Below are 516,169 nucleotides of genomic sequence, written 5' to 3'. Positions count from 1 at the left end.
AATGTTTGATCTGTGGAAACAGTTAGGATAGATCAGAGCGAATCAAATCATTATAAGCTTTGAGACAGTTATCATTACCTTTTCCTTTCATGCGATCTGTTTTATCATGCTGGTTACTTTCGTGCGCTCCTTCTGCAGCGGACACAACAGATAACAATTATTGCGTGTGATTCAATATTAATCGACAATATAAGCGCAGAAGTCGCGAAGAAATTTTGTCTCTCATGTAAAATCGATCTCGATTTTGTGAGTTCATAACGAAAAGGTATGTTGAAATGTATGTAAATTATAATAATTTTTGCAGTATAGTTTTCTAAATCAGTCTAATCAGTAAATAGTTTAATATTATTAAAATAGTTTTGGTTAATCGGATAACTTTTTTTCGGGGTAATTCATGAAATTAAGAGTAAACCTAAAAAACTGAAGATTAAGAGTAAACTTAATTTATGTAGAGGTATTGCATTTATTGCACTGAAAAATTTGTCCATCCACCTGTCGAAGACTGGATTCAATGCAACAAATGTGAAGAATGATACGAAAGCTATGATAAGAGAAAAGGACCATTTACTTGTAATTTGTATGTTAAGTAAACTATTTTTATTTTATATAACAAGTTTATTTCAGAGCTTGTTTAGAAGAATTCAAAGAATTCAAAGATTTCAAAGAATTTATTCATTTTTGTTTTTTTACATGTAAACTGGTGATCCGTTTTGCTCCTTAATTTTGGGGCTAATCGAATAATTGCTTATTTTTTATTTTTGCATTGTAATAAAAAATATTATGTTTATATGTTATTTTATTATAATATATAAAACTGAAGCCAAAGATGTAGAGATTACGAATTTAGTAAAACTTAATAACAGAATTAATTTATTATTATTTTTTTACCTTATTTATAAAAAATTCATCCGATTCGCTCTGGTCTACCCTATGTTGAAAGGTAAATATTATAATATTTACGTTTCATATGACTGCTTTTTCCGACTTCCGTATATTATTGGCTGCGTTCAACAGAACACAACAGTTTTGCAACCGTTTTATGATTATCTGCTGAGATAGGACTATTCTTCTTGATTCAAAAGCATAAAGCAATCAGAATTCGCGAAAATACTTCCAACAGTTGCAAAATAAACGTTCTGCTGAACGCAGCCATTGTCATGATAAGAGTTTTCCATGAATATGAATATCTTCTTTAAACTAAGCATATCTCGTAAATATTTCTCTACTATACATAATTTCTTTATTTTTTTTTTTACAGTACAGTCCCCGACCGTTTTATAGTACGCTACGACCTATCCGTAGAATTCATAAAAGCCCAAAAGTAAAAGCTCTACTGCAATTTCCTCTGAATGTCCTCGACATCTTGAAAAATGTTTTTATAATATTTTTGAGCTTTGGAAACAACATGAAATCCAGATTTTATAAATTAAGTTTAATTAAATTAATTTTATTAATAAAGTGAATAGCTCATATCAACAATCTCTTTTAAAAGATAAAATGCTGATAACGGCGTTTTGCTTCATAATGATATTTTTATGTACAAAGTCATGCAATATTCTTGTAATAAAAATGAGATTATTAACAGATTAGCACTCACTTTAATTATTCTAGCTCTTTCGAATTTCAGGCTATTCTCAAAACTCAAAGATATGAAAGGTAAACATTTTCAAGATGTTAAGGACACGGGGTCCTTTCAGTCAAGGGAAGGGAGCAAAAATTTATCTTTACACAAAACTTATTAAAATTCTTGGCGAACAAACTTTTATGAAAAACTACATAGTTTGAGACAAGATTCTAGAAATTATTAGTTTTTCATAAATATTTGTAGTGGAAAATAATGCGGTGTTTGTTTGAAAAAAACTTAGAAATCCTCCGCTCTCAAATAATATCACTCTACTACGAATATTTACCAAAAACTAAGAATTTCTAAGACCAACAAACCTCTACGTCTCAATATGAATATCTACGAAAAATTAAGAACCTCCAAGATCTTGTCTTAATCTATGTAGTTTTTTGTAAAAATTTTCTGTACTTTTTTGTAAAAATTTTTTTTCCGCCAGAAATATACCTATGTTAAAGCTAGTTACTGAAAATTTTAGCAAACTTTCTTAATGTAACATAATAATTTTTGTTCAGCTTCTTATCGCAAGCATCGTTTATTAGCATGCATAACTATGGTACATTGAGATGATTTTCCAACATTGTTGATCGCAATCAGATTTCCATCTTTCGTAATTACTAAAAGACCTTTCAATGGTGCATGGTTGGCTAAGGAAATATACAAGACAGGTTTTGTTGTCGGGAAGAAAGTTTCGACTTCTTTTAACACCTCTGATAATTCCAATTCTTGTTCTTCTTTTTTAATTTTATTCCTTCAGAATGTTATAGTTTATTATAAAAATTATTCAAATCATAATAATCAGAAAAAACTGTGTTTTTTCTTTTGGAAATCTGTTAATGTTAATGTTAAACTATAATAGTAATGAGGCTCAATAAATTTAAAAAACAGAAAGACAAAGAGCTACGAGCTTAAGATTAATTGTTATAAAATTAAAATTTGAAGCCGTTAATAAATAAACATGTCATTTAGTTAAAATATAAAACTTTAGTTTGTCGGTAACAAATAAAACAAAACCAACATTTCGATCCCTGGATCATTATCAATGTAAATAAAAATAAGTGGAAATATTACATAGATAAGATATAAAAAATTAAAATTCGCTCTCGATCACAGTATTAATTAACAATATCGCTCAATATAAAATAAATGTTATAAGAATGTTGTAATCGATAACCATGTATTCCTTTGAATTGTGTATGTAAGTTATAGACACATACTTGTTTCTTAAAAAGTACAAATATAATGTAATTTTGTAATAGGAATAAATAATCGAATCTAAGAGAAATACAAACTAAGAAACAAGGAATAAAAATAAAAATAAAAAAGTAAAAAAGTAATCTAATATTATGAGAAATGTACATTAGAGTCATTAATACGAATTGAAATTGTGTGATGTACCGTCATAAATTATATATATTCAATTTAGTAACAGCTAAATTAAATGAGAATAAATACTTTCTATTGTGTGTCAATATAATATAAACGTCGTCTATTCTTAGGCAATGCGATGAGATTGAAAATATAGTCAAGAAACATAAGAGGGAGAAAATAAAGTAGAGGGAAGAGAAAATGGGGAGAGGGAAAATAAAAAGAGAAAGAATGCAGAAAGAGATTAAGAAGGAGAAAGAGGTTGAATAATCTGTGAGTAAGTTTCGGGTAATGATTCAGTATCATTCTTTTTATTAAGACCTTGTTTCTATCTTTTGATGTGAATCATTTCAGATACGAATCTCTTGTTATACAAAGATTCGCAATCTAAAATTTTCACTTCGTTCCATTTAAAATTGTGATCAAAATTGATGATCAATTATAACAGTAAGAGAACCAGTATTCTTCTTAATATCATAGATATGTTCGTGTAATCTCGTAATCTCTTAATTTTCTTTTTGTCTGACCAACATAGCTCGCTTCAGGAAATCGTCATGGGAAATCTTATAAATATATATTATACTGGTTAGATAGAAAATCTAACTTATCTTTTTCTCTTTTAATAAGATTTTTTTTAATGTGTTTTGCATAGAAAAGACTAGTTTATGAAACATACTGGAAATAGGAAGGAAACTTTCGGAAATAGATTTGACATAAGGAATCGTAAAATATTTGTCTTTAACTTGTAAATTACGTATAATATGTTTATTATGTATATGGAACTTTAATCTTTGTTCAATTGTAGAGAAGATAAATGAGAGAGAATAACAGTTATTATTTAAGAAAATATGAATAGCATCTATCAAATTTTTTTGTTGGAACCGTGGATGCGATAAAAGGATAATTTTGTCTATAAAGCTGATAATAGTGCCTTTTTTGTGGCAAAGAGGATGATTTGAATGGAAATTAAGAAATCTTCCCAAAAACGTCTTTTCATAATAAATATTAAATATAATTCTCTGATCATCTATAATAAACATCGAGGGGAGGCGCCTCACTAAATTTATCCGAATTAATATCAATTCTTTCCGAGTTAAACTGAATGTTTTGTGAATCATTGGAAACCGTAAGTTGAATATTGTTAGAATTTGTATCATTGGAAACAGAACAAATATAGGATAAGTCTAATTTTAGACTTGGATACATTTTTTATGTCGTAACCAATTTATTTTTTTTTTATTCTATATATTTGTTCGAAAAAGTAAGTATTGTTAATATGATCCAAATATTTAAAGAAATCACAATCTACAAGGGCTGGCAAAATATCAGAGATTGTATTCGAAAGATTGGAAATATTAGTTCTGGTCAAATGTAAATGGCAGTAAGCATCTTTCAACTCTAATCGCATAAATGCCTTTTCAGTTGAATCCTTTCAAGTCTTTTTTGTACGAAGTGTTATTGTAAAGTGAAAAATTATTAGATTTAATAAGTTTATATAAATGTGGAAGAAAATGTGGACCAAACCTAATTTCAAACAAGAATTTATAAGTTTGATGCGGACACTTAATTTAACAAGATTGCATAATTATTTCAGAAAGTTACAAGTGTGAATACCAAATTGTTTTCTAATAAAAGCAAAGATGAACGGAAGATATTTACTTCATCATCCTCTTTGCCATAAAAAAGGCATATAAGTTAAAGACAAATATTTTACGATTCCTTATGTCAAATCTATTTCCTTCCTATTTCCAGTATGTTCCATTGTAAACTAGTCTTTTCTATCCCTAATTAAAAAGTCTTATTAAAAGAGAAAAAGATAAGTTAGATTTTCTGTCTACCCAAAACGTAATTTATTAAGATTTCCTGTGACGATTGTGAGGCGAGCTATGTTAATCAGACAAAAAGAAAATTAATACGAGATTACACAAACATATCTATGATATTAAGAAGAATACTGGTTCTCCTGTTATAATTGATCATCGTATCAATTTTGATCACAATTTTAGATGGAACGAAGTGAAAATTTTAGATTGCGAATCTTCGTATAATAAAAGATTAGTGTCTGAAATGATTCACATCAAAAGACAGAAACAAGGTCTTAATAAAAAGAATGATACTGAATCATTACCTGAAACTTACTCACAGATTATTCAATCTCTTTCTCTTTCTTAACTGTATTCTTTCTCTTTTTACTTTCCCTCTCCCCACTTTCTCTTCTTTCTACTTTATTTTCTCTCTCTTATGTTTCTTGACTATATTTTCAATCTCATCGCATTGCCTAAGAATAGACGACATTTATATTATATTGACACACAATAGAAGGTATTTATTCTCATTTGATTTAGTTGTTACTACATTGAATATATATAATTTATGATGGTATATCATACAATTTCAATTTGTATTAATGACTCTAATGTACATTTCTCATAATATTAGATTACATTTTTACTTTTTTATTTTTATTTTCATTCCTTGCTTCTTAGTTTGTATTTCTCTTATTAGATTTGATTACTTATTCCTATTAAAATTTTACATTATATTTATACTTTTTAACAAAAATAGGTGTGTCTATAATCCACATACACAATCCAGAGGAATACATGGTTATCGATTACAACATTCTTATTACATTTATTTTATATTGAGCGATATTAATACTGCGATCGAGAGCGAATTTTAATTTTTATATATCTTATCTATGTAATATTTCCACTTATTTTTGTTTACATTGATAATGATCCAACAGGGATCGAAACGTTTGATTTTGTTTTGTTTGTTACCGGTAAATTAAAGTTTTATATTTTAACTAAATGACATGTTTATTAACGGCTTCAAATTTTAATTTTATAACGATTAATCTTAGGCTCGTAATCCTTTGTCTTTCTGTCTTTTAATGTGATATCCAACATAAAAGAATATAATGCTAAATAATGAAAAAGCCGATAATAAGTTTTCGTCGGAAAATAGTTGCTTTAGCTATTGAAGAATTTAAGAATCTAAGTAAGGCATTATCAGTAATCTTTTTTTAGATCTTTACCAGATCTAAATATAAACCAATCATATTAAAGAATTTTACAATTGTAATTAAAGTTGCTTTTTCTACTGATTGCAATGAATTTCATAATTTAATTATTCTTGTTTGTCAAACTTTAAGGGAGCACAGGCAAGCATCTTCTTGCGTATATTCCTTCAGTCAAGGACTATTCAGAAGAATATGTGATAAATGCACCAAATAACATTCCAATTATGGATTTTAACAAAAGTTTCGAGATTTTTTGTATCAAAGTTATGTGAAGTATTATATCATGGCGAACTTTGAAAGATAAAATATTATCATTTTGTTATCTGTGATATCTGTGTTTTCTTGTTGTTGTTGTCCGGAAATTTTATCAAACCATGTTACCTATATATAATTATCTATTATCAGTATATATATATATATATATATAAAATTGTCATTTTTTAAACATTATTGAATTAAACTGTTGAATCAAAACAATTGATAAAATGCGATGATGTAATATTGACATAAATGTTGTCTTGTGATAATTTTTAATAATTTTATAAAAATAACTTTATAAAGAAGAACTGCTCTTTGACATTCTTAATTTTGGTAAATCAAATTTTGATATTATATATTATATATAATTGAGCTATTAAAACTTATCACAAGAGAACAGTTGTGTCAATATTGCATTACCGTATTTTATCAATTTAATTCAAGTGTTTCAGTTGTTTCTGAGCAGTTATAGTAGAAGAATTTATTTCGTTTTTACACAAAACATCATAAATCTTATTAATACATCATACATCTTATTAATATTGCAGTGAAAATAAGAAAAAAATATTCTGTATTATTTTTTATCACTAAAAATGTATTATTTGAATTTGTACTTTTTTGGTGAAATGATATATATATATATATAGTTTTTGATATAATTATTTTAAAAATGTAAAAAATGAATGTGGTTATAATTTCAAAAATATATGAAAAGAAAGAGCATAAAGAACCACAGCACAAGATGTAGTTAGTGATATTTAATTATTCTTGCATTACGAATTACAATAAAAACATTAAACGTTTCGGCCACAATCTGGCCATCTTCAGTAAAATTAATAATATTCTTAAGACGCAGAGTTACATCAAGTTGGAATCAAATTCAACTCTCGTGTGTTATAATTGTAAAGATCGTGTTTGCATCAAAGCGACGCTGCTTCATATAATAATGTTAGAACGTCAGAAGTCATGTAGTAAAAAGTGTAGAACGAGAATTTTCAGATTCTAATTTATAATAATTTATTTAATTATTAATATTTTTTAAAACGGAGTATAAAATAAAGGAAACATTACCTGTTTTACAGCAAAATAATCGATGAATTATAAGTATACTCATTTCATAGATAGAAATTTGTCGTGACACTATGTGTTGTTATTGGTCGTATCACATATTTTTTGGCTATTTATATCCATGAGTCAAATAGTTTAGAAAGTTCTAGAATTGTTTATTAAGTGCGAGGGAGATCTTTCTTTAGAAGAGGAAGATAAACATCAGGCAAACCTTCAGTACCACTTTGTTTATTGATCCCACTTATTTGGTTTTTAATGTGTATCATTTCTGAAATTCTTCGTTTCATCAATGATTGTTCTGTATCTAAAATTTTAATGTTATCCCAATCAAAATCATGCATTTCATTCACACGGTGACGTGAAACAACTGATATCTCAGAAGTAGATTTCTTAATATCAGTCTTATGTTCTTTAATAGTTTTTAATTTTCTCTTAGTTTGGCCCACATATGACGATTCGCAATTCAAACAATTAATCTTATAAACTACTCCACAATGGTCATTCTTAAGCAAGGGATCCTTTCCTGTTTTAATAATTGTATTTAATTTATTCATCGGTTTATAGGCTATATTAAACCCACGAATATATGCGAGTTTTTGAATTTTTCAGAAACCTTACTTAAGTATCGTAAAAAATTTTTTTTTTTCTTGTTGGAATCATAATCATTATTATTTACTTCACGATTTTTTTCCGGATTAGTTCTATTTTCCAAAGTTTTTATTCTATTGTTAATCGTCGAAAATAAGAATTTGAGCGGATAGCCATTATTGAGAAGAGTGTGAATTAAATCCGAGATGTTCTTTTCATGAAATTTGGGATGGGACAACATTAAAATTCTGTCAATCTGCCCAATGATTATTCCCTTTTTATGTGCTAATGGATGATTCGAAAAATAATTTAAATATCTCCCCGAATTTGTCGGTTTTTTATACATATCAAAGATGATTTCCTACTTGAATCATTATTTTAACGTCTAAAAAATTGATACCGTTTTCATCGCCAAAATCAAATCGCCGTAAATTTAAGTCGTGGTATTAAATAAATCTAGAACCTCCTCAACCTTTTCCTCATGTACAGCTAACACAATGTCATCGACATATCGCAAATAAAACAGAGAGATAATATTATTAGTAGTGAAAATTTCTTGTTCTAAGTCTTGTAAGACTATATTCGTTAGTATAGGCGATAGAGGAGAGCTCATCGGCATGCCAAAAATTTGCTTAAATATTTTTTTGTCAAATTTAAAAAACGTGGAGTTAATTATGATCATTACTGCTTTAACAAACTCATGCAAAGGAATCGAAGTCTTATTTTCAATCAAGTTCCATCTACATTCAATGCTTTTTAATACTAAGTCCGTAGGTATGTTAGTGTACATGGAGACCACGTCGAATGATGCGATATTAAATTTTTTTTCGATAACCTTTCCATTAAGCTTGTCAACCAAATCATAACTATCCTTAACATAACTAAAATTATTATTCTTATCAATAATTTCTTTTAAAAAGATCGCGAGTGGATAAAAGGCGCTATTAATGCAACTAACAATTATTCTTAGTGGATGACCTTCTTTATGAATTTTTGGCAGTCCGTAAGATCTCGGAAGTTCGCAATCAGAAACATATAATTTTTTGTATATGCTTGGGTCAATGTACCCCTTATTTTTCCAATTTTTTAATAAATTCCTAATTTCTAAATTTATCTTGTTTGTAGGATCTTTATCTATTACCTTATATGTCGTCTGATCGTTAAGAATTTCATACATTTTTTTCCGATAATTTTCACGATTCATGATTACTGTGGTGTTTCCTTTGTCCGCTTTCGTGATTAACATCTCAGGATTCTCTGAGATGAATCGTTTAACCTCTCTTACACCCTCTTTCACAATTTTGTTTTCAGCTGATTCGGTATCACAGTTATTAATAGACTTGAGGATGTAGGATGTCTCATTTCTGACCGATTTGCAAATATTCTCGTCAGCTTTAAACAAATTATGTTCAACGTGTTTAATGAACTCACGTGTAATTCGTTCTTTATTCGTTAAATTATTAGATAAATTAAAATGCTGATCCAATTGTAAAACTATTTTAGCTTTACTTGGAATGTCAACCTCACTCAGATTAATGAGCCATTTCTCGTTGGTATTTGAGATATCAAATTTTGATATCAAATTTTGATATCAAGAATACAATAGAATTAATAGGAAAATAATTAACCTGCGTAATAAAGATTTCCAGAGAATTATCTAACATTAAGAATATTAATTATAACATTATACAACGCTCGGATTATGGGATAAGTGGTGATGCCTCTGATGCACCCTTGATTACAAAAAATGTTTTTGATAAAATGATATCAAATAAAACAGATTCGGTTTACAATATCAAGATCGATCCTGGTAGCTTTAATACAAAATTTGATATCTCAAATACCAACGAGAAATGGCTCATTAATCTGAGTGAGGTTGACATTCCAAGTAAAGCTAAAATAGTTTTACAATTGGATCAGCATTTTAATTTATCTAATAATTTAACGAATAAAGAACGAATTACACGTGAGTTCATTAAACACGTTGAACATAATTTGTTTAAAGCTGACGAGAATATTTGCAAATCGGTCAGAAATGAGACATCCTACATCCTCAAGTCTATTAATAACTGTGATACCGAATCAGCTGAAAACAAAATTGTGAAAGAGGGTGTAAGAGAGGTTAAACGATTCATCTCAGAGAATCCTGAGATGTTAATCACGAAAGCGGACAAAGGAAACACCACAGTAATCATGAATCGTGAAAATTATCGGAAAAAAATGTATGAAATTCTTAACGATCAGACGACATATAAGGTAATAGATAAAGATCCTACAAACAAGATAAATTTAGAAATTAGGAATTTATTAAAAAATTGGAAAAATAAGGGGTACATTGACCCAAGCATATACAAAAAATTATATGTTTCTGATTGCGAACTTCCGAGATCTTACGGACTGCCAAAAATTCATAAAGAAGGTCATCCACTAAGAATAATTGTTAGTTGCATTAATAGCGCCTTTTATCCACTCGCGATCTTTTTAAAAGAAATTATTGATAAGAATAATAATTTTAGTTATGTTAAGGATAGTTATGATTTGGTTGACAAGCTTAATGGAAAGGTTATCGAAAAAAAATTTAATATCACATCATTCGACGTGGTCTCCATGTACACTAACATACCTACGGACTTAGTATTAAAAAGCATTGAATGTAGATGGAATTTGATTGAAAATAAGACTTCGATTCCTTTGCATGAGTTTGTTAAAGCAGTAATGATCATAATTAACTCCACGTTTTTTAAATTTGACAAAAAAATATTTAAGCAAATTTTTGGCATGCCGATGAGCTCTCCTCTATCGCCTATACTAACGAATATAGTCTTACAAGACTTAGAACAAGAAATTTTCACTAGTAATAATATTATCTCTCTGTTTTATTTGCGATATGTCGATGACATTGTGTTAGCTACATGAGGAAAAGGTTGAGGAGGTTCTAGATTTATTTAATTCATACCACGTCTTAAATTTACGGCGATTTGATTTTGGCGATGAAAACAGTATCAATTTTTTAGACGTTAAAATAATGATTCAAGTAGGAAATCATCTTTGATATGTATAAAAAACCGACAAATTCGGGGAGATATTTAAATTATTTTTCGAATCATCCATTAGCACATAAAAAGGGAATAATCATTGGGCAGATTGACAGAATTTTAATGTTGTCCCATCCCAAATTTCACGAAAAGAACATCTCGGATTTAATTCACACTCTTCTCAATAATGGCTATCCGTTCAAATTCTTATTTTCGACGATTAACAATAGAATAAAAACTTTGGAAAATAGAACTAATCCGGAAAAAAATCGTGAAGTAAATAATAATGATTATGATTCCAACAAGAAAAAAAAATTTTTTTACGATACTTAAGTAAGGTTTCTGAAAAATTCAAAAACTCACATATATTCATGGGTTTAATATAGCCTATAAACCGATGAATAAATTAAATACAATTATTAAAACAGGAAAGGATCCCTTGCTTAAGAATGACCATTGTGGAGTAGTTTATAAGATTAATTGTTTGAATTGCGAATCGTCATATGTGGGCCAAACTAAGAGAAAATTAAAAACTCGTATTAAAGAACATAAGACTGATATTAAGAAATCTACTTCTGAGATATCAGTTGTTTCACGTCACCGTGTGAATGAAATGCATGATTTTGATTGAGATAACATTAAAATTTTAGATACAGAACAATCATTGATGAAACGAAGAATTTCAGAAATGATACACATTAAAAACCAAATAAGTGGGATACCACTTATAGATACCAATAAACAAAGTGATACTGAAGGTTTGCCTGATGTTTATCTTCCTCTTCTAAAAAAAGATCTCCCTCGCACTTAATAAACAATTCTAGAACTTTCTAAACTATTTGACTCATGGATATAAATAGCCGAAAAATATGTGATACGACCAATAACAACACATAGTGTCACGACAAATTTCTATCTATGAAATGAGTATACTTATAATTCATCGATTATTTTGCTGTAAAACAGGTAATATTTCCTTTGTTTTATACTCCGTTTTAAAAAATATTAATAATTAAATAAATTATTATAAATTAGAATCTAGAAATTCTCGTTCTACACTTTTTACTACATGACTTCTGACGTTCTAACATTATTATATGAAGCAGCGTCGCTTTGATGCAAACACGATCTTTACAATTATAACACACGAGGGTTGAATTTGATTCCAACTTGATGTAACTCTGCGTCTTAAGAATATTATTAATTTTACTGAAGATGGCCAGATTGTGGCCGACACGTTTAATGTTTTTATTGTAATTCGTAATGCAAGAATAATTAAATATCACTAACTACATCTTGTGCTGTGGTTCTTTATGCTCTTTCTTTTCATATATTTTTGATAATTATTTTATGACATTCTTGTAACAAAAATATTCCTTTGGTTTTATTATTATTTCTTTTTATGACTTTTAATTCTTATTATTTAGAAAAATATTTTTCATTTTCTTATTTTAATATTCAAATTATTTTTCATTATAACGTTCTCCTCGCAAATAAATATTTTCTAAATAAGTAAAAAGGAAAAAGGGCTACGAGCCTAAAACATAAATTGACAAACTGTATAAATAGTTAAAAAAATTGAAATAAAACTAAAAAAAACTGTCATAAAATTAAAAACGTAAAATATAATTTGACAATCAGAAGGTGAACAAAACAAACGTTTCAATCCTAGTTGGATCATTTTCAATGTGACAATAAATTAGTGTGACAAATAAATTAACAACGGTAATTAACAATAGAGTTATAACGTAGATAAAAACATAAAAAATTAAGTAAAGTTCGCATTCGGATGCAAATTAACTATAAAGCTCGCTCCAAATTGAGAGGAAATCAAACAAACGATTATAGTTGACAAAAATGTGCTCCTCGGAACCGTGTGTGTGTATAAGGACGAACATGTTTCTGTTAGCAAGTATAAATTGTAATAATAAATTAACGATAGAAGTGAATAAAAATAATAAGAAAAGTACAAATCGAGTCGCAAACAATAAAAAGAAAAGTACAAAATAAGTCGTAAATAATAAGTCAAAATTAAAAGAAAGAGGCAAAATTTATTTAATATTATAAGACAAGCACATAAGAAAAAAAGAGTAAATTGCCGACATGCATTGTATATGTATGATGAGTTTAGAACAAATAAATTTATAATAAATACCTTATGTGTGTGTCGAAATGATGTATTATCGATTAGGCAATGCAATTGGAATCGAAATTGATCGTCTCTCTAAGAAGCTAAGATATAAAGTACGACATATAAAGACAAGAAGGTTGAAATAGAAAACTAGAAAGGGAAGGGGAAAAAATAATAAGAAGGAAAGAATAAAGTGGAAGGGAGAGAAAGTAGGGAGAGAAGAGAAGGATAGGGGAGGAAAAGCAGTCAAGAAAGAGAGAGATTGAATGATCTGTGAATAAGTATCGGGTAAAGATTCGGTATCATTTTGTCTATTAAGGCCTTGTTTCTGTCTTTTAATATGAATCATTTCAGACACCAATCTCTTATTGTAAGAAGATTTACAGTCCAAAATTTTAAATATTTTCTACATTTAAAATTTATTTTTCATTATTCTTACTTATGTCGTTGTTGTTGAAATATTTTTCAATAAGTTGATTTTCATTTGACTTTAATGCTTCCATTCAAACTTAAATCTTGTTAATTAAACTGTCCCCTTCGATATTATATAACATCCTATAAAAATAGGATTTCGACATTGTTTCGGAAAAATTCATGTGCGTTGATTAAAATGAGACATCCTATACATGTCAGATATAATACAATATACATATATTCTATTTATGAAATATTTTTTTCTTGGTATAAAGATAAACAAATTACATTACTTTAAAATCCGAAGCCACTACGGTCTGAGTATTGAGATGTTGAACTAATATATATATTTTCAAACAAATAAATTAATTTCAGAAATGATAATTACATGCCGATATGGTTGTCGGCATTAAACGCAATTGATCTGAAATATTAATAGTCTCCCCAAATTTCCCAAATTAATCTTAAAAAACTGTAATAAACTTATTGCGAAAAATATTGAATCCGGGTTCGACTCCCGGCCGAGGCAATATTTTTCGCAATAAGTTATATAAGCAAATTAATTTTTATCTTATACGATAATAAGATTAGAAACGATTTTTATCTTATATTATTATCTTATGTTATTATAAAGAATCATTTAAAGATTTCAATTTTATATTAAATAATAATTTATTGTGAAAATAATAAAATTGAATATCTTAACCGGACTCTCACTTCTTAAAATAACACCGAAGGCTAATAAGAGTCAACGCAGGACGACGCAGACTTAGAAATCTGCAGAGTGACTTTCCTTGACGAACTATTGAGTTATATTTGCCTGATATTTGATGAAGAAAGCGATTGTTTACTGAGGAAGACTCAAAAGAGAGTCAAAACGTTTATTGCGAATAAAGAAGACATCACAGAGATATTGGAGTTAAGTCATCATTCCACATTAAGATTACGTATCTCGTCTTGCGTTGACTTATTAGTCTTGAATCAGTATTATTGTTATTATTGTGAAAAATTTTATTAGCTACTTCATACTTTTAAATGATGATACACAAATTTATAATATAAAATTTAAAGTAATCGTGATAAAGTAAATTACATTATCAAAAGAGATTAATTAATTTTGAAATATACATATCACAATCGTATCTGTTGCAGCCGCGGTTTCGGGATCGTAAGGTTCTCAATAATAGTAGACACTTCTTCGTATTTTACACGAACACGCTACTTTATTACAAAAACATTAACAAGAGCATACGGCTCAGATCATCCGTAGTAACAACGGCAGTAAAAAAGGCAAAAGTAAAAAGTTCTATTGGCAGGAACGGACAGCACTCGCTCAGCTTGCGATCCGATTTCATCTTCTTCTATCGTTCACACGCGGCCATTCCGGCATCTTCTTCTAACTCGCTACTCAGCCAGTAACACGCGTCTCGCCTTCTATTAAGAGCGCGCTTCCAACATCTCTCCTACCTTGAGACTTCTTGGTAGGAGCAAATCAACCTATCTAAAAAAATGAAAATAATAATAAAATGACAAACATTTCTAGTATCTGAACCGGTCTGATTTCTTGATACGACTCCTTCGAGTCTTTAAGCTCGTTTCTTCCAATGATTTCCTCTCTAGGGACAGCTACGGACTCCTCAAGGGTGTTAGCTACATTTCCCTTAATAGTCTCTGACATCGTAGTGATAGACCCGATAAAGTTGTCAGCTTCAGGACTGGAGTGTTCAACTTCCAAGGGAATTAGTCTTTGGATGGGTCGAACCAGTTCACCTTTACTCGTTTTCAGTTTTATCACTCGCACGTAACCATCTTTTCCGGGGTAGACTTCTCTAATGACGGCGAGCGGCCAGTCTAATCGCTTTTGTAAATTGTTTTCAATAAGCACGACGTCCTCGGACGTCCAGCCACGGACGCGGAACTATTGCTGGGTTTAGTTCGTCTAGATAACTGAGCCAAGTATTGTATACGGAAACGTTTTCTGAACTCTTCTTTCAATCTTTGACGATAGCGTACCCTCTTTGCAAAGTGGGACTTGTAAACTTGATTCGAGTCTGGAACGCCATTTTCTCGAATGTCACTGATGAACATCGCTGGAGTCAGCGCTATAATTTCAGTATTTTTCTCTGTCAAGTAGGTAAGTGATCTTAAATTCATAGTGGCTTCGCATAGAACAGTGTTCATTTCTTCATAGCTCAACGAAGTTCTCTTTAATGTCCTCTTCAGTAGATCTTTAAGGAGGTGGATAAGTCGCTCCCATCATCCTCCCCACCAGGCAGCTGAAGGTGGATTAAAATGCCATGTTATTTCATTGAGGGTACAATATTGGGAAATTTTCCGCCAATTAATCTTCTGTAGTAGGTTCTTGGCCTCTACAAAATTTTTCCCATTGTCGCTATATATTACAGTAGGTCTTCCTCAATGTGCAATGAATCTTCTAAAGGCCTCCAGGAATTCCTCTGTTGATAGAGATGTAACCAACTCCAAGTGGACTGCACGACAGACTGCACAAATAAACAAACAGATGTAAGCCTTTTGTCCACCGCTCAAAAAAAAGGTCCAGCGTAATCGATATCTATCACTTCAAACGCTGCGGCATCTCTCACTCTGTCTTCAGATAACAATCCAGGTGGTGCTTTCATTGTTTTCGATGCATACCAACGACAAACGATGCACTTTCTTATGACTGAACATACCGTACGACGGCATTGCAAGACCCAAAACTTCTCGCGTAAGCTATTCATCACAATATCAATACCAGCATGATTAAGTTTCAGATGAATATGAAAGATAATTTTCAACGTCAATAAATAAGCTGAGTCTAATATCACGGGACATCTGAAAGAAAAGGTGTCTTGACGATTGGAGATCATTGTTTTTGTGCGTATTAGTCCATTCTCCTCGAAAATATTTAAAGCTTCGTAATCGTGAATCATTGTTTCCCAGGAATGATTCTTTCTGTGCCAGTCTACAGAGAAGCAATTCTGTCTTAATAATTTCTTTGGCATTTAACTCTTGAGTTTTGTTTACTTGGATTCTTCAACAGTTATTCACAAATCTTAATATTCACGCGATGGTATACAGAATTTTGGAATACATCGAAAGTCCCTGTAAATATCAGGAGACTGTCTCTTCACTTGTTCTACGAGGAGATTAGCATAACGATTTCTTCAACAGTAGTCTCGGGGAATATTCTCTCTTTGCATCGTCCGGAAGTCTTGCGTAATTCTAAATTAACTATGTTCTCGTCAATTTTTCCTTCTTCTTTGGGCCACTCTTTGGGAGATAGTTTCAATCACTCCGGTCCCTCTCACCATTTCAGTTCAAGGAATTTCTTAGCATCACAACCTCATGAAGGTAAATCCGTTGGGTTCATCACTCCAGGAGCATATCTCCAAGATTCAACATCCATAAGGCTCCTCGTTTCCAGAACACGATTCCATAAAAAGACTGCCCATTGTCTTGTTTGTCGAATCCATGTTAGAATGATCATCGAGTCGCATCATCCTAGCTCCAATGGAGGCTGCTAGTAATTCAAGGCGAGGTATGATCTTCTTCTCTTTGGGTGCTATTCTAGGTTTGGCTTCTACGAGATATACCTCTCAATCCCTATGCTTGACTTAACTCGTATGAAGATTGCCGCCGCGTATGCGTCTTTACTGGCGTCGACAAAAACATGAAAGGACAGTGAGTCGGGACCTCTTTCCTCTCCAAAAATCCATCGTGGAAACTTCGATATACATAGGAGACTTAGTTGCTGAACCCATTTAAGAAATTCGTACTTAATGTCGTCGTCTATTTCTATGTCCCAATCCACGTTTTTATTCCATAGATCTTGCAATAGTAATTTTGGTTTTAACAGTACGGGACGGACGAATCTGAGAGGGTCGTAACTTTCTGTACTTGTGACAAGATGACTCTCTTCGTTATTTTCTCCGTGATCGTCAGTGCAGGAAACTCCGGTAACATTAAAGTATCCCTTTTGGTGTCATATAAGTCCACCGTTGACTGACTCTCAGAATCCTTGTCAGTATATTTCCAATCTCTTAAATCAAATTTAGCCAAAAGGGTCAAAAAGGAACAGGCTTCTCTGAAAACTTCAAAATCAGAATAAAATCAGAATCGACACTAATGACACAATCCTCGACATAAAAGGATTTTGCCAGTTTCTCAAACTGCTTATAAACTGCTTATATGGCAAAATGGTAGAGTTTAAGGCTCTGTTAATATGCAATTCAATCGCCGCCCCTAAAAGGAATGCTGCTTGTCAGTCCGAAGACAACTTGACGATGTCGATAAATCTCTATTTCTCCATCAACGTTCCACCACAGGAATCTCAAAACATCTCTATCCGACGAAGAGACGTCGATTTGTAAAAAGGCTTTTGCGATATCAGCTGTTACTCTTATCTTCCTCTCTCGAAATCGATGTAGCAATGCTGGAATAAGCTCTAAGATTGGGTCCAGTCTCCAAGCATTGGTTAAGCGAAGGCAATTCTTTGACTTTTGTTGACGCATCGAAAACAGGGCGTATGTTTGTAGTTTCTTCTTTCTTGACTACAGGCTTATGTGGAAGATAGTAGCTCTCTTGGTCGACTTCAAGTACCTTTTCAATAATCGCTTCTTCGAGCCAATTATCAAAGACAGCCTGATAGTCATCAAATAAGTGTTCTTGTCGCAATCTCTTTGTAACGCCTTTTAGTCTTTTCTCGGCTTCTACGTTTCGATTATCTTGTAAAGGTGGATTCTCTTTCCACGGCAGAAGAACTTCGTATCGACCTTCGTTGTCGATTTTTATTGAAATGAGATCTTTATTTCAGCTTAATGTGTCTCTTTAGTAACACTTTCAATAAGATCCGTGATGTCCAAGACATCGAGTTTTCATAAGTCTGATATGTTGGCTTCCTGAGTGAACATTGACATAATCGTCAGCGTATCGGTACCGCTGTCATCGTCTATATTCCTACCTAAGATTGTTTATCCAAGCTTAGTTTCTAGAGCTGTTATTCCTTGATTTATCTGCAGGATTTTTCCTGTGAATATCTTGCCAGCAACATCAGCTCCAATCAACAGTGAAATGGATTCTTGATGTTCACCGGTGTCGCTCAAACGTATGTCTTTTTTCTCAAGTATATCCATCCATGTATCATCGATCTTACAAGGGGCGTCCTGGCAGATAATGTTTTGTCGCAAAGCTACGAAGTCACATTTATATGTTCCATCTAAACCTCGCATCTTGACTTTTAGTAGTAGGCAGGAACATTTTTGTATTCGAAGAGATATTAGCGAGACAACTGTTTCCCTCGTGAAAAACTGATTCTTTCAGTTTCTTCTCATCCGCTTACTTTGTCTCGTCTTTGCTCGACAGGTTCCTACACATCAGCAGGCAATGTCCTTTGCTACACCAAGGGCATTTTATTTTGTTACGGCATCTTTTATAACTGTGCCCTATTTTCAGACAATTAAAACAGCCCTGCTTGTCTTTTACAGCTTGGATTCTCTTCTCTAAATTCATACTTCTGGCCGTTTCACAACTCAAGCTGCCATGATTAGCTCCACAAAATATACACTGCTGCGGCTTTGCTTCTTTCGCCGATGGTAAGCTAGACGCTGTCGCTATCTCTAGATCTCGTTCACTCTTTGATTTCCTTTTATTTTTGTCCTTTGTCATCTGGAAATCATTGCTCTCGAAGCATGTTTTTGCCATTTCCTCACTCTCGACCTCTCTTCCTAGAAAAGTCATTAGACTAGTAAGATGATCTTTTGCAGTAATAACAGACGCATCAGAATGAGGAATTAATTGGGCCCTTGTTCGTTGCCATGTATATAAGATCTCTTCAGACAATGAGGATTCTACTAAAGGAAGCAACATTGCTGCGCCTATTTCTGTTGTCACGCCTAAAGTTTCAAGTGCTCGTATATGCGTCTCTAATTTATTATAAGTGATTGCGAAAGACATGTTTTTATTCCTTATATTATTACTTAAGATTAACTTTAAAAGTTCGCGCACATAATATTCAATCAATAAGTCTTTTTTGCCGAATCGAGACTCGAGGCTGTGTATGGCTTTCTCATAATTGTCGACCGTTAATGGAAAATTATTCACTACTTCAAACGCGCGCGAGTCTTTTACTATAGACTGTACTAAATATTGGAATTTATCTTCCCTCGACAACGTCGCGTCTTGATGAATTTTCTTAAAAGTATTCCAAAACGGAAGCCAATCTTTGATATCACCGCCAAACTTTCTTAATTCAATTTTCAGCAATTTTGCGCGTATACTTTCCTGTGTTGTCGTGATAGTCCATTGCAGCGGAACCGGTGTTGACGTTTCGAATTCATTCTTCCGCTCTAATAGACAGGTTAGCTCGACCTTTGCTTGATGATATTTCGTGGTATACTCATCTGCGTGCTGTGCTTCTCTTCCAATGGCTTCTTCAGGCTCTCCAGCTTCGATCATCAAGGTCTGCAACTTCTGATTTAGCTCACTAAGCTCACTCATTTTGTCTCGTAGCAACGCGAAGTTGACTTGCAACGAGGTTATGTCCGGCGATTCCTTCGACTGCTCAGTCCGGAAGGAAGTGTACACTCTCGTAAAGGCGAATCGTGTTATTCTTAGCGTTATCTTTACTTGTTCCATGTCTACGGATTACTTTCTTACGATCTTTGCTTGCTATAAAACGGCTACAACGAATTATTCAATCCTGTCACGGTCGCCAGAACATTGCAGCCGCGATTTCGGGATCGTAAGGTTCTCAATAATATTAGATACTTCTTCGTATTTTACACGAACACGCTACTTTATTACAAAAACATTAAGAGCATACGGCTCGGATCATCATAGTAACAACGGCAGTAAAAAAGGCAAAAGTAAAAAGTTCTATTGGCGGGAACGGACAGCACTCGCTCAGCTTGCGATTCGATCTCATCTTCTTCTGTCGTCCACACGCGGCCATTCCGGCACCTTCCTCTAACTCGCTGCTCGGCCGGTAACACGCGTCTCGCCCTCTATGTCAATAGTATTGAGAGCGCGCTTCCAACAGTACAATATCTTTGTATAAATTTAATTATTGTTACAAAATACTTATTATTTTTGAATAAATCAAGTTCTGTAAGCATATATTATAAAATAAGTCTATAAAGTTCGAAGTGCATTGAAATAGGATATGAATCAAAATGGCATGTCACAAATTATGATAAAAATTAGGAAAACAACATATTTATTTGCATTGTATATAATAAAGTAAAATGCAATAATATAACACTGTCAAAGCATGAACAACGTTAAATATCTCAATAAGGGATAGAAGAGGTAGAGATACATCAAAGCAAACTTTAAACATGTCGCGCATACGGCGCAATCATATCGCGATATGTTTATTCATGATGAAAATATTTTAATTATTCGTAGAATTCGTACCATTGTTTTAAATCATGGTGCTAGTAAAAATTAACGCAACAGTGCGGAAAATATATTTTATTAATTCTCGTCAATGCCTCAGAGGAATTAGATTTACGATTGATCTCTCAGTACCTAGAAACAAAATTCGTTTCATTTAATGCAATTCAGTTTAATTAAATTAGAAATATTAAATTTTTTTTCAACTATCTCGTTTTTAAATTATTAATAATATCTACATATTGTAAATTATTAATAATATCAAATATAGCGTTAAAATAGAAATAATATATAAAGATTATGCATTTCGCGTTATTCAGGGCGAGGAGCAGCATGATACTGTACGGTATCAGGCTGCTCTTCGCCCTGATAAAGTGGACTGCAAGGTTCACGAAACGTTGGCATTCCAAGAATGGATCTGGAGGAAACCCGCATAATCTTTATATAGGAAGCACCCGTAGAAGTCTCAAGAATATTATAGAAATAATATGTAAAAGAATAAATTTCGTAGGTTAGAATAAAATCGTATTTAAACGACAAATTTTTTTATATTACTAATTAGTAACAAGACACAGTATAGTACAAGTATAATACAGTATAAGCTAGATGCTTAGTACTTAAATAATATTTCTATGTAAATTTATATACATATCTAGTTCTGCGCGCCAAAATCATTTTTAGTCTTGAAACGTAATACCAAAATCGTATACCGAACTGAATATCAATATCACAAATTAAATTAACAAGCAATTTAATAATATTGATATTAATAAATGCATCTTAGAAAATTGTAAATCATTTAATGTTAATATATTAAAAGAAAAGATTGGCTGTAGCAAATTAGGTGATAAAATATGGTATAGCATTTTTAATTGCTTGCAGAAATCAATTAAAAATGTCATATTTTACCATTTAATTTGCTGCAATTAATCTTTTCTTTTTGTGTAGCATTTTAAAAAGCTGTAAATAATAAGATTTACTTCAGATACAGACTCAGTTATGTATTCACATTACGGTCTTAAGAAACTTTGTTTAATTAACTTATTTCTTTTAATTTTATGTTGTATTCATAAAATTTCTTGGATTAGAATCAAATCCACTCGCAAACAGCCTCTTGCACTGCTGCGACCGGCAATTTCATATCCGGTAAAAAATTTTTCATGCGTGAATTAATATGTATAAGTATGTATAAACATACACATAAATACGCATAAATATTTATAAACATGTATAATTATATATGAAATATGTCCATACATGTTCGTACATCCTTTTTTCTTTTGTAATATTACTTTTTAGTGTACTAGAAATAATAATAGTAATGTGGAAACATTAAAAACAATTAATTAAAAAGATAACTTTCTCATTATTTGTTTTAGAAAAAATGAAGTTTGAAGAAATGTAAAAAAATTACGTATAATTATATATAAAATTATGCATAATTATGTATGAGCAACTTTTTTTACATTTTTTCAAACTTGTTCTTTTCTAAAACAAACAATGCAAAAATTATCTCTTTAATTATTTTTTATGTTTTCATTATTATTATTATTTCTATTACACTAAAAAGTAATTTTACAAAAAAAAAGAGGAATGCATGAACATGCCCATACATGTTATTTCATATATAATTATACATGTTCATGAATATTTATGCGTGTTTATGTTTGTTTATACATATTTATACATATTCATGCATGAAAAATTTTTTACCTAGTATTTTTCAGATTCTTCTTCCATATACTTACCTCGATTCTAACTCTTAAGACTCCTGAATAGTCACAGCTATATTAAATCGTGATGTCAGAAGCGAGAAAATGACATTAATTATATTAATTTTTATTATTTTTATTTGTAAATAAAGACAATTTAGATAAAACAAAATAATATGAGATTGCTATTTAAAATAATTGTAAAAATGAACGAAACCTATTCTTATCCTCCATTATTATTCCTATTCAGTAAATAATCATAAAAAGTGATTCATAAAAAGTGATCATTTTTTATAATTATTTACTGACTGTCAAAGGATAAGCATAGTTTCATGTATTTTTACAAATGTTTTAAAGCTCATTATTTTGTTTTATCTAAATTGTGTTTATTTACAAATGATACGTAACAAATACTAACGTATCACTTCTCTCTTTTTACATCACGATTTAATATGATTGTGATTACTCAGGAATCTTAACGACAGTTTGATATCGCATGGCGACACATTTCCGGTAGAAACAAACTGGAATGTCTGGCCTACAGCTCAGACTTGTCGCCATGCAATTTTCATATCTTTAAAGATTTGAAGAAGAATCTCAAATAAGGGAGAAAAATACTGTCGGACGCAGCAATAGACGAATGCTGGAGGAGACTGTTTGCGTTCAATTCCAGTTTAAGGAATTTTATGAACAGAGCATCCGTCGTCTGGTTTCACATGAAAGAAGAGTCTTATCAATTATGATGATTATTAACATGTTAATTCATTTCAATATCTAAATTTTTTATTCGCATTTTATTTGATCCTAATACAAAAATAGAAAAAAAAGAAAAGAAAGGAAGAAGGAAAAAAGTGAACTTATTATAAAACACTTACCGATATGTAAAAGGGTTATAAAATTTATTATAATGTAGGCCTAAAAATCAGAATACATGATCTCTTGCGGTTTCTCGAATTTAATAGGCCGATAGAACGTGAATGATTGATTCCATCCACGAGGCGCTGTATTGTAATTTGTCAGATTGTGAAGATTGGCTAATTTCGGTCCAGTATAATTGTTATTCTCGTACAATTTGTTCTCTGAAAATTAAAACTTTAAATATAAATCTGCAAATATATAAATGAGAACATAATGATGAAAGATTACTAAAATAACTTTAATGAACTTAATTTTTATATATTAAAGACTGCGAAAATGTATCTTATATTAATTATCATGTTCTTATTGTTACAAATAAATACAAGTAATGTTTAAAAATATTGTCAAAAATCATAAAATTATATCGATTTAAATTAAATATATTTTAAGACATTTTAATTAACTTTGTTTAACATTATGATACCCGAAAAGTAATAAAGTTTTTATTAAAAGGCTATATTTTAAATAAAAAGAAAATATTTTTCACACAAATAATTTTGGAAAAATTAAAAAAAATTTATTTTTGTACCTTTATATGATTTTTTATTTTTATATAGTACACAAGAAAATTTCATGTGTTGTATATAATTCAATTGTAATTAATTTTTGTTAATCCATTTATTATTTGGCTACGAGTATGCAAGGATTAAGAATAATGTGCAGTAAAGATTGTTTTGTATATTTAGTATGCGAAAGCAATAATATCGGAACTACAAAAGCACATGCATATTAACTTGCCTAATTCTGGGTTAACGTCAATGAGTTTGCATTCTGGCGTAGTAGTGCCTAAAAGATTATCCAAGACTGGCGTGTTACGCAAATGTTTCTTAGTTTCGAGTATATTTTCCTGTGAAGTGACCATCGAAAGCATTAATGACTTTGCTTCGGGAGGCATTTCAGTCTCGGTATTGACGAATCTCGTGGCCATGTCGTTGGCATAAAGGGCTTCCAACTCCTGTGAGGTAGTCGAATGACGTCGAGTATCCATGTACTCGTCCTCGAATGCGACTGAGTACTCGCTGCTGTCGCAGCAGTTCAATAAAGCAGACGGTGCTGAATTGCCACGATCTATAGACCCCAAGTTCTGATAATCTTCGGAGTCAGTGTCATCCGTGGTATATTCACTCTCGTCAGTGGAAACGTAACCGTTACATCGGGACTGTAGTTTCGTTGATCCTTCGTAGATTTCACGTGCTTTGCATAATTGACTATTGTATTGAGACTGCAGCTTTCTTTCGTAGCTTCCACGTGTGTCATACATTCGGTTATTGCATTGGGATTGCAATGTCGCAGATCCTTCGTAGTTTCCGTGTGAACTATATAATTGATCAAAAAAATGAATTCTCAATTTTATTTCGTTTAACTCTTCACTATTTAAAGATACTATATGCAGTCACTATGTAATTGCAATTAACAAATATATATGTATAAGCGAAAGATAAATTGTAGATTTCATAGAACTTCATTGAGTTATGTACTATTATGAACGACAATATTATAAATAACATCTTGTATTTATTATTTGCGATTAAAATAGCAGATTAAAATATGCATAATTAAAAAATACGTATAACGCGTCATCAAATACGAAATGTAGCGCATCATAAAATCAAGTAAACTTAAATTTTTTTCACGTTTACATCAATAATTAGATATTAATTTGAATAATTCTATGAATCGAAAAACAAAACGTTATCGTTACGAAACAAAATGTTTAAAATAAAATATTAAAAAATTTGTTTGTTATGTTATTTATATTCGAAAAATTCATAAATTCTCACCGTACGTATCTCTCCTCCTCATTATTATACTTGACAGGATTTTTCGTTTCGAAGAAACGTGCTATGCCATTATCCAATGGGCACTGCTGTACGATTGGAATAATCTTTGGACTAATCTGCTTATATTGTAGAACTGGTCTACAAGTTTTCTCGAATTCTTGTATTAGTTGCTTCACTGGCACAGGAGTGTATCCATTTTCCTCGTTGTCATTCTGCATCTGTCTGTCGTTGTGTTGCTTATTCCCGAGCTTATTATCAATCATATTATCGTTGAACTTGTTATCGAAACGCTGAATCCTTGTGTCTTTGCCATTGTAACTTCGCATGTTGCAAACGTCAGATTTTCTCGGCGATTGATAATTGTTGTTAATATATGTATTATTGTTACTTGCGACATACTTATTGGCCATGTTAGTGCGTCGATTGTTAGTAGAATCGAAAACGATACGACGGGATTTTTCGACGATGGGCGATCGACAATAATCAGGAGAAAAATCGGAATCTGTGCCCACCGCAATTTCTCGAAGATAAATCTTTTTTATCTCACTCGAATGGCCGCATCGGTTAGCATTACAGTGTTTGTCTGCAACTCGCAAATTAAAATTGATACAGCATAGCAACTGCAAAAAGCTTTGTTATAGGATTTAGCATAAAATATTTCTTCTCCAGAAATTAGAAGAAGAATAAACTTGAAAAGCTTCAAAATTAATAAAAAAAATAAAATATTAAAATAAAATGTAAAAATAAAACTTGTATTATAAAAAAAACTTACAATTACATTATTCTATAATAAATAAACACTAAAAATCGAATTTATTATATAAAAATTATTTGCATTTGTTGCAAATAATTTTTATAGCAAGTACAAAAAAGATTAAATATTTGTTACATCTGTAAATAATTTGCGATCCCTATATGTGCAAATAAATTTTCCGTCATGGCATAGGATTAGTGTTCATAGCAAATTTTTTTTCTGTGATGCTTCAATGTATTTTCTGATATTAGATATTTACTTTGAAATGCATTTAATCAATTGTTAAAAAATATAATCACTATCAAAAGATATGATTTTTTGTTTGCTTACAATTAGATACATATATCGCAGAGGTGTATATATATCAAGAGATTTTCTGCTATTAAATAATTAACGATAACGTTTGTCGATTATGGCTGTTAAAAATGGCTGAGTTCAGCAGATGATCAAGCAGCTCAGTGAGTGCTTAATTGGATTTTTTATTATAATTGGTTTCTTAAACTAAAGGTAAGAAGCAATCATATATTAAAGAATCATTGAACGCTCATTAATTTAACATTGCTTTGTTTGTTATATGCAATCAATATAAAGAATCGTTCAAGTTGGATTTAACTACTTAACTGGCTCGGTCCAACATTGATCTCTATTTTATGGACGTGTTAAGTATAATACTTCTAAATTCTAAAACATTTTGTTGTTAATGCACGTTTGATAGTAAAAAGAGAATAAAATTTTTCTCAAAATTTTCCTATTTTATTTATAGATAAATTATATCGTATTTTTTCTTTTTTTCTATAATATAATTACTATTACATTATTATTATTACTATTATATTATTACTGTAGCTATTTTTATATTATGTTACTTGATATTATTAATTTTATTTTATATTACACATATTATGTTGATTAAGAAACAATAAAATTAAAAATGAGGTATAAAATGTAAAAATATAAAATGTAAAGTGTCATTAAAACTTTAAGAGTTTTAAAAAAAAGATCAGAAAAAGTGTAATTAAAAAACCCCAAATACACATAATTGTGCAGTATTGGAACATTTCAATGTATTTTTAGCAGTATATAAAATATGTGCGTTTTCGTAAAAATAATGACGTATTATATAAATATATACACAATGTCAAGCGATATCGTATAACACTAATAAATTTCGACCTCGGTTTTCGAAAGACTTGGTGACATTGATGTCCGCTCGTAATTTTAAAACGTCTCGGGGAGGATAGAGAAAACAGACCTCGCCGTTTGCCAACAGAGCTAAATCTGCCAAATGAGATCATCTTGCATTTGGAATTATTCGTGTTCATCATTGAATTGTGTTCATGTTGTACGCACCTGTTATCGGGATATTCGCGGTGTCAAGAGAGATATCCACAGTAAAAGGATTATAAAATGATTTATCAATGCTCGAGACCGGCGTGCGAGGTATCAACAAAGAAGGCGTCATAAATTTTGTGTTACCATTAATTTCCTGAAATAATAATTTTTTTAGTCTTTAATAATGCAAACTGTTATCATTATTTTCTTCAAAATTACAATAAAATTTATCCAATCTTTTATAAAATAAAATAAACTTTCTGTAATTACAATAAAGTTATGTTCAATCTATTAAAGAACAAAGCTCAAAATAAAAAAATAAACAAAAAATTATTTATTTTATTTAGTTCAAATTCTTTTTTAGTGAAATAGTATTATAAAAATTTCAGTTTATAATGTAAAATTAGAAAATTGTTATTCTACGAACAAATAAATAGATCCATAGAAACTTTGCTACTTACTAATTTTTCTGGATACATTGGCGTCTTCGGTGTGACAGGCGTATTGGGTGTCTGTGGCTGTTCTTGGTCTACCACCCACTTTTCGGATCTTTTCCTACGTTTCGCAAATATCTCGGCACCTGTGAATATTTTGGCAACATTATGTTCATATATATATATATATTATATATACAGCAATAATTTTAGTTACATTACATTTCTCACAACAAACAACTTTTTAATGTGTATTATTATATTTAGATATATTAAAAAATAATGTTTAATACATTAATACATGTAATCTTAATATATAATTTTAATATTAGCTGACGTTATTTAAATGCATACTTACCACGTCCTCTTTGATTATTCAAATCACGGACAATATCGAAAAGCTTTTCCGGATTTTTCGGTACCGGCGCAATATTGACTTCTTCACCCAATGCCTGAATGCCGTGAATGTCCAGTACTTTCCCGCACGGATTCATTACGCATTTGAGAGGTAGCTTTTCCTATTAAAAAAAAATTGTATTTCATAGCTTAGATACATTGCAAAAAATCCGACGATGAATGCTATTGTGCATCTTTTACCTTATGAATTGTTGTGGTTGAATCCTCTTCGTCCTCGATACCTGTGAAATACTATCTATTATCACTGTATGCTATACAAAATTTAAAAAACTAGAAAAATAATTCCAATTTAATGATGCAAGTTAAATAATTTTCGTACTGGATTTCTTATAAATATTATTTATAGACGAACAGATATACACATACAAATAAAAAAAAGCGTATAGGAAAACTTAGGAAAACTTTTAACAATTTACTTCACACTATATTTAAAAATTCTTTTTTATTTAGATCATTTTCAACAGTGTAAATAAAGGATGTTCCTCTTTTTTTACTTTTTATGATTATCCTCGATTAACTTTAGCTACAAATTGATCAAATTTTTTAAACAAGAATACAATAAATTTTTACAAACGCGACAGTTTTAATTGTAGAAATAAATTATAAAATAATTTTAATGCGTACCATTGCCATCATGGATCCATTTAACAGATCGCTTTTTTCTATTCACATACATAGTTTGTCCTTTGCTTTTCACGTTTTTCACATCACTGAGAGAATGCGAAATTCGACGTGCAAGCTCAACCTGATCCTCGACTGTAGGATGCGTTGGTGCGTAAAAATACGAGGACGCAAACATTTTTTCTGAAAATAAATTTTCGATATTATCTTATTAATCTCAATGAATGTGAATCCTTTTTTTTCAAAACATCTTCATATATCTCATACAGTATTTAAGTAAATAAATATTTGTCATCTAAAAAATTCTTTAAAGTATATTTTATCATAAAAATTATTTCTGTTATCAATGAAGGCACATACTATTTTTTGATTGCAATAATTCTTGAGAATCTGATGCTGGAGTGAGTAGTTTTTGCAAATTAATCGGGATAGTCTCGCCCCCTTCCTGCAATTAGATAAGAAATCACATACACATCACGCAAACTCATGCTGACAAAACAAAACCAATAGAATTATTCAGAATAAAATTATAGTTTTTCTTTTTCTGTTCTAAAATTTTCTTGTTAATTTATATTCAACCATTATTATTTTGTTAAATGAAAATTAATAATCAATATGAAAATGAGTAATCAATAACTTTGAATTAAAAATAATTAATAATTAATAATTAAAATGATAATAATTAAAGATTTAAGACTTTCATTTAAAAATATATTTTAAATTAATTTTAAGTAAAATTTAATTCAAAAGAAAATTATATGTATATAGTTATTAATTTACTAGTTATAAAAATAAGTATATTTAAATTTATATATATTTTTAAAAAATTAATGGTTTTACACTTTCAATTTACAATATAAATGAAAGAATTGGTATAAGTTTAAAAATGATCTTAGAATTTATCGTATACGTAATAACTTCAAAAATAATGCAGATTCAAATATCTTTAAGACACGTTGAATTTAATGTACTTCTTTTTTTAACGAAAGTTTTACAAGTTGAAAACTTGAACTCACCATGCCGAAGTGCAATATTCTTGAAGTAAGATTCTCGAGAAAGTTCCTTTTAACCGGATCGTGTCTATCGGATGGTTTGTAACCGCGTGAACGTATTACAACATTGTCCGCTGATACGCTACGTTGTAAATAATTCTTTTCTTGTAGATAGCCGCTGTATTTCACACTAGACTTGTATTCCGCATCCTTGGTGAGCCCATACGAGGTGTTACTCAGAATGTTGCGCTTGGTGTTAACGTGTCTACGGACATTTGAAACGTTCGCAACGCGATGCGGATCCTCCATTTACGCAAACTCTACGAGATTTCACGATAACCATACAAACGTAACGGAAATCGTACAAACAAAAAGAAATTCTCGTACCTTCACATGTAGAAGAGTAATGATTTTTAAAAAGATTATTTTAAATAAAAACTTTGCATAAGCATAAACTCTATCTTAAACATTACTTGAAATTTTATTTATAAAAACTTTAAACTATTTTTTCAATTAAAAACCTTATTTCAATTGTATTACATGTACACACAAAAAAATATTTTGCTGCTCCAGCTAGAATTATCGCTATTTTTTATATCTAATAGAAAATTATGTATCATATGCAAAGAATTCATAGCACAAATCTAAACTCTATCTCTGTCATCTACAATATATGATTAGATGCAATACATATCCAATATCGCAGTATTTGCAAGAAATTTATCTATTTTAGCTAATTTTTCGTACTTAGATAATTTTCGCTATAACTGCAAGATCAATTTTTTGAGTGTAGATAATTTATTATAAAATTTCTTATTATATATATACATATATATTGACTAATATCTTTTAAAGAGCAAAAAGAAAATTAAATTCGTTATAATATCAACAAAACTTTGTACTTTACAATTGTGTTATATCTTGCAATAGCTATATCATATTTTTTATTTAAAATAACATCTTTAACAAATTATCGAAAACATATTTTCAAATATCTTTTTATTAATTTCTGTATGAGGAAAGCATTTGAACTAATATATATAAGTATCTATATATGTAAGTATCTATGTAAGTGTCTATAATACTGCATAAATATTATAGACATTTACACATTTGTATTTGCCTATAGAAATCCTAAAAGAAAATATAGGCAAATAAAGCTGAAAGGAAATATTGAAAATAATTTAAATCACCGTTCACTTAATACGAAAAATTTGGCAAATAAATATTTCTTCAAATTATTTTGTGGATATACTTTTTAGATTAATTATCCAACATTTCTTGATAATACATTAATTAACATTTAGTTGATTATTGCCAGCATTAATAATCTATCAGTAGTATTGACAATCAATCTGAAAAAGTGCGGTAACGAGATTTGTAATTACATGATCTCCTTTAAATTAATTTTTTTTTTAATAACGCTGTTTTTTAAACAAAATTTAAGATTTATCAGACAACACACAATATTTGTAAAATATTTACAAATATTTATAAGACTTATTTTAAATATTTCGTAAACATTTTTGTGGTCTTAGATTGCATAGATCATAAACATTTATTATAAATATTAGGTGTTGGAATTAATTCGTAGCGTTTTACAAGTGATGGGAAGTACTTTCATTAATGTATTTTTTAATGCTCATGTGAAATAAATAACATTCTTTCATTAAAAACGCTACGAATTAATTCCAACACCTAATATTAACGAAATATCTATTGTAAATGTTGTAGTAAATGTTATAAAAATACTTAATAAGACACACATTATAATTTAAGTAAAAAATACTTACTAGAAATATTTATTTATATTTATCATAAATATCACATTAAATATTTTATCTATATTTAGTAAAATATTTCGAATAAAGCTTTACATAAAATATGTATAAAACATTTATGTAACATTTCAAAAAATAAATAGTAATAAATATTTATCATAAATATTCTGTGCTGTCTGGAACATTAATCAGAGAAACACGGACTGAAAAATTTCGATTCGGTCTGAGACTAATTGTAAATCCAACTTTTGGTTTTAATTCTTTTACCGTAACGATTACTGATTCCGTTTAGATTTTGGTTCTTTTCGATTTAAATTTTCGGGAATTAACGATCACTATTATTAATAAAAAAAACTGGAATCGACTGAAACCGAAAGTTAAATAGTCTCGAACCATAATCGTAAACAGGCTGAAATTTTTATCCATAATGTAATTTCTTAGTCTCTGATATTAATTAAAATATTTAGTATTATTATCAATTAATTTAAATAATAATATCTTTTAAAATGGCAAGTGTAACAACTTTTAATTTCCATGATATATATTACAAAGAAAATATTTTTATTATAATATATAGAATATATTTTCAAAATTCACTTTTTTTTCTTATTTATTCTAAACGAGAACTAGGAATTATATAAATTCGCTGAAATTGCATAACTTCAATTTTTGATCTTAAGTCTTTGAACATTTTTTTTGTACATTATTTTAGTATTCTGTATGACAGAATACTAAAACAATGACAAAAATATATTTAACGAAATATATATTATATTTATGTAGCAGAAGAAATCTCTCTCCGATCTTGAGTTTTTAATATCGAAATGTGACTAATTGAATAATAGGAGTGAGAGGGAAAGAAAGAGAGAGAGAGAGAGAGAGAGAGAGAGAGAGAGAGAAAGAAAGAGAGAGAGAGAGAAATGTGAAAGTGTTTGTCCCAGCCGGCATGCCATAGAGCTCGACGAAGCTTTTTTAACTACGAGAATTGGTTACCTTCCAAGCAGCCAATTAATTCCGCGTTGCAGTATTGGCAGTACTACAACGAGCTCTGTGTAAAAGAAACGCTAAATTTATCTGTTGTAACGTAATACGCAGTAACAGTTTGAACAGTCGCTCTCGTTGCGTACGCGATCGACACTGTATTCATTTGATATTGCAAAGAATCAGCGATTAATGCACAATGCTACAACATTATTTTTTATAAATAGCTGATCTTATTTTTTTAATCTGGATGTAAATTATTAAAGTTTGCTAATAATTATGTCAACTAAATTGTTTCATTCAGTAACAGTAAAATTTATTTGTACGATATGTATGTACATATATATATATATATATGTATGTATATGTATTTTAATATAATTTAATAAAATTTATATTATGTGCATTTTATTTTGTTAATTTGTGTTCGAAAAAGTAATATAGCGTGACAATTCTAGGTAACAACGCAATCGATACTTCGCTTTAAATAGATTGTTTGGTAGAAGTTTGAGAGTTTCTTCGAAGTCGGTCAAGCTGTTCGCGGCACTTGGTAGAATAAAATTTCGAGAAAGTTTAAACGGATTAAACTTTGAACATCAATCGAGAATATTTAATCAAAAGAGTGATTGGAAAAAAAGAAAAAATACATTAAAATAGTCTTCTACGTATCAGAAGCAGATTATTATAAAATATTTAGAAATTCATGGAATATTTAACAATTAAAAAATTGTTAATTACACTCTTCAAAATAGCACTTTTTTCTTATTTTTTGCAATTATTAAGTCGTTTCCCTATATATAAATTTCATAATTTATAGCATTTTATTTATAGTATTGCAATTAACTTTGATATCAAGTTTATAAACATGAATGTGAAATAACTCAATGAATGTGAAACTGTCAATTGTGATTATGAGGTAATCTATTATATAATTTTGCAAAATACACCCTTTCTATGTACCCATTTAAAAATTGCAATGACGCGTTATTCTCTTTCTGTCTCCTTTCTCCTTCTTCCATTTCACAACAAAGTACTGTCACTAAAATCTCTCAGTACAATTACCACAATTGGAAGACATGTCACGATTAATATATGTAGTATCAATTTATCACGGAAAAATAGCCACGTTTTGATAAACATAACTGACATTTCTCATATCACGCACTCTCTCGGGAAAATCCTCTTTCGCAAACGATAACGATAATGAATTAAAATTAGAAAAAAAGGGAAAGGGGAAAACCATGACTCGGGTAACGCACTTTCTCTCTCCCTCTTTCGTCTCCTAGATGAACAGAGACATTACGAACAGAGATTTTACTTATCAAACGATGCTCTCCTCATCGCGACGTGCATGCACACAGAAAGTGGGTCGTCTCCCTTCTTCGCCTACACTTTGTTTTCCTTCTTTACCCGTGATTTATTTTTCCCACGGCTTTACGTAATGCGCGAGATACCCCGGCCTACACACTTTGCCGGAGGTGGTCAGAGTCCGCCTAAACTCGCCGACGAAAGCTCCCTCGCCGTGGGAGATAAATCTCGCATCTTGCAAAACGCTCTCTGGCACGCATCATCCGTTCAAATACGAGGCAAGACGTACCAGAAGGAGTCACTGCCGCTGCTACCGCGCCACCGCCGCTGCTGCAACGCTCAGCAACCAACTACGGCCGATTCATTGATAGAATAGAAATAAAAAAAAGAGAGTAATGGAGAACGAGAGAGAAAGAGAGAGAGAGAGAAATAAAATTTATTTTTATATCGAACGAACTACCGAGTGAATGTTTGTGGACCTTCAGCAAATCGCAACTGCAGTAGCAAAAAGATTTTTCCCGAAAGAAAAGTCGTTATCCAAATGTGGATTATATATCGGTATCGATCGCTTCTCCTACATACGTGAATGGGTCTCCGGAACGGATCAACCGTGTTGGTGAGAGAAGTGTCACTTCCGTGGCGGCGGAGGCCTCTCGATGGGTTCTCTATAGGTCTATCACTGGTACTATCGAGAGAGTCCACCTCGTGCCCTTCTCTTCACCATGAAGATCCGTCCGAGATCGTCGAGCTTGATCAACCGGATCCGCACTTATATGCGATGAATTACAAACACGGCCGGCACACACGGCTTTATAATAGTGCCCAAACCGTCGTCTATACAGCGCCTGCTTGCCGACTTGCTTGGGACGCCTTTCGTTAAAAATAGACCATCAGAAAGCGACACCTCAAGATTCGAACCGAGCCAACGACGGGTTGTCTGTATAGTACGTCCATATGGCTTGATGTATACAGCAAATGGTAGCTATTGTGCTTATTATTATGCAAACACCTGTGGGGTACTAAACTGCTTTTAAAGTTAATTTCTATGGCTTATTTCATCTTCCTCGTGTTGGAAACAAATTATTTCACATTATTCCATATTATAATTATTACATATTATAAAAATAATGACGAAGATTTACTGTAATTTCAGAATATAAACGAATTGTATAGATACTGTATTGTTCATACATGTACATTAGTTTATAATTTATATACATATTAATCTCGGAATGATTTCGCATCTATTATCTCGAATCATCATTACTTATATGATATTTATATTTTCTCTCAACAAATCATCACAGGATTGTGGGAGCTTTCAATGCTACATTAGCCAGAACTCTAAATATACAAGGGTAGCGCAAAAATTCGCCATTTTTGAAAATCTAATAACTATATTATCTTAAATAATTAATTAATTAATTAACTATATATCTTAAATAATTGATAAAAAAAAATTTATTTACTTATTTATTAGCTTATTTATTATTTATTACTTATTGAACAATAGACCAGCAAGTCAAAAATAGCGATCAAAATAGCCAATAAAAAAGTTATCGGCATTCGGATCAGATTGAAAGATTGTACTATTCTAATTCATTTAAAGCTATTAACTTGATACATCTAACTATTAGTGCGTCCTATGTCTTTGTTTTATATTTAATAAATGATAAAGCTAGAATGATACATTAGTATTGTTGACAATATTTTATGTTTCATGTTTTTCTTCATCTGACTTAATAGGTATAATTAAAAGAAATACTTAATAAAAATATTTTGTTATAGCGTTTTGAAATTATAGCTCTCGAGATAAACTACAAGAATATATAATGAAAAATAAATGTTTTCAATTTTATTGTTTCAGCAATATCACATAGGGCATCTATGTGATATTGCTTTGATCTTGGCGATGTCACCTAAGATCAAACCGTTGTTTTTTCGTCCGGTATCAATCTGTCTGGGTTTGGTTGGTGTTTTTCTATTAGTTGGTTTCTTCTGTTTTCTATTTCTGTTTTATTTATCATGTAGATCGCTTGAAAATCGTACGGAGTTATGTAACACGGTGCTTTTTTTATCTTATTCAGACACCCCGTCACGGTCGTGTACTCTTCGGTGCGGTGGCTAACGGTGCACTGAAATTTTATTATTTTTATTCTCTGATTTATCTGTTCCGTCTCTTTGCAGTCTATGTTTGCTGTGATTGGTGTAGCCGTTGTCATGTATATCGGTAACCGCGTGATCGCTTCTTTGTCTCTGTATTTTTGGTCGGTTTTGGTTGTTTTGTCTTCCAATAATAGTTTCCATGTTCCTACGTTTATTGGCGTTATTATCGGTTCCTCGAATATCACGCTCGCCGCGAATGGAAGTTGATCCAAATGAAATCCGTTGTTGTCTCTTTCTCTCGATGTCTCCTCCGGTTTCAGTGGTCTCACCGTGCAGTCGATTATCATCGATTTACCCGCGTTTGTCGGTCCCTCCAGTACCAGTCCGTTGATTTTTATCAGGTCCATATTCTTTATCGCTATTAACCACGCGTAGAAATCTATTATGTCTATTTTGTTCACTTCGAACAGTTTGTATATCCAGAGTATTGGTTCGGATCTTAACGATAATTTTGTCACCTATCTGTCTTCGCAATCTTTGTTCACTATAGTCTCGTACGATACGTATTTGTACAGACTCGTGTCCGTGTTTCGTTTGTTTCTTATGATATTGTGTGCGTATGTATCGGTTTGTAATCCGAATTCCTTTAATAATTCCTCCTTTGTGTCATAATTGATCTTAAGTTCCCATTCCGCGTACGTCCGTATATCGTTTTCCTCTATGAGACTCGTTATAGCTTCCACCACGTTTTTTCGTTTTTCCGTTCCGCTGCGCGTCGCTCGTTCTTCTCTTCGTTGTTCGATGTATTGAATGCATTCCTCGTAATTTCCATCCTCTTTTGGTTTATGTGTAGCCAGTTCGTTGATCGCCTTGTCGAAGTCCTTCAATTCCGGTCCGATTTTAGTTCCAGAGTAATTGAATGTTCCGACGCCGTACCTGATACAATATAGAACAAAGTTCCGAAGATGTCGAATGCGCTGACACGTGATATTAATTTCCGTGTGTCCTGCAGGAGTCGCACACATGTGCTTAGCGATACGTCCTCTTTGTCGGACGAGGTTGTTGTCCTTTGTTGCTCCGAAGACGATGTGCGTTCCGTGGTCGAAGTATCCAAAGGTGAGTTGTCTTCCTTTTCTGTCGATTCGTCTTTTTCCGTCCTGGTTTTTTTTATGGAGGATGCATGTCCAATGGTAGGTTCTGTAAGAGAGACGTATATTAGTCAATCGTGTTATTGTACTTAATATCCGAGTCCCTTACCTGTTGCTGCTAGGAGAATTTCCTCGTCTCCTTCCAATAGTTCCGTCTCCGTTTGTTTTTGTTTTCTTTTTCTTCTTGCGATGATCGTCGCCCACGCTTTGCTGCCACTCGGTTTCGCTGGTGCTGCGCGCGATACTCTCGCTTCCTCGCTTTCGCTCTCCGGTGGTAATGTTCGTTCCTGGCGACCCTCCGCGAGGTGACCTAGTATAATGTACACTCGGTTCTTCTTCCATCCTATTTGTACGTGTTGTTCCATGCGACTTTCCAATTGTTGGCGAGATTTCGTTATCGCCTCTATCACCTCTGTTGTTGTTATGGTTTTGATGTTTATTGGTGGGTGTGGATATTTTTCCGATGCCGTTTCGATCCATGTCCACGCTGGTGTCCAATTGTTTTCTAAAACTCCCAATATACCGTTCAAGAGATCTTTTCGAATCTTCTGTGAGCTTATATTCGTCAAGATGACGTAGATAGTTTTCCCATTCCCATCCCCCAGGAGTTGGAAACTTGAATCCAACGATCACAGAGGTTCCGGTGCGTAGCTGTAGTTGTGTACTCTTCGAGCTATATTCTTCACGAAGTCTATTTGTTCCGCGTCTATGTATTTTTCCCCCGCTAAACGCGTTAATCGAATTGTGTAACGTCTCGGTGCAATTGAGATCGATGTTCCCCGTTGATTCGTTATCGTTGGCCAGTCCTCCCTCTCCAACACCTGTTGCCACAATTCCGGTGTGTTCGACGGTGTGTCGTTCAAAAGTTGTCTCTGATTCGATGACGTCATAATTTGTATATGCGTATTCGCACTGATGTTCCTGTTTCCAGCAAATGATGCAATTGCACGTTACCTCGTTGTGTTCGCAATTCGAATGAACGATGCAGCTCATGGCGTTCCTCTCTTATTACCTATGTTTATCCCTATTTATATGTATTTTCAGTTATCGTTGTTAATATCCGTGTCTTTATTCCGAATTTATTATCAGAGGTTAAAGATTTCGGAGGATGTTTAATTAATTGTAAAGGATTATAGGTTATCGGAGATTAAGCGACATATTTTATTGGCTATAAATAAATGATTGACGTTTAAAGTTTTTTTTTTCTTAGAAGGTTGAATATATTGAGTGAGTCCGAACCGAATAGCTCGTCGCAGCCTTAGTCCGCCCTCCTTAAAAAAAAAATCTTTACTATTCTCCTTTCCTTATTCTCCTTTCTTTGCATGCTGTTTATTAAACAGCGATTATTAATAATAATCAATGAAAATATAAAATTAGAAAATGTTTTTAAGGTGATTATATCGCATAATGACAACTTTTCTTAAGATTTGTTTGAAGCTTTTATTGTTTGAAGATAATGATATTCTTTATACGTATCATTTTGAGAGGGGATAATCAGGCATGTTCAAAAGATAATTGCATTTGAAGTTAGTACTTTTAACATGTGCTAGACAAGGAGCGATAGTACATTTTCAATTATAGCGCAAAAACGATATTTAGAAATTTGCTAAAAAACCAAAGAACTATTAATAAATGTAATACAAATCTCCTAAACCGAAGAAAATGGGGGTAACTAGGCAAATATTATAAAACCTTAGAAAGTTACTTTACTACTTTACTAATATCCACTTCGCTTATCAATTTATTCTCAAATACCGCACAGTGAGAAAATAAAAATTACTATAGGAAAATAAAAATTACTATTAAAAAATTGCGATTTGCAACAATTTTTTGTCCTCATCACCAAACGATGCCTTTTTGCGCTGACATTTCGGGCGATGGCCCCCCCCCCCCCTTCCTCACACAGATCGTCCCTTTGCGATACAACCACCTTAAATTCTACAATTTTTTTCTGAAAAATTTTTCTAAAAAATGTATGCTTTTCAAGATATTCAACTGTTCCGGAACTTATAATGCTCCTCACTGTATAATTTAGAGGCGTCCAACTTTCTACGCGAAGCAAAGATTGCAATGCATACAACTTTTTACGCGAAAAAAGATTCTATTTGAGTTTGCGATTTTCCATGTAAAACATGATAAATGAGAGTTAAATAAAACACGTTTATATTCAACTTTATTTGTTAATAACGTTTTAATGAATAACGACCGATGCAACTAAAACCTGTCGGAAATCACTCAGCATCACGATCTTGACAATCAATTATATATCAAGGTCAAGGTCATCAGGGCTGGTCTTCCTATATAGTGTAGAATTACCGTTTTTTTCATTCAAAACTAAAATTCGCTACTTTATTTACTTTTCTTTATATTTTGTTATGATTTTTATTTCTTCAATTTCTTCATAGGTACATTGAACTTTTTTTTTCATAAAAAATTGAAGCTTCTGAGACTCATAAACTCGTGGAACAGAATTTACAATAATTAGAGTAAAAGCACTAAATGCGGATCAAGCATTAGTTCCGGATCACATAATTATTATATTTAAATAATTATAGTATTTTCTATAAAATGATGCATATATTATAAGATTCTTTAGCACTTGTTTTATTTTTTTTAAGTAGCGATTGTTTATTATTTATTAGCAACGCAGCGCTGCACATTTTATTAATATCGTTAATTAATACAACGTGAGAGATAAACTAAAGTTATTAAGGTACGTATCTTTAATTCATTCAAAATGCTTTATGGCTTTTACAGAAGATAGTAAATAGATTTCAAAAAAATCAATATCATGCTTAGTTAAAATTAAATCCAAAAAAGATAAACTATTTGATGAATTGATTCGCAATTAATACATAAGGTCTAAATGAGGATAATTGTTACTTAATTCATTTAATTAAATATTTAATAAAATTAAAATATATAAAATGATACTGAAATGAAATAAAATTATTCATAATAATGTAATCTTTATGATTAATTATAATTATTAAATATTTTATTAATTATTCGGTATTTGTGGATAAAAATGAATTTTTTTTAAGAGTGTCCATAATTAATCGCCTATAAACTATTTATTTTTGTTTTATTTTCTTATTTTATAAGATCTATCATATTGTTTAGGTCCATTGTCACAATATTGACATACTTATTGTAATTTTAATATATTTTCTATTTTTCTGAACTACTTACTCTTAAAAGTTGTTTAATTGTTCTGTATTCAGCAAATACTGATATAACTGCTATATAACAAATACGTAAATATCATTTATGATGTAAACATCACTTACATCTATGTAACAGTTAATTGTTTGCTAGGTAGTTGTCGTATTTTTTCAGAATTATTTTTAAATTATTACGTTTTAAATTATACGTTTTTTGAAAGCTCTTTTTTTTAAAAGATATATTGCATAACATAATTATGTACGCATTTAGAAAATATATTTTATAATTTTCATTGTCTATATATTTCAATATAAGTTGGTAAAGAATGTCAATTATACTATTCTTAAAATTATTTTCTACAGTTATATATTATTTTAATGTTTTATAATATATGTAAATAAATAGTATAACTTTTATTATCATTTTATATATATTTTATATATGAGATTAAACTTCAGTATTAAAAAAATTATTAAAATTTAATAATTTGATATATATTTGCATATCCTAAAATTAGATATGTTTTTTTTTAACTCTTCATGGTTACTGGAGATAAGAAACCTCAAAAAAGTGTGAAGCTTTATATTTCTAAAATCTTTTTTCAAAACGAAACTTAAACTGCCATTTGTCCGAAGTTCAAAGTATTCTTTTTGCGCTTTTGGCCGCATATTATTTCTTGCATGTCAGTCTTTGCAATTTTTTTAAATATGTTAAAATTAAAAATTTTTAAAAGTTACTTCATTTCTATATTCTACAATGTTTAAAGTCAGCAATTTTTGTGATTTTAAAGAACAAAAGCTGTAAATACGGCAACCAATTAAAATGAGGTTATTTTATCCTCTATGTGACTGACATAAAATTCTCAGGAAATGTGACCACGAAAGGTTAAAAAAGAATGAAATTATAGATGTTAGTAATAAATTTTAAGTAAAGAATGATTTTTTAAATTGATTCTACTTTCATAGCATATTAAATAAAATGAATTGATATGCCAAAAAAGAAAAACTTTATTCAAACAACAACTTATTTAAACTATCATACGAAACAAATAAAAAATATACAAATTTACTTTAATTAAATCTACAAATATGATTTTTTAATCCTTTTGCATTTTTCCAAATCTTTTAGATTTATTGTTATGATTTTTTTTGCTTACTACAATTTTCGACTCAATTTCCAAAAGTGTTTAAATGCATCAGACAAAAAATTCATAACTATACTAGCGTTATAAAATATAATTTGATAAAATTAAAATTAAATTATTTAAAATTAAAAAATGATTTCTTTAAATAGAAGTTAAACCTCACCTATAATTTCTTTTATTTCTTATCTATTTCGAGATCATATACTGGATGATATTACTTTATCCAAAACCTGTGTAGCACAGAAGCTTGAAACAAGATTGCAACATTTTCAATATCAATACGACATTGCTGAAACGTTGCAACATTACTATAACATTGTTGGAATATTCTATGCTGTGAAACAATTATCATTTTTTCAATAATTTAAAAAATAAATTATTAAAAATTTATCTATTCGTTTTCTGTGTTGTACTGAAAATTTGTATTTTTTTGTACAATTGTTAACAATTATATAGTACAACAAAAGGTAGTATACAAGAAGGGCAAAGAGCCAATAACGTATAAAAGAATTTTAATTTAAATGAGCAGAATTAATACAAAGCAACTATAATAAACAAACGTTTCAACTCCAATCGAGTCATTTTCAATGTAATCTTAAAATAATATAAACATCGTTCTAAATTAAAAATCTGTACATGGTCTTACAATATTATTACATGAAAACTTCAGAGAATACAAGTTAATAATGTGAAAGCAATTTTGCAATTGGAATTGAAGGATTTTTACAGCCACTATTGTATCAGAATGAGCATCTTTGATTATTCCTTTAAAATCCATAATGTTTTGCCAGTCTCCATGGTTTGCGAATTATTTAAATATTTAGACAATATTAACGATTTTAACTTTTTTCAACATACAAGGAAAATAGATAAGAAAATTCTATAGTTAAAGGAAAAAGATTTGAAAAATAAAAGAGCAAATATTAAGCGCAATTTCTTATGTTTGTGCTTCTAATAATGAATTGCTAAATAAAATTATATCTAATAATGTCAGTAATGACAATTCTTTACAGGTTATGGAAAAAATACATATTTCGACTGAATTGTTTGGAGATGCGGCTCCTCTAGATTTTTTAAATAACAAATGGTTCCTCAATTTGAGCAATATTGACATTCCTATAGAAGTCCAGTATCTGCTTCAGTTGGGGGAAGGCTTTGGCCTTCCTATTACTAAACATAATATTGATAGAACATTAATTGAGTTTATTAAGAATATTGAAAATAATATTATTGGTCGGCAGAATAATACAATAAATTCCGTTAGAAATAATACGGTTTCAATTCTGGAAAGTTTTAGAATGATTTTCCTAGGACTGGTTCGAATGATAAATTATTATTTAATTGGTTTAAGACAACAAAAAAATTTGTTAGAAATCATCCTGAAATATTAATTTCTAAAGCAGATAAAGGTAATGTTACTGTTGCTCAGAATAAACTAGATTACATATCCAAGATGGAATTGATACTTTCAGATAATAATACATATGAGATGATAACTAAAGATCCTACAAAAAAACTTACGACTGATTTACGTGCTTAGTAGGTGGAAAGGAAAAGGATTAATAGATGACTTGACGTATCGGAAGTTGCGTACGACTGATGGGATCATTCCTAGAGTATATGGTTTAACGAAGATATATAAATAAAACTATCCTCTGAGAATCATTGTTTCATCTTTAAATAGCCCATTATATAATCTATCATTGTTTTTGCATAGCATCATTACAGATTCTATACCAGAGACTCCTAGTTTTATAAAAAATAGCTTTGACTTAATTAATAAACTTAAGAATGTTAAACTGAAACCAGATTCTATGTTAGTTTCCTTGGATGTGATATCTCTATTTACTAATATACCTATAGATTTAGCATCTGATAGTCTGATTGGAAGGGATGCTATATCCAAGAAAACTAAAATTCCTTTGGACGAATTTTTGATTGCCTTTCGGATGGTTTTAAATTCTACGGTTTTTATCTTTAATAAAAAAATATACAAGCAAATATTTGGGACCCTATGGGTTCACCTTTGTCATCTGTTGCTGCAAATATGGTTATGCAGGACTTTGAAAAAATGGCTATCGGAATGCTGCCTTGTCGACTGCTATTTTATTATCGATAAGTTGATGATATTATCTTAGCTGCTCCGTCTGAGAGTGTTGATATTTGATATTTTGGATATTTTTAATTCCTTGCACACTAGATTGCAGTTCACTATGGAGATTGGCCTTGATGGAAAAATAAGTTTTTTAGGATGTTGATTATTGAAGAACGGAATCTTATTTTTGATATATACTATAAAGCAACCTTTTCCGGTAGATTTCTTAATTTCCATTCACACCGTCCACTTTGTCATAAAAAAGATAATTTATGGAGTTGTGGATAAGATTTTTTGTTTGTGTCATCCAACGAAATAATTTGATTGACGCTATTAAGATTTTTTTACAGAATGGTATCCGTTACGTTTTATTTTTTCGACTATTCATAATAGAATTAAATATCACATTAACAAGATTAATAATTTGAATAAGAATAAGGATGACACTGAGAGATTTTTTACGATTCCATATGTCAATACGATATCCGAAAGATTTATACCTATTGTTAACATGTTTAATTGTAAATTGGCTTTTACCATTCCTAACACATTAAGAAGTTTCATAAAGAGAGGAAAGGATGATTTGGAACACGTTCAGAATCAAAATGTAGTCTACAGAATATCTCGCGAAGATTATGATGTCAGTTATGTATGCCAAACTAAAAGACAATTAAAGACTAGATTGCATGAACATGTTTCTGATAAATATAATTTCAAAATCTCCATCAGTGATTTCCAACCATCGTATTGAGGAGAATCATAACTTTAAATGGGATAAAGTGGATATATTAAATGTAGAGCCTTCATATAATAAAAGATTGATATCTGAAATGGTCCATATTAAAAAACAGAAACATGGAATAAATAGACAAAATAACACGGAGTCTTTGTCAGAATTGTGACATTATACATTCTCTTTCTCCTTCCTAATATCTTCTCTTCTTTTTCCTCCCTATTTTGCCGTTTTTCGTTCTCGATAATGTTTTTCTGTTTGACATTTCGTTATTTGACATCGTGCAAGTCAGTTGCTTGTTACCTTTGCAAATTTGCTTATAATAATTTATTAAATAAAAAGACTATTGTATTGTACAACGAAATGGACTACAGTCTACATGTTTTTTCTCTCGTTGTGTATTATTGGACTCTTAACATATTTATTAAGGTACATTATCATATTACTAATTTTTATGTAATTAATATTAATTCTTTTTGTTCACGGTTACTTTTCCAGAATTTTCTTATGACTTCGTTAATTCTTGATAAAAATGACTCGCAGCATACTACACAGAATGAAAAATTTGATAGGAATTTATTAAGGAATTGTAATAATATTGTAAGACCATGTACAGATTTTTAATTTAGAATGATGTTTATATTATTTTAAGATTACATTAAAAAATGACTCGATTGGAGTTGAAACGTTTGTTTATAATATTTGTTTTATATTAATTCTGCTTATTTAAATTAAAATTCTTTTATACGTTATTGGCTCTTTGCCCTTCTTGTATACTACCTTTTGTTATAAGTACAGAGCCTTTTAAATATATTTTTTAATTATATAATAATCTTCTCTTTTTAGAATTGCCTTCTAATATCTTCTGGTTGAAAATTATTATGTTACTTGGAGTACAGCATTTATCAAAAAATTATCATTTTTATATTTTGACATCCTCGTCTAACATTTTAAAATTTTAATGTAACATTTTATTTAAAATTAAAAGATTTTTTATTTAAAAGATGTACATATAAACAAGTACAAATTTTTTTTTCTTTTCTTACACATTCTTTTTCTTTCTATTCTACTGGAAATTGTTTGTGTTCTACAGAACTCAAATTAATTTGATATAAATTAATTTGATATAATAATTATTATTTGTTTACTATTTTGCATTTGTATAAAAAAATAATAAAACTTGAAATATATACAATTTAAAATATGAATGATATCAGAATATTTTTGATTTATTGATAATTAATTCTTTTTTATTTTCCACATTATTATAATATATTATGTCTTAAAAAGACCTGTCATACAATGTATTATAATAAGAAATATAATATTCTACTTAAAAAAATGAACTTCGCGTTGAAATGTCCCCAATCCGTCCATAAAATAATTATTTTCACTATGTTTTTTTTTATGTTCCTTTGTACTTAATATATTGGTATAAACATTTTTCCGTATGTCTTCGAATTTCGCTAATAATTAAATCAGTCATTTTATACGAATCACACATACACACACACACACACACACACACACACACACACACACACACACACACACACACACACACACACGTGCGCGCGCGCGCACGCGTGTTGAAATATTTTTTTATATCATCAAAAATAAACGAAATTTATATCGATTTAAATAGACTACCCTGTATATATTAATATTATTTATATTACAATTTTTTATATTAGTTATGTTGTTATTGAAATTATTTCTTATTAATTAGTATTTTTTTAAATTATTTAAATTATTTGAAATTACATTTTAATGTACACATATTTTTCCACGACAACAAAAACATTATTAAAATAAATATAAGCGCGCCACATTCTACTGCAAAATATTAAATAAAATTAATTTAGATAAAGAAGGTATATTTAAATTGTTATAAATTTTATCTATGAATTTAAATTATGAGAATTTGCATAAATTTTTGACTGTCAGATTATTAGTTTCAGGCTTTGAAAATTTTCAATTCGGTTTTGCTATTACAAAGTAATAATGTCACTGCCACAATACGCCACTCAGGTAATATGCTTAGCACGTTTATACATTAAAGAGAGAATTGCATGATCAGCATGAATAAATCGGAATCAAGATTCGAAATCAAGATCTTCATTTGTTGTAGAAACTTATTAAGTTTTATTGACAATGTTTGGATAGTGATTACTTTTTATTTAATAAAAAGAATTTAATTCAAATATTTTAAATCTCTATGGAATTTTAAATTATTCAAATTTTTCATATGTGTATCTGAATAATTCAAATTTTAATCTGCAAAATGACTATAAAAAGAATCGAGTGTTGTGTCATTTGAACATGCATGAAAACGGACATTCTGTAAAATCTTTTATCACTAATTGTAAGTATCTTGGAGGGGGAATGCGTTGATCATGCTGTTGTTGACATGAGCTTTTGACATACTTGATGTAGATCTCTTGTGTCTGCGTATCTCGGTATCATAGATCTAGTGAAAAGTGCGTTTCACGACAATTGATTTTGAATGTACATAGGAATACAATAGGAAAATTGACTTGGTGTAATTGTGCGTTCTGTAGTTAAATTCTGTAGTGAATTCTTCTTTAATTATTATTATCTAACAATGCCTCTAATTAAATACATATATACATACTATCAACATGCTATCTACGTGTAGTAATTAATTTGCAGGTAATATACTAATTCAAATAAATTATTATGTTGTTTGAATTGCATAAAATATTATTAAAAAAATAAGTGTTGAAAAATTTATAATTAAATGATCAATGCATTTCTATTAATCATTATTCTACTATTATACATATATATTCAATGCATTTTCTATTTATTATTATTCTTTTACTACATGTCAATAGAGTGCTTTCTCTTTTAATCAAAAAACTCTGTGAATATGTCAAAGCAATCAAAATAAAAACAAACTTCTTTAGACAATTTCGTATTTTTCTAGAATTTCAAATTTTAAAATATATCCTATATCATAATGAACGATTTATTAAGTAAAAGTACTGGCCGAGATACTTGTTTCGATAATTTAAACTTAGGACGTACAATACACGGAATACAAGAAATCCGGATTCGAATCCCGACCGAGATAATATTTTTCGAAATAAATTTATTTAGCGTTTTTCAGTACATTAATGTCTTTCTAATAAAATGCCAGATTCAGCATCAAATTATTAAATTGCTTATCAATTTAATTTGTGATACTACTATAGTAGTTTGATTGTTATAAATTCAAAAAATCATTTTGGCGAAAAATTCGGCAATTCAAATAACTACATATTTAGTTGTCTTTTATGTTAGTATATGAATTCACATAGAAATTATTTAAAAGCATCTAAGATCCAGCTTCGACCGTAATAAGATTAAAATAAAATAGTATTAAAAAAAACTCTTACTTGTAGTATATCTTATATTTGTAAAAAATTTTCACATAATTTATTGTTTTTATTTCTGTATGAGTGTGATATATATATATATATATATATATAATCTTTTAATATCATTTAAAAATAAATATTAATGTATATTTAATAATACATTTTTTTCTAATATCTAAAAAATTATATTTTTTTATATACAAGATAAAATTTTAACAAAGGCAGATGCCACCACAAAAGAAATTTATTATTATTAAATTTTTATAATTAAATATTAACAATTAAATATTTATTTATGTATTCATGTATTTATATATTTATTTATATTATTTATTTATATTATTTTTTTTTAAGTTCAGTTCTTAAAGATATTTTTAATAAAGCTCAATTTTTATATAAAAAATGATTTTATAAAGAATAATTTTTTAAAGATATTTCTTGAAAGTTTATATTTAATATTACCTAATAATTCTAAAAATAATTTTTATTTAATAAGTTTTTGATTAAATTATTTCTACAAAATCAATTAAAGGTCGTTATTAATTTTTGCTTTTCTTTAGATGTATATTTTACATCGACATAAAAACATAAATAATATAAACATAAGTAATATATATTTTTATAAGTAATATATATTTTACATCGATATAAAAACATAAGTAATATAATAATAAAATATGATGTATTATTTTAATCGTTTTATGTTTATAAATCATTGATAAATGAACTTGTGAGTTTGAGCACACCTATTGCGATTACCGATGTTGTCACGTACATTAGCTTAGTACTTATATAAATACATAGCGGAAGGTGAGCGATTAAATCGATGCTGTATATCGTCTGAAACGTTCGCATATTATAAAGATATTCCTGAAAAATTTATAACATTTGCAGTTTAATAATTTGTGCGTATTTGTGAGTGTAAATACAGGATGAACATTATATTAAACTCACTTGCTAAAATCGACTATTTTCCAAAACATATTGGAAGACTTTGGTATTTGGTTAATCCAAAGGAGACGACTTTCGAGTTTCTACATGAAGTGCCGGACTATCAACAACAGGTAATATTTTCCATGAGAAATAAGAAAATTTTGACATAAGAAAAATAAAAATAAAATTTTGAAAATAAGAACATTTCTGCTAAATTTTTTATTAAATTAGGGGCCTATAACTTTTAACAACTATAACGATATCACATTACACTGTCGTTGCGTGGCTTTTTTTACTATATATAAAACCTGCGCAATGTAACGATATTGTTACAGTCGTTAAAAATTACAGAATAAGCCCCTTAAACTACATTCTAGTTTTTATATATTGCATATCATAGAATAAATAATGTTATAAAGCAGATATGTTGAGTACTTACGAATATAAATAATTTAATTTTGGAAATGAAGCTGTTTTCTAAAACAATTATAGGTAAAGAATTGAGACTTTAATTATTTGAAATGTTATTATTTTATTAAACGTATGTTATAATTTAAATTTATAATACAAAAAAGAATTTCAATGTAATTAATTTGTTAATTATGTAATATAATTCTTTTTCTTCTTCTTCTTCTTCTTTTTCTTCTTCTTTTTCTTACGTTAGGCCTCTGACCTGTGTTACACCTCTTTCTTGTGATGCACACGCTGATTATTCAATTGTCACAAGCATATGAAATCTACAGTTTTAATGCCAGTTTCGAATGGCGAAGTTTTTAAAAGATAGTTTCTGTAGGTAAAGCTATTCTCGGGTATTCTCTTTTCCGAAAGAAGACACGAGCATAAATATTTTGATTTCTACTGGGATCAAAGCTGGTACCTTTGGTTAAACCAGTACACTGTCTACCATGTCACGCACATGCTGTATATTATAATATAATTAATTTGTGAAATTATAAATATTTATGATTATTTTTAATTGTAGAAAAATTTAAAAGTAGCACTGTTATGTATTGATTAGAAAAGAATTATATACTGCTTTTTAATTGATCATAAAATAAACATAGATTTAGTAAATTTATAAAGATTATTAATAAAATTTAACAAAGGTGTAGCAGTAAATAATTTACACTAAAGTAAATAAGAAAATTGTTAGAGACGATAATCTAAAGAATATTTTTAATTATGAATAATTTTCTTAAGTTTAATTTTTATTGTTAATTATTAATGTTGCTGTTTTATCTTAATTTTATTTATTTAATAATAATAATAATAATTTAAATTTAAAAAATTCCCTCTAATGTCAGCATGAATTATTTATGCTCTGATTGGCTTCATATTATATATCGATGTGCATTCGGCTCGAATAGAATTTATAAAATTTTTCTTTGAAAAATCTACTTGATACCATTTATGCCAAAGCAGCATAAATGTCAAATGTATTGAGGAAGTCCGATAATTTGAATGCGCAGCTGGCCTGTTATTTGTTACGAACCCAGCAAGCTACATGAATCGTTAACAAGTCATATGTGCGCGCTATTCTTGTCGAGACCTCATTTGAACGTAGCGACTAATACATGCAACTACATGCTACTAATACATGAAAAATTTAACTTTCTGCGTATACAATCTCTGATATATTTATAGATATGGATGCCGTTTTTTCTGCTGCTTATTCTGGAACAATTAATATTAAAAAAAAATTTTCGTTTGAATGATCAAGTGACATCCTTATCTCATTGGATGCTTTACGAAATTACCCGGTAAGAATAATTACAACTTATTCTTTACTACATTTAAAAAAGTAGGAAATATATACACACGTACAGTTTTTTATTATTTTTTCCTGGGAATTATTTGTTTCAGAAATAATCGTTTTAAATAATTTAAGAAATAGTTTCTTGCAATCGTTATTGACATAAATATTTATATACAATATTCTACTTACAAGTTAATTTTTTATTTATTGTGATTTTATTCTGTTCTTATTCCTTTATCTTTACTCTATGCTCGAGAACCTAATAATTCAATTATCTTATTTTATTCAATTACTACCTTCAATTACTAACTTTCTACCTGAAGAAATAGAAAAATCTAATGTAAAAGTAATTGTATAGAGAAGAAGATTTTTGGAAATTTTAGGATTATAAAAAATATAATAAGTATATAATAAAAATAAGATATTTGTAATAATAAGATATAAAAAATGAATAAAGATAATAAATACATGTGTTATTTATTATTCGTGTATTAAATACATATGCTATTTTAATTTATAAATAATATAATATTTAAATACATAAATATGAATATAATATATTAGTCGTATCTTTCTTTATTTGTCAAACTTAGATAAATATTATTATTGGTTTTACAGAATATTTTCTCGCAGTGTCGAATATTATTTATACATTGTTATTTATGAGAGGTTTGGCAGAGAATATACTTTACCCTGGAATTCGCTATACACATGGTATATTACCTTCATTGCCGTAGACTTTTGTTACTATTGGGCTCATCGCAGTAATCACGGTTAATTTCCAAACATTCCTCGTGTTAAGCAATCTCTTTCTTTCTCTTTAATTGAAAATATTAATTGTCTTATTGTTTGTAGAAATTCACTTTTTGTGGGCCCACCATCAAGTGCATCACAGCAGTGAGGAGTTTAATCTCGCGGTTGGTTTACGACAATCCGTTCTGCAACATTGGTGCAACTTTGTAAATACCACTTTTTTAACATTTTTATCCAAATTAACTATATACGAAGAAAAATATTAATAGATAATTTTAATATTTATTACACTATGTTTTATAAATTACAAATTAAAGACTGTTTGTAATTAAAACTAAAAGATTTTAAAATAAAATGCATCTTTATATTTTGATTTAAATATCCTTTGCAGATTATTTATTTACCGCTTGCCTTTTTTATACCTCCATCACATTTTATTGTGCATAATCAACTCAATTTGATATATCAATTGTGGATACATACAACAGTTATTGATGATCTCGGACCATTCGAGTTAATTTTTAATACGCCTAAGCATCATCGTGTTCACCATGGTAAATTAAATAAGTGTATCTAATATTTTTTTCGCAATTTATAATATGTTACATGTGCACTTTTGTATTTGTAGGCTGTAATCTTTATTATTTGGATAAGAATTATGGTGGCGTACTTATAATATGGGATCGATTATTTGGTACATTTCAAGAAGAAGAACGAAATGAAGAGATAGTTTATGGATTAGTAGTTAATGTTGAATCATTTAATGTATTTTATTTGCAGGTAAAATTCATGACAATGAATTATTTTCCTTTTGAATTTTTTATGCACTTAATAGTAAATGATAAAAAAATAAGTTAGTATTTATATATGTAGATATGAATAGTGACGTAATTTAAATTAAAATGTTATTGTATATTATAAATATGTCAATTTCCCAATTTATTGATAAAAAAACTAAAGGAAGCAAAACTAAAAAATATTTAAAAGCTTGTGAATAACAATAATAATAATAAAATAAAAGTAATTTTATACATAAATATGACATTTTGAATTGTTTCTAATTATTATTATCTGTAATATTGCATTGTAGATATTTTACTTGAAGGATTTAATTAAGAAAAGTATAAGTATGAATACATGGGCTGATAAGTTTGCTGCTTTTTGGAAAGGTCCTAGCTGGTTTCCAGGTGGACCACGTTTAGGTTTAGATGAATTCAAAATAAAGGTATAATAAAAAATTTTTAATAAATTGAATAAGATACATATATGTTACTTTAATTTATAAATAATATTTATTTATTATTAAAAATTAAAACAGAAATTCAGTTTATTTTAAATTTAATATAAGATATTGTTCTGTTATCTCTTATAGGTGAAGCCTAGAACTATATACGATCCTTACATATCAAGAATACAAAAAATATATATTAGTGTGCAGTTCCTGATGGTTCTTCTCAATCATTATAAATTATACAAATCACAATATTATGAGGTAGGTTTTAATAATAAATAGGATTCATTTGTTATTAAGATGTGGATATGATACATAATTTTTTATAATTTCATATTTTAAATTGTTGCCTGACAATTCAATTCGTAAATATGTATATTCTTTTTAAGTATTTCTTAAATAGTTTTTTTCCATTATTGGTTTAAATTTTGACATTTCTAATTTTACATTAATTAAAGAATTTTTTGTTTAATTTACAATAAACCAATAATATTTTAAAGCTTTAAGATATAAATATAAGTTGCAAATGTTTAAATGCAAATTGGGAGACAATACTAAGCAAATAATAGCCCAATTCGTAGAATATTATAACGAAAATTATATTATTATATATTTATGTACCAGTCTTGTTACATTCCTTTCAAAGAGATAATTTGCAGTAATGTTCCTAATTTTAATAATGTTTCTAAATTGCACAAAAACTATTATTATTTTTTTTTTTAAATAAGGTTAAATATACGTTATTATTGGTTTGACTTTGAGTCATCAGCGTTACTTTGGATTTTTTAAATGGAATACTCCTTATTTTCCATTACATATTCTAATTTATCTCGAGAGCTTTTCAAAGCTCTATTACAAAATATTTTATTAAATACTTTTCAAGTTATAATGCTTGAAAGTTACAGTACCGCCGGTATTACTCAAAAGTGTACCACGCGAAGGTTATCGTAAAGTTAGCTCCCCAACATTAAAAAGCATAAAGTTTCTATAGTTCAATCGATTGCTCATTGTTTGCACATGTATGTATATTTCGAATTTTGCACACTTTCAGTAAAAAAATAATTTTAGAAAGTTATTTCATACTAACCTCTCCAACTGTGAACAAATTAAATTGAAAAAGGCTTAATCGATAGACTTTTTAGTTTGCACATTCCGAAACAAGTTGATTTTTCGTTTGACACTCGTAGTTAAAAAGTTATTAACAATTAAAGTTCCGAGAACTGTCGTCGATTCAGGTAGATTAGACTCAAATCACAATTGGGGGGGGGGGGGTTAAGTTAGTCTCTCCAAAATTGTTTTTTGAATAACTTTTTTATTGAAAATGTGCAAATGAAAATTCGAAATGTACATATGTATATGTGCAAACAATGAACAATCGAATAAGCTATAAAAATTTTTTTTTTTTTTTTAATGTTGAGGGCTAACTTCACGACGCACGACGGAGCGGAGATCAATCGGTTAGATTTACACTTCTTCTGCATTGTGTGTGTGTGTGTGTGTGTGTGTGCGCGCGCGCGCGCGTACGTTTTTAATTAAATAATGTTTACATTTTTGCTATTATGTTACAGATTGCATTTTAATAAAAATAAAATTCCTTCATTTAATTATATGTTTGAATACATATTTATTGTTGTCAATACATAGTTGGACTCGACGTTGAAAGCTGTCAACGTCGAGTTTGAAAGAAGAACATTTTCCGAAATGTTTCGACAGGCAATGGTTATGCATTCAATCATATTTTGTTTTGTTGTAAGCAAATATGTATTGTAACTTTCAAGCCTTATAAATTGAAAAGTACTTAATAAAAAGATATTTTATTATAGTGCTTTGAAAAGCTCTCGAGATAAGCTACAAGAATATGTAATGAAAAATGAGGAGTTCCATTTAAGAAGTTCAAAATGACTTTGTTTCAACCTTAATAAGTCACCCCAAGGTCAAACCAATAACCATCCAGCAAACAAAAATAACTTGAAATAGATAGAAATGAATTTAATATTTCCGAATTTCGACATTTCCGAATTGTGCTTCTGATTTTTCAAATCAATTTAAATTCACGAATACATCTGATTTCGACATGAGTTATTCGATGAATAACTCATTTCGTATCTTAATTCATTTCATAATAAAAAAATAATAGGTAAAACTGCATGACCTCATGATTTTATGACCGATGACCTCACCGATTTCAATGACGACATATATTGTCAAAGTCATGAGTCATCTCCAATAAATTTTAACTGTCGCTCGTTAAAAAGTTAACAACAAAAATTTTAAAAATAACGTCTATTTTCTGCTATATAAAACAAAAATGTTCTGCTTTAAAATATATTTTACCATTATGTTATAACAGGGAGCATAAACTCTTCCATAACGCATAACACATAATGCATAAGAAAATGTACCAATCAAAGTCCTTCATTTCCTTCCTTTCCATGAAATAAAGACCTCTAATTGGTTGGATTTCTTATGTTCTATGTTATACAGTTATGCTTTATACAAAAGTCTGTGCTCCTCCCTTATCCCTTCCATCATAATATAATTTCCACGCGACTTTTATTCCACTTCTCCCATGCTTCAGGGGCGCACGACTTCCACGCAAAACGACTTATTCTACCCCTTCTGCTTCTGGAGCGCACGACTCACGCGAAGCGACTTTCACCCCACCTTCCCTTTCCTGCCAAGAAACGTTCGACTTTTCATCCGAAGTGAGTGTCACTCCATCTCCTTCTATACCCCACATCGATTTCATCCTAATCTAATTCATCCTTTATCTAATTTCTCCAAGAAAATATATTGCTCCTTTATAGCAGAAATGTAATGTTAATTCTTAAACATTTTTAATAACTATTTAACGAATAACGAGTAACGGTTAAAATTTATTGAAGGTGACTCAGGAAAGTGACTCATGATCTTGATAACATATGTCAAGATCAATGGTGAGATGGTGAGATCGTCGGTAATATGCAATTTTATTTAAATAATATAATACGGACATGAAACATCTAAATTCAATATGATTGAGAATAGCACATTTCATATTTTAATTCATTTCAACTAAAAAATAACATAATACGAACATAAATCATTCAAATTCAACATGAATAGCATATGTCATATTTCTATCCATTGGAGTCTGAAAATACTTATGTTGTAAATAAGTCAGCCATGAATACTTTCAAAATGAATGAGAACAATATCATTTGAATTCACTTCAATTAAAAATAATTTCTTCAAACATAACTAATTTGTAAGCTGTGAATACATCACAGTTCAAAATTATAAAAATACGCATTTTTATTTAAATAAAAAAAGTTATGATGGAAATATTTAAGCTCTGAATTTATATCCGAGTACAGTATTGAATAGGAGTATTCCTGTTTCGATCCAAATAAATATAAAAATACTGTTCAATTTATAAAGAAAAAATTATAAATGTTCACACATGAACAGAAATCCTCAAATATCGATTCATTTCAATTAATTTCAATCCATTTCGTTTACTGGGCATCTTAGCCTCTTCAAAGTCATAAAACTTTTAAGAGAGATATAAGATGATGCTATTAAAATTTTTTGAGACCATCTTTCTCTAAAATGCACTGTTCAAGAGATATTAGAAGTCGTTATTTAAAATGGAACAACTTATATATATCTTAGAAAGTTTCGATTTTACGTTATAATATTGTTATATTTAATTGTGTTTATACTATAATACATTTAATTATAGCGCAAAAGTTTGGAGAAATGCAAATATCTCTATTTTTTTAAAATAATTACTCGCAAAAATTTAATATATATAATTTTATAAACAATAATTAAAGTACAAGAATTAAGAGCACGCTTGCTACTTACCTTGGTTCTGTTTTAGAATTTAGATGATCCTTGGGTAACAATTGCAGTAGCAAACAACTTAATTGCTCTCATCAGCATTGGCTTGTTATTTGATAAGTGTGCGTTTAAATATACGAGCGCTATTGAAATCGTACGCTGTGTTTTTTATGTGTACTTCATGCGTTTGTACAACGCTAACTTAATTGATTATTTCATATATTATGCACATGTGTTTCAATTGGGTTTTGCTTTTTTTTTAATATAAAATTTATGCACACACACACATATATATTGCACCTATTTCTTCACTCGCAGGTATTATCAAAATTAAATTTTAAGAAAAAGGATTGAAAGAAAAATGATTTAGGATTACAATTTTACATACAAAATAGGGTGTATATGCGCGGAGGAAGCCCATCTCGATGATCTTGATATATGTGATCCTTGATATATGTTATCAAAGTCATGACTCTGAATGATCTCCAATAGATTTTAGCTGTCGTTCGTTATTCATTAAAAAGTTACAAACAAAAAAATTTGAAAATAATGTCTCTTTCTATCATATGAAATCAAAATATTCTGGTTTAAAATATTTTACGATTGTCCACGTGAAATGAATTCCACTTCAATTCCCCTCCTATCTAGGGATCCATAATTTTCCATGCAACGCGAATTCCATCTCATCTCCCCCTTGCCTAGAGGTGTTCCAACTTTCCATGAGAAGCAAGATCCATCTATATGAAGAGACGTTATGCCTCTAGGCGGTGGAAAGTCATTACGTACACAAGGGAGAGTATAGTTTTTAATGTTGTAGAGATATGTGACAGAAATAATAATTTTAATAACTTTTTAACTAATAACGAGCGATTGCTAAAATCTATTAGAGATCATTCAGTTATGATCTTGATAACATATGTCATCGGGGCTCTTTCTATCGACATATTTACCCAAAAAAATTTTGTATCAAAATTTATAAATTTATTAAGAAATATTTTATTTTATTATATGTAGCAAACGCTACTCGAATCATAATATATACGATCTATCTAGGTGAGAACATAAAATTATTTTTCTATTGTTACAATGAATAATCCTTGATAATAATAATTGTGTTCCTAATAGATTTAGTATCAAACTTAATATGAAAATTTTATTATATAATATTAAAATATATTCTCATTTTTCTTGATATGTTTTATAAATAGATAATTATAATTTATTAATTATAAATTACAATTTATTTATAAAATGTACAAATTGACAAAATTATGTGTACACCGTCGCGAGAGATCCTCTTAGTGCTTTCAAATATTTTCGTTGTTTGTCGTTCCATAAAACCTATTAACACTCTTAATGTATTTACGATTACACATAGATATATGCATGCGTGCGCACGCACGCGCGTGTGTGTGTGTGTGTGTTATTATGAGTGAATCGATTAAACATTAAATCATTGAAATTTTTCGAAAAGAAGTATATAAGATGTTAATATGTAAGAATATGTATGTAATATTAATATGTATATAATATATATAATTTAATAGTTCAGTGCAATACTGTATATGTATGTATATAATGTATATAATATTAATAGTTAATATGTATATACCATATTCGTATATCATATAAAGACGATCAATAACGAAAATAATAATAATAATCATTATATTACTAATTATTCATTATAAAACAAAGTAAAACAATTTTTTATGAAAATATACTTATATTAAACATTATATGATTTCTTATAGAAAATAAATAAAGAATGTGTTTAGACATTTAATATTACAAAATATGTAAAATTATGTTTTTTGGTAATAAATAAATGAAATGAAAATTCAAAAAACGTTTTATTTTTTTATATTATAATAAACCCATATTAAGGAAAGTTTTGAAAATTTGGCGTTCATTGTTTGTAAAATGTACTTTTTTGCATTGTAGAAGAAATATATATATAATGTGTGCGTGTGTGTGTGTGTGTGTGTATGTGTGTGTAGAGAAAACATTTGTTTCTTATGCTAAACATGACATCGTCGTTACTGACGATAACTAAGGCAACGATGTGCATTAACACAATTTATAGGGAAAATTAAGTGCGCAAGTTTCAGATAATGCACAGATGTATATTTTCATTAAGAAAACAAACTTTTTAAATCACATTATTGTAACTTGCAATAATATACAATACATATATAAACATAATTAATAACATGTACAGTTAACTTTGTATTTAATAAGAGAAACAAATGTAATAAGTTTAAACAAATGTTGTAATTATTTAAATAGAAAAGTTATTCGCTACTTTCCATAATGTGTGTGAGTGTGTATGTGTGTGTGTGTGTGTGTCCTAAATATATATTCGCATATAAAATTTTCTATTTAAGTATTATGTATTTGTCTTCCTTTGTAAATGTACGTTAAGATAGCATTATTGTATTTTTGAGTTTTTCTTCGCAAACGTTGCTTGAAATTATTACATGATACGAAATATGTCAAATATATTATAAAATTTACGAAATCGCATCCACAAAGACATCCTATAATCAAAATGTTTATAAAATACGCTATAATAGTACAATGTCATACGCGTTATAATACAACAGTAGAACATGTAAGTAGCACTTCAAAGTACGTGTTAAAAAATGCAACTTAATGTATATAAAAATTTCAAAAACAGTTAAAATTGTTTGCGTTTTTTTGAACGAATACAGTAATAATTATTAACAAATACGTCTATCCTAATTTAATAAGAGTAAACAAGCAAGCATCCTTTCACTTCCTTGTCCCACGCAACAACATTATATTATAAAGATAGCAACTATCTTACTTAAGCATAATGTAAATGTTATCAGAAGACATTGCATAAAACAAAGACAAAATGTAATAGTATCCACAATGCACAAGTTCTTTAGTACATTATAATTAATATTGTGTTTTACATATAAAGCTTCTTGAGTTAATCGGTAATATGTTTACGAAACCGTGACAAAAATCCTTCCTGGTCCGTTTATCTAAAATTAAAAATAAAATATAATTAATCTTCTAATTATATTTATACATGTAAGAAGAGGTAAGAAAAGGAGAAGAGACAAAAGAGAGACAGAGAGAGAGAGAGAGAGAGAGAGAGAGAGAGAGGAGATTTTTTATTTATTAATTTTAAATTTTTCTTTATTAATTTTACGTATTTTAATATTTTACATAAATATTTTATTGTAGAAATAAGATATATTTATACACAGTGCTCGCCAAAAATTCTGGGCCGACCGAATATTTCGGAAAATATGCATTTTTGAGAAAAATATTTTAGACAAGAATTGTACAATTTAAAAAGATCTATTTAATAATTTTATCAATTTGACCTTGCATCGACGTCGCCAATGTCAAGTCAAGGTCACATCGATTTTTTTAAATTGGACATCCTATTTTTGATTCCGGAATTTAATAGCCAATGTCAAATATTTCTCAAAATGTTACAATATACTTGTTACAATATGATTGTTTCAAAATATTATAATGAACAAAGTTTATTTTCATTGATCTTAACAAATATTATCCAGAGCATGATGCTGAACAACATTCATGAGATCTTATGTCCAATTTCTTCACCTCTAGATAACTTTATCCAAAAAATATTTCTCAAAATACAATGAAGATATCTCCTGGATAAGGAGATAATCTAAGTTATCCGCAACTTATCTAGAAGAAAAGAAATTGGGCGTTAGTCATAGATCGGCATTTTGGGTAACACCAATAATACCGGAACTTATAACTCGAAAAATACTTAATAAAAATGAACTTTATTGTAGCATTTTGAAAAGCTTTTGACATTGGCTATTAAATTCTGGAATAAAAAATAGGATGTCCAATTTTAAAAAAATGTGACCTCAACCTCAATGCCTATGGTCAAACTGAGAGATAAGAATATTAAATAGATCTTTTTAAACCCTATAATTTTAGTGAAACATTTTTCTCAAAAATGCATTTTCTTTAAGATATTCAACCGGCCTGGAACTTTGGGGAGAGGGGCACCGTATATATACAAGTACATATACATGGTTATACACATACGCGCGCGCGCGTATGACACTTTGTATACATATATGTATAATAGGATGTCCCATTTTAATTTTGACACTGAAATATCTCGAAAATTGTAAAAGATAGTAAAGAATGTTTCAGACAAAAATTTTATGGTGGTTTTCAAATGGGGAAAAAGTTGGACCTTAGTTAACTTTGAGAAGATACCTTTAAGGTCAGGTCAAGATTAAAATTTTTTTAATGGAACCTCTCATTTTTTATTACATACTCTTATAATTAACTTCTGTTGATGACCTTTTGAAAACATTATAATAAAATTCATTTTCATTAAGTATGCTCAAAACTTTTGAAATATTGTTCACAATCATGACATTGATAACCTATATACTGTAATTTAATTTGATTCAAGATCAGATTCAAGGTCACTAACAGCTGTTTTTCAAAAGTTTTAAACGTGAGTAATTCTAACATCAACCGAATTGAAAATCTCAAAAAGCATTTGTCTCTTTGACAGCTACAGCTTTTATTAAAAGAAAAAAATCAATTTTCATTTTAAAAAATAGCTATAACAAAAAATCTCAGAAATGATGCCATGTACGATTGAACTGATAACAGCATTCCATCGAAATCGTGAAATTTTTATTTGTAACGTTTTTTCCTATCTCCTTTAGTTTTCAAAAAAATCGACTAAATAATTATCTTGAAAAGTACTTAATGAAAATGAACTTTATTATATGGTAGTGTTCTTAAAAGGTCTTGAGTCAGCTATAAGAATATATAATAAAATAAGAGATTTCATTAAAAAAATTTTTAGATAACATTGACTTAACCTTAAGGATATCTTTTCAAGGTCAACCACGGTCACCAACTTCTTTCCTCCTTGAAACGATAAAACTTTTGTCTGACACATTTTTTCGTATCTTTTATAGTTTTCGAGATATTTCGGTGTCAAAGTTAAAATGTGAGTATATACCTATATATATATATATATATATATATATATTTATTTATTTATTTATCACTTAAAATAATAACAAAATATAATCTTTTTGAAAATGTTTGAAATAATTTTAATGAATTGTTTAAAAAATAAAGCATAATGTTTTTTTGCATTAAAAATCAATCCAAATTAAAATTAAATGGTATATAACTATCTTAATAAATTTTTTATAGACATTTATTTTTTATGATTTATTTTAATATCATTAAATTAATTATATAATTAATTATATTAATATGTAAATTAAAAATTTGTTACGTAGGATCTACTTACCTATGAAAATTATCCTATGTATCACTACTTGGTGATGTTTTCGTTTTACCATTTCTTGTTTTAGTTTCCGTCGAAGGTATTTGTTCAACAGAGTCCGTTTCTTCCTCTATATGACGTCCATTGCTACCGCTGCTTCTCTCGGATGTACTGATATCTTGTTGCTCTAACAAAGGCATTTCAAGAGAATCTGAAGAAATTCGTCTCGCGTTGCCACCATATCGCTCGACGGTTTCTGGAGTTTCCTTTGCGTCTTTTATATTGTTCAACGAATCCGAGCTCAAGGACGGAAAGTCCAGAGTTGTCTTCATCTCTAGAGAATCAGAACTTCGACACAATTGTTGATATTTTTTTTCTGCATTATCTTCCATTTCTAAAGAATCCGTACTAGTCTCCATAATATTGCTCTCTTTTGGTATCACTCGTGCCTCTTCGAGTTCTTCTGTTTCTTCTGGAAGAGTTTCTGGTATTGGTTGAGCGAAAGCTTTCTCAGCATCGGTAATCTCGATTTGCGAAATGTCTTCCGTAGTGTCGTCTTGCCGTTCAAACTTCTCCATGTTAGACTGAGCAATGCGTATTATCTCGTCGATTTCTTTTATCCTCTTTTCGTAGTCATCCGATCCGGAAGTACTAGGATTAAACGAGCCAGCTGCACTAGTCTCTGTTCTCGATCGCGGCAGATTTTCTAATTTATATTTGTTTTCTGGACTTTCATGTTCTAGTAGTTCCTCTTCCTCACGAGCCCGTAGCTCCATCAAATGAGCCTCTCTGCAAGCTTTTTCCAGTCCTTCAAAGTCCTTTAGTGAAGACAATGAAACGTCATCACCATGACCTGAACGACCGGTCATATATCTTCTCGGAAGACTGCCATTATTACTACTGGAATCCTGCGAACCGCATTGTAATTTCCGTGAGTTCTCAGCTGCCACAGTACTCTCTAAGTGTTCAAATTCCTGCAGTGAGGTCAAGGACACAGTGTCATGATCCGTAGGCTTGCTGAAATATTTCTTCCCTAAGATATCGTAATCCGGTGTACTACCAAAGCTACCACGCATACTTCCTACACTGCCTATAGATTCTTTGTGACTGCCTAAACTTCCGAGTCTACTACTTCCGGCTTCAAAATCTGTGATCTCCTCCTCTTTGATGTCCTCTAATGGTCCGCGGTCATATTCTATATCATACACTCGCGCATCCGCATGGAACTGCATTTCTATCCATTTCTTATTCTCGTACTGCTCTTCATCAGAATAGGATTGAGATTGATCGTCGTTTGACGCTTGAGGCGGACTCTCTTCGGACTCGAAGTCAAACAAATCATTATTTCTCGATACTTGACTCGTTGATACCTGCGCGTCCTCTTTGTTCTCCGTAATTAGATTCTCTAGATCGCGATCGTATTGCTTGCTGGTGGTCTGAGGTATTGAGCTAATACGAATGCTCTTACCTTCAGCATCAAACTCCTCTGCTTCACGTCCAACTTCTTCTATCACCACAAAATCATCGATGATATCGGGTTTATCTACTAGCTCGAAAGAATCGCTGTCAGGTGAATGACGCTCGGACTTATCTTTCTCTATGACTGTGTCAAAAGACATGCCCGATGCCGAGGATAGAGACATGCTGGCCTGTTGCATCATCGAGTGGACGGATGTTGACTGTATCGGTTCGAGACCTTCATCTCCAGTTATCTCGTGATCTGATCTCTGTTCCAGACTTTCTATCATTTCCACATCCATCTTCTCCGCATCCTTTTCTATATCTCTTTGTACTTTTAAACCTTCCACTTTTTCTTCTTCGGTATCGCTGGGAATAATAACTCGTGTAGAAATCACCTGTGTGCATACACTTTGAATCCCGTCTTCGGATACCCGTGATGTCATTATGTCTACAGATTGAAGGATCCCGGGCGCATCCATAGAAGCGGAAATGGCTGAATCCACGACTTTAGCCTGATCTTCTTCCAACATTTCATCCATAGATTCCGTTTCCATGCTAACGCTGTCGTCCATAATCTGTTGAAAAATCATCTCGGACGAACGTTTCATGCGACATGGTATGTGACTATCAATTTTGTCCATGGCTTCATCCATCGGTATTTCTTCGCTACCGGAAGAGTCTGATGCTTCGGCCAACTCTTGTTCCGCGTCTAATGCACTTTCCAGGTTCTCGTCTATCTCGTCTGCATCCACGTCCGCTTCCTCCGAGGGTACTAATGTCTCTGACAACTCACTGGTGCTATCGATGCTGCCAAGATGACCCGAGCTGAGAGAATTTAAAGACTTCATAGATTCATGGGAACTCAACGTACTTGCTGCAGTCTGATAGTCTTGTGATGTTGGTAACGTCTTCGATGCCTCGTGTTCAACAGACATCATTGCCGTCTCATATTCCGAAACGGTTCCGGATTGGATGCCACCCGCAGCAGATTGTAATGCCTCAACATCGGACGAACTAGGTCTGCTTCCGCTGCCAATTTCGTAATCACAGGACTGGTAATTGCTGCTTTCGCCAGAACTCGAAACGTCAGCTTCGCTTTCCGAGGTCTTAACTTTTTTTGATATCCTAACCGGTTTTTGGCGTCTTCTAGGTACCGGAAAAGGTGGTGCCAAAGAGTAGCTGTCGTCCCTATTATCCATGTCCGAACCAACGTCAGATGATCTACTGAGAGGAAGCGGGCTGGGACGACCCTCCTCTTCTTCCTCTTGTTGTTCATCAATGGTTATTATGGCTTCTTCTTCTTCTTCGTGTTTCTCGACATCGATTTCAGGTGTTTTAACATCGACTGATCTGTCGTCAATGGTGACAATTTCTTGGATAGATAGTTTGTCATCGATAATATCTTTCACATCTTCTTGCTTTGCTTCATCGAATTTTTGAGTTTCCACAATTGATAAATCGCTTTGCGTAACAACTCCGATTTCGGCTTCCGGTTCGATCTCGACAGGAACATGTTCAATGGACGGTGGTCTGTATAAAAACGGCAAATCGTTTGGGATGGATTCCGGTTGGAGTTTGAACTGAAACTCTGAAGGCGAATCTTTAATTTGAATCATGGTCTGACTGTTCTCACTCAGTTCTTCTATCAAGTCTTGTTTAGCCGCTTCCAAGGACTCTTTCACTTCGGCGATCTCTTTCTTTACCACTTGATCTAGCACTGTTATCGCATATCGCGCGCTTAAATCGACGCTCTGGAGATCGTCTTTCTTTATTTTCAAGGCACAAGTATCAGAAAGAGCAGTCGTTGATTTGCTAGGCTTATCGTGCTTCTCGGTGGTCTTCTCCATGTGTCGTTTGTATTCCTCACTGGGAGGTTTGATTTTTGCTAAATAAGTTTCCGTCCATTCTTTTAGCACATCATCAACTCTCGCACACTTAGGTAGTTCCGATTCTTTCGTGGAATCTTTCGGAATTTCCTTAGTTTCAGTAATCTTTTCTTTTATAGCTTCTGACTCTTTTATTGTTTTATCAGTAACTTCAAGTTTTTCTTCTTTTTGTATTTCTTCAACTATAATATGCTGCATTAAATCTGCTTTTTCTTCCTTTATTGTAGGTACTATATCTGCAGAAATGTCTTGTTGGAAAGTGTCTTTGTCTGTTATCTCTTTAATTTCTGCAATTAAATCTTTTGCTTCCTCCACAGTTAAATCTTTTGCTTCCTCCACAGTTAAATCTTTTGCTTCCTCCACAGTTAAATCTTTTGCTTCCTCCACAATTAAATCTTTTGCTTCCTCCACAGTTAAATCTTTTGCTTCCTCCACAGTTAAATCTTTTGCTTCCTCTTCTTTCATAGGTATCATTTCTGTAACAGCTTCGGTAATACTCGTTTCCCAGTCAAAACCTTCGCATGGTATCGATTGCCGTATACTTGCTGCGTATTCGCCTGTCGGCGTCTTGGCATCGTGTTCTCGTTGCAAAGCGTCGACCAACTCTTGACAAGTAATCTCTAATTTATTTTCTACTATTTCGCTTTCAAAGTCCGGCTCGATCACTGGGATTACAGTAAACTTTGTTACCTTAGTTGTAGTAGTCGTAACAGTTACATTAACATCACTGGCAACCGATTCTTTGACCGATTCAATTACACTGATCTCCTCCGAAGACTTAGTCACGGACTCTTGTTCCAAGTCCACGGATTCATCCTGAGATAAAGTACGACCACGTTGTAATGACGATTCATACTCTTCCAACTCTTGATTGAATACTTGAGAAGGCTGCAACGTTTCTGATATCTCAATCTTCTCATCACCGATCATCCAGTCAACTGGCTTGATTTCTAAATCGCTTACGTGTCTCACTTTTGGCGAAAATAACGGCGGACTTTCGATTTCGAAACTGTCTGCTCTTCGTCTATCCCCTGCATCGTATTCTTTCGGTGGAACAGTTGAGGATAGAACATTTTCATGAACCGGAGGATAGTCTACATTAACATCCTCAGATACTGTGCTAGAACTGACAGTTACATCTTTCTCCTGACCGATCCTCTCCAAAGAGTCTACAGCCACACTTTCATGTAGAGAAGCTACATCTCTACTAGTTTGTTCGGATACTTTGTGCTCATCTAACTCCAAGGACGGCACATCGACTGAGTCTTGTCGACTATCTGCGCCTGGTTCTAAAATTTCTAGCACTCTAGCGCCTGAAATCTCTGATATTATCTTATCTTTTGAGACACTAGTATCACTATATATATCCTTCTGAACTTTCTCAGATTGTGGACTGGATGTAGGCTTAGATATATCTTCTAATTCTCCAGTATCAACGTCGATTGTTTCTTCTAGATCAATTTGCTCAGATATACTGCTGGGACTTATAGTAATGTCTCTGTCCTGGAGACTTTGTCTAGCTTGAGACGATGATTGTAAACTTTCTTCTTGATCATGCAATGATAATTCTTCGTCTTTTATCTCTTCACTAATACTATCTCTGGTGTATCCTTTCTCGAATAATTCTTCTTGTAAGGACTTCTTCGATAGTATTGTTCCTGGATGATCCAATTGCTCATCTTTCTGTATTATACTTTCAAACTTTTTTGTTAAATTATCTGCCAGTTTTTCATAATCAGTATCGCTGCTCTCGGAAATCAATTGATCTAAATATTCTTTACTCAACATCTGTGGTTTCAATCCTGATGTTGATGATCGTTTCTCAATCTCACTCTCAATCGATTGTATTAGATCCTCCGCTATGTTTCTCGCTTCTATTTCTTTGGCGATTAATTGTTCTTTCTTCTCCAAAGATATTAAAGGTTCTTTGCCCGTTTGAAATTGTTCATCTTTTTTAGTCTTTTCAGTTGAATCCATCTTGTCTCTTTGACTAGGTACAAACTGTTCGACTTTAAATTTCTCCAAACTCTCTTTGTAAGATTGTCCTTGCGCGATTGTTTCAACCTTTTCCAAGTCTATTCCTTCGACTTTAGCTGTTTTAGGCAATTCTTTAATGTCTTCTACTTCTTTCGCATCGTCCTTCTTGATTCTAATCGCCACATCCACGTCGCTTTTTCTATCTCTACTAATTCCAGATTTTTCCATCGCAGTTCCCTCACTGTCCTCCAGCAGTTTAAATAATTCTTCCTTTGTACTCTTCGCTTTAGATTCAGAAGCGCTTGCGTCTATCACTTTTTTACCTTCCATCACATTCATCGACATCTTTTGCACAGCAGTTTTATCCATCTCCTCACTCTTGCTCTTCTTTTCCTCTATCATTTCAGCCGGTGACTCCTTAGTCAGCTTAGACTCTGAGGATTTTTTCCGTTCTACTTTTTCCTTTTCCTCATGAGTTATAAATTTATCCGCACCACTAGATATCTCTGATGAAAGCACCTCTTTCTTCTCCACTTTACTAGTAGCCTTGGTATCAATCTTTGAAGTAATTGTATCGAAATCCTTGTCTCTCATTGCACTTATATTCTCAAACATCTTAAACGCGTCCTGCGCGTCGGTGAAGGTTTTGGAAAAAGTTTGCATCTTACTCTTCGTGGTCAAGCGTTCTTCATGCCGCGTAACCTCCTCGCTAGATTTCCTCTCGGTGACAGTAACGGTTTCGCCATCTTTCCGTCCCGGCAAATCTTTTTTTATTCCTTCTTTCTCCTTTACCGTCGCTCCTTCCGTGATACGTTTGGGTATACGAGATTCAAATTCTTTCTTCTTAGTAAATGTTGAGGTATCCTTTTCTTTTTCCGTAGGAGAACTTTTTAGCGATTTTTCCTCATCAAATGTTTTTCCTTTTCCTTCTTTCTGGTTTTTATCCTTCTCAGCCATTGCCGTGGAGATCGGAATGCGAGATTCGAATTCTTTTTTTATCTGTTTGATCTCCGTATCAGCGATGGATTTTCTTTCCTTGTCAAAACTACTGTCAGCCATCGATTTCTTTTCTTCCATTTCCGCCTCTTCTTCGATGATTCGCCTCTCCTCTTCAAGGAATTGCTCGATTTCTGTTTTATCATCTAGAAGAAATGATTTAATTTTAATGTCCATTTGTTCTTTTTCAAATATTTTCGTTTCTTCACTAACTTCTTGAACTTGTGCAACCGGAGTATGTCCCATCTCTATTTCCTCAGCGAGTTCTCTTTCCTTATTTAATAATTCCTTGCAAATCTCCATCACTGGCTGAGCTGTTATCTTTTGAATTTCCTCACGTACTTCTTTATCGCTATCTTTTTCCTTTTCATCTTTAAGGCCTTTCTCTTTCGTCCATTTATCACTTTCAATAGCAGCTTTCAAAATTTTCTCTATCTCTCTTGCTTCTGCTATGTGTTTCTCTTCGATATCAATTTTTTCCTTCGTCATTTCTATTATACTCTTTTCCACGCGACTCTTCTGGTCGTCGATCGATTTATCTTTAAAATTGGATTTGTCTCTTTCAGACTTGGCGGAATCTTGCTGCAGTCTTGGTGTACCCTTAGCCATCTCTTTTTGTATTTGCTCCTCAAAGTAATGCGCCTTCTCCGCCACAGAACATTCTGAGATATCCGGCACATTGATGTCCTCGATGGTCTCCGACCTTATGACGTCTGAGATGCCTTCAGTGGTCCCATCGCCCTCTTCGGATACGACATTCGGTGGACATGTCTCGCTGTCGCTTTCATTAATGGTCAATTGAGAGGTCCTCGAAATCTCAGATTCAGAACGTTGATAATTTTCGCGTTTCCTCGACATATCCTCCCAGAATTTACGCTTCTCCGAATACGTTTGCTTTTCGAGATCAGGCGATAAATCCGGTTCCGACTGATCGGCGCCTACTTTATTGGGATAACTAGCATCTACTGATTCTAGGGGACAAGCCGCTTTTTGTGCAAAGGATTCGTGGATAGCGGCATCTAGAACAACCAAGAATTATGCTCACATTACATTTTATTAAGCATGTCGTTATATAATGACTGCGATACATCGTGTCTATTTTTTCTTTACAATTGTTTTTTTTATTCACAGCGAGATCTGGCGATCGAGAACTTCCGTAGCGCAAATCCGTCATTTTTTTCTCACATTTTCTTTTCTTTTCTATAATCGTGGCAGGTACAAGATATACTAGAGCCAAGATGCGTTAAAGCCACAAAATGCAAAATAGTAGTCCTTTAATTCGAATCTAAAGTTTATGCGTAAATCTATAATCTTACTAATCTTACTAATAGATAATTGTTTTTTTATGTAGATGTAATGTAACTCTTATTAATACATACATATCATCTTTTATACTTTCTTAACTCTCTTAAAAAAATAATAATAATAATTCACATAATAAACGAATGGACTTGTTTTATATTTAACAGCTTTAATTTATTGTAAAATACAATTTATCAAGTTTTGAATGTATGTAACGACTATTTCTATTATATCTTTAAATTTATTATCTGCATGACATAATGCTAATTATAATTGTAATTGTATTCATCAAAAATATAATTCGCAAATAGGAAATAAATTTTTCTATTGTTCTTGCACATACAACGACTTGATCTTAAAAACAATATTATTGCCAAGAAAAGAAAACATTCATTGAGTATTGCTGTATTAATTATCTATGTGTATGTATGTATTTACATATTATATCATATAATTATAATTATATATGTGTATATATGTATGTGTATTTGTTTATATCGAAAAATTTCTTTAGACTGCGGAGACATACTCTTTTGCATTAATATCCCATATGGTTGTCTATGATAATGTTGAGGACGGCATTTCGGTCTGCAAGTATAACAAGTACACAAATATTGCGTTATTATCGGTTCCATAATGAAAATATAAGAATTAATTTGTCGATAATCGTTTCGATAGGCATCGTATTATTATTGAATTTACAAATAAAACGATGTTCGCGGTATTTTTTACTACATCATAGCTGTTATAAGCGGATAAGACTTCCTTGAACTAATGCTATTTCAATATTTTAAACAATTTTTTCTTTCCAGAAATCAATTACAATGCGTAATTTTATTTTGCTTAAATTATTATGTTTATTCCACTGAGAAATTATTAAGTTTTTAAAGGATTTTTAAAACTATGTTTTAAAGGCACGGTGCAAAAAGGAAAACGTATAAGAATTTGTGATAAAGTGCATATGTATAGTGCTCATTGATGTCCAAAAAATAATGTTTATGCATACATATATTTTTTATTTCAAAAGTGATACAACTAAAATAATTAAGTTTTCCAGAAAAGAGAAAAAACTATTTTTTAACAAAAAATTAATAATTATTGACTAATCACATAATTAACAGAAAATTAATAATTAATCAAATAATATCGACACAAAGAATATATATTTAATATGATCAAATATCATTTTTGTCATTTTCATTTCAACTTTTATTAAAAAATCACTTTTCTTGAGTGGTGAAGATTTTGACAATTTTTAGTTATATCACTTTTGAAGTAAAAAAGAGATGTAATATCTAATACGACATATTTATTCTAAGAATATTAAATTAAATTTAATATTCTTAATTTAATTTAAGCACAACAAAAACTCAAATATTCTACATATTTACACGTCCTATTTTTAGGTATTTTTCCTTTATTTTCTTTTATCATTTCTTACCTATATTTAATGAAATAGATATAAGAATTATTTTGTGGACAACTTTTATTAGGAAAGGACAAAGAGAGAAATTTTTTGAAAATTAAATAATTTTTAGTTAAGTATTAATAGTAATAATCATTAAGTATTTGATATAAAGAACCACATTTCGTAAACAATTTGTTAATAAACTTTGCATCATTTAATTATATTTTCATGATTATTTTAGAATATTTTAATATATTAGGTGTTGGAATTAATTCGTAGCGTTTTACAAGTGATGGGAAGTACTTTCATTAATGTATTTTTTAATGCTCATGTGAAATAAATAACATTCTTTCATTAAAAACGCTACGAATTAATTCCAACACCTAATATATTTGCCTGGTATTGTTTAAAGCTCTGATAGAAAGATTCCAAAATTCTACTTATCTCTCAGATAAGATCTTGTAATTGAATCAAGATTTCATATATTTATGTAAGATGTTACGTAATTTGTATTGCATCAATTATAAAAATATCAGATCCCATTAAATAGTGATTTTATCCAATCATGATCGATCGGAAACTCCTTATACTCTTGTTATTCATAATAATGTTATCCTGTTATCCTAGTATTTATAATAATAGTACGGTAATTCTTGTTAAGCATAATCAAAGAGATCATGGAAATTGCTCTTGGTCTTCATTTCAAAAACTGTACTGTTTCGCATGTCTCAAATAATTTTCTTAATTCATCTTTTCTTTCAACTCTTTATTTAATCAACATCCTCGATATCAGTATGGCAATCGCTGATAGTCTCTTCAGCGGCATCCGGAACGTGTAGGGTGTTTTCCATTTTGTTGGTCATAATAATCTGCGATGCGGCCAAGTTATCGAGATTTTCATACACGTGATTGTAAGCAGCTGCCTCATGTATCTTAGATTCATCTTCGGACCCTTCCATGTCTTCGCTATCGGTGTTTGGCATATCCGGTACGTTCTTAGTATCCTCTTTATCGATGGAAACTTCTTCTCGCGATAATCGGTTTCGCACTTCTATAGAAAACGGTCCATCGCCTTCCTTGGTCGTGATCATTTCACCGCCAAACTCGATCAGGATGTCCGATCTCGGAGTAACATAAATTGTCGGTTGAATATCCTCGTCGCCCTCCATGTCTTCTAAATCTGTTTCTCCTTGATCACCGTTATCAATTACGTTTAAGTTGTTAGTAGTATCTTTTTCATCGACCTCGTCGCTATAGATCTCATCGACGTCGGTGAGATTTTCCGCGAAGCTGCTACGGCGTGATCGGGATCTGGCTTCACCATCGGCTATAAGATAATCTAAATCGTCATTGATCTTCATGTCAGGCTCGATGATCTCTGCATTGCTCACAGAGATTAACGGATTCGCTTGTGAAGTTTGCGCGGAGTTAAGTTTGTCGATCTTGCTGGTGATCATCGTCAACTCGCCTTCAGAATCTGTGTCGGAAAAGTGCAACGATGCGTTACTCATCATAGCATTCAAGCGTCTTCTGGCGGATCTGGATTTGCGCTTGACCTTCGTTCCAGAGGAACATTCCTTATCGTTAACTTGACTGTCCTGTTTCATCAAGTGATCGTGCTCATTGATTTTCATTTTCGTCGCCATGTCTACTTAGTTTCTTATGTGTTTAACGTCCTGATCGTAAGTGCAAACTATTAATGAACTTAAAAATATCTGAAACTGAAAATAGTGAGAAAAAAAAATTAACTTTAAAGAAAACACAAAATAAAATTTTAAATAAATTATTCAAAATAATAGGAAAACATAATTAAAAGTGCAAAAATTAAATAAGCTTATAATTAGTAAAAATCTATTTTAAATATTACTTTATATTTAAAACAGATATTATTAGGTGTTGGAATTAATTCGTAGCGTTTTACAAGTGATGGGAAGTACTTTCATTAATGTATTTTTTAATGCTCATGTGAAATAAATAACATTCTTTCATTAAAAAACGCTACGAATTAATTCCAACACCTAATATAATTTATAAATTTATCTCAATTTTGCATCAAACTCTTCGACTTTAGTGAAAACATTAATAAAACAAAAAGAGGAAGTTATTAAAAATGAACAAACTCATAATAAAACTAAAAAGACTCACGTTTTAATAATTGTATATGGATGCTTGAAAGAAAGATAGATACGAAATTTGCACCGTTCTCTTCATCGGTACAGATAGAACTAAAGAAGTCCACCACCGGCACTTTCAAGCATTTGTTGATGCTGTTACGTCTAATTAAGTTAAGGAAGCCTCACTCAACTCTTAAACCGTAAGCCGATTATCTTTCTCCCCTTAAATTATAAAATAGAATGACAATCGAATTTCATCATTTTCAAGTCCAGACGAAACGATATTCGACAAGGACTTTTTCTCGACCTTTCCAAACATTTCCTTTTTTCATGTTGCACTTTGCTTACGAACGACCTACATCGCCAGACCTTTCTTAAGTCATCACTTATCAGTGAATACGAATAGATATAACATATCTTCACGTAATAAAATATTCATCGACAACACTTAATGCTTCATTACGCAAGTTCTCTTTTTGCACCTTGCATTTTTAGTGCTATAGACGAAATCGATTTTGAAATTGAACTTTTTCAATTGGAATAATTTAATATTTGCGATCCATTATTTTGGAATATTTATTCCATTTATATATTCGACTTATATAGGGTGATTTTAACATATTTCGTCATCCATCCATCAGTAGATAGAGTGAATTGAACTGAGTCGAAAAATACTCTACCATTTTGTAATTTTCGCAATAATTAACAAGATATTAATTACTAAAAATTACCAAATATTGGTCTTGAATAATTTTTTATTCAAATACTATCAACTTTATAGAAAAAAAACTGTTGAAAAAAAAGAGAAAAAAATCATTTATTTTCTTCATAAATTTCTTCTGAGAATTTTTTCAGAATTTTTTAATACCGTATTTTCTCATGTTGGTAAAAAAAAATAAGAAAATGCAGTACTAAAAAGTTGATTAAAAATTCTGAAAAAAGTTTTAAAGTTCTATGAGAAGAAAATAAATGATTTTTGTCTCTTGCAGTTTTTCTATAAAGTTGATGGTATTTGAGTAAAAAAATCATTCAAGACCAATATTTGGCAATTTTTAGTAATTAATATCTCGTTAACTAATGCGTAAACTATAAAATGGTAAATGACTTTTCGACTTTCAGTTCGATTCACTCTATCTGCTCAGGAGGAGTGACGAAATATGTTAAAATCACCCTATATATATATACATATGTGTCAAGTATGTTCTATTTTCTACATTTTTTATATCATACCTGTTTGTTCCTTTTGTAATGTATCTGTTATAAATTTCTTTTCTGTTGGTGAGAAAATTTCTTTGGGCTTATCAGTTTTTTCCATTTGTTCCATTTTGTATTTTGATTTATAATAATCTAATTTTTGATTTATGACATTAGAATCTTCGTAACCTGTAATAATAAAGATATTATTAATAATAATTAGACACAATTATTATTAATAATATATGTATAAAGACGTTGCTTATAAATATATAAATCTTTAATTTAATTTTGATTTGAGATCCTTTAATAAATTTTTAATTTTATTTTATTTTCAAAAAATATTTCTTTTATTTTTTAGATTAAAAATTTATATACAATACGCAGACAATAATATTTAATATATTATTTATAATTAATATATTAATATATAATTATAAGATATTTTGTATTTTTTATTATTAATGTCACTTAACTAATTATATATTTAATAAGATAAATTTTCTCTTATTCATTAATTTATTAGAAATCTTTTTACAAAATCCACATAAAATAATTTTATAATTATTAAAATAATTATATTAGAAATTTATAGCATTGTCATTTATAATTTAATCTATTTTATTTATTACGAGAAGAAAATATAAGAATTTCTAGTACGTTTTTTATTTTTTGAATTATAATATTTGATGGACGTACCTTTTAATTTTTTCTGTATATCATGTTTAATTATATTTTCAGGAAGGACAATATTTAACACACAAATAGGCTGCTGAGGTGGTTCTCCTTTAGCAATTTTTGGTTCTCGCATGAATAGCATCCTGGCTACTGGATCCAGTAACGGATCTTTTACTTTAACATGGAATGATAATCGATTCTGTCGGAAAGCTCTAAATGTGAACTTCAATTGCATGCCGGATTTTGTTACCGGTACTAAGTTTCCACTAAATTCAATATAAAGATCTTTCCCGTCAAGTGCCTATTAAACAAATACTTATAAATCATTAAATCTAACCAATTAATATTATATTAATATTTTTCAAATAGTGATTTTATCTTATGTATTCAAAAAATGTGTTATTACTAAAACAAATAAGTATATCAATAAATATATCAAAATATTCCTTTTATTCAATCTAAGAATAAAAAAATAGGTAAAAATGATATAGTAAAAAGATCTAAAAAATATTATATATTCCATAAAGTTATTATTTTTAAAATAATAAAATATTTTCGAGATAGTTTAATATGCATTGCTCTATATTATAAAAGTACCTCAACATCGCGACTTTTAACGATTTCCGTAAATTCTTCCTGTCTTTCTAAAGTGTGCATGCCTTCCTTGCCATCGGTCATGCACAATATTCTCAATGTGGCTTCTAACACATCCATTCTCTTCGAGTATATTATAAAACTATAGAAAGATTTGTTTATCAAAATTATAGAATTGTTGTTATAATGTATGTATAAGAATGATAAAAAAACTGCTCACTTGGTTATATATGGCACATGTAAGGATGCCTCGTATAACTCCGTTGCCATTTTTGGTACTGCACCGATATTTCTGCAATCCATCAACCAGAATCTTGCTGAAACAGTAGTGGTGAACGACACTCTATCGTTCATAAAGGTTAATGGCGTTGATCCGGTAACGTCTTCCCATTGTGACTCGTTCGTCCCACCTAAAGTTAAGTAATTTTCATCATTTCGAAAACATTATTGAATCAAGAAAATATAAGTAAAAACGAAAAAAACAATATTAATTATATAATTAAATTAATTTATAAAAATTAAATATATACAGAGGAGAAGATGGTATTATGGTCAGTGTATATATTGTGGCCTCTCTTAATATCTCCGCTATTATATAGCGAATTCTAATGATTACTTATGGAATTATTTGTTCAGTAGCTTGCCGTTACACCATAACGCTATCATCAATCTACCAATACTCAATAGCCAGCACTTATTACAATGCATTTTTATTTTCATGTATTTCTAAGGTACATTTTAGCATTTAATTACACCAACTTCCTCATTTTTCTGAAACTTGAGCGTATTATTACATGAACATATGTATTTTTGAATGTGTTATTAACATTTTATTTGACTGTATATATTTTGAGTTATGCAAATTTAAACAATAACATGATATTTTGTGGCCCTCTATGAGTATTAATTACTCACGACCTCTTTTTGAGGTTTTCATATCAAAATAATTATTTGATAATCGATTATCAATAGCTCTACTGTTAATCTATAGTTTATATTACGTGTACTATTTTTAGTATTGAGATTTTTAGTACTGAGCAGCTTATATGCAGAAGTTGTGTGAATGTATATAGCATTCATTTGCATATATTTTAAAATGTCTTACTTTAATTTTGTAATCAAATATTATTTTCTAAATAAAACTAATATTTTAAGGCTATTTTTATAAAAAGCTACATTACCATCCATTTTTTCTTTCGAATCATTATGCAATGTCGTCACATTTTTATTAATAGTTTCCTAAGTAATAAATATTTCGCAACTTTGGGCTCAGAATCGATCCAATATTTTAACGAATGCAATTGGCAAGTTTTAAACTTAAATATTGATTGTTAACAAAATTATTGTATAAAATGTAACTGAGATGCCATAATATCACTTTCTTCTATAGTAATAATTACAAAATACGTTTTAAATATTTTTTATTAAACGTAAAGAAAACATCTTTAGATAAAATTTCTGATAATTTTTAAACCATCACACGTACACATATGTAAGCATTGTATACTTCTTGTATATATATTAACAATTTCCTTGTAATAATCTGTCTTTATTAATATTATTTAATATTATCAAATTATTTTCTTATGATACTTATATAATTATTAATAAATTGTAAGATAAACTGTCTGCTTGTCTAAAATTGTAAACTGTTCAATTACCTGCAATGCTACACAAAAGGCGTAACGTAGGTGTCTCTCCTCCATACTGATTGATCATCCCCTTGTTCGCCGCTTGCGGTACGGGGATCGTAAGGGTTATTGGTTTATGGAACTTTCGTCGTCTGGGTTCAATTGTAATCACCGGTGAAACGGCAACGCAATTACCTAGCAATTTGGCCGTGAGTTCAGCCGGAATGACGTGCGCCTATATAAATACAGATGATGATTATTTCATTACAATTTTCCTTTACAATCATATGATTGTCGAATTTAAAATTTATAAATTTATAAATTTAGTTACCTGCAAGCCGACTTTAATTTTTTTTGTTAACGCTCCCGGTGGAAAAACAGCCTGTACATGATTCGCAACGCTGGACAACAAAATGCAACCCTCGGCGCCGATAACATGAACTTCTTGCTTGATTCGGGTTATGATAGCGAAATATTGTGGAAAGTCGGTGGTAATTATACGAGTAATTCTGCCCGAGTGTGCAACGCTCATTTGAGGATCTGAAAAAAGTATAATAGCTTTGTTTAATTATAATAATATTATTGTATCAAAATTAAGATTTACAGACACATGTTAAGACTGTGTATTAATTAATTTAAACATTTAATTTAATTTTAATTTTAATTTTTTATATGTCATATATTATTGACAATTTGTTTAATAAATTATGCGTTACTATGGAAAGATTTAAAAAAACAAAAAATTAAAATTTTGAAAATATGTCCGTAATAAACATTTAAGATAGGAGAAATGAAACTTGGCTTTAACATATTAGTTTTATTAAATTATTATATACCGTAAGGCGTATTGAGAAGAGTATCATCATTATCCACAGAATTATCATGTTCCTTCCACGTTTCTCCATTCTCACTTCGTAGAACAATGATTTCCCGTTCTTTTCCGCGAACAGATGCAAAGTGCGGTATGTCAATTAAGACGGGTCTGAAATCAGTTTATTTCCATACAAACTCAAATATTTAAAAAATCTACATTACTTTATATTACATTAGCATATTTTACATATATATTATATCAATTATGTTGACCAATTAACTGTGTGTTACCCTAAAAATCTCGCGCCCACTGGACCCATCTCGATAATTCGAGTAGCAAGAGCTTCCCCTTCCATCAAAGGGGGTGGATTCGCCACTTTACTTGCTTTTACCAGTCTGCATGTTACGCGAATCGGCATCGTTGCTCTTCGAGGCGGTACAATAAGGCGCACACCACTATGTCTGCATCCCTTCATAGCACCGCCACGTGCATCCACCAGAAAACTAATTAAAAATCTGTAAAGCCAGATCTTTGTAATTCTTTACATTTGATATGTTTTATCCTTACTCAATCTACTTATACTTACGATCTAAAATGCAGCTTCCTACAAAAAAAAAATATATACCGTTAAATTAAATTTAAACAATTTTCTAAATAAATTAAACTTCAAAATGGAAGTTTTCTTAATTATTTTAATTATAAATAAACAATTCTTCTATGTAATTATATAATATATTAAAATTATATAACTGTGTACATATTATTTCATAGAAAAAACATTAATCGAAACTTACCCTAGATTCAATCCGTCGTTATCAAAATTTTCTGCTAAACAATAATTATTGCTTTGTGCAAATTCCTGTTTCTCTTCTTTGGTAACTAAAATGAGAATTATGACATACGCTTTTCAAAAATCAAGTTATTTTATTCTATAAATTGTTTAAAGTATTTTTATATTTTTATTTGAATTAATAATTAAAATATATACTCAAACAAAAAATATCGAAAATATGATTCAAAGAATAAATTATTAGGTTGAAAAAGTTTCAAATATTTATTCTAATAATTTTATATTTTTTGAAAAGATCTATTATAATTTTGAATCAGTTTGTACACATCTATTTCATCAAATTTCATAATGTACATGTATTACAAAATTCACTACATTTTTAAAACAGAATAGGTTGGACAAAATTAAAATTTTTACCTTGTCTGTGCACTGGATCATCCCTAGTAACGTCAATAGGTAACGAATCATCTCTTAAACTCTTCATTAAATCTGCCGTGAGATATCGATAAGGTTGTTCGCTAATTAACGCGTCAGAACCTAGAAAAGAAATTTTTCTTCGCAAAAAATTTCATTATTTTATATTAATATTATTTGTAACTGTGTGTGTACATACCTCCTTCATCTTCCGAATCAGACATAAAACTAGTTTCTTGCAAGCTTTCTGGAGCTATTACCTTGTACTTTTCCTCCCAATTTTTATTATCTGGAGTCATGCTGTCGTAAGGTAACCCTTTTAGAACTTCCATCACGGAGATATATCCTAATTTTTGTGCTATGTTTAATGCAGTTAAGCCATCCTATGACAACGGATTTTATAAATTCATCAAAATCTAATATTATAAATTTTACATATTTATATATTTTTTTTATGATATTTTATTTACCGTATTTCAAAATTCACTGACAGCTGAAAATCTGTTACGTAAACAATAGATTTTCAGTATTGACAGTACATTTTGGAATACAGCTTTTGTTATTTTTAATTTTTTGTTTATTTTCACAAATTTTTATGATTTATATTACGATATTTATATTCTAATCTTATTATTGTTTCTATCATTTAATTGTTTAAGAGAGAAAAAACAAAGGCTTATATAGCTAATAATTAATTATTTTAAAAATATATATAAATTCATAAAATTTTATATTAAAATGAAACTTAAATTGTTTTTATTAATAAATCAATAAAGTATCAAAACATAAATAGATAGATTATAATATTATAAATATTTATACAATTGCATACACATACAGTAATAATATATTGCTTACGTTAGTTTGCGCTTTATGTGAAGCATTTCCTTCCAATAAAGCAGTGACTATATGAGCATGACCTTGTTGAGCGGCCTGGTGAAGCGGAGTGTAATTCTGATTAGTTCTAACGTCGATTGTGGCACTATGTTTCAGCAAAAAGCGTATCATTGATAGATTTCCGAAATGTGCGGCTACATGTATCGGTCTATAACCAGTTTCTGTTTGACTTTCAACATCGGCCCCGTTTTTTACCAAGATAGAGGCCACCCTAATGAAATCTTCTTGCGCGCATAAATGCAACGCCGTGAGTCCGTTCTGATAGATAGTAATAAGAATGTAATATATTACTTATTAATGACTATACACATATTGCACAAATAATGAATATTAACCGAGAATATTTTTTTCGATTATGCCAAAAAATTGATATTAAATATTATTTAAAATATTTAAAATAATTTTTACAGTATATTGCTAGAAATAAGAAATATATGTGAATAATAAAGATAATTTAAGGAATAATGCAAAAAAGAAGTTCAAAAATTCGTAATTATTTACATTGAGAGGACCTCCACCAAAGATCTTGACATTGACATATGTTGTCAAGATCATAACCTTGATCTCCAACAAGTTTTAACCGTTCGTTATTCGTTAAAAAGTTATTATTGAAAAAAATTTGAAAAATAATGTCTCGTTTCTATTACATAAAACAGAAATTTTCTGCTTTAAAATATATTTAATAACTTTCCACAAGAAGTGAGTTCCACCCTACTTTCCTTTCTGCCTAGGAGTGTCATGATCTTGACAACATATGTCAAGATCAAGATCATTAAGGAGGTCCCCTATTATAAATAATTATCCAAGAACTTACAAGACATTCTAATTTTGTGAACGAGGAATAAAATTATGAAATGCTTATAATGACTCTAATTAAACTTGTAGATCTAAAAATTGAAAACTACATGTACATAAAGTATTTGAGGAAAAATTAATTTACCTTAGCTTTGTGATTAGGATTAGCACCATGCTCAATTAACAAATTCGTCATATCATAATGTCCTTTTTGTGAACTCAGATGCAACGGGGTGAAACCTGCTTTGGATTCCGCATTTGCATTCGCTCCTTTCTCTAAGAGAGTAGAAGCTATGTCCATCTAGCAGCATGAAAAAAATAAATTTTTACAAAATAATCAGTGGCAACAATAATAAACATTAGAGAACAACGTAAACATTTATGCATTAGAGAAAATATTTCAGGAGTTATTTAAAAAATTTATAGTTTCGAGATAATTAGTTTACCTGGTTTTTGCGAGCAGCGATATGTAGAGGAGTATGTCCATTTTGCGATGCAAGATGAGGCGATGCTCCTTTTTCTAACAGGAGAGTTGCAACGTTTGGATGGTCATAGTGACATGCCAAGTGCAAAGGCGTAATATCGTTCTGAAACATCAAGCATACATTTTGTAACTCAATGAAACTGCTTGAAAATCCAAAGGTAATTTAAATTTATGCAATATAATATAATTGTATAAAAAAAAGATTTTTAGTTAACATTTAAAAACAATGATTATCTTTAATTTTTTCAGAAATCCATTATCTTAGTTTTTGCTCAAAAAATTTGTTAATAGTTCTAAAAAAAAATAACATTATGCAATTACTAATATAATAAGAAATAATAATAATAAACTAAAATTATACACTATATAAAATAAAGAATATTATGTTTTTTTTTTGCCTAGATGTTTGAGTGTTTTTTACATAACTCGATATACATTACGTAATATACGAACCTTTCCTTGAACATCGAGTTTACTTTCTTTTTGCAAGAGTATATTTGCAACATTCATATTTCCATATTTAGCCGCGATATGTAAAGGTGTAAAGCCATTTTTCGTTGCAGCCTTGAGAGAAGCATTATTTTCCACAAGAATAGCCGCCACCTGTTTGTTAAAAAATTTTTTGTGTTACAAAAATATTTTTTTAAACCTCAGTTTTTAATTATATACTTTTGTAATACGAAACAAAACAGACTTTTCTTGTAATTATTAAAAAAAATTTCTTATTATTTTAAAATATACGGGGTGTCTCGGATCTATAGGATCGCTTCTCGTGAGCAAATAAAGCGAACTAAACTAAATCGAAAAGTCCTATATCATTTTGCACTTTTTGCACTTATTTAAATATTAATTTTTAAAATTCGCTGAATAGCAAGGCGTACCGCCAGATATACAAACGCGCAACAAAGACCATGTTCGTATATTATTGCTAGTTCATATGACTGTTAGTACAGAAAATTTATAGTTCCCGTTACGTATACTATATTGTATTGACAACTGACAGTAATATATAAATACGACCAAGAGAGGACCGCCCATAATGTAAAAAGAAAGTTGTTCCCGGGGATGCGCAGTGGAAGAATGAATTTCTAATCAAAGATTGGCTGTTTCAGTGTACTAAACGCTATTATACGCAGAAAAATATATTTTTAGTCAAATTTAATTAGTTGTTTCTAGTATTGTTATCGCTATTACATACAATGTTATTTTCTTTTTTCATCATGGGACCGTTCATTGTTATAGGTTGCTAGGCATGAAAGAAGTTGTTTACTACGGCGGCTTTGGCAACGCAAAAATAGTGAAAAGAAATCCGCGCTGGACACTCAAAAGTAATGCACATTTAGTCCCCAATAATATCGAGAATCTTCTACTTTTGCTTTTTCAATCGACTCTGTTAGCGGCATCAATTGGTGGAACAAAAGTAGAAGGACAGATTCTCGATGTTGCCGAGGACCAAATTGGCGGCTCACCAAATGTGCATCTATAATGGACAATCGTAACGCGCCGCGTGCTTGTATTTGGTGATAGATTGAATAAATATATGTATAAATATATACGCATTTATTCGGCGATCTTTAGAAATTAATCCGTCAACTATTGTGAAAATTGCAAAATAATAAATAGCTTTTTTACTACCGTTTAGTCCGTTCTACCTGTTCACGAGAGCCTGTAAATCTGGGACACCATGCATAATAAGTAATTTTCTTTTAGTTTTTTTAAAAAGGGATTATATGTTATTCTTATTCATAAGAAATAAGTTTTTTGCTGTATTACATACATATGTATAGAGTTAAAATAATGTTAAATATTGAAATAATATTAAGTATTAAATTTCAAAAATTTAGGTTATCTTCCACAAAAAAGATATCCATTAAAAATGAGGAATTAATTAAAAATCAATATATTTTTTTTCGTGTGTTCGAGCGACATGACATAGTTATGAGAAAATGATTCTATACATTAGAAATATCGGAATTAGACTAATATGTTTGTTTAATGACTTTACATTCACATTTGTATAAACTCTACGAAAGCGTTAGTAAAATATTTATGAGACCCGCACAAATATAAGGGGAACTTAGATATGTATGGTTTGACGCAACGTTTGACAATCAATATCAAACCTTGGAGGAATGAAGTAATTGCCAAATGTCACGGGGTGAAATTGCGTCCAATCTACCTTCGTATTATTTTTTTTTTATAATAAAAATACATGAGGGGGAGGCGAAAGGAGAGAAGCAGCGATAAGATAAACGGAATGAATTTTCAGAACGTAATAATTTAAGAAGTATAAATTAGGTACACGGGTATGTGTAAAAAAAAAATGAAGAAATAAGGTAACATAAAGAATAAACAACGTAACGAAAAAGTTTATTACATAACGAATACAATGATGGATAAATGTAACATAAAATGTATAATCAACGTAAACAAAATTACATTAACAGAAGATGTAAAACAGAATATGTGCGAGATATGAACCAACAATGCGAACAATGTGCATAGGTAATAACGATAACGACAAACGTATCTGCAGCGGCTCTCTCCATCCTAAATGAGGTACTCGCGTTGCCGGGTCCAGAATAGGTAATTTTTATTTTGCGTGGCAACGTAATCCGCTATTTGCACGCACTCATTGTACATTACCTCTTCTTGACCTTCCTTTGCTGCAATATGAAGCGCCGTGTACATATCTTTCGTAGCGGTGTCCACGGCCGCACCGTGCTGCAGCAACAGCATAACAATATCGATATTTCCTAATCGAGATGCTATATGAAGCGGTGTTTGCTGTTCCTATAAAATAACGACGAGATAGTATTAGAAAATATTACGGCTTCGTTTTTCGCGAAGCGATAAGGTGGAAGCATGAAGGTGATTACGATGAGACTCGTGATTGGAAAAATTTCGAGTTACATCATGTGTTTGTATTGTCGTGCCTAAAAGTTTTAAGCGATTGAAAAAGAAAGCGTGAAAAATACAATAGATTTGTCTTACTTGCAATTGGAAGATCACACACTTCAATTACATATATCGCCAGTAAAAAAAGATAAATTTGTACTTCGGTATATATGAGACTGGTTAATGGCTCATGCTTTTGTATAAAGGGGTGCGTATGAGTGATCATTTGTATGTATATGACTTTCTAGATTATAATCCTTAGGATAGGTATTCGCTGTCGTAAAGTTAAACAAGCAGATTCATTGGCTGAAGGTCAAGAAAGCGGCGAAAAGAGGGTCGGAATCAGTTTCGAAATGCAACACGCTCTACTTACCCTTGCACGAGCATCGACTTTGGCACCATTTCTTAGCAAAATTCGAATAATGTCTGTTTGATTAGCTCTGGCTGCCAGATGTAGGGGTGTTTCACCCCTAACAGTTGGCACGTCAGGATTGGCTTCATGCTGCAGTAGGAATATCACGATATTCATACACCCCATAAAACTGGCCACATGTAATGGAGTCAGTCCGGACTGCAAAACACATGTATTGTCTGTTAATATTTTGAATTCTCGATATGACTCCAGAATTAGTTCCATCGATTGTCTTTATCGTTGTCGTTATCGTTCCAGCAATCAATGTCTCGAAAAATGAAGAATAGATACATAAAAATGATCGTAATAAAAGAAGACTACGTCGATCAATTTTGTTAGTTTTATTATTAAACGCACGACCCTTTAACCAGTCTTTGAGATTTATCGATCAATTTTATTTTTACAAGGCACAGAAGAATGGATGAAGATTCTTTTTAACAACGTTAATTACCGTTAAACTGTTGACTTTTTACTCCGAATATATGTTCGCGTATTAAAACGATCATTTCTGTACAAATGCGATCGATATCACAATTTGACTATCATTTGGTAATATTCCATCGTTTCGAACGTTGTCATTGATACTGTGTGAAAACATTTGTGATTTACAGTTGCGAATAGACATTTATGAAAACATGATTGCGAGATGCTTGAGAGTGCGAATAAAGAAATGTGTTGCGTTACCTCCGTGGTCGATTCGATAGATGCACCGTGTTTCAACAGGAGTTCCACCACTTTGATGCGATTTTTCTTGCAAGCGATATGAAGTGGCGTGAAGCCGTTGAGAGCTCGAGCGTTCGGATCGGCTTTACGATCGAGTAGCAATTTAGCGACTCTAACATGACCGCAGTGTGCGGCAACGTGAAGCGAAGTCAAATAGTCGATGGTCACTTCGTCTACTGGCGCTCGATGGTACAACAGCACTCTTGCAGCATCCACATGATCTCCTTGAGACGCCATATGTAACGGTGCAAGCCCATTCTGTAAAAAAAAAATAATTTTTAATTTCAGACAAAATAGCAGATCCTAAAATATACATATATGTACAATTTAAACAGAAAACTTGATCTGTAAATTACAAAAAAAATTAGAATATCTTGGTAAGATTAATTAAAGATTTTTAGATCGCAACTCTGGAGATAAGTGCAATCTTAATCTTAAAATCTTATCTTTTAACTTAAATTTTAATATTCTATTATAATTATTATTATATCTATCGTAAATTATTATTATATCGTAAAAATGTTAAAAATAACAAAGAAGAAATGTGAGAAAAGTCATTTAAAATTTTTTAATTAATCAGTACAAGAGAAAACTTATCAGAGCAAATTTAATAGAGTACTTGTTAGAATATACCTTAGTACGCGCGCTAATTGGTGCTGAATGTTCAAGAAGTGTGCTGATAACCTGTTCATGTCCCGATCGCGCTGCGCAATGTAGTGGAGTTAAACCGTCTCTGGTCTTGGCGTCGATTTGCGCCGAGTTCTCCAACAATATCTTAACCATATTGTTTTTGCCCCACTTTGCCGCCACATGTAGCGGGCTTATATTATGCTGAAGAAAATACATTACGTTCGAAAACTATTAAATTATAATATATTAATTTTAAAATCATTTTAAAAATAACCAAAACTATTACTATTTCTAAGAGAGAGACACAAAATATTATTTATTATTACATGTAACATTGAAAACATATAATGGTATGTTTTAGATTACAATTCTATAATCTTAGAATACATGTTATATCTTTGATTTCAACAATTTGAATCTGAAATTATTTTTAAACTGTGCTATAGAATTATTCTTGCCAAAATAAAAATCGTCACATATACCTTACCTTAGCTAAATAATTTACGTCAGCTCCTCGTTTTATTAATAACCGTGCTATCTCTTCGTTTCCATAATGAGCGGCGATGTGAAGAGGGGTGAAACCACTCTTCGACGTCACATCGGGCTTATGGTCGTTCTGTAACATTCAATCATTTCAGTGATGTAGTATTTCAATTTACTCAATTGTTTTTAATTTAATTATTTTTTAATATCGTTAATTTAATTAATTTATTGTTAATTAATTTTGATTTGATATACGAAAATCCGTTTTAAGCTTACTTGTAAAAGCAAGTCAGCTGCTTTGCAATCGTCTTTCTTCGCAGCGATATGAAGTGCCGGCAGTCTGACTTTGCCTTTCGAATCGTTCTCCAAGAGTACACTGACTACCTTATCGTGGCCTTGCTGCATCGCAACAGCAAGCGGTGTGAATCCATCCTGAAAAACAATTAGTAATAATTGTAATTAATAATAATTTTAATTTTTAATAAAAGGGTCTAACCGAGAGAGAGAGAGAGAGAGAGAGAGAGAGTCTAGTCTAAGATTAATGAATTAATTAAAAATATAATAGTTTTAAAAAGCATGATTTTTTTATGAACAATAAAAATCTTATTGGATCGTACAAAACAACCAATAGGAGATAAAGGCTTATAATTGTTAAAACTGGATCTTTAATGTTTTAATAATTGTATGTGAATTTGTATATACTGTACGTGTACGTACATATACATGTATACTATATTTGTAATCATTTGAACTGCGGATTTTTTAAAATTCAGCAGAACTATTGTAATAATGCTATATGTAGTAATAGTGTAGTAACAATTAAATTTTATGCTCAATAGGCATCTATTAAAGAGGTCTTGATATGCTAGAAATTAGTAAGTAAATGTATTTATTGCAAAAAATATTACCTCGGCTGGAAGTCGAACCCAAATCTCTAACATTCCGTGCGAGCATTCTAAGCCTTTATATAGACTACTTTGATTTAATTTTAATGAATTTAAGTAACCTTTATCGTATATATTAATATTCAAGATTTTAATGATTGTTCTTATTGCGATATATGCCGAAAATTTAGTTATATTTTATTGTTTATTAACATTGAAGATGATCTAATGGTAGGTTGAAACATTTGTTCGTATTTCTGTATTTGAATTAGATAATTTATTAAATATTAGCAGTTAACATTCAACTTTAGCTCACAGTCTTTTCTTTTTTTAAATATTTATCAATAATTTATCAATAACTTATTAAAAATTTGAGACAGCCCAAATTCTCTTCGCTACTATTAGATAAATGAAAATGATTTAAGAATTAAGCTTACTAAAATTACAATAGCAGAAATCTATAATTCAGTAATCTATTTCGAGAATTTAGATCAGGCTTACCTCAGTCGCGAGACTTTGATTCGCTCCATTGCCGAGCAAGAGCTTGACGACCTGATCGTGATTCTCCTGCGCAGCCATGTATAAAGGAGTGAATCCATTTTGCGACTGGATATTAACTGCGGCACCATATTGAATAAGTATATTGACTATTTCGGATTGGCCAGCTGAAAATAGAAAGAACAAAATTATATATAAAACTACTAATTATGATAATAATATATGCGTTCATGTAACGGAAATTATTGTATTTTACCTAACGAAGCTATGTGTAATGCGGTATTTCCTTTCTTTGTTGCCGCATCAACTTTTGCGCCCCTTTTTAATAACTCTGTTACTATTTCAACGTGGCCATCTTTCGAGGCTAAATGCAAGGCATTTAAACCGTTCTGTAATAAAACACAAATTAATTTATCATTATTGTAATAACAAATATTTAGATCAAATTTAATTATTTTATTTAACTAAAAGTTAATTATATAACAAAATTAAAATAAGTATAAATTTAAATTAAATAATGAGCTTTTATTTTATGTATATAAAAATTTCGTTACGTATGTAAAAATTAATAATTTTGCTAAATTTGTTAAATTAAATTAATTTGTTAATTTTGTTAAATTTAATTATTTGAAATAATACTGAAGTTAAATTACACAAAATTGACAATAACTTTAGTAAATAATTTGACATTTTAAATTTAACACTTACCAAGTTGGCTGTATTAATATCTAAATCGGTGTCGAGAAATTCGACCACTTTCTCGAGGTTGCCGGATCGAGCAGCGCGAAGGAATGCTGTCGTGTCATCAGCCTAAATACAAATATTTTATTCTGTAAACAGCTGTAGAGGCAAAACATTTAAAAGTATATGTAGAAAAAATGGCATGAAAGATGGAGGGTCAGATAAAATATAATAAAAGACAAAGATACGTAATATGGTTATTTATATAGATATGTACACGAGTAACCCAGTTTGCGACGGTGATGTAACCCTGTCCTTTTTCTTTTACCCTCACATGTTTAACACTTCGTGCACTTCGTGCACATCGTTATTATCCTTTTTATTAACGTTTATTTAATCAATGTTATAACATATTTATTAGTACACTCCAAATAGGCAATGCACAAACAAGTATATTTACTCTATTTTATGTCAAATATATATACAAAAACTCATTCTTTTCCTGTAAATAGCTTTAAAACTTTCCGAGACTTACATTTAAAAAATATAAGAGTTTAAAAAAATTTAAAGAAAAACTCGTAATATTACGTAGTAATATTACAAGATTAATTAATCTATAGAAAATTAAAGCAAATTTAATTCATGATAATTAATTTACAGAAAATTGGAAAACCAATACAAAGCGTTATCACTAATTTACGGTTTAAAGTTAATCAACTCGTGATTTTCTTTCCAGGAACGGGAGTTTTTTTTTATATCCCGCCCCTCTGTCTGCAATTCACTGTGAATCATCGCAATAAGGAACCATGTCGGCCAGGTGGTCTGCACCGCATCAACGTATTCGCGCGCGCGCGTGCTATACTCCGTCACCCTGACCTTTGAGTAGCTCTTACCGGCTTCTATACCACGTCTTAATATAATACCTACAAATCGCGTGCTTTTGCAGCTTTTTGGTCACAATCGCTGAGGCCTCTTTGATATCGATACGTTCTTATATTCGCTATCGCGCCTGAACGTCTCATCCGATTTATTTCGCGCATCGCCCACCCTCCTTTTACATTCTTTCTGGCTTTCGGAAAAACTGTTGTCCACGTGATATAATACTTATCCTACTGTTATAATAAAATTATAATTGGAAATTGATATAATTTTTGATATAGTTTAACGAATATAAGTTGTTATAATTTCCTGCATGCGAAAATAATTTTTCTGATAATGAAAACGTAATACAGCTATTTTATAAGACATATTTCTCCTCTTTTAAACACGACCTTGTATGTCCTACAGGAATAATAATTTTAGATCTCTCTCCAAAATATTAAATGCATTAACATTCTCCGACCGGCTATTGCGTTTCTGATATAACTACAGAGATAGAGACAGATATTATTTTTTGACGCTTATGAATGGTATCGCGAATTCCCCAAAGAACGGTGGATCTTGCGACAGATTTTAGAGCTGAGAATTAGAAGAAATACTCTCGAAAATTCCACCCTTCATTTCGTCTCCTTCGATCGGTCAATTCGGAATGGACAAGAAAGAGGGTGCGTGCATGAAGGAGAAGGAGAAAGAGAGAAAGAGAGAATGCGAGTGCCGGCTCCGAATCGCTATACCGCTTCTGTTAGACACCGTACCTGACTGGTATTGTCGGTGACCATTGCGACTAATGGCTGGGTGCCTCTCGACTGTTCGGAGCCCAACGTCGACCGTACGCACGCACGCAAGAGACGCTTGTCTCTCCTTTGACACCGATCGCGCACGTTACACCACCATTTGTGCACACATCCCTCGGGGATGCGCACGATAACGCCAGGAAGAGAGCGTCAGGCGGTAGGAGCCGCCCTGCGCGAAACACACAACGGCGCAGAATCGAGCGACAACGATCTCGCATATAGGGGGAACTCGACGGGGGTGGTTTGCACCGGGGGGTGCTTGCCGGTTCACTCGCACCCTCCCTGAGAGGCACATGCGTCGTCCGTCTTCCCGTCACCGATCCCTCTTGTGCGCCCTTTTATGACTCCCGCATTGTTCCCGCTTTCTCTCTTACTCTGCCACACTGCATTGTACCGCTGTTTTAATAACCAAAATATCTATTTTACTTTCCTTTTGTTCCTTTTGTTACTACTTTTCGAACTTTGACAAATCAGCAATTGCTTAACTATATATAATAACGTGTACATAGTTACTTTATATGAATATATTTTAAAAAATATAGTATCTTTCAGTTTCTATATTTTTAAAATATATTTTTTTTCTAAAGATATATTTTCTAACAATGTATAGTTTAAATATTATAATATAAAATATATTAAATAAAGTTTTTTGTAAAAAATAAAAATTTATTTAAGTTATTGAACTGACAAAAAAGTATATTCATAGCATAAAAAGAAGTCGTTCAATTTGTCTGCTTTGTGAAATAAATCGTCCAATCTTTCTTCGGAATAGAAATCGGAATAATAGAATTGATCAATGCATTTTATTTTTTATTCTTTAATCATTTTATTTTAAAATACAATAAGCCTCCTCTTATCCCTTTTCATATTTCTCATTTTATCTTATCGCTGCATCCGACCTTTTCCCCCGATCTGATATATTCGTGTGCGATAGAGGCGTATAAGGGTGCAATATGCGTCTGTTATAGAATCATCATCAAGCTTGAATTACCGACGGGGAAGATGGAAAACAGTTTTTACGAAAGAAACTATACCGGCAATGATAGCGCGCACCCTTGTATGCGCAAGATATAAGGGGTTGCGGAGATTGCAAGTAATGTATTTCATATTTGAGCCGCCACGTGGAAACACTATATCCATGCTCGGAACTATCCTGTTTTCAGTTGGTGAATGTAAAAACATCTAGCTGGATGTGTTTAAGGTGGTTGTATCGCATAGGAGCGGCTTTTGGGGGTGCAATCCGAAGCGTCAGCGCATGAGGACATCGTTCGGTGGTGAAAAAAAATTACTGTTCAAAAATTGCTGCAGATCGCAATTTTTTAACAATAATTTTTATTCTCAACAGTAATTTTTATTCCTCAACAATAATTTTTATTTCCCCATTGTATGTTAGTATTTGAGAATGAGTTGATAAGCGAAGTGGATATTAATGAAGTAGTAAAGCAACTTTCTAAAGTTTTATAATTAATATTTGCCCGGTTACCCCCCCATTTTCTTCGGTTCATAGAAGATTTATATTATATTTTATTTATTTTTTATGTAGCCCTTTAGTTTTTGCGCGAATTTCTAAATAAGGTTTTTGCGCTATAATTGAAATGTACTGTCGCTCCTTGTCTGGCACAGGAAATTCCTTGTCTAGCTCATAAAAGTACTAACTTCAAATGCAATTATCTTTTGAACATGCCTGATTATTCCCTCTCAAAATGATATGCATGTATAGAGAATATCGTTAGCTTCAAATAATAAACGCTTCAAACAAATCTTAAGAAAAATCATTTTGCTATACAACCACCTTAAGATTAAATCAAGAATAAATTGCTATTCAATGCGAAATATCTTCTTAGGAGGAAATTCTAAAGTCGTCCTATCAATTATTTTTTAAATAAGTATTTTTCTAATTGCCTTATATATATATATATATATATATATATATATATATATAGACTTGTATATACAGATATGGAAATCCTATTCCATAATTAATGTAGTGTAAACAATAATGTATAGTCCAAACCGATCAACTTTATGCGTACTTTATGCATACTTCATGCATGCATACTTAATATTATGTATTGATGTAGTGTATAGCGATGTGTCAATGATACATAAATCGTATGTGTATAAATCGGTAAAATACATAATTTTAAGATTTTCTTAAACTCCTATGTTTTGTAATATTTTTTAAAATTTTGTAATCTTTTTGCATGATATGTGCAACAAGATTGATAAAAATCATAAAATGTTTTCAACTATTTAAAACATGATTAATCGACGTTTTTTACATGTTTTATATATGTTTTTTATAATACTATACTATTCAAACTTATTCTACAATACATTTTTCTGGGAAAAAATGTTTTATATATAATTATATAAAATTATTTAAAAATATATTAGGTGTTGGAATTAATTCGTAGCGTTTTTTAATGAAAGAATGTTATTTATTTCACATGAGCATTAAAAAATACATTAATGAAAGTACTTCCCATCACTTGTAAAACGCTACGAATTAATTCCAACACCTAATATATAATTGTATATAATTATATATGAAATTATATATAAAATTATATATATATATATGTATATAACTATATAGAATTATACGTAATTATATATAAAATATGTCCATTTATATACAAATATATAAAATTATATATAAAACATTTTTTCTCCGATTTTGTTTCCTGTATTTTTTGCTACTTTTTACTTCTTTTCACTTCTTACCTGATTTTTTGTTTTTCCTCTGTCGCCCGAGATAAAAATTAATAAACTTTAGAAAAATCAGAAGACATTAACAAGAAATACAATTGTCGCTAAAACGGTCGCAAAAGAGGGAAAAGGCAAGAAATAAGGAGCACATTGTAGACTACTTTAGAGCATGTATAAAGCATCAAAAACATGTTTTGAAAAAACACAATGTTTTGTCATTTAAAAAAAAGAACATTATCTTTTGTCAACTCTGATGTACGATAATATTTCGAGCTGCCAGAACAGAAAACAGGAGTTTAATACATAAAAAATGGAGCCAAGTGTTATAATAATAATTATAATATACCATCAATAAGAGCCTTGCTTTTTTCCTAGTCTTTGCCATTAGGCCTGTTCTTTTTAACTTCTTGGGCAACTTATCTTTTCTCTTTTTCTCTCCAACATGAAGAGAAAAGGAAGAAAGATGAACTATATAAGAACTTTAGCTAAAAAGAACAGACCTCTTGGTTATCATTAATTATCAAGACCGACAACTGTTGGTAGATGTGTACAAATGTAGTTTCTTTTTAGCTATATTAGCTTTTATGTATTAAACTCCTGTTTTCTGTTCTGGCAGCTCGAAATATTATCGTACATCAGAGTTGACAAAAGATAATGTTCTTTTTTTTAACATTTTAAGTCTTTAATTCTTTTTTCAAGTTTTCGTATGTTTTTTTAATCAATATTGAACAATTTTATACTAAAATATTTCTTTATTTATTAAATTAAAATATATTAATAATTTACTATAAATTTCTTGCTATTAATATTTCAAAAATAGCGATTCTATACAGTGTAGCGATTCTATATATTTAAATAATAAATTCAGGAACAACTTTATATTTTGATTGTAAAAATTAATAAATTTTTTAATTACTCTTGATATTTTCTCTTCATTTTCTTTTCTCTTCAATATTTGCAAAAAAGAGCAAAATTATAGTTAATATCTATACAGGATTCCAGAATGAGATCGTCAAATATTTTGTGCGTAGACCGTATTTTCTATACACATAAACAGAGTAGTTTTGACGAAGCACTCGTGTGTAGATAGACTAAACCGAAAAATCCTCCACTATTTTGCAATTTTCGCAATAGTTAACATCTATTAATAACTAAAAATCGCCGAATATTTATATTTAATAATTTTTTTATCCGACTTTGCTATAGAAACTTTACTTTAGAAAAACAGCAAGAGAAATTGCAGAAAAAATTGTTTATTTTCTTCTCTAAGAATTTTTTCAGAATTTTTTATCAACTTTTTAATACTATATTAATTACTTATTGGCAATTATTTTTATTAATATGAGAAAATACGAAATTAAAAAATTCTGAAAAAATTCTCAGAACTTTATGAGAAGAAAATAAATAATTTTTGTCACTTGTTTTTCTGTAAAGTTGATAGTACTTGAGTAAAAAATTATTGAAAATCAATATTCAGCGATTTTTAATAATTAATATCTTGTTAACTATTACGAAATTGCAAAATGGTAAAGGACTTTTCAACTCTGTTTAGTCTCTACCTGCGCACAAAATATTTGGCGGTTATTCTGGGACTCTCCATATTGATTTTAACAATATAGATATAGCCAATTAATATTAATTGGTCAAATAATCTAAAATAATAATTATAATCTTGTTAATCACATTAACGCAAAGTTATAATAATTTTTCGCTGTGTGCTTGCAAAAGATGATGTTGAAAAAATAATTTTAACGTCATTTTGGTAAACGATAACGTCAACGTCCTAAATCTCAAAAGAAATAAGCAGTATGTCGTTGTATATTGCGATCAATAAAATCTTTACAGCCGAGTTTGTGTGGCCGCAAGTAGAAGAATGTTATGTAGGTATGTATGCACGTCACCCCGTCACATAATACATCTCTCGATACAACCTTGCACTCGCGTGACTTTATCCAAGGCCACGACCCCCTGACTCCAGCATGCTGCCACACATCTCGTACCCTTAATTCTCTTGCGTACCAATCGGCTGTGAGATTTCAAGGATACATATAGAGGTTGAGCTCTTATTATCGCGTCCAGAAATTTATTTTCTATACATATACACAAGGTGTCCGGTAAGTTTTGACAAAGCGCTTGTGTATACATAGAATGAACTAAACTATTGTGAGTCAAAAAGTCCTTTACCATTTTGCAATTTTCGCAATAATTAACAAGATATTAATTATTAAAAATCGTAGAATATTGGTTTTCAATCATTTTTTACTCAAATACTATCAACTTTACAGAAAAATAGCGAGAGATAAAAATTGTTTATTTTTTCCTCATATATATATATATATATATATAAAGTTCTGAGAATTTTTTCAAAATTTTTTAATACCGTATTTTCTCATATTGGTAAAAATAAGAAAATGCAGTACTAAAAAATTGATAAAAAATTCTAAAAAGATTCTTAGAATTCTATGAGAAGAAAATAAATGATTTTTGTCTCTTGCAGTTTTTCTATAAAGTTGATAGTATTAAAGTAAAAAATTATTCAAGCACAATATTTAGCAATTTTTAATAATTAATATCTTAATTATTGCAAAAATTGTAAAATGTGTGTGTGTGGTAGAGGACTTTTCGACTCAATTTAGTCCGCTTTATTTACACACGCTTTGTCAAAACTTATTAGACACTCTGTATTATTAACAATAATTCTGAATCAAATTGCTGTCAATTATAAGATTCAAATTATTTTCGTATCACGTGCATATTTATTGCGGGTTTGAGAAAATAGGTATTATAAATTTTATTAACATAAATATATAATATTATTAATATATATTTTATATATATAGATAATAACAAATTTGTTATAGAGCATAATTTTGCTGAGTTGGCAGTTAATTAACTGAACATCATTTATAACTTTAAAAATAATTATTATTACTTACAAAAAAAATAAAAACGTGAAACTACAATAAAACACACTTATTACGTATGTATATACATATAGCCTTTATTTTGAAAACTGTCATGTTATACGATTTGAGAAAGTGAAGCGTGAAACACAAACAACTTTTTCTCTCGAAAAACAGCATTGAAATAAAAGAATAATAAATAATGATTTTATTTTTAAAAAATTCAATGAACTTATAATTGTAAAAATGTTGACATAAGATAAATAATTACTTTTTCAAGCACATATGTAAATAACGTTTCAGAATGCTTTGACAAATTATTTCTAAAAATAATATCGAGCTATCGCTTTCTGGGCAGTATCCAATAATCACCACGAGTGAAGCTTGATAGCGAGATGTCAGCTGATTCGATCATCTGATATTTATTTATTAATTTGATGCTATTGATCCATGTATTTTTCATAAAAATGAAAGTTAATCTTACCTGTTATCAATGTAGTTGTATGGACATATTTGAAAAGAAATCATTTGAAAAATAATCATTTGAAAAATAATTATAACATGTATGTTTATTGTCAGCAACATATGTTTAAAGATCTTAAAACTATAGGGAATTGTTATATAAAATGCTTGATTTAAAAATTTTTCATATACACAACAGGGATTTTGAAAAAAAAAAAAATTAAAAATGGAAGATATTATAAGATCGACAAATATTAGTTAATACACGTCTTTACCTGGAGCCTAATGATCGGTGGGAATGCGTCTTCTCTCGTCATTACTAAATAATAAACTGTATATTCTCTTTGACAAACTACGTATACGCACGCTATGTAAGCACCATGCTGAAGACGTAGACTGCCGGATATTAATAGAGTTCTATATATTATTTTTGTTAAACTCCTATATGTCGTGCCTTTGTTAAGTAATATCGCGTTTTGCATTATCCAAAGCTAGTAAATTAACAATCATGTAAATTTACGAATATGATGTTTAATTTTAACATATCGAGATATACATATAGATGTATTTTTCCTACTTTATAATGCATGCGTGTGTATACAGAATAAGTCTGATAAAAAGTTCATCACATTTTTTTCGAAAACGATTAGGAATAAGGGGATATTTATTATCAAAATTGTAGAATAAGAGGACATATTTTGACTTTGTCATTTTAAATGTCTTTGGGTTTTTTACTATCAATAAAAAAGTTTTTTTTAATCGGAAGAGGTTTTTAGTTATTTCGGTAGTACCCAATCAGCTGAATATTTTTGTATTAAAGTATTTCTTCAATTGAAAATTCAACTGTTTTGAGGATATAAATAATAAAAGAAGTTTACAAGTTCGAAATAAATTTTATTATTGCAAGAAATGTTTAAAATGTTTACTATATTCATTTAAACGTGTTAGTAGTTTTCATAGAAAACTTGCTTGGATTTTTAATTTTTGAATAGTTATTTTGCGACAAATATTTGATTACCGACATTAAGCATTATCCAAAGTGTTCGGCTGACAGCTAAAATCTTTAAATATTGTTTATACTGATGTTAATGATTAATCCAGTAAACGAGAATAGATTGAAATTACATTTTTAGAAGTACGCATTCGCGACATTGAAATAAATCCTTTTCAATGCATTTTTATTCATATTTATTGGACATTTCTATGTCTTTCAATCTAAAAAAATTTTAATTCTTTAAGTGAATACTGTTCAATAAAAAATTTTGAATAGTTTTAATCCAATTGAATCTAAAAAAAAGTGGAAATGGACCGCAAATGCTACTAAAATACGCATTCGGATGAATTCAAATAGATTAAAATTTCATTCCATTTATCGTTTCATTTACTAGGAATGCACTGGTTAATTTATCTAGTCGATATTTTTTTATAACTCAATATAATTTTAAAAAATTGATTTTTTCGAGAATTAATTTTACTAATATTTGTCCCTTCAAACCATAAAACTTTTAACTGAAATATTTTCCGTATCATTCATATTTTCTAAGATATTCCGCCCATTATGTTTAAAATGGGTCACCCTGTATATATCTTTGTTACTTCAAGGATTTTATACATTAAAGCATATACAGGGTTGACCATATTCGACGGAAAGATGTTTTTTTTTTCAATCATGGGAAACGTCGTTACTCGATCTAACATCTCTTTCCCATGATTGAAAAAAAAAACATCTTTCCGTCGAATATGGCCAACCCTGTACATTCTCTAAATTTATTTAAAAAACACAATACACACAATCAACAACTTTCTACACTATTCAAGAATATAAAGAAATAATTTGTAAAAGGTATTGAGTTGATTACATAATACGTGTTGTAATAAAAATTGAATAATTTTAATAACAAAAAGTTTAATTTAATCATTTGTAAATTATTACTCCACAAAATAATATTATACAAAATATTATACAACATTAATTCCACCAGAAACTGATTGAAAAACTCGGAGTAAGAGCGGTTACGTGATGCCACCATTTTGGTGGGATATACAACATTTCTCCGGGTTTTAAGTAAAATGTCATGCCGCTAGCTTTACGAAAATTTGGCCATTTATTATAATCTGGCCTCACAGGATCTACTTGTGCAGTATTGTTAAGTAATTTAGTATCATAAGGATACAAATTATTTGTCTCAGTTGGAGAATATAAAATAACTCTTTTGTAACCGAATACCTAAAAAAATAAAAATAATGACATACTAAGTACAATATTCAAAAAGTATAGTACAGTTAATTTCAAAAATTTTTAATATTTTATTCAATAATTTCATTGTAAATCTCTTTCTATATACCTGAGAAAGTAAATTATTTTTCGGATCAAAGTGCAAAGGCGACACTGTATTAGCAGGTCCAAACCAGGCATTAATATCAACTTCTGATGATTCTGTATCATTTTCCTCATTATCCGAAAAACAGCAATATTCCGGCACTTCGAAATCCTCTTTCAACTCTGGTATCTAATTGAGATTGATTTAAAAATCATTCTTTTATACAAAACATTTTAATCATTTTTATATATATAACATTAAAAATAAGATTTCGTCGCGTGCACTGAATTAATACCTGTTCAAACAATTGATGTTGTGCTAAATAACCAACTTCGCTATTAGTTGCAATAATATGTTTTTGTAAAAATTCAGAAAAATTGATAAGATGTTGTGTCCAATCTTCCTCAGTATAACGAGATCCAACTTCAATTGGTACTGTCCGAGATCCTGCGATCTTATTCAAATAATTAGGATTTTTCCATAATGTTAATGCTTTCCAGTGATTCATACAATCTAGTAAAATGTATAAAATATTTTATTTTTCTTTATAAAGCACAGTAAGACTACTAAATATTTACGTTATTCAGGGTAAATAAAATTCAGAATTTTGTCATTATACAGATCACATTAAAATAGAACCAAGTATTTTGTTATATATGATTTAGAGGCATTTGCTTCACATGTTAATACATACCTGTTAATACAGCCGGTAACTTTGGCATAAAAATTTTATTGTAAAATGTTTGCATCGAAGGTTGTTCAAAATATCTATCCGGATAGTTAGAAATTAAATAGTTAGTCCCTTTATGATCAATTGAAATATCTTTTATATTTATCTCAGATTCTTCTAATAAAATTTGAAAAATATAAAATCAATTTTAATGTAATTCTTAAATAATTTAAAACTATAAATTTATATTTAATATAATATTATAAATTTATTACTGTAATAATTCATTATTATGAGTTAATAATTAAAATATATTTATAAATATTCTTACCAGCACAGTAATTGTTTAGTTTTGTTGCAATAGTTGTCAATAAATTTGGCATACTAAGAAGAGGTGCGCCTAATAGAATGCCTCTATCAATTTGATTAATAATATTTTTTAATGCAATTGTTTTCTTCTCTTTATCAGCATAATTTTCAGCATTTACTTTCCACTGAAGTTCTAATAATACAGCCTATAGATGTATCAAATGCAATTTTAAATAAAATTTATATGTCGATAAAAGCTTGTGAAAAGTAGAACAAATGTTGAATTATATATTATGCAATATTTTATACCTTTACAATAACACATAAAGAATAACAATATCTGTATTCTATTGGAACATCTTTCCAATAGCCTGAATTCAATATCTCCCATGTACGGTCTAAACAAGCTTCCAATCTTATTATTGATGTGTTTATCCATTTTTCTGAAGTTCTTATAGGAAAAACAACTTAAATTAATTATATGTTGCATATTTATATTATAAATATCATGTTATTTGAAATAATAAGTCAATCATAAATAGATATAAATATAATAAACAATCTATGACATTTAGAGCTTACATTTTTACTTTAATAGTAGTATTAATATATAATGTAGTCATATTGTACATTTTAAGTTTTTAAATGCTTTTTTATATTGTCTATTAATTTGACTATAGATAATGTAAGAATACATTAATATCTCAAACCAATTAATTTGACAAAATATATGCATGAAGCTTTTATAGTAAGTATAACAATTTTATAAATATATATGAAATAATATTGTATTAATATAATATAATATTATATTAATATTATAAGTTTTCAATATTTACAATTGTTTGTCGGATGTCCGTAGCACATTAATTACAGATGTCAAGTGCAATTTTATTTCAATAGGTATATTTTCCAATTCTTTTGTTAATAATGCCCAAGGAACTATTATCATAGAATCACTATCAGTCATTCTGTAAATTATATATATATATATATATATATATATATATAATTATTATTTTACACATATAATCATTATTATAAGATATAATTAAAAGTCTTTACTTATAAAAAAATACTTCTGCCATATACAGGTTTACTTAAGTATGTCCATCGCACGATAACATGATCAGCTAAATAATACAAAATCTTTCCCGTTAATGAGAAAGTTTTAACTCTACAAAAACTCTCTATAAATATAATAACATTTTCTGTAATAAACAGAATTTTAAATAAAAATGCTATGACACATAAAGGTATACAGGTGCCAGGACCATTGCATAAAATAAGCTCCGGATTTTCTCTCCATAAAATTGGAAGACAACTTAGTGTGGCAAATATAGTGGTCCAAATTGATGTGAAGTATGACTGCCGAACTTCACGACTTCTATAAATTTCTACAATTTTGTAATCTGTATTGCCATTTTCTAGATCTCTAACTTTTTCTGCACTAAGTTTATCTGTCTGAGCATGAATATATACTCTAGGCGAATAATTCTTAATGTTTAAATATTTAACAATTCGCAACATTTCGGCTGTGTGTCCACCAGATCCTAATATTATCATTGTTTTAATTGAACAAGACTTTTCTTTAGGTTTAGTGTTTTTCATAAATATCAAATAACAAGCTCTAGCAAGTATCAATATACAGGCAAACACAGCAAAGATAAAATATTTCACGTACATCTTCTTGTTTTATTTGCTGAAAAGAATATTATGAAATATAATTGATATATATACAAATTTACAAAGGATTAAATTACATTAATAATAATTCTTACTAACCTCACTACAAATTATGTTTCAGTTCATCAACTGGAAAAATAAATAAGTTATAAATTAAATTATCAGTTAAATTATAGATTTATGTAGAGATTTGCTTTTGTAAATGAGTTTTTTACTTATGCTTTTTTAGTACGAAAAGTCTTCTTTTTCTTTAATTTGTAACACATTTCCATAAAGCCAGTGACACACGATACTTATTTTCCTGTTGGATTGCTAGCCGGATTAAGAAACACAATAGGCACAGGCATTAGGCACAGGCAACAGGAAATAACGAGCCATCTAATCAAAGCTCTGGGATATAATATCGAATTTACACCAGAGCTCTGATTGGACGGTTCGTTATTTGTTGCCTGTACCTATTGTGTTAAAGCCTTTAGAATCTTGCCACCATGTTAGCTACAATACTGTTACAGGGGCCTTATTCTTGAAAAGAAACGTATACAAAAGTCTAGAGAAATGCTACAGTATACGTTACGTATACTATATTATTTCCTTAGACTTTCGTATATAGTTCTTTTCAAAAATAAAACTCCAGGCCTAGTTTCCGAGGGTTAAATCTGGATACTAAAAACCAACAATTGCAGTCGAGTATTCCCCTGTTCCAATCCAATTGGTTGATTCTTACATTCTGATCTAGATTAAATCCTCGGTGGAAACTAAGCCAATTGTAAAATAAACGTTCTGGATATCAACAGAGAGAAATCTGGGAGGGACCATGCCGGCTTTTTTCCTGTTACTTCGAATTCGCCTGTATACCGCCAGTAATGCCAGTATATCCATTTTCAGTTGGGAAGTACATATATTTTTTGACACTATCGATAAAATTGTATCGTCGAAAATAAATGTGGTTCGTGTCTGTGAATATTCATCTTTCCTATGGATAGTCGACATGCTTCTATTTTAAGGATTTAGTACAGATATGAACCACATCTACTTTCGACGATACGATATCGATAGTAATTGTCGATAATGTTAGAGTTCTTTAATTATCGGGCCCTTGGGGCCTTTTTTATACTACAGAAAATTTGCCAAAGATTGACGATCTTTAAGGTCCTGTGCACAATAGAAGAAATAAGAAATTAGGAATATAGAATAAATGATTTCAACCTATCAAAAATCGTGTATTCCAATGTATCCAATTTTTGATAGGTTAAAATCGTTTATTCTTTATTGCTAATTCCTTAATTGCTTTATTCTTTCTATTGTGCGCAGAGCCTAATAGTATATCATTGGTCGTTTAATACAGATTTATTTGTGTAGAAGTTTAATACATGTGTATGAAAGTGCATGAAGGGATATGTAAATATACTTTAAAAGATGAATCACCAATCACCATTCTTGAAATCGTGTACTATGTGTATTTCCATGTTGAGGCGACATTTTTGAAATCAATTGCGGATCTTTAAAGTAAAATCACATGATGCGTCTATGACGCATTCTCTATTCCATAGTCGTTTTCTGCACTGTGTGATTTCACCCTTAGAAATCTAGTGATTTTAGGCGATTTCACGGTAACAAAGAAAAGGTCGGCATGGCCTCTCTCAGATTTCTCTTTAATATCAATCATGAAATCAACACTTTTTTTCAGGATGAAAAGTGAAAAGTGAAAAATTTCTCTATTAATTTCAATGATTAAAATTTTCATTTTTCACTTTCCAATTTAGGGATGAAGTTTCATGATTGATATCCAGCTGAACGCAGCCAATAAGCTTACAGCTCCTAAAATGTTCATTGGTTATCACGTTACATCTTGCATCGAATTTGGCACCACTGCTTCGATGGAAATTGCTGGAAAAACTAGACCACTCTCTACCACGCCATTTTTATTTATATGTGTATGGATATGGATGGAGAATAACGAATTGGATCAGATTGACTTGGTCGTGTAAATTCGTTCAGATCTGTTGGACAAATCCGTAATAGTCGAGAGGTGATTAAAAGATGTGTCGCTTTGCAATATGTGTGTGATGCGAATCATCGGTATATGCAACGGGCGACATTTTCGTGAACCTTTGGCGTGAGGGCTGTTCACGCAAACGCTCGATCGCGGTCCGTGTGGTCTGGAGTAGTGTTAACCGTGAATCGTCTGCAATATTCTTCCCAGTACTTTTCTCAATAAAATGGACCACCGCCAAAAGGTAAGCCAATAAAAGCAGTTTGCATGTGCAACAAACGATGCGTCAGGAAAAACGATCTTTCTCGTTTGTCAATGGATCTTCGGAGAAAATTTAATTTCGATAAGGCATTGATCAAAACCTAAATGTCATACAACAAGATAGAAATTTATTTACCAGCAAGAATTGTAAGAATTATTCGTATATTTTGCGACAACCTGTCTATCCGCGCGTGCTTCTCATGGAGTTGTCAACGCTACAAAAACCTAATGTTATTTTGTATTGTTTCTTTCTTGTTATGATCTACTATTTATAAATCTATCTTTGTAGTTGAATTAGTATAATATACATTTGTACTTAAGATGAAATAAATATACAGGACATATACTAAGTATTAAGGTTCAGTAATTAATTAATAAGATAAATGAAAAGTTAAAAATTTTTAACTTAATTCAGTTAATTGTAAAAAATTGATTTTCAACTTAATTTAGTTACTTTTAAACTTTAATTTATTAACTTTTTTCTTTTTTAGTTAAAGTTTTTTCTATTTTTTTAAATGCTAATGTTATTTTCTATAAGATATTAAACATTAGACAATTTAATTAGAAAAGTTTAATTAGAAAAAACTCAATGATTGTGTGATGGATGCAACTTTTGTAGTATCTAGAGATAATGGATTGGATCTGCATTTAAGAAATACTCAGTGCTATGACATGCCCAACATAAAGAGGAGTACAACATTACTTACATTTTAAAAAATTACATTTAATTTTTTTATAATTATTTAAATATGAAAATATATATGTAAAAATACTAAAAATTAGTATTGTATAAAAAAATCAGAAATAATTTTGTAATATCATGTTTCATATTCATTTACAAATAAAATATTAAATTTATCTGATAATTTATATCGTAACTGTTTTATTATTTAAAGTAATTTGATTTTTAAAAAAATTTTTTAAAATTAATTTTTTATTTATTCGTTTAACTAAATTAATTTTATAATCCACTTTAACTTAATTTGATTTAAAAAAAAACATTAACTTACTCAATCCTATTAAGTATGCTAAAAGATTTTAAGATTTATGGGCTTCTTCTTATATAAATTCAAGATTTGAAAATTTTATATGATCATATATCTGAAACAGCTTAGTTCTTTATTAAAAGAAGGTCTAGCTTATTCTTAATCATCCTTGATAATAAAAAAATAATCCCAAAAGATGTGTGTGAGATAGTATCAGTATAAATGAGATTTTATGTCCTTCAAACATATATAAAATTTCATTGTAATAAATAGTTTTCGAAAATTTGTAAAAATGAAATTTTTTGTAACTTTAAAATCTTTCCTTCAAATATCTTTGAAATTAAACCGTTTTGAATATATGGTCATATGAAGTTTTTGTCTTGAATTTATATTTCTTCCTTTAAAATCTGTTAGTATACATCCTATAAGTTAGTATACATCCTCAAATACATCCTATATATCTAGAGTTTGGTGAAAGCGAGAAAGCGAGATAAATTGGCACAATCATCATTCTATCTTTCTTGACATTGAATGAATAACAAAAATGTTCGACTATTGCGTCGATTTGTGTCATCAAATTAGAGAGTATCAGAAAATTTTAGTTAAGTGCGACAAAGAATAGATCTTATGTCTCATGTCAAGTTTCATAATTATTTTACTTTAGATGATTGTAATTCCTCAACAATCAAAAATCAAAGTCGAGGATGATGATGACGAAGATGTGGAAGCACTGAGATTAGCAGCGCTTAAGTCATTACGAACAAAAAATGTCATGCATAAAAGGCTATCACAGGTGCAGAAAGTGTTACCACAAATAACACAATCATCCCGTTTTCCATATAAAAATCAACGGTCTATGAAAAAAAATTATTACCATAACAGGGTGCAACAAAGGCAAAATGGCGTAAGTTTTCAATTTATATATTTTTAATTTATTAATTGTAACAGTAATTTTACATGTAAATATTAAACATTATCATATTTTATGATGCATTTAAATATATTTGAATAACTTTTTTAAAAAGCTTTTAAAATGTGTTCAAAATTTATATGATAATTTTTAAGTCATTTTTTCTGATTCAACATCTTCAGTTTGTACATTTATGTTTTATATTTGCAGAATGTGTATTATCAGAGCCATCGTAATCCGAACTTGATAGCGATAGTTCCTGTAGATGAACCTTCTCCATTTCAACAAGCCCAATTAGCTTGTCCCCTAGAAAAGACTGAGTCTTGCGTAGAATCGTGTCCTCAAGGTAAGCTTATATTTTTATGTAGAATGAATAATATTAAATATATCAATAATAATGTATTTTTTTTTTAGAATAAAATAATAATGTAATTGTATGTGTAATTTTAGAAGTATCAAAATTCCATCGTTTTAAAGATAGTGGGAGTGCTTCTGAAGAAGAAGATATAAAGGAGCAGAAAAATGTTGCGTCTATAAAGACAGAAATTGTATCAAAAGAGGAATCTGTTGAATTTTCAGTAGAAGTGGAAAGTCAGGAAATTACAGAGAATCTGCAGAAGAATGGTGATGAACAAGAAGAAGATGGTAATGACGATGATGATGATGTACTCTTAATGGCTGATCTTGAAGAAGAAGACAGTTTAGAACGCTTAATGGACGAGATGGAAAGGGAAATGAATGATGAAAATAAGATATCTGAAAAAGGAGAGAAAAAATTGCATAAAGATTGCGAAACTAAAAACACAGTGAAAAATGATGAAGGAAGTAAAAATTTAGATCAGAAGACAAAATCAGACGATAGCTATGGTAAGAAGGAAAGAAATAATGTTATTACTCCATCTTTAACCACAATTATGAAAAATGATAGAAGATCAGTTTCTCCACACGTAATGAATCGAGTTATTCAAAAACGCAGGTCGTTATCTCCAAGATCACGATCACGAAAGAAATCGCCAAGAAGATCTCCTAGAAGATCTCCAATCAGACAACTGAAAAAGTCTCCGAGAGAAGTATTGACAAGGTATAGATCCCCTCCATTATCACGATATTCCCCTAGATCTAGATCACCCAGACTCTCACCACGCAGATCTCCAAACAGAGCAACTATAAAAAAATCTCCTCTTAGAAAATTATCACCAAGAGGCAGATCACCTAAACTTTCGTCGCGCTCCAGATCGCCTCGGCCACACAGATCAAGATCACCGAGACGATCAAAGTCTCCAAGGCCGCGTTCCCCTAAAGTATCACGTTCTAGAACGCCACGATTATCAAGATCAAGTTCGCCAAGATATTCACCGATTAGATCTCCTAGATCCAAATCACCTAGATTATCGCCGAGAAGACTGTCACCACGTCGATTACGGTCCAGGTCTAGATCTCCTGGTTTATCTTCTCCTCGAAGAGGATCGTCTCGCTTGCGATCGCCAAAAGCATCGCCGCATAGAACACCATCTCGTTTGAGATCACCGCGACTTTCGCCACGCAAATCACCGTGGTCATCTCCAAGACATTCACCTCGTCTTTCACCACGACGCAAGCGATCCCCGAAGTGGTCACCTAAAGAATTACCTAGAAAGCACGGTCCACGTTCCATCACTCCAGATAATCGAGACGGATATGTGAGAGAATCGTCTCCAATTTTTAAAAGTACAGAAATGTCCAGAACGAAAGCAAAGCAGAAAGATGAAGTATATGAAAGACCAACAATGATGATGGAAATAGCAAAGGATCCTGTTGATATAATTAGTGATCCTGTACTAGAAGCAAGGAAAAAGAAATTTGAGTCTATGCGGCCTATCGATCCTGTAAATGCTAATAAAAGGATTAAATTATCCAAAAAACACACTACGAATACGAAAGTAGGACATTCAGAAGGAACTGAAATTCAATTGAGTAATGCTAGAAAAGCAAACAAAACTGTGGAGGAATATGATGTTCAAGAGATGGATTTATGTTTGGAAGTAGATTATGAGTTTGAAGAATGTGAAGAAGCAATGGAAAATACATCGCCAAGCGCTTTTACAAGTACTATAAATATAGAGGCGGAACCACAAAAAACAGAAAAAGAAAAATCTAAGAAAAAAAAGAAGCGCGATAAGGAATTATATCAAGTGGGAAAATTGAAGAACGAATTACCACTTTCCGAACGTATTGGAAAAGACAAGAAGTGTAAGAAACGTAAAGATATAGTTGCTGAAGATGTGGACACTATATTTGAAGATATAACCATAGATGAGGAAGGAGATTTACGAGCAGAACTTAGCAGAAGACGTGCAGAAAGATTGAATAGAACAGTACCGATTCAGTCCGCTAGATTGGTGCAGTCAGCTTTTAAAGGCGTTGTTAATGAGTAAGGAAATAATACTGTACACAATATTATTATATTTTTAATTTCTTTTATAAGTTTCACTTATTTTGTTTTACGTTTCTTTGTAGAGCTGTGAAAAATAATGCAAAAGCCAATCAGAGGCATGTCATTAATACTGATGAGAAATGTAAGTATTAATTAAATATATCTATATATTTAATATAATATATCTATATATTTAATTACTTAGCATTAGTCAATTTCTTTCTTTTTTTTTCATATTCAAATAATTTTTAATAATGAATGTTTTTTTTGTAGCTAATCAAAAGGAAGTTAGACGAGTTACTGTACTACATAGATCGTTAGCTGAATTACATGATTCCGAAGGTAATTACAATATCTTTTTAAAATGTATAAAATATTAATAGTATTTATAAATTTTTAATAGTATTTATAAATTACAATACTATTAATTATTTGAAATATTTTTTTATTGAAATGATTATTAGTTATAATGATTATTAGTATTAGTTCTATTACTTTTCTTTATTATTCTATTAGTTTTCTGCGCGCGCGCGTGTGTGCGTGCGTGTAAAAAAAAATAATGTTCTATATGTATAATATAGAACATACAAAACACACACACACACACACACACACACAAGTAACTAAAATAAAAGTATAAACTTCGGGAGTAAGCTCTTCACATGCCAAACATAAAAAAAATTCGATATATATCCACAAACTTGTTATTAGATAAAGCTCAAACAACTGTTTATTAATGCAAAATGAAAACATAATGCTTATTATTATTAAAATGGACACAAAACAAAGAATTAATTAGACAAGGACCGAAAGCAATAGTTCCGTTTGTAAATAGTGAATTGCATTAATAAACATTTGTTTGATTGTAAACTCTCGTATACATATATGGGATGTTCCTTTTAAAGGCTTTGGATACAATTATTTCCTGAACTATTCTTTATATCAAAGAATTTTTTTTAAGTGGATCTTACAATGGGTGATCAAATTATTAGAACCATCTGCATAAATTAACTATTTTACGTTAAAATTGTAATCAATTTTTAGATTAAAATATACGATACTGTGTTATTATTTTATTATTATATATTTTATTATTTTTTTTATGAAATATATTTACAAATCTAAAATATACCCTTGGCACCACTGTAGATAACACTGTCTCTCATTTATTGCCATTATCTCTCATTAACATCCTTTAATTACCCCATTGAGAATCTTTGAGAATTGACAAAATGTAAACTTTCTAAAGAATGTATCATCAACGAACATCAATTAATCGTGCATTTGATTAATGTGTGTTATAGAAAATAAACTGCTTAAAATGTAATAGTAATAGAAAGTATACTCAAATTAATTGATACGATAATTGTAACAAAAGATGGCGTTATCAAGTATTAATTTTATTGTCATTTTTACTTTATGATTCATAATTATACAAGATTTCTCTTTAATATTCATTAAAAATTATTGTATACAAAACTTAATATATTGATTTTATTTCTACACAATCTCGGAAACCACATTTTTCAAATTACGGCTTTAATAATATTATGATCATCTACTTTATTTAAAAATGGACTTTTTTGATGATCACAGATCCTCTCGAGGTGGATATGTCTCCCAAGATTTTAAAGTGATCTTTATTTTTTTTAAATAGAATTATATAGGTTTTTTTACATATAATATAGTTTCTTTACATAATATAATTTCTCTAATTATTCTGTATATAAAAATATTATGGTAGAGATACCTGAGATACCAAAAAATCAATAGTTTATGAGATATTTTATGTTATATTTTGTTTAAGAAAATATGTAAGCAAAATTGATAATTTGTTAAATAAGTAACTGTGTTTTCTTTACACCAATTGATTCATCTCATTATTTTGTTTATAAAAATATTAAGGTATGATTATTAAAAAATTAATATTTTACGAGATATTTAATATTTTATGTCAATATGTGTATCACAATAAAGTTTAAAATATCTCGTAAATTGATTTATTATTGATTTTTTGGCATTTCTACCTTAATATTTTCATATGCGGAATAATTAGAGGAATCATATTATGTAAAAAAAACTACACAATTCCATTATATATATAAAAAAATAAAGGTCACCTTGAAATCTTAGAGGCACGTCTACCTAGAGAGGATCTGTGACCATCAAATATGTGCTCCTCCAAACAAAGTAAGTTCCACTTGAAACATTTTAGCATAGCGAATAGTTTGAAAGAGATAATTGCGTCCGAAGTTTCAAATAGGATATCCTGTATATAAAGAAAAATTAATATAAAATAAAATTTTACAAACTATTATATTCTTATTTTTCGTTTACAGATGAAAGTACTCTTGATTCGAAGGTACCTGTACGTCTCAGATTGGGACTCAATAAGCAAGTGCAAGAGTCCAGGGAATCAAAGGTTACTCGTAAAGCAACCAAAAGACAGGGTCGTAAGGTAAAGCACAAAAATCATTTGTCTCTAAAAGATCCTGAATATATTTTGTAGTGTAAATTATGGCTTTATATCTCTACTCTAGATTTATAAGTAGTGTGATATTTATATTTTGTGATACTATCAAGTTAAGTATATGAACAGAAACATCTTAAAATATTGTTTATATTTTCATTGATAATAATAATAGAATGACGGTAGATTTAAAGATATACAAATAATGAAATTTTCAAATCATTACGTTTTATAATTTATTATAATTTTATGTGAACGATGCAATCTGATGTAAACTGAATAATAATTAACTCTTATAATTGAATTAATGAATTAAATTAACAAATAGAATTTTTTAATGTGCTTACTAATGAAACAGTATCACATTTTAAAAGAAAATACTTTTTATTTATAATGGACGTTATCGTTTTATTAAAAACTATTACCTTTGTGGTATATTGTCACAAAAAATAATTTATCAACCAAGTTACGTGAAATTATCTACAGAACAATATTGTGTGCCTTTCATTAATATAACCAGAGAATAATATAAATGTCGCGAGATAATTTGCGTTATTGAATTTTGTTAAAGGAATAAAGAGCATGTTTTCGTGATGTAGATATAGATTTTGATAAGATTAAATATTAAAAAAAGTAACAATGTAGAATTTTTTCCAAAACGTTTACATTTTATCGCGTAATTCTAAACTCAGTAGAGTTCAGTAGAAAATAAAGATGATCTGTTTTTTGTTTAGGAATAAAATAAATACGCGTTCATCCGATTGCATATTTGTATGAAGAGAGAAAAGCGGTTCAGGTTACCGCTCATTATGTTGTCGGCTCATAGGAAGATGCGCAGATTAACGGCTACGTTATCTCATTTATGAAGCATCTCCTTTTTCTTTTTAAATATAAAGTACAATAACATTTAGTTATTGCACATTTAATTAAAGTAATAATAATATTGAAAATCCAAATTTCGATATCTTACAATTTAGATGTACTCGATTATTTATCATTATACATTGCTTAGGAAAAATTGATTACGTGTGATTATATTAAATCATTTGTTGTGTTGAAGAATATGTACATAATTTACTTTGGTCGCACACTTAATAAACAAGAATCATTAATAATCCCAAAGCTACCTTTTAAAAAACCTAAGCATATTTTACATGAAAATAGTAACGTATAGGTATATTTTAATTGTATATAATGCTTAATACTGAATTAAAAAGAATATGTAGTATAGCTGTAAATTCGATTGCGTGTGGCACCAAATATCTTGTACAAAATATCGCATTAACAAACAAAGAATGCAACTTGTTAAAATTTATTTGCTACGCGACGTATTTTTAATGAAAGCAATCTGTAAATGTTAAGATCTGATCTATGGAATTTTATAAATCGATAATACACTTTATTGTGTACATGTGCTCGTTCTATTAAAAAATTTATTGCGGTAGTAAATTAACGGATAAAATAATCATTTTTTATGTCTATTTTATGCTGAAGTATACTACATTTATATAAATGTAGTGTATTATTCTTCAAAATTGTTTAAAAATTGTATACACTAATTTTATACGTTTGGCGGCAAATTACTGTAAATATTATTATTGTTATACATAAATATATATTTTTATTGTATCCTCTCTCTCAGGAAGGTACAGTTCTATTCAGAAGAAGATACAATTATATATTATACTCAATGTATTTTACATAACTATATTTAATTAATAGCCGCAGAATAATATATAGTATTGCTTTGCATTATATTTCCACATTAATAATTAGAATATAGTATACATCACTATAATATATGTATAGTCCAATATGCGTGAACCTTTTTGGGTTATTGTGCATAAACTCAGTCTATTTCGGAAACGATGTTCATATATCAAGCTAAATACCTCATAGTATCTATGAAGGTGTAAATGCTGCTTTTACGTCAATAAAAAATAATACGACATTTATAAAAATTTTTTTCTCTAAAAATGTTTCTACAAGTAGGATAGGAGGCTTTAATATTAAATTTTTTAAAATTTTATATATATATATATATATATATATATATATATATATATAATATATAGTGTGTATATGTATACACGCATATACACACAGGGTGTCATTTTAAGTGATATATTGAAATATCTTGCAAAACATAAAAGACGGAAAATGTTTTAAACAAAAATTGCTCAGTTCCTAGGAGGAAAAAAATTAATGAAAGACTGATTGTCTTAGAGAAGATGTCCTTAAAGTCAAGGTTACCTAAAATTTTTTAAATGGAAACCCTAATTTTTTATTTCATGTTCATATAGCTGATGTCAAGACCTTTTCAAAATACTATAATAAAATAATTTTTCATTGAATACTTTACAAATTATGGAGTTTAAAAGTTAACAGGTCTGGAAGCGCTTTGTTTGACTACGTTAATATTGATCACCAATTGTTATAACTGGTGTTATTTTAAATGGAAACCCCTACTTTTTTTATTCCAAAAATGAAAAGAGCAGAGAATTTTACGTTTAAATAGGCTATCATGAAGTGCTATCAAATTAAGTGTTGACCTAACTTTCAAGCCTCATAATTTGTAAAGTGAAAAAATGAAAGAATATTTTATATAAAGATTATGCGTTTCACGGATTTTCTCCGTGTCCAGATTCATTCTTGGAATGCCAATCTTTCGTGAACCTTGCAGTCCACTTTATCAGGACGAGGAGCAGCCTGATACTTTCGAAAAAATATTTTATTATAATGTTTTGAAAAGTCTTGATTATATGTAGGGCAGTATTTGAAAGACATTAGATATATTTAAAATATGTATTTAAATACATTTTTGTATTTCGTATTTGACTTTTTTTGAGAGTATTTTGTATTTTGCATTTAAATACTTTTTTTTTAGTATTTTGTATTTTAAATTTGTAAATACTAAATACATTTAAATTATGTAAACAATTTTTTTGATTAAAATTGAATCATTGTTGACTCAATCTAAAATGCGTTCCATTTCATGCATGATGTGAACAATGCGTCATTTATCCTTGTTTACATTTGGTGAACAACAACATCTAGCGTTGTGTCCGAGCCAAGAGTGGGCAGTATTTAAAATACAATATGTATTTAAAATACGTATTTAAATACTTTTTTTATTTTATTGAGAGTATTTTGTATTTTGTATTTTAATACTTTTTTTAGAGTATTTTGTACAATATTTAAATACAATTTTTTGAGTATTTTGTCCACTCCGATTATATGAAATAAAAAAGGGGTTTCCATTAAAAGAATTTTAAGTAACTTTGATCTGACTTAAGAAGACATTTTTTTTTAGGCCAACCAAAGTCATTACTTTCTTTCCTCCTAGTAACTGAGTAACTTTTGTTTAAAATATTTTTCCGCAGTTTTTCGAAATATTTCAATGTATCACTTAAAATGATTTACCCTGTGTATATATACATATATATATACACATATATATAAAAATGATAATATTAATCTTTAATACACATCTTTGGGTCATTCGTGTTCTGCGCATTTCTTTTCTTGGAAATACTAAAAGCCAACTGGTCAAATACTGTCTCTTTTCTATTCCTAAAAAAAGTTTGGCATGTAGAGAACAAGTTTTGTGCGTTGCCGGCCTCAATTCGTGCGTATCCTTTAACTGCTGTATTTCTGAAATTCACCTCTGGGTCACAAATGACTCAACGTGTGTACAGAGTGTACATTTTTTGTAATTAAAAAATTTTTATTTATTTTTTTTTGTTATTTTCAACTAATTCTCGGTTGTATTACGGAAACATTTTGCGAATTATTAAAAAAAAATTTAACCCTAGAACAACCCAATATTAGCCCTTAATAAACACGTCTTTTGGCACTCTTGTGCTAAACGTTGTCAGTAATATTATATATTATGTTGTCTGTAATGTTATAAAGAACATTATTATAAAGAACATTCAAATAAATTATAAGTTTTTTAAACACAGTAGCAATAATAAAATGCATTATTCAATTTCATCAGCCATTCAATAGTCATTCATGCATATTAAAAAAAATATCATTTTCAGGTTACTCAATAATTAAATTTTTTGGACACTCGAACTTTTTTTTTGATAGTTTGGAATGTCAATTTTAAGATATTGAACTATATTTTTCCTTTAATCGTTTTTATTTTAGAATTTCATATTTTTAGCAGTGCATTTATTTCATTTTATTAATTATATTTAGCTATAACAATTTATCTACAATTTGTTATGTATAACTATATAAATACTTTCTAAAGATGTCAAAATATATGTAAAAATCATTTAATAATTTATATATACTTGTAAAAGTAATGAAAATTAAATCCAAGACATGAATGACCGAACATGTGTAGTAAGAGTGCCAAAAACTAAGGTGTGTACTAAGGGTTAATAACATATGCGTGCCTTTATTTATATTTAATTAAAAATATGTAATTGTTTTTTTTTTTAATAGTAAACGTATTAATGCTATAAACACGCTGGCTAAAACGAACATTTTTAGCATCCCATTATATTTACACATCGTATATGTGTAAATCTGTGACATCAACTCTAAGAGTTGTATAATATCTTTATAGCTAGAACTGTAACGAAAGACTGAAATGGAATTATAAGCCTTAACCAGTCCATAAATGTTGTGTGATATTTGAAGGGATTTTTATAGTTTCCCTTATGCGCGTTTCGATTATCTTAGAATAACACAGACAGTTATGCGTAATAATATTTAAAAGATGGATTAAATAATTTTTATTACATTTATGCATGGAGTAATTCTATGTATACAAAAGTTTTTCTTAAATATTTAATTATAGCACATATCAAAAATATTTTATATATGTTACAAATAATCTTGACAAATAATTTATACAAATAAATTTAACAAATAATGATATATAGATGTATTTATTTCAACAGCATATTTTAAGATAACTTGTTTTGCAACCGTTGTCTGCCGCTTAAATTTTTTAACTTAATATGAAATTTAAGAAGAATATTCATTGTTATATATATATGTATGTGTGCGTATATGTATATATATATATATGTATGTATCGCAATTATATTTCATTTCAACTTCTGTGTTATTCTATGATGCAACTGCGATTAAATCACGATTTTAATTGTTAATAATTATTTAATTTATTAAATTAATTTTGTCATAGGTAAATACAGATGGGAGTAATTTGTTGATAATCTTTAACATTATATAATTGGATATTATTATAACTTATTAGTATCACCTATAATTTATTTTAATTTGTTTTTTATTTTTTATATTTCATTATTAATGGTAATTCTAGATCAATGTTATAAAAAATTAAAATCGAGATTTTTACATTTACTTTGTGTCATTCTTTTTATTCAAAACAACATTTACAAGTTTATTTCGTGAACAATTTCTATATTTTAAAAGATTATAGGTTATAAAAGAAATTTTATGCGTTATAATTGTAGAAAAATTTTGTATCTTATATTTATTATCAAAATGTTTAACCATCTGTAATTTACCGCGCGAACGCTTGTACGTATGAATGTATCTATTTATATATCTAAGTATATTTGTACTTATACAAATTTTTTCTACCAAAAGAACAAAAAGATTATCGTATATATACTTCCTACTTAGACGTAGTGACGTTGATATCAAGAACGAAATATCAGTGAGGTGTGTTTCCTACGTCACTTAGACTTAATTGAAAATCTTTTATTTCAGAAAATACAAAATAAAATATTTTTCCAGCTACTTGTCGACTATTTCTTTTTGTACCGAAAAAACCTCAAGTTCCTGGCTATTCAGCTCTCATGTTATCTTTTATCTTGTTATAAATCGTGCTATATTATTTGACATTGAGTGAACGGCATTGCGCTTTATGAATATGTATAAGAATAAGTTCTTTCCGTTCAGTCACGCAAAATAGAAATGTGAAAACTAAAGAATTAAAAGTGTGAGTAACATTTGAAATACAGCGAGCAAACAGTGAAAGTAGTTTCATGTCAATTACAATTATCGATTATGTAATTATATTGTGCATAAGTTGCATCAACTTTAAATTATTGTAAATATAATACAAATGATATATGATTATGCAAAAAAAAAATAAAATTATAATGTTCTATTTGATAATGATAATATTACATGTATTATTTAATAATCATTTTAATAATAATAGAGAACATATAGAAATAGTTTTTATTTAGATCTTTTGTAAGTAAAATTAGAAATTTTCATATTATTATATACATAATTATTACTATTTTTTATATTCCTTTAATTTTAAGAAATGACGGAAGAAGAATAGTTAAAAAATTTATATGCAATTTCATTTCGCGAAACATTAAACCTGCTTATATTTTCAATATAAACAATCACTAATGCTTATTTCCATCTATAAATATAGATTAACTTTAATCTCTATTCGACTTTTTCTATTATAATTTTAAAAATTAAAAAAAAATGAAAAGTAAATTGAACCAAAATTAATCTACATCAGTGGAAACGGGTATAAGAAGTAAGGGATAGAACAATCTCTTCGGTTCAAAAATTGTACGAAAAATTATCCAGAATGATCAACATGCGATTTGATTGAATTATTAAATGATTGAATTATTAAAAGAATTTTTATGTGCCTAGAGTGACCATCTGTACTCTTTTTTTCCGGATATATATTCTTTTTTTTTCGGGCGTTCGGAGGTGTGCGGATGGATTTTCAATGTGTACTTTCTTTTTTTTATACTACTTTTGGGACTTGGGAGCGAGCGAGAGGATCGAAAGTTATTAAATCAATGTGACACTGTCACACATGAAATATATTAACACATAATACAGGATAAGCATGGAATAAGACATTAAGATCACTAAAGCAATGAATATCCAGTATAAAATCATCATATTGATTTACATAAGATGCTGATTAGTCATTATGTTTATTCACGTTGCTCATACTTTTTGTTCTCTCTCAGCATCTTCACTTTTTCTTTTTTCAACGTCCAAATATAATCTATCTCATTTTAAGTTTAGAAATTTTTTTGTAAAATAACGTAAAATTGTAAAAAACGTAAAATTATTTTGTTCGTACTATCTAAATGAATTTAAAAGAAGTTTAAAAGAAATACAAAATAATACAGGTCTCAGATCGACAATGCCCGCTTCTATTTTATTCTTCGTTCCCTTTTTTTTTTCATGATAAATATTCTATTTCACGTGCATTGCATCTGGTCACCCTACTTGTGCCTTGCATTTATTTCCGACTGAGATGGGAGGGTCTGTTTGATCAGTAATTCCAGAACACCCGGTGCGTAGCCACTACGCGGAGTAGATTAGAACGACGCAGACGGGCGAAGTGGTTGCGGATGGTGCAGGCGCAGACGCGAACTGCCTAGTAAACTAACAGAGGCTCTTATGAGACTGGCCTGGCAATCAATGGCATGGCAGAATGCTCGAGACCAAGTTCTCTTTGACCATAGTCCGTGCAGTGCGCGCCAGAGATTACAGTTTCTCACCCTCTCCCTTCAGGGTGTGCGAATACCGCGCGCCGAATACAGCACGTTCTCGCGTGCGTGACATGCGAATCCTCGAAAATGAGATTGCGCGCATGGCTCGTGCGATAAACGCTTCGTAATAAGCTGTGCACTTCTAATAGCGATGAATCGCGCTTTGAGTTAATTAATTAATTACGTCGCGAGCAAGTTATTAAGTAACGTGGCGTTGAGCGAACGAAGTCAGGGAGTATCTCGTTTCTACTCGATCGACACGAGTCTGCGATCTGCACAGCGCGACATGCCGTTGTGACATCGGTCATCCGTGATAAATCGACGAACTAAGCGGTTAGGATCACCGGGTGGACCATGAACCATGGATACGCGGCTCGAGAACGACGCGACTTCGGAAGAGAAACGTAAAGAAGGTACGTTCGATATTCTACACTTCGATTGTCTCTTTGATTTTTCAATTCCGATGAAATCCGGGAATGGGCATGCGGCTTTTTGCGACAATACGGTGTTGTCTTATCGTTATTATTAATTATTACGTTAATGACGAGGTGATTACTTTGTTTACAGCGAAGCAGTAGTGTGGAATCTAAAATAATGCTTACATTACGGTTCTTGAAATGAAACGAAAATTACAAAAGTGATCAAATTTACTTGTTGACCAATGAAGTTATTAATATATCCAATAAATTCGCTCACTTTTATACTTTTTTTTTACCTCGTACAACACTTTTATACCTTAATAAAGTTTTGAAATTCTTACTAAAATTAGTACGTATGTTTATATATATATATAATCATCGAGATTCATATTTCAAAGATGATGATGTTGAATTATTTTCAAAAGGATGATTTTTAATAATTAATTTAACACGCGCGCGCGGAAAAGATTGTTGAAATTTTCAGATTAAATAGAAGGGATTTTGAGTTCCTTTCTATCAAAATATTTGATGATATGTGCGACAATTCCCGGATTAGATGGATTTATTCGCCGAGTGCATGCCTTTATCCGAAATTTGCCTTTTGTAATTTTGCTAATAATCGCTTTCTTAATAATTGCGCTAATAATGATCTCATACTTAATATGCTTATCCTGTCGAGAACTTGCCATTAATTTCTAACACTTGCCGCTAGTTAAAACGCAATTCATTCGCTTCATTTCAGGGCTCAAAACCGGCTTAACTTATTATATACACAAGTATATAAATGTCGTATATATGTAGCCCCAAACATATCGGAATTGATTTCGTCTCAACTAACAAACTTTGCTTTGTCGAGATCAGATATCGAAGCTCGCGGAAGTAGTCTCCGTGTTTATTCGTGCCAAATCGATACACAAAACGAGCGGTGCTTATAACGTTGGATATTTTTTCTTATCTAAATTATATACCCCTCGGCTTCGTATAAACCCTCGTTTCGACTTTGAATATATTACAGCGATAACGTATTGTTCAACGAGCAGAGATCTTTATTGTCGCTGACTTGCTAAATTGTTAGATTATTATAATGAGTATCGAACCAGCGAACGGAAACAAGTCCCGGATATTTATGGGCGTTGTTGCATGTGCGAAGCGACTCTTGTGAACGCTAGAACGTTTACCGCTGATGCACACTTTCAAGCATGTCGGGAGATCAACAAGTACATGCATTCGTAGGGAAGTCGCGATGTGCACCAGGTGCTTCGCATGAATCGGTTTCAAGTTTGCATAGCCCAATGTAACGTATTGCGCGGCTCACGTTAAACGCAAATCTCTCTTTCTAATGACATGTTTCAAAGAACGCGCTTAAGCCATGGGTAGCGGAGGAGTTGGTGAAGTACCAACGATATTTCACCCCCGACGATCGCGTACGTCGAATATAACCTTCGTCGAAGATCAGCAGACCCACGGTCCGTTCATCACTCCCATCCAGATTGCGCTCCACGCTTCAGGTAAATCTGCGCGTTGATGTATAGATTGCCTTGGACCGACCTCTATCCCTCCCCCAAGTATCCTTTCGATCGCAGATACTGAGGGGTGAAGCTAAGGAGAGTGATAGCTTATTGATAACTACTATCGCGAATAATTATTCGAGATTTTGAAACATTGAGGATTAAAGAATTAATGAAGTGTGTGTGTGTGTGTGTGTGTGTGTGTGTGTGTTCAGTAGTTTTAATCTCATCTTTATTTTAATAAAATTTTATGTTAAGATTTTAACGATAAAATAAAAGAGTACTTAAACAATAAAACAAAATTTTGTCATTTTTTTAATTGGATGCCGTCACAAAACAGTTTTCATTTAATTGCAAAATTATATATTGTACTCTGTCGATGTGATGAGAAATAGATGAATAATTTCAAATTTTACCAAATTTTTTCGAAGCAAATTATCGATTTATTTGACATCGAACCTGTGGCTGGAAGAAGATACAATGAATTTAAGATGATATCCTGCATAATTATCACCGACAATTTCGATTTTGATTGGAGAATGCAAAATCTAGCAACGATGGATTTACACAACACACATACACACGCACGCACGCACGCACACTAAAATAGCATAGCATCTATAGTATTTATATCCAAGAGAAGAGAAATTTAGAATAAGAAAGCCTGATGTATCATATAGCTCTTTAGTAATAAGTTTTAGTATTAGTATTTTCGCATATATTATTATTATTAAAGTGCTCGCATGATATACGCATAACATTTCGCCTAGTATTATTCAAATGAAACTGCAAAATTTCAAAACTAGGACACGCTTGTATTAAATTAAAGAAAGTAGCACATAAAAAAATGTCTTCAAAAATTATTTTTTACACATTAATATTACGCGTGCGCACACACTTTACATAGCTTTTTATTCAGACAGAAGAAGAGCCAGATAAAAATAAATTTAATTAAAAATATTAATTTAATTAATTTAATTGCAACATAAATTTAATCCTAACTTTTTTTCATTGTCTAAAATTTATAATCCACAACGATCTATAGATAATTAGGTATCTATGGATATAGTTAGTTAAAATATACGCTGTCTAAAATTCTCTTTACGCATGAATAAATTTAAATAAAAGTATTATAAGACATCTTGAGACGAAGATTCAGAAAGAACGTCAATATTTCAGGATGCGAGCAACAGCAGGGTTGCAGCGTCGTCGACGGATGCGGCGATTCTGCGCCAAGTTGTCGCACCCTAGAGGCTACCGGAAGTGCCGGCAGCGGTGGCGATAGTGGGACCGGCAGTGTGCAAACGACAGGCCAAACTCAATCCTCAACTCATGTGACTTCTGCTCCAATAGTTCAGCAACCGCAACAACCAAGTTCGATTTCGGCCTGCGTCGCCTCCTGTTGCGCGGAAAGCGCGAAGAAGGTCGATTGCATCTTTAATATGAAGTTGAAATTGTGGATAATAGATGAAACAAAATAGAGATTAGATAAAACTCTAATGATTAAATGAAAATCTCAATTTAATACTCAAAATATTACGTTGATAATGTACAATGAATATGTTTATTGAGACTCATAGCGAATTCAATCAAACGTGCGCACTATTTTATATTAAAGCCGTCGTACTCTGATTTAATCTATCTAGAAGTAAAATGCAAATATTTCGAATTATAAAATACAAATTTACTTAACAGCACAACAAAATATGGATTTAATGGTTTAATTCGTTTTTATATTTATATTAAGCACATTTTTATGTTAATTTGTGTACGCTAATTTGTGACGGCTTTAATGTGCACCAGTACGCACTGAGGACATTTAACTTGATAAAATTTTTTTATGCATGAATATATACAAATATATATAAATAACATATAACACATAAACATGTTATAAATATTTATAAACGTATCTATATAATTATATATGAAATATATCTATACATCCTTTTTTCTTTTGTAAATTACTTTTCAATGTATTAAAAATAAAAATAACAATGAGAAAACATAAAAAATAATTAAAAGGATAATTTTCGCATTAATTGTTTTAGAAAAAAATCAAGTTTGGAAAAATGTAAAAAAAATTGCTTATATATATATATATATATATATATATATATAAAATTATACAAATTATGTTTATATGTATGAGCAATTTTTTTACATTTCTCTAAACTTTATTTTTTTCTAAAACAAACAATGTAAAAATTATCTCTTTAATTATTTTTTATATTTTTACATTATTATTATTTTTATTACATTAAAAAGAAATTTTATAAATAAAAAACAATTGTATATTACATGTATGGAAATATTTCATGTATATATATATATATATATACAATATATGTGTATAATTATATATATAATTATAATTATATATATTTATGAATATTTATACATGTTTTATGTATATTTATTACATATATATGTTTATGTATATTATTTATATATATATAGAGTGTCCGGGAAATCATTCGGAAAATATTTCAGGAAATGGTTCGAGACCCAAAAAGAAAGAAAAAGAGCTATATAAATATAGGTCCGGTAATAAGTTGTTTCCGAGTTATAACTACTTTTATGTTAAAAAAACCTGATGATGCTCGATCCGAATGAGGACTCGATTACTACGCTACGATTGCTACGTTACATGTGTGACTGATCATGATAAACTTACCTTATCAGGATCTGATAATGAAATAAGGTCAATCTGATTAGGACCTGCTAAAAATCCTTAGATAAATTTTTAGTCGGAAATCACTTCCCGAAGTATTGCGGGTGATTTTTCGGACACTCTGTACACACACACACACACACACACACACATACACACACACACACACACACACACACATTCATGCATGAAAAATTTTTTACCAGGAATCGAATTTGCTGTTATACCTGCTATTACAATAGCTATCTTATGTATCAGAAATATTTTTTACATTAATTGATATATGTAAAAAAATTGTATATTTGATTGAAGTGGATTCGATTAATAGAATTATGAATATTATTAAGTATTAAGATCCGCTTCGACTAAATTCATAATTCTATTAATAGAATAGATTATTTATATATTGGGTCATTTAAAAAGTATCCGCGGTTTTTTCATTCAAAAATTGAACAAAAAACCGCGAATACTTTTTAAATGACCTAATATATATATAAAACATATTCTATTAATAGGATTATGAATATTATTAAGTATCATGATCCGCTTCGATCAAATATACGATTTTTTTGCATATATTAATTATTTAAAGCAAAAATATTTACATTACAATATTAATAATATATATACAATAATAATAATATTTATAATAATATTCTAAATCAAATACATTTTTCAGTTCTATAAACTGCGCGCCGATTTAAAATTTGTCAAACTTGAAACGTTATCATAAACTAAAATTGGAAATAATATTTTACAAATTATATTATTAAATATTATAAATTACATCTTAGGACGTCCATCCTGGAAAGTCGAGATCCAGATTTAAACTAGCTTAAATGATATTTTTCACAATAAATTCTTTGCAGTGTTTTCAAATATAATTATTAGCATCATTATTAAAATTAATCAATGTTATTTGTAATATTATTTCCAGCTTCAATTTATGATTACGTTTCAAGTCCAATGAATTGCACAGTTTATAAAACTGAAAAATAAATTTGAGAATTTAGATGAATATTATTATATAACCATTAAAAGCTGTTTCGACCAAATTTAGAATTCTTTCTCTTTATTTTTTTCTCTTGTTTTTTCTCTTTATTTGTGTTATTTTATCGATCGGGTTTTATCGAACTTATTATTGACATATGCATTTTGTCCGATTATTTTTATAAGAAGAAGAAAATTTTATTTTATACTTCAGCTATATATACAGAGTGTAAAATTCTGAGAATTTTTTCAGAATTTTTTCAGAATTTTTTAATACCATATTTTCTCATGTTGGTAAAAAAAAAGAAAATGCAGTACTAAAAAGTTGATAAAAAATTCTGAAAAAATTCTTAGGACTTTATGAGAAGAAAATAAATGATTTTTGTCTCTTGCAGCTTTTCTATAAAGTTGATAGTATTTGAATAAAAACTTATTCAAGACCATTTATTTGGCAATTTTTAGTAACTAATATCTTGTTAACTATTGCGAAAATTGCAAAATGGTAGAGGACTTTTCGACTCAATTTAGTCTTCTCTACCTGCCCATGAAATATTTGGCGATTATTTCCAGACACCCTGTATACATATCAAAAAGGGACGAAAATTACTCTTATAATTGCAGATCTATTTCGGCGTGTGCGTGACGATATGTGTAACCGCGAGTTGGGTTGGCGCGACTCATTGTATTAAGTATTTGTACTTTCGTAAATCAGATAAGATCTCGGAGATGTCCGAATCCGTAAATTCCTCTGTGAGCGGACTTCATCATCAACATGTAAGTTTATTTTAATTTCCCTTTATCTTTTTTATTTCTCTCTCTCTCTCTCTCTCTTTCTCTTCTCCTCTTCCTCTATCTCTAACGAGATGATGTTAAGGCAATTATTATCTTCAGATCATTCTTCCATACGATGCGCCCTTCTTTACAACGTGGTTTTGTACCAATTGGGAAATCTTATACTTTCCGGTATACTTCATTTGTTGGGCTACGAGAACCAAGTGCGCCACCCCTTCGGAAATAATAGCTGAGAGTCTTCGCGGTTTCCGTGATAAGGGTTTCACTGGCGGCCGCTTCTTAATTAGATGCAGTCTTTTCTGCAGCTTATGGGTCATCACAAATTATTTATATATACTCTCGCTGAGAATACTACTAGCCACGGACGTGATGGCATTATTTGCAACCAATGTATCATGCGTCTACTTACTCTCGTGGGTCATACTTCATGAACAATTCGTGGGTGTGAGGGTGAGTAGATGTAAGAAAAAAGTCATTCAATTTTTATTTTAAAAATATGTAGTTCCAATTTTGTTGTTAAAATTTTATTTTACTTATGTTAATATATTAATTTACTAAATATGAAAGTTACTTTTATGAAGAATATTGAATCTTTTTATAAATCTAACGTATAAATAATGTTAAAAATTTTTTTAAATGGCATTTTTGTGTATAATATATTGGTACTCTTACGTATCGTTACATATACAAATAGCTGAAATATATTCTGCATGAACTTTGTGTACTTTTATAAGAAAGTTTTAATTTTATTATATTAAACTCAACATAAAGTTTTTCTAATTATTTACAGATAGTCGCGGTGATCCTCTGTAACACTGGTATTGCGCTTTTAGCTTACATGGACGGAATAACTGGAAGTCCAACGTTAGGAGGTGTCGTTTTAGCTACAGCAGCGGCAGCTGGCTCTGCCGTTTACAAAGTAAGCGTAATATCTTGTGAATTATATTGCAGTTGTATCGATATAGTTGTATATGAGATATTAAATTTTTAAGAGTTATTTTGTTCATTCAGGTACTCTTTAAGAAAGTAATTGGAGAAACTACGTTCGGCCAAATGTCTTTATTTTTCTCTCTTATCGGTTTATGTAATGCCGCCTTATTATGGCCAATTTGCCTGGCTCTGTATTTTTCTGGAGTGGAAACCATACACTGGGCAAGATTACCTTGGGCAGCTTTACTCTCTGCCAGCATCCTTCATTTAGGTCTGAACTTACGCTGAACTAGATTACTATTCGATATAACATACATACATTCGTAACGAAATGTACTTTGAATGATTTAATTGTTCACAGTTGCGAATATGCTCGGCAATTTCAGTATCGCGCTCACTTACGACCTGTTCATTACTCTTGGATTAATAACAGCTGTACCTGTATCTGCTGGTAAGTAAAATACACACACATACACACACACACACACACACACACACGCACACAAAACTATTATTTTAAAATAATCGTAAATTAACAAATGACTGTTTTTAATAATATATCAATAATTACACATTAAAAGTAAAGACCTACGTTTATAGAAAGGATGTAGAATTAAAAAAATGTCTGTTTATTTGAAAATATAAACTTTGAATATAATATTAATGAAATTACAAATAAAGAATTATCTCTTCACAAGAATTATAGCTCCAAGAATAAATAATCGAAAAAAAATAAATTGTGATAAATATGTCGATGAAGGGGACTCGTCCCGATAACCATGATCATGGCAAGAAATTATTAACATATCAAGAAAGTTATTAACAAAAAAAATTTGAAAAATGATATCTCTTACTAGATTTAAATAAAAATTTTCCATTTTAAAATATATATTTTACGACTTTTCGCATGAAGCGAGTTCCATATCTCGCATCTTTCCTTCTGTCTAAGACGTTCAATTCATTTTTTACGCGAAACAAGATCTATCTGCAGGAAAAGTCATTACGTCCTTTGGCAGGGAAGATGGGAAATAGGATGAAACCTATTTCGCGTGGAAAGCTATTACGTATACATGGGAAGGTATAGGATTGTTTTTAAATATTGTACGTGGCAAAAATAAGACGTTATTTTTTAAACTTGTTTTATTAATAACTTTTTAACTAGTAATGAGCAGCTAAAACCTGTTGGAGATCACTCAGGGTCATAATCTGAATAACATATATCAAAAGGTCAAAGTCATCGGAGCAGGCTCACTCCATCGGTATATTTACTTAAAATACGCAATACACAAACGTTTCGATCCTTAGTTTGGTTTTTAATACGTTACAGATAAATACTTGTAATGATAAGACAGATATTAAAAAAAAGTTATCTTTTTATTTCATTGTTATTTATAAAATCTGTTGCTTACTAATCGTTAATATAATTGTGCAGCATTGGACGTTATTTTTTATGGAGCGTATTTCATGGGCATGAAATTAGCAGGCATGATCTTCATAGCGGTGGGTTTCTTCCTCGTAATGTTCCCGGATAATTGGCCAGATTACATAACAAGACTTCTTCGGTATGTTTTCTCAGTCTGCATTCTATATACAACGCGTTTCTATGGTATGCACTTTTAATTCGGAGTTCATTTAATTTATCTTTTAGTCTTTAGTTTCTCTAGCAAACTCTTCGTCCGTCCAAGACAATTGTGTCTCTCTCTATACATCTACTTTACTTTTGCAACAATCGAACTGTTGTCTTTTACCTTATTTGGCACCAGAATAGAAGCAGCGCGTAGTCTCACTTAAGTAGGATATGCTTGACTTACTTATCTATATGTATATATAATATATATGTATATATATATATATATATATATATATAATATATAGATTATATATACGTTTATCTATATTGCCTTAGTTTTGGCGATTTTTTTCAAAGCGTAATAAAATACATTTTACAAATCGCTTTGGTAAAGTAACATAGAACGTTTCCTAGAGAACTTTATACGCCCATCTTCAAAAATGTACACGGTTTCGATAAATCCCCCTTTCGTCACGAAACGTATCTGATTAAACGCGCGACGATTACGAAAATATAGGAATCTTTTATAAATTTGTTCTATTATATTATTTGCAATTGTTTTTTGTTTTGGAAATCTTTAAGTTTTCAATATGGATTTTGCGTTTAAACAATTTTCACAATTTGTTTTGCGTCTCACCAGCCTTTACTTCGCAGCTTCGCAGCTAAATACATGCGATGACATTTTCAAATCATACGAGATAGATTTTGTTTTACTGCATAAATATGAACCTAATTATGTCGACTTATGTCGACAAAGCATATTGCAGTTTTCTTTCGCATTTAGAGGCAACTCGAGCACATCGTCACGCTTTACCATAAAAATTAAAAGCTAGCACTGATATTGTTTTACAGGATGGAATATGCAACAGGTTTAAAGAATAATTAAATTAATATATTTGATAGCAACAATATATAAATAATGACAATGTAACCGGCATAAAAAGCTACTTACTACACTTTATATACTTTTTTCTAAACTAATAATACTTTAATATTTAGATGCATCATGAAATACATTAATTAATATAAGCCAAATTTTTAATTTTTCTTATTCAATTTTATTATTTTGAAAGCAATTTTAAAAACACTCTGGTGTGTATTTAAAATAAATTTTGTAATTTTATATTTGCTATTTTTTATAATATTTTATATGATTATGTGAACAGCCCGAGCAGTTCCCCACAGTTTAAACATAACTTTAAGTAAATAATATTTTTTAGTATTATTTTCGTATTTTAATATTTGAACATTCACACACCAAATTTATTTGAATTGATGGAATTCGTTTACAAATAAATTTTTTATTATATAAGAATGTTATACTTAAATATTATTTAAATATTACTTTCTTATTGTTAATAAGAATTATGCAAAAATATATGTGATGATATTTATAAAATTGTTTATTAAAATAATGTAACATATCGGCAGTTAAAGAATTTGAACTGTTTAAAAAAAAAAGGATTAGGAGAATAAATGATTCAATTAGAGCTTAAGTTGCTTGTTGTATTGTCTTTGAAATCGATCATTTCATCACTCGCTTCCCAACAATCAGGATCCATTATATGCTGTTACAGAAACGTAGTCCTCATGAGTCACAGTACAAGGTAAGAAAATACATCCCATATGTCTTGCTCTGGTTTTACTGAGAATTCATCCTTTCTCTCAATAATTACTTTTTCATTTACTATTCAGGTAGTGTAAAATGTAATAAAATTATAATAAAATAAAAAAGAAAGTTTCTAATACATATATAAAATAACGCAAAAATTGAAATATTAAACTCAAATATGACTTTAAAAATACTTAAATTTATATAATAAGAAAGTAATATTAATTCTAGCGTTTTCCGATCATGACGTAGATATTACTAATACAAAGATTCATGTCTGAATCAATAATTAGAATTTGATTCTATTGCATATAACAGAGATAAATTATTATTTATAGAAATAATAAAAGTAATATATGAATACATAGAAGAATAATCATTTTGGAATCATTAATTCACTTGCGATGAATTTTCTGTAAAAGAGCAAACGGTATAAATGTCAATAGGCGCATGATTTATAACATTTTTTCAATTTCTTCTTCATTCTGCATGCATACGTTTAAGCTTGGCATACTTTTCATTGGCTTATTTTTTTAAAACAAATCGGCATGCCTCTTCTTCACGCTTTTTTTCCCTGATATTATTTTTCTTTTAATCATTCAGTTAGCTTTGATGCATTATGTGTCTGTATTAGCCATTTTTATACTAAACCCCTATTCAAAATTGGATTGTAAGGCAGATTAGATTCAGGATTAATTCTGTTATTGCCCTCGAAAATCTTAAGAGATTGCTTGTCTTAACGGTCGTACTCGTAAAGCATCCTGGAACGGTGTATCTATTATTTTACACTCAATATACATATAATTTAGTCACGTGCTCTTGTTTGTTCTTCGTCCATTACCTCATCTGATTAATTATGTAGTAACTTGATCATAGAAATCTTGCGACATTTATTGTAAATTATTCGTATGCAAACCATAATTTTTCTATTTAATATAATCTTATTTTTAAAAATACCAATTAATTTTTCTTTTAGAAAAAAAGGTGAGATAAAAAGATAAATATTTTTAAAAAGATAAAATATTTTTTTAGAAACAAAGAATAATGAATAGAAACCGATAAAAATAAAAATTAGATGTATCGTGTGCATAACTAATTTCCAAAGAAATAAACATTGATTTCCGCTCTAACAGCATCATAAAAAGACTAAAGTACGTATTAGATGTATAATTAATTCAGTGCTTTCACATTTCATGTCTTATAACTCCTTTTAAAATAATTTGTCGCCTTTTTGCGGTTTGTAAGTGTACCTAAGTAATTCTCACTTTAGGTTTGTCGGATCGCATACTTTAATGTTCCTTCTTAAATGTGATATGTATATATTATGTATACATATATGTTACTATAGTATCGAATTATTCAATTATATAATTAATAGCTTATGATGAAAGATTGGAGAATCGCCAGATTTCTACGACACAGATGTCTTCCACCCCAACCTACCCCAAGAGTTAACATGAGCATATGGAGAGAACATATAGATTATAGAGTCTTTAAGTAAGAGGGAAATCCGCGTATCGAGATATTCAAGCAACACGCGACAGTCCCTACCGATTATGTTAAAAAAAAAAATCAACGAGACCGCGCTACGAGACATACAGTCGAGAGGAGCCACCGCAGGTCTACCCTCGTACGAAGATAATCGAGAAATCGATTTATGAGAGTCTCGGACTTGATATATATACGCAGTACCACGGGGGGCGGCCAGCAACGCGGCAGCAGGAATATCCTTAGAGGTCGCAGAACATCCCTTCAGCAACGTCAGCACCGTCTGAGGAGCTACGGCGTTTCTGCCGCGCATGGAGATGGTCAGACGCTGCTGCCGATCAGCAACAACAACAACAATAGCAGCAACAGCAGCAATCAGCCTGCCATTCTTCGACATGTTAACAACAACCCTCAACAATACAGCTCGACCTCTGAAACCCAATCACGCCGTGTCCTTCCTTCTACCTCGACTTCCATCACCTCGACCACCACCGTCGTCAGCAACAGCTATTCGCATGATCCTCGTAATCAACATCAAGGTATGAGAACAATCAGGCTGGTGGCGAAGCCACGCGTGACGCGGTAAGAGAGAAACAGGTAGGAATCAGGTGCAGGAAGTGATCAAGATCAAATCGAACGTGATCGTGATAGTTGGCTGGCGACGAGTAGCACCGTGTAGAGTTTTGTTGTAACGCTCGAGGTAATTGAGCAGGGATTTGTTAGTGAGTGGCAGTCGCAAATCATCTTGAAAGCGCTGAATATTGAGTTGCATAAAATGTTATAATTGCTATTTAAGCTAGCGCCTAAGTGATTAATGTAACGTAGAGTTTAATAAACGCCGAACGCTAATTGCGGGTATATACAGGGTATTTTAAATTAAGAGTACTTATTTATATTTCTTTCTAATTAATTCGAAGTATCTTTTATATATATGTACAATACTTTATTTTTTACAATATTAAATATTTTAATATTTAAATATTTTAATAAGAAATAACAAAATTTAAAATTACGATAAAAACAGAATAGAATTCTAAATAGAATTTAAAATTAAAGAAAATAATAAGATTGTCTTGTCTATTTAAACGTACATTGAAAGTTATTCTCTATTTATCTTATTTTTTTTAATTCAAAAAGTTTAAGTATCGAAGTTTTTATATTTTCACACAGATGTGTGTACAACTTTAAATAAAAAAATATTCAATAAAAAAGTATAAGTCAGTTGTGAGGGGCCCTGTTATATCGATATGAAAGCATATGCGTGCGATGCGTGCAATGAGGAATGCCTTTATAAAATTATAAATTTCTTCGCATCTATTTATCTTAGCTCATAGTGATCGATCTGTTTAGTACCCTGTTCCGTGAATGTTGCAGGTATTCGTAAATGTTACAAGTTATTTTTATTTTTATCGTATACATATATCGTCCGTGTTTCCCACATAAATTTTTGGAATGATGCATAGTGACATGTGTCATGCTGTTCGGTATTCAATGATATAATTACTGTTGTCATTCAGTTTGTTAAATGTGTATTTTGCAAAACGAAACGGGCAATCCCATGTAATCAATTATATATTTGGTTATATGTATATTTTTTATATAAATTCGATTATATATGATCAGAAATTTGCTATATATTAAATAAGACGTGATAAAGTTATATAATATTTCCATATAATATACTGGGATATCCGTGACTTTTTGCGTTGAATATAAATTTGATTTCGCGTGGTGATTTTCTACAAATACTATAATATAATAATAAAAATACATAGTAGACATAACAAATTTTAAATAAAGATAGGAAAGTAATTCAAAATTTTTAATTTATAGACATTGAGAAACATTTTCAAATTAGAAATAATATAATAAATTAGATAATAAATTAAATTTATAGTTTTTTGAAATATATTATAATATACATCAGTGTGATCCGTTTTTATTAATTCACTATAATATCTCAAAATTTTTAAATTTGAGACAAAATGTTTTTAATAAAAGTTGCTTAGTTACAAGAGGGAAAGAAGATGGTGATTGTGGTTGACCTTGAGAAGAGATGTTCTTAAGGTCACACACCACACACACACACACACACACACGCGCGCGCGCGCGCGCGCGCATGCACGCACGCACAGGTCAAGGTTGTCTAAAATTTTTTAATGGAATTATATTTTTTTTATATAAAATGATTTTTCTTTATAATATTATTCTGTATGTGAAAATATTAAGGTAGAGATAATAAGTAAAAATAGTTTATGAGATATTTTATACTTTATTCTGACAAATATTAACATGAAATATTTTTAATATCTCATAACTATGATTGATTTTTTTATTTCTACCTTATAAATTAATATTTTAATTTATATGTAAAATAATTAGTGAAATCATATATAAACAATATACAGGATGTTTGATAAGTAACGAAAAATCTCTCGCATAGGAATAGAATGGACTAAACTAAGTCGAAAAGTTCTCTATTATTTTGCAATTTTTATACAATAATTAACAAGATATCAATTACTGATAAAAATCATCAAATAGAGCTCTAAGAATTTTTTCAGAATTTTCTATCAACTTTTTAGTAGTGCATTTTCTTATATCGGCAACTATTTTTACCAACATGAGAAAATACGGTACTAAAAAAATTCTGAAAAAATTCTTAGAGTTCTATGAGAAGAAAATAAACAATTTTTGATATTTTTCTGTAAAGTTGATAGTACTTGAGTAAAAAATTATTGAAAATCAATATTCGGCAATTTTTAATAATTAATATTTTGTTAACTATTGTGAAAATTGTAAAATGATCGAGGACTTTTCGACTCAGTTTAGTCCACTCTATCCTTATACGAAAGTTTTATCATTACTTATTAAACATCCTGTATATAATTTCATTAAAAAAATTTTAGGTAATATTAATCTGATCTTAAGGATATCTTCTCAAGACAAGATTATCTTGTTTCTCATTTGTAACTAAGTGACTTTTGTCTGAAACATTTTTATCTCAAACTTAAAGATTTTAAGATATTCTATTAGATATTTTATTGGATTGATTAAAATGAACTACTCTGTATGTAAACAAAATATGATAAATAAAATCAAATAAATTTATCTTGTATTGTGTACTACAAATTAAATATGAAAGAGAATAGTTATAATACAGACAAAATAGTATTTGTAGTCTTGTATTCTTTTTTGTGATTGTGCATTGTATTTAACAATGAAGGATATTAATGTTCGAAAGTTTCCACGCCTTTCCTGTCGAATTGGCAATAAAAAAATCGTGTTTTGCATGTTGATTGAGATTTTTAGGTAACGATTGTTAAAATTATCATGAATAACATAATTTTAATTTGCAGGTGGAGCAGGAAACACAGGCACGGCATGTCAGATGGATCGTCGCGCGACGTGATTGATTATCGAACCGGTTACATAAAATCGCACCTACGCTCACCCTCGGGCAGGGTTCGGTGACTAAACACATGGAAAATTAAAGCAATAATTAACGTATTATGGCAGAGCATAAGCCTCATTGGCTCGATGGCCGAAGTTATCAATGAGGTATAAACACAAATTCAGTCAGAAAATAGATTCTATCAGTACTTTTAAATATTCCTTAAAGCTACCTTGAAGTAATTGTGTACCGTTCCATCAACTATATTAGCTACTTGATTAGCCATTTTCTATTTTCCAACTTGTTTCTAATATCAACTCTGGAAACGAACAGAGTTTATATTACGATTAACAAATACAGGTAAAAATAAATCTGTCCATAAATTGAATATTTTTTGATCGAATACTTACTTAAATTTCTTAATTTATTTATAAGATTACTAAGCATCTTAATAAAATATCTGCAGTTGAAATTGTAAAATAAATTATTTTAAAATCTTTGAGAAGCTGAAAAATATCTTGCAGAAATATATATTAACAAAAATAATATAACTGATATCCTCTTATTGTTGATGTTTTTCTACTCTTTTGCTACACGATTATCATTTCCTAAACAGCTATGATCAAAGTATTCATATATTGAATCTAAATGCGTTGGAGATATCTCCGTGATATTATTCAAGTGGTACATTAACGTACATATTATTGATGTATGTATGTGTGATAACTGTAGCTCAATTTAGCATGAAAACAAATTCAGATGATATATAGTCAATCGACTACGTACTTGTCTAGGTGTATCCCATTACAGAGAGGTTCACGAGAGGACTTGCTATATTATGCATTAAAATAAAGATGACACTTGCAATTGTTAAAATATTAATAAATCCATCTTATGGATAATGTGTTATATTATCGGTAAAAAATTCAAACAAGATTTGTCAATTTCAATACGTTTCTAAGTACGTGGAAATATGTTAGAAATAATATTTAGATCAAGACCTCTTAGTTCGGCAGTTTCACAAATATCACAACATACATTGTCGTTAGTGGAAGTTACAAACGATATTGAATAATACATAAAGACAATCAGAAATAATGAATTAACTCTAAAATACCATTTTTCATCTCTGAAAATACTGTTGGTCCTAATATAGACGTTATTTGTAGCAAATGTATCATGATAAAATTAATGATACAATGTTTTATCGCATTTGCAAATTGATGCAAATGATTTATAGTGATATTCTTATTCCACGGAATTAGCGTAATATTAACAGGGTTGATAGTTTTATTTCTATTCTAATAATAAGTCCTCTTCTTATATAATATATTAATATAATATTACAACAGCGTCGAAAGTTGTGATGGCTATAGTCTGTAAAATGAGAGATATTTAATATGTCAGAAATACTGGGTATGTGACAGCTCAATTTATATATATATACATTGTTCCCATGTTATATTATTTCACGAATAAAATTAATGTAGCAAAATTTGAGGATTATTAAGGTTCGTGATCAGCTTAAAATCTGTTTACGATGAAACTATTAAGTCATCAAATCCGACTAACAAGTATATCTACGGAAGTGTCACTCATCGATTTTAATGAAATTTTGCATATTTGTAGAACTTTGAAAAATATTTAACACGTTTTTTTTATCGGCAAAGGCTCATAATTCTGAAGGATGAAAACTACCCCTTAAAGGTAAGAGTAGATTTAACATATATTAAGTGAAATAAGTAGAAAATCTATGTTGACGATTTCGACTACAAATATGCAAAGTTTCATTAAAAGTGAGTGACACTTTCATAGGTTTACTTGTAAGTATCTGTATACTTCTATAAACAATTAAATTAAGTCTTAATTATATTGATGGTAAATATATTTTTATAAGTGTCATATACATTTTCATAGAATTATTTTACACACACCAATTATTACTTTTCATTTATCATATATATTAATAAATAATTATCTTATTTGTATTACTAGATACAATTTTGTGTACATAATTGTGACAGATACCATTTACAAATTTTTCAATTAACTATACTAATTTAAATATACTAACATTTTGTTTAAGAATAAACCGAAATGTATATCAACAGATTTATTTCATTTGTACATATATATTGTCAATTACACAAAAGTTAACAGATAGCAGTTGTAACTGCAGTAATTATAATATTTATCATAAAAATATATTGTAATACAAATTCTGTAGTTTAATATATAAGATACATAAAAAGAGTATTATGGAAATATTGTGCAAATATTGAACGAATGTGTCAATAATAAATCTAGTTTAGTAAAAATTCACTTTTATTATCATTCTTTTTATATTATGCTTAGAAAAACTGCAAATTAATTTACAATAAAAAGCATTTGCAAATGTGCAAAACTATTAGATTTCGTTGCAGAAATCTCTTTCATGCGCTTTTGCGTACCGGATGTATCGGATGATCCATATCGGATACTGGTGGATGTTTCTCAAAATAACTGATTTCTCGCATTCCACTCGCCGCAATTTCCCAAAGATCAGGATGCTTCCGTTTGAAATTGTCGTACCATTTCATTACATAAGGCCAAGCATCCAATTTGAAATCAATGGCTTCCAGACACATTGTCGCGGTTATCAATGGAAAATCGGCGATTGTCAGGCTATCTATTAATAAATATATGTATATACAACAATTTAACAATTAAAAATATTAATTTCTTATATCTTGAAAACTAACGTGGTTCTAATATTGAAACATATAAAAAATAAGAGCATAAAAAACCACAGTACAAGTTATAGTTTGTGATATTTAATTATTATTACATTAATTAAAACATTAAACGTTTCGGCCACAATCTGGCCATCTTCAATAATTCAATAATATTCTTAAAACGCAGAGTTACATCTAGTTGACATTAAATTCAACAGTCGAGAGTTGTAAGGAAAAAGTCGCATGGGGCAAGATCGGGTGAACGCGCAGGCTACCCAACGTCTCCACGTAACGATTTGCGTCGTAATCACAGATTCGTTACTTTTCATAAATGTTTCGATAACGAAGGCACGATACTCGCCCATCCAATTCACGACAACTGAAATGGCAAGGCGCGAGCTACCAACCGACTACGCTAAGCTCCCCCTCTCTTCAGTGGTTCGGGGACAGTGGCGGTGCAAAATGTGGGAGATCATTTACCCTGTATAACTTGTGCTGTGGTTTTTTATGCTCTTATTTTTTATATGTTTCATTAATTTCTTATTTTATAATAAATAAATGAAAATAAATAACGAATTATTTTTTACTATATGTATAATAATTATATACATATACAATAATAATTAATTATATCATATTAATTATACATATATATAGAGGAAAGTCATCGATACCGACATATTAGGTGTTGGAATTAATTCGTAGCGTTTTTAATGAAAGAATGTTATTTATTTCACATGAGCATTAAAAAATACATTAATGAAAGTACTTCCCATCACTTGTAAAACGCTACGAATTAATTCCAACACCTAATATCATTTTGTCTTTAGACAATATTTCTTAAACAAAAGGTAAAAATAAAACTTTAAAAATATAAATACAAACTAAAAAGTGTTTCTTATCAGATAGTATAAGCAGTTTTTATAATACTGTTTGCCAATTTTGCAATAATTAATTTTTTCATAAGGTAAGTAAAAATGAGCGTTTGACAAAATGGATTCCAAAACTGACACATTAAGTAGACAGTAATACTATAATACATATTCCTATTCTTTTTCTTTTATAGGAATTATCTGTATAAAGTACCTACAAGTGAATATATATAAGATATTCTAAAATCTTTTCATTCTTCGTTATAAAACATTTTTATTGAATTATATGCATATTTACTTTATGCTGTTCTGCAAGATGCAAATATGTAACGCGATAGTTTTTTTAAGAGTTTTATTGTATTTGCACGATTGTCTTTAGCTCCAATAGAGCTATTTGACACTATAAAACATTATGTTATAAAGATTAAATTAGTTCACGATCTGTTTTACAGATAGGTGTGATGGTTTACATTGCACCCCAATTTTAAATTTAAAAATCGTATTATGAAAAAATTAAGAGAAAAAAAAATATAAATAAAACTGATTTAGGAAATTACAAGCATTTAAAATGACGTAAAATTATCAATAATATAGTCACTGTTATTTAAACTACGCAATTTGCAAAAGAAAATCATAAGAATTTTATTTTCGCCTTCGTAGAATTCATTTTTAGCTGATTTGGTATAGAAACAAGTCACAAATACACGAATAATGAGTTTATACTTTTTTAATTAAAACTAAATAGATCATGACTTTATTAGTATTAATAAAGTGCAATAGTTAGTTGCTGATAGTGGAACACAACCAAACGAGTATTTGATTTAAATGAGCTTTTAGTATGTTGTTCTATGAACAAAAATAGGTATTTTTTTATAGGTACTGAGTCGCATGTTAAGGGGATCAAATCCTCCCTTGAAAAAAACCGATTTTTTTTCTTTTCAATTGAATATCGAAATTGCACAAATCTATGATTATTTATGATGCTGGCAACTTGCTGTATATTTGTCTTCAACAATTTGGAATATACATTGTAGCAATACGCAGGCAACAATTAAGTATTGCCAGCAGTTTAACAGCAAGATAGCTACATCAATGGCTGCGTTCAGCAGAAAAAGTAGCTTTGCAACTGTTGGAAAATTCTTGATTTGGAATATGATTGGTTTATATATTTAGATCCAAGGAGGAACTAAGGGCAAGTCCAATCATATTAAAGAATTCTATACAATTATAAAGCTATTTTCTGCTGAATGCAGCCAATGTTACTTCCCGTTGTCGGCTATATATAACTGCAGCGTTGTGTTCTGCACATATACGTATTACTATATAGTAACAATACAAATTTTGATGATAATGATTTTAAAGTTGTCGGCAAATGACGGGAAAGTTACTATCCAAAGTTATTGTGGAGATATCAAAGTCGTCGACAAATGCGTCGACTCAGTTGCTGCAATTATAGTAGCGATATACTTACTTAGGCTCAGTTTCACGGTTAACTTTTAACCAAGGTTCAACTTATTTCTTATCTTTTTCCAATTTTAGAATTGAAAAGAGATAATGAATCTTGGTTAAGAGTTAATCATGAGTTATGAAACTGGGCCTTGCATATTTAGTAAGGAACATGCCAACAACAAAACAGACACGTTGCTATCTGGAAATGTAAACGAACGTGTAAATGATGTTTATGTATATATATATATATGTATGTATATATATATATATATATGTATATATATATATATGTATTATACATTCAGCGCAGTTATATCTGCATTTGTTATATATACAGGGTATAACTAAAAAAATATACATGGAGTATATATAAGATACAAGAATACAAGTCAAAAACTCCTTAGCCATTTTTTTTGCCTTAGCCATCTAAGCTTTATGTTCATTGTTATATGAGTCACCATTCATTCCGTGTGTACATTCCTATAGGTCTCCTACACTTTTCCATCATAAGATCTTCTTAAACAAGGTGTAAAGAGAGAGAGAGAGGGGGGAGAGAGAGAGAGAGAGAGAGAGAAATGGACTGGCTAAAAAATTGCAATTCATTTCAATTTATCTGTTTGCGGTTTAGAGCCCAGAGCTAGATTGAAATAAATTTTAATAAATTGATATCTGAGGGCATAAATTCTGTTCTTTCATGAAATGGATAAAAAATAAAACAACGACTTGAAAATAATAATTTCTTTTAAATATTCTTTGATTTTACAATAACATTTATAATTCCTTTTTGATAAATATATGTTTTTATATTCATAATTTCGATCGAAACAGGAATATTCCTATTGAATATTGCATTCAGATATAAATTCAGGACTTATATATATTTCCGTCATAACCGTTTTTATTTAAATAAAAGTATTTTCATAATTTTGAACTCGGATGTATTCATGGCTAATCTATTTACAACATAAGTATTTTTGGACTCAAATGGATAGAAATACGAAATGTGCTATTTATCATATTGAATTTAGATGATTCATGTTCGTATTATATTTTTTGATTGAAATGAATTAAAATACAAAATGAGCCATTTATCATGTTGAATTCAGATGTATTCATGAATTCAAATGGATTTGAAACATCAGAAACGCGAATTCCGAAATGAATTAATTTTTATTTATTTCAATTTATTCTCGTTTACTAGGTTACTTACTAAGTCGTCCCTGTTTTCCCTCTATATACGGACGCTGATTCGCTTTTACTTTAACACCGTATAATAAACATAAAGCTCAAATCATAAAATAATTACGGACTTTTCGACTTGGATTTTTATCCTATATCTCGTGGTATGCTCAGTATATATTTTTATATTAATCCTTTGTATATGTATACAATTATTAATTTTATACATATGTATATAATAATATATATAATTTTATATATATAATAATTATATATACTACATATATACATATATATATATATATATATATATGTGTGTGTATATGTATATATACTCACTGCCTGCTGCATATTCGGAATTTTCACGTTGCAGATACGTGTTAAATATATCCAATGCGATTTTTGTTTTCTTGAGACTCAACGGTGAGCGTTGATAATCATAAAATATCGGCGCCAACTGTGCATAAATATTAATAAATACGCACGTTCGATGAATATGAGAATATGAGAATTCAATCGATAATTGGACTTACAGTATATTCGCTGATGTTACGATAATAAAGTGCTAAATTGAAACACAGACGATGATTGACAATCGCTCGCAACTTCGGTGTCTTTGGATACAATTTATTGCTTATATCATACTGATCGGCTAAATATTGTAGAATTGCGTTACTATAACGTAATGTGGCAAGACATAAATTATATAAAAGTCGAATATAACAATGATATAAATAAAATCTATGTGTATATCCAGTAAACGAAACTAAATTGAAATGGATAAAAATGAATCCATTTCGATATTTCCAAATTAGCGCTTCTGATTTTTCGAATCCATCTGATTTTTCCATTTAAATCCATGAATACATCTGATTTTGATACAATGAATAGAACTCTTTCGTATTTTAATTCACACATTTAAATAAAAAAATATAAAATGGACAAAAATATATCCAAATTCAACACGATGAACAGCTCATTTCGTATTCTATCCGTTTGTTAAAAATACTTTTGTTATAAATATTGTAAGTTAGCCATAAATACATCCCAGTTCAAAATTATAAATAAGAACAGTCTTGTTTCAATTCACTTTAATAAAAAAAATTTCAACATAGCTAATTTGTAAGCTGATTTAAATATATCACAATTCAAAATTATGAAAAAACGCACTTTCGTTTAAAAAAAAAGTTATGACGAAAATATATAAACCCTGAATTTATATTCGAGTATAGTAATAAATAGGAATATTCCTATTTCGGTTGAAATGAACATAAAAATATTGTTCTATAAAGAAAGAATTATAAATGTTCATGAACAGAAACAAATTTATGCCCTCAGATATTAATTCAATCCAGCTCTAAAGTGCGAACTCGGATAAATTAAAATGAATTACAATTTTTAATTCATTTTAATTCATTCTCGTTTACTAGGATATTTCCTTATTTCTGTTTTACAGTGTATCTAGAATGCATTTATAATACGCTTAAGTGCATGCAAAATATTGGGTTAGAGAAGTTCTGCGGAATTCTGTTAGCTCAAAATTATATACAGAATATATTTGTTACGAAATTTTCAACTATTTGACGTGAAAGCTTAAAGTTTTTCCTAAAAGTTCGTTTAAAAAAAAATGTTCCTGATTTTTTGTTACCGAGTTACACGCGGATTAAATAAAAGAGCATTCTGATTGCTTATAACTCCGTTAAAAATCATCATACTGTAATATATATTAATAATTTTATTGTATAAACAGATTCTTAAAGCTGAAACGCATTGCTCTATTAAATGGTGTAATTGCCAATTTTTAAAAAAATAGAATATATGTACATTTGAGTTAAAAATGTAATGTTACTGTCCTTTTTACTATTACAATAATTATAAGAATAGTAATACCTATCACATTTTTAATTCAAATTTCTATACATTTTACATTTAAAAAATTAGCATGATACTATTCGATTCGGCATTCCAGCTTTAAGAATCTGTTTTTTTAAGTAGTATGATAATTTTTAATGGAGTTACGAGCAATCAAAGTTAGAATACTTCTTTTTACTTAACTTGCAAATGATTCAAGAATAAAAAATCGTAGAAACATTTTTTTAAAACGATTTTGTAAGGAAAACTTCAAACTTTTACGATATATAATTTTGAGCTAACAAAATATCGCAGAACTTTTCCTCTAAATTCAATATAATTATCTATAGATGATACTTATATATCGCATGCATGTAATTGTCTATAATGAGAGGAACTTATAGTATTCTTAAATTTACAATATCGAAAAAAAGTGCTATTTAATTTTTGTAATATATGATATAGTGAGTATATATATATATATATTAGGTGTTGGAATTAATTCGTAGCGTTTTTTAATGAAAGAATGTTATTTATTTCACATGAGCATTAAAAAATACATTAATGAAAGTACTTCCCATCACTTGTAAAACGCTACGAATTAATTCCAACACCTAATATATATATATATATATATATATATATATATATATATATATATATATATATATACTTTTAATAAGAGAAGAATGCCACGATTTTAATATACAAGGTGGTCCACTTAAATCGATCATCTGAAATATTTCGCTTATTTTTGATGATATAAAAAAATATTTCAAATAAAAGTGGAACGGTTTCGAGGGAAATATTTTGATCATTTTTTTTTCTAGAGGGAAGCGCTAAAAAGATATGAAAATCACCTCCACTTTTTTAAATGGAATTGTATTTCTTTCTTTACACAATATGATATATATATATATATATATATATATATATATATATATATACATATATATTCCTTTAATTGCTCTACATATAAAAGTATTAAGATAGAGATATTAAAACACCAATAGTTTACGAGATATACTTATTTTGGAGTATATTAATAAAATGTTAAATGACTCGTAAACTAATTAATTTTTTAATAATCGTACCTTAATATTTTTATGAACAGAATAATGATGAGATGAATCAATTGATGGAAGGAAAACACATAGTTGCTTATTTAAAAAAGTTATCCATTTTGTATACATATTTTTTTAAAGCAACTACGTATTTTCTTTCCACCAATTTCATTCCAACAATTGAATATTTCAGATGGTCAATTTAAGTGGACCACTCTGTATAGAGGATTTCTTACCTTTCACCCATTATAAGATCATTGTCGATAAGAGTAGGTATCTCTTTTTGTGGATTTAGCTGCAAGAATCAATATGTTTTATTATTGTTCAATATTTATTCATATTTTTCTTTTGTTTTTAACTATACCTTTTCGTATTCTTCACTCATATGATCACCTTTTCCAAAATTTATATTGACCAATTCGTACTTAATATCTAAAGCCTTCAATAGTTGCTGACATGCAAGAGACGGTGGACCGTCCGAAACACTATATAGTTTCATATTGTATCTGCAAGTATTAAATATACCAGATCATAGGTATATACATTACATACAAATTTGTATTAATTAAATTAAATGTATTAATAAAATAAAAATATATAAAAATCAATATTCAATGTTCAATAAAAAAATCGTAACTTTATGAAACTAAATTTGCAGAAAATTGAAAAAATCTCATTCACATACGGAATTTAATAGCTATTTTTGAAAAAAAAAAACCATTAAGTTATAGCAGACTAGAAACTTTTCAAAAAATGATTGCAAAAATCGTCCGTTTTTGAGTCCTCGATTTTGCGATTAAACTCTATATCTAATGGTACCTTATAATGAGAGACATTATTAATCACAGAGAAGTTTCAAATTGAGGTGACAAAATTGTTTTCAGAGCGGGGAAGGGGGGGGGATGAAATCAAAGGTCATTATCGAATTATCATTATAGATCTGCGAAGTCCAGTATTTTAAAAAGCTAATTAATTCAGCCGATGAAGGCAAAACTGCCCCTCTCCAGCGTAATATAGGGAAAGGAAGACTCATTCTAGTATGTATACAATGCACTTCTGCAATCTTTCGTAAATGACACTTTGAATGTAAAAAAATCGAATTTTCGCATAGACGTATATAATATACGTAATAACACGTGACATTCCTTCCAGCTATGATAACAATTGTGGTCTCTCTCTCTCTCTCTCTCTCTCTCTCGCGCGCGCACCCCCCCCCACACACACACACACACACACGCACGCACGCGCGCACACACGCGCACACACACACACACACACACACACACACACACACACACACACACACACACACGCACGCACGCACGCACGCACGCACACACACACACACATAAACTTCACCTGAAACTTTGTAATTAATATTTTATAATGCAGGATATCATTTAGCACACAATTCAAAATCCAAAAATTGAGGCTCAAAAACAGGTGAAAAAAATCCCTTTTTTGCGGTCACTCTTTTATCAGTTTAAAACATATGCTCCTTTAAACATATGCTTTTATAACATTTATGATTTTCTACATCAAACATCCGATTAAAACGTACTATACAAAAATAAACTGTATTATTAACCGATTAAAATGTATTAAATAAATACACATAAATAAATAAACTAGTATTATGAAATTAATTGTATTATTTGAGCAAATAATATTACTTACATTATTATTTAACAGCAAGAAATAAAAATACGACTGCAAGCTGCTACGACAGAAACGTAAAAGACATCACTCTTGATAAGACTAGTGCCTTTTACTAACTATTCAAGGTTTATAATATCACGTGACTAATGTCACGTGACCTACCTGTGACTATAAATTCTATTGCATAATTGTATGTGATGTATCTGAATGCATTATCTATGCAAAACTTCCGATAAAATTTAATGACTTTATCACTATAGCTGATAAAATTATTTTTCACTCATGGACCTAAATTAATAAATGTTTTCATAAAACAACAGTCATAATTTTTAAATCGTAATCAATAACTCAGATCAATGACAAGAGTAATATATGTAGTTAATGATAAAAAAATATATCATTAAAAAAAGTATGAGAGTAGAACATATTGTATATGATTTTAAAAATTACATGAAACTAGCATACAATATTTTTTAAGAAATAAATATTATATACTTTATTTGGTCTTAGATTATTTTGTTGCACGGGGATACAATTATATTGATGGACAAATGGAAAAATCAATTCTTAATTAACAAGTATATAATAACAATAAGGGGGGGGGAGGGAGGGGGAATTATCATCTAATTATAGTATTCCAATAACTTATGATGTTTTTGTTATCAGGAAGTAGCGACAAAACAAAATATTACAAATAAACTATGTAAGTCACAAAATTCATAGACATATCCATCATCCCAATTTCATAATACTAATTAATTAATAACAATAATAAACTGCGTCTAAACTAATCTAAATCTGCAGCTATAAAACTAAAAACTGTTAAGTCTTAAAAACGCTTTTTTTTTCTTCTATTCAACGAGATACAGAATATATTTACAAATTCTATGTGATACTTTAAAAAAGTTTTTGTCATCTTTTGGGCATCATTGGCGGTTGCATCTCTCGTTACAAAAATGTCGGTTTGTGGAACACAGTTAATATACAAGCTCATATAAACGCATATTTATATGTTAACGCATATTTATGTATTATGCATAATATGCACTCGCATTTTGCATTGTTATATGTTATACAAGTATAATAGCAAATAATTTACATCCGTATCTCAATTATATATAATGCGTTCATACACACAGATATTAGACAAAATTGTAGGAATAGAAAGTCTATATGTTTAGACTTTAAGGAGGGAAATTACACTTACAGTACAATAACAGGAATTTTCTTTTTTTACTAAATGTATACTAAGTTTTTCTTTTTATTTCACATTGCATTTGATATGTTATAATTGCAATGTAATATACATATACTTCATTAGAATTACATAAATGTAAATAATGTAATGTTTAATAAAATCAATCAATTCATATGAGTTAGAAATAAATGTTCAAGGATATACAATTATATATTATATTATTTTATGATATTTTCTTTTATAAATATTTTATATAACCTGGAAAAATGTCTTTCTTAAAGAAAAAAAAATGTAGGGCATGAAGTACTTAGAAATATAAAATATATTATATAACAAGAAATATAAAACATATCTTCTTTTTAAATTTCTTGTAAAAATGTAGAATATAAACATTTTTAACTTTTATTTTTCGACATTCTGTGACACTTTCGTATCGCAGATTTTCTTTGTAAACGTTAATTCGCTGGCGATATAACAATATGTAATTTGAGCATGTCTTTATTAGGACCCACTAAAAAGGGAGATACAACATTTTCCGATACTGAGCCCTGTTGTGGATTGAGTTCTTCAAACGGCAAAAGATCATCTAAATTCAGGACACGATCTTTCTTACTGAATCTATGAATAATCTCGGTAACTCTTGCAATGTGCTCAACACCATCTTGTAAGCCATAAATTAAAACTCCGATTTTCACACGCATGTTACTATTTAATGGCTCCTTACAAGTCAACGACAATCTCACTGATCGCTTGACATGTTCGGGCATCTCCACTGTACCCTGCCATACTATAAGGAAAAATTTCTTGAACCACACACCCTTAGGATAGATATCTACTACCCACTCGCATACTCTATCGCCTGCATATTCCGCTAAACTAGAGTGACTAGAAAATACAAGTGTCCTCATATGATAAGATGGCAAACTGTGAAAGTTCTCTATGGTCAGTAATGAGCTACAGGTGTCAACAGTATACAATCTCGGCTCAAACAATAATGCGCCATCCTTTTCACTCATGCTGACTTCTTTTACTCTGTTGATTTGTCCCGAATGAAAAGACATCCCAATAGACATACGTTCCACAAAGAACTCCTTATACTTTTTTGTTAATGGTGACATTAGCAAATCTGCCAATTGTCGCGGTGACATCATTGGAAATCTAACAGGCGACATCACAGCTATCACCAATTGATACAATGTTGCTTCCACTTCTTCTGGCAATAGCTGTGCTCTCAAACGACTTGCTTGATAATTCAGCCAATGTTCTAGGCACTTGTAAAGTGTCATTTCATCTTTCACAACTAAACTACTTTGATGCAACAAGGACACTAGAATATCCAGATCAAAATTTCCGAAGTCTGCAGTCTTGGCCACAAGCTCCAAATTCCACTTGATGAAATTTTGGCACGCTTGACTAATATCATGATGCCCACAATTCAACGTATATTGCAGCCATGATACCAATGTGCCATGTATAGCAGCCAATGCAACATGATTCCGCATATAGTCAAGGCACAACGATATCAAATCTTTGACGTTGTACTTATCGGCTAGGGACAATATGGGTAAAACAACACTATGATTTATTCTTATCTGACCAGTGTAAAAATAACGCAAAAATTCACTGAATATTGGTGCACACTGTGGCGTTTCTTGGAGAGTTACCCTGCTTTCCTGAGACTCGCTCCATTGTGGACTCATTAGCATTACCTGTAATATAACAATAATGCTGATTATATCATTCTCAGTAATCAATGTTGATTTCTTTTAACAGATTTCTCTATTTACTTGGAAAACATCACTAGAAGCACAGAGTATTAGTCGATGTGCTGGATATTCTACACCATCCACAACAAGACAAATATCATTCATAAGACGTTCTGCATACAGTGTTGCTATCTTTAGCAGGACTGTACGAGAATTGTCTACCTATATAATCAATTATTATAGATTATTGAATAATAAATCAACAAATATACATTTAAATCGCAAAGATGTTTTTGTAACATTTTATACATACCTCTATAGAGTCTGAACTCTCAGACTGTGCAACAGTACTACTAACTGCTCCTGATCTCTTACTGGAATCCATCCTTGAGGTACCTGTCATCCACCCGATAGTAGTCCGTAACATCTGAACATGTTTTCTCGACGTATTTGTAGTTCAATCGTTGCTCAACATTACCAAAAAAGAAATTTGAGGACAATAGACTGTTTCCACAGAACCTTCCATTATTTCAAACTGATAATGAATTCTATAAATAATTAACATAAAGAGATGAATAATTAATTTGTAAGAGTTTATACATGCATTTTTAGCAATATATACAATATATACACATATATCGGTAATATCAATAACACAAATTATTTTTAGGTTATATCTGAAATACTAATTGACCAAAGAAAATGCGAATCTTACCGAACCGAAATGTATTAAAAAACAACGATTGTGATCAACGACTTCAAAATAGAATCCGGAAAATTCAGTAAATTTGTGAAATGGTCGCAGTTCAAATTCAGGATTTTCAATATTTTTACAATGACATTCTTTGTCTTTACTATCTTTGATAGGTGATCTCCGTCAATCGCAATTTATGCTGAAACCAACTGACTCATCCTATAAACTATTAGCAAGTAACATTTCGAAAAAATTGTCTCTTTAAATCTATGTATACAACACGAAACAAGAATTGAAATCGAAGACCGTGGATTGTGGCTATATTACCAGTTGAAATTGTTGGAAATATCCATGGCTACATAGTTCAATATGCACACTTTTTTAATATAGGGGCGCTACATGATAAAAGGGATACAGGTTCGTCTACACTAAAATAGAATATCTATGGGTGCTTTCCAATTGTAATATCCCTAGACACTTTTGTGCACACGGCGACACAAGTTGCGTTCCAAGTGTCCATTATCATCAATACAACACTACGCGGCTCTTGGTACAGTATAAGTACATACAGTATGGACACTAAACTTTTTATGTGGTCTCAATTTTTAGTGCGCATGCGTCGATTTTCAATCAGGAATATGGCTGCCTTCAGTAAATTGAAATTGCAGGTTAGGTTAGGTTAGGTTAGGTTAGGTTAGATTAGCTGGATCTCCTTCCCATAAAATATTAGGTGTAGTAAAAAGAAATCCATTATTTTTCCAATAGATGGCTTTAGTAATCTGTATCTCGTCTACGCGTGAAAAATAATGGATTTTTTTTTACTACCTAATATAATTAACCTTTTCGCTTACGATATTGTGTGAGACTCGTGGTAAAGAAATCGAACCAAACATAAGTATCATGGGTGAGAGCCCGTTCGTACAAAGCTTAATTTTTTTTTTAATTTGTAAGAGAAAAGTAGGGCAAAGGGTTAATAAAATTAAGTTTTACTAAAAAATTAAATAAAATTTTTTCGGAGACGTTATATTGTGTAGACTGTTATATTTGTATACGATAAAGTATTCTCGTAATAAAGCAATGCTCGCAAAGATTTCGGGCCGATTCCAGCGCGCTACCTCCACTGCCACTCGAAGCTCGGCGGCACTGTAAGTATGCATTTGTGTGTGTGTGTGTGTGTGTGTGTGTGTGTTATCCCCTTCAGTTGTAATATAGCCCTCTAATTGGTTCATGATATTTTAAGACTGTACTTAAGACGGTCTTGAATATAAGATCCGACTATGAATACCGGCTAATGGATTCCGGCTTACGTTCCATTATAGCTCTTGTATATCATGCTCTTGTATATATGCATTAATGCTCTTGCATATAAATAATATATGCGTGCACCCAGATAAATTTCCAAATACAATCCAATAATATATATAATTTTTCCAAGTATCGCAACGTCGCAGCAAAAGTTGGGCGAAATTGATTTCATGTACGCAACAAGCAAATGAATCGAGCTGCGCATGGCTACACAAAAAGCAGAATTAATTGAAAAATGTAATCTTGATATCAATCATGAAACTTTATCCCTAGGATGGAAAGTGAAAAATTAAAAATTTCTCCATTAATTTCAATGGTACAATAAAAATATTCACTTTTCACTTTTCATCCTAGAGATAAAGTTTCATGATTGATGATATACTCTCTCTTATATACTATAATCTTGATATACGTAACAAAACATCTTACAACTTCTATTGGAAAAATCATACAATATATATGCTTATTGGACTGTGTTCGAAAATTTATCCGAAATAATGCACTCATGTATTTATCCTCGTTTAACATTCGGTGAACAACAAGGATAAAATGATATATAGATGCACTCGAGGACAACCTGGTTGTCGCGCATCGCGCTGGTATGCAAGAGCCATAATGCATGATCTACAATGGGCAATAACAGTAGTGGATTAAGGAATAGGCGTAGAAATCGACCAATCATAATTGATTATTTTTCTCACATTCAACTATGATTGGTCGATTTCTACGCCTACTTCTTAATCCACTACTGCTGCTGCATTGTATAGACCATGCATTAGAGTATCTATAATAAGAGTACGGCTAACAGAGCGTGAACAAGATAAAACCGGAAACACATTGAAACACGCGCGCATTTTTAAATGTGTAAAACTGAAATTGTACATATAACAAAGGGTGCGTTCAGCAGAACGTAATCGTTTTATGTCTACTGAAATAAGACAATTTTTCTAGATCTAAAAATATGATTTAATCAGCTCAGAAAACTTCCAACAATTGCAAAATAAATATTTTGCTGAATGTACAGGGAAAGAGTCAATAATTTTAGAATTAATAAATTAAAGGATGACAACAGAGGTAAATACAAATAGAATGGAGTGAAATTGGTTTAAAAATAAATAGTATAAAAATGATTGAGCTTAAAAAGCTCTCAGGAATATTAACTACCTCTTTAAGAATATATTTAATTTTTTGTTAGGTAATAAATACTTTATTATAGTAGTATAGTAATACTATATACATACAGTTTGTCAATTTAACTCCAAAACATTATCAATGAGGACAGAGAATTGCATAATAATACAAAATAATAAATCAATATATTGTATAATTAATCACTTCTTCCGCCATGGCGCGGAACCATTTATCCGCATCAGAGCAATCCATGGCCTGACGTATGAGGATCTCCACCGAGAAGGCTTGTTCCATTTCTTCGCTGGCGATGCGAGCTTCATGATACCTTTTGGGGGGGTCTTCCCCTCAGTCCAGTGCGCACTATGGTAGGCCTGCCTCGGCCCCTTTTTGCCTGCGAGTCTCTCTGTGTAACGACGTCCCGCTCATCCGCCGCCGATTGCCTGTCTCCGAAGTTTTCCTCTGTCTCGTCTTCTGGTAGGGTTTCGTTAATTATTGGTGGGGGCGTTAGCTCGACTTCATGTCCACTTCATGTGGCCCGTCTATTGGATCGTCGGCCTGCTTCTCACTGAACGTTCCCGGCGCAGATTCAATACGGGTAGAATCTTTTGCGTTATTCTCCATGAATCTGACATCTCTGGATATCACGACTTTATTTTCCTCCGGTAGCCAGACTCTGTAGGCTCTTGACGTATCAGAGTAGCCGATGAATACTCCTTTCGTAGATCGAGGCTCGAGCTTCCCCTTGCCGGGTGTCCTATCCAGGACATAGACTTCGCATCCGAAGTCTCTGAGATGGCTGATGTTCGGTGTGCGTCATCTCCATTTTTCGTACGGTGTCCTCCCCTTCAGACTACGTGTGGGGCACCGATTTCGCAAATAGTTTGCCATGGCGATGGCCTCGCCCCAAAATGATGTGGCTAATCCAGATTGCGTCAGAAGGCACCTCGCCATCTCCACTAACGTGCGATTTTTCCTTTCCGCCGTTCCATTCTGTTCCGGGTTGTAGGGTGCAGTGAGTCGCCGCTGAATTCCGTTCGCTTTCAGAAATTCATAGAACTCCGTATTCACGTATTCCAGATCGTTGTCCGTTTGAAGATATTTTATCTTCTTTCCGGTAGAATTTTCTGCGAAAGCCTTGAATTCTACGAAGCAATTGAATACGTCGTTCTTCCTTTTGATCATCCTCACGTGACACCACTTCGAATTGTCGTCTATGAAGGTCACGAAGTACCGGGCCCCGCCGTTCGTTTCCACGCGTATGGGCCCATAAACGTCTGAATGAATGAGCTCCAACAATTCCGTTTTTCTATTTGAGTTCTTCGGGAAAGGAAGCCTAGTCATTTTTGCTCGGGTGCAGATTTCACATTCGAGCGGTCCATGGAATTTATCCAAGCGCAGTCCTCGCACTCTATTCTCGCGATCGCACTTCACTAAGTCTTTCAGATTCAGGTGTCCTAGGCACCGATGCCATTTCACGATCTCAGAATCCGTTGATATTCCGATTTGGATTTTGCGGTGCAAAGTCAGTCTACACTCCGGTCGCGCATTTCCCTCGAGATAATAAAGTTCGTCAATACGTTTTGCGACGAATTTCGTATTTCCGCCGCGGTTCGCTACAGTCGCGCCTCGGCGTTTCCCTCGGGAAACTTCGGACGCTGTCGCCGAGTGGCCCCGCTCATGGCGGTCTGCACTCTCCGTCCTCGGCGATCGCTCGGGAAACTTCGCCTTCGGTTATCTCCGCGAGTCTTCGGCGCGTCTCGTGCGCTCGTCCGTTTCGGGTAGCAATGGCTTCGTCGCGAGCGTCGCAAAGAATCCTATATCTTCGGCCGTTTTGGCTAATTGTTTGTCTCGATGCCAGCAGTCGGCCGCCTTGTGCCCAGTTTTTCCGCAACTGTGGCATTTAACCTTAGACTTTTCCTTGTCCACTTCGTTTTTCGGTGCGGCCTTCTTTTTGTTCTTCCAATTTTTGTTTGCGTAAGGCTTGACCGCTATGGCGTTTTGCACAAGAACGTTGTTGTCCTTTTTTCGAGCGTCGCTCTCTTCAATTATTTTAATTCGTAGTGCTTCCGGTGCAGGTAATTCATCGCGCGACTCGATGGCACATCGGAAGTTTTCATATTGCGATGGTAGGCTGTATAATAACAAAATCGTGAGCAGATCGGGATTTATGATCACTTCCATTTCGGTCAGTTTATCCACTGCGTCGAAGAATGTGCGAATGTGTTCGCGCACGTCTTCCCCGTCATGCCATTTTTTGTAATGCGAGGCGCTTCAGCAGCGTTGCCTTTCGGGCAGGATTGATACCTTTGGATTGATATATCTCTTCCAATCTTAACCAAATTTCTCGAGATGATATGCAGCCTTTGATCTGCTTCAATTCGCTCGGGTGAATTGAAAGGATGAGATCCGACATCGCTTTGCTATCGTTGTCGTCCCATTCCGCACGAGCTTGGGCAGATATCCCGTCGTCGTCGGCAACTAGTTCCGTTTTCACGTTCGTTCCATTCACATATTTCCATGCGTTGTTTTTCACCAATATTGCTTGCATCTGCATTTTCCAGGTGTCGTAGTTGTCTTTATTGAGCGTTTCAATGCGGCTCATAGCGGACACGTTCATCGTGAGTGTCGTTTTCTTTTATGCACTTGATCACTGAGAACCTCTCTCGCTTTGTCACTTTAACACGAACACTTATCGCGAATCTTTGCCTGGGCCCATAACCTGTTGAGGAAGGATCGCGACGCAGGGAATGCTTGAACTGTTCCTTGTCGAATCAAGCACGCGGAAGATGAACGTGCCGGTGGTAGAAGCGCCATCTGTGGTCGGCGATAGCGTATTGTTAAAGCGATTTCCCAATAAATATAAATACTAAATATAATTTAATTAAGCACTAAACAATATAAGAACTATACAAACGACGATTAGACTCCGGTCAGTTAAGGGATTCTTTAAACATTTTATCGACAATTGTCATTATCGTTAACAGTCAATGACAGCTGCGCTTTCTTTCAAGATTGTCCTGTCAATAGCTGTCGCTAGTTAACGATAGCGACAATCATCGATAAGATGTTTAAAGAACTCCATTACAGGTCATTATCAATGTTAAATATGTAACAAACAATTGATATAAACATATTTAAATTATAAACAGCTAAAACTTTCATTTCGCAATATCAAGTTGGATAATAAAGATGTTCCATCGCATTTTGCTTCAATTTACAATATATTTTTATATTCTGTTATTTTTTACTTCTAGATATTAACGCGCTTTAAGATTTCCAAAATCGATTATCTCATCATTTTTATCTACTTTGACTTTATGTAATTCTATCAGAAAATAATTACGATACATTAGCAAGCAAATAATCATCATTTTAGCATACACGCAATGACATTATCAGAAAAGAAGCCTTTTGAATTTATTAACGTATTGATTGCAGAATGCGATTTAATATCAACGTGATAACTACATGATGTGATTCAGCTACCAATTTCTATGTCTATTAGAAATCTGTATTTTTTTCTTCTCATTAGTTTTAGCCTTAATCCATTTATAATGTAAATATGTTTATATCAATTGTTTAACATTGATGTTTGAGATCGGTAATTCGAAAGAAAAGCAAGAATTCTTTCAGTCGACCGACAGTAATTGTCACTGAACGCGCATAAAGTGAGCTCGTGATTTCATCTCGAGCATGATCTAAATCCTCGATAAAAATCAGCGATTTGGCATTCTTTGTTCTTTTTAAAAACAATTCGTTACACGCAAACAAGTTGTCGTTACCGGCAACGGACAATCGAAAGTTCTAGAACAATTCAATTCGCGCACGCGAGCGCCGCGCTCCGACGAATACGTCACGCGCTGTCACCAATCCCACGCACGGATTTTCTGTCGCGCATGACTGTTACGTTGAACGTCGTTAGAGAAGAATCCAAAGCGCCAATCAATCTTGTACACCTAATGCCACATAATAATTACGATTGTGGCAAAATTTTATTGGATTTTTTCCCAGGTCGAAAGCAATAAATGCTTCGATCTCGCCGGCCTCCCGTTTTGAGTCCTTAGTTCTTAGAGTCTAAAAGTTCTTAGAGTTCTTAGAGTCATAATCTCGCTTCGTAAAATCGCCGTGCTAACCGCTTAGTGAAACCGCTATAAAACGAATCTTTCGAGAAGTGCTGAGAAAATCGCCGAGATTTTCCATTACCGCGATTCCAAAATATCATTTGGAAAAGGTGACCGCATTTAATATTCTGTTAATCTAATATATAATTAATTATATTTTTTGACTTTGTAACTGAGCATATTAAAGAAAATTCTTTTGTTAAATTACAAAGAAACGGAGTTGTCTTTACTGTCGTGCATCAACCTTGTGCCGTTCTCTCACTCGAATCTTTTCGCGCGGTGCGCTCTCGCACATTTTTTGGTCCTTCGAGCCGGATTCTAGTCGGCATCCGCAGTGTCGAGTGCATCGCGTCCAGTGCGCGCATTATCAAGAAAATTAGAGAAAGAAGAATTCGCAGGTGAAATCATGAGTGACGAAATAGAGGCCTTGCTGAGCGCCCAGAGTGAACTCCATGGTCGCATGGCCAGGTCAATAACCAATTTGAAGAAATTGGGGACGGTCAACATCACCCTCCACAATGTCGAAACCCGCTTGGCGCTTCTCGACCAGATGTGGACGAAATTCGAAAAGCAACACGATCTTATTCTAGTACATTACAAGGGCGCCTTCGATCAGAGTGAGTACAACAATTTCTCAATTTGCCGATTCCGCCGAAAACACGTGCTGCAGCGCGGCCTGCTGAACGATTACCGGACGAAACTCATGGCGAAGGAACCGAGTTCAGCTTCCAAAACAGAAGGTAATGTGTCTTCCGGAAAACCGTCGCTGCCTCACCTCAAGATTAATTCTTTCTCTGGCGCATTCGAAGACTGGCCTACATTCCGAGACCTCTTCCAATCCATTGTGGGAGACAATTCATCAATCTCAGCAATCGAGAAATTTCATTACCTGAAAACTTGTCTGGAGGGTCCTGCTGAGGAACTGATTCGACCGTTAGCAATGACCGAAGACAACTATCCACGCGCATGGGAGCTGCTGAGCGAGCAGTACGAAAATAAGAGAGAGTTATCACGCTCCAATTTCTCCAAGTTTACCGCCGTGGCTAAGATGAAGAACGAAACTGAGGAGGAGCTCAACCGCATCTTCAACGCCGTGACCAGGGTAGTCAACGGCCAGGAGAGCATTGACAGGCCTATCGACTCTCATGGCTTCGAGCTACTAAATCATCTTGTCGTCGAGCTCTTCGATCCAAGAACTCGCCTGGAGTGGGAGTCACTCTCAAGCGCCTCGAGCGACATGCCCACTCTCAAAGAGCTGATGAACTTTATAAACCAAAGGGCACGTACTCTCAAAGCCGCCAAACCAAAATCGCTCAAGGTCTCCGACAACCCGTCGCGATCTGCCAAGTCGCATCACGTCAAGAAACACATCGAGTCTTCTCAATGCGTCCTATGCAAGGGTAAGCACCACGTGATGGTGTGTGAAGAATTCAAGAAAAAATCCGCGGTCGACCGCAAGGCCGTCGCCGAAACTCACAAGCTGTGCTTCAACTGCCTCGGCTCTCATACATTCGCGAAGTGCCAGTCGACGAAGACGTGTGCCACGTGCAAGTTTCGTCACCACTCAATGTTACACGACGCGTACGCTTCACCGAAACCTCAAGAGGTCAGCTCACTGTCGGCAGTGCGCCGCGACAACCGGAGCGTCGTAACCGGAGCGCATGAAAAGGACGACGCTATCGCTCTCCAAGTCGAGCTTCGCAACCTCTGCATGGCGGGCGGGTTCTCTCTCCGAAAGTGGGCCGCCAACTGCCAGGAGCTTCTTCGCGACATTCCGTCTGAGTACTGTCTCACCAGAGACTCGCGGTCGTGGGAACTAGAGAACCACTCAAGAGAACCAGCGCTGGGGTTGCGCTGGTATCCAACCAGGGACGAATTCGCCTTCTCTGTTCCTCCTCGCACCGTCGTCGCGTTCACCAAGAGAAGTCTGCTGTCGGAGACCGCTCGACTCTTCGACCCGCTCGGATGGCTGGCTCCAGTAACCATTCAAGCTAAAATTCTTATTCAGTCGGCCTGGCGGCAACAGCTAGAGTGGGACACACCATTGCCGTCAACCATCTCTGAAAAGTGGAAGCGGCTCTGGGAAGAACTTCCATTGCTTGAGAAGCTCAGAGTCGGCCGCTGGCTCGGCACCGGCGACACGAGCTCTCAACTCGAATTGCACGACTTCGCAGACGCGTCCGAAAGAGGTTACGTCGCTGTGAAGTATCTCCGTATCATCGCAAACAACCAAACAAAGACTCTATTATTGACAGCCAAAAACAAGGTCGCGCCGATCAAACTTGGTTCTCTCCCGCGACTCGAACTCTGCGCCGCCGCCTTGCTTTCAAGTGTACTCGTGCACACGCGCTCTGTGCTAAAACTAGTTGCAACGCTAGTGATCTTGTGGTCAGATTCCAAGGTCACACTCCACTGGATTCGAGGTCACGTCTCCCGCTGGATTCCACAAGGCCGAGCGGTGGTCAAGCGATGGCTGCATCAATGCGTGACATGCACTCGGTGGAGGGCTGCCACTCCGCAACCGAAAATGGGGAACCTTCCTCCAGGAAGAGTGACTCCTGCACGACCATTTCTTCACGTGGGCATCGACTACGCCGGGCCTATCTTCATCAGGACGAGCAAAGGGCGTGGGCACAGCGCTCACAAAGCGTTCATCGCAGTCTTTATTTATTTTAGCTCCAAGGCCGTTCACCTTGAGGCTGTTTCAGCTTACACTACCGACGCCTTCCTGGCTGCTCTCCGTCGATTCACATCTCGCCGAGGACTGTGCACGGACATCTACTCCGATTGCGGCACCAATTTTTCGGGCGCCGACCGGCAACTTCGAGAGATGCTCCTCGTCAGAAGGACGAAAGATCGCACACGTCGCTACATCAGAGGGGATCCATTGGCACTTTAATCCCCCTTCGGCACCACATTTTGGTGGACTCTGGGAGGCAGCCATGAAATCTGCCAAGTATCACCTGCGCCGAACCATCGGCGAAACCAGGCTCACCTTCGAGAAAATGAGCACCCTGCTCGCACAAGTGGAGGCATGCCTGAACTCCCGGCCCATGTATGCCCTCTCAGACGACCCCGACGACCTCACGGCTCTGACACCTGGTCACCTGCTCATCGGGGCACCACTGTTGGCCATCCCTGAGCCTTCCTTGTCAGACAAGAAGGAAAATTTGCTTTCTAGGTGGCAACTTATCCAGCGAATGCGAGACCACTTCTGGCAGAGATGGTCACGAGAGTACTTACACACTCTGGCTACCAGACCGAAATGGACCAAGGACGTTTTGCCACCACGCGTTGGATCGCTATGCATCATTCGCTCCGAGCTCTCACCGCCAAATAAGTGGCCACTGGCACGGATCACGCAGCTACATCCTAGAGACGGCGTAGTGCGAGTGGTCACAGTCAAAACCGCCTCATCCGAATCAACTCGTCCCTTGGTCAAAATTAGTTTTATTGCCAGAAGAGGCTACCGCGTTTATCTCTCACGCCAATGCATCAAATGTAAAGGAGAGCTTGAATTGATCGCGTGTACTTTCGTAAATCATTGCTTCAATGTTATTTGTCATATAACTCTCGTTTACAGTTCAAGCTCTTCCACGGAATCATTGCATTGTATCGCTTGTCTTATGTACGCGTTTACTGTTTTTTTTTATTGTAATCTCAATGCGCTCGAGGTAACTTCTATACATATATCGTCACGGAGATGACGAGGCGGGCGGGAATGTTTGAGATCGGTAATTCGAAAGAAAAGCAAGAATTCTTTCAGTCGACCGATAGTAATTGTCATTGAACGCGCATAAAGTGAGCTCGTGATTTCATCTCGAGCATGATCTAAATCCTCGATAAAAATCAGCGATTTGGCGTTCTTTGTTCTTTTTAAAAACAATTCGTTACACGCAAACAAGTTGTCGTTACCGGCAACGGACAATCGAAAGTTCTAGAACAATTCAATTCGCGCACGCGAGCGCCGCGCTCCGACGAATACGTCACGCGCTGTCACCAATCCCACGCACGGATTTTCTGTCGCGCATGACTGTTACGTTGAACGTCGTTAGAGAAGAATCCAAAGCGCCAATCAATTTTGTACACCTAATGCCACGTAATAATTACGATTGTGGCAAAATTTTATTGGATTTTTTCCCAAGAAGAAAGCCCAGGCCGAAAGCAATAAATGCTTCGATCTCGCCGGCCTCCCGTTTTGAGTCCTTAGTTCTTAGAGTCTAAAAGTTCTTAGAGTTCTTAGAGTCATAATCTCGCTTCGTAAAATCGCCGTGCTAACCGCTTAGTGAAACCGCTATAAAACGAATCTTTCGAGAAGTGCTGAGAAAATCGCCGAGATTTTCCATTACCGCGATTCCAAAATATCATTTGGAAAAGGTGACCGCATTTAATATTCTGTTAATCTAATATATAATTAATTATATTTTTTGACTTTGTAACTGAGCATATTAAAGAAAATTCTTTTGTTAAATTACAAAGAAACGGAGTTCTCTTTACTGTCGTGCATTATATCAACCTTGTGCCGTTCTCTCACTCGAATCTTTTCGCGCGGTGCGCTCTCGCACAATTGATAATGATCTGATTGGAATCGAAACGTTGTTTGTATAGTTCTTATATTTTATTTAGTGCTTAATTATATTAGACTTATTATATTCAATCTTTTTCTTATATAATTCGTAGCCTATAGTTCTTAATACAATGTTAATTAATGTGATTATATTACTTAAAATTTTTATGTTAAATTGAATATTCAATATTTCTTAGTGGAAAAATGACAATTTATGAGTAAGTGACTAAGTAATGTAAAAATAAAGTTAAAAACATAAATTAAGTTTAAAACATAAATTCTAAAATGAATAAATTGAGTGTTAATTTAGAGTGTGTTATCACAAATATTAATTACACTAAAAAAATGTACTTTTACAATTTCTTAAATAAACTGTCAACATTACTTTTTTGTGATCATTTTTTTATATAATGTCAGAGTTATTTTCTAATATATTCATTTTGTGTTAAATTTGAGTGGACAGTTTGGAACATATGAAATATATTATATTCAACATAAATTTTTCAATGGTAAATATTAGCAAAAATGGTTTAATAGTTGTCATTTAATTTAGTGGAATATAACATTTGGATACATAAGAAATAAATGATGAAATAAAAAATTAAAAGTCGTACATAAAGGATATGTAGAGATTTATCCAACCACTAGACATTTCAACTATATTCAACATATTTTCCTAAGAAAATAAAACACATAATTTATGTAGGCATACTTTCCTGTGTATTCTGAAGTTCACCAAATACAGTTGGAACAGCATCTTTTTTCAGCATATGCTTGCCGGTCTTCGATTCCGTCCACATTTCTGCATCAAAATATACCTGGAATAATATACAATCTACATCGTTTAATAATTTATATTAAAAAATCACAAAAACAAATTCTTACTAACCTCACATAACACCGAATTATCGGATGGAGTCCAGTCTTGCCGTCTTGTGTTTTCAGCCCAAATTTTTCTTCTTTTTGGGTCTCGTGGAAAGCGACACATTTTAAATCCTTTTTTGACAGAGTTTGTGCAGTAATCTGCTACACAGCCAGACATTGTAGCTCTAATGTATCAACAAATAAAATAAGTTAAGTTATAATGAACTACACAAGAAATTCACGTTTTTATTTTTATTCAAATAAATAGGTCTGTTCGCATTGCATGAAATCCCCAAATATTTGTACTTAATATGAGGTAAATACAATACATATTTTGCTTTAAAAAGAGAGAAAGCGAAGATGTCGAGTGCCAAAACTGCAACGACGAACAGACTTTATAATTCCACTGCAATCCATACTCATATATAACTCATCTCTACTTCTCAATTTAATTAACTCGCCAAATTAAAATGAGTAAATAAATCACTTACCTCTGACGGCTCAGACACATGCAAAACTCATTGGAAATACTGGCTGCGTTCAGTATATGGTGAAAAGCCAGTTCTACATTAGTTGCAAGCCGATCGCAAGTTTATTGCGACAGCCAATATGAAGCGTTGATTTCAAAATGCAAGCTTCAGATTGGCCGAGGTTTCTATATGTATATTTTTAAATTAATAACATAATTTTTTAATACTCTTCTCTAAATGATGAGATTATGCATTTTTCGAGATTTATATCATTACAATTACTATTTTATTATTATATAATCAATGCAATGGAATATAATTGTGAATAAAATATTTGCTGCTTGAACTATATGTTGTTTTATTGAGTCATTGTTAGATTTTTTTGGACATAATGCGAATAATATTACTAAGTAAATTTTTTTCAAAAGTATTCGAAAATATGATATAGTATCAAATATCATTATTATTGTACTCTTCCAAAAAATTATGTATTATTGACGTATTATTATTATTATTATATAACATATCTAATTATAAAAGAACTTTTTTTGAAATAAGGGATACAGTATGAAGCTCCTAACAATAAGACGCCAAAAAAAGAACAATTTTATTATGGATGTTAGATTATCTTTATTATTACATTTGTGTTTAAAAGACATAACTTATTTATAAAAATATGGGAAGTGGGGCAGAATATAATAGGACCGAACAAATCCTTAGTTTGTTTATAGAATAATTAATACTAATAAAACTCAGTACTTTTTACAAGTTACACAGAATAACAAAATCTAGTAATAATCGGTCAGTTATCTACCCTATTGTAAATAATTGTAAATTATTATAGCATAATACTTAAGAATTATATCGCATTTTTAACACAGAATGCTGGTGTATCAGAGAGCAGTTGCTGTTAAATTTTGAACACATGGTAAAATCGCTTTTGCTTGCTCAATAATTTATATTATATATAATATCTACGTATTGCTAATTTTTTTTTTAACAAATGAATCGAGATTGCAGATCTTTATTCAATATTATTTAGATTTCGTTATCCTTTTAAAAATTGTACTTTTAGTTGCACTTTTGTGCGATTGATTATTTCACTTGTGAATTTTATAAGAGAATATATGTATGCATATGTGTGTGTATATGTATAGATATACACGTACATGTACACGCATACATATATACATATATGTATATGTATATGTATGTATGTATTTTGTATGTACAATATATGGATTTGTATATAGTTTTGTATAGTTTTCTTAAAATACTTATTTCTCTATACAGAAAATATTCTTTTTGTCTTTCTTCTCATTTTTATTACTTAACAAAATCTACACAATTTTGATGATATGCAAGGCAGTTCTAAAGATATGTAATTTGTTATAAAAAAGTGATAGTAGATAGTAAAAGTAAAAAAGTATTATCTCTCTCTGGAAGATGTATGTTCATAAAGCAAGCACTGAAATTGCGTTGGATTCATAATATGCTCAATGATTAGAGAAAAGCTCCGTTACACCGTTGTATGTAATTCAAAATTGCATCAAGGACCACGTTTCTACAGCAATCCTTAGTGCAACAGCAAACTGCATACAACATATAAAATATGTTTATATGATAATAATATAATGGAGACATGTGATTATTTATGCAGTACGTCTTATGAAAGTATAGCAATATAGCTAAACTTATACGCATAGTGTATAAAAAAATATGTAAAAACAGTTTGTACAAAAATTCAGGAAAGAAAAGATAATTATATAAAAGTACTTAAACAGTAAAAGATGAGCGAATAGAAAAGATGAAGGAGTATTTACATTTACATTTCATCTTTCGACATAAAGTTAAAACAGAACCATTCTCGAATTTCACAAACAGATCGTATCGATAATACCAGTAATCCTCTTCGTATAACATACGAAAACATGTATCACTGGCAACATATTGCAAAAGCGCGCGCACGAACTTTCTTCATCCCGCAACAATAGTTTATTCTCTTCTCTCTCTCTCTCTCTCTCTCTCTCTCTCTTTCTCTCTCTCGCTCGCTCGCTCACACACATGCACGCATACATATTTCCTCTTTTTATCTAACTATATTTATTTCTATTTTGCAACAATGTTCATGATGCGTTGTGATTACACATTACGCGTATCGTCCGTATGCACCGTAAGTGTACGATTACATTAAAAATGCTGTTTTGGCTTTGGTAGAAAAGAGATCAGAGAACCGTCCTACTGCTCCGCGCCGAGTACTTAATTTAAGGCGATCAATACACCTAAACATTAATATTAATGATTACGCTAGCTTGTTTAGTAAATGATTTTTCGAGGGATTTAATAGCGCAAGTTGAAAGAGTTGAAAAGGAGGAAAGGAAGAAAAGGAAAAAAAGTTGGCGCGCCATACGCAATGGAATGTCTATGTATGGAACGATGCTCCGCAAGCTGTAAAAGACAAGTTCTCTGAAACTCCTGTCAACCGTACAAATTATAAACATTGTCTTTCGCCTTACATTACATTACGTTACATTACATTACATTACATTACATTACAATACATTACATTACAATACATTTAATTACATTACATTACATGTTGCCAGTACTAGCTGACGTTTCAATTATATTAACTAGTAATAAACGTTTAATCTATTTAGAGGCCATTTGGAAACGCTGCGTTTCTTCCAATATAATTTAACAATAGATTCATCCGTAGGACTTGCGTGCCTTATACTCTACGGAATTTGAAGGCACAATTCTTGACTTATTTTCCATAACTTCGTATTATGATTGCAGTGAAAATTGTTTAGCAGTTATCGTTTAAGAAAACGATTAACTGAAAAATATAATAAGGAAAAAGAAAAATGAGAAAATTCACATGCAATTGAATTAAATAGAGTACTGCACATTAATTACATATATAGTTGTCTCCGTGGAATAACAGACACAGCAACGCTAATGATAAATCTATTGCAGTATGTACAATTATTATAGAGTAGCAAGGTCTCGTTCCCTTACTTATTATTGTCCATCAGAGGTCTTCACATTGGCAAGTCGAAGGCACCGTTTATTCATTGAGCTGTGTATGACGCCGCGACGATAAAATTCGATAGATATCAAAAATATACTAAATACATATATTAATACATGATTAGTCAAATTCTCTGTACGTAATTCATTATATAATTCTGCTATAAACATTTGGAAGGCCATTATCAACTACTTTTTATAAGTTGTGCGATTCTCGTAACTTTCCTAAACATTATCGTCATATTAGAGAGGCACAATCGGTTTTGTAATTTGAGTAAGTCTAAAGTTAACGCCAGACTGTACAGGATTTGTGATTCGTCTTTCATGCTTCATAATAGATTCATATTTGTTGTTTGCAAATATTAAATATAAATATTATTAGCAATTTATTGCTTGCAATAGTGTAGCTGTATACACGAATTGACATGAATCTTCAGTTCGTAATGATTTGCGTACTTTAATTTGCGAACAATTATTCAGCATGTGTGATAAATGACAATTCGACAGATCTGTCTCTATTTATCAATTTTAACGGAACTAAAATCTCGAATTATGAATAGCGTATAGTCTAGCATTAATTTTATAACATTTCTGAAACTCACTTTCACTTATACACGCAATATACATATATATTCGTTCGTATATATTCATATGCATCAGTGTTAGATAAAATGTATTGATCTGATTAATAAATATAATCAATAATTAAAAATGGATTTATATTTAGTAATATAAATAATGCATACAAAATAACAAATGTGTAACTGCAAAACTCTTTTATTATTCATTCTCAACACTGATATCTATTAACATATAATAATCGCGGCGAGAATGCATTTTTTTTACCGTAGTAGCTCTATACCGATACACACACATACACACAAATAAACTAAAGAAAAATAAAAATACCTTCTTGCCACTGATCCATTACGGAAGAGCTCTTCGTTGTTAACGTTTTCCTTCATCCTTTTCGACGTCTAAACGCTTAAATTCGACGAGCTAATCACAGTTCATATAACTTTCTACTTTCTTTTCTTTTCACGACTTATTCGCGTGAGGAAGAAAATCTCATACTATCGGCTTCATATGTAGATCGCCTCGGAACCTTTGTTGCTTTGGTGAGCGCCGCCAGCACCGTAGGCGTTCGTAGGCGAGGCCATGCAATCGGACCAGTCGCTGTTCGATCGGGGCGAGCTCGAAGACCAATGACCAGGGCTATCCGGCGATGGCGTCGGAAAGCTCTCGGGCGCTTGCATGAGATGCTGTGGCGTAACATCGGGTCCGGAATGATGGGACGGCGGCGTCAAGTACTGATAGTATTGTTGCGTTTGTTGTTGTTGCTGCTGTTGCTGCTGCTGTTGTTGCTGTTGCGTGCTCTGCTGCGGCTGCGGCTGCTGTTGCTGCTGCTGTTGTTGCTGCTGTTGCTGTTGGATCTGCTGCTGCGTTTGCTGCATTTGCTGCTGTTGTTGTTGCTGTTGGCTCGAGGAATACGGTAAATTCTCAAAGTCAAAGCCCACTGGCGGCATGCTGCCATGTTTCTGATGCGTCGCCTGCCGCATCGCAGCGATATGAGTTGGCGAAGTGGGCAACGACGGTCTATTCTTCGCTGGCGACGGCGAACCCATGTAGCTTGCTTGCGGGGAAAGAGTCATGTTGGACTGCACCGAGTGTGGTGGCGATTGATTACTATACGGCGGCGACAATGTGTTTACCATGCCCTGTTGCTGCCGCTGATGCGGCGCTAGGAGCTGGTCGTGAAATGGCAGCCCGTAGTTGCTGGTGAAGGTATCTAAGCCGAGTTGTTGCAAACCTTGCATCGATTGGCTTTTGATGCAATCCTCATACGGTGGCGGCTGTTTCGCTGTCGTAGTGTGAGCCACCAAGGGTAAGGCGTTGCTGTAAAGGCTCGCGCTATCATACGGGCTAGTCGGTAAATTGCCATCGGCACCTTCTGCTCCCTGTGGAATCTCCTGGTTTGGGGGTTGAGCACCGCGCGGTTTAGCTGGCGGTTTCTTCACTGATGGTTTTCGCCTTACCATCACCACCGCGCCGCCCTCTGACTCTGGACTGTTTGGGTTTCCCGTACCTGCTTTTGGCCGCTTCTTTGACTTGGCTTGCTTCGGCGCTGAGCCGATTACTGTGGGGTGCGTGATTAATTGTGGATGATTTGAAGAGCCTGGAAAAGAAATAATTATGTTACATAATAATATCAAAAATGTTTTATTATTAATATATTCTGTGTCGGGCTAACTTTAAATTAATTGACTACTACGCCGCGCATGTCATTGATGACTTTGATGACCTCCACGGTATTTTTGTTTTCGTTTGTTATATTTGTTAAGAAACATGTACTTCGTAATGGTTAAAAAAAATACAAAAATTATTATAAAGAAGAAAGCTTAATGCATCACTAAAAAACATATATATTATAATGTATCCATGTATGATATAAAAAATAATTTTATACAACTACTTCTTTTTATAGTCAAATTATTAAACGATCTGAACGGAAAGTTTAGCGTAAGACACTGAAATGATGACATGGAACGTGTAGTAATGCCTCCAATCTTTTTTAAAATAAGATAATTAATATAACAAAGACTTTTAATAAAGCATTGATTTTATCCTGTTTACATATATATATTTATTTGTATGTTTATTATATGTTTATATGTATATATTTAGCACAATTTTTTAAATATAATGTATAAAATAATTATTTGTTCAAAAAATTGTTTATATGGTTTATTATGGTTTATATAGTTAAATCAGATATGAAAAATAAAAATCTATTACATTAAAACTATTAAAATAATAATTCTTAGTAAAATTTATTATCATTAATAAAATATTATAAAAACGCTTACCCATGAGAGGACCATTCGGAATGACTGTAACCATCTGCGGCGACCTTGGCATGTGCTCATCAAGTAGTCTGACAATATCATGATGCAATCTCTCACTTGCGACATCGCGAGGTAACCGATCCATGTGATCGGTGATTTCTCTGTTAGCAAACGTATCTAGCAATGCTTTGCATGCTTCAAAGCTACCCTCACGAGCCGCTAAGAATAATGGGGTTTCATCTTTATCATCTTGAGCGTCTCTGTTTGCACCATGCACTAACAATATGTTTACAGCGTCGACATTGTTGACCGCTGCGGCCCAGTGTAGCGCAGTCTTGCCGCTATTATCGGCTGCATTGATGTCGGCATCAGCGTTAATGAGGTCTTCCACCATTCCTTCAGTAGCCAAACGCGCCGCTAGTATTAGCGGCGTGGTACCATCATGCATTCGCGCGTTCAAATTTGTCGCCCGATTGCGTAACAGAATTTGGAAAACTCCCATAGCGTCAGCCGCGACAGCAGAGTGCAGCGGTGTACGACCAGTGTTATCCTGTGAATTAGCATCGGCGCCCGCATCCAGCAACCTCTTGGCCGCATCGGCCCGAGCGTAACGCGCGGCCAGATGTAGCGACGTCTCACCACTCTTGTCTGTGGTAGCATTTAGATCCGCGCCTTGGGCAACGAGATCAGCGATTACTGCCGCAGTTCCGTCACTCTCATCCTCTTCCTCGCCAGTGTCGAGTCCGCCACCACGTACCGCCGCTACCATCAGTGGTGTCATGCCACATGGCCCACGCGCGTCCACATCCTGACCATGCTCGAGACTGGGCGGTGTCAATACACCGCCCGCGTCCGGCCGTCGTATCTCAGCCGCGTCCAGATGTTGCTGTGTCCACATACGCGGCTCAGTCTCCTCGTAATCTGTGATGACGGTATGATCACTTGCGTAACCTGGCTCGATGGCACGCATCCGTTTCGACGGAGGCAGATCAGACTCGTCATCAGACCACTGAGATTGTATTCGAGCACTTACAACATCCATGCTCATGCAGTTCACTGATGGTTGTTTATTCAAGTTACGCATTTCCTGACCGTCCGGACCGCGCCGACGTGACCGGCGTCGCTGGCCACTGCCGCTACTAGTCCTTAAGAAGCCCTCTGGGAACCATGTAACCCCAACAGCACGCTTTCGCTGTGCGGTTACCAGAACGCCCACTAATAATCCACCGAGCACCACGATGACCACACCGATGAAAACATATTTATAATTCGTTGGGTTATCCGAATAATCCGTATTTTGAGTACCTACGATACTACGCACTTGTTCGATGGGAAAGTTTAGCGATAGTGGTTGCTTCAACGCCGCAGCGGCCAAATATTCGGCCGCCTCGTTCGCTGATGAAAAACATGACGTGCCCTGAGCTAGAGTGCATTTGCGATTGTCGATCTCCAGAAAAGTGACAGCACCTTTTCTATTGGAAGGAGTCGTCAGTCGAGTATAGATGTTAAGCAACTTATTTTTCTCGGGCTTCCAAGGATATATCATTTCATTGCCGAGTTCGTCCGTCTTAACGCGAAGCGTTGTTCTTAGATAATGGCCAAGGTCACGTAAGAAGGTTGCGATGTTAGTTCGGAAACTATCCACGTCCATTCTCACAGCTATGGATATGACGCCTTCTGCCAATGACGGCGGCTCCTTATCACAATCGAGACCATCCCAGTCACATTCTTCGTTGTTACAACCATAATCGCAATGGCCGTTAGCATAATGCTTTCTGCAGTATGCGTCATAGATCGGGCTGCAAAAATAAATGATATAATAAATATAAAAATGTTACACATATAATTATAATTAATAAACAGTTTGTAAGAATTTTTTATTTAATATATTCGTAATAAAAAAGAATAAAGAATAAAAACTTATTACGAGAACATATATCACAATGTTATAAATATGCTTTGTGCTAATAAATAAAAAAATCATTAATAGAAGAAATAACTGCAGTATTAACAATTTTAATTTATTTTATAATGCATATATTAAGAGCAATGAGCATCATATTATAAAACATACAATGTTTAATTAAGAAAAGAAATTTAATTAAAAATACTTACTTGCAAGGGGGAAGCTTCGGACCGCAATCTCTGCCGTCGTACAGACATTGCGGATTGTTGCAGACTTCGTCGCACACGCCGTTCATGAATAATTTCCAGCAATCCACAGGCGCGGTACAGTTGCGCCATGGATTAACGCCCAGCGAGCAATCGTTACCGTCAAACTCACAAGCCAAACGATTGCATTCTTCGTCACAGCGTCCATTATTGTACTTAGCCTTACAGTCGTTTTCGACACATTTCTGACGTTCGCGTTCTAAATTAATATCACTCATGTTTTTGGGTGTATTGCCAAATATTCCACCAGCATAATTTGAATCGTACGTATCGCAATTCTTGCCAGACCATGTGGGAGGACAGTCACAAGCGTAGTCACCAATTTTATTTATGCAAGGGGCATTTTGCTGACATGGGTGCCTATCACATTCATTCCAAGCGTCGAATTCACAATGCATACCGGTTGTACCTGGCAAGCAGTAACATTTGTAACTATTTCCGATGATACGACATGTGCCGCCGTTCTGACATGGTTCGGAGTCGCAGTAGGAACCGGCGAATTCGCAATTGGTGCCGTGATAAGCATTATTACACATGCAAACGTGTCCATTGTGTTTGGCCATGCAAAAGCCACCATTCTGACATGGAGAACTATCACAGAAATTCATTCTGACTTCGCAGTGGCGACCCATATAACCTTGTTTGCAGTTGCAGTGGTAATTGTTGACTAATTGTACGCAGTCCTGTGTACCGGGCGAGGTACACGGATTCGATAAACACTCATTAATATCTCCTTCGCATCTTGGTCCGACGAAACCAGGCGGACATTTGCATTCGAAGCCACCCACTTTGTCAGTACAGGTACCATTATTGTGGCAAGCGGTCATCGTGCAGTCATCAATGTTAACTTCGCATATAAAACCAAGAGTACCGGGTGGACAGGAACATGTAAAGTTGTTGATTAGATCATGACAAGTACCACCGTTCTGACAAGGATTTGGTCGGCAGTCGTCGATGTTGAGTTCGCAATTCTGACCTTGGAAACCTTTGGTGCACTGACACTGGTACGAGCCAATGAGGTCCTTGCAGGTTGCGCCATTCTGACATGGCGCCGAGTCACACTCGTCTATCTCTTCCTGACAATAAGAGCCAGTGTAACCATCGAGGCAGTGACACCGATGACTATTGCCTATGTTTTCACAGGTGCCGTTGTTGCAAAGACTGATCTCTGGTACGCCTTTCCGTATGGCGGCATCTTTGCACGAAACCATCTCCACGTCGCATACCTTGCCAGTCCATCCGGGCGAGCAATTGCAATGATACTTGTTCATGTGTTGCACGCACGTTGCCTGATTCTCGCATGGATTTTCAGCGCACCAGTCTACGAATTTATCGCATTGCTTACCCGTGTAACCATACGGACAGTGGCATGTGTAGTACTGTATATGATCATGACAAGTAGCACCGTTTTGACAGGGTGAGCTATCACATTCATTGATACGATATTGACAGTTCGAGCCTGTGTAGCCAGTCTTGCAGACGCATGTATAGTTGTTAATACCGTCGATACACGTTCCACCGTTCATGCAACTACTGTCCGTACAGTCTTCGTCGTTGGTTTGACAATTAATGCCAGAGAAGCCAAGTTGACATTGGCACGTGTAGGAATTAACATATTCCTTACAAATGGCACCGTTTTGACAGGGTTGCGACAGGCATTCGTCGATGTCAATTTCACAGTGTTTGCCACTAAAACCGTCAACGCAGAGGCACGTGTAATCACCGACGCCGTCTAGACAGGTGCCGCCATTCTGACAAGGAACTGTGAACAGAAAAAGATTCTCTTTGAGTGTCATACGGCGACGTTTATTAAATGCGTTTAATATAATCCATGCCATCGCGCGATAAAACAGATGACGCTCTATGGACTCGCATTAAGACTCTTAAATGAAAGCGAATGAAGATCTGCATCTGTAGCAAGTAAGGAAAAAAAGCAAAGAACAGCCGGTGGTTCGTACTCACATGATGCACAGTCATCGGTATTGATGATGCAATCACGGCCCTCGTAGCCTTTCGCGCACTGGCAAAAGTAAGAGCCGTTGGTGTTCATGCAAGTGGCACCGTTTCTGCACGGCGACGTCATCACGCACTCGTTCACGTCTTCGTCGCATAGCCTGCCCGTATAACCGACCGTACATGTGCACGCAAAATCGAGGAAGTTCGATGATGGGGAGCATTTTGCCCCGTGAAGACATCTGGAAATGACACAGCAACGTTATAAAGTCGTTCTATCATGCGGATCATTCATGAAAATGTGTTTCATCGAAATTAAGAGACACTCTTAAGGCTCGTGTTCTTCGCTACAGCTATAATTCAATGTGATTGCAATGAAGAAATTTTAAAGGAATTGTATGATAAAATCACAATGTTATAAATAAGCTAAAGTTCAATAGCGATTTTTGTACAAGCGAAATTAATTTAAAACATAAATTTATTTTATGTCGTGTTTTTAAAAAATGATTAAAAATATGTTTTTCTTTAAAAGTGATAATGTCCTAAAACTTTACAATTTAAAAAATGTATAATAATTCTATACATAAAATCAGTTCTATAATATTTACTAAATTCGATATAATTTTGTAATACTCTGAATATTACGCTCCTATTGGAATATAATAATCCGAAGAGCAACCTCAAAATTTCCCTCTCTGCACAATATGCACGAGAATTTAGCTATCCTCATAAAATAGGAAAGAAAAATCATACTTGTTCGGTGAGCACGGATCCAGCTTGTCCTCGCAATTCCTGCCAGTGTGGGGCAGCTCGCAGACGCATTTGTAATCGTTAACGAGATCGATACAAGATCCACCGTTCTGGCAAGGGTTGTTGGCGCAGTCGTCGATGTTGGTCTCGCAATTGGTGCCGGTGTAGCCGGGCAGGCACTTGCAGCTGTAACCATTCAGATGGTCGTTGCACGTGCCACCGTGTTGACAGGGGTTTGAGCCACATTCGTCGATATCCGCCTCGCACCTCTTGCCACCGTAACCGGGCAGGCAATGGCAGATAAACTGGCTCACCCCGTCTTCGCAAGTACCACCGTTTAGGCAGGGCGAGCTCGCGCACTCGTCCACGTCGCTCAGACACCTGGCGTCGTAGTAACCACGTGGGCAATCGCATTTGAAGCCGTTTATCAAGTCGACGCAAAGACCGCCGTTCGCACACGGATTACTTGCGCATTCATTTATGTCGGTTTCGCAGTGTTGGCCGGTGAAGCCGGGTTCGCATTCGCAGGAGTACCTAAAAGATAAGAAATTGAGTTTACTGAAAAATGAAAGAGAGCGTACGTAGCAATACGTTGATACAGTTAGAGGTTTTAACTAAATTGCATCTGCATTCGGATCACTCAGTTATTTAAGGTAAAACAATACATGCTAGATTTGCGAAACATTTATGGGGTATATTTAAATTATCATTTCTCAAATAACATGCGTATTAAAATCGAAATACAAGATGTTTTATGTTCCAATTTTAGACATGCGTGCTCTCTCTTCTGTCTAGATATTATTTTTAATTAATATGCTTTATTAATTGATATAATTTATTACTATTGTTCAAAAAGGTTCATTTTTAATGAGAGTAAAAAAGAAAATTTCATATTAAGTTACTTTTAAATGTTATTGCACGTTGTAGAATCGAAACTAAGTAGTTCTTTTAATCCAATATTTTTGTCAATTTATCATTCGCACAAGATATATTTACATATTTAACTTAAATAAATATATCTGATCAATTCTGCCGAATTTTAAATCCAAAGAAAAGAATAAAGATAAGAATAAAGATATAAGAATAATTATGTAAATAAATGATGTATGCCAGTGCTGGAATTTACTTTTGGCCGATTTTCAGTTTAGTTCCTGCCTTTTAATGAAATGAGGAGTGGAAACCAAGCCGAAAATCGGCCAAAAATTATAAGTCAGTTTCACTGATGTATACCAAACATCCGTAGCAGTTTCTAAAGAGCTGTAATGTTTTAAAAGTTTTAATGAATTTGATCAAATGCACAATGTATGTTTTTTTTTATTTTTTTCAAATTTACCTGTTGATACCGTCGATACAACTGGCTCCATTTCGACAAGGATTGCTGTAACATTCGTTGACGTTGACCTCACAATTCTCACCAGATGTGCCTGGTCGACAGACGCATAGGTAACCGTCGATACGATCCTCGCATCTACCGCCAAACTGACACGGATTGCTCTCGCACTCGTTGATTTGCGTCTGGCACAGATTACCGGTGAAGCCAGGGGAGCAGTTGCAGGTGAAGCTGTTCTCGCCGTCGATGCAGATACCGCTACGACATGGATTCGAGGCGCAGTCATTGATGTTGGTCTCACAGGAGTCGCCGGTGAAACCGGCCGGACATTCGCATGTGTACCTTGCGATACCATCCTGACAAGTACCGCCGTTTTTGCATGGTGACGAGATGCAATCATCGATGTTGATTTGACAGTGGATGCCGGTGAATCCCTCGGCGCAGGTGCACTTGAAGGCGTTGATGAGATCACTACAGGTACCACCGTTCATGCACGGCCTTATCGCACATTCGTCTATGTCGATCTCGCATTGAGTTCCAGTAAAACCTAGAAGAAGAGAAGATTGTAAATATAATATACAAAAAGAGAGAGGACAATATATTATAAGATATAAGAAGTACATATATATACAAGGACACTAGCTGTCCTTGTTATAAGCTACATTTTAGCTGCGTTGGCTAATCTTTTCTCTATGTGTAGATACATCTCAAAAATAAAAATTTATTCTGCCAAGGTCAGATAATCAGGCAAATATATTGATAGATAGTCTTTATAAGTGACATGTTCGGATAAGTGATCAGGAATCAGGATGGATAAAGCCATCGTCATAACTGGTGCAATTAACGTTAAATTAATCAGCTATATCGATAGACAGGGATAGACATAGATTGGAGGAATAATTGCACACTCGATCAATCGACCGGATACCTTTTTTCAGTAGTTTTCTTGCTATGCGAAGTCAGGAGTGATTCTTGACGGGTAATAATCGCATCAATTATCAGGAATAATTGGAGGATAGCAGATGGCAATAATGCTGAAGAACAAAATCAATTCAACAGCTCTCATGCATGAGTATTCTACGAGGAAGATTGCAGATCGGCATGATCATTGCCATTAGATAAATGTCGCTTACGATATGCGTTAATTATGAGGAATTTAAAAAAAATATGTTTCAAATAACTGATAAAAATTAAAAATGATCAAAGCTGATATTATTAATATTGGTGTAACTAATAATATAACTAAAATAATCATAAAAATCAAATAATTAAATCAGTAGTCACTTTTAGTGATTCTTTTATCATTAATCCTCCAATATAATTGGATTTTAAAGGCACAATCAATTTTTTGATTGTAAATTCCGGTAGATAAATATAAATCTGTAAAAAATAAATAAGATACAATCCAATTTATATAACAGTAAAAACATGTGTAATGTTTACTAAGCTTTTACAAGTATATAATAATTTTTTCAGATTTTTGTGCAGTCTGGAACAATATAAAAATCTAAAATTCAAAGAGCCAGGTTGCAAACGAAGGGTGAAAATTTCACATTACTGACGGAAGGTTAAATTCATTATCAATATTTCAGTATCACATTTAGATCTATCAAATTTATCGCGAATTTATCAAACTGTATATTTACTTTTTTATGAAAATTTTTTTTTATGAAAATTGCAAATCCACGTATTTTATCGCACTTCCGCATAATATTCCTGCACGATCCTTGCATCAGGTAGTCTTAATGGTCAAGTTTCTTTGCTTTTGTCAACATTGTGAAGTTAATGCGTGTTCATTCATATACAAATTGAGCCGGGTGAATCTCTATTGCATCGTGTGATGCAAAAGAAGAAACAAAGAAGCGAGGAAACGAAGAAGAAAGAGTAGAATGGGGCACGCACGCGACGCATTCTCGCTGCAGGTGGTCTAATTATGTTATACTGAAGAATAATCCTGAAGTGAGGCAGCTGGTACATACGAGAATTATTTTCACTATATACGATCTTAGTTACATTTGTGAAACCCTAGTAGTGAGCTAGAAATTTGCTGAATCAATGTAACGAAGATGTGTCGTGCAATTGTATGTCCTTTTTAGAGTTTTAGAGAAGAAATATTTTTTGTTCACTTACTGACTGTCAAATTATATTTTACGTTTTTTAATTTCATGACATGTTTTATTTCATTTTTTAACTGTTTAATGCAGATTGTTATTTTGTGTTGATTGTTTTAGGCTCGTAGCCCTCTATTCTTTTCATTTATTTAAAAAAATAATAATTTACATAAGACAGCCTTATAATATTTGTAGTATATTGTGTATCTTGATGTTTGCAAAATCATACATCGATAATAAATTTTAACAAATACATATATGTAGATATTATTATAGAAAGAAAAATAATAAATTTTTCACGTACATTCAAAGAAAATATTTTAAACAAAAGAAACTGAAAAATTTAGAAAAATAACAAATATTCAGATCAAATATAAAATCAAAATATTAATTGTTTATGTTATATATAAGTTTTCAATTTTGAGAAAGTATCGATCGAGTAACCAGAAGTGATGAAGTTTTTTTAACCATCGAATGAACCGATCGATAAGCCGCTTATGCGTTCGATATCGGAGGATGATTTTGCAAAGCGGCATATAAGAAATCCCGTCGTCACGTCGATGCATCGCGACGCCTCGAAGAGCATTCTTTGATTCTCGTCAACCGGATGACGCGCGGATTTTTTATCATATTTACATTCAGTCGATATTTTTTTCTCCTTTGCTTTCGTCCATTCGCGCAGACAATGATGCAGCTAATTTACTTGTGAATGCACGTACGAGAAGCGGCGGATCCCTGTGGCTTCCTTTCGAATCTTAAGGTCCCCGTCCGACCATATGAATCACGCGTTACGTGTGGCGACGTATTATCGCTTGAATGTTATCGCAAATTTCGCAAGTCATTAATAAATTTTACAAGTGCAAAATTGTTTCATTATGCACAAATTCCGTAAATAATTTCTACAAGCTGACATATAGATTGCGAACTTCAGAAATCGATGGAACTTCTTATCTACTACCTAGTTTTCAGTTAATTTGAAAATAAGGTTATTTTTTCAAACAGATTTCTATTCTTTATAAATTCACTTTTTCATCGTATTCGGAAAACTCGATTTTCAACGATATCACTCTTCTTTATTCATTATTCAGCATTAAGTCATTTGAGAAACCAGCCCATCTCAAATATGCTCGCTTGATCGATGCTATAGAGACCTCTTGTTCTTGTATTATTTTAAATTTACATACAAATACGCCTGCAGGAATATTTGAATTATTAAACACGTTTCCAGACGACAGAGCTCGTCATAGAAACATTTTTCAAGGCCGATTTAATGCGCCATTGTCTCTCAAGAAATATTTCACATAAATGACATTTTTAACTGAACAAATTTCAATTTTTTCTTACACAATAATAAAATATGTTCTTGTACACACAATTACAAAGTTTACTCTGAAAATCTTACAAGAAACAATGTATGATCTACTCCATTCAGAAGAATATAGATGAATGAAGGGTTGTCAACACGAAGAGAACGGATACAAGCTGGTCTGAAAAGCCATAATTAATTTCAAATAAACCGCTTAATTTTCTCGATGCGGTGCTATTATTAACAGCTTCAAGGGAACTTCGAAGACATTAATTTACTTAGGGATTGCCGAGCCCGTTGAGAGATACGGGTCTCTGGATCGTGCAAAAGAAAGAACAAATATTCGGTCTAGCGAGAAATGTCTTTTTTTTAGCTTCTTCCGTATGCATCCTGATCGCTACACGCATCTGATTCAGTTCGGGAGCTGGTATTATCCTTCGTCGGACGACGTATCCTGCGATAGACGTTGCCGTCCACGCCTCTCTTCTAATATCCGTAATGCTCACTTGTCAATCCTTTCCGCGGACCAAATGAATAGCTGCCGATTCATAAATATCGCGTTGCATCGATACATCGGTAGTTCTCGGGCAGAAACTGGTTGAGTTCACTTTTTGTTCTGTACTGACTAAGATATTTATTAAGTCTAGACCGTGTGCGAGAGCCATCGAGCTCACATTTGCCTCCTAAAATTCTTTTTGCGTTAAGTAAATATATATAATTTCATATAACTTCTCATGATACCTTTAAATACATACGAGTATCTATTTTTTGTATTTTATATATATATATATATATGTGTGTGTATATACATAAAATATTTTTATATATATAAGTATATATATGTAAAATATTTTAATTATATTAAGTAATATAATTAAAATATTTTTTAAGTGCTCTAGTATGTAACTTTATAATTTTACATATATATATATATATAATTCAATGTAGATTAACTTTAATCTCGATTCAACTTACTCTTCGTCTTTTTCTAGTTCTAAAGATTAGAAAAAGACGAAGAGTAAGTTAAACCGAGATTAAAGTTAATTTACATTGGTGGAAAGGTTGGATTGGAAGAACATATTATAAGCAAATTATGTAATATAAAGGTCAATGATCGAGCACAAAAGAAAACTTATAGATAATTAAATTTCTTTGTGAAGCAAGATTTTTTTACAAAGAAATTTAATTAATAAAGTAATAGAAATGGTTTGTTTCACATTTACACTTTTAAACGTATCACAATACAATATTTAAAGTTAAAGCAAACGTCGAACAGTATTTTACAATCAAGTTAAAATAATAAATGTACGATTTTTATAGCTTTAACCATATTTGAGTAATTATTTATGTTTATGTGAGTTTATGAATCGGCAATAATTTAAAGATAACTACGATCTGCACGCACACATAGTCCATGTTTATCCAAACTAACGTTTCCATAACACGCACGAGTCGAATTGTATCGAATTTAATCTTAGCATCAACGCAGATCAATTCGTACGATCGAACAACGTACCAGAAACAATTTCCTTATCTGTCGAGTATCAAAGAGAGTAGAGGGAGGGGGAGATTTACGTGGGAGAAGCGACGCAAGATCATGCGTGCCGGAATGATGATGAAGATAATGACTCTTGCCGTTCTGTGCATCATCGCGACTGTAGAATCCGTTCCATTTGCTGTAATTTCGACACGGCGCTGATCCGCACGAATCAATTCCGGGTTCGATATCGCTTGAGCACCTAGCGGTACCGAGATTGTGGAGCAATGCGAATTTTCTCGGCTGATCACTGAATTCACCGAATGGATCGATACCTTTTCGAACGCAACGCGGTGGCACGCGAGGCGGCGGAAATGTATGTACCGATGCAGGTTTCTTTTTTTTTTTTTTTTAACGATGTGGTTTGAGTTTCCAAATCGATTGGCTGTTCGTCGGTCGTTTAAAGGTGAATTTTTTTTTTTTTCGAGACGCTTGCACAGTGCGAGATTGCAGAGATCGAGCAAGTAAAGCGTGAGCAGATAAAGCAGAATAATACAACGTGATTACGGGGCGAGGAACGGTACCGGCGAAGACAAGGAAGCTCGCATCGTACCGTAATTCTGATTCTGCACCGAGGCAGAACTCGGTGTATAATAAAGAAGCGGCATGGTTCGTTTCGTTTGATCTCCGTGCGGGATACGACGACTCTCGACGAATCGACTAGCTTGCAACATTGTCTATTGGAGCGCGATGGAGAGATTATAATCGATCCGATCGATCTGTACCAAGCAATTTACGTGGTACATGCACCAATTGTTCGCACTTCGTTTTTTGTTCAGTTCTATACTTTCTTTCTTTCGTTAGAAGCGATTAAAATATCATGCTGGTCATTATCACGTTATGGCGATAAGATTTTACGATGTTCATGTTTCTCGAATAAAAATGTTTCATAAAAATGTTTTTTAGTAGTGTGTAAAATATTTTCTTTAGGCAATATTTTATCCGATACTTTGTAAATGTTAATGTTTTACAATTTTACATTATCGTTTACCGTCTGTCTGTGTGTTCAAAAATTTGGTTATTCAATAGTTTAATGGAATCGATTAATATAAAATTAAATATATAATTAATATTATACATTAAATTCCATTTCAGCTGTGATAAAAAAAAAGAAAGAAAAAAAAATGATTAAAATTTCAACTGGATTGTCAGTCATTGGAAAAAGTGAAACAATCCTATCTACAAGAGTTCTACATAACAATTCTTCCAGAATGACAATTTAAATTCTGATTTCAATCCTTGACTCCAAAGTGTTCGACTCTGTAATGCATGAATCTACTCGGTAATCATCGACGCCCGCTAATGAACAGTTAATCCAGCCCATCGCTTGCACACGAGAGAGAAGCGTCAGAGGTGTACGCCACGGAGAATGCAGGCAAGAAAGAGAAAGAGAGGAAGAGAGGGAGAGAAAGCAAAGAGAAACCGATCTCTGCCTGTAACAGCTTGAACGCGCCGTCGGTGGTGTTGCGCACTCCCACGTTTGGCCAGGCGTGTTTGGATAATTGTAATCTATTGCCTCGCCGTGGTGTTCTCGTAGCGAGGCCTACGCGTTGATAAACTATGCGAAACCTAACCGTGGCTCGCAACTCCTCGCGAGGAGCTGCGCTGCTCACCATCTCTGCCTCTCACCCTGCTGCATGCGTATCTCTTTCTTACCTTTGATACGGTACGAATGCACCACCCAGTGAACGCGCTCGTACGCAATATGGACCGTAGCCTACACTGGTAGAAATGTTCTTAAATTTCATTAAATTTTAAGTTACACAATTTCAACTTGATTTCATGACATTACATCATAAATTTAATGTATTTATAATTAGAAAGTATATTTGTGTACAAATAAAAAATTTATGAAATTTTATGTATTTTTAATAAAATTTTATAAAAAGTACATTAAATTTCAAAAATTTTCATGAAAAATACATTCAATTTTGTGTATATATACTATAAATATACTTTTTAGTTATAAATACATTAAATTTATAATGTAATGTCATAAAATTAAGTTCAAATTGTGTAACTTAAAATTTACATACATGAAAATTTATGAAATTTAATATACTTTTCATAAAATTTTATTAAAAGTACATTAAATTTCAAAAATTTTCATGAAAAATACATTAAATTTTATGTATACGTACACAAATATACTTTCTAGCTATAAATACATTAAATTTATAATGTAATGTCACGAAATCAAGTTCAAATTGTGTAACTTAAAATTTACATACATTAAATACATTAAAATTTATGAAATTTAATGTATTTAATGTATTACATACATTAAATACATGAAAATTTATGAAAAATACATTAAATTTTATATATATATATACACACAAATATACTTTCTAGTTATAAATACATTAAATTTGTAATGTAATGTCACGAAATCAAGTTCAAATTGTGTAACTTAAAATTTACATACATTAAATGCATTAAAATTTATGAAATTTAATGTATTTTTCATAAAATTTTATTAAAAGTACATTAAATTTCATAATTTAATGTTCATTACATTTACGTACTGTAACTTGATTTTCAGTTCATAACCACGAGCTTTATTTACATGTAAAGGAAGCTCGTGGTTACATTTCTAACAGTGTACGGATGCTGTGCTCGAATCCGCGTGTATACGAGTACCGGAGCGAGGGCATACATCGACAGGGCTATTACGTATGATAGGGGCATCGCTCGTTTAAATTAGAAAAGCGATATCTCGTTATACGTGCAACGTGGCTCTCTATCTCGCCGCGCGAGGGAAAAGCGTTTGAAGCGTGTAAAGGGAGCAGTGAATCAGAACATTATTCACGGTTTTGAGTCATCGTCGGTGCAATAATTGCATATCGACATGAGTGAATATATAATTTCTGAATATGCGATTATTCTACCGAAAATCGTGAGTCAAAACGTTTATATTATTGATTTATTTAATTAAAGTTTACGCACACAAAAAACTAATGTTGGTTCTTATAGGCATTTTATCTCTTTGATTTATATTCTGGAGAACCTTTTTTCATTTTATTTTAAATTTGTTTATAAACACTATAATTTGAAATTTTCTTAAAATATAGTTTATTTAGTCGTAAAAGTAATACAGACGTCGTTATAATGTTAAGAAACTTCTTAATATTCACTTAACAAATTACAAATGAGCTTTTAGGAATTGGTGCTGTAATAATTACGCGTTTATTGCGATTGATCTAAAACAATCCTCTATAAATAATATATTTGTCGAACGTTTCAGCTAACTTCTAGCCGTCATCAGCGAATGTATTACATAAAATCCATAAAAATCTTCATCCTGTGGTTACACTCCGACATCAAATTTCTCAACCAGTTAATAAGCTGGATGATCAACGATATTTGACCTTAAATATAATAAATGAATATTAGAGTCGAAAAATATTAAAAAACTTACAGGAATTGCTGTGGAGATTCACCTTAGGAGTACGTCAAATACAAATTAGTCCTAACACCATAATTGTAACACAAATTCTTTTTCTCATGAATTAAAATTTAAGACAATACGACGATAATTAAACAAATATAATATATATTGTATAAGTCGGTGATATTTATGCTGCGGTGTCAATCGTCGTAATGAAAATTATTTTTAGTATTATTTTTAGTTATTAATGTCGATCAAATAACAAAAATATGAAAAATTAAGTAACTCAATGTCTTTGTTTTTTTTTTAAATTAATACCATTCTTTTGTCTCTTGATTTATCATTTCTGATATTAATCTTTTATTATAGTTGCGTTCTGTGTCTAATACTATATTTGAACGTTATTCCATCAAAATCATTAATATTATTCACTCATTTACAAATCAAATATTACCATCTTTCAAAAATTCGACTGTTTGGCATATTTAATACTAAACATACATATATATATTTCCCTTTTACATATTATTTTTACATTTCATTCGATCCGACACATCTTTGACCGTTGAATATTGTTTAATCATTAGCCCGGTATGACAGCATGATTTTCTCAATAACTTTTTCGTCTCCATCGGCGAAACGCGTATTATTGCCGCGAATGACCCGAAGGAACGTATCTCGCAAGCGCGAGGAATAGCGAGAGGACGTAAATTCAAACTTCATTCTCTACGCTACCAAGATTTGTGAGAGGATACGCAGCAGTTTCCGTAAGTGGTCCCTTCATGAGAGATCCACTCCTGGCCCGCGGCGGAAACCAGCGCGCTGCACGCTGGTATAACCTCCGAAGGAAGTTTAAAGAGAATTCCTGTTCCTTAGACTTTTACGGACATATTCTACGTAGAATACCATAACTTATTGCGTGATACATCCTGCGTGTCATTTACTGCTTTACCGAATATTCCATCGTTTTTCCATTCGACATTTAAGGAATATAATATTTCTAAAACTGTATACTGTACACCTAGATTAAATGATTAAGAATAAAAAAGTTATTTAAGCATGAAAAAGAATCGCGATGTGATCGTGAGGTACTTTCAACATCCTATTAATCTTCACTAAAGCAAATTCAATGTTGATCGAATCTTGTAATTACATTCCGTCGAGTGAAACGAGAGAAAAGATCTCGTTTGGTTGACGTAGGAAAAATATGATTTGTATCGCTTTGATTTACCATTATTTAAATGACCATTATATCAGATAGGATTTAGATTTCATTCGACATCTCAATTTGTTGTTATGATGCATTTGCGTTGCACGAAAGTCACTATTTCATAAGTCATAATTTTATATAATACATTAATATGTAAAAAATTACATATTTTTCAAAACTATACTTTCTCATCTTCATTGACAGATTAGACTTTTTTAATTTTAGTTTTATATATTTTATTTCTTAAGGAATTCCGTCTTTATCGTATCCTGGACATTTAATCTTTTCTTTGCGTATGCATTTGCTTTTCTTCCGTTTTGTGTACAAAAGTTAATATCTCCATAGTAAATTCTCAAGAATATTTAATGGGATTGCGTTTCTTCGCGAAAGCAGCAATTTGTCTTTAAATCCCGATTATTAATAATAAAACACAGATTACGTTTCTATTAACGGATTACTAATGATAAAACGCAGATTACGCATCTATCAACGGTATCGATAACGAGAAAGACTTCGAGTTATCGTGAAGCGCGAATGATCGCAGGTCGAGGGTCAATCACGGTCAAACTTGTGAGAAGGAAAGGCGAAGAAGGTGAGACATCGAGCACCTGCAAGTACTCGCTTGATTTTCGCGATTAACGGTCGCGGGTGCGTTGGAGAGAGGAAGCTTGACTGCTACCTGAGTAAGCAACATTCGCAATGTTGCCCTCTTCGTTCACCCTTCCTCGTTGATGCCGGTTCATGTCGGTTCTTCTTATCTGCCGCTCTATCTCTGTTCCTCTTACTTTGATTCTCGCCCTCATGATGACGTTAATGCGCGACGACATAATGACGAGTCGCACAGGCTAAGAAGTCGAATTGCTTGCGGTGGTAACGGCAGTGGACTGCGTTATTTACCGAATCGAATGAAAAAGAGGACCCATCAGGCCCCTCATCAAGGAAATGAGAGGACATCGCAAGATCGAAGTCCTCCTTCTGCTCGCAAAGCCGCCTCTTCGCCTTCCTCTCCTCCACCATCTCTCGCCTCCATCGTCTCATCTTTATCCAGGTTGCCTGTGGAAGGCAGCGCGGAGCCTCTCATTGAAGAAGGAATTCATCAGAAAAAAAAACTGTTGCTGCACAGTACACCGTAATGCACCAAATAAATATCGGAGCTTTACAAATCGTCCACGCTTAATTGCGCCGCCAAATCAGTCGGTTTAATGAGCTCGATAATTACGCCATGCCCGAGGGTATCGCTTTTCACACGCATGCCAAGGTACGTACGTGCCCTCCTTAATGTGAGATGCCATCAAATTTGAGCACCGACGTACGCGCAAACGGACAGTGTTACGCAACATGAGTTAACCCACGCATTAATATAGTCTCGAATCAATTAGGTTTAAAAAAGTAAATATATTAATTCGTCATTTACATACATAATTCGTCTTTTCAGATTCAAAATTTCTTTAAATTGTAGTAACCGATTAATTTTTTTACTATAAAATACAAATTCTATTTATGTGCTATGAAAATAACATTCGGGACGATCGCATTTTAGCATTAATAATAAATATATTAATCAAAATACGAGATGGTATTTTATTAATATATCGGAACCATTAGCTTTATTAATATTTTTTTCACTCGCCTGACACTGTTATTAAATTATCATTACATTTCTATTTTTACGATAATGATACGTTGTATAAGGATGGACGTGTGAGTATTCGCATTTTAAAGATAAATACTGAGATCAGTATCCAAAGATAATTATAGAAACTCCATCTCTGATTGAAATCGTAATTATATTCAGATTCATATACATAAATCTCCTATGATTGATGGGGGTCGTTTATAAATCTGTAATTATTAAAATATTCAACAATTCATTGTCGTTTCCTCTTGAAATGCTAAAACCAGAAAATATTTAGAGATCATAGAATTACGATTCTTCGTCAAAAGATAATTGATTATAAGTAAATCTCGGTCGAAAGTCGGCAGGCGAAAAATGCGCAAAGCCGAATTCTTCGTTATTCGTTATGAAACCGCGATTTACTGATGTGTCGTGTATACGTCGACTTAACTGTAAAATCTTTCGAAAGGCAAGACTTCATCTGATAGAGCCACGATTATTCGTCCGAAACCTGTCGACTGAAATCGCGCGCGGGAATTGACGCGGTGCCGGTCGAGTGCAACAAAAGGTATTAACGGTAGAAGAAATTCTTAATCGCCACGCAGTCATTTAACTCTCGGATGATCGAATTCAAGAATTTCGGATTCCACGCGGGCTTCAGAAAAACTCCGCTGCATCCTTGGTCGCCGCAAGACCGATGCCACGCATCGACGCGCAGAAGTAGATCACATTTTCCCGATTATAGCATATATATAGCATATATATAGCATATATATAGCATATATGTAACATATATGTAGCATATATATAGCGTCATGTACAACGTAGCTACATTTTTAATTTTTCACACGTTTCAATTGGTACTTATCTATCGAATGCGGAAGTGATTACTGTACAAAAATTCATACAGTTATATTGAGAGTTAAAGTACGTTATTAAAGATTTATCTGAAGATGTTTGATAATGTATCAAATGTTTACAATGTATTTATCAATGATGTTTTCTTAAATTCTTACTGCTTCAATTGGAAAAATTACAATTAACTGAATCTCTCATTAAAATATACCTTGAATAGATCTTGCATCTGAACACTTTTATCAGTTACATTTCAGTCGTTCGTATACTTTGAGGACCACGTAGTTCAAAAATAAATTTTAAATTCTCAAACTGCACATTAGAAAGAATTTCTATGTATTCTCTCTTCCCAGCAACGTATATCATCGAACCCGTCTCTCAAAAGTCTGCACTTTTCTACCCGTCCAACTGTAAATTTCTGTTAAGAGGGCGAGGCACTTCTTCGGCTGGAGAAGATGATTCGCTTCGCCGGAAGAAATAAAAAATCCGGAAACTCAACGCGCTCGTAAACCCGAATGCGTTTCTGCCGCGGCGAAGCGCTGGAATTTCCTCGCAGATTCCAACTCCACGGCGTGGCGATCGGCGATGCATCGCTATGCGTTGCACTGCATCATTGTGGCAATATTAACGGAGAAACCCGCGGGCACTGCAGGTGGATTGAAATCATTCGTCTCAGGTTTTTTTTTTCCGGATCCATACGACTTCCTTAGTGAATTTTTTAAAATAAACACAGTCGTAAGGAACATGCATCTCTTGCACTCTAATTTAAATAAATTATGGTTAAAGATCATTTTAAATTAAGATGCGAATTCTCTAAGATTTCACTCCAATTCACAATCGATTATTTCCTTTAAGTTAAATATTGTATTTTACTTTTATGATTCGTTAAAAGATACAGTTAAAGATATAATAATGCAATCTTTAGTACCTCAATGATTACACAAATTTTAATTACCAAGATTAAAACTCAAAAAATTATTCCATTTATCTTCTCGCGATGATGAAACTGACGAATAGCGATCGATCCCATATTCCGCGATAACTTGATGATCAAAGTTGCTTCCTGAAAGTCTGAATAAGGCGAGTAATACTAGTCAACTCAATGTAATAGAACACATAGTGGAATACTGGAGAGAGATAAAATGAGGTATGTCGCGATCGCTTCGTCAACGACATACGTTATTCTCAAGACGGCTGTTTCGTGGCAGTTTTTATGACAATGACGATGGCTTCCTCGAATCATGTTTTTTTCACTATCGCCCGATTAATCGATCGTAATTGACCAGTCAATTATATGAACGAATGAAGAAAACTAGCCGGGCTATGAGCGAGTCGTTCTTTCTATCCAAGTCAGACAGTTGCTGCATTCAATTGATTGACAGTAGGATTAAACTACTTCAAGAGAAGTTCGTAATTATCTGATTTCATTGCAGATTTTCAAATGCGTTGTTCTTAGGCAGTAGATAATATATATAATAAGATATTTTGAAATTCTACTACAAAATATAATGACTCTGAATCGAACTATTCCATACAAGTTTAAAGTATCCAACTTTTGGAAGATAAAAACATTTAATCTTTTTCGCGGAAAGGAAAAGAAAAAAAAATTTCAACGGAAAGGACATTCGTCGTCCTAATGTATTTGCGAGTTCGCGTGCTATGACGGAGAATTATGCAAATTGCGTGGATTCTTCTTCTGCATGCCACTCAAGTCTCGCGGAAACTAATTGCAACGCGCATCTGTCCGTGGTGTATTCAAAGATCGTTTCCCTTTGGCTTGTCAGCGACTTCTTCACCAAGGGTTGATCCATGCACGTCGCGAAACTTCCTACGCTCGCGAAACTCTTGTGAATACAAAATGAACTACCCACACGTGGCCTGTCAACCGCAATTTCGTCTTCAGGCTTCACAAAGTTTACGCTAATGAGCAAATTTATCAGTAATGACGCGAAAAGCATTAACGAATATCTTCCTTCTCGACTGTAAATAAGTTTAAATGTTACGTTCTATTATTCAATATAAACCCTCAATGTCATATCATTGATGAACATTAATAATTATAAATTAAATCATATTGTTGTAGACTTTTCGGAACTGACTTTTTCAACTTTTAATTTGAATCTGTAATTGATCGTAAGAATTGCTGTAAATTGAAAAACTAATTATCATTTAACCGTTTCAGGAAAAAAATAAAATACCCCGCAAGGCGCGATATGTGACTGAAATCAATAATTTAAATACAGCGTGATTTAATTAAAAGCAATAAACTTTAATAATTACTTTACACATTAGGCACATAATCGTAAGAATTTTTACAAAAAAAAAAAAAGAAATAATGCTCAAGAAACGATAAACTGTCGTTCGACAGATTCGATTTACTCGATTCGATTTATCTGGATAGAAATAGTGCAGAGTCTCGAGAAAGATTTGCGTGTCGAATTGCGATGGCTAATTAGTCGGGTAATAGAGCAGAAACTCCCAAGTTACGACTTTACAAAGTGATCCCATAGAGATCTCGTCGGCCCGTTCCAGCTTCCAGGTTGCAGATTGTTCATGCACCACGGCATAATCCGATTAGATTATGCAAATTCACGGTGAGATTTTTCACGGGTGAACTAATTACCACGATATAGCGCTCGGCGTAATGCTTCAGCGCTATAAAAGGATCCTCCGCGGGATTGGAAAAGAGCCCAGTTCTAATCCTCGATCGAGTCTCCGTTTTACGATTACGACTAACCTCGTCTGTTTCTTCACGCTTGGAATACGCGCAAGTTGAACTCGCATGATCGAGCTTACGACAGCAGTCGACGAGCCTGAGAGAAGGAAGACGAGGAGGAGATAACGTTTTATGGCTACTTTTAAATACAGGGTACTAGAAGTTCCATTCCAAAGTCGTTTTTGCTGCGTGAATCTAGCTCGATTACCAAGTTTCTAACGAGATGCTGATACAAACGTCATTCTACGTTCCGTATTGTATTCGGGCAGGTGTGCGGCCATACGGTGCTATCTGTCATGTGGATAAGCAATGATGAGAAAGGATTTATGGCACGCCGTCGCGTCGGGAGACACAGAAGGAGAGAGAAAGAAATAATCCTCCTGCGTGGTCCACGTGGTTCCTGCCACGGTAAAGTACGCGTAGGACGACTGAATTGAAATGCCGACTCGATATCATACGCGTTCGATGAACGTCAGGAATAATCAGTGAAGTAATTGTCTGAGTGGAAGTGAGTTTTGCAAGGACGTGCGCCAACGAGTTCGAAAGACATTGTAATATTTAAACGTGAAAAAGACCACGGTAAACTTCCTGATACATCAATCGATAATCAAGAGACGTCTTGACTATTATAACATTGTAAGATGATGCAGAAATGATTGGGAGCGATGATTCGTACGTCGAGCACAGGATATCGCATGCGTACGTAATATTCATTAAAACGTAGCGTCTTTCTCGGCGGGAAGCCGATGATGGACCGGCTACCAAGGCTGTGAAGAAGGGACAGGGACGTGGAAGGTAGTAAGTATGCACCGATCAACCTTTTTCCATGCAGGGGAATAGGACGAAGTAGTAGAAAAGGATAGAAGTTAAAGAAACGGACAAAGAAGGAAAACAACATACCTCGACTGGCAAAATCTAGATTTATACAGTAGAGTATCTCTTTTTTTTTATTCAGTTACATCATCTTCGCGTGTAAAGATGTTTCAAATCAAAAACATACAAATAACATTTCGTTATCTGACATCGCGAAAGTTAGATGTTCGTTACTTTTGCAAATTTGCTTAAAATAATTTATATAATAAAAAAAACCAAAATATATTGTATCGTGAAATGAACTACCTGCGTTTTTTCTCTCTTTTTATTAATGGACTCATTTACTAACACATTTACTGATATTACTGACAAAAATTTTATGAATTTTTTATGAATTTTTAATTTAAATTAAAGTTCTTTGCTGGCTTCTTTTGTATCACATTGTTTTATACAGAGTCTTATCACTATTAATTAATGAAACACATAAGTAATAGAAAATATTAAAGATATGGAAAAATGTAAAAGGATATTTCTCTATGTAGCAATTCGCAAAGACGTTTACGTCAACTACAATATATGTATAGTACAGCAGTAATGTAAAGAAATATTCCGTTTACTGTGTTAGTGTGCGAAATAAGAACGGCTAGACCGCGCCGTTTCGTGCGTCTGCAAGTGATTCAGTCATGGAGATGGCGTATCGGGATCTCTCTCGAAGGAGAATCCCGTAAAAAAAAAAGCTTCACCGTAGGTGCTGTGACCTGGGTGTGGCGTACCGCTGCACGCCCGACGTGTGGAGACAGGGCCGGCTCTAAGTAAATGCGAGGCTGGCGAGCGCTTAGATCAGCACACTGCCAGCCTTTTTCTCACGGGTACCGTTTCCTTGTCATGATTAAGAAAGTACTATACTGAAAGATAGTTTTATTTCATTAATTGCAATCTTTCTTCATGGCTTTTGTCGAGGTCATCAATAGCCAGAGAATATGCTTTACGGAGAGTGCAGTTAAAAAAGGGTTTTAGAAAAAGAGAAAGCTATTAGTTCGCTGGGAAAATTGCTTATTCGGGGAAACGGTTAACGTAGCGCCTGCACTGTATTCGCATACGTGTCCGGGTTGTGTAGAAAGCACGTAACACCTCTGCTATGAGAAATACAGATAAGTTTTACGTAATCGAAACGTATCTCGCGCTCCATTTTCATCTCCCGGATGGGAATTAGGAATGAGAGATCTTGATCGTTTGTTATTTTATTAAATTTTTCACTTGTTTATTGTATCACGTTCATTACTTTCACGATTAATAATGTATTATTGCAATTTAATGAGATATTTTTAAATAAAAATTCTCTTACAGGAATATAAAGATTCTTTGTTTACACATGTTGTGTACACTTATTATATATATGCGAATACTTATTTCTCTTGAATAATCAAGGAATACTATGAATATTGCTCCTAGCTAGTTTGAAGGGATGCTCTCGTGATCGATGATACAATGACGTCAGTAATATATGTTGTAATACGCAATGAGAGAAAGATGTGAAGAGGATCATAGGAGTCTGTCGATGAGGATGATCGATGGGACAGTAAATTCAATACTCTCGTTCGTTCGAATGTAATGAAGATATCGGAGGTGCATGTCAATTCTACGATTTAGTAGAATTTCAGTACTACAATTCGACTACTACACTCTAAGTTATTTACTATACTTATCTATAGATCCATTAAATTATGATTATCATAAGTACAGTATAAATACAGCATCATTAAAAAACAACTTTCTTCCATTTATCCGTGCTTCTCTTTGTTCGTTCCCTTCTTCCTTATCTCTTTTTTCTTTTCTTCCGATATTTCAAAAAATGAGCTTGTGATTCCAAAGAATTTGATCGCTTACTAGGATCTTTTTTAGGTATTTAAAACACTAGAATTCTTTCAGCAGCTCTTATACGTGTGCAGCATCGAATGTTCAAAGTGTAAAATGTGCGAAATATGGAATAATATTCCATATTAATCGAGAACTGAGAAGTCGGTTTAATTTTTATTTTCCACAAACACTCACATATATCAGCTAGATTTTCATCTGTCAATGGAAATCTTAATTCAGTATCATCATGCATCACTCCCATCTTTGATTTAAAGTAGTCCTTTGATATAGTCTTGAATTCTATATAATATAGTCTTGTTCTATGTTGTAGAACGTCATGAAACAGGTGTTCATATAAGCTATGTGTATTTCCGGAAGTTCTAAGGGAAGTCCGTGCGAAATGGATTCTATTATCTTATGCGACGCGTTCAGATGAGAACTCTCGATTTCCTGATGGAATCGATAATCATGCATTGATCTATAACACATACACTTACACCCTTTTTCCTGATATACTGTGGCGCTACGTGTTTCGTCCGTAGACGGTTTCGCGGTTGATTTATCGCCTCAACTCCTTGGTAATTGTTTGGGGCGTGGCGGACGAGCACAGGCCGTGTGTTACCGGCATTACGGCAATCTCCCACGCGTGAATGCCGGGGATTTATCGTTATACATATCTCTCAAGCTTTTTCGATGGTTGCACCATCGTAGGACCCTATAACCGCAATCAAGAATCCTGATGTCGCCATACAACAGTTCCCCATTAAATTAAAAATGTCTCGTGAATTTGTTCCTTGAAAGAAAAAAAGAATACACGGTGACGCATCCAATACGCTAATTGTACTTTGTTGTAAAAATGCATAGAATTTTGAAAAACGGACGTTTAAGTTTGCCCAAAAATATACTTGATTATACTATACGGTACTGTCTTAATTCGTTATTGGGAAAAACAATGATAATTGATTGGAATATTACATGGCTACAAAATAATTGTAATATATTTTAACGTTATCCTTTCTGATTGTATTTAGATATATATATTTCTTTCTCTTCATCATGGGAGAAATATAGCAAAATCCATTGCGACATTACTGTTGCGACAGCGGCCAAGCGAAGTTGGTTACCATTAACCAGTTTATGCTAACAGAACGGAGGAAATCAGTTCACATAGCACGATGCTGAATTCATACAGATCGCGCTTTCAAGTATTCTTTATACCTTTACACACGATATATAAACGAGCGAAGCTGCATATTTACGAGTCTGTTAGACAAGTAAACTTTAACGCGAACGTCGGGTTTCCACGGTGATGTTAACATTTCGATCCAGCGTCGTGCCAGTTCACACATAGAGAAGCGCCTAGGGTAAAGGGGCCATATCCCAGTTATGCGCTACAGATAACGCGATTGCGTGTTACATCTATCCTATATATGGCGCGGCCTTTCCAACGGTTAAATTGCGAAGCGTTTTAGAAAGAGAGTCAGGGATATCAATGCCACACGTCCGCCATTTAGCAGCGCGTTGTGTGAACAGAAAGAAAATAAAGGACGAAGTTCATGGAGGAACTGACAAGATCATCCCCACGTGATTTTGGGAGTATTCTATACAGATATTTCATTTTTTTTTTTATATTATACAATAGTATACAGTATTAATAGTTTTAATTATCTTAAAACTTATAAGAGATACAAGCTGGATTCTACGGTATTAAAATCAATAAAAGAGAGGAAAGAGAGAGAGAGAGAGAGAAAGAGAGAAGATAAAGAATCACGCTCGCCTTCACACGCAGAATTCCTGATCCTTTCATAATGAAGAGAGACGGGCGTGTCCTAGCGCGATTTATGATGCCATGATGGTTACAAGACTTATATTATATCTCTGGCCTTCTCTTTCACAGAGCGATTCATCAGCAATCACAGATATGTAACACGTAATGCGATCAAAATAGTTACAAAGAGAAGTATTTAATTCATTTTGTACTTATAGCTCCTCCTTGGAGATTAATATAAATTATTCTTAACACTCATCATGTTGCAATATTAAATTTCAATAAGAAAATATTCATGAGATTGATTACCATGATACTATCAGTTTTTTTTCAATTAGAACGAGTTTTAAGATCTTTAAATATGTAGGAAATATATGTCACTTTATTAAAAAAAGAAGATACGCAACAAATTTTGATAAAATCATACAAGTTAAAGATGTATTGAGCAAATTTTAAAAACTTTCAAAAAATTATAAAAAAAGTACAGATTGTTTTACATTGCATTTGGAGTAGTAGAAAAAAAATTTATTTTCTACATAAATAAAAAATTATTTCAATAAGCAGTAGAGATGTGCTGTAATAAAAATATTAAGCAACAATGAAAAAAATCTGAATTTTTTAAATTTAAGTATTATACTTTAAATATATATTCAAGATAAATTATAATATATTATAAAATTTTATTATACAGCGATACAGAGATTAATTGTTTTGTAAATAAACAAAATTATTTTATCTATTTACTTATTCACAGAATAACTAAACTGACAATCACAATGAAACTTTGTATAAGTCGACTTAAGATATCTACCTAAAAAATTGAGATTTTTTTTTAACATTGTAAAAAATAATATAATTTTTAATAACAAATAGATTAAGTAAACTATAAAAATGCATTATTAAATAAAAATATAATCTTATTCATACAACTTTCACACGTATATAGTTCATTTAAAGTGTCAACATTAAACACATTTTCAAATTTAATTTACTTTGCAGGGATACTATATATAAAATAATTTCTTTTCTTCATTCAAAAGAATAAAAAATTTATTAAAACTGTATATCTTAACAATTTATTTAAGAGGAAATATTGTATACAAATATAGGAAACTTTGTATCGTAAAAAAATTCTTGCGTTCGGGAAACGTGGGCAATTTTCGCCGGAAATGTCGTAAACTTATCTTTACAGGTTACTACTAATATCCGGCGGCTGGACATATAGATATAATAATTGCACGGTATCAGCGGACGATGAAAGTTGAGAGCTCCGGCCAACGTTAACGGTCTTCCGACAATTGAGCAAACGGACAACCGATTTTTGCTCTCATCCAGACAGCGAGCTCCGTTATTTGGAGCGACGCTATTATTGCGAGACTGAGGCTTGTACCAGGCCAGATTTCCGTTGTTTCGAAATAATACTACGTTATTAAGCGCTCAGTAACACACGTTGTATCCTGCATGCCAAAGATCGATAAATCATTCTCTTATGACAAAAAACATGTTCCCTTTACGATAAGTAGACTTGAGAAGAAACAAAGTAAAGATCCGTATAGAAAGAAACTAAAATAAATATGTTGAATAACAAAAAATATAATAATAAAAATAACAGATTAAATCACATAGCTTACGAGCACAAGAATAAGTTAAATTAATAAAAATGATATAAGGACCACACAAGATATAAGCAGAAATTTAGAAATCTCGATTTGGAGGAAATCTCTGAACTTTCCTTGCGGAATAACACATTTGCTTATACACGCGGAGGATATCGATAGAAAAGAGACAGCGGCCGTATCGCCGTCACGTGACATTTCGAAATGCCGATTACCTCGGAATCAAAGGCGGCCATGCGAGATGTAGTTCACGTGCGAATGCAGTCTCGCTCCCAACAAGTCGGCCGTGTGGAAGGAATATAACGAAGGAACAAACTTCAGATCTCAGGCAAGTGGAGCAAGCGTGTAACCATGCCGCAAAACCCAGGATGCAAATGCGTTCTCTGGTCTCCGATCTAGCGTTGCCGAGGTATCCGAGTTGTTTCTCCTGAGAGAAGAAAAGTGAGAAATAGAGAAAGGAAAGAGCGAGCGAGAGAGGACGTGGGTGTGGCCGAGGATATCGACGACTGTACAAGCTGCACCTCCTGGCGGCTTCTCCTGAGCTTCGTAACCCCTATACGAGGCCCGAGGCGTCGCCGTGCCACACTTATGTCGCGAATCCTCTCGCTTCATCCTAGACCATCATAACGGTCCGCATGCTGCATCCTTCGCTCGCTCGTTGCAACCGGAATCTCGGTACTCCGCATTGTGGGCGTATGCGCGTCCGCGAGGGTCGCGGCTAATGAGCCGACTGATAATATATCGCATGACGTGTATCGAGCAAAACAGAAAATGACATGTAACAGGATACTTGCATTTTTCACATGGGAAACCTGACTGATAATTAATTTAATTTTTTCATACGATAGCTCAGAATATTGGTAAAGGTAAAATACATAATACGTGGACTCAATCATTAAAAATAAATGATATGCTTCAATTAAGACTTGCTTCAAAAAAATCTTTATCTTAATATGAATGACATATAGTTCTTCTCATGTATTTCACTGATACTCTTTTGATTTTCTTTCCATCTAATAATATAAAATTGTACATTGTATTATATTGTAGTACGACGCATAAGATAACATAATAGTATAAAATTTTATAATAACATGTTCGAGAAGAAAAAAAAGTGCGATGAAACAATTGGAGATAATTAACAGGTGCATATACCAAATATGTGGTATACCTATGTTATTATCATCTCTCCGCTTGTCGCCAGCACTAAAATCAGCAATGTATGATGCGACTCGAGTTCTAAAAGAAACTAATGCTTACGAGAGCATCTCTAATATTAGAAAGCTGATCGTACGCAAGAACCTCCCATTAAAACGAACCTGTCGGCGCTGTCGGCAACAAATCACCGGTCGACCAATTCTTTTGATACCCTTGACACAACGAACATCAACTGAGGGATCTTTAGCGAACATCAGAATAAAGAGAGACGTAGCTAGAGAAGAAAAGGAACATCGTGATTCGACGATGCACGAATCATCGGAAGAACCAGACGGAAGATCCGAACGATGACGAATGAAAATTAGAGAAGCAAGGCACAGCCTTCTATAATCCAATTAGATCGGAATCTGGAGATTAATCAATGGTACATACATGGTGCTCCACCTGGACTGCGCCAACACGTTCCAAATCGGTTGGGATCGAGCTCGCTAACACGGCTCCGAGCATGATTGACTCCGATTGCCTGCGCGATCGTATCAACAAACAGGAATCAACCCTTTCACAATGAGGACACCGTCGAGTACCGTTAGTCCACTCCTAGCGATATTGTTTTATAATCGAATCGCTGAATCGCGATTCCGGCGATGATTCGATTGAATTGGAAATGATATCTATAAAACGTTTATTATGGGGACATTACGTAAACGGCATGATCGAATCGATTTTGAGAGATAGTTAATGATGTTCATCGAGGAACATATTTGCGTTTTTTTTTATTAAATAAAGATATTATGGCGGAATGGTATAATGACAATTAGACCGTTGAATTGGGGAAAAATGTTACGGTGCATAAAGCGAATGGCGCAAAACATAAATATCATGATAAAAGTTCTCATCCTCGTCTTTCTGCTTTTTCAATAACCTTAGACGTGACGAAATTCAGTGAGCATAAGTAACTTCTATTGCTATCGCTATGATTTATGCTAGGAAACGTTCTACATTCTTTTTAGATTCCGCATTGTGGTAATCGATACCGCAAGAACATTATACGTTCAGATATAGATTTGTTCTACGTGAAACTTATCTCTAAGAAATGCGTTTGTTCCCTTTTATTGCTAAGTGTGTTACCATTATGTTAATAAATGTAATATATTTATTACTTATATAAGAAAATATATCTAACTTATAAATTCTTCATACGATAAGTTGAAGCATTATAAAAAAAAACATTATAATATATTAAAATAATTTTTTGAAATTATTGACAAAATCAGTTCTATTAAATTAAATAATAAATATATTTTTATACATATTGGTACATATATTTAATTTTATTACTTTTAATTATTTAATTTTATTTAATTATTTTCAATAATTACAAACTGTAACTATATATATTTGAAGAAAAACAAAAAATTTATTAATAGATAATTTGTGTGTAATTTGTGTGCAATTTGTGTGCAAATATCTTTCGTGTAAAAAGCAACTTGATATAAACGTTGAGTCATTCTAATTTTAGTAAAAGATGAATATCGCATAAACGAATAATGAGAGCTCTTATTATAGCTCGATCGTTTTCTCGATGGATTAATTCTAACGGAAACCGTAAAAATTGGAGATTGCACCTGCTCTGCGTGTACAGATATGTTCACTTGCTCCGACAATTTAATAAAATGAAAATGAAGCTTTTATCGGACATAACAGCCACGTCATTATACCGCCATTAGAAGACATGCAAGTATGTCACTTTGATAGCATCATTGCTATGCTCAAATTATGATTATCTCTCTCCTGGCTTGATCAACCCAGTATTATTAACCCTCAATTGCTACGGTTAAATTTGGGTGATATAACTACTATGATAGGGTCGGTTTGACCCTGATTGGTAAACGGCTTAAAAGTAATTTCTGCTAACAAGTAGGAAACCAACATTATGGTTTCTTTATTCAATTTCGTAAAATATAAAAAAAGATTATTACATAAAATATAAAATTATAAACTTTGTACAAAAATTATTTTCTTTTTCTTTTTACCTTATAACGATATCTTCAAATTTATATATAAATACTCAGATAAAAATTACTATAATTTAAATAAGATTAAAGAAGACGGTAGTTATAGTTCGTGATTATAACAACCTAATTAGATGTTATGTCACACTGTTAAATTCATAATGTTAAATTATATCCTATTTGAATTATTTTTGATCATATCTATATTATAGGTTTACAATATTGTTCCTATACTATTGAATACATATTAATTTGACTGAAATAATTTTACTTAAGGAAATATATTAAATTTAACTCAAATTTAGTAAGTTAAAAATAACAAAATGTTATTTAACTTAAGGAATTGGATTATCATTACTCCTTTGATATGTAACAATGCAATATATAAAAATATATTTATTATTTAATTTCATAGAACTAATTTTGTCATGAAACTTGTTTTAATCATCGTATTTTTATAAATAATATGCCTCGCAATCAGTCAGTTTATGAGTATTTTTGGTTTGCTATCGAATTATATACTGAAGAGAGGATAATTTCGTCTAGTATTGCGGTTACACCATAATCGTTTGCCGACTTGACAGAACGGAAATGATGCCTCTATCGGATGTAATGGGCGCATTGTGCGGCTGCCCTCAATGTAATGTTAACGACATGCGCTACGTGAACGAACATTTCTAGTGTGCCAATTGGCAGGTAAGCGACTTACTGTCCCGTTGTAATTTAATAAAAACCTAGGAAATAAATCTGTGAAAGATACAGGCACGAAAGTTGCTTGATTGCTCACTAAAAAAAAGTATTACGAGCGGCAACAACTATCTTTCATATGCCTGACAAATAGCAAATTGGAAATATCTGACCTTGACTGGCTTATGGATTGCTTCTGAAGTGTAAAGTTTTCGTGAGACTTACCTGTAACAAAAAAAATGTAATTAATCAATCATTGGCGAATAAATATGCCTATATAAGCAAAGTTCTATTAGTTATATATATAAACAACGATAAAAAAAATATTTCTGGTTCCACGTAAGACATACGTATAAGACAGTTAACGATGAGGTAAGAGAGTACGATAAGAATGGTCCAATCGATTGTGTCGTTTAATGGATCACGATTTAAAAAATTAATATACACTAAAGATTCCCGAGTTTCCGCAAAGGAAAGCCCTCGAGTGCCCTTCTTATCAACCAAGAACTGACCACCGCAAACGATCGAGTTGTAATGAAGCAAGTTTTCTTTAAGTGGAGTCTCAATGAGATTATATCGATTTGGCGGAAGAATAAAATTAACTGCTCATTCCCTTCATCTCTCCCTCAATATGGAACGATTGAATCTTATTGGAAATTACTGACTACGACTAGCAATTCGTATTTTACATATTTATCGCGATTCGCCAGCACACCGATAAATTATTGGCTCTCCCGCAATTCGGGCAAATCGTGATCAAAGTTAATAAAATTATCCTACATGATTAAGTCCAGCTATAATACTAAATTGCAGCAGAGCAGATTCTATTTACAGAACATAGAAACATCTGTTACATTGATTAAAAAGAATTAAAAAAAAAATTAAATAACTGATTTAAAATGAGAAGATTTCTCATTCTTTAATAATTAAACATTCAATTTATTAATTTATGATTTTTTTCAAAGTAATTCTCAAAGTAAATTGTAAAATCATAGACGATATTTACATTGAAGTTATAACATTAATGTTATGAAACTGTCAATCATAGCTATTCTTCTGAAGAATGCAATGATTGTGATTGGCAAGTTTTCTAACATCAATGTTATAATTTCGATGTAAACAAATCGTGTAATCAGATATTATGGATAAATATAATGGTTGCAGTATTTATTGTAAATAGCATCTAAATGAAATTCTTGAACATTATCAAACAGTTAGTCGAAAGAGTGTCAATTTTATTTTGTAAATTTTAATTATGCAAAGTAAGTATGCATTTATTATATATATATATCTCATTCAATAAAAACTAATGTATGACAAATATGATTATGAAAAGATGTCGAAAATCTCAAGATCTATTTTCAACCAAAAAAAAACAAGGTAATATTTTTATTTCTAATTATTATTATTAATTCTTGTCAAAAATTTTCTCATTTTGGAATGTCAATGGCGTTTTGTCATTTTATCTATGTTTCATAAGCTAGAAATATATATTCAAGTAGCAACAGAGCGTTTATGAGACGATCAAAGGCTGGTTTCGGGACTTCAGCTTCAAGGCTCTTTCGCAGTTCATTTTTTAAGAGTTGATAAACCTGTTTGCTTTCATTCTCGCGAGATGTTAATTAGCTACGATCATATTCGCAAATAAAATGAGGGATTCATCAAATAATTATCTTATCAAAAATTGATGCCGTCAAAAAAATTAAAGTGATACCAAGATGAGTTAGTCTTAAAATGCGGTGTCACGATCGAGGATTACAATGGATAAAAAAAATTTTTACGCAGTCTACTATCTTGGGAGATAATTTTATAAGTTATATAAAAATACTTTTAAATTAGAATGTATTGTATTATTTTTTTATTTGTACTGAAAAATTTATTTTTCCAGTAAATTTTTTTTCTTGCGTAAAATTATTGTAAAAAAATAAAATAGGAAATACGTTCTTATTATCCATTCCGTAATTTAAAGTCCGAGAGAGAGAGAGAGAGAGAGAGAGAGAGAGAGAGAACGCAGTAATTCATCATTGACGAGATATAACAAAATTCGCAATTAATGCAAATAATAGCAATAATTATTATTCATCCATTAAACGATGGTTCTAGAGGGCAAACGCACTCTCGCTCTATCGCGAGAAATTTAATTAAACGAATGCAAACGTCTGGCCCGAATACCGACGCGATCATGTGAACCAGAACTAGCCTGCTGATCGTGCGAGCGACGCAACTGTGATGGATCTCGCGCTTCTATTTTCACGAGAAAATTTACTTTTTTATTAAATTAATTGAAATATTCTTAAGCTTTGAAATAACAATCCACCTTTCACCAAAGAACGCTTAATCTTGATAGATTTAGCAACATATACGTTATTATAAATCGGGATAAGTTTCTACATGTAATTTGCATTATTTATTATTAATAATGTTGTTATATAAAGTGTATAAACAATTATATATATAAATATATAAAATGTATATATATATATATATATATAAATTATATTATACAAAATTAGATGTGCAAAAAAATAAAAATTCGTAATTATATAATATTCCTTGAAACGACAACATAAATGAGAAAAACGAGGATGAGTATGTTTATGGATCGCCGGACGGGCAAACGAAAAATCGATAATTTTTAAATATAATAAAGAAATCGTGAAAGACAACAGCTGTGGATTTTTTAAGCCAAGTTCGATGTGACCCGACACAGACGTGCGGCAAGCTTTAAACAGTAATGCGAGATAATTCACTTGACGCGGTTCAGGTATGTAGGGTAGCGATGCCATTTTATGCTCCCGCAGCGGATTGCGTGGAGGGCAGCAGGAGATAGCGGTACCGTAGATCCAGTCCATGCCGGGTAACCACATCGGACCCCATAGGAGAAGGCCGAAGGTCGCATCGAACATGAACACGCCCGGGAGAGCTGGCGACCTACCTTACTTTAATCGCTGCCGCCATGCCGACACGTGTATCTCGTAGTAGTCGTAGTTATCTATCTCTTTCTCTCTCCCTTTCTCTCTTCCTTTCATCACTCTTCCCCTCTTTTTCCCTCGATCAATCTCATCCCTTGCCATGACGGTAAGATATCCCATCTCGTTTTCCGACCGCCGCAACAACGATAATTAAGTTAACTGTCTTGAAATCGGATTCGAGAGACGCAGACGAGCGAGTTCCTGTGGACGTGAGGATACGGCACACCCGCTACACGATTGCCGGATAAAGGCTCACGGAAGGAGTCTTTCGCAAGGAGATCATTGGATGCAATATCAAAGGCGAATATTGATTTTCCGAAGGTTGATAACTCTCAATCCGGAAGAGGCAAAATCAAACAAATTGAGAAAAATCCCCTTTTATCGCTTTCTTATGTAATTAATTAACATATAATTTATAATTGATAACTATTTTTCTTTTTTTGACCCAAAGTAAGCTTGTTCTGTGAATTCTCTTGTCTGTTAATACAAATTAAGTTTATTAGTCCGCAAGCAAATTGAAATTGTCGATATCATGCAAGAGGCTTGGGATCATTAAAATATACTCAATTAACCTGGCACATGGAAAGAAATATAATATATAACACTTTTTTAAAGTGACATACCTCCCTCACTCTTATATCCCATTACAGTTATTATAAATAAAATTCGATCTCTCTCTCTCTCTCTCTCTCTCTCTCGGATAAAGTAATCCTGTTAGCATGCCAGGGGTCGCATACACTGAGATAGAGATTGGATTTGAATAATTATCTCTTACTTCTTCTTCGGTTCTTCCGACAGCGGTTATCGAATCGCTCACATTTCCGATACATTAATTACGGCACCGAACAAGAGGGATGCACGATGCAAATTGCTTCGCACTCCAAATATAGATTCTCGCCTCGCATTTGCTCGTGATAGGTGTGAGAAGATCTGAAGGATTCGTCGATAGAGAAGAGTCGGTTCGAGAGTCGGTTCGAGAGTCGGTTCGAGAGTCGATTCGAGAGTCGGCAGCGAAAGAGAAGCAAAGGTGGACAAAAACTTAAGCTAAGGAGGCGCGCGAGAGAAGCGTAAAGATGGCTTGGCCAAACATAAATTAGGGATAACGAGCCGACCCGCCGCTGGACCGATATCTACCCATTAAGACCGTTAACCGACAGTCAGCATAATGGCGTTCCGTTCTATGGTGGATAATTACAGACGCGAGCGCACTTCCGCCGGTATCCCGTACACTCTTTCACGCATCTCTCTTCATCTTCGAGCCTCGAAATATCATTCTAAATTATAGCCCGCTTACGTAATTGCCATCTTTCATGTACGCTGATGACCGAAACGTTGCTTACAATCCGTGTTAACGCATTTTCTGCTTGGTACAGTGTAATTAATTAGTGATTATCACGTTACGATGCCACACAACGTTCTAACCAAATGCAGGAAAAGATAATTTTCTTGCACAAATGCACGAAATTATTTAAACGAGAATGATCTTGGGTCTATTCTACAATTACGTAAGTATAGTTGTAAATGGGTTGTAAGAATTATCAATCACAGTGAAATATTCTTATATTCAATTGTGATTGATCAATTCTTACAACTACAAGCACTTACAATTACGCTTACGCAATTGTAGAATGGGCTTTAAAGTCAAATTAAAGTTCTATTAAAAATCGTTCAATCTAGTAATTTTTTAAAATCAAATAATACTTATTACCTATAAGATATTTGTTGTCTAGAATACATTATGACTATTTGTTATATACGTTTTTTGTGTGAAATGTATAAACGTAGACTATATTTGATTATAGAATATATAATAATATAAAATATAACAAAAATTATAATAAAAAAACAATGATATAATATAATATTTTTATAATATATACGTTTGTGTAATTTAATATTGTAATCATTGTCATCGAACGTTAGATATCTTTTTATGATCCCTACTCACTCCAAAGAGTGTCTTTCGAAAAGCTTAAGTAATTCTCATTAAATGGTTTGTCATAAGACAGTACATATTTAATAATTTCTATGATTGTCCCTTACGATAAAACAGAGAGAAGAGTATCTTTTTCAGAAATACTGTACAATGTCCGTAGTCTTGGGAGATATTGCGTTCTCCATTAAACTGATCAAAGACTACATTCTACAGAAGTACTTTATTGCCTGGTGTATCTAGCCTATTAGACAACCGTTAGGCGTTTTCAGTGAGATTGAACCAACTATAGACACTCCACGGATTACGTTTTACAATCCTACACCCACGACATCTTATACCACAACATTCATAGGGGTATGTCAGTATAATAATTCCAACAACTTGCAACATTCCTTTTTGAATGATTCAGTGACCAAGTCCAACGTGAATATAAGTGAATGTACTTTCGATATTTCTCATAAAAACGCAGTTAGCTACTTTCGATGACGCTACAGTTCCAGGCCGACAATGAATTTTGCGTGAGGTCGAAGCGCAGGTCATCGTCGATAATTAAACCATGACTGCGGGTCTCGATCGTAGCTCCGACGACTTACAAATCGCGCCGGTGAGGAGGTTCTACTTATAACTCGTTAATCAGCGCCGATGACGACCGCCACGGTGCGATATATGCGTCGGCGAGGTGTGGGCCAGTTGCATACTCTCAACACGTCCGTGGCACGAGGGTGGAAGAGAGAAAAAGAGAGAGAACGAGAAGAAAGAAAGAGAAAGAAGAGTCACGTAGAACCTGAAGTGACCTGACCCGACCTCTAGGAAGGCGGCGCGACTCCGCCAAAACCAATCAAGTGTGGCTCGGAATGCCGTTTCGCTCCGAGGTCTTCGACTTCCATTCGCGGAATGAACTCGAAGACCCTTTCTCTCACTTCCCCGTCGCGTTACTCGCCCGTTCTCTTCGCACCGTGCACGTTCGTTCGCTCGCTACGTATGCACCGGGCCCTGTTCACACTCCATTTTCTCCCCACACGGACAATTTAGCCTTAATTGAGATTCTACCGAAGTGCGTCCTTGATGAGTTCATCTAGATCTCTCTAGATAGCTGCATGCTATCCACGCTGTTTCTACGATCGAATTACGTTCCTAGTCCAGACAGCAATTTTCTATGACAACTCATACGTTGATGCCCGGAAATATGTGTGAAGAAAGGCTCATAAGATTAAACTTATACGTAAAAATAAGTTCTTAACGCAACGTAAATACTATATTCTCATCACTGACAACGATTCAGATAATGCTTAATATAGAAACGTCTCTTATGAGAGAATCGCGTGTAGATCGTAGGCGGAAGAAGTTGGATGTGCGGAAAGTTGGTTCCCGATGTCGTTCTCCGAGAGAGAGAGAGAGAGAGAGAGAGAGACGGGCAATTAAATAATTGGTTCATTAAAACGACGGTTTACTTTACGATCTCGACACGATCGTTACACTTCTAAGAGCATCCCGAAGGAAGAATGGAGAACAGTATGGTGTCGCTGGGACTGAAGGTACCAGATAACGAGGCCAGGGCCTGAGGCCACCAAGCGAATCGCGTATCTCGCACCGTCAATTAGTCAGACGTGGCGATCAAGCGTGATAAATCGACGCGGTTACATGTCTGTCAGCTGAAACGGCTGCAATCACAGATCGACTGCTTTTCACAAAACCGTATGAATTTATTGTACTTTAAACAAAGGACACTGGTAGAAAAAAAAGTAAAAACGAATAAGCATGTTGCTGGACGAAGCAGTTGAAGTAAATACGAGATATCTTTTAATTCCATAAAAAATTCAATTAGGTTTGCAAATCGGAATATCGAATCTTTTGCCTAACGCTAGCAAACGATAGTACACGTATTATTTTGTATGTATAACTTACTGTCTGACTTTAAGATTAAATATAATCTTAAAGTAACTGAAAAGCAATTATAATTTGTACTACATGTAACCTTTCAGCTAAAAGAGCAACAACGAATTTACAGTAAATAATTTTTTGCGAATTATTTTAACAGAATTTTAAAACTCAGTTAATTATCGTACTAAAGTAAAGAAGATAATACTCAATTAAAATTCTATTAATAAGAGAAAAATCGATTTCAAATGGAGTAAAAATTATCAATAGATTAATATGATATATCTATATTTTACGCAATGTATTGATTATATACGTATTATATTCCTATAGCTAACAATAGAATTTTCAATATCGCTTTCCAGCGTTTTTTTAAACAATTCTTACGCGACACCGTGAATGAGTGCATTCGTTGATATAATCGTTGCAAGGATCATTAATTCGACAGTGTTAATTAATCGGCCATTTATATTGTATAATGGATTTGTATTGTATAATTGCAATATATCGGCGATGTAGTCAGGGTGTTACGCCCAGAACACCGTTGTGTGTCTGCCGTTCTGATAATCGAGAGGACACAAACGGCGAGGAAGAGGCGAGGTCAACATCGAATGCGCTCGCGAGCATCCCGAGTCATTATTACGTGGACCGTGATAATGATCAACTGATTACGTCGTGCAGGAGTGACCCGTGGCCACTGATCCTGGCGCCCCGGGACGTCCCGGGACCGCTATTCGCTACAGGATTACAGGATAAGACCCTGAACTTTCGTGGAGGCGCGTGTGTGCGCATTACTACAAATCACTGTGATTTCCTTGACAATCGATGCACCGCCGTCGGTGCAGGGAAATTATCAGGAACTCTGTGTACACCCGGATCGCGATCAGGCGACCGACGAGCATGTTGCCTTTACGTAAAGTCGCCTTACAATGTGACGCTGCGACCTAACGTTAAGGAAGGAATGTAATTATACACGCGGAAGACGCTATTTTCCCTCATATAATACGGAGGAAATTCGTTGCGAAAGTAATGACGGAGTTTCTCCATATGCGGAATAAACGTGTTTAATGATTATTGTTGAGCATCACATAAAAGATGGTATCTGTTGAAAGATCGCGAATTAACGTCACTTTGTCGACAGAAATATAGGGATACGAAGGCATTGAACAAATAGATGTAATTATTGTTTAGAATCTATAGTTTATATATAAATTTTGGACAATTTTCTAATAAAGCTTTTAATTTTTTCATTGAAAAATTATTGTCCAATTTATTCAATTTTAATTTTAATTAATCGATTTTATATAACCCATGCTTGATTACATTGTTTCATCAAATTGGACGAGTAGCAGTATTAATTCTTCTCTATAATCATCAAAATATCAAATATATTCTCAAAAATAATATGTTCTGTTCAAACTTGTCGATTAAGTTAATTACTTTTTTTCTTCAATGATTTAAATAGGCGAATTTACGCTCATTTTATGGAACATTCTCAGTTATACTCTAGTTTATCTCGAGGAAGAGAAGACTCTCATCGAGAGTCTCTTTCCCTTCTTTCTCTATCTGTGTGCGACCCCCGGAGGGGGTCATGATTTATGACGAGTCCGGCTAATTACCATGAGGCCGGCCCGGATACACAAGGAGATATCACAGATATTGATTCAATTATCGAGATTAATGGCTGCGGGATTGCGACGACGGTAGAGACCCAATGATTTATCACAGGGCAAATGCGAGGAACGACCACCGCCGTCAGGGTCGTCGTCAAGGAATACCCCGAGAATGGCACCAGTTGAGACCACGTATCGACGAGGTATCGTGGACCAAGTTAAACGTGTCAACGGGTGAGGGTCTGATTTACTCTCGTTCGGGCCGAGAGTCGTGACTAATCTCCGCGATCGAGTAACCGTGAGATTCACGACGACACGGCGGCGCAATGCTACATCTTAAGAAGGCGATAGATAATCGAGATAAAAGATTCTCAGGTAGCGGCTGGTTGAGAATCGTCAATAAGAGCCATTCAACTCACCGAGAGAGTGCGTCGGCGAAAGTGAAAAAGATTCGCATCAAAGAAGTCGTCTTTCTGCGAAGATAAAGTTTTTTGTAGCTGGCAGTGGATATAAGCGAAGTTCATAAGAGCGATATTAACCCTAGAACTGTAAGTGCTTTACTTGAGATGAAAGCGGGTATCATAAAATCATACCGTAAGATCTCATACTATCTTTTATTATGAGCCTTTAAAATGTCTGATTAACGATGGCAGCATGTATAAGATGTACGTATATCTGTAAGCAATGAATAAAATAAATATAAAATTTAATATTGCACTGCGCCTCATTTACAATATAAAATGACTTCGTCGTTCTTTTTATTCTCGTAATTATATCTCACAGAGCCATCCCCGTTTCAATGTATTTGAAATAGTATTTCTACTAAATGTAATAATCCCTACAGGTTTTCAATTCCAGAATAAAGAATTACTTTTTATTAATATAATGTGCTCTTAAAATTAATTATTGAAAAATTGCACGTGTTGCGTATGTAATATGGGGATATTTTAAGACTATTTAAAAGAAAGAATCATCGTTGTTACAAAGATAACGAATATAGTATTCGCATAAGAAAGTAAGAAGATAATTTCGCGGATAATTTTGAAACGATTGCCATACCAATTATGGCTTGCGAATTAATTGCTCTTTCATTTCTTGTTGTGGAAGAGGCGTGCCTCGTTTCACGCGATAGGGGACAGTACTCGAGATCAAAGAAATGTGTGTACGAAAAAAACGAAGTAATTGAGAGTGGGAAACGAGACAGAAACGGGCCTACCAAACGTAAAGAGTGAACCGCAGTAATTAAAGCAGCAGTAATGAAGATCTAGTTTTTTCTCACACGTCATCTCGGCGGTGGCGTTTCTTCTTATTAGTGTAAATACATCATTCTTTGCTGGTCGGAGTTAAATACTTTCTTTCGTCCGAATTGCACGACGTTGTGCAATTATTAAGCATTGCTTATAATCATGAGAATCGTGCATCATCAATTACAATATCAGAACACAATCGAAAATATTACAGTTTTAAATCCATTTATCAAAAGGCATATTATTTTTCTCCAAAATTAAACACAACTTTTTTAATCTGTTCACTTTTACGAGTTTATTTCTATAACAAAAAATCCTTCTAATGCATTGAATTAAAATTCTTATCGTATTATTGTTACACAACAAAATGTCTTTTTTATTTGTATTTTATTGTTGCTGATTTTTATTCGATTTTTTCGTCAAAATTGCAAATTTTTTTCAGACTGAATTTTCTTTTCACAATCGTTATGTGATAAACGGACGTTACTTTCGGGATGATGTTAAGAAAGAAATCAAATTGTCGTATGAGTGAAGTAAGGAATAACTATGGCGGGAGATCCAATTCAAATTTAACTCGTGATCAGAGAACGTTCAGACAACGTATAATAATCTACGATTTCGAAGGGAGCAAGAAAGAGCCCCATTGTCTTTGCAAAATTATCATGACACCCGCGGGGCGCACGATCGCTCGTCTACGAAACGAGCACCTTCGACTTTCGATCAACAGAAAAGATCGTTTCTTGGACCCGCAGAGCCACGACTATCGAACGATAATGAAGCAAACTTTGTTTTTTCAATATTTTGCATTGACTCAATTGCTCCGTCAAATTTTCTTATTAAACAAATAATTTTATAACATAACAATCATTAATTTGTGAATTTAAACTTGCAAAAATACGATATATCTAGAATCTTTAAGTAACTTATTATTAATTGTATATTATTTTTACTTATGAAGTTACCTAATGTCTGAACTGGAAGAAATCATATAATATATTCTTATTTACAATATTTCCGTAAATTAATAGATATACAGATATTATATGCTATTAAAAAATTATATTACTTTAAATATGAAGCGCCACTACGGTCTGAATATTGAGATGTTGAACTATTATATATTCATTTAAATGAATTAATTTCACGAATTATAAAAAAACTATGAAAAACGATATATCTAGAATTTATAAGTAACTTATTATTAATTGTATGTTGTTTTTACTTATATTAAGTTACCTAATGTCTGAACAGGAAGAAATCATTTAATATATTCTTATTTACAATATTATCAACTTTTCCGTAAATTAATAGGTATATACAGATATTATATACTATTAAAAAATTATATTACTTTAAATACGAAGCGCCACTACGGTCTGAATGTTGAGATGTTGAACTATTATATATGTATTCATTTAAATGAATTAATTTCAGGAATTATAAAAAACCATAAAAAACTATAGTTGTATATTCTGATATTTTCGACGTACAATAGCTAAATACATCTTTACTTTTTTTGTATGTTCACATGGCTCACGGAACGAGGAAATTAGCAAACGCATGGCTGATGTGCACGCATTATTACGTTAACGCAATCGAGGGTGAGATTATTGTTCGAGGAATTCGGGATTTTCGACAGTTGGCAGTTTGTATGCATACTTGCCTTTTTTATGCAGTTGCATTTGGGCAGCCAGTCGACTATATGTGAGGAGAACATTGGCCGATCATGTGACAGCTGGAAGATGCGTTGCGTGCGAATATACGACAATGCAACAATGTGTATAATGGAAAAAAAAAACGAACATCGAACATTGTGGGGACCGTATTGAGATTGCTTTGTCGTATGTATAACGACAAAGTTGTGCTATAAACATATATACCGATATAAGTTGTAACAGGTTTATCATGTTCGAATATAATTCATGCCATTCTGAAAATTTTCGGAATTTGTACATAGAGAAAATATATATTCATATATATATATATAAGTATTCCGAAATTAAATGTTTGAGAATTAGATTGCTTTTAAAAAATACATTTAATATAAAATTTCTTATCAAAATTACAGGGTATACAATACCCTCCATAAGTTTGGGAACACCCAACGTTTTACAGGTTTGTAAATAATTATTTACAGTTATCTATAACATACGTATGTATGCACTTTTATTTCGTCTTTTTTCAATTAAAGATATAATAATATGTTATTCAAATATGGAATTTTAATTAAAATGCGATTTATACGAAATCTGATTTTTCGAGGCCATTTTACAATTTTTATGGAATCTGAAATCAACTTGCGACTTTCAATTTCAGTTTACTACTTTTATAGAAATCGTTAAACTACAATTAAATGTATCTGTGTATATACAACGAACACAAGTACGTTGCAAAACAAGTGACAATATACATATAAACAACAGACTAAAGCGCGAAATTCAATCTTGAGCGCTTCGATGCTATGAAATGATTATCCAACATATTTTCGGCATTAATACAAGTTTATAGTGCTAGATAAATGTTTATCATCATTTAGACATCTTACAAAGTATTTAAACTAAAAATATGTATAGATTGCTGTCATATAATGGCTTTCCCTAAAACGAAGGATGTTTTTAAGCTTATAGAGGGTACCGTATATTATACGTATTTTTTAACAAAGAGAGAGAAATGAGAAAATTATAAAAAATTTACAAATTTTTCTATTATATTTGAAATTTTTTTAATGTAAAAAGTTTGGCGATTTAAAACCTAAATAAAAAAGTATTTTGATAAGAAATAAAAAAACGTTTTTAAAAAAAATTAAGATAAAACGAAAAATTTTTCATTTAAATTAAAATTATATTGTTAAAGATACATAAATATTGATCTTAAAATAGATATAAATATTGACCTTAAAATATATATAAATATTGAACTGTTTTATATGTATGTAACATTCATTTTTATATAATATGAAAACTATAAATTTTCAATTTCAGTCACTTTCTGCAAAGATATACATCAAAGATATACCGGATACATCCTTAAGTACCTTTTGCATTTAAAATAAGTCAAGGCGTTACGTTATATCGAACGGTACATTATATTCTGTATTTGTCAGTCGCGACTTTTAAACTTCTCATTATCTCGTCATTGCTTTGTATCGCTATACATTTTGATTTACAAATGTCTACGAGATCTCAAGATATGGACGTGTTGCCAAATTGATTCATCGTATATCGCGTGACAATAAACACGACGATGCATCGCCCGGCACAGCTTGGATATACAATTTTTTTATCTTTGGGCCTCGAGATCATCAGGTATCGAGAACGATAACTTTCTGACCAGAATACACTTACGAGATATTTCGCGGGTTTGCCTGGTCACCCCCTCCTCCTTTCTCTCTCTCTCTCTCTCTCCTCTCTCTATTTTTAACAGCACATCAAAAAGAACTCCAAGGGACAAGGAACGATCGCGATAATACCTTGTCGAATTCTTTGCTGGCAGGAAAAAAAGAGAAACCGGGTAGCCCTTTGCAACACTCAATAATTTTAACGAATCACCGAGCCGGATAGTATGATTCGACTTCAAAGCTTTAATTGGCACCTGAATATTTGCATGGTTCCTTTCCTCTTTCCTCTATTCCTCTATTTTTTTTGCTCTTTTATCATCATAGAACATTTCATTTCATCAAGACAGCAAAATCATTAATAACGCAAAGTATTTATTAATTCTTATTAGCGTTTTATCATAATTAGTTATCATTTTAAACAAAAATTAGACGAAATTCCTTTCTTCATAAAATCATACAAAGCTATTATCATTTTTTAAATTCTTTATAAGCTTTTATTAAAATGCTTTTTAAATTATAAAGTAGTTGAAAAACACATTATATATGAAATGAAAAAAAAAAATAAATAAATATGGTTAACGTATTATTAAATAAATTTGGAATTTTACCAAAGCGAAATGGTATATGCTATGCGCAGTTTCCAATGTTTTCACTTAAGAGAGAAAGTCGGAATGCTATTTTTGATATTTATACAATGCCCAATTTCCACTGTTCGATTTAAAGATTCATGCGCACAAGAATGACTTATCGGAGTATCTAACTTGCGTATTAAATTAAGTATATGCAACCAGCGTATGCGCTGCATATATTCATGCTGACTTCCATCACTATCGGAGTATCAATTTCGAATAGGCTCGATGTATCTGACCGGTTCCCTTATCTCTCTCTCTCTCTCTCTCTCTGTCTCTCTCTCTCTCTCTCTCTCTTCTGCAGGGGCTTCCACAGCTAGTTTTCTCGGGGTCACGAGGGAGTAAATAAATTCAACGAATAATTCCGTTGGGTAGAGCTTCCCTGGTGACCGGTATGGGCGTGTTAGCATCAGGGCTATTCAAGCGAGTCTGCGGTAGCCTCGGGACATCACGAGCAGAAAAGCACGCTCTTTCCTTAGCCTCTCCTTCTCTTTCTCCTCCTGCTTCCCACCGTATCTTACCACTCGTCTTCCTCTTCGTTTTATTCAGATACGTTCTTCATACGTATCTCATCTCGGTTCTAGAGACCTTTCTTACGCGAATCGTACTTCGTGCGAGATTCTAAATGCGATATTTCCGCGTCGATAAAACTTTACCTTTTATTCCAATATTGCGAAAATTTCGTTGCAGATGTGGGAATAAAATTCTATTCGGATTAGAATTTAGTCATGCAATTTTATCTCTATAAAACCGATATCTCTATTACCTCCTAATCCGGCGATTTAACGTTTAATTAGTAAAAGTTAATAAGATAAAGTAATTAGAAATCAGTAATTATAAAAAAAGCTCTTTTATTGAACTGAATACAGAAAAACGTTGCTAAATGTTAGGAAAAATAGATTGTATATAATCTTTTTTTCTTATTGAATTATAAGATTTCTGTACCGAACAGATACAGTAAATTGTATTCTAATCCTCCAATTTACAATATTTGATATTCGCGGTCTTTGAGATAAATATTGCATGAATTTTGCAGCAATGTTCAATCGCACGAATGTTCATCATGCAGAACGGTGCACCGCCTTAATGCTGTATTTATACGCGCGAATCAGATCGTATCTTGACGATCACACTTCATTACCGAGGATCTCTTCTCATAATTCTGATGTGTAATCGTTGATCTGTGCCCGCAGATGACCTCAGATCGATGACGATATTGAAGAAAAGATTTTAGATTTCAAAACTATATGAACATCTACTGTTTAATCGAACGACTTTTATTGCGGACAGCGAAATCCATTCATGAGAACTTCGTGCATTGTTACAATTGTTCGCAGTTGAAACAGTGATTAACAGACAGATATGTAAAATCCTATGAGAAATCATAAAATTCCAAATATTTAGATAATTATCTGAGATTTTATTTATCTAAAATATATTAGGTCATTTAAAAAGTATCCGCGGTTTTTTGTTTAATTTTTGAATGAAAAAACCGCGGATACTTTTTAAATGACCCAATATATATAAAGTCTTGACGCTAGCTTTTGAAGTTTAGAAGCAACAATGACTAAAGTAATTGATACAAAACTAAGAAAAGAGAAAGTTTCGATAAAAAATGCAGAAGAAAGCAAATGAGAGAATCTTGAGACAGCGCAATTTCGTGTTTTACTTTTAAAACAGTGCTGCTTTCTTCTTGTTGCAATCAATCGCTTCGGTAAGTTGACCATGTGTATTATCTCCCAACAATAATACAATAACATGATATCATTCATATATGGTATTCGTGCCGCGTGTGTGTGTGTGTGTGTGTGTGTGTATGTGTGTGTAGTGAATAAAGTCAAAGCGCGACTGACCTAAATTTTAAATCACTTTTTAATCGATGCAGCTTTCAACAACTATAGCTAGTCAACTAACCCAAGATTGTTTAATCGAGAGATACTGAAGGTTAAATGTAATTGGAGAAAGTATCAGGTTTGTCCAACACGGCAACAGCTAGCCATATCAAATATGCACATTCATTTTAAATATGTATTGATTTTAAATTAATTTCTATTTCAATTGTATTTAATCATTATATGTAATATTATGTTATAATAATAAATAAATATATAATAATAATAATAAATATTATACAATAATAATAATAATTATTATATATTATTATATAATTATATATATTATATAAATTGACGTTATTAAGACTGTAAACAAATTTGTTTTAAATTATATTATACTTTAATTTATCACAGACCATAAACATAACTTCTTAGCTACAAATTATTATTAATATAAATTAATATTCGTCTTCTTAGTCTATAACTTTTATCGTGTCAGATTTATCCTATTTTCTCCATATACATGTTAAAACGATTCTGATACATTCCTCTCGGAGTTTTTTTTAAAATAAGTTTTTGCGCTTATAAACGAACAAGAACAAAATAGACCGATAATATCATAATTCATCGAGCCGCAGAGACTTATAGTTCTCGCGCGGAAGTGAGATCCAGAAACATAAGGTAGATAAAGATTTAATGCAATTATACGCCGACAAAAGTACCCCCTTTCTCTCTTTGCCCCCAATCCCTGTGTTTCAGGCGGCATCATCTTTTTTTTTAACAGGTCACGTACCTCCCTTATTGCGGCACGTCCGAAGGAACCGGTGCATAGGTGACTGCTCGATTATATACCGGTTTACCCGACTCCGGAAGGGAGACAAGGAGATCTTCGCTTTCCCGCATATTATCGCGCCAACATCTCCCGCGATTATCATTCTTATTCGCGGTGAAGGTCAATTTCTCTCGCCGAGTACGCAGCGCTGTATGATGATAAGATGTATGGAGATGAATATAATAATAATACCATAATGGATCTCATAATATATAAGTATATGCATATACATTTGCTATGTGAACTATTGCATAAATCGGTAATAAAGATGAATGAGAAAATTACCCCATTTTCTATTAACTTTTACACTGTTACTAATTAAAAAAAAAAAAAAAGAATATCATACAATATTTCTAAGAAATATATCTTGTGAAAAATATTCCGTTAATTTGTAGTATTCCTGCGTGACAAGGGTTTTTGATGATTGTTGCATAGTTTGCTGCTAACAACCGATGTTCTAGAATCTAGAAGACACCACGTAAATTAATATACTGAAATCATGCACTTTGTTTTTCGGAGAAATCATTCGGCGGGACTTGGACTGAAAACGCGTAACACGAGGAGCGAAACAGGAGACAAGAACGAGAAGGAGAAAACGGACGAACTCAGGTATCATAATACGATTACTACATTAACGAAGGATTCGGGAACGATGGCCACCGGAGATGAAACCAGATATTTCATAATGTTTTCCTGGAAAAAGATAGTCTCCGAATTCTTCTTGAGCCGTTGGATTCTCACGACGATATTACAATACATTATAGTTTGTATGACGTTTTTACGTCTCATCCGAATGCATCCCATTTATCACATTCTCAAAAAAAAAAAAGAACTCAGGAAATTATCATGACATAGCATAAAGTTTACAGAATAAACGGTGATCGTCTGTGCAAATAAACTGTGATGTAATCCATTCTACGTCGCAAAAATCGAATAAATTTATTATTTGACAAGTTACTTAACTGATATAAATGTCTGCCGTTATTGAGGAAACAAATAAAACAATAAATAACGTTCGCAATTAATTTCAATGACGTGCGATTTCGCTTGAAGCGTGAAATTAATATACGTACTTCGTTCATTTTTAACTTAAATTTTAAACGGATTTTTTAATTTAAACGATTCGGCACTTTGTTAATGTCACGTGTTTACGAAGTATAGTGTCTGACTCATTAAAACACATTTCCGAATCCAAATTCATTATTCTTCGGTGTTTTCACGCATTGAGATTTATTCGTTGAATCTCTCTTTCGCGAAAGAATAGTGCTAACGAAAGAAGTATATTTTTTGGAGCCAACAATAATATTCATTTGAGAGAGAATTATATCGGTTCCAATTTCTATACGCAATAACGTAATAAGCCAATTCAATTCAGTTTCATTCTTCGATGTGTAAGCGTAAGATGCTATCGATGATTAGGTATACATTCTTTATACACGATGTGATAGCTCATTAAAAGTCCGTTCTCGCGGACTGTGATGAGAAGACAGGAAGGGACAGAGAATTGCTGCCGACTCGTTTATTATCTGTCGCGTTTTGTTCGTGTCAGAACGAACTTACGACGTGTCGTCAACGTATGTCGTCGAGAAGGCGTTAAGTTAGGTCCACTCTGGCAGCTGCAGAGGAACGATTGGCCTCAGATAGATATGAAGTACGAGAATCGATCCTGGCTTTGAAAGCCGAGAACGAGTTCTCTTAGTTGTTTTCGCAGTCATGTCAGCTCGAATATTTTCAGCAGCGAATATCTAAGTCACAAAATTGACTTCGAAGATGCTCAGTAGCGATTCAGAGATGTGACACTTGATTTCGGACATGCTGCCAGACACTTCGTTAGCAAAATGTCGAAACGGGAAACGTTTAACTTGAAAAAAAATCATGATTTTTTTTCGGGACTTCTGCATGATGTGATTCGTGACAAACAAAAAAAAAAAAGATTAATAGCCTGGAGTTTCGAAGAATAATTATAATCAAGGATTTAGTTATAAAAAAATCCGAATTTCTCGTTATATAAATTAAAGATGTGACAACCAATTCAATTGCGTAATTCAATTTGCGATATAATTTACGATCTTAGTTAAAAAAAAAACTCGAATAATGTAGATAATTTAGAAAATTTCGACCTTTTCATCAAACCGGAAAACAATTTTCAATCCGACTGCTGAGCGGATTGCTTCGATTTTCGCATCTACGACTCACGGTTACAAACCGGTCATTCATCGCGAGATTACGGCTTGAAGAAAGCGTAATTGAAGGTGCTAATTCCTGAGCCGCGCGCCCGTAGCCATACAATAGCTTGAATTACACGAGGGAACGCTCGATAAGCGTCTGATGGAAGACGACGGTAGCGGCAGCCGGGGAATCCCGGAAAGAAGGAGAGGACTTACGCTGACGTAACGTAACGCACGTAACAGCGTTGCGAGTGCGTGCGAGGAACAGGTGCGCGGGATAATAGCTAATGCGGCGAGGAGCAATGAGCTTCCGGTGGATCCTCCGTGGCCATTGAAACGGGGATGCAATTAAGTGTCTTTGAGAGGCCTTTAAATCAATGCAACGAGTCCTCCTCGCAATCCGCCTGCGCACGGAAACAGCTGCGAGCTTCTTTTTCCTCTCCTCTCTTTCTTAATCCTTTCTTCTCTCTTCCCCTATACATTTATACAAAACACAATTGTTAATACTGCCCTGTAATCTTCCTATGGTTCGCATTGCGCAATCGCGTACCCTCTTCAGAATTTTTATTCTTCATTCTTACCGCATGGCGATTACCGATGAATGCAATCGTTTGAGTTTAAATGCCATTACCATAATATAAATCATATGTTCATGACAATATTACGTCGAAAATGAATTATATATTTGATGTTTTATTTTAATTAAATTCATCTTTTCCTCCTATAACCAATTTAATTCTTCTAAGTGCGTTGCGAGTAAAAAATATTCATCTCGGATTAAAATCTTCACTTTAAAATTAAGTTTACTATTTTTATGGGGACGTATAAAAATAATAAATACTCTTGCTGTCTTATAATGCACCAAATCGTCAAAGTAGAATATAATGAGTCGGAATCCTGTTGTCTGTTTCGACGGTCTATTTATATTGGGATATCTAGAAGAGATAGGATAAGAATGTCACCAGGTATGTCGATTCTGGCTCTGTTCGCTTGCAGTTTCTCGAAAGCTATTCTCGTTACATTGAAGGTAGCATCGTAATATTACCTTAGACTAAAGAATTTTGTATGAATAAGTATGTATATTAATTTTTTATGTATCTTTCTTTGCATCTATCTACATTTCAAGAGCAGTGTATATTGTCCAATTTGTGAAATTGAATAAAAGAAAAAACTACGAGCCAAAAATTATTATATAAAATAAATCATCGAAATATAGAAGTTGAACAAAAATAAAAGAAACAAATATATCGCTAAGTAAAAATTTAATCTAATATGCTAGCAGTAAACAAACGTTTCGATCACGCCGGATCATTTTCAAAAACAGTATTTATTACAGTCGATAAAAACAAATAAATTTTCTATTCTCTTTAAAACAGACGTTGGTAACATGAAAAATGAATATCATAATGTTCACAATTATAATATATATCGGAAAAAGAAACATACACATAATAATAGCTACTTGCAATCAATCATTGAAATGTTTATATTGTCAATAGTAGTAAATTGATAAGTTTAAATGTTCTTAGATTTGAAGTAAAAACAAAGAACGTATGAAATGAATCTAATCCTGTAGATAAAATATAATATAATATAACTGAATTATGTCAGCGCAAAATTATTATTACAATAAAAAAACCAACAAGGAAAAATTGTTAAGAATAGCGTACAGAATATTGAAATTGAATATTACAATAATGTGAAAATATGTAACGTAAGTACGTTCTAGAATTTGAGATTATTAAATTATTCTAATTTATTTAGAAACTACACTTTCTCATATATTAATTTTACCGAGATACAGATAAAAATCTGCGATAAAGCGGAAGCAACTGTGGAAATGCCGTGTTCGTTACTCTTCGACCAAAAGGATACTCGATCGAGAGGTCGAAGCATCGGGGCACAAGATTATCGACCACGAAATCTTGCATAGGCAAAAGTCGTGAACCATTAAAGTTGTCGACTTAAAGGCGATTTTATGGCGTCCATAAACTATTACAATCTTGTGATAGCATTACGCAAAAATCAGGATCAGGATGCTGTGTGTTTGGAACAGCAGGTGCCCTCTGACAAAATAAGCTTCTGGTTTTTATTTTCTTCGGAGTAAAGAATAACCCGAGATTCTGTTTTACAGTTTCGATAAATCTACCGTTCGGTTTCACGGTAATGTTTACACAAAGATATAAGATAACAATATAGGTAGAAAGAACTCTTTTGCTGAATGAGTTATTTTGACTTCACAACACGATTTTCGCTTCATAATAAATTTTCATAATAAATTCATAATAAATTTAAGTTATATATTTCGACGTAACTTTTTCATTAAGTTTAATATTTTTAATACATAAATTAAAGAATTATAAAAAAATGATATTCGAAATCAGGAGTCAAAGAAAAAGTTATATAGTTTAAATAAGACCAACTTCAAATCGCAGTTAAGATATTTTATACCCTTCTTCGGTTTTCAAAAATAGATTTCGTAAATTTAATATGATCGTATTATAAGTGTGTGTGTGTGTGTGTGTGTGTGTGTGTGTGTGTGTGTGTGTGTGTGAGAGAGAGAGATTTTCTAGATATTCATAGATATGAGATCTAATAAATTCTGTAGCCATCACAGATTCATAAACTTTCAAATGAATTTTCTCTGTTGCGAGGTTGATGCACCCCGCAGTGAAAATAACGGGAGACATGCTTTTTCCGATCTAAGGAATCTGAAGGATTTTACGATCGCGATCGTAAACTGGTATTAATGAACGAACCGGAATAAATAATATCATCGAACGAGCCACGTGTTCGTCCGGCATTACGACGTGCATTAAGGTTGAATAGATAATCTCGATTTCTCGGCGGCCTTTGGCAAAGAAGGACCGCGTGGATCGTAAAACGTTCCATTGAGGGGAATACCCGCGACAGTTTGCAGGAAGATCGACTCGACGGAAGTATCGTGAATTATGGTGAACATGGTATAAACGTTTCGCGGAATCAACGTGACGATTCTACTACAGATGGTTGGAAAACATCCATCCGGATATGATTACCTGTGGAGTGAACGGTTGGTCGATAAGAAAATTCTCTGTTTTTGGAATGTAACCATTTAGAAATGAAATGGAGTCTACAGACCTAATTGAGACTTTTTAAAATTATATACGCATACTAACTAATTGACATTCAAGTACGCCTTGAAATCAAGCAACGGTGATGAAACGTATTTTATTAGGCATTTTCGATATTGTTACATAATGTTAAATAAGTTTGTTGTTTTGTTTTAATTCAATGTCTAAATATCTTTTCATTAAAGTAAAATAATATAAAATGTTGTATGTGCTTATATAAAATTATTGTATTCTTTTTAATAAAAATATTTGGAAAAGCGTTGTATATTGTATATAAATACATTTAATACACCGAAATTAAATTTTCGTTGAACATCTACAAACACAGACTCTAATAATGGATCGACTATCATAAAAAATTAACTGCTTCCGAAGTGCTGTAACAAATAAGAACTTATCGCTTAGTTCTGGCGGAAATAATGGTGGCGCCGAAGAAAATCATTCGCTACTCGAGAAACCAGCAAAACTTAGGCTGCATAATAATTTAATAAAGAAATCGTCCGCAGGATAATTTTGGTCGCAAATTGCGTGTAATCATCGTGAAAAATATCTGTCCGCAAATCAAATCGGGAGAAGAGCGAAAGAAGATGTGCGATAAAAAGTAAGCGCGAAAAAATTGCGGAGGAAACCAACGAGTGAATGGCTGACCGCACGCGAAGAGGATTCGTAGCAGAACATATATATATATATATATATATATATATATATATATATATATATATATATATATATATATATATATATACAAGGTGAATCATTTAAGACCGGCCACCCGAATAACATCCACAGTTTTGGAGATAGGAAAAATGTTTCAAATAAAAATGTAAAAATCTCATAACTATTATTTTTTTTTATATCTCTACCTTAATACTTTTATATGCAGAATAATTAGAGGAATATCATATTATGTAAAAAACATTATACAATTCCATTAAAAAAAATGGCAGTGACCTTCATATCTTTTTGATGCCTCCACCTAGAAGAAAAACAACATGACAAAAATATGTCCCCCTTGAAACGTTCCACTTTCTGAAAGTTTTCATTTTTTCCTATCTGTCGATGTTATTCGGGTGCTGAATTTTGGGCTGGTCTTAAGTGATTCACCTTGTATCGTCGTTATCGCCATTTGTTAACAACACCAATTTGAAGGAGACATGAGCAAACACCGAGCTACGTATTCAAAAGAAGTCCTCCTACTTTCTAAAACTTTTAGAGTGAATCTCACTCTTAAAGATTAAAAATTGCTCTCTTTCAAGATTGACTCAATTTTCACTCTTTAGTGAGATTCCACTCCAAAGAATTTAGACAGCATGTATAAATTTTCTCACAAATCTACAATACAAAAAAAATATGTTTTTTAATTGTTTTAACACAATTTTCGAATCTAAAATCTATAAACAATTGATTCTTGACGGAAAATATGCGGATTTATGTTTCCAGGAAATAGCTCTTAGAAGAGGAGGCGATACGGTAAAGCCGTAGCTGCAGGTGTCAGCTTTTTTGCGGACTTGCAAGAGAAACCGGTAGGCATGAATTTTTTGCCACTAAGCGGGATTATCGAAATAATGCGAAATCGATTCTCGCATGCTTGCGGGATACGAGCGCATGTGATTGCAAGTATAAGAACAGCGAAGGGATGAGAGCGAGCGCCTGCACGCGAATGGCCATTTTAATTCTACTGTGTGAGCGTTTCTTTATGATATCTAGCGATCACGAGAAGCTATCGTGTGTAACGCCTTTATCGAAATTTATTTTGTTCACAATTAACAGAAAATAGAAAAAATATAAGAAAGAATATTCTTTCTCAAATTTTCTTTGCATCAAATATTTTTAATTTTACACGCTGAAATGGATGGCGTACATTATTAATTAATTTATATGTTATTTTGTATTCATATTTAAATATATGTAATAAACATATAAATTAATTAATAGCATTATTAATTAATTGATTATTAATTAATTAATAGCATTATTAATTAATTAATTATTAATGAATCACAAAATAAAATTGCTCTAATATTAACTACATTTGTTATTAAGTAAAAAAAGGATAGAAATAATAAACTTAATACTGTTTATAGAATTAAGACCAAATTGGATACTATCTATAAAATTTGCCTATGAAACAATTAATCATATAATTACTTTAGTATATAATTAATTTAAAAAACTTGACAATTGTTGTTAAACAATTTCTGCTGAAATATAAATATAAAAAAATAGAAGATTTCGAAATTGTTTTAGATCATATCTAATGCTGAAGTGAGTTAATTGCATTGTAAGTGCAAAATAAAATCGGAAATGGGGTAGTAACGTTGAAACAAGAAAATACTGTGAAAAATTCTCGATTATACTTCGCATAACACACGTTAAGAGCCATCAAGGACAAGCGCAGAATATGCGTAGAAATTACCCGGCTATTCGGTATTTTCTATGGTAATAACAATTATCTCTGGCGCAATTTCCTGCCAACGTCTCCGCCAGTTGCGATAATAAAACAACCACGATAAATAAGAGCAGTTAGCAATAACGAGGGATGTGAAACAGTTCATGTCACGCACGCAGATTGCGCGTGCAATCTGTCGAATCTGGAGTTACAACTCATGCTAGTCAGTTGCGCACAATTTTAACTTAAACTTACAGTTTCTATGCGAAGTATGTACATGTAAGCAGAAACATCGATCTTTTATGGTTAAGTGACCATTGAGACTTACCTGAAACAAAAGAAACACATATACATTAAAATAGGCAAAAAAAAGATTAAATATTATTTAATATTATTTAAAATCAAGATTATTGAAATTTAATAATAACAATAATTCTAGAACAATTCTTTTTCATAGGATTAATTTTCATAGGATTGATTTTAATATTGCCATAAATTTTCAGAATATCGAAAAATATATACCGATTTTGCATATCTTCTTTAAAACAGACACTGTTGTATAAAAGTCATTACTATTCAGAGTAACAATTAAATAAAAAAAAAAACACAAGTTTGTGGTCGATTAGGCAATCCTTTTAATTATGTTAAAGAAGAAAGCAAAAAAAAAATAATGTTATGTGCTGCAAAGAAATGAAAGTATTATCTTAATTGGACAAAGAATTCTTTGTCTTAATCCTTGGCACGTTTTTTTTCATATTTTAATTAGCTCTCTATGTGTCTCGCTCAATTAAATGCAATTTTAGCTTTTATTTAATTATATTTAATGTAAATTAAGTTTTAACGAGCAATAACCAATAAATTAAAATATAAACAGTTTTAAAGTTCTGACAATATATAAATCGCGTTGTAAGAAATCAATAATTTTAATGTTTAACTTTAATATTAGTTTGGTGTTCGCACTAAGAGTAAGGCAATGTTAATGATAGATAAAATAATAAATAAATATAACATGATAAATCTAAATCTTATTCAAGAAAGGAAGAAATATTCTCTTTCTTGCATACATAAATTCAATATTCATTTTTTCAATCATTTATACATTTACTATGAAATCACTGTAAAAGAAAAATAAAACGAAGGAGCGCGACAGATTCTGGAAGATGCTCGGCAACAAATTCGCTTCACGATTTTCAACAATTGAATTGAATCAATTGAACGTTAATGAACCTAGGCTTGAACTTGATGAAACGCATATTTCTTTTTCTCTCTCATTCTGATTCATCAAACGTTGCGCTATATACTCAAGTACAAGCTTTGCTTCGTTACAGCGTTGCATCGCGGTCTCGTCTATCAATTGCGGAGCCAGCATCCTAAAGTGGGATCTAGTTATGCTGACCGAATACCCTTCAACCATAATTGCTCAAAGATTAAACTGTTCTTCGGAATGATTTATGAATATCATAATGAGTATCCTAATGAATATCATAAATAATTAAAATTAACTATGAACTGTAGACAATTATGCGTATTAACAATAAATTTATTCTACTACGTAACTGTATGTATTGCATAATAATTAATAATACATATAATCTAATTAATTTCTTTTTACGTTTTTAAAAGCCATAAAATATTCTAAGAAAAATTTATTATGAAATGGAAATCTTTTCTATATGTATTAAATCCTCTTATTTTTATATTTACATATCCATTAAGACTCTTCTATTAAAAAAGAAATAAATTGTTACAGTGCAAAAAAAAGTTAAAATAGATTGATATCAAAAGTTCAATCCCAAATTCATTCAGAAGGAAATCATCCACACTCTTCTGTAAATTATTGCGTGCATGTGAATGTATTATTGCAATCTCATGTATTATTAACGTTTCCACTGGGTATATTAGTGAATCGTACAGAAACGTGTTCGATTTTAGAGTCGTCGCCTTCGGCCTAAAAATTCCATGAAATCCTCCTTGGAGCAACGTCCTTTTTTGGCAGCAACTGCTTATTTACGCGAATGTCGCATTTAAACGACCTCAGGGCAACATTCCCGATCGCACCAGAATCTTCTTTCTCAATAAGTAAGCGAAGAAAGAAGAAAGCGATAATGTATTAAAATCATGCATGAGATGCACTTGGCGTTGCACACGCGAATATAAATGTTTATAAATACAATAAGCCTATAGGATATTCAATTATAAACATCATTAATATTATCTTTTTATTTATAGAATTGAAATTTTTTCATGATAAAAATTTCGATAATTTTTGATTGTTTAAAGAAAGACTTAAACTTTCCGTTTAAAATTAAATTGTATTTTTGACATAATTTAAAAAAATAGAAATTAATACATATATTATAAATCTATTTTATCTTATAAATATTAGAAGTTATAGTATCGGTTGTATAATTAAATATAAATATAAATTAAGAAATCTATAGATAAATATATTAAGAAATCTATAGATAAATATATTAAGAAATATATAGATTTAAATGTTGATAGAGTAGAAATTATTTCGAAACTTAGTGTTTCCAAACTTAGTATTTATCGAAGATAGTTTGTGTATCACTGAAAGCGAAAGAAATCGTTGTCGCATATACGGCACACATTTGTAATCGAAGTGAGAGAACGAGAGAAATTTTTTCCCATTGCGTCGTACTAGTATTTGCATTTTAAATACGACATCTCTCTAGGGAGATGACAAATGGACTGCTCACGACGATCCAAGATACATTTTTCTTCTTTCAATATATTCATATCTTAATTTTTTATATATTCATTATAAATACAAATTATTAATCGCATTGCGATTATAACAAAGACAAACAAAAAATGCTTAAACGTTTTTGGATATTTGTTGGAAATTGAAGTAGTTTTGCGTAATCATGCCACAAGCCACAAAACATCACCTACACCATTATTAATTTTCTCTCATTAAATTAAACATAACAGTACCTCAATAAGCTCTTCCAGATTGTGTAACAAAACCGCAACGTGACTAACTTAGAGAAATTCGGAACTTATGACAGAATTAATATTAAAAATAAAAGATTGTTTTCTCTGTTAGTACTGGATGTGCACTCAGCATAGTACTGAAGGATGTTCCATTACAAGCGGATGTATTGTCACGAGCGACATTTAACGTACACTGACCTGAAACGCGAGCCATTCCCGAAGGTTCATCGTACCTATTTGCGATCGCTAACAGTATCGTTCCTTTAGATTGATCGTAATCCAGCTCCTTCGGTTAGACATGATGAACGTATATACACGCATACGCAAATATCTGTACATGTGTTCAAGTTATTATATTTTGTGAATAAAATTAATTCCTTTTATTAAATTTTTTTATGTTAATATAATTTTATAATAATATTAAAATATTATTAAAAATTTTTTGAAAATTTTGGTTATATATATTATTAAAAATATCTGAAGAAATTTAAGAGGGAAAGACTGTAATGATTTAAAATATGAAGATATCTTTGGGAATTTTTTATAAAGAAAATAAGCAGTGGATCTTTTTAAAACCTAAAAGATATATTATTAAGTATATTTTTAAATAGAATTTTAAGTAGAAATTTTTTTTATTGTATATAGTGTCTATATCTTTGCTAAATCGCACATTCTTTCTAAATTGGTATTACATATTCCGTAACTCTCATTTGCTAAATAATATTTTAAATTTTTTATGCATGAGTAGTTGCAATAAATGTACAATATTAATAAAAAAATATATATAGAGTTCGAAAAAAATGGCAATGTTAAATTAAATTTTACATTTATAAATTACGTTTATAAATAAGTAATATAGAATAACTCCAGTAGATTTTAGAATCAATCATAAAATTTAGAAAATCTAACATATATATATATATATATATATATATATATATATATATATATATATATGTGTATATATATATGAGATACATGATAAATTATAATATTTTCTAGATACGATATAACATAAAAAATAAAAATTCGAATAAATAACGAGACCTCTTCTTAATTAACTGAAATTGCACTTCGTATCAATATAAATCCAATTTAGAGCTATTTAATGAACGAGATATTCAATATTTTACAACCCCACTTAGCTTCAACATTTTATTAGACCAACCCATTTCAATTTCCACAGTTGTTGCTGATTAATACACACAACATTAAGTACTCACGAGTACTTAAGTACGTAAGTTATGTGCGTATTAAATATCTAATGTCAAAAGTAAATTATAAAACAGTGCAATTAGCAGAACGAGTTGGTGTAAGATCAGATAGAAATAACGCGATAGAGAAGAATGATTTATGGCAAAGAAACGCGAAGAGAATCTTTCTTTCTTTTTCAATACTAGTCGACTCGGCAATCTATAACTTTATTGGTATTCGAATAGAAAAAAAAGGAGCTATCGATAACGAGCTGTCGATAACAACAATGCGTCATTTTGTTGAAAGTTGATCTTTCATTACGAGCAGAATGGTTTGGTCAGTCAATAAAAGATTAATGCAGCGCGTCGGTATGTTAATCCGCTATTATACACCGTTGTGTAAAATCAAATGTTAACATTATTACTAGCATTATTACGACCGTACGTACGCTTATAAATAAAACATTAGCAAAACGCGTTTACATGCTTCGCGATGCGTAAGCCATGACATTAAGTCGGAAAAGTTGCTTTAAAATAATTAATCGTGAACCAAATTCGCGCTTTTATTTTTTTCTCTATATATTTCTACGTTGTTCGTTGTATTCTTGCCACGAGATGTACGAATAAAACGTAAAGAAATCCTGAGCGAGCGCAATAAAATTCGGACTTTTGCAGTCGCATCGGCTAAGATTACAATCCTTTCTGTCTCTCAGTTCGACAATTAAGAAAGGCATTAATCATTTTAATTACTCGCCAACCAGGCTACGAGTGTAGGTATGTCTGTCTTAATGGTAATGAATAATAAATACACACTACGATACCATCGATCATTCGACATATGTAGCAATGGGCTCCAAGCTCGTCTCCGATTGTAATTTGCTCGCCCATTAATCCCCCACCGGCATTAATAAAACTCAACGAAATTACCGATCAAAAATTAAGATCTTACGCGTTATACATTACTGAGACACACACACACACACACTAAATATGATCATAAATTTAAGATAATGTTTTTAAAAAGTTCCTACATTACTTGTATAAAGTAAGAATTTTATTACGCAGGTCCAAATAAAGTTTTTAATTAAAAGAGTCCATAAAAACAATTTTTATTAAACAAGAATAATGATGCTTCCTCGTAAAGCGATCTTAGTAAAGTTTCGAAACGATCGCAATTACAATAAAACACACTCCGTTTTTTATTAAGGCGGAACGGAAATATTTTATAAAACAGACAAAAAAGATAGCCAGCGAGGATATATCTAATTTTTCCTCAATTCGATAATATTATTGTTTTATGGTAATATTATGAGTAATGAAACATGGTCTGTGCCAAAGGTTTTCTCATAAGCGAATCGAAAGCTCGGAATTGGTAAGATGAGGCAAGGAGATTCATAACGTTACACGATTTCGTACATCCTTTCCTTGATTCTTAGTCCTTCCTCTATTGTCTTATGCTTGCTCTTATTATAGCGAAAATTGTGCCGACACGATATGTTCCCAAACGAATTGGATGCTCAGAAGAAGAAGTGAAGAACGATTTGTCGAAGGATCAAGATAATCGAGAGGAAAGAACAGCCGTAAAAAAATCTTACGATTAAAATAAAACTCTTTACTTATAAATCTTCATTCGTTTTAACAACGTTAAATTAAAAAAATATATAAATGTATAAAAAATATATGAATAAATATATAAAATTAAAAATAAAAAACTAATTTATGATATAAACAGTATCGAGTAATTAAAGTCAAATAAATTGCGTAAGTATTATAGAAGTGTTCAAAAATTGTCAAATTATATTAATATAATTGATGAGGAAACTAATACTGATATCAAATACATGAATTCTTTAAAAGAAAACATGAAACAAATATGTATCCATATATTTTCAAGAATAATAATGGTTTCAAGCAATGCAGTATGCACTCAAGACTTATTATATTTTAAAATAATTTACAAAATACTTTCGTAATTAGACATGGCATTAATAATATGTTGATACAAAACTTAGCAAAACGTAACGGTATGTACAATTCAATATTTGTGAAAATTGTCCTTTCATCAGCGAAATAAGAAAGCGCCAATTTGCACACGTCTTTAATAGGGAACGGTACAAGAAGGCGGAGCCAAAGGTGATAAAAAAAAAGAGTGAGAGAAGAGAAATTGGCAAGGAGAGAACTTCGGTTACGGTAATTAACTTCCGCCAATAAAGCGGTTCATTTCAGGATCCAAATTAATTTTCTTGCTGATAACGACAGTATCTCCGCCCAAGTTCTTTCCATTCGATCGGATTGATTCTTATCAGCGCGGGATAATATTAAGAAGAAACGATCAAAAGATTGTTTCAGTTAAAATTAATCTCAGCGGAAAAAAGAAAATTTGATAATTTATACAAAAATGAGGAATCGTCGTGACTTGCAATAATACTAATCTTAAATTTTATCCTTTACTTGTTTGTTATCTTTAAAGTTTTCATATATTGTCACTTTAACTTTATTTCAGATGATGTTATCCAAGTTACTTTTTATTACATCGAAATTTCTTAAAGTTTAAACAAGTATGATTTCAACTTAATTCATAAATTTTTCTCAATACTTATTTTACATTGCATTTTTTTTTACATTTACCTTCTTTATCTATTATTTGTTAATATGATATTATGATGATATAACGTGGATTTCTATTCGCAGTTTTATCGATTATTTCAATATCCGGAGGTATGATATTTTCAGATTTAAGCATAAATTTATCGCAACTCCACTAAATGCCATGGTTGAGAATCAAAGCAAAATAAATTAATCGAACAGAAAATGTAGAGGAACGATAAAGTCAGTGCCAATATTGTTTTATCTTTACTCTTTCTCTTTGGGGTAGCAAAACGAGCTTTTTGATGGATACACACACGCACACGCACACGCACACACACATATATATATATATATACACAGGCTTGTCTATCCATCAACGCTCTTTTCTATCAGATTTCATTCGTCATTTTGCTGTTATCAGTAGGAATCTAGGATTGTCTCCCGCCTGTTTTGCCATCACACGCCCGTTCGCCGTATAACGGTACATCGATATAGCGGTGGATCAGACGGATCGATGCCGTCGACGGTACAGGGCCATATATCGTGTTCCCCGCGGAAGAAAATTGTCGATCCCGGATGGACGTGGAGATCCGACCGAGGCCGCGATTCCTGTTCGATCCGCCGATCCATGGAATATCAATGACTCTGACCTCTACGGACGACAGTAAATTAGATACCGTACCCTTGACTTGTAGTGGAACTGTACGTCATTACAGCGAGTGTGATGTATCGAGTAAAGTTCATCTCATGCTTTTTATAAAAATCAAAATGATATTTTGACGTTGTCTAATAATCTAAAATTAATAATCTATAAAGGTATAACGTGATTCATTGAATTACAAAGTTTCGGAACACAACTGTGTGTTATCTCCTTATTCCCCCATCTCTTATTAATTAAGAATTTTTAAATTAATTTTTCTATAGCAGAAAAATATGTTCTTTTTTATAATATGCAAATTTATAAAAAGATTTACTTTTTGAAAATTTTCTCTTATGCCAGATTCAAAGTTGATACATATAATAGCGGTTATCGCGATTTGATTATACGATACAAATGTCGTTTCCGCATAAAGGCAACGTATACGAAGTGCAGTCTTGGGGATGCAGAATCTTGTTTGTTCTGTGACTTTTTTCTGTTCCGTCTTCCAGGTTTCCTTCTTCTTTTTTGTTGTTTTACGGTACACGCTGGAGTGCCACGATAGGCGTAGAACTTGGCGATAGAGATTTGAGATAAATAACACCGCGGGACAGAACAATGTGTCCAGTGTCGTTGTACCTTCGCCTTCGTATCCGAGAAATCAGTGTTAAGTTCGATCTACATAAGACGCAGAACGCGAGTCGCAGATGCAAAGTAAAGCTCTAGATATACCAAAGTAGCGCAATCCTTTTATCTGAGCTGAAATGCCGACAATTTTCCTATTGGCTGTTTCGATCGCCATTTTCGATCTAGTTGTCTGTAGTCCACTAAGCGCTTAGTATTATTGGTATATGATATGGTTAGTAAGTCGAAAATGGACCTTTGCGTTACTTTGGTATTATATCAGTCAATCTCGAAGCGTCACTTTTAAAATTGACGCATTGATTGCTGAAGCAACCTGCGACTCGCGTTCTGCGTCTTCTACAAGAAGTAAGAGTAAGAAACTGATCAATCATATCGAATATGAGAAGAAAATTGACTGCGATTGGCGAATTTCTTACTCTTATTTCTTATTCCGTATTGTAGACAACGCATTATGTAGATTGCACTTTACATCATCCCCAGTCGCATTAACGGAAATACATGGAAATTGGATGGACAATAGAAAAAAAAAACAGTTCTTGATAAACTTCAAAAATTGAATTCTTAGCTAAAGTATTTTTACAGAATAATTGAAAGCAATTGTGTGCGGTTGCAACATAAATCTAAAGATGCAAAATAGAACAATAACACTTTCTGATTGAGCTCTCGCATCTCTTTCGCGATTCATTCGAAGTCATCCCGAGTTGACTTCCCCTTCGTCAAAGACATCGTGTCGAAAGCACTCCCGATTCGTTCTGGATTCGTTGCCAGCTCCGGTTTACGATCGCGACGTCTCCTCGACGAAGGCGGGAAGAGAGGTCGAGCCGGCGCGACCTACGCTGAAAGCGGTGCAAAGGAAACCATCCTCCATGTGGAATGGTACCATCGACAGGACCTAGGGACTGCATTTAAAGCTACATTTGTATGCGACTCCGCGCACTTTCTTGCACACGCACGCACGCACGCACGCATGCACGCACGCAAGCAAGTCGATCCCGTTGTACCTTTAAATTGGCTATTTCCACGACAGGGAGAATCGAGGAGGGGACAAACGCGAACGAAAGAGCCGGCATAGTCACCGGCGAAGGGAATTCGTCCCATAGAAATCAGACTGCCCTTTGTCAGCGTCAGAACGGACGTAATTCCATTGGCCGCGGTTCGTCGACTCGCGAAGACCAATTTCCTCGTCACAATGATGCGTTGGTTTCGAATGGAGCCAGCGAAAAGCGCGCTTCGCCGAAAAGTTGAGATTCCAACGCGCGAGAATGTATTCAAACGCGTGTTCATCGCCAACATATAATAGCGAACAAGGACAGTTCTGTAAATTTAAATAAGGATGCTTGAACAATTCTCTCTCTCTCTCTCTCTCTCTCTCTCTCTCTCTCTCTCTCTCTCTCTCTCTCTCTCTCTCTCTCTCTCTCTCTCTCTCTCTCTCTCTCTCTCTCTCTCTCTCTCTCTCTCTCTCTCTCTCTCTCTCTCTCTCTCTCATACAAGATATAAAATATCGTATGTCAAGTGAAACGAATTTTGATAATATCAATTTGGCGATATCAATGAATACAACAAAACCGTTGAATTCAATAAAAAAGATATGTATGTGATAATTTGATTTAAACAAATTTAATGTTTTAGACATAAATTTATTAATACAATTTATATTAATACAAATATCATTAAAAAATATAAATATATTAATATAATTGTATCGTATTAACAAGGAATCTTTTATTATATATTATGTATATGTTATGTATATATTATGTATATGTTATGTATATATTATATAAAATATATAGGAAATGTAACCTATATGTCCCTGGAAGAATAATTTTATTGATCTTTCACTTTTGAACGCTATTCGTCTCACTTATAAAGCCAGTATTCATTTCGAACTTTTTCCTCCGTCTAAGAACTCCTGCCGGTAGTGCACTGTCGAGTGGAAAAAAAAACGCAGGAAGTAACGAGCGGAGGAACATGCAGAAGAGACACGTTACCCAGAAGGCGCGGTGTGTCCGTCTCGTTCATGGCGGCCATATATCACGAGTGCTCCGAGGCAAAACACAAGGCATCGTTGGACCACGTACATGTACGCACACGTATGTACGATCCTATAACGTCGTCAAGGTTCCTGATGACGATTGCAAGAGTGACTGATGCCCGGACGAAGAGGATGCGCAGAATGGCATATGGCGTCTTGCTGAGAGACAATCCAGCTTGTTAGTAACGAAACGGCTCGAGATATTCTTACTTCGCGATCTTTCCCTCTTCTCGCGTCACTTCTAACCTTTTGTCTCGTTCGTGTGTGTGTGTGTGTGTGTGTGTGTGTTTTGCTACTTAGTTATTTTAGCAGAACTTGGATCTTCATGTGGCTGGTAATTCGTGTAAACTATGTACATATAAGTACATTTAGTAAAATTAATAGAAAATTTGAAAAATAAAAGTATTGTTTACAGTAGCCTATTCATTATTAGAAAATAATTTCCTTTTTGCTTTAACAGTAATGTAATATCTTTATAAATAAACTTTTTAAATTTTGAAAAGTGACATTATCAATCATGATAATCAGACTTGTAATAATCATGAATAATTCAGAGACAAATTTCTTCTTTCTTATCTCACTCTTTTCGTGAACCAAAATTCCACCTTTAAAATTTAATTCTTGTTTCTCTAGCTTTGCCGGATCAATTATCTGGATCATTTAGATGGCATCTTTTTGAAACTTTTCCATCTAATTTTGACGAAACTGGACGAAGAAGATGAGTGATATGAACAAAGGAAGTACAATCGTAGAAGAAGACAGGCCACTGCAAGTGGTGAGGGGATGAGGAGCTGAAGAAAGAACTTGTGAGCGCAGATCAAGCGGATAAAGTCCGCCGGAAGACTTAACGGGCGTGTTGGCTCAGATAGAATCTTGGCGGGCCTCCTCGACGCTTTTAACTACGGCACTGTATTTATGTAACCGTAAATACGTCAACAATTTCTACATTGCGAAGTCGATACTTATGAAAGCTTTTGTTGTCTTTTATTAAAAAATACAATTTATCGAGTATATAAAAAAATAATAAAATAACTAAACTAATGATGACTGATTTTCTTGTTTATATAAATAATATAGTTACATATTTACTAATATAAGTTAGGGACGCAAAAGGAAAATCTTTAATGTTCAGAATTAGTATTTCTGCAGGCATATATAAATCAGACTTATAAATCAGATTATTTGGGGCAGGGCAACGTCCTAAGATCGCAGCATGTATTGTTCCTCAGGCTTTGCGATAAAAATGGCGTCGACATCTTTCAGCATCATTCTTTGGAATGATGAAGTGACCGAAGAATCGAACATGCGCGCGAAGAGACGCGGAAGAAAAAGGAAATCGCGATGTCCGTGAAAAGAGCATTCAAAAGAGATCTGGACAATAAATGCGCGCGTCTCCTTCGCCCGGGAGGGTGCCGTCACTCCTGACAGTTGGTGCATCCACCTCTGTTTCGACAACTAACTTGCTGTCTTTCTTGCCGATCGAAAAGAAACAATGCATGAATACTTCATTTCGCGAGCCGAACTATGCCCACTTAATTAGTTCAAACTTCTCTCTCTCGCCAAAGGTGATCTCGCAAGCAAGTCTTAAACTAACAATCGCGCGAGGTTTCCGAACGCGAGACTGAATATGTCAATTAAAATGGTTTCAGTCAAAGATAATGTTAGTATTGTTCTCAAAATACACCAGTCTCATCGGTGTATATATATATATATATACATATAAAAATATTGCAAGCAATGCAATAAGCATTTTGTGAATACAATACAATTTAATAAATATGAAATCTAAATAAAATCTAATAAAATTGTGACTAAGATAACCTATAATTACACGAGAAAAATTATTAAATGAGTACGTTTAAATAATATAATTTAATAATATATAATACATTTCTCCAATTAATCAATAAACCCTTCCTCCGTAAATATGTTGTAAATATGTTTAAAAAAGTTGAAGTTCCAGCATCTTAGAAAGTCAAGAAAAGAGATACGGTTAAATCTGTTGCAAGGGAAAAAGAGATCACGAGAAGAGAGCTCAACGCGAAATAAGGGTTGGAAGATACAGAACGTAGCAGTCATTGTGCAGTTTCTTGCGACAATACAAGGCTTCTGGATCGCAGCAATCTATATCTTTACTAACAAACAAAACTACAAATCCCCGCGCGTGTCCGATGGCAGAACTCCTTCGAGATATGCAGCACAGCGTATGATTCGTTGGGTGTATCAAGCTGCAAATATTGAGATATCTCCCTCTTGGTCTGGGGATAACAAATCTTCCGCGATGCGATCGTAAAAGGCATCGATGGCACGAGAACGAGAGACAGTCAAGAGAAAAAAGAAAAACTTACAGATTGCGCGTGACGATAAAATATGTCTCGATTACGATTCGACCCTGCGGCCTTTTTTAGTGATATCTGTACGATCGATTATCTCTAGATCACCAATACAAAGGGTGAGATCTGAGAAACGCGAATGAAACGCAATTGTTTAAATTTCGGCAAGTCATAGCGGAAAGTGGAAACTGACTTTAAGTCCTTTGAGGATCTTAAGAGGTACGCACTACTTGAGGAAGAAGATCATCCGTCTCGCGAATTCCTGTTCCGTGTGAACACCTGGAAGTGCATGAACGAGTGATGGCATGGAGGATAACATTGTTTCAGATTGTGTGTTAGAGTGTTTGCGCGGCGATTTGTAATGCCTTCCCGCGCGACGCTGACTTTATGTCATCTTCATTCGCACAAACAACGGTCGAGAACATTGCGAGAATAGATGAGTCTGACTTACAGTAGAATTGTAAACTGCATGTCACAAGAGAGATTATTACTAAAGTTTTAAGTTAAACGTAATCTTATATATTTTTGCGATATAAACGTCCTGTTCTCAAATTAAACAATTATTTCAGTAATAATCGCTTTATTGATGTTAATTTTCACTCATTGCAAAATGTTTTACACGTATTAAATTTTAAGAAATAACAGTTTCATGTTGTTTTATTATGATCGATAAGACTTATTAAATTATGTTGAAGTCTAGAGCAAGAACTTACTTAGTAAGGTCACTCAAGTCTTTCTCGTTAAAATATCAAGCAACCAATCGCAATTCAGAGAACCTCACGTCATTATTGCATAATGATAGTCGACACAGAGAGTCGTGTATGCAATTTAACAACCGTCGGTTGAAAGGACCGACTCATTATATTTCTGTGTTGTTTAATAGCGAGTTGATGTAATTCGCGGCATATCGCTCGCCGCGCTACCGATTTATTAATCCACATTTTTCAGGACTGCAGCCTACGAAGTGCGCATCGCAGGAGCATTCATCAGCCAAGAAGAGAGCCAGTACTATCAGATCGCCCGGTAGAAAACGCAATAGCGTCTCGTAATTGCCCTCGTACGTCAATGACACTGGAAGATCTCGTGCCACTCCTCCTCTTTATTATATACGTGGATGATCATAAACTCACTTTATGTACGTGAGAGCACAATACGATGAACACCTCCTGTGATATCCACAATATAATGTATCTGCATATATTTGGCAAGATTCCGATTCGTAATACAATCATGTATAATAATTGATAATAAATTATTACAGTACACAAACAAATTAAATACTGTAAAACGAGAACATTATGAAGAATATTTGATTAGAACGTTAAGAATATGATACGTGTCAACTATACAACTAACGTTTTTATTAAAATAGAAATTTAATTGAGATTTCATTCCCAAGATTTAACTCGAGCTTGCTATTTAAGAGCGAGAAATTTTACTTCTTTCGTTTCAAAGAATATCACGGATGTTCAACAATCTGTCGAGCGTTCAGCATCGGAGCGTCTTGGGATCGCACTGATTCAGGAGAATAAGGATATCTCGCAACGGTCGTGATCCAGATCTAATTTCTCCTCTCGATGGAGAAAAGCTTCTCTCATTACGCGCACAACGCGAAACAGAGATGCGGAGGAGCCGCGCCAACAATTACAAAGGCAAGATATAATACGTGCAAAACACCGATGCTGCGGGTCCGTCGTGCAAAATTCTGAATGCCCGAGGATCCTCTTTCCTCGAACCTCTTAGCGCTACTTAGCGGATCCTTTTACGGGACAGCGGGTCCCGACAAGAAAGGAAGGCACGACGTAAGGCTCGACGAAGGGTCGACATAAGAAGAGACGAAAAAGACGAGAGAATGAACCCAAGGAGGCGCAGGACGAGGTGAAAGAAGAAGGAAGAAGTGGGAAGGCGGAGGTGGAGTACCAAAATGGCGGAGTAAGCTGAGGGACAAGATAAGCCTTTGTGTCCGCATGGAGGCCCATGGAGGCCCATGGAGGCCCGGGGCAACGGATCCCGTCGTCTCGGTCTCATATTTCGCGAATCCCGCTATCATATTTTATGCTCGCCCCTTTCCTCGTTCATCCCACTCTTCAACCTTGCCAGAGTATATTCGAGAAAGAGTCCCTAATTTTTTGTTATCTCACTTTTTTGAACTCCCGATTTCCTCCGCCCAACCTTTTCAGAGCACGATCCCTCTTTGATGTTGAAAACATTTCATTCAACTGTGTTCTTTAATATAACAATTCTCTTTAATATAAACAGTAAATAACTAGTGTAACTCCAACGTTTTGTCGTTACAATTTTGTGTAAAATATGAGTACAGGTATTGAATAATTCTTTTAATACTGAAAAAGGCAAATTGTCAAATTTTACTGAGATTTTACTGTAGTACTGAAAATAAATAGTAAATAATAAATTATCTTCGGATATTAAATATGGTTATATCGCTCTGTAAAAAAACTTGATCGAAGATAAAGAATATTGTAACACAAAGAATGTTATAATGAGACAAGTTTCCTTAATTAGACGACAATTCATCCCATAGATTAATTTCCCTCAACAATTCACAACAAGGACAATAAAGGATTTCTTTTCACCAGAAATTGCACGAATTGCAAATCAATGTTATTAATTAATGCAAAAGAAATATGAGAACAAAGCGGGAAATGTATAAGGCATAAGAAAATCAACCAGTCAAAGCCTTTTAGTTCATGGAAAGGAAGGAAACAAACAATTTTAATTGATTCATTGTCTTATGCATTATGTGTTACTATATATATACAATTATAATTTCGCAGAACTATATTGTACACTTTATAATTAAAGTGCTTTCGCTTGAAACTTTAGCAACAATGAATTAGTTTAATTTTTATGCTTTTCCAATCATTCTATATACAATGTAACTACAAAACTTGCAATAAAGAAAACTTGCATTAAAAGAATTTCAATTTAACGACCGGGAATCACATAGTAATAACGATGTTCATCTTTGACTATCATTTAATCTACGAATTTATGTCCTCCCCAATCACCATTGATTATCTTAAAAATGGAATTCGTACTTGTAATCATAAATAAATGAGGACTTGAGAAAACCAGAGACATCCTCCGCTGTTTGTGCGATTCTACGATCTCGGTGATAACGCGCGTGCATTCGCTGTCGATTATATCGATTATCGATCGTGCGATCTCTCGCGGCTTTACGTTCGAGCCCTTAAAGGGACCGATCTCTTAACGAATCGAGGGATAGATCGCGTCGTTCCACCAGTGTCAAACAATTAAGGCTGACTTACGCGCGTCGACGTTAAAACAGCAAACGAGTTGCCGGTCGCTGCCCTCCCGCCACAGTTCTTGTGTATCAGATAATGCAAGCCGCGGCGCACTGTCATCTCGGAAGAATTTACAGACGACATAGTGGGCCCGGGCCCGGGCCCGGGGTCCTCCGTGCTACGTCAGCTACGTGGCGCGGCGGCAACCGGCCGCCTATCGCGCGCGGCGGATCGAGTCTTTTCGCGCGTCTCGCATCTCGCATCTCGCATCTCGCATCTCGCATCTCGCATCTCGCATCTCGCATCTCCTCGATTTCCCGCGAAAATGCAAATCTCAGTCTTATGCTCGTTTCTACCAATGTACTCTCTAAATTTCTTGGAGTGAAATCTCACTTTTTTGGAGTGAAAAGTCACTCTAAATATTCATGAAAATACCGCCAATCAAAGTGGAGCGAAATTTCACTTTCCAAAAGAGTGAAATTGTTCACTCTTCATTTGAATTTATCCTTCAGCTCTAAAAAGAGTGACTTTTCTCGGAGAGAGGATGTTTTGTAACCGCATAAAGTGTCGCAGGCATTTTTTGACTAAGTCTTGAAATCTCTAAGTACTTTATCTATACAGAAGTACAAACATATTAAAGATTGAAGACATGAATTTCGATTTATTACACTTTATTAACGTTTTCAGTAGAAATTAATTTCTTTTATTATCCTAAAATACCTATACAAAATATCTTAACTTCTGTTCGTATCTTTTTGATTTCTATTTTAGTACAAATGTATAAACAGGCTTACCTCTGATAGATTCATTCCCGAATATGTCAAACACTTGACGTTGTTCACTCAAAACAACAGTTAATAATTGGCAATTATAAACGGCACTTGTACGAAAACAAGAACTCAGAAGGCCTTAAGCGTGATTTAGCGAGATTTATGCACTTTAAATTGGAGTGAAGTTTAGATCAACAATTTCACTTTAAAAATAAGAGTGAAACTTTTTACTTTTTGTACTTACTGTGAAAAAATTTACTCTATTAAAGTGAATACTTCCTCCACGAGAGTGAACTGGTCAGTGACTCCAGGATTAGAGGATGAAAATTTCACTTAAAAAAATTTAGAGAGTAGATTAACTTTAATCTCAGTTGAACTTACTCTTCATCTGTTTTTAATTCTTAGAATTAGAAGATAGGAGAGTCAGTTGGATCGACATTAAAATTAAATTAAATTGATAGAAACAGGAATTAGTTGCAAAAATATTGACACCTTGAAATAAAAATCGTTAATCCATCTTTATAAAATTCGAAACTTAATTGAAAAAGCGAATTTGTTCAAGTCTCATTCTAAACAATTCAACAACAATTCTAAATTAACAAGAAGCTTTCTTAATCTTTTTGTCACTATTAATATTGTTAAGTTTTAAGGATTCAAAATTGATTATCTACACTTTTAGCTGGTTATTTATCGAGGTAATGATGCGACTATTACCATATAAAGAAAGATAAACTTTCCAACGGAAGAAACTACTTCACTTTTGCAAACGTCTCACACGAAAACATAAAAACGCATCGTCGTTTCGAACGCGACAGGACCGCGAAAATAAATGATCCATGTTCGAGAGGGAAGCGAGCACTTCCGAAAGTAATTACAACTTTCACGACAAACTTTGTATGAAACGATCAAAAAGCATGCGGAACGAAATACGTGTAACACGGTGATCGATATATACAAGTTATACTTGCGCGAAACATAAACGGTACAACAGTTCAAAAAGAAATTGCCATCATAAAAGCGACCGAAGTGTGTTTCACGTTCATGGTCACGCGAGGAAGTGAAGGGAATTATGCGGTGTCCCTTTTGGGATGTGCAGGACATGCGAAGAGATGTATCGCTGCTCTCTCTCTCTCTCTCTCGAGAGAGAGAAAAGTGCGGGACGCGACGTCAAAGGGACACGTAATCATCCGCAAATACCGTGAGATGAATTATAGAGAGCGACGTACTTACCAGGCATGCAGACGCATCGAAAGGTCCCAGGATCGTCCAGGCAGGAACCGTCATTTTGACACGGATGCGACTCGCACTCGTTCACATTCGTCTCGCATCGCGGACCCGTGAATCCTTGCGTGCAATTGCAGGCGAAGGATCCGGGCGTGTTCACGCAAATACCATCGTGCTCGCAAGGAGAACCTGCGATAAGTAAGAAAAGAAAGATGTCAATTTAAAGACAATCGAAATATATTTAAAAAATGTAAAAATATAACCTATTTCAAGAATAGATTATTTCGATAGGAGAAGTAATTTTGGGTTTCAAGTTACATAAAGTGAAAAGAGAGAAAAAAAAAAAGAAATATTTAACGCAACGCAAAAATTTTATACAATCATTTAGTGCTTATTAGTGTCATTTAATGCTTAATACAAATACAATACAGAACTCTGTGACACATTCCGTTCTACTTCTATATATGGTGTGTATAATTGACGTCACGAAATTCCAAAGGAAGCCGCGTCGCTGTCCTCTGGGGGGTTCTTCGGTGAAAGTTCATCCGGTTTCGGTATTGGGAGAGAATATTTACGCGTTACCATTTTAAGTGAAACTTTTTCCCGTTCTTTTGCGGTGCAGAGAAAAGGAAAGGCGGCACGCGAATAAAAATATCGGGACGATTTTTCGTGCCGGTCGTTCCTACTGATGATTTAAATCGTGGCAAAATGGTGCACATGGCTCGCATAATAATTAATATCTGAATATGGCTTTAAGAGTCGACTCGATACAGTGCATTTCTACCGCTGGACCAGCCATAGGCGATCGTATACCGCGGATAGTGTTCCTTAATTGGCAAACTCGCCGGCACTTTTTAGATGCCGCCATTAGAGCGGGAGAAGAGAGAGGAGAACACTTCCTATACCCGGCTAACTCGACCATAAGAAGGATGCTGGTAGAGCATTCTTGAAGCACTGACGACGACAATTCGACGACATTTAAAGGAGATCGCGTTTTGCCCGCGGAATCCTCTTTTCTCAGAGATACGTAGCCCTCTCTAATTGCAATGAGATAATTGCTACGGGCACAGTTGTGCCTACTCGGTGTGTCTTGCCAAATGAGAGCTTCATTAGAAATCTTCTCTTTCTATCTTTCTCTTTTCTATATAATGGAATTTACACTTCTCTGTTATATGAAATTCATTTTACTTACTATGTTGGACGTTATTTATATGAATAGAATTTTAAAATTTATATTAATAATGATTATCTATATATGTATGATTTTTATTATACAAAATTATTGACGTTGCCACAGAAGTAATAATAGATACAGGGTGTATCTGAAATAACGCCCACTAATTATATAGTGCTATTTCTAATAAAAAACTAAGTCGACAAGTCCTCTACTATTTTGCAATTTTCGCAATATTTTTTTTTGTTTAGTTATACAATGAGCAAAATATCTAAAATCAATGTGTAAAACAAGTTCAAGATATTTCTCTCTCTTTAAGAATTCTTTAAGAAACATCTTCAAAATATTTCACAAAGAACACTGAAAGTATCTTAAAATTGTCTTATACATATAACAATTTTATCTGTTTATTCGACAATGTTTATAAATTAATGTCTCGTTAACTATTGCGAAAATTGCAAAATGATAGAGGACTTTTCGACTCAGTTTTTTATTAGGAAGGTTTTTTATTAGCACTGTATGATTAGTGGGCGTTATTTCAGATACATCCTGTATGTACAATTTATATTATTAATTAACATTAATATTTTAAAACATATATTATAATATAATAGATTCTAAAATAAGGATAAATGAAATAAATACAAACATATATAGTTATACAGATAAATGTATACAGATTCATGTATATTTATTCTTCAGCATATGTATAGCTCTCTCTCTCTCTCTCTCTCTCTCTCTCTCTCTCTCTCTCTCTCACTTTGCCAAACATAAAGTCAAAGTCAGTCGGATGTTTTTCAAGTAATTTCATTCTAGTTCTAGAAGCAACGCACGCGACATATATCAGCTTTTCTTATCAGTATAGTTGTACGCACGAGTTTGTAAGGAGGCGTTTATTTTTGCCACGGTCACATACCGCACTCGTGTATTTCATCAATGGTTTTTCCGACCCAACGCAATGGTGTAATTGCCGTCGCGTAATGGAGGGCGATGAAAGGAAGAACCGAGGGAAATGGCGCGAGAGACGGGAAGAAACGTACGTTTACTCGCGACAGTAAGAAATGCATTGCTGCAACGTGTTCACCATCGGATGACGTGACAGTGGGAGAAATGACGAATCGTTCTCCGAGAATGCCACGTACCATGCTCGCGAGAGCTACAGAATTAACGTTAAAAAGCCATCACATGTATGTAGGTGCTCGAAAGCAACAGTGAGATTCATTCACTGAAGCCATCAACATTTGCAATTATACTATTTCGCTATAGTCGCCATTGAAATAACTCTTGAATCTTTTTACGGTCTAAATGTTTCGTATTAATATATTAGGTGCGCAACTAAGTTCTCGCTGTTATTTTGATGAAAATGCATCAAAATAACAGCGAGAACTTAGTTGCGCACCTAATAACATTTTGCAAATAATTTTAATTTTGCGTTATGACTTTCGGTGATAAATAAAATATTTTCAATTTTGAAACATTTTTAAATAAGATTAATTATACTGATAATTAAAGCCAATTAAAAATGCTGGGATACATTTTGCCATCTAAATTGCTGCAGCAGCCAATCTTTTCTTTTAATATATATATAGAATTCTTGAAATCCTCGTTTCGGTTTTACGTAAGTTGAATATATTTCCCAGATTCTTCAAAGCAACAACACGGTATAATTGGTCCGGTTACATATGCCGCGAGATACAGTTTGCAATTGGAGTTGCATCGCCACCAGGCAAAATCTCCCGCTCTCGGTTGCATCAAGCTCATCCGAAGAGCTTCTTCCTCTCTTGCCGGGAGCGCAGCTCTCCCTTCGCTTAAGGAACTTAATCTACCAGAAAATATGCAATCTGGATAATAACAGAGCCCGAGCTCGGGCGCGAGATCATTATGGTTGTTATTAAACTTAAAATAACAATTTAGCGTTTAATTAGATTCGTTCATGGAGGCCCCGCGCCCCACCAAGGAAACCGCGCTTCTGTTGTGGACCAACAACGCCGACTTGGGGGTTCATTTCAGCCTTCTTCGCTCCTCCTTCGACGCGACTTCCGGCAAAATCTCATTATACCTGGCGCGCTGTCGTCGCGCGTCAACTACGTTGCCGAATCGCTATTTTCGTGATTTGCGTTTTTTGCACTGTAACTGCAGCTTTGGTAACGTTCGAGACCATTTTAATTTTCTATGCTTCACATTTTTTAATAATAGACCGCGTAACGTGATTATTAAGTAGTCGATGCGCGTAAGAGAGATAGATTACGTAACAGGATTTACTCAAAAAAAATTAAAAGTTTTATATATACATAGGTACTTATTATTATTGTAATTATCGAATATGAAAGTTCTTCGTAATTATGGATTCTTTGTAAAAATTTAATCAAAGATATCTATTTTGTATTTTTTGTATGTGATAAATGTAAAAGAGAAAAAGTAGAACAAATCTTTTAAGAAGACAATTAAGATCAACGTTTAATATTTTAATATGGCAATTTATGCTTGTCGAGAAACAACACTTTCGATATGATTTGTGTATATTACTAGCCGGGATTTTTTTCAAATACTATCAATCAAATTTCGATGTAACAATGAGTCTTTGTTTAGCTAACAGGTAGTAGCGGACGATTTTTTTCCTGGGCAGGAGCCGCTTAATGTCGGCACAAAAAAACAAGCACGAGGAAACAAAAATAAAGAACAACAGCGAAGGAAAGTTTCGTTACGCGTTGCTGTATTTACACTTGCGTGTAGCGTAATTTCATTATGCCACTATTATTATATGTATATTATGCTAAACAAAAGAGAGATTGATTCCCAATTCATTTTAAAAAATGGAAAGACATGATACACAATTTTTAAATAAAAGATACACAATGCAGATAGAAAGGAATGCAGCGAATATTGTATTCGTATATTTACTAAATCAAATTCTTTTTTAATCCGTTTTCAAGAAGAATGTAAACAATTTTCTGACGTCCTAACTGGTGTCATCTTCACACGATGAAGGCTTTCAAGTTCTCCGAAGCAGACTAGCGGTGTAATTCAACACCAAACGAGAGGCTGACCGTCTTGCTTGCGGTGATTTCGCGTTGTGAAACTTTGTCTGAGATTTTCAGAAATTCGAGGTAAATATTTATAAACTGGTAGAAAGGAGGAAAGCAGGTGGCGTATAAATTATAAATAAAGAAACATTATACTAATCGAGATGAAACAAGATATCATAATTCAGCAAAATAAGTTATACAGGTACAAAATAATTTTATAAAAAGAAATATGTATACGTGTATGTGTGCGAATATATAATAAAAACAAATACTTTCTATGTTAGATATTTTTTAGGTACAAGAAAATAGTATGTCAACGTTTTTTAAATAAAATAACGTTTTTAATAGAAAGTATTTGTTTTTAGGGACATTATTTTTAAAGATACCAGAAAGTTTGCGGATTATCGCCGTGTCTATTACTAATGGAACAGTAATGAACAAAAACACGGCAATAACTCACAACCTTCTTGGTATCTTTAAAAATAATATGTCTCTAAAAGAATCTTATTTTTGAACATTAATTAAACTGTCCATACGATAAGTAGATAATAAAAGGATAACGACTTTAGGTGAGAGTAATTGCAATTATTATATATTGAAATTTGCTTTATTTGTCGACTTAATAAACCTACTGATTAAATGGACCTTCCCACCTTCCAATCAAAATTCCGCTCCGAAAACTGAAATGATTGAAGAATTATTGTGCGAAGAGGAGAGAAAGAATATAAGCAAGAAGATCGAATTTCTCTAACTTATCGTATATATTATTTTCTTATTTTCTCAATTTCGAAACGAATTTCGAAGAGAGTCTATGGCCTCGCTACAAGTCGCAAAAGATGTCTATTTAAATTATTACTTCAAGTGTAAGTGCGATCGCGAGCATCGGAAGGTAGGAGACGATAAGTGAACGTACCGAGGCCAGAAAAAAGAACTATGTAGATCACGATCGCGAGAACAGCACAGCCACTGGGCGGAACGATCATCGAAATATTCACCTTGACGCCGAGCAGCCGATAATTACGCCCGATGGCCATTAATAAACTAATCCTTGAGGATTTCTTACCATCCGGTGCAAAGAGCCCTGTCGTTTTATCAGCATTCAGAATCTCCGAGTGCCCAGGGCAATCGTCAGACGAAGAGACGGATGAGGAGTGTAGAAGGGTGGAAGGAAAGACAGGCCGATCTACAGGGTTTAATGACTTGTGGTATCAAACGGCCAGGAGGAGAAAAAAGGGGGATAAATGAGATGAGATGGGCCCGAAGTCCAGGCTAATCACCGACGATATTAATGCGCGGTGTATAAAGAATGCGGCGAAAACCACGTTTGAGTTTGGTAAATTGCTGACGCTCCTCGATCTCGGATGGTTAAAAAATGCACGATGGTGTGTCAAGCGTTAATTGAATCATCTGTTTTCGAATGTGAATGTGTAGAATCTATCTACAATCATTATTAATAAAAATATATTTATATTCTTTCCAATTTCGACGAATAATGATTATCTATGTTGAGACTTCATTCAAGCTGATTTCGTATATATTTTAATTTCTAATTAAAAATTGAGATCTGTAAAATGGAGTATTATAATATTATAATATATATACACTGAGAAAAAATATATCCTAAATTTCAATAAATATTCATTTGAATAGTACCAACTATATATTTATTAAACATAAAAATATATTTATTTGGTATAAAAAACATTAATTTGAGCCAACAATTACTTCTTTTAATTAAGTACATACTTATTTATTAAATAAATGTTTAGTTGGCAATATTCAAATAAATATTTATTTAAACTTAGGCCATTTTTTTCTCAGTGTAAATAAAGACAGTGTTCAATAAATAGATTTTTTTATTTCTCCTGAATGTTTTCAGAGTTACGATATTTTTAAGGAATTGCGAATATAAGCAATAAATCGGTAACAACAATGATACCGCTTAATCACAAAGTTGACGGACTCATGTACATGAAAGAACCGGGCATTATATGGCGTAAGGGGTAGTTTGCCCTTCATCATCTCGCTTGGCACGGGCGTGACAGAGAATCATGTGCGTAGCCGTACGGTAATTTACTGATAATTTCTCGAATCGCGTCCTTCGCATAGAAGTGAGTAATCGTACGCCCCCGAAGCCGAAGGCAGCCGAAGGTCTACGCGAGAGAGGACTGCAGGAGAGAAGTGATCCTCTTCGGGGAAAGAGGAGCTGTCTTTGAGTAATGTCTCCCTAATTACGATACCCCGTGCAAAACGTGGAACTCCAGTCATGGCGACTCCGTCCATCGTCGGATGGACGAAGGGAACGCAGACGATCGCGGAAAAATGCGGATCCTCTAATTCATCGCCTGGTTCGTGGACGTATAAAAAAATGCCTAACGGTCGAAATGAAGCACTTGGACATATTTCAAGCGTAGTCGGGCCAATAAACCAACGCTATCAACCACGAGAATAATTCATAGCGAATAATAAATAACTGCACCGTTACGTACGATATAACGCATTTTGTCGAGTTTTTTAAATTATACACTATATCACAAATGTATATATATACATATATGTATAAAAACCTTTAAAAAAATTTTAAAGTCTCGTAATATTGGTATAATATTAAAAAAAAATATATATATATATTTTAAAAGAATACACGTACGTATTAAACATATATATTAAGTAATACGTTAAAACATAAATTAACATTTTAGATCATTTATGGGTTATTTTAGATCGCGTTGTTCCTATGTGATAATTATCAAGTCGACGATTACTGCGTCAAACGCAAAACAAGGCACGCTTTCGAAGTGTGTGGCAATCAACGCGAAGCGAGCCAAGTCAATTGTTAACGTTCACAACCGAAATCCAATTAATTCCATGACGGTTGATTAACGAACAGCTACTAATGCGAGGAAGAAATCTACTGCACCACGTGCAATGCAAGCGCAAGTTAGTGGGACGAGGGTGTGAGGAAGAAAGCCTGCGGACACAAAAGACGTGCTTTCGATTATTAATGAAGTGTCTTTGTCCGTAGCGAAACGTATTAACCGCTGTGCTCCACTACGGGCGGTGCTGCGTATTTATTATGATGCCGGGAACGAAAATGATTTCTACTCTCGGAGTCGTTTCCAGATTCTCCTTCGTGCGTCTTCCGTCTACCATCGCATTTAAAGTTCGCATTCCCATTCCATTTGCAATCGTAACAATTCACGATAGTCCGTAGTATATTCGTTTAATCGCAACATCAATTATTTGTATGATATCCTGTATGTAACTCTCTGATTTGCTTTCCACATTCTTATTCGCTAATATCTCGTATATTATCACCAGTAAAGAACTGATTTCATTACGCAAATATCTTTCAAGAAATGTTACATTTTAATATTACTCATAAGATCAAGCATCATTTTTCTTATTTGTAGGATTTGTCAGTGGACTATAATTTAAACTTACATAAATTCTTTAGAGTGTTTTTTAAGATCATTATCATCAGAATTATTAAGTTGCTTTTAATTTGTGACATTACGGTATTCCAGCTGCGAAATAAATTTCTAATAAATTGACATAGCCACTTCAGCACGATCGAAGCAATAGAATCGAAAACGAATTGAACAACGAATTAGCAAAAAAAAAGTACTAAATTTCTGTGTAAGTTTTATACGATTGTGCTGAAGTGACTGTGTCAGCTTATGATGACGTCAGCTTAGGACAGTTTCAAGACTGATAAATAATTAATCAGTATTTGTTTAAACAACTAGAAATTCTAAGATTCGCAAAAATGTTAGATCTCATTAAAACACGAAGATCCGCTTTGATTGAATGTAAACCTTCGCTCATATTGATCATTTTTCGATTTGATCTTCACTTACTACAATATATCTATATATATATATATACAATCAGACATACGTAAGTATTTGGTTTCTATCTGTTTCTTAGTTGATGACGTTTAAAATTGATAGAATCCCGGTTTACGATGTGAATCAACATGCATGTGAGTACAAAATCCTCGCAGATGATAAGTCTCGCACACACGTCTGCGTGCATATCACGGAAATCAGCGAGGTGTGTGGCTCCATGCCGCGCTCGAGTCTTGGCCAGACTATTAATTAACCCGCGACTACTGCCTGTCCACCGGCTAATTACAAACCCATTACCTACGTGTATCGCGTACGTTACTGAACGGCAGCTCAATCTTCACGGTTTTGGGCTCGCAATGTGCTTGTCAAAATATTCTAACTCTACTCTTAAATGATGGATTTATTTACACCATCACATTTGATGACAATGTATATAAAATGGTAGAACGGAAATAAGTTGAATTTATTTGCACTAGTTTTTTAGGCTTAGAACCTTTTTTACTACATTTATAATAAAAATGTGCATTCGTTAAGACTAGAGTGTCCGATGAATCCAATATTCGAATAAATGAATAAAAAATGAATGAAAATACTCATTCGAATTTCTTCACTTCTTTTTTATTCGTCAAGAAATATTACGTCAACGAATAAATACTTTTTTATTCCATTTGAATGAATATTTTTTGAATATGATTACGAATATTTTATTACTATTATTGGAAATAAATAATATATCTCGGAATTTAATGTCCACAGATCATAATGAACGACGCGCTCAAGATATCTTATAACATATTTATGACATTACTGTGACGTAACTGCAATTATATCGGAATATGTATGGCGTTCTATCAAATAGATATTTATAAATTAAAAATTTGAATATTACAATGACAAAAATAAATAAAATTCATTTTTTTTTTACTTAAAGTCATTAAAGTACTGGTCACAGTTAATAATGATTGCTTATTGGAGCTTTTTTCAGTTTATATTTTGTTTGAATGAATATGAATACTCGTTAAATATTCATAGTTTTTTATAAATAAATATTTTTTGAAAATCCAAAATTTTGAATGAATATATGATTACACTTCTTTTATGTGAAAATTTTGAATAAATACAATTTGGAGTTCAATTACAATTTTTTGTATTCATTAGGTACACTAGTTAAGACGATTAAGATATCAATAATTACAATCCAATATCAACAATTACATTCTAATGACAAGATATTACGTATTACATGCATTCGACAAATATGAAGTTTATTCAAGATGGTTGCCGTAAAGAAATCTCGGTAAATTTCTACACGGCCATTAATTGTCTTCACAGAATTATTAATAATCACCTTGGCAGTGGAACTCCCTCGCGATACATCACACGGGACCTACCAATCATAGGTCGCATATCACAGTTTACGGTACTAAGGAAAGAGAAACGACTACGAATGACAAGTTTGCCCGGAGCTAAAGATTAAGAAAAGGAGAGGAAATTGGGTACATCGTAATATGTTATTAAGGATCGCTGTTCCCCTGCGGACGTTCACGTGCGGCGCTACATGTGTAATCGAATCGATATGTCACCTCGAGCAACGGTTAGATAAAATAAATTGGCATCTTTCGGCTAAAATCCAGATAAAAAATCGGCGATTTAAAATTTATCGTTTTCATGCTTTCAACATGACTATAATATGGTATACAAAAAATTAATTCCATTCGTAGAAATGTTTAAATTTTAAAAGATTATAATAACCTTTCAACTAATTTCATCAATTTTTTGAGTTATTAATTATGCATGGAATATTAAAAATAATTGTGCATATCATACATATATCTACATGTTTAGATTATAACAAAATAAATAATGTACATACATATAATTAGAAAGAATATACTTTATAACAATCGTTCACAATCGTATAGAATTTCGATGGCTTGAAATATCTGCTTTATAACTTCATAAACTGAAATAAAGCTTTTAGTAGAGGTTTATTTTTATTACTAGTCCTACAGTGGTACAAACGACTCTCATGTGTCGATTAAAGCTTCCCGACCAGCGATAGATCGATCACGGCTCGATGACGAGAACGTCGACGGGATGGCGCGATGAGAACGAGGATCCGGCACAATAAATAACGCGCGGATCCGGCGCCGAATTAATCGATCGTAATCGATCGATTTGCCGTACGCCAATCTGCCCCGTGTGGGTTTTCAATTTGCACGGACCGTGGGGGCCTCCGTACACTCGCATCGCGCACATTAATCCACCGATTACTGTACTCGATTACTGTACTCTTGCCGCGAGCAGGGATCTTGCCGTTATCTCATTTGAAAAATCTTTCGCGCGATATCGATTTCGACGCATCTTATTTCTTTCACCTTTATTTTAGCGATACTTCCGACTAATAACATATCTATTTAGTGTACCAAAATGATATAGTAACTATGGTTGTCAATCACGACTTTATTTAAATGTGTTATTTCTTAAATAATTTACGTAATATTTTCTAAGAAATTTAATTAAATATAGAGTTTACATTTAAATGTTATTTAAGTAGGTAGCTATTTAAAAAAAAAACTCTTTTTTTTATATCATCTGATTCTTTTTCTATGCTTATATAAAAAAATTTTCTAGTTCTATTATACATTTTAATTGTGTATTTAGTGAAGTTTAATTATTAAAAAATTTCTTTTTCATATTTTATTGTTGAAGTATTCTAGACTTTTACAAGATCGTCATTAGGTAAAATAAACGCGTTATGGTCTCTTAAAAATGTATTACTTTCTAAAATATTTTTCAAAATTTCTAAGTTACCTTCATAAAATTTGAATATTACAATGACATAAAAATGAATAAAATTCATTTTTTTTAAACTTAAAGTCATTAAAGTGGTTATAGTTAAGGGTAACGATTGCTTATTGGAACTTTTTTCAATTTATATTTTGTTTGAATGAATATGAATATTCGTTAAATATTAGAGATTTAAGAGTGATGTAATGATCACTCCCAAAGGAATTCTTGTAAAAATGCATTGATCAATGATGAATAAAAATCAAAGCATATGAATGTCGTGATTACGAAGCTATTAACGAGAAAAATATCAACAGAATAACAGACTCTTATCTCTCTTTTCTTCCGAAAGAAAGAGAGAAAGAAAGAAAAAAATTATTCGCGTGTCCAGCATTGGTAGACAATTATCACACTGTCCACGTTGATGTTAACACGCACAGATCGTGCGAGGTGGATAGGCAGCAGAGAAACACACGACATACGTGATCAGAAGGAAATATTACGGAGCTCGATGACCTTTTCGAGCGACGAGACCATCAGTCAATCTCGTTAATTTGAGGTTTTCTTAATAATAAATTTTCGCAATAATAAATTAAATTCGCGCGAAAAAAAAAGACATCTCAAGAACCTTAAAACGACTCGAAAGAAGTTATGACATATTATATATAGCATTTAAAAAATTACTTTTCGAGTAACATATTTATCGCTTTAAAAAAATTGATATTCAACCTCAGATTCAGATTGGCAATTCTATTTGATTTTGCACAATTTAAAACAAATTTTTTATTTCAACAAGAATTTTCATTGCTTCTAATGGTTGTATTTTTGAATGTGACGTCTATAAAGATAGACCGCGATTTGCCGCTTCGATGATTCGCGAATTTTCTTAAACCGTCATTTGAACGTCGCGAGAGCAATTTATTACTTTCCAAGTGACTTTAATGCAAACTGGTCTCGTGTGATAACATCTATCTGATAAGCTATCCTCACGATGTTAGTTGCCCGATCGTGCGCAAACGCGCCGTTGATCAACATTTCTGTGTTCTTGAATCGAGCCTGTCATTAATAACTAGCCGACAACCGAGACGCTCATTACTTTCGATTTAAACGGAGATTACTTTCAAAACGCGGATTAATAGTTAGCCGAAACGAATAAACCGAATGCGGTTTATCCGAATCGATCTAGAAGCGATTTCCGAAAGCAACTGTAGCATTACTGATTGATATAATCCATAGTCAGTGATCAATTGATCGATTCATTTTAACCAAATTTATCCCTGCACAATCGGCAATTTACCAACTTACAATTTGAAACTTTATCCATTTCGTATGAAAATGTCATTCAACAGTTCGATTTTATTAAAGTTAAGATTTACACAAGTACATTTAACGAGAAAGATATTTAAATAAAGTAGAAGATCAAATCGTAAAAAAAATATATAAAAAACAAGATTGGGTAGTTAAGTTAAAAAGATAAAAGTTAAGTTAAAGAATTGAAAAGTTAATTAATTTTAACTTAATTTTAACTAAACAAAACATGTAAATAAAATATAGAGTATTTTCTATATTAAGTATATATTTGTCATTTCCGTTATTTGTAAGACTAAAACCCTGGAATCATGAATTGAAAAAATATAAAAAAACAATGTTAACTTTTCAATCACTTTTTTTTATCAACTTAACTTTTAATTCAATTAATTTCATTATATAAATTAACTTGTATCTTAACTAAGTTAAATTTTCAAGATTTTAACTTTAATTTAACTTAGTTAAAAAAAAAGAGTTAATTTACCCAACCCTGATAAAAAGTTGAAAAAAACTTTTATAGAACTGTGAGAAGTAACGTAAGAAAATCAAACCTTGCGTGCACTCATCAATGTCCTCGGAACAGTCCAATCCTTTGTATCCGGTGGCGCAAGAACAGGTGAAGGATCCGTTGATAGGGCTGGTATCACAAATCGCGCCCTCGTGACATGGATTCGACGTACAGGCATCATCGAGATGACAAAGCAGTCCTATAAAAAAATAATCGTTTTTCTTTAAAAACTCATATTTACTTTATTATAAATATCATATTTTCTATTACATAAATCTTTAATTTAAAGTGAAATTATCTCCATATAATATTTTTTAATAAAAATAAAAACATTTAATTCCCGTCTTAATAACAAATATTCTCGAGTGACAGTTTCTTAGGATTATAATAATTAAATATCACAATAATTAAATCATAAAAAGTACACGCGATATATTATTTACCAAGTATTACAAATCTGAAAAATCTGTGTTTTCGTTCATCGATATGAAAATAATAGACGATTATTAAATAATTTACGAAACATGGAAAACGCATGTAACTTTCCGATTTCCTTCAACAGTAAATTATACACCTGTGTACAGATTATTATAAAACTAATTAAGGAAATTACCAAGCATCGTAAACTAAGAAGGACAATATAAATTGAGAAAGCTGACCGCGGAATGTAATTTTCCTTGGGAAGCGGATCGCGTGTGCGTCGAAACGAACTTTTCTTTGAAGTTCCCTCCAATAACGGTACCAAAGTCCCCGGGATATTCATATATAAACCAGAATAAGTGCATGCAGATGCAAGAGCACACCCGCGCACAGCTAACTGTAAGTATATCTCTACTGAACTGAAAGCACGCCTGAAGGCAACGCAAGAAGCAGCCATTACGTATTTATGTTTTGCGTTGTGCATCGCGTGTTCATTAAATTAAATTCAACTACGCTACTAGTAAGTCCTCTCTTTCTAATCGTCAGAAGGTAATACAGTTTTTTCATAAAAAATGTACGAAATAAATATGTTGTCATTGAATGAATACGTTAACATTGGTAATTTTTCATAAACAATATCCTTCTTCATCGAGATATCGTTGATAGACTAAATAGACTATATACGCGATTCAATGAAATTCACTCGATAGTCTCGGTATAAACGCAGCTTCCAAGAATGGCGACGGTGGATCTGGATGGACCGCGAAAGAGGGATATACCTGTATTTGGCGATCGTCGCGCGAATCGATCTGAAAAGCATCTTCTACTTCGACTACTCCCGCGGCAGGGCGAGTAAGGACAGAAACTCGTTTCAAGTCCCCAAGGTCGACACTCGGCGAGAAGCCGGGGCCCCGGGAGTCTTCGGAATCTCGAGATTCCGAAGGACCCGTTCTACGCTTTCTATACGCAGTATATATACCGGCACGTCATATGACGAATATATACCGACCGCATGTGTGAGGCTGCACCTGCCGATGCATTGCCGTGTTGCAGTGCGAGTCCTGTTCTCGATACCATACTCGGTATCGAGTTAATCACCCTGCTCTCGCGCGCGAACTCGCCAAACTAAACTTGGAAAGAGACTCGGATTGTCTTCCTTTTCTGAACGGAGACTTTGACTTCCGTTAAATTGTTTCGATCGAGTAATATTATAGGGCAACTCCGGCAAATACGCCGCAGAAGTCAGAAAAAAATAGAAGGAGCGAGGGGTAATTTTTCCTTTAAAATGCCTTTACGTTATGTTAGTATTGTGTTATGATTTCAGTTTCTTAATATGTTTGTTAATATGAAATTATTGTGAATTGAATCGATATTTGTCACTGTGTTAAGTAGCGCCATAAATTATAATCTACATAAAATGATTACTGTAGGACGTGCAAAAGACTCAGTGGTTGTTTCGTGATACATGAGTGTAGAGGAATAGTAAAGCATGTTGTATAACAAAATACAAGTACTTTGCTCTTGTATTCTTTGTTTAGTTTGTTGTCTTGTATATCCCACCTGTTTGGGCATTTTTAACAGGCGGGATTTATGTCCAAAACACAGTATATACAGTAGCACAACTCTCTTGATTTTATGTTGGCCAAAGTGGAGTACATGAAATAAGTAAGTTGCCTTGTCTCTTTTCCTCCTTTTTTATTGCTCTCTCTCTATTTAAGTAAGCGGTTGAATATTAAACATTTGTCTTTTAAGCGTACATGATTCAGAATAGAAATTTAAAGGGAAGTATTACGTGTATTGTCCATTTGGTGAAATGTTGTGTGAGAAATCTCGAGAGATTGGTCTAATTTTTGTGAAAAAGTGAACAAAAGTAACATAGAAAACCGAGCAAGAAAGATTTCTTTTTATTTATTGTATTTTAAACTTTTTGAATATATATGTACATAAATTTCTTTTATATCAGCTTTCTCATATTAGATATATAATTACATATTTCTTTATACAAATATACATTTTTAAGTTAATTTAATATTTTTCCTAATATTTTTTCTTTAATTAAAAAAATTTTTTTTTCAATAATAAATATTTACAATTTATTGTTATTAATTTTCATAAAATTTAAATTATTTCATTGCAATATTAGGTTTATTCGCGTCGCATGAATGCTCTAATATGTTCCAATATGTTCCTACAATAGCACTTACTCACTTCAATTCGTTGGATTGCGAATAAATCTAGTGAGTTTTGCGAGGAATTTTGACAGAGTAAAAAAAGGATAAAAAAAGAAAGAAGTTTAGATGGCAACGCTAGTAACTTACTTATGCATGCGTACTCCATTTCGGCCAATACTAACATCAAAGGTGCCGACAGAGAGTTGCGCTATTGTATATACCGTGCCCAAAACATACAAAGTGCGCAGATTCAATTCAGTGCACTAAATACAATAAACACATTACATGAAATATGTACCTCATGTCATAATACTTGTACATCTGGGAAGATTGTAATTATTATTTATTACTTATACATATTTATCATTCTTATTCCTTAATAAAACTTTATAATCGCATTTTATAAGTTATTGTGTCATTTTACGTCTTATTTATATGCATTATTTGTAAATTTTTTATGAGCTGCCCCCCCCTTTTCCTCCCATGAATAGCCATATATGCCACCCCTATGGGATATACAACAAAAATGCAAGGGTTTAAAAAAGTTCTTTTAATATGCGAAATATAAATATTTCAGATTTCTAATATTTTTTTTTTATAATAAACAGTACAAAGTTTTTACTGATATAGTTTACTTTAAACATAATAAATAATACCTAATAAATTAAATTTTTAATAGATGCGGCGTATATACCGGAGTTACTCTATGTGTTTATGACGATTGGTAAAATTCGTTCAAATCAAATGTAATAATCGCTACGATAAAACGTAGCAGTGATATGGTACAACGTAAAAAAATATAGGATGCTTGGAAACATTTCCAAACAAAAATTGAACGTTTTTACAAATAATATTTTTGTTTGTAACAATTTTTATAAACTCTTTGAGAATCATCTTGCGAATAAATTAAGATATTGTATTAATATATATAACATATCCGTAATTTTAGCACAGCAAAATGTGTAAAAAAATATATATGATCCAAAAAGTATAATTTTTTATGTTACTATGTTCTGTATATATGCATTAGCTTACTTATCATATAGTTCTTTCGAAATATAAATATAGAATATATTCACAATAATTTTAGACATTTAAACATACATCTGAACACTCCGATCTGATTTTAGATGAAACCTAAATGAATAGAAATGTCTCCAAATAAATGCGCTATAGGAAACATTATCCTAACGATAATCTAAAACTCTGTCTCTACTTCCCACACATTTTGGGTAACATTCTATAATATATAGAAAATCACTCACGACTTACCGGTCTTTCCATACGTGCATTGGCAATAGAAGCTGCCGACGCGATCGATGCAAGTTGCGCCGTTGAAACAGGCTGCGCCTGCACAGTCATCAATGTTGACGCTGCAATCGGGTCCGGTCCAGCCATTCACGCATATACACGAATAACTGCCGTGCGAATTCGTGCATGTGGCTCCGTTGTGGCACAAGGACGGTCGTACCGAACATTCGTCCACATCCAGTTCACATTGCGTGCCCGTAAAGGCCGGTGGACACAAACAGGAATACTCGTTCACTCGGTCCATGCAGGTGGCACCATTTTGACAGAGATTACCCGGGCAGTCATCAATATTCTCCTCGCAGTGATCGCCTCGGAAGCCTGAAAGATGAAAAGATCGCAATACGTTATTTCGTTATGATAGAAAAAATTAGAGACATTAAAATTGAATCTTAAAATGAGAAATGGAAATAAATAAAGGTCAACATTTCGATGCGCACTAAAAAATGAATACTCTTATATAATAATTAAGGATGAGATATTAAATGATTAATCAAAAATAATTCTGTTACGAATAAAATTCATACGAATATTATTATTAAACAATTTTTGTAAATAGAAATGACAAATGACGTTTCAGATGCGATGTTTAAGTAATTAAACCATCAGTAACCGGATCGCACTGGTGAAACTCTCGAATCGTCGTAATTAGCTTTGATTATTCGATCTCATCCGCGACACTTGAATGTATTTGCATAATTATGATCGGCAGCGCTATTAATAATCACGTGAGTATTAATAGTCTTAGAAGAAAGGAACAGTAATCTTCTACGAATCGCGGAGATATTTTCTAATCGGCGTTTAACGAGAGGACCGGACGATGGCGAAAAAAAGCGATTGCGATCATCTCGGCAATGCATCAGCATGATGTTCTCGTGGCATGATTATAAAGAGAACTCATTACCACAACACGTCCGCCGGCGTGAAAAATCGAGACGCGCCGTCGATGTCGGGCGTCGGTTTTATCACTTCTATGAATTTATGCTTCGATCGCGCGACCGAGGCCAACCGAGTAAGAAGAGATCGCAAGCTGACATGCCGAAAGGATAAAGCGATGAGCTCCGATAACCATGAAATTGCCACTCCGATACGCCGGGACGGATTTCTTTCGGCCAAATCGCGCGAAGAAACGGTAAGCAAATAGAGGCGGAAACGTCTGAGACCGCGTGTACGTGAATTTTTACAACAAAATGCAATCCGCAGTTCCGTTAACGTGGACAAGTTCATGTTTTGCTATCCCAATCGGGGAATGCACGATGCAAAGGTTTTTCAGGTAAAAAGAATTTTTTGGAAAAAAATCATACATGCGTGCATAATTCTTTTTGTACACTCGATCGTATATGCAATGAGTTACATTTGAGTTGAGTGGAAATTAAGTAGGTTTGTTTTAGAACGGATCGTTTCTAACGTCAACTGATTGTACCTGCGTAGTTCTCAAACTTTAGAGGGATAAGAAAAAGATCGATAGGGATCGATGGTAGATCAATCGAACAGACCTTGCATGACTGCTCGATTATCCGCACATTATGGAACTTTATTCATCCGTCGCTTTCTGCTCTTATTCTGTTGGGCAAAACAAACATTTGGACACGCGATAGCTAACGAATTCGCGACGGTGACCTGAGAAACCTTTTATTACGTGTATATTATTGCGTGCAATATATCCTTGCGTTTAATAAATATTTATAAATCAATTATACTATAATAAGTGTTTAATAAAAATATAAAGATTATTTATTAATTTCGACTAACATTGTCGACATAGATATAACTTATAAAATAATTCTGAACTTTCTAATTCTTTTATTTTATGCATTTATTTTCTGCTCAAAGCTTCTGGTATGATAATTTAGATTTCATTGTAAATATTTCAACTATATATTAGGTGCGCAACTAAGTTCTCGCTGTTATTTTGATGAGAATGCATCAAAATAACAGCGAGAACTTAGTTGCGCACCTAATATATATATATATATATCAAAGATAAAATAAATGACGTATAAAGACATGTATCTTTTTTAGAATTTGATCTTTATCTTGTTACGAAAGTTCCGATAATGAGGTTGTGAAGAAACAAACGAGCGCAACAGTAGATTAGTCACTGCTGTAATTAAATAGGCGATAGGGAATGGTGATCAGTAACTTTAATTGTGAATGGTGTACATGCAAGCAGACATCAAGGAAAACGAGACCGCGAATAGAAAACGAAGTGATAACCTAATAGAACCGCCCGGCAATTACCATGGCGACATGTTGCGCGAAACGTCGATATTATATATACGCGAGATATCGATGACTTGTGTGTGGGTTTTATTCATTGCAGAACAAATCTCGCTAAGAGAGATACGTTGTACGATACCGCCAATTACTGGCAAGAATACATACTGGCGTAGCACTTATTAATATATTAATATCAGTAATTCGTTTATTACTGTTACATGATCTAACATTTTGTGGTATCGATACGTACTTATGTAATATTTTCACAACATATAGACAATTTATCTTTTATGCTAGGGAGTATAACAAATAACTACATAACATTACTGTAAATAAGTAATCAAACGTCAGTGTAGCAATTTTTCATTTTAGTCCTATGCAATTTAGTTGTATGTGACATGAATGCAGCAATTATTATATTGCAAAAATAGTATGAAGCGTTTAAAAAAAAATTCTTAATTTTGTCATTCACTGTAAAATATTTCGAACCACGCTAATATTCTCATCGATATATCATCGTAATAAGATCGCGCATTTTCTACAACCTTGATTCAGATAATCCATAATCCATTGCGACGAGATAAGTGCGTTAGGTCAGATTAAAACGTCAAGAGTCAAGATATTTGATGCGCAATGGGATGATTAGACGCGAAATAAAAGCGCCCTGAGAAAATCCAGGTATGTGCAGCTCTCGATCAATATAAAAAGTATAACTTTGCCTCTTTCTCTCTTTCTTTACGTGTTCTTCTTCTCGATACTTGCTCTTATCTACCGGTATCAGCTGTTACTCGGTGATACATACCTGGTCATGGACTACAGTTAACATCTAATGGCGCGCATAATTTATGCCTCATAGAACATCCGATTATGCTGCCCGCAGCTATGTAGCAGCGACGACGTGACTTAGGACGAGAGTGGTGATAAAAACGCAGGCCAGCACGTACCCATGAAGTCTATCACGTTATTATACTAGAAGCCCGCGAAGGATGCCCATGGTATTAATATTAAAGCGACGCGAAAGTAAATCGATCCAGCAGATTCACCGCAATTCGTCGAAATCATTTAAGAACAGCTTCGTAGACTAGTTGCTTCATAGACATTAAAAGTTGATCTTTCCTCATCCTGATAATTGATATATCGATTAACGATTCCTATATTATAGTGACCTCTATTTATGTGAGTTGATGATAGTCGTTAAGTAGCCTTTTCGAATATAAACAATATGATAAATGAAATAGAAATAATTATGAGGATCAAATGTGATTTTTCATTTTTATTTGGGCATTTGCAATTTTAAACGATTAATGAGAAACGTCACACCATAGGAATTTTTAGATGGTATGGATTTCTCGCAAGGTGCACGGATAGTCGCACTCGAAAGGTTTCAAGCTGGAATTTTGAGATCGAGATTCCGCTAAGAAACTTCATAAGGGCTTCTTTTCTTCTCAAGTTACCATGTTAAAGGAGACACGCCATTTGAGAGGTTCACATCTATCTCTACGGTTAGGATTTCTATAATTCAAAAACTCAAATATTCTTTCCCAGTGTGTAATAAAAATTAATGCGATCAGTAACTCGTTCAGTAATATAAAAATACGTTCGCAAGGAAAAAGAGAGAGGAAAAATGTAATAATATCTGTTCTGCAATGCAATATATTATAAATCATCTGATAAATCACTAGAATACGGATGGATCAAAGTGGATGTTACGATAATTTATCAAACTAGATATCACAACAATTTTTTTCCTGCGTGTAATGCACATCGCAAACTTTTCTCATGATAACGCAATTACAATATCTTGCTCACTCGAGGTCTTTTTCCTGAGGAGACTCCGTTACAAGAACAAAATTGCGGCTCAACGTTCGCGATGGCATTTGCACATTCCCTTCCTCGTGACTGGATTTCCCCTGGAGGTGCTCATGCACTCTCTTCTATTCTCTCTCTCTCTCTCTCTCTCTCGTTCTGTCTCCATTTCTCTTTCCGCGCTCTTCTCGCGCACCTTCTTTCGCTTAGGTCCACGTGATATTGACTCTCAAGTTTTTGAGTGAGGAGGCATAATTAAACGGCGGACATCAAACAGCGGCATTCAACGGAATCTCATATTCCGTACAAAGTCGATCGATTTATCGATCGGTCGCGCTCTCTTACGATGCTCTCGACAGAAAAGGCGCGCGAGCGGGAACGCGAGGACGACGTCCCGAAAAACTAGCTACTCGGACATCCGAGGACCCCCCGAGACCAAACGATTAGGGTAGACGGTCGGGAACGAGCAACGGCGTGGCGATGCGGGGTCCATCCAGCACGACGAATCGATTGCCATTAATATCGATACCTGCGGCGTGAACAAAAGAGACGTGCCTCTTTTACCTAAGAATCGACCACGCGCGTATTTACACGTTCATTCGTTCCGCATTCATACTCGCATCTTTTTTACATAATTTTATTTCTTTGCTCTCGCTTTACAACGGTACTATTCACACAGCCTCGAAATATCGACAAGAAATCGACCAATGCCCCCTGCAGCCCTCTACTTTTCATCCATCTCGCAAACAAGTTTCCCCCCTTTTGACAGCAGACTAGCACACCGATTAAAATTTATTTTTCTAACATGTATCAACATGTAAAATATATATACACATAAATACATTGCCAATACGTTTCCAAGTCTGTTATAATGTAATATATATTTAATATTCAAATATACTTTAAAATAATGTTAATTAATATTAACAAATATTATAAGAATTTTAAAAAGTAACAAAAAAACAGACGTAACAAAAAACAGACATTAATTTTAAAAATCATAATATTATATAGAGTAACATATTTTTATTTCTTTTTGACAGGACATAAAAGTATGCTTACATAGTACATTAATGTAAAATTGATTACATTCTTTTCATTATTTTTGATTCCCCGTTAGAATATGTATTATTCTTAGCACTTCTTACATAGACGCAGCATATTTTGTGAGGATACCAGGGATGCTCGGTGACCGACCTAATGACGTGAGAGATGATTTCCATAAGTGCGTCCCTTCTCTGAAAATCCGCTAACCCCTCGAAGAGACAAATCCTACCATCATGATCAACATAATGTAAAGGATCCAATAGCGTAAGCGACTAGAGAGAAGAGAAGAAAGAAAGGTAGACATAAAGCTCTAGATACCAAAGTAGCGCATAGATCCTCCATTTTGGATCTACTAATCATATCTTATATCAATAATACTAAGGTTGACTTAACAACAATATACATGTGTTCCTGATAATTGCAAATTTATCTTAATGTTTACTGTGTGACCTCTTACTTCGAGAAATATAATAGTTCATATTTGAGTAACACGTCGTCGTACACGGACGTGTATTCTAAAAATGTGTGATCTTTTAAGTTTTAATATGTTCAACAAAGCTTCAGTGCAATACTTCATGTTGCGTGATGGTAAGTCATTTAAATTGTTTACGCATCTATCACTTTAATAAAATTTGTTAATAAAAATGTCAGATTAACAACGCTGCATCTTTGTCAATTTGCGAGTGACTTAAACATTATGGACAGCTAATTATACTTGTATCATTCTTGCTGAGTCGAAACGTTCAAAATAAAGAAGACATCAATCCAATATCTGATTATTGATTGTTCACTAAATAATTGCGCCGTTTATCGTTGCTGACTCTCATTAGCCTACTATATTTATCTTTTTGTATTGTTTAATAATACTAAGCGCTTATTGGATTACAGACAACTAAATCGAAACGATCGAAATAGCCAATAGGAAGGCTGTCGGCATTTCGACTCAGATAAAAGAAAAGCATTATTTTGATACCTAGAGCTTTAAGTAGATACATGAAGTATTCGCGTGGAGGTAAAAAAAAGGGCTACGTAAAGATTGCTGTTTATGAAAGAAAAAGAGAGAAAGAAAACAGCGTCAGATAAAGATAAAAAAACAACCGCTGCTTATAAATCGACCTGGATGAACCCCCATAATTGCAATTGTCCGTTGAGTCTCACCCCAGATCGGCGTAGTCGTTGCACACATATGCGTGTAAATGTGCGTGTTGAGCGGAACCTATTCGACGAAGATACATGTATCCGTTACTTTATTACCGACGCAGAGCTGTAGTGAGATTCGGCGTTCAAAATTATTTTCCAAACATCTATTTTTATAACAACTGTAATATTAATAAAATTAAAAATAAAACGAGGGCTACGAGCCATGCTAGATCTTAATGCTAGATCAACCACAAAAACATAAATTTATTATACAAACGTTTTGACCCCTATTGGGTCATTCTCAATGTTTAAATTGAATACAATTTTAAATCAACGGCTCATTTGAAAAATAATAACTATTTCCTTATGTTTATAGATTAATTAATGCTCACAATCATCCATAACGAAATTGTACACACACGATGATGAATTTATATTTTATTACTTTTACCGTCTAAACCATCATATGTATTGGCAAATTATTGTTTTTCAAAGCCGTTGATTTCAAATTATATTTAATTTAAACATACACCTCAATAGAGATCGAAACGTTTGTATAATAAACTTATGTTTTTGTAGTCTAGCATTGAGAGCCAAGATCTAGCTTAGCTTATAGTCCTCATTTTATTTTTAATTTTAATTTTATAAATTATTTGAGCCTTTTGTCTTTTACTATTTGTAATATTAATGTTTCGAAACTACATATATATATATATGCATATCAGTTATCCTAATTGTCCGAAGTAGGAATAGTTACATCTTATAAAGTATGATCATTATCTTTAGAAATTGTTAGAAAAACAGATTTTTTGTTGTTTAAAAAAAATGTATATGTATTAATTTCGTAATTAAACTATATTCATTATTCTAATATACGAGTTTCATAAAAAAAGAAGATTCGAGAAATTATTAGTCTCTTCAAAGCACAAAGGTATCCTTCGATGGAATGTAAAATTACTATTCTTAGGTCTTCTTCTTATCGCTGAAGGATTCGTTGCATGACAGTTCAGGTTGAACCGGAATTTCAAGAATCTGGAAGAGTCGTGGCAATTAGCTGCGCCGAGGCAGTCTAAATGATTTCATTCACCTTAAAATATCCGCGTATGGCGGGGAAAGGCGGGAAAGGTGAGACATAGAGAACGAAATACCTCGGAGAATTCTTGAGAAAGAGAAATCGAGATACTGCTTGTTTAGGTCGATATTGTCCTGAAAATGAGTTACGAATTTTTCGTCGCCAAAAACTTCTTCCTCTCGCGCATCTCTCGCGGTGAATAAAGAATACGGGAATTTCACGTTTCCATGAAATTGACTCACACTTTACGTCGTGCAAAAACGATCCTAACGTACCACTAAGGCTTCCCTTCTATCGCAAGGATATCCCTTTATTTCCGCTTAACGCTATAAGCGCTCTTCCGTCGTGTCGCTCATCATGATGCGTTATATCCGCCGGATCACATTTCCAGCTTGCGTTTTCAAGTGCGTTTATCATACGTTTATCATACGAAGCGTAATATGTTGTTTCATTTAATTCAAATCTACCTAATACTTGATCGTCGATATCGATTATTGATCAATCGATCGGCGAAAGAGATAGAAAAAGGTCACGAATGTTAAACTCTATGCTGCACGGTGAGCACCCCGTGATGGTATAGAAGCAGCGAAAGGACGTCCGTGTCGAATGTCCTTTCCTACGTATAAAACGCCCTATACTATATTTCCACCTCGTTCCCCTTGTGCTCGCACGCTAACACACCGTCCCTTTCCTTTGCACCACAGCCACGACCGACCGTCTCTTTCTTCCTCCATTGCGATCCCTTCTCTTCTGTTTCCAACTCCCCTCTCTCGCCTCTTCCTTCATCGTGTATCGCTTGGTACTACCTTCCTCCCTTCAATTGGGACCTTCCGTCTCGTTCTGTGGCCCTCCCTTCCTCTGGCCCACAAGGCGCGCTACGATCAGCTACGATGCAGTGCCTCTCAGTCGGGTCGAGGTGTGGCAACATCGCGGGAGCGGGTGGTGCTTCCCGCGCGCTGAGCCCACGTGGTGGAGACTGTGGGAAAATTCTCATGCCGCCGACTACGCCGCTGCCGCCGCCGCCGCCGCCGACGACGACGACGACGACGACGATGACGACGGTGCTCAACCGGCGGCGACCGGCGCGGGAACAAGTACGAGCGACTTCCTGCTTTCACGCTCCAGAAGAGTCGCAGAAGATCGCACGAAAAACGTATTATTAGGGCATTGCGAAAAAATTCTTCGGGAACAATCGATCAGAGACGTTCACCTTATTTGTCGTTGATTTCGTTCTTTGCGTGTCACAGAGAGAGAAGAATCATTCCCGTCTTCAAAATGCTTGCGATTTATACCAAATAATGGTAATGAAAAAAGAATATATATATATATATATAGATAATTTAAGAGCAATTAATTTGTAGATTTTAATTACGAATAGGAGAGTGGAGCATTTATTTTAATAGATTCGAGATAATGTTAGTGTCTCGTTGATGTGGATTAAATAATGTATTCTAATTGTAATATATTATAATATTTCGAAGCAGTACGATCAATTGAGGTACACTGAAAACATATTCGATCTCACCAAGTGAAGAGGAAGGTTAACTGTGAGGATCGTGTCTCCCCACCAAAAAGCATAGCCGGAATTAGATGGCCACGAGCATGCTATAGGCGGAGGGGGTACCCGTAGAAAAATTATTTGTTCACTGCTATGAACAGCGGTTACAGCGGCAAAACATTACCATTATTTTGATCACATAGTCAATCTAGATGCAACTCGGTGCGCTCGATGACATTCTCGGGGGCATGACTACTCGACCATCTTTCAAATTTTAAACTTTGCACATTGAAAACTATATGTTTAAAAACAAAATCTTCCAATTACTTAACTGTGAGAAGAATTATTATATTTTTATATTTTTATTAATTTTTTATCTCTTATCCTCATTTTCTTTTATAAATTTACGTTACGAAAAGCGAGAAGAGTATAAAATATTCAAAAATCAAATTAAAGAATATACGAGTGGAATTAGATTGGTTTTCGACAGGTCGCAAGTTGTAAAATTTGTTTCACATTCGCACGTGCACTTGTTTCTCTTAAAATTAATTAAAGTGCTACGGAAATTAATATATATTACATGTTGCAAGGCGTTGCTTACAGTAATTATTAACAGTCGGGCAATCATTTTCTCGTGGTAACGTCGACGAGGATAGTCATCGATCACCATTCTAGAATATAACTGTGGCTGAAGGAGAATGTGTATGCATCTGCTACGTTTCAAATCCAAGTAAGGAGTAATTATCGCGATACGGTTAGTCCTCGTTAGCGGATCTAATGAGCCGACATAAAGCACTTTGCCCTTCTGTCAGAATCAACTAGTTAAATTTAGAATAACAAAAAAGGTCCAATATTTTTATAGATGGAAAAGTTCCGTATAAAATATATTGTTAACATTGCGCAAACCAAATACTATGATACATCCTACGATAAATCAACAATCACATCAACGATCGTTTAAAGATATAGATATATCAATGCTATAAACTCTTGGATTAAAACTAACTACGCTGCTTCGAGAATCGAACAAGCAATGGTTGTTATTTACGTATAGAATGTCTAGTCGTTTGGTTCCATAGTAGTTACGTTTATCCACGAATCGTCACGAGTTCCGATTCTGAAGACTCAAATGCGTATCTATTTAAATGAAAAATGCACAATCTTAAGCCGTATCGACTAACAACCGCAAGAAATATCGCAAATCAAACTGATAATTTCCGTGATAGAAGTTTAAATCGCTCGTCGTGAAGTTTCTCCATTTGATGGACGATCATATCTCTGCCATTGCGCGCATACGTGAACGCCGCATAATATGCCGACCGAGTAGAAAGGAGGGCCGGATGGACGTCGGCATATGGGATTGGGAGTGGCCGAGGGTACTTTGGTGAAGCTGAGAGAGAGGGGGGAGGGGGAGAGGGGGGGAAGAGGACAATGAACGAGAGAGATCAATTGGAAAAAAAAACGCGAGAGAGATGCACGGTCGATTCAAGCGGAAAGTAAAGAGACAATTCAAATCAGGATGTATGAGTTAGAATATGTGATGCATTCGGATAATGTTGCGTTACTAAAGTTGGTAAAGTATATTCATATAAATATAGTGTAATAGTGTTAACGTGAGAGAAAACGGCAAACATGTCCAAACTAGCAATATAATCTGTATAAGAGATATATCTCGTATAAAAATTTGCTAAATGATATAGTATTAATTATAAAATGTAAAAGAAAAAGAGAAAATTTAAGATTTTATCACACAATGGATTGATAGATACAGCCGTTTTTGCTGTTTCAAAAAGAACAAAAGATATCAGAGTGACAATAAATCAGGGTTGGTGAAGACTAATGTTTTTTTTTTTTTAAGAATAAAACGTATTGTGTTTTTTTCTTAAATATGTTTTTAATGCTTCAAATATACTTTAAACTACAAAAAAACATATTTAAAACATATTAAAAACATCAATTAAGCATGTTTTGAACTGTTTAAAACACATTTAAAATATGTGTTTAAAACATGTGTTTAAAACACGTTTAAAACATTTTTACCAACCCTGCAATAAATATACTCTCTAAATCTGAATCAGTGGATAATCACTGATCAGTGCCAAGTATATCACTGGTAGCTAATCTTTATTATGTGATCTAATTAACCTTGTTTTAATGCTTAAATTCAATGAATACGGTATTGGAAGATTGAAATTAACAAATATATTTTAATTATACAACGCTCAAACATTCTTCTTTTTTTAGTTGAACTTCGCTGATTATCAGTGCCAAGTATGCTGGGTAATTAATGACTATCCACTGATTCAGATTTAGAAAGTAAGGAAAGAAAGAACGAATATCTACTTATTTGTTTAATTTTCTATAATGCCATGTGACTTGGAAGTTACATACCTATATATTCATATTTTTTAAATCTTATTAATTCAATGTTTTCCATTTAATAATTGTACAGTTTTTTTTAACTTTAATTTTGATAATAGATTAAGTTTTATTTGATAGTGACAGAGAGCAATATATTGTACGTGTTATTTGGAAATTCTCATTCATCCCCCTTCTTCCATCTCTCTTTCAAAATCCGATTTTTTTTATTCACTCTCGCTAGAGCTCTCTTGGAGCCCATTTTTTTTTCACTCAAGAATGCGTGCCTTTTCTTCCTCTATGTCCGATTTTCTGGTGCCATAAGAGGCGCACGTATACACGAGGGGAACCACCGATAAACGTAATTTGAATGGGTAATGGCCTCACCCTAGAGGTGGGTCCCCCGGTTAATGATGGACCTCGGAGAGATCCGGCCGACGAGATGCTGTGCGCAATCTCTCTCTCCTTCCAATCCCTGCGATGCACTCTCGCTTGTGATCTGATCGCGATTGGGAGACGGTTTCGGCACAACCACGAGGTACCGATAATACGGAACGTGCTTCCTTTGGGGAGCAGACTCAGCTTTTTCCTTAACCGTTATTGAATAAGCTGTTTTTTGAACAGCAGATCCTCAACAAGTTGCATTCGTAATAAAAGATTAACTTACAATACAAGGTACAATTTTTGGTACCTCATCCAACAAAAAAATCTCTAAAAATTCACTAACATACTTTCAATTTTCTAGAATAAACGTTGAAATTTCATTTTAGAAAATAATAAAAGATAGTTTAATTTATAATTATCAGAAGACTCAAAAAAACTTATACAAACAAGAATCGCTCGATCATTAATGACTTTATATGGTAAGGGTTAAAAAGTGTTCTTTTTTAATGTTTATTTACTATTTTCTCATATTTTACAATAGTAAAACATAATAGAAAAATATGAGAGATAAAATATGTAATTTTTTTTACTAATGTTAAAAGAAAATACAGTTATATTTTCCATCATTAATAAGTATTTAAGTGATATGTAATGATATATATATATATATATATATACTTAGCATAAATAAAAAAATAATTATCGTAACAAATAAAAATACAGTTACATTTTAATATAAATGTAAATTTCATGCTACAAGCAAGTTCAAGGAATTCGTGTAACGGTAATACGATTAAAACAAGCGAAGTATCATCTGATAAAAATTTCGACGTGAAAAACGTGAGAATCGGTTGAAAGAAGTTTGGTCTCACAGCGCTAATATAAAATACCAGTATATATCAGTATAATCTTCTAAAATAAATCTATGAATAATGTATACTTTTTTTTTGTGCGAGTAATGTCTAATTCGACGATATCTGAAACAAGAATCATCGTAGAATAGTCATCGTTGTAATTTTCGTTCGCAGTCATATCACTGAATCGTTTTCGAGACTCACTTCTGTAAGAGACTACGTAAATATATACGAGTATGACACAGTATCATAACAAGGCGGAGATGTGAATGGGAACGACGTGAAATTCTCCAGAGACGCGCTTGCTCTACCTAAAGCGGAGCGTCTGTCAGTAAACAAACTCAAGAAACGTTACGAGTTATAGAGACTCTCGAGACGAACTTGTAACCCCTTCTCTCGAGTCTCAAGATTAAATAAACACATTTGCGCGATTGTGTTGCGATCACGTAGGTCCCGAAGGAAAGATATTGCGTATGCTCGTCGTCGTATTTCAAGCGGAATTGCTCTGTTACTTTACTCACTGGCATGAAAAAAATTATAATAACAAATATATGTATGATGAAATAAAAATATTAATACAGAAAAAAATTTATTTAATTATTGCAATTAAAATTATCGATAATTTACAATGTATTACTGACGAGAATGATTATACATTAAATGTATTGTAGTATAATTAATGCATATGTATTGTATAATTTATCTCCTGGTTCTACTTTTTCTTTTTCCTCTAAAAACAAATTTCTTGAAATGAAACATCTCACCTTGAAAGAGTTAAAATACTATTGGAATGAGATTTCATACTTTTGGAGTGAGATTTACTTCAAAAAAGTAAAAATCTGCTATTCTTATTAAAGAGTGCAAATTTTTGATTCTTTTTCAATAGTATTTTAATTCTTTTAGGATGAGATTTCATTATAAGAAATGTAGAAAGTAAAAAGAAATTTTTTTGCACATATAAACAAAGTAGATAACATATTCGATAATTTTCGCGCGAAAAACACAAGTTTCATATAATTTAAAGAAAAAGATGGTAATCTTTTTGAAGAACACAGGAGAAATGAAATTGACACTTGTAACATATACATAAAACTATCAGTCGCATCATGTTATCCAGAATTTCATCTGTAAAATTTCCTCTCTTCAAGGAGAAAACTGCTCTCTCTTCGTTATTACATTAGGAAAAAGAAACAGAAAATCACGCGCGCGCAATTAGACTGGTAGAAGCGAATCGTCTGCATTTTCATGCGCGAGAATCAGCACTGTCGAGAGTAACAGGTGTGCGGTGATCAACAGGTGATTCAAACGTCGTCGCAAAAATAATATATTAAAGCGAAAACGACAATATACGATCGATCGATCAATAGGTCACAGAATAGAAAATGGGGACACAAGATACAAAAAGGAGAAAAAGTGGGGGGGGGAGAGAGAGAGAGAGAGAGAGAGAGAGAGAGAGAGAGAGAGAGAGAGAGAGAGATCCACAGCACAATAACTAATGACATAAAATTAACAGATGGAAAAGAAAATTTTGAACATAACATAAATTTCTATTAATATAAAAAAATAATTTTTGTATGTAAGATATTATAGAAACAAAATTATTATACTGTTACAGTTGATCATCAAAAGATGTATTAATGAAATTATTTAATGATGTATTAATGAAATATAGATAAATTGAAATTGTGGTTTAATTAAATTAATTCTATCAAATTGTATTATTAATTAAGTTAATAATGAGATATTACAAGTTGTTTTCACCATTCAAGTACAGTGTGCATTGTGTGTGTTTTTTAAAACTTATCATTTAATTAAGTTTCATTTACTAAGTTAGAAGTATTTTGCGGATATCTTGCGTCTCCGTATAAATTAAAAAAAAAAATCACATACTTAAAATATCATCTGAATTAGGAAAACTTGCGATGGGTGAAATACAAATGTTAAGAGAGACCTACAAGCGAGGAACATTACATAGACCATTGACCGACACTTGGATGCAACAGATATAAGACAATCAACAGGTTGTTTTCGCATGCCAATCGTCCCGTTGTGCTTCTAGTCCTCAGTCACTGATGGAACATAGACAATATCTTTGGAGAGAAACGGGAGTTAGAGAAAGGTGAGAGAGACGTGACCTGAAGAAAAGCATCAGACATCAGATACGCAAAGGTGAAAGATGGAGAAGGAAACCCGATGATAGGCAGATATATCTAACCCTCGCTAGCTTCTCCCTTGTGAACGACGCATGCCTGTGTGAGTACGCATGTATATGTGTATACGGTACCTATATGAGTGACCGCACACGCCTGGGTATACATACCACGTGCACGAACAGGCGTGCTCGTGGACCCAGAGCTCGAACAATAGGACCATCACGCGGCTACCATTCTTCAGGACAATCAGTAGGGGGAAGCCTCTTTCTCGGCGCCCGACTGTGCGGGGCCTCATGCTTAAAAAGGACAATCGTCCCCTTATTTACGATTTGGACAGCCTAGTCCAGTCTCCTTCCACTTTCTTCCTTTCTCCTTTTCTTCCTCAAGCTCCTCTCTGCCTCCACCTTTCGTTCTACCATAGTCTCTTTCTTCTTTCTCACTCTTTCAGGTGGCCACCTTGCTCGAAAGCGCGATATCAGAATACGAGAGGGTCATCAACAATTTTCAATCCCTATATGCGATCCCTTTCTGTTGGCCACAGGCAATTCGACTGCAAAACACGCCCATCCAATTTTTCACGGATTTTCCAACTGACGCATAAGTTTCGAGACTCGAGTAATATGCACCATCACGTGCTCATCTTAAGCTTTACAACTCGCCGGGGGCCTTTGTGAAATTGATTATAAAGAGGATGATCTTCACGGATTCGAACAGGCGTGCAGCGTATGGATATGTTTTCTTCTCCAATAGATTAATCAATATGATTAAAGAGCTTCAAGCTCTTATAAGTTTAACGTAGCTCATTTAAATGTCATCACGAAAAGCATATCGCAAATTCTTTCAAGTCTAATACATCTATGGTTATATTTCTATAATATTCTATAATATGTGTATTCTATGTATGTGTAATTATATATTTTCAAGAATATAAGAATAGTCTTTAATTATTTTCTAATTCAGGAACTAAAGCGTGTATTAGAGTTTTGATGATTTCATCAGTTTTATCATTTACATTTTTGAGCTTTTGCTCAAAGAGATATCTGATTTAAGCAAGATCCTTTCATTGACCATATAAATCGGTTCTCGCCGAATTAGATTGTTGTTTATTGTTTGTCAGAACGGACAGATATTACGTTTACGAAAGAGGCACATTGATCGCGATTAAGTGAACACAAATCAGCCGGAGGGTTTGCGGGGAGCAAGATCGTTCTCCGTTAAATTACGTTCGATATGGACGAAACAGCTATAAAATACAAACGAGATACGACTCGAGGGCTGAATTATTAGGGAAGATTTCCATTTTCATGTCTTATATTATCTGGATTGTCTCTTTTGCCTTCATCACGTTTTACTTCAATTACGGTATATAATTTCTTGAATAAATATTACAATACTGATGCAATACAAAAGAAATATTTCATCAAAATTATAATCAACATAATAATAATATTTTCCTGTTTTTAAAATAAACATCAAATAAAAATTTAATGTTTCTATCTTCTTTGTGCATGATGTATGTGCACTCCGGTAGTATAAATTACAATATAATTTACAAGATTATATACAAATATATACAACATTTAACAGATCTTTTCTTTTTCATGATCAAAATAACAAGAGAAAAATATATACGGGAATACAATCTTTGACATCTCCCAAAACTACGACGTGGCTCGAGCGATAGTGAGCTCTATAATGTATAAGATGAAGTAGGTGGAGAAGAATGTAAGATGCGGAAAGAAGAGAAGGATGAAGGGAGGTGTGCAGAGAGAATACGAAGAAAAGAGTGTGACGAGGGTGGAGACGATAGGAGGAGGAAGAGGAGAGTGCAGTATCACGGTTGCTTTATCTTTTGCTGCGCTGAGGAGGCTGCGAGAAGAAGTTGAAGAGCACTCCGCTTACACGAACGCAAGTGGAGAGTATTGTGTGAGGAATAGAGCCACCTTCATACACGCACCATCGTTCTCTCCCTGTTCTTCTCCTCCCTCGTCTCTTCTTCCTCGTTTAACCACCATCTCTACTCCGGGAGAAGAGGTTTATGAGGAACACGGGAGAAAAAAGGATAGAATAAGACTCATCGAGAGAGTGCAGGATGAGAGAAGGGGTGTAAAGAGGCAGAAGGGAGAGAAGCTTGCCGAGTAAGGGGGCGTGGGTGCGCCCTTCGTGATTTACATATGCGTATTCTATACTTTATTTACTGCGTCGATCATCCTCCACTTTATCTCCTCGCGTGTGGGTTGCGCCAAAGAAAGAGTACGATGAGGAAGAGGATGCAGACGAAGAAGCTGATGAGAAAAAAGAGAAGAGAAAGAGAGAGGAGGGAAGGGAGGTACAGATGGTGGGATGCTTTTCTTTATCTATTAGCCCGAAGCTGCTATCGATACCGTAAATATTGAATACATAGGCAGACAATCTTGACTTCTCAATTATGCAGAGGATAGCTCGCGCGTTCAACACGAGAGAAAGAAAAAACATATCAATTTCATTAATGCGTTGATAATACGAACTTATAGAAGTACAAGATGTTCGAATACTTTTATTGCGTAACGTAAGATATTTCTATGGAGGATTTTATGGATGACGAATTAAATTCATACATTAATGTTCGTTATGATTTTTACAGAGGCATAAACATTAGAATATTGGATGCTTCTATTCTACTTAGTAGCTCTGGTAAACGTTGTTTTTAGTACAAATAATTATGTTAACGAATATAATAGTCATAAAAAATGTATCATAATTATATAATTAATTATGCGTTAATTAACGCAATTTGTGCAATTGTAATCTAATTTTTTTTACTGTTATACGATTTATACTATAATATTAGGATTTGGATCTATTTAATGAAAACATAAATTTCGCTAAGAAATGATTGGTGTCAAAAACGATTAAAAAATGTACGAAAAATAAGAAACATATTTAATGTTCTCCGCAGTGGTGACTTTCGTCCATGGACCAATATACTTAAAAGGAGAGGCACATAGAGGGCGGATAAAAAATGAGATAATTGACATATGTCAAGTTTCTTTTTTTTTAAGAGCTGACGCCAGTTCTCTCTCTCTCTCTCTCTCTCTCTACGTGTCTCACTAGCAGTAACCTCGGCATGCCGCGGTTAATTGTTGTAACTGCCTTCAGCCGAGTAGCGTGGAGTTTCGAAGCAAGCGAAAGACAAAGAACGCCGAAAATGACGAGAGGCCTTCTTCAAGGCGCGCACACACGGCTTCGTACGTCCGATGACAGCCTGACGAAGTACTTCTCTCCAATCTCCGACAAACGTCGACCGAGAGAGACTGCCGGAATCGCTTGCGCGTCCTTAATTGAAAGTGTGATTGGCAAGAATGATTATTAAATGCGCGCAAAAAAGGTCACATACGGAGGCGAGTCAAGAGAACGAAATTTAATCTCGCGTCAAGAACAATTTCTAGGATGAGTGCTGAAAGATATATAATATATATTTTACGATTATTTTACACACACACACCGTATTCATCAATTTTTAACATCCTAATAAGAAAGTGATTTTGGTAAAATTAATTTTCATTACAAAAAATATATTGTATCGATAATACATCTCGACAATCATTGTTTAATAATTATTCTCACGTGCTCATAATAGCATATCAATTCCAATATTTTGACAGTTCACGTTCATAGAGATAATTATTATCATGTATCGTTCTCACTGCGATAATGTTTGCTAAAGATCCTCGATTTTTCATTGACAATCGCATACATATAAATCACATCGAGGTAACAGCGACACGCAATTTTATCAACGTTTCCATCTTTCACTGTGTTCACCACGATCGAAAACGACAAGAAACGACAAGAAGTGATGAACCGACGAGGCGAACAGACAAAGATGAGATAAGAGGAATAAGAATGGGAAGAGATAGAGAATGGGGAAGAGAACGGTCGATAGACGAGCGAACTCTTCTCTCTTTCAAGACGGCCGAGTAAATCATGGGAAGAGTATTCGTGAGAGTCTCGCGGGTCTGGATAGAAAGAAGGTGAAAAGAGGACGAAGAGAGGAGAGCCATGGGGTTCTCGTGGTTGATCGGTGGTGAAGGGGAGGGAGCGAGATAGAGAGAGCGAGAGAGGCAGAGTTTGAGAGGAAGAGAGGAGGGGCGAGAGGGATGTGAGTCGAGAAGAAACGTAGGGTTTCGGTTCGACATATCAGCCCGAGGTGGTCACGAGTCTCGAGGTGGAGGGTTTGCTAGTGGGTGGGACCCTCCACTTCGTGCCTCTCTACCAGACTCTTTCTCTCCTTCGATACGCGAATCCTCTCCCGTTCTCTCGCTCGCTCGCTTCCCAGTTTCATGTCTAACGACAGCTTCGCCTAAAGCAAAATCGGTTGAAGTTATCGGAGTTGGTTGATTTCACATCTCTCTTGCGCAGCGCGAAAGTGACAGTCATTGTCCTGTTGCGGAAGGAAAGCGACCAAGGGAAAAGATGCAAAGAAGTAGAGATAAAATGCGAAAAGGGAATAAATAAAAGAGGCGAAACGCAAAGAAAAAAATAAAAAAGCGGGGATGCGGTATAAAATTAATAACCTGATTTATCGTCTGATTTCCTTCCACGAGATATAATTTGTCGTCGTCACATACTGAATACTGGTTCAATCTCAAATCGAAATCTTTCTCCAGAATTAACTGTTCTCGTTCTCTCTTTGATTCTTGTCAAGTCATCACTTGACATATTTCATTACTGTCGCGTTCTTCCAGCGTAATCAGACGCCGCCTATTTATCTAGTTCCACTTATCTATTGAAGCAAACGAGTCTTTCGCAGAAATTACGACAAGAAACACTTGTGTCATGTGGCATATGTAGAAAAGAGTAAATGCGAGAAACATTATAACTATTACACGTTATACTTACAAAATTGGAAAGTGGATGTTCGCCATAATTTTATTTTTCAAGTCATTCTCGTAATCTCGTTGGACAAAAATAGAAAATATTCACTCACAATGATCTCTTTTCTTGCTTGTGTGAGTATAGATAAATATCTTTCGATAAAATACCAAATTCAAAGATTAAATTTCAAAGATTAAAAAAAACAGCAGTAAGTAATCGTATTTAAATAAGGATCGTCGCTTATGCACGGCTATTGATTCTGTTTTCTTGCTGATTTGCATGTTACTGCTGGCCCCATTGCATGGTGGACAAGAAACGGGGCATAGCAGAAGAGATGCTGAACACGGCGGTAAGCAATTACATGAATTCAAGATCGCGGATAAGTGTGCACGCGAGCGGTGAATCCATTTGGCGAAAGACAAAAAATAGATAACATTTTCTAGAAAGTCTACATAGTCACTGATGATTAGTGAGTATAATCAATAAACGGAATCCAAATATTGTACAATATATCATAGTCAGAGTTGGATAAGTTAAGTCTTTTTTTTTTTTTCAAATAAGTTAAGTTAAAGTTAACAACCTTGAAAAAATTTAACTTAGTTAAGATACAAATTATTGTAATTTATAATGAAATTAATTGAATTAAAAGTTAATAAAAAAAATAAGTGATAAGTTAAAAGTTAAATTTGTATTTTTTATATTTTTTAAATTAATGATTCCAAGGTTTCAATCTTACAAATAACGGAAATGACGAATATATACTTCATTTAGAAAACACTCTATATTTTATTTGCATGTTTTGTTTATATATACTGTTTAGTACTATAAGATTCGACTATGAATACTGGCCTGTGATATGACTAAAGCTTCAGACACAATACGAGGGAGTAGTGATAATAATAAGAAATAATAGACTTCAACCTATCAGAAACTAGATACATCGAAATACATGGTTTCTGACAGATTGAAATCTGGGAGTGTAATTTAAAATCGATTGTGTAATTTGAAATGAGGTGAAAATTACAAAAGTGAGCAAATTCACTAGAATATTTATAATTTCAACACCTAGTAATTTACTCACTTTTGCAATTTTCTCATTTTAAGTTATCGCTATTGCCGTATATTATGTCTAAAACTTAACTTCAAAGAATTAAATAAAAAATTAATAGCTACGGATAAAATGTAACTAAATAAAGTTAAAAAGTTAAGAGTCTAAAATATAATTAAGTTAAGTTAAAATTAATTAACTTTTTAACTTTTTAACTTAGCACTACCCAACCCTGATCATAGTATTTTCATTTATCACGTCACATTGAAATTTAATAAATGTTCACGCTTTATATACATTTTAAATTAGAATTAAGAAAATCATTATGCAAAGAGCTATTTGTAATGTTTCAAAAATAATAAATCAAAGACATTTCCTTCAATTTTCTCCGTGCTTAGACAAATATTTTCTAAACATTTAGCGAACTTTTGTGTAATTAATTATACATAACTAATTCAGTGTACATATATGTTATAACAATCGATATTATGCGTAAATAAGAGAGCAATAAATCTTCCAGGCTCCTCATGTTATCCGTGCCCCGTTCTTAGGTCGGTCGCACGCACAATGCACATGCATGCACAATTGCATAAACGCACACACACGAAGGTCATGGATGTAGGAGGGAAGGTTGAGAGAGGCCAAGAAGAGGAGGAACATGTAGAAGTTCTCCTCCAACGCGTAGCGCGTCTTTGCTCTTGTTGGCCTGTCTCACTCTCTTTCTCCTGCAGGCGCGGCAGCGGCGATGGCGGCAACAAAACCGCCGTGACTCGCACAACTCGCTCGGGGACCGAACAAAAACCACTTTGTTCTAAGGTAAACCCATCTTAGGTATATGCGCCCTGTCGAGGCCACGAAGATACTTCTCGACGAAGGAAAGAACGGACCCGGAGCCCGCATCTTCCTCCACGAAGTGGTGAAAAAGTGAAACGAATCGACCGGAAATTGTCTTTGATGATCCTTTTTCTTTCGCGTTCCCCATCCGATTCAACATCCCTCTCCCCCGTTTGCTCCTTAATTCTTATTTAATTAATATATCATACGTAATCTGTAGAATTATCTCTTCCTTTAACGTAAATCTTGACTAATTTAAATTTTAAATTATTCGATAAATTTTTCATAAGAAAACATGTAAATTTAAAAATAAATTTATTGTTGTTGCCTCAACTTATTGATTGGGAACGTTAAGATTGGTAAATCCTGTTACAATAATTTAAATAAATTCGTATTGTATTTCAATCCACTAGTTATTCAGAATCTGATTATTTTGCTATTTTCAACTCAAGTTGTGAGATTAATGTGTTTCGGTCGAATCGGGCATAATCGTGAACATTATGCATGGCTCGATGACGATTATTTACGAAGGTAAGATCCGCACGCTGGAGTTGTACGCCACACCGGGGATCGATGTAGAATCAATGGCTCCTTTGACAGAGACGAACTGCGTGACGCCCTATCGAACGCGAAGACACCCACTGATCTATTCTCCTTGCTTTCTCACTGCTGCGTCACGGAGTCTATCTCTGTCGGTACCATAAGCCATTATCGATTCGCGATGCACAAACGCGCGTTTGATTCTCCGCGGAATGGCTGAACAGCGTGAACTCTGTCCACTCTCTTTTCTTCCTCTAAATGTAATTTAAATGACCTTAAATAATCCGGTCTTATTGGATATTAAATATTATAGAAAGGACATTTCTAGTGACACGGATAATATGAAATGATTAATCAAATAATATTAACTTACATATATATTACATATATATTACGTATATATTACATATTATATATATTACATATATATTACACTATCTGAATTGGGTATCATTGGGTTGGAAAAAATAGTTTAAAATGATAGGTGCAATAAAATCAACTTTTCCCAATCTAAATTCTAATTGAGATTATTATATGAAAACTTTCTTCGTATAATCTGTTATAAACATCTATCTAAGGATTAAATTATATTTTTTTCTCTTTAAACATTAAACAATTCACATAAATTTTCTTGATGTTATTTATCGATGTTGTACAAAACCTACAAGCCGTATGTTAACTATACGATTGTGCTGAGGATGAGGGAGGGTTAAGTGCCGATCACGGTATCGAAGACACATCGATGCTTTGCGACGCGATCGGGCAATGTTTTCTGGTCAGATTTGAATTTCAATAGCGGCCTGAACACACGCGGAACCCGGTCGCGACGGTGACGGTGCGAGTTCCAGTTTAGGCAGACGATTTACCGCTTACCGGGGGAGGAACCGGAGGAGCCGCCGTTTGAGGACGTTCGTGTATCCGATAACCTAATAGCCGTACTGGATCGTCGCCGGTCGTCTCCGGCATCGAGATGCGCAGGGGACCACGAGGCTGCATAAATTTGCATAGAACCGCGCCCTTTTACGCGTGCTCGACCGCTTTTTCGACCGTACGTCCTCTTTACGAAGGAGCACGAAGATTCGTGTTTCTCGTTTTCGAGACGAGGCAACTGCATCCCGGCGATTGCAAGAACGAAAGAAAGAGTCGCACCCTTAATAAGGAGCGCGAAGGTCTTCTCGGAGCGAGGTAGGCGTGGATTCGTTTCACGGCTACGAAATCGAAGGGCGGTCTATGCAAAATTCCCGTTCCGTCGCGTCCGCCATTTTCAATTTGCAGTCCATTATATGCTGACGCGACTGGTCCACGTCGGATACTGTCGCGAAAATCAAAGTCATCTCGGCTCTTTAATATGGATGATTTATGACCTACGTAGTTAGAAAAAAAAAAGGTTACCAATAGATATTATGTTCTTTTGCATTTTTATGAAATGAAATTTTTACAAAGCAGAAGTAAATTTGCATAAATTATATAAATATATAATACGTCAAACAAAATACGTATCTAAATATGTTGAATCACCGGTGACTTCATATCGCGCTTCCTAACGCAAGGTTGAATTCCCGTCGTACAAAGGATGTATCAAGTGATATACGCGAGCAGAAGTCCACGAAAACGCCTTGTTGTGCTTTGTCACGCGCGATTTGAAGAATGACGTCGTAAAAGGGCAGGCGTTGCGTGTCACCGACGTTTTATTGGTCCCGCGGTTAGGAGACGTTTAAGGAAGCACGTCGAGGTTCTCTCTCTCGAGGAGCGCTGATCGATTAATGACGGAGCTTTAACGGAAAAGGGGGTATCTTTAAGATGTACACCACGGTGCTCACGAGGAGTGGTTCCACCCACAAAGGGTCCCTAATGGCGCCGCCTGCGGGCATTTACCGGTGACTTACGCGTTCGCGGATGATAAATAAATCTACGTGGCGCATTATACGCCGCGGTTCCTGCTGTCGGCCTGCTCATGATTAATGTCGCTTGAGTCATGCGTGTGCGTATGTGCGTGCGTGTATATGTAAGTATGCAGATTGCGCGTCGACATGAAAATCTCATCATTCCAAAAGCACATTTCTCCCCCCAGAATTGTTGACATTAATACGTCAACTAGCTTCATCAGTTCACATTCGCAATAATTGGAGTTCACTTAATTTCGATACCAGAAATGTATGAAAATTATCTTCACGTTTATATAGAAATTATTATCTATTTCAATATTAATAGTTAAAATTCTTAATATTCCAGGGTGCGTTAAATGTGTGTTGTTAAATAACACTAATATTAATAATAAATACGTTAATGGATTGATAATGTCAATAAAAAGAAAAAAGAGGAGAAAGAGATCGTCTGTCAATTCTTGAGATATTTACCTTCAGGAAATACTTTAAGACCCAGTTCCATAATTGACTCGGTAACCTCTTAACCGACGTTCAACTCATTCATTGTCTCTTTCCAATTTTGGAATTGGAAAAAGATGAGAAACAAGTTGAACCTAAGAGCTAAACTCGCGCGTGTCTTCAAAAATGAATGCAGGATAAATAAAGGCACAGATTTTTCCATAATATTTCGGATTGCCAGGATGGCAGGAATAAAGAACAAACACGACGGCACTTTTTTCCTACTCAATCTTTTTTCACCTCCCCGTTTTTCTTGCTACACGGCTCGCCCTTAAGAGAACTCTCTTAAGGTGGTCGGATTGTACCGTCATTGTCAATATTTACAAATCCAAGTCAGTACGTGATACGGATATGCGAGCAAAGCGAATGGACAGAGTGAAATGCAAGATTCACGAGAAACGGCTATCGATTGTTTACCGTTAGACTCAATCCAAAAGTTATATCAATTCGACGTAACGTTATAACAATCAATGCATATTACGGCAACTATCTCCGATACTCTGCTTATTTTTATGCGATTTACTGACACTGGGATTCTATAAAATTATTATGTGCAATTGTTTTATCTATTACCGACGTGATATTTGTGCATATATTTTTCCGCATGTATCCTTCACGTACATACAAATCTTTTTCTTTCTAAACTGCATAATCTACGTAAACAAATTGTGTATTATTTCTAAGTATTAACTTGGACTTATATTATAGTCGTTGCATGAATTTGATATAAAAAAAAACCATATTAGATAAAATATTCAAAATATTTTTATATCTTGAGATGCAGGTGTATTCAGTAGATTATGAAAAATGGAGCGATTATTTGCAAACTTGATGCCAAACTTGATTAAAATGTTGCTATGCTGATACCTGTCAATTCTCTCTTGATTTTCACTGTGGCAGTGCGAAACAAACACCAAAGTTGTACTAAAGTTATCAGTCTTGCTACTCTTTGAAACTTTTAGAATTAATCTTACTCCAAAGTGAAATCTCACTTTCAAAGATTGAAAATTTAGTCATTTTCAAGACTGGCTCAATTTTCACACTCTTTAGAATGAATTTCCACACATACTTTTCAAAGTATGCGTACTATGAGAGTACTATGAAATATTCAATAAATATTACAAAACTAAATATTCCATTCATTTTCAAATTAATTAATTATCAATTGTTATAATGTCTCAATTTAACAGTTTATATATTACTTCATGTTACTAATCAAAATTGTAGACAAATCACATTTCAATTAAGTATACAAAGTGCAATATGAGATAAATTAAAATTTAACCATTGTTAAAAATAATTATTGTATTTATCGTAAAACGACAATTTATAATTTCTATTCTCTTCGTTATTAATTCCTGTTATTCTAGATAAATAAATTGCACGAAATATATTTTAATAAGCAGCTATTGTATTGATATATTTATAAATCTACTATTAACACGGGTCATAATTATGAATTATATGTTAGACTTATAATTATAATAGAGTTTCGTGTAGTATTTGTCGTGGAAATGACAACACAGTGTGTATGGCGGCCTTGCAGTTACACAAAACAAACATCATTAACACCAATCTCACATAACATTTAACATATGAAATAAATGTGACGTATATTCTATTCCTTGTAATGAATTTTAAATGAATCTATTATTAACAGATGTATACAACAATAATCGATATTTGTTCAATTAAATAATTAAATATTTGTTAAATTAAATAATTTCCAGTCTACACAAATTCATTTTTTTAACAAACAGTAATAAGAGAAAATCGATCAGAAAATGTTAAAAATATTTTTATTTTTTTTATTTCTCAAATAAACATTATCTAAATATAGTTTCTTTGATGTTTATATATCCAGTTAGGCAAAGTTTAATTTTAAGCAAATATACAGTGAATAGAAAAAGTATTCGAACAGAGAAAATATTTTTTAAAAAAAACTTTATTTTTGAAAAGTAAACATTATTCAGCGAGAAATGAGACATCGAATTGATGTCGAATCGATATAAATACGATGATTTCAATATCAATTTGACGTCGATTCGACGTTTAATTGATGGTCATTTCTTGTTGGATAATTAACAATTTATTCATAAAGAATAAAATAGACTGTATGTTTCTTAAAATTATATATACGAAAAAGATGTGTATTAATTATATAAAATATATTATCTAAGAAACAAGCAAAAATTAAAAATTGTATTGTTTGAATGCTCAAAAGTATTCGTACAAACGAGAAATTTAGCTTCTAAAATCAGGAAAACATGCGAAGCTCATTTGTATTAGAACATAATGTATTCATTGTATCAAATTGCTAACTAATGTTTATTTTCTACAAATAAGACTTTTTTTTATAACAAATTTCCATATACGAATACTTTTTGCTCTCACTGTATATCGTACATATTTGTTAATATACAATAGAAGACAATTATTACCTAATATTATTTTTCAGAATATATAAAAATGTAATTAATCGTAATGAAAAATACTTCATGATTTTTAATTTTATTGTTTTGAAAAAAATATCCTTGAAATTAATCACATTGAAAAATAGAACTGTTTCAAGACAAATTTTATTTAATTAATTAAAAATTCTTTAATTAAATTGTTATTGCAAAGATAACGTAACAAATATTAATTGATTATAGAATATTAATTGATTTCTAAAGTTTAAATTCAAATTATTATACCTCAAAACTACTTTAAATTCTTTAATAAAAACGCAATGGTGAATACAGATTTTAGTGCAGAAATACGAGCAAATATAAGTAGATACGTCTAGTAATTCAATCAGTAATCGAGAATGTTACTTTTATAATATTATTGATTTCTTCCAATAAACATAATCGTAATTTTGAAATAGTTTCCGAGAATCGAAATTTTTAATTAAAAAATAAAAAAGAATATAAAGCGTAAACATTGATGACGGAAATACGTATGTTATCCACGTATATCACGCTTAAATCGATACTTGATATAGCTTCAAGATAAGTACAGACTGTTGCCAGTTGAACTTAAATGACCGCGAGCATAGTATTCCGCGAGCCTATAAATCCAACATAAAGATACAAATCGAGAAGCAGGAAAGCCGCATATAAGGAGGACTATAAACTCGGTTTATCCGCCGCGAGTCGGTCGAGAGAGCGCGCTCCCGGTTCTTACTTTACCCTTCTCTTCATCCACCATCCTGACTATGGCAGGAAGGCGAAAAAGGTACGGTAATTAAGGAAGATAGGAATCGCTCCTTAAAGGGTTCTTAACCGCGGGAGGTGAACGCGCGGATTCGCCTCCGCCATAAAGGTAACCTTCGACGATTAAAGTGTTTCCCTTCTCTACCCGCAACGAACGATTTGCATCTCGGAAGTGTGTTCCATTTCGTTGGAATAAATCTGATTATCGCTTTGCTTTTTCTTTCAACTATAAGTTGTTAATTCAAATATTGTAGGAATTGTTTAAATTTTACGTTTAATATCACAGATGTATGTAATTCGCGTTTAATGCGAATAAAAATGATAAGAGTGATTATTATTTTCTCACATTTACAGTCTAAAATAAAATTATTATTGATCCTTGGTTGGTGATAACTGAGTCACACGATCCGGGTGCTCATTAATTTTCGAAGATTACTCGTACATTTTCTTTATATCGTAAGGGCATATAAATCAAATTCAAAAACTTTTTGTGCTGCTACTCTTTTATATGCTACATTTATTGTATATATGCAGATTGATTATTAGTTATTTATTCAAAGTATAGGTTAAGAATGATCCAGTCACAATCCTTCGAAAAGTAGGCTCGAAGAATAAATTTTGGTACTATAATATAATCTTTTTATTGGCACTACAGTGTTTGTTTGTGCCATACAACGCAGACGTTAGAAACTTACTTTGTATTACATTTGGAAATGGATTATATTGAATAGATTATAGCTTAAAGTATTAATTACGTTAAATCTTCAATATAAAAACCTTACAAGGAGTAAACGATTTCATTCCATAATTCCGCCAACATAATTAGTTTCGACAAATTTATGAAAAATTCATGAAAATTCATAAAGAACGTGTAACGTTACACAGCACGCGTAGCTCGCATAATTCGCCATTATCTATTCCGGAAACAAATGTATGTAGATGTAGCGTGCGTAATATATAGCGTAGGCAATATGCGGATAAGCGACGTAACTTTATAGCCAGTGACACCAAACCGACGCAGCCTCCTCAATTACGCGTGCGATCTCCGCCTTGCGTCCCGCTGCACATCTCCAATGTGCGTGGGTTAGAAGGCACCGTTACTCTCAGGCCGAGAAATTCCATCAGCGCCGGGGAGGCTTCGTGGAGATGGAAATTGGAAGCTTTCACGTTCTCGCGCCCGTTCTTCTCCCTATCTCTCCCCCCCTCTCCCCCCCGCACCCCTGTTTGTGCTTTACGCTACTGACACCCACGCGCACGTCCTCTATCTCACCGCGCCTTACCGAGACTAGCGCCGATTAAAATTAATAAGTGCATTCTCCCGCACGCATCTGCATGCTGATCGGCTGACTCGAAAGGTGCTAACGAGGCTATTCTTCCACCACTTCTCTCGCTTTCTGTCTCCGCGTTCGTACAGACGCGCCTTTTCTCGTGTCTTCCCTGCCAAGTTGCGAAAAGACTCACGAGCTGCTACGACAAGACTTTGATGAGCTATATTGTGCAGCAGTTATTAATTCGATGATGAAGTAGCTGATCTTCACGCGAATAAAATGATCTTCTCGATCGCACATAATCAGATTTCAAACGGATTCACGTGATATTTATTGCAAAAAATATTTATAAATACTTAATATTTAAGAATAATTTTCTTTTACTGGGTATATGTTAAATAAAGAAAAATATTTTTTATTTTTGCTCATATCAAAATTTGAAATTATTTGAAAGCTGTACGCAATCAATATCTTGATAAAAATATTAAGAAAATATTAAGGAGTAAAAACGAGTTATTAAGATCTATTAGAACCTGATCCTGCTAATCTGTCTTGACCCAAAATAGTTTATTTTCTTATTAATATTTTATTTAAAAACTTTTTTCTTTGGTATTTGATAACTTTGTCTGTTAAGATCTTTTTTCAGTGAATATTTTTTATTTTTTATTTCTTAGGACTTTTTAATTTTGACTGTCTATGTAATTTTGTAATTAGTAGTGACTACGTAATTAGGTGTGTTACCAAAATGTTTTAATCAAAAAACCAGATTTTTATATTTGTATCTATAAAAAAATTAATCAAAATTTAAAAAGTAGAAAATTTTTTTGATAAAAAAGTAGAAAAACTTGAAAAGACGAAATACAATAAAACAAAAAAAGAGAAGATTAAGAAATCTAAGAAAAAGTTAATCTTATTGGTTACTTATGTTTTTTTAATTATATTGACTCAAATACAATAATATGACCGTATAATAAATTTGAACAGACCAGCAGGATTAAAGTTTGTTTATATAAAATTATTTTCTTTCTATGTAATATAAATTATTAAACACAATTTATATTATATTCCGACGTTCTTATTAGTACCATCGTAGTGTTGTGTAGTGGCTTTTACCACGACTTCACTATTTCGAAAAGATTCGAATCTGCTATAAATTATCAGTCAAAAATAATATATGAATGCACGTTAGGATTCACAAGACAGCCTTTTGAAAGAAACAGGAGCGAGAGAAGATAAAAAATAATGGTGGAAGATAACATCGACGCAAAAGAGGCAAGGAAGGTGGAGAACAACAACGAAGGACACCTACGCGAGGTGATGCGTCAATTACGAGGACGGACGATGTTTCAGCATCGGTCGGATCTTCGAAGGATGTTTCATGCGTAATAAGAGCCTTAATGAAGTTCAAGCTAGTCTTAGTCGTGCGAAAAGCACAATAATGCGCTGCGTACGTAAATTGTCTTCTTTTGAATTATCCGACAATATGTGATGTGCGAAATATCATACCTATATCTATCTCTGTGTTGTACACGTGAAACAAAGACTCTGCGAAGACTTAAGTATCATAACTAATTGTAAGAGTCATAAATTATAAAATGCGATGTAACTTATATTGTACATTCTAAGTTGGAAGAATATCTACGAAACATTCGCAGATGTATTTATTAAGTACAATTAATTAAGTACATAAACTAATATATGTAGTAAACCTAATAATGTAGAGTACATAATGTTCTAATGCAATGTTTGTCTCAAACCACCGAGTTCACACACGTGCCAATTCTTCCTCTGTATTTTTGTTGACCTTTCTTAGAAGGGGCAGCACAGAAGGAACAGAGGAGCAGGTTCTCGAAGCTCGAATATTTCCCTATCTTGGGTTTCAGGGTCAGAATCGTGTTCCAATTAGATTGCACGACGAGACTCTTCGCATTTTTATCCTATCTCGCTTCATATACTCTCATTGCTCGTCCACCCTCGCCTTTGCCCAGAAGTTCTCCTTCTAATAAGAAGCGCTAGCTTATAAAGCGAGACGCGGCGTGTTGCACGTTATGCAAGACACTCGTGAGACATTGCATTTGAGCCATAATCGCCATTAGAGTCGCAGGTCACGGGAAGGGAGAGTCAATGTCTGAATATAGACGAGGACGAGTGCGTTACTAAAATCCTGCGTTACTATAATTGTAAGATAAAAATACGTAGCAACAATTACCGAGGTAGACTGTATTAAATTCTAAGAAGCTGATCTAAGAACTGAAGAAGTGTCATAATAACATGTGAAATTTATGAAAAATTTTAAATTAAATTTGATTTTTAAATTCTATTGTACTAATAAAATTATTACAAGATTCAGAATCGTTTTAAAATTTCTTTTTATTGAGTGACAGATACAAAGTAATTATGAAAATATGTTTACAACATATATATATATATATATATCTATATAATTTTCGTCATCAATTCCGTTTTAGTAACAGTTAATATTATCAAGGCAAATAGACGATGACGAAAAGCTAAATCGATGCGAGCTGAGTTAGAGAAGTAAAGTATCTGACTAAGAACTCACGGTTTAACCGTACTATTTGTATCGCAAACGTTTTTCTCCTGGATTCATAAATATTAGAAGTAATTACTGAGATATCACGTTTTAAAACAGATTTGTTGCATATCCGCACATCATATCATCGTTACGAATCAGTATAAATATAAATGGAGAGTATTGTATCATTAAAATTGTGATATTACGATGATATGCAAAGGTACCACGTAGTATCATTGAATTAATATGCAACGATGATATGATACAGGAATTAATATGCAACAATAATGCTGAACGTATATGATAAAAAAGATAGAAATGTTGAGAAAAAAATGTTCGAAGATTAATTTAAAGGAAAAAAATCGATAAACAATGTAAGTATATGTGATTTTTTTCATTGGAGATTCTTTTTTTAGCAAATTCTCATCGCTACTATAATTAGTACGTAACGAGAGAGAATTAAATTGCGCTTCAATGTAAAGAATAAATCTGCTATTAATCTAGGATGTGCAAGTATTGATTATAACGTGATCGTGTGAAATAACGCATTTGCGAGCACGCGTAATTGTTGGCAATTATTCATTAACGCGTATCCCTTTTGACAGACTTCGTTAATTAGTCGAGTCATACAGCAAGTAATTATATACTATATGAGCTTTTCTAATGAATGAGATATGCCGATGAGTCTTTATCGATACATTTTTCCCGCGAAAACATTGTATTGCTTATGCTGTACAACATTTTTTATTGCTCTTCTCGGAATTTCTCAATTATTACAATAATCAATCTTTAAACACAACTAGTTATAAAGAAAGCTATCATTAAATTATTATTCATTTTCGCTAACTATCACTTTTCTTTAATAACACGTTTAATAATCATCCTTGTTACTGTATAAATTAAAAGGCAAGCACGCTTAGGATAAAAAATTAATCGAAGCAATTGTTGATATGCTAAAAAAAATCTTCTTTACACTATTTTAGGTAGAAATTTAACATTGCCGAAAAAAGCATTATAAAAAATAAAAAAAATGATAAAAATCATTTTACTTTGTCATCAGACTATCAGAATTAAATGTACTTTAAACAAAGGAAATGTTAAAATTATTTAACGTTCACACACATGACTTTTTGCAAGATGAAATTTTCGTCAAACGTAATGAAAATATCCGTTAATCAGTCTGGGAACAATCCGTTAGAAACACGTTGCAAGAAGATGAAGAAACTGTATCGTCTATTCAGTGAAGCGTAATTGTTTCAGCCTGAATTTTCTGTTGTTACCATCGTAACATTTTTCATACGTCAATTAGCGACCGTGTCGAATACTTCTCATGCATCAGGTTTGTGTTCGCTGATTGTGAGAATTGTCTTCTCACAGGCTGTTCACATAACCAAAGTTATCCCAGGCTCTATCAGTAATTAAGTCTCAAACATGTCTTTCTCGCGTAGTTTATGAGACCACATGAAAATTTTTTTCTAATAGGAATCGAATCCGTTCGATCAAACTCGGTGACTTCCAAGTGCAATAAGAAATCGCCGATCACTGTAATCCAATCCAATTCGCTCGGCATCAGAACAGGTCGACGACGATCAACATTCTCGCAAATGCAAGGCGCGCGCGACTTCTATTTAATCACGTCAAATGAACACGCGTGCACGATAAATCGTTCAGATCTAGAGTGAAGACTGTAACTTAACTACTGTAGACAGTTGCAGTGGGTATCATGCAAATGGAAATTAAGAAGAAGCTGCGGGATAGAAGCGATCTGATCATCCTTCGGCAAGCGTTCGATTTATGTCCGATAAAGTGTCATGGTGGATGTGCATCGAAGTGGACGCATAAGTCGCATAATCCGAGATATTAAAAATCGTATAACTAGTTGTCTCATAAAAATCAGTGAGATATCTGCGAGAGAGTTTATCACAGAATTAGTTTATTGACATCTTAATGGAGATTATTTTTAGTACGTTTTTTAAATGTTCACATAAAATAAAGAAAATTTTGTTACAAACTTTAAAGTGTTTTCACGTAATGCTTCTCATAGCGCAATAATTAATTAATATGAAACCAAGTGGTGTTTAATTTCCCTTACATGCTCATATTGCTTCGAATGTATTACTGTAATGTTTCAAAATTATTCGCGAAGCTTAAGTTGATGCCTACTTGCATCTTTATGCAGCAGATTAATCGCTGACGTTTGATTCTGCTGCCTGGCGGCAATTTTGCAAATTCCCAGGAAATTCTCCCGGTTTCTGAAGCTGCGTGATAACGTCGTGGGATATTATGCGAGATTTCTCTTTCGAGGGAAGATTGTAACGCGGAAGAGCACCCAAGCAACGCCAAATCATCCATCATATCGCTTTTATCAGAAACCACTCGGCAGACATGACGTACGATATGAAAATGTTATTGTTTATAGCCTAAAGTTTAAGATTTCTAGTAATCAGCTGTAATTATTTCCTAGACATTGAATGAACAAACGACGATCAATATTCGTCAGAGTTATTAAAAATAAACAGTATTAAGTCATAATTAAACAAATTATTCGTTTTAAAAAACAAAGGTTTAAAATTCAAGACCCAATTAACTTTTTCATGCTATCTTATTATGACTCTAAGAAAATGAAATTTGAAATTCTATGTTATGCGAAAGTAATGAAGAAGTTATTTTTAAAGGCATCGTAGAAGCTATTTTTTTTTTAAATGTGTTATTTTTACTCGCGTGGCTCGCATCGTTATTTAAAAAAATTGAAATACAAGCAAACTTTAATTTACCGTTTATAAATCTATAACAATATCGATCTTCCGATTTAATTAGCGGCTACTCGGTATTTTCTTCCGAAGCAAGAACTACGTCACGGACTTATGTTAGACGAAGAGGAATCGCAGCGCGCGGTCACGTTCAGAGGACGATATCGAAATGCTGGATCGTTCAAGATGTGCTCGTGCACATGTTCTTTCGTAATCTTTGCGACTTCCTTCTTCATCTTCTCTGTATATGCCGAAGAGGATCGGGTTCCTTTTCTTCCTCATCCCTTCTCGGTACATCGCGTTTGCTCGCTCATACTCCTAACCGGTCTAGCTAACGACTTCTATCTTGTGCATCACAAAATAATGAAATTACGCGAAAAAGAGACGCGGTATTACGTTGGACCATGTTTTCTAAGTACTTACACGCCGGCGCGGCGATAGCATGCAAAATAGAAGTTAAATTGGTTCCAATGGAATCTTATTTCATACTATAATTGTACGGAAGAGCACAAAGAAATTTAATCTACCGTTATAATTACATTTAAACTTGAATTTAGCGTCATTGGCAATTAAGCGAAGCATCGATTTTGTAAAATAAGAGCTTGTAAAAAAAGTTATACCTATATGTATATACATGTATCGTAGTACGAAAAAATGAGGTAAAAAAAATTAATGTGAATGAATCATCGTTCAGTTATAATTGTTAATTGCAATGTAATACCTCACGGAAAGTTGACGAATGAGTTTTAATAAAAAAAAAAAGCAATTTGTAAGAAATAATAATTTACTTTTACTTGAAAAATTGTTCGTACATTCGAAGGCGAGCGGTGCAGCAACCGATTATATTACGCGACCAGGAGATTCGGCAGTTAAAGTCAATTTACGCGTCGACATTTTCGCTCCGTGAATTTTTGCCCCGCGGGATTCCACGTTCTTAGGTGCTCCACTCTGCGAAATGACGCCGTTGTCGTAAGAGAGAATAATAATCGCATTCCGCGCGATGACGAGGCCGATAGACGCGAAAGGAAAGACGAGCGCAAAGTGCACCCGCCCGGGGAAGGAGGAAGTCACCTCCAAGAGGAGTAATCCTCTTTCGAGAGTGATCTCGCGATGGGAGAGGAGCCAGATTGCCCTGCGCACGATATGCCGCTTTAATAGCATCCTGAACGTTTTCCCCATAAGTACAAGAATACGTGGAAACTGAGACGAAAACTGAGACATAATTATATTACTGAGATATAAAAGAAGAGAAACGAAGAAAAATAATTTAATTAAGTAATATAAATCAGTAAACTTTTTCCCAATCGGGGTGTCAGTCCTAGGAGATAATTTCAGATACTGACATAGAATTTTAAACCTTCTGTAAATAATTAAGACAATTTAGAAATAGTTTTACATTCAACTCTTCCCAAGAATTCTTCCCTAAAATGCATAGTTCATTCTTTGAATTTGACAGAATCATTATAAAATCATTATAAAACGTTATGTAATTTCAAATAGCAATTTTGTCCTCCCAAGTATAGTTGGTTCCGTTTTTTTCCTTTGCTTCTTATGTTCGTACTTCAAAAATGGTACTTTACTTTCCGTACACATCTTTCTTATGTTCTACAGTTTTCGCTGAACAATGAATACGGAGATTCGGCTAGATGCAGAAAAACTTTCCCATTTTGCCGCAAGCTTTACGACCTTTTTATGATTATATTAATACGGTCGGAAGGCTGCGATGATCATTTCCGCGGAAATCTTTTCATAATCTTTCTTCGAAATAAGAGAGGCATCCGCTAATTAAGGGCAATATTGGCCAAGTCTCCCAAGTAAATATTCTGTAACGTCTATCGAGTCTTTCGGTTAAATTTTCTCGATCGAAAAATTATATAAAAATCTATATTGCATGTTGAAGAACAGAGTGCATTCGCTGCGTTCACATTTCTATTTGTATCGCAAATCGCAATTAAAGTGCACAAAGAGAATGCAATCATCGGCTAATTCAATATTGCTTAAGCACATTGGCAACAATCGCAATTATCATAATCGTCTCTATCGTTACGTTGGCGTTACTATGTCGACAGAAAAGAAGAGAGATCCCTTCATTCATATTAAACGATAGAAATTGAAAATGTCGACAGTAATTTCGATTGATTCGATTTGCAATCCAATGAAAATATTTACCTTATTACAGTCGTCATGCTTACATGATTTATATCATAATAAGCAAAAAAAATTCAGAAATAGAAATTTTATAAATAAAAGAAATTATAGTAAAAAGAACTACGAGTCAAATAAATTTTAATGTACGTGAGTTGACATTAAATAACATAAAAACAAGATAAAAATATGTCTACATAAAACTAACATTTCGACTCCCTTCGGGTCATTTTCAAAGTTATAACTAATATGTATATAAAAACTTGACTAAAATAACAAAGATAATTAATTATAGAAGTACAATGATTAAAAGTAAACCTTGTTTAGGCCCTGATTTCAATTATATTGTATGTAATTAACAGAAAATAAATCCTGGATATCCGTCATGATTTGATTGCCAAATATAAAAATAACGCTGATACTGCCATTAAGTGAGCCAAATTAATATTAATCCTTCTTATGAAAATTTTCGGATTCTAAAGTATAAAATTGAATTATCTAAGAATTAACATGTATGAGAAATTTTGTTAACCAACAAATTATGTGACATATATAATACATGTATAATATAAAATTCGATAGTATAAATAAGACGAAATTTCAATAAAATACAATTAATACAAAATAAAATAGGTAAAAAAGATAAAGCAGAATATAATAAATTAAACCTATCTAAATGTTCAGAACCTAAAGTAATTAGTAAAAAAGAGAAAATACCTTAAAATGCAATGCGCAGTTCAATTTAATAAAAATGTAATGTCAGAAAAAATTGTCGAGGCAAAGATTAAAACTGTAATATATTTAAATTGAAGCAAACTTGCGATGAGGACTATTCTTTACTGTCAGCCAGTAAGTAATAAAAAGCAACCAGTAGGAAACTAACTAAGAAAATCTGTGTAGAAAGAGTAAAATAGGAAGGGGAAAAACTAGAAGAGGGAAAGAAATTGATTGGAAGATAGGACTCCGATAGAGCTTCCGCGTATCATGCCTGGCTTTGTTTCTTTATGCGAATCATTTCAGAAATTAAAGTTTATTATAAGAGAGTTCACTATTCAGTATTTTAACATTTTTCCAATCGAAATTATGGTTACACATATGGTCCGTAATAACCGAAAGAGAAAGAAATCTTATAATTATGATATCGAAGTTTCATTTCATCCAATTTGTATCCATCAATTTCGATTCTTGATAAAGATGGATGTTCCAGCGAGAACTTTGATCCGGCGTAAAGAACAGAGAATCGTCAGGCAGAGTTAGTTAATCGAAGGCTGTGTTCGGGCCTCCTTTACTGTTAGTCGATCAACGGTGGACTTGCGAACAAAGCGATCTTAAATTTATACGCTTCGGTTATCGCTTCCACGAAGAATTCTGACCGGGCTTGAGTTTACGAGCACCGACGCACGATAGAATGTGCACCGTGCCGCTTGTCATGCACGCACGCGTGTATGCGTGCGTAAAATCGCGTTGCACACCGTGGAGTCCGCAAGAGAGCCAGAGGGTGTCAGAAGGGGTGCAAGAGAAGAGGGATGGAAAGACGGTGGCGACCGGTGGCAAAGCAAAGCGGTGGAAAGGGGAAGGTTTTATCGTCGCAATCAAGGGCAATGCGCGAAAGGCAAGGCAACGCTCTCCTGCTATTACGTTATGCCACTTCGACAAGTTTATGACCGCAGGTGTACCGCAGTGTCCTCTTCTTTATCCTTAAATATCTATCTCCATTTCCCTCCCTTTCTCCGTCCTTCCCGCATCTACCTTCCGTAGGATTCATTTCATCTTAGATAATATCTTCTCACTGGAGCATTACTGTATTCTCGCGATCGATATCTTGTATCTAGAGCAATCACGTGTCTTAATTGATTGCTATAAATTTTATCCGAATAACTGAAGACAACGAGAATTATATCAATAAATGTTCAATTAAGAAACATTTAGATATTAAAGTTTAGTTTTTAATGATGAACAAAAATAATTGTTTTATTAATATACTTTAATATACTTTAATTAAAAGTCGATAATTAAAATTTTGAATTTTTGAATACTACGAATTATATGCAATTGTAATTTTGAATATAAATTTTACTCGAATAATTGAAGACAACGATAATTACACCAATAAATGTTCAATTAAGAAACATTTAGATAATTAAAGCTCAGTTTTTAATGATGAACAAAAATAATTGTTTTATTAATATACTTTAATATACTTTAATTAAAAGTCGATAATTAAAATTTTGAATTTTTGAATGCTACGAATTTATATGCAATTGTAATTTTGAATATAAATTTTACTCGAATAATTGAAGACAACGATAATTATACCAATAAATGTTCAATTAAGAAACATTTAGATAATTAAAGCTCAGTTTTTAATGATGAACAAAAATAATTTTTGTATTAATATACTTTAATATACTTTAAAATTTTGAATTTGAATTTTTAATATTACGAATTTATATGCAATTGTAATTTTGAATATAATCTTATTTATAACATTACATTATTATTTTGCTTAGCTAGAACCTAAAATAGCTAGATATTCCGAAACTACGTTTCTAGCGATAGATGCCGTTGAACTTGCTCGCATTTTCAATGATGTAGTCCCCGACGCTCATATCTCGATGATGCAGCCGAAAATTTTGCTCGGGATGTACACGTTCCGAGGCGGGGCATAAAGTAACTCCGTGATCACGTTTATGGGAACACGGAGGCGCCGAAGTCAGAGGTCAATCGACTTCCACCAGGATGACCTCCCGGAGAAACAACGCGTCCCTCTGTGCCTCCGCGCATCGCCACGTGAGTACGGTGAACCCTTTTCCCGTTCAACGTATGCATACCATCGCGTGGTCTATGCATGTTTAATTTAATTTAATTTAATTTAATTTAGTTTAGTTTAGTTTATTGCAAAGCTATATGAAAAAAACCTACATGTTAACAGAATAATAGACATAAAGTATGATACAATAGACTGTGGATTGACATAAACATAAGTAAATAGGCAATAGTAACTTGCAAATGGTTAGGCGTCAGCAGAATTGCTTTAAGGGGTTAAGTTTAAGAGGTAAACTAATGGCTGAAATCATACACACATACACATAAAATTCACTCACATATACACACGCACATACACCCGCAAACACACCGATTACATCAAAATAAAATACTGCGTGTAAAAATTTCTTATAAAAGATATGTACAGAAATGGATACAAAATGATAAATATTACTTTGATATTATAACTTTAAAAACTTTGGGAATATAATAAATATGTTTAACAAAAAATTAAATATTAATAAAGAAGGAAATATAAAAATTAAAAAGCAATCAATGCAAATACAAAACAATATAAAAATTAAATTTGATAGTTGATTTCACGGTATCCTTTTGTAGAAAAATAAAGCAAAATACTAAAATATAACTATCTCGTTGCAACAGAAATACCGGCTCATAAAATTATAGAAGCCAGTCAGTTAAAGCAGCTCATGAAAATGTACGAAAATATTTAAGTTGTATTAGGATAAGCAATATCTCGGCCCTTGGCCGAGCTTTCGAATACTATTCTTAACATTAAATACGTTGTTTAGATTTTTTATTGAAATGATTTTTTATTTGAATCTAAATACAATTTGAATATGTTTGCAAACGGCTAAATGAATATTTAGTTTTCTTATTGTTACATGGTTATGATGACATTTATAAATTAAATTATATGCAATCTCGTCGAGTAATTAAAACTTTATAACAAGTATTCAAAATAATTAGCCAAATTAGCTCAATCATGAAACGATTATGTATCAATAAGATAACACAACATATTGTGAGATAAACAATAATATATAAATTTGTAAAATTTATAAAAATTATTATATATAATCATATAAATAACTTTGTAATAATTTATTTTATTGGATTATTCGAATAATATTTTTTTTTATATTTGTATGTTTATTACTTAACGTTATAATTACAATATTGAAATAATCTTACGATATGTTTTAGTCTAGTTGATTCTTTTCGATGAAAATAGATACATATATTGCAATTTTGAGTTTAAATTTATACGTAAATATATACGCAATAAAATAAATTTTACGATCTTATTCGCGAATAAGTAAAATGTGACATTTGACATAAAGTAATTTCTTGTTATGTGCAGGAAATTGAACTCTATCTCCTTACCCCGAATTATACCGGTTTCAATCCTTGCTCTCAGAAATAGCAATGAAGATATTATAAGGAAGTAAAAAGCTGTCGAGATGAAATCAGAAAGACAAACGACGTCTCTTTGTATATTCGGAAAGCGGAAGAAACCCGGCTAGAAACTTGTTTCACGAATGAGAATCGACCCGAAGAGATCTTGACTCGTTTCAGCATTGCGATCCTGAATCGTATCGCATTGGATCTAATTAAGAACGTTTAAATTCACACGTAAAACTGATTCCTCCGTGTTTCTCACGTCAACGAGTTTCTTTATTCAAATCTATTAAGGAGAATCCTCAAAGAAAAACTCATAGAATTATTTGCATCATAATTATGTCATATCTATTCTCAGAAAAAAAATCATTTCGCAAATAATGTAAAAGATGCGAGTATCAAACAGAGTATATTATTTCGCAAGACGAAACAAAAAAAGGTGAATTCTCATAAGATTCAGAAGCGCGTGGTGGCAATTGATAGGTTCATAAAAAAAAATAAAACTATTACGAAAGCAATCATACAAAGTCGTCAAGATAGGCTGCGCCCTTACGGGAATGATCCGATCAGGCCGAGTGATAATCAAATGTGCGTGCTCGCGCGTGTGCGTTCGTGTAAGGTAGATATATTTAATAAGAGAGACCAAATAGAGTACGGTAAGGAGAGGAGAATCGAGAAGAACCTGATATGGTAATGGTAAAATATGAAGAATACGAGAAAGGGTTGCCGCGAGAGTTCGTAGATGGTATCGAGTAGAGAAGGGAATATAAGGACCAATGGAAAAAGAACAGGCAAAGTGAAGAAAAAGGAGAGACGAAGAGCGGAAGAGACGAGAGAAGAGGAATAAGGTATTGGTGCACGGCGGCTTTACGAGCGACTCGATGATTCTTCGCGGTCTCCGGGGGAGGGAGAGGGAGGGGAGGGGGGAGGGAGGGGGGAGGGAGGGCTCGATGGGATTCGCGCCAGGGTCCTACTTCCATCGCACCGCAAGAGCAAACGCAACATGGTCGATTTCTACGGGGTGTGGTCCCCTTTCTATGGAGATCGTCTCCCTGCCACGTCTCTGTCGCATCATCGACCGAGATCCCTATTGTTTTCGAACAGGAATACCGCGCATCTGCTTTGCCAATTGAGCCCGATGTGAATTCAAGGGCAAATTCAATAAGAATAAATTAAAAAGATAGAAAGAAATTAAACTGAATCGATCGAACTACGCCGTATAAATAAAAACATTCCGTAAATATCTGGGAAAAGATATAGATTTTGATATAAAAATAAAAAAAAAATTAGAGAGCAGAAAATCTTAAATTAAAGCAGAAATGCATGCAGAAATATTACGGTCTATTTTTTTTATTATATTTATGATTGAAGTTCAAAGGTACATTGCTCGAGCAATTTAAAATAGAAAACGTCAAACGTCCGACTGTCAATGTGACGCTGCAATATAAAACTTGCTCGAATACGACGATACCGCGATCTCGGTATCGCGATTCGATGAATCTTTTAAATTAATCCAGATTTATATTCAGCGCGACGGCGAGCCGCGCCCGATTCCGGCTACTTCCATAGCAGCGTCCAGCTCAGTTTACACCGCGTGGGTGTGGATTTATCGTTCCACCGGAGATGCAGACAAAAGGGACAACAGCCTCTCTCTATCATCTGGATAAATAAAAGGTGCCCACGAGGAAGATATCTCATGGAGGTTCATCTTCTACCATTTCATTTCCCATATAAAGTTCAATGGACTATTCTACTTTGTGATTATTTTTCAACATAAACTAAAAGTAAGTTAAATTCATAAATTAAATTTATAAATTATTTTTCTGATATTAGACGAGTAATTTTATACGGCAAAATTCGTTCATTTTTATCAGGCTTCTAAGTTGAGATTATTTTTAGCTTTTGAAAAAAGTAAAATTATAGTGTTCTCTCACAAGTATTACGTACTGTTGTTAAACGAATAAAAAAATTAAAAAATTAAATAAAAATAAATATTAAATGTAAATCCTTCTCAAATTATTAAATACTATTCCGTTAAAAAAATTAAACATTAGGTGTAAGTCAAATTAATATTCTATTAAACATTCATTATTGTAATATTGTATATTGTTTGCTGTAATAATAAAATAAGCTGTATATTAATAATGACGATTCAAGAGTATTAATTTGATTTATATCTGATATTTAGTTGATATTACATCTGACTCAAATACGTTTAATATTTCACAGAAGGGTGTAGTACATTATTTTATTCGCGCCCTGATTTCGGACCAATTCCCCAGAGATTCGCGCCGTGTCTCGCGACATATCGAGACCTCAATGAACGAAAAATGAAATCGAAAGGGGTTCCACGGCGCATCTGTGCGATTTGACTGAATCGTGGGAACGTAACGTATGTCCACGAAACTCGTACGTCACTACGCAAAATGCCAGACTGACAATATATTTTGTTAGCTTGTTACGGCTGTTCATATCTCATACACATGTAACATAATAGTGTATAAATTTTCGCACGGTAATTTCTGTGCAAAGCAATGACTCGCGATAGTTTCTGAGCAATATGTTTGCACATAGAAGATATAAAACATACGGAACGCTGATGTAACACGTGTTCTTCGAGATTTCTAATTCTTATGCAGATAGATTGGTGTTTATCTCAAGAAGAAGGCATCGACAGGCACTAGTATTAAACAAAATCGTTACTTAACGATCATCGTATGTAGTAAGTGAATGCTACATTTTCTCTCACATCGTAAGTTTCACAATCTGCAATTCGGAGGACCAGATAGAGACAAGAGTTCCAGCTTGGAGTCACGTCTCGTCTACAGCAGCGGCTCGAACTCATTTATCGTCTCCCCTTCCAGTCCTTTCCAGAGCTTATGAGAATGAAACGTTAGTGGTATACTTATATCTCTGTGGCCACGAGCAGCCATAGACAACAACGACCAGTATCTGTCACTGTCGCGACGAACTGTGAGCTGAGCATGCGGTCCAAGATAGCTGCCTCCACGTCTCTCGGAAGCTCTTCCTCTCTCTCTCTCTCTCTCTCTCTTTTTTGGTTGGACGACTGATTTGTTTCGACATAGCGGGGGTTGAAACAAACGTAACTCATAATGATTTTTAAGATACCTACATCAGAATTCGAGTTCAAAAATATGTGTAAAGACAAGTAATTATTTAATCTATCCAAGCATCTTATCTATAATTCAATTATTAACATACTTGCAAGTCAAACGTTGCAACTTAATATAATTGAAATACAAGTTTCGAGCAAATTCATACGGAAAATGAACTTTATGAACTTTTATGAATTCATACTACTTATTTAACTTTTAATTGATGATGCAATTATGGGAACCAAATAGATAATTAATATATACGTTGTACACATTTATAATAGTTTCTTTTTAACCGTCACAATAACAGAAAGTAAACTGAAGAAGTGATTTGCAGAGTAAAACATATTATAAATAAAAGATTATGTAATTACAGCGATAATTTTCGTCGGTTTAGCGATGGGAAAGGCAATTCTTCCACCTATGATGGGAAAAGCCAATTATTATATCATTTGCTACTATTTTGTGTCACCTTGCCAAGTATTCTATGGAAACGCCTATGTATGTGAGGCACTTACAGAGAGTCGAGTTGAGAAGATCTAGAAGAAAACAAGCGAGAGAATGTAGTGACGACACGTTGGACTGTACGATGAAATAGATCTAGACTCGTGGACAATGCGAGAGAATGAAGGCATACATGATATACATCACGAGGACACTTGTAGATGTCGTCGTACGCGCCTACTTTATTGCTCGATTGTTTGCTGTTATTAATTATGCGACCAACGCACTGAGAGAAGAAATTTTTATGTCGGATTTGAAGAGAACACGAAGAAACATATTCAAGAAGGTACAAGGAAGAAGGTATTAATAATATTCACAAAGAGTTAAACGGGTCGAGAGAAACGCGGTCGCTTAGAATGGTTAGCCTGCGAGGAGAGAGGGAGAGGGGAAGAGAGAGAGAGAGAGAGAGAGAGAGAGAGAGAGAGAGAGAGAGAATTAGAGAGATTTAATAATTAAGTCTTGCTCGATTAATAGAGAACGATGTAACCGAGAAGTTATAATAATATTCTTTTCCTTTTCCTTTTTCCAAGTGACGAGTGGCACGGCTGTGTGGTTTAAATCGCTTCTAAACGTATCTACAGATACGAAAGACGTTTCTACAGACGATTGCGGTGCTACATTAGGTGTGGGTGGCGAGAGAGGTACGCAAATACCTCGGCGTTAAAATTCGTGTACCGTTGCACGAATGGTAGATGCAAGACGACACGTGGGAACGAAGCGCAAGTTATCGTGCATCGATGTAATAATTATCAGCAGATCGATCGCGACGCGTGACGGAAAACTCCGGTCAATTATTCGCTCGTTTCCGGGTACCGTAAGTGAAGTACCGCTTTCTTATTCGGCGAATATCGGCAAGAGATTGTGATGTACATGTGTACAATGCCTGCGTTCCGATTAAATAGGCGAGAGAATGTTAGACATTATTGGCAAATGTTACAGGGAATTCAATTGACAAACAATGTGTATTCTGATATTCCACAAGTGATAAGTATTAATAATATTTGAAATATCAAAAATTAAAATAGTTATAAATATTTAAGATAAAAGAGTCATTATAACATGTTTATTAAAATTTCTTCAAAATAAATTACTAAAGTATTTCAATGTTTTTTTGTAGAAATTTACTGAATATTTTCTATTTATAAAATCTTAAAAAATTTATTCTAAAAATGTATACATTGTAAAATGTACTGTCTATATATATGAACGAATAATCATATCTCTTTATCTTTCTTAATACATTGAACGAAAAAATTATTAAATCTTAATATATATTTTTAATAGCATCAACTAAATATTTACTTACAGTAAATAAAAATTCACTTAATAAATAATAGTAAAATGAAATTAATGGTTCTTATATCAAAGATGTATATTTACGTTTAGTAAATATTAGTTAATACTATTCGAAGAAATATTAAATTTTAGTACATTTTTTTCAGTGTATGTGCTTGACATATTTTTTATCTTATGAAAAAATTCGCGACAGAAAGAAGAAAGCAAGAACGATGAAACAAACGCATATTTCATTTTACAAATCAAATTTCATTTTGTCCTCTCCGACCTTTCATCGATCCTTCGATCGCCATGCAAACGCATTTTATGTCCACGCAATAGCATAAATCAACTTGAAAACGAATAATCATCCACCTCGCTCTTCCATTGCATCCCAATGTGTTGTCTATTCACGCATAATATTCTATTGTGTGGACCACGTAACTATTTTACGAATAGTCTAAATATAGACTGTAGACAATGCATAATGACGTAGCAATTTTATTTTTTTTTTGAAAAAAAAAAAACAAGATATAATTTATTTTTCCATACACGAAAAAACAATTTTTAAGTATCTAAAAATTAGATACGGATTTGAAAATAATTTTATTGGACTGTCCAAAATAATTATGTAAGTAAAACTGATTACTAAAATGTCAAAACTTTTTGCAGCAATGCTTACCATGCTTGAATTTCCTACATAATTATTTTAATAATCCAATAAAAATTATTTTCAGATCTATCTAAATTTTTAAATACTTTAATAAAATCGTTCTTTTCGTATATATACTTTATATACATGTACATATAAATGTCAGCAAAAAAAATTCTATGTAAATATGTAAAAAAATATTTGTGTAAAACGATCATACGAATGTAAAGTAAGTATATGTATAGTGTATATATATGTATATATATAAAATAAATTCCAATTTATTGCATTTTCTGATACGCTAGCTTATAAATGCGCGAGCTGTTAATCAGTTACAAAAATTACGTGGGTAAACCGAAAAAGTAAATATATCCGATTGATTCTTAATCTTCCAACATCGATCATAGCAAAATGAATCGATTCGATCGGACGCAGAATCGATCGATTTACTTGATTTCAATTAACACAGCCTGTAATGGGATTCCGTTACAATTATTACGAGGAACGAGATGGTTAGTAGAAATAGAAATAGTAGAAATGAAAAGCTTTTGATTGATCATTTCGGTGTATCTCGTATGTATTAGATATATTTTTCATAGGCTCTGAACTTGAGTAACCTTTTAATATAAAAGTTATTAGTCATTAATTTAAAATTAATATAAAGTTAAATATTTTCATACTTTTAGTATAAAATTATTTTATAATTATAATAAAAACATTATCTTGTAAATTAATAAAAATAGAATTTAATATAAAAAATTTATGTGCATGTTATACGAGTTATATTTAATCTATAATATAATTTTAATGATGTCAAATGTTATAGCGAATGTATATTTTTTATTTAGATTAGACATCTTGTCACAAACACTACTGTTCTCAAAAGAAAAATTAATGTTAATAGCCAATTAAAAATATCAAAAAATGAATATAAAATAGAAAAATGAATATAATATAGAAAATACAATATTCGGAAAGTCTCCCTTGCACAACCAGCAAAAAATAGATCAATAAATTAATCGGTGTGAGAGCATTGACGGAAGCACGCACCATCTCTCACGAGACTATTCAATCCTCTAGCGATATGCCGACAAAGTATAACTTCAACAATAAATTCGAGTTTCTTGTCGATCGTCGCGGTACGCGGCAAGGATAAAACCGACGATTTAATTCCTCCACAAGAACTTCACCGAGTCAGTACAATCGTCGTGGTCGATCAATCGACAAGACTTCTTCGCTCTCTTTCTCTCATTTCATTTCGCTCGCTCTGTATCATCGTATTATAGTTACGCGTGCGTGCGTATATACGTGTGCGTTATATGTGTAATGATTGAATCAGAACGAGAAATGAAGAAAACGGTAAACTGGCGAGATAGTTCGGTCTGGCTCTAGAAAACGAGTGTTGCAAGTAGATCAAAAAACCAAGTCATCTCTCTCCTTTTCTATTATCCGCCCTCTCTCCTTCCATCTCTCTTTCTCCACCGAGATCTCCATCCCTTCCTCTTTTGACTGATTAATCTATGGTCGCGCGGTTAATCGTTTAACCGGCGCTCGATAGAGCAGTTTCTAATTAGCGGAATGGAATGGAGGAGGCGTGATCGGATCGTTTGACGAGGGAAATTCTTCGCTGGGCAGGATCGTCCTTAGGAAAGAGACAGCTGGTCTTGCGACGAGACAAAAAAAGACAAAGTACCCAAGTTAGAGCGAAAAGGAATAAAAGAAGAAGGCAACATAGATGGCTCGTGCTCAGCAAGAAGAAAATCCAGGCGAGGATAAGAGTTAAGAGAGAGCGGGTTGCTGTAAATTGAACCATTACTTCTACCTGAGCGACCGAATCGTCTTGAACAGAGTCCTGCCGAGGATAGTTATGAGCCTTCAGCTCTGTGAAGAGCTCTTTTTCGCACAGAGAGCAAGCAAAAACGCATAACTAGAGCGAGCTAAGAACTGATGCGTCAGCTGCAAAGAAACCAACAATGAGAGGAGAGCCAAATGAGAGAGGAAATATGACGGAAGGCGTGCGTAAGCATGCTGCTGCAAATTGAACCATTATAACTAACGACGCGAGAGGGAGTCATTTCGAACGCGCTGCAGCATTTTATTCTGGCAATAAAAATTGCGTCTCACGGAATTTAAAAGTCATGACTGAAAAACAGTAAATATACTTACATTACTCAAAAAATTCCTTTAAAGATATGGAGACCCGATCTGAATAATTATTCCTCATTTTGGAAAGACAATTGATAAAACTACATATGATATTGTATACCGAGCAATACATTTACTACATTAGAATAACGTTCTTCATGCCTGAGAAAATTCTTTTCCTCAAATGAAAATTAATTTTTTACCAATTTCATATGTTTACATAACCGAGAATATAACAGTAGAATGCAAACATACTTTTACATCAGAAATTTCGATACTAATGCTGAAAAAATATCTACTGAATTATACCGTGTGATCGATGTGTCACAGTTGCGACAAAAATCGATTGTTGAATGAAGTGCGAGAAAAATGGAGAAAATACAATAAAATCTTTACGACTTTATAACATATACTGAAACGAGGCTGAAGAAGAATTCCTTGACTTGAAAAAATTCAGAAATTCTTCTCAAGTAAAATCCGCTATAGTTATGGTCTCATCCTGGCGACGACCAGGGATGATCCGCATGATCCCCGATCGTCGTCGATTTTCCTGTGTTAACGATCGCCGGCATGACCGAGGCACGCCTTCTTCGGGTTTCGATCCTCGCGACTTATTGGAGTGTCACGGAGCGGGAAGAGGAAGAACGAACGCGAAGCAACGCGCGTTCGTTTTACAGGAGCGTGCGGAAGGCGTCGCCCTGAGCGGAGAAGGCGATAATGACGGGCAGCCCCGCTCTCTTCAACCTCGTTCGAGGTGAAACGACCGGGAAGAAACCGGGAAGAGGATGAGGATCGAGATAAAAGTTACAGTGCGTGTAGTTATGTGCCGGTTTCTTTGATCAAAGACTGTGTTCTTAGATGGAAAAGATGTTTGGAACCTACAATTTTTTAATCTTTGTCACTTTACCTGTTCGGAAATATTTACGAATTTATATGTGTGCGCGATAAATCTAGATTTGGTTAAAACGTACAGTGATGAGAATTCAAGAGGTATATTATTCTTAAAATCAGTACCCTTGCATGACGTAATTCTCGTTTGCTCCAATTTTCAGCTCCATTTCTTGTAAAGAAATTAAATTATATTTCATTTTTATGTAGAATAAAAAATGTCAAACTACGTGAACAGGTCAAAGCAGCATGTATTTACGAGAGAAACAAAATATACATACAATTAAAATAAAGTTGTGCTAAGATAAAAATAAAAGTCTTAGTACGTATGAGTGAAAAATTTGAAGTGTCAATGATTGAAAAAATAAAATTACACATACTTTACAACGTCATATCAAATGATGTATAATATATTGTACAAAATAGTATCAGAAAGCACGTAAGAATCAGTAATGAAGAACCACCTGCGAAAAGGTAGGACTCGTTCGTGTTCTTTTAACGGGGAAAGACTTGCGCCGACAAGGTGGACGAAAGGTGAAGGAAAAGGAGAAGACAGGGGGAAGAAACGAAGGAGCGGACGCGGTAAGAAGGTGGGGTCGCCATGGTTGTGGTCCGCCTGGGAAAAAGAGGACCACGCATTGTAACCCAGGGAGCGAGGAGGCCACGCTAGGCTGACCCTAGGCTTTACATTAACCATCCACCATGTACACACTCACGTAAATGGCCGTGTCGGCCACCCCTGGCCCAAGTTTGTACCTGTTGCACCGAGTAATCATTGCCCTGCGAGAGACTTCTCTTTTGCCCTCCTCTTTCCTGGTCTTTCCTCCGCCCCTTCGACGTTTTCTTGGGGCGAGATTACGCGACGGGCGCGAAAGATCCTCTTAAGCACAGTAAACAGAGTGGAACGCGCGAGAGAATCTCCGAAAAGACTCTTTCCAAATTCCACGATGAATTATCAGAACACGTTGCAATTAGAGACTTTTGTCCTCTGAAATATTATACGGCGACGCAAAGACTTGCGAACTTTTGGTTCCGTTCCGTGAGAAAAGTCCTCGGAATGGTTTTTCGGAATTTGAGGTCTCGATAACAGAGGAAAGAATGAAAGTTATTCATTACCGTGCTCTCCGGAAGCGAGCGACAAAGGAGGGAAAAAGAGAAATCCGAGTTACATGTATTTCCACGTAACTGTAACTGATCATAGGCTGTAATATTCTGTAGAGGCTGTAACGGTGGAAATCTTCAAGGTAGGCGTAGATTCTGCTGTCATTCCTGTTACCTTGGACGAAGTAATTCTGACGCAGAGGAGAGCGAGGTTGGAAGGTAAAACAGCCAAGTACACAAGAAGATCGTACGTATTGATAAGAAAAAGTTTCATCTTTCGTGGGATTGGGGGTACGTAGTGCGGTGAGATTCCACGGCACGATATGGGGTATAAAAAGTTTGCGTGGTACTCACCTTCGGAGCAAATGCACTCGTAGTCATGTTCACCGAGCTGATGGCACGAGCCTCCGTTTTCACACGGTGACGGATCACAGGGGATGTAGTCACTCTCGCAGTTTTGCCCGGTGTATCCGCTCGAGCACATACATCTGCAAAACGAAAGCACATTTTAAGAAACTCGCCAGGAAGAAGAGTTTATATAAACCTACTCCAGGTTGTAAACCTTTTTCTTTTTTTTTTTTAAATAAGTACACGGAAAGGATGCGGTTTTGCTGAAATATCTAAAAATTTAACTACTACAGATCTGAAAATAATTCAATTGTTTGAATTATTAGCATAATTATGTATTAGCATAATTATATATAGAACGTTCAAACTGGTTATTGGAATATCAAAACTTTGTGAAACATTGCTCGTCTTCCTTGAGATTCTTATGCAATTATTTTTATAATCTAACAAACTTATTTTCAAATATGTAATTAAATTCGTAAACATTTCAGTAAAATTGTTCTTTCTGTGTAACTGATTTTCCTTATCAACCTTAACGTACGAACTGGATATATGTGCAGTGATATCGATTCTCTATGCAACACGAGAAACATCGGGTAAGATGATCTAACAATGAAAATACAATTCCATCGATATCGCGTTAATGTGAATGTACAATGATAATCGGAAGAATGTTACACCGCTAATCATCACGCCACCTATCTCGAGTAATTAATACTTTCTTTTAAAGGAGAATTATAACATAGGAGTATATTGAAAGATATGATATTTTTGATAAGTAAAATGATAAAAATTGTCAAAGATCAAATGTCAAAAGAATTTTATTTTTATATAACAAACAATTAATATATATATATATATATATATATATATATATATACTAATATATATTATATTAAATCGATTATACTTAATATAATCATTTTTATTACAAAAATTACTATTTGCTTTTAAGCAAATCTTTTGATAAATTAATTGTTATTCAGGGCGGGTATTCAAATTTTGTAAAAATATTCCTTGAGAAGTAAACATTCCTTTCCAAGTAAGATTAGAAACATTATACATTAGAGACATTCCAAAACAAATAATTTAAAAACTATATATATATATATAAACAATTTGTTTGTAATGATAAAAAATATAATTCTTATATTTGAAAAAACAAAAGACATAAATAATATTTATAAGTAAATAATATTCAAACAATACAAAATTCATTTTTTTAAAGAATTGTTCCTTAAGTGCCTCCATTTACTTTCTTCTGAGCATTTTTTAAGATTCGAATTTAGCCAGTCTTAAGAAAATCGGTAGTCTTATTTAAAGTACCTTTCCATGCTGACGCTCGACTCTCATCATTTTTAGTATCAAAACAGATAACATGATAAACATTGAATATCAAGCGTCAATTTTGATCACGTGACCTATTTTGACGCTAAAAATGAGCATAGAGTTTCAACATGGAAAGGCCTTTCCATGTTGAAAAGTCATAGCCAACTTCACTGATTCACCGATAAGACTTAAGTCTACCAACTATCAACTCATTATAGAATCAGCATATGCGATCTACAACAAAAATCTAGTTCTAAAATCTGAAATCGTAAGAAACTAACCAATTATAGTTAATTATTCTTCTCACATTCGACTACAATTGGTCAATTTCTTATGATTTTAGATTTTATGATTACTACGACTTCTATTGTAGAATTCTACATATATTATCCCTTCACTTATTGTTAGCATACAAACGGCTGATCGGTTGCTATTTGACATTAAGGTCTAGTCAAACTTGCATTATTTATTAAAAAAATAGTCAAAGAAATGATTTTGTCAAACAAAATAGAATTTAAATTTCAAAATAGAATTCGAAAAATTTCCCTGACAATTTCAACAAAATGTTATGAGATTTCCGGGTTTTTTCCGATAAAGGACACCCTGTCGTTACATGATACTTATAATAATAATTGTAAAATATGTTGAAATAATAACTAAAATATACATGATCATTTATATAATATAATTCATGTTATATATACTAAGGAAAAATGTATTTTAATAAATATTTGCTTGCATGGTATCGACTTAACATTGACTTACGATAAATAAATACATATTTATTAAATACAAAACAAAACAGTGACAGTTAAAATCAAATTAATGGTTACTAGAAAAATATGTGTTTACATTTAATAGTAAATATTCAGCTTGTACAATTAAAACAAATATTTATTAAGACTTAGTCATTTTTTCTTACATGAATAATAGATATTAATATTACTAATCAGTAAAGTGAATATAATATAAATTTGGTAAGTACATATTTTAAGTATTATTATTAATATTATGATAGCATTAATTTAATTCAATTAATAATCAAGTTCTTTCACAATTAATTTTTCAAATTGCGAATATTTATCTCTCCGCCATCCCTCTTATCCACAGATGTTTATAATTTGTTTACATCTCGTTCCTTGTTTCTAAACAACTTGCCTCAGAATTATGATACTCTTCACATCAGTAAAAAATGCATTCGTAACAACAGCTCTGATTTTATCTCGTTTTATGAGAGCAGCGAAATGTTTTATCCGCTGCAAACATACCTTGAACTCGCGACGAGCAGTAGTAGCAGAAACACGCGGGTGAGATTCATTTTTGCTCGCAATCGATGCCCACGAACGGTCGCAATGATAGAACGTAATCCTCATATTTCGACGAAGAAAGCCTGGGCCGCGAGTGTTCACTCCATTCTCGAAGAACAAAGATCACTGGGGTGGTCCGGGCGCTTCTTACACGCCCACCCTGCTGTTCTTCGTTTCACAACAAGACGTATCACACCCGCACCTGTACAACACCTCGGCACTGATATCCTTCACTTTAATAATTACGTATAACCTTTCACACAGTTCACTATCGCACTGCCTTCATGCCACACGTGAGAGCGTAACCCAACTCGATCATCACAATATAAACAAGACCACGAAGAAGAAGAAACAATCCCGCAGATATTATTCGACGACCGTTGTGATAAACAATAAAATAATCCAATGTCAACGACAGAGCGGTGAAAATGAAGAAGGAAATTCGTACAGATTGACTGTGTCACTTCGCGACACAGCTAATTGATTTTTCAAATTTAAATCTACTTGTAATTGAATTCCGCGTCGAAATTTACCCCGCAACGTACCGATATATAATATTCACACGATGCGTCCCGGTATAATAAAAATAAAAATCTCCTGGGGGAATATCACACCGAGGCTATCTCGGAGCGGGGCTTTCCCTTCGTTCGCGGCACGACGCCAGCAAGCCGTCCGGCGTTCTCCTTTTCATCGTTCCCGCGCTATCTCGTCTCACATCCGGCACGCATCTCCTTCGCCCGTAGGTGAGAGAAATCCCTTCCAGCGGTTCCAGCTCGCGCGGGATATGACAGGGGCAGCTTTCGAAGGACGAACACACTTTTCTTCTTCCCCGTAGGTATGGTCTGGTATAAGCCAACCCTGTCGATTCTTCGCAGCGCGTCGCCACCTGTCAGCACGCGACCACCACGCGACCACGTTCGTCCTCTTGTGATCCCTCCGTTTTCCAGCTCCTGCTGAAAACTGCCGTTAAATGCTGCCGATCCGCTTCACAATTTATTTTACCACGCCAGTAAAGTCGAAGTATCTCTCTCTTTCTCTTTCTCTCTCTCTCTCTTTGCTGGGGAGTTAAACTCGTTGACACGCGTCAAATAAAACTCTTCGAGTAGCACCAGGAAGTTCACGTATCCAGCTTAATATTTTAAAAACCCGGACAAACTCTTACTTCTCGTAAAGTTCCCGCCATTATCGCTCCGATTTCGATAAAGTGTCACACACACCTGTTGCTCCGGGTGTTCGCGTCGGAAAAACGGGGTTTTCCAAAAACCAACAACGCGCCGCACAGTTCAAGATCGATCTCTCGCGACTGTCAATTCGCACCACTGGTCACACTTCACCTCGGTTTTTATCGCGATCACCTGTATCTCGCGCTCAAACGCGAAATCAAACGGAGACGCGCGCTCGAAACGTGCATCGTCCTCGAACGGCTGGCGGCTGACTAATCTTACCTTCCGCGATACACCACCTAGAGGGCACCAACATCGCATTTCGCACGATCGACCCCTCCGCAGCGCGCGTTCCGCGTTCGTGGTTGCCCCCCCCCCCTCCTTCCCCCTCTCTCGTCAGTCGCACGCGCTTTCTCTTTCTCTTCGCCGCCGTTCTTTCGCGTCCGATCTACGCTCTCCTCTCTTCTCCCGCTCACAGTGCTCACACTGCTCACGCGCGCTTATTTACTAGAGTACAGCCGAGACTCCCTTCGCCTTCAGCTCGCTGCTTTCAACGACGAAACGCTATCGTCTCGCTGCTCCGGGTAGAAATCTTTTGCGCAAGTCTCTCTCTCTCTCTCTCTCTCTCTCTCTTTCTCTCTTTGTTAATGTATAATTTGTATCGTGTACTGTATAAACATTTGTCAAGTGTATAATTTTGTATTCATGATTTAGTATATTTGTATGTTATATTAATTACTAAAAATTGCCAAATATTGGTCTTGAATAATTTTTTACTCAAATACTATCAACTTTACAGAAAAACTGCAAGAGACAAAAATCATTTATTTTCTTCTCATAAAGTACTGAGAATTTTTTCAAAATTTTTTAATACTGTATTTTCTCATGTTGGTAAAAATAAGAAAATGCAGTACTAAAAAGTTGATAAAAAAATTTTTAGAGTTCTATGAGAAGAAAATAAATAATTTTTGTCTCTTGCAGTTTTTCTGTAAAGTTGATAGTATTTGAGTAAAAAATTATTCAATACCAATATTTGGCAATTTTTAGTAATTAATATCTCGTTAACTATTGCACAAACTGAAAAATGATAAATGACTTTTCGACTTTCGACAATTTGATTCACTCTACCTGCTCATGATGGATGATGAAATGTGTTAAAATCACCCGTATATATGCGTTAATTTTAATTTCATTTTTTATTTTGTTTTCTTTTATTTTTTACTGTTGTCAATGTATGATTTCTACTGTTTATTATTGTTATAAATGTATGGTCTTAGCGCTTGAGAGGACTTGATTCTAGAGCACTTAATAAATGATGATATCTATCTATTTCTCTCTCTCTCTCTCTCTCTCTCTCTCTCTCTCTCTCTCCCGTATCCCTCCACCTCAGAAGTCAACTACGTCGATTCCGGTTAACGTAAACTGAGACTTTTCTTTAGCGCGTGTTTTTATTCGGGAGAGGTAATAAAAAACATAAAAAATATAATATCAATATGATTAAAGAAAAAATTAAATGTTTTAATCTTTAAAAATAACAATTAAAAATAATAATATATATATCAAAAAATGAATTTTTAAAAGCCGTTTCTTTAATCTTAAACTTCACTTATTTTACTTTCAACAACAGCATTAATAAACAAACATTTGGGAAGGCCAGATAAAGATGCTAGATCATAAATGCTGGATTTACAGTATTGCGTATAATTCGCAATCCAATTTTATTTTCTGTTTAATTCATATTCATATTCGATTTCATATCCATATAAATAGGTATTATTAATAGATGAATTAAAAAATATGAATAAAAAAAATTATTGATTAAAAATGAACAAATCTGAGAAAATTCTGATCATATCAATCAGAATTCTAATTATCTCAACTAAAATTATAATAGACAACCAACAAAAAAATTTTGATTTATCCATTTTTGACTAGATTTTTAATTAACGCAATCAGACTCTTTTTCTAATATAAGCAAAAGTATATAATCGAATTCTCTCAAGTGAGCTTTTTTATAGATGAAAATATGCAGATTTGAAATATTGAACACTTCGAATGTACATAAATATGTCGAACAGTACTAATCCTTTCATCCACGATTGGCTTTACTCGAGTCAACGTGTCTTAATCGATATTTTCGTGCTTGAAATACAACACTCTGAGCTCCGTTTACACGGTGGCAATGTAAATATGTAAATCCGCAAAATGACGGACGTGTCTGCAGCTCACTGCATATTTGGAGAGGACTGAGTCATATCGAAAGCAAAAACAATGACTCAAGTTTAACATAGAAAAGGTTTAACATATTTACACAATGCACAAAAATGCACCTTTCAAAAATTTTAAAATGGTCAGTGCGTGACATGGAAGTTCAAAATACAAACTCGGCTCTAATTGATTAGAGAAAGCTTTTAGCTTTCAATTAACAGGTTATCACGTAGAAAATATAGACGTCATTCATATGTGTACTCTGGGAACAGATAAAATATCTAATATGAATGTATGAAAAGTACACTTTTTATTTTATTATTAATAAGAGAAACCATCTCTCACATTTATTTATAATAAACATTCATCCTTGTTAAAATATGTTGAAATAAGTAGTCATAATGAATGTATTCAGAACGACAACATCGTTCATTCATCACAACAGCGCTCAGTGAGCTTTTTTACCTGATTGGTTTATATTTTAGGATTTAATGGAATATACCAATCAAATAAAAGAGCACTGAACGTTCAGCGAGCAATTATCATTCTGAATGCACACAATGCTTCGAATAATTACTAATGGAATGTTTCACTATTCTTTCAATTACTTATATAAATGATATTGGAGAAGAAAATTTGCATCGACCTATTCTTCAAAATTATTCATTAATTATTTAAATTAATTCTTTTCTGTTTTCCAAAACTTCAATATCTTATCTGGCCAATGCAATCGTTTGGTTTAAAAAACTAGATAAGATAATCGAATTTTTGATATAAATAAAAAACAAGAAAAAGTAAAACACACTGTTAGGAATTCGCATTGTTAAAATTGCCTGATTTAAATATCATCGAACTGTTTGTAGTTTAAAAAAAAACAGAGTAAGAAACAGATTTCTTTCTTCAATATATCTTTTAAGCAATTAAAAGATTTCTGCTTGAAGAATATAACGAATTAATATTTTATATATAAATTTTATTATATATTATATTTAAATATTGAATCTATTCTAATTCTACAGTAAGACGATTATATATGCCTATTATACGTCGAACAATCAACGGACATAACAGCCGACATTTATTGTCACGAAGGTGATTGATTTTAAACTCTTAAAGTTTCATTTTCGCTTGTTTACCGACATTGTACAGAACACTCCAATAGAAAGATCTGCGGGCGAAACGTTGCGCCGCAAGGCGTGCTTTTCAAGACAAGAGCAAAGGGACATCTTTCGTTCTCCACAGGATATACTCGACTAACAGATCGATAACGACTCTCTCTCTCTCTCTCTCTCTTTGCCTCCCCAATATCTTACCTGATCCCACTTGTACACGTTACAGTACTGACGGCTCTCCCTCGTCTAATCCATTATTCCGCGTGATCGACCGCGAATAATTTCCGATACATTCGATTTTCGAGAGGCTGCTCGATCGCACGTAGATTATCTCTCTTGCGCGGTTGGCTCTTTGCGACGCGAGGCTCAATGGTCCAGTGAGAATGTTTCGATTCGTTCCACGCTCGCATCACGGGAAACGAGATTACTCGCAAGAATGAACAATGCGGGTCGCTGAAGTTGTTTACCCGGGAACACACGCCTTATTTCGCCACAATAATTCGGAAGGTGAATCTGAAGAATTTTTCTCCGGCAATCTCTCGATTCTGATCAGCGATACGTATTTCATTCATTCGCAATAAAAATGATCGAAGATTAACTGCTTCTCTTCGTTCTTCATACGCTAAAAGTTTCCATCGTTACAAAGAGTTTTAATTATATTATCGTACAACGAACTGAAGTAGGAAGTGCCGTGTCCCGAGTCACGCCGAATTTTTCTTCCGCAATTAATTATTATCCGGTCGTCCTAATTAATTAGTCATACGATAAGCGTTGCGATGCCCGCGCCAATTAAGACCTCAGCGTTTAGGATCAGACCTAATCTCAACGCGCAGAGCGTTTATGTCGGCGCGAGGAACTCCCCGGCTTACGATCATGCAAACTTAATGGAGGAGGTAATCGATGGAAACCGAACGTATCACCACGATAAAGTCTAATCGACAAGTATAAACATCTCACGCGGTACATAATCAAAATAAAAGTCCGCCATTGATGGCGCGGTCACGAAGGAACTTAAATAAGTTTGCGATAAGTGAAATGATACGTTCAAAGAGTGATCATGACATTCATCGTAATATTTATAATCTTACGAGACCAAAAAAAAACTTCATAAGTTAATTGGCGTGTAAATGTTTCTTTATACGTCATTTGCACACCCAGTGCCAAATGCAGGGTATTTGCTGACATGTTGAAGCAACCAATTTCGACAAACTTAGGATAAGGTGAGACTTCATTGTGTCTATCGCGTTGAACTCAATGGAAATTGAATTCTTGCAAATTGATGGCAAGCATGAATATCCTCGACAACAATTCGTGTTGCCATATTGTCAGCATTTTGTTAGAAAATGAAAATGAAATGATTAATTATTCAATGTTAACATGTTGCTGTCATGTTGTCGGTAACATAATGTATCACTATTGCTCAGTTTGCTCTAGAAATTTCGATAATTGATTACATATATATGAGCCATAAAAAAATTAATCAATCAGTCGAATGTAAAAAGAATAATCGTCTATAATTGATCAATTTTTAAACTTAAGATTAATGTTTAAGTAATGACTTATGTAGGAAGAGCCTATATTGAGAAATCCATTTAATTGAATCAATTAATCTCTTGTGTGAATATGGACGAACAAATTCTTGGTTGATGCAATAAAATAATTTAGTTGAAGCAAACATTTGATTATTGTAACATTTTATTTTTTCCTGATAAACATTGACATAAATAAAAATAAATAAATTTGTTTATCAGAAACATGTAAAATGTTACATAATATTTTGTGTGTGTGTGTGTGTGTGTGTGTGTTGTGTGCGCGCGCTTCAACTAAATTATTTTATTGTAACTACACAAGAATTTTGTCCATATCCAAATAAGAAATTAATTGATTCAACTAAATAGGTTTTTCAGAAAGTATAAGATTGTCTTATTCTTGAGTACAATTTTAAAATATCATAAACCAATCACAGTCATATTAAAAGCATTTTAAAATATTATGCTTAAGACAGTTAAAATAATAATGAATTGATGAATACCGGTCTGAAAGAAAAGTTTTTAGTGTTTGTGACTTATTGGTATGATAAAATATTATATGGTGCGTATATAAAATATAGAAGTTTCATTTTTATACAGTTATTATTACTATAATGTTAATAGTAATAATGATAATATTTATAATTCTATATAATTCATATACTATATAAAAGAATACGATTATAATTTTATAGTCACTTTTGGAAACAATCATTGCATATTTTTTTAGTATTTAAAAATGGAGTTTTTAATTATAATTTTATTAAGAAATTATAGAAATTATAGAAATACTAAAAATTTCTTTTCTGTCAGTATAAAATGTGGTTTATGGTAGCTGCACTTTATTTTTTTCAACTGTTCTCTTATATTGATACGTTTTTTTCTCAATTATTATAAACTTCATAATTAATTTATATTTTTCAAGACATTAAATATTATTATAGCACAAAGAACTACCGATGGCTCGTAACTCTTTTTACCGATTAATTTGTTTCATACTAATTATTATATTAATGATAATTTATTTTCATGTAATCATATTTTAATCATATTAGAATCTTTTTTTAAATTAGTATTATAATATCAATAATTATAATACCAATTTAAATATTTATAATTTATTAATATTATATTAATAAATATAATCCTTATTACAAAAAATAAATTTTCTCTATTTACTCTAAATTTTTATATTTAAAAAATATTACTAAATAAGACAATATCCTCCAACTTATTTATTTAAATATTTTTTTATTTTAATTATAAATATACTTTTTTAATCTATTCTTAGCAATTAACATTCAAAAGCATATTTTTAATTATGAGAATTATATCGACATCTTAGTAGATCGATTAACGAAATAAAGTCATTTCATTTCTGATCAAAATCTATAATAAAAAGCGTAAGTACGTATGACAAAAATGTATCGGTAAATTAATGAATCGAGATGAAGACGATTCGGAGACAATGGCAAAGGAAAAACCAAATTACCATCAGATCATCGTCAACTTTTTTCACTTAGGCAGTCGGATCGATCAGTTATTTATATAATTCTCTGTATATATTAAATCGTGAAGAGCTTAATATCCCTAGCTGCGCTCTGTCTCTTTTTTTCAAGACATGTTCCTTTATTCGGGACGATTCTCTCGAATCTAGTTTCTGCGATGTATACTTATGCAGCGTAGTCTTCGCTTTTTATACATCAGGTAGGACAGTGGATACGATCGACCGGCATAATTTCGCCATTCGCTTCGACGGCCGGTTATTTCGCTCTGTCGCGAGCTTTAAAATGACTAAAACGCAGAAGAGGAACAACCGCACGCAAAGGAACATCGCAGCAGAAACGAAATCGTCTTCTACGAAGGAAGAGGAAATATGTCGGAGGGAACGAAAGAAGATCAATTCGTGGCCATTTTTCAAGAGTCCGCTCCCGTAGAAACTTACGACAGCTCGTGCATCGCGACAAAAAGTCGCTTTTTCGTGGGGGTCCCTTAATGCGCGTTCTTTTTCGACGCTGCGAACGGCAAACGGATGAAGAAAAAAAGAGGGATGAGAGAGGTGGATGGGAGGGTCCGGGATTAATCGAAAGTCCGTCGGCGAAAATTGTTGGGATCTCGCACTCACGAGACCTTACGATCTGTCTGTTGCCGGTTGCTGCAGTGGTCGCCGTCACGACGTTTTGTCATTAGCCGCACTGAAAATTGATACCGGTCTGCGCCGCCGATTTAATTGACGTCAAATTGAAGCGTGGAGGGAAGATTGGATTCGCGAGAGCGACCACGCTCGTCGTGTTGTTCAGCAAAGAAAGGGAAAGAAGAGAAGAATGAAGACCGAGTGCATCTCCAACCGGCTAGTTTCCGATCGTCTTTACGACGTCATCAAATTTCACGATGAAAAGATCCTCCAATGGAATATTAAGTGCCGTTTGGTTAATAATGTCCTTCCCTTCTGTAGTCACTGGTACGATGTTTGATTATGTATCACGCTCCGCGTGAATTATCGCGCAGACGCTTGCTTGCTTATGATTTCTTACGTTCTTATTGATCTCTCAAATGATTTAAAGGACTAATAAAATAACACGTACAATGCGAACTCTTTTTATCCCTCTTCTTTGTTTTTGTCGGGAGAGAGGAGGTTTAGGGATTCAAACCTTTCTCGATATTTTTATTATTTATTTCACTTTGAGAGGGAAGCAATTTCTCGATAGCACACATCTACTCACATCGGTCGAGGAAGATGGGGGAGGGGAGGGGGAGAGAGGTAATAATTTTTCATTACTTTACTAATAAGAATATTTTATTTTGAATATTTTTTTTTTAATATCACAAGTATTATGTTAAAAAGATTTTATTGGGTCATTTAAAAAGTATCCGCGGTTTTTTTCATTCAAAAATTGAAGAAAAAACTGCGGATACTTTTTAAATGACTAAATAGTAATATTTTTAAATGCTTTAGAGGTTTGGAAACACTCTTTTAAATTATTTTAAAACATTTTGTGCTAATATTTTTAAAAACATTTAAAACATGTGTTAGAAATATTTTTAAAAATTACTTTTTTATCGTTTAGAAAACGTTTTCTAAAATATTATCAATATATTTTTGAAATACTAGAACAATTTCAAAAATTTTAATCAAATTTTTTTTTAATTGCTTTCTTATGACATAAAGCTAATTAGTGCAAGTGCCGTTTTCATAAGCGATAAAAGCTGTGCTCCAAAATTTACTGTCAGTATTGAAATCTGTCGTTTACGTTACTTAAGAGTTTTAGTTACTTCAGCCATATATCGCTTTAAAACACTTGTAAAAATAGTCGAAGACTATCCTTATCTCCCTTGACAGTCAGTAAATAGTCGTAAAAGGTAAAGTGCGTTTACTACTCAATTCGCATACGTAGCCTATTTTCACTTCATAAACTTTTTCGACTCTTTACTATCAGAGAAGATAAGGAGAGTCTTCGCCCATTTTTACAAGTGTTTTAAAGTGATCTTGTTTCTCTCATTTCGTTTAATCCAAATCCTCTTTACTTATAAATAGTATGAAAGAAAAATCAATGTGATTTCTCGCTTATGACGTCACGATCCAATATGGCTGGAGTGAGTATTCAGGAGTCTTAAGTACTTTGTTTTATGTTTTTGAAAGAAAATTGTTTCTTAATTTTAAAAACAAACTTTATATTTTGTTAAAAAAAAAAATTTAATTTATTTTTTATATTAATAGAAGTTTGTACATGTATTATATATAATAAATAAAAGTAAGTGCAATTGCAAATTTTGTATTTTTTATTTTAGAATACTATTCTAAACAGTAAAACTAAATAAGTAACATTTCTAAAAGATTTCACAAATATTATTGAATATATTTGAATGAAATCTATTTAAAATTTTTGAAAATATTTTTTTTACATAATCTGGCGGACATAGAAATATTTTAAAAATATTTTTTGGAATTATTTTAAAATACTTTAATCTTTCTAAAAGATATTTTTAAAATATTTTGGAAATTTGTGCTGTGTGGGAAGATCATATAAGTAATTTTTAATACTTCGTTAATTCGAGCATACAATAACAATATTAAAGAATTAAACATTTTGCTTATATAGTAACTGTATTGTCCTTCTTTAAAAAAAAAATCTTTAAAAAAGTAAGTAAAAGTTACGTAATGTATAAAACGTAACATTTTTTTTCAAAATGAAGTACAAAAAGATATTAAAAGCTATAAAAATATCCAAATAAAATTCATTAACGTTAAAAATTATTGTAATAACAACAAAATTGGTGCAGTGACATTCGTTTCAATACAATTTGATTCAACAAAACCTTTTTTTTATCCTCATTCTGGTTGGCGCATCCCTGAAATAATAGAACTCCTCCCTTTCCTACCTCCTAAAAAAAAATTCCACGATGTCTATGGCTCTTGTTATATCGCTCCTATAATATAAGAATACAAAGTATTTCGCTCACTGATACGCAGTATTAGCTAATCCATAACTAATCAGAAAATTAGCTTAAAATGTTATGAGTCAATATAAAGCTGCTGTTAGAAACTACCAACAAAAATTTGTCCCAAAATTATATTTCCGATCGCAGCTATGCACAATGAAACATCTTGTATTCTTATTATAATCGATCCTTTTAAAAAATAACACAATTCAAAAAATTAAGTTTTCTAGAAGGAAAAAAACTATTTTTTAACTTGACAGAAAATTATCGAATAATCAAATAATATCGGCAAAAAGAATATATCGTTAAACATGATCGAACGTCATTTTTATCTTGTCCTTAAAAAAACAACAAATCATTTTTTATGTTGTGATGTTTTTTTTTTATAAAGTTAAGTTACTTCTGATTATTAATATAGTATCCAATGTTTACCTCTCATAAATCAGTTTGTTAGTTGTATCATTTTTGAAGTAAGGAACACTAATATTATCTGCTATTAATATATTTTTCACCTGCGTGTAAAACACTTTCTCGCAGGAAAGTATTATACTTGCGCAATAAGTGTTAAGTTTCTAATATTGCGATTCAGCATTGTTGCACGTTAATGCGATAATCAAAGCAAATCGAGTTTAATATATGTGGCTTGCCGTTCGATGCGATTAATTCGCGATCCGTAGATCCGGATTCAATCCCATCTGCGCCCACATATGTAATTTTTTTGCATTTAAAGAACCGGAAATGGTGATTAGAAATCTTTGATCGTCAACGTCGCTGAGATCCGGCGTTAAACTGTAGGTTTCCATACATCAGTAGATATATGTTTGGATCCTCCAGGCATGTTTGATTAGATATTAAACTATAACAATCTAATTCCGGAAACAAATCTATTGTTACGAAAATCTCATGAAAAGCAAGCTCTATCCCGTCTTGGGATGCTGCTAAAACGTTTGCTCACGACATAGGATATCACGTTCATCGATGAAATGATCGAATGAACGATGAACGTGAGGCTTTCTGCCGTGTGCATGTTTTTTCATTTTAGGGATGTCATGTGGCTCTATGTAAGAGCGACAGATTCGTAATCAACAAAGCGAGTTCAAATCCTGCACTCTCTATATATACGAGAAATTTGGAAATCCGTTTCTGATTTCGTGAGAATCACAGGGAAACTCTCTTTAGATCTCTGACTTTTTGACTAGGTTCAGAGATATAAGAACTGATAGTCCTACTCGTTACTATTACTATTACTAATACTATTTCCATAAGTACGCAATATATGTATCTCGATGATTTATGTAACGCTTTCGCTTTCTCCATTGTAGAACTTAAGTGAACAAGTTTTGACAGCGACCATAAACACATGAATAATTGCGGCTTAGTTTCTGAAACGGTCGAACTTGTTATCATGATTCACAGTAAATCTTCTTCATGATAAAGAAATCGAGGTTTGTACCGGTTGAAGATTGCACGTTATTCGCGGCGAAATATAACGGGAAGTGCGGTTCCCTATTATAAATGTTACATAAATGTTCGCGAATGTCGATGAAATTCACAGGGAAATGACTAGCCGTTGACTCGCGGTTACGCGAAGAAGAAGAATGCCTTTTCTCGCGCGAATTCTCGTGATGCGTGCAAACTCGTGCAGAAATGAATTCCGCATGAGCTGAATTTAAATCCATACAATCAAGTTGATTACATAATAATGCTCGCACTTAATGTACTTAATGCCGTAATGGTTTTACGTAAATCGAATTACTGGCAACTGTCTTTATGGCACGTCTATTGTTGTATTTATTATACGTTTATGTATGCATCTCAAAACTTTTTATTTAACTTTTTATTTAACCACAAGCAATATGATACAAATTTGAACACCGATGAGAATAAATAATCTAATTAAATAAGAGAATTCCTATATTCGGATCAAAGCGGATCTTAGTATTTAAATATTTCTGTGTGAATTTTTATGTACATATCCGATTCTTCCGATGAGCAGAACCAGAGTAGTAATATCATTTATGAAGTTGACAAGCAGTTTAATAATTTTTATTTGCTAATAAGCATCTTTATAAGAATATTAATAATCAGATTAACGAGAATCTTAAATCTGCGTATCATTTTATTGCGAAAAATATTGCTTGAGTCTGGATTTAAACCTGGAATTCGCAAGTGTTAGCGATTATCGTTTCGCATTGTTGCTATTGGCAATTACCTTCCGCATTTAATATCTTTCGACAAATTGCTGCAGAATATTACAAGAACTGGGGTATAAAACAACAAAGTCAAGACCTCGTCGCGGATCAATGCAATCGCAATAGCGCGGTTTTTCGGCTTACCGTGAATCCTCAATTTGCGTCGATTAATCGCTTGAGCGTCAATTTCGTGTCGAGCGTATGTCCAGTCAAGTGACGTAAATGAATACGTCGCAAAAATAAAAAGCATAAACCCAGCTGTTTTCCCACTATCCTAATTGTCTAATTGATCGAACTCGATAATCATTTCGTTACCTTGCCAACATTGATATTATCAGGACAAAGTAAAATTTCGTTTTCGCACGCAATTATTTAATAATATGTAAAAGAGAGCGTCAGTTTAAGAAATGCTTTCCAAGAATTTCATACTTATATGTATTACATAATATTTTATGATTATTTTGACACAAATTTAATAATTTTCGCGAAAAAAAGAAAAATAAAGATTTATTTCAAATCAGAAAATATAATCATATGTTTCTTTTCATAAGATCACACGTTTGTGATTTTATTATAATTACATTAAACTTTCTTCCTTAATTAAGAAACTGTACTCTATCCTTCAGACAAAATATTACGTGTATGATGATAAAATAAATATCAATAAATACATACAGTGAATGGATAAATTATAGATAGTAAGAATTGTAGATAGTAAGAATTACAGTGCAAGAATTGTTTCCCGGTAGAATTGAGATATCTTCGCGCTGCAATCTCATTCACACGTAATCAGACTCACACGTATGTCTTGATGAACATGCATTACCAGCGGAGTATGCCGCATGACAAGACACCAAGTGACTGTTCTGCAGTCTATGCACATACGTATCACGAGATACTTTTACTTCTTGCGCAAACGTCTCGCTATTATATCCCGTCGCGTCGTTACGTGCAATTTGCATTTTCCATTGAGGTGACGCGTGCGCGCTTCCGTTTTCACACACTCGATGTGGAAGTCGACATGGATCGTCGATTGGAATAGTCTGGTGGACCTTGCGAGCTTCGAAGAACTTGATCGAATGATTATCGAGTTCACCTACAATATTCTGTTTACGTTATAAATAGTCGCGACGCATGATCGACATACCACAGCGATAATAGTCGGCTTGCCGCAGCAATAATTATCGTCTCGATAATCTCACTATATAATTGTATAATCGAGAGCGTTATTATGGTATAATGTTCGAACCAATTTCTCCTATCGACTCACGTGTTACCATTCAAAAAGAGAACAAATATACGCTATGTTTTATTTTTGTATATTACAAATTAAGGCAAGAGAGAGCTACTTTTATCATATTGAGGAAAAAGAGAAGACATTAAGAATAAGTAAAAAAAATCATGATCGATTTGAAACGTTAACGTAATGAAATGAATGTTTTTCTTTTAATGAAGTAAAGTAAGTTTTTATTGCGAATAAAAAATTAGTCCAACTAAAAATTAAGAAAATAAAACTTCGACTTTGAACTAGAAAAAATATTTATGATAATTTCCTTCTTGACAATCTTGATAATTTCCTCGTCGTCCGTGAATATACATGGAGTGGCAAATGATTACAGTTGCTAATATATCATTAGAACTTCAAGGAGGGCGAAAAGAATTCGCCCTTGGAAGCTTGATCTCTCCTGCTCGATACACTTGGCTGATTATATTACTATCGCTAATCATTCGCTTCTACAATATGTGGAACTTATCCTCGATTATGTGATACATATTAATAAGACGTAAATCACTGATTGATCTACATTTTTTTATAACATAATTTAAGATTGTAATTTTCGCGAGATTATCGAAAAGAAAAATTAACTTTCTTCAGTATAATTGCAGCAAGTCCATGCCATCGCTAGATGAGAATAATCTCTATATTAAAAAATCGGTACGAAGAAGAATATAAATAACAATTCTTGTCGGTCGACAGTCTAAAACTAGACTTAATGGAATGATACCGGTTTAATATTTCCGGCTGAACATATGCGGAAACGTTTGCCGACAACTTCTCGAAATGGCCAGCGGCTGATAGATGAGGTTTGCTAAGAATTCTCCTAATTATTCCCGACGATGGGATGACTCGCATCTTTGTTGCATTCGGCGCATTCTTCTTTCTCCGCGAAACCGCCAAAGATACATCGCGACCGCTGGAAACGCTATCTCTGAGATCACCGACCAGATCTACAAGATTCTTTTAACTTGTCGCAGGACTCGCAGTATGTACGACGCGGGAGGATGCATGCCCTGAATAACGTGTTCATCGCTGACTGTAATCCGTTTCGACGTAGAGACGCAATCGCGTTTACGCTCAAGACTACACAAAGTCGCATGATGATCACTTTTAATCTTAATCCCGATCCATTCCATCGCCAAGATTACGAAACATGCGCTCGCATATACGACAATGCGGAATCGTTCTTCGCACAGAGATAAGCTGAAGTTAAACAACTTTAAGACACGAAAGAAGATTTTGATAGTTCGCTATACAAATGAAAATTATATAATTAAAAAGATAATTGAAAATATTATTCAATATAACTTAAACTTCTAATCTCAAATCAGATTTAAAATTTGCATTTAATTATATTATACGCTGTTAAAAATTTCATAAAATTTAATATACCTTTAAGTTACATAATTGAACTTAATTTCATGACATTGCATTAAATTTGATGTATTTATTATATAACTGAAAAATATATTTATGTACGTGTACATGAAATTTAATGTATACGTTCATTACATTTAAATAATTACTGTAACTTAATATTCAATTAAATAATTTATTACTTTTAATTTCGTTCATAACCACGAGCTTCATTTACATGTAAAGGTTTACATTTCTAACAGTGTACTTAAATTCAAGCAATAATTTAAGTAATGAGATAAATATACTTAATTACATACACTTAACTCAAACAACAAATTAAATAAAAATTGCAGTGTATGACTTGGTTCACAAATATTTTTCTATTATACATATAGATAGAGTAAAATTACTATACTCTATCAACAAAAAAAATCTATATCAAATGATAGTATTTCAAACGATAGTCCGCGAAGTGTCAACGAGACACGTTTTAAGTTAACAAATAGTAAGCGATATCATATTCCTTATTTATATCTAAGACTAGATTTAACTTGGTACTATTTCGTACGAGCGAAGTTTTTAAATCCACAAATTTATTCTGCGCATAACGAAATTATATTGTCTTTCTAATGAAAAATCATAAGCTAAGATGAAAAATATAAATCCACGAACATCTTCATTTTCTCTGTAAAATACGAACAACAATATTAAATTAATAAATAAATTACAAATCAAAATATATGTTAAATATTCAAATAATTTATTAACAAAACTTCTTCAAAATTTAACAGAATTCTTTCTCCAAAATTTGTTTTAATAATATAACTGATATTCAATGTACATTAAAAATATGTATTGTAACATCACAATGTTTTATTAATTAGCTGAGAACTATTTATGGTAAACAGGATATAAACTTAAAACTTATTTCGAGATACATGATCCCATGTTCTAAACCGATGCAATACTTTGCGCGTATGAACGTTACGCGAATTAATCCGACACGTTACGTCCGTTCGCTACGAGTTTCGATTAAAATGAGTACCGAGGATGACGCCCGTCACGCTAAACGATATCTCGAGATATGGCCTTCTTGAAAGATACGCACGATTTTTCGCGAGGTTACACATGCTATGCGTGAGGCAACATTGTAAATTTTTCCATTTCAATTTGCGCAACTATATCCGTTCTTTTCATAAAATTGCTTAATCCGAATCTTTTTTCCTTGTAGACACAAATAATTGCTTATTAAAAATAGAATTTACATTATCTCAGTTTACGTATAGTTTATAAATCTAAAAATTTCGTATATAACACAAATTAGCATCCCATAATTTAAAAGACTTCAATCAAAAAATTGTATTTTTTTTTTAACGAAAATAACGCGATTCCGGATCATCATCATCCATTTTATCTATTTTCTTTTTAATATTTGACGAAAATTGTTTAGAAAATTTGAAATTAATCACTATTAATTCCCTTGTTCTCACAGTAATATTTTCATTTCTTTAAAATAACGAATGTTATCTCCATTCAGAGGTAACTTCTTCCTGTTTATTATTTAAAACTGACACTATTTTTTCAGAATTTTTTTAGAATTTTTTAATACCGTATTTTCTCATGTTGATAAAAATGAGAAAATGCAGTTGATAAAAAGTTGATAAAAAATTCTTAGAACTTTATGAGAAGAAAATAAATGATTTTTATCTCTTGCAGCTTTTCTATAAAGTTGATAGTATTTGAGTAAAAAATTATTCAAGATCAATATTTGCCAATTTTTAATAATTAATATCTTGTTAACTATTGTGAAAATTGCAAAATGGTAGAGGATTTTTCAACTCAGTTTAGTCCTCTCTATCTGCCCATGAAATATTTAGCGATTATTTCCAGACAACCTGTGTCTGGATAACGCTAGAAAATCATAGTATAATGTTTAGATTGCGACGAGGCGGAGTCTTTGTCTCCGCGAGATGAGAATAGTAATATACGGTACACATCAATCTTCTACAATATTTTGTGCCCTTTTCATCATGTAGACAGGTCTTCATAGTGCGGTTTAACGACCCGACCGAGAGCGACGTGTTACGTGGCGAAATTCGAAAATGTCCGTCGTCACCATGCCGGTCACGTAGTTATCGGCTACTATCAGAGAAACGGGTTCTTCGCTTGAGAATCGCTCGAGATCCTTATTTTTTTCCACGTTGTCATCCGAGTTCTAAGGAAACGACTCCTGCTTCACAACCGGCTACATGATCCGGGCATAACTTCTCGTCTAGATTTCCATTCTGGACGAGATAGAATAGCGACATATAAAATGTGATTTAGGAAATTCAAAAATGTAATTTGTACTAGTAGCACGTAACAAAGTAAACAAAATTGAATAAGAATAATATTATAAGGGCTTCTACCAGGTCATTATAATAAACGAGCTTTAAAAGATGTAAATATTAATCCTTTATTATTCTTTTTCTATCATTTCACGGAACGTTTCAACCGTACTTAGTCCTCTTCAGCCGTGTTTAGAAATAAAATAAAACCCTTAACAATAATTATATGAACATATTAAAAATTTATAAATTAATTTCGGTGACGTATACAATATTCATCGGATCAACTCATCCACAATCACAATATGCGTTACTAACTCAATCATGTTATACTGAGTCAAATTCTAAAACGTATGTAAAATGTAGATCCAAACCAATTATATTATTATATTTGAATTACATGATTATTTATTAAACTAGCCCACGTTGTCTAGCTAAGCTCAGACAGTCCTTTATGATATATTTTTGAATATTATAAATTTTATTTCTTTATTACTCTTGAAAGTAACAAAACATTTTGAATGTCTTAACTAAATAATCTTAATAGTAAAAAAACAGAATATCGCAAAATGCAACGATAGTGTGGACTAAACTTTTAAGTTCAACTTACATTTTTCTAGCTAATTTTTTAAAAACAGACTAATTCTTAAAAATCAAGTTAAGTGACGGAAATAATTTGTTACAAAGATAGAAATCATACGACAAATGCATGCGAAAATGAAAATAATTAAGTAGAATATTTTTGAACGCATCATAATTGTGTTTGCAGCGTAAGAATAAGGCATCGACACGAAATACTCCTGACATCTTTCGCGAAAAGGCCAGGTGCGAGCTTCAGCTAGGAGCTCCGAGGAATTTGACCCCTCGGGGTCAATTCGTAACCCGTTGCAGGTCCCAAAATTGCTGCGGAGGCCGCGCTTGATCAAGATCCGCCGTTAATCCATCCCGGGGTTAAGGAACACCACTGGTCTTCGTTTTGCCTCGCCTCCGCTCAATTAAATTCTACTTCAGGGAGATTATTTCATAAATCACATCCTGTCCCGAACACACGCAGACGTCCCCCTCCCCTCCCATCCATTTTCTCACCCACTTGTTCCTTCACCACATAACAATTTGCCACTATTATTTGAAGGACGAGACAAAGGCAAGATCATTAGGACACATTAATCTGTACAGGATACTAGTGAGAATACTCATCAGTAGATATACATAAAGAAGTTTACGACTTTAACTAGTTTTTATTTTATAAAAGGAAAAACTTTATTTTCATTTCCTTCCTCGCATATTAATCTACAATGAGAATAAAATGTCCCCAGGAGAAAAAATAAAATTCCATCCAAAGTAGACCTGAGAAAACATATATCGAGGCAGGAAATAGCTTTTCTATATATGTAATATCTTTATTTGTTCGCGTCGCGTCACAGAATTCCAGTGCAGAAATTTAGCTCGTCACGCCTGAAGGATAATAAGAGAAGAAATGCACCGGTTATGCAATTCGCGAAAGAAGTAAAGAGCCAGTCGTCCGTGCGAAACAGAAAAAAACCCGCACACTCGCATTCTTGCATACCCATAGATCGATCGCTGCCATGGCACGGTCGAAGGAAAATTCTCCGCGTTTCACGGGTGTTTCGGTCCAATATGGCGGCGGTGATGGCGGCAGTGCCCAGATAATGCCTGACGAGATGTCGCGGTATTTAATTATTTTCACGTTGAAATTTCGCGCTTATGAAACAATCTGCCACCTCTCGCTCTTCACCCTCACGTCACGGCATGGCGGCGGCATTACGGTATCCGGGTAACCGATCCTACGTAACAATTTAATACCATAGTATTTCCAACTGACACCACCTGGCGGTCAGGTATGCACATCAAAGTCTTTATTAGGCCCGATTAAACGTTACTGTGCGGCCCTGCTTGCTCACCATCGTGCAATATCGGCAGAATGTCCGCTTCTCGTTCTCACCTTCAAATGCGTACATTTTAAAGCTTCTATTGTATTGACATTCATTCTTATATCGACATATTCTTCCCTTTTTCTTTTCCATATTTTACAAATATTTAATATATTACTGTATTATTTCGAAGAAAAAATAATATATTTTTTATACTTACTCAACTTCAATGTTCCAAGATTAGACTTGATATTTTTTAATATATCTTTCCAATAATTTTCTCTTTCCTTTACATTTAATTTGATTCAAACTCCTGATATATATTTACTTTATTAAATACAGAAAATAACGAAAGAAAGTGCTATTACAAGTGCAACAACTAGAGAAAACAATTCATTAAAATGTATTTTATGATAACCACATTGAAATATAAATAGAGGTGCGTTTTCTTTTTCAATAATTATAGCAAACGAAACGCTTACCAAAATATACGGAGAAGAAGGAAAACATAGAATTAATAAATCCCAGGAAGAATGTAACATCAGTAACATCATGATCAACTCCTCTGCAATATTTTTTAGACAATCGAACTTTGATTATCCTATATCTCACGTTGTTCCTCCTTTAATTTTGTAATTTTAGCAGATAACTATATCTTGTGATCAAAAACATGATGAAACATGAGGGCCATGATGGCCTTTCTTTATGTTAATTCGTCCCTCATAATTATCTTCATGAGAAACTCTATGTGTCGCAAGCGTATACATGCATCGCATGAATAACATGTAACTGCAATATTTCTAATTACGCTGTTATGTCAAAACTTCGAATTTATTATTTGTCTTTAAAATACTCTTCATACATTTATATTAAAAAAAAATTATATACATATATATAATTTTACATATATAATGAAACAGAACCTCAGTAGCTTTAAAAATATTTAAAAAAAAATCATTGTTTTATTTAAATTCCGAGAGATTCTATTTAATCGTTCATTGTTATAACTCAAACAATTAATAACAGACTTGATAAAATATTTTCAGAATTGGATACGAGCGTATTTTAATTTTACAAAATGAGTTTAACGTAGTTACCATTGATCATTTTGCAATAATTACTTTTCACTCGCGCAGCTCTGAAAATCAGCAACAGAATGAAGATGAATATATCGAGTAGTCCCAGCTAAGAAACGAATGTTGTCGATATGCCGACAAAGCCTTTTCTCGCCACTCACTGTAAGCAACTTTAAAGTAGACGGGGAGTCTTTGTACACGCACGTTCTCGCATACACGCAATGCATCGACGCTGCACCGATATAATTCAATATAATGTAGGGACCAGCGACATTATCTGGTCCGGTGCAGTCAGCTTCGGACTCGGACTTCGATTAATCTCGACTCGATCTCAACGAAGAGCGGATTTATAGTCTCCTCGCACGGCCTTAAGTCCCCCACTTAAATCTGCTTTTTTGACGAACTTGTTTCTTTTTCATGGTAAATTTTCTTTTCACTCTCTTTTTCTCTCGTCAAATCTTCTCCTCACCCCGAGATTCTACTTATTATATCTTTCTATCCTTTATACCGAGGAAAATCGATAGGAACTCGTGCAAATCTTGGGCAAAATTTTTAATCTCATGATCTTCCATCTTTTGATTTTTATGTTTTCATTCTCAATAAAATAATTTCCGAGAAATTAATTTATTAATATCACTTCATTATACTTATATCTGTCGCATTACCAGATTTCTCTATGGTTATGTGGAAATATATGCGAGTTAAATATTCTGATCATTCCTTCTACAATGGCTCTCAAAAAATTATTCGGAGACAATTGTGAATTAAGAAAAACGTTCAACTTTCTCCGATACTCACTTCCTCGATCGACATCGTTCCTCATCAGTCGTACATCTCGCGATCAGAGGATGATTGCATGTCAGACTTCGCGAGCGGAACGGAGGTAATTTTCAACGTGACGAAACGCCGAATTAGGAGTAAATCAGTAATGGACCATGAAATCGAATCTATGAATTCTCGTTGCCTCGCATCGTTACGCATTTCGAGTACCGGCGACCGTGCTCAATTGGTAATTACGACAAGGAGACAACCAATGACACCGCCGCACCGGCATGTCCTCCTCCACCTGCGCCAAAATGCATGTCTTTGGACGCACTCGGATATTTTCAAAAGACCGATCGGTGACGACCGTTGTTATTCATTTGCGATCGATTTTTGTATGGATCCACAACCCTCTCTGGGAGGAGGGTTTCACATATGCAGATCCCGATTGCTCGTAGAATCGATTATCCGCAGGCCGATCGTGATCGTGCACGTGATGTTTCACGCGATGCACACTTTAACCCCGGATAAATGAGAGATTCCTGGCTGCCGAGTTGTGGTCTCACCTCAATATACTGGCGATTTCAGATAGTTCATGCCGACCATTTCTTTCTAGCGTACTTACATTTACGACCTTTCTATTATTAAAATGCATTAACGGCGACTTTTAGAGGAAAGCCCCCTACTATGAGATAACGATGTTTCTACTAAACTAATAAACGCTATCTATTGGTTCCATCATGAATTTATTGCTCTTGAATTGAAAACTAGTAGAAAATTCATTATTAGATCATGCCTATAGTCATTGTAGATTTTAGAATTTGGATGTCTTCAAGTTTCATTGAGATGAGCATTTAAACCTTGTTTATTATTTAATAAATAAATATTTGGCAATAAATTCTTCATGTAGTGATAGAGTAAAATCGTATTAATAGAAAAATACGGGATATGTTAAATTGTTTAATTACAAAAGTTAGATTTGATGAATATGAGATACCCAGGGTATTCATAATATAAAATAACCCATGCTATGTTATAGTGAAAATCGTTGCTAAAGTATAAATGTTATTGTACAATAATAAAATAAGACAACCGGAATGAACGTCGAGTGCCTATATCTGCGATGCTTGATTCCAACTACCTGAAAACGAGTTCTGGTATAATCTATCGCATGTTTATTTTTCGCGCACGCTGGCTGTGTTTGTTCGTATTTTAGCAACATTAAATAAAGTTTCCTAATTGCAATACTGATATACTTTGCGTTTTACTATCGATTTCTCGGGGTATCTCATATTAGGAGCACAATTTTTTGACTTTACGATTTGCTCACTTTTTACATTTCTTTAATTTAAAAAGAAAATGAAATTTGAATTAAATTTTATGTAACGTTATCTTATTAAATTCTTTTCAAAAATAATCTATTATTTTTTTAAATTCTACCTATAGACTTCTAGCATTTACCCAAAATGAACTCGGTATCTCATAATAGGGGCCTTTCTTCTATATATTAAACGAGTTAGTATCGGTAACAAGACCTTTTATTTTTGAATAAATTTCAGGTATACGCTTCATTTTAACGGAATTTTAATTTAAGCCTTACTTATATTTCATATAAAAAATAATTAAGTATTCGCCGAGTAAATATGACGTTAATATTTAACAAGCTGAATAAATTATCTCAAGAGACATTGTGTGAAAAAGAACAAGAAGGAGAAGAATATATAAAAAATAATTAGAAAGTCTGGTTTCTCGAGTACCTCGAGAGTAGCATTCCATCGATAATTATGCAGTATCTTCTGTGTCCGCTTTAAAACGCTTGACTTAAAATCGTCCCTGAATTTCGATCAAAACGCTTGTCTCGATACACACGTCATGTGATCATTTCGGAGGCGCGATAAAAATACGTACAATGTGTACGTTGCAGAGCAACCGTTAAGCATGTCGTCCGACTTACCTGTAAGATCCGTGAATATTGTTGCAGGTACCATGTCTGCACGGGTCCCTCTCACACTCGTCGATGTCGTCCGCGCAATTTGGACCCGTGAAACCATGTGCACACGTACACTCGTAGCTGTCCTCGAGCGAGCGACACCCGGCCCCGTTTCGACAAGGCGACGAGGCGCAGTAATCCTGTCGCTCGCAATGGTCACCTGAAAAAAAAAAGGGACGATGTTGTCCAACGTCTTGCACCGATGCACATTCTCGTTAAGTATAACCGAAAAGTCGCACGGTTTGCAATGTCATATTGAGAGAACTCAAACGCGATTCAATTTAAAACTACGAGTCTGCTCGATATACGTTCACTTATTTTTTTAAGTGATTTCATCTTATTTTATATCTTCGCAAACGGATTTTACTTTAACAAAATTCTAACTCTTTTTAGATACGAAAATATTAAATTAAAACAATAAAATTAAAAGGAGAAATGTCAAATTTTAATATTAATCGGGTTGTCGAAATTAAAAACTATAATAGAGTATATCGGGGAATGAGAGCATCAACACAGCGCGGGAATTGGTGCGCAATAAAATATAATTATCAAGTAATATTTATATAATATAAAAGACGTACAATGATTATTGGTATCACCTTATTTGGACGTTTCAGTTTTTTTCCAAACCAACTTCAGCAAATTCGTAGATACTTTTCGTAGATGTCTTGACAAAATATTGCGACAATGTTGAAATTAAATTCTATGTGAGATACTGAGGATGAGCATATCCCTACTGTCTGGTTGGGAGTTGCCGAAATTTGTCTCTTCCTTGTTTAGTCAAGTGATTAACCTCTATCTCCATAAATCAATTATTCCAAAAGTAGCGAGTTAAATTATAAAAAAGAATAATAACAAGAATTAAAAACTTTGTTTTACATTAAATATATGATATAAAATTGTAACATGCGTTATCCAGATAGAAGTCAGAATAAGTAAAAATAAAAAATTTTCTAATAGTTTTCCTGTTAAATACATGAGTTTAAGAAAATTATTAAAAAAATTATTATAAAAGTATTTTAGATTTTTCATTTTAACATTTTCGATTAATTTCTATACACATTTATTATGTTGAAAACTTCAAAAAATTGAACGTTGAAATGTATAGAATAAGTATTGATCGTGATAACAGAAAACGAGAAAATTATATTATAGTTTCACACAATCAGTATATTAGTTAAATAGAAAATACTTAAGATAAATGTATTGAAATTAATCTAAAGAATTTTATCATTTAATCAGTTTCATATGAGCATTGTTAAATATTACGAGTTAAAAAATCACAGTTATTTCATTAAAATTTATTAAAATGACAAGAGTTTTATATACGTACAAAAAAATTACATTTATTATTTTAATATTCAAAAGATGATTGAGACTTGAAAAACTGCATATTTTCGAGAGCTTGAACATCTATTCGCTAGATTATCAAATTCTTGGAACCTCTACGGTTAGTGCAAAAACGTTAAAATAAAATTTTGTAGACGAAGATCCCAGCGAAGATAAGAATAAATTAACTCGGTATTTCTTGCTGACTAGCATTCGGTCCGCAAGTAGAGATATCTCTTAAGATGGCGGTTAATCCCGGATAGCGGAGCATGTATCTAAGGTAAGCTCTCTCTTTTCCTTTTCTTCTCAGGCTTATTGATTAGTGGAACTAATTACCAGAGTCGCTACTTGTTCTCTTGTGGTCAAGATGTCTTGCTTCTGCGATCTGCGCCGTGTAACGGCTACAACTTTAGCGGTGCTCATTGTTTATAACTCAAATATATTTTAGAAATTTTTCTCTTCTCCGTTCATTCATTAAAGGTCATATATTTCGTATATCGAAATCACGAGTTTAACGAGATTTATATATGTATTTATATGTAATTTATATTCTACAAATTTAAATAAAAATATTTTAAATAAAATTTACATAACTCAATACTTAATTTAAGAAAATTAATTAATATGTGCAACGTCAACCAAAAATAAATAGTAATACATACAACGAGCTACTATTATCTTAAAATCGTAAACTGTCTCTCCAAAAATTATTCAGAATTCATTGAAAATACGAAACTGAGCACCAAAAGGTAGCGGCATGATTTCTTCAATTATCTTATAAACTCATATCCTATAAACGCAATTCTTAAATTTATACCTTTTCTTTCTTCTGTTATCTCTTTTTCAATTTTTCATTGTTTTTCTTTTGAAAGTTCACATATTTCTAAATTTATTTATTCGTCAAGCATACTAGCACGTGCTTTAGTATTTTATCTTGAAAAACAATTTGTGAGAAAGATATAAACATACCTCAGCATCGACTTCTATGATGTACATAAATTTCATATTGAAATTAAAATAACTCGATATAACGGTTATATCAAATAATCAAGATAACTTATATTTAAAAAATTGATGTAAATTAAGTCTGTTATCTAATATTGGACGCACATAACTACATAAGCGCACACACTTATAGTACACGTAGAATATCTTTTAATAGTTCAATGCAAATTTACAGTTATAGCTTAGTCTCGACGTTTCTTTATGACGCGTAGCACAATGCGAACTGGTTAATTGCAACACGTTATCGTCACGTCTATCTATTAACCTTGCTATTCAACCCACACGAATCGATAAGCATATTTAAGTATTCGATGACTAACGCACGATTTATTCATTGTCGGACTTACGCAATTATTCCCCTTTAAGAATCCGCATAGCTTTCCATTAACACCTTTGACAACCGTAACGAGTTAGTTTTGATGATTTTTGATCGGTGCTTAATCATTCACATTAATTCTACGTTAATTTTGCAGCAAATCTTAATATAAAAATATAAAAATATGAACTTTACTGACCTGTGAATCCGATGCTGCACGTGCACACATATTCGTGCAACGATTTAAGATTGCACGTAGCACCGTTGAGGCAGGGCGAAGAGTCACAGGCGTTCTCGATAGGAATTTCGCAGAGGCTGGCAGTAAAACCGACTGGACATGAACATGTGAAGGAAGGTGTGCCACCCCCAATGCCCTCGCGTACCCTGCACGAGCCGCCATTTTGACAGCGCGATCCCGTATAACATGGGTTCAAATGTTGACAGTACTCGCCCACGTATTTTGATGTGCAGCTGAAACGGGATTAAAAGATTACGATTAAAGGATTGATATTTTCTCTCTTTATCATAAATATACGTAGGTACAATAATTTCGAACGGTACATCGATTACACGAGAAAATCTAATTTTATTTCTCTGAAGAAAAAAATTTTGCTTACACTTTTTTCCTATTATAAAATTTTCTTGGTTTGAAAATTTTTTTCCAGACATCGTAAACTTAATTTAAATAAAATTTCTATCAACTAACAGAGTTACAGTAATTTCTTTTTTTCATTACATAAAAAATTATATAAAAAACATATTATTATCACAGAAAGAGGAAAGAATTTTTTGTTAAGGAATTTTAAGAATATTGTAAGATTATGTATTAATTTTTAATTTAGAACGACATTTATATTATTGTATTATGGCATTGAAAATGACTCAATTGGAGTTGAAACGTTTGTTTTATTTTATTGTATTTTTATTGTTTTTGTATTGAGTTTTCTTATCTGAATTATAATTTTTTATATACGTCATTGGCTCTTTGCCCTTCTTTTATACTACCTTTTACATATTATTATATTATTATTATTATATCATATAGTTTATAAAATATCATCTACATAAATTGTATAATTTATAAAATTATACGCTTGTGAACTAAGATATTATTCACCTAAAATCGCTAGTTTTTTCAATTATTGTAAATTATTTTGTAGATTTGTATTCTTACTATTTCACAAAGAATATGGCAATTTTAGGGTAAATGGGTTACATTTATCGAATGATAAAACTACCTTATGTGGACATGGCACGTGTTAAACTCAAAAGTGCGTAAACTCGTTTTATAAACGCGCTGTAATTTGTCTTGTGCGTAAGAAGATAACAAAGGTCCTTTCAAAGTAATGAGGATATGCGTGCTACCAATGCGTGAGCTCACCATAAAGGACGTACAGTTGAGAAAAATGTTTATAGTCGGTCAGCGTAAGGAGACGCAAGTTACCTTAAGAGGACCAGTTCCTCTAGGTTCTTTCGCATATCGATGGGACTGTAATGTAAAAGCAATCGATCGCAGCTTACAATATACGTGCTCTTTCCAGTGGTCATTAGAGTCCGTTAGATCATTTTTTGTCGCGAAACGCAGCAATAATTTCCTTATCGAGAAAGCACGATTGTTGATGCCATCATTGAAATAGTATTTGTGCATCTAATCTGTTACTTCGTTAATTCTATGAAGCTTTTAAGTCGACAAACGTTAATAGCGATTGAATATAAAATCGTACAGTATAGTTAAACTTATAATAAGATCCAAAAGTATAAATTACTTGTTCAATACAGAAAATGGGAATAATATGAAATATTTTGAAATGACACATGTTCCGAGAAACATATTGTGGATAAGTTATTCGACAGAAAGAGGTCACGAAAGGTCTTTCTTCGTTTTGAACATGTGTTCTCCTTTTCATGCCATTTCACGCAAACCATGAATTCAACAGGAATTATAAGAGATGAAAGTTTAGATACTTGTTTGGAGAATCTACTGATACATGTAACAGGCCAATCATAAAGCTTGGACCAGAACTTTTCGCCTTCGTGGAAGTCTGAACCGCAATACGCGAGACCCTTTTCGCCTTAGTTCCCCTTGAAATTATCTTACTTATGTCGAAATACTGCTGCTCTTCTTTATCTTTTGTTGCTTTTTTTATTTATAAAATTCATTTACAGAATTCAGAAAAAATATATATCTATCGAAAAGAATCACATTTTTAATGAACTTTTAATTTAAAGTATTTTAAAATAATTTCATAAAATGAATTCTGTAAAAATCAGAATGTTAAAATTTAAAAATAAAAAATTTTAATGTATACTCATTAATCCTCAACTATATCTTAGCGTCCTGTTTGAAGTATAGATTGCAAGAAACTTCATTGTACAACTGAAAAAATGAAGAAAGATCCAAAATCTTTTTTATAATTTCGAACCCCATAGCATCAATTGTATAAACTGTAAAAATTTCGCTTCGGGTTCAAATAACTCGCTTCTCTGTAGTTGAGGTTTTTAAAAATGTATAATCAAATATTCTCTAAGATATTGATTTCAGATATTAATTTCTCTAAAGAGCCAATCTGGACCAAGACTTTTCTAGACTTTATCTAAAAATTCCCTAGACTCAAGTTTCAGCGAAAGATGTTCGTTTATATATGTATACTCATTCTATTGATGCAATCGAGATTATGGTAGCCTTAAGCTGGCGTCAATATATAGAAACGTATCGAGCGCATTGTCCTGCAGCCGCAGCTGCATCGCACCGGGCCTCTTCTCCACTTCTTTCTCCGCTTTCCATCGCGCATGGTTGCTAGAGAGCCACAGTCGGTATCTCTATAAACGGAAACGACGATTCCACGGCCATTACTTGCTCAACAGCGAGCTTCTTGGCCGCCGGTCAGGGCCGACCATCATTGTGTGTCGTGCCATCATTTGGATTTATTGACTTTTACCAATGAATATCCACCCTCTAATCATGAAGACATATAACGAAGCCGCTAATATGAGCAAGCTAAAGTCAGATACAATAAATTTGATGTCTTCGCTCGTGCAATAACAATCTCTTTTATATGCAAGAAATAGAGATGTAAAAATATCGTTAAATTCAATCTTACAATTACTTACGGTAAAATTGCGGTAAAATGGTCATTTATTGGTAATTTTTTGATAAAATTTGTTTCTTATAATTTTATGATGATATATATTTTTTTCTTCTATTTCTATCATTTAATTAATTAATTATTTAATTTATTTAAAATTTAAAATTTAATAATTATAAAATTAAAATCATATGATAGATAAAATTATTTTTAATATCTTGTGATTTTTCAAATTACGTGATCTTTTTCAGTAGGATATAATTTAATCGGAACAAAGCTCACTAAATGTTGTCAATTAATATAAATATAATTAATATATTTTTGTTTGATATGTGATTATATTATTTTTCTTTTTACTCTAAAAACATGACAGTCGCTAAAAAGTAAGCAAATAAAAGTATTATAATAAATTTATAAGGTATAAAAAATATAATATAAGATTATGTACCTGTCACACTTTTTGTTTTAAAAATTAAAAAATTTATTTTAAAAAGTTTTTCTACTTACTACGTAGGTTATAAGTTTAGAAGATAAGAAAAATATAATTAACTTCTTAAATTTTAAGGTTTACTGTACCTGTCACATTTTTTGTTTTAAAAATTTTAATAAAAAGTTAAAGTTTCTCTAGTTACTACGTACCTATATGGTTTCTTAATTATTCTATCAATATGTAATTACGTAGTATCGAAATGAAAATTTAAATTAAACATAATATTATGGAATGTTTTTCAACTTTTTAACTTAATGACTAAATACTTTTAAATCAAATTACTTTCTCTTTATAATTTTTTTAAATTACCATTTTACCAGCCTCCATAAATTGCTGACTAATTTACCGTAAATTGCCGAATAAATTATCGTAAAATTTGGTCATTTTCATCTCTAGCAAGAAATAACCGTCGCGAAAATTTCGTAACGTAATGTATATTTAAAAAAATTGGAATACTGAGTGAAAATAATATACACAAAAATAAAATTCGTAAAATAATCTGTTCTGAACTTCTATAATACGTAAATTGAAAGAGCTGACGCAATCTGTCATGCTGTCGCAAGAACATGAAATGGATATAAATTATTATTTATAGCACGTATATTATGTTTATGTATGGATTTAATTTAAATGTCTGTACATTTTGTACGTATCCACTAATATTTCAAACTTGAATAAGATAGAAGAAAAATATACGTACATGGCGTTAACGCTATTGATATCTAACGTGATAAGCCAGAGATGTCGCGCAAACGAGATTATAATTATCGAAGAATGTCGCAACACACGTACATCCTGCTTCAGGATAATCTTGCAAATATACAGATAAGAATCCTTCTTGTAAGCGCATAGATAAGTACAAATAAGCAAGCGGGCGGACAGATTCGTGTTATGCAAATTATCAGGTCTACATTGCTCTCGATTTGCAATGAGATTACTGCGATTCCGGAAGCATTTTATCAATACGACGCTCCAAAACCAGCCTTCTTTATTTTGCAACTTCAAACCGGTCATCGTAGAAGCCGTGTAAATTGTACGAGCACCAGTGTTTAGCAAACGCAACGCGTAGTTCAACGATAAGATTTGTCAAGAGCTAATTAGCGTGACGTGAGCAGTTTCGCACATATATAAGCGTAAGAAAATGTTTTGCGAGACGAGACTCATTGTCCTTTCGCTAATTGCGACGGTCATCAATTACGGAATTATTTAAGCGCCAGCACGATTGGTATTTCTAGTAATTTGCCAGAACGATAGATCTGTGTATCAAACATACGAGCGTGTGATGAACAATAATAATTTATGTACGTTCTAAAAGATTATTTGATTAATATTGCAAATTTGGAAATTAAGGAACATATTCCTCATTCTTTTAATACCCTTCATGATAAATCTAATACTTATCTCATAAAATTGAAATAATATTATTGAGTATTTTTTTATTTAATCTCTATTTGCAGTGTTTATACTTTTTATGTTTTATACATCTTTATACAAATCTTTAGATATATTTTTATACAAGCAATTTTATGTATATCTAATATTTTCTTTTTACATATATATATATATATATATATACATATCAATTGTATCATTTCATGTTCTTTACGTCTTAATTCTATTTGTTATGTTCCATTACATTATGTTCCATAACATATTTATAATATAAGAAAATTTATGAATACATAATAATATTGGGTCATTTAAAAAGTATCCGCGGTTTTTTCATTCAAAAATCGAACAAAAAACCACGGATACTTTTTAAATGACCTAATATTACGATATTACAATAAAAGGTATTTGTATTGTAAACTTCGTAATATATGAGAATAGGACTGTTAATTATCATGCATTATTCAATAAGAGCTTCATTTTTAGAGTTGCCTAAATAGTCTCTAACAGTGCTAACTAATAACGCAAATAAACCTATCTAAAATCTCCAAAATGCTTCATATTTCTTCGGCAAACACAACGTGGAGTCTATTCGAGTGCATTCTAATTGAGCAAGAAAATACAACTTGTTCAAAAAGAATGAATAAATAAAATTATCATTGTGTCTCCATTCTAAATAATATCTTTATTCAAAAATTTGTATTTTATCGTTGATTTAAAAAGAAAAATGTTTATTTTGCCACCATTAAATTTATATAAAATTCTATTTGAAAATTTTGACGTATAATGCAAACGAAAACGAAAGAATCTTACATCAATTTTAGCTTCATTTCGCATAATAAAAGATTATTGAAACAGTCGTACATTGTGTGATCGAGAACGTGGGAGTGCAAAGTTCCTACTGGCTCCATGCCAATTTCCGCGGTCTCTTCCTAGTTCGCGAACGAAGTTCTTAATTCGTTCACACGATAAATTAGTAGATGCGCGAGCTTAGATTACATCAAAAATATAATTCTTCATATTTAATATTTTTAATATTTTTAATAATGTTATTCAGTCAATCAGATAAAGTTTATTCAATGACGTACAATACAATATACAAATTTTTATTCAATTATGTATTTAAAGCAACGACGTTTTCTGCAAAAAGTATAACGAAATTTCTCTAATAAGCTGAGTTAGAAAGTCGATTACACTCGCAACACAAATTATCTGTGGAGCGAAATTAATAAAGCTGGATCGCGCCAGGATATTACACGTGGTGGTCATAGCGCCCAATGTGGCACGTCCGCGTGAAAGATCGATAGTCAAGATTTCCGTGAAGTTATCGCGCAGTATCCGGAAATTAACGGATCGCACGCCGAAATTGCCTCGTAAATTCAAAGGATATTCTCTCGCCCAACTTGTTCCTGTCTCTCCCTTCGCTGTGAGACATGATGGATGATCGTATACGTTTCCCTGCGATCTAAACAGGTATCTGATATTGCGTCGCGTGCGCAATACCTTGGTAGTAAGTATCTTATATCTTTACTAATCTTGGGAGCTTAATTGATGAATAAACGGAGCGATGCGGTGTGGCAAAGAATAAACGATAAAGATAGCAACATGGAAACAATATATTTATCATTATTTTCAAAGCGAAAAGAATTCAACAAATTTTGAATAAAACAAACAAGTAACTTGATTGGTCATTTTATTCTTTCATTCACTCAAAGCCAGCCAAGAGGTAAAAAATGTGTATCTATCTATTCAGATTGTTCGTTACATAATTAAATAACTTTCGAAATAAAAATTAATCAAGATTTGTTTAAAAAAATATTAATTAATATTAATAATAACAATTTTGTAGACATTTTTACGTTTAATTTCTTTATAAGAATTCATAAACTAATAATCGCCATATTAAAAAAGTAAGAAATATATCTCTTTCCAAATTCATTATATTAAATATTAATTTTTAATCCTTAAGTTTTTTTTTTATTTAACTTGTATTATTTGCACAATAGAAATGTAACTTTTACAATTTGCAAATTTCGTAATATTTTAAACGATGAGTACAATTAAATGTACGTTAATATCGAGACACGCGAGATCATAAGTCGCCGCATTAGAGACCGTAACTTTTTCGTCTAAAACATTCGCAATGCGAGGTGAAAAGAAGTTGAATGAGAAAAGAAAAGAGAGATAGATAGAAAAAAATATAAAGGCGACTACCGTCATCCCCCGCCGATAATGCGCGGCACTTAGCACTAAAATGGCAGCCTCCGGTGTCATTACGAATCGTCCACTTAGTCGGTAATAACCCGGCAGTCCCAGACGGAACGGAAAGCCAAGCGTGAGCAAAACGAGCTCGAGCATCTCGAAGCGAGGATCTCGAAGAGTCGGGATCTCCTTCTCTCCATCAGTTGATCGTACATCGAGAACGAAACGATAAATTCTCGAACCACGAATTCATGCCAAATCTAAAAACTACGGAGAGGAAAGTATAATCAAAACTCGCCAATCGATCGTACTTAAAATGAAAATGGTATTATTGCGGAAGACAATTTTGCAAAAACCTCTGTAAAAAAGATATTTTAGATTATCATACAGATTTTAAGAAATAAGACGTCGTCTTAATCAAATGTTAATACATACAGAAATCAGATATTACATCAGATAGGATAAGCTTTTTGTGAAAGGACAAACCGACTTCGCTAAAAACATGCCGTATGTCATACTTTTCTCTCTCACCGAGATAAATGACTTCCGGATGTCAAGAAATGTAAGCCATCATCGCTTAAGAAGATAATTACCGTAAACGAACGAGAATCAAGTCGATGTTTCTTTTTCTATAACGAGATGTGGTAAAAGAACATCATTAATTATTTCTTTGTTAGGATTATGCAGAGATACCCTATTTAACGTTTATACTTGTTTTTAATCTTTCCAGTAATACTCAAATTAAATGTTACAGGAAATATGATTAAGTCGGAAATTATATATAATAATCGGTCAATAATAATTCCCGCTTGATTTGGAGTGAAAATTATGCGTATTGACCGGCCATTATACATGATTTCTCAATTAATTAAATTTCCTGTTATAGATATCTATTAAAGCAAATTTCGAACTTTCTTTAATAAAAAAAAAATACAACTTCATCGTCTAGTTTTTGTATTTGTATTAGGTGCGCAACTAAGTTCTCGCTGTTATTTTATGGCATTTGCATCAAAATAACAGCGAGAACTTAGTTGCGCACCTAATATACAAGAGAAATCCATTACGTCGCGCGCGAAGATGTATAATAACATTCTACAGACAGACAATTTCCAAAAGTTGAGAAATATAAATTGTAATTATAAGTATAAGAGAGATAATGACCAAGAATTGAGTGAGGGTGAAAATAAAGGTCGGTTATTATCCGTCGACAGTGACCGACGAATTTGGGAACCGGAACCAACAACTCCGAAGGCAAAGGCATTTGGCCGCGGTAAATTCCCCGGCTTCTTTCGGCACGAGTTCGAATTACTTCGGCGAATGAAAGAAGCGGAAAGGGAGCGGGAGGAAGGAAAGACAACGAAGACGGAGAGGTACGAGTATCCGCGAAGAGAAAAGAGGAAGGACGCGTAAGTGAGAAGAGGATGACAAGAGAGAGGAAAAGGGGTAAAGACAGTTGTTATTGGTGGCTCTTAGGCGGGCAACACGCTTCGTCGGCCACATTAACGACTCGACCAGGCCAGATCATTCGTTTTTGCGAACGGCAAGAGATCAGCCGCCGCTTTTTCCGGCCACCTTGAACACGAGCAATTGCACTCGTCGGAAAGTGGACGTGCCGCTGCATCGCGGCATCGATTCGGCAATCGTTTTATGTAGGCGAGGAGCGCAAGCGATTTTTCGGCAGCGAATAATCGATCATTCAATGTCGGTCCCTACGTGATCGTTGCTCGAAGCTCCGCAAGAAAAAACTTACGGGAAAGTTTATACGATGAAGGTATCCAATCGATACCTTTTTTTTTTTCTCCATATAAATTAAATTCTTTGTCAAATAGAAAATATTTTCTAAAAGAAATAACATCTAATTAAAGATAATCGAATCCTAAAATGATTAAATTTTAAATAAAAATAGTACTCGTAGATCTCAAAACTCTCTCCAGACGTTTAGTTATGTATATATCTGAATCAAAGTCGCTTTATAATTATTTCATTAAATTCTATAAAAAAATGATTTCATTAAAAATTTATTTAATATTTTAAGATATATTTCAATTCAGAAAATTAGACGCATAATTATAAAATACAAAAAAATGATGAACGTTAGGTATCTTTATTTAGAATTATCATTTTCAAATTATACGTGAGAAAAGTAGGGATAATTTAAAATCCTCATATAATTTATATATCCCTCAAGATACGCTTTCTAATAATATGTTAGGATCTCATTGATCTTTTACGATCCTAGTAATCTATCCCTGAGGATAAATAGAAACAATGTGGAATCTACGCCCTTCTGAAAGATCTTAATGTTCTTCTAACTTCTATGTTGTGCACTATTATAGCTAGATTTCAAATTACACACAAAATTGAGCGACTATTTTATAAAAAGAAATAACAGAAATAATCATTTTCAAATACATAAGAGAGAAATTTTAATTGCAATTTCTGTCCGTGCGAAAACATATTTATTTCGTGCGCCAGCACTATTTATTATAAAATATTCGTAATTTTCCTGCTGGTAATGAACTTGAGATTATAGGTAGTAAAGTAGCGTGTAAACGAAATAATGCATTTAATAATACTACAGAATTAATTAATATATATCATTGGACACATAAGATATAAGAAGAAAAGAGCAAAAGAAATTAAGACGAAAAAGAAAACTAATTTTGCGCACATCATGGCGCAAGTATTTCGCTCAAGCTATTATGAAAATTAATTAAAGCAAATTTTATAAAGCAATGAACGTTATTTTATCTCCTTTCTTATCTTTTACTTTTTTACAATTTTCATGCTTTACATGTATATACAAACCGATATTTTACGCGCACGTCATCTTCACTATAAGAAATTTCTATCGTAAATTTCCAACTTCCTTGTTGGAAGTTTTTATCCAACAAAAATGTGTTGTAAATTTAAACAGCCATGCTGTAAAATTATAATAATATTTTAGTAAATATACACAAATCTCTAATGCGCGGCGCGCCAGTTTTGTAAATTCACAATAAATTTCTAATGCATATATAATAAATTTGCACATATTTATGAAATCACAGCAAAATGTTACATGATTTGTGAATTTATTGCACATTCTTATTATAAGAGTATTACAAATTCATCAACATTTCTAACAGTGTTGTTCATTCCACAAATAGCAAAAAGCTTGAACATATGAATACTTAAAATCATTACGTTTAAAAAATGTCCCATTCGTATATTACAAACGATCAAACAGGTTATGAATTACAAAGACAATCGCGATAAATCCTCGAAGACCGTATACTCCTCTTGCGCGGAGGCACAGTATCACGAAAACTCATCTAGAAGCCGGTCCTTTCACGGGATAGTAGATGGAGACAGGGAAAGGATGCAGCTCTTCGGCACTAAGATCAACAGTCAGCCACCAACATCACCACCCACCATCAATGCTCGGTGGACCGCCCAACCACTCGTGCTGGGTCCATTAGTGTCTCGGCTTGTAATTTGCCGCGCCGAATGTTAATGGACTTCGGGGATCTTCCTCCCCCTCCCCTCTCCTTCATTCTCCTCTCCGAAAAACCCTCCTCTTGGTACATCGGTCAGGTTGACCGCGTCCTTGCGTCTCAAGAGCGGAAAGGATCAGAGTCTAGAAAACCGACTACCGAAATAAAAAAAAATAAACTAACGGACACCAGTAATAGGAAGAAATATTCTTTCACTCTCTCTCTCTCTCTCTCTCGCTCTTCTTCTCTATCTGGATCTGGAAGTATGTAATTAGTTCTGGACGCTGATCACTCTGGCACCCGCGGCGATCCGCTAATTAAGAAACGCCACTGTAATACCATCGTCGTCGAATTAGCATCCATTAAGGCTGAGAGCGTCGCCAACAGAAAACCAATACCGACTGTTCGAGGAAGTTGTTGGTAGACGAGAGAGGTATGGTGGGAGGTCAATAGCAGTTCGTCGAATAATTAAGGGTCAACGGACGCGATCAATTAACGAAAGGGCAAAGATAAGGATTTGAAAAGTAAGAAATTCTTGCAGATGTAACAATGACGATTGAAGATAAAAGATTCCATTAAATTTCTTTAAAAGTATGGAAGAAAGCTTCAGTAAAATGTTACTTTTTTTATTTAAAAAAAAAAAGAAATATGAGAACATTAAGATTACATATACTAAATATAAAATATCATTCCATTTTCTCATAGCTGTAAAATGTTTTTTTTATTCATTCTAAGAGGTAAAGATATTGCATGCTCAATTACATAAAATTAGATGTTATACTGATACATTAATTTGATATCAAATTAGATTTTTATCTTTTAGCGAGACACGAGTATTATACATAAAATAAAAGATTTCACTTTAATTAATTACTTGTTTTTTATTAAACATCTCATCCAAATAGCAGGTTTCCAGAATATAGAGGCAATACATTGTGAAATGACATACACGTATTCAACTATGTGCCTATATAGGTAGAAAATATAGAAAGTACGAAGTGAAGAACGTTTGTCTTGCGTGGTGTCACAATTGATGTATTTAGAGACGATCAGGATGTTCTAAAAGGGTTATGGGGGTGAAGAAGTACTTTTGTGAATGAAACGGTAGGATCGAGTGGGATTTCCCACGTGGATAATGTGACTGCGGGTTAAGAGAGTAGTCCTGTTTCACGGGGAAGCGAGTACCATTTATGAGTATACTCGTAAATGGTACTCGCTACATAGAGATGAACAACAACCTTGTTTATGAAGCTCTTCGATTGTTCAGACAACTGGATATCCTTCTCATTCAGAAATTTCATTCATTAAATTTGTATTGTAATCACGTGGAATAGTTGCAAAGAAGGAAATTTTTTGAACGATTGCATTCCGCAAATACTTTGCAATATATTTCTATTTTCCTATTATAAGCTTGCGAGTAACTGTAAGATAAAATAATCGGTGTGTTTGGAAAAAATAAATCCAAAACAGAATCCAAATAAAGAGAATAAACTGGACCTGGTATTCTCAGGAGAAGAGGACAACGACATGTATTCTGTGGCTTTTGAAATGTAACACCCAGCGGACTCGTGTGGCTGACACGATCGTAAAATGCGAGACCGCTGACGATTGCGACAGCGAGCGTGTTTTGAAAGAAACGACGTGTACGAAGGCAGACCATCGACTTTTTTAAAACGCGACCTGCGGTAACGCCTTAGGTGATCGCGGTCACGCCGTACTCTATACAACGCACGCACGTGCGTGTACGAAGGTAGAAAAGTGTCGTTATTCGTGGTATACGCGACCAGCGATATTTATCTTTTCCGTAGGAAGAATATTTCGATCTCTTGTCAAGCAAGAACGAAAAAACGTGGGTTACATCTGATCGTGCAATTTGCGCAAACAAGCTTCATATCGATTCTTTACTTCAACAGTGAGGATGAAGTACCACTAAAATATGTAGCAAAAAAAAAATGATTTTCGAGTTATATTTATTATTATATATAAGTTAAATATATTATCCTATCAATCATTAAAAGTGAATTAATTAAGCTTCATAACAAAATCACGATTCAAAAAGTATGATCTTCTAAGGAAACAAAATAAAAATGACAAAAATTACATTTTATCGTGTATCATATTATTAGACTAATCGATAATTTTTCAGTCAAGTTGAAAAATAATTCTTCTCTATATATAAGTTAAATATATTATCCTATCAATCATTAAAAGTGAATTAATTAAGCTTCATAACAAAATCACGATTCAAAAAGTATGATCTTCTAAGGAAACAAAATAAAAATGACAAAAATTACATTTTATCGTGTATCATATTATTAGACTAATCGATAATTTTTCAGTCAAGTTGAAAAATAATTCTTCTCCTTTTTTGAGAAATCTTTTTAATTGTATTACTTTTGAAGAGAACGATTTTAATTTTTAAATATCATTCATTTTATTATTGTATATATAAATACCAATGAGAAAGCTGTACGTGTTCAAGTCACATGTTCCAAAATTAATGTTCATGCTGTAACCCCTACATAAATAATTAATCTGCGTTTCAAACAAAAAGTTCCCACGCACAGCTATCCATTGACAGTGAATCACGATGCGTTACAATAAAATTTGTTATTTCCAGAAATAATAAACTTTATGTGCGATATGTGTATACATTTATGATGGTACGTAATGCGTGCTCTCGAGCATATAAAACAGAGACCCCGTTTTTGTCAGGTCTCCTTGTTGACGATGACGACAACGACGACGATCGGTACCATGTGCATCGCAAGCATGCTTTTAACGAAGCTATCGAGTGCGAAGGGCAACGAGAAAACGAAGAAAGAAAGAAAGAAAGGAGGTGGGAAGAAAGAGAGCACGGGAAAAGGTGAGGAGGTTCTCACGGAGGGCATTGGTTTATTTTTGTACTCCCTCGCACTTCAAGGGTGGTTCATTGATAAGGTAATGATCCCATGATACGTCATTAAGTTTAACGTCCTGAGAACGTAATGCGACGCTTAACAAATATATCGCATGCAGCAAGTGTGAGAAAAGTGTTACGAGAAAAGTGCCAGCGAGCACTTCATATTCAAAAACACAGATAAATATAAAAATATACACAGTTAATCAGACTCTACCTTTACGTTCTTTTACCTTTTATCTAGTAAATAACAATTATTTAGTTAAAATTGAAGCACTTCGATCAACAAATGATGAAATTAAAAGATATCTTCATATTGTGAAAGATCTCTGATAAATTAAATTGTACAATATCTCTGTATTACCATAACAGAAAAAGATAAAGGATATTTAACGTTCATTCAACTCGAACGTTGGTGACTTACGGCTGATGAAATTTGTACAAGTTCACATAACATTTTCGTCTAATTTGACACTACGCTGCGTCACATCGGGTAGTATATAATTTAGCCGTCAAACGCTAATGTTCGTCGAGCCACCGAGTCGGGACTCGTTGAACAACTCGAGGCGTGGAGGTGAGAGGCCAGTAAGAATTCGATCGATCCGAAGATTCGACAGGCGAACGAACCGGCCAGGTGTAATTATCGAAAAATCATGGGGGGATCTGGGTCGATCGGAAGACGCGGCTGAACGAGCCCAATTAGGTCGTCGATTCGCTGGTCGACAACGTACCGTGTCTGTCGACCACCTGTAGCCATTCACAAGAAGTGCCGGCACTTTAGGCGATCCTTCGGGATCGGGAACACGATCCTTTTTCCGGCAATGCGTGACCAATCATTTCGAAAGAATCAATGACGCTGCTGATCACTCGAATTCAACAATAAAAAATAAATGCACGCTTCACAATGGAACAAATAGAGATAGAGAGTGTCTATCATACTGTACATACATGTATATAACTGCATTATTGCTTCACAACCTTGCTTAAGAAGCTGTAAGCCGTAAGCTGTAAGTTGTAAGTGATGATATATCAGCCACAGAAATTATACTGTTAGGCTGTAAGAATTGGGTTTTGCTCAATTCGCTTAAGTCTAACGGTTAAAGCCTAAAGACTGCAAAAACAGATTAAGGACAGAAATTATTGTCACTTAATCTCTTTCGATTTATAACTTAAGGTCTCTTAAAGCAAGGTTGTGAACCTAAGAGGTTGTGAGACTAAGAGAAAGATGAAATCTTATAATTAAACTGTTAAGAAAAACACTACGACAAGAAAGTAATGTTTTTTTTTTACTGTCACTAAGTGTATTTAGTAGCTATTAAATAAAGAAAAGTTTAATATATTGAGTCTATTTTTTAATTAAAAAATTACTTTTTATAAAGATTATTAAAACAAAAATTTTCTTAAAATTGTAAACATGGAAAAAAACATTAGCTGCCACAGCTAAAAATTAGGTATGACAGCTAATTTCAGTAACATTATATGAACACTCAACGTCGTGTCTGCGAGGTCTAATTCCATTAGCTGTGAGGCCTAAATATTATCATTGTAACAGACAAGCATTTTGCTATTATCGATATATGATCAATAGATCATTGCAGCAAACGCTTTTTGTGTAGTAGACAATTTGGTAGCAAGTACATTTTCAGCAAATCATATTTAGCTGTGGTAGAGACAATTTTTTTTTCTTTTACTTGGACATATCCAATAACTATGACAACTAACTTCATGTTGCTAAATAAATTGACTGTAACAAACATGCATATTTTGCTATCACGTCCTTATGTTAGCTATAGCAGCAGATTCTTTGTATGTATTAGTAAATTTTATAGCTATAATAATTAATGTAATTTCAGCAAATCAGAATTAGCTAGGCAGAAATACTTTTTTTTCCATGAAAAAAATAAGTCATCCCATTATTGCAATTTTTTAGCCATGATTGTGTTTGATTAAGATTTGAAAGATGAAGAAATCAATCAATTTCATTTTACATTTATCACATTATAGCTCCATGCAATTTCTAGTTTGCCACGTCATTATAATGCAATCTCTATCACAAATGCATAAACGTCTGATGTAGATTTTACGTTGCAATGTTCCGCGAAGACGAAAGCACGCTTGGTAGCCAGATGGGCTGTCGTATGGAAGGGTTAAACGTTAAAAAGCAAAAACAAGGGAAAAAACTATAGAATAGAGAAAAACGTGGAGGAAAGAGAGAAGAGAGACAGCAAAAGTCTTCTCCTCGTCGAGACGCTAGTCGCAACGCCAACAATTTACGACGATGGCATTTGCGTAGCGCCATGTGTCTGTCGCGCTCTCCTCTTTCCCCTTACTTATCCTCTTCTCTGTACTTCTCTTCAACTGAAAAGAAAAAGCTTTCTCCGGCTCTTTTTTTACTGGAGCGTGGCAATGATATTTCCGTCTGCTCACTTCAAGCCCTCAAACAGGTCGCCGGAATATTTTTCTATGGCGTCCCCTTCTTCTCCTCGTACATAAGAACCTTATATTTGGCTCGTTCTTTCGTTCCTCTTTAGAATGATCGCGTTGGAAAATATACACTTCTCTCCAAGGAACCTCTTTCAGAATTCGAGGGATTGTTCATGTTAATGGAAACGCATGAATATATATATGTGTGTGTATACATATATACAAGAGGAAAGCAGATGATACTAAAAATATTGAGACAAATTTCCTAGCTAACTCGACTGTAAAAATATTACTAGATAAATAAGTCGTTTCATTCCTTTTTTCAAAGATTAAAAATATTTTGGAGAAATTAATAAATATAAAAATATTTTAATTTTTTCAGTTTTTGTAGAATCACAAAGAGTCATCACGCAATTTTTAGATACCATTAAACAGGATTGGTAAAGATTAAAATGTTTTTTTTTTAAGAATAAAACATTTGTGTTTTGTATTGTATTTTTTCTTAAATATATTTTTAATGCTTCAAATATGTTTTAAATAATACTATAAAAAAACATGTTTAAAACATATTAAAAACATCAATTAAGCATGTTTTAAACTGTTTAAAACACGTTTTATACATGTTTTTTACCACCCCTGCCATTAAACATATAGAAGCAAAAAAAATCTAGTTTTTTTTATTATTCAGTTAAAATAAATGTTAAGTAATTATAAAATAATTCAAAAATAAATATTAAGTAAAAAGAAAAATGAAAGAATCTCAAGATAAGATTTATGTATTGCAATTGGCTTGCAAATTTATGGTGATAAATGAAATTAATACAGTAGTATAAAATCATTCCAACAATTCTGGTGAATACGCTTGGAAGAAGATATCGAAGCTCTCGAAAGGGAAGGAAGGAAAGAAGAAACGATTTGCAAGCCACTTATGAACGTACGTGAAAGCCCACGATTCTGATTGTCAGATCTTCGACTTACGCGAAGCAGATTGCTATAGTAATACTTGCGTATGTACTCGCATCTCGATGCTCAATCGCTGATCTCATCAAGGTCGCTCAGGTGTGGCTCGCCTCTATCGAGAATAACGCACGGAAACTGCTGGCGATCATAATGATCAAGATGCATGGCGGTGCAAAGTTACCATCTCACAAGAAGGCGCACTCATACACCGACGAAATCCTGCGTGCAATTTAATTTTATTGCAACCGGTATCTCGTTACTTTCGTAAGAAATGCAACGTACTGGATATATCCTCCATCGATCTTCGACGTATAATGCTTGAAATATATCGCCGACAAATTATTATTACCGACGACAAGATGAAGATGTGTCTTCTGCGTCGCTTTAGTTTTCGCATCGAGTGACCGCTCGTTTCGAAAATCGAGTATGAACATCCGTTACGAAATGCTTTGGTCATGCCGTAGCGGAAAACGGCGCGAAACCGCAGCGAGGAGATTGCGCGCGGTGAGGCCGCTTATTCGCGTTTACACCGATGTAAAACTCCCCCAGGTCGACCGCGAACAGATACCGGAGGTTTGCGTACTCCTCAATGTGGATCAAGGTGGGACTCGTTTTCCTATGAAGAGGATTTCCCAGAAACCTTTCCGTCCGCCTCTAGTCCGTGAGCAGACACGGTCGCCTGCATTGCAATGCATTCCGCATTTTTCAAGTCATCAAATAATGATAACAATAAACACATTACGCATTCAACATTAACTTTCAATTTCATTTGTTTCATTAAAAAAAAATCGTAGCTCTTTATATGTATGTTATATAATATATATGTTATATATTATATATTATATATATTATAATATATATATGTTATATAATATATATGTTATATCATATATGTTATATCATATATATTATTTATATAAATTTTATATAAAAAGAAATATGCTGACTTATATATAATGTTAAGCAAGAAACATTACAAACAGAAATAGTAATATTAAAATGATATCAAGATGTTATCTTTTCTTCTTTTCTTCTCATGGAATTATCAGCACAATTCTCGCGCGTTTACTAAAGGGTGAAGTTCACCCTTTACTGGCGTGGGAGAATTCTTTTCTTCGATAATTATAGCGCGTATTAAAACTAGATTTATCGTCGGGTGGAGTCGCGCGCAAAAATACGTGAATGCCGCCAACGCGAATAAATATGCCGACTTGTGTAAGCGTCACGCGGCTGTGCACACATAACAGTACTATCTTACTCACCTCGGCGAAGATTTTGCATATCCGTCTCGCAATAAGTTTATAGCGCTAGATCAATGACAAAGAAACAGATACATAAATATTAATGTTGTCTGCCATGTGTTGACGTTGCGAAGTTTTTACGAATAAAACTTCGCAATTATCATATTGTGAATATCACGTTTAATGCTTACCATAAAGTCAAATAGTTTGATCTCCTTCAACTTTCAACTAACAATAATTATAATGCAATGATTAATATTATTTTTTCAAATGCAATAAAATCGTGCGTTATTAAATGAAGGCAAGTCGTTTATTACAACCATTATAGTATATATGCGTATACTATTAGGTGTTGGAATTAATTCGTAGCGTTTTTTAATGAAAGAATGTTATTTATTTCACATGAGCATTAAAAAATACATTAATGAAAGTACTTCCCATCACTTGTAAAACGCTACGAATTAATTCCAACACCTAATAAATAATGAAGCGATATTAACGCTGAATTAATCACATGGAAGTTAAATAAACATTTCAATTGGTTTTATTTATTATTACATTAATCTCGAAAGTCTAATTTTCAAATACAATACATAATTAAAATAATTATTAAAACAATTTTTACGACTGGTAAAAAAATAGTGGGTGAAATATCGTATATATACAAACAATTGCAATTACCTAATATCAAGTACTGACAAAAATATCTAGTACTGACTTTGACACCTCATAGAAACGATGCAAATATATGTATACAATGCATATAAGTCAATGCATACTTCGAGCGTCTAAGTATATATACGAAAGTAAGATCGGTGGGAATCGAAGTTTGCCGGGCTGACCTCATGAGTGCGATGTCAACGAGCTTAAACTCCAGCCATTGTCGATCGTCGTTCTCTGCTCTCGCCTTAGCGAGCAATGGGCGCAGCTTTGAAAAAAAGGCCGCCAAGCAACGCCTTGCCGAAGACGTGATGAACGTGGAAAGCAATTGGCACGCAATTGAGGAAGAAAAACGAGGAACGTGAGTAAATTGATAATCAACTTCAAATTTCTCTTCTCGTATTAGTTGTCATAAAGGAAACGATTACCGTCTTTGATAATAGAAATCTTACACTAACGAACGATAAATGATGCTCAAACCCCAGTCTGTTGTTGCAAAATTGTTTGCTGTGACCGCTGCAATCAGGACGCGGTCACGAGAAAGTAGAGGATCGTTGCAAGAATTTCGTTGATAAGAAAACTTAGTGAGGCTGAGGAAAGAGAAAGAGAGATGGATAAGGGACGAAAAGAAAGAGAAGGAGCGACCGAAATTGGTGAGAAGCAAACAAAGGGTTGCGGGGGACCGAGTAAATAAAGGATCGTGGATTCTATTAGCGACGGTCTGCCTCCTCCTACTGAAACAATAAAATGACAAGGTTGGACGAGACCGAGGCAGTGAGTAGTGGGGAAAAAAAGAAAGAAAACACTGACGAAAAAAGGAGAAAAAGATGGCACTACTCAGAGCTGTTCGCTAATCTTCTTTCTTCTCTGGTTTTCGACGGAGGCGGATCACGCTTTGTCTCTGCGGTTTCTGCGAGCTGCATCCCGAAAGATATCTTCTTTCGTTGCACTCTAAGAAATACTCCCAAAGATAATCAGGAGGTTTATGTTCGATCTTAATAGTGCGATATTATTACAAAATAAAAATTGTTTACTCTATTCAAAATATCACATTGCTTAAGATGTCGATTACTAGATAATCCAAAAGTAACATATAGCAACAAAATTTGATAAACATTCATAACACAAGTTCAAAAATATTTAAAATATCTGAAAAGTCATGTCTATAGGTTTGTTTGTGTTATTTAAAAGAAATTTCTCAGAAATTATTTTTGAACTTAACATGAGATAGATATATATATTTGGACATTGAAAAGAGAGAAAGCGAAGATGTTGAGTGCAAAAAATGCAATCAAGGTCTATACAAATCGATTTTTTATCACTTGAGTAGAGGAAACTGGGGCTAATAGACTCATTTTTTAGTTTCGAATTTTTACAGACAAAATTAGGAGACATCGAAAAAATGAGTTCTACATCAGTTACTACGTACGTTTGACTATCTTATAATATTTTAATAATAAGGGGAAACTAATAATGAATATGAAAAAAATGCATTTTTCTAATGCATTTCATTTGATTCAACTAGCCCCGGGATCGGGGTAATTCGACTAAGATTATTAAAATAAAGATTAATATATTTTAAGCTACATTTTTGGTGATATATTCAACTGATCCCGGTCTCCCCTACATTGTAGAAATATTGAAGTATTAATGATATAAAAAAATGAATAAAAAATAACATTTTTCTGTATAATACAATTTGTAATCAAATATCGTGAAGAAACGTTTAGTTTCTTGTGATTATTGTATATCTGCGTCATTGTGTCAACTGCTTTCATCTTTTAAATAAATCTCTTGAATAAATTATACAACCTCGGAAGAAACAATTTCTGTTCGCACGAGGTGTCCAGTATGACAGGTACCTGTCTGATCTTGTAATTGCCGCAGCTATGAGCTAACGACATTCTGACACACTCTTCAGGTAGGAACATATGGGTTGCTATAAGTGCCAGCTCGATTATACCGTCGTCGAATCAAATTCGACGACGCGATGATGCCGCTCGGAGAGGCAAATGAGTGACTAGGATGATGGAAAGTGGCTCGGCGGTCTTTTTGCTTCGATGTTGCGAATACGAGGCTCGTTGCGAGGCCGTCTAATGCATTCTCGCTCGTCGATAATGACAGCGATTTCCTTTCCGGCGCGTGTGGAGAGAACAATTCCAGACGAAAGCGGGTGAAATGCACGATAATTTCCATTACGATCGAGCACGAACGTTACTTGGCTTAATCGCGAAATTTTATTATGATCCTGTGTTTTATAACGATTAACTCTACGCTTTCTTCTCAAAAATTAAATAAATCAGGACTAGTAAAGTTACACCACTCTATTGCAGTTATTTTATCTGTAATTGAGTGTTTTGGTAAATAATTGCTACATTAAGAGCTAATAAAGATACTTTAGAAAAATAAACGAGTGTACAATCGATTTTTCACTAGTTTTCTAAATTAATTAGTATTTATCATTTCAGACAATTCCGAATCTTTTACCAGATTCGGGTAATGTTAAAAATTTATGGATTGTCAATTTATGAAACTAAAAGGATTTCACGCAGCTCCGAGTTACAAATTGCCGCACGAAATGCATTTTATTCATTCACAAGATAGAGAATGCAGATAACATGTACATTGCATATCGCATATACGTAAATTGCCGCATACTTAGGGCGTCAAGGGATCTATCGCGGTGTAGTGTAAAACATATATGACTATGCTATGTAACAAACAACCGAGAGGGCGGCTCGCACAAAGCAGAAATAATGAGATACATCTACGTATAATGTTGGATCGTACATGCAAATACGTGCTCTATCCCAAGCCATTGATTGAAGGAGAAATTTCGAACACAACGTATCGAAATATCGTATGAACTTCGCGCAATATTTTTTATTCTACACATGGAAAATAAATACATATAAAAAATTAATGTACACAATATTAATGTATTATCATAATCTGGATCTTTAATTATTATCACTATTTATAATTCTTCGAATAAAAACTTCGAATTCCTGGGAAATTATTAGATGTACGATAGTAACTTCAAATATCTTCGATCGTGAACACACCTCAAGTGATAATTGAATATCTGATGATGTGCCGAACATGTGCATGCGTGTGTGTTTTTATAATGCTACAGGATCGCGAATTACATGCAGTTTTGCACTCACGAAATTGTGCGTATCCACTGGACCAGCTTGTCGTAGGTCACGCGATACATACTTACAATCTAAGAGGCGTCTTACAACGTCATGATTATACGCCGGTGCTAAAAGCGGGTACAATTTCAGATTAGCTACACGTCGTTTGTGCCAACAACACGTTGCGAGATGAGGATTCAAGTTTAAATTCGGATTTTATAAAGAGTAAAGATTGAATTTTTTTGCGGTACGAGAAAGAAGACATAACGATATCAATATGCTTTTATGCATAATTTATAATTATTATAATTATCAAACGAATTACTATCCTTTACATAATACAATAAAAATAATTTATATTTTACGTTTATTTTTAATAGTTAATAGTTTAAAATATCTTCAAAAGTTTGCATAGTAAAGGATATATGTAAGCAAGAGAAAGAAATCAAATTTGTCTGTAATAAATATTTTCTTAAGAAAGATCTCTCTCTCTTTTAATAAATAATTCTAGAACTTTCTAAACTGTTGACTCATATATATAAATAGTGGTAAAATATATGATATGACAAATAACAACACACAATGTCACGATAAATTTCTAATTGTGCAAAGGATGTACTTGAGATTCATCGTTAATTTTTTTGCTGTAAAACAGGTAACGATTCTATTCTTTATATTCTGATTAGAAGATATTAATGATATACAAATTTGTTTTAAATTAGAATCTGAAAATTCTTCTACACTTTTCGTGATATGACAATTGACGTTGTAACATTATTGTATGAAGCATCTTCACATAGAAAAGAACGTTTATATAATTACAACACACGACGGTTGAATTTAATGTCAACTAGATATAACTCTGCGTTTTAAGAATATTATTGAATTACTGAAGATGGCCGAAACGTTTAATGTTTTAATTAATGTAATAATAATTAAATATCACAAGCTATAACTTGTGCTGTGGTTTCTTATGCTCTTCTTTTTATACGTTTTATAAATATTTTTGCTTATTGTTACTCTTATTACGCAATATTCCTTAATAAGGAACATTTATTAGTATACGTATTCCTAATTGCAAGATTGTGTAAATTGTATTATATCCAAAATTCTCTTTCCTTTTCTCTCTTGTTTAGAGTTTTGTCTGTTCACAAAAAAGAGTTAGTCACTCACGACTTGCAGGTTACATACGCAATTTACTTAATATCCTTAGAACGATAAAAATGCGCAATTCACGTGACGTTAACAAAAGTGACGTAGCACGTAACAGATTGCAGACGCAGCCACACTTCGTGTTGTGTCCTCTCTAGCAATGACAAAAATGGATTCTATGCGTTGCTTGGAATCTTACCGTGCTTTAATTATTTGAACGGTTCTTCAGCGACGACTCTTTGATGCTCGCGGGACGAAGTGCTTTCGGTAGAGACGAAAGTATACACTTTCGGTTCTGTGACTCTCGCGGGAATTAACGCGCTTCAATACGCACCGTCATCGGCGGCAATCGCATTGATGAAAACGATTAACAAATTGAAAAGCCGCTCGTTAATGCGAGCACTGGACTCTCGAAACGGCGACACGATCCATTAAAGTCACGCAATTCTCGGTGTAACGCGACGATGCGCGCGATCAGTGGGAGGCAAAACACGTGTAACGTGAGTACTTTTATGCTCTAATGGCCGAGGAAAACAATAGTTACGGGCGAGCACCTGCAAATGCTGCCATGAAACAAGCAGCTCCAACACGATTTCGCTCCCTTTCATTAGCGATCGAGAGGCGGTTAACTTCTCACTCGACTGCGAAACGCGACGGGAGTCGCCGGCGGAAAAGAAGAGGTATAATCAATCAAAAATCTGAACTAATTTCACGATTGTCAGCATTATGCAGCAATTTTTATCAGTATTTACATCATTAAATTGTCGGATGTAGAACTAGTAGCAATTTTACATGATTTCACTTTGAAGTAATTGTGACCAAGTGTGTCTAATAAACACGTTTCAATTGTAGAACGAGTAAGGATTCCATTCGAACTGAGACAAAGTAGATCACTGATAGACAACAAACGAAACGAATTAGCGGAATTACATCAATGATAACGACTTGCAAGAACACGGTAATATTGGGTTGGCAAAAAAGTAATTGCGTTTTTTTGAAAGGCATCTATCAGTAAAATCCGCAATTACTTTATTACCAACCAATATAAATATACCTTGATAAAGTTTCAGCTTTAAGAATCTGTTTTTTAAATTGCGATACGACAATTTTTAACGGAGTTATGAGCAATTAAAGTCAAAATGATCCTTTTATTCAATCCGCGATAACTCAATAATCAAAAATCGTAGGAATATTTAAAAAAAAAAACGATTTTGTAGGGAAAGTATCAAGCTTTCACGATAGGTAGTCGAAAATTTTTTTCAAATTTGTTTTAGGCAAACCCACGTTACAAACTCACAAAGTGAAAAGAAAATTTTCCGTCTTTTTCAGCTCGTAGTTTTTGGTAAAATTTTGTAAAAATTATTAAATTGTAAACTTAAAAAATGTGGTAAGCTTTTAAAAGTAAAGATTTCAAGACTCTTTTTTAAAATTTAAATTTCATTCATTATCGATTGACGAAGATATTGTATATACAACTTTGAGTTAAAAAAACGCAATTACTTCCTTGCCAACCAAATATTTTCACCTTCCTGCATCGATGTGTCGAACACCGGCAAAAATTTCAGAACGGGAGGAAGATGTGGTTCCTCATCAGGAATTACATAAACGCATTACACGCGAGGAGAAAAGACGGATGACCGCGGATGTAGGGATATTAGCAGAAGAAGGGATAGAGAGGGTATATGAAAGAGAGGGAGAGAGAGAGGGGGTGGGTGGGGGAGAAAGAGATACGCGTAAGAGGAATGATACACAGGACGAACTGAGGGTCGCAGTAAGAAGATGCAAAGGTGCGCTAAATCGTTGGTAGATACCTGTCTTCCTCATACTCTCGTTGTTGTTCCACCCTTACTAACGATCTCGTACATGGAGGCTTCGTAAGGGTCCCGTGTACGCATATATGCTCATACTTAGGCTGCGTGCACATCGGCGGATGATAAGCACCAATTTAATTAACAATTAGATCAAGTTTCGTACTATTATAATCATGATAAAAATTAAAAATTAATTCGTATGAACGCATCACAAATTGACCCGTGTAAATTAATAATAAATGATTCAAATAAAAATTTATTAATTATCAAGAATTTTCAAGAATTATCAAGAATTAATTTGTTTAATTTTATATCGCCAAATATATATCAAAACTTCATTTCTTTGACTTGCATTATAAATTATGATAAATTTTGTAATAATGAAAAAATTTATAAATAAAATTTATAAAATTACTTACTGTTCTTTATTATAGTAATTGTTACTCTCTAAAACTTTTAGAATGAATTATCATTTTGAAGAATGTAGAATCTCATTCTTAAAAATTGAAACTTGAGCTACTCTTTTTCAAGACCGACTCAATTTTCATTCTTTAGAATTAGAGAGTATAATAAGCAAACAACATGGAAGAAATCAAAGAAAGATGCAATAGATTGACACTGCAAGAATTGAACAAGCCAAGAGCGATGTTACAGCTCGTCGCAAACTTAAATTATCGCTCGTCTCTCGCCAACTGTGCACGAAACTTTATTCTCTACTTCGACATGTACACCTCCTCACGATAATTACGACTACGATTGCGATGTAAATCGTGGACCTACGTTCAATCACGCGCATACGGTGTAAGTCTTCTTCCACCGTGGCCTTCGACTACGCCGGTCGACGTGCTCGTTGCTCTTCTCTTCGTTTCCTGATGGAGATCGAACGGGCCGCCGGTGATCCATACGACAGAAACGAAGGACAGCGGTGGATCCGTATCGCCATTCTAATGTCAATGCAAGAATAAAAATAGACGTTTCGAAGATTCGACTTTTTTTCTCGAGACACTTGCAAAAGGTTATTTGCCTTAATGATCTTGTGAAATACCTCGTACCTCAATTTGAGAGAATAATACAATTCTATTCTCAAGAGTGTACAATTTTTGAATAAATAAATCGGAACTTAATCGTTTTTTAAATCTCCGGAATGCAAGATGGCTACAACATTAACAATTACATATTTAAATCTAAATACAATTAGTACCTTGTGATCATAGTACGTTTCATCGAGATTACGTTACGTACTTTGATCTGAAATTGCGCCACAATTCCCCGTGTCCTTCGAATGGCCGAACGTGACGTGAACTGTAATGCTCGCAATATGGGTGAATTATCTCTGCGTAATTATTCGCAATTAGATTAGTTCGCTCAATCCGTTTACTCGCGTCTCCATAGAGCAACACTGACGTAAAGCAACCTCCGCTATTATTCGTAAACGCACGATCGCTTTCATGTTGAATATCGGCGACCGTGTCGGGATATGGTTTCACCTCCAACAGCGTCGTCTACTTTTTCGCCTAATATATCTTGAAAGTTCGTACTAATGTTCTCTTGCAGCGATGTTGCGAGGCGATCGGCAAGCTGCGCGATCGTTTTTGCGTCACGCTTTCCAGGTATCTTCCTGAGTCAGTCTACATAAGGTTGCTTACTAACTCCGTCTCATGAGGATTCCACTTTTTTTGCACAAGTTCTCCCTCGACGACGTACCTGGCGATGAGGCAGCACGCTACTAGTTCTCGGAGAATCAACCATCGCGGCATCGATAGGATATTCGAGTTTGTCGTTTCCTGTCGTTTTATGGTCTCCCTTCGTCTTCACTGTCTACCTAACCTTTCTTTCTTCTCTTCCGCCGACGTTGTCCGACCTCGTTTCAATTTATCTATATCTTCGCAGAAGAGAGTATCTTCTTTGAGAATTGCCTTCGAGAATTTCTTTGAAAGGCGACCTATTTTGAGATTCTCGGTTCGATGATGATTTGTTACTTTTAACTCTACGCGAAATTTACAAATCGCATAATTATAAAATTCATAACTTTCTAGCCAAAGCACCAGAATCTTCAAAATGTAGATATTAAAGATAATTGATGTTCAAAATATGCATTTGAAAATAGCTAGTCTGCGTTCAAATGTTTAGAACTACCATTAGCGAAACACGAATTCCTCTCGCAACAATTACTCGAATTCTTTTCGTGCGAACAATATCCATGGCGTATTATAAAGGAACGCCGAACGTTAAAATTCTCACAGACACCATCTCTCACTTTACAACTTTTTCTTATGTGTAGAAAATAGTTCCTTTGCTACATCGATGCGGGTCGATGGCCGTTAAACGCATCGAAGAAACCGACGTATGCACGCGAAGTGTCCGCCATTCGATGCTTCTGGAAGATAGGAAGAAGAAATTGGGATCGTGACAAAAATAAACTTTCATCGAATTACTTTGCCACAATCAGGTTGACGCGTTGCTGGCCCAATGTGTATGCGGCTTGGATAATTTTGTAATTAAAGAAGATATTACAAGGATACATACTAGAGTAAAATAGTTAACGATCGGTCGATGTTATTGCCTCCTTTCCACTGTTACGTCCTTTAAAGGCAATCGCTTTCACATCGTAATTTCATCTGCACATTTCAACGCATTTCCAAAAACTCACGTGTAATAAAATCATTATTGGAGGGTTATATAGATAAGTAATATTTTTCACACATAAAACTGATAACATTCTTTAACTTAAACAATCGCCTATAATTTTCCTAAAATTTTTGTATTTGAAATAAAAACATGAATTAAACAATGAATTAAGAGCTGTAAACAAACGAACAACTCTTCTTTGTTCCATAATATTCATAATATTGGCATACATTTGTAAACAAAATTATTATGTATTTATACAAGCTAATATCGATCCTAATAGCTTTAATAAATTGCAACATATCAAAGTACAAATCGCGAGAGAAATCAGAATAAGCAAGACTATAAGAATAACATTATTATATGTGACAAAATTTAAGGTGATTACGAATGTTGAACGAAAAGCTGTAACTTTAATGGTATATAAGAGAATCTCTATTGGTGAACGTACTATCTCGTTAGACAGATTATTACAAACAAGAGACGGAAATGTCCAGCACCATTCTAGACGTATTGGAAATACTCGAAGAGTGTTCATTTGTGAGACTATCTTTTATATTGTGCTACAGAAACAGATTTATACGATGAATAAGACGATTAAACAACAGAAGGCCTAACAAAAATATAAATGAATATTTACTTATTTTACATCACCAAGATAAATGTAGAACATTCGTAGAACATAAATACTGAGAAATTTAAATGCTTCTTTAAACTAAATTAATTTAGCGTTTATGATAAGAAGATTTTATATCATCATCTATAAATTTATATATATATATATATATATATGCTTAATATAAAAAATATCTGATAATAAATAGTAAAATTAATATCTGCTGTTCAAATATATCTGCGTATTATTAATACAATTGATCGATACAGATAGATAATATTATATTCTGATCCGCGTAATAGTCGGAGTTCCTCTAAATATCAAAAAACTTGAATCATCAAGAATTATTAAGGATTCTCGATAGAATGCGTTTTTTCTAGAAATCACGTTATATGAATTAGACTAGACTGGCAATTAGGCAAGACGCTGAACAAGTTAAAGAAATAGGAAAACAGCTAAGAGAATCAAAGCGGGAAAATTAGATATTAGGGAGAGTACATCACAATGGATTAAAATGTAAATGATCAGTTTTAAAACTTAATCATATTCGTTACATGAGACAAAATTACAATTGTAAAAAATATCCTGAACAAAATACATAATTTCCGAATTAAACAAGTATAAATGATAAAGTGCTGCTAAATATAATATATAGAGAAGACATACGTAAACTACTATTCCAAAAGATTCAAGGCAATATATAAGGTATATCTATTAGAAAACATTGACTCCTTTATATAATTTATTTAAATTTAATTTCAGTATGTAACTTCTACAAAACCTTAAATAATGTAAATAAATTCAATTAAAATAAATAAACTTTTTACTAATAGAGAAATACGTTAAAAATTTCCGCAAAATTTCTACATATATGAGATGCATTATTTCAGGGACTATCTACATCTATTCTACTCACATTAATGTATTTAAAAATAATATCTATACAATGGGCGCATTATTTCATTCATTTCAATATTGCGTTTAATATTAATATTGTATCTTCTTTAGTACTGATATTAGTCATCGTAAAACGAGATAAATCAAGGCAAGACCAGCTAGCGCGGCGCATTACAAAGCGGCACATTTTGTGTTAATAAGAGCCTTGAACTCCACATGGCGAGCACGGGCGACGAAGATTGGAGCGCGCTTACATCAGCATAGCATTTAACCGCAATCGACTCCCCCGCTTTACATGGTCGCGCTGCGACTTGAGGCCTCCATCAGCCTCCCACGGGAATGAGATGTGCGTCGTCGGATCGCGCGTGCTGTGTAACTCTAATTAATAGTCAGTTAAAAGCCAGGAGCTGTCCGTTCGGACGCCGATGTACGCGCCCATTTAATTAATTATGTACCGGTCGGTCGACCGATCGGCCGAACGGCTGATGTTACGAGCGCGCTTTTTGTAGACGGTGTCCGTCAGGAAGGCGTCCGTCGCATCGCATCGCATCGCGGCCGAGGCAATCGTCGACTATAAGGGAGAAAGACAATGGACTCGTTACGGGTTCGTCGGTGCCGTTTCCATGTAAAAGACGCAATGTGCAATTTGCTTCAAGCCATTCGCTTCAAGCGAAACGCACTTGGTACGTGAATTGCAGACCGAATACGCAATGAACGTAAACAGCGAACCGATAGAGATTCGCATTAATTAATAGTAGCCGAAAGATTTAATTGCTACAGTAGAAACAATGAAAGATGTGAATAAAAAATCAATCGGATCGAAATATCAATTATTGATCTCGAAAGAAGACTTCAAGCTTTAAAGTGTTTAAAGATACCAGAAGGTCATCGCCATGTTTTTACTAATGCTTGGTTGGTATTAATTAGTAATGGACAAAAACACGGCAAACCTTCTGGTATCTTTAAAGATAACAGCCATGAAAGCCTAAAAAGTTTTAAAATGTTTTTTTGTTTAGAGTCTCGTTACTCTAATTAATAGTTAATAATTTATGACAAAGTTACACTCTCTTGAATATTATCTATTTTTTGGAGGATAGACTAAGTGAGCCTTTAATTTTTTGTGTAGTATATATATGTTCCTTTAACTGTGTGGAGCTTAGGCCCTCCAATGAGGTTTCAGTAACAATGGATTTTTTTCCGGAAATAAGTTGTTAGCAGGAAGAAAAATACTAAGGAGACTTCACTTTCGTAAATAAAAGTGAGCCAATTTTACATTTTGAGTTAAGTCTCTCGACTACTTCGCAGTACTTTGTAATCCTGAGCGTTGCGAGTACGCTGTAGATTAGATAGAAAAAAAGAAATCAGGAAGGAAGATCTTTCTTCCTAAAAGAAATATTTTCATCTCCGATTTCCGAAGAAATCACGAATCTGAATGTTTAAAGTATATACAATTTTTAAAGACAAATAAGAGAACAATTGCAATGCCATTCTATTGTGCAGTGTCCGGTTGCAAAACAGGATATAAGGACGTAGAAAGGAATACGGAAAGAAATTAAATTCCTTTTAGGTTATGTGTTCTTCTTTAACCCAACGTTAGCCTCCAAAGGCTCTAAAATGGAGATTCAGTAACCAATGTAATTATGCAGACAAAATTGCCTTCACAGAGGGATTACGTTCGTGACACTTTTTCCTACAACGCACTACAAAATTCACAAACGCTGCGACTGTCGAGAATCGAAACTTAACTCGAAACGCAAAATTGGCCCATGTTTTGAGGTCTGGCTAGACTGAATGGAGTCTCTTTTATAGTCTTCCTTCCAGTGCTGAGTTCAGATTCCCACTCGAGTGTCACTCAGGTATCACTTCATCTTTGTTGTTTATCGTACATTAGACAAGGATGACATGACACCTGTGGAGCACCATCCAGGTGGAAATCTGAACACGCCTCTGGTTGTTAGCCTAATGTCCAATCCCCAATCTGGGAGATTCAAACATATATCCACTGATATATGAGACCTATAGTTTAACGCCGGATCGGAACGGCGCTGCTGATCAAAGGTTCTCTTAATCACCAGGTCGAGCTATTTTCGGCTTCTTAAACACGAAAAATCGCGTATGTGGGCATAGGTAGGATTGAACCTAAATTTACAAATCGCGAGTCAATCGCACCAAGCGATCGACGTTTATAATTGACGGTTATTTCTTGCTAGGTAATTGGCAATTTATTCATAAATAATAAAGTAGACTGTATATTTCTGAAAATCATATATATTAAAAAGATGTGTAATAATTATCTAAATAAAACATATTACTTTAAAATATATTACTTAGAAATAAGCGAAAATAAAAAATGGTATTATTTGGATGCACAAAAATTCATACAGTCGAGAAATTTAATTTTTATGATCACGAAGAGCTTGTTCGTTTATATTAGAACAGAGCGTATTCATTGTATAAAACAACAATTCTATAAAATTAATGTTTATTTTCTACAAACAAAGCTCTTTCTATAAAAATTTTCTTTGTACGAATATTTATTGCACTCACTGTTGTATATATAACAATAGTATATGTGTATCTTACATTTATCTTTTTAATTATTTTAATTATTTTAATTATTAATGCTTTTCACTGTATTTTTATTCCAGCGATTAATGTGTGTCTGTAACGTCAAAAGATATTTATATGTATATATTTATGTATAAAAAAATATATATAAATTTAAATTATTAAATCAATTACTTAAATTGCTTAAATTATAATTACCATATAATTTAAGCAATTTGTTGAAATTTCTTATTTGCAACGAAGACAATATAACGATAATTATTATCTCGTTATTGATTGATGACGTGTAATAAGTGATAATTAAAATGGTCTAAAATTGTTCTTTTCATGACCAGCGAAAATTACGCTTAGGTGTCCGCGAAATTATAGGTATGCGAATTACTTGCGTTCTTCCGCGCTCTTTTGCGAGTGCATATCGCGCTGCACACGGACGCAACAATGCACTTCGCTTCAAGTTCAGGTTTCGCATTGACGAGGCGAATTCTGTATGAGACGCACCGGATGCCGGCAGTGGCGTCTTAATAAGCGGAAATTCTAGTGACCTTGACGCCTCCTTACCGATAACGACGATAAAGATCACAATGTTCAGAACGATAATAAACCATCGCTAATGAACACTTGCGCTTTTATCCCTTTCTTCAATGCCACAGGAGAGCGAACCTTCATCGGTAAATTAAAATGTGTGAAATCGGTAATTTCAAATGTGTGAAACTAACCCCGACAGCGCTCGAAATTTTTATGTATTTATAGGAAATACGGTACTCAATATAAGTTCGCTAGAATATTATTAGTCTATTAGTCTATTACAGATTAGCTAAATAGAGTAATAAAAATTTTTGCAATTTCTGACCTGCGAAATGTAATCGATTCACCGTACACAATTACCGATTTGAATGATTCACTTACCTGTAACAAAAGAAAAATATAATTAATAATTATTACACCATATTAATACAATTTATTAAATTTAATTTTATAAATATATAAATAAAATACCATAAATAATACAAACAATTCCGAATACTAGTAGGTATATCATTTTTATGACGACGTTATTTTTATAACGTAAACCATATTTTCGGTGATTATTATTCTAAATTTTAAACAACTTTAAGTATTAATTATCTCAAATTGTTGCAACAATGCATTTTATGATCGTTATCTTAGCCTAAGTATAAACGAGAATCATTTTTAATAAAATCAATTAAAATACTTGAAATAATTAATATCAAGATAAATAGTATATCACGTATATCGCGAATTGCACTGAAAATTTTTATTGGCATAAAATTATTTGTCCAAAAAAAAAAATTAACGGAAGATTATTTGATAGTAACGCCGCTGAATCATCATTATAGTATTTGTTCAAGTAAGATATGTCACAATCAACGAAGTCGTTTTCGTTTACCCTCCCCTTTTTCACTTGCGTATTCAATCCTTAAATATATCAATGATCACTAACCAAGAGTACCGTAAAACATCTCAAATATGGACGCTACACTTGAAATGCCAGGCAAGACATCTTAAAGTACAAGCTGGATCCTGTCCAAGCATGTACTTTAAAAAAGTGTCCTATGAATTGTATTTTTTGTCGCGCCGTACGCTTTGGAGTACGTATAATGATTAATCTCTTGACAAATGGAAGAAACACTCCTCTCTCGATAAAGTTTGGATCCCTATCATGAATAATTCCAATTTAAATTCGATATCTCTAGTTACATATGACTTGAATATTCTAAATATAAAGTTTTCTCGTACATCGTGAAATCTAAAGGACATTTTTAAACTATATTTGCTTAAAATTTGTTTGAAGATTGAAGAATACGGAAATTTCGAACCAGAGTTAGTATTAGCCGCGCGCGAGAGCAGCGAAGGGAGAAAAAGGAAAGGAAAACGTGACCGCGAGGCTTTCCAGGAGCAACCAGAGATGTACAAGAATGGTTAGAGGTCATCAACATCGCAACACCATCGTGTTTCTGACCTCGTTGACTGCGCACGCCAGATGACTCAGTAAACAGGAGAGCTTCTTCCCGGGTGTGCACCCAGATGAAGTTCCATCGGAATTGAGAGTCTGAATGCGTTCATTCTCGTGCCAAGATTAAACCTTGGAAGATCAAACCTTATTTTCTGCTACAGGTAAAATACACTTCGATATTGTATAACTCCATAATTGTGTTCTTACGTCAAATACTGTGTCTAAAATCTAAAATCTCATTTTGTACGGTTTTTATTTAATCTTATTTAATTTTATTTAATTTTTAATAAGAATATGTACATACGCGTATGTATATATTTATCAACCTTACATAAAAAATAGTTGAGAACAAATAAATCCAGAATCCAAAATCTATTTTAAGCACATACCTATTTAAACTTCATTAAAACATATTAGACGATATCTAAATAATTGAAATAAAACTTACGTGTTATAAATTTAATATGTCTTTGATTCTAAGCGCTTTAAACATCTGTTAAAAGTATTGCACAAAAAGCTATGAGATTACATAAACGACTAATAGTATGTGCATATTTTGAATCAAATCGGAATATTGTAATGTTCTTACGAAGGAACCGCTGATCATAGTCATTAATAACGTGAGGTCTTAAAAAAAAAATGATACTTCTTTCGAAACAAGAAGAAACGAAGCAGGGACCACAAAGCGATATTTTAAAGGCGTAGCTTTAATCGAGAAAACTTTTTTGACACATCAGCGCAAACCGCGAGTCATGCCACTTGCGTCCAGCCCTAACCGTTAGTTACGTCCTCTTGCCCATCGGGTTTAAAGTGACTCTCCCTCTTCACCTCGTGTGCTGCAATGCTCCCTTAATCTTTTTTTTTTTTTTTCGTTGGCATAATTGCATATAATAATAGCTTTATTCACGAGCGCGAGCGTAATAACGTTTTAATGGCACCGCGCTGGTTTTTACAGTGGCCATTGTGTCCTCTCTGGACACATAATGATCTTCTGATTTCACACGGGTTTTATCATTAAGGTCTCTTCTCTCGCTTACTTTCCGCATCAAAAGTGGAACTTGATTTTATACAGCGTCTTAATGGCTCACGCGTTTCGCATTTTGTATCCCGTAATTTTTCTATGGAGATGTCGGAAGAGAAAATTTATGCGTTTTGCGATTTGTATAGCGTGATAACGTGAAGAAATATAACAGTATAAATTCTTTTTATTTCTCAATAATTGACGAATAATGACAGGCGCACGAAATGTTATATCACTTATCCAGTAATTTTTATACTATACTTTCATTCTGTACCAATTTTGTTAAAAATAAATGTATTGTATATAAAGCAAATGATATGACGTTTTGTGCACCATCTTGTATATAAAAGTACTTAGAATTCTTGCACCCCTTGTTAGAAGTTAACCATATATAGTGTGTATTAGCGGTAATCAGGTAGTAAGCGCTTACTAGAAAGGACTCGGGCGAGATTTGTTTTGGTAGTCTCACATTGACGCGTTTTTTCCTTCTCCGAGAAATAGATCACTCGCTAATTGGCTTGAAAAGCGCGGCGGTTCCCGCTTGCCGATCGTGAGAGGCTTCGAGAGATTGACGTTACGATCGAATCATAGCAATGTTCGCACACTCCGGAAGATCGACACGGTAAACGCGTGTCGTCGGGTCATTCAGTAATGCGATCGAAAAAATGAACCCTATGAGTTCTTACTGCTGCAATAATTGTTCCTCGAATATTTCGAAGAAATGATAAAATCAATATATCAAATATAATATTTAAAAAAATAATAAAATTTTAACTGCAAATAATAAATACAAAAAAGAAATTGAAAATGTCAAACCTCACTTACTACCGAGGAATCTTCTCTTTTACGAATATTTACAAAAAAAATTACATATAAGTTTTAATTGAAAAAAGTTAAATGTTTCTTATTAGAATGCTAAGATTTTTTCGCGTAAGCTTTCAATTTAGGGGAGAGTTGAAAAAAATGGGATCAGTTGAATATAAGTAGAATAATCGAGGCTACATTAAAAACAAAACTACGCATAAACGTCTGAGCAGCGACTGTCGCTAAGTCTGCTGTAACATCTTGTTGAGAACACATCTATGATAGAAGTTACGCCACAATTTAAAAAAATCGTACACCTCAGTAAATATTTTTATTCTTAAAGTTTTTGTTTTACTATCGTATATGATTGTCTGAGATATTTGATTTCTACTTATATAGTAAGTGTAGTTCTTACTTAATAAAGTCCAGCAGATTTTTTTTGTTTATGTGTTTTTGTTATCGTATATTGTAAAAGTTTTATTAATATGTAACCAAAAATGTAGCTTAAAATACATTAATCTTTATTTTAATAATCTTAGTCGAATTACCCCGGTCCCGGGGCTAGTTGAATCAGATGGAATGCATTAGAAAAATGCATTTTTTTCATATTCGTTATTAGTTTCCCCTTATTACTAAAATATTATAAGGTAGTCAAATGTACGTAGTAACTGGTGTAGAATTCATTTTTTCGATAAGTCTCTTAATTTCGTCTGTAAAAATACGAAACTGAAAAATGAGTCTATTAGCCCCGATCTCCCCTACATACTTGACCATAAGCGTATGTATCACAAAAGCCATGCCTCGTCGAACGACTCGGTATAAACGAGCTGCGTAGAGTTAAGAACCGTGGGACAGTATATCAATTTTGCATTTTACTATCAACCAACACCGGGTTGGATCACCTTTTGCGTTCACAGCTCGAAACAACGAGCGCACCCCGCGCGGATAACGTCCAGTTGAGTTTCTCAAACTTTCACCAGACTCACCCAACTTGCTTGCATAGACCATCGATAAGAACACGCAGCCCGGGAAAATCGTGACTCCGATATCGGCTCAGGCAGCTGAGTCGCGGTTCCGCGAGGCAACCATGCGCGAAGTGACATCGGCATATGCCGGTCTTTCGCGCGCGTATACAGCGTTTCTCTGCGTGATTACGTTTTACGCCAAACGCTCGCTCTAACATGACCGCGAATACCGGCTGGATCGAGAGAACAGGGAACGAGAAGCGTTAATGGTGGCTCGTTGAGCGCGTTGCTTCCGGGCTTGTTGGTGCGCTTAGTATCTCGTGATAGACAAATCTAATTTCTACTAACTATATCTACTTATATAAAACATAAGTAGTCCCTAATGAGCAAATCATTGAACAGTGTCGTGATTGTACAATATAATACATATAATGTGCGATTTCAATGAAATAAATATTAAATATCTTCACATAGAAATACCTCTTAGAGGTATATCTCTTCTTAAAATGGAGTTACGTTCCTTCGGTTATAAATTGAATTGATCATAAGATCGAATAATAATCATATAATACTAAATCGCTTACTTTTCTTTTTCTTTTTATAATAATATATTAATCATTCTTGATATAAATAATTACAAGATTTTGTGAAAAAGTATAAAATTAATGTTCATTTTCACTAATGTAAATTAATTTTAATCTCGATTCTCTCAACTTATTCTTCATCCTTTTTTAATTCTTGCAAGTCAAAAATCCGTAAATCGCGAAGTGGTCGAAAGTAAAGAGATATGACTAAACATGAAAAAACGCGTTAATCGAACGACAGATGAAAGAAATTTATAGTCTACAGAAATAATAATTAAAAAGAATGAAAGGAAACGCTATAAACATGTTTATATTATTAAGAGCAGTTTCAATACGCCTATACGAAATATATTCCTTCTTTTAATATACATCGTAAAGTCGAACGAAAAACAACATTTATGGATAGAGACTGTAATAGCCACCGGTCTAATAGTACACGCGACGTTAGTTTTTCAGAGGAACTTCGTGCGAGAGCTATTACGAAAGCGTGAGAAGGGTGAGTTGGTACTGGTAGCTCTTCGCCAAGGGCTCGCGCTAATTACGTCATTATGCGGGACAGGGTGGATGGCTCTAACGAACCTGCTGCGCTTCGTAACGTGCTCGTCCTATGAATAGTGATGAGTATATAACCAGCAACCAATTACGTAGCGTTATAATAGTAAGCCAACTTCTCCGCGTTCAGTGATCCCTTTTGCATAATAATTAAAAATATTCGAAAGCTCTTTGAAAAAAAAATTCTTTCCTTCTTCATTACCTTTGATTCGAACATCAACATTTTTTGCAATTAAAGTCGCAAACAAAGAATTGTAATGGCAAAAAGACGAATACAATGTTTAATGTAATAACATTAAAATATTATAATCAAAGTGGAATAAAATTAAAATAAATATACGGCCTGTATGTGATATAATATTTTCTAACTATTAGGTCATTTGAAAAGTATCCGCGGTTTTTTGTTCAATTTTTGAATGAAAAAACCGCGGATACTTTTTAAATGATCCAATATATACATTTGTATAATTGTGGAATCTGTAGAATTGTGTGTCATGTAACTTCCATATTCTATAGCCAAAACTATTCTCGAGGAAATTGTCAATGTTTGAAGTCTAATTGACTGAGAAATATTTCCTTGTAAGAAAATGAGCGTTCATATAGTTATGCGCTTGGAAATGAGATTTCTACAAGCAAGTTAATCGAAGATTTCGAAATTTCTCTCTAACCACAGCAGCGCGAATCTATCGAACGGGGAGTGGGCCTAAATACTAGGTCGGTATCTATATCATTGTTGTAAGTTACGATACGCGCGAACGTATCATTATCATAATCGTCAGTGGCCCCGCATACGGTCCGAAGAATCGATCAGAGATTCTCGAAGAGGCTTGTCAGGGGCCTAATCGCGATAATGGCCCAGAATCACTTCGTGACCGCAGAAACGGAAAACGTCTCGTCCGATCTGAGACGAGAAAATGGAGCCGAGTTGTAGATCGATCGATCGCCCACACTTTTATGCGTCCATCCTGACGCGGATTGACCGATCATTGAATGCCAAGCAAAAGTCTGTTGCGCCGCACGCCTTTATCGTCATTGCAAAATCTCGATGTGATTATAATGGACAAAGCAGTGCTTGCTTGCGAAGGGCACAGAGCTGCATTAAAAATGATTTTGCATGATGCACGATAACAAAACTGAATTGTTGCAGCATTCTAAACAGTTGCGTTTCTCGCAAATCTTACGATTTCTATTCGAAAACATTTGCCACACCCAGCGCGATTATGCAACAACAATTTCTGCAAAACAATGAGACTTTTATTCATTTCATTTTAATACTTGCATTCAAGAGTAGAAAAGAGGTAAGTTGAGAGAAGCTGATTCTTCAATGGATGGAAAAACAATAATCATATGGAAAAGACCGTACGGATAGGAAATGCTGCAAGTAGACGTTAAAACGACGACGGTAAAGCGGGTGGACCGTAAAGATAAATGCAACGAGATAACAACAACAAAGTAAAAACACTCATTGCTGTACGTGACACGTAGCAATTACTCTCGACGCAATAAAATCCAATCGATCGTTTTGCATTCTTCAAGATTTATCCATGCCGACTACCTATCTAATTAAAAAAGCTTTTTTGTCCCTTTATTGCAAAACGGAAAATTATGCATAACGTGACAAGCGCAATATTATTTTGCAATAAGGCCAATTCAATGCGTTAACGCAAACATATACAAAAATAAAGTAGATATTAATCAGAACGTGTATAATTATCGTATAAAATATCGTATAAAATATCGATGAGTCTCTTAGTCGAACTACATATTCATTGCTCCCAATTTAAAGCCAGTGGTATTCAGTATTAAAGATAAATAAATCTCATTAATAGACTCTATACAATAACAAAAGATTATCTATTAAACTAAATTTAGTTCCTATTAAACTAAATATAATTCATGATCCATATGATGTTAAACTCAAGACATAATGATTATCCGTAACGAAGATAAGTCATATTTATCCCATTCGGATAACAACGATCAAGAATTGATCTCGCATCGCAAAATCAATTCTTTTATAACTTCTAACGACTACTAGGTGCGACTAGATAATGTACTACAATTACGAAGAATAAGCACGAAAACGAAGTCAGAAGGCACGAAAAGATGTACAGTGGAAGAGGAGAAGTAGGCTGGACCAAGAGGATTACCCTCTGGATCGTTAATAATATGGCGGGTCTGTGGGTCCCTCTTCAGGTATGCCGGTCTCGAAAAGCACCTTCTTTCACGGCGAAACGTTACCATCATCGAATCGACCACTTCTAGGCACCTTAGCCTCTCTATGCGTCTCCCGACATACACGCCTCCGAGCACGAGCGCGTTTAATCATAGTTTCGTATGGACCATACGGCACGAATAACGAACATGTATGGGGCAATCCAAGTATAGACTCGGGGACTCGAGGATCGTAGACGAGAAGTGGGGTCGAAGAATTCGAGGCGAGCGAACTGGTCGGTGGTCTGGATTTTTACGCGAATAGAAGAAGTACCGGACGATGGGGCAGAGAGGCGAATAGGTGGAAGGAGGAGAGAGAGAGGAGGGGAAATGGGCCGCGTTAGTCACGAGAGGTGAATGAAGCGGCTGGCTGGTCACTCAAGACCTTCTCTCCTCGCAAACTCATAACTCCGGACAGTCATGAACGTCGCTAACGTGCGGATCGAATCTTTCCGAGAAAAGTCAAGAGATACGGCGACACGGATCGTAATTGTTTGGAAAACATTGATTAGGAAGCATAATTCAAAGAAAATAACCTTTAAAACTCAATCTTTAAAAAAGAGAAAAAGGAGAGAGAGAGTGTGTGAAGAACCTGTTCTATGTATGCGATAAGACTTGGGGATTTTCGTTCTTTTAACATTTTATTGACGCATCGGCTGGAACGAATCAATCCAACACCGGATGTTCATTAAGAGACATCATGGTTCTCAGCAAGATAAATTATAAGCTTCGTCGGATTATCCGCTGATTAGCAAATAAGACTTTAATACCTAGTAAAAGTAATATAAACCTCAAGATGACTCGCGATAAATCGCACCGCTGAAAGCACTTGCCAAGCTATTCGCAATGTAGGTACAAACCCTTATTTTGTATAGTAGGAATAATTATTTCCTCAAACAATTCGAGACACGAATAAAAAGAGCACGAGTTATATAAAGAAAATTGGATTTTATAAAATATCATAAAATTTTATAAAATAAAGTATGCCGCATTTATTATATATTTTTATTTATTTAATGTCTGCGACAATTGGTGAAAATCATATTATTCTAATAAAGATAAGCGATATTGCAGATATTAAATTGCTGGATCCAAACAGAATATATAAAGAATGATAATATCGTAATCATGCTTCTGAGAAAAATCTGATTATCTCGAGAAATGGCGCGTTTTGTTCGATCTTGGGTTTTAACTTTTTCTAAACTTAAAAGGAACAGCGTAAAAAAAAACGAGACAGGATGATCATGTCCTAGCTATCGTCAAAAGAGGAAAGTTAGGGCTTTACCAGAGTAGAATAACAAATGAACTGCTGGGACTTAGTGGGCCTGCCAAAGTGCCGCATCGAAGTCGAAGAAAGTAACGCTGGAACCGGCTCAGCTGCAGCATACTAATCGTTCTATGAAGGACGAAGGGAAAGGAAGACCAAAAAGAAAAAAGAAGCATCCCGAAAAGGGGCTGGAATACTCGATGCATATGGAAAACAAGATCCTAGAGCACAATTCAAAATTCAAGAATTCAAAAACAATCAGAAAACACAACATGTGAAACGATTTTATCAGAATGAAATTCTGTTCATGTGCTAATTTTGACATTAAAATGAAGTACAGTACAATACAGATGTTAGATTATATTGTTGAGCTTGAATCTCTTACTACGAGGAATAAGTGAGAATTTAAATAAAAAATAATAATTGCTGCTGCGAGACTGCGCTAAACAGATTGACATTTACGAGCCACCCGTTAGGCAATGGAATTTATTTCTTGTTTCGGCGGCCATACGCCACTTATTACGGCTCTGTGTTCGAGGGAGCGCATCCACTTAGTGACCCGTGCAGCCGAAACTTCTTGAGAAGAGATATCCACTTGGCTGGCCGACTAGCTCGATCCTGGCACGCGATGTAGTCCAGGATCAAGATAGTTGCCAGGTTGTATCGCGTAGAATTATATTTGTAAGTAAACGTAGATAAGTCTAAAACACGAGCTTCTCTAATGACAGTTTAAAGGAATTGCCTACATTCCTTCGCGCTAATTCGCAAAATACACGACGTACGTTTTTCCCCCGAGATTTTCTTCGGAGAAGAACGAAGGAATCGCAAAGAACGTTTACGAACGCGAATTACTTGCAAACGCAAATCGTACAGGTGCATTTTACGGCATTGTATATCGTGACAGGCTATTAAAAAGGAAAGACCACATCATGAATTTCTTTAAACCAGCCAGTTAAACGGATTGGCTCGCGCAAGCGCGCGTATGTTAGACTTTATTTTGATTATAATTCGAGATTTCCAACTAGCGCGTGGTTTTGATTCCGGTTTGACGATGACGTTCGTATAACTTAACTGCGACGAGCTGCGAGTGTGACGTGATCGCGAAAGGACGCCTGCTTTTCATTCCTGTGTCTAAGTTGTATTTCGAAAACTCATCGAGAAAGATCTTCGATAATCATTACAAGAATGATATTCGATGATTGATCATATTGAAATGTCTCCTGACCTTTATGTTCCTCGTTTCTTGTTATCGTCATGATTATTTCTTATATATATATTATATATATATATATATATATATATATATATATATATATGTATATATATAAGAGTCACAACAGTTATATTGAATCATGACGTTAGGAACGAGAAATTTTTGTTACGTGCCATTTGTAAATAAAGATAATTTTTTTTGTATAAAAAAATTTGTCTTAATGGCTTGAATATTTTTATAACAGTATCATGTAAAATAAATATACATGTAAGATAAAAATAAATACATATGTATATATTTGATATATATCAAAACTATTCAGAAATATTAAGAATGTTTATATAAAAACTCTATATTCTTTGAATATTATAAACAAAAATAAATAAAACACAAAATAAATAAAAAAAATGAAGAAAGAACTGCTACCATCCCATTTAATTTAAGAGAAAGAGAGGGCATACTTTCAAGATACAGGCCGTGACTCAAGGCATATAATCAACTTTTTCTTCAGTTCTTAAACATTACGATGTCAGAGTATTTCAATGCCAGAATATCGTCGAAGATCACCGACATGATGGTCGAATCCAGATACAAACTATGCATAGAAGGGGAAACTGTAGAAGGAGAAACTATAAGAGAAGAGTCCTGATACGCTCCCGCTGATTCTAAATGACGCTTTAAATACAGAACTCCCCACGAATCTCTCACACACGGTTGTAAGGTAGCTTTTTTCTATGTCTGATGTCAGAATATCCACTTAGAAAAAAGGGATAAAAAAGGAGAGATTCCTGCAATTATACTGCAAGTGGCTACGAACTGAGCGATAACTTTGGGACTACCTATTTGGGTTTCACGGTGCAAGGAACACGTACAGTGATTAACGAAAAGGTCTTCAGAAGCTTTTGCTAGATATCAGTCTTTATTGAAAAGAGAATGTAATCGGATCGTTTTCTAATTAATTATTGATATGACTTTGATATTACACTTATAATCAATGTAATCATCAGCGAATATTTACTGTTTTTCAATAATAATATAATACATTAGTTGATTCACTTTTAAAGATTATGAAAATACCTGCAAATTGAAATTTCAATCGGGTAGGAAATCATAATCTTTAAAAGTGAAAACGAGTATATTGTTACTGAAAAACAGTAAATATTCGCTAGTAATCACATCAATTGTAAGTGTAGCATTGAAATCAGTATCTAATAATACCTACACTGATTCTCACTTTCAGAGAGTATTCTCTCTCTGATTACTTTGAAGACCTTTAAGAATAACAATTCGTCTTTTTGACTAGATTTACATTATGTACGAATGACAAATGACGATGTCATCATTCATATGCAAACAATTCTCAAGAAGATACAGATGTTATCCATATGCATAGGACGTCAAAGTAGTATTGTAGTACACGTCTTCAAACTGAACGCATCATCGATTCTTAAAATTTATCATGACAGTTCTTAGCTTTCTTTAGCTTTCAGGACCAAAGCATGAATAAAGCGCAAAGTGCGCCGGTTCGAATACTTCACTTGTTTACGACTTTTTTTTAAATAGAGCTCGGAGCCGTACAATGCGAATACGAGATCGAGAGTACGGGTTTCGTTTTCGCATTATAAAAACGTGGATCCCATTGCGGACGACACGAGAAATGGGAACTCTGTCCTCGATTTGAATTTGCGGTATAACGAGAGATGGACGAGGAGCGAAAAAGATGAGGGAGAGATAAAGGGCGGGGCGTGGGAGGGTTTCTGTTCTGGACGGATAAGAATTACCATGCGAAAGGAGCTCGACCCTTCCAAAAGCTTATGTTTATTTCAATTATCATCGTTCCTACCCGCGTCTCCATAGGCGGATCGCTGAAATAAGAAGAGAAAAAAATAAAATAATAAAATAAAGAACGGTCACAAGGAAGAAAGGAGCGGCCCGATGACGTGGACGACGACAACATTTAATATTCTTTGCTGCTGAGTCGCTCTTTTTCATCCCTCAAGGCGGTCAAACGATATGTTAAATATTCCAGACCGAAGCGGTGACGTTCAGATGTGTCCTCACACCGAAAAACACGGTTCTCGATCTAATTGGGACTATACAATTGTATCTTTGCGCAAATAAAACGAACCTCGTTGCTCAGCGTTGTTCGTGCACTGATTTTTTTCGTATGTCACACTTATCACGGACATCGTTAATAAATAATTCGCTGTAATCCGAGAGACTGTTCGGCTCGGTTTTACTAATTGACTACTCTTTTATGCGATTTCGACGTCTCTCTACTCGGATTGTATACAGGTGAACAATAAAACCGTTCCTTTTAATTCCAGGCAAACGAATCACATCTAAATCTTTGTATATATAATACTTATTATGCATCATGACTGTTAAATGCAATTACATTGCTTGGACTTAATATATGGACACAATGTGAAATTAAAAGAGAAAAAAGTAAAATATTTATTGTCTACATGTGTAGCTATACACGTTATCTAATAAAACTCACAAATTAAGTAACGTTTCTTTTTGAGCTGCTTTCAAATTTGGCTCATATAGTGCTTTTCATTTAGTATTGGAATATAGAATCACGTAGAAAAGGATGTAAAAATTCAGAAAAATTCTAATGTTTTTTTTTTTTTGCAAAGAGACAATCTCACAATGATACTTTCTTCAATCATTGCTTCAATATTGCTTTTCTCATATATCCTCGAAATCATGGAAGATGAAAAATTGAAATATGGTTTGAAAATAAAATAAAATAAAATAAAATTTGATTGAAAAAATAATAAAGTATTTACTTATCCATTATTTGATATAAAATTTCTCTGAAATATTTTATATACAATAATTTATGTTTTATATGTAGATTTACAAATTTTACGATTTTCAAAAATAACGATTTTCTAATTAAAAAAAATAATTCATCATAAGTTCATCATAATTTTGAATTCATTCGACACATAATTTTCTTTTCTACGTGATTCTGCAAATACTAAATAAAAAACACTACATGAGCCAAATTGGAGACAACCCAATGAGAAACATTACTCGTCAGTATCAAGAACATTCAAAGCCGTGCGTGATATTGTAAAGAAAAAAAATGAAAAAAATTTGAAAAAATTCGAACATGCATGATTAAGTAAACAGAATTATCTAAATCTTTTTTACATAAATCAAACTCGATATATATATATATATATATATATATATATAAATATATATGTTTACTTTGTTAGAATGAATTAACTCGTAAATCAACTAAAAACAAATTATTCACATTAAGATAATGAAAAGATACTTATGTACAAACTACTTTAACAAATAATATTAAGTGAAAATGGATCGAGAAATATTCAATACAAATAAGTAAAAAAGAAAACAATTCGCTAATTATTTACCGGCCCTGAAACATAATCTTAGAACGTAATAGTAATATTAAAATTACTTATCAATTTAATTTATAATTATATTACGTATTCCTGCAGTTTCATTCTGAGACTATGTTTCAAGTGCGACATGCAGTTTGCTTAAATTGGAATTGTAAAAAAATCACACAAAAATATTATTAGGCACTAAGACCCGCCTTGATCGAATATGGCCTTCTTCACTCAATTATATTCTATTTTAGGAAATATATATATTTTAGAAGGTTGTTGTGCGAAAGAAGTAAAAGCATTCGATATTTCTTCGACGTAATAAAGATAAGAGAAAGTTCAGATACGTTTCAATATTCGTACGCATAAATGTCGCTAATTGGATTTATGTGTCATTCGAAAGCATTTTCGCCTCGAGTTTTAATGAAACATAAAACGTGTGGTAAACGATAGTTATACGTGTACCGTTTTCTACAACACGGATTTTATTTCTGCACAATAAGAAAATTATACAGAGCTCCGTTTCTTAAGTGGCAATGCCATTTTTGGTATATCAACTCTGCCTTCTCTCGTAACATATTAAACTACTTGTTATATATGCAATCTACGATTTCCTCGATGACTTTTTGTGACACTGCGATTCATTAACATTGACTTTCATACGTAATGCTACATGCATAATGCAAATGCATCGAGCACAGAGTCGCAATATAGATCCTCTAAGTATACTATTCATGCGTCTTGTCTCGTAATCTAAATGCAAATTAGAGCAAGAAGTATCAATTGGAATTAATACTGATTATAAAAAATTAAAACAATTTAATTAGAAAATTTTGCGTTTATTAAATTGTCTTGTTTCTTAAATTACGTTTATTAAATCTTTAACGAAGAAAAATTTTGTTAAATTAAAATTTATTATATGTACATAGAAAACTAAAAGACATATGATAAACATAATTATGATTCATGGGAAATATCTATAAAATATTTAAAGACTCCTTTGGAAGTTCTATGGTAATTGATAAAGTGAAATAACACACACAAAAATGATTGTAGGCTGAAACTTCACATAGGTGAATGCCCGGAATCGAGTTTCTCAGGTTGCTGATCCTATGCGAAAGATCGACGGTATCCTTACACATGATTATGGCATTAATACACGGCGACAGGAATGAAATTCGCGTGGCTTGGCAAAATGGAGAGGCCCGCTTAGTTTTCTCGTTCAACTTGGCTGCACACGCGCCGATCATAATTAAGAAGCGATCCCAACCCGCGTCTCTCTATCTCTCTCCTACAAACGCATTCTATTTCTGTATCCTTAAAAACCATACATAACCACGTGAAAGCACGTTATTCATATATCGATAGTAGAAAGGATGTAGATAATGTAGATATATGCGCGTGTGTACGATACTATGTAATGGATCCCATAGATTTACAAAATAAGTACGCTATACACGGAAGAATTGTATCCTCTATGAAAAAAAATATGAAAGGAAGGAAAAAGTTGTTAACTATTACACAGTTTTAATCTGCGTATGTGTGTAAAAATATTTTTATAATATTAATCAATATGATTTATCTGCAATTACATAAAACATTATCGATTAAAAAAAATCATCTCGTAAACTCTTTTTTTTTTCTCCTTTTTCATCATGAAAAGATTGTACGTATAGATACGTACATTATGCTTTACATTGCTAATTCAAGTTTAATTAGAAATGTTTTTATAGTGTTTCATATAATCTTTTCATTAATTCGGATTTAATTGAGCCAAACGTCGGAAACAATTGTTATATTGAGATCTACGTAACTTCCGCAAAAATTTCAGCCATGGGAGCGCGCGGTTTCTCACACACGATATTCTTTCATCGGCGAAGTGCCAAGAAGAAAGCCAGTGAGATTGTCAGATAGAAATTTAACGTGATATCGCAACATTTTCTTATTAACCTACTGAACAGTGTATACAAGCCCTCCTCATGCGACTTAATTATGGGAGTTAAGGCACATAATCTCGGTCGAGTTGTCTAGCTTGAACATATTATGCTAATAAATGATTATATTTTTTAATTAACGATATTCGTAAATATTATACGTCCGAAATTTTCACATTACGTGCAGCGCAATATTCATTCATGTTTGCACTCCAGCTTGAGAACTGTTTTATATCGAACAATGTAGCATGTGTGTGTGTGTGTGTGTGTGTGTGTGTGTGTGTGTGTAAAGAGTACACGATTAGTCACTACTTTAATTAGGAAGACCATATAATCCAGATCTCACAATTGTTTGAGAAACGGATTCATATACATTATATATAATATTTCGTCAACATATACAGTTTTTAGTTACGAATATTATACGCATACATACAAGTTCAATAAAGACAGAGATCTATAGTAGTGAAAAAAAAAACCAAGAAAAATTTCTATAAATAATTGACTTTTTTTCACTAGTGATTTACGACAGTATTATTTTATGCTGTTTAAAAAACGAGCGATCAGAATGATAAACATACGTAATCTAGTCAACGCATTATAAGTATTTCTATTTTGGTCGGTAATTTAAAAAAGTTTTTTTGTCATACCATACACATCGGCAGGTAGACATCACGGATTTACACATGACAGAAACAGCACGGGAAGTTTAAAAGGAAAATATATAAGAAAAAGGGAGAAGAACGAAGAAGAGGAAGAACACATGACACGAAATAAAAGGAAGCCCTTAAATAGCATCTACGGGGGTGTCGTGAAGCGGGCGCCATAAAGAAGGTCGAAAAACGAGTTGCTGGCGACTCAGCATCATCATCTCGTCGGGCGGCGATCATTTTTACTGTACACGGTCTATAACATACAGTCGGTCAAAGGTATCGTCATATTTTCGTCCACTGGTAGAACGTCTAGTCAGAAATATTTAATCGACAAAAAAAAGGTACTATGACATTCCAATCATCATTCGTAACCAGACTCGAAAAATCTTAAGAATGCACGGCTAATAATATCACACAAGTGCCTCGTATTTCTTACAAACATTATTATACAATAATATTTCATTTACCGTACTCTTTTTTTCTTAATTTATTAAAAAGTATTATTTAAAAGTGCATACATTTTAAGCGTCTAAACGTAATGACAATAATTGCTGATTTTTAATACACAATTAAAAATAAATCGAGTCATATAATGTAGTACATACGATGGTTAAAAAAATAATACTTATAAGAAATAGAAATATATTGTAGAAATATAATAGAGATATATTATAATAAAATAATGTGTTTATTGATGTCGCAATACCAATACATTATGACGTTGATACTAAAGTAATAATCGCCTCTCAGAAGCAATTAGCATACATGGCGCACTTGACAAGCACGTGCTAACGTGGACATCCATCTGCCTGTTCACAATAACAAAGCCGAAATGAAAATTTTGCCAGTGTTATTTATTTCACAGAAACGTGTAGAAATCGCACGATTTGCAACGAAGAGCGACGATGGCGAATATGAACGTTGACTGGAGAAAAAAAAAAAAAGAGAGAAATGTAAGAAAGAATCGCGAGCCACCTCTCGGAGATCGTTAGGCGTACGTCTCTAATTGACGCTAAATAATATTTTTTCCCCCTCTTCGAGATCCGCGCCAATCTTCTTGTCCACGCGGGCTTCTTCGAACAGACCTATTCCTGTACGACAATATTCGCGTTGGCAATCAGCACGTCGGTGCGAGAGGACAACGGTTACGTTTGCGGGCGCTTCATTATGCGCGGCGTCGACGACAACCACGACCACGAAGACGTCGCATCGTCGTTGCTCTCGACTCGGCACTAACGAGGGGACTACTCTTTGACCGAGGTATCAACGTCCGTAAAACGTCTGGACACTGACCAACACCGCCGTCGAGGTATACTCGACTATATATCAAGTAGAACAAAGATCAACACTATAATAGATCGACACTATTTACAGGTAATGAACACACAACTACGTGTATATATAATTTTCCAATTATAACTATATACATTGAAAAGGGAGTCTGATGATAGCTATCAAATGTTGAGTAAAACAATGCCAATTAAATGTTCGGAATATAATGGAAAATGATTTTATTTTTCTAAATATTTAACAAATATTATGAAACAGAATTGTTATTATCATTATATCATTATGTTTGATAATATTATACTTATTACACATATTTAGGAAAGTTAAATTATTTTTTATTATTTTACATCATATTGTAACTGAACATTTATTTGATTTAGTGTTGCCAATTTAGTAGAATTTCTATCAGATTTGGAGGTTTTTCTTTTTACTGAGAGATTTTGTGGGGTACAAAAGAGTACAAAAAGTTTAAAAGAATTTTCGAATGACTTTGCAGAGGAAAATACTAAAAAAGCCCGAATTACAGTTAAAATATTGAAAAAAATCACAGTATAAAGAAGACAAAACTTTCGAATAGACTTGGCAACAGTGATATTATTTGATTATTTCATTCAATATATTTGATAGTTATTATACCAGACTCTTTTTTCAGTATATGTATCTATTATATATACATATTGCAGTAATGAGTTAGATAGAAATAAGACCATTATATGAATAAATCAACTAAGTAAAACAAAAGAGTCACTTACGGATTTGGGGATAATAATCTATAATATATATATTTAAGTAAATTTATCTCAGATATGATTTTGTGTCGATTACTTTTTGGACTTGCAACGCAATCAAACCAAAATAATAATGATCTCTCCAAAATTCGATGCTAATAGCATCTTAAAACCTATTATATAAAAAACTTATTGTAAAAAGATTTTAAGATGTTAGTAGCATCGAATTTAAAGCGATTAATTAGATTAAGATTATTATTATTATTATTATTATTATTATTATTATGTCGATTTGATCGCATTGCAAATCCAAAAAGTAATTATGCGCAATCATACATCAAATTGTGAAATAAATTTATTTAAATAATATGTATAAATATATTACTTCAACATCCGACTTTAACTGCAAGTGATCTTTTCTCTTATGTACAATTAGTATAGATATATGCATAATTGATATAATGTGCACTCAGAGAAAAAGAATAAGTCTCTCAGTATAATTGTAATTCGTTTAAATTTTGATATGCTGTCGAGACGATGCGTGGATACGCAACAAGTGGCCGAAGGCGGCAAATGTCTCGGCTTAAATCTGTATCTCAAGTCAGGCTTAAATCTATACCTCAAAAGCTTCAGTTTGAACGCTCACGCATTTTAAATGCTTATCATCATATTGTCTTTATCATTCATTGCGAAACTGCAAAATAAAGACTGCAGCACTGAAAGCATTCAAATCGAGCGCAGCTCGAGTATATTTCTTTATTTTCTTATATACTTATACGACAAGAAAACAATATCGTGTTCTAAGTAGAAAAGTCTATACGTATAAATAAATATATATATATACAGAATGTCTCGTAATTCATCCAACAATACTCGGGTAGATAAAGCGGATTAAACTGACAATAATTAACAAGATGTTATTTATTAAGAAAGAAGAAAAACAATTTTTATCTCTTACAATTTTGTCTGTTTTTCTGTAAAGTTAATAGTATTTGAGAAAAAAATTATTGAAGACCAATATTCAGCAATTTTTAGTAATTAATTTTAAATCTTGTTATCTATTGTGAAAATTGCAAAATGGTAAAGGACTTTTCGACTCGGTTTAATCCGCTCTACCTGCCCACGAGCGTTGTCGGATGAATTACGGGACACCCTGTATATGTGTATACTTTATTTTTATATAGATATACGAGGTGTTGGCTTGATAAATGAAAACAATTGATTCGTATTTACATCTCTCGAAATGATCCAGATTTTGTTCCGGAACAAAAATTTAATATATGCCTTCATATATACAAGTTGTACATATACATAATGTGTAAAATTTCTCTAAGAAATGTTAAATACATCTTTTACTTACTTTCCAAATTTCTTGGAGTGAAATCTTACTCTAAAAGAGTTAAAATACTGCTACTATTGAAAATGAGTGAAAAATTTGCATTCTTTATAAGAATGATAGATTTTTACTCTTTTGGAGTGAGATTCACTCCATAAAAGGGATAAGATTTCTTTCTTTTGGAATGAATTTCACTCCAAAAGAGTAAAGATCCACCACTCTTATTCAAAAAGTGCAAATTTTTCACTCTTTTTCAATAATAGTATTTTAACTTTTTTAAGTGAGAATTCATTCAATGAAATTCAAACTCAACTCAAGATTAATAGGATTATGTAAATATATTATAATTTTGCGTTCTTTTCGATCTTGCCTTCTTTGTATATAATTTTTAAACTAATTTCCAGCTACTCTTCCGCCATATCTAAGAAATTTCTTAAACTAGCTTCTTATTGATTTTTAGTTGCTGCACATACATGCATTCTAGAGTTAAAATGCTTGCTAGTTTAATAATTAAAAAATTCACATTAACGAGTTACTCTCCTATAATACCGTAAAAACTACATAGAATGTCCGGGGATCTACGATCTACATCAACGAACGGAAGAATACCGTAGTAACAAACAAACGACGCGTTTCGTCGGTTTATTGGACACTTCTCGTCTATCGTTACCGTCCAACGGACGGAAATAGTTGCGGAATGCCGTAAGCTCGTCTTCTCTCATGAGAACGAGTAAAACCGTCTCGCGTAAAGGCATTCGCAAATAATACGTTCCGAAGGGTTGCGAAGGTTCTGCAAACATTTCAGGCACCGCTCTCTTATCCTGCCATAGACCCGCGATACTTTCAGGTCTGAAAAAATTTCTCAATCCTTAACCTTCACATTCTCCGTACGCAAGCCTTCGTTCGCTAGCGACTGGGCTTTTATCGGAAACAGATATTACAAGTCAAAAACTCCTCTGTATATACATATATCAAAAAGTAGTAGATAAAATACTGAGTCATAATAAAGTCATAATGATATCACGTCATTTGATATTTAAAAATGAATTATAATTCAACAAATAAGACCACGATAATGTCTTTATAATGTATTTTTGTGTTCTACTTGGGATAATGAAACTTATGCAATGATAGAAATGTCGAATCGCACTTGCATCACGCCGAGAGATATACATATAATAGTAATTGGACAAATTTTAAATATAAAATAAAAATGTATAACGAGAAATCAACATCACCCAATTTAGTCGAACAAATTAACCAACGTCGCGTTCTTCTTCCCTCCTCGTTTCTCCGATTTATTTTACAAATACAAACGTGACATAGATCTCTTATCTTAATCGATATCTTGATGAATATTCAACGAACGAGATACAAATCTTCAGAGTCCACCGCGGCGCACCGCGTTCGTGTGCGCCGAGTACGACATCTCCGATCGTGAAAAAGGGCATTAATTCCGCAACATTTTACCACTTTAAAAGCAAAGTGGTTTACCGGAGCGTCGCGTCGTCGCTGCAGCGTGCAGCCATTCGGAACCAATGTCATCACGCATCGATGACGAGACAGTAGCGACGATGAGCCGAGCGACGATAATCATTAGAACAGCATTCGTTGCGCGAAGAAGGCGGAAAAAGAGAGGGTGGGTATGAGGAACAGGGGGGGGGGGACGAGGCGAACGTCGGACCGTCGGACGGACCCCAGTGGACCCCACCGCCGCGCCGACCGGCGAGATAAGTGGTGGAAATGAATATTGTGCGCGGGCGAGGCGTACGGAGAAAGAACGTGGCGCGGCACGGCGTACGGAGAGAAAGAACGGCGGACGGGTCCGCTTGAATCTATGCGGATGTGGGGAGGGAGCGAGAGACACGAGGAGGAATGAAGAGCGAGCGGACCAAAGGGCAGAGAAGGGGGAGACGGAGGAGAGATTCCCGAGAGAAAACGAGAGAGAGTGCGAGAAGGAGGCAAACGACGCGACGATGCACGGGCAACACGGGTCTGTATGACAGAAGGGACCACTTTCGCAGGAGCAACGAAGATGAAGAACCCCGCTCGCGCCGCGGTACGAGAGAGCCAAGTGATCGGGAGAGGGAGAGGAGAGGGGAGGGGAGGGGGCGGCCGATTACCTGTGTAGGGAGCATGAGGGGGACGCGACGGGGACCGAAACCCGGCGCATGCGCGGCGGGCGTGGGAACGCGCGCTTATGCCCAGACAATCTCCCTCGTCCTCTCTCTCGCGCTCTTACCCCCCTCCCCCGCCATTTTCGTCTCACTCGCTCCAGTCGAGTCACCCGTTCCCTCGCCCATTCGAGGGCCACGATCCTTCCTTCTTCCACCGCTCTGTCCCTCTCGCTCTCGCTATCGAAAGGGTCCGCTTTCTCTCTCTCTCTCTCTCCCTCCCTCTTTAATCCTCATCGCTATGGGGACGTACCGGCGACGAGCCTCGCCGATCACGGCCGAGTGCGCACGATCCAAGGCCCCGCGGGCGCGCGTTGTTATTCGTTCAGGGGTGCTCAGTATCTGGGTGATCGCCAATGCAAATAAAGATAATGCTTGGCGTACGATAATGTCATGTAAATACTCAGCATACCGAATATAATTGCGCCGGCTTTTCTAGCGCTTCAATTATGCTACAGCGGCCGTTGCCAGGGTGACTCGCATACTAGCGGACGATAGTAAAATACTGCCGGTTCACGCATATATTCCTAGTAATCCTAGCTAATGAAAGATATAATTTAATATATAGAGTTTTTTTTTATATTGTTATAATGTATAAGCGTGTTTAATTTAAATAACTAGCGAAATCTCTTTTTAAACTTTCAAAAATGTTACACATTAAATAAAATGATATTCCGAAGATTTAAAAATAACCGTGTTTGAAACTTCGTAGAACTTTATACGCGATATTTAATTACGGTTATAATAATTTATGTACAATCTCTTTGTGTAATCATTTTAATGTCTAATGATAATAAAAATATATGAAATACTAGCATTATTATTCAACTAATTTTAATTAAATTTCAGCAATTTTTAAAGACATAAAAATCTAACTGATAGTTGTTTGTGCCGCGTCTTCCTCACAGAGAGGAACGTGTGTCTACGCAGCTACGGTATGTACACGCAAACCGGATGTTTTGATGATGGCGAGCGATTTGCAGGTAGGTCCCGTCCGCGAGAAATCTCATAGTCGATCGACACGCGCGATAGATTATTTGCGCAGCCCAGCATTTGTAGCGTCGTTCGCGCACGGGTAAATTGTACAACGCGTGCTGCGACGACCTGGCGACACGCGCGTGTCTCGCGGCACACGGACCGACACGGACCAATACGGACCGACACGGACCAACACGGACCAATACGGACCAACACGGACGCGAGGCTATGCGTGGTACGACGATACGAGCGATGGTGCATGCTAATGCATAACGGCGCGCGCTCGGCGGGGCGTTCGAAGCGAAGAAAAAGAAAAAGACACGTATTTTGACAGCGCGCTGTAACCTTCGTCATCCGCCGTCGATTCCTTCTCTTTGGACCTCGCGGCCAAGACTTATAGAACAAAGAATATCGCCCTTTGCACTTTCGACCGCGCTGGATCCCTCCTCTCAAGTTCACGGTCGCGAATGACATGGGCGAAAACGGTGCATCGCCTGTGGTTTAAATCCGAGCATTATTCGGACGTCGAACTTAACTATTTATAGCAATTTTCCATAGAATTATAGAATGTTATACCTACACGAAAAAAAATACAATGATAATAATTTTTGTTGAAATATCTAAAAATTTGAGAGATACAGATGTGAACATAATTTTGTTTTACTATTAAAATAATTATTTAAAATGCTCAAGCAGGTTATTAGAATATCAAAATTCTTTGCAGCATTACTCATTGTACTTAATTTTTCTATATTAAGGGAAACTGGGATGGGTTGTCACAGTTTTTGATTAGTGATTTTTAGAAAAAAGTGAATGCCTGATTTTGAAATATTATGTACGTTATAATACATATACATCCTTTAAGTATTAAAAAATTATTATTCGTGAATTCATCATTTCATAAAAATAAGTTATTTAATTTTGAAGCTGCCAAAATGTGACAATTAACCCCGTGTTCTGGGTTGATTGTCACACATTCTAGGATTGGTAGTATGTATTTGTTGTGGACAATATATATAAAAAGTACATTTTTATTTTATATCAGTTCTATATTTTGAGAAATAATAATAATTATTTTCCTACTTTAATTGTGCAACAAAAATTATTTTCAAATCTGTTATATATCTATAGTAGGGATATAGATTTCCGGATCAAATCGTTAAAAATCGATTTTTTGCAAAAAGATCACTTTGAAATAATCCTCTTTGTTTTTCTTTTAAGCAATTCTTTATAAAGAGATCGATTTAAAATCGCTATTGTCAGGAAAAATTAATCTTTTGGAAATCGCAACATCTCTAATATCTCTAACTAAATTTTAGATATTTCAACAAAATCGTCTTTTCCATATATTATACTATATAGGTAAAGTTGCAACATTTTCATTTTATATATCTATATCAACATTAAAATAATTTGAAACTAAAAGTGTCCATAGCCCTATCACGTTTAAATAAATTGTTTTGTATACGTGTGGTGTTTACATGGACCGCGTAAAAATGAACGCATCTAAAAAAAAAAAAAAGTTAATCACGAAAATGGCGTATTCGCGAGCCAACAAGATACGAGGTAGACTATTCTCCTGATTAGTTCCGCGATTTGCTACCACGCTGTGTGTACCCCGTTCAATACAGCGGCCAGAAGGAACGGATTAACTTTTTATCGCTCCGATATAAGAGTAATCTCACCAGGAGTTCCGCGGTGACTCTTTCATGCATTCCTCAGCCAACGAAAAAGTCGATGAGGAATGACGTTACTGTGTCCGTAATCTACGTAAATCGCGTACCGACGCGCGCTGCCATGGCAGACCAATAACTTCCCAGCGAGCGAACGTAAAGCGTTTCTCTCTTTCTCTCTCCCTCTCCCTTTCTCTTTCTTTCTTTATTTCTTTCTACGTGCAGTAGAACAGATGGCAATGATTACTGCTAATGACAGCCATCAATTCACGACGCATTCGTGCGGCCTGAAGCCACCGTAATGCGCGAGTGTGCGTGGCTATGGAGGGACCAGCTTGACGACATTAAATACCGACGGAAACGCCGTTCCAAGCAATTTTGGCGCTGATAAAGAAAATAAACGCCGGTATCTCGAAAAAAAAAAACCTGGCAAGAATCGACATGAATTGGAGCGTGAATGCTTTTCTGTTCGTCTGCGAAAAAGTATGTTTAAATGTGTACATTTTTTCAATTACAGGCCGCATGCTCGAATATATTTCCGTTCAGTGTACGGAAAGAGTGATTGTATTTAAGACTGTATTTAAGAAAGAATATGATTTTAGAGTTAAATATAAACCGATACATTAAATGAGATTAAAATAACCATTTAATTATACAACAAGAACATAAATACCTTATATTATAGAAAATATAGTGTATATTTCTTTATTTTAATAATATGAAATATTTCAATGATTATATCTTTGATAAGATTGTTAAAAGTAATGAGAATAGAACGTTAATTGAAGTACAAATTGACGTTAATGTTACATATCGGGGTTCTATTCTGCCTAGAAATTACAACTAATAACTTTGAACGATTGGAATTAATATAGTAATTAATATCTCGCATTTATATACATATATACACACGACCGCGTACACGGAAACGTGACTCTCTTTGAAAGATTAGAATCATTTGTATGAGTTCTGCGTTGGAGTAATCACACTCCGGTAAATGAGCGTGAATACGGGAATCGAACGATCACCCTTTTTGCGACCGCTAGGGATTTAGGATACATTTATTATAAGAGGATCACTAGCGATATGTACAATGGCAACCCTGCGAGTCCAAGGGTTGCGTGCGTATCGCCATCCATCATCGCGCATATGTTGCTCCCTTTGATCAACCCTTAAGGGGTGAGGTAAAAATTTTCACAAGTTAACGACTAACAGCTGCATCTAACTGTGGAAACTCGCTCCTTCCGTTTGCAATTCCACAAAATTAAAAATATTTACAAAATTTCCAAGTGTCAAAAATTAATATCTTAAACTAATTCCTTCTTATTTAAGATAAAATGATAAAAAGAATCGAAATAATTGTGTCAAATGGCCCATCATTAATTCATATTAACTTTTCCAAATTGTGAAAAAATAGTAACTTTAATTATTCAATTACTATTTATTATATAAACACTTGTTACAAAAACAAAGTCTTATTGAAAATATATACAGTGAGACCAAAAAGTATTCGTACAAGGAAATTTGTTATAAAAAAAGTCTTATTTGTAAAAAATAAACATTAATTAGCAATTTTATACAATGAATACATTCTGTTCTAACATAAATAAACGAGCTTCACCTGTATTCCTGAATTTTAGAAACTAAATTTCTCACCTGTACGAATATTTTTTGAGCATTCAAACAATACAACTTTCGCTTATTTTTCAGATGATATATTTTGTATAATTAATACACATCATTTTGATATATATAATTTGAAGAAATACAGTCCATTTTATTCTTTATGAATAAATTGTTAATTATCCACCAAGAAATCGTTAATTAAACGTCGAATCGACGTCAAATTAATATTGAAATCGAATTTATATCAATTCGTCGCTGGATAATATTTACTTTTAAAAAATAAAGTTTCTTAAAAAATATTTTTTCTGTACGAATACTTTTTACACTCACTGTACATATATTAACTAATGTTGAAATTATTTCTTTCAACAAAGGAATATCTTTACAAACAAAAAATTAGGAAAAAATTAGAAAAATACTTATAAACAAAATGAAAACCTACAAAAATACAAATTTTATCGAAAACTATAGATAGATGAGACTGCAGAGAATACAATAACTTGTACAAACGTAAGTAACGGAAATGGAAAAATAATATTGTTTTTCAATGGTAATTCTTTCGACGAGAAATATTCGGCATAGATTCGACAAGCATGCGGGGGTCACGTGTACTGCCACGTGACCTGTCCACACTTGATATGCTTCTATACACGCGCGAACGCGCCCACAAAGAGATGCTATACATTACGTTTACTCAAATCTATATGTAAGATTCAGCCGCGGGGGTTCATGCGCGTGTGAGTATACTTTGTAACAATGAAAGCCGCAAAGGGTGACAAAGGGTTGCCTTTATTCAGGATCCTTTATTGTGTTGGGGTAGCTTTAAACTCGCCATATTGTCAAGTGGAAATGTTCAAATTTGTTATTATATTGGGTTATGCTCACTTTGTAAAGTTTCAAGTATTTATAAAGTCTGTAATAATAATATTATAAAAAATGATATTGTCGATTTTATAAAATTTTTATTTTTACTTAATTTAATAACTTTTCCATTTGTCTGGAAAATTCTATTCTATTTTTTTATAAATTTGCATTTCGATTATGTTACAATTACCATAATAATAATACCGATGAATAGATATATCGAGATAATTTATTAGTTAAAAAATGCTATAAATTTTGTGTTAAATATGTTCATCCAAATTCCAGTCTGCATTTTATGAGTCCAGTGCCTCACAAACAAACCGGAATCCCGAAAACCTGATGGGTTCATTTAGTCCGGCGAGAATGCAAACCAATGATGAGCTTACGTGAATCGGTTTTCAGTTTCAACACATAAAGAAAATTTATTTTTAGTACGTCTGCGAACTTTTTATGTTCGTCCCGTCGTCGACCAATTAAGAATCATTTATGTAGAAGATTTCTCTCTTCTTCTCCTCGATTGCTGATCGTTCGATCCATAAATACGCGAAGGAATGAGAGCTCGAGACTTGGGCGCTAATAACGTACATTTCGCTTTCTTTTTTGTTTCCAGACTTGCGTGCAGGTCCCATTAAATCGAATCCCAAAGTGCCTCGAGCTGTGGTCCGTGTTACGCCTATTGCCCCTCTAATTAAACAATTAACATATTCTCTTTCCTTACGAGTGACAGGAGTCTTGAAATACTCTTGGTTTGGTTCACCGCCGTAAAAAAAGCCAAATACGCAATAAAGCTGTTACGTTCGCGGTTATATCAAAATAATTTAATATTCGCTACCTGCGATTTTCTATTTAAGTAGTAGAAACGAAACTTCGCGGCGACAGTAATAGAAAATCGCAGCGTGAAAAAGTCGAATCTCTAAAAATCTGTAAAAATCTCTACAATTATTTCTGCGAACAGGAATTTGTATTACCTATAGACGGAACGGTTCTCTCGTAATAACATTTATTGCGCGCTCGCACAAATTACACTCGTGTTAACGCCACGCGAGATCAAACGAGGATCGGATGAAACAAGAGTACAAAATATAACCGAGATCGTGGAGCGCGAAATCTGTCCAGGCTCTGGACGCGAAGGTCGTAAGGGGCATAACGGTATTAATCCGAGGGTTGCAATTAATTCTGATACCCTGAGCGTTGCAGTAGTGCGGCACGTCGTCTCGCATCCGTATCTTAGATTACTCGAAATGAGATAACCGCGGCACACGTACAGCGGGCCCGCATCTGTAACGAGTTCCTGAAATATTGCAGTACACGATGCATTCTTTCTTCAAACGCATATATAGATAGTACGTCACGACGTGATCGTTTGTATAGTCACGCTTGTATGCGCACTGAGAAATAATTTTGTTGTAGGAACGAATGAAGGGAAAGCAAATGTGATATTTGTTGAAAAACCGATCGATTTGTTACGATTGTAAATTAATTCAAGTCAATGTAACAAATAATCAATAGTATTGCTAGCAAATAAGATGCTCATATATATTTAGATATAAATTATAGATGATTGCAGGATCTGACCAATTCTAATCAAGTATTCTCCTTACATTTGACTGTGCTTGGTCGGCTTCCTACGACTTAAGACTCCACGATCATCTACGAATTCTGTGTAAAGTCTATCCAAAAGATAGGTCAGATTCTATATAGTTTGCTTCTGTTACTAATAATTGGTTGGTATAGCAGATTAGTAGCAAACACAACAATTTGTCATATATTCACCGGTTAAAAGTACTGGTGACTTGCTAAATTAACAAAATCCTTTCTCTCAATGCACACGAATTGCATACACGTCATGTATAAAATTTCATTGATTTCTTTGATACAAATGATTTACAAAATATCTCAAAAAAAAACCTCGACCAATTATTATTTTCAGAATTAATTTTGTGACTAATTTAAAATTAACTTTATCTGGATTAAAATGTTACGAACAATAGATTGAACTGTAAATAATGAAGAATAAAGTGAAAAATGTTAAATATAGGGAAAAACTAAATATATAGTCATGTGTAAACTTTGTATAATTTATTTATGCAAAATATTATAGATAACTCAGATATCAAATTTATCAGCTATCGTAAGGCTTAGCGTAAGAAATAAATTGCATACTATATACACTGTTAGAAATGTTCTTAAATTTTATTAACTTTTAAGTTACACAATTTAATTTCATGATAGTACATTAAATTCAATGTATTTATAATTAAAAAGTATTTTTGTGTACATGTACATAAAATTTAATGTATTTTTCATGAAAATTTATGAAATTTAGTGTACTTTTCATAAAATTTTATTAAAAGTACATTAAAATTTCATAAATTTAATATACATGTTCATTTAATTTAAATAACTACTGTAACTTAATTTTCAGTTAAATCATTCATTACTTTTAATTTCGTTCATAACCACGAACTTTATTTACATGTAAAGGAAGATCGTGATTACATTTCTAATAGTGTAAAGCGACAAGAATAACAGTCTGTAGATGCAGAAAAAATAACTTGACCACTTTCCGTATAGCTTCGCAATCACAATTATTGCTACTGATCGTAAAGAAATTTTAAAGACAATTGTTTTTAATTATATTGTTTACGACTATAATGAAATTGTAGAAGCCGCAAAGAATAAACACGATTTCGTATTGTATTTAAATACAATGCAAAACGCGCTTACATTAGATGAGCATTTCAAAATTATAACTTTCATTAGATGCGCAATAAATTGAATAAATTCAACTAATTAAGTTCTTGTCTCTTGAAACCACGATGGAAATATATAGGTAGGTTATATAAAAAATATAAAATATATAATACATCTACTTAAAGGAAAAATATAAACGAATAATTCTTTTAGATATCTATTTAAAATTTTAGCAATAAAAATGTATGAAAAATGTCGTCATCTTTCTAAAAAAACCAATTGATAATAATCGCTATCGTGAAAGAGAAAAACGTCTCACGAATTTTTGTTTCTTGTCTAAAGCATTTAAAGAGACCATCTCAGTCTTAGAATAATAATAAACGTTTCTCGGATTTACGCCACTGTTTACAGAAAGCCTGATATGCATGTGGAGATGCATGTATATACGAACGAGGGAATCACCGTCAAGTATCAAAGGATCACGGAGGCGTCGAGCTGACTGATACAAAAGTGAAACCTACGACGACCGGGAGAGAGATAAAGGTAATTTAGATGCGTCGCCGGGTCACGACTGCCGACTATTACCGCTATTACCGGATCCCGACCCATCTCGTTCCATCCCGTTCCGTATCGTCCCACGCCATTCTGTTGGTATTACGTTCCGTCGATGCGAGTCTAAGCGTCATTTTGCGCGCGATCGAATCATGGCAGATTGCAATTGTAGACACATCGATTTCCATACGAAGGAAACGCTCGAGTAAATTTTTTCTTCGGATGACAGCGTCATGATAGTGTTTTATTTTAATTCAATTTATACTTAATTAATGATATTGTTTAATCAAAAATTAATAATATTAAGCAATATAGAATGTAATGATTTGCAGAATTTATTTGTAATTTGTCAATTACGTACCGTAATTGCACCTACAAAACCTATATCGATAAAATTGAGAATAACATTGGTATCTTCGCAAATTCTAAACGCAAATGTAGCATATTTTGCTAATAAACTTATGTGATATACAGATTTTTTACACTCTACGTGGCAGCGCTCAACAATGATCGTTCACGCATCATTTATAGGGACAGATTCCCTGTGTCGAACTACTAAAGTATTGATGCAGAAATCATGCTCGCCGCGTTCATCACCCCGTATTTTGAGAGGGCGATCGATGGAGGAAAGCGGTATGATAATTTACCAATTATCCATGACGACCGTGAGCCCTTCGGCGCTCACGTAGTAGACGTCGATCGCTTCGATCTGGCGTGAGAGTGCAACGGTGAAAAGCATTGAGTCAGCTTGTCGCGAAAAGACCAAGTACGAACTGTAATCGAGATCGATCTACATGCAAACTACTGTATATTGCAAAGATGCGACAAGAATTATACGCTTATTTGAATGTTTAAGACAGTCGGAAAATTCAATCAAAAGTGTACTGTTTCCTTGATTATTATGATATGTTTTATGTATGATTATAAACGTAAAAAAAAATCACATAATTCTTTAAAGGTAAATAAAATGATTATTATAGCATTTTAAAAAACTTTCTTAAGAAATAGAAAGTTATATTTATGCGTGTGATAGAATTATTATTTATAAGTAATGATGTAGGGGAGACCCGGGGTCAGTTGATTAGGGGTAAGTAGAATAATCGAGGCTACATTAAAAACGAAATACGTGTAAACGTATCTGAGCAAGCAGCAGCGACTGCCGCTAAGTCTGCTGTAACATCTTGTTGCGAACACATCTATGAAGTTATGCCACAATTTTAAAAAATCGTACACCTAAGTAAATATTTTTATTCTTAAAGTTTTTGTTTTACTATCGTATATGATTGTCTGAGATATTTGATTTCTACTTAGATAGTAAGTATAGTACTTACTTGATAAAGTTCAACAGATTTTTTTTGTTTATGTGTTTTTGTTATCGTATATTGTGAATGTTTTTAAAAAATGAACGGATGGGGATAGTAGACTAACCACAGCATGGGAACTCATTTAGTGATTCTTATAGTACTTACTCAAAATTTTACTTCTTTAAAGAGATTTTCCTCGGTGATAAATGTTATAAGTTTAGTTCCCTCATGTCCAATCTCGAAAACTAGACTCATTCGACGTGTTTTTGCACGAAATGAACAAATTTTGCAAAAAGAAACAACGTTTTGCCTTGCGAAGCGAATGTTTGTATTTAAAATATATTTTTAAAAACATTTTATTATTTAATATGTAGCCAAAGACGTAGCTTAAAATACATTAATCTTTATTTTAATAATCTCGAATTACTCCGATCCCGGAGTTAGTTGAATCAGATGGAATGCATTAGAAAAATGCATTTTTTTTTTCATATTATCAGTTTCCCCTTATCATTAAAATATTATTAGGTAGTCAAATGTGTGTAGTAACTGGCGTGGAATTTATTTTTTGATAAGTCTCTTAATTTCGTCTGCAAAAATTCGAAACTGAAAAATGTCTATTAGCTTCGGTCTCCCCTACTGTTTCCTTGATTACAATTTGATGTATGATTATAAACGTAAAAAAAGATTACATAACTTTTAAAGGTAAATAAAATAATTATTATAGCATTTTAAAAAACTTTCTTAAGAAATAAAAAACTATTTATGCGTGTAATTGAATTATTATTTATATGTAATGATGTAATCTCTAAATATTTATTATATTTCTTATATGTATTGTTATACATGTATAACCTAAATATGAACAATAGATTATTTATATGTAATTGTATGTAATTAAATAAACAATATATATTATTTATATGTAATCTACCATAAATGAAATAAGAAATAAATTTCATTTTTGAATAAACTATGTATAAAAAAATTAATGGTTCAAGTATTCTACGAACGCTATATTTTACAAATAGACGACCAATCAAGGAACAGGAGACATGTGTATACACGCGTGCGTACGAGTAAATAGTTCCACGCGTGCGTAAGTATGTACGTGCTATGAAATCGAAAAAGTCCCGCAGCTAGAAGATTCGCTTGCGGAACAAAAGTATTTTGTTACCGGTGAACGTTTCATGATAGTCCTCAGCGCGCATTAAAGTTACGCTGCGCTAATGATTCTAAGAATTGCGAAACAGATAGATGTTGTCTCTTGTGCTTTTCAGATCGTAACGTTTGCATTTTTAATCGACAAGTAACTTTACTCGCAACGACAATAAATGAGTATGTTGAAATAATCAGCTAATAAAATGCTATGTAGTCAAACTTAAAAAAGTAATTTACAAAATTATATATTTGCAAAATATACTAATATGATTATATTAGCTTAACACAAATTATACATTTAATATCAAAAAAGTGTATTTCTTGAAAATAAAACCATTGCTTTTGGCATAATATTGCGCAAGATTACATTTTCAAAATTCTTAAGTACAAATTTTTAATCGAAACCTCACATTTAATGCAATCTTCTTTAAATATTTATATATTTTATCAAATCTACTGTTCATAAATATACACATCTCTCCTATTACAGCACTTTTTATCGCAATAGTCAAAATCAAAAACCTATAATGCGTTATTATCTGACAGAAATTATAAAAAAATATTCCGAATCTCTCAGAAGAGATTAAAATATTTTTAAAAAAATGTCACGATTTTCACGACGCAAACTTTTCCGAAGCTCGCATGATTTCGCGTGGTGGAAGTTGCGACTTGCAGTTCTCCGCGTCCTTCTCCTCATCCTCCGTCCTCTTCTTTTCACGGTTTCTCATCCTTTTCGCGTGGGAGGCGGCGAAACGTCCGGTTCTCTCGCCTCCTCCTTGTCTTTCCCTCTCGCCCCGTTATACCCCTCGAGCCCCCTTCGGTATCTTTCTTTATCCCCCTCTTCTTGGACTCGGTCGTCGATCGGCCGACGCCAACTCGGCGTGTAAAGGTGCGTTTACTACGCGAGCACCGGCGAATGAATCGATTCGTAATACGATTTATTGATTGATTGAAAGAAAATGAACCTCATCCTCAAGTAAAATTGAATATTTGAAATTATTTTTTTTTAACTTTCTTTTTAACTTTCTTTCACTTTTCTGGGAATTTGTATGCGCTTCCTGATAAATTCAATATCGAATAACTCTTTTAGTTTGCACATTTCAATATCTGATTCTAATTTTTTTTCTACACTGTATAACTACTATTATATTATTATAAAAAGAATATAGGGGTAAATCGAATCTATTTGCAGTTTTTGCTCTCTATAAGACGTAAATAAAATCTGATCAAAGATAAAGTAGAATCAAAGATGCCACGCGGTAGAAAGATCATTTAAATCCCTTCATTTTTGCTTGAGATCATTTTGATGTATCTCTCATCTCCGTGTTGAATTATAATAGAAAATATAAAAACGCTTTTTCGGTCGGATTTGAAACTATTGTTGAACTATCCCCTGGTCTAAATCGGACATTCCTATTTTTCTGGAATTTTAGATAGAATTTTAAAATATTTTCATGTATTTTTGTTAGTATTGAGTAAAAACGAGCAATTTGACAAAGATAAAAATTTTACTCAGAAAAAAAATTACTGACAGTTTATATTTTATTAGAATTGAAATCAATAAAACTCAAATAATCTGAGTCTGATGGCTCATGATATTTCATTGATTTAATTCCTTGGACCAGATCTGGTCGGCCGATTACCGAGTATCTATCACATTCAAGCCTATAAGTTATCTACTGTACTGTTCGATTTAAACACGAATGGATCCTTTCGAACTTTGGAACAAATTTTACAATAAACCACAAAAGTGATCACAAAACACGCTTGATAGTTTTGAATTCCTCACTCTTTAATTATCTTAAATCAATTACCTTTCAAACTTTTAACATCCTTTTAAATAATGATTTACAAGGATTTTCTTTTTTAAAAAAATTTTCGCGATGGCTGAAAATATTTGCGTCTGTTCTGTTATGACAGAAAACTGACATGTTTGGTGTCTTATAAGGATTTTACATTATAAATAGCAAATCTGCTCAACTGTATTCATTTAAATTAAAAAGATTCTATTTGGAACAGAGAGAGAGAGAGAGAGAGAGAGAGAGAGAAAGAGAGGAGAGAGAGATTCGATTTAGGCCACTTTCCTCTATGTATAATTTTACTTTTTCTGCATATTAATTCAATATTCAAATGACTTTTAACTGACCAAGATGTAAACAACGCAAAGAAATCAATCAGAATAAAAAAGTTGACTTATATATTAATTTAATAATGCAAGCATATCTACTGTCATCAGTTGGCGCGCGTATGTGTGTGTGTGTGTGTGTGTGTGTGTGTGTGTGTGTGTGTGTGTGTTTATAGTATGTGTATGTAGCACAAACGTCTTGAAACTCGATCGAAAAGTAGTCGTTTCTCACACATAATCGCGGCGTACGACACACACGCCAAACGATATATGTATTGGTATTGTACAATCTGGCGAACGGAGAGGCAGGAACGTCGATTCGTAATTGCAACAGGAGTGATAGAATGACTGGTTATTACTTACTTGCAATGCGATTCGTCGCGCGGCGATGACACGCAGAGTCCTCCGTTTTTGCAAGGACTCGGCGAACACGACACAAAACCTGTAACAGTGATAAAAATTTCAGTTATTTTATGTATGGCGTGATAAAATATAATATACGATGATCGATATTCATAGTTGGATCTTATATTTAAGATTGTTTTAAGTAGTCTTAATGAATCAGAAAGCTGTATTAGCATCTTATTCTCTAAATTTTTTGGAGTGAATTTTCACTCTAATCCTGGAGTCACTGATCAGTTCACTCTATGTGGAGGAAATATTCACTTTAATAAAGTGAATTCTTTCACAGTAAGACAAAAAGTGAAAAGTTTCACTCTTATTTTTAAAGTGAAATTGTTAATGCTCTAAACTTCACTCCAACTTAAAGTGCAGAAATCTCGCCAAATCACGCCTAATGACTTCTCAGTTCTTGTTCTCGTACAAGTGCCGATTATTATAATTGCCAATTATTAACTGTGTTTAGTTGTTTTGAGTGTATGAACAACGTCAAGTGTTTGACAAACTCGGGAATGAATCTATCAGAGGTAAGTCTGTTTATACATTTGTACATACATAAAATAGAAATCAAAAGGATACGAACAGAGGTTAAGATATTTTGTATAGGTACTTTAGGATAATGAAAAAAATTAATTTCTATTAAAATCGTTAATAAAATGTAATAAATCGAAATTCATGTCTTCAATCTTTAATATATTTGTACTCCTGTATAGATAAAGTATTTAGAGATTTCAAGACTTAGTCAAAAAATGCCTGCGACACTTTATGAAGTTACAAAACATCCTCTCTCCGAGAAAAGTCACTCTTTTTAGAGCTGAAGAATAAATTCAAATGAAGAGTGAACAATTTCACTCTTTTGAAAAGTAAAATTTCGCTCCACTTTGATTGGCAGTATTTTCATGAATATTTGGAGTGACTTTTCACTCCAAAAAAGTGAGATTTCACTCCAGGAAATTTAAAGAGTAAGACGGTCTTAAGATAAGAATCGACTATGAATTACCGACCTGCTCAAAATGTAGCTCGCGAGCTAAACTTCCTCCCCTCTTCAACGTCTTGAGACGAGCAAAATAGAAGGAAAATAAAAAAGATAAGACACTAGAATTCTGTCCAGTGACCGTTCTAGTGTCTATCTGTTTTGTTTTCTGTCTCGCTTAAAAAGACGATAGAAAGGGGGAAACGTTTAGCTCGTGAGCTGTATAAGTTTGGGACAGGCTATACTATTGTAAAATAAAAATATGCATATATATATATATATATATATACATATATATATATATATATATAAATGTAATATCAATCTGAGAGATATACGAAATCGGTAATGATTGGAGATTTTATTTTTAAGGCTCTTCCCTCTCACACTGCGGTTGATATAAAGAGTCCTAATAAAAAATGTCAGGCTTTTTATGCGAATCACGAATGACTACACAAGAAAACGCGAAATCTCGCTTATCGAAACCTCATTGCAATTAGAGTGCATCACGAAGAAAGGGAGTCCAAGGTGGATTCGATCCAAGGTGGGTTCGAAGAAAACCTTTGCAAACATACCGTGCAAATTGAACTTTCGTGTAGGACCCAACGAAGAGGACGGAGATAAAAAGCTGAGAAGGCGAAAAGAAAGAGAGGGAAGAGGAGGAATACAAAACGTCTCGTATTCCAGTACTTTTAACAGAGAGAGACAGAGAGAGAATATTGGTAGCTCTCTCAATGTAAATGTTACCAAGAAGAAAAGGATTGAACGAAACTATTCGCGTCGCATATTCTGCTTAACCATTGTTAGCAATTCGAATAATTTCATACGCATTCGTACGTAGAACGTACATTCGGTAAAAAAGATAAAAGCGACGTCATCAAATTTCGTGGTTCACCAAAAAATCCAAAAATCTGATAGATCCAATATCTATGCGATTATTGAAATTTATTCAACATTTGTTCTTCGTCGATACTTGACATAAATTCTTTCTTGTTGCAACCCGTACGTTTTATCCAAGTATTGATGGCGACACGCAGTAAAAGCGAGTTTTACGATCACGGAGGTGAAATTTTTATCCTTCCCATAAAATTTAATATCGAGCCACGTCGGTGACGCGTTTTCGCGTGTCGCGCGTAAGAAGTGATAAAAAGACAGGCTAAATCGCCCGTGCAGAAAAGCGTGCGTTTAAGGGCTCGATTAACGTGGCCAACGTGGCACATAAAGCACTATGAACAACTAATGCACGCGTATCCAGCGCCGGTATAATAACAACGCAGCAAATAACCGCTTAGCGTAGACAAGCAGCGAGAGAGGCGCGGAGAGAGTGTAGAGAGTGCAGAGAGTGTGGTGCACCTCGTGTACTTATGTTTTATCAGAGTACACCGCAACGGAGAGCCGCGTCATTTAAGTTGAACCCCCTTCCCTCTCTTCTTCCCCCCATCGTATCGTTGTACAAGGAACTCTCAACTTCCTGCAAGATTACCTTCGCATAAATTTGCAAATTTTTTAAGTTCTATCAGCTAGTCGCGTCGTCGCTTCAATTTTATTTTATTTATTATTCGATTTGCTATTTATTTACGAATCCATCTTCCACACAATCATTTTCTAAAAAATTCACCTAATTCGATATCCGCATCCATCACGTCAGGTCGAGCTGCCAAGGAAGAATTATCAATGGAGTAAAGCCTGTGACGTAATGAGCACGAGACTTCATGAAGTCGCGTGGGACGCAGAAAGCCGTCTTAACGTTTGAAAATGTCAGTAATGGCACACATTATTCGGTCGTCACCTCTCACACGCGATATGTATAGGTTATACGATCTAAATTCATAAACTTTTACAAAGCTTTTATATATATAGTTAAAGTTAAAAATTAACATTTTATTTTTAACTATATATATATATATAATGTTAATTTTAACTTAAAGACGTATAGTGGACTTTCTGAGACATTTAAATAAAAATATGAATTTTAACATTTTTGCATGTTTCAGAAAGTCCACTATACGTCTTTAAGTTAAAATTAACATTTTATTTTTAACAGTGTATATAAATTTTCTCAAAAAATTCTTTACTCAATAATATAGAAAATCTTCTAAAAGAGTATTTATATTTAAGAATTTAGATGAACTATATCTTCTTTTTTTTAATCCGCACGAGCATGAAGCATGAAAATACTCAAAACAGGGAAGAGCTACGTAATTTTTTGAATTTCTGCATGTAGTTTAACAGTACGTACGCTCGTTGAATTAACCCATGGTCATTGGCCTGTCAGGGCCATCGAGACGATTCAATCTGTTTGACGCAAGCGAAGCTCGAGTGAGGCGCGCAATAAAGTCGACCAGCTGTCAACGTCGTCGCGACGACAACGAGAACGAAGACAATCGGCTGGGCGACGCGTCGCCTCGTTCGCGACCAAGACGGATGAGATCAGTTAAACCAAACTGCCTTCGTGACAAATCCTCCGTTTCCTCTGTGACTCCGCGGCTCCGTTCTCCAAGTGCTGTCGTCGACGCACTTGCGTGTACGCACGTTCGCGCTCGTCCGTAATTCGTTATACGTGGGATGAGCAAACCATCTCTCTCTCTCTTTTTCGGTGTGATTCGTCAGGATTTCCGGCTGCTGACACGGACGATTAACCATCGCAGTCAGTGCTAATCGAGAGGAACGGTCGTGTTCGACTGGAGAAATTGAAGCACGACCATTGCGTCATCTATTGTTGCGGTCGTAATAGATTCCTCGCACTTGGCCGTTCTTGATCGTTATACTGTTATTATTGATCGAAATGGCAGATGTATTAACCTTGAATACTTTTTATGTCAAGGTTGCTCGCGAAGAAAAAAATCAGTGGATTGCGATTATATACGCTGTAAAAAGTTGACTGTACTCTAAGCATTATTGTCTCATTTTTATTAAGAGAATTCTATTGTAATTTTTCATCGAAATAGCAAAAATTTCTACACACGCGTGTAATGCATTTTCCTTTGACCGACATGGAATTAGAAAGAAGAAAAAAAGAGCATGAACAAACGAATGATTAAAGAAAGATTGTTGGAATGAATATTTAATTATGGTGGTTACGTAATCGCCATGGTATTTTCACTTTCAACCTCCGGCGGACAGCTGTACCATCATGTGTGCTCGCACAATAATCTGCATTATTCCGAGGAAAAATGAGTTTAATTGTTTCAATTCCAGAGTAAATTACTGCCACGGTAGAAAGCCACCGTTGAATTACGCCTTCCTTCCTGCTCTCGTCCACAAAATTAATTCGCGCTAGCGCTAATAATGGAACCTCCTCGCAATTTAGCAAATGCGGGAAACTCGAGTTGCATTATTTATACGTAAAATTTTGTATACATACAAATTTTATCCATTTCGATAAATGGTCTAAATTTACCTTTAAAGAAAAAATATAGTATAATATTTTTTCTCGAATTTCTGATTCTTCTCTTATTACATATGTATAAATGTTAGTTGCATATGTATAAACTGGCAGAATTAAATAACAAGTAAATAACAGTTAATGACTAAATCAGTATCAGGTCGTCTCTCGTTTTGATAAAGTGAATTGCGAATTCACGAAACTTTTATATTTAACAATATATTAAGACACGGACATAATCTACAAAGCGCGTAGTTTCTTTGAATAAAATATCCGTGAAAATCTTAGGACCAATTTTTCATTATCTAGTTCACCTGTGATTGAACTTAACCTGATGTTTCAATGGGCTTCACTTATGACAGCATTATAAATAAAGCTCATTGGATAAAACATCAAGTTAAGTCTAATCACAAGTTAATCAGAAAAACAGAGTCTTAAAAGTATATATATTACTAAATCGTATAATTAAAATAATTTAATTTTATACAACATAAAATGTTTTCACATTCTATCTGTCTTTCCGCATTACAATCAATTAAATTAACATATCGTTCTCTGCTCTCAATATTATATAAAACAGCAATCGCGCATGTCATTGCAATCTTCGATATCTCAAGAATCCATGATATGCTACATGAAAGGAAACAATAACGTGAGGAATAATACGAATTCGATATAGGACGGACTCTTGCAGGGTCGCGCGATAAAGCGCGATAATAAACGACGCAGCGCAATCCGAGACTCGAATCGACTGCACGATGCACACACGCGAGTGCGTGCCATCACGCGTGCGTTGAAATTGCGTGTAGCTATCCTTGCGATACGTTACCAGGGTTATGTTAAACTGGCGGTGGGACGGCGGTATTTTGCATCATGTCGCGCACCGCTCTCGGTATCGAACGCGCGAAACTGTGCATCGCGTACTTACGTAAAATCCGATATTTCAACCGGTATGGAGACGTGCACGTAAATGTTATGCATTTACGAGACACGCTACCACGACAATGATGCACAATCCGCGACCTCTTTCTCTCTTTCACGTGCTTCCCACAGGATAAATGTTCGCCCGATGCACTGACCGCGGTTCTCGCATACGGTACATACGTGCATGCGAGTCTGATATCATAAATCTGATAGAGAACAAGATTATATATTTTTGCTAATACTGGAAATTTATTGGCCTTACGGTCTACCAATTTTTTTAAATAGTAATGCAGGAACGCACGATTAAAAGATAAATACACTTTGTAGTAGAAATATATATATCGTAATGTTACTGATTGTGAAATATATTACCAAGTTGCGTTGCGACACAGAACAAATGCATTATAAATTTATAGAAATAATATAAATATTCAGACTACAAAAAAATAGTTATAAATCTGGCACAGAACAAGATTATATATTTTTGCTAATACTGGAAATTTATTGGCCTTACGGTCTACCAATTTTTTTAAATAGTAATGCAGGAACGCACGATTAAAAGATAAATACACTTTGTAGTAGAAATATATATATCGTAATTTTACTGATTGTGAAATATATTATCAAGTTGCGTTGCGACACAGAACAAATGCATTATAAATTTATAGAAATAATATAAATATTCAGACTACAAAAAAATAGTTATAAATCTGGCACAGAACAAGATTATATATTTTTGCTAATACTGGAAATTTATTGGCCTTACGGTCTACCAATTTTTTTAAATAGTAATGCAGGAACGCACGATTAAAAGATAAATACACTTTGTAGTAGAAATATATATATCGTAATTTTACTGATTGTGAAATATATTACCAAGTTGCGACACAGAACAAATGCATTATAAATTTGTAGAAATATTCAGATAACGAAAAAATAGTTATAAACTGGCAGAGAACAAGATTATATATTTTTGCTAATCTGGAAATTTATTGGCTTTACGATCTACCAATTTTTTTAAATAATAATGCAAGAACGCACGATTAAAAGATAAATACACTTTGTAGTTGAAATATATACAGGGTGTCTGGAAATAATCGCCAAATATTTCATGGGCAGGTAGAGGGGATTAAACTTTTTTCAGAATTTTTTCAGAATGTTTTAATACCGCATTTTCTCGTGTTGGTAAAAAAAAAAGAAAATGCTAAAAAGAAAGTACTAAAAAGTTGATAAAAAATTCTGAAAAAATTGTGTACAATTTAATTACACTTAAAACTAAAGCTGGAAGGTATGTTCTATATACGTTGATTTCAATTCTGAGCGTTAATATTGCGATTAATTGATTTCGATCCAGGTGTCATTGAAATTTATATAAACGGAATGATTTTTCAAATTCTTCGCTAAATAAATAATTGGAATTCCATAGCTAATATGTTTCGTGTTCGAAGCGCAACGACGCGATGGTGTCAATGCCATGAGGATATAGTACGACGAGGCTTTCTCCCGAAGTGCATTAAAGCGAATATGTCTCTCTTGCCCTTTACTCGCGCACGTATGCTCCTCCCCCTCCTTATTCTTAACAGAACAGACTTCGAATCAAAGAGATATGTACTCTCAATCAGCGTGGGCGCTGATTTCTCATCCGCCGCGCGCCGGCTCCGCTCGACCCGCCCACGCGTAGATCAAAAGATCGATGCGAGGTGTGTCGCTACTTTTTTTCTTGCAGCCTCACACGAATACACGAAGGCTCGAAGAAGTGCTGTAATGTATTGTTTGACCCTCAAGAGACTCACACTTATACTTGTCGATACCTCCTAAATATTGTATTTTTCCAAAATGGGCAAGAAGGAGAAAACATTAATTACAAAATTATAAAATATTATAAAAAGAAGAGAGAGAGAAAGAGAGAGATATTTATAGTTACAAAACATCCTTCCGTAAGGCTGTGGTCCGATTCACGCTTCTAATATATTCTTGAAATTATTTCATCTTTGTTTATCAAATGTACATTAAATGAAGATAAATGATGCTCACAAGCGTGAATGGACCGCAGCCTAAGTTAGAAAATTGAAAAATTCGCTTCGACTAATCGGTTTTACCCACTCGAGGAAACCGTCCAACGGACGACGCTTATGCATTTGCGGTGCACATTACAGTGCGTACGCCACGCGATGGAGATGGGTAGCGCGAGTCACGACCTCGTGGATTACGTAACCCGCCACGTGTATATAACCCGTGTGCGGTATCACCGTCAGAATATCAGCGTGATGTGCAGCTATGCTTCACCGTTGGCTGCCTCCTGCGCCAAGCGTTTTCCCTAGCAAACTCCCGAGGTGAGTTTAATTCATTCTCGACGAGGTGGAAGATCCACTTTTACTATTCGCGACCCAACATTTCAGAAGGTCGTTGCACTGTAGCCTCATTCGCAGTCGGGGTCGGAGGTTACACACGTCTCCTCGTTTCTACGTCGCGTTAACATTTTTACAACCACTCCTACTCGTATTAAAAAAAAAACCACCCGTTAAACACTCGAAAATCGCTTCCGATATCTTTAACGTCTTCCGCTCTCCTCGTTTATTCCTCTTGAAACATTAAAAGTCCAAGTATCGCTATGAACTTGTTATCTGTGAGTTAAATGGATTTAAATCTCTCGTCTGACATCAGAAAATTTTCAATTCAAGCTTTCATGTATGTTCGAATTTGCGCGAACGTAGTTTTGAAATAGATATCAGGTGAGTGATATTAAATATGTGACCAACGCAACGTACGTCAGATATTATCGGTTCTACCACATATTTCTCAAACATATAGACATAAGTGAATAGCGAATGAATAATATTTTTAATTATTTGAATCTTTAGCGAAAAATTATACACTTTTATACATTTTAGTTTTACGTATAGGGACATTTTTATAAACAGGATTTCTAAAACAGTCTCAAGTACCTATTTAATATATGACACACATATCACAGAAACTTTTATTAAAATATCTTTTACTATAACTGCTATTAATATGTTCTGCTTATATATGACGTGTTGTTACCATGTAATGTTGCAAATAATAAGTGAATACGGTCTGATAAAGACTCCTTTCATGTCTTGACATCACGATTGACCTGCCTCACGTTCCCTCTCGAAGAAACACGGGTCGACACGAAGAGAACGTTTGAACTTTTGCTTTAACAAAAGTCTACCGTATCATATAGGCTTGATTCTACAAGCTTGATGAATGAAACCGTAAAGAAAATCTTCAAGGCTTCGCGACGGTCGAGGTTGGCATAAGAGAGTTAATCAACTGCTATTCGCACTTTTCTGACGATGGCAATGAAATGTTGCGATTATGCCTGCAGTAAACAAAAGTTGTGACATTATCGATCATCGAAAAATGCAAAATTATCAGAATATAATTATAAACGAACTTCTATTTTATTTTTCGTATTTATTTTGACTTGACTACATTTAAATCTGTTTCATTCATCATGAAATATATCTTGTCATATTAAATACTTCTCTGTATGGTACGATGGCGGATATTCTTGTGAAGAACTTGTAGTTTCATATTGCATTTACGGTGCGCAAGTAAGACGACCGCTATGCAGTGATTTACAGTCTTTGAATTGACACAGTCAATGTACAGCTATTGATACGCTTAATCAATAGGACAGCAATAAATCATTAACTCATTATAACGCTAATGTCTAGAAAGCTATCGTACAATTTATCATAATGCCTTCAAATTAGTATCTGTTAACAAATCTAACGAGTTACTGTCTATGAATTTACGTCCATGTTATTACAATCAACTATGTGTGAGAAAGACAAAATCCGTTAATGTTGTCTTTTTACATAATATTGTTCTCGTAATTATCTACAGTCATTATTACACTCCATATTATAGTCCATAAATTGGTGATGAATTCTTCTATAATTATTTTTTATTATTTAACGAACGATATTTTGAATAATCGTTCCAGCTTCCCTCACATTATATTACTTATATTATATAATCGTAGAATTGTGTGACCGATTTGCTGATTTTATGTCCTGAAAGCCGAACGAGATATCCTCCCACGTTAGATTCTATGATCATGCATTAAATTTATTCTAAGAAACCAGAGATAAGGGACCTAAAAACAATTTCGAAAGATTATAAGACACTGTTTTGAGAGGTGCTATAAAATATCGCTTCCTATTTAGAATAAATAATATTCCATTTTTTTTTAATTTCTAAGCCTCAAACATCATTTTAAATTGATAAATAAATATATATAGATTATAAAAAATTAAAACTAAAGAATCAAAAAGATTTAACAATGATGTAACCTGTGTATCGTTTTTCAAAAGACAATTTCGAAATGTGATACTAAGATCGCAATAGTATTCTCGCGTACTGTTATAGAAATACTTTTTATTCTTTCTCGCGAGAATATCTTAATTCATCCAAAACTAATGACCATGGAGAACTGCATCGCATTATGATGCTTTAAAGTGCACAGTTTTGAGTAGATAGCAGCGGAAGCCACTTTCTATCAGTGGCATGGGACACGTCATTAGCACGCGAACAAATCGTCCTTCGGACGCTTATCGGTCGTGTCAATCAGCAGTGAGCTGCCGATGGTAGACACGTAAATTTTACCGGTTGTGTGGGAAGAGAACGACCCTTTCGTCGAAGAGAGATTCTCGTGATCTTGACGTCGCGATCGAAGAAAAAAGTAAATGGATAGAACGACGAAGATGGAAGAGATGGTTTTAACACGCTACACGCGATAAATCCTAAAATGTTTTAGACTGATATTTTTTTTAGAACGCTGCTTTTGTTACTGTATGAAAAGGACTAATAAGACAAATATCTCTTGAATGAAGAACTATGTCATAATATGAGAATTGTTTTTTTAGCTAAACTTCTCTCCTTTTTTTTCTCCAACGTAAAGAAGAAAAGAGGACACATAAACTGTACAGAAGTTTATATACTTAAATAGAACAATTAGAAACCTAAGATTTCAGAGGAGAAATAATAGAGAGGCTAATAGATTCATTTTTCAGTTTCGAATTTTTACAGACGAAATTAAGAGACTTATCGAAAAAATGAATTCTACACCAGTTACTACATACATTTGACTACCTAATAATATTTTAATGATAAGGGGAAACTGATAACTAATATGAAAAAAATGCATTTTTCTAAATTGCATTCCATCTGATTCAACTAATTCCGAGATCGGGGTAATTCGAGATTATTAAAATAAAGATTAATGTATTTCAAGCTACGTCTTTGGCTACATATTAATAAAACTTTTATAAAAATATATTTCAAATACAAACATTCGCTTCGCAGGGCAAAACATTGTTTCTTTTTGCAAAATTTGTTCATTTCATGCAAAAACACGTCGAATGAACCTAGTTTTCGAGATTGGACATGAGGAAACTAAATTTATAACATTACCACTGAGGAAAATCTCTTTAAAGGATAAAATTTTGAGTAAATACTATAAGAGTCACTAAATGAATTCCCATGCTGTAGTTAGTCTACTATCCCCATCCGTTCATATTTTAAAAACATTAACAATATACGATAACAAAGACACATAAACAAAAAAAATCTGTTGGACTTTATTAAGCAAGAACTACACTTACTATATAAGTAAAAATTAAATATCTCAGACAATCATGTACGATTGTAAAACAAAAACTTGAAGAATAAAAATATTTACCGAGGTATACGATTTTTTAAAATTGTGGCATAACTTCTATCATAGATGTGTTCGCAACAAGATGTTACAGCAGACTTAACGGCAGTCACTGCTGCGTTTTCAGACACGTTTACGCGTGTCTCGCATGTTTTATTTTTAATGTAGCTTCGATTATTCTATTTATCCCTATAGTCAACTGACCCCGGGTTTCCCTATCTAATAAAATAAAAAGTAATTTTTCCTTCTACTTGACAAACATATCTTAATTCTACAGAAAAAAAATTAATTGGGTGGTACAGCAAACCTGTAACTTACTGCGCGAATTCAACATCTATAACTAAGAAGATTTGATGGTTTAACAAACCGCTAATGTCATTCAGCTGTCAACTTTGCTACTTTAACATAAAAAAATTGACTGTCTATATATTACGACTGTAGATTTGTTGAATCAGTGAAGTATTCAGCTGTGTTTTTTTTTTCTGTGTATTTATTATTACAATGATAATATTACTCTACTTGTGTAACTTTATTTTTTACTTTTTATTTTCTACCTGTCTCGAAATAACACTCACTTTTCATTGCATAAATATTAAAACAAAACATACAAGATAAAACGCGAGAACGCGACGCTAATTCCTTTCTCACGAAAATCTAAACGATCCTTCTTGTTATCCTTGAAAAATCTCGAAAACCATTTTCACTATTGTTATTCGAACGCAATTGTTACGAATCACGTCTACGCTGCTTCGAAATCGTTCGTCGTCATTCCCGGCACGATTCGAGATGGCTGGCTCGCATTAGCGGGCCCATTAATCACAATTACGTGAATTCAGGTCCTGGCACTGCGTGCGTGCGTGCATGCGTGCGTGCGTGCGTGCGTGCCACTCACGTGCGCTAAAAGCGTCTATATGTGTGCGCAAGTCCGCATCTCGCGGATGAGGACACGCTCGGCGCGGCGATGAGAAATGCCACAATTCACCATGGTAAAAATACCGCCCACTGAACAACCGGCGACAAACCCCCTCTTGTCGTCGCCGTTCGCAACGGGTGGATTATGTATCCTCCGTCCCTTTTCCTGCCACGGCCATCGCGGAATCTCGATTGTTGCACCGAAAGCTTCCTGAAAATTATCTGCTCGGACCGTTCGCGGAATTCGCGCGGGTCCAACAAAATAATTCTCGTGGACCGTCCGCTGTTTATCAGCCCTCCCATCTTTCCGACCGCATGCATATCGGCGAGAACTCCCGTTGGTTTTGTGATATTTTCGTGAAGTTACAAACGAATGCTCCAAAATGATCACGAAAAAATAAATATTGCAGTCGTGAAAACAACAGTGTCGTGAAAAACAATTTCCGTTTTCAGCACATAAAATTCGCTAATTAATATAAAAAATTATTAAAATTGTTTAAAATCAATACGCATATAAAAAATGATTAAATTTAGTCATACTTAACGTAAAATGCAATTCTAAATCGATATAATCGATATAATCGATCTACATTAAATTAAATATTAAACGAGATATTAATGCTATACTTTGATCCAATTTCACAGGTTATAAATTACTATTAATATAGTTTGAATATCCCTCATATTTATTTTCATGTATAAAAGCTTGCAGGCAAAGATATTAAACGTGAAACAAGAATAATCTCCATGAAAATATGTTGGTGGATCAATGACAAGCGTCGATAGCGTGAATGAAAGCCTTGAATGAAGTTCGACGTTCACTCGCGTACGCGATGCATCGACGTGTATGTAAACATACACGTAAACGTGACTGTCGTCAAAGGCATGGCTTAAAGATGGCTATGCGTGAGTCGTCATCAATTGGCATTCAAATAATTCTATTTTCTATATCGAAAAGAAAAAAAAACAGACGCAACGTTGTAATTTTGACTTAAAAAGAGTCGCAATAAATCTAACTTTAATTTACTTTAATACGTTTTAATTATTATTAGTTGATTTATCATCATTACTTCTATATTTTGGCCATCATACATTATTCAATGTAAAGAGAGAATTCATTCTTAGTCCTATTTGTATGCTATTTTATTTCGAAAGTAGTTCTACTTGATTAATGATAGACCAAGTCAGCTAAACACAGCAGATTATTTAGAGTCTGGCTTAAGCGTCTCTGAAGTCGCTCGTCTGAGGGTGAGGCAGAGATCGCTACAAACCGGCGGAAGAAGAATTACTCGGCGTAATGGACGCGCACGTCACGCACGGCTTTCGAAATCGCAAATAGCGGCGGGATGGTCAAGGAGAGAAAACAATCCCGCGGCTTTGTGGACCTGCGACCGCGGCCACAATGATTTTCTCTCCTTTTAACACGATACAATCCGAGGCACAACGCGATTCGCGAAATCATGGATTAGAAACGTAGAAGGTTAGGATTCTGGATGAATACGGTACAAGTTTTCGTTATGCAATATGGCGGTTTAACGGTGTATCCAATGATCACCGGATAATTTCCTGTCTAACTGTATAAAATCGGTCTGTAGGCTTTCACGTATTGAGGGATTCGCGCCTACGGCAGGAAGTAGTCATTGACATCATAGACCTTGTGCCGGTATTTTGAATCGATCTAAACATTTACATATGAATTGATATATCCGTTACCTATGTAAAACTTTTTTCATTGTTAGCCTTGTGTATAAAACAAACTTCTTTTATTAGACTGGACTAGGTACTCTAGTTTAAGTAAATTACATTGGATTACTGAAAATTGTCTTTTTTTTTAAAAAGTTTGTAAGTAATAAGCCAATAAATATCTTGAAGAAATAAAAAACTTGTCTCGCTCTACAAAAATATTCAAGATATTTAAATGACAAATGTTAATTCTAATCAATGTTATTGTATTATATATCTACTGTATGTATATTTTCTTATATGATGTTGCGTGGAATAAAATTAATGCGTATTATACGCTCATAAAGTTCTGAGAATTTTTTCAAAATTTTTTAATATCGTATTTTCTCATGTTGATAAAAATAAGAAAATGCAATACTAAAAAGTTGATAAAAAATTCTGAAAAATTTTTTAGAGTTCTATGAGACGAAAATAAATAATTTTTGTCTCTTGCAGCTTTTCTATAAAGTTGATAGAATTTGAGTAAAAAATTATTTAAGACCAACATTTGACAATTTTTAGTAATTAATATCTTGTTAACTATTATGAAAATTGCAAAATGGTAGAGGACTTTTCGACTCAGTCCGATTCACTCTACCTGCTCATGATAACGAAATATGTTAAAATCATGTATAGACTGTTACGAAGAAAAATAAAATTCAACGATAGATTATAACAATAGATTGCAAGAATTCTTTTTATGTCCATTCGTTTTCAACAAAATATGATGGTTTAACTCTACAACATTTGATAGTGCAAAACGGAGATCAAATAAGGTGCAATTGAACATCGAAGATACGTGTAACATTTGCTCGTTGAAGGATTTTTACGGTATGACAGTGATATATCCGTTCATTATTTTCGAAAATTTTATGAAAAAATGGTAAATGTAAAATTTGTTTTAATTTATTAAAAAATTTTGTTATTAAAATTTATTTTTTCTATTCTATTTAAAAATATAACTACAATTATTTCTCCTACATATCGTATTAAAATTTCTAAATCAAAAAGAATTATTGTGAATTTATAAATATTATAAGTTTTAGAGATGAAAGAAGCTTTTAGAGATGAAGGAAATTCGAATCGAATCGAATCAAATCAAATCATAGTGGATTCGATTCAATTCATTTTTGAGTTTGAAAGATTCGAAATCAAGTAAATTCGAAATCATCAGTGGTTCAATTTCGAATCATTCATCTATTTTATTTGCTTCATTTGTGCATGACTTTCATAAATTGAAACTTATTTATTTTCTCGTTTATTTAAAAAATCTGGAACGTTATTAAAAATACTTTATTACTTAAATTAGCTTTTAATGTAGATTCAGGAAATATTGATTCGAATTCAATTCAAATAAAAAAAATTCGATTCGATTCAATTCGAAAAAATTTCAAATTCAATTCAATTCGTTGTCGAATATATTATCAAAGAATGATCGATTCGATTCGACCTTACAAATGCTTAATTTGCACACCTCTGATAATTTTCAAGTTTGATCAAATCGATGCGCAATTTATAAAACTGAAAAAATGTATTATACTTACAAAAAATTTGCAGGTATAAATATTATGAAGCACTAAGATCAAATTAACCTAATCCATTTCGATAAAACGGGATTATTTCTTTTAATTAATTTATTCTCATTACTTATTCCAATTTCTAATTACAATTGTAAGTATTATTTGTTATTTATAATTATTTTAATCGCAAAAAAAGTTGAATTTTTAATAAAAACTTTATGCTCCCTTATAAGAGAATTTAGATTCGACCTAAACAATTAATTGTTTCATTTAGTATATAGACAATTAATTCAATTCTCTTCTTTGAAAATGTAATACAGTGCTGCTGTGCAGCTTCCTCGCAGCGTCCGTGGACGCTGTGTAAGGCACATAATGCGAATTGCGTCCCATTGTGTGCTCATGGACGGACTATGTGCATATAACAGAAACCCGCCTTTTCCTTCGTTATGTACGCCGTGCCACGGTAGTCCTCGGCATGCGGTGTTTACTTTGACGAGCGCGGTCGTAAAGTTCGCGGACGATTATGCTTTTTTTCTTTCTCCCTTTCTGGACCCTCCCTGTACGGCAAGACCCTCGAAACGATATCCACTTGCAAGACTTGTACTGAACTTACTAAGGTGCTGGTTTGAAGAATATCGCTACCGCACGCAAAGATATCAGTGCCATCGCTACCATACTCCATAGCGCTATACATTGTTAAAAAGATTCGTCGGTACACAATATTACGACTCGTCGAAACCTTGGAGAAAATGTGCAAATCAAGGTAAATTTTTCAGACCTCTTCACTTCTATCATCATCGCAACAATCGCACCATAATTCATCGTGTATTTCTTGACAAATCTTAATATTTCACGCTGCAATAAAAATAAACTTACTTTTATAAAAATCTTATGAGTTCGACATAAGAGAGTTTGGTGGTGTTGACACTAATTTAGTGGATAATTTATTCAGTAATATATATTTCAATAATTGTACAATATTTACTTATATTTTTTCAGTACAAATTAATTTTCTAATTTTTTTTACGTGGAATTATAATACAACGCGTTCAACGTTAAATTTAGTTGTACAATCATTCAAACGATTTATTACCGTATATATGAATACAGAACAAGTAAGAGAGAGAGTTAAGGAGAATTTTTTTAAGTCTTAAATATGAAGCCTTAAAAAAATTAGGAAAAGTTTTATAAACTCAGGATGCTTGAGCATCAAATTGTTAAATTGCTTGTCAATTTAATAATTTGATGCTCAATCAGACAGCCTACTAGAGAATATAAAAAATTTCTCTTAATTTTTTAATATTCAAATATTGTAAAAACACTCTAATTTTCTGGGATCTTAAAGTTCTTTTAAATGTGGCATTTTTTAAATCTTAATTAAGCTTAATAAGTTCTATCAAAGGATACTATTTAAATTAATTCAAATTAATCTTGATAAAAAGGTTTTATTATCGACTAAACAAAAACTGAAATTCTCATTCCAGATCTTCAACTCCCTACTTTTTACAAAATTCTTTTTAAAAAGTGTATCAAGGAACGCTAAAATTCTTTCGGGAAAAGTAAACAATTTTTCAATTATATCAAAATTTAAAAAATGGCTTCTCTTCTCAGAAATATACATTGTACAAAGGTATGCCGATATCAATCACGTTAATAATAATAGCACGAGACACTACCGTGTCTCCTGATTAACATAACGGTGGTAATTTATCGCTGGCAATGTTTTCCAAGCCCGAGTTAATATTTTCATGTTTGATGACTTTCTGCGAGCTTCTTTTAAAATTACCTTCCGATTCTGTTCTCTTTTTTAACCTGTTCGCGAATGGACGGCTGCGCCATACGGTTATTCATCGAGCTCTGAATCGTTTGTTAAATTATCGCGAAATTCTGCTGACAGCCGGCGTGATTGCGATTTATGAAGCAACCTGGAGGTATTTTTTATCAGTTCGTTAACTCCATCTTTATCCTTGCTTACACGCACTGAATCCTTTTCTGATCATGTAATTAAGGAATTCATACCTTTTCTGATGCAGCATCACCTGTTATTTTGTCGACGATAAATGTTCAGTAGCAGATACGAACGGAAGTGTTCCGGCAATTAAATGTTACAACTATAAGATATCGCAGGGATTGAACGTAATCACAAACGATTGTGTAAGATGCAATTTTTCAAAATTTTTATTAATGACTCAAGATCAACGGCATTTAAAACCAGATTTAAGAACAAGACAAATGTATTGGATACACGCGCGAATGAAGGTTAAATTTGTTTGATGTTATATGTAAAATAAATACCTAATAGATATTTTCTATATTAATATCTATAAATACTTCGACTCTCTCAAAACGTATTTATAAAGTAATTTTCATAAATTTAATACCATAATCATTATTGCATTGCAATAACTTGATGAGACGCTGAAGAGCTCTATTCTGTAATAAACAAAATAATATTATAAAAGAATATAAATTTGAAAGAGAAACTTCAAACCCTAGACTTTTTACGTTATATGGTATACAAGTCATACAAACTCGTAGTAATAATAATTAATAAAAATACAAATACGCGATACAAAATATTTAGAGAATCCAAACGAACGAAGGTGGAATTAATTCAGAAATTCATTATTCAGGAATTGTCTACAAAGAGCGATGGAGATAACTCGGATCTTCTCTCTACGACGCAAGAGTCTCCCTTATTTCTTTTTCCCCTCAAAGGTCGTTGGGAGCTTCTCGTGTGGCTCGTGGTGTCTTATTATTCGGGAATTCCACCTCCGGTGCGCATAATATTCGCGAACACACTCGCGGGCTCACTGTTCCTGACTCTCTCGTATTCCTGGAGCGTTTTCCAGCGCGGCGGCGGGCGGACCGGACTAGCCGCTCGTCCGCGTGCAAAAACGCGCACGGGTGGGATCCTTTTTGGCTTCGCTTTTTGCCGTAGGGGTCGGCCATAAAATTAGCATAACTCCAATATATTATCCGCCTGTCCGTGGACGAGCCACAAAGTCTCGTGCTTATGCAGCCCGTGCGCATAACACCGGACCCTTTACGAGCGACCGATACGGACCAAAAGCGCAGTTTCATTGAAAATAAACTTGTCGGTCGCGAGGATAATTGCGTGTACGCTGCGACACCTAGTCGCGGCCACGCGACTCTTGCCAACTACACGCGAATACACGTGTGCGGTTTATTACACGTAATTCTACGTTTTTTCCGTTAACAATCGCCTTCAGAAGACCCATCGTAATTTTGGTAATATCGATGGATCCTTCGAGAGAGAAATAAAATTATTTATGATTTTAATTCAAGTAAAATTACGTGCAGTATTTTGATTCTAGGATTGTATAGGAATTTACTCGTAAAAAGTGTATTAATTTTAAAAAAAGTTTCTCAAACTTATATTATTCATCTTTTAAAATTTTTTAAATATTATATATTTTCTAAAAAAAAAAATATTTTTTTAAATTTCTTTTTTTACGTTTTCAGATCTCTCTTTGTGATTAAAATGTCATTTTGAAGACATTACGTTTTCCAATCTTCTATAAAGATTAATCTAGCCGTAATAACTAGCAAGATTGTATACTCTTTTACTCGTCGAGCTTATCGTTAAAAGCGCTGAAAGAAGATAAATTTGGACGGAAGGCGACGAAGTTGCGACCCAACATCTCGACTTTCGACAGGGAATGCTGTTCGTGTATCGAAGCAGGGTATTCGCTCGATATTCGATATCCACTTCGACACTCGATACTTAACTAAGACCGGTCGTCCGCCTCGAATATTTTCCTACATCCTTGTCGACCGCTTGTCGTATCTCATCTTTCTCCGCAAGCTAAGTGTCGGTATCCTGATACGCACGAAAGGTAAGGATAAAAAAGGAATGAAGCGACAGAATATCGCAAGAATCATTGGAAAATGTTACTGAACGATCAGTTCGTTTTCATCGATTGCTAAGAAAAATTTCTCCCAACAAAATTGCGATAGTAACATTGTTCTCTCTTGTTTATTCTCACGATTTATATCATAAGCATAGATTCTTTATTTATTGCATAAAATTTTTCAAAAATTTAGGAACGCGAATAAATTATAAATTCATATTTCAGCTAATAAAAAATAATTCTGCATTAAAAAATAATTATATTTATATACGTTTATCAACAAAATTAAAGTAAGAATTTTATGTAAAATAAAAAAGCAAAATATAAAAGAAACATAAGGAAAATTATGTAATTAATAATACTTAATTATTAATATTTAATAATTAAATATTAATTACATAACTTTACTTACCTTGATTTTACATTATTTAAGTTGTATAATTAAGTTGTGTTTAACTTAAATATTTTCTAATAAAACTTAACTTTTGCTTAATAATAATTTGATTAATTCAATTTAACTTACAACATTTTTCCGAAAACTCCGATTAATATATATAAACGTTAATGACGTGTATACAAGAAAACTCTACCACTTCATCTTATGCATACATAACGTCGGTGGTCTTCAAAGAGGATGATCCTCATCGAAGAGGGTGGTCATTACTACTAGCACATAGCATCCTCTGTAATTGTATGCCCCCCCTCCTTCTTACCTAGTCACATCTCCGGACAGGGCAGATCTATACGCAAACTAAGCAAACAGCTTCAACTCTCAATCATCAAGAAGCTTCGCGCAATTTTAGAAATACTCGTCCGATATTTTCAAAGTTATATACAGGGTGAGTTACCTAAAGCCGGCCAAATAACATCCACAATTTTAGAGATAGGAAAAAATGTGAGATAGGAAAAAATTCAGATGAAAGTGGAACGATTTTAAGGGAAACATATTTTGATTATGTTATCTTTCTTCTAGGTGGAGACGCCAAGAAGATATGAAGATCATCTCCATTTTTTTAAATGGAATTGTATAATTTTGTTACATAATATGATTCCTCTAATTATTCTGCATATAAAAGTATTAGGGTACAGATATTTTATATTTTATTCTGACAAAAAAATGTATACAAAATGGATAATTTTTTAAATAAGCAACTATGTGTTCTCTTTCCATCAATTAATTCATCTCATTATTCTGTTCATAAAAGTATCAAGGTACAATTAATAGTTTACGAGTTATTTAACATTTTATGTCATAATATTATATGAATCACAATAAAATATAAAATATCTCGTAAATTATTGATTTTTTTCATATCTCTACCCTGATACTTTTGTATGTAGAATAATTAGAGAAATCATATTACATAAAAAAAAATATACAATTTCATTTAAAGAAGTGATCTTCATATCTTTTTAATGCTTTCACCTTAAAAAAAGACATGAAGAAGAAAAACATTACTAAAACATGTCTCCCTTGAACCGTTTTTTCCACTTTCATCTGAAATATTTTTTTCTATCTCCAAAATTAACCTTAATAACTATGTGTATATATATATATATATATATATATATATATATATATATATATATATATATATATATATACTCTCTAAAACTTTTAGAGTGAGTTTTCACTCTGAAGAATGAAATCTCACTCTTATCGATTAAAAGTTTTTTTTTTTTCAAAATTGGTTCAATTTTCACTCTTTAGAGTAAAATTCTCTAAAAAAAAACTTACAAAATAAGAAAACTTTATTCGTTATAGAAAACTTATATTCGTTACATTTTTTACTCTGATGTGTTTTCGTTTGAAAATCAAAAAATGTTTCAAATCTCTATAATCTCTCAAGAGTTATCGCACAATAATTTAAAAATATCTTGTTTTATTGTAATATATTGCATAAAGAAGAGAAAAGTTCACCTTAATACTTTCTCGTGCGATTACATTCGATTTTGCCGATTATTTAGCTTCAGACTCCGATTGAAAAAAATCATAATCCACTCTCCGATTGAAGGTAATCGATGACAGTTGAGTGAGCGCTCGCTGCTATTGGCTACGTTCAGCAGAGAAAGCAGCTTTGCAACTGTTGTAAAATTCTTGATATGATTGGTTTATACATTTAGATCCAATGAGGCACTAAGGGCAAGACCAATCATATTAAAGAAGTTTACAACAGTTGCAAAGCTGCTTTCTCTGTTGAACGCAGCCATTGATGTGTTCTTCCAAATTAAAAATGCTAATTGGATGATCTAAAAGAATACATCAATAACAGCGAGCTCAACTGTTGAGTTCGCTGAACGCAGCCAATGTCTCCACAGACATCCGGCACATGTTTCGTGCGTTTTATGGCGCGTCGGAAAGTGCACTCTGACGCCGATGTTTATCCGCTCGAGTATTCATGAACCAGAAGTAAACTCTAGTTAAAAGACACATGTCCAAATGTGGCCAGATTCACAATGATCGTAAAGAAAGGTATAGTGAAGTCGCGACTTTGGTTTTCTTTGAGTTCCGCACGTTCAAATAGAAATGACAAACTATGCTCTGTCAAGTAAAAACATTTTTTACAGTAACAATTCTTCCAAGCATTATATATTATCCGATATATTATTGTAAAGTAACATACACACATACAGCATATATATTGTATATATATTAGGTGTTGGAATTAATTCGTAGCGTTTTTTAATGAAAGAATGTTATTTATTTCACATGAGCATTAAAAAATACATTAATGGAAGTACTTCCCATCACTTGTAAAACGCTACGAATTAATTCCAACACCTAATATATTATGTTATATATATATATATGTGTGTGTATATATATATAATATATATATAATTAATATATATATTTAAAATAACACATTAAGAAAAATATAGTATGTTAATATAAAATATTAAAATAAAATAAGCAATATCAGTTAAATTATACTATAAAAAGAATAAGCATTTCATACATATATTTTTTTAATGTATTTTAATCTAAAAGAATTGAATTTTTATAAATTACTCTATAAAAAGAATAAACATTTCATACATATATTTTTTTAATGTGTTTTAATCTAAAAGAACTGAATTTTTATTTTTTAGCAACATGTGGCATGTGTTTTCCATGGCGTCTTACTGCCGATATGACGTGTGAGACTACCGGATACTATTAAGTACGAATTGTATTAAGTGTTTTTATACAACAATGCGTATTTGCAAATGTTATTATTGCATTATCTTAAGAAACGCCGTTTGAGAGATATAAGATATGTGGCTATCGAAGTATTAACAATATTATATATACAATATTTCGTATTAATAATTAAAGTAGATCACTTTTATATATTACAATTAATCGCCAAACAATTCTTCAAATCACTAAAAAGATTTTGTTAATTTGACAAGCCATCAGTATTTTTAACAAGGATAAATATATAACAACAGATTTGATTTGTTGTGATTACTGCTAGTCTGCTATATCAACCAATTACTAATAACAGAACAGCAAACTATAGAATCTAACTTATCTTTTGGATAGAATTTAGACTCGTTTTACATAGAAATTGGAGATGATCGTGGAGTCTTAAGTAGGAAACTGATCAATCACAGTAAAACATAGACAGAGTACTCGATTAGAATCGGTCAATTTCTTACGATTTGAGACTCTGCGATCGCCTGCGACTTTTATATATATATATGAGCCTCTTATTTGCAAGCGATACTATTGATTATTTGTTACATTGACGAATGAGAAATAATTAATTTGCAATAGTAACTAATCGATCGTTTTTTCATAAATATCATATTTGTTTTCCCTTAATTTGTTTCTATAACAAAATCATTTCTCTCAGTGCAGATTTATCCAATTTTCTTGTGTTGAAAAATTAATATTTAAACAGTATTATGGAGATATTATCGACTTAAAATTTCAAAAGAACTTCAAGAATTTCACAGGTATGCAAGTCTAAGTATCTATGGCTTTTGTTTGGATTAGTCTCATTGGGCATCTAAGAGGCTCCCCATCTACCGTCTCGAACTCCGAGGAATCAAACTCACAAAGAATGAAACGAGCAAAATGCATCGCCATTGTTTTCAGAAACGAACAGGTTTAGTAGAAATAGAAGAAATCAGAGTGAGATTGATAAGTAGGGTAGACTTAGAGTATTGTATTATAATGTACATTATAATCGTTTGCCTAAATGGCTGATAACCCGTCCTATTATGCAATTTTTATGATTGTTCGGTAGCCAGTTATATTATTTTCGAAGAATACAAATTCGAATTCGTATTTCAATACGCACAATGATATCTCATCTCTTTCTTGAAACAGAAATAAATAATATTATAAAAAGAGTATGCCCTTTAAATAAAATTGTTATAAAATATGAAATTTATAAAAAGCCACAATCATAAAATTGTTAATCTATAATAAATCTTTATAGCATGAATGAGAAAAAAAACAAATATTGAGCATTATTTAAAAAACTAAACACACTTTAATATATTTATTTTTGTATATTTAATTTCTGACTATAAGTAGTATATATATATATAATAATAATTTTTCTTACTACATTTATTCACAATTATTTTATATTTTTCATCTATATGATATATTTATGAATAGTCTTTATACATCAATGCCTTATACATCAATTCTTTGAATATCTTCCATTCAGTGACACAATTCGACACGAGTATCATTCTGTCTTTATTACTCATGGAATGCAAAGAAAGATATTTATGTCAACTTGTATCACTAATGAAAGCATTCTGAATAGAGAAACAAATTTTTATAGTCCTAAAATAAAATATCAAGCAAGAAGCATTTGCAAACAATATTCATGTTCTCTTATTTTTCATTTTTTTTACACGTAATGCAGAGATAGTGAAGATACGTCTTACAAAATAAAAACGAATTAGATATATCGTTGCCACTGGAAAATGGAATCCAAGATGTGAATATTCAATCATAGCATATTTCTCTGATCCGCCGACAAAAACGGAATTTTATGCGTCTCTCTCTCTCTCTCTCTCTCTCTCTCAGAGTGCGATCAAGGAAAATCTTTGGGGAGAATCGACGGATGCAGCTGTTCGTGCCGATATTATCGATTCCATAGTATGCGACAACGTCGACAACGTTGTGTGTGTATCCGTGACTTTATACAGCCCTGCGAGGGGCCTCCATAGCGGGCGGTGGGACGAATGGAACATCTGCCGGTGGTCCGGGCCCTTCTCCAAACACCACCACCTTGCACCATATTACAGAGGACCCCAGCATGTATGTATGTACTACCCATGTTGCTAACATTGACTGGGTTACGACGTGCATAGCACGATTCATTTTACACTTTACTTTATTGTAATTGCAAAAATGTAAATAATTAAAAATGAAAGTAAAAATTAAATAATATAATCATTTCAGAAATAATGAACTTTTTAGTATAAATAAAGACTAATGCCCATTTCCACCAACGTAGATTAACTTTAATCTCGGTTCAACTTACTCTTCGTCTTTTTCTAAGATTAGAAATTATATGACAAATCTTTATTTAATTATTATTTTCAAAATAAACATATTACTTTAAAAATATGTTTAGATTAGCACTGAATTAATCTTGTATTAATCTTTAAATAATATTCTTGTTACCCAAAGTGAACGGCATTAGATCAAAAATTCTTAATTTAATATTAGTTAATCATGAAAAAGTCGATACCTATATATTATAACGCGAGACATTAAATTGTTTAATGGAAGTGTTTTTAATAATTTATGAGTATTAATAATAATTTGTAAGATTAAAAAATAATACTATTAATGCCTACACGTTAGGCATTAAAGTCATTGATGAATTCAGTGATTTCAATGATGTATTAAAGTAAGACACGTGTCTTGGAAGCATTATGTTTTAAATGTGAGAAATATTTCCTTATTATTTAAATTTAATTTAATTTATACATATATAAAATTTAATTTAATTTTTACATATATAAAATTCTTAAAAGCATAAAATCTCTTTTTTGATTAATTTTATTGCTTCTTAAAAAGAAATATATTTAATATTCTTCGATGACTTAAACAAGTTTGCAATAATATTGAAACAACGCTTCGATCTAAACTAAATTAATACATTTACCTGCAATAAAGTTATTTCTCGCTTAGAAATGTGACATTATAGCAACTCACAATTGCAATAAATATATCTCTTTTGAAATTTCTAGGCTTACCAATTTTAATTCTGTCGAATTATTTTTGCATTTGTATATAGAGTAATATTAGCACATAAAAATGACTCGTAATTCTCTGATGTAAAATCGATATAAAAATTTTAAATATAAATTTCTCCGGACGACATACAGTATTACGTAGTATTGTAATAAACAAATATATGTACATTATTTGTTGTGAAAAAATAGAAATTGAATGCGCTATCATAGTATAATGTTTATTCAATTTTGTATGCCTCTCTACAAGCATAAAGAAATTATTATATGTACTTATAATATATAAAAAACATATTATCATGTTGCATTGTATCATATTATCAAATAATGCACTGAAAGAAATGTTTGGTTGAAAATAGACAAACCAGAAAATTCTGATTAAATTAATCAGAATTTCGTTTATTTCAATTAGAATTCTGATATAATCAGAATCTTCTGGTTTGTCCATTTTCAACCAAACATTTTTCTCAGTGTACAAGTAAGATTACTTTTATCTAAATAATATAAAAAAAATTTAGACACAAATATGTCTCTGAATTATTGAACAGCGATTTAAACAATACATATTTTACCAAAAGGAATGAGATAATAATCAACATATACAGCACCTTTCAGTTTTTTTTAGCAATATCTACATATACTGAGAAGTTTAAATAAAAATCAATACTATAAATTAAATTTTAACAGTCAAAGCTGGATCTTTAATGCTATATTATTAAATAGTTTAATTGCGTTTATAAGTTCGGAAAACCAATTCAGCACGCAGTTCGATCAATGACTACAAATATCGCATATACATTATATATATATATATATAATTTACATTGAATTATTTAAGCATTAAAGATCGTTAAAGGCATTTAACTTCTAGTATTGATTGTGATCTCACATGTACGATCCAAAATAACATTGTTTAAATAAAAATAAATTGATGATACCTTTCTTAAAGTCATCATAAGTGTATAATAATATAAATCATGGGAATTTTTGTAAATTACAATTCCATCTCCACTTTAAACATAGATTACTAAAGAATCTCGATAGTCTCCGCGAAAACTTATCACGCTTACGAATTTTCTATTATAAGAATGAAGCAGAAAAGCGTTATAAGAGGCGATCGTCATAATTTAAACATTATAAATTCAAAAGTCATTTAGTGAGAGCAAACGGAAAATTGATTATGAAATAAAACAGATGGAATTTTGTCTGACTGTAACCAGTCGCCATGGCTATAAATCCCATTATCTTTTGGGGAAAAAAAAAGAGACAAACGCGAGATAAATAACAGAACTTCAACGGTACATTGATTTGCAAATCGTTAGTCATTACGGGGTTAGTCTTCTAATGAACGTACGGTAACCTGTGGTGCGCTTACAACGCGGCTTACAAGCAGCCGCGATTACGAATCGGTGGAGCGTTAAAAGTATCTTCGGAGTTCTTCACTTTAGAACGAAGGTACAGTTACGCGAGGTCTGCGTATATGCGCGATGTGTTTTGCTGTGCCAGGTGCATTTATCCTAGCAATTATAAAGAGGAGGCGCGGCGATTTCAAGCCTGTCGATGGAAACAATTTATGCCCTCACGGTCCAAAAAGAAAATTTATAAATAAACACGTATATAAAAATACTCAAACTATCTCGAAAGATACACATATTGTGTAGAAAAAATTCGAATTAGAAAAGTATGAAATATGTGAAAATTTATACCAATGATATAATGATTTTGTAAATTATTTTTTGAAATTTTTTGTTAATAATATATGTAATACTGTAGTAAATTAGCAAATTAGCAAAAATGTGAAAAATGCAGATAAATAAATCAAACTTACTAAAATATATATTCATCGAATAAATATTATACATATATAATATAATATATTAAACATGTATTATTATTTGTTCGATCATCTGACACCTTACTTAAATAACTATCACAATTATGTTTGATATCTTTACTACAATCGCATGATTCTCACGCTTCTTCGATCTAGTGACAATTACGCAATATTAGGGTTGATCATTGCATTACCATGATTTTTGCCGTTTCATCGAGCAGGGAAATAATGGACGAGCACACGAGACGGCCAACGTGGCATTTCGTGCCAAACATAAAAAGTGACCCAGCTTTTGAAACTGTGAGAGTGACGCAGAAAATTCCGCTCACGTTCGAAAGTGACGTGAGTTGCGCATGAAGGGACGACGAAGACAACGACACGAGCTACTATATCATGTATTTCATTTATGTAACAATATAACGGCGTAATCTGAGTTCGTGTTAAAAGTTCACAATGGCGTATTAAAGAGAGGTCACGAAAGATAGAACGTTCACTGTAGCATGTTGAAAACAAAAGTTTACTGTAATATATTTTATAGAGTAGAATATTTCAATTTATACATGCTTTCTTGGCGTTACATAAAGGAGAGCATAATGAAACCTTTTTGTCGTGCTATGTCGAACGAAACATTACGCTTGTAAATTATAATTAAAAAACTGTCTTAAACCAGATATGTGTAGATATCAAATGGATCAATGCAAAACATCGGATACTGAAAGTAATTAATGATTTATGATATTAATGGTAAATTGGTATTGAAAGATAAAAATAGATTGCCATGACTAAAGAAAAGCTGTCATACGTGAAGTAAATTATTTACATTTTATATTATACAATTTTTCTTATCCAACACAAAGTTACAAGTTACCAATATGAATAAAATATTATACATAAAATGTTGAATAGTGGACAATTATTTTAAAAAATTATCAAATTATAAGTGCAATAAAATAAATATGTTAAAATAAAAACAGACTGTTATAACAATTTACATGTAATTATTATAAATGCTATTATATGTCGAATAAATTCGTGACCTACATTTGATGAATGCATCTAAACTCATATTTTGCAGTATATGAATTTTTATTAATGCAGTACTATTATTTAAATATTATAAATTATAAATAAAATTTAATTTAATAAGTTTTACATACACATATAAATCGCTGATAATTTTATTTCAACTTTATTTAATCTTTAAAAATTTATCTCGAATAATATATTCCAATCATAGTAATATTATAATTCAGGTTAAATACAATGACTCAATAAATCAATTAATAAAAACTCCTTTACTTAATAATAAATCATTAAAAAAATATATATCGATGGGCATTAGGAGTCAGTGCTGGAAATCGATTACGCAAAACTTATAGTAACCAAAATTTTAGTATGTTTCGGCTGTTTTGAGCTATTTTCAGTTTGAAATTAATAAAACAATGACTTAAAGGGTTAGACCGGTATAAAATTTTTTTTAAATCGACAAAATTTTTTTTGCTTTAAAAAGTAGTTTGAAAACTGTAGAATATGGAACAAAAGGGCTTGAATATAAATTTTCGAGTTAGTTTCTGAATTACAAAATTTGCACTATATGATATAAAAATTATGTTGTAAAACTTTGAATGCGTTTTTCTTGAAACCTTGTTTTTCAAAACGGTGTCGAAGGTTTCTCAGGATGTACTCATCGGATTGACTTGAATGTTAGTTTTTTATTATCCTTATAGTATTCTCTAAGCATTGAGAAGGATTTTTACAATATCATTATTATTTTGCAAGATGCTAGTAAATTAATTAACAATATTTGTGCCAAATCAAAAGTTTTTTTTCAGTCAAATTTTAATAAATTTTAAATAAGCTAAGTTAATGTTTAGGGAATACAATACTTCAGTAATATTTCTTTTTGTTCTTGTTTCATACGATCCAATATGACGGAATCATCGACACCAATGACTGATGCGAAAAAAATTGATCTTTCATAACATTTTAATAAATGGTGTTAAGATTATTATTTTTCCTTTCATTTTGCATATTTTACCTTTCATTTTGCATATTTTCTTCAATGTGTACTTGAATAAGGTACCAAAACACAAGTCTGCAGCTTTTTTATTTCTTTGGCCAATCCACGCTTAAAAATTACTTATTTTTATGGCTGGTTACACTGGTCTAACCCCTTAAATCTAGTGTCCGTGGAAACGTCCTCACCATTACGTGATTACAGCTGTGATGCAACGTGAGAACCTCCATCATCAATCAATTATGGTAAGTTTTTAAATTATCTAAAATTCTGCATTTATGATTAATGTTCTTCCTGAGTCCTTTTCTAATGTTTAAAAAAAAAAGAAAAAAAAGAAAACCGGAAACCTTCACATCCGGCAAAATTTCTTGGTAATCCTGAAGCCGAGGCTCATAAAAGGTCCGTGGACAAACATAGTGGTCTAGGCATAGCGTCAAATATTGTCATACCTTATCTCACACGTGCGTCTTTTACTTGCGATTATCGCATCAAGAAAGAGTATCGGCTATTTAATGGAAAGCAAATAGAGACACACGAAATCTCGCGTCACTTTCAAATAAATGCGAGAAGGTGAAACTGCAGAAACTGCAACTTACACAGTACATGCTAAGAACAGAAAAATAGTTTGTCTCCATAACAGCCGCTATACATTACGCATTTTCGTTAAATGCCGATGCTTAAAATAATCTCGTCACTGTTGCATGCATATATTTTTTATAATACAGACATATTTATAATTCATACTAAAATATATTTTGTAATAGATCTAATATAATAAATATTTTCTAATAAAGTTTTATAGCAGAATATACAAGTATATAAAAATAAAAATTATGGTATAAAAAATATAAAAAACAAAAATATGATAGATTTCACAAAAGTAGTTTCATGTTTCATTCTGTACTCACAATATCAGTGAATACAGTGTATCTGATGCTGCAATTTTCAAACAATGTATATTACACGTATCGTGCCTCGTCGTTGAAGAGAAAGTTCATACCTTGCGGCGGTTAAGTAACTCGCTATAGAGCTAATCCCCAAGGAAGATCGAAGCGAGAGAGCTTTGATTTACAGCGGATAATTAATAAAGAGGGCAGCGCGATTGAATATCTCGTGGATCTAAATCAATCGCATCGTAATATTAATTCGACTAACAGAAAAAATTTGTAGAGTAAAATTTTCTATTTATTTTCCACATAAAGATGTAATAAAATGTTATCGCTTAATAATCGAGTTATTCATTTTTCATAGAATAAACTTATTCATTTTTATTAATAAGGTTATTATGAAAAATCGATAAATGTTACTATTTATTGATTCTAAATCAAGAATTAATTTTGTTATCTTAAATAATTGAGACACTTCAAGAGAGCTAATAATAATATTTACAATGCAACGTTGCGTGTAATCATCTGAGATAGACGTAATAAATAAAATTCATTTAACGAGTCCATTAATACTTTCTCCGACATATTGAAAAGGTTAAGAGACGCAAACTCAGAGAAACTAACTTAGATATCAGAAGGAAGTGAGTTAGAATAGAATATGTTAGGCTGCGAAAGAAGGAGATTACCACACATTATTTTGTTCAGATATGACTTATTCAAATCTTATTTAGCGCGACTAAATTAATATGCCATGCGTATGAAGTTATACCATTCAACGTGACCGATCATTGTTCCATAACTCGAAATTCGCCGATTCTATGCCTATTATCCGCGCATATAATTACACACCTCGCACATCATGAATCGAATATAAATTTCAATCGGCCATAATCGGCTTGTCGTTTTCTGAATGAAGTTCCATCGACGTGACTGCGCATCTCCCGACCTCGCCGGGAGCAAACTCGCGAGAGAAGTGAATTATGTCATAAGATCATTTTCCACGCATCATTCCATCAATTCCTATTCACCGCACACGATTTCCATTATTTCTTACACACTCTGCATCAAATAACGGATACGTTCGTTAATATTATCCCGATGTTGCGCAAATAAATTTCCGTCAAGGCAAAAAAATTAACTTTAGATTTCCAAACGAACAAATGTATACATGAATCATTTTACATATACAATACATATACAAAGTCATATACTGACATAGATCTTCTAAAGAGACACAACCCTTTTATTTCTCGGAAACTAAACATTCCATTTTATTAATACTAATAAAAATATGATACTTGAGTCTTAGATGATTAAAGAAGTAAAAATTCAATTTATATATTTATGATGTGTTTATACATCAGCTAAAATATTCTGTACAAATGCGAAAATAAAATTCTTACGATTTTCTTTTAAAAATTGTTTCCTTGCCTTTTTGCAAATCTTAATATGCTTTTTAGAATTAGAAAATAAGATAAAGCTTTTTATCCAGGATGTTTTATACCGTATTATTATATAAAATATCATAATATTTTTTAAAATATTGAAAAATATGATACTTTTTTCTTGATATTATGTCCGACAGTTTTTCCATGACATATAACAGTATATATCCATGATGTATTACGGTATTCATAATATTAATACAAAAAAAATTGATTTGGACTATTTTTTTGTATAAGATGTGATCTTCCGAAGGTCCTGGAGCAAAAACTAAGGAACTTTTAATCAGTTTGATATGAGCTACAAAATATTGTATTAAAATTTGCAACAATTTGATCAAAACTCATTTCTCATAAGATTTGTGCAGGATTCTTTAATCATTGTTTTAGTATAAAATAACATGTTAAGGAGCAGTGGCAGAGTTAAATTATGTTAAACTTGATATCATATGTATAGATTTAACTGTAACTATACCCTAGAAATCTCAGTGCAACTTGTTAGTCGAGAGTTTTTGTTTTTGAACTTTTCTTTTTTTTTGAACTTATACGTATATCTCGAAATTTCTTAATTCTATTGATGTTTACACATTATGGACTTATTCCTTAATCAATTCTCCATCGATTGAAAAAAAAATTAATTGAAATATGTCTCTTTTTACCGAAAGTTAGAGTAATAAATATGGATAGAATCCCGAATGTGTATATCAAAAGTGGAAAAAAAATGTATAACTAGGATTAACAATACCAGAAAATCTTATATTCATACGTTCATTTACAGATATTTTGTACGGATGACTCCTATGAAAGAAAAAGAATAAGAATATGTAAAATTACTGGAATATTGCCTATTGTATCAGCTTTGAGGTCCATTTTGTCAGATTTCATCCTTGGACGCTCATTTATCTCACAAAAAAATAATTAAAATTATTTATTAATGTAATTATATATTAAATATCACAAAGAATATCTTGTGCTATGATTTTATGCTCTTCTTTGAAGTTTTAATCTTTCTCAAGTTTTAATATCGGTATCGACAACATTCCTGTATAGCGTCTGAGGATGAAATTTTATAAAAATGAGTAAAACACTTAATTTCTCGACATATAATGATAAGCCTTTTATTAAACGTAAGAGCAACACGAGCTTTGCAACGGATCTGTGCAAAATTGCAAATCATCGTCGATCGTTGATCGTGAATAGCTCGAAAAAGTCCAAGCCAAAGGGAGATCGTGCCCTTCTAGGTCGGTAAGATCTCAACCTAGGGCCATTATACTTAGTATATCCCCTCGGTATGTTCTTGTACCTCACGATAATAAAGTCGACGCCGGTCCGGACATGCCAGTCGCGGCGCACGTTATGAATAAGTACGCATAACGTAGCGACGTGTGTGCAGGAACGTATCTATATTCATGCACGGGTATTGCCGCAGGGCTCGGCCGAACAATACGCGAGGGAATACCGTATGTAAGAGTCGGCTTGCCGACCCTCCTCCGGTATACGAAGCATAAGGTTCCCGCAAACGTAGCCATTATGCAAAAGAACCCAGTATGCAAGTTAATTAGTTTATGCAGCGAGGCCCTAAGAAACTGTAGCGATAATCGACACGCAAATCGAACAGTCGTGTATCGGCACTAACAGAGACGAAGCTTTTACATTGTGCACCAAAAAAACTCAACCGACTCAACGCGTGATTACTTTATGACAAGCCAATCACGTATAACTATTACCATTATTATACAAGATGACTCGTTTAATACAACAATGTTTTTTCCTATGTATAATATTTAGAATAAAGTTTCTTGTTTAACGGCGGAATATTTTTAATGTACAAAAACTTGAATTCTTAATAATAATTATCCAAAATTTTTAATACATTTATATTATTGTATTAATAATTAACATATGTTAGAATTTTTCATAAATTAAAATACCTTTCTTTATTAATATACGTAAACGTCTTTTTATATATGCATATTACAAACAAAAATTATATATATCGTACAGAGAGAAGTACAGAGGTTATAATATGTCGCATATATCTTTGTATACTCAAACTAGCTTATGTGTAGTTTAATTAATTCTAACTGTGTTGTATGTGCAAATGGATTTATTCATAAGGTATGAGAAATCAAAGAAATTGATTGATTATGTAGATTGTAACATAAAACGCTAATAAGAAATGTATTAAGAATTAATTGAAAGTCCCGCGGATATAATACAAGGCAAATTGTTGATAAGACGGGCAGGACAGGGGGGAGAGAGGAGTAATCGATTGCAAATACTTCTCGACATACTCGGTATACTCGGACACAAGGGGAAGTAGCAAGAAGAAGGATCGTGACTTTGGCTGCACCGCGCGCAAGAATCGAATGGATAATTATTATCACGAGGAGGCGCGCGCGAGAATAGAAAGGGAAGGGATCGAGGTGGAAGCGAGATGGGAACGAAGAGAGAAAGAGAAAGAGAAAGAGTGAGACTCGGCAGGGTTGCAAGGGACGGGCAAGATGAAACGGAGGAGAAAGGTGTTGGATGCGAACACGTTGATCTGAGGTAGAGATGGTTCAAGGATCAATACACATGCACGTTCTCTGTTAGTGCGCACCGTCGAATCTGCCTTTCTCTTTCTCTCTTTCTCTCTTCCGCAGCGTCTCTGAACCCTTTTCGTCTCGCTCTTTCTCTCTATCTCGTTCTCTCCCTCCTTTGCCTCGTTGACCCCAAATACCAACGCACGATTAAGTACTCGGCCGACGATTCTTTCGTGACCGGCGTGAGCGCAAAGAGGCGCGCGCGATATAAATGTCTATATACGCGCGAATGAAGATAACGACTGTGCTGATGGAGAAGAAAGATCGAGAACCGGTCAGCAGCGCCAAAGGTCGAGCAACGAATTTTCCTTCGTTCGGTCACAGGAGGAAGTCACCGAGATAGCCAGTAACGCTACTGATGGATATATATATATATATATTGGGTTGGCAACAAACTAATTGCGTTTTTTTAAAAGGCATTTATTTTAGTAAAAACCGCAATTACTTTCTTGCCAACCAATAGAAATATATCTTGATAGAGTAAAGTTTCAGCTTTAAGAATCTCTTTTTTAAATTGCGATATAACATTTTTTAACGGAGTTATGAGCAATCAAAATGATCCTTTTATTTAATCCGCGGTAACCAAAAGTCGTAGGAATATTTAAAAAGAAAACGATTTTGTAGGGAAACTATCAAGCTTTCACGATAGGATAATCGAAAATTTTTTCAAATTTGTTTTAGGCACAAGTGAGAAGAAAATTTTCTCCGTTCTTTTTCAGCTCGTAGTTTTTGGTATGTAAAAATTATCAAACTCATATAAACTTAAAAAATGTGGTAAGCTTTTAAAAGCAGAGATTTCAAGCTTTAAAACCCTTTTTTCAAATTTAAATTTCATTCATTTATTGACGAAGATATTGTACGTACAATTTGGAGCTAAAAAAACGCAATTACCTTCTTGCCAACCCAATACGTATATTCGATATAAATTGAATTAAGGTTCATTCTATATTTAAATTTGTATATTAAAAGAAATTATTATTAGATTGCTTTCGCTAGGTCGGGATAAATGGGGAGATAAATTGGAGAAATCTCAATTATCGCACGCAATCTTGCAAATAAATCCGTCGTTTAAAAGCTCTGACCGATCTCGTTATCTTCTCCCATCTTGCATGAATGTCAAAGCATCCCAGTGGGACCGAGGGAACGAGTCACGGTGAAAACGTCGTCGACTACCTTCGTATCTCGCACCTGCCGCTGACAAGACGCCCAAGTATTCTCTGCTGCGATGGCCACCAGCACGGTTTTTGTGCGCCATCGTCTGGTACAGCAGCAACCATCGGCAGTAACGCAACAGTTGTTATCGAGGTCTCGTCGCAATAATTCGTCGCCAATCGCCATATATGTACGCGACCCACGAACGAAAATAACGAGAGTGGGACAAATTATCGAAATAACGAGCGCAAGAAATGGGTAAAAATGCCGCGGGCTTGGACAAGCAAACGCGCGATTAATAAGAGCTAAATACTGATTTCTTCCTTATTGTGTCGCAAACGTATGTATGTTAGATGATCTTATGGCATTATCGACCGTAGATATACGCCTATTAAATCGACGAAATGAGAAAAAAACAACACGCATCAAAATTTACGAATTGTAATTAAATTACATGTGTACGTGTGTCACATTTTTCTCAACTATTCTCACAGAAATTTGAGTTTTCAAATAACAAGATTGTTATAAGAATGTAAAATCTAGAAAAATATCTAAATAATGTTGCATATGAGCCTCTTTAAATAATAATTCTTTAATAATACATATTTTTTCTTAAATACGATAAATAAAAATTTCTTTTTCAATATTTATTACAACACTCTTTCACATGTAACCTTGTATGAAATAAATAACACCATAAAAAATATTTACAACAATGGTGCCTGAGGCTATGCATAGGAAGATTCAATTAATGTAAGATATTCAAAAGATATTAATACAATGAACATACACAATATATTCTTATTAAGGATACCTTTTGTGGCTAAAGCAGTAAAAAATATGGTCACATTAAATGAACATGGAATAAATGCAGGTACATATGCTCGAGGTATACTAATTGTTGAATGTTGAATGCCATTCGTGTTTCGACTTGAGTTACGGTTACCAATTGCCCATAATTACACCGAAGCGAACACTCATCGTTTACACATAATTAAGTCCCGTACGGTTGGTAGTTTGAATACGACGGTTTATCGTATTGCATAAATCTAGGGAAACTGTTTTATATACAATATGTTTCGAGACACATATACTCTGCATAAGTGAAATCTACTTATTACGTTTATCTTATTATTACTGTCTATATATTACTATCTTATCATGTTATAATAAATTTATAACATAAATAACAAGAAATGGAAAATTTAATTGTCGTGAATTTTTATGTTTTATTCTCTGTCAGAATGTTCGATGATAAAATTCATACATTATTAGTCATTTTCATTATTTATGTTTCATTATGTGTATAATTTAATCTTTTCAATTTAAAATATAACTTCCAAATTTTTTTTTAACAGAGAATGCGCAATACTCTTTAAGTTCTCTTCTCAAGAAACCAACGGAAATGTACTATCCACCCTGAAAACAAAGTATCACCCTTTCCTAACGCGTTCCGTCACGCACGGAGACTTATCGAAAACGCACCTGGCAATCGATAATCATACAAAGGACCTCCACGACTCAAAACAGCCAAAAGGGCCAAAGGAGGAGAGTACCATACACTACATGATCAATTCAAATAATTGCAATTTTTCATTTATGTAATATTTTGCAACTTATCTTGTGATACCTATCCAAAAAGAACAGTTGATATTTAATCGCAAAACTCTAATCGCAAATATCGATGCCTATTATAATACCATCTCAATTTTCGAATCTCGTCGAGATATTATTTTTCTAATGAGCAATTTTTTCAAAAATCACATATTGGCTAGAATGTTTTTACGCTAAAGAAATCACGCCGAACCTCATTGAGGCGAGCGGATGTAGACTCATTAAAACGAGGAAGCACATCTACACACATCGTGAAGAAATTTTCAGGGAACTCCTCGTGCAGCATCGGAGTTATATTGAAAATTACACAAAGGCGGCGACACGCGAACATCCTCCATCTCACCGAGACGTTCCGAGAGGTTCAGTCTTGCAAACAATACGGGTCCATTGTGGTCCGGAATGTTGTTGAGTCAGGAGAAGGAGAAAGAGGGGACTCTTAATTTGCTAATAAAGACACGACACAGGAAGCGTACTTCAAAAAGACGCGCCCTATCTTCTCTCGAACGAACGAATGGACGAATAAACGGACGAACGAATGAAATACTTATCGAGGAATGAAAGGAGTAACATGAGAAATGGAGAGATTGGCGCGGCGATGCCAACCGGTTGTCAGTCAGCTGTGAGCCATTTTCAACTCGTCACCAATCTGATTCGCCGCTGAATTAGCTCGGCAACTCGCTAATTACTGTGAAGGCTCTTTTCGTACGTTCGGAATAACGCTAATTAAGAGAGAGAGTTTGCTGTGCGGTCAGTGGTCGCCGAGTTTCTGTAGACCTGCCTGCGAGACGTCGTGAAGAAGGTTGAAATACCCAATCAAAGCGCGGTTATTTCAATGGAGTTTGCATGATAACGCTAATTTCTATCTGACAAGAGTATAGATGTGTAAAAACAATATTTATGTACGAAGCTACGAAGCTGTACCTAAGATTTCAAAGAACGTGATTCTCGTATACAAGTTTGGAAGGCAAAATAAAAGAATGTTTCCATTGTAATATAGAAGTACAAGTAATATAGAATGACCTTTTGTGACCTCACGTGAGTAGTCGTGAGTAGTTAGTGAAATTACAGAATCAGCTGCAAAAAAATGATGAATTAAAGCCGATCCTTGTAATACGCTCGCTAACTTGAAATTCACTTTCACCGACGTACTCCGCATTTTATCTCTTACCCGTCTAATACGCAGCTCACGTTCAATGTCAGCGTCAGAAATGAGACTCGGATAGCCCGATTTAACGCTAAATGAGACTGTGAGGCGTGATGTTCTCGCAGAAAGCGCATGTAACGTAAGGTTTACACGGCTTGACGCGCCGACGAGCGTAGACGTGATCAAACGGCGTGACGTTCTCTCGCATCGACACGATTACATGTATCGTCGTTGATGGGTGGATTCCTCGGCGTGGCTACGTACTGTATGCGTGCGATCATTTCATCGTTACTGAGCCAAAGAAAGGGGACGGAAAGAGAAAGAGAACCGAACAGGGGATCCTATGCAATTCCATTGTAGCCGCTCACTTGCTCGCTCGGCCAAGCTTGACGGAAATGCACGATGATCAACGGTGACGATTGACAAGTGCCATTTGCGATCATTATAGGGAAAACAAAACGGCACGGAGGAGGATTCACTTGGACGACCATAATTCGAATTGGAATTTCTATAATGTGGCAACTGAAGCCTGAATATTTGACTAAGACATGGTATTTTTTTATCTTCTGCTTAACTTGTTAGACTTAAGGAGGTTACAAAGGCATAAAACACATGTATTAATTACGCTTTAAATTACATGTGAAAGTTGTGTTCATAACATTCTGTTTTTATTGAGCAACACATTTTTATATTATCGTCAGGTTAAGGAGATTGTAAGGTAAATGCAATATGTTAAGAATTACTTGAAAAAATCATAGACTGTTCTAAATTGCATTTAAAATTAATATAAAGAATTTGGAGACAGTTTACCATCTGGATCAAAAGATATTTCAATAAAAAGTAATATTTTTTAAATTTGTACTCTAATTATTGTACTAAATTATTTTATTAGTTTTAGTGTTATAAATAAAAATTTTAAAAATAACTAAAATTTTAAACTTTTTTATATATAAACGTTTTAAATACTAAAATGACTTATGCAAAGTTTCATTGAGATTCACCAATTAGTTTTTATAACAAATAAATATCTTATTTATTTACTGAACAATTAATGTCTCAATATAAGTTTGCATAAATATTTTTGAATTCGTATAAAATACTTATATAAAAAAATTGAGATTTTTATAATACATTTACTTCATAATACATTTTCAGCTATTTCTATTAGAGTACAAATGTAAAAAATATTATTTTTTATTGAAATAACTTTTTGATCCAGATCGTAAACTGTCTCCAATTTTTTTATATTACTTTTAAATGCAATTTAGAATAATCTATGATTTTTTTCAAGTAATTCTTAACATATTGCATTTACCTTACAATCTCTTTAATCTGATGATAATGTATAAAAATTATATTCTTCTATGATTAATCACTAAATTGATGGTTCTGTAATGAGTAATTTTTACCACTAAATCAGTTTAATAATTAATAGCTAGAAAAATTTTTCCATTATCAGATTAAGTGTAGTTAAATCTAAACACGTACAAGTTAATCAAAAAATGAAAAATGAAGCCTTCGAAACGTTGAGTTTCGAATAAGATAGTAAAAGATCAGCAACAGTAATGTTTATCTAAATAAAATGTCAATTAATATCTTAATTCAATTAATTATTAATTAATTCAATTTTTCAAACTCTTTCTTTCTGTAAAAATGGTTTAAGATAATAATGTGTACGATTTATCATGTGTAAAACTACCTTAATAACAGCAGCTTTTATACACAAAACATTCTGCCGAATATTACCTATTAATGGAGCCTATTATTAAATGCGCGGGCGTTATGGTATTCGCATGACAGGAATTAACTGCACTGGCATCCAGTCTTATTTCTCAGTCATTCGTTCGCATGACAATGAAAAGAAAGCGATGAAAAAAGATTCGAGGAACTTCTTTACTGCAGGCTCGTAATTTTCTTTAAAATCATGCCGCGAAAAAACACATGATCAACCGCAATGTCGCTGGTAATTGCGCTGCTTTTGTAACATAAAAAGAAATGGAAAAACATACGAAAGACTCAAATCTTGGGAATTCTACAAGGACTCTGTTTGGTGGCAAGGCGTGGGAGACCGTCGACCAGCTGCTGGTCGATGTTGGTTCAAGGACCATTACACAATGGCACTGTATATGCGAGAGCACGGATGGAATATGAGAAAGTCACGTTTTCGTAGAGAGTACACTGCTGAGAGTAGCGGTGAAAGATGAGGGAGAAAGGGAAGGACGAGGGACGAGGGGTCACGTTTTCCGGGAAATTAAGTCGTGGCTTCATTCGCGTCCACGCGAGGGATGCGAACTTTATTATCCGGATAGGAAATGAATTCACGATGGAATTACCGGCCAATCACTTTCTTCTTCTACGACACGATGTACGGTGCATACGAAGCAAACGACAGCATTGCAGTCGTATGTGCGTTTGCTATTTAAATCGCCGACCACGTTCGATTACGTGCGGCTGATTGTGAATTTCGTGAATTCGCAATTGTGTTCTAGCGATTAAAGAATCGATCTATACGGAGAGAACGAACGATTTTGCTGAAAAAAATGATTAATTATAATTTATAAATATGGATTTGAAAGTAATTTTAAAATTGTAATTCTATGTAATTATTTGGATAGTTTAACACGATTATTTTTAAATCTGTGTATCCAGCTTTTTTAGGTGTTTCAGCAAAATCGTTATAGCGTTGTGTATTTTCTTTTATAATAATATGTTAGAATTTCGAGGAAATTCAAATCGAAAACTATTTATGATAAATTGTACCTGCAGATCGTCTACGAATGACAACAGCAATCGAAGAGTCGTATAAAATATATTTCACATAATTAAGGACACAGCGCCTTAATTGTCCCTGATAAAAATGATTTAAATTAGCAAACGAGATACAGCAAATTGAGGCTTCCACTATTGCATAATCATCTTATTATCGGAGTACTGCTAATTAAGCGGGAGGCGTATCGAAAATATCATTCGATTTACGAATGCGAACGAGTATGTCTCTGGTATGTCGATCGTAAATTCATTGGTCAGCTGAAGTAATGCCAGCTCGATAGCGTAATATATGTGACGATTTATAAGAAAATCTAACCGAGTCCTGACGGCGGGAAGCACCACTTCCTTCGTTCTGTACGAGATGGAGGCGCCCAATTAAAGTCAAGCCGGCCAATCAGCGCGAAAGCGCGGGACAACGCAAGCGCGAAGTACTGCGTTATCACTCGGCGAGATCGTGGACGACCAGTTTGTGGGAGCGAAGGTGGTTGATAAATCGGCGCACACGGGTGCATCGTCAGTAGCTTACACGATTGGGAAACAAGCAAACGCATTCGTGTATATATATATATATATATGTATATATATATATAGTACGTACACGTATGTGTGTAATACGTTCACAGCATACAGCGTGCGGAGACTTAGCGATGGGACTCGGTAGAAACGGCGTTTCTCACTTACAAGTTGCGAAAGGCTACGTTAAAACGCGGATTCTTCCTCGTTATATGCGCCAATTTAAGGAGAGACCGCAACGCTACTTGGAAAGAAGACCTGACGTAATTTTTGGATGATCTCCTTCCGTTTTTCTAGTCGCGACTATACCGGAAGTGGAACGGAATCATTTATTATACGAAGATGTTTATGTATGAAACAAAAAGATGCATGTACTGAGAGAAATGATTTTGTTATAGGAACAAATCAAGGGAAAGCAAATGTGATTTTGTTAAAAAACTGATCGATTTGTTACGATTGCAAAATAATTCGTCAATGTAACAAATAATCAATATCGCTAGCAAATAAGAGGCTCATATATATATATATAAAAATCATAGACGATTGCAGGATCCCAAATCGCAAGAAATTGACCAATTCTAGTCAAGTATTCTCCCTACATTTGACTGTGCTTGATCGGTTTTCTACGACTTAAGACTCCACGATCATCTACGAATTTTATGTAAACGAGCCTAAAGTCTATCCAAAAGATAGGTTAGATTCTATATAGTTTGCTTCTGTTAATCTAATAATCTAATAATTGGTTGATGTAGCAGACTAGCAGCAAACACAACAATTTGTTGTCATATATTTACCGATCACCAGTTAAAAGTACTAGTGGCTTACTAAATTAACAAAATTCTTTCTCTCAGTGATGCTTTGAAAGAATTTATTCAGATAGATAGATTTTATTCAGATAAATTTCATTAACAGATTATTATTATTAATTAATAATTTATTAAAATTGTAAGTTATAAAATCACCAAAGCAGCCAAGTTAAAACGTAAAAAATTGTGAAGATTTTGTTTGAAGAAAAATTTGTTTGAAGTGCTCAATTAAAAAGGACATATAAGACTCTCTTAACGTAATCATAATTTTTTATTGTATATTTCTTATAGATTGCAAATATTGCTGCAAATATTAGCTTGAAACGACAGAGCTACTTTCGTAAACATAAAATTTCTCAAAATACGCTCTTAATATCGAACAATTTGTAATGTTTCAACGATTAACTAGTTTCCCAATTTCTCAATCAACGAGACACTATCAAAATGATTCGAACGAATGATTAAATTTACTAGAACGATCGATTAACGAGGCGATAGTCGGCACATTTAATGGAATGTTAGCTTTATAAGTACAGGTTTCAATTGTTCCATCGTGTAAGCATGTAATATGAGCCAACAAGCCGTGTCTGCTAAGGGGGCCTGGCTTTCAGACCATACAGGCTTCACTGACCGCGTGAAAAATTAATCAAGGCATCGTTCCACGACGCTGATTGTAAAAGGCTCGTTGCAGCTATGCGCTCGTTATCGGATGCCGCCGTTACAAAGAAAATTAATAGCATAAATTCAGCAATCGTTCGTGTTACGATGCGTAAAAATAGACGCTGTTTTATGGTTTAATTGACGGTAAGACGGTCGGCGTGATCTAGCTATCGATTTCTCTTACGATCAAAATGTGGGCCGACCATAATACAGTGATAATAATTGGAGAGGCTAACGTACGCGTGCATCTTTAAGTTAGATTCTCGACTTTAATGGGCAATTTAAAAAATACCGAACGATAATAAAGAGTTTGGTATCGTTAGTATTATGTGTCTTACAATCGAATTGTGTTACGTAATTTGGAACAAAGTGCTATCACACTATTACAAATTGAGAAAAGCCATTGAGTAATAATAAAGCCAACCATTTAATGTCAATCAAATATTTTTGATATTAAAAATTCGATATTATCCTGATATTAGAAGATTCGGATTGTTACATATAAAGGAGTAAATTAATTATTGTTCAAATTTGAAAAAAATATAACTTTCTTTTTATTAAATTGAAGATTAGCCAAAAAGGTACTCACATTCTATATAAATATATTCATCAATGTTAAATTGTTTTTAGAAAATTTAATATTAGGAAATTATTAAAAAGTTATTTATATATGATCTAAAATTAAAGCCGTACATAGGTAGTTCAATATTTTCCTTCTACCGAGTTTGAAGACTCTTAGACGTAGATCTACATGTTTTCTAATCCAGCAGTCTTCTTTCTGAGTTCGTGATCACGCAGTGAAATATCGCAAAGCATTATAAACGTATTTAATTGTATCATTGACTAACAACGCAAGTCAACGCTTCCATAAATTTAGACGCTGATATATATTTTCAAAGATAAACTTCTATTATATTAAATAATTTTATTGAACTATTGAAATTATGTAGAACATTCAAGCTGATTGCTATAGAATGTCAAAACATTTTACAGCTTACTCATCTCATAAGCTTAAATTTTCTACATAATTATTTGTCCAACAAAATTATTTTTATATCAGACTATTTAAATTTGCAGATAATTCAGCAACATTCATTCTTTCCGTTATTTATTAGGTTCTCCGCAAAAAAAAAATCGTAATATACGTTATATTAAGTTAAGTATACTGAATCATAAACTGTATCGTAAACTGAAAGCTGTATACATAATAAGTATAACAGCAATGCGCAATGAAAATCACAAGTTTAACGTTACTTTATGCTTGTGCATTGATATAAATATTATTATGTACAAACTACAGTTTATATTTAGCATAACATATTACAGATGTTCTTATGCAGATAACCTTAAACTGTAATATTTTCGATATTCTTGCCAACGTAAACAATTACTACAAAATATTATATAATTATGCAATTTACAAAGTATAATTTACAAGTCATGATTTCATTTGAAATCTTGTTTGGAGAAATATTTTTACAGTATTTTCATAAACATCAAAATCCATCTTGTGATTTGAAGATTCAACTAATTGTAATGTAAGCTAATAGGCTTCTCGCCTTCATCAACAAGTTTCCATGTACTGCAAGTGGAAGTCAGATTTTGCGAATCCAGCGAAAACGCGAATTTGAAACACACTGGATTCCTCCATTCCCATGATCGTTTCGCGATCGGAGAGGAGTTATTAGTCAGTCGACGATCAATCGTGTGCAATGCATTTGCTTCACCATAGCGCGCGCATTGCCATTTATCACACGAATGTTCTTACGTCGATGCAGAGCGAGACGATAGGCGATGGTGATAGGAGCTAGGAATGATTAATAGATACGATCGCATTGACCGGGTACGCGCTTACGTACGCCTCGTCTGCGCTTGTGAAAAACTTCCGTCATCGGTACGAGTACGAACAACGATCCTTGTCCGTGCTCTCGCGCCCGAGGAAGTAATCGCTTTAAACTGATACGAATCCGGATTACGTTAAACCGCTTCCACGTGCGGTGGCCTACAGACTACGCGGGATAACGCCGGGTGGTCCTCTCGCTGCGCGTAGATCAACTCACATCGTCCCGATCTCACTTCTTTTCGGATCGCCGCGCCATCGTCTCGTTTCTTCTCTCGTGCTCCTTCGTTGGACCACACTGGACGTTTCGCGATGAGGAATCTCTCGTGTCGCGTGTGCAAAAACGTCAGTTGGCGTGGGAGCATGCACGTCAAGAATGACGCAGAGAGTTAATTTCTATCCAGAGATAGGATAGAAATTAATGTAATGACACTTTAAGGTGGATACTTTCTACGGTAAATCGAGTTACCATAGAAAATGTCTAATTTTTTAATATATTGAAATTAAAATGGAGTAAAAAGTGTTCGTATATTTTCTTAAAAATTAACACAATGTCATGGCTTAATGATAACATCGTGGCTTAATGATACTTTGAATTAATATAATTAACATGTGTTAATTATATTAATTCGAAGTTAATTTAATTAAAGCTCGAAATAAGCCATGGCATTGTGTTAATGAAATTAAAGTATCGAACTTGACATGTGAAAAATTCTGGGGTAGGTTATCGATGAGAAAAAAAAGTTGATTATATAACTTTTAATGTATAACTTAGCGACAAATAAGGATCGGAGGCGCTTCTTTGATTAACTTTACACACAACACCAACATTACTGTAGATTTATCTAAAAAACGAGATTTTAATAGTTAAAAAAATTACGATTGTGATGGTCAGAAAAAATAGATAATCGGCTATTCTGGAAAGATATTTAATATTGAAATGGCAAAATATTATTGAATTTTCATAGCAAGAACAAATTGTATAAGAAATCAACTTCTTTCCATTTCATTACTTTTGCATACTAAATATTTTATTTCTTACTATTTCATCAAAATATACACGTAATTGTAATATTTTATTCAAATTATGTAGATATATTTGTGATTTTAGGTAGATCCTGGTGAGACATCCCAAATTTTCGACACTTTACTATGAAATCATCTTAATTCGCATCATTGTTGGGCACAAAAAGAATGATCGTTCATATTTCACTTAAAAAAATAGGATAAAAATAAAAAATACAAAAATAATTTAAATTTTACGTTGCTGACGTTAAATGTTTAAGAATTTCATTACCAAACGACTTCAAAATTTAGTAAAACATAATTATGAATTAAGATATATAATTGAAAAAAAAAACATTAATATCAATACTTTGACATTTATATGCTAATATCAAGCACTCAATATTAATTATATCCATTGATAGCTAATAATCGAACTATTGTATAATACTAGACTACCAAGATGCTAATAAGATGCAAATATTGAAAAATTCTTCGAGTATCTATCAACAAAATAATAAAAAGTAACGCACGGAATTTACGCTGATCAATCGAAACAGCGGATTCGACATCGGCGTGGATGTTTAATCGACATTCTAAGATCGCAGCTTCAGTCTTGTCTGCAAATCTCGCGGATGTGTGCGAATCGAGCTCCTCTTGGAATCTGCATAGCGCTCACGCGAAGAGTAGATCCTGGCGCGATCTTCTATAAGGACTTTGCCGTTCCGTGCATTGACTGACGGCACAATCCTCGATCCTTCCATGATACCCAGGGACTTCCCTCTCGAATCTTTCCGGGACGACGTAACTGGCAGCGGGAAAAACGGATGGAAGAACGGATGGACGTACGGACATGTGCGGTAGCGAGGGTCCTTAATTATGCGGTTTTACGTTAGAGGTATCTACGCCAGCGAGAAGTGCGGGGACGAATGCAAATACCCGGGTTGGTTCTCGATAGGACAGCGGAGATCTTGCCCTTTTAGTTAGCAGATGCCGCGAGATACCCGACCGTTTTCTATCCTCTCTCTCTCTCTCTTTCTCTCGATGGAAAAGAATGATCAGGTAGAAAGGAAAAATGCGAAGACTGCTGGATTAGAAAACACGTAGGTCTACGTCCAAAGGTCTTTAACCTCGACAGAAGGAAAACATTGAACTGTTTATATAAACGACTTTAATTTTAGATTATACATAGATAACTTTTCCATAATTTCCTAATAATTTTTTTAAAACATTTTAATAGATTGGTGGATATATTTATAGGATGTGAATAATTTCTTGGTTCACATCTTCAATTTAATTAAAAGAAAGGGAAGCATTTTCTTTTAATGTGAACTTTATATGTAACAATCCAAATCCTTTAATATTAGATAATACCGAAAATGTTTGATTGACATTAAACGTTGGCTTTATTATTACTCTTGGCTTATCCGCAATAGCTTTTCTCAGTTTACGATAGTAGAGGAAAACCCTCTATTATAGATAGGCGCCTAATATGAGTTAGTGGCGTTTCTGTTAAACTAATAGACGCTATCTATTGATTCCACCATGTATTTATTGCTCTTGGATTGAAAACTATTTAGTAGAAAATTCATTATTAGATCATGCCTGTAGTTATTGTAAAAAAAGATTTTAGAATTTGGATGTCTTCAAGTTTCATTGAGATGAGCATTTAAACTTTGTTTATTATTTAATAAAATAAATATTTAGCAATAAATTCTTTATGTAGTGATAGAGTAAGGTCGTACTAATAGAAAAATATGGGATATGTTGAATTACTTAATTGCAGAAGTTAGATTTGATGATCGTAAGGCGTGGAAATTGTAATGAGATATCCAGAGTATTTTTAAAATAACTCATGCTCCCATAATGAAAATCTTGCTGAAGTATAAATGTTATTGTACAATAATAAAAAGGACAACCGGAATGAACGAGTGCCTATTTCTGCGATGCTCGATTTCAACTACCTGAAGACGAGTTCTGGGTATCGCATACTCATTTTTCGCGCCTTGGCTGTGTTTGTTTGTATTTAAGAAACATTAAATAAAGTTTTTTAGTTACAATACTGATATACTTTGCGTTTTACTATCGATTTCTCGGGGTATCTCATATTAGGAGCACAATTTTTTGACCTTGCGATTTGCTCACTTTTACATTTCTTTAATTTTCAAAGAAAAAATGGAATTTAAATTAAATTTTATATAACGTTACCTTAAAGCTCATTAAATTCCCTTCAAAATGACCTATTATTTTTTTAAATTCTGCCCATAAATTTCTAGCAATTATCCAAAATGAAGTATCTCATAATAGAAGCCTTTCCTCTAAGTATATAGATATTATTCGCCTAAAATCTATGTTAAAAATTTCCTTGAAAGATGTCTTATATAAATTTTAAAAATGATACCAAAATTAAAAAAAAAATTACAGATTATTCTAAATCACGTTTAAAAATAATACGACAAATTTGATGATTTTTAAATTCTGCCCATAAACTTCTAGCACTACCAACCCAAAATGAACTTGGTATCTCATAATAGGAACCTTTCCTCTATCACATCGTACTAAATTACGTAACACGATTCGATTGTGAGGCACACACATACATACATAATAACGACACTAAAGCAAACTGAAGCAACGGACAACAGCTGACCAATGGCAGCAGCATCCTCTGTACTTGGATGAGAGATTAGGAAAATACATACCGGAACGCGCGCGCGCGCGCGAGTCAATGGAAACGAAAGCGGGAGCAGCTATGCGTACACACATCGGCGTGCACGCATTTCGCGTGCGCACGGCTATATGTGTGCACGGCTGGTTGTACACGTGTGCAGAACCCGGACTAGCTCGTGTGCCGGGTTGAACCGATGAAAGGGAACGAGAAACCGGTTGCAGGTCGATCGCACGACGACGGTTTCTAAGTCGCACGAAGGTTTCGAATGTCCCGGGAGTGGTATCGAGCCGATTTCCTGCAGTATTTGTTGCATGTTGTATCACCGGTCTATAGTTAGCTCTCGTCGTCACGCGCAAAAAGAGTAATACGTCGAGCGTATTAGAGTTTTTAATTGAGTTTACGCTTATCGTTCGAAGATACGAAATCGACTAAATCAACGCGTTACGAGTTATGCTAAACACGTTGACTTTAATTCATCGAGTTTTCAATTAACTTGCGCGAAGCTGAAATGCAAATCAAGCCTCTATTACGAAAAGTATTCTTTTTTTTTAATTATACTATAAACTGGCGCCTGCAATGTAATTCTGGTTTCTTGAAAGGGGAATGACTTTGAAATTTATGACACATATATAATAGAATATGTACATATATATATATATATATATATATATATATATATATATATATATCGGTAACGTATTTATTTGCAAAATAATACAAGCAACATTTTAAGCTTAATAATAAATATTTATTATTCTTCAAGATTTATTTACGCCACTTTCAATGCATTATCATTCCCAAGTAAACGATACTCCGGGACGGAATGTTTAAAAGTCGACTTGCTGTTGTACTGCGACTTTCGCAAACGATGCGATCCATATCCTGTCGTTTCAACGGCCATAAGTATCCAATACTTCCCGAGTCGGCGACATTCCGCGAACACGACAGTGTTTTAATAATTCGCGAAATGTAACCCCTGCACCGCGTCTGTCTCGCGTGGCGGCAAATACGGCGCGGCGTGTCTCGTGTGAAAGCACGTTAAGGCCCGGGTGGATCAGTTTCTAAGGAGAGAGAGAAGAGAAAGCCTGAGAACATAAGAGCGGCGAACGTCTGGAGTGCATCGTCGTCGACCACCACCACTGTACCCGTTGGTATCCGTACCGCATCCAGAGTATCGCGAACCTCGGGACGAGATCTTCGTCCGATTCCTTACAACGACTATCAACGCGGTCGAATCGCGGAATATTCCCGCGTTCGCGCGATATTCGCTGTGGACGTTATTATTTGATTTCTAGGGCCAAGCTATGCTAGAAAAGACACACGAAAAAATACAGCTGAAAACTTTACTGATTGAGTAAATCTACAGTCGTAATATACAGACAGTCAATTTTCTATGTTAAAATAGCAAAGTTGACAGTTGAATAACATTAGCGATTTGTTAAACCATCAAATCTTCTTAGTTATCGATGTTGAGTTCGCGTAGTAAATTATAGGTCTGCTGTACCACCCAATTAATTTTTTTCCCGTGCAGATTTGTAGTACAATGATAATACCAGGGAATGGAAAGTTACTTTTTAAAAATTAATAAAAAGAAGAGCATAAAACCCCAGCACAAGATATTCTTTGTGATATTTAATATATAATTACGTTTATAAATAATTTAAATAAATTAAATATCACAAAGAATATCTTGTGCTATGGCTTTTGCTCTTCTTTTTGTTAATTTTTTATTTATAAACCACGTTTGTTATTGTATAATTATTTTTTAAAACTTTTTAACAAATTACAGTTATTACGGAGTAGGAAAAGTAACAAGTTACCGTTACAAGTTAATAATTTATTAGTTACTGATTTTTAAAAGTAACTCGTTACAGTTACCATTACTTGAAAAGTAACTTTTCGTTACTTTTCTATTACTTTTTTTTTAAATCGACGACCGCTTATCACAGAAGACGAGTCTAGGGGTTTCTCTAGTTTCAAGCGCTATGCCCTGTAAAAAATTGTGTAAAATTACAAATATTGGATAATATACTAGATAATTTTGATTGACCCACTATAATAGTTGTAAACGTTCACACGTTTGTAAATTTGCAATATGCAAATAAAAATTTCTTGATTTGTAACTAAGCAGATTGTGGAAGTACAATTACAATGTGTATATATAGTTTACAGGAACAATAATATGACAATACATTTCGCACTATATATTATTATATATTTAACAACAATACGCGAAATATTTTTGTTATATTACGTAACATTACTAAAATTTTTGGATAATTACAGAAAATATTCAAAATATTCTACTATTTATAATATTTAATTTTCAATATAAAATAAGATATATTTACACAATGAAAGCAAATTTACATAATTTTTATGAAATTACATAATTTCTGTAAAATTGCAGGATTTTTTATATTTACAGGACTAATCATGTAATCTATTCTACATCTATTATAATAAATTAACGAAATTTTTTCACAGTTAAGTGGCTTGTGTTATATTGTGTCCAATCATATGCAAAGTAACGATAAAAGTAACTAGTAAAATTCGTTATCGATAACCAAAGAAAAAAGTAACGCAGTTACTAGTAAAGTTACCAAAAAAGTAACTTGTAATTGTAACTTCGTTACAAGTAACGAATTATTTCCATTCCCTGGATAATACTGATAAATACTACAACATTAAAAAGTTAACGACTCTGCGTGAGAAAAGATTATTCACTTCGAAATTACCCATTGACGTTCAGTCAATTAAAAGTAATTAATTTGAAATTCATTATGAGACGTCGTAGGTAAATTAAATAAAGTTTAAATTTTATTTTATATAATTCTCATCAAGTATTATAAATCTTACTACAGTACTTTATATAATAAATATATCGAAAATTATGACTCTCGTTTAAAGCCGTAAAAATAAATGAATTTATATAATCATAGTTTTAAATATCTCTTATATTAATAATTATAAATCTTTTGTATTTTTTGAGCTAATTGTAACATACATACTTTTTATTCAATAGGAAATTGTATTTTATATAATTTTCAAATTACAAGCGAGATCTATTCTAATTTTGTATGAATGTGTAAGAAATAGGAAAATAATACGTGAAAAAAAAATTAATTTAAAAAAATCAAAAACCAATACGAAGAAAAAATCAAACAGACACGTATTCTATTTTTATTATGCTATTGAATAATATTCTATTGAATAAGTCTATCGATAATTGGAAATAGCACATTAAGGTTTCATTATAAGACAATGCAAAATACTAGATAATGATAACGCGTCAATGGATCTTAATTATTCTCTTCTGTCTTGCCTGTTGGACTTTACTGACTTTCTTTACTCGCCATTTTACAACGATGTAGGAGGCAATACTCACTGTATCGCTGTAAGCATTACGTCATGTTAATTTATGTCTTGGCGAAAAGTCAAGATAGAAATTTGCTTAAAGGTAAACAATTATCCTTCCTTAATTCTCGTTGCACATATTCAAGCAGAGAAAATTATCGGTTGTGTTATCGAGTAATAAATTCCTAAAATTATTCATCCATCAATATTATTCATTCAATTTTTAAAGACATACATAAATACATTCATTAAACTCGAGAAATTGTTTTTATTTATTTGTATGTGTTAGTTTCTTTAAACATAATCACAGATAATTAAAAATTGTAAATTATAAATTGAAAATGAATTGAAATTGAATAGGTTGAATGATCCCTACATTTCTGAAGTGTTTAAAGATAATTGTTCCAAATTCATTTCGTTTTTCTAAACGATTTTTTGAATGGATTACAACATCGATCAATCTCATTGGTTGTTTTAACATTATTTCAAGTTTCTTTACATCGATAATGAAAGGTCACGTTCTCACAAGTGTTGTTTCCGTTTCTGTCAAATCATCGCAATATTCTGCGAATTACTGCGCATGGTGAAGCATTTGATTTTTCGGATGTAAGAAGCGCGAAATTCTCACGCGTTAAATTCTTGGCCATTCAACAGCGCATTGGCCATTTAATTCAGCCGTTATCTATCCAACTTCCTTTTTTTCGTGAATACGCACCTAAGTAAGTACATTCGCATGCACGCACGTTGTGTTTATCTAATTTCCAGAGCAAACGTGTTATTATCGCGCCTGGAAATTGCAATACTAGTGCACTTACGCCATTATCAGTATAACGAATTATAGGTTTTTGTTAATCTCCGTTTATAATTAATCGAATTCGTAACGAATACGTACTTCCAAATTATTCAATTATTTTAACTTCTAAGAAATGAAATATCATCTAATAAATAATAGAAAAACCAAGACATTATTTTAATACAATCGCCAACTACGACATTTCATTTTCAATCACAATCAGGAAAAGAATTGATCATTGAGAATATCACAGCAACATCTCTAATCTATAAATGATAATTTTGCGACTACAACTTTTTATATACTCAAAGATAAATATAAACAAATATTAACATCTCATTGTACTTATCTTGATTATCAATTTTTAATATATACGACCATTCATTGTACGAACTGTGAACTATTTATTGCATAATTTATCGTGCAGCATTGTAAGAAGCTATAAAAATCGATTATAACATTTTCTCGAGTCTTTTGTACAACTTTTCGACAACCCCAGGTCACAAACGTGCTCATCGAATACGCTTCAATCGCAAGAGGGTCAAAACAGGATACGGTTCCCGCGGTAGAGAAGGGGGAGGGAGAGAGGGGGGGAGGGGGCCGCGGTCCCCGTTACGAGCGCAAAATATCGAGAGGGAGCAGCGAAATGTCGAGTTGGAGCGTGTTAAACGCACAGAAGAAGGGATGGCTCGCTTCCTGGAAAGCTGGGGCTGGGCACCTGTCCCTCAGGGACTGCCAACCCGGACGAGGGCACGCGGGCCCCGTATTTTCACACCGCGTTGCGGGATGAATGAGCACCGCTGTATTGTTAAATATACCATCACGTGCGTTTCATCCGTTGTTGCAACGTCGCGTCGCTCCGAAACTGTTGGCATGCTCGCCTTCGCTGTCAACTGGACAGTTAACAGTCCAAGTCAACCTCGCGGTCTGTCAAACTCGAGGAGGTCGGTGGAGCGTATTCTTTCACGCTTCCGACCTGACGATAAAGAAAAATTAAGAAAATTGCATCGACGAGACGAACGGTGGTAGTTTCGAGGAATGACGATCGTTTGCATCGACAGAATCGTATATCGAGTACTCTCGGAGAGTTCGTGAAGTTGAACCCGATCGACGGCGATGGTAGTCGATATTTTCGAGACAGATAGTAAAGCAAACTGACACGAGAGTACGGTAATGTCGGACGTCAAGGGAAACGGAGCAGCTAAGGCGATCCTTCGAGGAGGATGACCATGCAGGACGATGACATCGGCGTCGACGCTGAGGCGCATATAAACAAAAGCTCCCCGCTGCGAGCGATATGCGACGACGCGACGCGTCCAACGCGCCGGCGCTCGGCGTCGTTCGGCGTTCCTGTTGCCTAGCAGCGGTGACTCCGGCAGTCCGGTCGCGGGATACACAAATACGCAGAATTTTATGTACTTACCGGATACCGTAGGCACGCAGTGATGAAACGTGGTGAACGCCAGCAACGCGAGCAATAACGGTCCGACCGTGAGCGCGTAATCCAATCTTGGCCGTGGCAGCGACATGATGCCGTGTAAATATTATTATTACTTTTTTTTTTGTTATCCACACACGTCAGGTAGACACACACTCATCGGAAGGGAGCACGGGCGCACACACTCGAGGAAACGAACGAACGAACGGACGGACGGACGGACGGACGAACGAACAGACGGACGGACGGACGAAAGGATGGACGCGGACGGACGGACGGATGGATGGACACTTACCGGCCCGACGCACACTTGTTCGGTATTATTAGTGTATTACGGTATTACCGCGCGCCGTCACTCGACTGGGCGCATTGTACGCGACGCGCGTCACCAGCGGTCCAGCGGATACGTCACCAACCGAGTCCCAGTGTGCACGGCGTGCTCGCGCGGTTACGGGGAAAAAAAGCATACGGCACGATGTAAACGAACACGACCGCGTCCGAAACACTTCTGGGATCCCCTATTGTTCGCTTAACGCGCTGAAAGTAGTTCCATGGTGCGCGCGCACCTGCCGCCGTGCGCTGTATCGCTACGCGAACGCGGGATAGCCGACCATATGCGGCCAATCAGCGCGCGGATACAACGGCACGCCGACCGCGGCACGCCTCTCCTCGCGCACCGTCAACTTGTTCGAACACGAACATTTTCGAGGGGATGATTCGAATTCACTCAACAGCTTGCGCCAGCGTTAACTTCGTTCTATGCAAATGGGTCGAAAATGAAAGAAATATGTAACCTGTTTATGTATATATTTATTCACTTATCCATATAGTATCCATATTAAACTTTCGCTCGTAATGTAAGACTTTATAGCCTCGATTTTTTGGGGATTATGAATTCTAATATATAAATTTAAATCTCTAAGAAATATGTAAAATACAATCTAATTTCTATGATGGTAAAAACTTATTGTTCAAACTTTCACGAATGTACAGGAATTTTATATTGTATAAAAATCTGAAAAAATTTTTACATACCTGTGAAAGCTTTAAGAATAAATTAATTGTACTCTCGTAAAAATTGAACTGTATTTTACTTACTTTTTTTTCTATAGATTTATATTAACATTAATAACATTAACACAAAGAAACCAAGCAGAAAAAAGGGGTTACGAGCCAAAAATTATTATACAAGGTGCGTCCCAAAATTTTCCCAACTTTTGAAATAAAACAACAACGGTTTACTTTTTTTTTCAAATTCAAATTGTTTATTCAAAGTAGTCCCCGTCGGACTCAATACAACGTTTGGCACGATCTAAAAGCATTTCAAATGAGTGTTTTATGTCGTTCAAAGGCACGTCCTTCAGAATAGTGGTACAAGCCCTTTGGATGTCTTCTACGTCCACATACCGCTTTCCTTTCATGGACAAATGCATTTTGCCGAATAGGTAGAAGTCACAAGGTGCCATATCAGGCGAATACGGGGAATGGTTGATTGTTAAAATGTGATTTTTAGTCAAAAAATCAGTGACAAGTGTCGAACGGTGAGATGGCGCATTATCGTGTAACAAGCGCCAACTTCCTCCTTCGCGATATTCTGGCCGAATACGACGAATGCGGTGCACCAAACGCTTCAAAACGCTTACATAGAATACAGCATTAACTGTTTGGCCTGCTGGAACGAATTCTTTGTGCACAATACCCTTGGAATCATAAAAACTTCGATGGAATTTTCGTTAATTGTCGATTTTGGGCGACCTGTATGTGCGTCGTCATTTATGTCCTCACGACCGTTCTTGAATCGCGTATACCACTCATAAACACTGGCACGGGCTACACAATTATCACCATAAACTTGTTTCATCAAATTATGGGTTTCGGTAAATGTTTTACCAAGTTTAAAACAAAACTTAATATTGGCTCTTTGTTCGAAGTTCATTCTCGTACCGATGTATACAACATACTGACACTTGAGACGCCATAACTTCGTTTCCACTGAACCAAATGTCATGAAATTTTTACTGGAAGTCAGCTAGGGATGTACCTTTCAAACGCGCAATCGAACACACGGATGGCGCCACCCGACCTATCCCTATTGAAAAAGTTGGGAAAATTTTGGGACGCACCTTGTATAAAATAAAATAAATCATCGAAATATAGAAGTTGAACAAAAATAATAGAAACAAATATGTCGTTAAGGAAAAATTTATCATAATGTCATAATGTTCACAATTATAAAATATATCGGAAAAAGAAACATGCATAATTATAGCTACTTGTAGTCAATCACTGAAATGTTTATACTGTCAATAGTAGTAAAATGATAAACTTAAATATTTTTAGATTTGAGGTAAAAACAGAGAACGCATGAAATGAATCCGATCCTGCACAATATAATATAACTGAATTATGTCAACGCAAGATTATTGTTACAATTAAAAAAAATCAACAAGGAAAAATTGTTAAGAATAGTGTACAGACAATCTAATATATTGTGATAATAAAAAGCAAAATTAATAAAAGTTAAAATTGTCAAAAGTATATCCATATATTAAATGAAATTATAATTTAAAAGTGGAGTAAAAAATGCTCGTATATTTTCTTAAAAATTAACACAATGTCATGGCTTATTTCGAGCTGTAATTAAATTAACTTTAAATTAATATAATTAACAGACGTTTCGGCTTACAAAGTCTTCTTCAGTGCTACAACGCAGAAATACAATCTTACATTAACGAATAAAGAATAACGGATATCAAATTTAAAAACCCTCAATGATGAAGTATCAAAGTATAAAAAAATATAAAGAAATATAAAAGAATATAAAAAAATATAAAAAAATTCGAATGTCAATAAGTATCCCGCCAGATGACAAAAAGCTAGGAACATTTGGATACTTTAGTCAACAGTAGATCAATTATATTTATCGATAAAATAGATTTGTCAAATTCCTCGGTTGAGATCAAGAATCCAGTTTGTCACAGACTTGTATCAAACGATTTGAGAGTTCTTAATTAGTATTTTATGATATTCTGTAGAACAAATAGAGATTTTTATATAATATATTTAAGATAATATATTATTAGTGTGAAAAAGAGGTACAGAATCAAATAATAACTTACGGTAATTTATATAAAATATTATAATCTAAACTCTCCATCAAAGATCCGGTTAAGTACAATAAAGGTACAATAAGATTGTTGTTCGCTTGAAAATTAATTAATGTGAAGTGTAGATCAAATAAAAATAAGGTCAAATAAATAAAATCGAATGTAAAAACAAGTCTGTTCAAAACTGACCATTTATGTTCTCGTATATTATCAAGTATGTTAAAATAAGAGTTAAAATAAGAGTATCCAATAATTCAGTATCTTTCATTAAATTTAAACCGTTTTTTTTTGTTTTTTAATGTGTATCATTTCAGAAATATTTCTTTTACGAGATAATTCTTTTCAAATCAAGAATACTAACTTTCTCCCAATCAAAGTCGTGATTAGTTTCTGTGATATGTTTCGAGATTACTGAATATTTGGATTGATCTAATTTTATATTATTGCGATGTTCTTTAATTCTTGTCTGCAATTGTCTCTTCGTTTAGCCAACATACGATGTATCGCACTTATTACAATTTACTTTATATGACATTACTATTTTATCATGTTGATTTTTGTCCTTATGAATTTAATGACTTCAATAAATTTATTAATCTTATTTAAGCAGTTATAGCCAATCACGTTTTTGGATTTATTAATAGGCTTCGTAATTTTATTAGAAATAATTTTATTAGATCTTATATATGGGAAAACTATTAGCTCTCTCAAAACTCCATCAGTGTCAACGTTATCTGAGATGGTGTTATTAATCATCGTAGATTTTTTACAAGCCAGACTTTATATCCTTTTGTTAATATAATAAAAAATCATTCCTAGAGGATAATCATTATTCTTCAAATTCTCTATTATAAATTCTATGTTCACTATGGAGGTTGGCATCGATAGATTGAATTTTCTTGACTTTAATTATTGATAGTCAGAAAATTATTTTCGATATATATCACAAAACAACATTTCCAGGAAGATTCCTTAATTTTAATTCCAATCACTCTTTTTGTCATAAAAGATGCATAATTATCAGTTTTATAGATAAAATATTTCTATTATCACATCCTCAGTTTCAACATAATAATCTAACAGAAGCAATTCATATTTTTCTTAATAATGGCTATCCTCTCTCCTTTATTTTTTCCACTATAGAAAGACGATTAAAATTTCACATACGTAATAAACAGATTACACATATCTCACAAATCAAAGAAAAATTTTTCACAATTCCTTATATTAAATCTATCTCCGAAAGTTTCTCATCTATATCTAACATGTTTCATAATTAGCATTTTCTATTACTAATACTCTAAAAAGTATTATAAAGAGAGGAAAGGACAACCTAGAATTACTTTCTAATATGATCTATAAGATTTCATGTAATGATTGCGAGGCTAGCTATGTCGGTCAAACAAAAAGAAAATTGAGTACGAGAATACGTGAACATATTTCAGATATCAACAAAAAACGAATTCTCCATCATATTCGATCATCGTATTAATTTCAACCACTATTTCAGATGAAATGAAGTGAACATTTTAGATAGTGAATCTTCCTACAATAAGAGATTGATTTCTGAAAATCACATACAAAAACAGGGCTTAAATAAATAGAACGACTCAGAATCATTGCTTGAATCTTATCTACAGATTATCCAATCTCTCTCGTCTTTTTAATTCCTCTTTTTCTTTATCACTCCTTCCACGACTTTTATCCTCTCTTACTTTCCACCTCCCACTATTTTCTAATAATCTTTTCCTTCCTTCCTTGAATGTTCAATTTGTGAGTTTATTATGTCTCATAACACCGAGGAGACATTACATCGTTTTATTTCTTTTCGCATTGTCTCTATTTTTAACTGAATGTCTATACTTGAAACACCTTTTATTTTTTGACTTAAGAAACTTCTAGGTTTGTTACGTTTAAGTAATTTATTCATATTAATTTTAGTGGTTACTATATTATAATTTCATTTAATATATGAATATACTTTTGGCAATTTTAACTTTTATTAATTTTGCTTTGTATTATCTCAATATATTAGATTGTCTGTACATTATTCTTAAAAATTTTTCCTTGTTGGTTTTTTTTTATTGTAACAATAATCTTTAACATAATTCAATTACATTATATTTTATCTACAGGATCGAATTCATTTCATGCATTATCTGTTTTTATCTCAAATCTAAGAACATTTAAGCTTATCATTTAAGCTTCATTTTACTACTATTGACAGTATAAGCATTTCAATGATTGATTGCAAGTAACTATTATTATGCGTATGTTTCTTTTTCCAATATATTTTGTAATTGTGAACATTATGATATTTGTTTTTCATGTTATCAGCGTCTATTTTAGAAAGCGAAATAGAAAATTTATTATGTTTTGTTTTTACCGACTGTAATAAATATGTATATTTGACATTGAAAATGATCCGAAGCGTGATCGAAACGTTTGTTTACTGCTAGCATATTAGAATAAATTTTTACTTAATGATATATTTGTTTCTTTTATTTTTGTTCAACTATATTTCGACGATTTATTTTATTTTATATAATAATTTTTGGCTCGTAACTCTCTGTTTTTCTTTGGTTTTTTTTTAAATTATGAGTCTTATTACTAATAGATACATTAATATTAATTAAGTGGAGTAAAATAATATTTAGCCTCCGTTAACAATGTGAAACTTTCATCCTTCGTTTTCAAACGTTAGTAGAGAAAACCGGAACCAATTATTACAGTTTTTGATCAGTGGTTTTTAGAAAAAGGATGCATAATTTTGAAATATTTATAATATATCTACGTTCTTTAGGTATTAAAAAAATATTACTCTTGAATTCACACATCATATATCATAAAAATAAGTTATTTAATTTTAAATGAAGTTGTGAAAATGTGACAATTAGCCTCAGTTAGACAATTAGCTCCGAGTTGATTATCACACATTTTAGGATTAAGCAATAGCATATTTGTTATGTACTACATATAAAAAACTATTTTAATGTAATGTTCTATTTTTTAGAAAATAATAGTAATTATAGTATCGACGCAGTAAAATAGTTATTTTAAAATACGTAATTTGTTTTCGTAGTTTCTATACGAAAAATGAAAAAATATATATATTTATATAAAATATAATATATTTGTAAACATATTCTTTAAAAATGTGTCGATCTAAGGATGTTAAAATTGATTGTCACCTTCCGTTTGTTCTTTTCAAAGAACTCTGAACTAGTTGTGAACTAGTTCTGAACTAGTGCAATATATGTTAGAGTTGTGTGAAACAAACTATACTTTTCTCACTCTAAGTTACCACATGAGTGTCCACCAGAACTTGATATGAAAAAGAACAGACTTCTTTCTCATTTTGATCAGTCTACTCCATAACCATTTTTAGTAAAAGAGGCTGTATTCTTAAACTTTGTCAGGATAATGATTAATTAATTGTAACAAAAATTTTCTAAGATATGGTATATCATTTTCTATGAAGACAAAGATATTACGATTAATAATGCCAAATACTTGTCAGACAACAAAATAGATGAAAAGAAAAACTTTCTCACTTACTTTATTTTCTTAAAAGTCGTTGTAAATAATATTTAAAAAAATAAACTATTGCATCAAATTAAAAATTAAAAATCAAAAGCCAAATGTGTGTGCTACTCTCTTTACTAATCAAATTAAATTCTATCAAATTAAAAAGTAAAACCCAAGTGACAATAAAAATATAAGTATAAAAAACACGATCGGGTAAGTGAGAATAACTCCGCGGTTTTTCTTTGAATTTTCTTGAAAAGTTTATTCTTCAATTTCTTATATTAGTCTCATACGATTCAACTTGTTTCGAGCAATCTTCAACGAATAATGTTTGAATGTTCGTGATTAACTGTTTCGCATAGTGTTCATTACTGATTCGCAACGGATATAGCCTCAAATTTCCTAGTTCGACTTTTTTATTTCGTTGTTTGTCAGAATGGAAAGTACATTTTGTTTAACGATTTTTATTACAACATTTGTCAGTGTTTATGATTGTCTTTAAATCTGTCTTCTGCTGCAAACTTATATTGCCCGAGAGTCCTACTTTATTTTTGTTTTTATAATTCAAGTACTCTCTTTATCGTCTACTTAACTTTAATGATGTATAAAAGATATGATATCAACAATTGGCGCCAAATTAAATATCATATAAAATTAATTAAAGAATATAATTCAAGTGGTATTATCTTTAATTTTTATACAGTGAAATCTAAGATATCGTTGAATTCCTATTGAAGAATCTTCCGATTCTTTAATTCTTCTTAAAAAAAATTATTACATCACAATTCATTCCAACTTTCTTTCTCTCTTTCAAGCTGACCTTGGACCAATTAAATTATGGTATGTAAATTATAATATAACCTGTAAGTTATAAACAACATAATTATGAACAATATTCCAAAGGTTTTAACCACCAGTCTGACACGCCTTGGGTAATGCGAATTCTAGAGGTTGTAATTTTTAAGTGTCAACTTGAAAAGGAGGTTCTAAAGCCGTCTGTATTACCAACTAAATTGTAATTTTTGTATAACAATTACTTTTTTCTTCTTTTACAGATTCGAACATTCTTTTTCAAGATTAAAGTATACGCATTAATACGTGTCTGTGAGCTTATATCGAGAACGACAAAAAATTTCAAAATTTAAATCTTAAGCAAAATTTTTTGTCATTTTCGGTATAAATTCCATCTCACAGACACGTATTAATGCATATACTTTAATTTTGGGAATTTTCGAATTTGTAAAAGAAAAAAAAAGTAATTATTATACAGAAATTACGATTTAGTCGATACAGACGGCTTTAGGAACTCTAGAGATCTTGAAGATATAAGAATATGTAAATATAATAGAATATGTAATAAAAGAATATGTAATAAAAAAATATGTAATAAAAAATGAAGGGTTCCATTTAAAAAATTTTAAGTCCCTTGATCTTAAGGATATCTTTTCATGGCCAACTTCTTTTTTCCTTGAAATCATAAAACTTTTGTCTAAAACATTTTTGCCTTATAGATTCTGAGAAAATCGACTAATTAAAATGGTCCATCCTGTATAGGGGAAAGTGGGAGAAATTATCATTGCTGTGATGTGATTTTTGAAGTTGAAATCAATATAAATACGGAAATACAAACTATAAACATTCTTCCATCGGTGTGCATTCTCATATTGAACATTTTTTCATTTGATAACGTCGTATTTAGCAAAAAATAAAAAAAGCAAAAAATTTTTTGCGCGCCAGATAATTGTGCGCATGAATTGGATAGTTGTGCGCAAAGTCGTAAGAAATTAGTATAAAATTAATAAAATAAAAATTAGTAATTAGGAAGGTCAAAAAACACGAGCAATATTTATTGGATTTTTAAAAATAAATTAGTTTATTACAATATACATTAAGAATTATGTTTTTTATTTATAAATTAATTGGAAATGTTTCGATTGCATTAACTCTTCTTCAGTATATATACAAAAAATAATTAAACATTGAGAAGAAACAACATACAATATATTAACATGAAATCACATCACAGGTTGAACACAATAAATTTAACATTACACATAAAATTATATAAAATTGATAAGTTTTTAACGTCATCTTATTGTCAAGTGAATTTAACTATTTCGCCGTTAAAAATTTTATTTCGGCAAAAAAAACAGAGCCTAAAGTTAAAATTCTATTATTAAAGTCATCTTCAGAAAATTGAATTGCGAAAATCCAAGTCGAAAAATTGAATAAATATAAAGAAATAAACTATGAATATGTGTCTAAATAAGCTATGAATATTGAAGACTTCATGTAATATCTAACGCAGATAAATGAATAACAATTCATAATTCGCGTAATGATGCAAGATTACTTTTTAAAATGACTTTTCCAACCTTAGTGCAATTTCAATGTTTAGTTAGTTATCATTATAGTTATAAAATTGCGCAACGTCATTATCAAATTGTTATCATAAAAAGTAACGAAAAAAGTAACGGAATAGTAACGCTTCTATTCCCTGATTATAGATATATGTACGTTCCTAAAGAAATATTAATTATATTTATATAATTTATATAAGAAAACTAATTTAAAAAATCGAAATCAATTTATAGTTGTTAAGCACTTAACGCAAATATTAGAATTAAAAGTTGAACTACTAGTAAGCAGTTTATATTTGTGTCTCTATCGAAAAATGGCTAATTGCTGAACCGGAATAATTAATGTGGTGCTTTATTCACGGATCCTTAACGATGGATCCCATTATATCTCATGTGAAAGATGTCTTTAATTAACACTTGATATTTCTTTTTTCTACGACGTTATCCTAATTGCGAATAGTAACCTTAATTAGATCACGAGTATGAAAAATGTTCTATATCTACGATTAGACTTTTTAGTCATGTTTTTCATACAAGAATTCTTAAAAAATGAGAATGTAAAGATTACAAATGAGCATGAAAATTCTTACATTTTTCTAAGAAAATCAATACAGTTTATTATAAATATACGCTGTCAATTTTAATTATAGTTTACTGTAATTACACATTAAATTAACTTAAATAATAAATAACGTAACCACTCTCTGCAGTCACTCTAATTGTAAGACATTCTGTCAAACAACTAGAACTTTCAAAATATTGTATTTCTATAAACTGAAAAAATAACTCTCACACATTGGCTGTTACTATAAAACAGTGTAACACATAAAACTGTGACACATAATAGCTTGATCTTTTAAATCGAGCGTTGACGTCTCTTGGATTGCATCTCTTGTTTGCAGATGCAATAATAAAGTTGAAATCAGTGTCGATGTTGATATTGTCACTATCTCTTACGTGACAGTTACTGCACCGCAAGAAGTAATCGGTTACAACGCCTCAAGCACCGATATGCAACAAGTCGCGGTCGACGCACCGAGAGAAGCATATAGCGCGCGATCATTAATTAACGCTCGGCCGCGCTTGATTGCGTGTAACGCGAAATTCATCGCGGCTGTAGCCTTAACCGGCGGACGCCTTAACGAATACAAATGTGGAATTATAATTCGGTGAACCCGGTCTTGAGACCGTACTCCGTTAAGGCGCGAGAAAGGAAGAGGCACACAGGGCAGGCAGGGACCTTTACGAATAATCGTCTCTACCCCTTTGTACCCGCAGCACGCGAGATTCACGCCACGGAGCTGCAAACACGCGCTTCCCATTGGCCTTATTAATGATGCCATTAACCTTATCATCGAACTGCAAACATCTGCGCCCAGCGACGACGATATAGCGCGGCCACGGTACAATTGTCCTGTGGTGCGCAACGGCGGTTAGCGTTCAATTGATGAGATTCGTCACTGAAAACAAAGCAGATGGAGAAACGGAACTGTGTGTATAATTACACGCACCACTACACACAATTCCGCAACAATTTACTCATCGAAATAATGTGATGTATATTATAGAGGAATGTTACTTCTTGGTTTGTTTATTTTTAGCAGATACAATTTTAGTAGATAGAATTTTAAATAATCTAGTAGTGTCAATTTAAAGCAATGCAATGTGTTTTACATAAATATAAATGCCTTTTAGCGAAGTGAATGGTAATTAAATCAATTTGTTATAAAGTATTTGTTATAAGGTAAAATTAAATATAAAAACCCCGCAAAAATGATTTGGAGTATTCTACGTATAAAAAAGGAAATTATATATTAACCGTTCAATTCTTCTAAGATATGTTTAATATAATACATTCAATGCGAACATAAAATTAATGATAGCAAAAAAAGAATTCTTTTCGCCGACTATCACGACACTCGTATTATAAACAAGAGCTCTAGTCTCAAATATCAAATTAGGATTAACAAAAGTTATAAGGTCTTCTGCGAAACCATCATCAGAAATCAACAAAGAAAACCGTTGTGAAAGATGTTTGGCTCCAGCAGGATTCTTATGTGTTTAGAACATTTATATTTCAAAAAAAGTTTAAAACGTGTTTTAAATAAACATTTGTTTTAAACAAGTTTTAAATGTATTAAAACTCGATCTATAATTGCGTAAATATTATTGTAAGTAATTGTAATGTAGTTGTAATAAAACGTATAAAAAGAAGAGCATAAGAAACCACCGCACAAGTTATAATTTGTGATATTTAATTATTATTACATTAATTAAAACATTAAACGTTTCGGCCACAATCTGGCCATCTTCAGTAAATTCATAATATTCTTAAACGCAGAGTTACATCTAGTTGACATTAAATTCAACCGTCGTATGTTGTAATTATATAAACGTGTTCTTTTCTATGTGAAGATGCTTCGTACAATAATGTTACAACGCCAATTATTATATCACGAAAAGTGTAGAATGAGAATTTCCAGATTCTAATTTAAAACAAATTTGTATATTATTAATATCTTCTAATCGGAATATAATAGAATAGAATCGTTACAGCAAAAAAATAACGATGAATCTCAAGTACATCCTTTGCACAGATAGAAATTTGTGACATTGTGTGTTGTTATTTGTTATATCATATATTTTACCACTATTTATATATATAAGTCAACAGTTTAGAAAGTTCTAGAATTATTTATTAACTAAGAGAGAGATCTTTCTTAAGAAGAGGAAGATAAACATCAGGCAAACCTTCCGTGTCACTTTGCTTATTGATATCACTTGTTTGATCTTTTATATGTATCATTTCAGAAATTCTTCTTTTCGTTAATGATTGTTCTGTGTCTAAAATTTTTATGCTATTCCAATCCAATTTATGCATCTCATTCAAACGGTGACGTGAAACCACTGATATCTCAGAAATGGGTTTTCTTATGTCAGTCTTATGTTCTTTTACACGAGTTTTTAATTTCCTTTTAGTTTGGCCAACATAAGATAATTCACGATTTAAACAATTAATTTTGTAGACTACTCCACAATGGTCATCCTTAAGCAAAGGATCCTTTCCAGTCTTTATAAATGTATTCAATTTATTCATAGGTTTATAAGCTATATTAAAACCACGAATATGTGAAAGTTTTTTGAATTTTTCAGATACTTTGCTTAAGTATGGTATCGTGAAAAATTTTTTCTTTGAATTCGCATTAGAATCACGTTCATTATTATTTTCTTCGCGATTTTAATCTAAATTAGTTCTACTCTCCAATGTTTTTATTCTATTTTTTATTGTTGAAAATATGAATTTAAGGATAACCATTACTTAAAAGAGTGTGAATTAAATCAGAGATGTTTTTTTTCATGAAATTTAGGATGGGATAAAAGCAAAATTCTATCAAATTGCCCAATGATTACTCCCCTTTTATGTACTAACAGATAATTCGAAAAATAGTTTGAATATCTCTCAGAATTGATAGGTTTTTTATAAATATCAAAAATAATACTTCCTTCTTGTCTCATTAATTTTACGTCTAGAAAATTTATGCCGTTTTCATTCGCCAAAGTTAACAGTAAATCTAAGCGTAGTTGTAATAATTGATCAATCACAGTTGAATAGAATATCCGATTGTGATGAATGAATTCTTATAACTACTTCGTACAACTACTTGCAACTACGTTTACGCAATTATAGATTTGGCTTAAAAAAGTGTATTGAATTAAGGATACATTCTGATGTAATCACATTAAAAATAAGACATTTTAGAATTTTTCTTAAAAAAAAACTATAAGACATACGATTCTAATTTTTCACATATTTATTAATACACATGTCAATATATGAAAAAAAATTTTACAGCATTATTTTCATTCCAAAATTCTAAGAAATTAGTTGAAAGGCGCAACATTGAAAAAATGAGATGACCAAACGGTTGACATGGTATCTCGAAAATCAATAGCCTGAAATCAAAAAATAAATTTTTTTTTAAAGTTTATTTGCGTGGCTATCGCGTAAACTAAAATTATTGAAAAATATTGAAAATTCGCGAATTGACATTTTTAGAAAATAATGCGAAAAAACACTTTTTTCAAAATAGTTGAATAAAAAAATTTAATTTTTATTGAAACCGGTTTATTCTAGTTTACGCGATAGCTAGTCAATCTGCAAATACAACGCTGCAAGAATTTTCTTAATCGGTCGACTAATTTTTCCGAAATCATGTCAATCGCCAAAAAAAAAGTTTTAAGAAAAACGCGTTTAAAATTTTTTTTACAGATTTTTTAAAAATAAAATGATAATTAAACTATTTACCGTTAATCAGCAATTCCATAAAGTAAGCCTTCAATTTTCATATCTCTTGCTCAGCTGATTTTGCTTTATTTTGCTTAGTCCTAGTTTCTTTTGACTGTTCAGTGGACACGCGCTCCGTTTGCTTCAAGCGTTCCTCTCATCTCGCTTTTTGGCGCTATAACTGGCTCAATTTGAACTCCCATCAGCTCCATTATCTTAAAAAGTGTGAAGCTATCTTCATTAAAAATCACTGATACCCAAGCAGCAATTGTAATCACAGTTTTTCCTGCAAAATCGTGCTTAGGTGCTAATTGCCACAAGCTGTGATTATAACTCTTATTGTTGTTTTGAGTGTTCCTTCCTAAGCAGCGTTTTAATAAATCATCTTCAGTTAAACTTTATAAACTGGTTTAATCATAACTTGAACATCATCTTCTTCATGTTCGTATGACTTGTCTTTCTGAGCTTGCAAGTACTTATACCAATATCGCAGTATTAATGTTGCGGCTTAAAGTCAATAGAATTCTTGTGGTAAAAACTTGCCCAGACTTCTTTCCTCATATTTTCTAGAGAATCTGGATGACGTTGCCAGACTGTAGTAGGTAGACATTTCTCTAATAGTTTTCTCAATGAAATTTGCTTCTTTCTTTCTTTTTTTCCAGTACCTGCATAGTGTCTTTCTTCTCTTGTTTTCATAGCAAAGTAATCTGTTTTTTACATTTATTAAACGTTTGTACATGTGTTCGCTTACATGTAAAATACACTCCAATTTGTTTATTAAAAACTCAACGTCGTCTAACTGCCGTTCCAAAACAGTTTTGAATGTTTTTGAGTCGCCATCTCCAATGTAATTTGCATATCTTACGCCCGCGCCGTGCGATGCTTGTGATCTCTGAAACATTTCAACAACTCCATCGACTTCCATCTTGCCAGAACTTCCTTCGTGATCAGCTTTGCACTTTTCTTTGTGAACATCTCACCACATATCGTACTCCGGTGTGCCAATTTTTTTTTCCAAATCGTATATTCAGAACAGTAGAACAGCTCGACTTCATTACAAGATCTAATATTTTTCGTGTACTTTCCGATCAAAGTTACAACGCTAAATAAAGAAGTATAGCCTCTTTTTATCCACATTCTACCTCCAGAAACATTCGAATCATTCAACTGCAAAATTTTTCTCTATTTTTTTCGTCTTTAGCTTTTTTAATAACAGAATCGAAAACAGATTTCGTAGCTACTGAAATATTATTCAATATTCCATAGTATTCACTATTGCTTACATCATGAATTCCAATGCCTAACAGTCTCATTACAAAAACGAACTTTCGATTTATTTCGAATGCATTGTTGATAAATGGAGAAGAATTCAGCTTAGTACCTTTACAAGAACATAAAACTTGTAAATAAAATCCAAGAAATCGTTCACCTAATTTTGTAAAAGTAACATCTCCATTGCAATCTTATACTTTACTAATTGTGCTAAAGGTATGAAAATGTCAAAAAATAAAATGATGCAATAACTAATGAGAGGATTCACTCCGTTGCTGTTTCTTTCCATTGAATTTTTCTGCAGAAGTATTTGTGAATTCTGTCGAGGTTTCAATAGTGTGTCATTTCCGTGGAACTTCCTTGGTGTAGATCGATCACTTCTTGGATCGATCTCCTTTTCGATCCAGAGGCAGATTACAGCTTCAAATACAACTTTACGCTAAAACCGAACGAAAATTGAAACACCAAGGCTATTTCGTTTTGCTCGAACGAGAAGGTTTTTACGCACATCTTTAAATCTTTTTATGTAACAATATAGGATTCCTTTTGAATTTTCAAGCAGCTGCTCACAACAACTGTTTGTCTAATCCCCTTATTCAGCTCCGCTACCTACGCTCCGAACATCGTATCCTTCGCCCTTCTACCTACACTTCGAGTGCCGCTCGACTTTTGGCTGTAGAATTGTTAATTTTTCGAATTTCTTTCTGAAATTTTGATATTTTTGTATTCTTGAAATGTTGTACAATCGAAATATGCAATAAAAAAATCGATTTTTTTTTAATTTTACCAGAATATACTCTAAATGTTTTTTAACATGTTTTTTAAAGAAAAAATGGTTAATATAATTTTAATAATATAATTTTTGAAGTTTATATTATTATAATTTTCATTTATACTCTGCAATACTGTATTTATATTTTTATAATAAACAAAGAAAGGAAATTTTTTATAACGTATTAATATGGCCGGTCTCATCAACTCCAATTAATCTAATTAGTTGAGTGAGTGTCAACCGTAATTGGTTAATTTTGCAGAACAATTGCGATTGGTCAGTTCCAATCAGTGACAATCGGTGATTAAATTAATCACCGAAGTTGGGTTGAAACCGATCCATACTGAATGTACACATATCGATTGTAACATTTTTTTGGTAATAAATAAATTACGTCATTAATTGGTCAAAAATATGATACGTTATTATTACATCTTAAATAGGTCATGAAGTCAATAATTTAAAATGATTAACTATCGACGTCAAAATAACGACAGCTATCTGGGATTTATAAAATTATATGTTTATTAACATATAAAAATATACAAAAAACAATTTTTTAAATTGACTTACCTATTTATCTTATATTTATTTACTTATCTTCATAATTCACGATGTTCAATAGGTGAATTAGAATCTCTGGTCTAGAATAACAAAAATAACAAAAAGAATGTTACAATCGATCTTTATAATGTTATACTTAATGACGTCGAATAAAATGGCCAATTGTCGACGTACTAGTAACATTATTAGTGATAAATTAATAACGTCATACATTTATTCCGTTAATAACACGGAAATAATGATGTATTTTTTAGATCAGTTTTATGGCATTGTGTGATAAGAAACATAAGAATTCACATAATTTTTACGATGTTTAGACGTCAAGAAGTTTATTATGATTCTTAAAATAAAGTGGAAATTACAAAAGTAATTGACTTTACTAAAATATTTATATCTTTAATACCTACCAAATTTGTTCATTTTTGTAATTTTCACTTCGTCTCATAAATTCGTCATAAGAATGACTAATTAATGACGTTAAATAAATGACACCTTGCTATCTGGGATTGTATCACTTTGCTTCTTATTCCTCTTTCTTTTATGAAAAAAAAAAAGAACAGGTATTTAAGTCATATTAAGATACATATGTATCCCATCTGATTTATGTACCAATGGAAATGAGTTGAAACTAAATTATGATTATTACTTCGCAACAAATAGACCGAAATGAATCAAACGCCATTTTTTATAGAGAAAACTCAATTTTATTATCATATATATATATATATATATATATGAAAAAAATAAGTAATTATTCAACAATTGAAACATTCTAAAAAGGAGTAAAAATATTTGCATATGGGATGGAGTCGTGCCAATCTGAATAAAATGGAAATTCTTGACTAATCCTCATTTCTTTGTATTGAGAAAAAATTTAATGATGTTTCATTTAGTTTTGTGTCGATTCTGATGGACAACACATTTGAAAACATATTATCATTAACTCATGCGTGCAAGTATATTTTGTAATATTTTAATTATTAAATTATTTAGTAATATTTATTAATAATATTTTAATTATATATATTTTATATATATATATATATATTGGGTCATCTAAAAAGTATCCGCAGTACTTTGTCACTAAATATATGACCATCAACACACATCTAGTGACAAAAAACCGCGGATACTTTTTAGATGACCCAATATATATATATATTAGGTCATTTAAAAAGTATCCGCGGTTTTTTGTTCAATTTTTGAATGAAAAAACCGCGGATACTTTTTAAATGACCCAATATATATATAATATATATATAATTATAATATACATATAATATATATATGTAATTGACGAATTTTCTCTCAAAATGGTATTCGATTCACTTCGTTCGGCCTACTTGCTGAAAAATAATGATCATTTAGTTTCAAGTAAACATTTCCATTAGTCACTCTATAAATGCTGCTTTTTTTTTAATCTTCACTGTATTCATATAAATATTTTAAAATGTGTCATTTTTTTAATATCAGAAGTATCTCCCGTTTTGAATCCAATCATTAAAATTTTTAACTTTGGACTCAGTAAAAAATTAAAAGAATCATAAAATTAATTTGCAATCAATTATTATTTTATAATAAAAGTACATTCATTAAAATACATTCATTATGTATTTTTGAAATATTTACAGAAATGAAACTAAATTTAGAAATAATTATTGTTTAATAAATTTTTATATAATATTAAAACACAAATTATGATATGAGAGTAACATAATTGTGTATAAAATAAAATTTATGGATCATATGTTTTTATTCTATTCATTACATTAAAAAAACATATTTAAGTCATATACTGGATAGCAAGCGAAATATTATTTGACTTATAACACATTATTTTTAACAAAATTAATAGTTATAACATTAATTATACGTATATCAAAGCCGGAAAATTAAATGATATAATAATACAACAATTTATGCGTTACTCTGTTATTCTTGTTTTTAACATATTTTTTAAATATTAAAATAAAATACTTTTTAAAATATTTAAAAAATATATAATATAATTAAAACATTAAAAACATCTTTTAATAAAAAATTTGATTACCTTATACGTTAAACTTCTGCTTTTAAGAAATTTAACGTACAACAATTTAGAGACGTAATATATACAAGTAAAAATTTTGAATAAATTATGTACGCATCTGTGCAATATACAAAATTATGTAACAAAATTATGCAATATACAACATTAAGTAATAAAATTATGTGCAATATACAACATTAAGTAAAAAAACTATTATATTTTCATATATTTATATAAATATATGAAAATATAATAGTTTTTTATTTAATGTTTTTTATTTAATAGTATGTAGACGATTTAGTTAGATCTAGTTAAATAATAAGTTCAAAATTTTAATATTTGCAAGTTATACTGGAAAAAGAAGTGCTTAAGATATTAAAATATTTTATTCTTGTCTCCATTTTTTAAACATTTAAAGATGTTTAAAACACATGTGTGTGGGGAGACAAGAATAAAACACATTAATTTTTATAATGTAATCTTTGATAATTTTTCCTTTTCTTTATTCTTCAAATTATGCATCTGTGCAATATACAAAATTATGTAACAAAATTATGCAATATACAACATTAAGTAATAAAATTATGTGCAATATACAACATTAAGTAAAAAAACTATTATATTTTCATATATTTATATAAATATATGAAAATATAATAGTTTTTTATATTCATATAATATCAATTCTTGATATATATCCGAAAAATCAACTTCTAGTCGTCCGGACGACGGCATTATTAGGTCGATACAGTGTTTTACGTGGACACCTTTTCTCATTCGCGAAATCATGTCCGAACATCTGATTCTATCCGCCACTGAGAACAAGCTAAATGAGCTCAATAAAAAGATTGTTGAGATCAAGAAGAAAATCCAGTTGTCAGGTAACGGCTCAAATTGTACAAAACATCCTTCGCTAATTCATAGCATTCCTGACAACCCTCACGAGTCCTACAAAACTTCTCTACGACAAAGTTGCAGAATCAGACTACCTTACTTTTATATAAGATGTACCATTTTTTTATCGTTTTATTTCATAATGACAAATTTTCCTAAATGTTTTAAATTAATTTGTTTTATTTTTTCAATTAAAAAAATTATTTAATGTTCTGAAGCACCTTTTCGAGTAATTTAGAATAACCAGCTTCTACAGAATTTCTTTCAAAAAAATAAAAAAATAAAAAAAACACCTATAATTAATTCAACTTAAATAGAAATTTAATGCTTTGTTCTTTTACACTTTTCTTATATATTGTTTTACACTTCTTTTAAATATTTTAGAATGGATATTTTTCTAATATTCTAAAAAAGTAGATAAAGATAAGAATTGAAATATTACAAATATAAATCTCGATATCAAAATTATGAAAAAGTTTTCAGTCCAAGAATAGATAATTGAAATGCAGTGTAAGTGAAACACATATATTTTAATCTTCATATTTGTTACACCACACTGCAAAGCGTGCATCCAAAAAAAGACAGCTCACTGACATTTCAGAATCGTGATCTTATTATACAAAGATAAATATGAACAAGTCGAACTGGAATAACCAGTATCTGAGATGGCACGTCTCGCGTATATAAAAATAGCTCAAAAGTAGACTGAAAAAGGGAGGGAAGGGCAAAATCAGATGCGATACAATCAATTAAATTGCGTGTCATAGACAACACTTATATTTCCAAGACTATATTATATTTACAAGATTATATTTCCATTGCATAATATTGATCGAGATAGATTATTATGCCGTTAAATATAGTGGAGAAAAAAATTGTAAAGAAAGTGTGGTTAACATACAATAGTTCTATAATTTCATGACATATAAATTAAGAATATAAAAAGTTTGTTACAAATAGAGACAATATTTTAATTAGATATTTATATTAATTCATGACCAGAAAGATCAAATACTTATTTATCGATGTTATGTCCTTCTGTATATTTTTTGTGTTGTATTATTATATTAAATGATTTTACTTTAATTATATTATTTTATTTATGAACAACATTTAATAATGATTAATAATTTAAATATAACTTAAATAAAAGTGGTTATAATTTTAAAAAATTAGAAAATAAAGAACATAAAAAACCAAAGCACAGATTGTCGGTTGTGATAATCAAACTTTCATCAATAAAAAATTTTTAAGCGTTTATCAATACAACATATCAATCAATAAACAATTATTCTTTACAATTATCTTTGTTTTCTAATTTATTAATAATTTAATTGAAATTATAGCCTTGCGCGCGCGCGCAATTACAGTTGGCTTAGTTTTAATAATTTTCACAAATTAATTAATATACAGTTTTCTAGGCAAATTGGTAACAAAATTTTTAATTAAATTAAAACTGCCAGAGAGAAAGAGAAGGAAAGAGAATAAATCCCTTTGCATAAGCTTCTTACAGTATATTTACATTCCCATTAATGAGCTGATGTTGGATGCTTGATACAATATACAAATAATAAGCAGCTTGATAATGACAAGCGTTGAATAGATTGGCTTTTAAAGATCTCATGTCATTTATAGGAAACCGAGACAGTTGAAAAGATTTACCTATCGTTGTACAGTCGATTCTTTGAATCCAGTCTGTCACATTTCTTGGAGTGTACTATATCTACACACACACACACACACACACACACACACACACACACACACACACACACACACACACACACACAAGCGTAGTTACCTACTATACTTACTCACGTGGCTCATCACGCGTGTAAGATTCTAGGCAGTAATAACTGACGACTAAGTTTCACAATTCCTCGTAAGTTGAGACTCAAAACACGTTCGTATTTCCAGTAACAGAGATTGAATTAACGTATCACCTCGAAGTCCTCGAACTGATTCGCTCGTGCAAGCACGGCTTGAATTTTTTCTTTTTCTTTAAAGTCACTTATTATTAGTAAAACGAACAGCTTACCATTAACATATTACCCTACGATCGAGTAATCACTTTTATAGAAAATTGTTACCTTAATTTAAAGTTCGCGAGAGTATGTGTGGATAAATATATATAAAACAGTGTTATACATTCGAATAACTAGCCCTGAGTTTTAGCCCTGAGTTGTTATTACAGAAAATTTTGAGCTACTATATTCCTGTGTCTATATTAATTATTGTTTATTTTATTTTATGGTACAATTTTCACGCATATCGTTAACTTCACGCGTATGTTAGTTATTTACGATATTAAAATAATTAATAACGATTAAAACAAAAGGTGTAATTGTGTACGAAAAAGATTACATATTAAATCCATTTGTTAAATAAACACTATTAAATACATATATTATCACAATCCTTTTATTTTTCAAAAAACATAACAGGCGATTTAATATTTTTTTCAGAGGGTCAAAGAAAGGCTAATTTTGAGGAATACGATGCAAAAAAACGTGAAAATGCTCAAAAAATTTCTGCTCTCAAGAAAAAAGTCAAAGAACTTTACGTGAAATATGCGGGAGCGAAAAATGTATCGTGGATTACCTGAAGAAAAAAATATAACAATCGATTAGCTTTTATAAACTAATATTAAATATTTTCTAGAATAAAGAAGCAATGGAACACGCGGCTCTACTTAGTCGTGATTCTATAGCTTGTGTGAACAAAAGTAATTTAGAAGAGATTATAACCACAGCAAGTGAAAATAATGTACGTCTAAGGAAGAAATTAGATCTAGTTAAATACGAAAAAGAAAAGGTGAGTAAATATATATATTACCTCGAGATATGACAGACGTTAAATGTATTAATTCTATTAGCACGAACGTACTTTGAATATTTTGCAAACGGAAAACAAGGTATTGGCGCATAGACGCGGTCATTGTGTATTCAAAAAAAAGACGGAAAATCCTATGAAGAAGGTAATTTAACCTAAGGTCGATATTCATATAGTTTATTTTTATTTTAAGATCGCCTTAAGTCCTAATATATTATATCTTAAAATTCTAATGCGATTCTGCGATCGGTATATCCCTTAAAAAATTTGTTAGATGGCGTGCATGTGAGCGACGATGCAACCTACGATAGCTGTGATTTTTAAATTGTTTATAGATCGTATAAGTATGAACTGGCAACTGTCTATATTTATATATATTTTTCTGTAAAGAAACAATGGTTATGTTCAGCAGAAAAAGCAGCTTTGCAACTGTTGTAAAATTCTTGAATATGATTGATTTATACAGGGTGGGCCATCTATTGGTACGTTTTTAAAAATGCGATCAAATGAGCATACATTGATATTTTTTATTAATTTTTTTTTTGTTGTGAAGCTAAAAGTATCCGCGTCAAGAATGAAAAACGATTTCGTTCATGTGGCTCCCTCTACTGGCCTTACAGTATGCCATTCGGTCACCCCAATTATTAATGACATTTTGGACTACCTCGGCGCCAATTTCACTCAAAACAGTCGTAATATTGTTTTTCAAAGCTGGAATTGTCTCACACTTTGAGCCACAGCCTCAATATTCTCGGGTGTGCGCACTGTCCGAGCTCTGGGACCACTTCTGTCATCCACTAACATCCCTTTCTCACGAACTTTCCTCACCAATTTGCGTATAGCTCCTTCGGTGGGTGCTCTATCACGACCCATATTTCTTTTCAAAATTCGTACAGTTTCGGCGACACAGCACTGACTTTGAAAATAAGTTTTTAAAATTTCAAAACGCTCTTCAAGAGAAAACATGTTGTTTCGTGCCGCGGACGGTATGACTAATAAACTGTCAAAATTTCGGGTCTGTAGCTCGTTCGGTGTTGCCATACGACGAAATTCAAAAACGTACCAATAGATGGCCCACCCTGTACATTTAGATCCAATGAGAAGTTAAGAGTAAGATCAATCATATTAAAGAATTTTACAATTGTTATAAACTGTTTTTTCTACTGAATGCAGCCAATGTTTCGTTCAGTAGAGAAAACTAATCAGTTAGCCGCGCTTAATAATTCTTTAATATGATTGGTACTTGCTTTTAACTCTACGTTGGATCTAAGTATAGGAACCAATCATATATGTTAAAGAATTATTAAGCGCTAACGCAATCATTATCCGAAGAAGATTAAAATGAGAAATATACTTTTCAGGTGTTTTTCTTTCTCAAAATGTTCAGAAACATACATTGTGCATATTAATTAAATTCTCAACACTTTATCCTGAAGATATCCTAAATTGTCCCATATTGACAAAGCGATATTCCATCTGGGATATCCAAGGAAATATCGTAAAACATTGTAAGATATCTTAAAATGTCCTACTATATTCAAATTCTTCCATCACACAATATAATCTAAGAAATATTCTAAAATTATCCAGAGAACAGCAAATATTTGTAGTTGGAGAGTGTCAGAAAAAACTTCTAAAAGGTTAGAAGTAAAGAAGTCATTAGTTACTTTGGACACAAACGGTACGACATACTGCGTGTTAATTAAGATATATCTCATATGAACCCACATAGCACACTTTATTCTGGAATGTTTAACAGACGTCAATTTAGGATATCATGATAATCTTGTGATATCCGTGGATGATCTCAATTATCCAACGAATATCCATTATCCAAGTATAAAAGTGTCAGCATGACGTCCCATAAACGTCTTAGATGACATCTATGAGATCACAAGTATACAGTGTTTGATAAGTAACGATAAAATTCTCGCATAAGGGTACAGCGGACTAAACTGAGTCGAAAAGTCCTCTACCATTTTACAATTTTCGCAATAGTTAACAAGATATTACTAAAAAAATCACCGAATATTGGTTTTCAATAATTTTTTATTCAAGTATTATCAATTTTACAGAAAAATAACAAATGACAAAAATTGTTTATTTTCACAGAGTAACATTTTTTACTTCTAATCTTTTTATAGTTCTGACACTCCAACTGCAAACCTTTGCTGTACTCTGAGCTTTCTTAGGACATTTCTTGGAGAATTGTATGATGGAAGGATTTGCATATGGATATTGGATATTTTAAAATATTAATCGAATATCTTATAATATCCCACGATGTTTTACAATATTTTCTTTGGATATCCTAGATGGGATATTCGTGGGATCGTTTAGTCAATATGGGATAATTTGGAATATCCTCAGGATAAAGTGTATTGTGTGGGAAGCTTACAAAGATTTTCGTTACATATATGGTTCCGAACGCAGAGACAAGCGGAGAAAAAAAAGATATCAATTTTTGAGTTTGGCGATCACTTGTTTTATTTCAATGTTTTCTTATAGTATATTCAATGTATTTTTCTTCATAGAAACCAAAAATAATCATTATGATAACGCCAGACTTAAGAAAAAATTGATACATTGAAATAAAGTGAATAAAATCTTTATTCGCATCGTTATAAAGTCACTGTCAGTTATGCCTCAATGATTTAAAAATTAATTTCAAATTGGATAAAATGCAAGTAATATTGCACCACTAAATGTTAATTAATAATAAATGTTAATTATAAATAAATGTTAATTAGATTATATTTTTCATTAGAATATTTGTTACAAAAAATATTAATAATTTTATAAAAAACGAAACTTCAAAATACAATAAATAAAACATTAATTATTGCTTTTCACTAATCTTTTTTACGAATCATTTTGTATTTTTAAATTCGATTTATATCGACTGTAATATATTCATAATTGGTAACGAAAAAGTTCTCTTAAAAAATAATGATAAATAAGATATTTTCTTTCTTTTTATTCGAACTTGAGACCGATAGTGATAAGGTTACATCCCTTATTTGCATATTTATGCGCGCGCGCGCACACACACACACACACACGCACCACACACACACACACACACACACACACACACACACACACACACACACACACACACATATATATATATACAGGATATTTAATAAGTAATGATGAAACTCTCGTATAGGAGTAAAGTGAACTAAACTAAATTAAATAGCCATCTACCATTTTACAATTTTCTCAATAATTAACAAGATATCTATAATTACTAAAAATCGTCGAATATTGATTTTCAATAATATTTTACTCAAGTACTATATCAACTTTATAAAAAAAACAACAAGAGACAAAAAATGTTTATTTTCTTCGCATAGAGTTCTAAGAATTTTTTCAGAATTTTTTATCAACTTATTATAGTACTGCATTTTCTTATTGGCAATTATTTTTACCAATATGAGAAAATACCAAAAAATACTGAAAAAATTCTTAGAACTCTAAGAAAAGAAAATAAGCAATTTTTGTCTCTTGTTTTTTTATAAAGTTGATAATACCAATAGTAAAATATTATTGAAAATCAATATTCGGTGATTTTTAATAATTGATATCTGTAAAAATTGTTAACTATTGAGAAAATTGTAAAGTGAGGATTTTTCGACTCAGTTTAGGCCACTCAGTTTTTAGTCCTGTGCGAGAGTCTTGTCATTATACTTATCAAACACCCCGTATGTGTGTGTGTGTGTGTGTGTGCGCGTGTGTGTAGGTGTGTGTGGAATATTCTCGGAATATGCACAAATGGAATTTTTAACTGATATTTGAATGTTGCTTTTACATTCTGTAAATATTTCGGGAATATTTTTTTGGGGAGGGGTTTTCAGAACCTTTCAAGAATAAATACTAAATTTTAAATATTTCAGGAATATATACTGAGCTGAGATAAGATTGTATTCCTAATGCGTTTTTTGATAAAATTGCAATCTCTAAAATTCTGTAGAGTGCGTAACGTAGCATGTTAGCGCGCTAATATCGTTGAAACGTAAGAACGTTTTGAATATCGGCTATTAGATTTGTGGACGTATCCCCATCTCAAGATTATAGTTAAAAGATGGTTTTAATTAAGAACGAACTATGAATACCGGTTTAAATTCGCAATGTACTTCAAAGCACTGATTTTATAAATACATTCTTTAACTTGCTCAGAAAATCGAAACTTTGGAAGTACAGCTGGAACATATCCGAATGATGCAAATTAAAGCAAATATTACGCGTATGAAATATCGTTCTGTTTGCTCCGAATTAAAAGAGAAATCAGTACTTTACGCTTCCTCCTTGAAAAATTTGGAAGATGGCATAAAGCAACAAGAAAACGAGATCAAACGTTTACAGGCAAGGCTTATGAGAAAAGTAACAGATAATAACGCTAAGAAAAAATTCGATGTTGCATTCATTTCATTTAACACTACGATTAATTGCAGGGAGTGAAGGAAGAAGCTATAGAATTAAAAGACAGCACTCAAGAGACTTTGGTGAAAGAGGAGATTGAAGAGACAAATTCCAGCAAAAAACGTGATTCTATTATCAAGGAATACAGGTTCACAATAGCTTTACATTACAAAAATCATCTTTTTACTGCAATCGCATTTTCTGCGATTTCAATTTTGATAAATCTCCTAAAAATTAATAACTATCTCACAAAATGTTTTCTGATGACTAGCACATTACGAATATAATTCGGCATTTGACATTTCTACGTAATCAGGCAGCGCGTGGCGGAACGAAGGATGGAATTGGAACGATTGGAGCGTATGATATTTCATACCCGTCCGCGGGACGATTTCGAAAAACACGTGGGAAAAATCGCGTACAGGTACAAGAGGACATGATCAAGGACGAGTTGGCGCGACTGGAGGAGGCGTTCGCCAAGCTGCAGAAGTGTCCAGGTCGGAGGAAGTTCTGAACCGGTTTCTGGGTCAGAAGGCGACCAAAGAGAGTCTGCAGAAAATGCGAACGGCCACGGAACAAGAGAAGATGGTGTTGGAAAAGAGGAGGCAGGAGCTTAACGTCGAGATAGAGATGAGAAAATTTTCAGAAACAAAGACCGCCGAACAGTTAGTTTTCGAAAACAAAAATTAATAACAAATTTATAAAATGTCTGCTAATTAGATATATTATTAATTAGATATATTGATTTAATTAATTTTATTGTACTAAAAAGAAATCATTATAACTGACAATGAATGAATCAAACCTATCTACTTTAATTTACAAGATCTATTTTTAATTATAATTGCTTACTTCAAAATTTCAAACTTATATTAAAAAATCGGCTTTTAAATTGATTCCACAAATTATGATGTCTGTCAAACTAATTTCTTAAAGTATAGATTTGAGGAGACAGGATAATGTCAAAGTTGAAACGAGAAAATTTTCAGAAACGAAAAATAGTTAATTTTTTCGGAAAAAACAACTTTGTTGATAACAAGTTTATAAATTATCGCTGTAGTTTTAATTAATTTTTTTTTAATATTACATTAAACATTTCAGAAACGCGGAAGTAGTGGCAAAACTCAACTTGCAAATCGATGAACAGCGATCTCGTAGGGAGAGAGCCGAGAATGCAAGTCGACGAATCCGCGAGCTCTTAAACGAAGTAACTGGTATACTATATAAACTGTGTGAGAAATTCCAGGTGAGAGTTATTAATTATAAGTCCGTGGACGACAGAGTCTAGATGGAGTCTGACAACTTAAGATAGATTCCGTGCTTAGAAAGGTCCCACGCTGACCGTTTTTCAAACCAGAAAAAAATAGACAATTTCTATAAGTCGTTCTAAATAAGATAGCATTTCTAATAGCATTACTAATGATATAACCAATTTTATGATAATATGTATGATTTTAAAAGTATTCAGTTATAATAAAAAAATAGCATTAGTTTCTTAGTATTACATTAAGACTTGATAACTTTTTAGGCTATTCTAATAAGATTTAAGTTTAAAATACTTTTAGTACTAGACGAATAATAATAAATAAAAATGAGGTCAAATTTGAAAAGCCGCGCAATGATTAGTTGAATAAAAGAAATTAAAAGAAATACTTATCATGGTCTCTCTCTTATGTATGGTCAATTTTCAAAGTAAAGAACCTTAATTAATACTTTTCTTTTAGCCGTGTGCATGTAACGTGTTCTTACAAATTATCACGTACAAGAGAACATATTTAGTGAATAAAGCTTCGTAATGTCGAAATGGAAGTACCGTGTAAACGCCTAATTGAATTAGTAAAACCACCTTTAATGATGTAGCTACGGTGAACATCTTCGACTATTTATTGTTCCTGGAAACTTGATACCCCTAGCGTTGTCCATCTCGTATCGTTGATGGATTTTCCTGAATATGTCATGTTCTGTAATTCTCACCTCGAGTCACATCACCAGCGCCCGCATTAACACCTCGGTGTTCGATCGAGAATAAACATTTTTGTAACACGAGACGTCCGCGTAAAAAAATCAGTATTGATTCTATCGGAAATATACGTAGAACTTGGAACTCGTTAATTTCTGATACAAATTGTCTGGCCAACTCTTTCGGCATGTTCACACTAATGCTACCTTTGGTAAAAATTCTTATAATAAAAATTCTCTATTCAGAAATGGATTTATAGAAATGGATGGACCATGAAAAAAAAAATTCGTTAGAACAAATTATTTTTTAAAGATACATATTGTAATAAAAAAATTATTTCTTATTTTTTTTAAATTCCATACTAAAAAACTAATTTCTTTTTATTTATTGAAACTTTAGATAATGTTTTCTTTATTATAATTAGTATTTTAAAAAATAGTAAAAGAAGATAATTTTCAAGTATTTATAAAATATAAAAATTTTATTTTTCTTATTGCAGAAAAATTAAAATACTTCTTTTTTAATAGAGGAAAATTGTTTCTTAGGAATAGTTAGAAATAGAATTTATTATTAGATTATTGATTATGGTTTGAAATTAATTGTTGATTTGCAAAATTTAATAATTTATAATAAGATAGATTTAAGAAAAACTGGACGATAGTATTCTAGTTTTAACAAATAAGAAAACTGTTAATAATTTAATAATTTGTCTGTTTAATAATTTTTTATAAGATATCTTACAACCTTTAACTTTTTTAATACTTTCATAGGCTGTTTTACAATAAGAGTGAATGAGAATAATACTGTGTAAGCAACTGTAAGCTATAAGAAATTGACCAATCATAATCGATTTTTTTTTTCACATTCGATTGCGATTGTTTGATTTCTTATTATTACGATTTACAAGTTACTATATTACTCCCTTTGTAGACGGTCTTTAAGACACATCTCTTTCTTTCTTTTATTTTATTAATATAATATCTTGACATTTACAGAAATATTTATAGCATGTTACAGATACTCCTCTCCTTGAGAATATTAAAATGAACGATACTTTAGCAATTATCGAATTATTAGGTAATAAAGTCAAACATGGTATGGACGTTTTAAATGCATCCGACAAATATCTTGAAACAATGGATGAAGCCTTGCTAGACAAGGTTAGTTTCAATTATCTCTAAAAAAAAGATTTTGATAAGATATCGCAACTAACTGAATATTTTTGAAATATTCGTTAATTATTCCTAAAATAATAAAATAAGATTTCAAGAGTAATCCGGAATGTCCTGAAATATTTACAGAATGTAAAAGCAATATTCAAATAATTGTAAAATGTACATGTATTTATACATTATATTCAGAGAATGTTTCATACATATGTATATTTTGCAAAACTATAATATTAATTCCTAGAAATTTCAGAAATTCCGAAAATAATTGAATTAATTCTTAAACAAAATTGTCAAAAATACATTTTATATATTTTTATCTTAGATCTCAATTTTGGAGACTCACACTTTATTAGCAAAATGCTGCGTTTTATATATTTTTTTCCGTGTAATTGTTATTTACAAGTATACCCATCTCCACTACGGCCCTCTGTCGGTAAATGCGTACTACTCGCGGATAAATGATTTTTCTAATATATTTTATATATATATATAATTTTAAAGGGAATTTAATGAGCTTTAAAATAACGTTACATAAAATTTAATTCAAATTCCATTTTTTTTAAAGTTAAAAAAATGTAAAAGTGAGCAAATCGCAAAGTCAAAAAATTGTGCTCCTAATATGAGATGCCCCGGGAAATCGATAGTAAAACGCAAAATATATCAGTGGTGTGTATGTATTGCAATTAAAAAACTGTATTTAATGTTTCTAAAATACAAACAAACACAGTCAGCGTGCGAGAAAAATGAGCATGCGATAGATTATACTCAGAATTCATTTTCAGGTAGTTGGAAATATTGGAATCAAGTATCGCGCAGATATAGGCATCCGACGTTCATTCCGATTGTCTTTTTTATTATTGTACAATAACATTTATACTTTAGTAACAATTTTCACTATAACATAGGAATATGGATTATTTCATATTAGGAATACCCTGAGTATCTCATATTATGATTTCCATGCCTTATGATTTTACTATTATCAAATTTAACTTCTGTAATTAAACAATACAACATATCCCATATTTTTCTATTAGTTCGAACTTACTCTATCACTACATGAAGAATTTATTGCCAAATATTTATTTATTAAATAATAAACAAAGTTTAAATGCTCATTTCAATGAAACTTGAAGATATCCAAATTCTAAAATTTTGTTTTAATGACTACAGACATAATCTAATAATGAATTTTCTACTAAATAGTTTTCAATACAAGAACAATAAATTTATGGTGGAACCAGCAGATAGCGTTTATTAGTTTAGTAGAAACACTGTTATCTCATATTAAGCGCTTCTTTCATAACAGGAGGCTTTTCTCTATTTTTGTTTGTATGTAATATCTCTCACAAAAATTATTACAAATATGTAAAATTTACATTTTATTTATTACATAAATTACGTTTTTATTTGTAATATTCTTAATATTGTTTCTATTCAAATAAAAAAATCAAAATCTTGATTTAAAAACTAATTTCTTATATTCTACATTTATTTTTAATTTATTTTGCAAAAATTGAATTATTATTAGAATTTAAACTTCTCATTATAGATATCAATTTTGATGCATTTTTTATTACGTACTTTACTGTGTACAAAGCCAAAAGTGGAAATCTTAATGGAAAGTGATAATCTTTTAACATCTGCAAAGGATGCAACAGCTGCATGAACTTATATTGATAAATCAAACATAACATTTATGCTTTGGAAAGAACGCCATTATTGGTCTGACAAATATTGAAAATATGTAGTGCATGTTACGTATACTATAAATTTTCACTACTGACAATGTATATTAGAATACAAATTATACCGATGAAGTATTATGAAATGGCCGATCAAAAGCACTTTTTGACTTTCAAAGGAATCGGTGGAAACATTGGAAACCCCGCAATTGAATAATATATCGAATTAGCATTTTAAGTTCTTAAGATTCTTAAATCTGGATCTACAATAAATTTTTAAGCCTTAAGCCATAAGGAATGGGCGAATCACAATCAATTATTCTCCTTACATTCGAATGTAATTAGTCAATTTTTTATGGCTTAAAACATCCATTCTAGATCTGGACTAAGACTTTACCTAAGATAATCTTCAAATCAACTAAAATAAGAATAACCCATAAATATCAGAAATTTTAATAATGTTAAACAAGTTTTTTAAAAGTATTATTTGAAACATATTCTTGAGGCTTCCATGGGTGCTTTCTATATAAAGATTATGCGTTTTGCGGATTTCCTCTGTGTCCAGATCCATTCTTGGAATGCCAACGTTTCGTGAATTTTGCAATCCATTTCATCAGAGCGAGCAGTCTGATACAGTATCAAGCTGCTCCTCGCCCTGATGAAGTGGACTGCAAGGTTCACGAAACGTTGGCATTCCAAGAATAGATCTGGAAACGGAAAAAACCCGCGAAACGCATAATCTTTATATGTTCGAAACATATTCAAGACGTGTTTAAAATATGATTAAAACATGGTTTTTAAAATATCGTTTACAATATATTTAAAACATCAAAAATATATTTTCAACAAAAAAAATCACAATAGTGTTCTTTTTACAAGAAACATAATTTTTTACTAACTCTGATATAAATAAAAATTCTATACGGGAAAGAATATAATAAAAATCTGTTCTTTTTCCACTCCAAGTTTTGAATTGTATTATATACTAATGTAATAAGTTAGTGAAACAGGTTGAGTATGTTTCATTTTAACTTATTGTACCAGATTAGAACTAATTCAGAACTCTTTAAAAAAGGATTAACCTAAAGTACGCAGCATTTCATTTGTTCAATGAGTCGTTGAATTTGAACTCCAAGATAAAAATTAAAAAAATGTATTTTTGGAGTACAATTTTGTTTAAAAATTAATTCAACCTTTGAATTTAAAATTTTTGGAAAAAATTATAATTCTATGGAACATATGTCGAATTTACATTCAAATCGAAATACATCTAAATATATAACGGCACAGTGTGAATGGAATTTTTAATTATTATTTAAATATTACTCTTATAATATAGTCCGTAAATATTTCAGGATATTCCAAAATACTCTTTGATGTTGTTTTGGGATTTTAAGAACATTTTACGAATATAATTATTTATTTGATATCTGTATATTTTTTACTCTAAATTATTTACTTTTACAAAAAATTTTATAATTTTTCTAAATCTGCGACTTTTTAAATTTCCAACGTTCTTTAAATATTCCTTTACTGTTATATTACATGTGAACAGGTTTCTCGAATTTGCAAATTATGCGTGATTTATGTGAAAGAAAATTCAAAGGATCTCTAAATTGACACGATCGACCATAAATATTCGCTTTCGTCTTTCAGTTAGAAACATTGTCGATCGCTACAACCTCAGTAGAAGGCAGAACAATGCGTGTTAACAGCGGTGGGCCATTATTTCCAAGGTTTCCATCTTGTGCGACTCCGGCTGCTCCTCTGTCGGAGGACGAGGACGAAGTCCCGTCTCGAAACGCATTGAAAAGGCAAGCGCAGTTGCTCGTTGATACCAAAAGCCGTCGTAAAGGATTCACCTTTAGAAGATGAATTGTTTAAATCGTTCGAACGTAAAAACAAAGTCAGCTATTATAAAACTTTTCTTATGATCTATGTTGTACAGATCGTGTTTCGCAATTCGCAACCAAAATTTTAATATATTTTTTACTTAAAAATAAGACAAAAATCCTAATATGTCGAGGATATAATAGTATTCAAATTAGTAGCAATTAAAGTTAACTAATCGCAGAGCTAATATTTCAGCGCGCTCATCAATGACGATACATACATTGCACAAGTGGATGCTTTTACGCCTATATTTATTCTTTATGAAATTGAAGTATCTATAAAATAATGTCAAAATGCTTCACTAATCATATTCAAACATAAAATAAGTACATATGTATATGTATATATATATATATATATATATATATATATATATATGTGCACTTATTTTATGTTTGAATATATATATATATATATATATGCAATGTAGGGGAGACCGGGGTCAGTTGAATATAGGGGTAAGTAGAATAATCAAAGCTACATTAAAAACAAAACACACGAGACATGCGTAAACGTGTCTGAGCACGCCGCAGCGACTGCTGTTAAGTCTGCTGTAACATCTTATCGCGAACACATATATGATAGAAGTTATGCCACAATTTTAAAAAATCGTACACCTAAATAAATATTTTTATTTTTAAAGTTTTTGTTTTACTATCGTATATGATTGTCTGAGATATTTAATTTTTACTTAGATAGTAAGTGTAGTTCTTACTTGATAAAGTCCAACAGATTTTTTTTGTTTATGTGTCTCTGTTATCGTATATTGTTAATATTTTTAAAAAATGAATGGATGGGGATAGTAGACCACAGCATAGAACTGTATGATTCATTTAGTGACGATTCTTATAATACTTACTCAACATTTTATTCCTTTAAAGAGATTTTCCTCAGTGGTAAATGTTAATAAATTTAGTTCCCTCATGTCCAATCTTGAAAACTAGGCTTATTCGACATGTTTTTGCACAAAATGAACAAATTTTGCAAAAAGAAGTATTGCTTGCTCTGCGAAGCGAATGTTTGTGTTTAAAATATATTTTTATAAAAGTTTTATTAATATATAGCCAAAGATGTAGCTTAAAATAATCTTTACAATCGCTACAATAATCTTTAATAATCTTTAATACTTCAATAATCTTCATCGAATTATCTCGGTCCCGGGGCTGTGGAATCAGATGGAATGCATTAGAAAAATGCATTTTTTTTCATATTAGTTATCAGTTTCTCCTTATTATTAAAATATTATTAGGTAGTTAAATGTACGTAGTAACTGGCGTAGAATTCATTTTTTCGATAAATCTCTTAATTTTGTCTATAAAAATTCGAAACTGAAAAATGAGTCTATTACCTTCGATCTCCCCTATATAAAGGAAAGTAATCTGTTATTATATTAAACAATTAATAACTGCATACTAATTTGAATTTTCTAAGATTATCATTTCATTTCTTGTATAAGGTTTGTCTGTATAAATACATTTTACATAAAAAATTTTAATTATAAGATAAATACATATTTTTATAAATAACACAAAATAGGCATTTTCCAGCAAGAGACACAGTGAGTAGATACAGTGAATCATTTCACTTTGTTTATCATTGGTGAACAATAAGGATGAAATGATTTTCTATATTACAACTGTATCATACCAACTGTTTTTGTTGGAAGACCAATACGAATAAATATTTCTTTGTTATCATGTTTTAGATAGAATTTATTTCATACACGTTTATAATATCCAGTTATACATCTCTAAAAAATATAGAAAAAGATATTAGAAAAAATTTATAAAATATTAATTTCTATATAAAAATTCATCAATGAATAAGATAAATATGAGAATAAATACATTAGTGAAGAGAATTTTTTATATATAGTTACATGAGACAATCTAGAAAAAAATGAACACATTACAGAACCTATCCTTTTGAAGAGGGGGGGGGGGGAAGGAATGTACTTTAAAGCATATAATAAAAAGAAGAAGTTATTTCTTAAACTTCTTTGGTTTATAACTTCTTAACGAGTAAAGTCCTGCAATTAAAACTTCCTCAAGGTCACAACTCGAAGGGTCATGACCTTGACAACATATGTTAAGGTCAAGGTCATTGGGGATGGTTCCCCTGATCTACATTTTTACCGAAAAAATAAACCAAAGATATAAATAATATAAATAACGATATTTTTACAATACAATTGCAAATGCGAGAATAATATTGTAGGTACCTGAAGTTACTACTCAATTAATAGAGATTATCTGAGAGTACTCAGTTAAATAGTATAAAATAGTAATAATCACATCTATGTGTTTAAAAATAGATGAAAAAAACGACACAATGATATAGTGTTTCTGACAGTATCTGCAATCTGTGCAAAAATGAGAACATTAAAACTAATAAAGATGAAAGCAATTTCTATTTGTCTCTTATTATTTAATTATAATAAAAATTCTGTTTTTATTTATCACTTTGGTACATCATTGTTCAGGTTTAAACTTATCCATTGTCTCGTATTAAATATATCATCTAGCTTCTTCTTTTAGGGTAATTCTTAAAAATACGCACAGAAAATAGTATTACGTATATGTACATGCAAAAAGCAATATTACATGTTACGTACAAAAAATGGAGATTCTTTTAATAATAATATTAAATTTCATAAATTATCAACAATGCACTTTATTGTACATTTGTAAAATACGACATTCGTTAAGGAATAAATCTAAATTTTTTAATCACATCTAAAAACCATTGCCGACCTTAATGAACAAAATTTTTCATATACTTTGTTACCTCCATAATGCTACCATAACATATTTTTTACTGTCATATTTTATCTCTCTCATATGTAATATTATTAGAAATTCGTTATATATTTTAAATACATATAAAATAGGTAAAATTATACAAAAATTTCTGAAATTTAAATAAAAATTCTAAAAAATTATATAATAATTTTAAAAAATTTTACCAGGGGAAAACAACATGAACATGTTCGAATGACGTGATTAGAAACACGGAAATAATTAAAGATTGGGCGATTTTTATGTGTTATTGGCCAAGTAAACAAAAAGAACGAACTCGATTGAATGTATCATGTTGCTACTACCTTTTCGAAAATGGAACAGGAATATTCGCAAACAGAAAGATTGATAAAATATACTTTTTGAGTATGGAATTATGACAGTTTACGAGAAAATCGGAGCAATGTGTATCGCATGATACAAAGAATCAGAGAATATCAAAAATAGATGACTTTTTCAAAATTATTGAAGTTAATAAAAAAAAATTCTTCGAAGAAAAATGAAGAGAATTATGCGTGGTCTACAATAAGCAGTAGCAGTATTGGAACTAGTGGATTAAAGATATTTTTTCATGTTGAAGCTCGACGCTCATTTTTAGCGTCGAAGCAAATCACGTGATAAAAATTGATCAATATTAAGCGTCAGTTTCGATCATGTAACCTACACGTATATTATTTTACAATTATATTATTAAGTGGAAAATTACAACTAACGGGTACGTTACATGTAATTTTGTGTTTGCTGGGAAAAGAAAGAAGATAAACGGAATCGTTGGCTGTTTACTAATACCTACATTCATATTTAATGTAATTATTGAATCATTAATATTCTGCTACTGTGTCCATATTAATGAAGAAAACAAAAAACAATATGTAACCAATCGCATTATATGGACAATAACTATAAAATATACATCGACAGCATATAATATTGAGGATATATGCAACTTTCGTTCTTTCAGCAAATTGTAACGGTGAAATTATAGCGAAAATAGCAGCACAACAGTGATTCGTCATGTTGATACTGCGAGTTCCGTTCCGATGTCAATTTCCGCTTTAGGGACACATGGAGTCAGAAATATGGAATAAATAGTGGCATGGATAAAAAATGAAAAAGACAAATGGTAGAGATTAACCAATCAGAGCAATTCCATTACGTTATTTCATAGCTGGGTTTCACATGATGAGAAATTTACGGAAACGGAATAACATCGATCGTCATATCAATTCGTTAGCATGATCATTATAATATATCTACAAAATATCTCGTACTTTGACAATTTAAATATATATATATTTTTTTTATTACAGGGGGAACAAATAAAATGAAGTTATTGCGGTTGCTTAAACGAGCACCAATTATTATAGGTCATTCATGATGTGCGGAAACTTCATGATTTCAATTTTTGCCACTTTTTTGTGCAACATTTTGTTCTTTTTTGAGCGAATTTTTAGATTTACTGCAATCTTTCATATAATTTTCAAACATTTTTCCGCTTCTGTAGGTATATATAATTCTGTAACATGCAATTTGAAATTAGAAATATAACGAATATGATTCACTTATGAATATAATCTTAAATTCTATAAAATTATATAATTTCAACGTAGATTTTAAAGTAGTTGCATTTATTTTTTCATAAGTCAATTTGATTGTATTAGTATCCCAAGACAGTTTTAAAATAAAAGTGGGTTGTGAATATCGTCTCATATTTCGCGTTTCACAGTAGTTCTTCTGCACTATCGACGAAGAACAAAAACAGGCATGGCCGAATTGCACACACCATATAATATTTTCATCATGGCCTCCTAACAGGGGGAAGAAGTGGGATGGGAATCGCATCCAGTGGAAAGTCATACATCCCGCAGCAGGAGAGATGGGGTGAGAGTCGCTTTACGCGGAAAGTCGTCACGTAGCTGGAAATGAGGTGGAAGTCGCTTTGCGTAGAAACTCATGGCAGGGAAGGGGTGAGATGAAATTCTTAACATATCTTGTCAAGGTCAATGACCTGAATAATTTCTAGAACATTTTAGTCGACGATCATTGTTTATTAAAAAGTTATTACCAAATTGATCATAAAATTAACTTATGATTATCAAATTGAATATTGATTATAGAATTTTTTTATTATTTTTTCAATATTCCTTACAAAAAGTGCTTTTAAATATAACTTCTATCTTGAGAGGTCACAATTATCATAATCACCACAATTTGAAAAAATTTATTTATCTTGACAACTATTCTTCTTACAAGGTTTAATAAAAAAACGAATTTGAGAATTTCAAAATTTGTTAATTTGATAATAAATACTTTTTACGTAGGAGTAGCCGAAGTCAAGATATTTACATAAATTGTTAAAAAATAAGTTTTCAAAAATAAAAGGAAATATTTTTAAAATCGTATCTTAGAAAATATTGATCGTACTTGAATGAATAGAAAACGATTTTGTAAGGAATTTAATAATCTTCCATCTTTATAAGAGTTATTTTGCACGTAAAAAAAAAATATATATATATATAGCTAAATCTGAGATATTTACGAAAAAAATTCCAATTGTCGAACAAATCAAAAGTACAACATTCTTAAAAAATTAATAATTAATAATAAGTCTCTGTAAGTATAAAACAATATAGACAAAAAATAGCAAAGAGCCAATAATATAGCAAAGAATTTTAATTTAAATCATGAATATAATATAATTACAAAAAACAAAACATACGTTTCGACTCTGACGAGTCATTCTCAATGTTACAGTAACTATATATAATATTACAAAAACTCGTAACTTATAAGTGTATAAAATACATTTTTATGTATTCTTCATTTTGTGTAGTGCTGCAAGTCAATTAAATCAGAAATCAAAGTAGTGAGAAAGTTATACTCTAGAAAAGTGACCATGAACGTAAGAAAATTAGTACTTAGTACATATAAATTAATAATCTATGTAATGTACCTTATCAGGTATATCAGTAGATATATTGAGAATCTATTAATAAAAAAGAGAGAGAAAGAACATAGGAAGATAGAAATCCAAATCACGAATTCCCAGCAAACGAGAAAGGATTAAAGTGGATTGAATTTTTTTTCTATCCGAATGCGTATTTTAAATAGCGAATATTTTTTTGGATTTATTTGGATTCAATTGGATTCAATTAGATTCAATTGGATGCAATAGGATTGAAAAACTGCATTTCCTATTCAAAATTTTGAATAGAACAGTATTCACAATTGCATTTGTGTGCACAGAAAAGGTTAATATTGCTCTTAGATTGAAAAGCATAGAGATATACTCCACGCAATTCTTATAAATGAATAAAAATGCATTCAGAATTGAAAAGCGTTCATTTTAACATTCGTGAATCAATATTTCTGAAAATCTGAATCCATTTTAATTCATTTTCGTTTGCTGGATTGGTTTCTTAATTAAAATTGAAGCAAATTTGCAAGAATAATGAACATCTGACTTCGACAACTGCTATGTCAAGAAGGAAATACACTTAAAGAGACCAGAGAATGGCCAAAAAGGGGGGAAGAGGAAGGAAGAAAAATATTAGGAGGGAAAAAGGGAATGTATAATGTTAGATACAATTTGGGGAAAGAATCCGTGTCGTTTTATCTATTTATTCCATGTTTCTGTTTCTTTATATGTACCATTTCAGATATTAATCTTTTATTGTATGAAGGTTCTATATCTAATATATCCACTTTATCTCATTTAAAGTTGTGATTCTCCTCCAATGATTCAATGAAATCACTAATAGAGTTTTCGAACTCTTATTCAAATCTGAAACATGTCTATGTAGTCTTTAACTGTCTCTTAGTCTGGCCCACCTTAATAACATCACATTTCTTGAAATATTCTGTAAATTATATTTTGATTATGTACATGTTCCAATTTATCCTATCCTCTTTTTATAATTTTTTTTACTGTGTTAGGAATGGTAAAAGCCAATTTGTAATGAAACATGTTAGTAATAGGTGTAAATTTTTCAGATATTGTATTGAATATATATATATATTAGGTGTTGGAATTAATTCGTAGCGTTTTACAAGTGATGGGAAGTACTTTCATTAATATATTTTTTAATGCTCATGTGAAATAAATAACATTCTTTCATTAAAAAACGCTACGAATTAATTCCAACACCTAATATATATATATATATGTATGTATATTGAATATATATATATATATATATATGTGTATATTCAATACAATATCTGAAAAATTTACACCTATTACTAACATGTTTCATTACAAATTGGCTTTTACCATTCCTAACACAGTAAAAAAAATTATAAAAAGAGGATAGGATAAATTGGAACATGTACATAATCAAAAAATGGAATAGTAAAAAATTTTTTACATTATCCCTATTATTATTAGAATTACTAATATTATTGACATGAAATTTAATTACGAATAGTCGAGAAAATAAAATGTAGAAGATACGATACATCATTACAATACATCATATAAATTATTAATTTGTATGTATTAAGTATTAATTTTCTTTTGCTCACTTTTCTAGAGTATTACTTTCTCACTTCTTCGATTTCCGATTTAATTGACTCGTAGCAATGCACAAAATGAAGAATACATAAAAATGTATTTTGTACACTTATAACGAGATTTGTAATATTCTATATGTATCGTAACATTGAGAATAACTCGATAGGAGTCGTAATGATTTGTAATTATTATATTATTTTTATGATTTAAATTAAAGTTCTTTGCTACATTACTGATTCTTTGACCTTCTTTTGTCTATATTCTTAAAAAAATTCTATCATGGAAAGTTGGAAAGTTGAAAGTTTGTATCATTGGAAAATATACGTACGACCTTAAAAATAAACGAAATTGTTCAACTTCTAATTTTATCAACTTCTCTTTTGATAATGATTTTTGTTCCGATAAAATAAATTATATATTATATATATTGTATAATACGTCGGAACGTATTATACATATATATATGTATATAAGGAATATATACATATATATATATATATATAAATATATATGTATATAAGGAATTTCGAACAAATTCTTGCAAATATATCTTTTATGGCAAATTTGCCTCCAAAAAATCTAATATTCCTGAGCCAAGTATAACAAATTTTCTGGTATTTATTTAACATGGAAGAGATATTAGAATAGATGAACAGTTCGAAATTTGGTTTTAAGTAATTTATAGTTAATCTCTGATTAACATGTAAAGTACGTGATGAAAACAAACGTTTCGGGAATTGAAATAGATAGAAATAGCGTACTCATTGTTGAATCCAAAATTCTGATTTTTCGGACACTGCGTACTATCTATGACGCTGCTTATTATTTCTGTTTCCACTCTGCTACAATGTACATACACAAGACGCTAGTATTGACTTTCATATTGATATTCGTTCGAGGACTGACAACATACAGAGTGAAGACGTGTCGTCTAGAGTGCTGATTAAAACTACGCTCAGTCTAATAGAAAGAAAGATGAAACATATAAAAATTTTATTTTGAATTCTCCGATCGGATCATATTGTGTCTATAATTTCTGGTTTCTTGCACGTTGATATAATGATGGAGCGTACGACCGAAGGCAAGAAATATTTGGAGCCGCCTGACAAATCGGAGTATGATACGACCGAATATAGGTGAGATGGAAATGGTCTTAGTAAAAAAAGACGATTTCGACTAAAATATTCATGAGATATATTATTAAATGCGATGGTAATCTTTTAAGGGAAAGGTTATAATGTATTTTCTACAAAGAAAAATTAAGTGTTTTTATATGATCCTCAGTAATTCCTCATCTTATTGTTATTTGTTTTGTCTTTCAAACTTAGAGTCGTTAGGCTGCAAAATGGTTTAACAGCTTTGTTAATATCTGGATTACAAGGAGCGAATTATGGCAATATGAACTATAAAGATCATGAAGAAGCTGGTCCTTCGAAACCAGTTAAAAGAGATGTATCGAAGGTATAAGTAAGACAATTCAGCATTTTAGGACATTTCTATCGTATTATCTTTTTACATAATAAGAAGTTACTACAATTTCATTGAGATTATAATATCAAGGATTATAATAGAGGGATTATAAAATTATAAAAAATAATCTAGCTCTTTAAAATTGCGTTCAGAAGCGCATAATTAGTGCAATTGTATCCATCTATATTTATCGTTCATCAAACCTGAAAAGATAAAATGTCGCAATGACACTAATAGCATTTTCGAACACTATATTAGCATATTCGACACTAATAAATTCTATATAGCATATTCGACACTAATAGCATACATCGAACATACAGGCTTGATATTATCAGTTATATTTGATACTTCTGTTCAAAAAACGTAACTCCTCTATTATTTGTAAATGAGATGTCATGGATTCGTTTCGAAATATGTAAACTGTTCATGAATAATCCCATTATTACTCGTGCTTGATTAATTTAACATTCTGTCTACAACGCATGATACGCATAGGTATATATATATTTTTTAAACCCAGGCATTTTGTGGCTTATGTGTGAGAGTAGGCAGTTTTAACGACCCACCGGAACTTCCAGGCCTTGCACATTTGCTTGAACGCATGGTTTTCAAGGAATCCAAAAAATATCCTGAGGTATTAAAACATAAGTGAACTTATTATAAAATTTTTGTGCATTTAAATGTTTAAATATCATTTATTTGCAGAATTTTAATGAATATGTCAGTCTCTATGGTGGCACTATTAATAGTGAAACAGACTGCGAATATACAAGATTTTACTTTGATATCTCAGTGAAACAATTGGAACCAGCTCTTGATCATTTTGTTCAATTTTTCATTGATCGTGCATCATTGACGAAAGATGCCATCACGCGGGAGCGAGAAGTAATAGAAAACGGTATATAAATAATAATCGTAATATTGTTGCAACAACCACGGTTTATTTTATACTTCATGTTCACATAGAATTTCAGTCTAGTTGCTTGTCTTGTGACAAAAATAGGAAAGAACGAGTATTGTCCCATATTGTTCGAATTCAACCTCCACCCAATGCGATTCAATGGAAAGAGTTAACATCATACAGTAATATAGATGATGACAAGCTGTACGAACAGCTACACAAATTCAGAGAGAACCAGTATAGCGCTCACAAAATGATGCTAACTATCCAGGTAACTTTAATAATTTATAATTGCAATGATTTCTTATTAAATATAGTTAATTCATAGTATGATATATCTTTTTATAGGCGAGATTACCGCTAGATACATTGGAAAAATATGTCACAGACTCCTTTGCTGGTATAGTAAGTAATTGGCTGTCTTTCGATACTTTTACCGAATTTGAAAAGGACCAATTTTTTGATACTGTCGTTTCCAAAAATATGTATAAAATTAGATCCATCAAAGATATCAACCAAGTACGTATCTTAGACATGCAAATTCAAAAAATGCTGTACGTATGGTACAAATGCATATAAAAATAAAACTTGTCTTTTACAGTTACATGTAATATGGATTTTGCCTATATATTTCATCGATTATTGAGAATAAAGAAAGTGGATCTTTAAATAGTTATCTGCGTAGAAAAATGTGGGCCCTTGATTTGTTCTGCGGTATCTGTGATAACGATAATGGTTTCGGATACAACTCTATGTATGTTTTATTCGAGATTATAGTAGAACTCTCCCGTGAGGGACAACAGCATCTGAGCGACGTTCTAGATGCAATATTTTCCTTTATTAAATTAGTAAAAAGAGTTGGTCCACAAGAATGGATTTATAATGAGTTTTATAAGATTGGAAAAAATAATTTTAGGTAAATCAATTTAGGAATAAATTGATGTGTAGAAAAGAAAAATACTGTTAATAAACATAAGATATGCCACTTATATTTTGGCTTTTTTAGATTTTTTAATAAGCATGATGATGTGTTTGATTTATGTAAGAGTATGCATTTCTATTCGTCGCGTGATTATTTAACTGGAAAGCATAATTGTTTCGAGTATAACCCAGAAGCTATACAAGAATGTTTGAATTTTTTGACGCCAGAGACGATGAACATCATGAATTTCGGCAATGATTTAGATTTAGATACGGACGCGCCATGTTTCAAAGCTTATTATTCAATTACTGCATTACCAAAAGAGCGGATCGAATATTGGAAATTCATCGAGCCATTGCCTGATTTTAATTTATCATTATTCAATGCGTTCCTTATCGACAGTATTTCCTTAATACCAGTATCAGCAAAAACTTCGAAATATCCTGTAAAAGTATACCATGATAAGATTTTGAAGATTTGGTATCGCCCGAATTTTTATTGTCCAATGTGTCATATAAACCTTCATATTGTTTGTTCTGTCAAAATTGAAACACCAAAAGAGTAAGTAATAACCTGGACATGTAACAATACTTGTACAATATAATGATATTACCACAATTATTTGTTGGTTCTATATATAATGTCTAATTGTCATATTATTAACATTTTAGGGCTGCTCTCTTGGATATGTACTGCAATGTATTAAAATATCTATTGATCGAAGAATTATATCCGGCTGTAACGGTTGGATTTGATTATGATATCGATGTCAGTGAAGAAGCTATAGGAATTACAATACAAATGAGCGGGTTTGGTCAAAAACTGCCAGTAGGTATACGCTTTAAATTGTGTTGGCGAAATGATAAGTATAATTTCGACATACATAAATATTTTATTTATATTGCAGACCTTGTTGATGCTTATTGCAAAATATATAGTACGTCTAGTCTCTGTTTCGAAAGACTTGTTTGAAGTTATTAAAACGCAACAATTAAGGACATATTACAACAAATTTATGGAAACTGAGGAATTCATCAAGTATCATCTGTTTATTATCTAGCATAATCGCAAAAACTATAAAATTCTTACATGACTAAAAAAAATAATTAATAATGGACATCTTTTATAATAATTAATTTTATAACATTAGAATTATATTTATTACATTTTTTTATCATTTCCAATTAGTAATATTTGTATTGATTATTTTTCGCAGGAATATGAAATTATGCATATTAAAGAGACCCTATTATACGTACGTTCACAAGTACGAATATCTATATAAATATATTAATTTTGAAGACTTCCAAGGCTTTGTAAAGTCCTTCAACAATTTTCTGTCTATCGAGTGTCTTGTGCAAGGCAATATAATGAAAGGCTGTACGATCGGAATTATAACATCATTCATCACACGAATTAATTGTTTTAACTTTAGTAATATTACGGAACAATTTATTAGAGTCGCAGTAATATCCAGACTCCAAACAAAATTTAATTGTTACAAATTGAAAAATATTAACCGTACATGTGTCGACTCTGTAGTAACACATTATTATCAAATCGGTATTGCTACAATTGAATCATCGGTCTTAATCGATTTAATACTCGTAAGTATTTAATAATATTGTTTTATATATTTAAATACATAGACCTTCAATTTATATTTATTTACTTTTAAAAGTAAATGAAATGTGAATAACATTTTTTATTACTGTGATTGATTTTATTTGCCCATCTCATCTGTTAAATAATAATCTTTTAGATGATAATGAAAGAATGGTTAATAAATGAGTTCCGAACTATAGGAATTAGTAACGTTTTGTGTGACCGTACAGATATCAACAAAATATTGGGATTTTCTATTACTGTTTATATTCAGGAAAATAAATACACATTCGAATATGTTGATGATCTGATCCAGAATTTTCTGAGATCGTTTCGCATCAAGTTACCACAATTCTTAGAAGGCAAATTAGATCATGTCAAAGAAAGTCTGAGAATTTTAAAGCAATCTGATGATGCACAGATTTTAAAAAACGAAGTAAACAGAAACTGGAGTGAGATCACGAAGCAGCAATACATATTTCACAGATATGAAAGTGAAGCGCTTGCAATAGAGAACATAAATATGAATAGTCTGATGAAATTTTTGAAAGAGTACACATATCAATCTTTAACAAAAAAATTGCGCATATATGTTGCAGGAACTCCAAAGGAAATTGCATTAAGTAAGCAGATAACTTTTCTGTTCGAACTTTGGTCTAAATATTCATTTTTATGACATCAGTCTTACCTTCCATTTTTTTCTTGTCATATTAAGTTAAAATTGCTAAAACAATTAAAATTTCAAAAATTTATTGTTATAGATACAGAGTCTCATAAAAAAGATATGTACTCTTTTTCGGACTGTATAATCGACAATTTCCAGACTATTAAAATATCGCAATATTACAAGCACTGAACGTAGATGATTCCAAAAAGTTATGTAGTATGTATGTATATACTGAGTGAATCATAGTCGTTGTATCAACTTTTTACCCTATGTGAGAAAATTATCGACTTCATATCTAATTGAATTATAACGTGCGTGCAGTCGATAATTTTCTCATAGGATAAGAAGTTGGTTCAACGATTCTGATTCACCCTGTATAATGAGCAGATTAATTCTGTTATTCTTAAAGCGCTTAATGAGTAATACTTAATCAATACAAAATGATACACAATGATTGTGAAATTGTGAATTACCGTTTCAAACTTCTTGTCATTTTAATTTGTCATATTAATTAAATTCGATTTCGTAATATTATATTGTCGTATTATTATATTGTCCATTTTAATATAACATTTTAAACTTATCCTGTGTAGAAATTAAATCTAGTGGTTAACTAGATTAACTAGTCATGAGTTAGTAAAGTTGCGTTATCACTATTATTTAGTTTTTCTAAGTAATGCGACGTGCTAATAACGCTCACTTTTTTAGTAGACTATATATAAATAATCAACTAATGATTAAAGCTAAGAAAGGTTGTAAAATAATGACATAAGAAAAAAACTTTCTAAATATTATTTAGCATCTATCTAGCTATAATTAGATACAAAATAAGATAAGTTATTTTTTTTCATAAGTACATCCTGAAAGTTTTAGGACAAATTTTTATTAAGAATTTTTACTTATTAATTTTTTTTTATATTACTAACTCTTCACAGTTATTTGATGCTTAGCGCTCATTGATAGGTTTTGAACTCGGGTTTTCAGGAAGATGAATCTCACAACCAATCCACTGCGCCATTTTGATATGTCTTTTTTATTATCGACATATGCTGTAAGTGATTATATTATTTCTTTAGGTTATAATTTTGACATCAAACAGTTATTAATACATACAAATAATTATATAGTTATAATTCTAATTTAATTACGTATTTAATTGTAATTAGAGAAAAAATAAGATTACATTCGTTTCCTAAGTACTATCTAGCCCTATAGACGCATATTGTTTAATATTAAGTAATATTTTAGGCATATTCTTAGAATATTAAATGTAACATTTTAAGACTGTTTTACTAAAATTATAAAATATTATTATATTATACTCTCGAAATAATTTAATGAATGATTATGTGTCCACTCCTAATAATATTATATAAATATTAAAAGTGACATTATTTAACGTTATTGTAATATACTGTAAACCTTAAAAGTATTGTACCAACATTTACTTTAATATGGAAAACTGCTACATCTATTCAGTATAAGTATTCAGTATAAGTTTAAATTTATTGAAAATGATTTTAGCGCGCAGTGTAGAATTGGATATGTACTTAAAATCGCGGCGAAACGTTTTTTTAATGTAAAATGCAGCATGGACTGATAAGAATTGTTTGTTACTGGATTGTGAATTCAAATTGCACTAAATTGAAAATAATTAATATTTATAAATATTTTAATAATATTTTCAGAAATGTTAAGGACATAATATCAATAATTTTATATAAGTAGACATATGTATTTTAAATTGATCAATTACAGCCAAATGCGAGATGAATAATTGATTGTGATTCGTCCATTTCTTATGGCTGAAGAGTGGAGTCCAATGAGGTGTAACCGCGTAACGAATCAATAATCAGTAAGAATGAAATCACACGGTGCTGAAAAAGTCTACAGAAGAGAGAATGCATCATTGAAACAATCAATTAGCGTTATTCGAAATAATGTAGAATAACGCTGATTGGTTGCTTCTTCTGACGCATTCTCTACTCAACAATTGTTTTTCGCACCGTGTGATTTCATCCTAAGGATGCCGTCCCATGTACACTCAGGGTACCGTCATATGCGGCATAACTTGCGTAAGCGTAACTTTCGCCGACCAATCATATCGTTTTATTTGTACAATTTCCGCTTAGTTACTTTACGTTTTACACTATTTCGTTGTTATGCCAAAACATGGAACTACCATGCATAAAATCCAATTTCTGGCTCATTTTAGCTTATTCTATTTTAAAAAATGCACGTGGCTTTCAATTTGGCAACAGTACAGATATAGAAGTCGTGAACTCCTTTGTATCACGTGGAAAGTCGAAATCAGTGGAAACCAGTCGGAACCCATGTGGGACAGTTTATTACAATTACAGATTTCCTAACCTCAATAATCATCAACTTTAGCACTTAATATCTCAGATAGGGCAGAGCGACGCACTTTTTTGCCAGAAAAATTATATTTTTTGGTTTCATTCAAAAACGCAGTTTTTGAGTAAACCTAAGAGTGGTTTCTTTCTCTCTTACAAAACTCCGATTTTAATGATTCATTCGATCATCCGCTCACATGTACGCGATGAAAAGGTTCCCGATGAGGCGTACTTGTCGAGACGCGTAGATTATGAAAACCAATCGTAAATTCGTTTAGCATTTCTGTTAGAGTGTACAACAAAAATTCTAATCAGCAATTGGTCGCAATTGTTTAATCTTCTGCGAAATACGCTTAATGTGAATCCCAATTTTTAGAATGGCGTATTCTAGTAAATAAAATCTAATGTATTCTAGTAAAATTATTAGAATATGCAGGTTATACAACTTATGCCTCATGTGACGGTACCCTCATGGACAGAAAGGTAGCGACACTTTTTATTCGATAACTTTTAGAATACGCAAAAATTTTCGGAGTGCGATTCACCATGCGCTATCGATGCGTGTGATGAGCGGTCATGACAGCTCAGGGGCTTCAACAAATATCGCATACAGACAGGATTAATAAAATCGTGTTTAAAAAAAAAAACAAAACATTTAGTTTTTTTGTTTAAAACATGTTTTTAATGTTTTATATATGTTTTAAATAGCTTTAGAAAAAAATCATGTTTAAAAAAAAACCTTTTAAATATATATTTATTATATTTTATTATAATGCATTTTTACTTTCAAATATTTTGAAACGTTGTTGAGGTACATTTGAGCATTTATAATTACACCTACTTCCTCATTTTTCTTAAACTTAAGAATATTACCACATAAATATAATTATGTTTGAATGTATTGTTTGCTATTTAACATTTTATTTGACTGTATATATATATATATATATATATATATATATATATATATATATTAAGTTATGCAAATTTAAACAATAGCATGGCATTTGCTAATATGATCCTTTATGCGTATTGATTACTCACGGTTTCGTTTTGAAATTTTTATTTCATAATAATTATTCCTTGTACTACTAATTGTAGTTCTAATATTAATCTATAATTTACGTTACTATAGACTTTTACAAGCTACCAAGCTGACTATATATAGGGTGTCTGGAAAATAATGATAAATTTTTCACATAAGAGCAGAATGGACTAAATTGAGAAGAAAAGTCCTCTACTGTTTTGCAATTTTCGCAATTAACAAGATATTAATTGATAAAAATTGCCGAAAATTGGTCTTCAATCATTTTTACTCAAATACTATCAACTTTACAGAAAAACTGCAAAAGACAAAAATTGTTTATTTTTTATTTAGGTCTAGGCTGTGTTCGGAAATATCACTTGTTGGTGTGTTTCGATGGAGAAATAGTAGGGTATCGTGTGCCTTTGAGTGATGAGTGTTCTCGAACGGCTTCCGTGTGGCGTGTGTGTCATCTCAATTCCACTTCCCGCTCATGTTTAACCCTAACATCGAGCTAAACAATTCACCGGTGAAGAAAAGTGGAATGATTGTAGAGGAACGACGGCGGTATATGATTGTAAAAAGGAAGGAATATAAGTCATTCTTTCCACGATTACTGGCGCCTATTAAACATTCTACTATCCTACCGAGTAATTATATGTTGCTGTATCGACTTTAGACAATGGTAAAATTTTTTATCATAAAAATTCAAGTTGATGTAATGCTGATTCTACAATGAGTCGATAGTCTTATGGGCAACCTACAATAAGCCATAGATCATAAATTATAAGTCATAAGTTAGAAACGAACCAATCACAGTAGTCAAGTTTCTGACTTCTGATTTATAACTTATGGTTCATTGTAGAAGACCTATTAATCTTAATCGATGAATTTGATTGATCAGCGTTAGTTTTACAAGTTGGCTATTGGTCAACTTTACCGCCTAAGACTTCCGATTAGCAACTCATTGTACAATTAGCATAACAGGTTTGACAACTAACCATATTCTGATTGTAGCAGGTCTTATTATTGTAAATCCTTAAAGAAAATTGACATCAGTGATATAAAACTTTAGATGCTGGATGTTGCTTCATCGTCTAAAGATTTATTAGTTCCTGCGAGGCTTATTGTCGATCTTAGAACAATTAGTTTTGTTCTAAATAGTACTGGACACATACAATTTTACAATATTTGTACAAATAATCTATTGTATAATGTGCGTAAAATATGATTAAAGGCAGAGCAATATGAAAAAAAAAATTAGAATAAAAATAAATAAAAAAATAATAAAACTTAGACAAATTTTCTAGATTAATATAACTGCTCAAAATTTTTTGACCTAAGAACACGATGTAATTGTCCTTTTCTCCCATTCCAAGAAGTAAAAGAAGAATTTCGATTAGTTGATTCTCTTATACACTATGCATTATGCGTTATACTAGTCTGTGCTGTGGCCATTACATACCGGCTCACATCGATTCCCCTTGCTTTTCGCACGGGTAGTTTAGTGGCACTTGATGTGACTCTCTCGATGTTTTCGAACGATCTCACATTAGTACACACGAGTATTTCCGAATGGCTGGTGTGTATTAGTGGTACACCAATGAGTGTTTTCGAACGCAGCCCTAGTCTACAATCAGTCGAGAGACGTTGTATGCCTTGCCGTAAGAAATTAATCAATCATGATTGTCGATTGTTTCTTTCCACACAACAACCGAATACGCATGCGTTCGACATCCGACGCCGATATATGACGTATTGTAGAACAGACCTTATTGTAGAATGCGTGTTAAGACTTAAACACAATGGCACAAGCAACAGTCATCCAATTAGAACTCTGGGATATAATATCGAACTTATACACCAGAGATCTGATTGGACGGCTCGTTATTCCCTGTTGCCTGTGCCTGTTGTGTTTAAGCCTTTACACGCATTCTACAATAAGCCATTAGTCATAAATCAGAAGTTAGAAGTTGGAAATTGACGACTGTGATTGGTCAATTACCAACAGTTTTTAACTTCTGATTTATGACTAATGGCTTATTGTGGAATGACCATTAAAGCGGGAAGCACAGACTTTTGCATAACGCATAAAACATGAGGCATAAGAAATTGAACCAATCAGACTTCTATATTTCATAGAAAAGAAGGAAATGAAGGACTTCGGTTGGTACATTTACATCTCCTTATGCATTACATGCATTTATGCGTTTTACAAGAGTCTGTGCTCCCCGCTTAAGGCTTGTCCTTTTTGGTTAAACTTTTGCATCAGTTATCTTTCTTCCTTTTCTCTCCAGGAGGAAAGATGAAGAAGAAGAAAGATGAATTGATGTAAAGTTCAGCCAAAAAGGACGAGCCTCTATCAGTTGTATCAATATCAAACAATCGCATTTGTTTTTTATATGGCTACAGTCTAAATTAATTTTAATTGATTATTTTGAACGTGTAAAATGGGAAACAAAAGGAAGAAGCGTGATGAGGATAATTATGAATATGATCCAGCTCCTAAACATTTGCAAATAGGCCATATCAAGAATCAAGAAAAGCGTCTTATCGTTATATTGGAAAATTCTCAATTGGAATCTGTAAAAGTGAGGTTATATTTCCTTTTACATCTATTGATAATTACAAATTCAACAATGCTTTTTATCATTATCATTTATTTATTTACTTTTTTATAATTTTATTTTTCTGCATCAATAAGCATGAAACATAATTGCAGGTTGGAAATAGCTTTGAACTGCAACTGTTGATCATACATTTTGAAAAAATATAAGCGTGATCCAGACACATGTAGACCAGATATCATTTATCATTGTCTGTTAATGTTAATGGACAGTCCGTTAAATTAAGAGCTAGATTGTTACAAGTCTATATACATGTATATACATACAGAAAAAATGTATTGATAGAAATCAATCAACTAGGCTATCAAGACATTCAAACACTTTGCTGGATTGATGGGTAAATGCCTACGATCATTTTAACTATATCATAATAGATAAACTTAAATAGCAATAATAAAGATTTATAAACTCGTTTTTATTATAATATTATTATAAGATTATAAGTGATTTCTATATATCCTTTTAAGGCAGTATTCATAGTCAATTTTTTTATTAAGTACTAAATCCACGAAATCTTGTACCTAATGAAGATCTTGTTATCGTAGTTGGAGCTATGGCATGGTCAAGTAAATTATTATTATTAAATGATATATTACTACCATTATATTAAAAACTATATTATAAAATATTTTATATTCTTGTTTCTTTGTAGATCAAAACAGATTACACAGAAGATACCTCAATTAATAATTATCCTCTCTCAGGCGCCATTGCCTGTAATCAATTATGTAAAACGTTTGAAGAAGTTTGGGGAGTTGTTTAATAAAAAAAATTATAATATTATATATTTATGTATTATATATTTTTAATTTATCTAAATTTCGAGAACACAATTCGAAAGATTTTCTGAAATGGACATTATTTCAGTAGAGTAATTTTATTGTCCTATTATGACATCTTCCTCTTTGATGTTCTTTCTGAATAAATTTTTAATATGTACTACATGGGCTGAAAAGTCCCGGGATTTTTAATGAAAACAAGCGTTTTTTGGGCAAAGTTATATTTATTCGTCAACATAGTTGCCTTCGACGGCGATACACTTAGTACAGCGATTTTCCAACATTTCGATGCCCTTTCTGTAGTACGAAACGTCCAAGCCTTCGAAATACGCCTCGGTTTCCACATGATGACTTCCTCATTCGATGTAAATCTCTTTCCCTGGAGCCACCGCTTGAGCTTTGGAAACAGACAATAGTCGCTGGGGGCCAAATCTGGAGAATACGGTGGGTGAGTAACCAATTCGAATCGTAATTGGTCCAATTTAACCATCGCTTTCAAGGACATGTGTGACGGTGCGTTATCGTGATGGTACAGAACTTTTTTCTTCGCCATATGGGGCCGTTTTTTCTTTATTTCGTCGTTCAGTTTATTCAATAATGCTGCATAATACTCTCCTGTAACTGTTCTTCCCTTCTGCAGGTAATCGATGAAGATTATGTCATGCGCATCCCAAAAAACGGAGGCCATAACCTTCTCAGCCGAGCGTTGGTCTTTTGGCCGCTTTGGTCGCCTTTCGTGGCTTTTCAGCCACTCTGCAGACTGCCTATTGGACTCAGATGTATGGTAATGGAGCCACGTTTCATTCATCGTCACAAAACGTCGAAAAAAGTCCGCTCGATTACGCTGCAACAACGCCAAACCGGCCGTTGAATCATCAACGCGCTGCTGTTTTTGGTCGATGGTCAGCAAACGCAGCACTCATCGTGTCAATAGCTTTTTCATCTCCAAAACATCGTGCAAAATGTATCCCGCCCGTTCTTTTGAGATGCCCACGGCCTCAGTTAACTCGCGCAACTTCACTTTACGATCACTCAAAATGATTCGATGCACTTGCTTTATGATTTCCGCATTCGTAGCCTCTTTTGGCCTTCCAGAATGAGGTGCGTCTTCGGTGCTTGTACGAACCATTTTAAATTCACTAAACCACCGATAAACTGTTGTTCTCGAAGAAGCAGATGTGGGATAACATTTCTGCAACCAATTCAATGATTGTCCAGAAGTTTTTCCCATCAAAAAACAATGTTTGATCAAGATGCGATATTCCTGTTTTTCCATTTTTTTTTACGAAGGCGAAAGTAAGGCCACTTAAACGACTGTAGCTTGTAAACGAAAGAACGAAATGTCATGAAACTTCATACATAAACTAGTGACAGATGAACCTCTCGAAATGAATCATATTCATTTTCTAGTGGCACCACCTATTAAAAAATCCCGGGACTTTTCAGCTCATGTAGTATATACATTTTATTCGGCAACATAGATATGATAAAATTGTTAAAGATGAAAAAAAAATGTGACAAACTGATGTGCATTAACATGTACATAGCGACAAACATGTGTTAATCAAACATATTCATTATAACATTTGAAATTTATCAATTGTAAAATGCACGAATGAAATAATATTATTAAGTATAAATGGTTAACTTTTTTTGTGTTTATCAGCGCTCATAATAATCAGAATAATTATATTCATTTGTGCATTTATAATATTAATTATAAATTGATTCACGAATGTTAAAATGAATGCTTTTCAATCCTGAATGCATTTTTATTCATTTATAGCAATTGCATAGAGCATATTTCTATATCTCTCAATCTAAAAATAATATTAACTTTTTCTCTGCATTGTGAATACTGTTCAATTCAAAATTTTGAATAGGAAATGAAAGTTTTTCAGTCTAATTGCATCCAAATGAATCTAATTGAATTCAATTAAATCCAAAAAAAAGTGTTTGCTATTTAAAATTTAAACGCACTCGGATAGAAAAAAATTTTAATCCATTTTAATCCATTCTCATTTGCTGAATAAACGAAAGATAATCTGAACCATTAAAAATTACTGCGAAAGATGTCTTCAGACATTTTGCTCTGCTCTCTTTTAAAGCTGTACTTTTTATTTTTGACGTGTGATGTTATGGTGCCCAATGCCATTTTAAGTTAGGATAACATATCATCAATAAATGAATACGACATTGCACATACATGATGTAACTCTGTTTGCGCTGTCTAATAAAAAGAGATAGATACTTATAGTACATTCATTACTAACATGTCGACTCATATATCTAATATAGAAAATTGTATGTATATTATATTATGTGAACACACGCACGCACGCACGCACGCACACACACACACACACACACACACACACACACACACACGTACGCATTATATAAACAGATAAAAGTTACTCATGTTGAGATAATCATGCAGATATTATTTCTTTATACGTAATATTAGAATTTTATGTACATACATTGTATAATGTGTGTGTGTTCACATCGCATAAACATAACATTTATAATTCTAATATTGTTATTAGTGAATATAAATTATAATTATATTTTATATGTATTATAATGTACATATACACAATAATACTCAAAATATAATTTTAATATTGCATATATCAATAATTCACTAATATGTCTATATGCAATAATAGAATAATATTTCGTGTCATTGTGTATGTATACATACATTATAATACACAAAATGTAATTGTAATTCGTATTTATGAATGTCTTTTTATATACAACGTTAGAATTAAATTTTATATATCATACACATTATATATTATTGTATAATATAAAAGTCTAATATTACATAAAAATGAATATAGAGAATATCTGCATGAATATTCCAGCATGAGTAATTGTTAATAATGTGTGTTTTTACTGATATATTATAATACACGTACAATTTAACATATTACACGTATAAATATGACATTGGCTTATCTTAGCGCCAAGACACTATCGTCTCCAGATCAGTAATATGTCTATTTGAAATAATATATTTGAGTATAGATGATTTTTATCTCTCTTTTTGATAGACACAGCAAAAAATGGAGTAACTACATATATACATATATGCAACATGTGTCCATATATTGACAATAATATATGACCTAAAATGACATTGGTCATAGGAAAAAGTGATACTACGACTGTGTAACGATATAAATTGCGAGTACTGAAAATATGTAATATACGTAACTATAGATTTTCAATAATGACAGTGTACATTGACACATGGCCATAATAGCATTGTTCCTTTCGTACAATGTCATTTTAGGATGTAACATGTATTAGCAATACATAGATGTATTACACATATAATATACGAAGCTGCTCCATATTTTGCTACGTTTAATAAAAAGTTGTAGAAGTTACTCATGCTAAAATATACAGATATTAGTAGTGTATGTATTTAAATATAATATAGGCAATATTATATAATATTGCATATATATATATATATATATTAGGTGTTGGAATTAATTCGTAGCGTTTTACAAGTGATGGGAAGTACTTTCATTAATGTATTTTTTAATGCTCATGTGAAATAAATAACATTCTTTCATTAAAAACGCTACGAATTAATTCCAACACCTAATACTATAATGTGTGAATATACACACCTTACAAGTAGAAGTTATTTATGCTGAACTATTTATGCATTCTCTATGTTTAAATATGCAATTTTAAAATTGTATGTATACATATAAAATATAATGTATATATATGTACATATAAAATTTAATTGCAATATTTTATATAAATAAACATAGGGAATATCTGCATGAATACCTCAGCATAAATTATTTCTAGCTCTAATTTGTGTAGATATTCATACATCATAATGCACACACTTGCAATATTCTAATATTGAGAAGAACAATTATTATATAGAAGACTTTAAATCTATAAAATATACGTATAATTAATATAAATTAAGGCTAATGAGACAATATAGATACGTAGGCTGCTGGAAAAGTTTCTGCAAACAATATGAAAAAAAAACATGTAAAATTCGGTATGGCTTTATTGTTTTTCGAAGCATTTTTTCCACTCTGAGGCTGTAATCTTAGAAATCAGTGTACGAAATGTTTCAACAACTGCTTCAGACGACTCAAATCGCTCACCACGCATCTTCTTTTTAACGTTTGGGAACAAAAAGAAATCATTAGTTGATAAATCAGGTGAATACGGACAATGAGTCATCAATTCGAATTTACTGGATAAAAAATCCATGATTTGACGTGCTGTGTGACAGCTGGCGTTGTCATGATGATGCGACGATTTCGGTTTGTTCTACGCAATTCATTTATGATTTCTAGCAAACAAATTGTTGTATACCAATCAGTATTTACAGTCCTTCGATCCTCTAAAGCCACGGTTGCCACATGTCCGGTATAACTGAAGAAACGAGCAATCATTTGCTTGGCTGCGTGAACGAACAACTTTTGTTGGTTTCGATTCATTTTGAAATACTCAAATATCAGTGAATTGTTGTTTACTTTTGGGCTCATACGAATAGATCCATGTTTCGTCCCCAGTAATGATGTTGTAGACCAAATTTGACCGACCTTGAACCCTTGAATTTCTTGAGCATTTCTTTGCTCCATTTAACAGGAGCCTATTTTTGAGCTTCGGTCAAATTGTGTGGGATCCAACGACTGCAAAGTTTCCGTACGCTTAAGTGATCATGCAAAATCGTATTGCTTTCATGTCTCAATGCCTAAGGATGCCTAAATCTCGCGGTATGTCATATGCCGGTTTCGCTCAATCATTTCACGCACAGCATCAACATTAGTGGCAACAACAGACGTGGATGGACCTTTACGGAATTCGTCACAAAGAAAGATACGTCCACGCTGGAATTCGGCAAATCAATTATAAACAGTCCTATTGGATAGTACTTCATCCCCAAAAGCCAAATGAAGTCGATCGATCCATTGTTTCGAAGTTAGATTACATTTGTAATCGTAAAAAATCATTGCCCGAAAATTTTCAAGCGAAATTTCCATTTTCTCACAAAATAACTTCTTTTAAAATACTATGCAAACAAAACTAGTTGGCTTGAGTACAAACTGTCAACTGAATTATAGGTTAAAAATGTTTAATTTTACGGATATGATAGTAGCAGAACGTTGGCGCCGCTGGAAGTATTAGATTGCCGAAACTTTTCCAGCCTACGTATACGAAAAACTTATATATCCAAAAAAACAAATTGCCAAAGATAAAGTGATGTAAAATTTTAGTAGATAGATTTGTATAAATGTAATTTTATGATCAATTACGTATCAAAGCTTCTTGACACGCTTTCTATCTACTAAAATTTTACATCACCTCATCTCTGGCAATTTGTGAGTGACAATCTTTCCCGTATTTGTGAGCTTTTCGTAATATCTGTATTGTTGAAGAGAACTTCAACGTGAATTGAAATGTACAAAGTAAAGAAGATATCATTCATCAGAGGATTCGTAATTTGATTTTTTTTAAGATATTACGTCTGATCATTTGCGTTTGACTCTCATTAGCTTTGATTTATGTTAATTGTATGTATATTCTGATATTGAAAATATAAAAGCATATATCACTAATATCTGTACATTTGATTATAAAAAACATATCTCTTTTTATTAAACGTAGAAAAAAGAGATAAAGTAGGTCTTGGACATAGGGAAAAATACTATTACATATAATAAAAATACTATTACTGTTATTATTGTTAAATATTATATACTGCCAGTATCGAAAATCGAATAATGTAACTATGGATTTTCATTATTAATGTATAATTAGCCATTAGCCATTTACTAAAGCACTTTGAATATGTATACTTATATACATTTCATAAACATACAGCGTCGTATGAAAATTATGCATATGACTATTGACCGTGTAATGTATGTTTTATATGTATATATATATATATATATATAGAGCACATATATAACATGTATATTATATAGGATGTCCAAAAAAATCCCGGATTTATGAGTTGGACATACAGAAGACTATAATTTTGACTATATAATCGTGAAAAAATGGGAATTGTACTTGTATCGGCATACATAGTACGCCAATATATAGTGCGTTGACTTATGACTATGATTCACGTTCTACGACTCAATTACGACCATTCTTGTGCTAAGGCTCTTACATAACGTTTTTGGAAGAAACGCTTCAGAAAAATTGTAAGGTCTCAAAGAAGTTATTTACTATTATTCAGTTGATCTTGGGTGGCATTTGTAGGATCAAGGTCACGTCCATGTTTTTTAATGAAACGTACTATTTTTATTGTAGATTCTAATACATAGTTATTATTGATTGTTGACTTATACAAGGATATAAGTTCGAGAAGTTTTCGGTTTAATACAGAAATGATTCCACAAATATCAAACTGCTATAATTTTAGAAAAGTTTGATTTTTCTCAAGATTACTGTTAAAATTTCAGACAGATGTGTTCATTAGTTTCTTTGTTTCGTGTCAAGCAATCAGTTTTTGATTCCATCATGACAATGCATTCACATTTCTTCAATAGCAGATGCAAAATTCTACAAATTGATTCCGCAATCGTATTTTACCATATTTGATAATTAAAATGATCTGTAGTAAATTAAAGATAATCAGCCCACACGATGAACGCTTTTGACATTTATCTACAACAAGGTACGATTTACGGCTGTGGCATTTTGTTATAGTTCGCCAGCCCACGACTAACGCCTCTGGCAGTAAATTAAAAAGTCAGTCCACGATGAACGCCTCTGAAATTGGATTATAATTAAGCAAAGCACAATTTATTGTTATAATATTTAATCATTTGTATGATAAATAAAAGAAATATTTTCACGAATGACATAAAAATACTAACCTTTCTCATTCTGGCTTTCCAACAAGAAACACATATGACAGTAACCTTTTAACCATTTTGGCTTTATAGGGTGCCTTCTAACAAGAGACACAGATAATCACTGTGTTGTGTGTACTGAGTGAGTCGCTTGTTAGAAAGCATCCATAATCTTTTCTTACCAAACGATTTTTTGCTACTATATTTTTTTCATTTTGTGAATTACAAAATTAGCATTACAAAATGGTAAAGGATTTTTCTATTCAATTTAGTCCACTCTACCTGCTTGGGACGAATGGGGCGTATATTCATGACACCCTGTATGTATATACATATATAAATATATATATATATATATATATATATATATATATATATATATGTATAATTTGCATATCTCTCTCTCTCTCTCTCTCTCTCTCTCTCTGTCTCCCTCTCTCTCTCATTTTTGAATTTATAGTTATGTCTGTATTAAACATAACCTTTTAAAAGTGAACTGTCAATTGATTTTTAAATCGCAAACATTTATTGCATAGTCTGTCATAGACATCATGGATAGAACAAATCACACGGCGAAAATGCGAATGAAACGCAACATGCTTTATTTAATATAATTCAAGAAGATATTTAAAGATTATGAAGATATTTAAAGATTATGCGTTTCGCGGGTTGCTTGCGCATTCCAAGAATGGATCTGGACACGGAAGAAACCCATGAAACGCATAATCTTTATATAGAAAGCATCCGTAGAAGCTTCATGTTATCAAGAAAGAATTGTAACATAATATATTATTTATTGTATTATACGTCTTAAAGAGGGATAAATTATTTAGCTTTATTTTGACCAGTTAATTAAAAGACAAATTATTTTTTTGAAATCATAATATTAAAGTAAACATATCAAGATGTTTATACTTTTAGACATATATCTAACACAAACAGTACATCTATGCTATACATTATTAAAATTGGTGAAGAGGGATTATAGTTCGTTTTTGGATAAGTTTTGCGAATGGAACAATACATGTTTCCGATGAAATGCTTTTCAAAAAAAATTATTTGCATACTTTGTATAATTTTCTAAGCATAATATAGTTTATAACACCTGGAAGTATTCCACACGTCGAAAGCATGTGATATTATAATATAATGATGGATTATAGAAGCATCAAACATTACAATGACAGAGTTATTAGCAATTAAAGTTTGCATTAATCGAAAAAACAAAATGTTTTCATTTTCCTCTCTAAGTATGATAACATCTAATGGCTTACAAGTACACAATATTTCTATCATTTCATTTTCAATGTGTGCTCTTATACTTTTAGAGATATGGATATTTTATCCATCTTTCTACTATAGCTGCTAATATAAATTTGCTAAAAAAGAAAAACGAGGAGAAAATTGCTAAAAAGTTATCAAGAATATACAAACATATATATAAAAGATATTATATAGGAATATATAAAAACTGTCTTCGCGATAACTTCATTTACCCAGTCAGTTTTAATGTGGACATAAATCTAGATAATATTTGTATTCTAGTCTTAATAGTTACATATTACTTCAAGTTTTGAATCTTTTCTAGCAGAATGAAAGCATTTTTTATATCGGTGCTGTAATAACAATAAGTATATTAATTGATTAAAAATTTTATATATGTTTTCTCAATTTTTTTAAGTTTAAGTAAAGATTATAATATGTTCAGTTAATCAAATATAAAGATTAATTTAAAGATTAAGAAAACATGTATATTCTTACTGTGTTACATTTGCCCATAGACTATCATTATGCTTCCAATATATATCCTTTATGAGTTTACCCACGCACCATTATAAAAAAGATTATCAGCAGAAATATAGTTTATTTTTACAATAGGTGATAAATATGCTAAATTCATACTGGATTCTTCATTTTTAATTCATTTATTTTGGTAAGTAATATTTAACATCACATATTTTTTCAGTTTTTATTAGATGATTCATAAATACATGCTTATAAATTCAAAGTAGTGTACTTCCATGGAAATCCATATGTGTATTTATAAATATTCTGAATAATTATGAAATAGAAAAAGAATTTTAATGCAATTTAAAATCATTCTCGGCAACATACTGTTTTATATAATTTAAATAATATACATTTATAGATAATGCTAAATTCTCCGCAGCTATGATATTTTCCGATCATGTGGATACTATATGTATTATGTCATCACATGAAAGAAATTGAATATCTTTCATTGATTAAAATATATCAATAGTTATGGGTAATTCAGAACGATAATTCTTCTTGAGCTACACCAATTTCTTATTCACTCGTTTTTCATTCACCTATATTTTATTTATAAAGGACATTTATTATATTAAACAATTAATAACTGCATACAATTTCGAATCTTATCTAAGATTATCATTTCATTCCTTGTATAAGGTTTGTCTGTATAAATACATTTTATACAATATAAAAAATTTTAATAATAAGACAAAAACATATTTTTATAAATAACACATATAAAATAAATAGGCATTTTCCAGCAAGAGAGTGAGTAGATATAGTGAATCATTTCATCTTTGTTTATCATTGACG

The 516,169-nt window shown here is 32.7% G+C and overlaps 18 protein-coding genes, 3 long non-coding RNA genes and 1 pseudogene across 46 annotated transcripts; 9 read left to right on the top strand and 13 right to left on the bottom strand.

The window, feature by feature from the left end:
- Positions 1 to 18,845: 18,845 nt before the first annotated feature.
- Positions 18,846 to 20,144, bottom strand: LOC147910128 (uncharacterized). Its single transcript, XM_087403966.1, has one exon. It carries the CDS (start codon positions 20,142 to 20,144, stop codon positions 18,846 to 18,848), a length of 1,299 nt encoding a protein of 432 aa, XP_087260092.1.
- A 563-nt stretch (positions 20,145 to 20,707) lies between these two features.
- On the bottom strand, positions 20,708 to 34,733 carry LOC105154654 (uncharacterized). 7 transcript variants are annotated; one of them, XM_087404553.1, is made up of 13 exons: positions 34,517 to 34,733; positions 34,224 to 34,284; positions 29,889 to 30,129; positions 29,233 to 29,317; positions 28,876 to 29,055; positions 28,432 to 28,472; positions 28,193 to 28,352; positions 27,862 to 27,980; positions 27,419 to 27,554; positions 25,315 to 25,897; positions 24,272 to 24,849; positions 23,491 to 23,694; positions 20,708 to 21,038 (listed from the first exon to the last, which is right to left on the bottom strand). In XM_087404553.1, exons 3-12 carry the CDS (start codon positions 29,889 to 29,891, stop codon positions 23,531 to 23,533), a joined length of 2,049 nt encoding a protein of 682 aa, XP_087260679.1. In that variant the 5' UTR covers positions 29,892 to 30,129; positions 34,224 to 34,284; positions 34,517 to 34,733; the 3' UTR covers positions 20,708 to 21,038; positions 23,491 to 23,530. The 7 variants fall into 7 exon arrangements, with proteins under 7 accessions (XP_087260679.1, XP_087260678.1, XP_087260676.1 ...); XM_087404552.1 differs by lacking the exon at positions 34,224 to 34,284; XM_087404550.1 differs by lacking the exon at positions 34,224 to 34,284 and having other exon boundaries at positions 29,889 to 30,184; positions 34,517 to 34,732.
- Positions 34,734 to 34,745: 12 nt separating this feature from the next.
- LOC105154653 (alkylglycerol monooxygenase) lies at positions 34,746 to 58,055 on the top strand. Of its 5 annotated transcripts, XM_087404555.1 has the most exons (11): positions 34,809 to 34,912; positions 46,281 to 46,998; positions 48,603 to 48,772; positions 50,286 to 50,401; positions 51,016 to 51,170; positions 51,253 to 51,356; positions 51,542 to 51,704; positions 51,779 to 51,930; positions 52,241 to 52,375; positions 52,523 to 52,642; positions 56,247 to 58,055. In XM_087404555.1, the coding sequence occupies exons 3-11, from the start codon at positions 48,641 to 48,643 to the stop codon at positions 56,472 to 56,474; spliced, it is 1,305 nt and encodes a 434-aa protein (XP_087260681.1). In that variant the 5' UTR covers positions 34,809 to 34,912; positions 46,281 to 46,998; positions 48,603 to 48,640; the 3' UTR covers positions 56,475 to 58,055. The 5 variants fall into 5 exon arrangements, with proteins under 5 accessions (XP_011068628.1, XP_011068625.1, XP_011068623.1 ...); XM_011070323.2 differs by lacking the exon at positions 46,281 to 46,998 and having other exon boundaries at positions 34,763 to 34,878; XM_011070321.2 differs by lacking the exon at positions 46,281 to 46,998 and having other exon boundaries at positions 34,787 to 34,912.
- Positions 36,559 to 38,181, bottom strand: LOC105154651 (uncharacterized). The gene is made up of 2 exons (XM_011070319.2): positions 37,298 to 38,181; positions 36,559 to 37,237 (listed from the first exon to the last, which is right to left on the bottom strand). The coding sequence occupies exons 1-2, from the start codon at positions 38,179 to 38,181 to the stop codon at positions 36,559 to 36,561; spliced, it is 1,563 nt and encodes a 520-aa protein (XP_011068621.2).
- A 256-nt stretch (positions 58,056 to 58,311) lies between the features above and the next one.
- Positions 58,312 to 96,274, bottom strand: LOC105154656 (uncharacterized). 3 transcript variants are annotated; one of them, XM_087404546.1, is made up of 28 exons: positions 96,166 to 96,274; positions 88,168 to 88,269; positions 87,716 to 87,848; positions 87,463 to 87,626; positions 86,354 to 86,509; positions 86,082 to 86,210; positions 85,598 to 85,795; positions 84,926 to 85,222; positions 84,203 to 84,400; positions 83,578 to 83,724; positions 81,385 to 81,534; positions 80,894 to 81,034; positions 80,593 to 80,748; positions 79,614 to 79,910; positions 78,955 to 79,138; positions 78,759 to 78,878; positions 78,346 to 78,430; positions 78,138 to 78,155; positions 77,842 to 78,066; positions 77,574 to 77,719; positions 77,069 to 77,277; positions 76,768 to 76,972; positions 75,327 to 75,516; positions 75,110 to 75,248; positions 74,534 to 74,813; positions 73,871 to 74,023; positions 61,521 to 68,835; positions 58,312 to 59,220 (listed from the first exon to the last, which is right to left on the bottom strand). In XM_087404546.1, the coding sequence occupies exons 1-27, from the start codon at positions 96,205 to 96,207 to the stop codon at positions 61,535 to 61,537; spliced, it is 11,565 nt and encodes a 3,854-aa protein (XP_087260672.1). In that variant the 5' UTR covers positions 96,208 to 96,274; the 3' UTR covers positions 58,312 to 59,220; positions 61,521 to 61,534. The 3 variants fall into 3 exon arrangements, with proteins under 3 accessions (XP_087260672.1, XP_011068632.2, XP_087260673.1); XM_011070330.2 differs by lacking the exon at positions 96,166 to 96,274 and adding an exon at positions 89,775 to 90,009; XM_087404547.1 differs by lacking the exon at positions 84,203 to 84,400.
- Positions 68,852 to 72,833, bottom strand: LOC105154655 (uncharacterized). The gene is made up of 2 exons (XM_011070329.2): positions 72,672 to 72,833; positions 68,852 to 72,247 (listed from the first exon to the last, which is right to left on the bottom strand). Exon 2 carries the CDS (start codon positions 72,170 to 72,172, stop codon positions 71,297 to 71,299), a length of 876 nt encoding a protein of 291 aa, XP_011068631.1. The 5' UTR covers positions 72,173 to 72,247; positions 72,672 to 72,833; the 3' UTR covers positions 68,852 to 71,296.
- A 1,505-nt stretch (positions 96,275 to 97,779) lies between the features above and the next one.
- LOC105154667 (Jumonji domain containing 5) lies at positions 97,780 to 101,316 on the bottom strand. 3 transcript variants are annotated; one of them, XM_087404559.1, is made up of 10 exons: positions 101,092 to 101,316; positions 100,976 to 101,005; positions 100,875 to 100,892; positions 100,030 to 100,161; positions 99,500 to 99,641; positions 99,213 to 99,396; positions 98,906 to 99,058; positions 98,507 to 98,724; positions 98,236 to 98,400; positions 97,780 to 98,117 (listed from the first exon to the last, which is right to left on the bottom strand). In XM_087404559.1, exons 4-10 carry the CDS (start codon positions 100,158 to 100,160, stop codon positions 97,860 to 97,862), a joined length of 1,251 nt encoding a protein of 416 aa, XP_087260685.1. In that variant the 5' UTR covers position 100,161; positions 100,875 to 100,892; positions 100,976 to 101,005; positions 101,092 to 101,316; the 3' UTR covers positions 97,780 to 97,859. The 3 variants fall into 3 exon arrangements, with proteins under 3 accessions (XP_087260685.1, XP_087260683.1, XP_087260684.1); XM_087404557.1 differs by lacking the exons at positions 100,875 to 100,892; positions 100,976 to 101,005; positions 101,092 to 101,316 and adding an exon at positions 100,256 to 100,423; XM_087404558.1 differs by lacking the exons at positions 100,875 to 100,892; positions 100,976 to 101,005; positions 101,092 to 101,316 and adding an exon at positions 100,256 to 100,423 and having other exon boundaries at positions 98,906 to 99,055.
- A 1,433-nt stretch (positions 101,317 to 102,749) lies between these two features.
- On the top strand, positions 102,750 to 115,657 carry LOC105154658 (uncharacterized). 2 transcript variants are annotated; one of them, XM_011070333.2, is made up of 8 exons: positions 102,750 to 103,113; positions 104,781 to 105,020; positions 105,237 to 105,372; positions 105,477 to 107,436; positions 107,523 to 107,581; positions 107,713 to 107,781; positions 109,779 to 109,897; positions 110,644 to 115,657. In XM_011070333.2, exons 1-8 carry the CDS (start codon positions 103,096 to 103,098, stop codon positions 110,647 to 110,649), a joined length of 2,607 nt encoding a protein of 868 aa, XP_011068635.1. In that variant the 5' UTR covers positions 102,750 to 103,095; the 3' UTR covers positions 110,650 to 115,657. The 2 variants fall into 2 exon arrangements, with proteins under 2 accessions (XP_011068635.1, XP_011068634.1); XM_011070332.2 differs by having other exon boundaries at positions 109,779 to 115,657.
- A 940-nt stretch (positions 115,658 to 116,597) lies between these two features.
- On the top strand, positions 116,598 to 135,100 carry LOC105154660 (solute carrier family 35 member F3). 7 transcript variants are annotated; one of them, XM_087403802.1, is made up of 12 exons: positions 116,598 to 117,818; positions 119,180 to 119,332; positions 120,512 to 120,756; positions 123,618 to 123,770; positions 123,888 to 124,238; positions 124,579 to 124,707; positions 124,800 to 124,989; positions 125,080 to 125,169; positions 126,151 to 126,280; positions 127,866 to 127,895; positions 129,590 to 129,985; positions 132,748 to 132,872. In XM_087403802.1, exons 2-11 carry the CDS (start codon positions 119,194 to 119,196, stop codon positions 129,972 to 129,974), a joined length of 1,842 nt encoding a protein of 613 aa, XP_087259928.1. In that variant the 5' UTR covers positions 116,598 to 117,818; positions 119,180 to 119,193; the 3' UTR covers positions 129,975 to 129,985; positions 132,748 to 132,872. The 7 variants fall into 7 exon arrangements, with proteins under 7 accessions (XP_087259928.1, XP_011068641.2, XP_011068636.2 ...); XM_087403801.1 differs by having other exon boundaries at positions 116,604 to 117,818; positions 129,590 to 129,927; positions 132,748 to 135,100; XM_011070339.2 differs by lacking the exon at positions 132,748 to 132,872 and having other exon boundaries at positions 116,600 to 117,818; positions 129,279 to 129,721.
- Positions 135,090 to 143,714, bottom strand: gfzf (GST-containing FLYWCH zinc-finger protein). The gene is made up of 6 exons (XM_011070340.2): positions 143,589 to 143,714; positions 142,276 to 142,417; positions 142,148 to 142,206; positions 139,530 to 139,671; positions 139,336 to 139,453; positions 135,090 to 135,450 (listed from the first exon to the last, which is right to left on the bottom strand). The coding sequence occupies exons 2-6, from the start codon at positions 142,408 to 142,410 to the stop codon at positions 135,215 to 135,217; spliced, it is 690 nt and encodes a 229-aa protein (XP_011068642.2). The 5' UTR covers positions 142,411 to 142,417; positions 143,589 to 143,714; the 3' UTR covers positions 135,090 to 135,214.
- A 1,079-nt stretch (positions 143,715 to 144,793) lies between these two features.
- On the bottom strand, positions 144,794 to 147,728 carry Tango10 (transport and golgi organization 10). Of its 2 annotated transcripts, none has more exons than XM_011070341.2 (4): positions 147,190 to 147,728; positions 146,788 to 147,022; positions 146,556 to 146,696; positions 144,794 to 146,477 (listed from the first exon to the last, which is right to left on the bottom strand). In XM_011070341.2, exons 2-4 carry the CDS (start codon positions 146,899 to 146,901, stop codon positions 145,224 to 145,226), a joined length of 1,509 nt encoding a protein of 502 aa, XP_011068643.1. In that variant the 5' UTR covers positions 146,902 to 147,022; positions 147,190 to 147,728; the 3' UTR covers positions 144,794 to 145,223. The 2 variants fall into 2 exon arrangements, with proteins under 2 accessions (XP_011068643.1, XP_011068645.1); XM_011070343.2 differs by having other exon boundaries at positions 147,496 to 147,728.
- Positions 147,729 to 156,667: 8,939 nt separating this feature from the next.
- LOC147910127 (uncharacterized) lies at positions 156,668 to 157,432 on the top strand. Its single transcript, XM_087404183.1, has one exon. It carries the CDS (start codon positions 156,668 to 156,670, stop codon positions 157,430 to 157,432), a length of 765 nt encoding a protein of 254 aa, XP_087260309.1.
- Positions 157,433 to 158,984: 1,552 nt separating this feature from the next.
- Positions 158,985 to 160,109, bottom strand: LOC147910126 (THAP domain-containing protein 2-like). Its single transcript, XM_087404185.1, has 2 exons — positions 159,182 to 160,109; positions 158,985 to 159,110 (listed from the first exon to the last, which is right to left on the bottom strand). Exons 1-2 carry the CDS (start codon positions 159,332 to 159,334, stop codon positions 158,991 to 158,993), a joined length of 273 nt encoding a protein of 90 aa, XP_087260311.1. The 5' UTR covers positions 159,335 to 160,109; the 3' UTR covers positions 158,985 to 158,990.
- A 122-nt stretch (positions 160,110 to 160,231) lies between these two features.
- Positions 160,232 to 455,065, bottom strand: N (neurogenic locus Notch protein). 2 transcript variants are annotated; one of them, XM_087404178.1, is made up of 14 exons: positions 454,259 to 455,065; positions 400,495 to 400,573; positions 333,640 to 333,911; positions 330,755 to 330,950; positions 304,832 to 304,965; positions 254,482 to 254,838; positions 250,662 to 250,817; positions 237,968 to 238,150; positions 171,714 to 172,257; positions 170,384 to 170,914; positions 169,640 to 169,872; positions 167,621 to 169,439; positions 165,527 to 167,304; positions 160,232 to 164,835 (listed from the first exon to the last, which is right to left on the bottom strand). In XM_087404178.1, exons 1-14 carry the CDS (start codon positions 454,362 to 454,364, stop codon positions 163,742 to 163,744), a joined length of 7,482 nt encoding a protein of 2,493 aa, XP_087260304.1. In that variant the 5' UTR covers positions 454,365 to 455,065; the 3' UTR covers positions 160,232 to 163,741. The 2 variants fall into 2 exon arrangements, with proteins under 2 accessions (XP_087260304.1, XP_011068646.2); XM_011070344.2 differs by lacking the exons at positions 330,755 to 330,950; positions 333,640 to 333,911; positions 400,495 to 400,573; positions 454,259 to 455,065 and adding an exon at positions 307,423 to 309,019.
- LOC105154664 (uncharacterized) lies at positions 378,971 to 400,501 on the top strand. The gene is made up of 3 exons (XR_847227.2): positions 378,971 to 383,003; positions 395,404 to 395,535; positions 396,019 to 400,501. It is a non-coding gene; the product is annotated as an uncharacterized LOC105154664 (long non-coding RNA).
- An 11,213-nt stretch (positions 455,066 to 466,278) lies between the features above and the next one.
- On the bottom strand, positions 466,279 to 469,335 carry LOC147910125 (uncharacterized). Its single transcript, XM_087403964.1, has 4 exons — positions 469,330 to 469,335; positions 469,078 to 469,264; positions 468,722 to 469,003; positions 466,279 to 468,531 (listed from the first exon to the last, which is right to left on the bottom strand). The coding sequence occupies exons 1-4, from the start codon at positions 469,333 to 469,335 to the stop codon at positions 468,068 to 468,070; spliced, it is 939 nt and encodes a 312-aa protein (XP_087260090.1). The 3' UTR covers positions 466,279 to 468,067.
- Positions 469,336 to 471,493: 2,158 nt separating this feature from the next.
- CCDC151 (Coiled-coil domain containing protein 151) lies at positions 471,494 to 483,299 on the top strand. 2 transcript variants are annotated; one of them, XM_087404189.1, is made up of 7 exons: positions 471,494 to 473,071; positions 475,550 to 475,671; positions 475,746 to 475,898; positions 475,960 to 476,061; positions 480,099 to 480,284; positions 480,374 to 480,489; positions 480,658 to 483,299. In XM_087404189.1, exons 1-7 carry the CDS (start codon positions 472,978 to 472,980, stop codon positions 480,779 to 480,781), a joined length of 897 nt encoding a protein of 298 aa, XP_087260315.1. In that variant the 5' UTR covers positions 471,494 to 472,977; the 3' UTR covers positions 480,782 to 483,299. The 2 variants fall into 2 exon arrangements, with proteins under 2 accessions (XP_087260315.1, XP_087260314.1); XM_087404188.1 differs by lacking the exon at positions 480,658 to 483,299 and having other exon boundaries at positions 480,374 to 480,628.
- On the top strand, positions 480,892 to 487,393 carry LOC105153656 (uncharacterized). Its single transcript, XM_011068624.2, has 4 exons — positions 480,892 to 481,006; positions 481,443 to 481,587; positions 483,309 to 483,461; positions 486,815 to 487,393. The coding sequence occupies exons 1-4, from the start codon at positions 480,900 to 480,902 to the stop codon at positions 487,031 to 487,033; spliced, it is 624 nt and encodes a 207-aa protein (XP_011066926.2). The 5' UTR covers positions 480,892 to 480,899; the 3' UTR covers positions 487,034 to 487,393.
- On the bottom strand, positions 486,574 to 487,997 carry LOC147910124 (uncharacterized). The gene is made up of 2 exons (XR_015544453.1): positions 487,911 to 487,997; positions 486,574 to 487,020 (listed from the first exon to the last, which is right to left on the bottom strand). It is a non-coding gene; the product is annotated as an uncharacterized LOC147910124 (long non-coding RNA).
- Positions 487,998 to 495,007: 7,010 nt separating this feature from the next.
- On the top strand, positions 495,008 to 500,979 carry LOC105153658 (nardilysin-like). Its single transcript, XM_087403963.1, is given in 14 exon segments — positions 495,008 to 495,498; positions 495,691 to 495,823; positions 496,356 to 496,469; positions 496,541 to 496,733; positions 496,802 to 497,007; positions 497,085 to 497,255; positions 497,338 to 497,361; positions 497,363 to 497,652; positions 497,743 to 498,219; positions 498,330 to 498,624; positions 498,698 to 498,705; positions 498,875 to 499,265; positions 499,421 to 499,886; positions 500,025 to 500,979. Coding segments are annotated over 14 exon segments (2,937 nt in total). The 5' UTR covers positions 495,008 to 495,424; the 3' UTR covers positions 500,120 to 500,979.
- Positions 500,980 to 505,490: 4,511 nt separating this feature from the next.
- On the top strand, positions 505,491 to 506,720 carry LOC105144984 (ribosomal RNA small subunit methyltransferase NEP1-like; annotated as a pseudogene). Its single transcript, XR_015544451.1, has 4 exons — positions 505,491 to 505,899; positions 506,031 to 506,378; positions 506,416 to 506,501; positions 506,588 to 506,720. The product of XR_015544451.1 is annotated as a ribosomal RNA small subunit methyltransferase NEP1-like (transcript).
- Positions 506,721 to 513,403: 6,683 nt separating this feature from the next.
- On the bottom strand, positions 513,404 to 513,698 carry LOC147910123 (uncharacterized). The gene is made up of 2 exons (XR_015544452.1): positions 513,605 to 513,698; positions 513,404 to 513,497 (listed from the first exon to the last, which is right to left on the bottom strand). It is a non-coding gene; the product is annotated as an uncharacterized LOC147910123 (long non-coding RNA).
- Between the last annotated feature and the right edge of the window lie 2,471 nt (positions 513,699 to 516,169).

Source organism: Acromyrmex echinatior, chromosome 3 (assembly GCF_024713525.1).
Source record: "Acromyrmex echinatior isolate Ae372 chromosome 3, ASM2471352v2, whole genome shotgun sequence".
Taxonomy (NCBI): Eukaryota; Metazoa; Arthropoda; class Insecta; order Hymenoptera; family Formicidae; genus Acromyrmex; species Acromyrmex echinatior.
This window is presented reverse-complemented; position numbering and strand designations above follow the sequence as displayed.

Excerpts from the sequence above, each read along its gene's own strand:
- LOC147910128 (XM_087403966.1), bottom strand. The coding sequence starts at position 20,144 with ATGGAACAAGTAAAGATAACGCTAAGAATAACACGATTCGCCTTTACG.
- CCDC151 (XM_087404188.1), top strand. The coding sequence starts at position 472,978 with ATGTCCGAACATCTGATTCTATCCGCCACTGAGAACAAGCTAAATGAG. Across the intron at positions 475,672-475,745 it reads AATATGCGGGAGCGAAAAAT|AATAAAGAAGCAATGGAACA; the intron begins GTATCGTGGATT and ends AATATTTTCTAG. Across the intron at positions 475,899-475,959 it reads TTAAATACGAAAAAGAAAAG|CACGAACGTACTTTGAATAT; the intron begins GTGAGTAAATAT and ends TAATTCTATTAG.
- N (XM_087404178.1), bottom strand. The coding sequence starts at position 454,364 with ATGTCGCTGCCACGGCCAAGATTGGATTACGCGCTCACGGTCGGACCG. Across the intron at positions 304,966-330,754 it reads AATATTCACGGATCTTACAG|ATGTATGTGCTCGAGCGGAT; the intron begins GTAAGTCGGACG and ends TTCGTTTTGCAG. Across the intron at positions 250,818-254,481 it reads ATGCACGTATGGAAAGACCG|GACTGCTTTGTCATCTCGAT; the intron begins GTAAGTCGTGAG and ends ATTTTTTTATAG.
- LOC105154667 (XM_087404557.1), bottom strand. The coding sequence starts at position 100,278 with ATGGCAGAAGTATTTTTTTATAA. Across the intron at positions 100,162-100,255 it reads GCAGAAGTATTTTTTTATAA|AATGACTGATAGTGATTCTA; the intron begins GTAAAGACTTTT and ends TATAATTTACAG. Across the intron at positions 99,059-99,212 it reads ACTAAACAATTACTGTGCTG|AAGAATCTGAGATAAATATA; the intron begins GTAAGAATATTT and ends AAATTTTATTAG.
- LOC105153656 (XM_011068624.2), top strand. The coding sequence starts at position 480,900 with ATGCGAACGGCCACGGAACAAGAGAAGATGGTGTTGGAAAAGAGGAGG. Across the intron at positions 481,007-481,442 it reads GAAACAAAGACCGCCGAACA|AAACGCGGAAGTAGTGGCAA; the intron begins GTTAGTTTTCGA and ends TAAACATTTCAG. Across the intron at positions 481,588-483,308 it reads AACTGTGTGAGAAATTCCAG|CATGTTACAGATACTCCTCT; the intron begins GTGAGAGTTATT and ends AAATATTTATAG.
- LOC105154655 (XM_011070329.2), bottom strand. The coding sequence starts at position 72,172 with ATGGCGACGAAAATGAAAATCAATGAGCACGATCACTTGATGAAACAG.
- LOC105154654 (XM_087404548.1), bottom strand. The coding sequence starts at position 33,645 with ATGGAAGAAGGAGAAAGGAGACAGAAAGAGAATAACGCGTCATTGCAA. Across the intron at positions 30,130-33,586 it reads TCATTGCAATTTTTAAATGG|ACACGTTAACACCAAGCGCA; the intron begins GTACATAGAAAG and ends AAATGTCCGTAG. Across the intron at positions 25,898-27,418 it reads CGCGAATATCCCGATAACAG|ACAAACACTGTAATGCTAAC; the intron begins GTGCGTACAACA and ends TGCGAGTTGCAG.
- LOC147910127 (XM_087404183.1), top strand. The coding sequence starts at position 156,668 with ATGAAATCTGCCAAGTATCACCTGCGCCGAACCATCGGCGAAACCAGG.
- LOC105154656 (XM_087404546.1), bottom strand. The coding sequence starts at position 96,207 with ATGACGAGAGAAGACGCATTCCCACCGATCATTAGGCTCCAG. Across the intron at positions 85,223-85,597 it reads CAATTAGCGCGCGTACTAAG|AATGGGCTTGCACCGTTACA; the intron begins GTATATTCTAAC and ends TTTTTTTTACAG. Across the intron at positions 74,024-74,533 it reads TATACAGAAAAAATTAAAAG|GTTACGAAGATTCTAATGTC; the intron begins GTACGTCCATCA and ends TTATTATTACAG.
- LOC105154658 (XM_011070332.2), top strand. Across the intron at positions 105,021-105,236 it reads TGCAACAAAGGCAAAATGGC|AATGTGTATTATCAGAGCCA; the intron begins GTAAGTTTTCAA and ends TTATATTTGCAG. Across the intron at positions 107,782-109,778 it reads TGAATTACATGATTCCGAAG|ATGAAAGTACTCTTGATTCG; the intron begins GTAATTACAATA and ends TTTCGTTTACAG.
- LOC147910126 (XM_087404185.1), bottom strand. The coding sequence starts at position 159,334 with ATGTCTGGCTGTGTAGCAGATTACTGCACAAACTCTGTCAAAAAAGGA. Across the intron at positions 159,111-159,181 it reads ATAATTCGGTGTTATGTGAG|GTATATTTTGATGCAGAAAT; the intron begins GTTAGTAAGAAT and ends ATATTATTCCAG.
- LOC147910125 (XM_087403964.1), bottom strand. Across the intron at positions 469,004-469,077 it reads CGGAGTGAATCCTCTCATTA|ATGTTACTTTTACAAAATTA; the intron begins GTTATTGCATCA and ends ATTGCAATGGAG. Across the intron at positions 468,532-468,721 it reads AAATAGAGAAAAATTTTGCA|GAGATGTTCACAAAGAAAAG; the intron begins GTTGAATGATTC and ends ACGATATGTGGT.
- LOC105154660 (XM_087403801.1), top strand. The coding sequence starts at position 119,194 with ATGGGTAGCGGAGGAGTTGGTGAAGTACCAACGATATTTCACCCCCGA. Across the intron at positions 120,757-123,617 it reads GCGCGGAAAGCGCGAAGAAG|ATCTATTTCGGCGTGTGCGT; the intron begins GTCGATTGCATC and ends TTATAATTGCAG. Across the intron at positions 124,708-124,799 it reads CTGGCTCTGCCGTTTACAAA|GTACTCTTTAAGAAAGTAAT; the intron begins GTAAGCGTAATA and ends TTGTTCATTCAG.
- gfzf (XM_011070340.2), bottom strand. The coding sequence starts at position 142,410 with ATGAAACTATATAGTGTTTCGGACGGTCCACCGTCTCTTGCATGTCAG. Across the intron at positions 142,207-142,275 it reads TGAGTGAAGAATACGAAAAG|CTAAATCCACAAAAAGAGAT; the intron begins GTATAGTTAAAA and ends TGATTCTTGCAG. Across the intron at positions 135,451-139,335 it reads TTCCGAATATGCAGCAGGCA|ATAGCCTGACAATCGCCGAT; the intron begins GTGAGTATATAT and ends ATTTATTAATAG.
- Tango10 (XM_011070341.2), bottom strand. The coding sequence starts at position 146,901 with ATGTTACGGACTACTATCGGGTGGATGACAGGTACCTCAAGGATGGAT. Across the intron at positions 146,697-146,787 it reads AGAGTTCAGACTCTATAGAG|GTAGACAATTCTCGTACAGT; the intron begins GTATGTATAAAA and ends TTGATTATATAG. Across the intron at positions 146,478-146,555 it reads CTTCTAGTGATGTTTTCCAA|GTAATGCTAATGAGTCCACA; the intron begins GTAAATAGAGAA and ends GTTATATTACAG.
- LOC105154653 (XM_011070323.2), top strand. The coding sequence starts at position 48,641 with ATGAACATTATATTAAACTCACTTGCTAAAATCGACTATTTTCCAAAA. Across the intron at positions 51,705-51,778 it reads GCATCATCGTGTTCACCATG|GCTGTAATCTTTATTATTTG; the intron begins GTAAATTAAATA and ends TTGTATTTGTAG. Across the intron at positions 52,376-52,522 it reads TAGATGAATTCAAAATAAAG|GTGAAGCCTAGAACTATATA; the intron begins GTATAATAAAAA and ends TATCTCTTATAG.
- LOC105154651 (XM_011070319.2), bottom strand. The coding sequence starts at position 38,181 with ATGAGCTGCATCGTTCATTCGAATTGCGAACACAACGAGGTAACGTGC. Across the intron at positions 37,238-37,297 it reads AATTCTCCTAGCAGCAACAG|AACCTACCATTGGACATGCA; the intron begins GTAAGGGACTCG and ends TCTCTCTTACAG.